This window comes from Thunnus albacares, chromosome 24 (assembly GCF_914725855.1).
Source record: "Thunnus albacares chromosome 24, fThuAlb1.1, whole genome shotgun sequence".
Taxonomy (NCBI): domain Eukaryota; kingdom Metazoa; phylum Chordata; class Actinopteri; order Scombriformes; family Scombridae; genus Thunnus; species Thunnus albacares.
In genome coordinates, this window is record NC_058129.1 from 7735267 (window position 1) to 8311982 (window position 576716).

The 576716-nt window shown below is 39.9% G+C and overlaps 9 protein-coding genes and 1 long non-coding RNA gene across 21 annotated transcripts; 7 read left to right on the forward strand and 3 right to left on the reverse strand.

Moving 5' to 3' along the window:
- The first annotated feature begins 1324 nt into the window (after positions 1-1324).
- Positions 1325-70668, forward strand: LOC122976720 (FERM and PDZ domain-containing protein 4-like). The gene is made up of 16 exons (XM_044345362.1): positions 1325-1400; positions 43615-43740; positions 49671-49822; positions 51735-51837; positions 53238-53283; positions 54966-55070; positions 55357-55464; positions 56289-56420; positions 58019-58138; positions 58632-58768; positions 60384-60510; positions 63264-63353; positions 63520-63702; positions 63848-63986; positions 64481-65503; positions 65969-70668. The coding sequence occupies exons 1-16, from the start codon at positions 1396-1398 to the stop codon at positions 69355-69357; spliced, it is 5985 nt and encodes a 1994-aa protein (XP_044201297.1). The 5' UTR covers positions 1325-1395; the 3' UTR covers positions 69358-70668.
- A 1643-nt stretch (positions 70669-72311) lies between these two features.
- Positions 72312-110842, forward strand: LOC122976236. Of its 3 annotated transcripts, XM_044344606.1 has the most exons (8): positions 72312-72700; positions 72960-73064; positions 73417-73547; positions 73676-73837; positions 74158-74384; positions 95926-95983; positions 110211-110313; positions 110688-110842. In XM_044344606.1, the coding sequence occupies exons 1-7, from the start codon at positions 72634-72636 to the stop codon at positions 110271-110273; spliced, it is 813 nt and encodes a 270-aa protein (XP_044200541.1). In that variant the 5' UTR covers positions 72312-72633; the 3' UTR covers positions 110274-110313; positions 110688-110842. The 3 variants fall into 3 exon arrangements, 2 of the variants coding, with proteins under 2 accessions (XP_044200541.1, XP_044200542.1); XR_006400872.1 differs by lacking the exons at positions 95926-95983; positions 110211-110313; positions 110688-110842 and adding exons at positions 74857-75019; positions 75478-75566 and having other exon boundaries at positions 72314-72700; XM_044344607.1 differs by lacking the exons at positions 95926-95983; positions 110211-110313; positions 110688-110842 and adding an exon at positions 75478-76315 and having other exon boundaries at positions 72318-72700.
- Positions 103072-404465, forward strand: LOC122976235 (interleukin-1 receptor accessory protein-like 1). 4 transcript variants are annotated; one of them, XM_044344602.1, is made up of 12 exons: positions 103072-103166; positions 171069-171161; positions 243218-243497; positions 260968-261154; positions 263164-263317; positions 297345-297419; positions 364126-364258; positions 376033-376178; positions 384257-384403; positions 394994-395164; positions 397899-397943; positions 400680-404465. In XM_044344602.1, exons 2-12 carry the CDS (start codon positions 171080-171082, stop codon positions 401405-401407), a joined length of 2148 nt encoding a protein of 715 aa, XP_044200537.1. In that variant the 5' UTR covers positions 103072-103166; positions 171069-171079; the 3' UTR covers positions 401408-404465. The 4 variants fall into 4 exon arrangements, with proteins under 4 accessions (XP_044200537.1, XP_044200540.1, XP_044200539.1 ...); XM_044344604.1 differs by lacking the exon at positions 103072-103166 and adding an exon at positions 147414-147477; XM_044344603.1 differs by lacking the exon at positions 103072-103166 and adding an exon at positions 154018-154470.
- A 7846-nt stretch (positions 404466-412311) lies between these two features.
- On the reverse strand, positions 412312-413555 carry LOC122976538 (nuclear receptor subfamily 0 group B member 1-like). Its single transcript, XM_044345082.1, has 2 exons — positions 413005-413555; positions 412312-412790 (listed from the first exon to the last, which is right to left on the reverse strand). The coding sequence occupies exons 1-2, from the start codon at positions 413531-413533 to the stop codon at positions 412567-412569; spliced, it is 753 nt and encodes a 250-aa protein (XP_044201017.1). The 5' UTR covers positions 413534-413555; the 3' UTR covers positions 412312-412566.
- A 17203-nt stretch (positions 413556-430758) lies between these two features.
- On the reverse strand, positions 430759-477458 carry LOC122976317 (peripheral plasma membrane protein CASK-like). 4 transcript variants are annotated; one of them, XM_044344722.1, is made up of 27 exons: positions 476619-477458; positions 467834-467946; positions 463176-463281; positions 461988-462065; positions 461815-461887; positions 456813-456915; positions 454957-455132; positions 453588-453710; positions 453177-453260; positions 452751-452850; positions 449667-449788; positions 449358-449435; positions 448988-449068; positions 447242-447430; positions 446974-447052; positions 446532-446617; positions 445943-446011; positions 445788-445856; positions 445207-445242; positions 444453-444491; positions 443771-443967; positions 441678-441793; positions 440329-440394; positions 436655-436735; positions 435176-435378; positions 434421-434504; positions 430759-432647 (listed from the first exon to the last, which is right to left on the reverse strand). In XM_044344722.1, the coding sequence occupies exons 1-27, from the start codon at positions 476675-476677 to the stop codon at positions 432471-432473; spliced, it is 2787 nt and encodes a 928-aa protein (XP_044200657.1). In that variant the 5' UTR covers positions 476678-477458; the 3' UTR covers positions 430759-432470. The 4 variants fall into 4 exon arrangements, with proteins under 4 accessions (XP_044200657.1, XP_044200656.1, XP_044200659.1 ...); XM_044344721.1 differs by having other exon boundaries at positions 440329-440409; positions 476619-477457; XM_044344724.1 differs by lacking the exon at positions 444453-444491.
- Positions 458264-460846, forward strand: LOC122976319 (probable G-protein coupled receptor 34). The gene is made up of 3 exons (XM_044344725.1): positions 458264-458550; positions 458636-458779; positions 459320-460846. The coding sequence occupies exon 3, from the start codon at positions 459364-459366 to the stop codon at positions 460669-460671; it is 1308 nt and encodes a 435-aa protein (XP_044200660.1). The 5' UTR covers positions 458264-458550; positions 458636-458779; positions 459320-459363; the 3' UTR covers positions 460672-460846.
- On the forward strand, positions 477442-478318 carry LOC122976320. Its single transcript, XR_006400908.1, has 2 exons — positions 477442-477524; positions 478105-478318. It is a non-coding gene; the product is annotated as an uncharacterized LOC122976320 (long non-coding RNA).
- Positions 478319-480239: 1921 nt separating this feature from the next.
- Positions 480240-483316, forward strand: cenpl (centromere protein L). The gene is made up of 5 exons (XM_044345156.1): positions 480240-480333; positions 481191-481365; positions 481509-481763; positions 482518-483099; positions 483207-483316. Exons 1-5 carry the CDS (start codon positions 480314-480316, stop codon positions 483279-483281), a joined length of 1107 nt encoding a protein of 368 aa, XP_044201091.1. The 5' UTR covers positions 480240-480313; the 3' UTR covers positions 483282-483316.
- A 1570-nt stretch (positions 483317-484886) lies between these two features.
- Positions 484887-489147, reverse strand: LOC122976594 (FUN14 domain-containing protein 1). 3 transcript variants are annotated; one of them, XM_044345160.1, is made up of 5 exons: positions 489105-489147; positions 487594-487762; positions 486818-486893; positions 486000-486128; positions 484887-485527 (listed from the first exon to the last, which is right to left on the reverse strand). In XM_044345160.1, exons 1-5 carry the CDS (start codon positions 489130-489132, stop codon positions 485450-485452), a joined length of 480 nt encoding a protein of 159 aa, XP_044201095.1. In that variant the 5' UTR covers positions 489133-489147; the 3' UTR covers positions 484887-485449. The 3 variants fall into 3 exon arrangements, with proteins under 3 accessions (XP_044201095.1, XP_044201092.1, XP_044201094.1); XM_044345157.1 differs by having other exon boundaries at positions 485994-486128; XM_044345159.1 differs by lacking the exon at positions 489105-489147 and adding an exon at positions 488282-488374 and having other exon boundaries at positions 485994-486128.
- On the forward strand, positions 488978-524898 carry LOC122976592 (lysine-specific demethylase 6A-like). Of its 2 annotated transcripts, XM_044345154.1 has the most exons (30): positions 488978-489315; positions 489454-489517; positions 498142-498250; positions 498891-498940; positions 499832-499890; positions 501239-501359; positions 501850-501904; positions 502972-503006; positions 503818-503911; positions 504320-504446; positions 505277-505375; positions 505666-505885; positions 507895-508032; positions 510316-510447; positions 510616-510687; positions 510808-510915; positions 511920-512300; positions 512702-513588; positions 516098-516227; positions 516512-516617; positions 519693-519898; positions 520058-520119; positions 520453-520527; positions 520658-520806; positions 520924-521038; positions 521152-521339; positions 521841-521982; positions 522075-522201; positions 522906-523076; positions 523641-524898. In XM_044345154.1, the coding sequence occupies exons 1-30, from the start codon at positions 489131-489133 to the stop codon at positions 523668-523670; spliced, it is 4437 nt and encodes a 1478-aa protein (XP_044201089.1). In that variant the 5' UTR covers positions 488978-489130; the 3' UTR covers positions 523671-524898. The 2 variants fall into 2 exon arrangements, with proteins under 2 accessions (XP_044201089.1, XP_044201090.1); XM_044345155.1 differs by lacking the exon at positions 507895-508032.
- Positions 524899-576716: the final 51818 nt, after the last annotated feature.

Sequence of the window (576716 nt, forward strand, 5' to 3'; positions counted from 1 at the left end):
GGAGATTAGCTTAGCTTAGCATAAAGACTGGAAGCAAGGGGAAACAGCTAGCGTGTCTAGATATGTAATTTTAGCAAAGCATTTTATGGGGGAGGTACATGCTGTAACTATTTCAGAATGTTCAGCATGCCCCAAAATGGGCAGATAAACTGTTGTCCATCAGGGAGTAGTTACACCATGAAATTCCCCCAACAATCACAAATTGTTCTTTTTACATTTTGTGTTTGTATGTGGATTAAACAGATGAGATATGTCGATATCAAATTTGAGAGCGTTTTTGAACTTCAAGAGCCAGACTAGCTGTTTCCCTGTGCTTCCAGTCTTTATGCTATGCAAAGCTAATCACCTCCAGGCTCCAGCTCCCCGCCTAATGCACAGAAATGAGAGTGATATCGATCTTCTAACGAATGCTAGTTTTTCCCAAAATGTCGAAATGATCTGTTAAGAAAACCAATTTAAGCATGTTAACTCAGGTGATGGAAACACAGAGATAACAAAACTGAAAATTCACAGCAAATTCATATTTTATTTTTTATGACATTTCAAAAGTTTGAGTAAAATTTGCTTGACAGTTGGATTGAAACATCTCAAGTGACGCACCTCTCTTCCTCCTCCTCCTCCTCCTCCTCCAGTGCCCTTCTCCATTTTATCCTCTTCACACTTTTTTCTCCCTGTGCTGATCTCTCTAATGTGCAGGGAAACAGTTAATGTTCTGTGCTGTATTTTAAGTCTACAAAGGTTACAGAGGTTAGTGCGCTTATACCCCATTGGCTATTGCGTTTAGGGAAGCTTAGCAATGATTGGACCATCTGGAAGAAGATGGGATCCATCACGTGAGAATAACAATTAAAATATATATATATATAACTATCATTTCTAAACATGACGTACTGTGTCTGTGACTTTGCCTTTGCTGTGCATCTTTTCTCTGCACAAAACAAAACTGAAAAAAACCTTACATACCCAGATGCGAGGAAGAGGGAGTGAGTGAGGGAGGGAGAGTAAGAATAAGAGGCAGCCTGAAGAGAATCACACCACAGAGGGAGAGAGCTACAGAGATGTAAAGAAAAAAGAAAAGATTCAGAGATTTGCTACTTGCTGCTGAATCAGCCGACCCAATCATCACTCTCTCCCAAATTTCTAGCTTTCTCCAAATCTTATAATTTCTCCTTCATCTTATTGTCATTCACTTTCTGGAATCACAACTGCTTCACAACTACTAAGCTTTTTTTTTTTTTTTTTCTCATCTGTCACCCCACCCCCAACTGACCCAAACATAAAGTAATTTTGCTGCAGTTGTGGTTATTGTTGTTGGAGCCTGCCCCTCTGCTGGTGGCAGCCAGAGGATTAGGATATAGTCGGGCAGAGAGACACAGCAGGATGGCACACTGAGTCATGAGGTAAGATAAGATATAGTGTTTACTTCCATCTCATCCTCCATGTCCATATGATGCAGCTTTGTGGATGAGTGTACAGTATCTATAGAAGAGTGCAGTGGTTGTTTATTTCTGTGTGGAGTGAGTACATTCTTATTCTTTCTTATTTTTTTTATTTTTTTATTTTTTATTCCTAAGTTTTTATTTTTTCACATGTTGGCCATATAATTCATTAATATATTTTAGATTCTTTATTGAAAAACTGTGGACCTCTCTGTTCAATTTACAGTATATATTCAATTCTACCTACTTATTGCACAGTACAGATAACCCAATATCACATTATGTTTCCATGTTCCAGTGCACTCACTGCCTCATTTATTCTGTACAGAAAGTTGTAAATGGTTAGGTCCTAGGTTTGTGGAGAAAGTTGTTTCAATCTCTCCAGGCGAGCATAGTGTGTGGCAGACAGACATTTTCACAGTTGGGTGGAGGCACTCTGATCTGAGCCCTCCCACTTATCTTACTGTAGTAACTGCATTTTCTACTTCTTTCAAGCTCTGTGGTTTTGACATGAAATTTGAGAGGATCCAAAGTCAGGCTGTAGTGTGAGGCTGTCTGTGCACTGCAATGTCCAGAAGAGCCCCTGTGTAAACCCACTTATACTGTATACCCTGCCCTTAACAGTGGACATTTTGCTGATAGCATGTGTGTGTGTTTGTGTGTGTGTGTGTGTGTGTGTATGTATGTATATGTAACAATAGTCAAGTTTCCATCCAAATGTCAAAAATCTGCAAAACAAAATGTGAACGAATGTATTTCCAGTCGGATGCATCATTATAAACATTCTGTGGCGCATAGTGCTGCATGAAATGATGCCAAACACAGATAGTATTATGTTACCATCCTTTCCATGTAAGAAATAATGTAATGCAAAAGTAGAAAAATATATTGTAGTGATGGCCTTGAAAATTTTACAATAAATGAAAATTTCACTTTATCCTGCCAGATCCAATCTGCTGCCCCTACCCCCACCCTAACCCACCTCACCATACAGGAAGCTTCACTATACCACCCCCCTCCCTCCATACCACACACATGTAGATGGACATACACACTGCACACTCACAGATATTTACCCACTGTCTGTATATAGAATTTTCTATTTTCTAGCCTAATTTTCAGTTTCTATACCTTGTGTTTGTTTCATAAACGGCATTCAGAGTGGAGGGCAAAGGAAGAATTTCACTGTACACTGTGACTATGACAATAAATGCTTTGACTTTGACTCCATCATACCAATAATGTCTTTTTTGAACACTAGAGCACAGTCCCAATGTCTGCATCACTCCAGTGGCGTCTGATGCATCACATTTGAGTTTAAAATTTTGACCTTTGATTGAATTGCTCTCATCGGACCACCAGTTGAATTTGTGAGCGTAGCTGGGTGTGTGTGGAATGCAGACTTAAGGGATATAGCAAAAATTAGATATTTTGACATTTAATTACAGTGTTTCTATTGGGACAATACGTGCATGTTTGATTTGTCCAAAATTGGAGTAGTGTTATCTGAGACAGCGTGTTTTGCCTTTGAAATTTTTTACCTTAAAACAGTAATTAGATGTGGAGAAAAGAGGGGCTCATGTACAATTAAGCAAATGCGTTGGTGCAAAGAATCAATGATATGGAGAAGTAAAGCCCAGGAGGTTATTTTGGCTTTACACTTCAGCTTTTTCTGTACTGGTTAAAGTGATTTTGACCAAGGTCAGCTGGTAGCTGGGTCACTTAGATTGTGGTGTATTATCACTGAAAGGAGAGGGTGTAATTAAAGAGAGGATGAATCTCTATTCTCCTTTTAATGAAACAGTAAGGACCTTTGGCACTGGGGCGTGAGCCGTCTGCTGCGTCAAATCCGCCAGATGAGACTCTCAGCTGAGGATGTGATGTGAATGATACAAATTATGAAAATCGGTGGCATGTTGTTGCTTTTGTTCTGAATAGGGATAAAGTCGTTATGAAGTGTATTTTGCCAATCAAATTGAATTTAAAATCCATCACTTTGTATTTAGCACAATGACTCATCCTCTTCCCTCCCTTCATCTCTCCATGCTTTTGTTCCTCCAATTTTCCACTCATTTTCCCCTCCCACATTCCTTGCATCCTCCCTTTCATCCTTCCATATCTCCCACCTCCCAGTCTTCCTCCCAACCTCTGCTTTCCCACGGCAATCCACATAATATTACATAAAACACAGCCCATGGTAGTTAAGTGGATAAAAAAATAAATAGCCTTTACTAAGGAGACTCTTGCTTCCTTTTCCTAGTAAACAGACACGGTTACATAAAGTCCGCAAAGCCTCCAGATGGACATGACCGAGGTCCAGTCATTTGGCCAGGAATCATTTCCAGCATAGCATGGGCTGGAGACACACACACACATGCACACATGTATTGTTGCCCTATTACACAGCTAAGGGCATTTAGGATCTTGTTTTCATTCTTAATCCCTATGTGCTCACCTTTGTCAATACCTAAAGTTAACCTTCATAGTAAATCCAAACCATTGATTAATTTGGGAAAACTCCTGGTTTACACTCAAATCCATACTAATTCAGTTCTTTCTTTGGGCGCAGTAAATAAACACATTTATTGGAGAAACTGTCAGAAAATGACTACTTTTAAATGAAGAATTGATTCATAAAATGCATGACTGAGTAAGCGAGTTAGATTAGGAAATAAAATGTGCAAAGACATAGGATTTACTTGCTGTTTCTCAGACTGCTTTATGTATCTAGTCAGGGAGCACCCTGCATATCTGCAGTGGAAAACGCTAGCTGGATGATATCTGATATTTCATATCGCCACAATGTACTGTATCAGCAGATATTCAGTCTAACCTTAATTTTTTATTCTTACGTATATAAAATTAGACACACAGGTGTCATGGGCTTGTACAAATCAGTGGTCACATCCCTGTAGACATGACTATAGATAGCTACTTGGCCAAGAGTTAGTGCCAGGTGGCATCTCAGGGGTAGCAAATGGAGCTGGCTTCCACTGAACTGGAATGTGCTGAGCTATATGTTACCTACAAACTACAATCCACAATATTTTTCCAGTTTATATATATATATATATATATATATATATATATATATATAATATATCAAACAAATGTCGTTCCTTCTCATTTGATGTGTAATCATTACCAGTGTTCTGCCATAACCGTCTTGTCTTCAAAAGGCAGCTTAAACTGCTTGATTTTCCTTTGGAAGTCATTTATGTCGTTGTGAAATCCTGTGAAACATCCCTTCGCATTTTGTAATACAAAGAAAGTGATGTTGCAATATATAAAGGCCAAATTCAGCTGTCAAACGAATGATGTACTCACCAACAAAGGGTAAGTGTTGAGGACATCAGGCCACACAGGCATAAATCTGCAAGATAATCAGGCAGCACTTTTCACCAGCCAGCTGGATGTAATAGAGTTGAGTGTTTGAGAATGTGAGTACTGTATATCACTTGAGTTATCAAAGTAGTGCTTGCTATCACAGATGTTTTATTGAATTAGGCCAACAGCAACCCCAGCAGACTCAACAGTGTGATTTTTGGCGGCTCTGAACTTTCTTCTCTGAGCAGAAAATGCAACTACCCTCCTAATTCACCACCATCACTCAATAATTTCTGAACTCACTATTGATCTTGACGTGAGAGAGCATATACAGCTTGCAATCCTGTAGAAATACATTTTTAGCAAGCCAACACAGCATTTTAACAAATAAATACTGTATATCAGCAGCCATGCTGCTGACAAACGATCATAATTGAACATAAAAATGTGTAATGATTTCTTGTGACATATTACTTTGCCTCAGCTGAAAAGTCACACTCCTTTCAAGATGCTTTATAACTTTTTCCAGAGCTGATTTCACTACTTTCTAGCTTTCCTTTCAGAGTCTCTCATTCTCTCAGTGTCTTCCTTGGTCCATTTTCTCTGCAATCTGCATATCATATCAGTTTTCTGGACTCAGACTGATTTAGACAAGATAGGAATGCTCCAGCACCACTTCCTTATGGTGAAGACCAGCTGCAAGTGAACAAATGGTGCTGCATCGTCACCGCCACTTCTCGCTATTTACACCACAATGTCAACAAGTTTCTAGCCTACTAGAATTTTGTGGTAAGCATTGTGTAAATAAACAACTCACTGCTTTTTCCAACAATTTGCACTATTTTGTTCAAAGCCACATTTGTTTTGTCTTTGTCCTTGTAATCTGGTAGGAAAGGGTTGTATAAATGTGGAATTCCCAAAACGGCAACAGTTATTTTCTCCTCCATGGATATCTTCCCGTAGCCTCCTGGTCCTCCATCACTTACAGAGGATTTTCGTCCTCTTTTGACATCTCAAGTTGACATTTTTCAACTTGCGACCCCTCCCTTTTATGGGTGTGTTCCATAGAAAATGAATGGCGGCGAACTTTGCATTGCACCATGTTCAGTGGCTTCTTCACCGTTAGGCTCTCAGGTGTTCAGCACAGTGTACCTTAGGCTTAGCTTAGGTCCTGAATGTGAGCCAGGTAGCAGGAAAGCACAGGGATGTTTGTTAAACAAAAATGCAAAATCTGTATTTCAGTTTAACTCAAAAGAACACACTTGATATTATCTGTTTTGATCCCATTTTCATTTAACAAAATATAGCAAACTGCTCAATATTAAATCAAAAGTGTTGCTTTGATAAAACATAGTCTGAAGTTAGAAAGATTTTCTGTTGCACTGGGAGGACTTACACTCATGACCTCAGTATTTCTAAAATCCTGACTACATCCCTGTTTACCATCCTTTTTTAAAAATCATATTTCACCTTATGAATGTTTTAAAATCTGTGCCCTTGAATTCTTATTTGCCCACATGTTGATGCAGAGGGAGTGAAGATTACCAACAGTCACCCTCCTACTCTTCCTGTGCTATGGAGCCAGTGCCCTCACCCCCACCCCCACTCCCACCCCCACCCTCGTAGAGCAGACAGTGTTAATTTTACAATATGTCGTAATGTCATAGCGTTTGTGCGCATCCCCCTTTTCACTGGAAAGGGAGGGCAGTAGTAGTTTATGTGATGGCGTGTGAATAAATTTTCTTTCTCCCTCTACACAGTCAGATTTTATTGTCACTAGTCCTTGTTTATCTCCTCTACTGAGTCAGCAAGGACAACTGCACTATTATGTTGTGTCCTTCTCTTATTGTATATACATTATTGTTGTGTTAATCTCTAACTGCCTGCTGTATGCCCACAGGCACGGTTGACCTCTGTTTGCTCTGACCAGAGAGAATCGCATCACGATCATTGATTCTCATGCCTTCACACACATGTATACACACACATATATACATATATATATATATATATATATATATATATATATGAGATGCCTGCTATATGTCACACACTCTTCCTTGCATAAGAGTTTAAGAGTGGCATCAGACATCTTTGTGTCTGAAATACACATGTGCACACACACACTCATGCACGCTGTAAGTACAGCTGCTGATGTCTGCGCTTAGTGGCAGCTCTAAAGTTGGCACACATCTGTTCATGCATTGATCCGCCCTGCTCTGTGTGCAAGCTGTGTGTGTGGAACGGCAGTGTGTGTGTGAGTGTGTGTGTGTGTTTTAGACATACTGTATATCACACATCTTGTCATCTCTCTGATGATGCCATGTGTGTGTGTGTGGGAGGGGGAGGGGGGGTGGTTTTCCCAACATTGTCCCCCTGCTATCTCACACACCGCATGCGTGTGTGGAGTGGTGTCCGTGCATGTGTGTGTGTTGAATGGAGTTTATCCCCGCTGGCCCAGATGCCCCGGCTAAATCCATCACCAGCGGTGCTGCACAGCGGTGCTAAGCTGGAACATTTGGCACCAAGCTAGGAATGAAAAAAAAAAAAGAAAAAAACAAGGAGCACACTCAGACATACACATATGCACACATACACACAAACACACACAGAAATTGAGTTTTGGGATTTTTTTTTTTTCAAAGAGATTCAGAGGAAGTAGATTTTTTTAGTGGAGGAGCTGGACTCAGGGAGTGGGACAGGAGCTCTTTCTCCGACGCTCTGAGCCTTTTGGTGGCGGTGGGGCCGGGGCGTCCATCCCACTCTCTCCACCCGCTCATTCCCTCATTTGTCCGGTTGACAGGATGGAGCCGTGTGATGACGATGATGAACTGGGGATGTTAACCGCTTTCCAGTAAGTTCTGATGTCCCTTGATGCCTCTTACTTGCTGTGTCATCTCGGTGGACTTATTTGGAGAGTTGAATATCTTTGAGTTGAAGATAAAATTTTCTCTCAGCAGCTCCTCATCAGAGTGTTTAAACTCTTTAATGAGGGCTTTGTTGATGAAGCTTCCTGGGTGGTTTACATAGACGTTGCTGCTGCTGGTTGTAGGAGCCTGTTAAGGGCCTCTGGCTCAGGGTCACAGATGCTTTATGAACACTAGTGTGCTGTTTCAGGCCAGTTTTCAGTGCTTGATCCTTTGCTTATTGCTGTTTTTGTTTTCATCTGAATCCTGTCATGTACATGGATTAAGTTTATTGTGGATTGTAGGAGTTTTTTTTCTGTTTGCCAATGTCAGCTCTACTTTGTGTCTAATGATGGCAGTGTTATTCAGAGCTGAATATTGAGTCATAAAAGTAATCCAGTGAAATGTTTTGGAGAAACTGACGCACTATTGAAACTTAAATCACACATGTGACGCAGGAATCTGGGGCTCATTATGATTGTACATGCAACATGAGTGGAAAACTGCTCTGACATACATAATGACACATACATCACAGAATCATTTTGTCTGTAATACTTTCACCTCTAAAAAGCATTCTGCTGATTTGTGTGTGTATGTGTGTTTTTTTACTATTTTAATGGATGTGTATTAGGTTACAGTGAGTGCATCTGTGCAATTTTGCATCCCCAATCAAATTGGACTGAATGGGATGCAAAGTGGCGATGACATGGTTTGTTTTCAGTCATTTTAATAATGTCTCACTACTATTGAGGTAATTGTTTATTGATGTTTGCAATGCTACAAGTAATGTAGATATATATGATCTTGTCCCTGAGATCAATGGATCCATCATCAGTTTGTCTAAGCAAGCTGTTGGATGTAATACCAGACTGTGTTAGCGCAGGCTTCAGAGCAGCCATATTGTAATCTTGCTCATTGAATTGATGGCACGTGAGTCGTCCATTACATAAGGCTAAGGTGGCTCCAAGCAGCGGAGAAACCCAGGACCTTGTAATTACTGAACACACTTAGAGATTACATCATGGATTGAGGGGGTTTAGCTAGCTGGCTGCTGGGAAGTCTGGCTGTGTGTGTGTGTGTGTGTGTGTGTGTGTGTGTGTGTGTGAGCGGTGTGATAAAATGTTATTATTTTGCACACATTTCTATGCATGTTACTTAATGCACTGCTCATATACAGTATGTAAATATAGACTGTATGTGTGTATACTGCACATTGTTCTGTGATAGTAATGGATAGTCACATGATAGTGAGTAAATGAGGCTTAATTGTTTCCCTCCAACAGCCGGGAGCTGTGTTTACTTTAACTGATTGTCATTTGGAGTGATAATCCATACCTATACATACACACACGCAAATCATGCAATTGATGGATTTGTTAGCTAATAAATCTATTTTGCGAACATTTGGAAGATTTGGAGTTCTCATACTAAGACATGCATCTCACAGCTGTTTGAAATGACTTTCTTTCAGTCGCTTTAACTTATAAAAAAAGTGTGATTCAACAGATCCCAAATTAAAAGCGCTTTGAGTCTAAAAACTTTTCTATAACAAAATGATTTATTTGTTTTCAGGAGAGGTGTAAAGGGTTTGTTTTGGTGCTACATGATAAATGATGAATACTCAATAAGACATTTACACCATTGTATGGTTTTTAACATAAAGCAATTGGGAGAGAAAAGCTTGTGCTTCTGTCTTCTGTTTTTCCTTCTACCTCAACATAAACCCATACAGCTGCTGGTCAGCAGCGGACTGTGGGATTGAGGAGGCGCCAGATCGCAGCATCATTGTCGAAGGATTACAGCAACGAGGTGATAGGTCATTGGCCAGGAAACATGTGGCCCAGAAAGCAGACAAATGAAATTTAATTCAGATTCAGACTCAGCTCTGCTGTGTCAGTCAGTCAGACAGACAGGCAGGCAGGCATGGACTATTTCTTTTAATCTTTCCACCTGCTGTTTCTGGTATTCAAACCACCGATATTCCAAATATTTAAATGTTGACTCAGCAGCTGCAGAAGGAGTGAGACAAGTAAAATAAAGTGACCCTGCTGTGCTTTTTTTATTCCTGTTTCACTGTATGAATGTTTTTTATTATTGAGGCTATTGTGCATGCCAATGCTTAAGCAAGAGATTGTATATTTAGTGGAACAATACAGAGTCACTAGATTCCAAATAAAGAGCAATACCAGGCTGTTAAGGTTTATAACCAAGAGGTAATGAAGACAGATAAGAGGAGATGTTCATTTCTTGATTGTTATTATTCATCTGAGGTTGAAAGTGCACCTATAACCCCCGAGAAATCTCTTTTTTTCATTTTTAGCCAATTGAATTCTCATTAGATTTGCATGGGGGAAATCTTATTCTGAACTTTGACAAAACTTTTATATTAAAATTTGAGTCTAAATTGAACATGATGAAATCCTGCGGTTTCCTGTAGACAGTGAAGCTTTTTTATGTGAATGAAATAAGACACCTTGGCAGCTCCAACCGAATCTAATTCTCTCATTTTCATAAAAAAGAGTGCAGTGAAGTCATGTTTCTACTGAAAATGCTCCTTCTTTGATTATAATCTGCGGCTGCTCCACCTCTGTGCCTGCTGCACTGTAGGATGTTCGTGCTCAGATTGGTCGGGTTGGGCTGGACGGGCCTTCAGGCCAAATCGGTCATAGGCCGATTAGTTTGCTGGCAGGTGCTCAAAGTCTCGTCGTCCTCCTCCTCCTCTTCTCCTTCTTCTGCCTGTCAGATGGAAATTCATGTAAATTCCTGTTGGCCGCAGAAAGCAAACAGAAGTGAGTTAGGATACATCATGAAAAACAACACAGTAACAATCACCTACTTGGCTCTTCCAATTCAGTTTTCAGACCCGGCGTCTCTGGTGGGAAATATACAAAAGCGGTTTCATTTCTTCCTATTTCCTAAAAAGTACACCGCAAGGTTGCAAATCAAACCACCAAAAGATACGGGGTGTCAGCTGCTAGCTTTGATCTGATAGCAAACGTCTAGTAAACTGCTGCTGTTTGCATCCGTATGTGACTGTGACTGTGGAACTTTCTGAATTTGTAAAAGCTTAGAAAAGTGTTGACAACTTGCCAAAGTCAAGCTGTAATTATATTTTAGATTCCTTTTCAATATAGAAATGTTAGCATGGGGGAATACAAAAATGTGCTTTGAGAGTTTTGACAGAACCATATGCACCCTACCAGCTGACAGATCTTGAAACTGCATGTTGTGGTGGAGTATTTTTCTGCTTTTTTCCATCTTGTATTGTGCTCCACCAGCAGCCATGATGGTTAATGACCTTATTTGTTCTCCTAGCTCTTCCTAAAATGATTCTCTGCTCCCTAAATGACTTATTCTTGGACTTGTTTGTTGCTGACTTGTTGGCTTTCTGTTAAATGGTATCAGTTAGATGTGAATGTTGGAGTTGTTGTGTGTGTCTTTAATCTCATTGTTGTTGTTCATCCAGGAGCTAATGGAAGCAGATGATGACAATCTCACTGGCAATACCATTTATCACACAAACACAATATCCATAGTCTGAGTTTGTATGAGTCTCTGTGTGTGTGTGTGTGTGTGTGTGTGTGTGTGTGTGTGTGTGTGTGTGTGTGTGTGTGTGTGTGTGTGTGTGTGTGTGTGTGTGTTTGGATGCGTGCACCAGACGTGTAGCCTAACCCGCGTGTTGCAGTAAGTGGGGCTTTGCGGCGCAAATCCGTAGCCTGTTTCCAAACAGTCAGAGATCTTTCATAAATATCAGATGAGCTAATGTGGTAAAGCCACAATCCGTTAATGACTAAATGCAGACATGGCAGCGACTCCGCCAGTTAAGAAACATTTACATTCAGCAGGGTTATCACACGATGTTTATCTCCCGCATGTCTACCGCAGCAACTGTGAGATTAAAACCCATATTGCATATGTTCTGAGCTGTGTCCCCATGCGTGTTTAATGACTACAACAGATGGATGAGATTTGGATTAACAAGTTTTCTGCCACCCTTAATACTTTGTTTGTTACATTATATTGTTTGATGCTACAACTTTCATGTCAGTCTGAAAAATGCACAGAACTTTGAACATCAGAAGCTTAGTCTTTATAGCAGGAATATAACTTGAAATGTAAGTTTTGGCATCATTAGCATTCAGATCACCACAGAACTTCAACATCCATCATTACAAGGCCTTTGTCCCCTAGTTCTTAATATCAGTAATTGTGAAGAGGCCTGAGCCTACTTTCCTTTGTACTGTTGGTGCGCTGTGTCTGAAATATACCTCCGATAAAATTGAGGTTGACAAGTTCATTAATTCAGAACTAAAATCTACATTTCTTGCTGTAAGGTTGGTTGATATATGGGTTTAGTTTATACAGTGGATAAAATGGCAAGCATGCTACCTGTATAGCTGCATAGACATGAAATGCACCTTTTTTTTTGCTTTCTTGCAGAATCAGATGAAAAGATTGATGTATCAATCTTTTCATCTAAATCTTGGTAAGAAAGCAATGAGTGTATTGTCAAAATGTCAGACTATTCCTTTAAATATGGGATAGCATTAGTTATGTGAAACAGCATACATTATATGCAGTAGGAATGTATTAATAGGCTAATCACAATTGTGTGTTTGTCATCCCCTCCTCCACATGCTTTGACATCTCTGATGAAGGTGCATTTTCCATGTTGCCAGTTTGGGATGTAGTCCTTATGGAGAGCTTGCGTAATTTGTACTGTCACAGCGTAACACTGCAGTCAACACACTGGAACAAGTGAAATCACTTACAAAGTGCAACACAGAAAATACCACAATGCGGCCTCTCTCGCCTTCTGTTACAGGAAAAGCAGTTATTTATTACTTCCACACTCTTGCCCAGAACACTTGCATCATTACTCTGACTTTTTTTTTTTCCCTCTCATCACTGGGAGTGCTGCCCAGTTATGTTCAGCAACACTGAGACTGTTGCCCAAACAAGAACCCCTCAGCCCCCTTTGTCATTACACATTATTGATCATAAGCCTGCATACACTGAGCAGTAGTTTTTAACAAAATCAACTATTTCTGCTCTGTTTTTATATTTCCTCATCTCCATTTAGTTAACCTCTTTTCTTTCAGTTCATACTGTCAGTGTTCTTTATTTTCTGCCACACTTTCTATTTAATTATCATGCAGTTGTACTGAAAAAAAAGCACTGCGATAATGAGAATAAGGCTGAAAATGACTTGACTTGAGTGTTAAGTGTGTGCACACTTGCTTGTATGTAATTACGTGCTAGTTTGTGTGTGAGTGTATTTGGCAGTCAGAGTATTGGCTCTGCTGGCCGCCTCAAGAGATGTGGCTCACTAAAAAGAAAAAAAAAAAAAAAGAAAAAACATCTCTCGTCAGCATTCAGGCTTAGTGAGTATGTGCATGTGTGCGTAATTAAATGTCACGCAGGGCTTGAAGAATAGCTAATAGCATTTTATCAAGTTGTTCAGTCTACATGTGTGTCTCCCATCTCTGCATTTTGATGTGTGTGCACGCCAGGCATGACGGGAATATGCATCCAAGCAAGTGAACGTCTGAAGAAGGGGTAGTTGGAAGATGTTTATTTGTGTGTGTGTGTGTGTGTGTGTGTTTACAGCTTATGCATGCCTGCGTGGAAGCGACCCCCACGAAACGCTCAGGAGTGCGGGGCGGCCGGCAGCTTGCTAATATGCTGTGGAGTGACAAATAGCTCCTGTTGTTTCCCACTCTTTCTTATCTCCTAAGTGTCCGCGACAAGCTCCGTTATTGAAGAGGGGTGTTTAGTAAGCTGACAGCGGGAGGTGTGAGGAAGGAGAGAGAGACGGAGAGTCAGAAACAAAGTAGATCTAAGCCAAATGTATTATTTGTTTAAACCCACATGGAGTACTCGATGGATTTAATGCGTCAGAAACACTCAGCTTGCTGCCAGGTACAGCAGGTATGCCAGGTAGATAAAAACTCACAACATATGCCAGACTTTTATTATACAGGCTCTCATGGGTCCGCGGAAAAGTTTTACAGAATATTATCTTCAGGAACATAAAAGTTTAAAATATTTCTGTATGTTTTTGAAAATGAATGTATGAATGGAGCAAAATACATCATTGATCTCTTCGGTTTCACCAAACAAGATCATTAAGAAGTCCTTGCATTTGATATTTGACATCAAATGACTTCTCTCTGCCTCATCCCTCTTAAGCAAACTGCAACAAGTTTTTGTGTTTGTCTACAGATTAAGAAGATTAAGTTAACTCACTGTAAATTAAATTAATCCATTTTCAAATGTTATCTTGACTTTGTCTGTCCTTGTTGGCAGGCATTGTGTTATTTATGCTGTAAATCCCCCCAATCTGGGTGCCTATAATATATCAAAATAAAAAATAAAAAAAACAGAAAGGTTTTTGAAAATCCTATTTGATCCATGTCTGGATCAAGATATCAATCAGATATTATCCAGAGAAGTATTTTTTTGGCGTCGGTGCCTTTATTTGAGAGCGAACTGTTGAGAGGTGCCAGGAAACAAGTGGAGAGAAAGAGCGGGAATAACATCCAACACAGATCCCCGGGCGGACTCAGACCGGGGAAGTTACAGTCACTGTAATTGATGATGGTTGAACTTTTTTCAACACGGCTCACGGTGTGACCCTGGCAACCATAGAAATTACACAAGGGAAAATGACGCAGGAGCTAATTTTACTTGTTTCTGAGGTCTGTGAACTATACTCTTCCTCGCCAGCAATGAACAAACAAATCAGTTAAAGCTAGAGCATAAAATCAGCCAGTTTATTATTTCACAACAGCTTACTGTACTGTAATACAGAAATGCCAAAATATGTCAAAAAAAATATAACTTGTCACATCTCTCTCACAATTCTTGGTCACAAAAACAAACTAAAGGCTTGCATGCTTATCAAAAATCTGGAATATATCATCATCTGATATTGATATCAGTATTGGCCAAAATGGGTTATGCTACACTTTCAGTTAATGTTGGTGACTTTCAATGTTTGATTATCTATTTGAGCCAGTAAACAATTTTTATGCTAAACTTTCCTTGTAATAGCTTATTTAAGAAACATCAGCCACAAGTAGTAACATTAGCCAAAAAGCTACATTTATGCATAACAATGGAACACTGACAGAAAGTTGAATTCTACATAAAGCAGGTAATTACTCACAATCAGTGCAAATGTAATGTAGATATGCACAGTAGGATATGCAGGTAGGATAATTTTATGAAGGATATCATTATCGTCTTTCACTCGTTCTTCTCCTTCAACTCTGTTAAGCTGTTTCTTTTATGCTTGTTCATACAATTCCAGCTTTCTCTGCTGATCTTTCATTTCAAATCTTAAATAGCCTTTTATATTAAATATACTGTATGATGTAAGCATCCTCATTTCTCTTCTCCTCCTCTTGTCGCACAATCGCTTCCTCCCTGTGCCTCCACTTGCCCTTTTCCCACCTCTTTCCTCCATTCCATCCCTCACTCTCCTTCTCTCCCAATCCATCATCCACTCCCACATCACACCTTCGTCTTACAACTCCTCTCTTTCGAACACCCATCTCTCCCTCTATCCATTTATCCTCCCTGACCTTTCGCTCACTCCCCCTCACACCCTCATCAGCTCTCCTTACATACACCTCCTGTTGTTCTATCCATCCAGCCCATTTCTCCTCTTTCTCACACCCTCCCTCTATCCATCCCCCACCTCCCTCGCTTTAGGGTTGTCTGCTCTATCAGATTAGGCCTGTGTCATAAGGAAAAGAGAGAACGAGAGATTGCTGGTTGGATTAAAGGCAGTGCGGGAATGAAATTCTATGATCTCATTGTTTAGACGAGTCACATAAAGTTGGTGTGTGTGTGTGTGTGTGTGTGTGTGTGTGCATGCGAAGGGTGGTGTCTGCTTTATCCCCTGTAATGACAGGGAGCTGGCCAGGAACTGTCCTGTTGCATGCTGGGAAGTCATGCATGTGGTGAGAGAATGAGGGTTTAATGAATGACTGATTTGCACTTTTATTCTATTCATTTATCACTGTGGCGTACTATAGATTTGACAGCATTATAAATGATTGTATGACTGGACATCAGAGCAATAAGATTGCTTCATAATGAAAAAAAAAAACTAAAGAATTCAACTAAAGACTGCTGTAATATTATGATTGCATGCCTCACACAGTGCTTGTGACCCATGCAGTAAAGCAGCATGTGACATGATAATTTATGTTAAAGAGGACACCACCTCTAAAAATGAAAATAATGACAATAACTTAAAGGTACCCGGGGGAGTAAACAACAGAGTCAATGTTTTTTCACCAAAATCATTGTGTGCATTCATTCAAGGCTAATAAATATGTTGAATGCATTTCCTTACTCAAAAAACATTTGCAAAACTTTAAAGCTGCATTATTTACACAGATTGTGTCCTTCCTGTTTTGTTTGCATACACATATCCACCAACAACTTGTTACCCTCTTGCTTGTGGGTGCATGTGCGCTTAAGGATAAAGCACAACACACAAAAAAATACAAGTAAACATTACCATGTCTTCCAACCATGTTCCATGTAAAATACTACATTTTTAAATGTTTTTTAATGCTATTACACTATTCTAACTACTCAAGGGTAGCTGCACTGTTTAAACCATTTTCTGTTAACGTATTTTAATGAAATGACTAAAGCATGATTAGTATTTTTAGGTAACTCAAGGTGTTGGGTTAATGTTAGGGAAAGGTCACGGTTTTGGTGAAATGTTGAAAACACTGACTTGAAGCATGAGAGGACACGTGATGACTTTTTGTAAGTGTTTTAGCTGTCTAAACCTAACTATACATAGGCTGCAGCATGCTACTGTAATCTCAGTCTGCAGAGTTGTGTGCTCTGTGTGATAGACAATCCACGCTGACCTCCTCCCCATGACAGTATAAAGATGTCAATCTCACGAATTGAAACAAAGTGTCGCCTGTGAACGTAATCTAGGCGGCAACAGCGTTTCCATCAAAATGTAATAGGCAGAGCAAATAAGTCGTACACAACCATATTTTTTGTGCCAGACAAGGTTGGCTCTGTATGTATTTGTCCGCAGAATAGGAGACCAAGCAGCGAGATGTAAGTGGCTGTTGCAAAGGTGACAGTGATTTATGTATGAACATCACCACTATGGGACTCAAGGGAATGTCAAAGTCATCAAGGTTCAAATCCTACTGGCGGAATAAAGAAACTAAGCTTAATCATTTCATTTTCTATCATTAGCTGATCAGCCAGAGGTGTTTTAGTGGGATGGATATTCTTTAACACAAAACATTTTCATGTGACTTTATTGTTCTTGAAGCAGCATCTGGTGAAAATCTCATTACATGATTCTATTATGATTTTGTTGGACTTGCTACGTTCTCCTCAGATACACACAGGCACACAGACAGGTTAATGATTAACTCTCCGTGTGTGTTAATCATCATAGAACGCGAGGTGAAGAAGTGCTGAATGCCAATGTGGTGTGCGGCACACGCTTCGTCTTCCTCGGCTTGCTCACACTTGAATGGTGACCTTGGGGTATATTGTTATTCATTAGTGGACGGAGGCAGGCAGACTGCCTTCTCTTATCTCTATGGGACACAAACCAGCAGTGGGATGCCAGTAACGTTCCTATCTGTCCTCACTGTAATAAGCGTCACTGTTTTAAATCAGCAGAGTGGAGAGATCAGACAGTAGCCTTGAAAGATAAAAGGAAGGTCCTGCTGTCCTGTCTGTCAGGTGCTTAACACTTTCATTGCCTGTCAAAATGACTGTTTTTATATGAAACAGCGCAGGCAGTCCTGTCATCTTTTTAGGTTTTAAAATTCAGACTGTAAGTTAAGAAAGATGAATAAAGAAAAGCTGTGGTGAGGCCAGATGACTAAACTTATCAATTATCTTGATTTGAAATAACTGGCAGACTGAATTTTTCTTATTGATCATGTCATTTTGTGACTTAAAAACCTCCCACAAGTCAATCCATCCCACACAGAGTGATGACAACAACAAACTAGTTTGACATGGATGTAAAGAACTTTCTGGCTGATCATAGTTCATATCATCACAGTGGATCATTTGGAGCATGACTATCAAAATGGACTAGAGGATATTATACCTGACAGATGTTACACTGAATTACTTGTGAATTTTGTTGGCGTATGAGAAAATTGGTGAATGTGAAGTTTGTTTGTTTTTTAAATTCACACGTACAGTACATGCCGAGTCTCAAGTCTTAGCTATGAAGGCCCGAGAAACAGTTAGTAATAAATATACAGAAATGATGAATGCTGTTAAAATGTTGTATTCATTACATTCAAATATACTTGTGACTTGGTATGTTATTCTGCTACAGAGTCACAATCATTTGTTATTTCTGAGCTGAACGTTATGCATGTTGCCATCCATTTTTGTTGAGCGCAGCAGAGTCTTTATATCCGAATGTGACAGTCTGAGGGATCATCTGCTGTCTGCCTGCTGGTCTACGCTGCCAAATGTATCTTTCCCTTCTGCTTGTGGAACATGATTGGCTGCTATTGGATTGATTCATGTGTTGGCAGGAAAATTAAGAGTTGACTGTCAACACACTGTTTTATAATATAATATAATTATAATGATTGTAATCTTTGGGTTTAGGGAAGATATCAGTTCACTCCAGGTCAAATCCAAGTAAAGTCATGATGAAAGAGTCGTTTATAGAGGCATTGCAATTATTTAAAGAAATTAATTTTTCCGTGGAGTGACCTATAGTTTGAGTTGTCAAGAACCAAAAAGAACAGATTTTGAGAAAAGAAAAAAAGCAGAAGTCGCGGAAAGAATATACTTTTTACAAGTTTCTTTCGGATGTGTGTTTGTTGTAGCATGAGTGCGTTTCGCAATGCAGGTTCCAAAGTTGGCACAGTTTGAGTCGCCCTGAGATGGAACACTCTTCATCACATTTTCAGAGAAACTTTGAAAGTCGAACGGGTGAGTGAGTCACTGGAGGTGGAATCAGCGAAGTGTGGAAGTAAATTACAAGCTTTGATGTCCTGCATGACCTTCATGCACCCCGCCCAAAAAGTGCAGACTTAATCAATAAAACATCTTTTTAGTGAGCAGAATTGCTCTTTTTCAAACTTTTAACAGAAAAAGAAGGATGACGGCAAAATCTGAATCAGTTTTACTGGCTCCTACTGTACAGTGTGCAGATTTAAGAAATAAGTCGGGTTTGCACGCAGTCTAAACTGAAATCAGCAGCACCCCTAAGTGAGTGCAGAGATTTTAGTGGAAAGCATCATGGGTAATCAACACTGTCTTTGTCCTGTCTTGCATCCCATTATGAAACAAATAATAATAAAAAGGGAGCTTGTGGACCTTAGCAAATGTTCTATGAGAAAGACTTCATTCACTCTCCTCCACTTCTCCAGTCACTCTTACCTCTTGGCTCCTCTCCATTCTCTTACACCCCTGCTTCCCTTTATCATCCTGTCATTTTTAAATAGGGCAACTCCTTCCACAATCTCTTCATCCAATCTCTTAAACCTAAAGGTACCACTCCTCTCACCTACCTGCACAGGAGCCAATCATTAGTCGCCATGCCCTTTACTAATCCAATCAGCTTCTCCTGTAGTTTGCTCCATCTGAAACTACATTTTTATCAGCATTGCTGTTATTTGTTTAGAGGCTTTTCAGAATTTGAGGTGAAAGGCTGTAGTATTTATGGGACACACTAAGGTCACATCTTCTACAGCCAGTACTATAGAAGCTGTCAGTCTGCTTTATCATCATAATGCAGAACGTATTGCACAAGATAACAAGAGGTTGATGTCTGCAATGTTGTTGACCACACACGGAACTTCTTTATTTTTGCAGGCAGCGCAATGATTTTGCTGGCTCCCTTCCATGTTTGTGGCTCTCTGCTCTTCTGTCAAATCGTGTCATGTCAAATATATTGAGTGTGGACCAATAGAGAGAAAAATATATTTCAAATGCGGTCAGGGCAGATGAACTGAGGTGCAACAGATTTAGCACATTACTTCCAACTATTTTGGTTTGTTTTGCTGTCGCCATAACAAGGAGATTTCCACCTATTGCAATCTAAGAACCTCCAATTTAAGGAGTCACAATATTTTATCATTTTTAAACTGGCGTCAGGATTGATTTCTTAAAACTGCTCCCAGGGATGTACAACTGTACTGTAGATCCCAAAATAGCTTCCATCTGTACATTATAAAAATACAGACAGGAGATGAAAACAGATAAAAGGGTCTTCATTTATTTGTCTTTTTGTCATCCTGAGGTTGGGTGTAGCCGAACCTGTATGAAATTAGAGGGCAACGAGGCCTTTAATGTCTCGCCTACCGCAAAGTACGTTTGATGTGTATGCATGCATGTGCTTTCGTGTATGCATATATGTGAGGCCTGAGGGAGGACGAGGGTCATCAAAGTGTCTTTCTGCATCAAAGCTGCTTTTCCCAAAGCCTTACATAAAAACTGCTTTGCACTCGGAGCAAGAGAGGGGACACACATGACGCCCTTTATTCACATACACCAAATACATTTCCACAAGGCACAGGTTAAATATAACAACGTGTTTTTGCATGTTTTAAGTTATCTTAAAATAACAGAAAAAGTCTAAACTGAGCCAAGAACTTTTAATGTGATCAAGTATGCAGTCTTGCTCCTTGGAGAAATGTGCATACTCATAAATAATGATTGGACTGTCCTAAACCATCAGAATAACTTTTATGAATTGTGAAGTCTTATGGTGTTCAACTTGAGGTTCCATTTCTCTCATCTCACGTGTCGGAAAAATGAGGGTAAGAAAAATGTACTGACTCAATCTTCCTTTCATAAGAGAGCTGAAAACACGCACTTCCTTTCATTACACGCGCAGTTAAGTTGAAATGGATTACATGGAATGCTAAACATACTTTCCACTCTTTTGCATTCAATTAAAGTTTATCGTCACCACTGAGGTTCATTTGTGTTTCGTCCTTGGCCCCTTGTGGCACGGGGCCAGCAGGGGCAGCATCTTGCTAAGGCTGAACCATCTGTGCGCGTGAGCACATACAGACACACGCACACAAAGCTCTGACTCGTTGTCAGTGAGTTTGACGACAGGCTTTGTGAAGGGATGTGTGTGTATTTGTGTACATGCACAACAAAGAAAACAAAGTCCTTCAATGTTCTTGTCAGAAACAATACGCAGTCTGTAAAAGTTATTAATATTAAGGCAGTTTTCTTGTATTAAGTCTGCTAAAATACGCACTTGTTTTCATTCCAAATAAAGTTGAAAGTAAGGGATAAAGTTATTGGGCCCTATTTTTTTGGCAGATCTTGAAATTGGCTTTTCAGATCTGTGAGATACTTCAGTGCAGTACAGTGTGTATAGCACACAGGTGGGAGGAGAGGTGTAAACAGGTGAAGGTCGTCCTCGGTGTTTACCTAGATTAAATTACCTGAAAATACACCAGCCTGCTAGAAAATAACTTCACACATCAGACAGGTCACTTACAACTCTGTATTAACTCTGTATTAAGCATGTTTATGTGGGAGATGTCTGATTAGTGGGGCTCATCAATCCTGTGCATCATGGTATCCTTTCCAACTTTAATAAAAGTGGTGTTTCGTGTTTTATTCTTAAAATGCATAACAGTACTGTTGTGTCACATACATTACTTTCTAATTGACATTGCGGGTGTATGTGATGTGCTGTTGTGTGTAGCTTTGTATTTTGTATGGTGTGTTTTGTGTGTTTTTTGCTTTGTACTGTTTGTTGTTGTGCTGTTGTATGTTTTGATTGTAGGGGACTACGGATGCAAATTAGCTTCGAGCTAACCCCGGTGCAGTGCATCTTTAATGTTTAAAAACTGCACATTGTCCCAGTCAATAAATCTAATTAAAAAAATAAATAAATAAAATTAAGAAATTATTTGACCATTTACGAGGTGAGATACCGATGAGATTGATGTGTTAAACTGCTTCATTTCACAACATTATCATTGTGGTCATTGTGTTAATTAACTGTTAAAAACCCCACACCAGCTGGCTTGGCTGCAGATTTGTGGTGATGTGTGCTGTGCAGCTCTACACCATCAGACAACCAATCACTGTGATCGGCTAAGAATATGTTTATTAATCACCACACCCTTCCATTTATATTCCACTTTGCACTTTGCGCAGCTGCACATGCATGAATCAAAATAGCAGGTGTGCTTGGAGTCGTCCACACAGTCTGTGCTTTGGAGACACGTGAAATAAAGCAGTTTACCCACACGTGCAAAAGATAACTAAATGTTTATCAGGCCTTCTTACTTTTCCATTCATTAGAGAAGCAATCACTGTTAATTTTAAAATTAATGCAAAGCCAAATGTTCCTTCTGGATGAGTGTCAAAAAGCCCGTCTGTAGTCTAGAAGACTAATGCTTACTTGCGTCATGTGATGGTGCTCTGTATGAGTATGCACACGCACAAGCTCACTTAGTGAAACCAAACTGGGGGAAAAAAAGAAAAACCTGAGAGACGGGGTCTTGCTCCCATCAGCGTCCCATTCTGCAGAGTCAGCTTTCCTCTGCCCATCACCGCTCTCTTCCCCCCCCGCCCGTCTCTCTCAGTTGCTTTCTCTTCACAACCAAAGCACTTTTACTGTCCGTTTTTGTCCCTCCACCATCTTTCATCTTGATTTCCTCTTTTTGCACCCCTCCCTTCCCCTCCTCTGCATCCTCCCTCCATCTCCATCCTCTCCTCTGCCCTGCAAAGGGACTCGCAGACCCAATGAATGGAGGGCAAAGCCAGAGCCAGAGAGCATCCGTCATCCATTCGCTTCGTCCCTCCCCCCCACCTCCCTTGCTCTCTATCCCATCCCTCCTCCATTCTCCCTCCTCCTCCTCCTCCTCCTCCTCTCTTCTCTCCTCTGATTGCCGCGGCTAGGATCACTGCACTTCTCCATGCGCTGAGATGGAGAGCACTCACAGAGGGCTCATTGCAGCCCAACTAAGCCAGGTGGAGACAAGCTGAAAGGGCTGACTAGTCCCAGAGGGAGTAAAGAGGTGGGAGGTGACCCTCTCTGTCATCACTTAAGAACATTGTGGAAAGACAAGGAATTGGATTGTCTGTGTGCCGGATGGGGCATTCAACAAAGGTGATCCTTGCTGCCGTTTGAGTTGATTTTTTTTTTTTTTTTACTGTAAGAAAAACTGAATTCTGTGTTCGAAAGGCTTTTGTTGACTCTTGATATGGATCCGGGTTGAAACTGGATTGTCTCTTAAACGTGACGGGATTTGGATTAGAATGCCGATGTGGAGCGCTTGAGTTTTGGGACGTAGCGCTCTGTAGCAGGACCACATGGACATGTTTGGTTTCTCCAAGATGCCGAAGCTGTCGGGGTGAGTGCGTGTGTTGAGTTTTACACCTTAAAGGCACCGAGGTCATTTGTCACATAACATCTTCAACGAGTAAATGGAAGTCCTTCAGTACACCTTTCTGCTTGAACGCCTGCATGTTCCTAAATGTGTGATTTTCTGAGGGCACAACATATCGTGAATACAAAATAGCTCTTTAAAAAACTTTTTGTTCAGATTTCTAGACAGCTATCTTGGGAACAATGTTGAGATATTCCATCCAAAATGTGAAAATTGTCTGTACAACATCAAATTTATTGTTACCTTGAGCAGTGTCTGCCGAGTTTAATAGCCTTGTCCTGCTGTATGTCCAAGGAATGAAGCCATCATTCACTTTGTCCACTGATGTGTGTTTCACCCACAAAGTTTTATGACTCTTCCAATCAATAAGTATTATCAATTATTGCTGACAAGGCTAGAGTGAATGTTTGGTGAAGCAACTGATGTATTTTGTCCTGTCTAGCTAGTAGAGGCCTGTTTTTTTTTCTTGTTTTTCTTGTATTATTTGTGTTGCTTGAGTGACTAAGAAATCACCATGATGGGATCTATACAGTACAACTCCTACTAAGATATGGATATTTGCAGCGGCAACTCAGCGAATGAAGGAAATGAAAAAGAGAAACAGAATCAGGGAGACCTCGGAGCGAACAGATAGCGCGAGGGATTAAGGAAGAGAAACAAGAGAGGACGGACAATGGTTACTGAAAAGGATGGGAACACAAAGTGAGCTGGTGGAGGGCACAGAGGCAAAAGAAGGGTTGTAACTAGACTACTAAGTACTTCAAAAGACAGTTTGGTTTAAGAGGGTTTACTCTCAGTAACCCTATCCATTCCCCATGACATACAACCACGCCCCTTAGGCAATTATAAGGTAGTTCATGGGCAGAGGATTCAGACATGACATTAAATGTCTGATTGGATAGTTGAATACCTTTCCCGGCGGCGGAATGGCAGCAGTGCTGGAATGTTTGATTTTTCTGACAGCAGGGTAGATTGGCAATGTTCCCAGCTGTTCAGAAATGTAGTGGCATTGATAAATTAAATGAGCAATTAGTCAGGCTAAATGCCTGGGGTAAATTAAAAATGTCTTTGTTCTTACAGTTTGTCTTGATTTTTGCATTGCTGTGCTCAGTAAAACGTTCTGTCTGGCTGGTGAGGTAGAGTTTTTACATGTTTTCTTTTTTTTTTTTTTAATTCAAAATGCAGCTATTGAGTTGCGTTTTCACCCAGAGATGTTGTCAAATTTTGTTTTCATTTCACATACCGAACAAGTTGAATTGAACTAACCTCAGGCCTGAGATGTGAAGAAACTCTAAGAAGTCTTAAGACAGGAGGAGACAGAGCTGCAGCAATAATGAGGGGCTCAGCACACAACAATCCCCGCTCACTGTGGTTTTATATATCGTTCACACACACACACACACACACATGCACACTACACGATACACATGTATATAAATACATGTTTGCATGATCCTTGACTCATGTGTGGTCACAGCACTAAGCCCACTAAACATGGCTCATGACAAATCTTTTAAACCTACACATATACTTGGAGGTTAGCATCTGGATCTTCTACTCCTCTCAAAGAAAGAGAGAAACAATGCAAAGAAATTGTACAGTGAAGTTTGAACAGTTTGGAGTAGCACATCTACTTCACTTCTACAAAGTGAGCAGCTTCAAACACTGAACTGATCTAATGTGTTTTTAATTTTTAGTGAAATGTGGTCAGAGTCGTTCACGAGTCCCTAATTCTGACTTATGGTAAGAATCCTGAGGAGGCCACTCTGAGACAGACACAGCTTGTTGTGGTGTGATTCAGCATTGAGGGAAGATTGTGAAAAGTACAACCTTGCTTTGAGAGAAATGAAGGCGCCAGCTCAAGGCAAATCTCTGTCACATGTACAGCTGAGTCTGGTACAGACTGAATAAACTCTTAACAATTGAATATCGAGCTTTGAAACATTTTTAGTGCAGATTTGGAAATACAGAAAGTCGGTATTAAGATTTGAAAATGTTGACATTTTCTTTTGAACGTTTTTTACCTTGAACTCTGATTTATCCTGATGATCCTGAAAAATACTCTGAAGTGACTGTATTTTTCTGTTTGCTGCTTGTAATCTTCAGCAAAACTAGTTTTTCTGAAGCATATTAACACTTGAAACACTTCAAAACGAGAGATAACATGATAATTAGTGAGCTTTAAAGGAGATGTTTGGCAGATTCTTTTACTTTTTGGCACAGCCAGGCTTGCTGTTTCACCCTGCTTCCTTTTTCTTTATGCTAATCTAAAGTAATTGTCTCCTGGCTATAGCTTTGTATTTAATTGACAGACACGAGAGTGCTATCAAACTTCTTTCCATCCATCTCTCCTGTCTTGCTTTGGTGTGCTTTAGAGAAGCTAAACTTTTTAAAATAGCTTTTTCAAAAAAAATAAGTTAGGCTGATGTTCAATTACCAAATTAGCTAAACAAATAAGAAAACCAAAGCACTCAGCACTCATTATAACTTTGAGGCATTCTGTTAACATTCAGAATCTTTTAAACACTGCTTAGAAAAGTGCTTCTTCTTCATTCTGATGTTTACTCTGAGCTCATTTCTTTTCTCTGTTATATTCTCTGAATCATAAAAACAGAGATTAATAGTAAAAGAGTTCCCGAAATGAGTTTTTCCTTGACTTTATTTCAATGAATAGCTACTCTGAACAACACATAAAATGGAGAACATTCATATTTCGCACATCAATATAGATAAAAGTGTCACAAAGTACAGAAGCAAGTGCATAAAGTGTGCATGTTATCTACTGCATAGCCATATTATTGCATTTTTATGTTTATACGACTGCTAATTTGATGAAATAGTCTCCATTTCTCATAAGAAGTGCTTCCCTTCCCCTTGTTTTCCAAAAGTTTTCCCTCCTGGGAACCATTTACACTTCTCCTTATGCATTACCATTTTGTCAGCCAGTCACAATGTTCACCACACCCGTTTTTAGAAATTTGGCTCCACCTTTTGCCGACAGAGTGTAAAATGGCGAAAATTAATAATGGCGCAACGCTAACAGGCACTAAGAGATTATTTGTATCACTGGCAAGTTAGCTGCACTTTGCTAGTTCCCAGATGGCCGCTGTGTATGGTGAGCTGTCATAATACAATTTAGGAGCCTTCTGTTTGCAGATGGTGTATAAGCCAATTTTGCTCCATAAGCTTTAATGAGAAGTTGTGGATCATTTGTCACCTTTTAATGCTCATGATAAATCATTCATTGTAAGATGGGGAAATAAGACATCTGCAGCAGGTGAGAGGAGTGTGTGGTGTGTCTGTTTGTGTTTGTTATTCTTATTCTATTTGTGAGAGTTTTGTCAACACACATCTGGCTTTATATTGGAACATTAACTCCAATCTCTCTTATCCATTTGAATTCATGCCTTCAAAACATAAAGACAGGTCCAATCAGCGTTTGTAGTGTGGGAAAACCTTGGCTTTAGTGTGTTTGCATTTGGCAACAAAACTAGCCAGCAGGGCTTGTTTGTGCTCTGAATATCAGATTACAGTTATGCGTGCCAAATTGCCTTCTGGTTTACGCCAATGCATGCTGCTACTTCAGAGGGCAAAGTTCCATTGTATTGTGAGCCATCTGACAAGTCGTGCCGTCCTAAAGAACATTCAGAGTGATTTTCAATTTTGAGTAAGTCAGGGGCCTCATTACTTAAAATGACCTGCGACTATTTCATAATCGCTTTACACAGTGTGATGAAGAAGTTCCAAATTTTTTATGCAGACTTGCTGCTGTCGCTTTAATCATAATATAATATGGAAAATTTATGAGGGCAGTTTAACTTAACATCAATCTTTCCAAATTCTTATATAGAGATCAGTAGTCTATTAGGAATTCTATCATTGCAGTTTTATGTCAGTCTGCACTGTAAAAAATCCAAATTCCTCGTTCAGTGTAAAATAGAGCTGCAATGATTAGTTGATTAATCAATTAGTCAGTCAGAAAATTAATCAGCAACTATTCTGATAACTGCTTAAATGTCATTTTTAAGAAAAAAAATCCCCAAATTCTCTCATTCCAGCTTCTTAAATGTGAATATCTTCTGTTTTTTGTATCTTGGGGAACAGTGTTTGACATTTTTCACCATTTGTCTTACATTTTATAGTTCAAACAACTAATTGATCAATCAATTGCAGCCTTAGTGTGAAAATACATTCTTGATTCAACATTTTAAAAAATAGAGTTATTCACTTACACATACAAATATGAGAGCGATATCAATCTTGTCATCTAGTTCTTGGCAAGAAAGCGAATATACACATTTCAGTATGAAGCCTCAGCAGTTGGTCAAATCAAGTGTGACTTACCATCCAGATTTTTTTAGGACAAAATTCCCTCTTCACTCTACACCCAGTATATGCAGGAGAAATTATTATAGCGACCAATAACAATGTACAGTTTCAATATACATTATGGATATGTGGATATTATATTAAGATAGAATAATAAATATAAAAACCAGTCCATTAACATCACATCAGATGTCTGAATAGCTAAAAATATCCATCAGCTGAGTGTATTTTCCCCACAAACTGTCTGTAATTTGGTGTAGGTGGACACGTCACTGCATATAGCTCATATGTCAAAACATGTAAATCAGAGACTGGAGAAAGAGGGGGAAAAAAACACCAACATCAGGCTACATGGCAACCACCCCCACTCTGTTTCTCTCTTCTCACTCTCTGTCTGTAACCCTTAAAGTTGCACGATTTTCTTGATTTGAGTCTGGATAATCCTCCTAAGGGATTTGGTCGGTGATCACTGCAGGAGGTGCTGGCAGGGTGAGCACACAGTTGGCTGTTTCATTCAGTATATATGAAATCACATCACACATCTCTCTCTCTCTCTCTGTCTCTCTCTCTGTCTCTCCCTCACCTGTCTACTTTATGCTGTAGCGCATCCATCCCCTTATCTGTCCATCTATCCCTGCCTGTAATTTGAACCAGGGCTGTCTCATAGGTGTGATTCATCTTTCAAATTTAAATTGATACGGTTCTAGCTGACTGTGTCGGGATGCTGAAATAGACTTAAAGACATGCTTTGTTTATACGTTTGTTTAAAACTTTTAAGTGCAGAGCCACAGCAGCAAGTTTAATTTCAGCCCGACAGAATAATTGTTATCTCTCGGTCCTTATTGGATAAAAGATACCAGCTCTGAAATGGAATGCTTTAATCAGTCCTTCATTCTTAGCAGTGTCTTCTGCAGGGATTCATTTCCTGGTGAACACTACTATCCTGTTGTGTTGTGATTACCACATTTACTTTCCATAATTCCGTTCGTCTCTCACGCAAGATAACACTGGAAGACTGGAGCGCGTCATGCTCCCTCTCCCCTTTGACAAGAGACAAAATTTGATCAATTATGCAAATGAAGCAAAACCCATTTTGTTTCTTGCTGCGCACAGATCTGAACTTCCTTCCCTCATTTCTGCTTCGCAAATAGCTTTTAGAGCAAGCATCATCTCCCAATTACAATATTATTCCCAAACACCAAGCACACTGAAATTCAGAGACAATATGCCAGATGATCAGTGATGCAAGAAGCGACACTCATATAGAAATTTCAGTCACAAGAGTGTGTCACATGTACTGTAAACGTTAAGAGAATTTGACATACAGCAGGTGTTTCTCTGTTAGCGCTTTCATGTCTCATGTATTCTGCATAGAAGCCATAGTTAGGAGGCAACACTGCTCACTGCATTTTTTAAAGGCACATAGGTGCATAGGCTTTTGCTGAATAAATGGATAAACGCCTTGTTGTAACCATACTGTGACTGCATACGTTCAAATGGAGGCGTTTCTATTTGCTGAGACGACCTTCTCGATGTTCTCTAACGCCCATCATAACAAGACATGCTGTGGTGTTTGGCCTTAGGTTGAACCTTGTAACAATCCCTGAGAACAAAGGCACAAAAAAACCACCCATGTATCCCAAGATGATTCACTCCAGTGACTGATCCTCTTTCTGAAGTTTCTCAAGCTTTACTCTAACACTACAGTATGCACTATGTTGAATTAGTAGCTTATGGAATGATGGAAATTTCCATATTGACTGTGTGAAAATGCCATGGCAGAATTGCACTAGTTGTGATGAGGTAAATTTATAGCCCATTTTCTCCTCAGCTCAGCGGGAGCACTTCTTTGAGTTTGAAAACAATCATTAAACATAATCAAGGGAAATAGCACTTAAACAGGCTATTTCAATGTTGCCCTAAAAATAAATAAATAAATAAATAATTATCGCTGCCTACTTAGTGACATGGTTTGATTGCCAGCCATATACAATGCAGAGGTGGGGGCAGACTCACTCCAGTAGCACCTAACAACCTCCCCAGTTAATTTACAACCTTCCCAGTTAATTTCCTCTTAAATTTCAACATTTAAGTGAATACAAGTTTTGGCTCTCATTTGTTTCCTTTGCAGAGACGCTTTTATGTTTGTACAGATTGAACAAGGTAAATTGTGTTTAGAGATTTATCATTAGAGTTTGATGGTAGACTTTTTTTTTTTTTTAATCTATTTTTTCAGCTGTTTCCTCCTGCAGTTTGTATGCTAAGCTAAGCTAATCATCTCCTGGCTCTAGCTTTATATTTAACATAGAGAGAGTGGTATTAATTTTATCAAGTAACTATTGGCAAGAAAGCGAATAAGCATATTTCCCAAAATGTTGAACTATTCCTGTAAATGTTCACTATATCTGTGTGTAAAATATGGAAATTAAATTAGTGGTACAGTTGTCATAGAAAGGTGGCACAAGAAGCATTTTTTTTACTGTATGCATAGACTCATTCAAGCTCAGACCACAAGAGTTGTCAGATTCCCAGCACAACCTTACAAACCTTTTCAATTATGATGCCAACATGTTACATTTTCAGTACATTTCCAGGGTGAAGTGCATGTCTCAATGTACTAGACCTTTTCCCTCCACTTTCCGTACTGTTTACCCTTACAGCTGCCTTTGTTTCCTTTTTTAGATGAATGCTCATGAATGCATTCAGTAATGTAATGTATGCCAAAGTGTTAGCATAAAACACCAAGGACACCTGGGTGATTTTGGCATCTGTGTTCTCATTATATAACAAGTACTATGACCTCCAAAACTATATCTTTCTTCCAGTGATGACTCAATGTTCTCAAAATACATGCAAGTATCCACAGATATGACCACTCACATGCTGTCAAGTAGAGCAACCAAAGTATATAAAGATGTTACTGTACGGCCTCTTAGCAAGCGCATGCTCAATAATTGATCACTTTAGGTCAGTTTTACTACACACAGGGAGCAGATCTGTGGTTGTAGAACACAAGGAAAGTTAAAAATATCATCTACATCTGACATCTTATATTCTCTCACTCTCCATCTTTTTCTGAGTGAGGTTTGTGACAGGGAGGTAGAAAGCAACATGGAACAAATTAATTAAACATGACAGTAAAAAAAAAATGTTATCTTTAATTTACCGTTCAGGCTGTGGAATTTTATTAAGTTGTATAAAATTTGTTTTGCGGAAGAGGAAGGAAGAGGAAGAGGTGCTTTCATATCAGTCAGGGGTTGCCACATCTGAGTGCCACATGCAGTAAGTTGTTGGTTATAATAAAGTAGACTAAATAGAATTTCAAATGATTTTTTTTATATTAACCTCTGTCCACCAGTCTGATCTGTTCATTGTCAGGTTAAAAGAGAGTGAGGGAGAGGAAATAAAGAATTTAACTGTGACATAACAAAACAATAGAAAACACGTGCAATTAGCAAATATAGTAAAAATATGTCTAAAGACGACAGAGTGACAAGCCAGATGATGGACGAGCCCACGCCGAATTGAGCCAGTTGTTCGTTTGCTGATACATGTGTTTGCTAAAGAGGCTAGTGGAGCGATTAGTTCTGCTCTAAATACTATCACATAATACTTAAGTGCCACTGTGTATTCTCAAAGCTGCACTGTGACACACACCCAATGTACTGTAAACCTGCATACAGTACAGTATGCGTACTCGCACATGCACACGTTGAAAGACTGCATGTATATGTGTAAACAGAAGATCACAAGCCCTAAACCCGTTGCTCCACTGATTCAGCACGGCTATTATTGCCTCTAATTAGATTGAAATGACTTGACTAATTCAATTTAAAGTAAATTGAAAACTCAAACATCAGTTCCTGACCGTAGCAGAATGAAGCTGATTGGTGATGATCTAGTTACAACTGACCTCCACATCTGCATTTTTTTCATCTATAAATGCCATAAAAGCCAAAATGCTGAACTATTCTTTTGTTTAAAGTTTGATATCTGTCATTTCTTTTTTTTTTTCATTTTCCACTGCAAATGCACTCGGAAAGCAAACAGATTTTCATTCCAACATCATGATTCAAAAAGCAAGACATAGGCACAAGTGTTTCTTATTCATCCTAATGATCACCGTCCTCCTGTGTAATCTTATTTAGGCAGCGTTTAGCGACGCTTGTTCTGCTGTGTTATTTTTAGTCTGTGGAATTATGCTTCAGTGTTTGGTGCAGATGTTCTAGTCAGATGTAATGTTTGTGCCTGTGTGTGTTTTGACATGAATGTGCCCAGTGACAAATGAAGTCGCTCGAGTGCATTAGGGAAGTATTTAGTGCATACTCACGCACTCTGCAGCCATGGATTTTTTTTTTTTTTTTTTTTTTACACATTGCAAGCAGATATGCATGTGCGCACAGTGTGCTCTTTCTTTAACCTTTCCGATTGACTTGAACCGAATAGACGGAGGTAGTCAATGCTTGGTTGTCATTACAACAGGCGAGTACAGCCAACCAACCAGAAACTAACTGGTGGTGAAAATCCCCATAGGCATGACCTCAGCTGAAGTACTACTCCACTATGTCCAAAAAAGAACAAGAGTAAAGGCTTTGACACAGAAAGCTAAATTGCATTTTTAGAGATCTAGAACGAATAAATAATGTGATAAATAAAACCCATCTTAAAATGAAACATGAATATTTGAATTTGTGGTCATGGACATAGTATGATCAGAGATAAATATGTAAAATCTGAAATATATCCAAAATGATGAATGTTTCCAAAAGCAACAAAACAGTCTTTCATTTATTTAAGCATGATACTCGCTTTCTCACACCTTCAAGTTGGAAGTCCTCTGTAAAACATTTGCTGGTAAAAAAATCAACCCTGGGATCATGAATTTTCATGTTTTTCAAAAAAAAAGTTTCAAAATTTTTACAGATTTTCAAAATTGATACATGATTTCTTAGAAGGTAAAAGCTCCACTTGACTTTTGTACACTTATGTAATAGGGTTTTATCATGCCATCATTCCCTCTCCTGGAGCGTATATTAGGTAAAAATAGTTAACACAACATCAACACAAATGTTAAGTGACTGGGTGAGTAATTGCCTTCATTCTCTAGGGATCCATCCATTTGATCCTGGTCTTTAACTTTGGAGTCAGAGCTTATTCCTGGATCCATTAATGGACAGCAAAAGGTGCACGTTGCAATGGAAATTCAGTGTCACCAAGAGGCAAAGACAAATATTTTAACTGCAGACAGACAGTAGTTCATATTCATGTAGAGTACAATAATACAGAAAAAGTCGCTCCACACTAGTAAGTGTTTTGCCCTCAACAATGAGTTGAAGTGTTGTTCCCCTTTGGCCAAAAATAAAAAAAATTGATTTTGACGACAGCAGTCAAAGAGCCAATCATCAGATTTCTTTTAAAAACATAACTTAAAACTTGCTGCCCTTTTGTATTTTCTGCCCCTTGATTCCGCTGCGCTTTATGTGACATTTACAAAGAATCAATGTGGTGTTGCACTGTGGACTGTGTTGTCCCACAGAGATGTACTGCTGTGCAGCAAAGGTTGAAAAGCAACACTGTAAAGTATTTTAGGTCTGCCGCTGATACAGATACAGTTTAAATGGCGAACGGCGTGTCACACAGTGACAGATCGTAGAAACAAATGAACTACAAGTAAGAGAAAATAGTCCTTGCTCGACTTGAAAAAACAATCATCACTTCCATCTTGTACTGATACGTGAGGCATTTTTCTGTCCTTTATTCACCTCACATAGTACTTTTTGTGTTCTGCCCTTTTTACTCCTTACATTTAGTTCATCCCAAGGACCAAAACATGCATTTCAGTTTTACATAGTTCTTAGATTCCTTCCAGAAAAAAAAAACAGCTAGTGAATATAAGATTAGAGGAGTAAAGTATATTCTATGATCATATTGCAATTTATTTTTGACTGAAGTTAAGATTTCCAGACAGTAAATCCATACAAGGTACCAAGTCATTATGTTCAACATAAATTTCACACTAATGTGAAGTCATCTGTAGCATGACCTCCCATTGTATTATAAGGGTCATGCTACTTATTGATCTTTGTTTCAGCTCCCCTTTTTTCATCACACAAGGCAATCCTGTCAAAGCTTTGACGCACAGTACACAAAGGACAACACAGAATTTACAAAACGGTCCCTTTACATTCATATCTAAATTGTCAGAATAAGTATTAAATAGCTATACTTTTGCATCACATCTTTCACTATTGCATCATAAATCCACAGTCTTCCACCATCATTTTGGTCACACCTCCACAATTCTTCAGATGTCTAGTTGATTTAGTTTTTTCTGCTTTGGTTTCTGGCTTATTTATATTCTGTTTGTGTGTCTGTATTCTCCGCCACATCCTATATTTTTAACTCCCCCACCAGGATGTAAAGGTTTCATCTGATTATCTTATCTCATAAATGAACACATTTACAGTAGCTGTACCTGCTGCCCTCTAACTAAATGCTCCTCTCTTGCAAAAAAAACTCCATTCTGAAAAGAAATGTGATGTTTCCACACGCTCGTGCACTTGTCCCGAGCCTTTAAATGCCATTTGCAGTGCAGTTAAGGATAGTCATTGAGCGGAGATGTGTGTGCGTGTTTTGCTACGGTCAAGAGTCTGGCCAGCAGCCTGTGGAATAGTCCAAATCTGCGCATTGGGAAAGGACAGGGTGTGCCCAGTTCTTGTCTGGTACACTCTGTGTATGTGTGTGTGTCTGTGTGTGTGTGTGTGTGTGTGTGTGTGTGTGTATGTCCAAGAAAGAGAGCAAGATATTAGGAAAAAGTAAAGAGAAAGAAATAAGAAGTCTTTTCCAGATAGAGTGTTTATAAAGAGTGATCTTGTATACTGGATATTTGCGGTGATACTGCTGTTTTGTCCACTGTTGGAGCTTCATTGTGTGCTGACGTTTAACCAGGCCAGACAGCTGTGATTGATGGAGCTGACTGTGTACTTATTGACATAACCCTGACATGTCTTTGTGCTTGTATAATGCTGTGTGTGCGTGTCAGTGGATAGAGAGATTTATATATTTCTTGCGCTGCATTGACAGGAAAATCTCACATCCCGAGCAGTGCTGTGTAGTAGGAAAGGAGCTGTCCGTGGTCCTGAAATCAGCTAAATAAAAGCCTCAATGACGCAGCCTGCTCACCTGCTTTGATGTCCGTGTAAGGAGTAGGTTTTTTTACAGCGAGCTTTTAATTGATTCCATCATCACACGGCATGTTTCCACATCAGTAAGACCAGCAAGTGTTTGTAAGGAGTGGAGTTTCATCTCTAGAGGATATAAAGATCCAGATCCCACTAATCAGCTCAAGTACAGTTCCTTCTTTATTATGTTCTCAGAGGACAGTTAATTTGCAGGGAAAGGACTTTGTAGCGCAGAGTGCAGCACAGTGCAACAAGACAAATGCAACATTTACCCGCAACCATAAAATAGCAGAATAGTGGTGACTCACTTCCTCTGCAGTTAGTGCTGATAGACTATGGATTTAGCAGCTTTGTGGCTGACAGGGGAGTATAAATGATTGGAGTCTCGGTAGGCTGAACCAGATGTGAGAGGACAGGTTGAAAAATAAATGAAAACTTGTATAGTACCAAATTGTTTTAAAAAATAGATATTTTTGAGATATTGATTTAATATCAGCATTTTTTGCTTTCCATTTCAGATTAATGGCGTGCTGAGTTTGCATACTGTACTATAGAGGCTGGGAAGTAGCTTGGTTCTAGACTTCTTAATCATAGCTAACACTTCAATTTTTTTTTTTTTTTAGTGACTCAAATAGGTCTGGTGTTGTGCTCATTGATTACTATCAAGCTTTGTAGGCATGGTTAAGTATGGGGGCAAGTATGGGTGCTAGAGCCAGAAAATTGCTACATCCATTAAAAACAGCAACAATTCACACAAGTGGGGATGAGTTCAATGCGGTTGCACTTGTTGTTGCAAGTTGACTTAAGTCGAAATACAATCTCTGAAATTCGTGATTGTCATGAAAAACTAGGGCTACCAAAGAAAATCTCAGTCGACTGAAATCGTACCTACTCTTCAACCAATCGATTGGTCGATGGAGGAAGAAAAGCGACGTTCACATAATATAGTAAACAAGGTCTCCTCTCCTCTCCTCGGCCTGCTGGGTGTGCAGTGCGATCTTCTTCTTCTTCTCCTTTTTTCTGTTTTATACGGGGTGGCAACCAGCGTTAAGGTGCATTAGCGCCACCCACCGTGTTGGAGTGTGAACCAGAGTTATCTACCTCAACAATCAAACACAGTGCTATCGTATCTTATAACTGTCTGCAAACCATTCCTCTTTGTGGACCAGGTTATAATCCAATAGAGGAACTTGGACGGTGCCACACAGATAATGAGCTACAGAAGTTTCTTCCATTTTGGACTCTTCAGCTCTTCTTTTCTACAAAGGTCAGCAATGCTGTCAAGATGGTTAGCTAATTGGTCTTTTGCACAACTTTGCATGTCATACTTCCCCCATGTTGAACTCAACATGACAGATTTAATTTGATTTACTTCACCCCTGCGAGCAAAGTCACTGATTGTGGGCGATTGTCAAAAAATCTTGCTGTTTTAAATGCTAATGTGACGGAACCTTAATTAAACAAACAGAAATCAGTTGACATGAGCACAATGTCAGACTGAATAATGAAGTGAAGTGACAATTCAGTCTGATCAGGCTTGCATTGAGGAGCTTAAATGCTTGTAAGATTTAGCAACAATGGACCGTGTCCAAAGTCCTGAAGGCCTTGTGGTCTTTAAATGGTAAATATGACAGTCTTCAGTTGCAGATAGATGCGGTTGGGAAAGGCTACAGGAATCAGATGACTGCATGAATAAGTTAACCCTTCAGTTCATGAGCAAATTAAAAACAATCTTGACAAGCATATTTTTTTTCACTTCGTTAACTTTCATTTTCAAGAGTTTCCAAAACCTCTGTTGCAAATTAACAACTGTGAAATTCTTGCAGATTTTTATTCCATTATGCTTGTTTAGCAAACATCTTCACTCTGCAAGATGTTCAGAGAGCATACAGAATGGAGCTTAATGTTCAAGGGGGTTACATAAAAAGAAACTCTGTGTGTGTGTGTGTGTGTGTGTGTGTGTGTGTGTGTGTGTGTGTGTGTGTGTGTGTGTGTATGTGCGTGTGTGTGTGTGTGTGTGTGTGTGTATGTGCGTGCATGCTTGGGTGTGTGAAATGCACTGAGAGCTAAAGCATGTCTTCGGATAATAAAGCATATAAAAAGAGAGCACTTCCAGGGCAACTTTTAACAACGTGCACCGATGTTTCATTTATGAACAGCGCAAAGTCATGGAGAAAGCGAGTGAGCAGAGCGAAAGAGAAAGGGGGGGAAAAAAACCTACAAATGGAAAGAGGGAAGGGAGAGGATGTAGATTGGACGTGAGGAAGATCAGGCGATGGTTGGAGTTGTCTTGCTAGGAGCTAAGAGTGTGATAAGTTGGAACATTAATGAGCATAATGAGGAAGACTAAGAGGGAAGAAACCCCATTGGAATGCCAATTAGGAAATTTCTAGTGACAGATCAATGTTAAGTTGGACAATCCTATTTTACAGACAACAGCACCATTGTACAATATATATACATGGTATCGTTTGAGTTTCATGTTGGCAGACAATAAGACTCATTACATAGTCATTACTAGTCAGCTACATCATCTATCCTGTAGTTTTCTATGGGACCTTAAAACCAGTGTTTTTTTAATGGAGCCTCCTGCTTAGTTTGAAGATGATACATGATGATGATACATTCTTGAAACACGCACACTTGGAGTTACTTTAGGCAAATTTTGAAGTTTTACAGAAAGTGTTTTTTTATTCATCATTTCTTTTCTTAACTTTGCACATTCAGTGGTGTGAAATCACATCAAGTAAAAAGCTGCCTCTTTGCATCTCATCTCAAGTCCCAAGAGCTGAAATACCTTTGATTGGAGTAGATTTTCCTAAAGCACTTCAGTCATTATATCGGTTTATAAAAGAATGAGTGCGAAGGAACACATTGTGGACTCAGCTGGCATGTGAGTGAACTGAGAAGGAAATGACCCAATCCCTGACTTACATTTTATGTGTATATTTCACTCCTCACCACTCGCCATGTAACATGCATGTCCTTGTATCCTGAAAGGGGTACCACCTTCACGCAGCATTCAAGACACTCAGCAGCTAAGCTTTTTAAAAGAAAGTCTCCCATAGCATTACTGTTGAGTTTAAATTACCCTAGTTGTTCTGTAGAGTGTAAAGTGGTTAGAATTGGCAGGAGAGTAAAGCAGGGGGTTGTGGGTTTTATGCAACTGGCTGTAGTAAGCATTGTTATAATGTAGGCTAAAGCATCTTGGGAGAGCTCTTCGCCTTTTGTGCAAATTCAGTCAGTCTAGATAAAGATCTTGAGGGGTTTTACAACATTTGATGTCCCATGTTGTATATGTGTTGTGTGCGTGTGTGGTCTATTCAAAAAAGGAAGGTCGAACAGAATTATTTTCACTCCCAGCAGTGATAAGTAGGTAAGTCATTGGCAGAGACTTTCCTTTAAATGGCCTCAATCCCAAAGCTGGACCTTTGAAATGTTTAAATTGCAACAAAGCCAATTTAAATTCTGAATTGAAAATGTGTGTCAATAAAGGTCAACGCAGAAATTATTTTCTGATTCTGATTTCTCTTTGAAGAGGCAGTATGTGAGAGACAGTCAGACAGAGGCTGAGCTATTGTATGGTTCAAACTAGAAATTAGTAAAATATCAATGTTAAACAAAAAAGTACAGAGTCTGGTAAGTGGCAGGGAGAAAAATAACTAGTTTGTGTTTTATCACAAAATTTGTGCACACAAATTAGCAGAACATGACTTTAAACAATATTGTTAAGACTGCAACTAACAATTATTTTAATTTGATTGTTGTTTCTATTAAGCGAGTAGTCTTTGAAAAATGGCAAAGTGTACATCCTCAAATTGCTTGTTCAAAACACACTTCAATACCCAAAGATATTCAATTAACTGATATAAAATAGCAGAAAACAGCAAATCCGAATATTTGATAGGCTAGAACCAGAGGTAGTTTAGCATTTTTGCTCGATATGCTTAAAACTAACAAAATTGCAGCTAAAGCTGAATCGTATTGCTGAAACAAAATCTAATGTGGAATCAAAACTGTACATATAAAAAGAGTATCAAAAGGACAAATGTAATCAGTGCTATAACATAATGACATTAATATAAAGGAATAAATATTTGTAAGCAACTTAATGCACAGCTGCTAAGCGGCTTCTACAACAGTGGTTGCTATAACAGTTTCTAAACTGACCGAAGTAGCCGCAACATCCTGCAACATCTGTTGCCACAGTTCCAATAACTGGACATTAATTCAAGAGCATGAATAAATAATTTACGTGCAGGAGCTTAAAAAAAGGACTGTGAAAAAGACTACAGCTTTGAGCGGACAATGGCTCTTGAATTGCAGAATCTGAAAGCCACCACATTCATACTCACTGATGAAATGTAACAAATGTAAGAGAAAGGGGGATTATAATCTACTTTGAAGGGCTATTAAATGTCAGGTTAATGTGTATGTGGTACTATAGATATTACCCTGGCTGAGTTGTGATGGATTACTTTACTAGACTGTAACAATCCAAATCATAGCCACAGTATTATGAGAAATGAAACATTTGTTGAGATGCAACCAGAGCTCAGTGTTTGGGGCTGTGTGTTCTTGCTGACTGGAGCATGTGGTGGCTAAGCAGGGAAGTGTGAGCCAGCTGGCTCCACTGCTTTCTGTGATAGGGAGGTTTGACATATGATGCAGCAAAAAAACACCCTGACTGGCTTCAGTAACCACCATCTTTGTTACTAAACGAGGATGGGCATTTATTTGTCATGTGGCGAAAGACATTGGGGTGCAGAAATTTGCAACGATGTCTCACTGACTGAAAGTCTTTCCCTCAAACACACTGACTGTGCTTATGCAGGAGGTTATGCCCTACCGTGCAATGCATCACTGCGATCCAATCTTTGCTTTTAGTGTTTTAAACAACCTAATTAAAAGACGGAGAGGATCAATATATATAATGAATGAAGGACTAGCCATGTCAAATCAATCCGGCTGGTAAAGTTTTACAGTGGAAACAAGCATCAGGATTCTAGTTCAGTGAAAATGAGTGAAATAAAACAAAATATACTGCTACTACTACTGTGGATAGCAAAATTACAAAATGTCTATCTATCAAGTCTATTAGATACAACAGTTTACAAATTAGTTTTCAATTTGTTTGCAATCATAGGTCATTCTGATGCTGCTTTAATATAACTCATCCCATCAAATATTCCACCTCTTTAATGAAAAATGTTTTTTTTTCAGGACATTTTTATAAAAGACAACAAAGATAAACTGATTGTGAATGTGTTATAAAGTTTAGCTTTTAAGCAGAAGCATGAATGACTATGAAAAATTGATCCCCAGAGGTAAAGTTTTTGAAAAGGAAATGAATTGATCAGTTTGAAAGAATAGAAAAGTGCTTTTTGAAGTCAATACACTGGCCTTTTCAGCAAAAGCAAGCCTAGGAACAAAGCACCATGCAGCTTCTTTTGAATACATATATTTGGATTTCTGGTATGTTAAAGGAAAACGCATCAAATAGTGGAAAAGGCCTTGTGTCAACACAGCAAGTTTGTGCTATATCAGTCGGACAAAAACCCTGCTGCATAGTTCATCTAGGAGACAACTTTCATGATGTATCGATCAGGGGTTACATTTCTAGCAACAGCACTTTGTGTTCTGATCTGTCAATATAAGTTTCCACAAAGAGATTCTTTTCTCAGTAACCTTTTGCATTCATATTTTAGAAAAATACTGAGGAAAAGAAAACAAGAGGAGCCTGAACCCTTTCTAGCCAATTGATAGAAGATGGAGTTTTCAGTGCTACTCGCTACTCATGTTTCCCTATGCACATGCAGCTGTAAAATTAGTGAGACTGTCACTGTTATAAAAGGTAAACACAATTATCTGATTTTGAGCTCTCATTCATGTTAATTTGAGTGTGCTTGAGTTTGAATCCACATGTAAATCCCCAGCTGACTTGGATGTTTGGCATCAAAAGCGGCAAGCGGGGGAGATGATGCTGTTAGAGAGGTGTTTGGAGGCAAAGGACCATCTAGAAAATATTCATCCTAAAATGCCTTTATTTCATTTACAGTAGGAAATGTGTGTTTTTAGCCATTTTAGCAGCAGGGGGGTGGAGACAGCAGTGATTGTTGGTCACTCAGCCAGTTGGTCGGTCCACCCTTTGGTCCAAACTTAAGTATTTCAGCAATTGTTTGATAGATTGCCATGCAATTTTGTACAGACATTCAAGGTACTGAAAGGATGAATCCTAATGATGTTGGAGATGTTCTGACTCTTCATCTAGTGTCACGGTGAGGTTGACATTTTTGGTTTTTCAGTTAAGGATCTCTGTAATTATTGGATAGATTGCCATCAAATTTTGTAGCCATTCATGGTCCATAGAAGACAAATTGTAATGTCTATGGTGATCCCCGACTTGTGACTTTTCATTTTGTGCCACCAACAGGTTCAACTTTTTACTTATCCAATGAAACGTTTTAACATTTACCAGATGAGTGGCACAGAATTTGGTACAAACATTCGTGATTCCCAGTTGATGTATTCAAAACTAATTTGCATGCGCCTCCGCTTGCGTTTGTGTTTAGTTTTATCTCTCAGAAATTTCCTTGACTCCACTGTCATTTTTGTTTTACCGGCAGAACCATTTGCCCTTTTCCTTTTTCATTCTGACAAAAAACGACTTTTTTCCACTAGAGAGACCACAAGTGAAGAGTGAAATATCAAGAGATGCCATCCAGGTGAACTTTACGAATCAGTTTCCTCTTCCAGCTTCCTGCTGTGAGGCTCCAGCTCTGAGATGGAGCGGTGTTTCCATACACGTTGTTGCTCTCCGAAAATCCTCTTACTCCACACACACACTCACCCACATCCTCACATACACATGCACAGTTGCACACACTCTGTCTTTCCCTCTCATTTTCTCTCTCTCTTTCATACACACACACACATACACACACAGAGCATGGATTTGTTTTCTCTGTGATGAGAGGGATTATAGGATAAAGGAGGCGAGGCCACGACAGTTTAGTTCAGTTTGGACCAAAGCTGCTCTCAGCAGAAGCAGCACAATGACAAACACAGATGAATGTCTGTCTACACGCTGGAGATCTGCACAGCCGTTAACGCCGCGGCCTCTGTACGTTTCAAGCGCGAGAGCCTCTGATTGGGATTCTGAAGAGGCAGTGGATCTGTTTTTCTGTTTGGATGACTGCAGATCAGCTGAAACACAAGCGTCTGGCTGAAATCCGTGGATGGCATCAGAATCTAGAAGAATTAAACTCAGGAGCCCAGGAGTGTTGAAATGGATCTTGAACATCTACTGTTTCTTTGTTTTGTTTGTCTCTATAGTGTGCGTTAATGGAAACATGGAAGCTATTTCTTGAGATACTTCAAGTGTCATTACCAGTAGCCTGCTTTTTCTCTTTTGTTTACCCCCTTGTCTTCTACATGACAAGTGAACCACAGGATGACAGGGAAGGTCTGACACTATCACCAGCAGCTTCAATGGACTCTAGCGGGGCTTGCTGCACACTTTTAATTGAAGGACAATTTTCTTTTTCACTCACTGCAAGCTATGACATGACTGACTGATGTATTCAACCCATCAACAGCACAATATGGGAATCGATCGGCTGGATTCTTGTGGTGATGACATCCTTATCTAGTATGCATTTCACCTATTTTAATTTGTGTTATAACTAATGACGGATCAATTGGGCCCTTTTCAATGGTAAAGACTGACACGGTGACTTGTGACGTCCGAATACACTGTCACACACCAGGAGAATATGCTGTATAATAGAGTAGTAGTCTGAATTTTGGCAGTGTAATGCTATTTGTCTTTTCATTGTCAGTGTGTATCAGGTTTCTATCACAGATTTGAGGTCAGGACAATACACTCTTCATGGATTATGGCTGTGGGAAGAAGTGTTGGTGATTAAACTCCTTTCTCTGGCTTGATGATCTTTTAATGCACTTGTGATCATTTCTGTGGAGAATTCCGGGATGGACGCTTTATGATCTGTGCATAATTAGTCACTGTAGCATGTGAGACATTGAAGACTTTAATTTTGAACTCAGCACAGTTGATTCACAAAGATGATATGCTCGATTCTCATTATCGGATTAACTTTTTTTCCATAATTCACGCCGAGGTGCCACTTTGCCTCTTCTCTTTCACCGCCTCCTCCCCCTGTCCCTCTCCGTTGCCGCTCTCCTGAAATCCTCAATGACATTGTTAGCATAATCTGCAATAACCGAATCAGCTGTCACATCAGTGCGTTTCCTCGCTGCACGGGTGCAACTTTAGCGCAGCCCTGCCTGCACATACAGCCATCGATCGGCTCTCTACGGAGCCGATGAGCCGTTATTTGAACGCGGTCGATTGCACTAAGCAGTGCTATCTCACACTGCAAGCCACACACTGAGAGACAAGAAGTAGCGCTAATTGGACTGAGAGGGATATAACCAAAGCTGTGCAGAGTGTGTCAGAGTGTCTTCAGCCAGAGAGGGAAAAAAAAAGATGTATAAATTCACCTTTGATTCTTTTCTTAATTTATGTAACTCTTGAAATGAGTAGCTACAGATACTGTGATATTTATGTATGAGCTATGTTCTCTGCGGATCATCTCCCTGTATAAAAACCTTCCAATGAATTTTAAGATTTGTTGCAGCTCTCTAAGAAAAGTCTGTCTAAACCAGCAATTTCATTTTAATGTTGTCAAATATTTTCTTAGGACAGCCTGCCATAATCTGCAGGTGGAGAGACATAGTTTTGTGTGTTTTCATTGTAATTACTGTCTAGAAAATTAGCAAAGCAGGTTCACTCTGCCTTGATTAAAGATACTGATCCTGGTTTATCTATATTTCCTAAAAACAAAAGTTTAACTACAGGCGTCAAGTGGATTTACTTCACTACTTAGAAACGGTCCTGTTTTTAGGATAAAAATGTATTTGAAATTGAGTCTGAGACTAACTTTTATTATCTTAATAACTTGATGATCAAAAGCTGATTTTCTCCTCCTTTATGTTGCAGCCATAAGAACAAAACGTCGGGCTGGCCGCCCCCTGGCCCAGGCTCCTGGGGTGGACTGCAGGGGCCTCCGTACAGCTGGGACAGCATGAACAGCACCAGGGAGGGAGGACGGGACTGCCTCACCAAGTATGTATGATCATAAACACTGGCACGCATGCGCAAACATACAGTTCCCACAGTCAGATCTGGTTCCATCATGTGTGGTTATACAGTATGACAGTTTAGTTATGAGTTCCTGCATTCATAAGGTAGACTTCCAAAGTTTTTAGGTTTCCCAATGTTATCGTGACTATCTTGTCTTGTGCCCGGTGCTCATTGAGACAGGTGTCCTAGAATGCTCTGCATTGGGAAAAAAATCCTCAAATGGAAATGTGTATATGAAAAGTGTTAGAAATAAGTCCTCTAATCATTATGTGAAAGTTAAAATGGTCTGACAGGATTTGGCTGGTTTAGAAGTGGAGATATTGATGGGTGTAAGACAACAGATCTGAATTTGCAGTACCGAGTAAGTACCGGTACAATGAAATGCAGCTTGGTATGTAACTACAGTGTAGTAACTAAGAAATTTACACAGCATGACAATAAAATTATATTGAATATGTACACTGGAAAGCAAAAATAAAAAATCAGCCCCTTCCTCCCACATGCACAAAAAGTAGATACAGTGATTTTGCATCCTACCTGTGCATGCAGTGTCTGTTGTCAGTGTAAATTTGTCATTCTTGAGGAAACCTTCTGCCTGGTAAACGTGCAAATCTTCACGTATGACTGGCATTGAGGGTTCGGTAATGCATCCAGCTACATGTGGACACTGTGAAATAGGCTCTCGGTGCACATCTCTGATTTCTGTCAGTATGAATATATTGTCGGTAATCGTTCTTGCTTGGTGGTCCTTTGTTGGTTTTCTTCTTAACTTATCATCCAAGCACTTCTCTTTTTTCCAGCTAACTCACATCCCACCTTCCTACACTCATCTGCCATTCTCTCTCCTCCTTTTTTCTTCCTTTTCACTGTCTGCCACTTTTTATCAGGTGTTCTTTCATCTCCTCCTTTTCTTGCACTTTTCACTGATATTTTTCTCTCTGGTCTTTTTGCCCTTTCCACTCTTCCTTATATCTCCTCTCATTATCTATTTGCTCTCACCATATTTGCCACTTTTGTTTTCATCTCTTCTCTATATGTTGTCAGTGTAAATTTGTCTCCTCCATTTTCACTTTGACCTTTCTTTCCTCTCTGTCCTCTGCTCTCCTCCTTCCCTTCTCTCCACTTCACCTCATTGGCATCAATTCCCTTCCCTTCTCTGGGGCGGCACAGCAGCTCAGTGGTTGCCTCACAGCAAGAAGGTCATCCCAGGTCCTTTCTGTGTGGAGTTTGCATGTTCTCCCGTGTTTGCGTGGTTTCTGCCGGGTACTCCGGGTTCCTCACACCAACAAAGACATGCATGTTAGGGTCAATACTCTTGTCAGTGCCCCTGACCACTGGCACTGGCAAAAAGAACTGGAGTTGGTCCCCTGCACCGTGGCTGCCCGCTGCTCCTAGTGGGTCATATGCAGAGGATAAATTTCGTTTCAATGTATGTGAGTGCTGGGAACTGACAATAAAGAAATCTTAATCTTAATCTAAATTCTCCTTCCCAAACAATGGTTTTCTTGGCTTCAGTGAGGAAATGCAGCATGTTATCTACCAGCTTTTGGTTTATCAGCAAAGCCGTAGATCTCAGAGGTTTACAACAGGGTTTCCAAAGGTTTGGAAGTACTTTCATTATTTATTTAGCTTCAGTTACTTTTCAGATGGAGATTTGACACAATGGCTAATATAACAAGCTTTTAAAATACAACACATTGTTAAAGATGAAACCAATGGTTTCCAACCTTTTTGGCTTTTGACGTCTTACAAAAAGCAGTGTGTAGTTGGGGTCACATTTCAGATGTCTATGAGTTGTTAACAGCTCCACCAAATAGTGATTTTTCACTCAAAACTTATCACATGGGATCATAGAGAAAAAGTCCAAAAACTTAGTTTTTTCTTCTTTCCTCTCCCATCAATGATCACACAACCCCTCAGATTTATCTAGTGACACTGAGGAGGGGGCCCACCCCTAACTAACTGACTAACTAGCTAACTGTATACAAAGTAGTTCAAACTAGCTCCACCTTCAGCAGCTACAACAGTTACATGCTGCTTACACACTGATGCTTCAGTATTAATCTCATGATGTCATATATAATAATTTATCAGTCAGAGGGACGAAACCACTACTTTTACTGCAATACTTTAACTACATCAAGCTCATAATACTGATGAAAATGTATTTTTACTTAAGTAGGATTTTTAATGCAGTACTTTTACTTGTAATGGAGTATTTTACATTGCCGTATTGGTACTTTTATTCAAGCAAAGGATCTGAATACTTCCACCACTGATTTGAAATGCTTATTTGCAATTACATCACCATTATAAGTGGATGGAAAATTAGTTAAGAAGATGTATTTCTGAAGCCTGACCTGTCAAGAGAAGAGTTGTGGCTTGCTTTGAGATGATCTGACAGGTTGCAAATGCATCATTTAATCTCACAAACCTTCCAGAGTAGGTTTGCATATTAAATTAAATTTGTAACATCTTAAAAAAAAATAGGCACATTAAGGTTGTTTTCTATACTTCTCCAACCATTTTCTTATCTTTCTTTCATTCTTCTCTTCCGCCTTCCTGTCTTCTTACCAGACCGTATACCCTTCCTTCCTTTGCATTTTTCTCTTCTTTTCTCTCCTCCTTTCATTTCCAGTATTCTCAAAAGAATTTTGAAAATAGTGACAAAAGCCCAAATATGGCAGATCACTTCACCTGTGTCATCAGATTTACTCTTGGCATATTTTTCCTTATTTAAAGAATTGTAAGGGCTAGAGCTAGTGGATAAGTAATTTTGCAATAATGCATGAACAAATGTGTGTGTAGAGTAAGCTTGTATGTGATCATAAGCTGTATGTGCTTTAGGAACCTCCCAACTGTGGCACACTCCCTTTGACTTGATCCATCTCATATTGGTCGCTTTTTTCCTTTGAGGGTTTTCTTGGTGTTACATTGCGTTGGATGTATGGGTGGGCGATATGGATAAAATCTTCCAACGCAATATATGTGATGGGTTGGCCTGTCATCCAGAAGCAGAGGAGCACAATGGTCTTCAAATAGTGTACAGTTTGACCTTGGCTTGCAGGTAGGAGGGAGCAGTTCTAGTCTTGAACTGCCATGTGTAAGAATGAGCTCACGGGCTGCCTCCCTAGTGGGGAAGGAGTGAATCCCCCTGTTGTACAGGTTGAATCTACAGGAGCGTGGTGCTGCTGCAATGTTTGCAGAGAACAAACAGAAGCTTAGTCTTGACCAAATTGAGCTTTAGGGGCTGTGTGCCAGGAGAGCAGTAATACGTGCCTCTATCTGAGTGTCAGATGGGGGGATGGCAGGCTTAATATGCCTGAACAAAGTTGAATACCTGAAAAATCAAGGTGACACCCTGCATTTCCAATATTGCCATAAATCAGTCCTGCTTACCGGTTTGCGAGATTGCCTGGATTCCTTATATATCAGAAAAGAAGACTATCTTACTACCTCGCTAAGTACTCCTTGGTTCAGGCAGGGAAATATTGTGGTTAATGATATAAACCTCAATTATTACAGGTATGAGACAAGAAGGGTACCCTGGATATGAGTGTGAATTGCATGGGTGTGTGTGCTTTCCCTGTTCTTTCACGACAAACGGCGACACCAGGATTTGACCTTTTGCACTCGGCTTTCTCCTGACCCCCTGACTCCTCACTCTGCCCTCCTGTGGGATTAAACCCCTCCGACCCTGACTGGGGGGAAGATGAGCCGGCATTGCGGATTGGAACATGCTTCATTACAGGCAGATTTAGTTTGAGATTTCTGTGCTGTTACGTACAATACAGAGCAATGAGACGTGATAATGAGGGAAAGAAAATGAGGGAAAGGAGGTGGGAGGTGGATCAGGGGTCGAGACTGATCCGGGTTGGCTGGAGATAAAGTCGCATCCCGGATGGCTGGAACATGCTTCATAATCAGTGCAGATTTAGGCAAAGCTGCAGGTATATATACTGTAAAGCCATATGGGTCTTACAAAAGCTGAAAACAATATAACAGTAATGAGAAATTACAGTAAGTGATGCCAAAATCATGTAGTTGGACACAATTTCAGTAGTGTTGGCAAATTAATAAAACATCTATGTGATGGTTAGGTTAAAGAAAGCAGGAAACTCATGCTCTGCTGTATGGACAGTGGAAACAGAGAGTGGATGCTGGCCAGGTAACAATAGACACCCTGTACTGGACTTTATGTGCAGAGAGGAACGACTGCCAAGGGAGCCTTTTAAGTAGAGAAAGAGGGAGGGAGACTTAGACAGAGAGAGAATGAGTTAACCCTGCTGAAAGTGTATATCACCGCTTCATTAACAGGCACTCTGCATTCTCAGTGTCCCGGTCGAGGTAGACGTCTGAGGTTCAGCAAGCAAGAAGGTGAAATTTAATATGGTACATTTACATTTTAGTGGTTCTCTCATCCTGAGTGATTTGCAATAAGCCAAAGAGCTGGACAGTGTGAATTTTCACTAATATTAACCCACATTCAAGCTGTATTATATGTAGCCATGAAAAACTCGTGTAAAAATCATTGGTTAAGGAAAAATGTTATATTAACATCAGGTTTTAGTGTCAGTCCCCCTTTCTCAACTCACCATTTTGCATTGTTCAGAAGTCAAACTAGGATATTTTTTTTTAAATGCTGCAGAAAAAAAGCATAAAATAAAAGAAAACAAGACTAGAATATAATGCAGCCACTTCTGTTCAACTGGGAACTTCTTGCCTTCTTGTTCTGGCCATGCATCACTACTAATATCACCTAGACATAAAACTTCAGCCTCAGGGGTTTGTGAATAATATCCACATAGATAAAAATGACTGTTGATAAAATAAAAGAAGAAAGCATCAAAGTTACAAGTTACCTGGATAATATATCCAAGATACCAAGGAAATTTGATCAAAAGACAGAGGGAGATGATAGTTTCTTCTTTTTTCCTTGCCTCAATCTTATCCTAATTGAAGTTAATTACAAAACTATATGAGAAACGCTGCATGTTTTAATTATCAAATGGACTGGGATCTGTGTGTGTTTGCATTAGATTTGTAGATATATTTGCTGGATTAATTGTAGAGATGAAAAAGAAAGTCGCCAATTATCCTGATCTCAGAAACAAATCAATTGAGCTTTATTGAAAAAATGCAGACGTAGGAACAGTTAGGTCATTTACTTGAATAATAACTACGACACTAATAAATAGCAGCAGAAGAAGAGGAGAAAGGACCTTCATAGAGCACGTATAAAAATACTTATTTACACATTAAACATGAATAATGCTGACTTGTTTTAGTGATTAGGACACTTTTATTTGGAATAGCGTGCAGAATTTTATATGGTTGTAAGAGACAAATTGGTTCCAGATTGCAAACTGGAAGCATTTTATGAATGCAGGACCTGTGCTCTGCTTTTATAAGTGGCTCTTAAGCGTAAAATGTTGTGCTAATGACTGAACCTGAGCCAAACCTCTGATTTATGAACAACTGATCCAAGAGCTCAGATCATTCACTTCAAGTTTAATGTTACCTATCTGAGTTAAAGCTCATTTCTACTGCAGGTACAAATGCATTGATTGAATTTTAATGTGCACTTTATCATATTCTTCAAGAGAGCCTTCTTTAACGTGCTGGATGGGTTTGATTCCTATACATTTTAATGTGCTTACGACTACACTTTTAATACACTTTTACTGTGTGACTTATGTTGTGTGTTATATGTTTTTAGTGTGTTGTTGTACATCATTATGGAAAGTGTTGAGTACCCTGAAAAGCACTCTATAAATAATATGCATTATTAATAACCATTTTCTGACTAATTTTACGTCACTCAAGATAAGTAGCTCTGCGAGTCTGAACTGTGAGTGAATCATATTTCTGTTAATAAATAAAGATCGTTCCTGCTCTCTGGTATTTTCCAGCCAAGTGTCCCAGAGCAGCTCCCTGGAAGAGGTTCATCTGGATGGCGTCCCCCCCGCCCCGCGCCTGGTGGAGATGAGGCGAGACCCTGTCCTGGGCTTCGGCTTTGTGGCAGGCAGTGAGAAACCGGTGGTGGTCCGCTCTGTCACGCCAGGTAAGCGTTATGCTCCTCTGTCAATAACAGTGTTGTTTCTAAAATGTTCAAGCACAATTTTTTTAATGCGTTCATTGATTAAATCACATATTTGGTAGAAAGAACTGTGCAGTACTGAAGCATAGATTTATACAATCCACATTCCTTACCTTAAAGAAAAAACAAGAAATATTTCAATGGTAACAGCTTTAACTTTATTTGCTTTCTGTTATATCATGCGATTTCTAAACGTGCATATTATTGTGTCAAATTTTGGCTCCCTTCTTGTGTGGACACAAGAGAGCAGAAAAGCAGCTGCATGTTATTTTATTTGTGCACAAACAGAGTTGCATGTTTTTATGGATCCCTTGAATTGTATTTCTCGTGTCTCATGGCTTATGGATTTGTTTTGGTTGGTGCTAGCTTCTCTTATAGCAAACTGGAGGGGCTGCTGTGCTCAGAGAAATGCAAAAAATGTGCCTTGTCCTTGTTCTGCACTGTCATTTACAAATGCAGGTTATGCAGATCTTCAGTTTTGACATTTAACACCAAGCATCCTCATTTTATGCATACAGTTTTATGCACAAATGTGTGGAAACATATAGTTTTATAGCTATCTTGTTTTGCAAGAACCAAGAATAGTATTATATATTCTTTCACAGTTGCAATCCTGATTTGAGGAAGGCAACTGTACACTGTTTCCTGTTCCAATCACATTTCAAATGTTTTTAATCCAACAAACTGTAATGAATAAAGTACTAAAGTTGTATTGCAGTTATTTCTATGAACAATACTAAGACAACAGTATGTAAACTATTTAATGGGCTCTGCTTTTTTGTTTGTTTGTTTGTTTTTTGGACTCTTTCCTGACTTAGTCTTGAGCTTGTTTGGACATGGACATTCAGGCTCTACCCCTAACCCTAACCCTAACCCCAACCCTAACCCCATTTAGACAATGTATTGACTCTATCACAAAACTGCTCGGACTTGGACTTAGGTGATCCTAACCACATCCTGATTCCAAACTGCATATATTGTCTCAAAGAGGAATCCATGGATCAGATGATTGACAACAAGAAAACTATTACACAAAAACTACACCAAAAACACTTAACACTGGCAGGATGAGATATTGCTGCAAGAGAAATAACATAACTGTACAAAATCATCTGTCTTTGACGATTTTCCAGATTTCTTAAAATAGCAAGTTCCATCACCTCCGGCTATGCTAGTGCAGCTATGATTGTACAGAAATCTGAGAGTTTGCTCTTGTTGAAAGACTGCACCGAGTGATTTCATTAGTTCCTCCTTGCTGGTTGAAGTGTGCTAATCAGTGCAAACAGTTGCTGTAACGATTGTTTGGAAGGAAACCGTGCTGACTGTTGGCTTCTCCAGCCTGTAATTGAATGAGTAAGTAGTATTGATCCCATGTGAGAAAGAAAATTAACACAAATTAATGTTTTGGTTTGTTTTTTTCTGGAAGGGTTTTGTTGATGTTCATTTTTGTTGATTGGGTGATTGCCGAATTACTGCCAAACCACTGCTTACAGACTCATATCAAACGTCTGTTCTAGTGGCTGCAAAGACAGACACTGATTAGGCATCTCAATAATCAATTAGTGCTGAATTCCAAGCAGACAATTGAACTAATGAATATTATATTTAGAGCTGTTGGCCAAGGAAGGGAATACATGTGCATGAAGAGACTGCAGTTGATTAATGCTCACACTTAACACCCATTACATGAGTCAGGAGGCAAACACACACAAGCAAAGTAGATCTATTTACAGATTACCTCAGTTACAAACACACAAAATCACACATACACACACACACACGTTGGAAGTGTCCAATGACCTGTTCTGCCACTGATTCATTGACTGAAACTCTTTACCTGCTTTGATAGACAACTTATGTGTGTGTGTGTGTTTAGGTGGTCCATCAGAGGGGAAGCTGTTGCCAGGTGATGAGATCATCATGATCAACGACGAACCTGTCAGTTCAGCTCCTAGAGAACGAGTCATCGACCTTGTCAGGTAGATACAAAAACCTCTGTGATCTATCTAAATCAAAGCTGTACTCATTCAGTTCAGGTTAATCGTGGATTTTCTAAAGAAGAACTTTTCACTTAATGTTATTGATAACATTTAAAGGGCTTGTCTACACATATTACAAAAAGACATAGTGTTACTCAGCTTTAAATATCCAGCCATACACATTGTTTGGTCTTTGTCCAGATTTTGAGATATCCACCTCTAAGATTTCTGCCAAGGAACTTACTTTGTGGTGCTCACAGCAATGAAAAAAATGACATTTCAAAAAAAGTCCAGCAGCTCCATCTTTTTCCAAAAATAATGTTCACAAACCTTGCTGTAAACAGTTTTCATTGAAATGACCATATACCGAAGAAATAGTTGACGAAAAACGGTTGACAGTGAGGTCTGTGGATTTCGGGGGAGTAGTATTTCTGGAGGAACACATTTTTTCAAACGTAATTTATTTAATGCCATAAAAATTCTGTTTGTCAATTTTCAATAGTAGTATGATGGTGGCACAACTCTCAGAGGTAGATTTCTCTAAATCTAAACAAAACTGCCTGCATTGCTAGACGGCTCTAATGCCACTCATGGTGAGTGAGAATGATTTGGGTGAACTAGCCCTTTAAAAGAGTCATCAGCTATAAAATCCAGTACTGTGTGCATAGACATATTGTAATATAATGTTACATTATGTGGGTCATTTGATACACTTATGGACTGCATTGCTTTAAAAGTCTATGTAATATTAAGGTAAATTAACTTTGTATTCCAGTCCACAAGCTGTGATATTGAATTTTGTCTTCATAAAACATGGAAACCAGTTTGAAACACTTGAATCAACAGGTTCAATATTAAATATAACAAAAACTGTCAGTGCCAGACAAAGTTACAATAAAACAAAGTCACTATCATTAATTTGCTTTTAAAATCAACAGTAAATTAACAAAACTATGCCAAGCTCTAATGAAGGGCTTGCCAAATTTTAATAATGCTTTCCACCTGTTACCTGCTTTATTTGAAGTGTAGACACAGAGTTATTCAGAATGAATAGAAATAAATTAAAATGAAAAACAGTTTACCGTGACAGGAAATATGTTTTCTGTTTGCAGGAAATACTGTCATGTTTTGTAAATGAGAAACTGAGTGTTGGCTATGTGTGTGTGTGTGTGTGTGTGTGTCTGTGTGTGTGTGTGTGTGTGTGTGTGTGTGTGTGTGTGTGTGTGTGTGTGTGCTGGTTTTAACTACGTGTGCTTGTAAATGGTGATTGCCAGAGGCGTCTCATTCTATTTCACCCAAGCTAATCTAGACCCTGTTGTTTGCCTGACATTGTTGTTTGCTGTGATTGTTGCTTTTTGATGATTTTGTTGATTCTGTGATTTGTTGTCTTCTCGCTTCAGGAGCTGCAAAGAATCCATCATGTTGACTGTTGTCCAACCGTATCCTGTGAGTAGATCAGCTCTTGTAAATAATCTTTTGTCTCTATCAGATATATTTACCAAAAAGGTGCTGATATTAAATTTGAATTCTATGTATTTGAAAAATAAGTTGCTGCTCTGAATACAATGTTTAGTTTTCATTTACTGCCTGTGCCCTCTTTGTTCACTAAACACTCCATTCTTTCACAATATTTAAATATTTCAAGCTGCTACAGTTTGTATTTTTAAAAATGAACATACTTTTGCCACAATACTGGTATACCTTCATATCATTATCTAAAACAATATCATAGTCATGATGATTTAATATCTGATGTCTCATCCCAGGGATGTTGTTAGTGCTAGCATTCCTCTGAATTTTCATTTCATTTTTAAAAAAAAAAATAAATTTAACCCTAAAAAGGACATTTTCTGCCCTTGAAAGTATATTTGGGGAGCTGTAGATTTGTGGCTTGCACTTCCAGTTTTCTTTGAAAAGTTGAAACTGGCCTGGACTCTCCTGCAGGTTTGTAAAACTCCCTGCTGCATTTAAAGAAAAAGTCTTGTGACAGTCTATATTTTATTATTGCCACTGAATCTCATGAAATAACCAAAACCAACAATGCACTCATCCTACAAGTTTTGCCTGTAAAGCCAAAGTCCAATATATCTCATTCCTCTGTGCCACAGACCTTCATTGTTGTCCAAAAACATTAACATTGTTGTCCTGTGATCCACACTGTCTCACTAGGTGACATCTTCCTTCATTATGATAAACATGGGCACAGAAGATGACCAAACAATCTCACCTCAAGGTTCATTTAGTAGCTGTTCTTGAGCTTTAGATAGTATCACGTGATCTTCATCAGCAGATGGAGTTTGCTTGCTTCTGCTGAATGTTAAATTAAATATAAATTAAATATCATTTTTATTGTTTTATTAAGTCAAGAATAAACTTAGCTAATGTGGGCGAGAAGTCCTTAAAGTGCTCAGAAAATATGGAAATTTGCTAATTTGTGCTGATGAAAATCATGTGATATGATTGAAAGCTCCTAAATGGCCCTTAAAGAAGAATGTTTTTAACTGCTGTTTCCAAGACCAAGAATGAACTTTGAAACTCAATGGGACCTGCTGTTTGTTTGTAGTCGATCCAGCCTAGAGCACCAAATGTGTATCAATCCACCACTGTAAATAGTTCCCAAGCCATATATTTGTGACCTGTTGGCATTGAGTGTGACAGACATGGTATGGAAGTCGGAGATAATTGAGAGACAAACTAATGGATTGCTGGGTTTCGGTCTTTTCATCGGATTTGTCAACAACTATAAATATACAGAATGACAGCAGTCTTATCCTTTAAAGGGGGTAAAATGATGATCCAGTGTTCCTCCAGCTAAATTTATTCATTTTGCTGCAAGCTCCTCCTAAGTTTGTGTTATGTTGCACCAGGGTTGTGTTTCTGGTGACCAAAATTGATGGTAGTTAGGACTTCATTTAAAGTTACGAGTAGAACTTTAAAACCACAAATGGTTGTAATGTGCATAAAAACTGTTTTTTTCTCTTGCTTTGTGCATGTGTTTATGCTTCTCCTTATCTCTCCCCATCCATCTGTCTCTCTCTGTCTTCCTCTTCCCCTGCTCTCTCTCTCTTGCGCTCTCTCTCTCTGTCTGTCTCTCTCTCTGTCTCTCTTTTTGGACGGTTGCCTCTTAGTCCCCTAAATCAGCGTTCATCAGTGCAGCCAAAAAAGCCATGCTCAAGTCCAATCCGGTCAAAGTGCGCTTTGCAGAGGAGGTCATTATAAACGGCCAGGTTCCAGTCAGTTCTACCGCACACACACACACACACATACACATACACAAACTCACTTATGTATGACCTATAAAAGCAATGCCAGAAGGTTGTCACTTAACACACTTAACACGTAAAAACATTCAGCTGATTCCAGATAAATAAGACAATCACAGGAATGTGTTAGACTCTCAGTTACACTATCTATAATTTCATTAATTCCTTTCACGTATTAAACCTCACATGTCTGCTAGAGCATTAAAGTGAAAGCAAGTACCAGAATGAAAAGACTGATCCTATTCCTCCTTTGCAGAACCCGGTGAAGGACAATTCTCTTCTGTTCATGCCAAATGTCCTGAAGGTCTACCTGGAGAACGGGCAGACAAAGTCTTTTCGCTTCGACAGCAGTACCTCTATCAAGGTGTGTGCGTGTTTGTGTGTGTGCGCTCCACCCCTTAAGGCACACTTAACGAAATTAGCAGTCTCTGCAGCATCTACAGAGAGAGAAATTCATTTAAAGTGCAAATTTGTGTGTCTTGATACACACACACACACACATAAACCATGAAATTCAATCACTTTTTGAGTTCCATTTGCTTGAGCACCTCATTTATTCAGGAAAGGTGGCAAAGAGCATATTTTCCATTTTTGACTTGTTGATTCTTATTCAGTCGCAATCCACTGTGGCTCCCACTATGGAATTTAACTTCCCTTTGAGCTTCACGCTAATAAAATGTCATCTTAACATGGCATTCAGTCTAATACTGATTCAAAATATTATTAACTTCTTGACCCTTAGATGGTCATTGGAACCTACTCATCCATAGGTGGGTCAAAAAAGGACATAATTCACTGTGTTTTTGTTAATATTAAATAATCTATATGCTACATATGGTGGTGCTGATGTACACTATTGCCCCACAATGCAAAGGAAAGGAAAAGCAAAGGACATATAGGAGCATTGAGATCTTAAAAAAACTGACTCAAACTTGCAGATGATGTTGAAATAGCTCAAGGAAGCAAAACAAGTGTTCTCTTTGCTTTTTATTAATTAAGTTTAATTGGCAGTGGCATTTCATAGTCACAGTGGTGCACATATTGCATCATATCCTGTTTGTACACAACTTAAAAGTACATTAATTTCTTGTATACTAGCTGCAAAAACAGCATGCATACACAATATGTCATTTAGCAACAGTAGACAACTATTTTAAAGAAATATTTTTTGATGTGTTTTTACTTCAGGATGTGATCCTGACCTTGCAAGAGAAACTGTCAATCAAATGCATCGAGCATTTCTCCCTCATGTTGGAGCACAGGACGGAAGGCTCTGGAAGCAAACTGCTTCTCCTGCACGAACAGGAGATGCTTACTCAGGTAGATGTTTCCTACTATCATTCACTTATTCGGTTTCCCACCTTACTCTCTCTTTGTCTCCTCTTTTGTGTGACACACTCACACCTACTCACACGCGTACATTCCTGCTCAGTATTCAAGCAGCATTTGGAGCCCCGGCGTCATTTATCAGCACTGGCACAGCAGGGGCGACAGCTCACATTACACCTACCCTCCCACACGCAAACACACACACACACACACACACACACACACAGATGCACAAACACCATGCACACACTCATCCACAGTGCCCGCTCCACTTTAATGAGGTTGCAGGATCACAACAGGACAATTTTAATATTCGTACCACACAGTTCAGATGTGAAGCTCTGCACGTGGCACACACACAATGGCAGATGAATGTTTTAGAGCCGCACTTCTCCGACACACTTGACGAAACACACACTGTATTGTAATACACCAGAGTATCATCCGTGCTGACAGGTGTATGGCAGAAGGCTAGTAGTCGTTGAACTGAAAAATAAACTCTCTCGCCCTCTCTACGCTTGCACATTAAATAATTTATAAAATATGTTCAATATTTAAAGGATGATGTTGGTCTTGTGGTTGTTTTTTTTTAATAAAAAATGGAATCAAATGCACAAACAACCACTGCAAGCAAGTTCTTTTTTTTCTGGGTTACAGCTGCTGAATTACACAACCATGTCTTTAGGTTAGGTGGTTTGAATAACACTCATATGGGGACAATTATTTTCTACTACTGGCCCACAATAACATGACACTAATGTTGCTGCTGCCAGTGCTACAACTGCTTCTATAATCGCCAGTGACTGACTCAAGTGTTCTACATACAGAATTTTATCTGTATGTATCTTCTACTTTTTACTGCATTGAATTTATTTGACAGCTATTTACTTTGCAGATTTTACGCCCCAAAGGGGTCAAAATCATCTCTTCCCTCTCGGGCAGTGACAAGATTAAAATGCTGCTACAGTACATGTCAGTGCATCAATAATAATAATCACATAATATAAGATATAATAACATAACACTGACAGGGCCCATTCTGCTTCAGTATGAGTGCTTTCACTTATTTTGCTGATAACACCTCCGCATATTTACTCAAATACAATTTATAATGCAGGATTTTACCTGTAATGGATGATGTTTTTATTATAATATTGCCACTTTTACTTAGAGTTTTGTACATTACAGTTCTATAAAGCTGAGGGACTTGCAAGAGATGAAAAATATCCTGACTGTATCAAAAAAACACTATCCTACATTTCCCATAATGCCTTGCCTGATAAATTCCCAGATCCTGCTTGCCCCCAGTTTATAACGCAGGCTTTCTGTTATAACCATTTAACTATATTACACTACTACTGTTTATGTACATTACAATAGACATTACATTGCATTACTACTGTTTGTGAAACTTGTATGTTTCTACAATTACTACTACTACTGCTACCAGCAATATGCTATTATTTAAATATTCTTCATCAGTGCATGTGCTATTCCTCTCTTTATCTCTCTGCCTCCAAATGTTTATCTGATTTCTCCTCTCTCCTTGCTCTTTCTATCTCCCACTTTTCTTTCCTGTGTGACCCCAGGTGACTCAGAGGCCCGGCTCTGACAAGATGAAGTGTTTCTTTAGAATCAGCTTCGTGCCCAGGGACCCCGTGGAGCTGCTTCGGAGAGACGCTGTGGCGTTTGAATACCTCTATGTACAGGTGAGCAGTAGCGTTAGCAAAGTCTTCCAATTGACTTTACAGAGAGTAAAACTAACGTACTATAACAGGCAAATAATGAATAATGTGATTACATTACTCATTTAGATAGAGAATGGATCCTTTCAAGACAAAATCTTTATTTGCAATTTAGGTCTTCAAATAAAATCACTTGTATAAACTACCCCTCTATCCAAAAAAAATAAATTGCTTCCCCATAGGATTCCTCTGATAATTAGTCAAGTGAAATTGCCTGAGAGAAGGAAAGCTAATCATCTTTTCTTGTCAGAGTTCATTCATTTTGTGCTTCTGAGTCCTTCACTCCTAAAAACTGTTTTCCTTTGAAGGAATCTCAAGCCACAAAGGTTGAGAACAACTTATTTCAGCTCAGCAGGGGTGCACTGCTACTTGAATTGCTCTTTAGAGAGACGAATAAGCCCCGAAAACTGACTTTAGGATCCTTACATAACTTGTGTTACTTCCTGCTTTGCTGTAGAGTTGTAACGACGTGGTCTTTGAGCGGTTTGGTCCGGAGCTGAAGTATGATGCCGCGCTGCGATTGGCCGCGCTGCAGATGTATATCCTCACCATGACGACCAGACAAAGCCAGAAGGTCTCTCTCAAATACATCCAGTAAGTTTGTGTGTGTTTTTTGACACTGTTAACATGAACTGTCGTAATGCCTGGAGCTCCTCTATCAATAATGAACAATAGGCTTTTTTCTAAAAAAGTTTCTTTGATGGGTCTACAAGATGGTGACATCTTTTTATAACTTTGTTCATTAAACAATCACATCACAGTCCCCCACACTAAATGGAAACTTGTGTCATGTCACAGCCTTCCAGAACAGCCGATTTTATTTCCTGTCAGCTCTCTACTGTCACTAATGATTTAGTAAAAAAATACAGCTATGTGGTATAAGTGAGGTGCCCTTGAAAAGGCACTTCTTACATACTAGATCCCACAGAGCTGTCAGGGTTGATGACACAAAGAGGAAATCAAGCCGGTCCTGAGTACAAATGTGCAGCGTGTCGCCTACAATTCTAAACTCCCATCAAAGCAAACACGTGCTTTTTTTTTTTTTTTTACAATGACGATACAAACACCAACTCCTCATCCATTCAGACGTTGATGATAGTGTGCACCTCCGCACAGCTCTGTTCCAAAATGAATATACAATACGTCAGCCTGTGTGTCATTACCTTGACAGCTTCATCTATACACGTCCGGGGACTAGCTTTTATTTTGAGTTTTCTTTCAGTCACACATCTAGTCTCGCGGCTATTCGTCTAACAGATTGAAGCCTTGCTGTTTTCTCACGCACTCTCACTTTCTGTGCATTGTCAGGTCTGAAATGAAGTCCATTCTTCCCATGCTGTGATTGAAATTTGTTCACTGACAAAAAAGATCCCAAAAATGTACAAGCTTTTTATGACTTTTGACTAATTTTACAATTTTTTGCAATTTGTTATGTTTTTATTTATGGAACAAGGTTTATAGATGTGTCATGGTGCCAATTTTAAAAGTGATTTCTATGAAACAGTATGCATGTACTGTACTTCCACAGTTGACAATGACAATGGTAGTGTAGATTTTATATGCATTCACCATTCAAGTATTCAAATAGTTTACATTTACATCATTCAGGTATATTAAGTGTACTGTATTCAGACACAGAACAGATAAATGTAACCTGTTTCATATTAGGTTAGGTATTAAAACTACTATTTTTCTTTTTTAGGGAGGCGATGGGAAACAGATATATAAATATATCATATATAAAACCTTTGCTCAAAAAGTAAAAGTATAAAAAACAGAACTACAACAGCTTCAGGAAACTTTTTAATTGCACAAAATCCTTTTTGCGTGCAATTATGCGATTTAAACATTAAACATGCACATTTGGAGCCATGTGGAACAATGAGTGTGCATAGGCTGAGACTTGAGAGCAGAAATGGATCATGCATTTTGCATGATATCCATGTACATTTTCATCCTGATTCGAACCAATTTTTAAAAAACCTAAGAAACATTTTGGGGATGTTGTCCTACTGACGAAGCACTTTCCACAGAAAAAGTTCTCCTTCTGAAAGTTGATTCAATGTTGTGTTCCGTTACTAACAGCGTGTTTGAGAGTTTATGTCATCCAGAGTCTAGCTTTTGACTGTTAAGTATTTAACCCAGGTCCAGGGGAAGTACTTTTTTCCCATGGATGACTTTAATAGTGAAATCAATCTCCTCTCAACAGAAAGGAGTGGGGTTTGTCACTGTTCCTGCCTCCTGCCGTGCTGTCCAGCATGAAGGAGAAAAACATCAAGAAAGCTCTGACGCACATCCTCAAGACCAACCAGAACCTCGTGCCTCCAGGGAAAAAAGTAACCAGCTCCCTTCGTCTTTCTTTGCCCTTGTTAATAAACTTCTGACACACACACATATGCACACAAACACACTCTCTCTGTTTTCTGATGCAATATCCTAAAATAGCATCGCTGCCATGCTCAACCTTGTAAAGGTTCTCACCCTTGTCAACCTAGGGCCCTTTGTCGAGCTAGACCTTGAATGCTAATGTGAATAATAAGCAATATGCATTTTCAAACTGTGTGCATAATAAGATATTCATATTCACACACATGTCTCAGTCAGCGGCCGCTGATGCAACTACAGTTGAACTTTTTTGCTCTTTGTGAAACAGTTTTGACTATACAAGCAGGTGTTGGTCCACTCATTCTCAAACACCCGCTTTAACTTTGACACAAACAAATCAGCAGCAACACATGTCAAAACAATTAACAACAGTGCAACAGTTTCAACTTTAGCAAGTCATTTCCTTTCAGCTGTCATGCAAATGATGTTCCTGAAAAAGTGAGTAGCACTTAAAGCAGAAAATTAGAATTCTTTTAGAGAAGACACAAATTCTTCCAAAGTGAATTATAAGTGCTTTTGCCAAAAAAGTACACTGAAAAGCGTGTTCATGTTCTGCCGACAACACTACACTACTCCTGCTGTAGTTAAATGTGCAGTACTTATAGTTGATCTATGGACTGACATTTGGAAACACACTGGTTAACCACGCCGTTGCACTGGCTGACATGTTCCTTCATTGTGATGAATATGGGCACTGTAGTTTATTTTAAGTCCAACTAAAAGCATCATTACATTTAAATTATGTCCCTCTTCAGTTTTCCATCGTATAACTGATGAATGTGACCTGACATCCATCACAAAATCCTTACGCACTGTATGGATAAATCAGATTTGTTCCTTTATATATAATATATATTAGTGCTGGCCTCAGTTTGTGACTCCCATATGTCACCATTACATTTGAGTCAGAGAGACAAGCATCTAATTCTCCTGTGATCAACCAGCGATCTTTGGAAAAAAACAGAAGGTTGTTCAAAAACACTTACCTCTATTCTGAGTTTTATCTTCATTTCCAGAATCCTTAAATACTCTTCTAACCATCCGGAGGAAAAAATATGTCATCTGCTGCACAATGAAAAAACTTTTAATCTGTTTCCCAAATTGTGACTGTATTTACTAATCCAGGTAGCTGGAAATGACATATTTCCTGGCTCTTTTTGTGAAACAGAAGCAAAATATTAACAAATGATTGTGTATGAAAATATTAAATATTGAAAAGAAACATCAATTTATACCAATATAACTGATTCAATCTCAGTTCATGCTGCACAATTTGAGCAAGGAGATTTGTCATTTTTGGCTACCATCTTTGTTTGAATTAGAAAAAAGAATGCAACTTGGAAAACAGGTGAAAAATATTTTTGTATCACGCAATAGACAGATTTTCTTTTCATCTAGATGGTTACCAGAGTATTTGAAGATTCTGGAAATACAGAACAGCAGTAAGTGGGGCTATAAAAGGGTTACATTTCAACCCAACCCAGTAAATGTTTGTATGTTAATCTGGACACAAGAGAGTATGTTCACAGTATGTAGCATAGTGTGACTAGTTAACAAATACAAGCAGGCAAATTAGCATTGCTCTATACCCAACATATCTATCTAATACAGCTTCATCCAATTTATTTGCAGAACAGAGTTTACCCAGCTTTTCAGTCATGCAGGCATAATGCACTGCATATATGTGTACAATGTCTATAAAATGTCAGTCAAAGCAGAAGGATATTGATCTCTCCGAGCCTGTGCAGTATGTTGTGCTGGCTAATGATTTGTATTCACAGTGGCAGTTGATATCCATTCTATCCATTAGGGAGAAATACAGCCAAGCAGCACCAGTGAACTGATGTGCAATTCAAATGTTGACGCTCCAAATCAGCTTTCTCATTACGGTCTTAAAGTTATCACTCAGCCTTCATCAAAAGAGGCTGCTTGCTCAGTTTTGTGCAAAGGCTGAGCAAGAATTTCATAAAAAAAAATAAATAAATAAAAATTACTTTTTCATGAAGATGTCTGGTTTTAACCAGCAAGGTCAGACACTCCATTAACCTTTTGTTTATAATGGCAAGGTAAGATATTACTGGAGTATACTGTGGACTAGGCATATTCTTAAATTCACATGTAAGCACCACATCAGAGCAATGTACAGTAGATAGAGTAGCATGCAGGTCTGGTGACACATAACTGCGATCGTTTTTATTCAACTGCTCTTACATTACAAATGTACAGACATTCAAAAAAGAACCATATGTATCTTTTTTTACAACATGCAAATTGCATATAAAAAGAAACAAAAATAAAATAAAAAATACAAATGCAGAAAAAACAATGTAAATTAAAAAAAACAATCTGCTTTTTATAGAAGTGAATATATAAAACTTGTCAGGTCATGCATATATACAGTACATGTCTCATTGCAGTGGAAGCCTCAGCCATGTGCTTTGAATTTTGAAAGGCCCATAGACCTAAAGTGGCCATACTGAGGGATCCACATATCCACGTAAGCAAGCCATAAAGACTACTGCAGTGGAGCGGCTCCTTAGATTTGGATCAGATTTAAATGATAGGGGATATGCAGTAATGGAAAATCAGTGGTCCGGATAAAAGAGTGCTTTACATCCTGGGATTCATTAGAAGACAAATGCATCTGTTCAGGTTGAAATGAATTTTGTATGCTTACTAATGTATCTCACTTTTCCCTGTCCAGCTGACTGCATTGCAGGCCAAGGTGCATTACCTGAGGTACCTCAGTGAACTCAGACTCTATGGAGGGAGGGAGTTCAAATCAATACTTTTGGTAAGGCCATTAGTTCTGGAAAGGATTTGTTAAAGTTTGAGAACAAACTTGAGTTTGGAACTGCATCTCTGTAGTTGCTAAAACCTTTTAGGACAAAAGTTTGACATAATTGATTGGTTTTTGAATTGCTTTTAACTGTCCTATTCATACACACTACTTTCTGTAGCAAGGGGAGAAACAGACAGAGGTGACACTGTTAGTGGGCCCTCGTTATGGCATCAGTCATGTCATCAACACCCGGACCAACCTGGTGGCCCTATTGGCTGACTTCAGCCATGTCAACCGCATCGAGATCCTTACTGAGGATGAGACCAATGTCCGACTGGAGCTGCATGTTCTTGATGTCAGGGTGAGCTCAGTTCTGCCTGCAAACAGAAGTACCAGCAAACAGTATTTTGTCCTACACAAATTATAGCATCTGCTGTCTATCCTTTTTTTTCTTGTTCTGCCCCCTTCCACCATTTCTTTCTTCCCCCATCTGTTTTATTTTACAGCCCATCACACTGATCATGGAGTCGAGTGATGCAATGAATCTGGCCTGTCTAACAGCAGGCTACTATCGCCTCCTAGTGGACTCAAGGAGATCTATCTTCAGCATGGCCCACTGCAATAGCACTGGAGGGGATGACAATAGTGAGTTATTAACATGTGTGCACATATGTGTGTGTCGTCAAGATAGTATGGATAAAAAAAATGAATGAAAGCCCCAGTTTTAAGAGATCTTATGCTATTGTTTTTTACAAAAATTGAATCTTCAAAGCCTCTGTGCAAGATCATATACCAGATTCTATCCATAATTACAATTTTAAAAAGTCAAATTCATTTGTGATGCAAATGTTGAAGAGACAAAACGTATGATCTTTGACCTGGCAGAAAGCTCCATAAAAAAACATTAAAAATTGAGAAGTTGATGAACACTCTCGCTCTGACACATTTTAGAAGAAAAAGACTTAAGGCTAGATTAAATGACTTAAATATTAATGTTTTACAGTGCACCATAAAACCGCCAATGTCTTGAAGAGAGTACTCAAAAGTCTAGTGAGGAGGAGGCAATTCCTTTAAAATTTAATCAACATAAAATATAAAACAAAAAAAGTAATAAAACTATGTATTGCTGCTGTCTGCAGGTCAGGATCGTGTCCTGGAGTGGCCATACAGCACATCTTTGGGGGACAACGAGGAGCCATCACCCAGCCAGAGAGAGGTCTATAACAGGGACTCTGAATATTCAGACAATGTTCAGAGAGAAAACAGCATCTCTCCATACTTCCATGAACCCCAAAACCCTGACAGAGACCTTGGGACACGGAGAAGTCCTTTGCCCCCTCCTCTTCCCCCCGCTACCAGACACAAATCTCAAGACTCACCTCGGAGCGCCAAAGTGTCATTTATTTTCGGAGGAGACCCACCTTTGAACAAGACTAAGAACTTAGGCTATGAAAGACTTTTAGAGAGCCCTGAGGTACCTGAACACAGACCTCTCTACTTGCACAACAATACAGACTTCCGGTCACAGGATAGGGTGCCATTTCAATTCAGTGGTCTGACACATGTCTATAGTAACATTATAAGTGAGGAAGGTGGTGAGGAGCCACTGCTAAGAGATCTTTTTTATCGTGACACAACGGATGATGCAGAGGACGACGACGATGCTTCCTGCGAAGAAGACTCTACTGGGGGGACACCAGTGGGTGATGACAGAGGAGGTGGAGATGAAAACTGCGGTAACCAAGGAGGAGGGTTAGCCACGGCAGCCGGCAAAGCTACCTTCCTCACGCTTTCTGGTTCTACCGATGACATCATTGATCTGACATCACTGCCTCCTCCTGAGGGAGACGACGGCGTTGACGATGACGAAGAAGACACACTGCTGCAGACGCTCAATCTTGCAATCGCAGCTCCACCGCCAGGCTTTCGGGACAGTTCAGATGAGGACGCAGCACCCGAGGGAAGGCCACTAAGCACACTCGACAATGATGATATACCGGTATCGTTAATTGATGCCATTCCAACACGTGGAGAGGGAGAAAGTAGCAGGGGAGGGGAGAGAAGGCTGGAGAATGCAGTCATGCACACTCTACAGGCACTTGAGTCTCTGTCTGTATCTGAACAGAGGCCTCCCCCTCCACCACCCAACAGTAACAATCCAGGTCTGTTGAATACTAATGCAAGCACAGTAATGTTTGATCGCCATTATTCATGTATTTTGTTTATAAGTGGTTTTCTGAGATTTTTACTCAGATTCCTGCATAACCTACCCCAAATAAATCCTGTGTCTCAGTCTATGATGTTTGATTCTCTAATTTAATATCATTTAGACCACTAAATGATTTAATTTGTGTTCATTTTATTAAAGCTATCATTTGCTCTTTTTATCCTGAGTTTTTTTCCTCTAATGGGTTTCCCTCTCTACCATTTAGCTTTAATTCTCTGTAACCTCTTGCCCCCTTGAGTTAGTAAACTATCAAAACACATCCACCTGAACAAAAAACATTTGAATAATGTGCCCTTTCATATATATGTTGTCATAGCCCTGTGTAATATTTAAAACAGTACACATTTAAAAGCAATTATCTTTTACTTGAATGACCCATATTTTACTTCTTATCTTCTAGGTGTTTACACATCTCGAGGCTTTAGTCCAGAGTCTTCCTCAGATTCTGGCAACGAGACCAACTCCTCAGAGATGACCGAAATCTCTGAACTGGCTGCTACTCACAGGCTCAGCGAGAGTCACATGCGTCTTTTGGTGGCCACAAGGGAGGGATACCAACCTTTACTTGAGGAAAAAACAGAATTCCCCGTCTCACCTAGTACAGCAGGAACAATACAGAAGAAACCCCGTAGTCCAACACGCCACCTTCAGCCTCCAGCAGTTCCTCCGAGACAGAGCCCCCTTTTGGACACAGCATCATCAGGGCCAGACAGCTTGGAGGTGAGGTCCCATACTAACCTCTCCTCCACTCTCCAGCGCCCAAGTTCCACCACACCAGGGGGAAAGCATCACAAAAAGTCTGCAGACTCCAGTGGGAAATATAACACCTTCAGCACAAGGGAAGGACATAGAGGTGAGAGTGGTGGCAGCAGCAGCCATCTTGACTTAAGTCAGCGCACTTCATTCTGTGAGCGAGGGGAAAGTCAAAGAAGACAGAATTCTTTTTTGGCAGAAAATTCCCTAGCCGAGGGCCTTGGGGTGAACAGCCTCCCCCGTGACCATCACAGAATTCCCCGCCCTGCTTCATCCACCTCTGATCGCCTGTTAGACGTTGTCAACATGGGGGAGTGTGGTACAGATAATGGAGCTACAGCTGTTGAACAAGATGAACATCTAGTTGTAGCATCGTTGCTGTCCCCAACCAAAAAATCTAAATCAGGGGGGTCTGACCAAGGATCAGACATACAAAGTGACCATCAGCCGATTTCAAGACAGCAGAGTGTTGCACGGTTGTGTGAGTACCATCTAGCAAAAAGGATTTCAAATTTGCAAGGAGAAGCCCACAGTTCACTACAGGGATCTCTGTGCTCATCTCTGGATGCTGGTGGCAGCACAAACAGTAGTGCCTGTGCCACCCCAACTGACTCACCACTTGGCCCTGGCATGAATGAATCAAAACACCACCATATGCAAAGGCACCCGCTTTCTAGTTCCTCCTCCTCATTACTCAGGGTGCTAAACTATGAAGATAGCAAACCTGGAATTCCCCACAGCATCCCTGGCCAGAGCACTCAGGGAAAAGACCTTCACCCTCATGCAGACCCTGCCCTCCTTCGGAAAATGCTGCCCAACATTCACCCTCCTGCTGCCGGGGCCGAACCAGTCCGTCCCTCCTCAGCCACACCGTCTAAGCATAAAGAGACCACAGGTACTGGAAGCAAGAGGCCCTACAATGATCTGCATGCTAAACAACAGGCCTGTTTTAAAGGGCTGAACCAGAAAGAAGGCAGTGAGGCCTACAGACAACTGATAAACTATCTAACAGTCAGCCAGATGCATCAGGGAGGAAAGCTGCACAGTGCAGGCATGGGAGGGGCAGTGAAAAAGGACACTAGACGCTATATCACTAGCAACCCTCAGCTTGTCGAAATGGTTAAGAATAGGGGGAACACAATTGCTCGCTGCCCTTGTATGCCCTCCTCCATATCATCCCCATTCCTCAGCCCAAATTTAGTAACCCCTAATACAGCCACCATGCAGATGGCAAATAAAAATCCACGGTCATACCATTCCGCCACACTTCCTGCCAAACTCAAGAGAAGTCCTGATATGCATGCTCAGAGACCAAATGACTGTCTAGATTTGAGGCCAGCTTCAGCTGAGAGGAGAAGCTCCTTTTCTGGCCTGGAAAGTGAGCTAGAGAGGAGTGGTATGGACCCAGAACACTTCCTGTCACTGTATAAGAGAGATGGCTGTATTAGCCGTGATGGGGGATTCATCACAGGTGTAAACCGCGAGGGTGGGGGTACTGCTAACCGCCCTCCACCTCGGTCAAGAAGCCAACCTGCAGGCAACACTGACGACTGGTTCAAATCAGACCCAAGGGCAAAACATGCAGTTCGTCAGACTCCTCATTCTCGCCCTAATGATTCTCTTTGTTTCTCTGCTGCCCCCAGTGTAAGTTGTCAACGAGACCTCAACCCCATCTCACTAGGAAGGGGAGACCACCCCTCAGCTTTTATCAGGCAGGCATCTACTGGGGCTAGAGCTTGCATTACATCCCCAACTCCCAACACACAATCTCCACCTCCTCCACCACCTCCCCCACCACCTCCTCCTCCTCCTCCTTTGTCTCTACCCACACAAGCCAACACTAGCTCCAGCAACTCAGGATGCCCACTGGATTCCATCCATTCCATCCAGTCCCGGCAAAATCAGAACCACATTCATGCTGTTACCCCGACCTTGCCACAGACGGATCCCTTCAGCAATAATCTGCAAAGGGGCCGGGAGCTCAAACGCAGCACTAGCAATGTGACTGCCAGTTCTGGTAGTGTGGAAGTTCTCTTTGATAAGCCCACCCGAAGCCGGAGCCAGCAGCCCTTGTCACCATCTGTGCCCCAGCAAGGTGAGACCAAAGTCCAGCGGAGGCCAACAAGGAAGCGGCTCTCCAAGAGCTACTCCCAAGGCTCTGTATCTTCCCACGCCACATGCTGGTCTACAGGTAGTAGGATAGACAGTAGAAGGGCATCTGTTGCATTTCCTTTACAGAAAGATGCCAAACACATGAAGGGCTCTCAAAAATTGGATACCAGTCCCTGGAGATGCAATGGGCCTTTTAGCTACTGTTTCTTTAAACGTAAGAGTGAAGGCGAAGAGGATGAGATTGAGTGGGAGAGGCCCAGACGAAGCCGTGGTGGGAATGATATTGATAACGACAGTATTGCTGCATCGGCTATTTTCCCTTGTGGCTCAGCAGTGGATGCAGCCGGGGAACAGCTATATGGTGAAGTACTCAATAACATGAGCTTTAGTGACCGTCTGGCCCGAATCAACGCACTCAAGGACCGCATGTACGGCTTCCCTTCCGGCTTCACAGATGTCCGCCGTGATGCCAGTGAGCTCATTGCGCTGGTGAGATCCAGCGTAGGTCGCTGCGATCGTGGAGCCCAGATGCCTATCCATGATGTATCCCAGTACAAGCAGCTCCTCTCTGTTGAGTCGAAAGAATTAGGCCGGGCATGCCGGAGGATGGCACAGGCGCACAGTAGTCCTGAAGAGATGCTTCTGGCTGTAACTTGCAGCTTCCAGGTGCTATGTTGTCTCTGCGAAGCTTGTATGTGTCTGGTTAAGGGGCTTGGTCTCTCAGCCTCACACCAACAGAGAGAGGTTGTGGCGAAGGTCGACGAGGTCGTCATGAACTATATCTGTTTACTCAAAGCGGCTGAGGCTGCCACCGTGGGAGCACCAGGGGAGCACAGCGTGAAAGCCCTGGTCCGCCACTCCAGTACCATGTCGGCCATTGCTAACGCACTCACCCGCTCCCTTAAAACGCTGCTTAGCAAGTAGAGGCTACTCCTTTTGCTTTCTAGTGTGGCCTACGCAGTCAGTAGAAGTCTGTCTTTAAGCATCTTGTTATTTTTGAGGCTGCTGGAAGAGTCATATATTTTTCTTATAAGGTCTAGACAATCTCAATATCAGAATCACTAAAGTGTAAGACTTGTTGCCGTTAGACTTAACATCGAACTTACATTACACTCCAACTGAAAAGATGAGTAAGATGCTGAAAAGCAGTCCTCACTGACTTCACTTGCTTTTTCTGATGACAATATTGTAACGTATATTTACAAAGCCATACTGTCACAGACCTTTGTAATATGATATACTGTATACCTAATAGATATCCTTTTACCTGTGCATTATGTAACTTATTTAAAATGTATATAATGTACATAAATACAATATTATTTATTTGATGTAGCAGTTTCAAGAAGCCATGGAGTATACAGCTTAATTTGCTCTATATTGCACAGGGCTGGAGTGAATTCACTTTCGATCAGTTCATAAAGTGCAGTTTTACTACAGATATTTATAATTGTTACTATAATAATTTAACTGTAGAAATGTAACAAAACATGTGTCACTTTGAGTCCAGTGAAGAAATTGTTGCTATCATTGTATTCACATGCTAAATATTCAATTGTAATTCTGAATGACTGTAAATGTAAACTGATTTCAACCATGTTGCATTGAAATGCAGTTTACTTGTAAGATGGGAGGAACATTTGTTCGAAATGTTGAAAATACAGGGACACTAAAATTGCACTGCATTTACCACTGCTTCATATTTTACCACCTAGATTTTTTCAGATAAGATTAATAAGCAGTATATAATAAAGAGTTACCCGAAAACTAAATATATAATACTATTATTATAATTCTATATCAAAAATTTAAAAATCTTTTGAATTTCTGAAAGAGTATTTCAGACTGACCATTGTATAAATTATATCTAATTATTTTTACGTTTTTGTGTTTTATTATCATCTGTTTTGGAATAAGTTATGTGCTTGAAATTATTTATTATTCCACACTATGTATCAAAATGCAGTTATGTCTCTCGACAAGAAATTAAATTCCCATTTTTTTTCGATAATCCACAAACCCATTAAAAAATATTTTACAGATATGTTTTGTCTCTTTCCATATGTCTTTTGGTTTGAACCCTGTCCTGAATGTCTGTTCTAATGTCACTTTCATAATACTGTCTGTTAACAGTTGATATTGCAGTGTGCAGTCATACTCCTAGCACACAGTGCATTGTGAAAGTACGTTGACTATGCTTTATGAGATTAAAATATGATTCCAATCTAAGTATGCTATATAATGTTGCAGAAACATGCATTTTAATCATTTCCATACAAACACTCTTAATTAGGCCGTACATATTAAAACATATGATACATTGTGAATGCCACCATCTGCCATCTGCTTTTCAAACTGAATGCAACATGCACATACTGTATATTTGAACAATGTCTTTCTTTTGTCATATTTGAATCTACTGCCAGATGTTTGTTTATTACATACTACATACAGGATGCACCCACAGTACAGAGGATGCTTCAAGGTCCCCATTTACAGTACTTTTGACTAGTTCAAAGGTCCATGACTCCTGAAGGACTGCATATGGCACTAGATGCCCTCTTCATGGCCTACTTGTGTGTAAGTTTCAGTTCTCAGAAGATATTATAAAGGACATAACTGTAGTATTTCATTGCATCAACACCATTCACAACTTTTGGTCAATGAGGATGTGTGCTCAAAATTAATTTATGACACAATCTTTTCGCTCCTGTGCAAAGACCTGAGAATCCAGTGTCGTTGTCAAGCATCACTCAGAAGTGGCATGCAGCGGCTGAGCTGCAAACAAAAACAACAACAAAAAACACACAGGTAAGTGTGATGCTTGTATAAAAATAACATTATATGTTTTAATTTTGGTTTTAGCAGCAGTGACAGTTCTAACCCATTCAAACCAGCTATTCTTTGACAGGGGCCAGTTGAATTAACTCTTAAACTTAGCCAAGTATATAAAGTACGACAATATATATTTTTACAAAGTTAACAACTTCAAATTAGTCATACCATTCAATTGTGGCTTGCACATGTTTCTTATGGATTTTGTTAGCATACGAAAATATACAGTATACAGCACCACATGCTGATGCAGCATCAAGATTGTGACAGGAGTGGAAGGGAGAATATAGAGGCTTCATATATATACATTAAGAAAAAAATAACTTCCCCTCTCCATGGCAAGTGAAGAAGTAGGCCTATATCAGGGTAACATAAAGAAGAATTGAGAGTGTATAGTGTGTGTGGCCGTGCTCGTGTCTCCATGCCGTGATTATTTCCCTATTGTGCAGAGGAGATGTTGGGGCGCACAGTGGCCACCTCAACAACAAGTATACAACAAGTTTACAGCTCCTTGTGTATACAGCTTGAGACAATAATCACAAACACGCCAGGGCGACAAAAGGTTGTAATAAAAAAAGAAATAAAAAGTTAAATAAACATCTTGTAAAGCTTACAGTGGTTATACATTTTAACAGCTTTTTTGTTTGTATATTTTGATACTATATTGATACTTATGAAATGTATTGTTTAATATGAACAGTCAGCTCTGAAAACTGGCTTTTTGCTTAAGAATTTGGATTTGTGAATATAAATTTTGGTCAATATAATAAGCAAATTAATCAAATAGAACTGCCAACAGATTCCTGACACATCCAGTGAATCCAAACAAAACATTTCTTCCAAAGTAATAAAAAGGGAGAGTGGATACAATAAATCGTGACAATTTACTCCACAATTGTTTTGATTATAGGCCACAGGCCACAGCGCTTCTCTGTGCTCGCCACAAAGCACAGCGGCCACCTCGTTTGCATATTGGGCGCCTGTTTGTACGTAGGCAGTGACGTCTACCAATCAGGTGGACCCATGCAAGCAAGCCACGCCCGCGCGGCAACTAGTGTCGCGCGCCTCATCAGCATTGTGCAGACAAAAGTTGTTACTTTATCTCTACCTCCGCTTCGGCAGGCTTCACAAGAGCGGAGACGTTTTGTTGTGCTGACTTTATTTCAAGCAATTTTGTCTTTTTAGTGGATAGAAACGAGCACGAAAACTACAGTGGTTGTTTTGAAGAAAAGCTCCTGAACGCCGAGTTCCCTACTACCGTGGAGAAGTTATTGTCGTGCACCCAGTGGGGTTTAAAGTTCAGCTAACAGTAGCGTCGCTAGCAAGGAGTTAGCGCCATAAAATTAGCTGGTTAGTTTAGTCACAATGGCAGCTGTGTGTCAGCCACGACGTGCCTTGGTGGAAATACCAGCTCCACAGCCCAAAATTGCAGGTAAGTCTGAAACATGACAACTGTCTACTTTGGCTGCGACAATTGCTGTGACTTACTTTCTTTGTAAGAAGGCGCCACTTCGCTATCATGCTAACAACAGTTGTTTGAGGGGGGTTAACGGTTGGTTAGCCGTTAAGTTATTGTTGTTGGCGGCGTGTGTCAATTTTAGTTAAAATGCATCTCCTGGGGTGCTTGGAGCAAACAATTCTGCAGAAAACACAAGTAAATGACATACAATTTTCCCTCTTCTTTCCTACAGCTCGTATGAGGAGGTCCTACCTAGAAATCCTAAGTGCCCGTCTGGCTCCGTCTCCACTTCCAAGAGGGAGAAACACTACTTCAAACACCAAGCGTGCGCAGTCCTGTAAGTACCACATAGAAACCATGGTCATTCAACCTGCAAAACCTACAAAAAATGTACAGCTGGTTTGTTGAGCAGACTTAATAGGAAGCAAAATGCAAAAAGAAACATTGCATGAGGGTAAAAATGCTGTGAGCCTCAGGAGTGGTGGTTTTCACTGTAGTGTGTCTTGTCAATCCGGTTTCCTCTACCATTCAATATTAGTCAACCTGACAGTCTACATCAATGAAAATAAATTCTTCAGAGTGGTAAAAACACATTTCTGAGGTAAATGCAATACTCCCATCAATAATTGGTTTCCCCCCTGTTTGCTGTGGTCTGTTATTGTCCTAATCATGTCCTTTTTATTTTTCAGTGGATTTATCCATCAATGGGGTGTGGAGTGGGAGGATAGAGGAGCAGTGTGAGAAGATGGACGAGCACCACACCCCGCTCTCCAAACAGCAACTTGTACAGCTAATCAGATCCCTCATCTTAGTTGAACAGGTATTTTCATGTGACCATATTAATAAGATAAAATGTTTCCCATCTGAGGTGAATTTTTATGCTCAAGATGTTCAGTGTACATGGCATACAATGTAACCTCAAATGTGGTGTGTTTCATTGTATCCCAGAGCCAAGAGCCCAGGATCCTGGCCTCCGACCTGAAGTATCTCCAGGACGACTTGCAATTAAAGAAGGCAAATGTTTACAGGTCCATACCCTACTCACGGTTTGGCTCCAACAGGGATGCTCACTGCTACAGAAAAGCATATCCTCACCTTGTGGCATTCAAAGTGAGTATCAGTGATATCTAACTTGTTTGTATAAATGATGACACTTTTGGAAACCTGCAGATTTAATTTCACTATAAAGTTCAATTCTCATTTGCAGGAAAGCACTAAAGTGTTTCATTTATACTTGTAAAGGGATTGTTGGCTCTCTGAGCACACCCCTGGTACTCTTTTCTAATTGAGCTTTCTTTTCTTCTTAAAAGGAATCTTTGTCACAGATATATATATAAAAAAATGCTCCATAGGATACCTCTGTGTGGCTCTGTGAGCCAAATGTTTTACTGTGTCATCCTAATCCATCACCTCCTTATCCTCCCCCTCAGGTTTCATGTCAGGAGTGGGGCCAGGTTCTTTTGAGGAACAAAGAGTGGGACGCTGTGTTGGAGCACACACTGATGGCGTGGCGCTACACCAGCGAGTTGCCGCAGTGGGATACAGCAAACCATAACGCCCTCCGAGAACAGTGTTACAGCATTCTGGCATCTCACAGCCTCACTGCTCTCCAGCACTACTGCCCTGAACCAAACAGAGGACGCGAACTGCTCAGAAGGTAACACCTTAGTTTATGAAGGCATAGTCATAAAGTTGGTGTGTCAGTGTGTGCACTAATTACATATGCATTCTAATCAGATCAAGGTAATACTAGGCATTAAGGAAACTGTCATGTTAACACCTTAGTTTGTCATTGCTGGTGTAAGCACAACGTCATGTTCGAGTAATCCAAATGTTTTGGCAATATAAGTGCATAGTGTAATTTAATTCAGTGTTTTGACTTTATGCATACTGAAAGATCAGAGTGAACCAGATACTTGGTCGTGTTTTTGTACATAAATCAATCACTTCATTTTTTTTAGTGGCACTTTTAAGATGTTTCCTGACTGCTACTCACATCCTTCTGAACAATAACTTCATCCTTGAACAAAACAGGTCAACTCAAAGTACTGAGGAAATGAGGCTAATGCAAACCTTGCTGTGCTTGAATTACCTTAAAACTGTGTTAAGCATTTTTCACCACTATCTAGGGCAAGTAAGATCTCAGAACTCCTGAAGCCGTGATATACCAGATATAATATCGGTTACCACGTTTTTTGCTGACGTGTTGGCAACAGTTGTCTGCTTAAATATCCAGCTGAAGCATTGCAACATGGACATCCTACTGGAGTCCTGTCTTGCCATCTGTCAAATGTAAGTTCACTTACCTTTGAGCCCTTGGTTGGTCCACCAGTGCTTGAGGAAATTGGCTGGGTGTATTTGCCTTGCTAGTTGTTACATTTTCTTCACTGGGATGAATAAAAATATGTTTGTGTATAATGCTTATCAGCCATTCTCATTATTTTAGCAGCTAAAGTAAGATCCTGAGTATAGCCTTAAAAACAGTTGCATATGTGCTAAAGTGGTTGGTGTAGTAAACTTTGTAGCAAATAACCCAACTTCTTGATGAGCTATCATGAAGCCTAGTTGCTATCATATTCATTTGTTTATTATCACCTTACTGATGCCCGGTATTTTTAGTCATAGCTTTTGGTAATCAGTTCATCATCTCTAGATAACCTAAATGATGCATTGTTAGTTCTAGTAGAATTTAGTAAGTTTCTTGTTAAAACCTTCTCTGACTGATCACTCTCCTGTTTGTCTCTCTCTAGGTTGAAGATGGCTCAGTTGCACAGCCAGTCAATTGTGCCCTGTATTCAGGAATTGCAGAGGATTATGGGATGTGCTGATGAATCCATGGACACAAAGTAATAAGAGAAACACTCCCAAACCAGCTGTCTACATCCTTACTGAGAAGGGTGCTTGGTGGCTTGTTTAGATGAGCTGAAGCATCTGTGTGTCGTCGTGGGCCAAAAAACAATTTTCATGGTAGTGTTAGTTTGAAAAACCACTACAGTATTCTTCCAAAGGGCAGGGTGGCAACAAAATGAACTAACTGCCAGTTAATGTAGAAAATGCAATAAAACCTCTTAATCACATTGCATTACTACACCAACTGGCAATTGTTTTGTTACGAGGAGTGTAACATTTTTTTGCCTGGCTCACCTCAGGGTGTATTCATGGCTGGATAATGTAACATTGTGTTCATATATTACCTACAGTAATAGTCTATTACAAAAATACGTTTCTTTTTAGAGCACCATTCACATTCTGAGAAATGTTGGGTTCACTTGGTGTGGGCAGCAAAATAATAAAAATGTATATTTTTTAGAACTTTGTATAGAAGAACCTTTGCATCGACCATTGAAATGTTAAAAGTATGAAATGGCCTTTATGTTTTATATGGGGGTGTGTGTGTGTGTATATGTACTGTTCACAATACTTGAAACTGGCCTTTGCTGTCTTGACTGTAGTTATGTTGCATATGTATGTCTTGTTTATAGAGTATTGTCTGTGTCACTGATTGCACTGTTGTTCGTCCTGAAAACTTGAAACATTTTGATAAAATAGACACCTAATTTAAATAAAGTTACTTTGTACTGCAGAGAAGCATGTTGATCTGTTGTGTGTTTTGGCCTCAGTATATTGTTGGTCCCTGTTCAATATACAGGGACATGTATGACTATATACAGTGTAAATAGTCATACATGTCAAACAGCTGTTTGTTTTTTCCGTTGTAATGCACCAAACAGGAACTTAAAATCCCTTTCATCTCTAGCATTTACAGCAGACATCACATCTGCAACTCCCCCTTGTGCAGATTTTATGTTTAAATTCAACATTTAAGGTATTAATGTGTTGCTCTTATTGTCATGTAGTTGAAGTAAACGGTTAAATTTCATGGTTGCTGTTTGACATACACTAAATGTAAATATCAAACCAGTGACCATGAAACTACAATTTTACAGCATCTGTAATATATGCATATTACAGATGCTGTAAAATTGTAGTTTCTGCAGCATCTACTCCTGCAGATGTGCTGCTTTATCTTTTTTGTCTTAGTGCTGTATCCAAGTTCTTTCCAGGCATCTCATAGTGAATTAAAGTAAAAACACAGATCACCATAAGATCTTTTCATGAGTGGGAATTGAAGCACTACTGTTTTGGTTTTTTTGTAATACAATGGCAATAACTTAATATTCTTATTTTAGATAATTTTGTAGTTCAGTTTTTGTCTGAAGATGATTTGTAGGCTGTGGACGTTGACTCGCAGGATTGGATATTTGATTTGTCAACTTGAGTTAGCAAAGTACCTTGATTGGAGACTGCTGCTACTTAGACGTTCCATTGCAGTAGATAATAGGATTAATTGATCAATGGATTGATTATTTGCCTGTTCTGGCAGTGTGCAAGCTCTGCCCTTCAAGTTACCTTTGTATACCACTAGGTGGAGCCCACATTGCACCTTTCTCCCTTACCCAGTGTCACTGTCAGTGTCTCCACTGGAGGAACAGCTGTTGCCATGGCACTCTGTAGAGTGAATATTAAATATTTTTTAAATGCTATTTAGGGTTCAAGATAATGAATGGGAAGCTGATAGGGCGAGAAGCTGTTGGCTGACAAACAGACTTCCTGCAGTGCAATTTCTCTGTCAGGATTAAAGAAATTGCGCTAATATTACTTTTTTTTACTCATAAGGGGACATCTATAATGTCACTATTATCCTTTGGGGACTTGGATGTCCTATGATAGTATTTGGCAGTAATGTTTGTACACAATCCTTTTAAAAATCAGGATTAATAAAATATTTATCAACAGGGTATTGGATGGAGTTGATCATATTAATAAAACAGCCTATGGCAACTCAATATATGTAAATATGGCCAACCCACTCACATAGATATATGGTGTTAATTTGTAACCTGTAAATTGGAGATTAAATTGGAGAGCTCACGGTGGTTCAGACTCCCACACTTGAGCCCACATATGCTGGCCTACATCAAATCCCTCTGGAGTCTTTGTTGTTCCTCTCTGTCTCACTCTATCTTTTGTTGCCTCTCATTACAGAAAAAAATAATAATGAAAGAGGGAATAATACCACAGAGTGTTTGTCTAAACCGTCACAATAAATTAGCTTTCATAGCTTGCTCTTAGAGACACAATGTAGCAACATCCTAGAAATTTAATGACGGTAATGTCGAAATGTGTTCAGTAGTAGAACTTGAGGCTATTCCACATATGCTGAAAAGGCATGGCCTGGTTCTCACCTGAGATTAGTCCTCCAAGCAAATGGTTTTCAAAGTGGGATCCAGGGGATTCCCAGAGCTGCTTTAGAGGGTACCAAGAGGTCCTTAGCAAAATCAGAAACCGAACTGAATGCACAAGGGTTAGTGTTTTGTAGTAAGCACTCTAGCATACTAATCTTTGCACTGTAGAAGAAACAACCCTTTAAAGAGGTCTGAGGCACACTGAAGTAGTGTAGAAGTTAAAATGCCTTTATTATGACATGGCTGCAAAGATAAAAAAAATATATCAATGCATTAAAGCTCCCCTGTGCCTAGGATGTTTTTTTCAAGGTTGCCTTCACCACAGCGCCAAGATCAGAGAGCTACCAGCTACAAAGACAGACCTCCCTGTTTGTTTGCCTCTCTGCGTAGCTGTTTCCCATTCATAGAGCAGTATATTCTGTATTTTACCTCAAGACTATAAACACCCCAAACAATGCTCCATTTAACTTATCCAAGATCAGCAATAGTTTATGTTCCCAATACATAATTTCACCAGAGGTTAACACAGGAGAGAATGTAAGAATACTTCACTCTTGGACTTGGTCATTGTCTCCCAAGTAACACCATAGCTAGTGATGCAGTTTTGTACTATGCCAAATGTAACCAAAGAATCATTCTCTGTACTGGCACAGATTCTTAATAGAAGAGGCTGTGAAACCTTATGTATGTCTATTTGTTAATCCTTTATATAGAAATGTTTGGAAGATACAAGAAGATGGCATTTAAAAGCTGACTTTAAACAGGGTAATTTATTGAGCCATGTTCTCAGCATGTATGTCCATATTACATCAGTGATGCAGGGCTATGTGTTTCTGTCCTAAAACACTCTTCTCTACCCATTATACTCTCTATAGCACATTGTCTTTTGTACTTTTCTAGATATCTGGTTAAACAAGGATGAGTTATGACATAGAGATATTGCTGCTACCAACAAATCATAATTTTTCAGTGTCAGTCCCTTAAAAATCAAAGCACAGCTTGTGCTCTCTAGACTATTTTTGCCAGTGTTTCACAACATTGAAAAATTAATCTTTGAAGAGGTAGAGTTATTTAACAATATAATGCAGCCACAAGGCATATTAGTTGATGAGATGGGAGGAGCTGTTGCTCCATTTTTGCTGTTGCTATTGGTTTTGGCTTGAATATTCAAACCAAAGCACAACATCACAGACATGTTCCATGTCAGGCAGGATGCAGCCTACGAAGGTATTACCTTGGGAGGATTTAGTAGGCCGAACCTGTGTCGTCTCCTCCCAAAAACACTCTTGATTCTGATAATGTATAGAAGTATGATGCTATACTTGGGGAATACTCTTTTAATTGCAAGTACCCATAAACATCCATTTATTTGTAACAGATGTGATGTTATGTCATGATGAACAACATATCCACACTGCTAACGACAAACTGTGAAGTTTAAACTTGTCTTCCACTGTCATGGCTTTTTCAGTGGTCCAGTTTATAGAGACTAACAACATCAGTCATTTTAGCAAATGTCTCAAGATGACATATGCTTACAGTCAACAAAGCCCTTTAGTGGCTGTAGGGTTAATGATATTGGACTTTGACAAAGGAGACCATTTTTCCGTTTCCTACCGACAGTCAACTCTTTCTTTTACCCATGACCACAATTGTAATTTTAACCCAAACCACAATTTTTCTGTAACTAGTTATAAATATGACATGGTCGCATGGTACTGATACCGAGGGTTCCAAAGAAAACAGCTATCATGTCCTCCAAATTCAGATGTGATGGATGGATTTGGAGGAATGAAACACGCCTTTTATTTTTTCGATTTTCAGTCATGAAATGTGCACTTTGATGGAGACAGCAACTGAATTGGAACACAACAAGTAACTTTGAATGTATTCTTAAGCAGCTGAAAAAAATGTAGGAAACCACAAGCTATAGAAGTAGATGAGGCACAGTGAAGGAAATTGGAAGTACCAAAAAAAGTAAGCTACGCCACTTCATCCTAAAATAACTCCCACAATGCCCTGGACATCACAGATGGATTGTGTTCCAGAGGACTCACCAATTCCCTCTCTTTAGAAAGTGAGTTTTACTTCGGTGGTTTTTAATTCTGGTCCTCAGGACGCAGAGCTGTGCTGCTTTTCATTCATCTTCAGCCATCTAATAAGGGGCTGATTTACACCTGGGATGCCAGGTGAGTGTAATTAACTGTAATTAACAAGCTGTGAAGATAGAAAACCAGCACTACTGAGTCCCAAGGAGTTACAGAAGGGACTCAGAGTGAGTGAACATAGTGACTGAATGTTTGTACATGACTTGAATAGTCTTACATAGCTAAATTCTCCTCATAGACATCTGTACTGACATTCAAACATATGTCGCTGCAGCTTGGCCAAACAGAACTGAAACGAAGTGAAAGAGCACTTTGATGCCATGTAGCTAGAATTACAATGATAGATCCAAAAGACCTCAGTAGGTACCAAGGACTCTGCTAAGAACAGCAAGGACAAAGCTTGCTGCTGCTTTACTGGAGATACCATTTACAGTCTTATATTTTTTAAGTTGAATAGTGTTATACAATAGTAGGCTCCTTCTAGAGGATAACCAGTGTCTTTGGTTTAAAATAGCAGAGCGGTGGGCTAGTTTTTCCTGTTATTTTTTTTTTCCCAAATGACCACTTAGATATACTGCACACTTATAAGTAATCATATTTTGGCTTGAATTTCTTTCCATCTGTGACCTAGTAGCTCCCAGTACAATTATCACTTTGGAAAAGTATTAAATTCAAATATCCCCAGCCAATGCCTTTGGAGTATTCAGTTGGATTTGGTGAACATTCATTGCTGTCTAAAAAGGTTTAAACCAGCAGGGCTGTAGAATTTACAAAGGATGGTTTTGTGAGGTGCAACAAAAAATTAATGGTTGAAACAATTTACGCCCAATAGTGTGAGAGAGTCTGAACCCTGGTCCTACAAGCATTCATAAGCATTTTCCTAGGTCTAAATTAGTCAATATGCCTTTGTCACGGCGGACATTTTGACATGTCAAATAGGACAAGCACAGGTGAAATTAATCAAGTGAGCCATGGCTGCATTCTATTTAGATGTTCAGGGCTATGTTGTCCATGCTGACTCACTTGCTTTGCTTACTGAAACACCTTAATGGAATGCAGCCATTATTAATGTTATTAGTTACACCTGTGCCTTTCCTGCTATAAAAATATCTTTAAGGCAGTATTGCTGTACTCCAGTCAAGTCAAGTCAGTTTTATTTATATAGCACCAAATCACAACAGAAGTTATCTCAGGGCACTTTTCACATAGAGCAGGTCTAGACCACACTCTTTAATTTACAGAGAGAGACCCAACATTCCCCCATGAGCAAGCACTTTGTGACAGCAGCAAAGAAAAACTCTGTAACGGAAAGAAACCTTGAGCAGAATCGGGCTCTAAGTGGGTGGCCATCTGCCTTGACTGGTTGGGTTGAGGGAGAAAGAGGGAAAGGGAGAGGGGGGAGAGAGAGACACAGAAAAGCATGACAACAACAATAACAACAATAATAACAATAATAGAAATATGACTAATAATAATAGCAGTAGCAGTGGGCAAAAAATGACTAATATAATAGCAGCGGTGGGCATCAAGTTGGACTATGGGGACAGCAGGTCTCTTACGAGACAAGAAAGCACAAAACTACAGGGAGGATGCCAAGTTAGTAACATGCATTAATGGTACATGAATGTGTACAGATGGAGAGGGGGAGGATGAGAGAGGAGCTCAGTCCTATACTACAATTTTACAAAGTTACAATTTCATTTAGCAGATGGTTTTATGTTAAGCCATGTACATATGAGAGTTAATACAACACAAGCAAGGATCTAGTCAGGAGAGAACAACATGAGTAAGTGCCATAAAGTTAAGTTCAACTCTGATAGGACCTTGGTGCCAACAGGCAGTGCACAGAGTGTATAGAAGCAGATTTTTTCTTTTCCTACTACATTCGAAATAATGTACAAGAAACCAATAAATAAAAGTTCATTCTTGGCCTCTGAAATTGAGCAGAAACACAGTTTTATGTACTGTATTCTGACATTTTGTCACTTTCTATGTGTGACCACACTACATACTCAACTACTACTACTAATGTACTGTAGGTACTGAGAGCCGGAGTTGGGACCCAGGTTGTTGGGCTGTGAAAGGTCAACATTTAATTAAGTTACTGTAGAATCAACAATGTCTTGACTTTATACTTCTCATTAAAACAATAATTTTCTGGGATTGTAGTATATGGTCCAAATTTGAAAATTCACCTGCAATTGTAATCAGAGGCCTCTCCATCAACTGCACTTCACTGCACAACAGAACACTTAAACCAAACCTTTTTTTTTTTTTACCAGTATATCAGTTTTTCTTTCATTGTTGCTTGAGTCTTTGGTGTCAAACTGTGCATGGCATGGATAAAACATCCCATTCATTGTCACATGGATAACCAGAGTAACCAGAGTAACCAGGCTAACTTGGCTACATGCATGGTAGCATGCTACCCGCTATTATAAGATTATTATAAGGTCTTATTATACATCCATGAGCATGCTACAGTTAAGTGGCGCACTGCCAAAATGTTCCAGGTGGAATTCAAGTGCTAGAATTATTGTTCCGCATGCTGGAATAAGTGGATTATCAAACTATTTTGATAGTAATTGTTTGGGTCAGGGAGCATACCAAACCGAAGGAAGTCATGTGCCGTACCGTGCATCCTGTAGTTTGGGTCAGATGTGAAGTTTTTTTAAAGAGACCACTGTGTTTTAAATTGTTTTTCTGGCATTTCTTCTTTTTAAGACTCTGCACAGAGGAAAGAGGCAGAAAAGATAGTGGACCATGAGGAATTACATGTATCAAAGGTCACAAGTCTTATTTGAACCTGTGGTCTGCACTTTTGTCTATGAATTACAGTGAGATTTTGCTGAAGGAATTAAGTAATTACGTTTGTTTATTACCCCAAAAAGGGTCATCATGTCACTCCATCTGTTCCATCTACCTCATGAAAATTAAGTTTCTGTTTTAACTTGCATGATATTTAAGGTGGATTCACTTTACTTGTCAAAGGACTGTGATATTTATGTGACTTGGACACTAAGCACATTAAAATGCTACTGACAAAGTGTCAGAATCATTCGGCAGAATGTGTTTCTGAGAGAATAAATGACCACGTAATGGTACTGTCAAAACTGACCATGTCAAGCTATTTTAGATTACTCTAAAATGTGTGGCTCTCGAATCCAGTCTCTCAACTGCAAATGTTCAAAATGCAGGTTGATTCTGTGTGCCCCTCAGGTCAATGGAAGCAGGTGCTCATGAATAAAAAGGAAGTTAAATATGCGTGAAGTTATTAATTACAAGCCAGATATTTTTACAAGGTGCTTCTGTTTTTTGGCTTTGCCAGTTGGGCATGGCTGTCAATACATTTCTTCTTCTTGTGCTTTTTTGCCGTCTTTCTTCCTCCCTTACCTTCTCTCTCCCAAGGTGGCCTTGGGGGCCCAGTTTCATGATGATGACAGACCTATAATGCAGAATGTCCCAATGCAAAACAGTGACAACAGTTGTCCCAAGTTTTCTGTTTTTATTCGGCGCATACAATTATTATTGTTATTCATATTTTATTATGTTTGTTTATTTATATCCAACACTGGTCAGCAAGGAGCATTTGTTTTGTGCCCAGAGCCAAAATAAGATGAGAATGCAAATGCACCATGGCACATTCAAAACAGTCACATAAATGAATTAAAGGATTTGCTGGTTTTCTGTTGACCTTTATCAGCAAAGAGTCGCAAAGGCATCAACAAACATGGCGGCATTAACGTACCAATCCTCAACAAACTAAATTCATATGCATCTTTTTTGCATCGGTAATAACGTTTTGTGGTAAACATAATGCCAACCAGAAAGTTTCTTTTACACAGCTAGAGCTAAAGTCGGTCTGAACATGGCCTAAACTTAAGCCTACTAGCCACATATGGCTATAATAATAACACTGAATAATTGTGACAGGGCTTATTTGCAAATAGGCACAATATAAACATTTTGTCTGATACACTGAAGACAAACATTATCTGGGTGACACTTGTAATTGACATATACAAAATAGTTTCATATATGTTATTTGTAGGAGCTGCAGGGGTCCACTGAGGTATCAGGGCTTGAAAATGTAAAAGTGTCATAATAGCCAATCTAATTGTTTTGGAGGGGTGCAATTCTAGCACTTGTTCCTGTGGAGGTTTGATGCGCTTGTTGTAAGTTTGTTTGACAACAATATGTATTGTGACTTTGCTAGCTCACTCGTGGCGCTCTCGTAAATCATTTAGCAACTGACAGAGTAAAGAGGAGGGAGGAGAAAATTTGAGTACTGGCAAGACAGTGAGTTTTGAATGTGGCTGGCACTCATCAACACACAATCAATCCTTGCAAGTGTATGATGGTAAACTGAGATGGCCTGAAAAATATCCTGATTATGGCCTAATTGGTGATGTCACCTTTAGATTTCTGATGACACATTTTGAATCATGACAGTTGCTCAGTGGCGCATGAAGCCACAAAAGCTACTTCCCACTGTAAAGATATTACCCAGATGCATGCATACTGAACATGCTCTGTGGGTCCCATATGGGTCATTTCATGGGGGTTGTGACGCTTAAAAAAATATATTCACTGTTTTACAGCCACTCCTTTTCCCATGATTGTGTGAGGAAAAATGCTTTTTGGACCCCTTTTGGATCTGGAAGTTGTAATTACGCAGTTTGGCCACTATGTCAAATTGGCTTCCAAGCCTGGCGCACTTCCTGGGGGCTTGGCCACAAGTACATAGCTTGAAGTCTGACAACGTGATCTTGCAATCTCGCTAATCTAGCTGGCTTGCAAGTAAAGAAGTTGGTTTGTGTTCCCATTGACTTCAATACATCATGGAAAGTGCAAACTGACATGTCACATTGTCTCATAAGATTTAGCCAGAGTGGTGGTTGCTTAATTATTCTTTTAAATTAAGTCATATATCTTTTTATCTTATTTTAAATAGAAAAAAAATTCGGAAAGTGCTTTTTAGATAAACATTGGCTATAAATAAAAAACATCATAGAAGACATGAAAAACATATCACATAGCTTAACACATCAAAATTCCCCCCTGAAATGCAGTATATTACCCAGAACATTGCTCTAATAGAGGCAGCTAGACAGGTGAGCACCTTGGGTTCACTGTGCTGTGGATGTGATGTGTATGTGTGTGAGTGAGTGAGTGAAAGGCAACAGAGATGGACAGTATAATGGTGGGTGGTGGGGTCTTAAAATGGTAGAGACAAGCTGCTGATCAGCCCCAAGGGGCCCTGTCCCAGGGTCATGGTGTCATTAGTACAGTCTGATTTGGTGGCAGACTCCGGCACAGCCGAGCAGCAGGGACAGCACTGCTGTTTTCATGGCTGAGTGGAAAGCGCTCGCGGCCAGTGCCTGTCCTCTTTGCCTCTTTCCAAGGCAATAATCTCCATCCAGCCAGGCAGTCAGAAGATTCTTCCCACTACCTTGGCTGCACAGCAAGATGCATGTTGAGAATACACACACCTTATTTTGACAAAGTTTATATTGTTTGAGAATGGCAAAGCAAAACTTTCAAAAGTTCTGAGCACAAAAATCAGCAGTTTTTGCCCTAGCCTACTTCAGTTAGGGTTCACTCAACACATAAGCAGGTTTGCAGCCCAAAGCTATATCAATTCTAAAAATGGTCAAAAGGCTTTCTTGTCAATTCTCAACAAGTACAAAGTGATAAATAGGTTTGCAAATAACTTAGTAGTGCACTACAGACTCCAGGAACAACACACTTGTAGTCTACTTGTGCTTTCCATCTCTCTCAGTCATAGTATTTTAAACTTAGATCATGAGTCACACTGATGGGTGTGACGACCCCTAGTTTCTTCTTGGGTTTGATCCGGTGTTGACCTGTATCTCTGCTTGTTCTGAAGGTAACTGATTAGCGTGAACTGGAACACCTGTGGCACCCAGTGTGTTCCTGTGTTGTTACTGCGGTCTAATTACTCTCTGCTCCTCCCTATAGGCACCCCTTGTTCTGGTTTGGTTATGTTGTTTTAGTTCATCTTTATGCCTTGTTTTTCACCTTACAACACCCACATACACATCCTCCACTCATGCCCATCACATAACACTGACTCTACTGATTTCCACACTCCATGTGAAAGATCTGGAGTGAAAGCTAAATTATTGCCACAGAACCTGAACACAGAAGTGCTGATGGTGCTGAAAGTAGAACACAAAAGTAGAGAGCTGTCATGCTATAAAATTACACACCAGGCTGGGTGAAAAGATGATTATGGGCAATTATGCTGCAGCAAATGCCCTCTAATGGGAGACCTTCCGCATTTCAGAGTTTAGCTGGAATGGACACACAAATAGCAATACAGTTGAGCGGCTGCTGTGTTTGTTCATGACAAATGTGATACGTCACATGTGAATTCAATTACATATAAGTGGTTCTGTATGATGGGAACTATATATTATATAGCATAACATAAGTACAAGACAGAGTACTTACATATGGACAGTGTTTTGTTTATTTCATGATAGAAGGACATGAAGGCAGCGCAATCCTCCAGTGAAATGATCTGTTTTGACATCACTGAACTCTTTCATTGTACAGTGAAAGTACAGTTACTCAGCTAGTGTGCCAGTAAAACTTTGGGGTATTCTTGTGCTATTTTATGATATTTTACTATAAAATATTGTAATTTTCACTCTACTACATTTATCTGACAGATAGTAACTTTGCAGATGAAGATGTTACATACACAACATATGATAAGTTTATAAAATATGATGCATTGTTTCAGAAGAAACTACACAACTATGTGTAAAATAGTTCGAATTACGTTTGGGATTGAAGTTAAAATCTTAACCAGCTACAATATTAATTAACATTTACTTATGGGGTACATTTACGACTTATTTATTAGTTACATTTTACTGATAATCCAACTTTATTCATTTAGTACATGACTACAATGAATTTGTTTTGGTGCAGATGTCAGTACAGCAAAAAAAAAAAAAAAAAGATTTGGTAATTTAAGATGAGAATTTTAAAAAAAATACAATAGAATGAATTGTCCTGAGCCTTGCTAGTTTATCATACCCATACAAAGTTTAACTTTTATTGACTTCACTACCCTGACTTCACTATAGACACAAGGTACTTCTCGACTGCCACTTTGCTGCTGTCTCTGCTTGTTTTATTGTTTTAACAAGACCAGTATTACAATTTCATTAGTTTTTAAGTGGATTTTACTTACTTTACTTGTTGAATGTTCCTGGATTTTTCTCCCTTCACATGATCTGCATTTTATTCCCTTCGGATTGTCTTTTATTCACTGGAGCTGCTGCTAGCTGCCTGATGTTAGCTGGTTCGCTGTCTCCAGGCCAAAAACATTGGGCTTGAGGAACCCACCCGGTCGTGTTGTGACCACAAAAGGACAATGATGGAGACCGCTGCAGAGATCTCCAGCATTAAGCTTGAACTTTCATCCATTGAAAGCCTCATCAATTACCTTCTCTAGCGACAGACTAAGCTGTAAGAGCAGCTAGCTGCTTTGCAGTCTACGCTTTTTCCCCCAGACTCACTGGTCATGGAGGTGGCCTTGCTGTGGCTCTTAAAAACATTTGAGCTGTTGCCTCATCTCAGTGGAGAAACCTCCTAGCTTTTAGCTTTGAAGTGAGAATGTTCAAAGTCAATTGTGATACCCCTGTCTGATGTATTGTTATTTATCGTCCCCCTAAACCCAATAGTATCTTCTCATTGATTGACTTTTAAACCCTGCCCCTTCAACTGTTTCGGCCTCCTCTGTTGACGATTGTGATAAGTTCTTAGCTTGTTTTGTTGAGAAGGTTAAGGGTATCAAAGCCTCTATAACCTACCTCATGTATAACTTCTCCAGACACCTCCCCTACATTGTTGAGTGAATTTACCCCTATGTTTCTGAATAATTTGCTTGATATTGTGTCACACATGCACTTATCCTCCTGTGGCCTTGACGCTCTACCCCCCAGATTTTTCAAAGGGGTATTAGAAGTCATTGCCTCCTGTCTTCTCTCTATTGTAAATGAGTCTCTGTCCTCTGGTTTGTTCCCAGACTATTTCAAACAAATCTGTATTCAGCTCCTTTTAAAGAAACCTGGCCTTGATCCAACACTCCCTCATAATTACAGACCAATCTCTAAATGACCCTTTGTTTCAAAAATCGTTGAAAAGGCTGTTGCTAAAAAAACTACTGGAAATAGTGGAAGCTAATGACGTTCTTGACCCATTTCAATCTGGTTTTTGCCAGCTGTATAGCACTGAAACTGCTCTGCTGAAAGTCACTGATGATATGCTTATAAATGCAGATTCAGGTCATCACTAAATTTTAGTATTGTTTGACTTGTCTGCCACCTTTGACACTATTGATCATACCATCCTGCTAGATAGACTAAAGCATTGGGTCGGCCTCAGATGGTTTTCCTCATATCTTACAGATATATCTGTAAGATATATCTCACATCTTTCAGTGTGGCTATTGATGATTTTGTCTCATCATTGGCTCTTATGTAATGTGGGGTCCCACAAGGTTCAATCCTTGGTCCCATTTTTTTCAGCTTGTATATGCTCCCCCTTGCTCATATTATTCATAAGTTTAAGATTGTTGCCTACTGCTGTTATGCAGATGACACCCAGCTCTCTGGGTCATTTAAATCTGATGAGCTAAAAAATCTAGATATTCTAAACTGTTGCCTCACTGCTGTCAAAGTTTGGATGTCACTGAAATTTTTACAGCTGAATACGGACAAAACAGAAATCTTAGTCATTGGCCCAGACCAAGTTTTTAAAGAGTATTAGTCCTCAGGCATTTAGCAGGGAATGTAAAACCATCTGCTAGAAATCTTGGTGTTGTGTTTGATTAAAATCTGAATTTTTAAGAAATTGGTTCAGTATTGTTTTTTACAATTCAGAAATATTGCCAAAATCAGTTCAACATTGCCTAAGAATGTCATAGAGCAAATTATATTTTCTCATTTTAGCGAGTCTGCAATTACTTGACTTCAACTGGTTCAGAACATGGCAGCCAGGCATTTGACAAACACTTAACAAAGAAAGCATATTACCCCCATTCTGGCCCACTTACATTGGCTTCCTGTACGCTTCAGAATTCAGTTCAAGATCCTGATCACATTGAAAGCCCTCCATGGCATGACACCTTCTTATATTTCTGAACTTATAACCTAATACTCTGCACCAAGGTTACTCGGATCTTCTGACCAATTGTTGTTAAGTGTCCCACAGTTCAAGCTCAAAACAAAGGGGGACTACACCATAGAATCACCTCCCCCTCACTGTCAGGTCAGCGAAGTCTATACCACATTTTAAAAAACTTACTTTAAAAAACCCAATTGTATTGGCTGGCATTTTTATAGGTTTGCTGCTCTGCAATACATATTGGTTTTATTTGTCTGTTAATTTTGTTTTGTTTATATTGCTTTTATTGTTGAGTGTTTCCATTTTATAAATTGTATTTTTTACTTGCTGTTTTCATGCTGTGTACTGTTATGCATTTTTATTATCAACTGTGAAGCACTTTGGAACTGCTGTTTTGAAAAGTGTGATATAAATAAAGTTTACTTACTTACTGACTTGTTTTCTTGTACTGTAGGTCTCCTCCTGCTCAGCCCTTTTGTCTCAGCCCTTTTGTTTTACTTAATTGTGTTTCCGTGGTTTAGCCCCCCTGTGCCTTGATTTATTTCAGTTTTACTTTAGCCTATTTGTTTTGCTTCATTAATTTCCCTTTAGTTTATTCTTTTGTTTTACACTGGTCTTGTTTTGGGGTTGCCATTAGTTTCCTGTGGTAAATTTTTTATTGAACCAACTGGTAATTTTTGTTGTGTTAACCATTTTGTAGTTTTATTTTACTCTTGTCAGTTGAGCTGAGAGCTGGGTGGTTGGTGTGGCTTGTCACCCTTGGTGAGATTCCTCAATTGCATGGTTTGGTTAAAGCCACTGAAACACATGATTGATACTACGGTTTGCTATGTGTGTGTGTTATTGTGAGGCACATGCAGTGGTAATTAGATGGTTGCACCCCTGGGCACTTGAAGCATAGTTTACCTCTCCATTCAGCCTCATTCATTGTTATTTTTTTTTTAATTTACAATTAAAGTGTGGAAAGTAAAGGAAACTTTTAACTATGTAATATTTTGATTGTAAACTTGACATACTTTTGTGATTTAAAAAAATGCTTGCTTTTCTTCAATAGCTTAATTTAGTGATTTTAACTATTAACCTTTACCCTTTTCCCTTTCAGCAGTTCTTTTTCTCTAATTTGCTAAATTAAACTCAATTTACCTTTCACATCTCATCACATTTTCTTCTATCAGTGAATGAGTGTGCCTTGTCTAATAGCGAACTTAAAGACATGTAAGATGTATAAAAATACTCTGCTTGGCATAATAATATGTCTGACATGGTTTGTTCACAAAAAAGTCCAGTTACCTTATTAAAATCCTTAAAATTACATCACCTACTTCTCCCTCATAAAAAAAATCCAGAATCTATATGAATATGCAAATATTGTTCACTTCAAAAGTTAAACTGCTGGACACAAGATGTCTGCTACTTCACTGAAAAAGTCATCAGTGTATGTGCACTGGATGCTTCAAGTTTTCATATCACAGTTGTAAAAGTTGCATACTGGACCACAATTAGCTTCCAAACTAGCTGTGATTATGCAGCTAGGCCCACCTTTAAACTCAGATGTTTGATGAGCACAGAGAAACTTTCCAAACACAAAGATGGAAATGGCCACACTCTAAAAACATTAAACAACATAACCTTAATCATACTATAATCTCCTTTAGGACCACTGTATCCTTGCCTGTTACTGATGTTGTTGCAGATATTTGGAACTGCACAGTATCTCCCACACTCATTTGTAGGCAGTATGTAATTATAGACTTGGATGAGAGGCATGCGTATGATATTCTGATCAAGGTGTACCTGGCAAAACACAGTCATATCTTCATTAAAATGTGGAATAATTATGGCTAAGTGTTTTTTCAGTGCCGTCAGCAGCTGTCTGTATTGATAGGAATTAGTAACTCTGGTATTACAGCCATATAAGGCCATATTAAGTAGTCGTAAATGTATAAATTAAACAGCCATAGTAACAATATCTTTCAAAATAGTGTCAGTTTTTTGGGCTTTGTTGTTTTAAAGACATTCATCAAAGTTTTTCACATCATTTCATTTTGGAGGTTTACAACATAATTTGTTTGCCTTAATTGTTCATGATTCTGTTTTAAGTATGAGCAGATAAAACCTGATGTGTATTCAGAAAAACTGAATTTGTTTAGTAAAGTAACTTAAACTTAACAAAGAATTGTCCAAAACGTTGTGCAGTACCAGCAGTTACATGGAAGGTTTTTGGCCTGTAGGAACATAATATCAAATACATCTGTCTTGCTATTATGGAGATTTTTGGGTGGAATATCACAGAAATGAATGCTTTCTTTTATCAGCCCTCCACCCACCCCCAACAATTCACTCTGAGAACTCCTGTCAACTGTTTCTTCAAAGAGGCTACACAAACCAGACATTTATCACATAAAAAAGCACGGACATCTACTGATTTTCCACTCCCAACTGCACCTTTCATGTTTTCAAACGGATTGTGTGTTTCAGCCCTCCCTACATGCCAGTCTTCCTTCCCAGACAGGAAGTCATTACAGGGGCTCTCACCCCATCACAGATGGCCATTTAACACATCGCTGGCAACTGCAAATGAACCAGGAGTAGCAGCCGCTTGACTAGACCCGGCCGACTTTGCACAAATGCTTATCTCTCACTCACCTGCTGTGCTGGGATGGGAGGTGCACTTCAACCTTGGCTCGATGTTACTTTATTTATTTATGTCTATTTGTTTGTCACAGGGAGCACACACTTTAAATTCAGTTTTCGAGGATTTTGCGAGCTTGGAGTGGGATGTTGTTCTCTTTCTTTTTTCTGTATACCTTGCTGAACAAACACCATTTAGCATGGTTTCGAGGAAACTGGTGTAGCTGGGATTAGAACTTCTCTTTTGTTTATTTTCTGTTTTGGTTTCTTTTTGTTTTTTTCCTGTGAGGAGCAGGGGAAAGAGCTGATGCATAGCAGGCATTTTTCTTAAGTCTCCTTTTGCTGCCCCATCGAAATTTGTAATAGCCATATTTGCTCTGTCAAGCTGCCTTAGCCTTTTGATACGTTTGGAGCTCCATTGGTGATAAAACAGATAAAGCCGACCTGACAATTTAAAAATGAGAAAGCAATTGTGGCTGACACCCTAGAGACAGCCTTCGTCTCTCTCCTTCCTTCCTCTCTCTTTCTATGTTTTGTTTGCTCTTGTTCTCTGGAAATGCCTTACTTGTTATTTACTATCTCTACTGAGTAAAATATTAACGAAGATACCTCTCGTGGATGTTTGCAAGTGCTGAGCGATACAACTGTAGCCATGCTATTAAGGGAACGAGCCTAAGCACTGAGGGATGTAAACACAGGGCCTATTCATTAGTCATTAGTCCTATCATTCCATCACTTTGTGTTTAATACTTTATATAATTTTTCCTGTCCGGTACAGGATGTTGTTGACATATAGTGTAAACGTATGTGTGTAAAGGTATGAAAAAATGTTAGCAAGGCAAAGGACGAATAATTGTGCCTGTTTTTTGTGCATGTGTTAAACCTTGTGTGCGCGAGGGAATATCAAAACGTAAGGACGAAGCTCCTTGCGTGTGAGAAATTCACTCGAGATGGGAAAGGGGGAATTGATAGAGCAGTGCTGGCAAGGCTGGGTGTCTAAATCACGGCTTGGAATGGACCCTCAGCATGGCGATTGGCTGTCACAGCTACAGATGGAGGACGGCGCCCACAGGAAAAGGATAAACTGTCTGATAAGCGCACGGTGAGGTACAGGGCTTCTGCTGGCAGACAGGCTCTTGAGAGAGGGGGGGAGAGAAGCAAGAAGATGGGAATAGAACAGGAAAACGAGTCAAGAGGGAACAGGCAACAGATGAATCTCCATCTGTGTTCAGAGGCAAGCAGGGATAGCAGCGAAAAAACAAGCCAAACAACCACTGAGGTGCGGCTTTGGTCTCATACCTCTTGTGGGTTTACCTCTCCGAAGGAACACTTAAGTGTATTTTGATATTTCCCCTTTCCACAGAGGATAGGGCAGCACACACTTCTGTAATAATGTGCTGGGATGAGTGGCATCAATCAGCTACTTCAGAAATGGAGACCAATACAGCTGCTGCACTAGTAGCAACAGGACTGTTTATAAATGGTAATGAGCTAACGACAGTGACAATGGCTGATCAAGACGTATTATTGCATTATGTTGTAGTGAAGATTGACAGCAACGTGACAAAGATAAATGCTAAATTCTAAGTGGCTAACACAAATTGCTGATTTGCCGCCATGTGCTACCAGTCACAAACTGTGGTCATTCCCTCATGGAGACACATCGTTCATTGGCTAACCTTTGGCCAAGGAGATTAACCTGCACAGACCTTCAGCCAAGTAGCTGGCCAGTGAATGAGCCAGGAGCCAGCCTGAGAGATTTTTTGCAAATGGTTTGTTTAGCAGTGTTTTAGAGAACATATAGTATAGTGATGCCGCTCCTGGTGCATTAGTTTCTGAGGCCCCCAACACAGACAGTGATCCACTGCTAGGCACATCAGGGACTCAAGCCCCCACCAGCATGCATTTACCGACACACCATTTGCTGAAGGTACATTTTGCATATTCATGATGAAGATCTACTTTATAAACGCCTTAAAATTAATTTATACATATAACTTTTTTTCTACCTGTGGTAGCCTGCAGGTTTTTTCTGTTACTTTGTTATCATTATAATTATTCTAAAACATATAATAATCTAAATTTGATTATATGATTTTCATGCATTTTTTTATGTTCCTCAAATTTAAAACGTATGTTTACTTGTGTTGGTCAAAAGATTTGTGGACTTTGAAAACAAGATGTGTTTTTTTTCCTATCTCGAAACTTGTAAAATGTCGAAATGAGCAAAAATAAGAAAACATTGGTGAATCACAGAAATCAGTGGGTACTAACAAAATAAAAACAAGTCTTGAATACAAACAAAAACAAGAGGGCATTTGTTCGTATAAAGCTTCCTGCATGAAGGCCATTGACTCTCATCTTGATTTACAAAATGCCCCACACTTAAAGTGCAAACATAGATAGTATGGTGAAATGTGTCTTTAAAGGAACGGAATAACATCCTTTCAGTAATACAAAGGGATCTATGAATTAATCCAAATACAAATACCTCCCAGATTGACAGTCCTATCTATTATTCCCACAGCCTGTTTTGGGTTTAGTGGCTTTTCTGCCCGAGACCAAGCTGTATAGAGCTGGCTCTGGATGGCACTTATCTAGTGATGTTGGTGTCTGTTTGTAATATAAGGTAAATTATAGAGCCAACTATTAGTGCTACATCGGATAAGAGTGACCTTAAAATGTTATTGGCTGCCCAAAGATGAGCAAACAAGGAGAAGAAACATAAAATAAATAGCACAAGGCGTCATCTAAACTAAAATAAGAAGTAAATATATATATATATATATGTATATATATATATATATATATATATATGTATATATATATATATATATATATATATATATATGTATATATGTATATATATATATATATATATATATATATAGGGGTCACTTCATATAGAACAGTACAACAAAAGGCATTTTTTGTATACTGTGTAAAATTCAATATACCGTAAAATGTGTTATTAAGTATTATTTTATGGCGTGTAATATACAAAATGACACGTAGAGCAAGTGTGGACCTCTAGAGAGACATAACAGAAGGTACTGCACAGAACCCAAGCTATGAAAAGATACAGCACCTGTGGGACAATGACAATTCACCTTTGTAAATATATTGACAAATCAGTGGCAAATGCACATCACGGCAGTCTTGATCCAAATCTGAAACTGGCCATAAAGTTGTGAAACTGGGATTGTGAAAGACTGCAAAGAGGACAATATGCTGTTCTTTTAGAGTCTTGGCCGTCCTGTTATCCTCAGTTGTATTATCATCTGTTCTCAGCTGCTCCTCTAAGTTAGTCAAGTTCATGTCCTAATAACTAATGAGTTGCCCCACTTAAAATGCCATATTTCATTAAACTAACATTAAAATTTAAATGATGCCCAAATGACAAAACATGACCTGAAGATACAAAGGGTATAAAAAATGTTCGATTTGTTTTGGCTTTACTGTACTTAATTTCCTTTCTCTCCTTTATGTCTTACTACTACTACTCTTGATACTAAACATATTATAAAATTTGTATCTTCAGCTGAGCAATCTTGACTTGTTTGTGCTTCCATTTGTACTTTCTCAAATCTCAACTTCAAACCAGCACAATCACTCTTGTTATGCAAGCCATTTGTACATTTCCTGTGCGTCCTCTCTTGCATTTTTTCTCTTAGGAACTTAACTGAGTTACTCATAACTTAAGAAAATAACCAGTTAATATTCAGGACAAGTAACTTGTTTGAAAAATCATTTTATCCACTTGGTGACATGGGAGTTTTGCAAATATATACTGTACGCTGCAGTATGGTAGGAGAAGTATCATCAAACAGAGAGGTTAAGGGATGAGGGTTATTTCCTGCAAGACTGCAGCATCAGAGGCTAGAGATAATATTTTCAGCTAACATCTGAGACCATATTCTATTAAAATATAAGCCATCCTATTTTAGTCAGGATGGCCTTGCCCAGAAAAAAACAAAACAACTGGGATCCCAGTATCAACACAGCAGCGTGTTAGAGAAGCGGTGTTAATAGACTCTTCTCTGTGCAGGTGGGAAGAGGACATAGATGAGCTCTCTGAAGATGGAGTCCAAGGGGGAAAAAAGGAGGTAAGCCTGAAGTCATCTGCGTTCATGTGAACGATAGAAGTATCTTATTTGAGTTATTCAACTCAATTGTTGTTTTTACAGAGGATTTGAGTGTCTATAAAACAAAGGTCTTGGCAGAGGTTGTAGGATGTGTTCATGTCATAGGGGAGAACCAGACAAAAGTACGTAACACTTTTTAGATAAACGTCATTTTTAAATATAATGTTACAGACAGAAACTAATTTCCATAGTAATCAACAACTCGTGTTTTATCAATACCAGGTGCTATTTTGTACAAATGTGGAATGACTTCAGTATAATTTGACTTTGAATAGAAGTTGTGCATTGTTACTTTTGATCCGTCATTTAGGACAAACAGGGGTTGGGGTAGGGTTTTATTAAAAATGTCTGATAGTGTCCTTTTTAATATGTAATCACAAACATATTATGGGGGCGGCTGTGGCTCAGGAGGTAGAGCAGGTCATCCGCTAATTGGAAGATTGGTGGTTCAATCCCTGGCTCCTCCAGTCTGCATGTCAAAGTGTCCATGGGCAAGATACTGAACCCCAAATTGCTCCCAAAGGCTGTGCCATTGGTGTGTGAGTGTGAGTGTGAATGATGAGAAACTCCTGATGAGCAGGTTGGCGCCTCGCATGGCAGCCTCTGCCAGTATATGAATGTGTGTGTGAATGGGTCAATGTTGGCAAGTAATGTAAAGCACAGTAGGTGGCCGGAAGACTAGAAAGGCGCTAAATAAATGCAGTCCATTTACCATTTACTATATTATTTATCTTAATAAATAATTATCAAATGTCATTTTTAGAGTGAATTTACTTACTACAATCAAAACAAGCTTTTGGGGTAAAACTCCATGCTCAGAGAAAATCACTGTGTTACTTTCGACCCAGTTCTCCCCTATAATACAGACAGTGGTTATGACCAGTTGAGTGTGAAAAAAGCATTCACGTCACTTTTCTACTTGTATTCCGAATAGGATACATCGGGAATTTCTACAGTGTCACCCACAAGGTTAAAAGAATTAGTCCTAAAACACATTCAAAAAATGATTGCAAAACTAGCAGTCACATCTAAATAAAATCCAATATTAACATGAATACTGTTGATTCAGCTGATAAAAAAAATGTGATAGCTATACATTTTTTAACCTGGTTTCACTTGTTGACATGTTAAAAGAATAGCTAAAAGATAACTTTCTAAAAAATACATTTCTACTCGTCTAATGTGACAACAAAGCTGGTGGTGTGGGGTTGTGCTCTCAGGTTGGAATCATGGGAGGTTTCTGCTGACATGGCGTCAATGCAGCACATTCCACAGCTGCAGACAGTCAGGGCAGTAACGGTGAAGTCAGCAGAGAGTAAGGTAGTCAGAGAAGGAGAGGAAAGTAAAAGGAACAGCTCAACTCTCTTCTTTAGTGCAGCATGATGAGTCAGAGAAGTGACCCTCAGGTACAGTTGCTAAATGCAGATTTCCATTAAGACCAACACATTTCAGAGCTTAAAAGTCCTGTAAAATCCAGCAATAAAACAAACACTGGAAATTTACTTTGCCACCCCCCTCATTTTGCTAATGCTGTGGCTTTTAAACACTTTTATCATAAGCAGAAAAAGACTGAAGGTGTAAGTGGTCAAGTATCTGAAGCATGTGTAACTAAAACAGAATTAGCCCTCAGTGCCCATGGGCTAAATGTTTAAGCATGAATTCACACCACCGACTCTCTGTCATTCTGTCTCAATAGCAGCTAAATGAAGCTTAATGCACGTTCAATCAGGAAGATTAGCTCATTCACAAATCTGTACCCTCAACTCTTTCATTCTCTGCTCTGTCTAATCAGTTCAAACTACTTCAAGCTAAATTTTCCTTCCCATGAATCACAGTTCGCTAGAGAGCAGAGTTGTAGATTAGAGTTGATTCCAGGTTGTAGGATCAGACCTGAGTTATTGTGATTGTGCTTTCTATTAGAGGTTTAATGTTTTATCAGTGGGGAGTACCAACATGGACTGAGTCTGTTAAGTTAGTCTCTTTTCAACTGGATGATATCTTCAAATTATGTAGTCTTAATATACATCCAATTACTGTCTAAATGATACTTACAATCTCAAGTACAAACACATACATACCTTATATAGAAATAACAGAGTTACAAAGTGGGAGGTCTTGGCTTCCAATTCATTGTTCTAGATACTATTAAGTAACAAACAGTTGGGGCAAGGGTTGGATGGACATGAAACTCTCCCACTTAAACCATCAGAGAGAAGTTAACTGGGACTCGTGAGGAGCATTTCATCCAATCACAGAGCTTGAAGTAACGTGCTAAAGATAATGCTTTGCAGAGACAGAGACAACTGTTAAAATTTGTGATGATTTTGGGTAAATTTTGGAATTAATTTGGAAACTACCATTTACTACAGTGGCTGAAGCTCATGGGTATTGTGCTATTTAAAGCCATGACAAACTCATGAAGAAAGTTGAAAAGTGAATTCAAACTGATCGTCAAAGAAAATAAAGTGTTTCCATGTTGAGTAAAAATGAGGACACTATTCTAAAAAAAACTTGGAAAAAGAATTGACAGTACAATTTAGATTGAGTATTCAAAGCTGCTCTTCTTTCAAGAGAGTAACTTTGAGAACCCAACATTTTTTTTAACTTTCTTTATTCTTAGGATGAACTACTATATGTCCGTGCTTTGATGCTGGAGAACAAGTTGAAAACAAAAGAAGCAGAAATAGCCAGCAGCCATTCCTAAATCCCAATCCACACCTGATTCTATGAGCATAAATAATACAAAAATTGAATGCATGCAGTTTCTTGGGGTTGCAATCTTCTATTTTTACAAAATACCAGCAAGGCATCTATTCCCAGCTTTATTGTCAAGGGATAAAGGGTTTTCTTCGCCTTTTTTTGCCAGCTGTACATATTGATAGCAGACAGTTAGACACTGCTCACAGTGCCACGGTCTGGACACTTATTCCAGCATCCCTTGGCTATATTGTATGTCAGAAGATAGGATGTGCAATATTCTCAGACCAAGAAATGAATCCACAGAGATTTCTTTGTGGCTTGTCCAGATAATCCTTTGGTCAAAGAAAAGGAAACCCTCTGCCTTCGCTCGAGGCATCAGGGGGATTTCTCAGAGGAGGTCGTTTTCATTTCAATTGCGGTTTATACTTGTGGCTCCTGTTTACCTTGCTACGATCCAGTTACGAGATATGGAGTGAATGGCTGAGTACCTCAAGTAGAAAGCACTCTAGGTAAATCAGCAAAGATCGATTCAAGGATAAACTTTCATTTTTTTTATTAATTGGATTGATATGTTTGGCAATGTCAAGACAAAGGAAAGGGGTGGAAGGGGAAGGGAAGGGAAGGGAAGGAGAGGAACTCAATTTTAGGCATTTCCTCTGCAATTTACTGGCCAGGGAAGAGTAAATATCTCTTTTTCATTATTTAAGTTCCCCGGGGCTGTCAGCATCCAAACCCCTAAGATTTAAACTGAAAAAAAATATTGTCTGATGTGGTCTGAATGCTGAATAAAACTGAAACTATTTCCTTATCAGAGATGTTTTCATGTTGGATGGTCTGTGTGTGTGTGTGTGTGTGTGTGTGTGTGTGTGTGTTTATGCTTATGGGCACGCATACAGGCGTGTTTGTGTGTGACAAGGCACTGAGTTGCTCCCATTCCTAGAAGCCCCCCGGGCGCTGGGGAGCATCTGCAGCCCTCTCTTTTCCATATGCCCCGTGCCTCTCAGTCTCACTCAATCATTAATTCAGGGTAATTATGAATTAACAAGCCACCATCACTCTTTTCCCTGTCAGATCAGCCTGATTTTTATCCCTTTTTTATGATTTCTACATTTGAAGAAAGCTTCTAATTATTTAGGCAAAGCTGTCTCAGGTGGACTGTTTGGTATGATGATGCTGCAGATACAGTTGCTATAGCAATATTTTGTTTTCAATTAGTTAATTAGATTGTCCCTTTTTTGGGGAAATTCTCAATCTGGGTTTCACATAATCAAACTTCTTGTACTATTTGATGGTGTCACTTTTTCATGTGGTACAACCACAGCTGAGGGTGGAAGAAATATGGATATGTTGAAAAAGAAGTAGCCAAAAAAACCCATTTTCCTGATGTGCATGTATAGTATGTATCGAATTGCAGCACAACCGCAAATAATCTTCATTTCAGAGTACATGCTCATTTCCCCAAAGTTTGTGAGACCGTGATGGATGTTCTCCCCAGGTGGCAAAGAGAACAGGCCTCCCCTTGAGCGGGTTGGGGTTCACTGTGTTGCTCAGAAACACACGACAGGACAGATGCTTGCCAACATGGGGGCCTGAGCAAAGCATCCTCCAGTTGAAGGGCGGTCTCCTTAATCACCATGACACCCCGCTGCTCTGTTGTTCTGGCAAAACAATGTAGACACAAACAGACAGAGTAAACTTGATTAGAAATGTTCTGTTGGGATTGAGATTTACAAGCTTCAAGCTGCTTTTTGGGGGGTGTCTGACTCTGAGTCTGGATCACAGCAAAGTACTATTGCATGACAATACAGTGCAATACAACTACAGGGTTTTTTTGACTAGACTAATGAGTATACACAGCCTTACACTGTTGTTGAAGTCAAAAACTGTTTTTTCTCATTGAAAGTCTGATGTGTTTCTCTCAAACCTTCTTGGGAGTCTGTTAAAATTTGTAAAATTGAGCAGGATGGACAACAAAAAAGATCCCAATTCAGCTTAGTTTAGTTCACCACATGTATACAACATATCTAAGACAGGATCAAGACTTAAATAGACAAGATATATGAGAAGAATTCACTTTGACCTTTACCATTTGCTATGATAATTAAAATATAAAGTTAAGTTCTGAACGTAAGGTGTGTCTGCTGATTTTATAAAACAACTATCACCACCTTCAGGGGGTGAGCCAGTCTACACCCAGTGGTATAGACTTTTATTAAAAAGCAGCTCTGAAATATTACTTTTTAGTGAAATGTGACAGTGATTTAATAAAATCTGAAAATCACATTGGAGTGGGACTTAAAAGGGGTAAGTCCCACCAGTCTTCACATGCACATTAATTTGTGATTTAACCCTTAATGCTCTCTCATAATATGGAGTGAAATCTGATTATTTGAATAACGATTGGGCATGTCCCTCCCTTTGGCTCAAGTACAGGGATATTCATTAAAGATAAAAGCAGGCCTTAAAGGCACAGGTAACTCAAAATTGTGAATTGTAGCTAAATAAGTCTTGCCATCAACTACTAGCAATGTGATAAATTGCTGATAATTACCCCTTTGTTATCCGTTTACTTACATTTTGACTGTGGGAAAGTAACCTACAACACGTGGCTTTATTGTTTGTTGTTGTGGTCCTCTTGTTTTTTTTTTGTTTTTTTGCATTCCATCCTAAATCACCAAAGTCCATAAACTAAGTAAAAATAGTAGAGGTAAGTTGTCCTGGTGCAACAAAAGTTAACAGTGGGAAAATTAGACTGTTACTGCCCACCCAGTCCTAATTAAACAAATTAAGGTTTGTCATAACATTTCCGCTAGATTGGTCTTAAACTTGAGAGAATATAATACCTCACCTGTCCACTATGTGCCCTCAGTGAGGTTGTCTGCGTCCTCACATCACATGACTGCTGTTTACCTGCCTCCTGCCTGCACAGCTGTTCCTAATTAGCTCGTTAGCTTCTCTAGGAGATAGTGGTGGCATTTTCTGCAGACCCTTTGTCAGATTGTCTGAAGAGCTTTAGCAGCTGAGCCATCTCATTTACCTTGAAGGCCAGCTTTCATACATGCTGCCGTCAGTTGTGTTACAACTGTTTGCCTGATCCTGCCCACGTGTTGCCAACCGTAAGCTCGCCTAATGATCAAGTAAACTCTGTTTTAACCTTTTATACTCTGTCTCTCAAGCTAACTGTTGGCTTTAATCTTTGTTCCTTGTCATTTTTAATATTGCTTCCTATGGAAATTCCCAATTGTCTTTTTCACTGTCCAAGCAAAAGAGAGATATAGACAGGTGACTAGTGGCAAGTAAAATACCCTTGTGTAAAAACACAGTCATTACTGGAGCCAAGGATTTGTTGTTTTAGCTTTTGAATATTAGATGTAAGGCTCCTAGCTTGTTTTGTTGTTTTTCTGAGACTGACATTTGAAACTTGTTAAAAGCAAGAAAATATTATTTTTCGAAGGATTTTGGATTGTTTTCAGCTATTTCGAGGTTCCAAATCTGATTTGAGTTGTACAGAACTGCATTACTTGGCAATAAGATTTCTTTGTAAAGGGAATATTTTAAATAAGTTTGATATGTATGTGTGTTGGAATTAGGGCTGATGTGCAGAATAGATTTATTCGTCCTCACAACGTACTTAGAGATCTATCCTTAATCTTTTGAAAACCACGCTGCTATCTTTTCCTGCCGCTTTCTGTGCTCCAGCTGCCCCAATCTGCAGGATTTTCTGCAGAACACATTCCACTATAATGATCCACTGAACCTGCTCAGCCACTCAGAATCTGTATTCTGCACCACGTACCATTCACATTTCACAAAATTGAGTCCTGATTGAAAAATTCTATAAAAGATTCCAATAAATGCTGTTTGAGTGTGACACGTGTTTACAAATAGCAGTTTGGGGCTTTTGTGCACAAACAGTAGACTCTCCAGCACATTACAAGTTGCACACATGCAGCCTTAGGGTAAAAAGAAAAAGAAAAAAAAAGAAAGAAATCTGCTGCCAACATCTGCTGCAGGTCTGGTGGGACGGAGTCAGCCCGCCCTGTGCAGACCTCTATTATCAGGTTTTGAAGTTGCCATAAGGCCCTGTGAAATGAGTCAAAAAATATTTGTGCTTGTATGCTCACGGTTATACTAAGGTTTTATTTTAATATTGTCCCGCAGAACACAAAACCACCTTAACTGTCCAGTATTTGGAGAATGAGACTCTCCTGATTGGTATTCAGTGCAGGGATTTTTACATCAGTGTCATTGAGGGAGGTAAGAAACTTTGAGGTTTTGGATTTACTCAAACTTGAAAAGAAAAAGACATGGTCTAAGTATATTATATGGTTCTTGTCCATCACAGGAAATTCATACATCATTGAGAAACATGTACATCATAGGAAGACAGAACATCTTCACAACGCTGTTTCAGCACTTGCCTTGAGGAAGATACATGCATTTGGTGAGTGCCATTCTTGCTTGATGCTCCCTTGGGGCTATATCAGAGTTTGACTGGGGATGTAGAGAAAACCTAATGAAATAGATACAGGAGGAGCAGGTGTGATCCAACTCCCAAAGGACTCTGAAATATAGGCCCAACAGAAAGGCTTATTCACTTCTTTGGATCGCTGTAGTGGATCAGGATTGCTCAGGTGTATTTTGAGGTGACATTTTTTAAACAATGGGCCAACTTTAAAGGATGAGCTACAGGGGTCTGATTCACTGGACAAACTACAGCGGCTCAGTGTGCTGTAATGAGCTGCAGGGGTTTCACTTGCTGAGCTAGCAGTAGTTGTCTGACTCAAATGACAAACATCAGGGTTCTGGCAGGGATGGCCTCTGAATACATTGTTGTCTGCCACAAATTCTTCATACTCGTCAGGTTTAAAATCCCCCTTCACATCATCACCCTCCATCATCTGCATCCTTAGCCGCGTTCTCCATCTTCGGTCCATCGAGCTTGCCCAGTGTCCAGTCATCGCTGGTACAATAAAATCATGTCTCATACAACACTGCTCTCTCAAAAATGTAAAAAATCCTGATAGTTAGTATATAGTTAATATTTGAAACTAGAGTTTCTCATCACTGCCCTTCTCTCCCAGACAGACACCCCAGACACGATGCCCTAATTGCAATTCCTCTCAAAATAAGTGCTGCTAGATTTAAATTCCTTCAAAACGAAACCATGAGATATATTGAAGTTTAATTTGAATAAGCCAGCGCCAATGAAATGCAGGGCACATATCCAATCTCCATCAATGGGGAAAATTGTAAATGTAAAATGTAAATATAAGGCACACAGTTATCACACAATAGAAAAGTACTGAGAAGCATGAATAAGGATGGAGCCAGAGGGAGAGACAGCAACACCGAGGCCAAACAAGGTTATTTAAAATCTTCCACATCATCCAATTTAAAATGAGCCCACACATTTAAACTGTTCCCTCCATTGCACAGCTAAGGTCCTGCATGAAAATAAACTAGGAAAGTGTGCGTCCCAGACTGTGCAACCTGGTATTATGTCATTGTTTGAACAACAGAGCAATTTGGACTCATGTCTTTCTGGGAGCCAATCCCTAATTTCTAAACCTATTGAGCAATAAATAGTCTACAAACCAAGCAGGTGACTAAAGCGCTTAATCATGAAGCCTATTCTTTATAGTCTCTGTCTTGGTCAGGCAACTTAAGTGACTTCAAGGACATTCAGAAATCAGAGGTGGGCAGGTTCCGTTGCACTTTGACTGTTAATGTGTTGAATGGATGTGTTTTAATCATTTTCTGGCTTCAACCTTGGGCTCTGTCTGTGTGTGTTTTTAGATAACTTTGTTCCTATTTAATTAGAGCTACATAAAGCTCTAAGTGATGAAATTTTCAGCACCGTCCATAGCCGTGATAGGTCAGAAAATAACCATTTAACTAAAGTTTTTGTGGTTGCCTAACCTTTTCATTTGGCAACCACATTTAAATGGCCTGTTCAGTCACTATATAATCCCTTCATATGTGGAAAGCAAGCAGCCTTCAGGTTATTCATGCCTACAACATGAAATCACATTTCCAGAAATGTGGTGAGGTTGTGTACAATGTCCAGAACTAATTCTGGGAATACATGCATATACATATTTTATGCAGTTTTCAAAGGACATGAAGTTGAAGTGCTAGTGTCGGTAAAATTATAGAGTTGTGTGATCCTGCTGCTGTCAGTGCCATCTTCGTGCATTCACCCACATGCTGTCCTTGAGATGGAAAGCGCTGCTAAGTGAGAGCTGCTCACCTTGGGTGTGATGGATTGTCGTTCATTTCAGGGAGCTTATGATAATGGCCACCCCTACCCCTGCTTTGTGAATGGGGTCATGTATCCGCTGGGCCTTTTTTGTCCCCACACTCGGACACCGCAATTCCCTCCCACAATTCCTCTCTGGGGGTTTTAATTCACTTTTGCTGGGAGCACGTTCACAGATAGTTTGAATCAGACGAGGGAAACCATTAGGAGCACTGTAATGCAGTTTTTGGCAAGAGTGAGACCTGAGCATTCATTATGCTGGTCCTTCTTTATTTAGGAGCAACTTCATCAGCAAGCCCTTGTCATTTAAGGACAAAAACTCAGTTTTTTTAATCTTATTTGTTTTTTACAGAGTAGTTGCCAGCAGGAGAAACACAGAACATTTCAAGCCTAACTTCTTTGTCACTGCTGTATCAGTCATAATAAATCGAGGAACAATAAACAGATCACCATTTCTGTTTCTTTGGCTTGTGTTCCCTTTTGTAAGATGAACTGGGCAGCTTTTTCAACCCTGAATTATGCATTTAATTTTTCGCTAAATAGAATTACAGTCATAAAACACAGTGCTGAAGTGAAGATTTTTAACATGCCAAATGTAGCCTAGCTGTAAGAAAATTGATTGCTAAAACCAAATAGGGGAAAGCAAAAATTCATTGGTGTTATCACCACTTATGTGAGTGGCTCTATAATTTCAAATTTAAGGCCGTGACATCTATTTTTATTATTATTTATGAGAACGGAGAATGGCTTTTAGCTTGGGGTCTAAAGTATTTGACAACACTAATACACAGTATTCTTCTGTTGACATGAAAATAAACTCTTCATACCAAATGAGCATCTGTATTCCTCTCCCCACACACTCTACTCGCTCTGAGTGCCTTCTCTTGAAATTGCTGCTTGCTCATAGCAGCCTCTTTCTCATGACGTGATCTGGTAATCCATCTTCAAAGCCCCCCACCCCCCTCCTCTTTCGCTCTCCTGGGTTATCGTAGGCGGATGTGCTGTTGCCCGAATATCATATGCATGAAAAATTTGCCATCCCTGCACTTTTTTGCTTCGTATGTTGCAGCGCAGCAGTTGATGGATAGAATGTGTCACTTGGTGCAGTGCTCAGGGCAAGAGACATGCTTTTGGAGGTGGGGGTTTGTCCCTGAGAGTCAAGGGACTGGAGACTGGAAAGTAAAGGCCAAAGACCTGGCCGCTTTGCTAGCGTTAACTACCATGACCTGACAGGGACACAAAATTCACGAGAGACAGACGTGTCTCTAGATTATCTCGGCTGAGGTCCCAGACAAAAAAAAATCTATTATTTAAACTCAGCTGCTACGTTTGAGTAAAATATACTACAGAATCTTTGCAGCATAAAAAACATCTTTGCTTTATGCTGTTGATCTGAAAACCACAAAGGTGTACTGAAGTTGTTGTAGTTCAGCTTCTGCAGTTTGACTGTCACTTTACTTTTGTTGTCAGAGATGCACAGCTGCTGTTTTGCATTTTAAAATGCTAATAAAACTTTCTGTAAGTGTTGAATATTTGGCTTATGAAATATTTAAAAGATGGCATATTTCATTAGCTACATGCAATGCATATTTATAGAAATAAACTATAAACTTTTGTAACCAAAAGTACCAAACCCAGAATGTTCATTTGACCTCATTAATGTAGGACTGCAATCATTATTTTCCTCAACAATTATCCTATTTATAATTTTTTGATTCATTGCTTAGCCTTGTAATCTACTAAATGTCTACTATGTGATGAATGTCCATTACAATTTCTCAGAGTCCAAGATTATGCATTAATATATATACCTTCTTATAATTTCTTCCATCAACAGTTCAGCCTCAAAGGTCAATTAATTTCCAATGATATAAAACAAAGAAGACCAGCAAATCTCCACATTTGAGAAGCTGGAACTGGCTTTTTTACTTTATAAATTATGATCATTTATCAAATTAAATTAATTTTCAGCACTACTTTATATATCAAATCCATACTGTATCAGTGTATTAAGCCTAAACCTGAGCAAATTCCTTGCAGAGGTTTGCAATATATTCCACTCAGGAAATGACCGTCTCTAGGAGCTGACTGGTCGGATTCAGAGTGTGGCTGACTCGCTCTTCTGAGCAAGCAATGGCCAAGGCGGCCTTCAGCACTTACAGGTCCTGATGATATTATTTCAACAGGCTCTCAGTGGCGTGGAGAGTCATTGCAGTGGTTTAGAGCTAATGGGCCAGATGTAAGAGCCACCTGGTCAGTGCCGGGCCTCCGTATGCTGCCATTGACGGAGCCAGTCATGCAGAGCCGAGGCTGGGCTGTCTGCTGCTCGCCATTTCTCAGGCACAAAGCTTATTGCAGCTCATTTAGAAAAGCTTCTGTGCTCATCACAGTGACATTCTTTTGCAGCTTTTTTGTGCATCTGAGTGTGGAATCTGCACTGGCATTTAAAGGTACTACTTTTTGTAATTATAACTTGAAGCCAGTATAATTATTTTTTCTTATTATCATGACATTAACACATCTTAAGCTTAAGGACCTCCTGTCGTCCCAGGGCTGATAAAAAATGGATTGGGGAGGATGTAAATTCATTTTGGGATGTTGGAAAAAAAAAAACCTGCTAATGTTACAATGAACAGTGATGAGAATTAAACTGTCTGCAAGTTTTGTGTAGCACACACAATTCTTATTAAACCTCTTTGAAAACATACACACACACACATGCACGAACATTGGTTAGACCTGTAAAATCCTGTCAGATGCCTGTCACTGCAGGTATTCACTGTCAGAGTGATACACAATGGCAGTGGGGGCCTGTGGTGGGATACTGCAATTTTTCTACATTACATTGAGAAAATAAACAGCAGAGCCAGACCCTGAACCACCAGCCTCTGTCCTCATGACAGCCACAGCTGCAAAGGGGAGTTCAACCCAGGTTTATGAGGTGAGCTTGCTAGTATTAATGTTAACATTACCAGTTAACTTTAGACTGTTTGGTGTTAACAGTAATGTTACTGTTGTTTGCTTGCTTGCTAGCTAACGAGTCAGCAGCCGATGTTTGCATTTACAGTGAGCTGATGATAACGTTAATGTTAGGCAATGTTAACTATGAGGAGTCAAAATTCTGCAACAACTCAAATGATGTTACTAACATTAAACACACCACTTACTTACTTACTCCTCTTCATCCTCTATGGGACATAAGGCTGTAATGAGATCTCTCCATTTTGTCCTTAGCAACATGTTGCCCTCTCCCCATGACAAGTTTATCTTGTCCAATTCCTCCAAATTAGACACACCAGCTAACTAGAAAACTCCGTAACATTAGTAATATTTGTCTCTTGAAGAACATAAATGCAATGTCCCAAGACAATTTCAGTTCAGCTACAGTTTCAGTTCAGTTAGCCAGCATGTAGCAAGCCAACAGGTGTGCTCTGTGTGTTTGTGTGTGTGTGTGTGTGTGTGTGTGTGTGTGTGTGTGTGTGTATGTGTGTATGTATGTGTGTGTGTCATAGACTACTTTCAGTGACAAATTTCAGACTTCAGACCAGTTAAGGTGTGTCCCCAATTGCGAAAAAGCTGATTTTTGGGTCAGTGGTTAAGGTTAGGGTAAGTCTCCAGGAAATTAATGTAAGTCTATGTAATGTCCTCAAAAGTGACCATGATCTGATATGTGTGTGTCTGTATGTGTTTATGTGTGTGACAGAAATCGGTCCCCGCCTACTCTCATTCTGTTCAGTTTCTCGCTGTATGTAGAGAGAGAGTGTGTGTGTGTGTGTACTTGACAGGGGAAACAAAAAGAGTGTGTAAGTAGTGTCTTGTAAACATATGCATTTGTTGGCAAACCTATTGCATCATATGAATCTTGTTCTTTAGGTTTAACTAGCAAATAAGTACTAAGTACAAATCAATGAATGAATATAGTAAGGTTATCACTTCTCTACTGATTAAGTTAAATTGATGTATTTTCTTTAAAGCCATGTGACTATACTGTAGGCTATACACTGTATAGTGAACCTATTACTTTTCTATTTGCGGATTGCCTCAAATGCCTCAAGCTCAAGGAAATATGAGGCAAAAAGAAAACGCAAATGGTTGCTAGAGTGGAAGAAAACCGTGCCATTTGCTGAATATGATGCAGGGACGGGCATGATGTTGTGCAAACGCTGTTGTGTTTTTCCCAGTCTTGCAAAAGGGAACAACCTTTTTGTTGGTGGCAAAATACGGATAAAAAAACTCCAAGAAAATAGCAGAACAACATCTCATTCTGACTGTGAGGGAGCTCAGCCTGCAAAAGAAAACCCAAGCAGAACACACATGGCTTGTGTGCTACAACGTATGTCAGAGACTGTCAGATAAAAGATGATTAAGCTATTCAATATAGCTTACTTCGTGGCAAGAGAAGAAGCACCCTTCACCATGTTTCCAAACCGAGTTGACTTACATCTCGAAAATGGTCTGTACTTGGCAACACGTACAAGACTGACAATGCCTGTCACACCTTTGTCCAGGCCATAGGTCGATCTATGAGGGATGACCTGGTGAAAAAACTAAAGAACACACACCTCTTCTCTGTCATGTCTGATTCCAGTGTTGATTCATTCCATGAAGGACCAGGAGATGGTCTATGTGACATATGTGGAAGATGGCAAACCTGTCAATCATTTTGTGGACATTGTTTCATTGGAGCATGTCCACAACCAAGGCATCCTTGACGCCATACTTGTTGGTTTGAGGAATGTGGCCCTGACAGAGCAGGACCTGAAATCCCGGATGGTTGGCTTTGCAATGGAGTGGCAGCCAAGCTGAAACAACTGTGTCCCTCACTTGTACCAATCTGGTGTGTGGCTCACAGATTGGAGCTGTCAGCACTTGACAGTATCACATAAGTGCCTCTGCTGGCTGAATTGAAGGAGGCACTGAGTGGTGTTTACAAGCACTGCTCCCACTCTGCAAAGGCTTCCCATGAGCTCCATGCACTGGGGAAAGCCATGGGCATAGATGTGGTCAAATCAGGCAACATTGATGGGACAAGATGGCTTCCACAGGGCTCTGGAAGGTTTGATGAAGAACTTCAAAGTTACCCTGGTTCACTTTGAGAGCCATGCTAGTGTTCCAAATGACAGGGAGGCCAATGCAGTAATGAAAGGGACAGCATGTTCCATTCATCAGTCCCTGACACAGTACAAGATGGTGATGTTCATTCACTTGGTGTTGGACATTCTTCAGGAGCTGAAGCAGCTCAGCCTGCTGTTTCAGAGGGATGGACTAACCTTGCAGATGGTCTTGTAATGGACTACAAATGAAAACACTGTCACTTGTAGCCATGCAGGTCAGTAACATTTATTTTGTTAATTGTTGAACATTATTATTTTCTATGTGAATTGCTATAACTGGTATTTACTGTATATGAGCCCTAAATATGAAAAACTGTAAAGATATTTTGTAACTTGTGATTATATTATTGAAAAACTGTTGTGCTGTGATTTTATAATAAGAAATATTTTAAATGTGAATAATGTAAGCCTATGCAATATGGAAGGTCACACATGTTCAGTGTCATAGTAAATATTTCATATTATACACATTTCAAATATTTATTATTATAATTGCAATATAATATACTTTGAAAGTTTTTCATTTTTATGGATTACAATAGTAAAGAGTAAAATAAAGTTCTTTCTTTCTTTTTTATTACAAACTCAGACAAACCCAGGCCAAAGGCTACAGAAGGTACTGGATGAGGCTGGACCTGGAAACACCTGGCAGAATGTCCAGCTCAACAGGAATGAAATGGACAATTCCACCTTCAACTCACTACAGCTCCATGTTATTAATAAAAATAACAATAATGCACGCACTATTCACTGTTGTTGACAGACTGACAAACCCCTCAGCATCAGTCCCTCCCGAACTGCTCTCCACCAAGTCATGCAATGACTTTGGATCTTTTTTCATAGATACAATACTGAGGATAAGACAAACAGTGTGTAACTCCATCTCGGGCAAAATGGCTATGTTGCCTGTGCCACAGCATAAAATCACTTTTTCACCCCCTAGATTATGCAACCTTGACAAAAATTGTCCAACACCTTAGACCAACTATTTGCTGCCTTGACACTCATCCTACACACTTCTTTAAATATGTTTTTGACTGTGAAGCATCATATGTACTACAAATAGTCAGTAGTTCTCTTCAGTCAGGCCTTTTTCCAAGGGCCTTGAAGACTTCAATTATTAAACCACTTAAAAAACTCTAATTTGGATGCCTCAGTAATAAATAACTACAGGCCCATATCAAACCTACATTTTTTAGGAAAAATCATTGAAAAGGTTGTTTTTCAGCAACTCAAAGCTGTCTTGGTGCCAAACAATTTCTTCAATGCTTTTCAGTCTGGATTATGAGCACACCACAGGACGGAGACTGCACTTGTGAAAATCTTGAAAGAAATTAATCTGAGCAGTGACGTGTCAAAAAAAAAAATTCAGTTTTGATATTACTGGATATTACTCAGTGCAGCATTCGCCATGGTTGACCATAAGATACTGCTTGACAGACTGGAAAAATGGGTGGGACTTTCTGGCACTGTGATAAATTGGTTCAAATCATATTTACAGGATAGGGACTACTTTGTGTCAATTGGCAATTATGAATCTGAGCAAACTAAAATCACATGTGGTGTTCCTCAAGGGTCCACTCTCGGTCCTCTTCTATTCAATATTTACATGTTCCCCCTTGCTCAGATTATGGAACATTGTAACAACATCTACCATACATATGCAGATGACACACAGCTCTACATAACAGTGTCACCACATGACTGCAGTCCCTTACATTTGCTGAAAAAGTGCATTGAACAAATCAATGAGTGGATGTGCCAGAATTTTCTACAACTGAACACAGAAAAAACAGAAATAATTGTTTGTGGCTCCAAACAAGAACAATTAAAAGTCAGTGCTTACTTTGACTCCATGACATTAAGATCAACAAATCAAGCCAGAAATCATGATGTAGTTATGGACTGTGACCTAAATTTCAACAGCCACATAAAAACAATTATAAAATCAGCCTAGAACCACCGTAAAAAACATAGCAAGAATTACATTTTTGTCTAAACAAGATACAGAAAAAGTAGTTCATGTGTTTATTTTCAGCAGTCTAGACTATTGTAATGGTGTCCTCACAGGTCTTAGCAAAAAAATCAATCAGACAGCTGCAGCTCACTCAGAATGCTGCTGCCAGAGTCCTCACTAACACCAAGAAAATGGAACACATTACACTGGTCCTTAAATCACTACTGGCTTCCTGTGTGTCAAAGGGTAGATTTTAAAATCCTATTACTAGTCTATAAGCACTAAATGGTCTTGATCCCAAATACATTTCTGACTTACTTTTACGTTACAAAGCATCCAGACCCCTCAGGTCATCTGGGACAGGTTTACTCAATGTTCCCAGGATCAAAACCAAGCAAGACGAAGCAGCTTTTAGTTTCTATGCTCCCCACCTGTGTAACAAGCTTCCTGAGTATCTGAGGTCTGCTTAAACTGTCAGCTCATTTGAATCAGGGCTTCATCTTAAACTATTTATTTGCTTTATTTGCTTGTTTTTGCCCTTTTACTGTCTTTTAAATGCTATTTTTATGTTTTTGTCTTCTTTTTTTAATGTCTTTTAAATGCAACCTTAATGTCTTCTTAATGTCTTATTTTCCATGTATTTCTATGCCCTTGTAAAGCATTATGAATTGCCTTGTGTCTGAAAGGTGCTATATAAATAAAATTTCCTTACCTTGCCTCATCAACATCCTGTGTAGATTTGTCAGCACGCTTTTGGGATCTGGAGACAGGAATTCTGAAGGCAACTTCTGCCCTCTTTGATCTTTCTAACTGGCCAGAAGACACAGCTGAACTAGCAACATTTGTCAATGCTGTGCTCATTGAATTCATGGATGATTTCCAGACCATCCTTGCAGCATGTGGGGACTTTACTTCTGAAGCGGCAGCTAAGAGAGAGTGGCTTGACCTGAAAGTCCACATTCAGCATCACTACAGGCACCTCAAACCCCAGGTGCTGTGGTGTTGGCTACTTCAGGGTGCTGTTGGAAGGGAAGACCAGTTTGAGTATATGAAGGTCATAGTGGAGATCCCACAAGTGTTCCCCATGAGTTCATCATGCTGTGAGTGTGGATTCTCCAGCATAAAGAGAATTAAGTCAGACTGGAGGCCTTGCTTGTCTAACGAGATGCTTACTGCTTCCTCCTGCACATGGCCCTCATGTACAGTGATTCAATGCAGAGAAAGCAGTCACCAAGTGGTGGAGTAGTGGCTGCAGGACCAAAAGAGCCCAGTTCCAAGACTAATTAGGCCTGGACCCACCCCATTGCTGGCTCGGCAGCAGCTTGTCAAGCTCCATTAAAATGTTTTATCAGGATCTATTTTATGCATCATACTTTTCAGAGGTAAAAGTTTTCTGCTTCTTGAAAGCAGTTTTCATTTCATCCATTTTCCTCACTTTGTGAGAATCCTTTGTTTGTGGTTTGACTGATTTACCTCTAGTCTCTAATCGAATCATTTCGGATGAATTTAAATAAGGTTGATGATTGATCATCTAATCATTTTGTGTAATGTTTTATTTATGTCAGAAGGTCACTTTGAATGATTTTAACTAATGATAATGTAGAAAAACAAAGATTTTAAATTCGGGATGGTCCATGTTCATTTGGGGACAGCTTAGACTGTATTTTGGGATGGTTCCAGGAGGATGGTGAAAAAAGTTAGTTAAGAGCCCTGATCTTGACCTTTTTAAGAAAAGAGTTCATGGTGCAGAGCTCTGAAACCAAAATCCATCACTTTGAATCAGCCGCAGGCAACGTATGAATGCACTAAAAATTTCTGTCTATACATACCCAAGACGCAGACATGCTGCTATATCTGGTATGTGGAATGAGCCGTGCTTTTGGCAGCCCGCCCATTTAATTCATTTAACACTGAAGAAAACAGAGCACCTCTGGCAAACAGGGCAGTGGAAAATAGAGCTGTGAATCTTGATTGTGGAGGTAAATGAACAGATAGGTCTGGAGGTGTGTCATCTGTCTGTGAGCAGAGATGCATTAGTGTGGATACACCCCGTCACTTCTCAGTGTCCCCAGTAACCTCGCGGAGAAAACAACATAATGTGCATGAGGGTATTCTATTTAGATATTTATTCATCTACAATGTCATCAAAATGTGTCTGGATATACATAAAATGTAAAAGAAAATGTCCAAAGTTGCACTTTATGAGACAAAAGCATAATTCACACATAACTTCAGGCAAGCAATAATATTCTAGACAATGTAAGGCAGCGTGGTGTGTATGTATACTTGTTTAAATATTCATGGGAAGAGGGCAGGAGTGGTGTGTGGCTGGAGTGTGATTTACACCAGCAATAAGTTTGTGTCAGCGCAGAGGTCGGCAATGCCCCCGAGCAAACTTACAGAGCTGTGAATACAAGATGATAGCCTCCCACCAGTGATGACCTCTTAAACTGCTCAGCTATTCAAAATACTCTCACCTGTACAGTAACTCAGAGCCCTTTCTCCGAAATCGCACACATCAGGTTTATTTATAAAGCGATTAGTCAGGATCAAAATCAATAGTTTGGCAATACCGTATAAGTCTTTTGGGTTACTTCTGAGGCAGATGTATAAAACTCTGTATTGATATATGCAGTCACAGAAATACACACTATTTTCATCAGATTTATACAGCCTTGCATCAGATTTATACAGCCATACATATATGTGACTGTTTTATGAATCTCATTCACTAATTGTGTGCACATGTATAAGCCTGATCTCCAATCCTGCAGAGAGAGCCATTATATGCTTGCAGACATGCCTCTGTCTGCTCCACACTTCAGCAGTGTCAGAGCAGCCATTGCATTTGCCTACATCAATTCATCACATACACTTCTGCAAACTAGCAGTTATCACAGCCATTCTGTATCTCAATCATCATCAGATGTTATAAAGATGTTTTACGTTATAGCATGTGTGCTTCACAATGTGTAAAATGAATAGAACGTAACACAAAAAATAGAAGAAATAAAGGCAGTACCAAACAACCTATTTTGTCATTTAGATTACAGGACTTATTGCATAATTTACATTTCCAGGTGAGTTTATTGAAAAAAAATCATACATCATACCTACAAAAACAAACAGCTGTTACATATTTGATTTGTTCTCTCACCTTATTTTTCCATTTCCACTTCACTGTATCACACTCATACTATGTCAGAAGTTTGCATTAAGTCAAGATGTATGCATTTGGTGTTCACATTCTCACCGCTCGTTCTTCTTGTACAAATACCAGTTTGTTGTGGGAAATGGCGTATGCATGGTTTTTGAATTTATGAATTGTTGCATTAACACACGGAACCAAGGTTGCTTATTTTGTTGTTGTGCACATTCTTTATGTAGAGTATGTAAAGGTTTTCAGATTTATTTTTTATAGCGCTGAATTTGAGATCAAACTCAAGAAGAGGTGGACAGTATATACTATCTAACTCAGCAGGTGAAGATACCTGTTGGTGTCCACATTAAATAAGCATGATCTTATGATATGATTTAATATTAATACTATTAACATAAAAAATGAATACCGAAATCTCTCCCTAGATTAAAAAGGGCTTAAAAGAAACAGAGTCAGAAAACCGCAATGCCCTTCTCACACCGGACCCTTAAAAGTGCCTCAGTCAAAGAGAACTGCTCTTCAAAGATGTGCACGACGAGACGTAAACATCACGGTACATCGGCCCTGTGTGCATCGCCAGCACTCCATCACCCATCACTGTCTGGGCCTTCCCCTCAGTCCTTAAATCTGGAGCGACAGGGTGTCACTGGGAAAACCCATTGAGCACACTGCGGGATGATGGCTTCATGCCCTTCTACATCACACCTTTGTTCCATCCTCCTCTTCGAGCCATGACAAGGTAGGGGACGAGTTATCACACCCGTCAGCTTTATGAGTCCCTGTCTGCCAGTGCCGCGGTAATAAAGTCAGTGTGCTGCTTCTTCAAAATGGGGTGAGTTGGAGCAAGTGATGGGAAATTGGTCAGCAGAGTGTCATTGAGGGGCAAAAAAAGTACATTCTGCGCCACTGGCTTCCTTGGATGCATTGTTGGTTTGATTAATAATATGAGGAGAAAACCCTCATTCCATCAGAGTATTTTCCACCTGAGAACCTGGCCATAAAAGCCCAAAATATCCCTGAATCCCTCAAAGCTCGATGAGGGAGGATTTATATTTATTGTCAAAGTGGATTTCCTTATTTAAATGAGTCTATATTAAGACTGCTGCAGGAAACTGGAATAGTATTTACTCTATCTCCCTGATGAAAATTCAAATAGTCAAATGACTTTTTTGTAGTAACTGTTAATAATATTAGCCATAACCCAGCTGCATATCTCCATGTCATCTCTTCAAGGTTCAAAGTTTGCATACATTATTTTCCAATATGACAGCTTAAAATACCCCCGGAGAGATTTCCTTCATTTCAGAATGAGGCTGAATGAAGAGCTCTGGGGATATTTTTGAGACACACTTTAGACAGAATCTGAACCCAGTGGCTTACTGTGCACTGTTAGGAGTAGTAATTGTATGAGCAGTGATTGCACTCTCTGCATCTGCTAAGGAGAATAAGGGCCATCATTGGGTCAGATGCCTGCCGCCTCCGGGAACATTTAGTCAGTTGCTGCACATGTGAACACTGAGTCCAATGGATATGTACAGTATGTAGACTGTAGTTATAGAAAAATGTCTTCCATCCAGTGTAGACATACTTTGCATTATAAAAATGCTACTGTTATCCTTTAATGCTGAAGATATTGTAAGTTAATGCATAAGTAATCTGCAAATTTTGCAGAATTGTTCTGTAAGTTGCTTCAGACGGTGCACTCAAAGTATTCAATGGCTTTTTTGTGCTAAGCCCACCTCTGCCAGAAGTTCACTGAGAGGGTAGTTTGTCAAATGCTTTGCATTAATTGTTAAACTTGCAGGGGGTGTTGTGCACCTGGAAATAAGGCCATTTGTATTACCTGTCATGTTACTTTTGAAAAAAAATGAAACACAAAACTGGCTGGAAACTACTGCACTGCTGGAAATAAATGTACATGATTAAGAGGTTTTCTCTCATGCTGATATGGAAATTATTTAAGTTGCAGTATATGAAAAAAACATACAAAATGTCTCTAGTGAAAGGATTTGATTAAACCTTTAACACTAAATTAATTCTAAGAAACAATGTACGTAGTGCTGAAAGAAATAAACAATTAATGGATGAATCGACCGACAGAAAATCAACAACTACTTAGATCATGTATTGTTATCTTTGCAAACTGAGTGTCTTTAGATATCGGACAGTTGGTTGAACAAAGCAAGTAATCTAAAGATGTCACCTTGGGCTCTGGAATCTAAAGATTTACATTTCATGGACTAAACTATTTATTGCTTAACCTAAAAACAATCTACAGATTAATCAATGATGACAATTATTATTACCTGCAGCCCAAATCCAGTTGATGAAAGGCCTTTCCTGTGGTCAATCAAACTCTAAGCTTAAATGAGAGTATGCCCTAAAACATAATCTTTCCTCTGATGCAAGACAGTTCAGTCAGTGTTTCTGACAGTTGAAGCTATCTCCCAAAAATAGAAGGCTTAAGTCTGTCATGCTGTCAAAATATCAATCTTTGAGGAGCACTACTGACAGATTAGGACGCTGCATTTACATAACTGTCACCTTCTGGACCAGAAAATATGTCCCGTTCTATACTCAGCACCTGCACAGGTTTCGTATTTACTATCAACCTGAAGACTTTTGTTTATATCATTAAAAAATGAGTGAAGAAGCCATGACAATAGTATATACATATTTTTGCAGTATGTTATTTCATTTATTCTGAATGGTGAATGGATTCCAAATGCTAGAGGCAATACATGCTCTACAAAGGGAACTAGTTTGGAGGCAATTGGAACAGCATCTAACACAATGGACCCAGCTGACTGGATCAGTGTTCATATCACTCTTGATGAAGTGAGATAGAAAAGCCACTGTAGGTCATTTATGTTAGTTTGGTTTCACAATGGCTCCGTTATTTGGAAGCTGTACTTTAAATAAGCGATGGGTGCAGTGTTTCCCTGCTGAGGGAATGCAGTGTGATCCTTTATGTGTCAAATTAGAGTTCAATGCCAGAGAAAAAGAAATGCATTCAATAACTGCAAGATTTCAATGGAATGTACATTTCAGTCTGATTCAGTGGATAGGCGCACAATTTGTATTCGCGTCACATAATCTCACCCCTTCGACCTCATTACTTTTTTCTAATCTATCACAGAGTTTGACAAAAATTAAAGAACATAGCGTGCCGAGCCTGGCCTCCTGCAGAGATGGAGACCTGGAAGATTGATGCAAATTCGCCTGCTCAGTCCCTCTTCTCTGCTCCTTCCACTTTAGCCTAAGATATTGTACATCAGAGATGGCAGCCAACCTGGGCGACTATCCTTTCAATAGCAGCACTCCGGGGTAGCACTGACGAATGGAGGTGACTATTGAGGTCAATAGAAATGGCACATGTTGTTGGAAATGGTCCATAAAAGCTCTTTCTGGCATGACAAAGTAGTCCTGGATTCTTGCCAATAGACAGTTTTTCACAGTAGAACCCTGCGGTGGCTGTCAGGGCTGAGGTCAAATCCAGTGTGATTTAGTGTAATACAAGATCAGAACTGCTATTTGTTTATTGGTAACAATAGCACAGTCAGTGAAACATTTCTTCCGGCAAAACAAAATGCAGAAATAGTTCACACTTTATTTTGATGCAATGTAAAATGCCATGGATCAACTTTGCATTAACTTTTTGACAAAATCTAATTTGGAACCTGCTTACTGTAGAAGAAACTGTTTTAAGAAACTGTAGGTTAACTGTCTTGAATAGTGACAGCTACCATGTTTGGCATTGTATTGGAAACGAGGCTATTGCGAGCTGGCGTGTCTCCATGCCCCTTCCCTGCACTCCTTCAAGGAGGAGTACAGCACATATGGCCCCCTGGGCAGTATGGATGGGTCGCTGCAATCAGAGTGGGAGGACACGAGCACAAGAAGTATCCCATCTGTCATGATGTCCTCTCTCTCTAAAATGGATTAATAACGGTTGGGAAGGGAACAGTGAGCAGAATAAAAGCATCATAATTATCTGCTACAGAATGAGGGAATTCACAGGCTGCATGACAGTTTTAGATATTCTGAATTGGCAAAAATCTGTTTGGTAGTGTTATTGCTCCATTTGAGCTTTTAAGTTACCCCATCCCATTTCCACATATTGTGTCTATCTCAACATGAACATTTTTTTTAAATAGATAACCAGACTTAAGTCAGCTTGCCCTGCATCTGAACGACAGGCGTCAACTTTGACTATTACAGAACATTCCCTAAAAAAATACTTTTTCTTATCTCAGTTGTCTTGTTCTCTTACAATACTTGGAGCTCCCCAGAGCTTTTGTGCATACATAATAATGGCACTGCCGCTCGGGATGTTGATGTTCTTTGATAGCCTGTTGATGTGTGAAGCCCACACCTGATGTGAGTCTTGTCTAAGTCATGCTAACCATGTTTTAACTGTAATATCGCAACAGTGATTCTATGTTTGGACAATATGCTGCAGTTCCTCATCAATGCAAATCCAGCCTTGTACTGTACAGCTGCAGTCAAGATCATATGTACAATGCAGTAAATTCAAGTTACTGTACATACCGGTAGTGTTCTGATCCATTTTGAATTTGGCTTCAGGAAAGCAAAATACCCACACTCCTTAGGTTCCAAGGCTAGCACATCTGTTATTGAAACTTTCTTTCTCCTCTGTTTTTCTCATCAGCAAGGAGCAAAAGACAAAACATTCAGGTGGCAGGTTTCTGACCATTGCTTTCACTTTGATTGGAACAACAAACAGCATTGACAGCAGATTATACAGTTAATTCTGGATTGTATATTTTTGCATTTTTAAGGTTTTCCTAATGAAAGCCTAATGAGTTTGATTATTAACTGATGATTATTATTATTGGATATCATATTAATAATTTGAGCTCATCAGTTTAACAGCTAGTATTTAGATCAAGTAGCTGGTGCAGTAAGTAAAATAAGTAGCCTTACATGTTGATTCAATCTGATGCATTGATACATATTTAATCAACATTCTATATTTTATGTTGCTTAGTTTTATTACTGGGTTAACACAACTCTAGATTAGATTTACATGTTTCATACTTTTTTTTCACTCTGGGCAAACAGCAAATCCTGAGATGGAGCTGTCCACCCAACTGCGGTGCTGAATTATATTCACTCACAGTAGCTTCTTTCTATTCCCATTCATGTTTGTTGAGTCTAATGTACATACTCTTGTGGCAATGATATGCATTTTATTCTGTTAATTATTTAAAATCTTAGAATAATTCATTTTTTATATACAGGTTGTTTTAGGTTTATGTGTTGCCATAATTATGGTGCACATGATTGTAAATACATAGTCCTTTTTTGTGATTGGCTTATGCCTTGTTAAACCTTAAAAGAAGAAGACAGCATGATACAGCTTTGTAAGCATGTTAAACATGTAAACATGATGTTAACTCTAGTTACACTTGTGCTGATAAAGAATTGCTGTATAAGCTTTTTGCAAAGTAATTGACAAAAGGTGTTGCAGGGGAATGGGAAAACTACCTCAGGAGAATGGCAAAAAATCCAGGTGGCTCTTCAGAGACTCTTTAGAATCAATTTCATGGGAAAGATACACTATATAGACTAGCTGTCGTTTCTTTGATTTGACTCTTGACTACTGTGAATAGGGAATTGTCAATATTGAACACAAATAGAATTAGTTTAAACAGGGCCCGAGTAAGTGGTTCTGATATTATGGAGCTTTTTAGAGTATAACTATCTCGCCTAGTGTATCTTGAATCTACCGGGAGCAATGATGTTTCTGTAAAACAAATCTAATGTCTTTCCCCCAGGGTTTTCTGCCCACTTTAGATGGCAAGGCCCTGCCAGAAAACCATTTCAACCTCTACCTCTGTTCAAACCCCTATCACTTACATTTTATTGTGTGGCTGTCCTTGCCGAGTCAAGAGAGTTTGTAGATGTTATTTATGAAGGGCTCATAGCCCCCAATTCCCCAGCACCAATCCATTCAAGAGTGCACCTGCCTGTTGCATCTGCCTGGTCAAAGTCAGGAGGTTTAATATGCTGCTTCTCGTGATAGGTAAATAATCAAATAATAAATTTTACTCCACAGTCAGTGTGGTGAAATAGAGGATGTTTTTTTCAGTGATAATGAAAGCCATAGCGCCACGTCTCCACCTTAATCATGAGGTGAATATTTTTAGTGGCTAAGATGAAGTCAAAATAAAAGGATCATAGCAGAGGGGGAAATTCATATTCAATGAAGTCACTGTTGACAATAAGCTATGTTGAAGGGGGGCTGGGGTACAGAAATAGCGCATTGTGTGAATGATGAAATTAAAATGAGAAAGGAGGGAGGGAATATTTCATTTTGGCGAGATTGTTTAATCACCCATCACTGATAAATGACAAGTGAGAATAAAATGAATGCCTTACAGTAAGGTACTGTAATTATTGTTTATTAACTGAATAGTAGAGTCTTGAAAAAATGCAAACCAAAAACAAAAAAATCCTCCATTGAATTAAAATGCGCTGTAGGTTTTCATAAACAATTAGTTGAAGCACAACACTTTGCTTTTTTATTTACTGAGGTGAATACTAAACATCGAATCCATAGATATGGCGTTTCCACAGTTTCATATCAAATTATTGTAACAGTAGAGGAAAACATGTGCTTCCCACACACCTTTCTGAGTGTTTCACATCAATTGTACTGAATGCGCTAAAGGCAAAGGCAGACCTATCAAATGTATTATAATTTTCAATTTTGACAAAGCCGAATTTCATATCTTCTCAGCGTAGGAAGCCGCCCACGCAGAGCACACATTGAGATGCGAGGCCTGCGCTGCAATAATTCAGCATCACATGGGTAGCAGTGAGTATAGGTGACTGAGGAAAGAAAAGATACTAGAATTCCCTTCTTCACTTCATTATATTCCACTTGGCATTTCAACCAGCTGGACTAGCATGAACATTAGTTTTACATTTGACTAACCAGGTTTAAAGCCTTAAGCTTCTCACTTTCAAAAGGTTCCATTTCAAAGCAATCCCTCCACTACTTGACACTCGATCAAGTTGCTGCTCAACTTTAATGTTAAACTGGACAGTCACTGCTGCTCACTGGTCTCTTGTCTTCAGGGAATCAATTATTTTCATGGCCAACATAAAATGTAAGAAAGTGATGAACTGGAGCTCCAACAGATGAGCGGACTGAGCCAAAAGTTAAGAGCAGTCAACAAAATGTAGAATGTGTGTTTATTAGAGCTTATGGTTATGTCACTGCATCCGGAGCATACCCACAATATACATCAAGAGGATGATAAAGAGAGGGCGTTAGAATAGGTCACCCTGAAGTGACAACAAGCTAGCTCTGCTGAACAATGGCAAGAGCTGTCTGGGCAATAAATGAAGTGTTTTCCAAGACGTACAGTGTAATGATCATACTGACAAAGACAAGATCTACTTGTTCCAGGAGAGACAGAAAGATGAGAGGAAGCTAAAGCTGTTGAAAGATAATTTTCTGTTTATTTTAGAGCTGCGCAGGCAAGATTTTTATTTGAAAATGGTCTTCGGAGCCTAGGTCACAAATTTGAGTTGCTAGAGAGAAATGTGTCTTATTCCCAAAAACCAAGATGCCTTTAATTGGGTTTTTAATTGTCCTCTTGGAGAGCTGGGTTGAGAAAGTGGGGGCGGGGGGGCGGGGGCACCTCATTTCACCTCTTTTCCCAAGCTCTTCCCACATGGCGTATCAGTTCGACACCAGCTGGTAACACTGATTAGAAGCCCGGTCTTTAACAAGCCTAGAAAGTAAATCATTGGTAAGGATTACAGTTTGATGACTGCAGACTGGTGTTGATATAGCACCAGGCATAATTCCAAAAGCACAAAGCCAGAGGAGGAGATGATAGAATAAGAGTGGATAGCGGATGTATTGATCAACCATAACTGGACTGTGCAAATATCACGAACATCTGTGATATTTTTGTAAATTTGACTTCATGTCCTGACATGATTATTTGATTCTTACAAAAGACAGCATGTAGCATTACAGAAATACCTGATTCTGTTCATTATGTTTTATTTGTGTTGTGTAGGTTCAACTGGTTTGCTGCTAAAGAACTTTATGTTCAAATAAAATTGCAAGAGCTACGGATGGAACACTCCTAATTAATTTGTTTTCAAATAAATAACTAAATGAGCATAAAAGTGACTATAATGCAGGAAATAAAGTCTCAGGAGCTTAGGATTTCCACACACACACACACACACACACACACACATCCCCCCTCTGGTTTTGAATATCTCCTTATCTCTGGACTCTCAAGGTTGTCAGGTATGGTGCAGGGAATAATGACAGCTGTTGTTGTAAAGCGTTTTTCAGCTAATCCAAGTGGTTGTACCACATTTGCATGTCCTTGATTATCCCTCTCCACAGTGATGCGCACATCTTGTAATTACCGCACACCCACAAACGGATGTTCTGAGTGATCAGACAGATCTTTGGACTAAATTAGCAGCCCTCGCTCTGTAGGAGATGAGGGAAAGATTCTGCAGGTAACTCGTCTTTAGAGCTGACAACTGGCTCCGTAACAATGAAGAGCACAAACGCAATTTACTCTTTTTTTGTACTATTTGTCACTGGGGTTTGTCAGTTTAACTGTAAGAAAATCATGGTAACACAGTTAGTTTAGAGCTTTAATTGTAATGTGTGCAACGTGGTGCAACACTTTGTCAAACTTTCTTTCAAGGGAATCTTGCATAGTTTTAATGAATTACAATAATCAGTTGTCAACAAGCACATTCTTTTATTCAGCATCCTCTTCTCGCAGTTGACAATACCTCATTACCTAATAATTTCACCACCCCAGGGACATGGCAAGTGACAGCTTGTAATTAATAATTGTTCAAAGCAAGATTGGGGATTTTGAGGGAATAGTCTAAGAAAGTTCTTACAGTGTTAACAGGTTTTCACTAGTCCCAGAAAACTTTAAAAAGGTATTTTTCCTGACCTTTACCCCACTTTGCTGAAGAGATAACAAATGCCGTAGGAGTTTATGTAATTCCAAACCCATCAAAAGAACATTTTAATTTTCTGCAACATTTTGCCAAGTGGGTTCACAATCCTCAACAGAAGCTGGAGAGAGAGAGAAATATGTGAATACAGTGGGAGGTAAAAACAAGGGGTAGAAATTAGGAGCAATAAAGAGAGCATGAGAAAGAAACAAGACTAAATAGTAAGACAGTAGGGAAAGACGGGCAGAGAGAGATTAGAAGACAGCAGCTGGTGACAGTGAGGGGTCTTGTCTCTGAACACTGGTGTAAAGCGATGACACCTGGCCGGCACGCAGAGCTCAGCATGATCAGCCAGTTCTAAGACCTTTTCCCAAATAACGCATCTCATTATAAGGGACAGGGATTGTTAGGAGAGAGAGCAAGAGACAGAATGCTGAAATATTTCATTTACAGACAAAGTAGGTAGATTTCAACTTTTCTTGAATTCATGATAATGCATTGTTGAATAAGCTTCAACATACACAACAGTGTATATGGTAAGGTGCCCACAATTTTGATCCAGCATTAGGCAGTTAAAGCTTGGCAATTTTTGTGGTAGATTTACCAGTAATACAGAGGATTGTTCCCTGTATTAAACATTAGGAATATGTTTAGTTTGCTTGATGGTAATATAAAAAGTGTAAATTTCGTCAGTGGATGTTTTAGTTTTACAGGCAGATGCTTTAGCTATTGAGCCTGGCACAGATCTAGGGATTGTGTTATCAGGGTCAGTATGTCCCCCACCACACTTCGGTCCAGACTGAAATATCTCAACAACTATTGTATGGGTTGCCATGACATTTTGTACAGGCATTCATATTCCCCAGAGGATGAATCCTACTAATTTTGGTGATCCCCTGACTTTACCTGTAGCACCATTAGAAGCTTAGAGATTTCACTTATCCAGTTGTGCTTTTGAAATTTAAGTTGCTTGCACCTGAGTCATGTGGTAACCTTGGAAAAAATAACATATAGTACTTTGTTTTAGATAAACAGGAATCTAACAGCTAAACAGCAACATTAGCTGCATGTCTGACTGGACAATAAAAACACAAACTCTGTCAAGCCTATATACATGCTAATAACATTAATGATCATTATGGCATTTTACTAATGTTCTGACTTAATAGGCGTCCTTTGTTATTAGTTTGTGGTTATTAGCCAATAAATTAGTCACTCTGGTTATTTGCTACATGCATCAATTCAGAATAAATAACCTACAGTTATATTACACAATTCTGCACTTTTGATGCAAATTTGAACATTGACGTTTCCTAGAATATCTGAAATTCTGATGCTAATGTAGATGACTTTTGATTCCCGCTGGCTACTTTGGAGATATATTAAACATTGGAGGAATGTAAGACAAGTGACACATTTATATAAACACACCTCCATGCCTGTCTCATTATTTTAATTACTAAGCCCGTCTATTTTAGTAGCGCAATACGAGTGTTTAACCCTTTTTGTGGCATTGTCATCTACATGCTTTGATGAGTAATTATCAAAGCAAACAAGGAAAATCACCATTATAGTTCCTGTCAAAAAACTGCAGTTTCTTTCTCTTATACAACAAAGTACAGTATCGACTACTGGGAATTGTGATTTAAAGTAATTACTTTAAATTGTTCTCATGCTTAGTAACTGTATGTTTACCATCCTCTCATGTAAAAAAGAGTAATGTTGCTGCTTTTGAGGCTTTTATGTAAATAATCTCATTTGAATTGATAGAATTGTGTTGATTAAAGTCAAATGTACAATGTGTTGAAACCCATTTTACTGTAAGCATAAAGTTGACCTTTCATGTCAAGATGGCTACTGTTCCTCCTCTCTGCTTATTCCATCTTAAAGACTAAGACTCTGTAATCAGCCCAGAGCAGCCCATTGCTGATGCTTTGTCATCATGGACGCTGCTTACATTTTCAGGGGGTTGTCTACAAGCGCGGTGAAGTACAAAATAATTACCAGCACAAGTGGTGCACCACCTCTCTGTGTTGTGCGCTCCACATGGACTCACACGGGTAATTAAGTCTGTGAGTTGGAGATAAGAGAAAATAGACAAAGACACTCAAACACATCTACACTAAATTTATGCAGGACAAATTGCATTAAACAATATATGTTGTAGTTACAACTAATATGTTTAATTTGTCACACCTTTCGTTACCCTGCTGAATACTCAGAAATATGCAAGGCAATTTCATATTTTGGCAGCTCCAAGTGGCAGAGAATGTTAAAATTTTTCATACATAGAATTGAAATAACAGTAAACTCCAGACTGGCCGACCTGTAATTCTGTATACCAAACTACAAGGGGGAAAAATGGGCATAAGATAAGGTGTAGCTGGACTCAGCAGCTGTCTCTTAACAGTTTTGATTTGACAGTTTCAATTCACCACCTCCTGTGGGCAGAGATCTGATTATCCCTGTGACCAGAACTTCATTTAGGGGGAAAAAGAGAATCCAAACACCTCAAGGAAGCCACGTTTTGTGATGTAGGATGATAGCATATCTGTATGTAGTCTTGTCTTTAACAGCTTGTAGGGTTCACCACATGATCAAAGCTAGTTTCATGTTTTTTGTCTCTTAATAACATGGCATATCAGGCATATTGGGCCATGCAAGACGAAATAACTACACAGCTCGTCCAAAGCAAAAGAAGGGGTGATATGAAATCAGAAATATTGGAGAAAAACAAAAGTTTAAAGAGTTTAAATTTGGACATCTTTGAGAAACTAGTCAAACTGTGATTCACACACCACACCGCCCCCACCTCCCACATGCTATGGATGAACTGTTTTTTTTTTTTTTTCTTGTTACTAGGCTTTAATGTGCAGTAACACAGATGTCACATTACTCCGCATAACAGTTGCTATACCTACCTGTCACTTAAGAATGAGCCCGGGTTTAGTTTAGTCTCATCAGTTATAATCTACATGACTTTCAAGGCTCCTCCCCGTGCACTCTCTTTCTCACTCACATGCACTCTCCTCACACTCGTGTACACACAGGTCTCATGGCAAATAAATTATAGATCACAGCTTTGGTTGGCCATCGCTGTGAAGAGTTCAAAGAGGAAGCAATACTGTACCTACCCACACCCAACCCACACTCACATGTGCACACACTCACACGTGAAGACATGCTATACATCCCTATAGTGTGCAAAGTGAGAGGAGGAGAAAAAGGCTGATATTTTCTGTACAGTGAATGAACAGGGTGGAGAGTGTGGGAGGACAAGGTGAAGAGAGCTGAAAGAGGAAAGAAAAAGTATGCAGAGGAGTGGATGTGCCATCTCCTTTGACACATTGTAGTCTTCATTGGCTGATTTTGCTGACGTTGTATCTTTGGTAACAAAGCAACCGACAATATGACGATACAGGGCAGCCATCTCAGTAAAGCTAAATTGTGCTCTCAACAGCAGCGTTGTTGCAGAAAAGTCTTTCAAATGAGGACAGGAAGATAACTGTTTGCACTGAGTACAGAGAAAATCCTCCAACTCCACTTCTAAGAAATTAGTTTGTGATACCACATCTGTTAGGTAAAACAACCTGTTGATTCAGGCAAAGTTAATGATAATCTTTAGACTCTTTTTAGCTCTAGAGTTCTAGGGCTGGCGATGTCTGTCTGCCAGTTGGTGGACCCACCACTTAGTACAAAATTCCATGGCAGTCCATTCAGTATTATTGAGATATTTCAGTCTGGACTAGACATGCATGATGCTCGGAAGATGAATCCTAATGACCTCTAATACCACCATGAGGTTGGAAATGTGGTTTTGAGTGAAATATCTCAACAACACTTGCAGCTATTTGTTACAGTAGCAATTATTGGATGGATTGCCATGAATTTTGGTATACACATTCAAGTCCCCTTTATGATAAATTGTCATCACTTTGGCAATCCCTTAACTTTTCATGTAACATCATTGTCAGGTCAAATTTTTATTTGTAATCTTTATTGAAGATTACAGGTTTATTTGTGACAATGGATTCGTAAAGCTTATATCACCAAATCAATAGAGCACAGATTATTAGCCACTTTTGTGATTTTAATGGAATGGAAAGTAAATAAATAAACTTTCAAGCCTTTGGGATGGGCTTATTAGTTGCAGCTTGATTTCTGTTTTGAAAGCAAATGGCACAGTGCCAGAGGGAAGTTCCTATTTTGAGCTGCAAGAAAAGCTTTGGTTAAGATGTATGAGGTGAAATTAAAGGTCTATCAGTGACCTCATCGATAATTAATGAAATTTTAAGAGTGAAAAATTACATGATATGACGTTGTCACGATTGAACAGAGGACCATCGATCAGTCAAACTCGCCCACAAACACTCCCTCAATGGAAGCTTGGGGTTGTTTTATTGGTGGTGATTAGATGAAACACTTTTGGCTGCTGTGAGCCACATTCACACTCTTCCATGCTGGCAAACTGAATCTGGTTGAATGCCATTTCATCTATAATTTTCTGCATGTGTGTTTACGCATTGGAAAAGCATGACATTTGTCTCTCGCAGCTGCATTTTGTTTTAATTATCTTTGTTCACTGAATTGCATGTTAAACAGTTCAGTGGCAAAATTATCAAATAGTCTCTGATGTAAATGGGGCAGTTTGTCGAAGGCACAGTTCCCAGGTGTTTTTTTGCAGATAAAGAATCTGCAATCTTGAGATTGGAAGAGACCATGGCTAGAGGGTGTGTTTAGGGTGTTTGAGTGGCTCATGTGTGACTGGATTGGGGTTCTGGTCTGAGGCATCTCACGGCTTTATTTGTTGTGCTGTAAATGATAGTTTAGCAGTGTCTTTTTTGACTGAGAGCTCCACTGATAAGACCAAAATAAATAAAAAAGATCATTTTTCCTTTTTTGAAAGATGTCATATCTTAAAATATAGCTATCACATATTACAACACAGTATTTTACATTATCATGACAATTACATTAATAAACCCTTTAAGGGAAGAAAAAAAAAATTCCAAAAGACTAAAAGGCATACTGAGACGGAGTTCTTCTGTGTGGTTAGTGCCCATCTGAAAGCTGCAGGCAGGAGCAGTTTTAAAATGCAGGCTCCAGGGTGGACAGTTGCCATCTTGCCTCTGGCTTTATCAATGCTGGCATCTGACACTGGCAGCAGTGCTAGAGCTCAACCCTCCATTGAAGAAGAGGAGAGAAGGTCACATATTTCCACTTCGCCCTTGGACAGTTCTAACAAAGATATTGTCTGAATGATATCTGGAAAGAGGGAATGGGGGGGGGAATCTACCCTTCATGGAGGTTGCTGGGATGTACATATTGTGTGTTATGCACAAAATGTCCAGTTTTGATTATTCTTTTGCAGCTTGTCACCAAAAACTGTCAGAAAAACTAATCAGATGATCAATAAAGAGATTAAACTCTCCCATACATCATTCCATAAGCAGCTTAAATGTACTTGGACATTGATGGCATCGAGCTGAACTCCCAAAACCCCAAACAGCTCACATGCTGTTTATGTTTGTGTGCTTCGTTTCTCATTTTGGTAGGAATCTGCATTTGGGTCAAGGATAAGACCGATGGAAGCAGATTTTTTTTTTGTTCGTTTGTTTCCCTCGATTGAGAAATGCATATTTGATTGTAGCTTCTGGTACTTTGTAGGGAGACAAACAGTTATCCTATTTATGCATCGTTACAATACAATCAGTGAAGAAAATAAAACTCATGTAGAGTGGCTAGCTCTCCTAAGACTTAGAGCTCATATATATTTGGTACAAAATGTCATTTAGAGTGTTCTCAAAAGACTGCTCACACAGATACAACTCTACATGCTGTTTAAGAAATCTGTTTACTGCTGAAAGCTAATGATAACCTGGTTACTTATGTGCATGTAAATGCATTGAATTGAGGTGCGGTGACAATTTTTAAAAGTTCTGACTGCGGTCCTGTGAACCATGTAGAGCTCCAAGGTCAATATATATATATATATATATATATATATATATATATATATTTATATATATATATATATATATATATATATATATATGTATGTATGTATGTATGTATTATATATACATATATTGTCTGTACTAAGATTTAATAAAGAAAGATTATTCAAAAAATAAGACTCATGATAATTGTGGCTCTTGGACTGCCCACTTGTCAATGTAGCACACTCACATCATCAGGAGCCAGCTCAAACTTCTGCTGCTTTGCCTAGCAGCTTCACTCATCTAAATTGCTATAATTTGCTTGTCATTGTCTGCATGCTTCGTGTTGTACAGTATAGCCATAAGCGACAGGGTAGTGTTTTGCAGTACTCTGAGAATAAAGGCAGTACATATCATGAAGGTTGTTAGTGCAAATAAGACTTTCTCTCTGTGCAGAAGAGCACAAGTCTGACACAACCACCACTGTGGTTGGCATTTTAGTGTCAGCTCCAGGGACATCTCAGGGGAATGTCACGCTCAGTTTGACCTGACCTACAGTAGGCAAGGCTCTTTTGATCTTTTTGCTACTTTCGAGCAACTCATTCAAGTGCATGGTTGGTTTGCCTGGTCTCATTCTCTAAAAAGTAAAATTCTGAGAAGAAACTCTTAATTTATCCCTTGACAACATGTCTTTAGGAAAAATTTGGTTGGCATTGGTTGGTCATAGATGCAACTGTTGTCAGCATTTCTTGAGTGCAAGTGGTTCCCTTTAGTCCTTTGGGAAGTTAGTTATGGAATTGTATCTGAGACTATAAAATGCAGCTGGCTACACTGGGACTTCTGTCTTTGTCATTGGTGCTCATTTGAAGACTGTCCTCACCCAAAAAATAAATAGATAAATGAAATAAAATAACCCACAGCATTATTCAAATGTGTAAAATGATCTATGTTTGTGGAACCTCTTGTGGTTGCGTGAAGGTGGAGGTAATGTGACATTATAGTCACAAAACCTCAGAAAGTCATGCTTGCTGCATTGCTGCTCGGAAAAAAAAGCTAAATTTATTTCATTCTGATTTTTTTTACATGTTCTAACAAAAAAAATGTTGCACACTACTTAAGATGGACATTTTTTGTAGTGTACAAACTGTCTGTCAGCAGCAGCGGAAACATGTGAAGTAATATTTCCCAATAACAGCTGAGATAGTGCCACCTGTCAGATACCTGGAGGTGCTTTTGATAAAGTGTGTAGGAGACATTTTTCATCCCAGGTGTTGTGCATCAGTTTTTCTCCATAACGGTCTCGCTTCTTTCATCCACAGTGATCTATCAGATTTCCCACCCACTTGTTTCCCCCCTCTTTTCAATTTAAGCTCTCATGTAGAATTCCCCTATTTTCCACCTCACTCGGTCGCCTGTTAGGCCATCAGCAGGAGTGCATCGCTTTAGACTGAATTATTGATCAGATATTTTCCTCAACCTGACCGGTTTTGCTTGACTCACATGTTCTTTGTTAGGATTTTTATGAAGAATAGGTAGCTGTTATTAGCGGGTGAGGGTCAAATTGAATTGCACTGAAAACAGGTTTTTAATAAGCAGGAACATCCGCATAGACTTGTGATTTTTCTGCTGATTAGAATATGAAGGAGTGTGAATTAAACTGCATTTGGAAATCTGTAATAAAATCCATTAAGACTTTGGTTTTACACAGTTCACAAGGTTAATATGTATTACTGAAGTCCACATTAAAGTGGTAATCTGCAAGATTACCGCTGTTATGTTTCTTCATTTTTCATAACTGCAGCCAAGCCTCAGTCCTTTTTAGAATAAGAAATAATGTAGCTTGTAAGTATGAGTTCACAGCAGGAGCCCTTCTGATATTCTCAGTGATATGCACTCCTGCTCTGTTTTATCTTCCATGTAAGGTCTCATCTTGTATCACAGGGGACATCAGATGTTGATCATGGGTAAATGTCTTTAGGTCGGCTGTAAAGACGACATGAAGAAAGTGTGTGAGCCAGAGGAAATCCTCATGCTTCACACTTTGAAGTCGGTATCAAAGCGTTTTCACCTGTAGCTGTATTTTTTCCACGCACAACTTATCAAGGACTGTGAAATACTGTTGATAATTGGTTCTACACTCCAGTCGTGTGTGTGTGTGTGTGTGTGTGTGTGTGTGTTTTACACAAGAAATATAGATATTTCTTTTAAAATATCTTCTCTATTTTGACAGCTTATTTTAAAAGTTTCCATTTCTAACACAAATGATCAAAGCTTAATTAACGTTAGGATGAAGAAATTATTTAAAAAATGGAAAAAAATAATAGTTTCATTTCATATTACGTAAGTGAACAATGAACAGCTGTTGCAGATTGATCCTGTTTAAATTTATTTCACCAGAAGAAGACTCGTTAAGGCTTTATTGTGAGTGTGCCTCCACCCAAATTACAAAAATCCGTATTTCCTCCAGAGGTACAGTATAGCGCATTGTTATTTGTCCAGGTTGTTTGGGTTTTGAGATCTCTTTCTCAGAGATTTCTGCAACCACCCCAAGTCATATACAAAAAATGAGTTTTATCATGTGTACAGTGTTGGAAAATTACACTTCAAAATGTTAACAGTGACATCTCTTTACAGAAACAATTTCCCTGTTACTGTTGTACCACTGTACACACTGTCAACAGTTTCCATTTGAGCTATGTTCTACAGAAGAAATAGTCCCTGTGAAAACTGTTGACAGTTTAATTTCATACATTGTGTCTGTACCTTATAGAAAAGACTTTAGCATCTCTTCAGCCAGGAGCCCTTATTGCTACAAGAGCTTATTTGTGTTGATCAGATTGGATATTGGACCTCAGCAGCTTTGTCAGACAACATAGTGGTAGACCACTGCTCTCATGGCTCCATGCCGCAATAAGCAGTATGCAAATTACACCATGTAGAGTTCCCTTGGGGCTCCTTTCTTACTATAAAGCTACTAGATGTGCCTGAGGTATCACAAGGAAAAAACAAAACAAAAACAAAACAGAGAGCTCTTATTGAGGCTCAGCATTAAATCCTAGAGGCTACCTGGTGGAGTTTAAACCTCAGCACTCTCATTGTTTGCATTTCAGATTTAATTCTCTAATTAATATACGTATGCAATGAATACAATACTGTTGAGCTGCAGAATTTAAATGTCAGCTGTTGGATGTTGTTGACTAAGCATGTGGTAATAGTTATATATTTTTAGAAATGTACTGGCGAAAGTCCCAGATCTGGATTATCATCATTAATCTCAAAAAAATTACATCTAAATCTGTTTGTTTTTAAAGATATATCTTGCTAACAGATGAAAAGAAAACAAATAACACAGAAACAGATGGCGTGAAAACCATCTTCCAAATTGGTTTGGAGAGGTGACGGTAAAAGAAAAACATACTGTGCACATACTCACTTTTCATCACAGTGCCCATAGAACATCTTTAAAACTGAGTCCTTTCAGTCTGTATCTCAGGCCAGACCTATTGGAAATAAACCTCACATTCAACTATTGTCTAATATATCATCTAGCTCAAAGACCCATGCCACTTGTCCAATAAATCATACCACTCAGACTGGTGCCGCTGTCTCCTTCCTTCCTTTCAAGTCCTCCAAAAGCTTTATTTTTGGCTCTCCGTTTTCAGCAAATGAGCGAATAGAAAACACCTCCACATATTGAGATTCAGACAAATAGTTAACCATAACTCAATGAGAACTGGAAAACTTTCTGTTTTCTGATGCTTGTTAAATCAACTACTTCAGTATAGAAAATAATAATAGTTTTTTCAGCGTGGACCTGTTCTTTAGTTGTAATATGAAAATACTTATTATGTATATAAAGAAGACAATGCATGATATGGTTAAATATCAGTATGTCTCATGAGTTGTAGTCATTTAATTGTGCAGAAATGTTTTACTGAGACCAGACTTTAAATAGCAAAACAATTTTAAACTAATTGTTCTCATTATAATCCACACGAGAGGCATAACTGTTGGGAGTTTGTTCATTTTCATCTTCTTTATTTCATCCATTGAAAGCCTGTTTCAGTCCAGAGGTAAACACATGCAGAGTGAGTGTGGGTGTGTTTGTGAGGCTGATGGACATGCACACCCTTCAAAAATAAGTAACGCTCTCTATAAAATAATGTTATTGCTTTTAGTCCTGTGTGTTTATGTATTAGATTGTGTTTTACAGCATATGTTATACCTGACATGAATATTGCCCTGCAGGGGATAAAATAGGTTTAATGGTTTGAATTAAAATTTTAATTGAATTCCTTCAAAATAGGTTTGAAAAAAAAGTTTCCAATACTAAATCATTAGAGAGGCGTCCCCCTGTGCACTCTCTGCAGCTGGTATTGCTTTGTAAGGAGTCTTTGCTATCCGCAAATCCGGCACCATATCTGTGTACCTGTGCTGAGTTGGGAATTGTGTCAGCAAAATGACAATAAAGATAACAAAAGCTCCAGAAAGCTCTATCCAAGATTCTGCTGAAAGTAGGATCCGTGGGCCTAACTTGGCCCTCAACCAAAACTGACTCTCCGAAGGGTTTCCAGGAATGTGGAGTAATTTGCATTTGATCAATTTTCATTGAACTTAATAACATTTCAGATGCTATTTTGAGAAAGATAGTTCATTACAACCTGCATTAATAGCTTAAAAGTGTCTTGCTTGCAGAAATTCTATGAGGCTGTCTTTTACTCATCACATTACTGAATTGTCAACACGAGACTTATTCAGTTCTTTTTAGTCAGTGGCCCATTGCCCATGTTTCATTCAGACTTGCAGCCTGTGCCAAAGAATTGAAGCTTTGTTCCACTGTATTATAAATATTATACAGAATTTGTGTTGCGTGATTGCACACAGAGAGGTAGAACAACTACTGCACATGTGGCACAAGTAGCTGCAGTACTGTTGCAAGCAGAAATTCACTATTTTCAGCTGATTCTCTTGTGTGTAATGTGTTGAAGCAAAGGAGACAAAGTGTAAGTTGCAATGAAACACCAGATCCAATGAGTTAATTCCCAAATGCTGCAAACATATTGTGAGAATGTAGCAACCAAGATGTCAAGATATCAATAACAAAGACATTTCTCAGCTGTGGCGTAGAGTTCATGTACGGTATATTAAACCTGGCTTCAACTACTGTATGAAATGCAGTCAGTTTCTGCTCATGGAGTATTGATTTTGCCTGTCTCCTTGGCAACAAAGTGCTAATCCCGTCTATCATGTGATTTAAGCAGACTGAAGCATTTTTGACCACTGTCTGTTGCATGTCATTCAACCGACACACACACTCAGGATTCATTAAGACATTATTCTGCTTCATTTAAAAAGCAGAGGGCATTTACGTGTATTCAATTTTAGGAGTAGAAAAATCAATTTTGATGGATTGCAGCAACAGTTTTTTTTCCACCAGTCCAGCTTCAATTCCAATTCAGTACTGTGTGTCTACTGAAAAAATGTGTTTAACCTAATTCTTCTTTTTATTTTGTACAATTAAACAAAAACATGACATTAAAAATGACATGACGCTATGCAACTCGGTGATGTGGGGTGATCCTTTTGTTTAGACAGGACCCAACAGAATGCAGACTTTGGCCAAGACCCCTTCTCACTTTAGTTAATTATAGTGGGTAAAAGACTGAAAAGCTACAGTATATAGAGGTAATTTGACTTGATGATGGTGCTGATGAAATGTCATAGAGGCATAAAAAATGAACAGGCTTCTTCCTCTTGGGAGTTTTTATGTGCATAGCAAATATCATGCCATTCTGCTCATTAGGTTTTAATAAATTAAGTTGGTTACAAAAAAAAATTGGAGGTGATAATTACCAATTTAGGGCAGTTAAATTCATTAAATGTATTACTTTAGAATCAATCAATCAAAATCAAAATATACAGTTTAACTTTATTATAACCTAATATAAAAATATATCAAGTGTGACTTACTGTAACATGCGAAATGGATATAATTAATGTAATTTAGCTGAACAGTAGCAACTGAGGCCACAAGTGAGTTACAAGGTAATGGTAAATACTGAAACATGTTGTAATGGTAACAAAAGTTTAGGAGTCATGAATTCAGTAAGTGGACTTCATATTGCCAGCAGTATGTAGTGTATCTAAAGTTTGCTAACGTTAGCTTACATGAGCTGCAATAAGCTACCAGTCATACAGAGTGACTGAATTGAGCAAGGGTATGTTATTATTGCTTATGAATTCAGCTTCTCATTTATAAGAGGAAGAATTTATTTATTCTGTCAAAAGTTACACAACATTGCTTTAAGTATTCTAAGATGACCTTGTATACACTAAATGTGTATTAAATATACCTTTGAGCTTGACATAACGTACCAACCAAGTATCCCTGGAATTACGTCAATATTTGACAATTCTGCACTGCACAAAAACATCATATGCCAATGTTCAGTGCCACTGCAGGAAGTAATGTGTCTTGAAGCAGAAAGTATGGTTTGGAGGTCAGAGTGCTGAATGACCATGTGGTGCATGTGTGCATCTGACTTCATGGAGGAGACCTATATCCATAGCGTTTTTTCTGCCTAACCCAAAACATAGTTTATATACCATAAGCATGATGTTTCTCTAACCTTAACCATACCATAGTCGTACCAAATTTGGGACTGAACCAAAAAAAACCCCAAAAACCCTTTGTTGTTGAATGGAAATCCACCTGTATCTACATTCTTGTCCGACTGTAAGGTTGTATACCAGGTAGTGCAATATAGGTCTGTGGGAAATATTACTTCTGAAAAAAAAAAAGAAAAAAGATGTGATTGTCAGAGTCAATAATTCAAGTGTCATTTTTAAAACGCTTGTTTTTTTTTGATATTGTTGGTTTGTTCTTTCCCTGTGACACACAAAATAGATTGCACAAGCCTGTTATTCTGATCTGATATAGTGAAGATTGAAGGGACTGTTATGTTGACAGGAATCAAATCTAAGTGTCCTTCACTGCAAGAACTCTAGCACTCATCCACCAGTGCTGTTACGTTTCAAAGGATATAGGTGGTATCAGAGGGTCCACAGGCCTGAGGGTCTAATGCAGCTGTACACTCTGCACTGCTGATAGCTACACCCCACAGCTGCCAAAATGTCAACAGTTACCAAAGAGAAATCATTCTAAAAAATAAAGAGAAATAATTCTAGTGCAGAAATGCTTGCTGGAACATTTCGCGAAGTCTTGAGCATTGTTGCTTTTGAAGTGGTCATTACAAATTGTGCAAGAGGAAAAAGTGCTCTGTGGTGATGTAGCTTGTTAAGTCAGGAAGGAAACTCTGCAGAGACACCCAGTTAAATATTTCATCTAAGTTTGTGCATGAAGTGCCAGAGTCAGATGATGTTCATGGCTGCATATTTCAACAGAAAAATGTGTCATGATCAAGACTAGATAAAAATGTGTCTGTCTGATCTTCTATAGGATAGTCCTAAAATCTGATACCCATTAAAAATGAAAGGCCTGACATAGACCTAAGCCTCAGTTTGGGCCTTTTATGTAATCATCTTCTTTTTTTACATTTGAGGATTTTGTGTTGATAATAACAGTCAAGTGACAGAGAAAATCCATCAATAATAAATACTGTAGGAGTATAATTTTTAAAAAGACTTTTCTGTCACATATTTGAAGACATGCTGATAGTTCTCAGAGACTCTTATGTTGTTCTAACCTCAGTAAATGTGGTGTGTAAGTGTTTTACCACACTCCATATGTACAGATGGATAGAATAAGATTGTATTAATAAAAAAATAGTTATTACACATTGCAATTTTAGATGTACTCTGAGTGAGCTTTACTTTGCTCTGTAAAAGAATTATGTGTTTGTTTTTTAGATTTGGATCGTTGAAAATTGTGGATTACTGACTCCAAAACACTTTTTTTTTCGATCACCACCTTTTCGCCCACATATATTTTTTATCCATTTATCAAAGACCGCTCCCACAAATGCTGAAGGTCTGCTTTACCAAACAAGGCATGGGCATAGTAAACACTTCAAAACATTTGCAGTGTTTCATCTCTCCCTCAGCTTGACAATCATCTTTGGAAGCAAAAGGTCAGGATTGTGCCAGCTTTTTACGATGATACTAACTGAAGCTTGTGAAAGGAGAGATTCCATCACTTGCTTCTGTTTATTGCTCATTTTACACTCTAAGTGTTATGCATTTGAGGAGTGTGGGTTTTTGTCAGATTTTAAGAACATGACATAGATGTTATATCCAAACTATAATCCAACCATATATTCCAAAATGTCACAGAGATGTAAAATGCTTTTCTAAAACCTTTTTAAATGCAATGTTTTTGACTTCTCTATTAAGTCACTTTGGTTACCTCCACTTCAGTCCAGAATGGGAGCAAATACATAATTTTACATGATCTTTATTTAAAATTAAGAGATTAATTTAAGATTATTTGTTTCATTGTCATTTTGATATGTCTTCACCCCGAAAAACTACAGCATTGTTTTTTTTTTCAAATACCTAAAATTTGTAGTTTACATCTTGACACCTACTGTACCAACAGTAATTTCTTTTAACCAGTACAGTGATCTTTCCCTAACCTTAACCAAGTGTGTTTAGTTGGCTAAATTTAACGAAATCTTAACCACAAGATCAGAAAATGCTTGTATGATTCAATCTGATTTCCCCAGCTAGATTTCTTGGCCATTTGTACACATAACTGAGTTTTTACATATAGGCATGTGCAAGACAAACATGTTAAACACAGACAGGGAAAAAGCATTGCTGTGTCAGCAGAGCAGCAGAATGAAAGAAGAAATAATTAGCAATACATCCTATTTAAAAAGGCAAAATTTAGGAAGCAACATCTTTAGTTACTAACACATTTAAAATAAGTAAGCTAAACAGAACTGATCGATGCAGAACAAACAGAGCAGAGGATCCAACAAGATGGAACTGAAAACCAGGACTTTAATACAAACTGAATTATTGAAACAACAAGAAACAGTGGGCAAGACACAAGCTGATTGGCTGGGGAAGACACAGGGAGCAGGGCAAGGTCAACGAGAGTGATGCAGGGCAGGTGTGGAGCACAGTAACATGGAAGGGCAACACAGAGCAAACAGAAAACCAAAAAAAACCCCAGAAAACACAAAATAACCATGCACAAACCATCCTAGAACTCACTTGAACACAACTTAAACAACTGCACAAGTCACAATGAGCACACACAACAAAATAAACTACAACATATATTGCTGTTGACAAAAACATGAATAAATCAGTCTGTCAAGCAGAGTGGTTTGCATATTTAGGCTACATGTAACAACTTAAACTAAAAGACAACTGCAGCTCTGAATAACATAACTAGTGTTTCAGTTCACTTTAGCACTTAGTTCTAATGAGAGTCAATGTAGAAAGCAACAGTATCTCAAGTGGTCCTCAAATACAGTCTGCAACCTCTCTTATCTGCCCTTCTTCCCACTCAGACCAGTCTTAAACAGGCAGAAAAGCATGAGGGCATCTGGTGGACTGGTGGAGGGACATAGAGACAGACCAGGACAGAACCATAACATTATTTTCACTATAATGCCATCCATAAGTAACACAGTGACAGAATGTATGACTATACACTTTCTGTAATAAAACATCTAAAAGCAAAAATCTTATCAGATGGGGGACCCTGCATGGGACAAAATCTTATCAGATGGGGGCCTTTGGTTTAACTTGTGTCAGTTTAGTGGTCCTTGACGTGAAAAAGTTTGAGAACCGCTGATCTAGTTTCTTCAGCACCTGAACATGATTAACTTTGGATATTTACCAGTAAGAATGATGATCCAAAATGAATTTCATACACATTACATATCATTAATATGCATCTCTCTGTTGCGACATATATTAGCTGAAACAGAATTCCTAAACCTGCATTTAAAAGATTTGTTTTAAAGTAGGTAACCTCCTGTGCTCACATAGTTTTATCTAGTCTGGTGACAAATTAATTGTAGTGGTGATGACCCAAACCCTAGAGCAACTGGTACATTAAAAACTTATAGAAATGTGCATTTAAATTACTCTACTTATGCAATTTTTTTCATAGGCATACAACTTTGGCTTTTGATGAATCGTGTGCTGCAGAATTTTCCAATATGAGTGTTATTCCCAGGGAGACTGGGGTGTTGACGTGAAAAATTGATCTAAACCAAATGTGCTGCAGGCTCAGATTTCAGAGAAATTTCTTTACAGCACGAAACAGAAAAAAATAAATAGAACCACTGAGTCACTGTTGACTAGTGTTTAGTGTTTAGTGTAAGGAACCAGTACAGACTGTAAGTCAGACTGTATTGCTTTACAGAATTTTTTATTAGTCCTTCTTCGTTTGCTGTGAGGAAGCTGAGCAATCCATCATGCTCCGGTGTTCTTTTACTTTTACACCAGCAATTGCGCACAGAGGATATTAAGAAGCAGAGCTGAGAGAGCTAAATAGCCAGGACCCAAGCCAAAATTCAAACCCACACACAAGTCTACAGTGTGCGGTTGATTTTTCCATGAAAGAACATTGATTCGCTCCACTCCTGAGACACTGTTTTGCACTGGCATCCTGAGGTCTGACAGAGTTGTTCAAACCGGTTTTCTAATAAAAATTACCGCACAGTCAGAGGTAGTAGTGGCAGTTGGTGTGACAGGATTAGACAGGAGTAGGGTGGATATTTTGGAATGAGGCACCTGCAACTCTGGGTAGCATACTGCATGCGTCTAATGATGTCAGATTACACGGTCACCTAGGAAACCAACAAAAGGCTCGAGCAGAAATAGTGAAGAAGGCGCAATTTCCCTGACTGACAGGGCAATGTAATGCTGTGCAGCATGCATAATTAAAGACGTGGCACACACTCTTTCTGGCATGTTGAGTCTGCTGTTGAGCTGGAGCAGTTTCTAATGTTGTTCTTGTGCCTTCACTCTAGTGTATTCTGCACTGACGACTGTCCCGTGTGGGTGTGTGGGAAGAAGAGAGGAGGGGGGAAGAAGGGATGCAAGGAAAGGAGGGAGAGATGGCTGGCTGCTTTTTTAGGGGCCACTTTTAGATAGGATCAAAATAAACATCGTGCCTCAGAGGCACAAGGCCAGCTTCCAGCTACATTAGTTTCTTTTTGCAATTTGTTCATTTTTTTATTTGTTTGTTATCTGGTCAAACACACTTAAAAAGGAGATGGATGGAAGAGTAGAGGGAAAGACTGGAAGACGGGCAGACAGGCAAGCAGAGAGATCATGTTGGTGAGCATAGGGTGCACCTGGGGTTTAACCTGTGTTGTGTTTCATGGGTCAGAACTCGTGTAGTCTATCCCCACAGGGCGTTGAGGGATGGTACTCAAAAAACCGGAACATACTGACCCAAATCTCTACAATATTACCCCAAATGCTTCTTGTAGGAGTTAAATTTTTCCTTGCACAATCTTTAGAAACAGACATGCATATACCATTCATTACTTTATTATCACAATTATTTTCTCAAAGTGATGACGTGCCCTCACACTTGCAGGAGAGTTAAATGCATGCATTCATTTCGTGATTAGCTTGTTATATATCATTCTGTACTATATCTCTCTTCTATTTAGCTTAGTGGCTCAGCCTTCCACCTCCATCCTAGGGGACAAACACAGGGGGGGGAGTCATGAGTTGACACCAGGAAAAAGAGAGTTGTCTGCGGGGAAACAGGGAGACGCAGTGATGTGACTCTGTGCCAAATGTTTACAGGCGAGCTGACATAGTTAGAAGATGGAAAGGGCTGAAACGAGGCTGTCTCTCCCTGCACTCTTGGAGGAACGAGAGATAGGAAATCTAGGTCATTGCCACTGATGCATTGCAAAGCGAACTTCAAACAAACCTGGCCTTTAGCGTGATGGCTCTCCAAAGCTGTGTTACATGCCATCAGAGACTGATCGCCATTTTCTGCCAAGAGCTGCCACGAAGTGATGAATAGAGCCGTTCTCGATATGGAGAATAGGCACAAGCACTGCAGACTCTATCTGTCAATCTATCGGTCTATTTGTGTATGAATATGGCTTACCATATGTACACAAAGAAATCATTCTTTTGGATCTGGCTTTGTAACCAATTAGTTGGACGGTAGTTAGACCACATGCTTGGTTTCTATTCCTCATCTGCCCTTCACTCGGAATTGCCTGAGGGAAGTCTTATCCGTAATCATAGCCCTGGGAATTGTGGTACAAAGCTTTGTTCTACTATTGAAGGCTCGATCTGTCTATTTCAAGGGCAGCTGGTTGAAACAATAGTTCTGTGTTGGAAATGATTCCACTTCCTTTCAGAGGCAGTTGAAAATGGATGTTGTGACTTTTTTTGTCTCAATCTCAGTAAAATTATTTCTCATGTGATTATCAATTGCTTTAGTTTGAATAGATTGTATGCACTTGCACTCCATGAATGAATAAAATAGAAATACAAAGAGAAAATGTAACAACTTCAAAAATAGCATTCAATATTTACCCTGAAATCAAATATTTTTCCTCAAATCCAGTTGTAAAAACACCATTCCAGTCTTGAGTGACTTCAGACTACCTATAAGTAGTTTGTAGAACTTTTCAAAAGCCTTTGGTTGGGTAGATGCATTCTGTTTTAGCCGAGATGTTGCAAGTAACATAAAAAGCAACCATTAGAAATGTATGAGCTTAAAGTCCAAATGAAGCAAGACCCCATTAAAGAAAGAAAACATATTCCTGTAGTTCAGAGGAGGGAGTGTTTTGTGCTCAACCTTGCAGCATAATTTTAGAATAATGTTTTAACATGTGCTCATTGCACAAGCTATAATTAATGAAGACACGACACAGGTTGTGGGTTTACTCATTGTTGTAGGAATGCTTTCTGAATAGATGGTGGTGCCTGCTCTCTGCTAACACGAAGGCTGAGTGCTGAAGCGAATGTGGAAAAGGCATAAGATGCAATTACTTGAATGGCTACTCATTCCCAAAAAGTCTGACTGTACAAAAACTCAAATGTCTGTAAAAATACAAAGGTCATGTATTTTTTTCCCCACTGCCTATTTCTAATGTGGCTCTGTGTGATGTTAATTAAAATGACTTTCTAGCATTGCTAGACCTGCTTCAGCTACACCTGCAGGTGGTAAGCATCAAATTGTGATGTGACATACAGTATGGGAGCGCAAATGTATTCTGGACACAAAAATAAGCTCATTGGTTGCTGAGCCGAGGAATAACAAGTTATCCGCTGACAAAGATGGGAAGCAATAAACTCTGACCGGTTTAAAGGATAAAGTTGGCAATATTCTACATTTTTCCCAAACAATGAATTGACCAAAAGCTATTAAAAAAACACGTCAGTGCACTGGATGACATGTTTGTTCATTACCATGAACACAGCCACTATAGTTTATTTTCTGTCAGTCCCACATTCGCCCTCATGCTGCTGTAAATACTCACTCAAATTAGTAATATGCGGCTGAAAATAGTCCCCAACAAACTTACTTCACACTTTTTACTCCTGTTGAGTAGTTTTAGGAAAGAACGGCCTTTTTAAACACAAAAACAACACATCTATGACCCATTTTTTAAGTGTTTTATCTTCAATAGGGGCAAACGGGCTTGAGTGCCACAAAGTCAAAAATGTAAAAAAGTATTAAGAAACAAACTAACACATTGTTGGTTTTGGTCTTTACATGGGATTTGTTAACAGTAAGCCTTACAGCCTTCTCCTTTAAACTTGTTAAGCTAACTAACCATAAGTAGACTGTATGATTTACTGTTAGCAGCAAGAGGCTTCCAAATATGAACTACCTATTTTTCTCCTTGTCTTCTTTCAGTGAGTTTCACTTCATTACTTTGTTAGACTGGGGTTAGCGTACTGACATAGATCAGTTTGCATGATTACTTCTAAATCAAAGATAATTAAAGCCAACTCAATTCAAGACTTACCTCACAATCCCAGTAAGTCCATTATCAAACTCTTTCAGCAGGCTGGCTGCTCTCCCTGTATTTATCAAGTCCAAATAAGTCATCTGATCAAATGTATTTGGAAAAATAAGCTTGGCTTCCTTCCTTCCTGTTTAGAAGAATCACTGACAATGCCTACAGCTGACAGCTGATATATACAGTATTATAAGGACTTTGGCTTTGGAGATGTACAGTGGGACAAGAATCTCTAACGCCATTTTAGAGCCGAAACATTTACAGCAAGGCCTCCCCAAAATAGATGGAGTAATGTACTAAACTCCCTGTACTTATGCCAACACAAACCGGTGGCTCTTACTCATCTTTGACAGTCTCACTGGGGTGATATATGCCCTGCATAATATCTTAAATTGGATAATCCTATACCTCACACACTTGGATGAAAGCGTGGCACTCCTCCATATTGAGTCCCACTGAGCAGTAGCAAGCGATGTGGTAAGATCAAGCACTCCTGTCAGCTGTGTGGGAGGCATGATGCATATCAGGAAACAGCAGTTGAATGGTCATTTATTAGTTACATGAGATGCCCACATTATTCTTATCCTGCACCAATAGGGTTTTTATTGTTTGTCGCTGGGAGCATTGCCCATCTATAGTGCCCCAAAATTTACTTGAATCCATATTCAGCACTCCTCTTGTAGCTCATTCCTTCCTTGTCAGCATTAATGAATATTTCTTGTTTCATCCTGAGGTGCCCATTTCAAATATGATCTAAGGATTGACATCAAGCACATGTGGACCACCTGGGTCTGTTTCCATTAATTAAGTGAAGCATGATGTCCATATGAAGGCAGGGGGCCTTTTTGTTTCAGTGTACTGAATATCTTGATTGGACCTCTTGATGCATCATTCATAAATCAAAGTGCAAGGCCTGGATAGCCTGGTTACCACTACAAAGCCAAACAGAGCTCACAAGGATTTACTTATTATTCATATCACTCAATTACCCCCTAAACAATATTTCAGGGAAACATGCGGGAAGGACATTGTGGATACATCAGACCTGGTGCATTCACATTCCATTAAACACACAAATGCCAGAATAGGTTGGCTTTGAAGCGCATGACCCATTTAGCAGAAGCCATTATATACAACATGTCCTTCAATTAAGTCATTTGGCTTCATTCAGTCTTAAAATTATACATTTCTTGTGTTGTTGTCTTGTCTCGGAAGGACTTGAGAATTTTAACGTTACATAAGTCTAATCAAGATAACATGACTTTAAAGTGATGGCTTGCAACATTGCTTCTGTTCAACCGTCAAGATGTTTTAAGAAATGAAATAAGATCTCAAGAGTAATTCCAAGGTCATAACTTTTTTGTGGCTTTTACTGTATCAACTCTTTGCTTTTAAAGTAGTAAATAAATAGGAAAATAAAGTGAGGAAAACCTAATGGCAAAACTTACCATAGTTTAAGACTTCTTTAACCAAGCTAATATTGATGTTTAGGTTATGTTGATTGCAGCAAAAAAAGGCAAGTTTACAGTAGGGCTGCACCATATGTCATGATGTTTGTATCGTGATATGAGGTATTTGCCTTTTAATAATGAACCTTTCTCATGCTAAATATTTTAACATGGCATAGCATGGGAAGCACACACGTACCATAACTAATCAGCTAGTGATCCAGCATCCACATTACCACGGTTCTGGCACTGGTACACATAGGTGAAACAGAGCCATCATTAATGTTATTAGCTACATCTGTTTTTATTCATGAACTCACAGCAATTATACATGATAAAATAATAGACTTTGCAAGAATTTAAAAAATTGTAAAATAATATGTAACTAATTGGCTTTTATTGGGGAGTGCACATCCTGTGTCATGTATAGTTAACCTATTTTTGATTTTTAAAGAGATGTGAAAGCCTCCACAGAGACTGCTTCTGCAGGGCCAAGAAATCTGTGCTACACTCCCGGCTACATCCGTGCAGGATTAAACCTCACGTCAAGCTGCACGTATTCTTTGAATAAGGATGTTAAGCACATATCCTTGCCTCAGATATCCTGCTGCTCATTCCTCCCTCCCCGGTGTATTTATATGTAGGGCCTAATTTTCCTCCTAAGCTGCATCATCAAAATATGATTAGAAGGCTGCAAAGTTCTGTGAATTCTGTTCATATGCAACTACTTATTAAGAAAATCTGTTTTTTGGAGAGACTATACAGAGCCTGAATTTATGTTTTCAACATATCTGACAGAAAATGAATTTATCCATAAATAGATGGTGCTGAAATACTTTTTTCTTCAACACATCACACAGAATATTTATATTGAAAATGACTGCAAAATGTTGACTTCCAACACTTTGAATTGCATTTTCCTTCACTATTTATATGTGGCTAAAAAGTGTCATTAAGTTATGAATAAGACTATGCAACTGAAGCTAATTATTTAATATTATGGAAGGGTTGCATTTGTATAATATCGTTTTACCTCCTTCTGTCAGTTCCAGCCTAACAAGTATTTTAGCTAGTGTATATTTTTAAGAATGGTTGTTACAAGATATCATTGGTCATTGATAATAATAATAATATAATAATAATAGTTCCAAATAAACCAGTTAGTGCATTTACTTTGACATTTTGTTATATACCATGTGGTTAAAACCCACTTGGCTCAGCTGTTGGACTTTGACCAAAGGGCCGGTCCTTTACCGCGCTTTCCATCATAAAGTCTTTTAAGGTTACCGGGTCGCACACCCTCCTTGCACTCTTTACTCCATCCCTTTACTCTAAAGCTTGTACGCTTCTGTAGAAAGTAAAAAACTGTAGAGAGAGCTTCAAACACTCGCAGTAAAAGAAAGTGCTTTCATCATTTCCCAGCTAAGCGCAGCAGCCTTCTCTCAACTGCTTGTGGACCTTTCATGCCATCATCTAGAGACTGGGGTTGAAGTGGGTGGGATATGGGTAGTGTTTAGAGACCCAGCAGGAGTCTTCCAATGCTACAGTTTGTTTTCTTTAGTTTAAACCATGATGCCAAATACTAATTTCCTCCCATTTGTATAGATGGATTCATTAGGTTCATGCAGCCCAATTAAAAGTGTATCTCAGCTTGTAAACAGAAGTCACATTGGAGTTTGGAGAACAGTTTTGGTAGTATGGAGTAAAACCAAATTGGATTCAAGTGTCTGCAACTTGGGCAAAGCATGAAAGTCCATAACTGTGAAGAAGTAGCTGAATATAAATGTGTCATCGGTTCATTTTCTTGTGCTAGACTTTCCATGCATGAGTGACTGCTGCTATCAACATCTAGTACCGTATACCCATAAAATTGCTTTTCTGTTTTTGGTTCAGATCATATTCTCCCTCCTTATGAAAATGTCTGCAGTTTGCTTGAAAGAGGGCAGAGATCTACATTTGCAGGTATTTGGCTGTTTGGTGCAAAATGGGTCAGGGGCATTTAACCACAAATTTACTCCTTTTTGTTGAGTTTGTTTGGGCAGAAAGAAAGAGATATTCAGACATGCTTAAGAGTAAAAACGCATTAAGAGTGAATACTGACCCCTTGACATGAATTACCATTTGGAGCTGTCAGATGTAGGCCAGGAGGGCTATAAAAATACCTACAACTAGACTTACCTCTGCCAGAGAATGCAAGTATTTATTTTAGGAAAGCAGGTAGTCAGTTCAGTGACTTTTCCTTACTTACATAAGGCTGGAAATAATGTTGTTAGAGAGGGGAAAAAAGGCTCAGCTGGGATTTCATTGTAGACCAATGAATGTGTGTCTTTATCTCTATTTTTGAGATGTTTGCTAACACAGCCCGGCATAACAGAGGCAAACCAAACCAGCATTTTCCTTTCTGATAGTCAGCAAGCTCCGCAGATGCCTGAACAAAACGAAGAAAATGTTCATGTGAACGCCTCACTCCCCAGTCAAATGTAGCATACAGTATGAAATAAATGGACTCCCACAGCTTACATGACACACAGATTTCTACTGTCACAGAAATCAATGTCCATCATGTGCAAATTGTCCAGTCCCTCTTTGTTTGGCGCAGCAGGGGTTTGTTGTGACTTTTGCGACACCCGACGTGTTGCTTTCCCTCGCATGCTGTAAAAGACATGACATAGAAGCAGAATACGCTCGCCGCTTGGTGCCTCAACAGTACTTCAAACTGGTCTGTGTGCAACAGACTGCAAGCGAACTAGACTGTCACATCTAAGAACTATCTGTTGACCCATAGCTTACACATATTTGCTTGGTGGTCTTGAAAAATAAAAACTTCTTGATATGGCTAAAATTGTTATCTTAGAAGTGGAAAATGGTGCTATTGCTCCCCATGAATGTCCAAAGCACGTAGCTCAGCAGGAGCGCTGTGGATGGTGTATTTATCACGTTCAAACTTACGTCAAGATGTATCCCATTAAATCCTCTCTGGGGAGCTGAACTGAATTGAAGATGAGCAGTGAATTATGCATCGACTGCAAGATGACATCACCCCAAAAACACATTCACATACAACATCTCTGCAAGAGGGGTTATGTCCTCTTATTGTCAGAAATTATTCACTTAAAAGTGTTTTTTCTACAAGTCCTACAACCCTGTAATTAGAGGATCGTGACAATGCAGCGTGTGTGTACAAGTTCAAATCCTCTATAAAAGGTGCTCATGAAAATGACCGTCTTTTTTGCTCACACTGCATCCTGTATCATTATTCAAGCACTGGAACAAATTAAAACATGCATTCGTGGTTTAATAGGAAGGGTCATGCTTTGTTAATCTGTGTGGTACACTATAATAACTTTGTCATGTTGAAATGTTTTCTGCTCAGTGCTGTTGGTACTCTATGTTTGGTAGGCAGTAATTGGAGAAGAGCTTTGAGGCTTCCTCCTGTGACCTCATTACCCCAATTAAATTTGTAGCCTTCTCTGAAAACAGTCCATCTCACAAAGTGATGTGTGATTATCACTCCTAGTCCAAATGAGGTTGAGATATGCAGCCGAGGAAGCAGGGCAGGGACATATGGCTGTGCCTTTTACAATTTGCTCTTTAGTTAATTCAACCACAGAAAATTATTAGATCTGAAATGACCCTTACAAGGCTTGTTGAAAAGTCAAATTGGGTAAAAACAAGTTCAGAAAATGTATGAATTTCTTGAATCACCTTGTTGTTTCTTACTGACTACCTTGCTGTAGTTATATACCACATAAGTTTTGGTATGAGTATTGTAACAATGCCTGGTTGGAATGTTGATATTTTAACAAGCAGCATTCTTCATCACAACCAGTGACTCAAGCACTACTTAAAAACTTTTTGCAACTCCTAGTTTGTTTTCAGCAACTGGAAAGACCTTGTCACACTTTCTGCCACATTTTTGTCCTGCAAAAATGGGAAAAAGTGATGGGTTGTTTGTATTTCTTATGTAAGTAATAAGATTTTTTGAAGTCGGGACCAAACTAACAGTACTGTTATAGGAAGAATATGGAAGAGAACAGAATGAACCAAGGGGGTATGTGCAGAATCCTAAGCTGTGTCCAATATCTATTTGCAATCAAGTGCTGTGTATTTACTTTCCCCCATTTTATTTGTGTCTGGATTCTCAGTTTGTAGTTCATGCCTTACAGTGCCCTCACAAATTCCCACAATGCAAGGCTTTGACTTTGATAGATGTAAAAATGACAGTTATGCAACACTACAGCTGGTGCAAAATACTGTTATGATGATTCATAAGTTACCAAAATGTCTTTTTTTAATATAAGTAACCTTAAAGTAAACTACTGAGTGAACAAAGGAGTAATTTCGGAAACAGCACCTGTCTTTGTAAAAGTTTTCTTTCTTTAGCATGTGAGATCTTGCTGTTAAGTCAGAAACTGTGAAGATGTTACAATTATGTCAAATAGGCCACTGTATCTGAAAACAGGGCAGGTGAGGGGTTCGTGCAGTTTTTGATAGGAGTTAAAGTCACCCTGTACAGTTTTTGGCCACTAGTAGCGCTATGGAGCAAATGTTTTCTTATGAGTAGGTCGCTTTTTTTTTGAAGAACACAATGATGCACATGCATGTGTTCTCTGGACAGCAAAATGGATTATAAATTCCCCATCAGTGCTGGTCACTTGTTGAGATGCAAGAGCTGTCTACATCAAACTGAGACATATACTTTTTTCTCTAAATGCACTTTAATGCACTGTGCTGCTAACTGTTTTTGTTTTGTTTTGGGGGGTTTTTTTCTCCGGGGATTTATATGTTTTTATCATTTTTTAAAGGGAATTTTTAGATACACAGTATATCTTTATCCTTTCTGTTGTTGCACTGCTGTGGGCTGGGAGGAACAGCATTTAGTTTTTTTGTGTATGCAAATACACAAGAAAATGACAATAAATTAAATCTTGAATCTTGAATATTGTGCTAACAAAAGTAGAGAAAGAGGAAGATTGCAAGACAGCAAGCATGGATGGAAACGATACACAATTTAAAATAGTTTTTAAAATTGGCTTTGTTTGTTTTAGGGAAAGAAACACTTTCAACATGTTTGTTAGACCTCAAGGATACACACTATGTGTTTTGGTGATAAAAACTGAATGCAAACACACATTATGTGTTTGTTTACAAGAAAACTCCACAGAGTGCCTTTAAATTCTGTCCAGTCACTGGTAGAGACCAACAAAGATCATAAATATCCTTTTAACTTCGGTCACAGGTGTCTGAGTTAATTGGATATTTTGCAATGGCTTTGAATATGACTCAGTTTAACTGAATTGGGGAATAATCTATTGTATGCAGGTGTATTTTGATTCTATAACCTTGTTAATTATCAGTATTTCAGCATATAGCATATAGTTACATATGATCAAAGATTACTTAAGTACTGCAGATGTTTTGAGAATGTATTTATTTATTTAAGAGATTAAATGAGATGCTTTAAGAACATTTCTCCTCATCTCACCATCTTTCCATCACTCCAGGGAGAACACCATCACACACACACACACACACACACACACACACACACACACACACACACACACACACACACACACATTTATGTAAGTACCAGCTGCAGTTTGTCCTTTTAACATCTTCAGCTTCAAGATCCGTCTGAAAATGTTTTTGTTTTTCCAAAGGTTTTACTTAAAGTAAAAGTCAATGAGATACAGTTTTTACCACACGATGCTGCAACCCCACACTCACAAGACAAACTTAGCCTTAAACCGTTCAAGTGAATCATTGCAAGTTTCAAAACTGTTTTTGATTAAATTTTTATGAATACAAGTTCCCCTGTGTTTCACCTTCATGTAACTAGTCATTTTGTAAGAACACAAGACATTTTCCTACAGTACATCAGTAGATGTGTCATTTTTAATTGGATCGGTACAATGTTTCATACTGTGGTTGTCAAGTTGAAATATATTCCTAAATTGTCAGCTTTTGTGAATGTTAGAAAACAGCCTTGTTTTGAGCTCAGTAGTGATGAGTTTTTGAATTTGGCAATATGTTATGAGAGGGCTTTATGAGGTCATTAACCCATAGAGAGGCTGATAAGTCCAAAACACCACACTAAAGGAGTTACAGGATTCTACATTACAGCACATAGAAAATATACATTTTGAATGTTATATCACATCCATGAGTCTATGACCATGCCTCTGCTCTTCTAGGCTGTCACTCACCTCCATCACATCCTCAAACCAGGGGAAACAAGAATGCAAACAATCAACCCTCACTAGACAGTCGTCCTCAAAGGTGCACACTAACCGGTTGATTGAGTTGAGGCCATTTGCGGACGACAACCTCGAATAGAAGGGGGGAATCAATGCCGTGTTTGTCCACTTCTTTGCTCATTAAGGAACCTCTATTCACACCAGGGTCTGTATATGACAAAGAAAGCTCACAAGTGCACATTTTCAGTCCGAGGAGGGTGGTTTTTCTCCTCCTCAAAGCCCTCCCCTCATCAGAATTCGCCTCACAGAAACACAGTGCCAGAGGCCAAAGTCTTGACAGGGGTAGCCCAGTGAGGGGGAAATCAAACGAGTCCCTTTTTTTTTACAGCCTGGCTGGCCGACAAACAGGCCCGCTTACCTACAAGTCCTTAATCTGTATTGCACCTTTCCAATTCAGGAAGAAAGCAAGGCAACCTCACTGTCCATTCATCATCTTTAGTGATTCAGGGGTTGTCTCCTGCCTGTTGGATGTGAGTCCTTGGTTACTCATAAATACTGGTAATACCTGAACTGGGCAAATTGAAATCCTTTCAGGCTTTTCAGTGGACTTGTCACATTTATCTTCTGTTGTTAATATTGAACAGGAAAAAGGTGGCGATAAATACTAATACAATGGAATGAGTACTGGTGTCAGTTGTGGATACTGCACTTTAATTTAAATTAAACCCACTCTAGGACCTATTTTGAGTATTTAAAAAGTACATTGCTCAATAAAGACCCATTTGTCAGTGCAGCTGGAGCATCCCTGTTTTTCTGTAATGGAAACATGATTGCCTTCGTAAGCCTACCAGAAGTAGACAAGGAAAAAAATATCTAATTTTGTGGTAATTTTGTGGACCACAGCATTTGGACAATTTTCTGTCGCTAATGGAAGTCTGGTTTGTGCACGGTCACACATAGCTCCTGAACGTAATTAAATGGAATTCGGTTGGCCTGCCTTCTTTTAGTACTTTCATATTATTCACAATATTGGTCTTGTAATAGTTTCTCTAAATTCTAATAAAACACATTGTGGGCTTTCTGTAAGGATCTTTAACATGATTAGTTTTGTTTATGCAGTAACAAGTTTTACAAATCTGTTCTCATATTAGTCTTAAAATTGTTGGCAAACTGGGTAATTTCTCTTGTTTCCAAATCAATTTTTATTTAGTTTCAGCAACTTTCTACAACAGATATATTGAAACAAGGAAGAATAAGGTCTTCACTTGATTAGTGAAATGTGATACAAACTAATGAATTAATTGAATTTTGTGGTCTGGATGTAACAAGCTTTGATTCTTCATGATCACTCAGTTTTCAAATTTAGCTCTGCAGTGAAAATCACTGAAAATAGGATCACAGTAATTATTGCAATCCTGTGGTTGTGAAGTTTTTATTGTTTCATGATCACAAAAAGTGTAATTCTGTTTTTACATTTATGATATAAAGCTTATGGATTTACTGTGATACTATTATATGTCTACTGCCAAATATTCCACTTCTTTTATGCAATAATTAGATTCTTAGACTCAAAGTGTCTTGTAAAGAGGTGTATTTTTACAGTGACCTTTTCAGTTATTTCCATTGGGCGGCAGTGCGTCATCCTCAAACTTAAGCTGCACTGCATTGCCCATCGGCCCCTGGTTTCTGTGGTGGACAGAGCAGCACTGAGCTCTCCACTAATTGCAAAGTTGTTTCTCAAAACAGGTGCATCGGATTATGATTTTTCTCATGTGCGCCTGAACGGAGTTTTCATACTTATACAGGGCACTGTCTGATATCTTCCAGAGGCACGCAGGTCTAACTGGGTGCGTTCACACTGGTACCACTGTCAAGTGAGGCAGAATAAGGAAATAACGCGTATGGCGGCTTCTTTAAAATAAAAGCATCCATTAAACATGCATGTTGAGAACAGCTCGAGATGTCAAAGAATAAACAAGAAATTAGTTCAAGTTAAACATGAAATTAATATACTTCACAGCCACAGATTCATTTCATAGTTTAATAAAATCTTTTCAAGAGCATTCTGATGAGTGATGCACCCTCACTGACGTGACAGACGATTAGCTTTTATTATGAAGCCAAATCCCCTCATGTCCTGTCTCATCTTGGTTAACTCGGGTGCGCTTGACTCATCTCGCGTTGACACAGCAGCACTCAGAGAGAGAGAGAGAGAGAGAGAGAGAGGAGAGGAGAGAGAGAGAGAGAGAGAGAGAGACGGCATCCGATGTGTCTTTTTCTGCACATCACTTTGGAAATTTGCGCTCGTGTAGTCCTGCTTAAAGCGGTGCTCACCTGCCGGGGCTGTGCGCCTGTGAGCGGCTGAGCAACTGATTTAATAGGATAATCAGACTAATTGCCTCCTCTGATATTGCCCTTCATTGATTCTGTCGACCATTCCCCTAATCACTCTCATGATTTTCTTCATTTTTTTCTTCCCTGCTGTTTGAAAGTGACCGGTTGCAGGTGTTTTTTGTGTTGTTATTTTTTTTTCGCTCTGATTTGCGCCAGTCCAAGCTGGCAATATGTAATTTTGGGACCGACGCGGCATGTTTTTTTGGGGGGGGAACTGGACTATTTCACAGTTTGGATTCCTTGTTTATAACACGCTGCTGCTTCAATCTGTAGACCAGAACAGATTCTGATACACCGTGATGGTGTGGGGTTATCAGAACTGACAGCTGAGTGTACGCTATCATTTGGAAACTGTTTGTGGGTAAGTTCGATGTATTTTTTTTTCTTCTTTACGCTTCCAAAGTTGGTTAGATGCTCATGCTGCCTTCTGTGGATGTGCTTAAACCAGTTTGCTGGAATCCTCGATAAATTTGGATGACATTGACATTTCATAGGAATAGATTTGCACCGCTTATCGGTGCGCTTTACCAAACAAAACCATGGTCTCCGAATATGCGGCACTTAAATGCGCATTTGGAGCGAATATGTTTTCCCTCCGTTACGCATGAATCCCAGTCGCTCCTTTTGCTGTAGTTGCGGACGGAGCCTCAGTGGAACTGTTCACGGCTGCAGTATGACAGGGAAGTGGACTGCTGAAGTCTTCTGTATTCTTTACTAAAACCCAATTATCCAAGCAGAGCGATTAGTGTGTCAATCAATACGAACTGTTAATTTTACTCATTTTTTCCTCGACGTTAATTGTGTAAGACAGTGCGCATTTGCATATCGCCCCGGTGCGTCAGCAATGTGTGTGTGTGTCTAATGTGTGTCTATGTGCGCGGGCTGCTCGAGTGTATCAGTGGGTGTATGCTCATGCACACATAAAGCGCGCGTGTGTGTGTGTGGAGGGAGGCGAGAAGAATCCGGGCTTAGTTATTTCAAATTATTTCTGCTGAGTGATTGCTTGGCGAGTCAGCTCTCTCTGTGCCTCTCTCAGTATTTGCTAGTATTTCCTCTCCTCTCCCCCTGCTTGGATGGATGATGGCTTATGATTGTCCAGATGGATGTTGGAGCTCCACTCTGGCTCTGACCAGACTGGGGTTTGCCAGTTAAACATATTTGGGAATCATGAAGTAATACTGATGTAAAGTTGGAGCAGATGCTGGCTTAGAAAAAGAGGAAAAAAGCCCCCATCCTTTTTCCCTCCTCATCCACTACAGATGATACAGAAGGTGCAGTAGCCTTGCAAGTTGCATCTCACCATTTTATCATGTTCCAACTGCTGCAGAGATTCTTCTTCTCTCATGTCTCTTTGTAAATGTCTCTTTGTATTGCTAACATAACCTCATCTAAGGCCAAGGCCTACAGTCAGTGTGAGCCTCACATTCAGCCAACACCTCATTAATCACATCTTTTCTAATTTTGTTCACAGTAACATTTGCTCCCATTTCCACTGCTCCAAAAATCTGCTTGCATCATGCTCTGCTCTAAATCTTTCCACTTCAATTTCTTCTTGACACGTTGTGCTTTAGGTGATATCTTCTCGGTTTTATGATGTTATTTTAATAACGTCTTTATTCATCCCCCAACATCTGGGGTTAAGCTTTGCCACAGGAGCGACCAGCAGCACATGAATTAATAGGTAAGTGGCAGTGGCCACTTAACGGAAGCCCTGCAGCTACATATTGAGCTGAGTCGAGTGCTCTCACACAGAAATTGATTTAGACAGAGATTATGTCATCCAGCACTGGCACTTTTTTTTATGCTGGTCAAGTTTACCCAGTGGCATTGAATTCCTCCTCTGCTCCCTGATGAACCAACTGTAGGTTTAGATGGCATGTTAATGCACTAATGAAGGCGTTCTTTCAATGGCGGGTTTATTTCAACCATCATTTTGAATACTTGAAAACACTTCAACAGTTACAGCTTCCTTTTCCTTATAAACCATGTTGTTGAATTTTCACACTTGCGCTTTATAATATTTGCTGGCAGTGTCTATTAAGTATTCAGTACATTGACTTGTTATTTGTAGTGTTTACAACATCATGCTGTTTCATAAAATAACATTGGCAGTCGCAAAATGATCAACTTTGTGCTTTTGCCCCTAACAAATGACATTTCATCTTATTGTCCTTTTTCATGATTCAAATTCTGCCTGTCTTGCACCAAAGTCAGCTAAAACAAACCATGACAAGCATTTGCAAATAACACTTGACCCTGTTCAGCTTACAAAGCTTCCTCTCTCATAGAAAGAAGGATCTGAAGACATCACAAGCTTTTTTCCCCTCCTGTCTTGATTGATACTTTTAATTTTCAAGGAGCTGTCACCAAGGCCTATTGGCCTTGGCTTTGCAATCAAGGGGCGGACAGTCAAAGGCTTTCAAATGAAAGAGTTCATTAATGTGGTGAGAAAAAGGGGTTGTCTTGCTGTGCGATATTGGCTCTGTGTGAGGAGTGATTGGAGCAACTGATGAGGATTTGTTAGGAAGAATGTTGAAGAGGAAGTTGAGAGGGGGCACCTCAATCATGGCTATTAAATTACATTAATAAGATTCAGGGGGAAATGGAAATACTGAGAGGTTATCCAGCTTGTGTTTTTGTATGTGACTATGTGCATGTGTGCAAATATCATAAATGTTGTACTTCAGCTTGAGTACCTTCCATCCCTGCTTGGCACCGCTGTGCAGACTTATTGACTGTTGTGAAATCTGAGTATTAGAAGCCCGGACTACATGCATAACAGACGAGCTCTCAGTTAAATCTTTTGAAAATCCAATTCCCGTGAAGATGAGATTCCTCTTTCCCCATGCCTTGTTCCATTTTCCATCGCAATCATTGGGCATCGATCTGATTCAAAGCCATTTATTTTTGTTGCAGCCATCATGTCATGAATTGACAAGTATGGTAGATCAGGTAGATTACAATATGTCTGCGCATGTCGCCTCACTCATACAAAGAACAGTCATGACTACCAAGGATGAATACCAAAATTTCAATCCAACCATGTGTTTTCATGCTTCAGTCAAATAGTATTTTCTGGTACAGCTTTTCATTCATTGTTTTAACATAGCTTAGGTGCCAGATAACAGTGGGGGATCTTTCTCTCTTTAAAAAGAAGCTTTTCAGTTGAACAAAACAAACAAAACAAATTGGACAATTTGAAATCGTTGCCTTGGATTCTCAGAACTTCTGATGGGCATTTTCCAACTTTTTCTGACTCCTTATAGCCTGAAGAGTGGGGAATTGATTAACTGAAAAAAATAGTTGATAGATCAATCGATAATGAAAATATTCATTAAGTGCAATCTTAGCATACTTTTTTTTTTTTGGGGGGGGGGTCATGCCCACTGTCACCAGCGTAATGGTAAACTTAATGCAATCTTTTGTATAACTTAAACATACACTGTGATAGATATTATCCATATTGCCCATCTCTAAATTATACCATCTATTTTGATCAACATTTTCTTTAAAAATTCAAGACCACTAAATATGCGCATACCTGCATGGTGGACTCAATGATAAGTGGTAGTCTTTCCCCCATTCCAGTGCACAACAGTCCATAACAGATGTCATCATTTGCAATTCTGTAACCACAAGGTAGGTTATGTCAAGTCCGATTTAAGAGTGTGACAGAAGAAGCTTTGCTTTGTCTGCCTCTAATCTGTTTCCTGCAGATGTAGGAAACCCTAGCCTTGTATCCCTTTCAGAGAACATAGCAACCACAATCACTTGCTGATGGGAGACTAGGTTGTATATGGAAAAATAGATGGCCTTCAGAAATGACCCCTCGTTTACTTTGTACTCTTTTTACTCTTACTTTTTACTTTTTACTCTTTGCACCCTTCCCTTGCTGTTATTCAGCAGAGACGTATCAAAAGAAATTGTCTTCATTGCAAATCATTTTCATGGGCCACTTATTTTTTTAGACTTTGATCTGAATGCCTTCATGTATGGATGTGAACCGAGCTGAGTGTCTGCAGCTGCTATACTAGCTTTATTTACCTTCAGCAGGTAATGGTATTCCTATCCTAACAGAGCAACGATTAATACTGCAATAAAAGAATGGTAATGGCATCATTTCCATCTGTCTCTTCGCATTGCTCTTGAAAAACCTATGCAAGCTATTCTGTGTATGTACGAGTATGTCTTGTGGGGAGAACCAAAGCATTAAGTTGACTAGAATCAAGTTCAATTTAAAAGCACTCTATTTTCCAATTTGTTACAACAGAAAATAAAAGGACTCGAGGTCAGCCACAGTGTAATATGCCCCGGAGCTTAAATGTTGTGCTGTTCATTTGTAACACAACTAAAATGAAGAGGCGATACTCATATTGTACCTCCTCTGATGAAACGGCCATCTGAGATGTGATCAATTACCTCAATATACAGAATTTTTCTTTTCTAGGGGCAAGTGACGTTTAAAATGAATGCCTTTTTTTCCACTTTTTAATCAGCAGTAGAATGGGAAGCCCATTGCTATAAGCAAGAGGGCAGAATTATCATTTTCATCCTTTCTTTTCAGCCCCACTGCCATCGTGCCATGTCTGGAGGTGATCCTCTGAGGCCCATTCAGCCTAGAAAGATGAAGTTGATGTGTTTTAGATAGCTTTTAGAGAAATGTGGATAGAGGATGGAAATTGCATGCCAGGGGAAGCAAAATGAGCAATTTTTCCTCCCATTTCCCCTCTTCTCTTCATCGGATCTGTGCTTACTCATTCATGAAGGCTTTGTTGTGACATTCCATACGTTGGTGTGGAGATAAAAAAATCACACAAAATGCCAGTTGGCAAGAGAGAAGAAAAGGAGACCCAGACACATTATTGTGCAAGCTGATGCATTTGCAGGGTAACTGCATACCAGAGGAGACACGGCTCTCTAATGTTATCAAAACACTATCACAACTACCAATTTTTATTCACATTTTGACCTGTATTCTAAGTGTCTGGTGTTCAGATATTCAGGGAATTCCACAGAGCCTTTCACAAGCCCATTCAGGGGATGGTGTGGTTTCAGCAAAGGCTTTTAAGTATAGTCACTGAAAGTCAATGCACAGATTATTATGTACAGTACCAACTGGAGTGGGCTGTTGAGGCCTATTTGCATATAGTATATGAATGCATATATGAGTAGCCTCAGTAGGAACTCTGACCTTGTTTATGCCAAATTCTCCCCTGTGAGCCAGACGGGACCTTAAATTGAACAACTACGTCAAGGGATTAATAGTGAGTGAAATCAAGGAGCGCTTCATTAGCAGTCCTTCATTTATCATTTGCCATTAGTCATTAGCCATTACGCACAAGACCTGGGGCAACATGGCATTTACAGCTAACCATATACATTTATTTCAACCTGCCTCTAGTACGCGATCAGAACAATTCAGACAGCTTGTGTCCAAAAAGACTCCCTATTATGGTACCTATGGCACTATATTTACTGAACCGCAATTTGAATGTACAATTTCTGCACTATATAGTACCCTAAAATGGAACAATAGCATGTTTGCTAAAATCCCTCAGTATAATTCTGCTAGATTTCTAAATTGATGTTGATATGACACTTGTCATAAAGGACACAAAATGATGATGATTCATATACAGTACCAGTCAAAAGTTTGGATGCACTTTCTCATTTAAGTGAATGAGAAGGTCTGTCCAAACATTAGTAATACATGCATGAGTGTCAAGGCTTATCAGATGTCAAAACAGTACACATCAGCTGGTAATACCATGAGACAGGATTCTACACCTCTGTAGATTGATCAAAAATCAATCAATCATTTTATCCTTGTGTTTCCTGCTAGAGACCTCTGATCAGATTGAAATGAGCAGGCATCGTCTTTTCATGCAGTGCTACAGTATTTCTGAACACAGCTTAAGTAGTAATCAATGCCAGATAGTCGTAGCACTTCAGTTACATGCACGACTGAACACCCAGGCCATCATCTCTGTATTCAAATTTAGTCCAGTAATCAGATTCCCAGATTGGGTAATGATGGTAATAGTCGTAAGCTGCATTACAACTGAGGGGGTTACTGGTGTGCCTTTTCCCACCCGCTTCAAATGCTATCACTTGACTGAATGGGTGTTATCAGTGGTTATCAGCCTCATAGATATGGGTTAGAAGGGGCCTGCTACACCTACTAGTAGGTTCAATCAAGTGATAACATTCGAAGCGGGTGCTTTTCCCCAGCCAGAGCGAGGCTGTTTCTCCCCCTGCTGGACCAGACCCACAGAGGCTGGCTCTCAACAGGGTTCTCGATTTATGGGCCACTTTACAAGAAGGGCCTGGGGACGCTGCACTTCTTGTCCTCCGATATTGAATCTCAGCTGCCTAGCATGGAGCTGCGGGTCGTCTGTTATTGTGTGAAAGCTTATTTGCATTGCGCCGTTAAGCTCTCAGTGGCAACTACAGCATGTCTGCTCACCTTAGCACTTCAGTTTATTTTTGCTTGCAGGGCTGTTTGGTTCAGACATGTGAGGGGCATTTTTTTTGGAGAAAAGGTGCAGTGAAGACAAATAGCTTTCACATTGACAGTTGTGTGTGTGTGTGTGTGTGTGTGTGTGTCTACTTTTGCAATGAGGCTATGAATTGAATATATATATAACATACAGTTATTTCCCAAGTGCTGATTGTGCACCTGCCCCTATGAGGAGAAATACACTTTGCTTTGTTTGGTTTAAATTTCAACTCAAAGGAAAGACAGCTTGCCAAAATACGGTATATTGTATGTTTCAATCAAATAATTCAAAAACCACATGCTGCACATTCATCATTATCCTTAGCATTGTGCATTCATCAATGATGAAACCGCAGTACTTTCATGCAGTGTACAACCTCAACACACAAAGTCAGATAAATTGACTGTACAATTTCAAGCACATTGTCTGTCAGAAGAAAGACTTCTTCGATCAAAGGCTTTGTTTGTTTGTTGCTGTTGGCTGGATTGTGCATTTTCTCTCCTTTTGGCTCAAGCTGATTCTTCCTTGTGGCTGATTTTTTTTTTCTTCCTCTTTTTAAATCAGGAAGATAAATGTTAAGCAGCCTTAATGATTATGGTTGCTTTAGGGTAGGCGTTTATTAAGTTGTGTTAATAATCTGACAATCCTCTTTCATTCCTCCTCAAATCAGCCCACGGTTGTGCTGCTTAGACAAGAAAGTATATTCAGCTGAAGTGACTTGGCAAACTACAGGAAGTTCCAGGGCATTTTTGTAGGCCTTTACCTTCTACATTTTTTATGGTTTAAGGACATTTGTTGGACATTTTATTGGATGCTATTCATATTTCCCTGTAATCTGTAAAAAAAGCTGCTCTGTAGTACAAGAGGATGTCAAACATCCTGCTTCCTCTAAAGGCCAACTGAAAAAAAAAGACATTTCCAATGAAATCTTTTCCTACTGTTACACTGTAAATGTATGCAATGTTTTTTTTTTTTTTTTTTTTTTAACTTAAAGTCAAAGCTCCTTGAAGAACTCAGACTTTGATGCTCTCCAGTGAATAGCATTAGCATACTGTAGAGTTAGCTAGAGACTCGTCTGTTCGGCAGCAGATCAGTCTCGGTGTCACAGATTTAAAATTAGGTGTTGAGTAAAAATGTGTGTAAGAGGTTGTGTGTGAGAGAGATAAAGAACGAAATGCTTCAGCCCGTGAATATCTCATGGTTGCCTTTGGAAGTCTCGACCTCGGCTTGATTAATTTTCATTTTATTTAGCATTGGGAATGTGTCTCTTAAGCACACGTACAGTTGCTATAGTTATATGTAGCTGATGTTAGACTCCAGGTAACCCTGCGGCACGAGTTGTTACAAGTGTCATTCAGCAGCTACTGTAGCACACTTCCTCTCGGGGTGAATCCCATTTGAAACCTTGAACTCTGACCGTGTTTGAGGGTTTGATTGACACAGGCAGTTCAGATCGAGCTGGGATGTGGGGGTTGAGTACAAACAACTTGCTGGATTCTACGCAAGTAACTGTAAAAAAAAGTTGCCATCAAAACCTCAGTACAGATTTATGTGTTATATGATCATGAAAATCATTTGCTTATAACATGATGACAAGAAAAGTCTGTTTTAATGCTGATAGAATCCTTTCAAAGAGTGCTGAGTGATCTGCAGTGTAGCTGTAGAGCACAATTGTCAGTATTAATTTAGCAGCGTGTGATTCATCACTGTGCCATTTTATTATAAACCCATATCCATCAGAGTTAATTTAAAACTTTTAGACAGTCTGAAATGCCGCTTTAGTGCTAAATGAACAAACGACTCTTTTTCAACCCAAATACTTGTCCATGTTTTGAAAAATCAACATCTATTAACACTGGAAAATTTGCTGCACAGATGCTACAAATTGGTTTAATCTTTTAAATCACACTAACACATTTTTATAGACAGTTATTGAGACAGTCAAGTCTGTAAAACTCAAATGTTAATCACTATGGTGTCTAAATCTGGATAGTTTGCATGAGAATTTGCTGTTACCAGAATATTCCTCAGTTGCTTGCTTCAGTGTGTGTCAATGCTCTGCTGCTTGGCACCATCTCATGATACTGCCTCTCATGGTTGCTTTCTCCTGGTCCTCTCTTCTTCTCCTTTCTCTAGCGTTCATTCATCCTCTCCTCCCCTTTCACCTCGTCCTCTCAGTGATTCCAGCAGGCTCTCCCTCAGTCCTCTTAGTCCTGGCCTGAAATATCCAAAGAGAGAGCTCCGTTCATTTAATGTCATCCTTATTTCCCTGACAGCCAGGCAGGATAAAGAATCTAGTTAGCAGGCAGCTCAGGGAATGGGACTAAGAATTGGACGTGACTGCAAAGACAGTCTGTATGTGCGTGTGTGTGTGTGTGTGTGTGTGTGTGTGTGTGTGTGTGTGTGTGTGAGAGAGAGAGCCAGTGTGCACGCATTTTTGTATGTGTCCACAGAATTCATTGGAAGTGGATTTTGTCAGCCTGGCTGGTGGCAAACAGCTCCCAAGACCAAAAATAAAATGTTTAAATTATACATTATATACTGAATCTGCCATTTTTCACCTAAAGACCATTTTTTTTGTCACTTCCACAAAGCTGCTTTCTAAATCGTTACAAATCACTCTTAAAAAATAATTATGTTTATGGTGTGACAACGCTGTGGTTAAGGTCGAGTAAGGTTAAGGCACAAAAAACCATTTGGTTAGGGTTAGGGAAAGATCATGGTTTGCGTTAAAATGATCGCTTGAAATGGGGTTAGTACTTCCTTGAAGTTAGGCAACCTTCATTGTCATGGCAACAGTAAACACACAACAGTTACAGTAAAAAAAAATGTTCCGACACGCGATTGGAAACATCACACTCGTGGTTGTAAATGGGAAGCGAATGGTGGTCTCGTGCAGATTCTGTGTACCCTCCACCCAAAGCTGTGTTTAACTTGTTTGATAACAGGATAAACAAATATACAATGCATTATTTTGTCTTTCTGTTTTTCGTCTGAATTAAAAAAACGGAAGTACTGCAGACTTTTCCGTACATTTTCATCTTCAAATTGGCAATTGGGATAGAAATTAAACCAAAAACAGAAAACGACTTATTTTTCACTTTTATTTTATCTATATTATCTGCCCCTACTGCATCTCTACAAAAACATTGTCATTGGCTATGCTTGCTATAAGATAGATAGATAGATGCCCTGTAATGCATGTCTCCCTCATCCTTGGTGAGGATGTAGGCTTGTCATTTGCTGGAACCCTGGTTGAATTTCTCTTTTCGTCTTTATCTATCTATGTATCTGTCTATCTATCTATCTATCTATCCATTTATCTATCTATCTATCTATCTATCTATCTATCCATCTTATAGCAAACTTAGCCAATGACAATGTTTTAGTAGAGATGCAGTATGGGTAGATAATATAGATATAACAATAAAATCGAAAAACAAATAATTTTCTGTTTTGGTTTAATATATTGCCGATTTGAAGACAAAAACAGGAAAAGCATGTGGATTTCTTCAGCCATAGAGGTTCTTATTTTGAGGTACCGTACATACTAACCTTGCTAGAGAGCTAGTAGCTAATCTGGGAGTGAACGTAAAGTCTGGTCACTGTGACCAGTTCGAGTCCCTTGGGTCCCTTGTACACCTGTTTACAACTTAGGAAATCATAATTATGATTTTTCAATTTGTGTTCAGCTTAAGATATAATGATTGTGGGGATAAAAATATTTTTAAGCCTCAGTAGTCAGTTGAAGAGGAGTAATACTGCAGTGTATTTTTAATTAGTAACAGGGCGCTGAGGTCATGTCTTCAGTATTGTCTCTGGGAAATTGTTGGGTTTTAACAACCAGGGGAGTGTTTTAAGTCTGATTATGATATTCTTAGAATTGACCTTTTTAGCAAAACAAAACAAGTAAAACTAACAGGATTTAGTGTTTCTCTACCAGAATTATATTTCTACAGTTCATGTACAGTACAGCATCATGCGGGGAGATTACATTTACAGAAAATATATTTTAACAGTTACATAAATATAAAAAATGTGGAAATTTTGTATAAATGTACAGACTTTAGTGGTTGGGGAATTACTTGACCTCAATATTTCAAAAACCCGGCTACACCCCTGAATAGTATACTTTTTGCTTGGCGTCATTATGAAAATGAAGACAACCGTTGTAGCTGGCTAGTTTACTACTGAGAACATCACATTTGAAGCATATTTAAAGCACTGTCATAGCAAGTGGTTTAAATATGTCACTAGTCGGCAACTCAGATATCCTAACGGTTTCTAAAATGACATGAACACAAAGGCCTCACTGTGGGATATGTGCTGTGTTCATCTCTCTCAAACTGTATTTTCGTCTGTTGTACGCTCACCACACAAAACCCTAGCAACTAAAGCAAAAACACTATTACTCACAATGTCGCTTCACAAGTGTGTGTGTGTGTATGAATTCCATTTCAGTGCTCTGTATTCATCTGTTGATTGCATTCTTAATGCTTTTGTGCTGTTTTTTTTTCTCACTGTTGCTAGGGAAGAAATGGACTGCATCCATATTTTTAACCCTAACGCAGAATAAACATTATTTGAAGACATCGATGGTGTTAAACATGTTTAGAGGTGTCAATTGCATTCGAGAAGCGACCTCTTCTCTCTCTCACTTCTTGTGTGCATGTGAAGAACATGGAGGCTTGTTGCAGGGTTATTAGATAATCTAAAATGGAATAATTCAGTGAGGAGAGCACGGACTCGTGTGGGTGTGTGTGTGCGTCAGCCAAGGGTGTAAGGGCTGGAAAAGTGTTCCTCACAAATAGAAATGTTAATAACTCACCAAGCAGAGTACATATCAATTTTCCAACTGGAGGTAGGAGGAAGGGGGCAGAGAGGTGACATGGGGGAGAGATGGTGGTGGGGGGTAATGATAGAGACAGACAGGGTGTCGTTCACACTGCAAATCAGAGCTTTGCTGTTCTAATTAATTTTTTCATCTCCAATGTGGATATGTGATTCAAGGCATGTGACCCATTATGCTACATATGTTTAAGAGATCAGAATTAGTCCAAATCAGAGGCGTAGCTAGGAATCCTGGGCCTTTAAAGAAAATTGCTGTCCCCCTGGCTCTTTCATAAAATAAGTAGTTAAGCATATTCATATTTGTCTTGGCACTCTTCATCTTTCACTCCACTAATAGCAGTACCAGTTAGAGTTGCGTTGAAAATAATTATATAAATAAAAATAAATAATCTCACAATTGTCACATCCTTGGCAGTTTGGCTGAGTCAGTGTTCGTGCGCAGGATGATGAGACTCAACAATGGAAGAAGTGAGCAAAATGCCCAAGTTTTACACCTTAATTCAACAGAAACTCAAAGGCACAGAACAGAAATGTTTTCCCAACAAGCGGTAGAAGTGTAGGTACAAAAAACCCATGTCTGTTATTGCTTCTCGTTGTCAGTTCACGTTGGTATCCGATACGGGTAACATTCCACAAAGATACGAACAGTCACCCAGAAACATCAGATATGAGCAGTGGTTCAGAATTGAGCACGAAGGCCTTTGGTGTGAACAGCCGAGAGCAAATGTGTGACAGAGCAAGAGAGACTTGAAATGAGAGATCGGTATAAATCATCATCTCAATATCCATCTGGCGAGCTGTAGTAAAGCAGTAAAGCCTCAGTCGTCGATTGCTGAAATTGTTTGTGTGCTAGTGTGAGAGGGAGATGCATTCCTCAGGGCTAACTCCGAGCCCCGAGAGTGTTGAGAGAGTGCCCCATTTCTCTTGCCGAACCCTCCTCGAAAGTAATTGAATTTTGGATGAATCCGCTGAGGAGGAAACACTGTCAGGGAGGAGAGAAAGTGGATGCTTGAGGAAAAAAGCAATCAGAGAATGAGAGACAGGTGACAGCACCTTTTGGATGAGCTTTTCTTTAAAGAATGGTATACTATGAGATGCTTGACAGGATAAGCTTTCATTGTAGGATTTTTAAGGGAGGATAGTTTTTTTTTTTTTTTTTTTTTTTTTTTTCTCGGATTTCATATTTTTTTGGACATCCAGTATCCGTTCATTTGTTGAAAGGGGATAACTCTTCTTGCTTTTTTCTGCTGTATTGTGTTCCTGATCATATCTCTGACAGTTAGACAGCTGCACTGAATCTTTCACTTCTCGCTAGCTAATAACCATGTGCCAAGAAGTAAGATGATAGTAGCAATAATACATTGACACCCCTTTCATGATTGCTGATAACAAATTGAGTATTTGACCTTGATAAGCCCTTGAGTAGCTTGTTTCTTCAAACAGGTGGCCATCTTCTTAAACCACTTGCATCAGAAGCAGAAAACGAATGATAAAGTAAGTATTTTGCTGAAGGCCGCTGAAATCTAGCAAAAAAAGGAGAACAATGAAATCATGGCAATGTTTATTCAAACATTCCTGGTTGCTACAAGCCTTCCCCGCCTCCATGTTGAACAATCAGACCACTTTTCCCTTTCTTTTCTTTCCAGCTTACTCCCTGCTGGTTAAGAGACTAAAGTCATCTGTAAAATCAGTTGTTAAATTACGAACTGATGGAACTGTAGCAGCTCTCCAGTTTTGAGTGCAGTGACTTGCACAAGGCACCTAACAGAACCCAACAGTTTGATCATAAATCAACTGATTATGCTGTGATGAGTAAGACAAAGTAGTTTCCCAATCAGAAATCCTGAATCAGTGGAGTGGTGAGGGCCCTCTCCAGAGCCTATAAAGCGTCTTTCAGGTAAAGTGGTGCAAGTGTGCAACATAACAGCAGCGAGATGGAACGTAGCCATCGTGAACACAAAGCATCAAGTAGAGGAACCTTACTACAAATAACAGCCGCATGGACATGTGGCCCGCATCAATGCAAGGCCTCGCTGTCATATGAGCTCAACACCTTTTACGTTCACTTAGATCTCCTCAACAGAGCCAGCTATTAAAGCAGCATCCCTTTTCCTCAGAGGGTCTAGCACTTGTGTCAACAGCGGATGTGAGAAAGACCCCGCTGAGGATTAATGTGAAGTTACCCTATGTACATTTCACAGATGTCTCAAGTGATCTCTTTGACATATCATGGAAAGCTCCTCACCTGCTTCAAAACCGAGACCATTGTCCTTTTACCAGAGAAGCCCTGCAACTGTCCCTCCTCAACATTTGCCAACCTATGGCACTCACCCCTATCGTTATTGTACTTGGTGCAAGCAGATCCAGTCAGAAGTCATCTCCACTCAGGCCTCCCATGACTCAAAAATAACAGCACCTATATCACCTACGTTGTTTGACAAGCTCAGCAGTCTTGGCTTGAGTATTACCTACTGTAAATCTGGTCTGCTGTTGGGGAATCCAGACAGTTCAGATTGGCAGGTACATCTCACAAAATACTGCTAAACACAAGTGCTGTGTGCAGAAGTATCCTAACCAGTCCCGTTGCACCCAAGCACGGCACATTTAAGGCCCAGCATCTGCAGCTGGTAATGAAATTCACCCAGAACATCATTAACTCAATGCAACATTAGTGAGACGAGTTGCCTAAGCATAGCCCACAGAGCATTTAAGGACATCATCCAGTCCAGCTTCAGTGTGTTCACCCTGCTGCTGTCTTGGAGGAGGTAGGGCATCTTCTTCCCTCAGGCTGTAAGACTCCTCAGCACCACTTTTAACTTCCCCACACCACCACCAATGAAATGTCACTCATCACCTCTGCTGTACATGCCCCACATCTTATATTGAGCTATGTTCAATATTACTAAGCTAAACTTTAGAATATTTAATTCCTTTTTAAATCATGAGTAAACACGTGAGCTTCATTACAGTTTCTTTTTTACTATTTACTATAGCATATAGCTGATGTTGCATAACTTTTTTCTCCTGCATAACCTCGATATTATTTTGCTCTTTTGTTATCATTATCCCACAATGAACAGTATACAGCGATATGACTGTTTGTAATGAATGTTAAAATGCCATTGCACTTTTTTTTGTTTTTGTTTATGATTTTCTGCACTGGTATTTCAGTTGTATTGCTACAATTCAAATCTATACAGTCTGTAACACCCTATATTTCTCCACTGCCCATGAAAAAGACACAAATAACATTTCTAACTAACCTTGGTGGGAGAAAAAAAAAAACACAGTGAGATCAGTGTCCTTGGAAACGGCTTTGTGAAACCTGACTTCTGGAGCCATTTTCCTCTCAACGGCTGCACAGAAGCTTATGGCAAAGCACTATGTCATGTTTTCATGTGTGATTCTTTAATATATTTAATCCCATAATCCACAATTTTTGCTCACTGCACATATGCAGGCATGGTTTGTGATCAGTGTACCCAACAGAAGATGATTTACTGTATTTGCTCATCAGTGTAGTTGGTATCAACAAAAAAAAATTACCATGCATCGCAAGAACATGTTTTTAACCTTTTCACTGATAATAATGGCTGGCTTTGATGTCTTGTAGTCCAGGATATCACTTTGAGCTGAAGGGATACTGAGCAGAACTGGTGATTCAGTCGTTTCCTCTGTGTTCAAACCAAAGAAAGAGACCACAGCTTTTGTGCTAATGTTGCAGACTTGCACCCAACATGGAAAACTAATTAAAAAGATAAGATTTTTGTGTGGTAGCGTGTTGCTTTTCTGAGGTGGCATTGGTTGCAGGAAGCAAGGGCTGACGACAATAGGCCTTTGACGAGGAGAACACGGCAATGTTGCCGTCTTTGGCTGATGGCCAGTTTCGCATGCCTCTATGAGTGTCTCAAGGGTTATTGTGGCTTTTCAGGGTTTCCCCTCAAAGGCTTTCTGATGCTGCTTTGTGGAATCTATGTGAAGCATCTTTGTCGTGACTGAAATGCCAATGGAAGCGCCCTTGTAGCCTACATGGGTATCTTGTTGAGCTATAGCAGAGATGGCACTTTTGCCTGTAGCAAAGAGAGGAATTAGTAGCCCAATAAAAAGAGTGATTATACAGTCACATGAAGGGGTTCAATGAGCAAGTGTATCACTGAAGAATACTGTTTGCTGCCGACAAAATCTGAATAAACACTGTTCACTTTAATTAAACTTTAGACCAGTCCTGTTTTATTTTCAATAAAGTTTGACTGCAATAAGCTTTTTCTCACCACAAGGAATTCCCAATTCTCATTGGCTAGAGAGTGTGCATTATTATGAGATAAAGCACCAGATTTTCATATTACAGTATTATTCACAGCTAGAATTAATTTCAGCTTCACCTAGTTAAACATTTATTCCATGGTTGACAGAGATGGTGTCAGCACAGAATTATAATTTAATGCTTGCATTGCTGTAAAAATCGAATAAACAATACAGTATCTCAATCATTGGCATGTGATTACAGTGTAAACTGGATTAAACACTCCAATCAGTGCTGTTATGAAATATAGCACATTACAATGGATTGTTTTCATTTACTTAAAGATGCCCTGTGGAGTTTTCTTATAAACCAATGAAAGTTATTTTTACTTTCAGTCTTATTCCAAAATGAATCATGAGTACACCTAACAAAGGTGTTTGCAAAGCCTTGTGACCAAGATATGCACTGGGATATTTTCCAATTAGAAATAATCTAGGAGTTTGTAAATTACAGCCCTACTGCAATTTATTGTCACTTATCGACCGACATTAACGCCAACACTGATATGTGTGACAGGCCAATGTAGCTGCCAGGCCAATTTGTCTTTTGGGCACAGTTTTTTCCATTATTTGGTCACAGATTACTCATTTATATTGCATACAATATCCTAAACATATGTGTTACAGTGATTTGACTTGATTTGATATTTGGTGTGTCCATCATTCTGGTGTGCACATGGATCGAGTGTGGGGCTGGAACATGTACTCAGAGCGAGATGGCTTTAAACTTACTGTATTTCACTGACATCCACTGACATGCTATATCATTCCCATTATTAATAACACTATTATTGTCATTACATCTACATTTATGGTAGTTCTCCAGTATATTAGGCCATATTCACTTCTATCCACCATCTGCTGAAGCTTTTCTAAACAATTACACAGAGAGAACCTGATTTATGTGGGCACCTGATTATGTCATGTTGGTGGGGGAGAAGTTGGATTAGTGCTGTGGGTAGTTGACAAAGCAGCAAAGCCAGGTATGCCTTGATAGAGATGTGTCTTGACATTTGTATCATCAACAACTTCGCCCTGATTATACAGTAAGTCCCTGAAGAGACACCGGTATAAATAAAGCAGAGGCAGATGAACTTAGGATAGTTGAAATTTTTCCAGCTGACCTTAGGTCTTGTAAAAGTTCCATAATTATTGGCAGAACCTGCTGTTTTTTATATTTGAGCTTTGATCGAGCATCTCCTGCCAAAATCGTTATCTCTTCTTCATTTGATGTTTTGGATGCATTCAGTGTATTCACAGCATGCCTCAGTACAAAATAATAACTCAAGCCTTTGTTTCCTTGTAGGACTGGTAAAAATGAAAGCTCCCATTCCTTTTCTGATCCTGCTTCATGCCGTTGTGGTCTATTGCCTGAAAGTGGTGTCGAAGAGAGGCTCAGGTAAGTCTTTTCTACAACAACTACTGTGTCTCCCTTCTCTTCTAATAGAGGACAGTTCTAAAAAACTATTAAGACACTCACATTTATTTAATGCTACAGCTACATTAATTGATACAGACATTTGATTCCCTGGAACCTACTGAGATTTCAAGGCTCTTTTTTTGCCTGAAAGCACAAATAAGTGTTTCAGTCAACAGCAGAGGGATGGGTCATGATGAAATACTGAGCTGTCCTGTCTTTCAACATCTTGATTTTTAAGTCTACAAACAACCAATTTGAGGTGCAGTGAATGATGCAATATGCTGCTGTTGAACTTTGCAGGTCATTTGAGTGGTATAATCTGTTTTATAATCTTCTGTGTTTATTCTTGAGGCATTTGAAACATACCTCATGATTACATAATGAAAGATAACATAAACCATGTGCATTTCAGTTATAATGCATAGGTTCACATTTTTGTAGTCTGTCTTAAGACAATACTGACATATCCAAATATTGAGTGTTCTTGGTCATTGTAATTGTTCCTCCATTCCATACTGGCTGTGAAAATATCCCTCCCTAAAGCAAATTTGATGTAAGTGAGTTTAGCTGAAGCTAATGAGGCTTCAGTGATCACAGTTAGTCAATTCAAGTGGGTATTTTCCAATTTTACAGTCTTTTTAGTGCAAAATTTCCTCGGACAGTGTTTCCTCGGAGGATGGTACACAGCGAGGGAATTTTTCAGTAAAAAGACTGTAACCTTGGAAAATACCCATTTGGTTTAACTAATTTAAACTGCTGAAGCATCATATTCACTTCATCTAAGCTTTAGAATACATTCTTGCACAGAACCAGGACTGTGTATTTGTCCCTCATTACTTACGTATATTGGGAAGGGATCTCTCACAGCCAGTATGGAGAGGATGCATGATTAACCAAGAACTCTTTGAATATAAGTTGGTCTTATGATTCATCTGTTTTGACTTCATTTTTAGCATGTATCTCCCTTCTATAGGTAAAAAGTTATTTTAATTGTTTTTAGCTGTGTTTTTTCTATGCTGTTTGATGCAACTGAGTGTTCTCTTAAAAGCACCGTATTACCAAACCAAGCCTCAAATTGGTCTTCATGGTGCAAAGGCTAACAGTGAGTGAATGTGTGTGAGTAAGTTACTTTCTGCATGCATGAAGCACTTTGTATCTAAGAGAGTAACCAAGAATATCCAATCATTATTATGGTTGTTGCCTTTTCAGATATTGAGAATAATTACTTTCTGAAAGAGGACAGAAATAAGCCAGAGGAGCATCTACAATGGCGAACATGAAACATAAAGGAAGTCTTTTGTCAGTCTGTTTTTTGTTTTTTTTTACTATCCAGAGGCTGCTTGTGTCTGGGTTTTTACCCATGCATATTAGACACAGGTGCAGGAATGGCCCAAGGCTCATCAAAGGGTTTTCTGCTTTTCCAGCAGAAGTCCCTACGGGCTATCTCCTAGGATGCTTCACGAGCTATAGCCCGGGGCAAGGATTTGAAACGTGTCCACTGATAAATGAACACCCCATCTGAGCCAGACCGCCGTCCTTTGTTCCTTTGCTTTTAGATGGTACGGCTTTATTAGAAGCCATGCTTGTTGCAAGTTAGAGCACTATTGTAAAAATGGATTCTGGGCAATAAAAGCCAGTCTGAAACTGCATTGCTTTCATTTTTATGGAATAGAAAGTAGCAGTGGGGGCAGGAAGGTGAATATCCCGGTAAGATAGCATTTATATTTTCAAAGGAACACTTTTCAGGGTTTAGGGTTTCTTTGTTTATGCGGTTGGTTTGGTCATATTTTTGACTTGTTGTCTTATGTAAAACCCTAAATTTTGATTGTAGTATGTTTCTGTAATGAAAAACTGTCACCTGAATTTAATTCCACATCAGTCTGAATTATGAAGCCTTGCTTTTCATCCACAGTTCAGAATATTCAGGAAAATATGGGTATCCAGTTGAAATGGATCAAACAATTGACTGACTGAATCTCTGATAAGATGTGGCAAACGGAGCTGTTTTTCGTTTCTACCTTTTGTTCAAGAAATTCACTGTAGACAATGAACCCTGCAAGTGTCAGCCCATTAAAGGAAATTAAATGACTTGATTGACTCCTTCAGGGACAATAATCCACTATCCCACTTGCTTTCCCTTCCGCTAGGCTCACACTTAAAGCACATACACTCACACACACAAAATCACACATACGCATTTTGGAAACCCCTGCACTGCGCTGCATGTGCACCACTATTATCTGTAGATGATTAAATTCAAAACACCCGTCTTTGAGTAATGCTTTGTCTGCATTTGTACTTGGGGTGGAACGGTGCAAAAACATACAATGCATATCTGCCATACTAATCCTCAGCATGCATATGTAGGAGAACATATCCATTTGTCCTCTGCTGTGGTTCCTCTTTGTTAGAATGCTGATATGGCCTGAATGGTTGAGCGAACAGAATAATTATGTATATTTTTGCTTAATACAGCACATCAAGTTAGATGTTGAAGTAAAACCCCACCCTTACACGGCAGTATATTATCAGGTCTGTGATTTTCAATCCATGACGTACAATTCACTCCAGCAGTTATTTTGTGATTGAACTCTGTGCCATTGAACAAATTTTGTAGAAATTGGTGTTTTATGTTAGTTTTTGACCTTTCAGCATAAAACGACGAGTGTAGAAATAACCTACTTTTTCTTTGATTACGATTAAACTGACAAAGTGGATCTGATTTGATGTAGCTCTGAAAGATTGTCTTCTGTTGTGTAGTATTATATAGTGGCACTGTATCAATATGTGTGATGCCTTTGTTACGCATGACTAGTTATCTGTGTAATAAGCAAAATGCATCACAAAATGTGCCCAAATAGCAAAGTAGATCACCAGTATATCATTTCAGTCTTGGCTTACAGCAGGGATTTGGAATCCCAGTTGCTTTTTCATGGTCAGAATGCAGATCACAGTTTAACACGTCTGTGTGACGGCAGAGGTCTAAAGATTAGAGGAGTAGGCTTGTCACTTCCCCAGTGGGAAAATCTACGTGGGAAAAGTGAACAAGTGACACATCTCCTGTTAAACTGGCCTTCAGCAAGACACTTAACAATGATTTGCTTCTCCCTGTAGGGCAACGATAGAAAACTGTGGTTGTACGTGGCAGGTCTCACACATGAACGTACTGTAAGGCTTGCAGCATTCCTGGGAAAGAACAAAGTGGTCGTTAAAACCTTTAAAAGTAATTTAGAAAGCATATTAATGTGATTATTTTGATAGGTATTACTGTTCCAGTATTATTGGCTGATTATATAGTAGATTTACAAGCCTTTGTTTACCCATACCACATCAATCATCTCTTTAGTGCCAAATTGCTGACATTTAAAGCTGAGCTAAGCAAGAAAAATTATATAAGCCGGTTAGTATGTCCAACCTTTTGACAAAAATTGAGCATGTCTGTCTAGAATCTGATTAGAAAATCTGCCTGGTCAATTCTGGATAATCAAAAATGAATTATCCCTAACTGGATATGAGTGATCCATGGACAAAGTGTAGCTTTGTTGGTGTATTTCTAAAACACTTGCTATTATTGGTCATTGAAAAAAAGATCCCGCACACTGAAAATGACTTGTGGTGCCGTTAGTGTCTTAAACACACAATCGGCTCCCTTGTTGGCCACTTGTGCCATATGATACAATAGATGCTTGGAAGAGGCGTGTGAGAAATCCCAAAAAGTGCCCGTTTGGTTACTTGGCAGTGAGCTGAATGGAGCAGAATCCTCTTTCTGTGCACCATACAGCTGCACTTTATTTGATATGAAATAGAAAGTCAAGAGTTCGTGTAAGGTCTGACTTTAGACTCTGTGAAGTAATAACTATGCATTTATTCTTTTTCTAACCTCTGAACATGGATTACAATCAGAGTGAGAGAGGTTACTGAGAATGACTTGTAGCAGACCAAAGAATAGAATAAAAAGGCCATGCACACACATTTCAAAAATGACAGGTTGAGCATTTCCTACATACTCCACTAGTTCTAAAATATTTCATGGTCATCACTTTCCATCTGAATAACGCTGTGAACTCTGCTCCGTCTTCTTATCTTCGGTGTTCAGTTTACTCCATGTGGCCACCTGTACTTCCCAGACATCGGGTCTTCCTGTTATCCAGTAGGATATACTGTGATACGTCCTGCTTAGGAGCAGTTCTACAGCATGTCTATTGATGGCACACTTGCTGTTTTGAGAAGTGGACCCGTTGTCCCTTTGTCATAAGGCCCACATGGCTAAAATGTGGGATCTTGAATGAACTGGCTTTCTTTCCTGGGCAAAACTTGAATAATATGTAGTGAATTATCTCTGAGTCTATACTTGATTTATTTTACCACTTAGCTGATTTGTGGGAAAACTGGAAAAAAATATGCTTTATGTCCCAAATCAACTCAATACTCTGGTTTGGAAGCCGTTCTGAAAAGCTGCTGTCTAGAGTTATTGGTCACAGTTGATTTATAATGAGTTAAACCAGGGACAGCATCACTGACCATTTACTCCTGTGCACATTGGAGGGACTCCACCTATTCATAAGCATATCATTTTCATAAACATGCTTTTCGGCCCACCAGTTGGATGCCTCTACATTTAAAGTTAAGTTGTCCAGTCCAGGAAACATTACTATTTAATATTCACTAAAAGTCACCCCTTAACAAAACTGTTAACACATGTCTCCACGGTGAACAGTGATGACAGTTGTAGATTCATGATCATATTCCTAGACATTGATTGAGACAAATTTAGCCTCTCTACTCCTCGCTGCTGTATAGTCATTAGTCCCCATTTTTTCGCCAGACGTTGATGAGTCCCCAGACAAATGATGCTTACCTTTCCACAGTCCCCCAGTAATTCCAGCAATACATTACCCATAACACTCACTCAGTGTGCATGCATCATTCTGTTACTCATGCATATGTAAAAAGACGGTCTCCGACATGCATTCCCATTTGGAAATGGAATACAGAATCCCCTCTCTGCTTCTAGTTTCTATTAAGGATGGTCCGAGGGCCTGGTGTGTCACTCTGATGAAGAGTAGCTGTAAATAAAACACGCCACTGCAACAAGACCTTGGTTCCCATTAGAGAGCAGCCGCTCATCATCCGTCTCTCCCTGTGTATTTATCTACTGCCGCTACAGTAGTTCCACAAAATATATTTTTTCCCCTCTTCGCAGACTTTTTCTTTCCGCTCTTGCAGGAGGAAGAATCAAGGACATTCTGACAGTCAATTAAATTTACAGTCTTCACACCCATCGTAACGCACAACTCTGGGAGGATGTCAACATTAATATGTCAGTTAAGGGATAGAATCTTCCCCCCACATTAATGGGGCTATTCGCAATTTGGCCAATAATAAGGCCCTTCTTAATTGGATAAGACAGTGATTCCTAACAGGGGACGTCAGTGTACAGCACAAATTCAATTATGGCAAGCCACTTGACTTTGTAATTGATATTAAAGGACGTTAAATATGACAGGAGGCTGTCAGCAAGAACTTTGAGAGAAAGAAGGGGCACAATGGCAGCGACCTTTTCCACTGTGTCAGTTTTTTTTACACGTGAAAACTACTGAATGTCAGACCATTCTTGCAAAGTAATAAAAATTGCATTAATTTTGATATAGACGTGCCATCAGATCGATCATACACCACTTGAGTTTGTCAGTGATAGCAGCTTACAGTATGTTAAAACTCAAAATTAAGTTAAAAAAAACGAAATCCAGGAATCTTTGGGAACACAATTTCAGCTGAATTTAAAAACTGAAAGCTGAAATTTAGGCTCTCTCACCCTCCCTCTCTCTCCGTCACACAAACATGCACACACCCACTGAAGCACACAAATCTGTGCATACCCCACGGTTCATCTTCTCTCAGTCAATACCACATACCTGCCACAAATGTTGAATGATTGCCTCCACTGCACTGCCCGTTCATAGCGGGGGAGATTGATCACACACACATGATATTAGAAATGAAATGGCTTGCCACATGGAGTTGTTTTCCCTCCCGCCGCTCGGAGATGGAGAGAGAGAGAGAGAGAGAGAGAAGCAACTCAACAAGTGTGCCAGATATAGGCCTCTTGACAACCGGGGTTACTATGGATATGTGTTCCGGGTTGGAGACACATGCCCAAGCCCTCCGTGTGAGGTGGATGACGATCAATCACCTGATTTATGAGCGGAATAGTCTCTCTGTGGCCTGTTACCTGACCTGTAATAATGTTACAACACCACAGCAATTGAGAATAAATGCCAGGAAAGGGTGTCGAGGGCTGCAACTGGGCGAAGAGCCGGTGTGCAGCCAGGCTGAGGTGTTTGAAGCTCAACTCCGCTGTCACTGCTTCTGCGTGTGGATCAAAAGATGTATCCGATTACAGCTAGTTTTATTTATTTGAAGCGCTTGGGTTTAAGGCATAAGGCGCTGTAGAAACATGTCACCCATAGGCATATGGAGCCTATGGGATGATTGGATTTGGGTTTACTGAAATCCAGATTTGGGAACTGGGGTGGAAGTGTGGGTGGAGCTGAGATGGGAAGAATATAATTAGGTGAGACAGCTGTCACTCGAGCAGATATGACCCCAAACACACTTCTCTTTTAGCCTTTTAGCCTTTAGCTTTTTAAATAAAATAAAACAACAATCTTAAAAATCACAGTAGACATCAAGTCAAATGAATAATTGTAACCTGTCTCTAGTGGGCACTCGAGGCACTTAAAGAACAACTTAACACCTCCTCTTAGCTTGAACATGTCATTTTCACTCCGCAATGTCACAGATTTTTGACAGATTTGTTTTCAGTCTAGAGGAGAGCATCGCTTGACTTTTTCTGGCAAAAGATAAAGATCTACAATATAGATTGGGACCACAATCAATTGATAGTGTAATGAAGTGCTTGTACACATGATTTACTGCCTCAAAATATATATATTTAGTGTTAAATTACTTTTTTAAGCTTTGGTGACAGCCTCAGTGGTTGCTGCTTACTTGTAGCAGTCTCCTCCGTTGCTTCACAGCTAGTCGAGTGTATAAGTGTTGACGTGGCTAATGTAATATGACAGGCTTACATACATACTCATTTGATGTCTGGATCTAGTCCACTTCTATGAGCAGGGTAACATATTTTTGGATGCGTTTTTGGTGACTTTGTATAACATGCAAAAAATAGGGATTGCATAATTGTACTTGTTCTGTATATTATCCCTGTTCCTCTTGCATAATTAGTTTTAAATGCTCTCTATATGAGAAGTCACTATTAAAAAAAAAAGCTTTGACTTCAGACAAGGAGGCAACAAAACACACAGTATTGCTAACTGGTAATTTCTCACTGTGATATCTGATGAGGTTTTGAAAGGCACTGACCAAACTTGAGTCCATAATCTTTGGTATTGGTACTTTTTTGCCCTATATCTACCCCTAATTACCCCCTGTAGTAGTACTAGTAGTGGTAGAGTAGTAAGTACAGTGAGAAAGCCAGGGTACTGGCTTGAAGTTACTCTCAGTAAGTGATTCTATACTATAGTTAATGTCTCACAGTTGACTCTAGTTTTTAAAGCTTAACAAAATGGAATGTACTGAAACTGTGAGTAAAATACTTCAGTTTCTTTCCCACCTTTATGTGTTGTGCTTTTCTCTTATCTGTTCATTGTCTCAGAACCTCAGCTGTCTGCAGGCATTCAACATTAAATACAATATATTGCATTATCTCCATTTTAATATTTCCCTCTGAAAAATAATACGTTCATTTCAAGCTCCCTTAGCAATTATGCAGCCCACTTTAACAGCTGGGGCGTTTGGTACCAATTTGAGAGATTATATGTGTGGATGATAATGAGCTTTAGTCCGAAAGAGGATTTAAACATGGAGAAGGCTGGCCAGTGCTTAATTTAAGAAAATCTGGCTCACAGGTTTAAGGAAGAAGACTTTTGGGGAAATAAAGCTACCCCGAGGTAAAAAAAAAAAAAAAAAAAATGAGCGGTGAAAATAAAAAAATAAATAAGGAACGTTTGTAATAAGGTTATAGGGTGATTCGGACATAAACAGCAATGGTCCCAGAAATTATTTTAATTCCCCTTGACTGCTTGGCTCTCACGAAGATGAGACACAGGGGTGAATGGAGCTGTAGTCTCTCAGTACTATGCAAATTGCCTGGAGGCAGTGATGGGACTGTACCCAAAAATATCACACATTTTAACCTGGGGCTGCACTGCATGATTAATCCATGTGGGTACTCTCCCTTTCCCTGCATGTATCATCTGTCTGTCTTTTTAGCAATCTTTGCACATATTTTTTTTTCCTCTGTCACCCTGTCTCTCTTGACATTTCACCTAACATCTCTCTTCAACCTCCTATGCATATGAAGTGATGGTTATTGCTGCCATTGATTGGTTACTTTCTCCTGGAGGCCAGGCAGGCTCACTGGGGAGTTGGATAGACATCTCACAGAATAATTAAAGCAATACACTGATGCCTAATCCCATAATCATCATTAGACTCTAACTGGTTGAAACCGCAAGGCTGTTTTCACCAAAAATCAGACCAGTTTTATCCTTGTAAGAACACCTTTCTGCACTAACATATGTGATTTCTGTTTGTAGATCTAATTTGAAAATAGTACCCCACCTAATATGCCGAATGGAGACCTAATTCTATGCCTCCCTTTAAATTACACACCTGCGTATCTGTTTGAGTGGAGTAAGATTGGGCTAAATGATAGCTCACAGTCCTCCTTGATAAAAGGTCTATCTTGAGAAGCGAGAGCACTCCCTCCTCCTGTTAAAAAAAGACCAGCATTGAGTTTTTTTGCTGTCATTTGTGGAAATCAGACAAACTTGTAATCTGATTTCCACTTGTCTCAGCCTTGGCAATCCCTCAGACATTTGATTCTTTTATTCCAGTGTTGTGACTCTTGGAGTACATTGGTTTTCTATTGATTGTAGCGCTAGCTTTGTTTAGGGCTGATGCAACTCAGTTAGGTTTGATTTCTGAGGGGAGTTCATTGATTTGCATGGCAACACTGTCTCTTGTCATTTTCCAACTTTATCAGCCTCTACAATAAGGCTCATACTTCACATGCTGGTTATAAGATCAGAACCAGCCTAAGGCCTCAAATGTTTCTGAATCATTACTGCTTTTTTGAAAGAAAAGAGGAGATAGCTACCATTATATCATACTTAAAGTAAAATGTACTTCCATCTCTTATCCATCTGTGTACAACAGAATGTGTTGTATAACCGAGGACTTATAGCTTTACTCTGGGATCATTTCTCTTGATTGATGGCTTGGGACAAAGGATGAGATTTTCTTGCTTTTTTTTCCCGCTCGCCTGTCACTGCTTCACTCATAATAGTTAATCCTAAGAGTTTTGTTGCCATAACAATATGTATATCAGTTTGGGGAGGTTTCTCTCCATTTGCAGGAATGGCAGTGTAGGTGTGTTTGTATTTAAGGCAATGGCATGAAGGATAAGTGAATCAATTGTAAGATATTCATAGTACACTGAGCAGGAATACGTAACATAGACAGCTATTCAGTACAGTAATGTGTATTTTTGTCCACAAACTGAGAGTTAGGCAATGGAATTACCCTTAAAGTGCATGACTTTATTATGAAATCTATTAAAATGGCTGATGCAACATTTTCCTTGTAGAACTGAAGAAGTGATCTTTAGAAAAAAATGACTGAAATTAGTCTGAGGCAACATTGGCACATTTTTCCTTATCCAGATAAGGAAAAAAATGTGGCAAAATGTGTTAAAATGTCCCCTTACTTCTGGTATCTCAAGCTGCCCGTCAAAAAGCCACAGGATTTCCTCCTCATAAAAGGGAAAATAAGTTTATTGGTTTATATAACAGGGACAGTGCACATTAATAAACATCACCAGAGTTAGTCAAGAGGCTATTTTGCATCTGTATTCCCTGGACAGATGTTACAAAGTCACTCTAAAAAAAGAATATAATATGTAGAGTCCAAGCAGCAGCATCGCTTCAGCTGACTCTCGAGGAACCGTTATGATGAGGGCAACATGACCGATGGTCTAAGCTGAACTAGTACTGGTGCTAGCGAGCGTCTTCACTTGGCTCTGATTACCTTCTTACAGTATAGAAAAGTTAACTTAGTAAGCGAGGCTACCGAAAAGTAGCCTACGGATCCCTCGGACCATCTGCCTGTCACATGACCGTCACATTGCCTAATCGCTAATTTGAACATTGAGATGTGATCACAATTAAGGGAAAAAAGTGGATAGTGAGAGGGCTTAATACTAGATGTAAGGCCATATAATCAGATGTCATTATCCAGATAAACTATCCAGACAAAGATGTAAATGAGGCACCTATATCATGCTAACATGAACATATTTTGTCTGAGATTATTTCCATCAAATAAGGATCAGCAATAAAACTCGCTATCCCCCTATTTGACCTTGTAAATCAAGTATTTGCTTAATAAGACCGGACTTAAAAAAATTCAGATGACTGATGATGTTGTCGATGGGAAGTTTGTGGCCTTTTCCTGCCTTCAGTGTTGCCGTTGAAAGAAAGAAACTGCATGAATTGCGATTTTTAATTAGCCTACCCTGCACAATAGGGCTGTGGTCACTTGAGAGGTGAAGTTTTGTGAATGCAGGAAGTCTCCCAACAACGTAGCATTTGATGAGGCTGTCAAGCTCTCTCGCGTCAGCCAGGCACTCAGCGTGTGGCCTTTTTCAGTGCTCCTTTATTGGAAAGTTTGAACACATCCTCTGTTACTGTGTTCATTCCCTGTTCACAGTCTCCTCGTCGCTCAATGACAGCTAAGAACAAAAAACACTACCCTCTTGTTCTCTTTGTACATTTTCTTTCCCTTTTTTTCATTCTTTTTTTAGTCAAACTGGGATTGGTCAAAGCACAATCAACCTATTTCTGCAACAAGCAGAGGCACAGTGAATCCTTACAGGTCTCAAGGGAGTCCTGCCAAGTTTGGGGCTTTTCAGTTTTCCTTTTTTTTTTTTTTTTTTTTCTTGCAAGGGAGAAAGGATGTAAGCTCGCTCGCCGAGGAGTGCGCCTTTGTTGGGTGCAGGAGACTGACGCACTGCAGGAGTTTTGGAAACAAACCAGGGTGACTCTATTCTCCAGGCCCTGGCTGGTTTTCTCACCACTGTTCTTTACTCTGAAGATACAAGCAGGTCCTATTCAAATCCTCCTGCTTAGCATTTTTATTCTAATTAGCAGGGAATTACCTGTTATCCCCCCCATAGGAAAGTTTGTCATTTAATCCATTGCTAAATCAGCTATTGTTTAGGAAGAGAAATGCTACTTTAATTAAGATGCACCAAATTTGCTTTTAAAAAATCCACTCTGTTCAAAATTCAGCTCAACTATCCCCTGTAAGCATGCCTCGTAATTTCATTTGGCACGATTTATAATGAAGTTCCGTCACATATTTCCCTGTCATGTTTATTGCTTGCGTTTGATGTGGCGCATGGTTGAAATATTTAAGACCTCTTATTTACAATTCTCCAGGGCCCAAAAAATGGTAGAAGATGGCAGTTGATTTCCCTGCAGTGCAATGATCAATAAATTCTACATATTAATTAAGTTCCACTGTCATCTCCAAGGCCTCTCCCAGGGATAAGCCTCTCTCTGGTCTCTTATCGGCCAATCACAGCACGGCATGGTGCTGCACACCCTCCCCCACTGTTCCTCTGTGTTCATGAAACAAACATTTGAACAGAGGTGCTGCATTAGAAGTGTGTGTTGCTCAGTGAGTATGAAGGCATGAGGGGGGGGGGGGGGGCATCATCATCTGTAATTTACAAGAAATGTTTTTCATTTATTTCTTTTTATGACATGTAGTGGCAGCTCTGTAAATGTGAAAAGTTCTCAGCTGTGGATCAAACAGCCATGAAATGCTTTTATGGCCCCGATGGCCTTCTAAAACGATTAGACTCTATTAATGTGTGAAACATAAATAAAGGAGATTGAGAACATGGCAGATTTCAGTCCTGGGGATGCACACAATTTGCTTCTAACCTCTTTTTCTTACAGCTGAGAAGAGGAGTTAAAAAGTGAAGAGACATGTGTAGGGAGTGACTGTCATGACAGCAGGAGCCGCTGTAGTTGAAACAACACAAGACTTCTGGTTGGTGGCTGGTTGAAATACAGTAGATTTTTATTGTGACAGCACAGAGGCTGCAGCATCCAAAGAGCTTCAAGTCTCTATTAGCATCTTCTGCTAACTGAGAGGCACTACAGATCTTAGTAGGCGTTACATCTCTTTATCCTGCCAGTAGCCAAGCAACACGGCATGCTGCGACCCCACGATCCCGAGCGTTTCCGCACTCTCAGCACATCCCCGTACACAATCTCGCTCTCCGAAACAGGATTAAAAATTCTCTTCTCCATGAAACCTTTGCCTGTGTTGTGCGTGTGATCTTGCCAGAGGGTAATTAAACTATTTCTGCTCCGTTCAGCCTCTCAAGGAAGTTCCCCCTGTATATCATCTGACATCAAAAAGACTTTAAATAAATTGCTGTATAAAAATGCAATGTTCAGGCAGCCAATTAAGTTTGATTCTTGAAGTGTTAGCCTCTGAGCGTGTGTAATGAGGCCCATAGCTTAACTGTGAAGTCTGCTAGCTGCTGTTTGACAAAAGACATTTTTTTTTCTTTCTTTCTTTCATCTACATAGAGCCTAATGAGTGGTGTATCGTTTCTCATCAACAAATCAGATGATGGAAGAGAAAAATAGCTTGATGAATGATGAACACCCCCTTTACAAGGGTGCTGACCTTACAATTTTATCCGCACCTGCCAAGACAATTAATTAAAAGAGACGATGGTGATTATTTATAGGCGATCATTAAGCTGTTGAATTTACTTGCAACCTACGGCTGATTTCTCTGTCCACATTTAATGAACACACATCTGGCAAAACAGCTGGGAAAAAGCATAACAAAGCAAAACATTTTTTGTTAATGACGTTTTGATTTTTGACAAGTCATCTGTCCCAATTCCAGCCCTGGTGCACTCCAGTTCAACAACCCCCCCCCCCCCCCCCCCCCCCCCAAAAAAAAGTATCCAAATCCCATTCCAACACCTTTCATTTGCTCGGCATTGAAATTCAAATATGGCCTGATTATAATGTTTAATGTGCATGCCACCCTCAGCGATTTTAAAAGCGTGTGATATAGGCATGAAAAGGGCCTCCTTTTGCTGTTCGCAACGCTCTCTAAGGCTCTCTGTCGCTTTTTTGTGCACCAAGTGCCTGGTCTTGAAAAACACAAGGACAGCTCAGGATTATGGTTCTGTATGCGTCTTTCATTGCCTTTAATATGCAAATGGAAGATTAGCTTTGGAAGGAAACTGTTTGGTATGGGAGTTATTTCTACCAGGAGGTGATGCTAACCATTCACACCTTTTTTCCTCCTATTCAGAATCAGACTCAGACTTTAACCATTTCAGCAGGAGAAGGCATGCACACATACATATCAAAAAACACTCAATTCTCATAAAAGCGCATAGTCATTAAGCCTATGACATAGAGTTCATAAACTGCAGCTGCTGACATGTCGACAGAATACAAGGTTCTAGTAAAATGACTCAGTATTATTAATTTAAGTCAAAGGCATGTGTCTGTGTTTGATTTGAGCTACATGGGAAAATTAAAATGATGACTCCCTGCATGGCTCAGGAACATCAAACAAAATAAGAAAACTACATCTCTGCAATTCATAGCAAAAGCCAAATGCAGCTGGGTAAATGACTTTGGTATTACACTGTCAGAAAACCATTTCAAATGTGCCATGGGAAGCAATTCCAGCATTTCTTTTGATCTCCAGTGCAGAGGGGAGGAGGAAAGATTAGGAAACATTTCATATCATGGAATTGTGATCCCGGCATTAGAGCTATACAATGCTCAACATCTATAATTGAGTGATTTAAATGACCTAATTTCTGCGTGTGGGCTACCTCTGCAGTTGTAGCTGCGTCAGAACGTTTAACCCTTTCAAAACTTGCTTCAGGCTAACTGATGATGGATCCAAGCACCAAGTAGAACATCATCTATAAATTGATGCTTCTCAAGCTCCTCTGCATGTTTGTTAAGTGACCCAAAACTCTGTTCACCCATGTAAACCGGATATCAAGTGACCACCACTCTCAACACTGTCTGACATATAGTATGCTAATACTGTACATGCTCATCACTTTCCTAAACAAAGTCCTTCAAGTCAACAACAGTTTTTTTCTGCAACCAAGTAAATTGAATTTGGAAAGCTCAGCACACATTAAATCAGCATTCAAACCACACACACCTCCGTTGTTTGGGATATTGACTGCATGCACACACACATACATGTTAAGACAGTGAGGCACAGATTATCCAATCAAACGTCCATGCTGACCATGTACAATTGATCAGAGTACATTTGCTCGGGGCTGACAACCCAGTGGGCACTCATGGATTCTCTGACTGGCTCAGAGGGGGGTTAAGGATTATTGACTGTTGGATAAAGGAACTAGAGAAATCTGCAGAATAGAGTCACCAAATAATTGGATTAAACAAACAAATTAGCGTGCTGAATGTATAATCAAAACAATGAAGCACCCGAAACACTTCCTTGGTGGACTGTTTGTGCCGCTGAAGAATAGTCTGTTTGGATACCAGGTTTTATGTCTAATTTAGATAAGACTAATCCTCCAGCAGTGACCTTGAGAGACTGTCAAGATTTTTGCCACTGGTAACTTAAAGAGAGACATGACTATTATCTCCAGTAGCTTTTCACGCATGTCTTTCCCTCTCCTAATTGGTCAATGTGTGCACATTTTTCCCACAGAGGTTTTGTGTGCACATCCACCCTTAATGACTTTAACATAATGGGCATTCTTGCCTTTCAGTCTCTCTCCAAGTCGGTCAATGAATCCAAACGTTGCCCATCTGTGCATTTGGCGAGCTGGGGGAAATTACTCTGTTTTATATGTGCCTTGACCTCTTTCAGGCCTACAGAATGGAGTCAGTGTGTGCCTTAGCAGCCTAATCGGGTTGACAGAAGAGTGTCTTGCCTCTTGCTCACATGCATGACATCCAGCTCTTTGACAGAGTGGCCTGCCTCCGCAGTCCTTTGGCTGTCGAAGGTAGTGGCACTTGAGCGAATGTTTAAACAAGCGACCATAGACGCCTCGATGCTGTTGACTTCACCAAAAGCTTTTTGAGTGTGTGCATTTTTATTGTTGAGTTGTAAACACTTACAAACAAAACCAACAGCGGATGAAATGTGGCTCAGAGTTAATGAATAGATTTTAATGGACACTCTAGGAATGTGTTTGTTAATTTTCTGTCAGCGTGTGTGCGCGTGTGGTTTTAATGAAGCTGAATGAATTGTGCATCGGGTTGCTGGTGCGTGCAGCGTGATTATGTCGAATATGTTCTCTCTGTTGTGCGGTGCCAACAGTTTAAACGAAGCTGTGTAGGTGGACGGATGGTGGGAAAGGGAGGAAGGGCAAAAAGGAGGCAGAGGCAAAGTGGAAAGTACGCGAGGCCGGGCTTCATGAATTCATTTCCCTTCTCTCCTGTGTCAGGGGGACCTCGTCTGAACCCATTACGACAGTAACAAGGTGACAGCGAGCGGTCTTGCTACGGGTTCTGGCCTCCGGAGCTGTCTGGCTGCCCGTCTATGTTAATTAAGGGAGAGAATGAAAGTGTGAGATATGGGGACACTGTTAGACAAAAACGTTTAACTGGATGGCACGAATAAGGACAGACTTTCACTCTTTCTCTCAAGCGAGGTTGCAGGTAGAGCTAAATAGACAGCGATTCATGCTGAAACCCTGATTCACATAGGTAAGCGAGGTATACAAATCACACCACAGGCACTCAGCAGACCATGAATTATTGAAACCCTTTTAGGCTTGTCATGTTTAATTCTTTAAAGTTGGAAATATTGACCTGTCTCATTCCTTAAATCCATTTTCCTTCCACATCATTGAAAGAACTGGTCATTGTGCTCTTTTGGAATAATGTCTTGCGCCAACAAGGTTGAGAGAGGATAGACGGAATAAAAATGTCTGCCATGTTTGTCAAACGGAAAGCCTCTTTCTCTTCTCTGTCTCCCCTCTACTGTGTGAAAAGTGGCGTCATCCTTCTGTGAGGGAAATGGCATTGGCGAAGTTCATGGGAGAGCGTTTTTTTAGTGCAAAGTAAGTGGGCGATCAGGAGATGTCATCAATTCCAATGCATGCCAGTTGCCACGGAAACAGAAGTAGAGAGGCTTTTCTCAAGGATCCTGTTAAACATTTAGAGTGTGCATGGCTCGGGGAGAGAGTGAGTGTGAGAGAGAAAAGAAAGGGAGCGGAAGAGATGTGTTGTGGACGGCAGGAAATTGTCCATCTTTTCATCTGTATTTTTTTCCCTTTGATTATAAGTGTAGATTATATTATGGTTGAATTTGTGCGATTGGTTTTAACTTAAAGGTTCCGTTTCTATTAACCAAGCTACACAGTTGGAAGGAATGAAATTATACAGCTCACAAACCTCCAATTTACCTAAAGGCATCGTTTTTATGGTGCAGTTGAATTTACTAACTCTGCCAATATCTCCTTAATATCTTAAGTAGAGGTGAGGTGCATTTTAAATTGATATGAATAGTAATGGTGCAATTTCTCAGTCTTAATAACCTCTTATGTAAGACAAATTATTTTTCAGTTAAGGAAAAGTTTAATTACACACATTCTTGTTATGTTTTCTACCAGTTTTGGCAAACGCAATAGTTGTCAATCACTCGTGCAGATAAAGGTCATGTCAAGTGGTGGTACTCGATGCTCAAAGTTGTGACGAGCTTGGCAAAACAGCACAACAGTTGTGTGCCGCCTCCAGTGGTAATCTCCCAGCAGACAGGCTCTAAACGGGAAAGGGCTCTTTGCGGTAACGACGTGGGCTCAGCAGATAGGAGCTCTGTGTAATTCCTGTTAATTACTGTCCAGGAGGTGATAAGACCTGGTTGGAGAGGCTAAGAAAAGAGATAAGGAGGATCAGGAATTCGCCTGAAGGATTTTCTACCCGTTGTTGCGAAAACAGTCCAGCTGTCCAGAAATTGTCTAAAGTTTGAAGCTGAAGTAGTAGTTGTTGTTTTTCACTTACTGAACTAATGGACATAGTGCTTGTTTTGACATCCATTTATGAGCGAAGGACAGCGGCAGCGAGTGAACTGTAGATTTTTATCTATTAAGGCAAGTGAAATGGTTTTCCCCGCAAACAACTGACTTGGGACGGTGTCGTAATGTTTCCACCCAGTGTTGAAATTCTCGAATGAGTTTCGAAAGTTGGCCAAATAAAATGTGATAAGATCTGTGTCCTTGTTGCATCACATCCAATATCTGTTTCCATCAGCCTTTATTACATCTCTATCAATTCTGTGTGCCTTAGCCAAACGAAATTAAAATAAAATAATCACAACTCAAGGTCCACTAACAACTTTCAAAGTAAAAAAATGAACTGTCAAGCTCAAAAAGCAATCTGTTCGCGATATTTAGCTAATTAATTTCTATTTATTTGTATATTTTACATTTCTGGCATTCCTTCTGTCCTTGCAAATTCAAAAAAAAAAAAAAAACAACACATCAAAACGGGCGTATGGAATCACACTTATAGTGCACTTGAGTGAGACCATTGATGCCACAGCAAATATTCACAGCATGACTTGAGGGATTTTCTTTTAAGAACAGTTCAAAGCAATTCACCAAAAAACATGAGCCCTATGAGACCCAATTCATTTCTTTGCCACATTCCAAGCCTCCATTAGCATGCGCCGGGGATGAATCTTACAAGTTGTCAGTCACCTCTGCTCTACCGTGAAATCAGACCAAATCCCAGTTGCTGTTTATGTGGTTTTCACTGCACAGACATTGCAGCGTCTCCGCAGACCTGCGACCCGATAACAAACAGGGCAGTTCGTTTGTGTGCGCACAAAAGAATCAGTAATGGGTGATACTGTATTATAAAATCATGGAGGCTGATTAGAGAGGACACTGTTTGGTTCTTTGAAGGAATTGAACCCTACATGGTAAACTGCAATGGCTCCCCGGGGCTTCAAGTACAGGGATATATGAGCTCATATTGGAGAAACGGGGCTAGTTGTCTAAATGCATTACTGTAATAAAACCTGTGAGGGGGAGTGGTGCCGTGTATCTCTGTGTTGACCTTGTTAGTATTAAGTTCTTGAATTGCTCTCTGGGGTGTGCATGCTGGCAGAGGCACCGGTGGTCCAACTGTAAACTCCTCATTTCTTACATTTTTTTGGTTTAATTCTCTTTTTTGTTCCTGCTTATTAACAGCTCACCAAAGAAATCGTGTCTTTTTCACTCAGCAGCTCATCATTAGCTGCTGAAGCATATTTCGCACTTGTAATACACAGAACACCAAGATACTAATTACCTTTCAGTCACCAATAAGGCTTGATTTTACCCCCTACTTTTCAGTGAACAGTGTCTGCTTTAAAGGATCTGTTTCACTCAGGCATTTGTGGAAGCGTCTATACAAATTGTGCACAATATGACAACCATTCATCAGTTTGATAAATGATTATCAAAGAGAGCTACTGAGAATATGCAAATTTCAGTGCGTAGAGATCACAGTGTACCTTACTCTCGAGGATTAGAGAACACAAACAAAGTTTCTCACAAGTAGTTTTTGATTACACAGAGGGATCTTTATTTCTTTTTTTTAAATACACTGAAACAGTACCATTCATTATCCAGCTGAAATCGATATAAATGCTCATAATTTTGCCTTTTCTGTCCCAAACGTTTCCTCATTTCATCATATGCTGTGATTAAATTAGTGAAATGTGCCTAATGGACCTATTATTGTTCCACATTTTAAACAACACAGAAAATTAAACAAAATCTACTCGTCTTTTCTAGTGTTAAATGAGTTGTGCGGTTCTTTCAAGAGCATTTTGATAAATCATTGTTCCTGTTTTAACATGCCAATTTTGTCTCAGACAGCAATGTCATTGGCCAGAACCTTCATTTCCAACTAACCAAAATCTATATTCTCATACAATGATATTTTAGACAATACTGTACCTCTAACTTTGTGTCAACAATCAAATATATTTGATATAATCATGGCCACTCCAGTATTAGGCAAAAGTTGAGAACCTGAACCTGATTCTGAGCCACTGCATAGTTCAACCAAGCATTACACATGTTTATGACAGCTACATACACTATTCTAACAATCGTCCACAACTGAAACTCATTTCCTTTTCCTTACCCTGCAGAATAAAGACGGTGAAGGAGAAGAGAAGACGGGACAGGGATGGTAGTAGCTGGGTCAGTGAAGAGATATTTAGGGATGTGTTGAGAGGCTGCTGTGATGTAAAACAGAATAGAGGGATTCACTCAGAGGGAAAAAGGACAGTGAGGAAGGACGGTTCGGTAACTTTCGTGTCTGATAAACATGACCCAGTTTCCGCATAGCAGATTGGTAAACGATAAAACTAAAACTGACATGTACTTGCAGAAGTATTTAAGTTTTCTAAAGGTGCGGAGGTAAACAGGTTATAAAAATCCTCAATGGCTTGGTGGTGTAGTATTTGTGTGTGTATTCATCATGCATATTTGTGAATTCATCCTTTGAAATGCAAGCACTGGTGCAAGAAACAAAACCAGGTCCGTGGTGAGGAATAACATTACAGATGCTGATACCTGGCAAAAAGATTCCATTTCACTCTCTTAACGCCTCTGTGAATTTTTCTGGTGAAATAATGTAGCAATAACAGGGGTGTCAATCTCAGCAGGCTTTAGTAATGTTTGGTGTGTTTCATGAGATGGAAGACTTAGTCTTTTGCTATGATGCTTGACAAACCTCAATCATAGTTTATTATCTGTACTGCAGTTCTTTTTAATAGCACTAGCTTTCAATATACAGTTAAAGTAATGTATGTCATACCGTGGAAGTGAACATTCAATGTTCCTTGGTTCCCTTTCAAGGCACTAAAGACTCTGTAAATCTGTAGATGTGGAAGACAAGTAGATATAAAACAAATATGATATTCCCATTGCAGTATGAAACCATTTACACTTGCTTTACTGACAGTTTCAACAATTGTAATTAAACATGTACTCCCCTAATACATAAGGTCCTGCATTAGACCTTATTGTATATATTTATGTAGGCTTAACTGTAAGAGATTTTCCAGGAACCTAGAAACTTCTTGAGGGATTCGGAAACTTTAACTGTGCTTCAATCACAAGAACCTACATAAAGTTTTGGTTTGTGAGCTGTTACTGCTCCCCCAAAAAACCTTTGTTCCAGAGGTACTTTGGTACATCTGGAATGCTGCAACAAGATTACAGCATTCATTCAGATGCAAGCTAGCACTGGTGTTTGCTAATATGAGTATTAGGACCAGGTGTAGACATTTATTTTAATCTCATGGGCACTCAAGGAACCATTGCTTCCTGAATATGTCCTTGTTCCTTTATGGCACCTTTTTCACAAGGTTAAAGTTCGGGATTCTGGCAAATTTTATTTAGTTTTATTAGTTGATGTGTCATTAGAAATATGAGAACGTTAAATATCTTCAATATTATACATGAAAATTTGTCAGATTTGTAAATATCCTCATTCAGCAAGGGCACTTTTTAACACCTTTGGAAGCAGCAGAGGTTGCCATAACCTCTTCAGTGTCACTTTAACAAGTGTCTGATACCAGTGTTAAGGACTGATTATGTAGATGAGGCAGCGAGCAGGGACCTCTGCAACCTGTGAGGAAGTGTGAGAGATAAAGGTAATGGTGGGGTATACTTAGATATTCCAAAATACATCCCTACTGTTAATGGTTCTTTTATTTTTTGTGATGCTTTCTCTTCCTGCCTTTTCTAATCTATGTCACATATTTCTGTTAAAGACTAGTGATCAGGATTTTGAAGCATATTTGATGCACACACGTGAAAACAAACTATAACATAAACTTCCTGCAGCACTGACCCCGCATCTGTGTCATGTCAACACAAGACTCTTTAAATTCCTTCTGAATGGGCAATTCTGATGGCGCACTTCCAGAGGTCTCCTTAAACTATGTAAATGAGTGCATCTTGTTTGTGTGGTGCAAATATTGGGCAATAAAATAATGCGGAGAAAGACAGGGGAGAAGTACTGAACACTCTATGGCTCTCTTGCCCCAGAGTGCTCTGTGAATTATTTATGAAAGTGCTGACAGAAGAGGAGCAGGTTCAACAAGGCGCGTTTCTCTGGGGGGCAACACCAGCCGACAGTCAGGTGGGGCTCCGTTTGTCTTGCGGCCTCTGGATTTTAATGATGGTCCAGTGGTCTCGTTATGCGAATCTGCAGTGTAGCTTTTCTCCTGTGTCAGCTGAAAAGAGTGGTTGCGTGCGAATCTGTAATCTCTGCTGTGGCACTAGTACACCCCCCCACCACCTTTTTTTTTAATCTTTTTTTTTTGTACTCTCACCCCATCGCTTCCACTCTTAGTTTTGCTCCTTTTGCTCCAGTGTCCGTCTTTGCTTCTTTCCCCCTTACCTTCCACTCTTTGTCATTTCTCATCTCGTTTGTGTACATCCCTCCGCCGATATGTCTGTTTCTGAATTACTTTTGTCCCCTCTGTCCGCCTACTTCCCACTTCCATTGCATACATCTCTTTCTGTCTCCTCCTGCACACTCCTAACACTATCAATGATGATTGACAGCGCATTAAACATCATGTAAATCATTCCTCTTAACCTACATTAGCTAATTAGAAGTCTTTCTAATTCTGTTCTTGCAGTAAGGCAGAGAAAAAAAAGGTAGGTTAGCCATGAAATCCAGTCAGTGATTAAATCATTTTATGAAACACTTTATTTTCAGATTTAATCAGCCTGGTACCATTTGTGAAAATGTAGACAAATGTTATATTAATGTATAAAATTTGATATCAGAAAATTATAACTTAACACAAGTTCAGGTTATTCAGGTGGATTTTGCCTCTGTTCAATGTCGCATCTCTGGTGTGACTGGAGTGCTGTAGGAGTGCTCAGTGGCAGGTTTGGTGGTGCAATGGCACTTTTGGGCAAGAGAGATTAGCCTGTGAACCTTAAGGAGCCACCCACAGGATTGTACCAGCAGGCAATGGATATGGCTGCTGCCGATAAGACATAAAAACACTTCAATATAACTTTCATCCCCTTTATAATAGCTTTTTTTTTCTTTTTTTTTTAACTATTACAAACATTAGCTGTCCAAAAAAGTTGAATAAGGTCAGCAGCAGGATTCAGAAACTTTAAAGCACAGAAATGGGAATAACAGTGTTTGTGACATTCAGTGAATTATTGATGGTTTGTTATGGAAATTATATATTTTTTTCTAAATTAAGCGTCTCTGCATCAAACCACCATGCATTTGTTTTGTTCTACAGTCATGGCTATTCTATTGACAATTTGTTAGAAATGTGAGGCAAGACTCTGATCTGTGTTTTCAATCCTGTCCATTTTATTTCACACATACATCAGAAGAGAACACACTGTTAGATCTTAGGTTACGGTGTCACTGTTCATAATGAGGAATACGATGGTTGGTTTGATTCCTGCAACCCGTAAGAATAAAGAACAAAGCTTGGTTACAAACACATGCTTTTCTTGAAGCTAGTCTTGCACTGGAGAATTTATTCAAGCTGCACTGAGGTGAACAATAGACACAAAACTGAAAAGAAAAGTACATAAACAAATTAAAATGAGAAGGGATAATTTCTCCTCTTGGCTCATTAGTATTGATTCAAGTCGGCTCTTTACACAAATACATATTACAATGTAGTCATACACAGCAACTTAAAAAGCTGATTTCTCAATGGCTTCTTCCTCACATCTCGAAATTAGGAGAAGGAGCTTGTGTTCCTCTTGTACCGCAGCCGCCTATCTTTGAGTATCATCTTAATGTAAATCATAGCTATCAAGAAAGATTACAATTCACATTCCGCAGCCCTCTGACACCAAACGGAGCAGTTGTTCTTCATAACTGTGACGCTCTTAATTAAATTTTGTATCAACCTCACTAAAATAATGCTGCCGTGCTGACAGTCCTGTTAAAATTATTACTTGATGTGTTTACCGCTACAGATTGAGGTATTGTAAAATTTTAGTGGTGGTGATGACTCACTCTGTCTTTCTATCTTGCTTCTTTCTCTCTTCCTATCTTACATTCTTCAGGTTTTCTCATTGTCCTTGGCTGTCCCTGTTGCACACACAATCATATATGTATGCAGGTACACTTTCATGCAACAAGGGCTTTGATGTTACCAATGGTTTCTACTCTCTGATAGAAAACTGTTAATATTTATCCCAAAAAAGTTCAGATTTTGATACAATGCAGACTGTCGATATATCATATGGCCCCTTAAATCCAGCCCAGCATAAATGACAGCCTTTCGACAGTTACTATTGAACATGTACAACCACTCTCTTCTTATGACCCCCCCTAATGCATTGCTCCTCAGGGCTGCTGCATAATCTGACAGCACCTCCGCTTATAGGTCTTCTCACTGTCAGACTCACCTCTCCAGAGGATGGACACATCACAGGTGTCAGCAACAAGAGTCTCCGCTACCACCATCTCCCCCAGGGGCTCACTTGTCAACAGGAGCAGCACCTCCAATGTTTGACCCCAAGGGAGCAGAGAGAAGAGAGGGAGGAGGGGCCGGAGTTATAACTGTAGATAGACATGGTGGGGGGGGCAGACCAACATGTTTCTCTAATAGGAGCATGGTGTTAGTAATGTAGTTTGACTGTCAATGAGACTGTAGAATTGTGCTAAGTATCATAAATAAGTGGGAGCTGAGGTAATATGTTTAATAGGTTATTTAAAAACTACAGAGGTCCCTGCCAGCCATCTCATCTCCATAATCAGCCATTAACCTGATGCATGAGACACTGACATGGTTAGAGCTAATTACAAAGACTTGTGCCTGTCTTTGCTTTAGTTATACAAACATATATTAGAGGTGCTCGTCAGGCACAAATTAACATGTATTAGTTGGGTCGAAGCACAAAGGTTTTTGGAGGGAAAGTTAGTGTGGAGGCTAGCTTGAATGAATTAAAAGGAACTCTTGTAAAATTAGGTCTTAAAATAAATGGTAATGACACCCTTTCCCCATTCATAATTTCATTAATTACCATGGCATTTGGTACTTTGGTCATGTGGTTAGCCAATTCAGCGAAATAGTTTAAATCATAGGCTTAGTAAGTAGCTAACCAAGATCATACTTGTGTGTATGTTTCATCTGTGCCTTGAATTTTCCAAACCTTTTTGGCTTCTGAGCCCTTAAAATAAGCATTGTCTGCTTACAACCTCTCAACACAGGTGGTATATCACCATAAGCTGTGAGCAGTTAAACCAAATAGTGATTTTTTTTTCCTTTTAATAATTTCACAGGGTTGAAAGGGTACAAGAAGAAAAATCAAAGATAGGAGAAAAGGCAGAAAAAAATAAATCCAATTTTTTGTAATAGAAATGGGTTTTTCTTATTGTTTCTTATCTTTTTCATTATCTTGCAACCACTCAGTTTTATCTCGTGACCCCCCCCCCAGGGAGGTCCTGGCCCCAGGTTGGCTTGCAGTAAGTCACGTATCGCCAAATCACTTCTATCATGATGCCATTTTTAATTTTAGAATCATGTAATAAACATCATAGGGTGAGTTAAGCTCTGCTTCCCATCACTGTTGGCTGAACATAGTAGTTGTGTTGGAGTTGTGTGGTTGTGTAATGTATCAGGGATATGTGGAGTTTCTTAGCCTCTTTGGAGACATAATATGCCAGAGTATTTTCCTTGGTTGGAGCTTAATGGGCTGTTTGTGTTTGAATCCAGCCTGAATTTTGCTTGCTGTGCTTTCTTATCTCCTGTGTTTGGTACTAGGTCTCATACAACCCTGTTTACATGGAAGCAAAGTCATGCACTTCATATCCCCACTATATTCCTCTCTAAAACCTGCCTCAAATTAAAGTCACGACTTGGGTATGAACTGCTTCATTCAGCATTACAGCCCACATTCCCAACTGATAACAAAGAATTGTTCTTCTGTATCACATTTCTACATTGTGGCCAAATCTCGCTCCCTGCAGTGCATTTTCACAGCATACATCTTATTATTTCTGCACTATTCCACTGCGATCAGATATGTCACATCCTTCCCGAAAATCCCCAACTTTAACCTTGTGAAAAAGCTTGCAGATTGAACTATCTCAGCAGTTCCCAGCATCTATAAGTTGACAGAATGTCTTCATAGCAGTTCAGGGTTGCTCAGTGTCCATGGATCTGTGCGGTTTGAGAGACAAGTGTGCGGGCGCTCACATGTACGTGCACAAACACACATACATGAACACACTTTCTGGTGGGAAACAGGGGGCCAATTATGGGCTATTGTGACAAGGAAAGGCTGTAGGGAAGTTAGTGTCCCCCCAGGCAGGCCACAGTGCACCCGACATACTGCCAGCATGTCCACTGACAGTGATAGGAACCCTGTGATACCTCAGTATGGGCAACAAAGCACAATAGAAACCTTAAAGCTGTTGTGAAGGGTATGTTTGCGGTGTTTTCTCAGCAGACACTATAATCAGATCATATTGAACTGTGCTGCACCGGGCTCACTCGCCCACTCACTGTCTTTATTGAGATAGAAATTAGCCCATGTTTTCTCATGAGAATCTCATCTCTCGGGCTAAAGTCGTGGCCAGTATGTATGAAACATCTTTGAGTTATGAGTCAAAGAATTCCGTGCAAAAAAGTCACACTTATGTAGGCTCTTTGACTAAAGAAGCTAAAAGTAACTTTTGGCAAAGCATGACTAAGCATGACTCTCAAGTGCTGACTGCAGTGATACCCAAACATAATGATGTAAAATAAAAACTACAGTCTTCCACCAGCCTGTAGTATCAGCCAGTACTGGGCCTCCTCAGTTTTGATATTCAAATGTCAACCTACATTGTTTGTCAGCTGAGCTTATTTGAGTGAAGCTGTTGACATTGCAATATAACACAAGTCCTATAACCATTGTTTTATAACCCATAAAACAAATGCATAATGTGGGTTCGGATTAAGTTTAATGCCACACTCATAATAAAGGTTGCTCTTACTCTAAATGCATAAGGCATCATAAGGCATCTGAAAGGCATAAGTGTTTAGGCACGGACCGTCTAACAAAATGCACTATTGATTTGCTTCTGTCTAGGATCCAGTGTTTTGGGACTAACACACACACACTAGGGGCTAAAAGTCAGGATACCTCAGCCACTACCACATTGATTTTGACCGTACTTTGTTCAAAGGCCTTGCACACCCACACGGGTGTTCAGAGTTACTCCTGCTGATTAGAGCCCTGTTCAGGTTGAAGCTGGGTGGAGACATGCTGGGATTCATGTGAGGTCACCAGACTCCATGTACCAATAACAATGATAAAGATGTCATTTGTCTGGCCCTAACAGGTGCAACAAATATGTCAATCCAGCACAGTAAACATTCAGTGTGTACATAATAGCGATGTGCAAATTATGAAAGTATAATGCAAAATATCAACTTAACTCCACAAGTAATTCCAAATCATTGCTATCAGTGATCCATTTTCTAAAGCAAATGAAATGCTGTATTACATTTGTATAATATTCATCCAAAGTATAGGCAGTGTATTAGCCTGTTAAAAGAAATAATGGGTACCAAGGTTAGACTATTGTAGCTTAGTGTTGTATTTGGGAAAACTGTATCAAACATGAAATAATGCCCTACTTTGAAAAGATGTGGCAGTCTGTCTCATGTCTGAAATTCTATGTTCATGTATTTGTCTGAAAGTACACTTTGGTTCTCAACTTGTTGGCCTTAAATCATGTTGATCCCATTATGACAACGTTGTTGACTGCCCTGCTTTTCAGTCTGAGTGGCCAGTGTTCAATCTAGGAAGACCAGGTTTTATTTTCTCTTTAGAGACTCTTCAGAGCTTGAATGAAATTTGAATGTTAATTTAAGTGGCAGAAGTGGAATTAAATGGAAGCTTAACCTGGACACAGACAGATTCGTATATCATACACTCACAGCAAGGCACCAACTGAAACTGAGTATAGAAGTCCAATAATATGAAACAATTTTCTTTGAAACGGGAAGGGATGCATGGTTGAACAAGATGCCTCATAGCTTTTTAAATGCACAAATGTCCATACTGCGCTCATTCAAATGCATCTTAACCGTGATATTACAAAATGCAGATTAGTGCTTCCCACAGGAACAGAAGGTGGTTTATTGGGTGAGTAATTGTATTTTGACATCAACTAAAAGTGTTGGGAATGATGCCAAGACATGTGAGGCGGCAACAAGTGAGCTCGCTCAAAATCCCGTCCGCCCCCCTGCTTAATTATCTTTACATGCCAGAGAAAATAAATTAGCCTCCTCCTCAAGATTAATAATATTGCTTTGTGGAGTTTTTGGTCATAAGTTGAGAAATAATGAATAGTAAAAAGACTCATGTTGCGTCTGGATTTACTCCAAAAACGTTGGAGAGCTATTTTTGGTCCACAGAAGCTCAAAGTTTTGATGAAGTAGATTGAATTCATTGACAACTCAGTGAAGTTGTAGCCAATAATCTGCTTTGAGAAGAAAAAAATCCACTTTATACTGTTGCAAAATATGTTGTGCACTAAATCTCTGCTTCCACTTGTCTTCCACCTGTGGATAAGTGGCCAAACAGGCAACATGACATAATGTCTAGATATTTCCAGCGGAGCTACACTAGCAATTAACAGCACAAGCAACATCTCGAGTTTGGAATCCAAACCCTTAAAATGAAAGAGCAGAGGCTTCTTTCTCCACTCAACATTTTGCACCGACATTCAGTCATCATACACTGAGAAATCTATAGTAGAGGTGGCAAAGATACCAATTTTCTTTACTAACAGTAGACTCAAAAGCCCAGGATGCAATGTAGCCACCTCTCACCTTTTCTTGAGCAGAGAAAAGCTCTCCTCCTCCTCTTTTGCTATCACTGCTGCTCTGTCCACCCACACATTAAGTATAACCCACAGCTGAACACAAGACATGCAAGCTAAATCTTTAAGTGTCCTCAGAAATGCAGTTAGTTAATACCAGAAGCAGAAGATGCAGTTGAAAAGTATGTTTCAGTACATTCATAGACTGTATCAAACATTAGATTGATAAAATCCAACAGTGTTAGACTGTCTGGTTAAACTCTTGAAACTTAACCTGGATAAAAACAATATTTGAAATACAGGAAGCCGGACTTGCACAAAAAGTGCAAAGTGATGACATGCCTCAATATTTTAGCTAAAATCAGCACATCATAGCTCATCATTTTCAGGTCTTTCATAATTTGTGTCTAACCTCATAAAGATTGTTCTAAGTGCAGGACAAGTCAACAAACAGAATACTTGAGTACCCTAAATTATGTAAGGATATCATTGTGCATGGATGTGACTCATTCCATGCGCAACTCAAATAATCCCCAGAGTGTGAAAGATAATATTTGACATTTTCCCATAAAGGAAAGCGAGAGTCTGAAAACAAAGAGGGCAATATCTCCTTGCAAATTTGACAGCTGCCAGCAAAATAAACACGAGAATGAAAGGGAAATAGCTTTTCTTCAGTCCTTTTCAAGGCTCTACGTAATGCGTTCTGTGGACATTTTGTAAAGTTGCACATTTAAAACTTAAACCTTGTGCTCAGCCTTGTCTCTCAGTGACAAATAGGCTTTTTTCCAATGTTACAAAGAGCTGTATTTGTGGGTGCAGGGGTGCTTGACAGCTCTAGCCCGACCTGCTCCCTAATCTGCTGCCGCTGGCATGGAGTCTCCTGTCACCAAAGCCACCGAGATCCCAGGGGCAGGGCGCACATTTGTTCCCCTCTCAACCAATCACAGCCAAGCTTCACCCTCTGCCTCCTTTGTTTATTCTATACCTTTGTCTATGTGTGTTTCCTGTCCCTACACATATGCATCTCGTCTAGTTTTTGGCCTTTCTGGTGACCCCCTCCTACACACTTTCAGGCTTTTCCATCTGAATGCATCCCTCATCACCACCCCTCTGTCCCTGCAGCTTACACATCAGAGACTACTGTGGTTAGGTTATATGCGAGCTGCCTAACGCAGTCTCCGCAGAGTTCTACTGTATGTTTGTCCTCACTGCACTGTGCAGACCTCTATTGATTCAATATACATCCCTGCTTCAGACACCCCGCCCCCTTACCAAGTGGCCCTGCTGCTTTCTCCGGTAATGAAAATGTTTCTTGAGTGGTCTTCCAAGGCCACTGTGGATGGATGCTTAAACTCAATGTGAATGTGTACACAATGCATCAGCAAATGTGTTGTTCATAGGATGCAAGATACTTGCATTGTACATTTTGTGCCCTTACAAGTGCCAATGAGCATTATGTCAATCTAGGGTTTTTTTTTTGTTTTTTTTTTTCTACTTAAACCTGCAATAACTGATTTGTTTGCCACTTGGTGGCAGCAAAAGCAAGTAGTGAATACAACACTGACATATTATCAACTTGTAAGTTGTTATGGCATTCTTTTGAAGTCAGCTTTCTAGCCACCTGGTGAATAGAAGTCCAATATTTTCTCTCCTTTTAGCCCTATTTTTATTCTAGACTAACTGCTGAGGGGAATATCTGGCTCTTAAGCTGCTAAATTCTTGATGATGCGAGTTAGTCGTTAACTTTGTCTGCTGTTGCCTGCTGTTTGGTACTGGGCACGTAGCAGAGAATGGGCAGATAAAGTTGCAGAGAGTGGTGATAATTATCTGTGGGTTCGACACCAAAAGCAACCCATTCAACATGACACATTGTCCTTTGAGCCATTGTAATAGTAGCGGTTTCTAGCCGCACTTATCTTAACCTTTTTGACAGTAATTGAACAAATGCAATGATTTAAAAGTTATTTCTGTAAGTTGACTTATGAGAATGATGCAATTCAAGTCTGTCACCGTTTTTCTTGGATTAAGCCAGGTAGCTAGCTCATTATGTACATAGGAAGATGATTTAGCCTACCCAGCCTTAATCCTGCTTACAAAACTCTGATTGGTCAAGTTTTTCACCAACCAGTTGATATAACCGTTACTGGACACAACACTAGACCTACCAGGCTGTGGTATTTTTCCAACAGATCATAATACAGAAGTCAGTTGTGTGTCTCTGTTTCTTTTGACACAGTCGCCAGTTGAGCAGAGTCACTGAAGCTCCTGCCATCTGAGCCCCAATAATGAACCCTCTTTCAGAGTCACTCAGATCATTTTGATCCAAAATGGAGATCAACCTGGCTGCTCAACCTTTTTATACATGCCAAGGTTGCATTTGTTATGATTTTCCACTCATTTATTCATTTCTTTTCTTTAATTTGTCAGTTGTCTCTAAATAGTACAATTAGTACTGTATGTTGTGTATACGTGCATGTATAATGTTAAATGACTTAGAGCTTCTACTCTTAAAGTTTTTTTGAGGAATTTTACTGTGACAACAAATCTCTATTCAAAATTCTGAAAACTAAGTCTTTAGGTGTTGAGGATAGTGTACTTAAGCGTTCAGAGTATAAGTAAGTCTTCAATAGAACGTCCTTGTATTTTAGTGCTTGGAAGTGTTCCATCTTTAATGCATTAACCTCTTTGGATTAAGCTAAAGGGGTCAGCGGTCCATTTATGCTTGCTGTGATTGCTTCCTAAATGGCCCCGAGTCAGAAATGTTCATTTTCTTGAACAGCTCGCTTTCGTAAAGGCAGTGTGCAGCTGCAGGTGTCAGATAATAAAGTATATAGATGTCAGATAATGCTAGAAGAGTAAAAACACTGGATTTTTTGCTTGAAGCATACTGGGAGCAAATGATAACCTCTCCTAAACTGGCCTCAAATGTACTTGAGGTGAGTAAACGCCCACTTGTTTTCAATAGCTGTTTTTGTCTGCTTCTATCTTTTAGCAATTTCTCATGTGTTTGCTTAAAAAATATATATATTTGTAATTATGTCTTTTTGAGCTACTAAACATGGGATCATTGCCCATGGAGAGCATTTTCCTTGAATATTATTCTCTGTGCTTTGAGCAGCTCTCGCATGGCTCTGCAGACATATTGGAGTAGGCGGCTGTGCATACATCAGGATGCGGCGGGTCTCAGCTGTCCAAATGACAGTCACACACTTAACGCAATCTGAGATACACTGATGCATCCATGCACACAGATGGAACATGCACAGTCACTGTGCTGACAGCCTCAGTTAACCATCTTGACCTGACATGCTCGCACTAAGCTCTTCCTTCAGCATGTAGGTCTCCATGGGCCACTTCACACAGCTACATTATCTTTAAACCACAGCTAACTCGTAACCCTCAGTCAGATGAACCCTTTTCTCACACACACACACATACCCAGGTTATGCTTTAACCCAAGATTCTCACCATGCTCTTGCAAACGAGAAGGTTAAATAGCTGTTAAATTTATCGTAGTCTAGCGAGGAAACAAAATATCCCTATCATCCCAGACAGTGTCCAGGGGTGCTCTGACAGTACCTTAACTTATAGTCAACCTCCTAAGCCTGCAGTTGAACAGCAGGGAATACATTTAAACATATCTTTGTTGGCTGGTCACGTTCACTCTGCTGTTGAAAGAGTTTTCCTTTTGTTCTCCATAGGCTTTTGACAGGAATAGTTAGAGGATAATGTGAGTCTTTATATTTAGTAATATAAAGCAAATTGTTGCCATGTTGCTGTGTCTGTAATGCATTCTATGAAAGGAATAAACATGCTCTGACTGACTTAGCAGTCCATATTTGAGCTGACTGCAGCTTGACTTTGTTTGTACCAAAGCAGCTTGAGCAGCTGCTGACTTGCAGTCTACAATAAAATATCCTTGTCATAAACCCATGAATCCGTGCATTTTGGAGTTCTTACCTGTTGTTTTGGATTCTACAATGTCACTCCAAAAGGTGTCATACTGCTTGCATTGTAGACAGCCGAGTCACCATGGATACAGGTCTCAAAGATAGCATGTACAGTGTAGTCCAGACTAAACCACAAAGCATTTTCATACTGAACAACTCCCACTGCTGGTACTTTGTTTCCTCTAGTTTGAAATGTATAAATACACTGCTACTGGTTGCTTAAAATCAAATATGTGATTGTGGTTATTGATTTAAAAAAATAAAGGAATAATTCCTTGAAAATCTGCTGCACACAGCTGAATGCTTTGCAGCTGTAGGCTGAGCATTGGGACTGAGGGGGAAGAGGCATTGTCTGTTAGTTACCAATTATATCAACTCAGTAACTATCCTGTGTTTTTTTTGTGGTAAACCTCAATTGATCTGCAGCTGCTTTTCTCACCTTGATCATCAGCCAGACTGCTGAAAAATTTCGCTAGAAAAGTCCAAATGACCTTGTTTGCAATAATCCAACAAAGCCTTTAAAATAGTGTTTTTGGTTTTGTTATAGCCACCCCAAATCCCCAAAAATCAATTGCCAATTTACCTGTCCTTTCTTGGACATTCATGTTTGCCAATAAACATTGTGCTTCTGTGGCTGGGCAAGGTTTAACTAAAGCAGTCGAATCATTTCATCCTCCAAAGCAGCTCTGCCTCTGAGAAATGTTTAAATAACTCAAACTCCAGTCTGTCAAATGTTTATTTTGAAATACATCCATTAAGGCTCTGTACCTTCCTCTATGCTTAAGTTTCTTTCCATTCACAGGTTCATCCTTACAGCACCACACACACTGGCAATCTGCACAACTGATTTCAAATAACTCACTCACGCTTCTCTACAAGAGATATATGCAGTATATCTCAGCTGGGGAATAGTTGCATTGACACAGTAAGAACATCTCTCTAACTCAGTAACATCAATATTAAATGTACAGACACATGTACATGAATACTTCCTTTTCACCACCATCTTCAGACTTCTTTTTTTTGGCTTGTCATACTATATGTTTTTTGATTGTACCACCATATTTTGTGCTCTTGTCATTGAGAATCAGTTATCTTGTTTAGTGTCCTAGCTTGTCTTATAGTAGCTTCGTGGCACTGTTTTTTATCATTTTACTCCTATATTGTACAAATACACTAAATGACACCAGGGGTTAAAGTGGGATTTGGTAGGTGGGGGAACCCTAAGATCCGATGTAATGATGCAGCGAGGAAAAATGACTCGCCTCAAAATAACTCCCAAATTGATTTGTACTGTGACTTGTTTTCCTTGGTCGACAGTCTATTTGATCAGGTAAGCTTCTTTTAAGCACCCATTTCTTGACATATTTTTCTGGATCCCATTGGTCAAAAGAAGGCCAAACCAAAGAAATGAACATCACTGCTGAGACCTTGTTGATTTGTAGTTGTGTCCGAAGTGGCAATATTATGTTGTTCATTTCAGAGAACCCTCTTTCACAGTCGGCACTGCTAACAGCAAGTGATTTTACTGCTTGTTGCAGTTTCAGCAGCCCATCAGTCACAGGAATTTCTGGATGCTCTTAAATCTTTTTATTTCTGTCTGACACTAGAAGAGCTAAGCTGGTGATGATGATGATCATGATGCTGTGGCTCTGGGCCGTGCTGCTGCTGTGACTCTGGGCTGTGCTGCTGCTGTTGCTCTCAGCTGTGCTGTTGCCGATGCTCTTGGCTGTGCTGCTGCTGTGGCTCTTGGCTGTTCTGCTGCTGTGGCTGTGGGCTATGCTGCTGCTACTCTGGGCTGTGCTGCTGCTGTGGCTCTAGGCTGTGCTGCTACTCTTGGCTGTGCTGCTGCTACTACTCTGGGCTATGCTGCTGCCATGGCTCTGGGCTGTGCTGCATTTGAATTAACCAGATAACTTCAACAACACATCATGTACATATCCAAAAATCTAAAAACGAATGACATTACTTATGCAGGCTTTAAATTCCTTCCAGTTTATCAAAACTGTCCTTACCCTTGAAAATAATCTGTCATCTTCCTCTTTTGGCCTCTGTTTCTTCCATCTTTCTCCATCTTTGAGAGTAAGTTTATCGCACATTAACATTAAGGAGGAGGAGGAGGAGGAGGGCCCTTGTAGGGGATTCCTGACAGTCATCACCAGCATGTGGCGATAAGTGTGCCCTGACTATCTCCCTGGCCAGCGCTGCTTGTGATGTCAGTCAGGAACCCCCTCCCTCTGGCCTGAAGCACTAAAGCGCAGAAGCAGAGTTATTTTGCATCCGTTTTGGTGTTATCGCATCATTCATGACCGAGACACACACAGAAAATATATATTTTAAAATCTGCACGAACAGGTGGGCTCCATGGACATGGTGGGCCCGGGGCAGGCTCACCCTTCCACACGCAAGCTCCGCTTCTGAGCGGGAACATCAAGACACATAAAACAGCTTGTGTGTGTTTGGTGATATTTGTTGAGCTCTGTTTGAAACGTTGTATTTGAAATTACCTACCACTTCAGAAAAAAGCAACTCCATATAGGCTTGCTCCCCTTCTGTAGCTAGCTAGATGCTGAAGTACCGTCACCGTGAGTTTATGGACATCTGCACACATGAACCCACTGAAGGGAAGTGATGAGAATAGAAGAAGGATGTGTGTTGAGTATAGGGGTGGGGGAGTGGGGTGACATTACTTTCCGATTTGTTGAGTGAGTATCTCAGCTGGAAGGAACACCAGGGTGCAGCACATGAAAAACAAACTCGCTTGACATTATTGTGTATGCAACTGCCAATCAGATTTATTTACTTATTAATCGAAGGTGCCAGAACACCATTCCATGTCTTTAATGTGTTTAGTGATGACATAGTACTCATGGCATCTCAGGAGGAAAAATGACGACACATAGATAGGAGGGTTTAACGTAACCGTAGCTTCAGTATCTGACAGACAGAATTAAAGCATTTGATACAAGGTCTTTCTAGTGGCTGCCACAACAAACACACACAGAGATTGACAAAATTAATTTAACAAGTTAATACAAATGCGATTCAGTTGTCATTTTGAACTCTAACTCCTGGTTCATGCTGGCAACAATTAACCCCGGGTTTACTCCATTTTCAGAAGATAACCCTGAAAAAATTGGGGCCAGCCCTCCTCTGGAACAAACCCATCAAGGCTAGAATCAGGTTTAACCTGCTTTTGATTTGTGAATTGAACCCAGGATAAGAGCTACACTGTGGGCCACCAGGAACCCTGGGTAAACACAAATTTGTGTAGTAATAGAGCCCATGTTCATTATGCTGTCATGCAGTTCTAAGACATTTTCGGCACCGCTTTTGGTATATTTTTGTTTCATAAATGTATGCATTCATTTGTACAATTGTATGATTTGGCATATAATCTGTTTCTCTGCAAAAGCCTGCTATCAGTGTATTTTCCATTTGAGAATATATTGGGCATTACAAGAAGAAGGAATAAGAAAAAGAAGTAGTACTTTATTGATCCCCATGGGGAAATTGATCCTCTGCATTTGACCCATCCTACACACACATACTAGGAGCAGTTGGCAGCCACAGTGCAGCTCCTGGGGACCATCTCCACTTTTTTTGCCAGTGCCTTGGTCAGAGGGCACTGACAGGAGTATTAACCCTAACATACATGTTTTTGATGGTGGGAGAAAACCAGAGCGACAACGGAAACCCACGCAGAATGGATCTGGGACGGCTGGGATTCAAACCCAGGAAGGGTGAGGCAACAGTGCTAACCACTTATCCGTGCTGCCTTGCTCACATGGACATGCAATTGCATCAGCAGTATAGGAATGGAGGCACAGACAGAGGCCCGTTGAGCTGTTTGTGAGACAGAGATAGTCAGGACTAGCTTTGAGAAAGGCTTCCTACTGTGCAGATTGGTTCCGGTCTGCTGGAAAACCAATATGAAGTTTCGGGGCAGTGATAGCCTAATGGAAACAGAAGTGTATTGTGGTTAAAAGAGTAGCTTTTTCAAATCCCCAAAGCAAGAGGCAAATTTTGCATTGGAGAACTGAAAGAAACTCATACTTCACATCCCCCCATACTTCAGACAGTTATACCACCAAACTGCTCTTAAGCAAGGGATTTAACCCCAGTGACATCAGTGGCTGATATTGAGAGACTGTAGCAGTACTGGGCTTGTGTGACACCTTCCTCTCTCTGCAGAAACTCTGCCAGGCTGTCACTGTGAATGAGAATGTGTTGTTAGTCAACCTGCCCGCTTAAATAAAGTTTAGACAATAGCAGTGCAGTGTCACTCCACGTTTCTTACAAGCGAGTGCTTTATTAGCTGTGCTAATGCATTTCTTGCTGGTAAGGTATTCTGTCCACTGGGGAAAAGGGCAGCTCTCAAACAACAGTGATAATATAGTTTGTGTATAGTGACAGGTTCCAATGTAGTAGGTTTAAAGAATGCTGCGGATAATGTGCTGCTCATGAATATGCGTCTTTAACTCTCATGTTTAGACTTTATGTTCTTTTTTGTGCACATATTTTCTGCTAGAGAAGAAAGAGACTTAACCATCAGTACAAACAAATGCAAACTGTGTTTCCCTTTTTTATATACCAAGACTTTCCTTGACAGAAAAATAGTAGCTTTAAATAATTTATTCAAATACTTAAAACGACCAATTTTTACCACTTCTGGACAAGCAACTTCTTGCATGTACAAGTAGTGACTGTCCTCTCTCTATGAAGCAAGGGCAGAAGAAGAGAACAGTACCACAGTATTAAGCAGACTGGTTTGCATCGCTTCCTACCAACAGCCAACTAAGATCTATTTTAACCATTACCAAGACCTTTCCTAACCTCAGTCAAGTAGGTTTAAATTCCTAAACTTAACCAGACCTTAACCATACAGGTGAAATATAAGAAAATGTTCATATGAGTTGTTTATGTAACGTCATATAAGTAATTTAGGTAAGTAGACATCAATAGAAAGAGAATAAATATATTGGGGTTAGTAACACAGAAAGATTTTGGGGATTAGACTGCATTGATGTGAAGCACCTTCATTACATATAGGGCGATGGAGAGAGGACAGGATCCCCACGAGAGTCTAGATGCTGGTGCTGGTGTAATTGAGCCAGCAGGTGGAAGATGGACCCCCTCTGTTGATTCTTTTCCAACATGGTGATGAAGAGTTACACAATGGTAGAACACAAAATGACAGGATTGCAATGATAGTTTAAAAGCAGCATCCAAGGGCCAATTGGCACAAGGAATGTGATGATTGGCCAGATATGGTATTTGACAGCATGGGAACACAAAAGTGATGGAGAAGATCAAAGTGGGAGGAAACACAGACAGCCCAATCGAAGAATGAAGGCAGAGTATGAGAGAAAAGATCTTCCCCATTGAACTTTTGCTAAAGGTTTATTTTGGAAGGCACTGAAAACCTGTTCTACCATTTAGGTTGTGTGTTACATAACACTTGTACTTAATTAGGGCTTGGGACTCTCAAGGGACTCATGAGATAACTGGGCTGATGATTCATGTGGCAGAAAACCTACTATAATGTCCACATAATATGTCCTTGTAAAATACTGAATATTTTTAGGCTTCTGATAATTAACAGCTTGGAAGGGCTGAACTGTTTACCACTCTGCATAGCGAGTCAGTGACAGGATTTGAGAGTCATTGCATTATTTAAGGGGTCATGAGTCACATAAAATATGACATTTGTATTTGTGTGTTTCATGTAAACATTGAAATTGTAACGTCGCCTGAGGATTACTAGCACCAGCTCATTCATGGACTCTCAGGGCAAACCCAGTGCCCATCATTGCAATCAGGCAACCCAGACAAATTGACAATGTCAGCTAGCTCCATATGCTCCACACAGCTGTTCCTTCTAATACCACCGTCCTAGTGAACCCCGCTTCACTACTGCCATCCTTCCAGCCAGCTGAGTGTCTGTCCATCCAGAGAAGAGGGCGAGACAAGCTGTGACTCCAGCATATGTCCTGTGTTTCTATGAATTTTTAGATAGCCCCGAGATTCAGAGGCTAACGCGCATTAGCCATGTTTATACCACAGAAAGGGCACAAGTTGAGGAAGGTCAAGACAGTAAGTGGCCTGATGAAAGTGTCACTCTGGGGAAATTTCATCTTTGCGTTGGTGGAGGGTCAAAAATGTCGGCCGGCAAATTCATTCTGATAGCCCTAACTCGGAGAGATAATGCGCAAGGAGGCAGGGAGATAGGAGGAAGGAGGGTGGACTACAAATGCAGAGAATCATAAATCTTTCCTTTGATCACAGATAAAGATGTGGGTGGATTTGTTGTCTCTGCTAGCATGCCTTTGGAAATGTGTCATGTCATTTGCCGCATGCCTCCCTCCTCCTGACAATCACCTCTCGGGCGGTCTCGTCTCTCGGCATTGTTATCTTCTCCTCTATGAATAAAATGGATGAGACTGACTTTAAAAAGAATGATGTCAAAACAGCATTCTTTTCATGTTACTTTTGTAGCGTTGACCTTTTGATGAGTTTGGGATCCTTTTGTTGAGACCCTTACTAGGCCTTCAGGATGCTGAGTGTGCTTGCCCTTTTTATCATTTTATTCAAACTCTTTCCACGCTAACAAAGGGCCAAGTCAAAGGCTACTCTTGTGATGAATTCTTCACAACTACAGCTGGAACTGAAGCAAGTGGACACCGGCCCCATGACAAATCCTGCTGTGAGTGAAACTTGAGGGCTTCACAGTCAGACATACTATAATGAGCAGAGAAGTCACATGGTTTTTCTGGTGCTGGAGCAATTTTGACCATTTATTTGCAGTACAGACTTCACCGTAGGCTCACGGTTCCAACAGTCAGTCAATCATAGCAATTACCAAGGGATAGAAATGCAGGTACAAATGGTCAAATGGCATTTTGAAAATTTAATAAAATGGTAAGAGTTCTTCATCTAGAATTTTTTTCCATATTGACTTCCATTTCCTCTCTGTTGAATTGCAAGATACTGCATGTTTTACAATGTGTAAGCTACGAATAAACGCCTGTATTTTCCTCCAAACAAAGCATGACCTTTAACTGCACAGGAAAATAGAACAGCATATTTAATTTATGTGTTAATAAAATAAACATCTTTATTTTCTACGCACATGGAGATAAGTCTTTGGCTTCACAGACAAACATACACTTTAAAACTTCCTCTGCCATGGGTTAGAATACATGAGATAAAGCCAATAAATAAGTGGGCCTGTAATAGTAAACGGTTGGGATGAAACGGCTAAAATAATAACAATAAATCCACATCTTAAATAGACATCATAAAAACAGCAGCAGTCACTAATATCTAATAAAAGGTCATTTGTTTAGTAAGATGACAGAGGATGGAATAAAACATCTCTTAAAGATGTTTCTCATTGCTGTGGCTTCCCTACATCGTCTTCCTGAGGGGAGTTTTTCAAATTCATTAAACAAAGGATGTGAAGGGTCCTGAACTATTAATGTTGCTTTCCTCCTGGTTTGTGTGGTGTACAGCTCCACTAACTGTCTCTAGGGTTTCCGTATAATCTCGCTGGCTGTGTTACTATTTTTATGAGCTTGCGTTTGCTTTTAAACTGTGACAAAACAGATTAATGCTCATTCAGTTATTTGTATTTACATTCCCCAAAATAAGTTTAATTTGTACTGACACTCTTCTGTTGTTTGGACACTTGGATCTGTTGAAGTACATGTGCAGTTTTATTAATTTAGGTGTTAAAGCTCTTTCTGATGCATAAGTAGGTATTCTACAGTCTGGTGCTTTGGGTAAGAACCTGAGATAATCTAAAAGACGTAACAACGCATCCTGTCTTGTTAGAGTTCCTCTCACTGCCATGCTGTCCGTTATGTTTTTCTGTAAGAGAAAAGGACAAATGCTTGCTGTGCCATACACTCAAGGATCACGCAGAGAAGCAGAGTGAAGACAGCAACCATTACAATCATATTAGATTCCATTATAGTTTGTCTGATGGGGCACACAGGGCCACAAGCTGCAATTAAACTCTAAATAAAATATTATTTTCCAGGTGTGCAGTGAGAAGAATCCAAATTCTTTTAGTAATGCCTCATTTAGGATCTACAGTTTTCCCATTTGTGCACTTGGACTCATTTAAGACTGCGACACCCTTCCTGTAGCTGCAGTCTTCAGCACTATAGCCCAGTGTGTTGGATTGCAGGCATCGTTTAAGGTTGGACAATGGCCGGAGTGAGAGTGTGTTTGTGTGCATACAGCATTACAGAACAGCTTTGTGTGCCTGCCTCCCTGCCTGTTTATAGACATCAGCATGTTGTGTAGACAAATAGGTGTATTAAGCAGAGACAGCAGCTTGATTAGACTGATCCATACAGGAGAGTGATCAATGCTCAGTTTGATGCTACCTGACCTGAAGAGTTCATCACTCTGGCTGACCTTTCCCTCGCTCCACAAGTCACACTCCTCACCTGTTCGTTCTCATCAGGGCTTCGTTTTGTTACATCTGTCCACAGCGAATGGCTGAATAGATTAGTGAGCACGACAAGAGAACATCACTCAAATGAAGAGCTGCCTAACATTGTCACTCCTTATGGCGCTCGTTATTTAATCAAATGCCTTTAATGATGAATGGCTTTGATTATCTTGTCTGTTACTAACGTCTTCATCAATGAATCATTACAAGTGTCATTTTTTGTTAAAGTATGTTAATTGGAATATTTCTGATTATATGTTTGACTTTTTATCTGATATTTATCAACCACTCTTTCTTCTCTGATAACCCCGACATTTTGAAGAACATACTCCATCCCACATTGGTATCATTAACTTTGTCCATCTAGCATCTGCATGTGGTTTTAATGCCATTATTTGCAATCAGTGCCTCAGCTGAATACAAATGTCAAGAGGGCCTCTTAAAGCCAAGCACAGTGGGAGCAAGAATAAAGCTGCCCTGGTGCACCAGTACAGAGTTTTCTTAGCAATTTTCCTGTTAATGACCACAATCACAGTCAAATGGTGGGATGCAAATTTGTGCTCGGTGCTACGACGCAAATTTACTCAGAGGAGTTCTGCTGCAGATTAGAGGCCTGTTGACACTGTGAGTGGGCAGTTTAGTTTTACATCGGGAAAAAAATTGTTTTGATGCATGAATTCAGCTTAGTAAATAAATAACTTGAAGTAAGAAGAGTTACATCAAAATCAAGGATTCCCTAATCCCTTGTTTTTAGAACTTTCAATACTGTAGCTACTACAGAAATGTTGCATAAAAGTGATCCTGTGCAGCCTTCACTAGATTATGTATTTGATCTGGTAGTGTAGTTTTAAATCTCCTTTTTGCGTTAGTTTACTGATTGTTTTAACCAGTATGAAAAACAAATGCAATGAAATTTTCAATGCAGATAAACAGAGATAGCAGCTCAGTAAAGTTAGACCACTATCATGTGTTGAAATGATGCCATAAACTAAATGAAAATTCCAGTATTTCGCAACCTTAGTGCTATTTTCATATTTTGTCCATGATCATATTTTACTCTCCAGCTCAGTTGTAAAGATTTCATAAATGCAGTGTTGGCAAGAACAACCTAGATCCAGGCAACAGAGGTGAGTAAAATGTTATGATCAAAATGAGAGATTGAAAAGGATAAAGAGTCCCAGGTTGACAAATACTGAAATTTTCCTTTAAGGTAAGGCTTTTTGCAGGTTCTTGTCTGCTTTATGTTTGGTCTCAGGTCACAGTGACCTCAATCCCCAGTGGTGTATTACAATTTCTACCATACAATATAATACATACCACCCCAAACCCTCTCAGCACACATGCGCACCCGCCCACACAACCACAACAAACACTAATTTCCTTGCCGTGTTGCCTGCTCTCTCATTTGTATCTGCGTGTGGCCCAAGCTCATGCTTTTCATCGCCTCCATTCCTCTCTGTGCTTCAGCATCGCGGAGGTGAATCCTGTGCTGCCAGGAAACAGAATAAAACAATGGAGTCAGTGAGACATAGCAAGGCTAATGGATTCACCGCCGCCTCGTCCCCACCTTCGCTTTTCATGTGCAAAAGTATTCATCGAGTCTTGATGGCGCCGGCCATGCATGACACTGATTCATTTAAATGGTCCAGTAAGAATAAAAAAAAAAAAAAAAAAAGAATTTTTCACACACCTGCAGAGTTGGCAGAAAACAATTCAAGAGGGGCGTATTGAATCAGCATTTTCATCTCAAAATGGTGCGAACGTTTGTTTACCATTTTAATGCGTCCTGTTATGGTTCATTTGTGGGTTTGGCAGATTTTTGACGGTGATGATTATATCCAGCGCTATATCCTTTACTGTCACACGCAGACTCCTTTGATACCCAACAACATGGCAGGCAACACCAGCCGGCAAGTAAATAAGAACTGTTTAGGGGCCGAGGTGTTTTGTTGACTCCACCAAACAGAATTTTAACGACCAAGCTTTAACCATGCTGAAACTTTATCCAGTATTTTTAAAATAAGGGAGAAAACATCCTCTTATGCTGTGTACCAATAATAAAAAGTTTATGCAGAGTTCTTAAGTTGTGTTCTGCATCAGCTCTTAGTTAAATTATGGATCAGGGCCAAGACAGAGTGCTGAAATCCTACTGTGTATTCAAACTGTATCTAGTGAGAATACCAGGCTGAAAAGATTTAAGAACAGAAGATGGCTGACTGTACAAGCCTGTCTCTGCTGCTGTTTTCTGTTTCTTTTACGCTTCATTAAGGTGTAGGAGGTGAAAAGTTATTTTTATTTTTAACCTATATTTTGCTATTACCAATGAAGGTAATAGCTGGGCGATCCTTTTGGTTTGAAAATAAATGTAATTCAATAACTGTATTTGTTGTGTTTTGCACTATGTTTAAGCCCCAGTGGTTCTTTTAACGCATTAAGTTTTCATAGACTTCTCAAAAGCTTAACCTAGGATACAGCTTTTGTAATAGAGAAATCTGGGTTGGTTTTAACAGCTTTCTGAAAAAGGTCCAAAGCATCCTTGTCCTCATGAAAACAGCTACAGTATTCAAAGAGAGTTTTCACTTTTATGCAGTGGGAATAAATTGCTTTTGCTTCCCTTGAGTTGAATATAAACGGACACATTATTCAATTTGCCTTGCTGTATAATGTTAAGCGACTTAAAATACAGTGAGGCTGCCAGGGTAATTTGATAACTTCCTACCTAGTATATCAAAACTGATATGTTGAATATTCTTTTTTTGTGTAGTTAAGCAGCAAAATGTGCTTCAGTGGGCTATTTTCAGCTCAGGTAGCATTGTAGGTAAATTGGTTGGATACAGACGCTGTGTGGCCTCTCCGGTTCCTTGCTTTGCTTTGATGACACCTAAGATTAAATGGTTGCTGTTGGCTGAAATTCAAAGCTCTGCAGTTTGAGGCTACAGTATACAGGGTGCATACCTGCTGTATGTGACACACTTAGCTGCTTTTGGCTAAAGTTCTTCTATGTGTATTTCTGTCCTCCTGCCATGAGGCACATGCTGCACAGTCCCAGCAGACAGTATTATGACAGTGATATCATTGTTTTGGCTCTTCAGTTAAACACATCTGATTTGAAATGAAACCATGACTTTGAGGTGAAAGTGCTGACTTTTAGTTTTGAGGATGTTCACATGCAATTTTTAACAGTGCAACAGAACAATGATGCTAAACATGACATGCATAACATTAATTTTGTCATCAGCACATGTCTGCTATGAACCATATGAACTGTCTACATGCAGCCCAGACATTATGACTGCAACACATCCATGTATGCAGACCCCAAATGTCCATTTCCACGTCCATTTCGGGGTATATCTGGCCCTTCAGTCACCAGATCTTAATCAAACTGAATATGTGTTTCACTGCTAGATACCAGAGACAAGCATGAAGTGAAGCTGGCTCCAGCACAGGCCTGAGAGAGCATCAGCATGAAAGATACCAGGTGACTGCTGATGTCTGTGGTGACTGTTGGACGTCAAGGGCTGTCAAAGCATTTGACTCCATTTGTTCAGTTACTTGCAATTACTGATCCCTAAAATCTGTACTGAAAAGAGTCAGCATTTTAACCTCAAGGTATTGTTTTAAATCCAGCATGCTAGAGTACAGATATCCTGTATATAACAGGAATAATAAGTCCATTTCACAGAGTGATACAGTATGCCGATGCACTGTGCACAGGTGCTTTTCGAAAAAAGAAAAGGTCGCCATTGTCATTGCTATGAATTTATATTTGAGGATATGGACTATACGTATTTTTTAACCAATCTAGTTAAATACAGCTCAATACATTCCTAGAGCCTGGTCCATTATATAGATTTCCTTTCTACTGACTCAACCAGCAGCATGTTGTGCAAATTGGAGCACAGTTAATGTCATTAGAACTCACATGTTAGTCATCAGTAGGACAGGTTGATTAGGTTTCATTTGATCATTTTTCTGGCTTTTAAAACATCAATTCCCGGAAAAGGTGATTTGTAAATACATAGTAAACATATCCATTATTTCCATAAATCATTAAACCAAATGCCAGAACAGCAGCTACAAAAGCTAACTGTGAAATTAGTTAAATAATTAATAAATGGAATGGTAAATGTATTAATAATCAGTGTTATTCCTATTAGGTATGCACGCATACGTCCACATCTGCCCGTGTGCAGCAACTTGATTTCATTGTTAGAACCAGAAAATTACAGTGTGGTCTCCTATCATTCCCCTGTGCAACAACCCCTGTTTCTCTGGTGCATTAAAAGTCACAAGAGTGGAACAAATGGCACAGTTTCCACAATCATTCCGAATTAATGAGTCTCTCCTGCAAAGAAATGCAAATTTCCAAACGCTAGATTGCTTCCTAAAACAGGACTGAGGGAGAAAAAAAAAATAAACACATTTCTTTCAGCCATTTTAGAAACAGGCTTAACGTGCCTCGCTCTGGTATTCCCCAGTCTCACAGAATGCTTCCCCTTCATAATGAAAGCCTTATTGGCTTTGGGGTGCCAGAGCAGCTGGTTAGTATGTGGAAAATTTGTACAATTTGCAGTCATGCCATGCTGCAGTGCTATGAAATTACGCAACTTCCTGTTTGTTGCACTCTGACATCGTTGCATAGCTTTGTGGGACATCCAGTCCCATAAAAACAAGCATCAATAAGGTCAAATTGTGGACAAAAACAGTAACTGCATGAAATGAAGGCTTTTTTTGACATTTTTGCTGCACTAATTGCTACTAGTAACACAAACTGTATAATCTAGTTTAATCATACTGAAACATTGAAAACTTGATCATTAAAACTTAAATATGGTGCTTTTGTGTTGCAAATTTAATGTGAGATGATGTCAGAAACGTTGTCACTTGAGTTCATATCCTTCACATTGAAGCACTTCATAGGTGCGCACCTTTAGACAGATTTTGGATATTAAACTTCCTTCATCTACCTGCTGGGACTCTCCTCCTACACTGCAGCATGTTGTCAGCATCAATAAAATGTCTTCAACTCCAGAAACAAAACCAAAAACAAGAAGAAAGAAAGCAAGAGGAGAATCTGTAAAAAAAAAAAAAAAAAGCCAGAAGCAGATGACTTTGATGCTGAACTTCATGCTTTCATTTCTTATTTATTACGGAGAATACTGCTGTGTCAGTGTGTGCATGCGTCTGTGAGAGATGACTCTGTTATGTGATCGGAGCCCGAGCTGCTGTCGACTCCATGTCGGGCATCCAGATCTCAACGGGACTTGGCCTGCACCCCAGAGATGCATGATGGGTGAGACAGAGATGTTTGATGTAAACTGTCACATCTCTCCGCTGGCGTCTACCACATAATGCACCACCAGTCGAGAAGAAACAAGCGTAGCCCTTATTACATGGAAGAACCACTTTGTCTTATGCAGAGATTAACCTTGAGCTGCCGTCCACTGTGGCAACACAGCAGGCTCCTTCACCTTTAAATAATGATAAACCCGCCTCGGAAGGAAAGCCTGTGACACGAAGCCCAGCATGCATTTGTGTAGTTAAAAAGCACCGCATGAGGAGTTCGTCAGTCTAACTCTAATGCTGTGACCTTTTTTTGGCGCGGTGACACCAGCCACGCCAAAGGCAGCAAATGATACAGGCAGGAAGGCAACTGGAAATGTGTCACTGGCATTTGTCCATTAGTCAACAAATCGGCACACAGCACAGGATGGATCGCTAATGCGGGATTTGTGGCCCTGCGTGACACGGTGTAATCCGGCGCCGGTGCTGTTTTTCTCACCTGTTCATTAGCTGAAGACGGGCTTGTCCCATCATACCAAAGCTGCCTCCCCATTTTCTCAGTTATACATCGCACTGTTGTGAGCCTGCATGACAAGTGTAGGAAAAAAACACAAAAAAACTGCTTACTTGTATAGTATATGTGCACATATGCTATTGTGTTCACGAATGTACTATGATGTATACTGAAAATATGGGCTGAATAGGTTCGGATAGATAGTACGTGTAACTGTGTATGGGAGTGAACAATGCACTCTGCAGCGCATTTCCACAGTTTTCGCAGTGTTTGGCTGGCCCTTGTGCTACCGGATTATAGAAGATTTACATGGCACTGTAATAGCCAAGTCCTTCACCTTGGGACCTTTTTTAATCTTAATTAATTTCTGATAATTCCTCATTAACATTGCAGACATAAGGGCTCCATTGCTTAGAAACAACCATACTAGGCCACATTTAGAGCAACGCCAAGCCTTTACTCTACCCAAGAGACGGAAAACAGGGAGTGATGAAAACTGAGAAATATGAGAAAGAGAGAAAGAAATGATGCGAGTGTTTTCGTGTGTGTGTGTGTGTGTGTGTGTGTGTGTGCTGAGCCAGAAAGACGGATACTATGAAGGGGACAGAGTCAAAAACTTGAGCTTCTTTGTTTTCTCTCCATCTTATTTGACTTGACCTTGCTGATGTTCATTAGGGTCAAATGAATCAGCAACATTGGTTCACAATGTACATTTCTACCCAGAGTCCTCCACTCCCTAGCAGGTAGTTGAGTAATGACTAATGCCTCTGCATGACATTATGGAACGGTGTTTTAAACAGCGAGAAAGGAAGAGGGAGAAGGGAGAAAGAGACACTCTGGTCGATTAATAATTCATGCTCTGCAGATGATCTGTGAATAGCGGTGGTAAACAGGCTTTTATGGCTTTTAAATCAGCTATATTACATGCCTTCATGAAACAGAAAATGACCAATGACTCCACTGCTGGTGCAATTTGGATCCAACTTGTCGTGGCTAGCAGAAAAAAATGAGTAGACTCATGAATGGAAAGCTCGACTTCATTATAATGTTTGTTTGGAATGCCTTTCATATCTGTTGACGAAGGGAATATTGTAAGTGGTGCACCATTAGGCACCAGAATCCTTCTGTGCTTCCACAATAACTCTCCTTTGATGACTGATAATCTGGAAATAGGGCCATGGCGTGACAGGCATCAATTTAATGGTAATTGTATTGTTTTTTCATGAGGAAACCTCCATTGGAGAAGTAATAACGGGAAGAAATGAGTTTGCGCTGTGCAACACAGTACGCATTATGTAGATGTGGTGGTGGATATGAAAAGGAATTGTGTAGCATTTCTTCATTCCTGTACTGTATTTCAGAGGCGGTTTATAAGCTGGCTAGCTTGTTTTTGATCATGCGCGGTGGCATGATTCAACATCCCGGCTGCCAAAATGGCACTGAAGGCTGTTTTGTACTTGTATTTTTTGCCCCCCCCCCCTCTTCTCTACACTCCTAAGTTATTTTTAATTTGTGGTTGCAGCCCTCACCCCCCACCAACCACATTTCTCCTCCCTCTTCTTCTTCTTCTTCTTCTTCTTCTTCTCCATCTTCTCTCCGTAATAAGAACATGCAATGTGTGAATTTTTTATAATGTTATATAAGAAGCCCCGGCACCCCTAGAGACCCATGTCCTGGTTCTGGTGTGTTCAAAACAAGCACAAGAGAGGAAGAGAGCAGAAAAGAGGAAGAGGGGGGAATAAAAGTTAAGAGGGGATTCAGAGAGATGGAGAGGACTGGAGAAGAGGAGGAGGAGGAGGAAAGAGAGAGAGCATTGCAGAAAGTGAGAGCGGAAGGAAGAGGGAAAAGCGGGTTGGAGGAAAGAGGAGAGGAGGGAAAAATAAGAGGAGCAGGCGAGGAGGGAGGATTAAATGAAAGCAGGAGAGAATGCATGCGGTAGAGGAGCCTGTGGGGGGAGATCTTCCCATTAAGAGACACAGTGCTCGGCTCTCTGATCTCTTGAGTTGTGTTGTGATGCCAGACAAGAATACTCTAGGGCGACAACCACTGCCACCAGAGAAACAGCTCCTCAGCGACTGATATGCAAATACTGTATACAGCTATAGCAAGGAGAGGGAGGGACGCAAGGGGAGTCAAAAGAGGAGAGGGATTGAAGGAAAGGGAGAGAGGGAGAGAGGGAGGGAGGGGGATGAGACAGAAGGCGATAAGCCAGTGTATCCCAGAGCGCCATTGTATGAAAGCTATCTCAAAGTGCGACAGGGAACCTACGAAGCCGTACGCAAACTTTTCGGTTTGCACTAAGATCCTTTGCCGGTTGAACAAGGTAATATGCAAATACAGTGTTTAATGTAACGCTGGCTTGATTGCACCCACTGCAAGCATAAAGTGTGATATATTATGTATTGGCTGGGAGTACATGCTGGTAATGTATCAAGTAAGACCTAAATATTTTAGGACATTTAGGTTTTAGATTTAGAATAGGAGGAAAGTGAAGTTGCAGCGTGGGGGGTTTTCTCATGCATATAGAACTGAAAAGAGCTCATTATGGTTAGCTATGAGTGGTACACAGTTTAAACCAGTTTGGAAGCCAACATCCTTTTCAGAAATAAATGTTAATGGCTGTGTTGTTGTTGCCTGTGTATTCAAAGCCTGATATAGCTGATTCTGCTGTGTCACAGAGCTTAATTGTTTCCAAAACCTATTAAAGACACATCAGTGAGCCAAACTGTTGCACTGGGTGACATATTCCTCATGATGAACCCAAGCACCATTTTGAGTCAATCTCACATGCACTGTTCTGCTGCAAATACTCACTAGTGCAGAAAAAGTATATTAATCCACTGCTGAAATTAGTCCCCAGTTAATGCATGATATACTCCTGTGTGAGTAGCCTTTGCTAAAACCTAGAGTGCCCAGCTTTTTTAGTATACTACTAGCATTTTTTATCCAAATGTTGTGTTTGGGGTCCTGGAGACCCCAATTCTCTTTAAGAGCTCAGAAAATGTACTTAACATTGTTGTATAGCTTGACTTTTCCTAATTTTGACAGTATTTCTGATAAAAAAATGATTTAGAACTGAATTTCTGCTACAGAAAATGATCTTACTTCTATTGGAGTCTGAGAGAGCTGAGGTGTAAACATGGTTAATACATTATGCTGTATATCTTAAATTGATGTTGACAGTTCTTTTTACACAGTACCCCACCAAAATCCCATATATGTCTGTTTGGATTTCTGTTGTTGGAGTTTTGTAACAGTTTGTAATAAGAGGTCTCACTGGGAGTCTGACCTCTCTGGTGTCTAACTGACCTCAAACATAAGTAACTTCACCTTCATCAAATCTGCAAGCCCAGTTTGTGGCAAAGTGAAGGGTTATCACTTCTTTACTTCCCTTCATATTGTGTTTTAATAAGGTCAGGTTAAAATAACATCAAAACAATAAAAAAAACATCTTAGGCCGGCTGTGGCTCAGGAGGTAGAGCGTGTTGTCCACTAATCGGAACATTGGCTGTTCGATCCCCGGCCTTCCAGTCTGCATGTCAAAGTGTCCTTGGGCAAGATACTGAACCCCAAATTGCTTCCGATGGCTGCGCCAGCGGTGTGTGTGTGAATGTGCATTAGATTAGATCCTGATGAACAGGTTGGCACCTTGCATGGCAGCCTCTGCCATCAGTGTATGAATGTGTGTGTGAGTGATCGGAAGACTAGAGAGGCGCCATATAAATGCAGTCTATTTACCATTACCATCAACGACAATAAATGGGCTTGGGGCTAAGTGTGACAGCCAGGGTTAGAAGGAAATTGAGACTGACTAATACATTGTTAGTTTTGGTCTTATCATAGAATTAGTTGACAACAAGAGAAAGAAAATAGAACAACAGTAGCCTTGTGCTTTAAGTTTCGCATTCAAAGTATCAACAGAAAAGAGCAAGGGCTCATTTAGTTAATTTAAATTCCCAACATGAAATCATTAGGTGTGTGCTTTTACTGTGGCTTTAAATGAATTGCAAACTAGTCCATCTATGAAGGTTATTATTATTGTTTTTCCCTAAAATAGTTAGATTTAATAAAAATGATAATAAAGCAGAAATCAATGTTAAAATCCAATCTAAACCTAATTAAAATATGATTTGCAGTGTGCAAACAACTCTGGCTGCATACTGTAATCACCAGCTTGAATATTCAGAGATCTCATCATGAGAGGACCATGTTTTCTGTAAACTGAAGTGAAGAGTGTCTGCTTGCAGCATGAAAAAGAACTAAATTGTAATGTGTAAAAATTGATAAGTGGATCTGTTACTTTATAAAAATGTGTATTTTTGTTAAAGTCATTATTAAATGAAAACAAGGCTTTGGTATCCTATTTCTGCTAGTGTTTCAAATTCTTCACTGCTATCTATCTGGCTATCTAACCACCCTTATTATTTTAATATGATATTTCAAATACCACTCTGAATGTGTGAGCAGAGATGTAGAAGCTAGTCAGGGAATAAATGGGGAAAATATGTTCTCCCTTCTTAAAATATATCCGTCTTCTTGACAGAAAGATTAAGCATCTTTGACAGCCCGGCTCCATTACCCAATTTTGGATTTTGGGCAAGCATAGAGGGTAGATAAGTCATCTGACAAGGTATGACACAGAGACAGTTTGACTTTTTTCAGGTGTATGTCGGTGCCCAAGAGTCCTGTCTTTTTCTCTTGGGTCGTGAATCTCTCAGGAATATTTAATGCGAAAATGCAGTTTCTGTTTTCCTGAAATGTTGAGGCATTTTTTGCTTTCTAAGACACGGTGAACTGCACGGTGTCAGTACAGTGGCAAATAATGCTGTCAAAAGCAATAATTTTATGATTATCATTCCATGTCAAAATATACAGGAAATAATAAAGAAAGGATTTGATACAGTGGTGATAGCCTAGCCTTAGGGACTTGTTTATTTTGTTTTTTGTCAGCTGACATTATCATGATCATTATGTCCGTGCCGCCCGCATGATCCTTACATGATTGCCCTATTCCAGCTAATGAAGCTGGCTGCACGCGCCTTGATACCTGTCACCCTGCCAAAGCCTTGCCTCCACTTGATTGCCTCTGGTCCAAGTAATTTATTTGTTTATTTTCATTAACAGAAACATTAGGTCTCTTTTCTTACCGGATACAGAAAATCCGTTAATGAACATGCCAGTTAAAATGAAGATGAAAGCACCAGTTAATTATCTCCCCGAACATTCTGCGAGACAGATTAATTCCAATAAAAAAGAGAAGTCATTACCGCCGGCTCGACTTGTCAATGTGTTGATCTGAGAAGCTGTTTACAAGGTTCATAGGATAAGAAATGAAATTGAAATGTATTGCAGGACCTCATTACAGTTATCATACCCTTGTGGGAAACTTATTTGAGAAAAAACGGTATGTTGCTAAATTTAAATTCATAAAACTGTCATCTAACTCACCAAAAATCCTCCCCAAATGACAGAAATTGTCATTTTGACCTGAAAATGTAACAGTTGGCCACTGGGTTACCATAGCCTGATAATGGTATTACTGTACCAGTCATTTCAATTTAAACACCTACTGTAGTGTGCAGAAGTAACAAATAAATCCCTGCCAGCTGGCCACAATCCTAATGTTCTGCCACACAAAGGTCAACCCAGCACAGGTACCTGGGCTTAAACTACGATTTGACACGCTACGATTAAATACATCCCTTGTCACATTACTGTACATGTGCAGTGCACAAAAATATGGACAAACTTAAAGAACAATGTACTGTCATGATTTTTAATCTATTTTTATTGTTAATATTTTTTAAATGATTCATTGTTACTATTGATAGTTGATCATGCTGACATTTTCTTTTAATAAACAACTCTGGGACAACAAGTAGAGTCTTAACACTACTTTGTTTTGCCCAATCAATAGTGAGTAACATAGCCCTGCTGCTGGCAAAATTTTCAGTTGACACTCATTGATGCTAGTAGCAGTTAAAGGTACCCTGTGGATTTTTCTTGTAAACAAAGTTATGTTTACATTCAGTGTTTCTCACTAAAATGCATTGTGTGTGCCCTTGAGGCCTAACAAACATGTTGGATTCATTTACTTCCTCATAAAACAAATGCAAATTAGATTTTTAAAAATTCTGCATTGTTTATATCCATGTTTGCTAGTTTGCATTCCTCTTCATCCTTGCATTTGTTGTTGCATTCCTACCTTTTTTGGCACATTACCACTGCCAACTGTCAATCACTGCAAAAGTGGAAACCAGCAGCAGGAATGTGTGTCACTTACTTGCTTGCTTACATGCTAGCGCATGTGCATGTTACAAACAAAACAGGGACCCACGCGTAGAAACATTGCTTCATATCACTACTGGTAGGTAAAGGGGACCTATTATGCTCCTTTCCAGCTCTATATTTTCGTTCTGAGACTCCACTAGAGTAGCTTTGCATAATTCATTAGCTCCTGTCTCTTTAAGGCCCCCCTCTCTATGAGACCACTCTGTTTTGATTGGCCAGCTTTCTGGAAGCCTGCCGAGGGGCAGCCATATCAGAGTCATGTTAAGTTACTGCTGATGAAAACCTAACATTTCCTAACTGCCTCATATTAAAAGCTTTTAAATGACCAAATAATGGGAGACTTTTATTTTGAATAATTTACAGGAAATGAAATGTGTTCCTCACCAAATTAGCAGAGCTTAGTTAACAGCGTTAAAAGACGCTCAACACAACAATATATGGAGATATTTGATATTCTTTGTTTAGTGAATCAGTTATAAATAATGCAGGCAGGAATAGTACAAGCAGACACAGCAACAGTGATGATGAAGTTTGATGAAGAGCTGCAGACAACCAGCACACCTCCAGCAACAGTTTTTAATGGTCCCCTTTAAAAACACCACAGGGTACCTTTAACTTGATAGTTTTCACAACGATCAAAGAGATATGCCAATTTTTCTCCTTTTTTCGTATTGCTGAAAAAATCTGTTGTGGACAGCAGTTCCAAGGTCTTGAACCAAATTTACTAAGTTCTTAGATTGTTATTATGAGCTACACATATTCAGAAGGAGTAATGAGTCATTAATTGCGATGGGATGTCCTCATCCAGCATACAGCAGTAGTTAATGGGCACACCTATAATAACAGCAACTAGTTTGTTATAGTTTATGTTGTTTCCAGCATTATATTAACAAGAATGAGAAAGCCAAACATGAGTTTTTCACTACTTTGATAAACGTTACCATTTATCTTGGGATCTATTATTCTTGATGGTTTCCTAAATAGTGGATAGTAGATAAAGTTGGAGGAGGAAAGACATTTAGAAAGGCTAGTGACAGTCTCTAATCTGCATGTTTACTGCCTTCATTAGATGATCATCAAAGTGTGGAATCGATTGTGTAGTAGTCGCTCAGTGAGGAGCCATATATCCAGACCCTGCAAGAAACTTTGGTTGTTAATCGAAAGGGAGTTGTGCGCTGAGGGTGTCTAAAGAAACTCTGGCAGTGTATTTGTGTGCCAAAGTCACTGTGTTTGTGTGCTGGTGCACATTTAGCTTTTTTATAGCACCACTCCAATCATGGTGTCTGCGTGTGAGTGGATCCGGTTTGTGAGAAACTCAAGGTGCTTCCAAGTACATCTGTAAATAAGTGTGTGTGTATGTGTGTGTCAATCCCAGAGTGTCTCTGTAAACTCACATATGGTATGTGAGCACCTTCTGTTGCCAGCAGTTCTTACCCACAATGCTTTATGACATATATGTGTATATTATCCTAACCTCAGATGAGCGGGCATGGCGAGCGCTAATGGAATGCGTTGGCCTAAAATAGCCCATTAATGACACAGCTTGTTTAATGGAGGTGATGGCGGGGGTTGGGGGTGGCCAGAGCCTCATCTGTGATTGGTGGCGAAGGTAATCAAGCGACACCGCCACCCTCTCTCTGCCGCCTTCATCCCTCCTTCCCTCCTTCCTTTCTGTCATCCCCACCCACACTGCTGGGAAGAGGAATGCAGGAGGGAGAGAGAGGGTGGCAGCGGGAGAGAAAAAGAGGCAAGAAACTCTGTCTCGTTACATCATCACAACCCCTGGTATTATGTGCACCCTGATCAAAATTCATGTATTCAGCCCGCCTCCCGCTCTCGCGGATCAGTGAGAAAGAGGCGACTTGTTGGTTTATTAGCGATCACCCATCATATTGAGCCTAGACTTGGATGGTTGTGGGGGTGAGAGAGGTGACTGGGTGAAGAGCTGATAGCACTGATGGATAGGCTGATGAGGAGGGGAGAGAAGGGCGCCCTCTGTAATCGTTGCCCAGCGTGTTTAGTCATGGTCCTGGTAATCTCTGGTGACCTTGGCTGCTGGCTGGATTTCCGCAGTGCCGCATTAATATGCACGCAGTTAGGAGATGGGCTCTCAGCCTGTCTTTGAGTCTGTTTTCGTCTGTCTCTTTCTATCCTCCCCCCCCTACACACACAGTCTCCATCTCTCTCTCGCTCAACATTTATGTCTCTTCTCTCCTTCCCCCCTTTTTTCCCCCCCTCTTTCATACATTACTGGCAACCATCTCTCTCATCCATTTAGCTCACCTCTTCCCATACTGTCTATAAAAGAATCACAGACTTCAGAATTTATGATGGCATCTGAATTGCGCCGGTGTCAGAATTTGACAGGCCGAAGGGTTTTTAAGGTTATTTTTATGGCATTTCTGCTTTATTAGATAACATGCAGCCGAGCAAGATGGCGGAGACATAGAAAGAAATGATTGAGGTCTTCTGTCAAATAACAAACTTTGATGTTTAATTTTCTTCTCAGTGTATTCTGTATGTTTTGTTGTTTTAGTCATCATTTAAAGGAAATTCTTGATTTGCTTGCTTTCCTCCAAAGGGAGGTCAGAGGTCAGGATCAGCTACTAAGCACCAGCACTGTGTCTTGCTCAAGGACACTAAATGGTGGACACTCGCCAACAACTTGAACTAAGAAGCATTTGGTTGAAATACTGTATTTTTTTGCACACAATTCTGCTATCCCTCCTCACATACACAGTCACTGAGTGGAAAAACAGGCGGCTTTCAGACAAATATGACAGTGATTTGCAAACTGCAACTTTCTGGCACAGAAAAAGAAAAAAAAAAAAAAAAAAGATTGTCCCCCTTAATATACTGACTCTGCATTTCACATTATAATTTTCTCCGCAGTGGGAAAATGAAGATGACAACTTGGCTACACATTTAATTTGCACTGACTTTAAACTCAAATAGACTGACAGGACAAAGAAATGATGAAGGTGTGATTGACTGGCTGTTTGCACCTGTTGCTTTGCTATTTACAGTAATCTTACAACAAGGGCTTTTGTGAAACGTGATTACGTTTTACCGCTTTAAGGTTCAAAAGTTCTTGAAAATATGAATTAGAAAGATCGTTCTATTTGTTAAAGTGACTTCATGAGATTAAAGTCCTGCAGCACAGATCTAGGCTCTTCACTGAAGACAACACTCAACATTAGTGCGATTTATGCAGCAATTTGTTTCTGTTTCTGTCAAAGCTTTGAGCGGGTACTAGTCTGATGCTTTGTCATAGTCAACCAATGACTCCCTTTTTTCATCACATTGGACCTCTTTAGCCTTTTAACGGGAGGAAAATCTAATTCAATTTCTTTATGACATCCTCTTCATCTCAGCAGGGGAATTAGAGGTTTTTTCATAGCTCTCTTTCAGCCCAAAGCCTTTATCATGTTTTTTTGTCTAAAGTCCAACCAAGGGCACTTCCTCCTTGATTTTGCTTGATTACTTGTGGAGGGAAAGCCAAGGGAGGATGAATGAGACAGACGCAGATTAAAAAAAGAAAAAAAAAAGACCCATCATATTGCCAACAATATCAAAGAAAGACTGAAAGGTGTTGCAGTTGCAATCCAGGTAGGCATACTTCATAGCTAAACAGCAGAGCTGGTTTGGTTTGATTGATATACTGAAGTAGCAGTCTTAGCATTTGATCAATATCAGAGCCACTGCTTTTTATCCAGTGCAGCTACTGCACAGATACTGTAGTTGAAGTTGTTTTACTCCGACCTCTAGCCCTTTCCAGCGTTATCTGCTGAAGTAGCCTGAGGGAGACAAAGAGGAAGTTCTTGAGGTCTAAGAAGCTGAACTTCAAATGTTTTGTCTTTACAAAGATTACTTTATTAGCTGTGTGCAATTTTTTCCTTCCGCGTTTCTTTTGTAGATGTGTACATAGCTTAATTCTACATCAAGGTTACAGAATGCTGATGCAACCATCTGGAATCCAAGTGTCAATGCCAAAACAACAGCCTTGTCATTATTGTCGGCCTTTCTGATTTAAAGCCTATACTGTAATTTCTTTGGAAATGAGAATGACTGCAATAAGTACATCTTTACTTAAGACATAAAAACAGTTTGTTTGGAAAGCTGAAGGCATCATTCATACTGATCATATTGCAAAGTAAATAACGCATTTCAAAAAATATCCACAGAATGACATTAACACCTCTATGTTGCTGATGTTGCAAAATATGCAGTGAAAAGATGGCACAGCTATTGACACACGTGTTAAATGAAAAAATAAGACACTATAAAATAAATAATTATATGAATAAATACAGAAAAAATATAATAAGACGGAATTGGCTGTCAGCTGATTCAGACCAAAACAACAACCAATCACATAACAGGATCTCCCCTGTTTGTCACAATGGACAGATGAAACCTTTGTGATAAAAAGTGGTATTATGAAATAAAATGGCTATTAGGTGAAATTGCCTCATGGAATAAAAGCAGACCTTGGAAAAAGGACATTTTCAAACAAAAACAACTGGAATTAAATAACCCACAATGACCCATAATGAACTCTGTTATTGAGAAGGATAAAATAACATGTGATTATAATCTGCTGTCTTTTAGAATTCAATTATTTTACAATTTCAAGGGTTATATTTTGTCTGTATTTATTGACATGATTGTACATTTCATTTATTGAATATTGAACACTTTGGGTTTCCATAGTTGGCACCTGATGGTACTTTATATTATACTACTTTATATTATTCTAAGGGAGCACTTTAATATAGCTTTTGCAGAGCTGCCATATTTCTAAGTTTGTTTTGTTTAATTCAAATTATTAGTGATGTTTAGATCATATGATATTTGATAATGATGTGATACTCTGATCCTTTTTACTGTTGTTTTTTTTTGTCATGTTAAAAATCTAGACTTTTCTCAGATTGTAAATTGATCAGCACATACTTCAAATTTAATAATCTCATCATATTCCTACCAGCTGCTGGATCTCTTGTTTTGACGTCTACTTCTAAAGCAAACCGCATTAATGAATTTTAGATGTAGCTTGTTGGGAGGAGTCGGGTCTCATATGTCTCGCCCAACTCCCAAACACCAAAACCTTCTCCTGCAGCTATAAACAATATGTAAACCAGCATATTTGGAAGGAAATATGAAAAAAAAAAGCTTCTTACTTCTCGTTTGTTGTTTTTTTGGAAGCTGGTGACACCTTCAAAGGCTTTACTTCTCTGCATGCCCACATTCACCAGCTGCAGTGGGAGCACTTACCAAATGAGAGAGCCGGTCTGAACAGCCCAAGAACAATTGCATTAATTTACTGTATTCAACCACCTCTGTGGATAGTTTGTTTATATTGGATTACCCTACTGTTACCTCACCAGAACCTGCAATTCTTGCTAACAAGCCCATTGAGTCTCTCACCGGTGAAATCCGGAGGGCTGTACATTGTTTTTGAGTTTTATTTTGCTTTTGTGAAGCTGACTGAGTGGCACTAATTGGCATTCATCCCATTTTTTTGGTTACGCAAACATACAAACAGCACTATTATATATAGTAATACAGTATGCATATATATTTAAAAAACAACAATGATGAGTCAGTGAATTGTTTCCTTTGCATGAAATAAGAATCACCTTTTCTTTAACCTTTTTATTACTGTTCTACTTTCAGTAGCTCCCCAGTTTCTCCTCAGACGGTCATCCATCTAAAGCAGTGAACCCCGGTTTAATTAATTATGTATATGCAAATGTATGCTCATAGTGCCAGGATCTCCATTTTCATTTTCTTGGCTTTTTTTTTCTCCTCTTCTCTGCCTTTTCTTTTTTTTTCTTCTTCCTCTATGGCAGCTCCAGGTGGATTTATTGTAAATTCAATTTGCATTAAGGTTCTAATTTGCTGACACTGTGCATGAATACATTTTTTAAACTGTTATGCACCTCAGCACCTACAACTGCTCAACTCCCCCCCCCCCATCCCTAACCCCTACCTCCCTGTGCCTGAACTATGGGTGCATTTGGAGGGAGAAGACAGGGTGCAGCACATAGTAATAGAATTCTTACTAAGCTTCTAATTGGAGCAAAATAGGATGGCTTTTTTCCGAATCAGGAAAATGAACTGCTTGTTATCAGCCGGTTGGCTGAGGGATAAGGGAATTGCAGTTTGTGTGTTGAGGGAGCTGTTTTTTTATGTGTGTATTGAGTGGAACATATAGCTGTGTTTGTGTGGATGTGAGTGTGTGTGGCTGCATGGTTATATAAGCTCAAAATGACCAGATTGGGCTCGTGTTCATCTCTTATTTAATTAGTTTCATAGTTGAAAGTGTTTCTGACCTAAATACAAGTACTCCCTATTTGCAGTATTTTAATATTATTCATTTAGAGTTTGCATTATTTTTGTTTATTTATTTATTTATTTATTTGTTTATGTATTTATTTATTTATTTATTTATTGCAAAGGGAAAAACTCAAATTGAAATTCCATTCTATTTTATTCTCTTGTACTTGCTTTAAGTTGGTGGCTCTCCAACTTTTTCGGAGAGATTTTGGAGCAGTTTACATTCAGGCCAGCTTTTAATAATTCATTATCTGAAGGCTCACAGCTTGACTGGTACAATAAATTGCTCACTTGCCTCTCTAGATTTACTGTATGGATAAGTCAATGTGTGATTTGCAGACCTGCTTTCTTCCACAGTCTGCGCTATAATTGGAGTTGTAATGTCAGGAGAATCTCCTCCCAAAGGTAAAATTGTTTTAAAAAGGCTCGTTTGAGACTGTTAGTCATCTTCAGTCTAGAGAGAAAATTGGAAATGATTGACTTGTTGGCAGAGTGTGTGTGTGTCTGCCGATGGCCTTCATTCTCTATCAATTAGTTTTCTGCATCTTTTATTTTCCCCCACCTATTTTGAATAACCAATTCCCATCACACACAGGGGCGCCCTAACATTACTTCAGTAGTCCCCCTTCCTCCTTCACAATATGCCACAGCAACATTAATTCAGCACCCTGCATCAGTGGACAGCGACAAATAGTAAATGGAGTGCCCTCCTAATCAGTTAACAGAATATGAAACTCATCAATCTGAGACAATATGTCAACAATAAGTCAAGACAAAACTAGGTTATCAGCCATGTGACTGGAATGGTAAGGAAAAGGCATAGAGTTATAATACATCCATGATTAGGAACATGGGTGTATTGAAACGTGGTCTGCAATTTTTTTTCTCCTCATTGCGCAGAAACTCCTGAAATTGAATCACTCCTGCCACAAAGTCTTCCTCCAAGTCCATGTGATATTTTTGTTGTCCTTTTCAATGTCTTTACTTTGACAATGAAAACTTTTGCTGCTGCTTGGTATGCTTGGTATGATGTAAATCATGTATTTACAAAGAGTGTTGAAGCGCAGCGAGAGGATTCACTCCTTATCACGTCCACCCCCGCGTCACAGGTAGCTTACCGGTACTCTCCTACATCATGTTTACTGTGGCTTGTTTTTTTTTTTTTCTTTCTTTTTTTTAAAGCTCATGTCTCGTGAAGCCCCTGGTCCTCGGTTGGAGGCCCAGGGCCCGGGGCTTAAGCCTTGGTAAGCCCGTGCATTAAGGCACCATTGCTCACACACAGCTGTCCTTGTCTCTGAAACTTCCATTTGGCCTGGGGAGGGAACAGACAAAATTGTTCTTCCTCTACACAGGATGTTGTACCTACAGTGTCTTTCTGCTGTGTACAACATGTCCAGAGGTTGAAATATTCTCCCCCAGATTCCACAGGCCTACATATCAGCACCCTGAACCAGCCAGTAGGGAGTCACTAGTGCAGTGACAAGGATGTGATCCTTCATGAACACTGCAAACTGAGTTCAATGGAGTGGCTGAAGAGTGCTTTTAGGTGGATGGATGGATGGATTGAGGAATGGAAGGAAGGAACACAGAATATGGTCATTTAGTAAAAAGCACATTTAGAAATATATTAAATAATGATAATATTAACAGTAATTTAAAAATGCAATATCCTGCATGCTGCAAGAGTTAATATGAAGCACACTGCTAACAATGTCCAGCTTAATTATTTATTTGAAGTCATATTTTCATTACAATTGCCATTTGGATGAGAGAACTTCACTTGTTTTGAGTGCTGCAGCACTAAATAAAACTAATTGGAGTGTCTGGCATTTTTTATCTTTTGTCTTTTTCTTTTTTTTTAAACAAAAAAATAATAGTTTGCCACTCAATTCCCCTCATATTCATTGAATTACGCCAATATGATGGATTTTCTGGGCAGCATTGGAAGCTTTGTAGTAGAAATGCTGCAATAATGTCAATGATTAGTGAACAAAACTGTGGCTATTTTTTTTTTTTTTTAATTGCAGCTTTGATCAGTTTTATGATGCTCTGATCTGATGAATAACAACCCTGTCCCAACTTTTCATGGGAACATCAAGCAGGAAAGAAAGATTCATTTTAATTTCAATTAAAGCAATGGACGTCTCGACAGGACAGAGCCAAAAATACCTCCCCCCGGTGCAGATATATGAAAGAAACAAGCATCGGCATTTTCGGGAAACATCTCAGCCAGCTGTCTTCACTTCCCCATGTCACTGGCTGAACACTGTCACAGGGAATGAGTGCAGTGCATCATATTATCTAGTTTGTAATTGAATTGTAGCGGGAGGTAGGTTGGTAATCAGTGTACAGCAGGTAGTTTTCGTTCCAGTGTTTGACAGTAATGTCCTCTAATGGGAAGCTCTGGCTCTACTCTTGTTCCAGGCCACTAGGCTTCCCTGGATCCCTGGATGCCTGTGTGAGCGTGTTACTGGGATGTGTTTGTGTGACTGTGTGTGTGTGTGTACACATTCTTGTGCATCCTGAATGTCAGTACGCAGTCATGTTTTTTTGTGTCTGTAAATGTTCAGGTTCTGTGGGCTTGGCAGACATGGTTGTTCCTGCAGCTCCCCCTTGCTTTAACTGAATTTCTTTCAATATTCCAGATTTTTTTTTTATATATATATTCGACCTTGAAGACATACAGTTTCTCTGAAGAACCTGAGTCACTGTCCACTTCTGCTGAATTATTGGCGATTGCCTCAAGTGATTTACAGCACAGACACCCTTACTTGTGTGGCTTTTGGAGACCTCACTGTCCTTGCTCATCTGCAGCTTGAATCATTTCTCTATCATAATTTTCTTCCTCTCTTTGAACTGTCGGCACAACCTCCCCTCACCCTCCCACTCCTCTGTACAAGAATTGAATAGCTTGGAGATAGAGGAAGGGTAAAACAGAGAGACAGTAGGGGAGAGAGAGAGAAAAGCACAAAGGCAAAAAAAAAAGAAAAAATAGAAAGAGATGATGCTCTGGTAGTTAACAGTGTGGGAAAAAATGAGAGACAAAAAATAAGGTCAGAGTTGACATATGAGACCTGACACCGGCGCCCATCAGGACGGTGCCCGTTGCTTGCTTTGTTACATATTCTTGCCATCTTATCATTTCACAGACAGCTGGCGCAGAGGCTGATGTGACAAGGCTCTCTATCCATCTGGGCGCGCTCTATTTTCACCAACGCTCATTTCGCGGGGGCACCGGAGCACAACGCCCAAATGGTGTGTCGGTGTCTGTAGTGGACCGGCGAGGGTCTGAGTCACCGGCTTAGCGCACCCACACCGCCATGATACAGCACAGAATAACAGGCTGACAGGGTTGCCAGCGGAGGCAGCGCGGATTGTGTGGCCCGTTCTTCGTGCGCGCGTGTGTTCTCGGTGTGTATTTTGTACCTGTGTGGGTGGGTGAGAGTGTGTGGGAAAAAAAAAAAAAAAAAAGTCTTATCCACACTCTTGTCCTATGTGCGCAGTCATGTCTGCAATGCAGCACTCGGGTATTTTTTTTTCAGGAGTCAGTATTGTTTATGTTGTGTGTCTCGACGCCTCCTAAGGCTGTTTGTTAGATGAGAGGATTACTGGCACCGTGGGGAACAGAAGGATGTTTTTCTGATTATATAGTGCTCTCTCTGGAGGAGACACCCCAGCCATAACAGGATCAGTTTTACATCTGCTCCTTGTCAAATGTTCCTCTGAAATCGGCACGAGCTGGTAGTAAACATATAGATATAAGTCAATTTTCATAGTTTGATTGCCCGGGATTATCAAAATGCTGTTTGGGAGACATAATCACCCCTTTAAAGTCAGAGAAGTCATCACAGATTCACACGCTGAGATGATAAGACGTTTTGTCAGATTTGGACATGTATGAGTGTTAACACAATGATGGGTTTTCCCTCACAAATTTGATATGAATGCTATTGTGCATAGAAGAGAAAACAGGCCTAATCACCTATATAGAGTTAAAGAGGCTGATTTACTGTATAGTGCTTTGAAGAGAGATTTGCTGCTCTTTCTATTCAGTGAGAGCATTTCTACTTCATATGCAGGTTAGGAGTGTATTTACAATATTGTATCCACATAATGCACTGATTTAAAGAAAATTACATTGTGGCAACATGTCTACGCCACTTTTTTGCAGTTTAAAGTTATAGCTAATATAACAGGGATTCAGCCTATAACCATTTGATGAATGCTTGCATATTTTCTCTACTACACACTTGTTAGGCCTTCTCTCTCTCTCTCTTATATACATAAGATCTGGCATGTTAGCATGAGCAGTGATAGTCACCATAGCTGAACAAAGACAAGAGTGCCACATTCAGAAACATTAAAATGTAAAAGATGTAACAGAACTTGACACACTGTTTGATTGACAGATGATGTCTGTCAAGTGTCAGAAATGGCACTGAGGTAGCCACTTATATACCAATATGCACACATTTGCTGCTGAAATGCATTGCAAACACTGTCTTCATTAAGTGTCAGTGACCATTTAAGAAAAAAATATTGCTTAGCACACAGCTTTGCTTTTCAAAGCTCAGTCTCTATAACTTGTGTTGCTTCTTACGACTGAAAAATAGAGCCACGTCCTCTTCTGTTGCATTGCAGTGATGCCAAAAGCAAGAAAGGGTGTTGTTTTTCTTTTTGGAATTTAGGTCAAAAAACCCACGAGATGCTGATAGCTAAGACAAGATCAGAAAGTCTTTATGGTATGATAAAGTCAAATTGATGAAAAACAAAAATACATCAAATGGACGATTGGTATCTAGTGTTGGTGCATGGTGTAGACATGTACTGCCTTCATAAGAAGCTTCTAGTCAAACTAGTCCTACCTACCTGTACTTGTGTGTGTGTGTGTGTTTACTTTCCCCAGTGCATCTTTCCTTATTCTCTTCCCTGCAAGTGTCCGCCCTGCAAAGTCAGCCTCGTCCCCTTTCCCATCAGCTACCTCTCCGTGCGCCCTGTCCCCATCAACATTTAACCCGTGATTGGAGACAGCAGGCACCACTCTCTCTGGAGGCCATGTCCAATCAGGAGAGCCGAATCTGATACAGAAGAAGGAAGCCGGCAAGATTGCGGGCAATGTTTATTTTGCGATAGGGGGAAAAAAAAAAAGTTCTTTTTTTTTCGTCTTTTTTTTTTTCCAATCGCATATGAGTATTTGCATATAAATAACAGCCCAGTGGCTGTCAGGGAAGAGAGGGAGTTAGGGAGAGAGAGACAAACGGCAAATAAAGATGAAGTGTCATGAGAGTAAAGTGCAGGCGAGATGGCGGAGAGATAGAGCTGTTTTATCTGCTTGTGAGGAACAGTGAGGAGGATTGGAGGTAAATGTCACTGCAATCATGAAATAAGCAGGGCAGCTGTAGTCGACCCCCCACCACCCCATGCCACCCCCCTAAATATCAATCCTTTGATCTACATTAAATCTTAAAATCTTTTGTAATTTCTGAAAACAAAGGAATAGTGTAACTTTTTCAGGAAATATACTTATTCTCTTTCTTTCCAAGGGTGTGATGAGAAGATCAATACTCTACCAATTTCATGTCTCTACATTACAGGAAAACTACTGTTATTACAACTTGGGTTTTATTTTTCTAGCTCGGGGCATTGATAATATCTGTTATGATGTCTGTGTTCTCACCAAAGTAATGGCAACATTGCTAAAAAACGGTCCTATGGGGCATTAAGCAGATAGGTCAGACATATAGGTTGAACGGACAGCCAGAGCTGTGAAAATAAAAACCACAGTTTACCTATTATGTACAGAGGTGCTTAGCCTAGCTTAGCATGAGGACTGGAAGCAGGGGGAAATGGCTGGTTTTGCTCTGTCTGTAAAAAAAATGTGGTTAATTGCATGTTGGAGCTATTTTGTGATGGACATCCAGGCTAGCACTTTCCCCCGCCTCTAGTATTTATGCTAAGCTAGGCTCCAGCTCCATACTCAACACACAAACATTAGATTGACATAGACTTCATATCTCACCCCTGAAGAAGATAGTATTTCCCAAAATGTCTAACTATTCCTTTAACTCTCCTCCTCATCTGCAGAGCCTCTTTGTATATTTACAGACTGGTGGTTGTAGATTCTCCTTTATGTCAGCATATGGCCCATAACTGTGGTCATTTTAGCATTCGCAGTTCCTTATGGTTGCAGTACCTTTACACCAGCAATATATGGCCCTTAATTTGCTTCCTACAATTTTGGAAAAAGATGATTTCTGTGCATGAACAAGGTATGAGTCTTGCTTATTGTTCCAAAGGGCTTATGGTGTGTGTGTGCGTGTGTGTGTGTATGTGGACATACTCTCACATGCAGAGGGCTGTGGCTGATTTCTTTATTGACTGATGACTCATTCTCTTTTTCAACCTGCTGGAGGTACTTCAATCATGCAGGTAATCTCCCCTTGCTCGCCGGTAGCCGAGAGGTTACCTTTCCCACACATCAGAGCTATTTTCCTCTTAATTGAGACCAACTCTGCTGCGACAGCGTTTTCACAAGGTGGAAAATGGCAGGTCAAGATTTCGAGACATCTCTCACCCCCCCCTCCCCTCCTCCCTCCCTTGGCAAAAGTGGCTGTGAAGTTGATAAGTTCCTTTAGGGACCCTGGAGCTAGGCCAGCTAAGACACTTCACTTCTTAAGGGCAAGTAAAGGTTGATGTCGCGTCACCTCATAGATTGTGTGTGTGCGTGTGTGTGTACGTGTAGATGTGTGCACACATGCTTGTGTGTTTATCCAATCAGCCTAGGCCTAATGTATGCACGCCTTTCTGATTGAATTACACTGGGGCTTTTATGGAGAAAAATGGTCGTGAACCATCTCCTTGAGTGCTTATGAGAGAACAGACACTTTGTGGGAGTCTCCGTGGTGACCTGACTCAATCTGCATACGATTACCCCTCAGCAGACCTGTAACCCAATTTATGAGCTGATCACCTCCTTTCCAGAAAGAGCACATGCCCGTTCTCATGTGACAGTAAAATGTAGCAGGAACACGATGACATAACATTTGTTTAGCTTTATTGTGGTGCCCTTTAAACCAGAGATGCATTATAGTTGTTTTTTCCATGCATGTTTACTAGCATCTTGGTCACATCTGTGTTACAACATTTCATCAATCAGTTGCAAAGGAGATTTTTTAAGATTTATTTTAGAATAACCTTCCCTATATTTTTTATATATGAACAAGCCCCACTAAAAACATAGTTTCTATAGATATTATAATGCATATTACTGTAGATAAAAATGCCTCGAGGCTGATTCCCAGTGTGATCCTTTTAAGAGCGAGGGTCAAATTAAAACAAGAACTTGTGTTTCAGTAATAGGAAATGCTTTAAATAATGGTATATGTTTATGGTTTGCAAGTATAATTAGCTTTAAAACTCAAAGGACTGTCTTTGTAAAAGTCTTCTATGTTTTAACCTTGATGTTAATGCATACTACCATCTATATTTGCATTTAAACCTTGGGTGATGATACTTGCAAATATATTAATATGCGTGAATGGCATCAGACCGATGTTTTTTCCTCATATAAATCACATCTCTGGTTTGGATTTGGTCACAAGCATAAAACATGAGGATAAGAACCTTTTTTATAAATGAGGCCTGAGTCTTTTATACAGTTGGACAAATGATACAAACATGACAAACATAAAACCAAGGCAGGCCTGACAAATGGCCCTGCCTTTGTTTAATGGCGTGGTTAAATTGGGATACGGCTTAAAGACCCCATTTCAATGTGGTGTCGGTGAATGTGGCTCTATTAAATCCAGATTTCCATGTGGAGTGACGTGCAAACATTTGTTCTGTAATCATTTGGCAAAAGATGACAGCTGACAGTTACCAGTTACCATTTTTTTCAGCTGACAAACAGACTTCTTGGGACCCTGGACGCATTCAGAGACAGAGACTGAGAAATCATCCCTTTTTATTCATGGGTCATGCGTAGCGCAACTGCAAACGCCGCTTATGCTTGATGGTCCCAGTCGCTGAAGAGCTGCCGGAGTTGTTATTATCACTCAGCAGATTGGCCAATTCCCACACCAATTGTGATCCAGCAGAATGGAAATCTGGTGAGCAGGGAAATGTTAATTGAGTTCAATTAGGCTTTGTACCATGTTTGTTTCCTGCCAACAGATTATGCAGATTCCCCACATTCACTTACTGAGATGAACGATAACCCTCTGTCAAAAGTCTAAAACGGGCAATTTGAGGATAGGTGGAAGATAACGGATATTGGTGCTGGCAGGCTCCTCGTGGCAATATTAGAGATAAATACAGAACACCCTTTGAAACAGTTGGGCTGGAGTTCACCCTTAAAGGGAAATTTAGGGTTTTTGATGCTTTTTTTTTCTCTTTAACTTCCCAGTTAAACTGTTTTTTGTTTTTTTTTTTCAAATCCTTGTGCAGTAATTGAATGCCTTGGGGTGGTTTAAAAGTATCTTTTTGTTATGATCAGTAAAAGTGGACCCAAAACACACACACAGACAATGGAATTAAGTAATATAAAAAGGGCTTTATTGTAGGAATAAAGGAGAATGAGGATGGCAGGCAAGGCAGGAGGTAGAGAGGCGATGGCAGGGCTGAGCTGAGCTGAATGGTGGTTAGCAGAGTTGAGCTATAAGCAGGACAGGCGGCTGAGGGAGTGAGCGTGGCTGGCTGAGGATAAGCTTGGGGGTTTATTAAACAAGCAGGGGAGACAGGCAGGCAGGGGGACCGGAAGGTAGTGATCCTGGAAGCACAAGGAAACACGGTAAGTACAGGTAATACAAAAAAGACGAGGAGTAACTCTGACTATGCTATTACAGAGCGGCCGAGCGCGAGAGACTACCAGCATAGTTGAAACAACAATCTGGAGATGAGTGGATGGAGAATCAGAGCAGATATACTGTTGAGTTGATGAGCTGAAGGAAGGCAGATGTGCAGGCTGGGCAGGTGAAGTGAATGAGCCGTAATCAGGAGGGAGCCGGAGAGTGCAAAGGAAGGAAGCCATGCCCACGCTACTCACACATACACACACATATATACACATACACACACACAGGGGAAAACAGAAGACACAGGGGGAAAAGGAAACACATGGAAACACAAGGGAAATAACTAGAGGCACAGCCGGGGCCATGACATTTTTATCTGACTTTATCTGTCATTTCACTGTTGAAAAGACCCATTGTTACGTACATTTTCAAGAGTAATCAATCATTCACATTCTAATTTGTCTGTTTTATCAGATGCATGCTAATCTTAATATTACTTATTTAGTTCAAAGAATGTAATATCCACAATTATGTATTTGTCATTTTATGTTTCACTAAACCAGCTATGCAGCTGCATATGTACTTTTGCATGATTTTATCCACTGTACTGTAAAATTCCTGGTACTAACATCAAAATAACTCTTTTCAAACAGTTTACTCTCCTTTTTCCAATTCTGTGAGACATGTTTTTTCTTCTGTAAGAGGGAAAAAAAAAAATGAGTGGACTGAGTGTTTATCCATCCAATTTGACTGTGTTATCAGCCTATTGAATAGGTGTCATCATCACACATCTGCCCCAAATATATGGGCTAGTAGGGGCCTACTAAACCCGCAGTTCTGATGGGAAAGGCAATGACAGAGCCAGGTCGGCTGATGCTTGGCAGTGAAGCATTTACTGTTTTTTCTGGTACCAAATCCAGCCTGTGCAGCCAAACCTTATTAATTTTATACAGTTAGGTGAACCCAAGACGCTCAGTTACAATACCATTACACTGTTCTATGCGTCTTAAAGAAAACTTTGCATACATCTACATAAGAAAACATACACACCTGGTGGAGATCTGCACTCTACTGAGTGTACTCTTCTAGTTTAAATATGTGAGGGGTGGGTGTTCAGTAAACATACTTAGTTACCACTCTTTGACAACTGTAGTTTCCATGTCTGTGTTGAGCTATGTTTACGCCACTGCATGTGTTCCACCGTTCCATGTGTTTCATGTGTGTATATACCCAAAAGACTTGTATGAAAGATAAGCCACTATTACTTCATGCACTTTTTTACCAAACCAATCTTGTTTTGTGTTTGAGCCGCTGCCTGCTTATATGGACCTTTTACACTCTCCTGCTGTTTTTATTAGTTCTGAGAGTAAAACACTTCAGAGTCTCAATTAGGACACATGATTAGAAGTGAAACCATCTTGGCTGTGGTTGTCTTACCTTAAGCCTTCAAGTTATTATCGTCCACAAACTAATTAGCAAGTTCTTGATAAGCAAGTGTAGACCCTTTGTTGCCATAGCAACAGTTAGACTCAATCACTATGAAAGGATTTGCTGTTGGGTAAGTCGGAGAGCACACGCTGCCTTCTCCAGCATTTGTTTTTACTTAATTTTGTTTCTTGTATTCACTTTTTGTACAATTCAGGTTGTTTTTTCATTGCGTTGCTTCTGGAAAGTCCCACTTAATTGAGGAAATCAAAAAGAGTTTTAGAGGGTCGTGTCAAAGCATTGCATCTGAACGCTGTGCTCACAGTCTCATCAGATGGAGGCAGCGACTTATTGTTGCTGATTTAGGATCAAGTCGTATCAGGAAAGGTGACACAGATTTGGCACTGCTGCCAAGTTTGGCTGCAGGTAAAATGAGCTGTCAAATCTGCCTTGCAGGCAAATTTCAGGACTGATGGCACATTCAATACCTTTTGAAGAAATAATCACTCTTACATACTCTTAGGCTGTTGTTAAATAAATTTAATAATAAATTCCAGGACCAATTTTATGATTAAGTGCTGCATTTTATTTTATTTTCAAGCAGGGCGGGATTAACCTGTCAGGGGTCACTGGGGCAAAAATTTGCTGCTGGGCCCCCATTAACTCCCTGTTTCCCACTCTCTGTTCATTGTATACACTTTGTCTATGCTGGAATACTACCTGCCTCATGTATGCTGCATGGTAATTTGATTCAATCACTTGAACACATCACTGTTCAAGTGATGTGCACTATGTTTCCCTATTTTCATCTTTTCTCCAGCATGTAAAGCAACCACCAGTGTTGTGACTGCTGCTCTCAGCATGACACTTACAGTACCACACAATACAATAACATAAATCAGCAAGGTTTAATCAATTTCCCACCAACATCCCTTCCCCAGTTACCCCCAGCAATTGCTACACGAGACGCACCTCACTGATTGGCGGCCGAGTTGCTTCTTTGGTAAATAAAACATTTATAGAGGCTCAATTAGCGAAGCCTGTTGAGTCTGTGGCAGCTGTGCTCACCAGCTGTTTTTTAAAGGAAGAGTGATGCAGTGAGGTGAAGCAGCGAGGGAAAAAGAGGATGTCAGGAAGAGGAAGGGAAAAAAATGAATAAGGGAAGGTGAACCAGCCAGAAAGCTGTTTTTGATTCGGTGTGGATCCAGTTTGGTTTTCAAATATAAGACAAGTGTTTCGTACTGTCTCAAAAGAGCAGGGAGGGTTTTGATAAAAGTTTGTCTATATTGAAAATGTCTAAAGCATCTGCAAGCTCAGTAGCTTTTATCTCGTTCATAAGATATGCAGTGACAATATTCAGTGTCAATATAGATACCTTAAAGAAAGAGTAATCTCTGCAAAGAAAGTGAATGTAAGAAAATGCTTATATTTTGCTGTATATTTGCAAAATATTGATGAGCTGATACATATATCACAAAGCAAGTTCAAGTTAGTTGAAAAAAAACAACAATTCGTAGCTTGCACAGTTGTTATGAAATTGTAGATGTAGATGTTCAAATTTCCATTATTTCTGAGCACTCACCCATGTTGGCTTAAAAACTATAGTTAAAAGTTCATTCTTGACTTTGCCATTGGTCAAGAATGGACTTTGTACCACAGAGTTCATCTTAGTCAGACTGGTTGCCTGGCTTCACTGAGCCTAACATTGGTGATCATGGATAAGTGATGTCATGAAGCTGGTATCAGGCTTGGTTAACCCTAATCCAGTTAAAACTTTACCAACTTTGTGATACTGGAAAAGACAGACAGATACAGTTGTTAGCTAACTCACTAATCTTGCTTTGTGATGCTGGCCACAGCTCACCTGAAAGTTATTTTCTTCCCATTTCTTGGTGAACACCATTATTAAAATCCACCCAAATTTGTTGCTTCCATAATACACAGAGTATTACTTACTGTACCTCTGTCCTTTTACATAACTCACCGTGTGTGAAAATCTCAATCAGTAACTCAGGAGTTGGTATTTGTGTGAAAATTCGGTAAGGATTAAGTGTCAATTTAATATTCGGTGTTGCTCATGAATCTTATACACCCAAAGATAGAAACTAAGTCTAAGAAGAATCTAAACCATCCCTTTGCCTGCTGTGCTTGAATAATACAGTTATTATTTAATCTTCGTAACTTCTTTGACTGACAGTTGGTGGGCTTTATTAAATGTCATAACAGGAAGACCCCTATTGCTCAGCTTTGGCATGTGTAGAGGCACAATATGAGACAAGCTATACTTTTTTTCCATTAATATGGCTGAAAACAGCATTTGACACCTGAGGATAGTCTGATAGCTTCAAGAAATGAATGCAGACTTACAGCAGCTTCTAATTTTCCGGGGTCAAATGTAGATGAGTGCCATCACTGCCATTTAAATGGATATTGATGGTGGCTTATATACAGTTTATTGCATGTAGAATCAATTTATGTATGAGATGGTGACACATGAGTCAAATATAAATACAGTAATGTTTGTCAGTGACGGCAGGGGCAGACAAGAAACAATGATTGAGTGCAACAATTGAAATGTTGAGAGTTCAGTTAAACATTCAAAAGGATATTGTGGTAATGAAACACTTCACCAACATATTTACACATTTAGAAGATACCGGCTTGCTCTCTGGCTTTTTAAAATGTACTGTGAATTCATTTATGCGCACCTAAGGAGCAATATATTAAAGCAGTAAATATGTGGAAAAAAACCTTTATTTGGTTTGTGTAGAGATCAGTGCTACATGGATGAAAAGAGCATCTTGATTGATTATTATACAAGGATTGCTGGCAAAGCACATTAACAGACAGACTGATGCCAGCACTGAAAGTGGTCTTGTCCTGGTTGCCACATACCCTTTTCGTGTTTACAGATCTCCTCTGCTGGGCTTGATGATGATGTAAATTGGCTCAAAAAATATTGCCTCTCAAGTCAGCCCTGTTTAATTCTGTTTTTCTCTGTTTTTTCTCTTTCAGTTGAAGGCTGCACAGATTGGTCAGTGGACTACCTGAAATACAAGGTGCTTTTGGGGGAACCTGTACGGATTAAGTGTGCTTTATTCTATGGATATATCCGGGCCAACTACACCCATGCGCAAAGCGCAGGACTTAGCCTTATGTGGTACAAAAGCGCAGGACACGGGGACTTCGAGGAGCCCATCAGTTTTGACGGCACAAGGATGAGCAAGGAGGAGGATGCCATATGGTTTCGACCAGCAGAGTTGGACGATGTGGGGTATTATTCCTGCGTATTGAGGTAAGTTCCTCCAATTTTTGTATGCCAGCATTATCTGGAAACATATAGCTCTCCACATTGCCATCAAATGTAAATTGTTGCTTTTAGTTTGTGTTTTTTGTGTTCAACTGCAGCAAATATTCAACTATAGATGAGAAACTCCTCTGCCATTTTGGACTTGTTTTGTCAGCAGTGTGTTAGTAAAATAGTGGGAGTAAATTATATTTTCTGGAACCCTGTTGGTATGAGTAAAGCTGTGCTCAAGTCCTCCCCTGTTGATTTCTAATGAAATCTCTCATCTTCAGGCAGAAGAGTACTGGTCCTTGGTCCACAGAGCATCATCTAACAATATGAGGCCCCTTTGCTTCGCTTTATATGCTAAATTATTTTTTTATTCTCCTCTGGGGGACAGTAAGCCATTAGGTGCAATTGGTAAATCCATAATTCTACGGCCCTTCTTTCTAAAAACTTGAGAGCGAGCAGTACGATGAAACAGGACGGACAGTAATTCAGCACAGGAAGATTGAGGAAAGGGAAAAGGCAGCTAAGATAAAAAAGGGGGAAAAGGCAGGAGACTTGTACTATCTTCCTTTTCCATTTGCCTGATGGTCGAGACAATTGTTTGATTTATGAGTTCTATAATGCGGTGAAAGTCCTGGCTTCCTTGCTCATATTGGCAGAAGTTTTCATTAACGGGGAGGTTGTCTGTGGCTAGTCAGAGAGAAAAGGCAAAGATTGACAACAATTTCTTTTTTCGCAGGACAAGAGGAACTTTGAAACTTATCTTCCTGAGAGATAGTGAGAGTGTAATCTTCTTAGAATTCAGAAAAATCCACTGAGACATTTGTAGCTCATCTTAAACACAAACAATTTATGACATTTGTTACATTGGCAAAAAACGGGTGAATAATGTGCTCTTCAGCAATTGCATTCAGCACAGGTTTCCTTGTGTTTCACAAGCTCAATTCTAGGAGGTTTTGGGTTTTGGCCATTACTATTCAACACCATTAGCACTCTCCCCTTTGCTGTGGCGACCGCCGTGAATAGAAACGGGCAGCACCAATCCAACAATTCTCTATTCAGTGACGTTGGCAGCATTTTCTGGAGGTAGACAATCAGTCAGCTCAGGAGTTATTGTGTAATCATGCAGAAAGTAGAGCTGTGAGATTTGATTTGGACGAGTAGTGTTGCTTTGTCGCCAGTCTCCACCATTCAGAACCAAATTAAGGGGCAACTCTTATTTGCCCATCATGGAGAGAAATAACAATACTGTAGTTTTGAATGCAGAGCACTTTTCCATGCACAGGCTTTTTTTCTGAAGGCATTTCTTTGGATGATTGTTGACTATAGTTGCTTTCTGCAGGTTTGAGCCGTGTTTTATATTGTAGAATCTGGGCAAAGATTTTCACTTTCTAATGTTTATCTTCCACCTCTTAATATTTTCCACTCAAATGGAATATTTACAACTCTGACCTTTTTAATCATGTCAGGATTGATGCTACAATCAGTGACTGATTGTCAGTGTTAATCAAAGCATCCATTGCAGCTGTGTTGTTTTTTTTTTTTTTTTAGATCTACACAGTGTCACAGGAAAAAAGACACATGACACACTGATTATATACAACTCTGTAAAACCATGTTATGATGTGAATATTCTTAGAAATCCATGATCCGATTGCATGTGGACCAATTTTTAACCGTGTTTGCTGAATGTAAGGCCACAATTTAGACTACTGAGTAATCTGTCCATTTTTAAAAAAGTATTGGACTAATCATTTTGTGTCTAAAATGTCAGGACAAATTTAAATCCAACATTCACTGTCCTCTGAGATTTGCTTTGGTCCCCACCAACTCCTCAGTGGGTGGAAGCGCAGAGTCAGGAGATGATTTTCGGTGGGTTTGTCACTATGAGTGATACCTTCCATATTACACATTGTAATTAAACTTATTGTTAATTATAAGATATTGATTAGAGAGTAAAAATCATCCTGTAATACCAAAAATGAACATATTACCTTGGATTTCCTTTAAAGGACCAGTGTGTAGGGTTTAGTGGCATCTAGTAGTGTAGGAGAACGGTGGCCACGAAACTCACGAAAAACGCAAAAGGCCCTCTCTAGAGCCAGTGTTTGGTTTGTCCGTTCTGGGCTACTGTAGAAACATGGCAGTACAACATGGAGGAGGACTGGCTCTCTCTGTAGATATAAAGGGCTCATTCTAAGGTAATGAAAACACAACGATTCTTATTTTCAGGTGGTAATACACTAATGAAAACATACTTATGAGTATTATATTCTATTTCTGTCAAGTCCATTCTGCTAGATGCCACTACATTCTACACACTGCACCTTTAAGTTAAATCCACTGGCTGCATGAACTGACCACCCAGAAATGCAAAAAATTAAAGGCAAAAAACATCAATTTGTCACAAAGTGTTTACTGTCAGTTTTGCAACAGTTGAAGAAATAAACTGAATATTGTGCAGAGTCCCAAATGCTTGATTATATAGTAATAACTTATTAACCTTGTAGGTAAAGGGCGTTTTCTCTTGACTGGCTCATTAGTCAGTTCCATACAGTAACATAGGGTGGCCTTTAACAGGGGGAAGGGCTTGCTTAAAAGGCTTGGGAGGATTAGGTTATTGGATAGTGTGTGTGTGTGTGTGTGTGTGTGTGTCACATGTTTAGTTTAATGCAGCGTTCTGAAGTGCATAGCAATGCATCAGAATCGACCACATGGGACCATCAAATTAGAATGATTTATAGTCCTGTATTAGCATATACTGTGAGTTCTGTTGAGTGGAGCCACAATAATAAGGCCAGTGCTCAGTCCATATGACTGATAGAGCAGTGGATTCTGGGAAGCAGACTTCTGATTACTTTCTCATATATGAACTTAATCTAGACATGGTAGAATATTTCTCAAAATGCCTCTGAATTACACATACTGTATGACAAATGATGTGCTGCCTCCATGAGATAAAAGAGAGCCACTCCCAAGTACTTTTGCAGAAATAACACTTGAACTATTGCCTTTTAAGACTGAGCTATTAACCTTAAAATGGCTACAGCGTGACGTTTGGAAGCCACATTTGGTTTTGTCACATTCTCCTCATTTTTCACTCGAGTGTTGACAACGTGTTAAATATTGCAGGAATGGATTCATCCAATTTTACAACCATAGCAACCACATAGCAGCACGTCGAGCTGTTATGTTGACGCGACTCATTTCAATTCCCAGTCAGCGCAGCCAAATCAGAGGATTGCTCTCCTCTTTTGTCTCAGCAGCATGGGTCCTATAGATGATCAGTGCTTGCATATGTTAACATATCACATTTGGAATAGGCTCTTGGCAGTGTTTTTTCTTGAGGATCCTCACCCTTTTGAAACATGAAGGAACCTGGGGAATTAGAGAGCTCTGCAGTGGAACGAATGAATCACAGCACAACAATAAATCATCTCTCACTGGATACATTTCATACTTGAGCACGTTATAACAATTCAATCCCAGTTACTATGGGCTCTCGTGACATTATTGTCTCAAAAGCAAGTATTGACTAGTGTATCCAAGAATGTCACACATTTGTTGGGGATGTTCTTGTCCTCAGACAACATCTAGAAATGATCTTTTCAGTCTTGTTTGATAGGATTTCTCATCATTTAGCATTTCCTCTTTCTAAATTGGGAATCAATGTGGTGTAGTGAGGATTCAAGCAAGTCATTAGTTCAAGATTATTGTTTATCAACCCTCAGTGGAATAATATCATGATTATATGAACATCCGGGCCTCTAAATCATATTTACCTGAGGTCATCTAAAAATACGTTATTTAAGTTTGTGTTTTACATGTGAAACAGGTGACATTTCGAATCTATCACACACAGATAACAGTGAAACACAGTCAGTTTGCCATATCATGATATATATCTATTGGTTAAATATTCATATTGATATCATTTCAATCTTATCACCCAGGCATCATGAGGATTGTGGTTCAGGCCCCTGTGTTGTTCTAACTTATCACTGCCAGGGTTACAAGTGAAAAACAAGAGAAATGTCACATAAGTGGAACATTAGCAGACACATTTATCAATGTGCATTTCCCCTGTGAACGAAAGCCTCCTGAAGTATAATAGAAATATGCTTTTTGAGCAGCTTGGACACCATGTGGCTTAATACGTGATGACAGAGACACATCTGCACTGCGAAAAAACAAACATCTTAACAAGTTTTGCAGTTAGCATAGTTTGGAGTCTGAAAGGTGTTTGTTCATGAAACAGCTGGGAGGAGTGTACCAACAAGGCACAGATAAACACAATTATTTCCAATTCAAATCATCTATTTTCAAGGACTCTTCTTAATCAAGACGCATGTTCTTAATACTGCTTGAGTGATCTTCATGTTTGCGCCTTGCAAGATTCTCTCACAGCACTAGCAGAAGGTTCAAAAGAATAAATATGACATTATGATACTTGTATGGATATTTTTGCAGTGTATAATAGTTCGCATACGCATTCTCTGTTTGCCATCATTCCATTTGTTACATCATGCCCTCTGACTTTACATTTCTGGTCTTCCTACCTCTCTCAACATACACACACCCATACACCGGTGTACCCACACTCGTCACATCTTGTGTATTTGCTCAGCTGCACTTAAGGGTGTCAGAGGGCATCGTCATATGCCACCTCACACACACACAAACAGACACACAACATGTCCGCTCCCCTGAGACTAGCTGCTACTGACAGGAACTTAATGTGCCTCCAATCTGTATGTGAAAGCAGGCCAACGTCAGCACACACGCACACACTCAACATTCTGACCATGTATTCCTGTCTCTTTTACTCTCTTGCATACTCTGTCATACACACACACACACATGCACACGCACACACACACACGCTGATCTACAGGCATTGTGGACATATGATAAGGGAACGCTCATGCCAAATACAGTACAGTGTACGAGTGGAGAGCAGATGAGCAGTGCCGCGTGTCAGATCGAGGTCAGCTCTCAGCTGTTTCAGTTGTTATACCCTGAGGAGCTCTGTCATATGCAGAGTGAAAACATCTGCAGTGGCAGAGTGTGTCACTTACTGTAGAGTGGTGGAAAATGCACACACATACACACACACACAGGCCATCCGGGTAGTAGTATAGCGCTAACTCCTCAGCACTGCTGCAAGTGTCTCTATAAGCCTATTAGCATTACAAAGTTGCTAATTCCTGCTATTTTATACTGTGCTGACAGGATAGACAGCTGAGTAAAAGCTGGTATGGCGAACATCATGACAGGAGAAGGGAAGAACATGGAGTAGATAGTACGAATTGGTTCACCAGTGATCTAAAAGTGTGTGACTTGGATTTGAATCTAGAAGAGTAGGATGAGTGTACTTGACTGATGGGGCAGACACACATTATGATTATTGAGCTGATTATGGTTGGATTTGAAGACAGAGCAGAGTAATCTGGGCTGAGTCCATTCCAGTCTGAGCCAGCTGGGGTTGAAAGTCTGAGATAAAATCATGCAGTGTTCAATTGTCTTATTAAGATTCTCATTATGTTTACGACTGGCATCAGGACCATCATCATCATCATGTGTGTGAGCTGAAGAAATAATCATTTCAAAATCTGACCAGAAATGGTGACCAGCAGTAAAATAGTGCAGTGTGCTGCAAGTCAGAAGGTATTATTTTATAATCCAGTTTATCCAGGTTTCAGTGCAGAGCCGAAGGTCACCTGATGTTCAACTTACTTTTATAAAGTTCAGTCACCCCCAGCTCTCTGCAGATTTTGAAATCCAAGCATTTTGCCTGTGTTGCTTTGCCTTTTCTGCGCAAATTGTGGCACGAATTAGCAAGTCAAACTGAGTTGGATGCTTTGTGCATTGAAACAATCACACAGAAGACAAAATGGGATGTTGGGGGATTGCCTAGCAAAGTGACACTAGTCATAGTGTCCCAGTTGTCCAATGTGTCATCCTCAGCTGTTCAACAAATATGATATTTATGTGTGGTGTGTCTATACTCTTTGTAAGTTTAAATAATCGTTTGCACTATTCCACTATTTGGATGGAATCCTTGTCTGTGCTCACTATATATTGTATACTGTTGGAAAAGACTGTATCATTTGTCAGTTGCCAAAAAACAAGACAGAGTGCTGTTCATGTCATGTGGAATAAATGACGGTAGTTGTTGCTTGGTTATGACTGTTGTTTGTTTAAACCTTTTGTGTCTTGTGCCTTTTGGGATAATTGGAGTCCACTACAGATAATTCACACAGACATTTAGCAGTTGCCCAAAGTCGGCTCTAATTGCCTTCTTTTATTCTCAGAAGTCTATAAAATGTTTTGGAGTGTTTCTGCCATTTTCTATTTTAATGAAATGCTGTCTGTGATATGACAGCAGCAAGTCAGATTGACAAAATCATTTGTTGGTCTTCAAATGCCATAATGTCACATTCTCTTTCATACACAAACTCTAACAGGACCAAACACAAACCTAACTATGCATACACACACACAACTGTTATGGACATATGAATGTCAAAACAGACACGCACACCCTCACCGTATTGATCGCTGTGGATAGTGCGGGGATTACAGTGTCAGATTAAGGACAGATGTAGCAGAGCAGGGAGGATGCCACTTCTTGGCAGGTAGCTAATGTTTAACCTTTGACCCCTGTTCACTGGTGTTGGCATGCTGCCACTGTCCCAGGCTTATTAATGGGTTTCCTGCATGTCCTGCAATGCCTGGGCTGTCACAAGCAAAGGACAATGGGAGGAGAAGATAACAAAGGAGTGAGGGTGTGTGTGTGTATGTGTGTGCGTCCATTTGGTTATTCAAGCCTGAATCGCTGCTGTGAGTGCACCTCACCTGGCACCTGTGCACACACACACACACACACCAAGAACTCACACACACATTGAAAACCGCTTCCCACCCATCCCAGGCCGCAGCCATGTTAACTGTATTAGTATTCGTAGGCAGGAGTGGCTGGTGATCTCTCAGGGAAGTGACAGTCAGAATGGGCCGTCTGGAACACTCTGTCATTCAGCCCCAGTCAGGGCCTGTCCAATTGATCCAGCCCAGCTGTCAAAGCCAATGAGAGACGCTAGACTAAGGAGCAGCAGGGATGGTTTGTGCTGCCAAGGGTTATGGATGATGTATAATATAAGGATGGTGTTTGTGTTATAAGCTACCTGGCAGGAGACAATCAGTTAGCTGTGGCTCTATGGAATAGCTTTGCAGAAGAGCACTATAACAATGACGCCTTGATGGATGTTTATTAATGGAGTTTATTTTTAAGTGCAGTGCAGTGCGGAGGCACATATGGATGAGATTTTGAAGTCACCATAAAATGAAAAATTACCTTTTCATCCAATAATCTTACCAAACATCAGAGCCACCGCCAACATCTGGGCTTGTGTAGCATCTTGCATCTTACCTCATGCCTTAGTGACTAGAATTTATTCTCTTTGAATAATTTTGAAGTTGTAACAGCTTGAGATGATACAAAAAACACTAACAATAGTTCACCAGTTTGTCTGTATATGCGGTTTGCTTTCTTGGCAAGCGTTCTGACTTTTTAACAGTTTTAATAAGAAATAAGATGTTATTGAAGCAGAACGCCATTGAAATGGCATGACTAACTGCTTGGTTCCTTTGGTTTTGTGGTACTTCATTACAGATAACCACAGCAAATGCTTACAGTGATAATTATAATTGTCATGATAATAAATGTCTTAACTAACTCGTCGGAGTGTTAGGTTTTGCTACGCTTGATTGACCACTGATTTAAAAGAGTAGAATTGGCAGATATTGACAATTCATGTGAGCTACAATTGCACCTGAGAGCTAATTCATTAGAGTATATAGCCACAGTAGTAGCTCTGTGAGGCTGTGCTTATGCACAATGGTGCTTTTGAGCTAAATGCTAATATCAGCATGGCAACATGATCACAACAGCAACTTTAACATGATGATGTTTAGTTTGTATACTGTAATGTTATCATGGTCAACATCTTAGGTTTAGCATGTTAGCATGCTAATATTTGCTAATTAACAGAAAATGCAAATGACAGTTAAGGCGGACGATGGGAATATCATTACTTTGCAAGTAGCTGGTTATAAACCAAGGTATTGGATACACTGAAATGTTGACCTGCTGTTGGTGCTAATTAGAAAGTCAGGGGATTACCAAAGTCAGCGAGATTCATCTCTGGGGACCTTGTGGTGGACCGACCAACCGAGATTACCATACCTAGAGCCCCACAACAAGCTTGGCTGAAAGGCACTGTGATGTGTTTTATGTATCTGGCAGCAGCATTTTGTTTGGACAAGAAATATACAGTTCACATGAGCTGTGAAGGCCATAATAGCTAAGCAGAAGCTACATAAACTTCATCAACATAATGTCTAATACAGAATTGCATTACAGATACACCCAAGCAATGACTGATGGGAGAAGAGAGCATCTTCCACATTACTACTTTAAGAGGTTATAAGAGAGTTGGTGCCAGACCTCTGGCAGCAGTTATTCACAGTGCCCAGGTGGGGTTTTAGTTAATTGTGTAATATGGATTTGCCAAGCTGCTTTATCCACCAGCCAGGGGTTATTGATAATGTTCCCTTATATTCAGTATTCTTTACACCTGTATAGAGAGACTGCTCAGTCGACACAGTGTCTGGACAGCCTTTTATCTGGCTCTGTGTGGTTTAGTAGAAGCTGTTTTCCAGCAGCCATTGTCTGATGATGTATGGGCTGCTGTTTGGGCTTAGTCCACCTTTCACACTATTCTTTATTCAGCCGTGTGATGTGGTGGTGTGAACTTGGCCTGATATTCACAGTAGACGTCTGATGTTACAATGCCAGTGTCAAAGAAGAGTGTGCTCATGAAACCACTTTGAGGCTAGGTGCTTGGTATTAATATACTCTCATCTAATGCCCAAATGGAAAATGAATACTATTAATTGGTTTTAAAACTTTTAAATTTTTTTTTCCTTTTTTATGATCCCTATTCAAACTGTTTCATTATAACAAAGATCTTAGTTGAGAAATGTTACACCAAAGGGTCAGAAGCATGAAAACAGAGTGCAGATTCATATTTTTCTATGTGTGCATTACAGTTTATCAGTGTTGTCAACCCTTGAACATACCTTTTATTAAACAGGTATGATTGATAAAGGCAATAATAAGAGGAACATGTTATGCTGTGTGGATAGTAATCGTTAATGGGCTAGAGTCTGTAACACTGGGCTTTACAAGGGAAAAAAAGTAATTTTACCTGTATACATTTAGAGATGGCAGCATTCATAACTATGCATTTAACCATAATCATTTCTCTCTCCAAGAACTGATATCCTTCCCTGAAAAGGCTTTTAGAGGAAACATGATCGTATTTTCATTATACTTTTTTGACATTACATCTATAGCTGCAAAAAAGAGCTCTGCAGTCTGTGTTTATTTCATTTGTCCATAGGGTGCTGAGAACCACAGATCCATTAATTGCATAATGGTAGTTACAGTATACTTAAGGCCTCATACCATTATAAATCACCCAAGGCCACCTGTGAAGCCTCCACTCAAACTGTTATGCTTTGTTCCCACTCATGCATCGCTTAACTTGGGTGTTTCAGCATTTGAATTAACCTACATCTGTAGGTATTTAGAATGCTGTGGATGAGCATTTCAGTCCCATAACATTGATTGGCATTTAACACATTGTGGAAAACCAGGCGCACTTATTGGCTTGTGCTCAGTGTGCGGAGGACATAAAGTTGACCTTTTCATAGTAAAAGAATACGATCAACATTAATATTTCTGAGCAATTTTTGTTTGTAACCTTTTCAAAATTCTGGATTTCTTTCATTTCTAGTGACTACTGAATTTTTATGAGGCAAGTCCTTGAGGATTAGTACCACAAACTGCATTTTCATTTCATAATACATGAACACTTTTGAAGAAGCCAAAGGGTCATGAAGCCCAAAGAGCAAAGTTATTTATTGCGTTTAGATGAACATAGTATTTTGAATAATAGGCTCTTCGATCATAATCTGGAGGACAAGTTTATGTTATTTATATCCAAATCACAAATATGATACAGTATACAATGCAAATGACGATAAAATACAATACAATAGAAAAGGTGCACATCGTTGATGCCCCAACAAACATATTTCTTGTTTGGATTTTCAATAACTATGTAAAAGGGGACATGTTATTTTCATGAGTCGAATCAAAAACATAATACTGAACAGATATTGGTTATAGTTATTCAATTACTGTATGCACCAAGAGTGGTCAACATTTCTGAATTCTAACCAGCTCTACATATGCTCATTTTGATGTATATTGGGTACCCTTTGTAGAAATTGAAATATAAGTTTAATCCACCATGCATTACGGTCTCAGCCAATTTCATTCCATGCCCTTCACGCTCCTTTTGATTGGACATTTGTCCCACGCTTGATTCCATTTGATTAAGCCGAGCTCAAATGGCTCCTGGCTACAGGGAGCAAAGGGAGAGAAGCTTGACTATGGAGATTTTACTCGCGTCTCAAATCAGCTGTCGCAATCTGCATGACTACCCAGGACAATTCGGCATAAGGTCATACATGACCAATTTTCTAATCTAACACACATGCAATATACCGTTAGGATTTTTTCAACACACCAGAATAACACCAAGGTTAAATATCTCTACATCCCCAACTGAGGGATTTTATTCAGTCACATCCTCAGCAAGGCCTCCCCATATATTCAGCCTCTTGGCTCTCCTGGTCCACGCTGAGCGGAGGAAGTCATCAAACAAGATGCCAAACCATCGCTATCTGATAGCAGGGACACTGACCTTCTCTTCCTCATATCCGATGGTGGTTTTTATCTGCCAGACAAATGTCAGAAATACCATTCCCCAAGCACAATCACTTTGGCACCACAGCCAACTTTTCCTGCCCCCTCCCCGCCTCCCCTCCCTCTGCGCTGGATTGTGAAGACCGGAGCTCCAAGCGAGACATCTGCAATACCACAGCTGTCAGTCAAACGGTGATATAGGAGAGAACTCACACAGCTCGCCTGAATGAAGGGTGAGAGTATAATAGGAAAGTGGCTGGAACTTGAGACAGAAACTTCATTATAAAACTGAAAGAGCTTATTTAAATTTGACTGATTCTGTACTGTATATTGTAAAGAATTTGACAAGGTATTATCACTATTGAACCAGCTTTTGTAAAAGACTAATTTATTTCTTAAAATGCAAATGTATTATTTTGTTAAGTCATTTATAAGTCCATGAAGAATCATAACTCTGCATTGAAATCAGCCATACGCAACTTTTTCTTCATCTTTTTTCCCCCTCATTTCAATATGAATTCCTAACACAGAATTCACACATTAATCTGTGATCTAAAAAAGTTACTCACCTTCTGTGATTGAAAATGAACAGAGACAAAATAATGTATATAACCCGTTCACTTTTTGCCAGTTGCATGGATAATGGCTCATTTACGTTGCTGAAAGAAACTCCTTAGTTTTCCCAAAACAAAAATGACATTCAGCAACAGAACAACACAGACCTCTCATTCGTGGAATGACTGTGACTCGTTTACATTTTCTCACCAATATGGCGCATACCCTTGGTGCAACAGCCCATTCCGGCAGTAGCATTGCTAGTATGAAACGGTTTGCATTCGATATGCATAGCAGTATAGCTGCTCATACATTACACCCAGTGGGCCTGGGGACCAACGAGTAAGGTCATGGCGGAATACAATGGAGACAAATTGTATATGCTTGTTATGAAATCAGGTTGCTAACATAAAGATGAGTTGAGGATGTCATGGAATGGAAAATGAGTTCCCTGAGGGCATCAGCTAGGAAATGACTGAGTAATTCGTTTGCACACAAGAAGTGCTACTGTCAGTTCGAGACATACAACTCAAGGGAAGCCTTAAGGAATTCTCAGACTTGTTCGAAAATAAGTTTTTTAGGTACCATACGTTTTTGGGATGAGATGATGCAGATGTATATGTCCTGCATTTTGTATTTTCAGTAGATTTAACATTGGGGTCTGAAGACTCTGTGGGGTCTTCAAAGGTCTTCTCTAGAAATAATTCAAATTAAATACATCATAATACTGTAGCAATTCAAATGAGCAGCATTTTAACTCTCTGCATTAACACTAGCCCAATTTCTTTCCTCTCATGTATTACCATGACATTTAAGTCATAAAGCTAAACATCTGCTTTCCTGCAGAAGGTCAATTAACAACACTTAACACCGTTTTGAATGTCTTTTTTTAATCCTCAAAGACTCTACTAACCATCCAGATGAATAAACATTCTGCCTGCTGCTCAATGAAAACGATTTTTAACCAGTTCCCAAGTTACAACTCTTGTTTCTAATCAATACGAAGATGGTAGTCGGAAATTACATACAGTATGTCTTATATAGTTTGCTCAATTTGTACAACGTGAACCAAATTTTAATAACAGTAATATATATATTTGTCCATACTGATGTTCTGTTATGTAATATTTTCATACAAAATTGTCTTAATTTTTCTTGTGTCATGCATTTGTACCAGAGTGTTAACACTAGCAAAATCTTCCAATGTTGTCATACTGAGATCTGTGAGGTCTAATGAGTGTCCATTTGTCTTTAAAATATTTTCATATATCTAATGTAGCAAATGAAACAAGTAGATTTTTCATTATTTCAGCTCTGTAGCTCTGCTAAATTATAAAGAGACACTCATTTTCTGCAAGAGTATGTCAATAAATCAGTATTAATGTATTTTCTTTCAGCTGCAAGTTAGACTTTGCAAGTAATTACACATTTATTGCTCAGGAACCAAAAATTTAGATTAAAGTATGACATTTTACTGATTTGCATAATCGACCACATCATGTAAATAAAGTTGTACTTAAGTTATGTTCACATAAATATTCTTTGTTTTTGTGTGTCTTGTAAGGATTAGATATCACACAGTGCAGTTTCTTTGTGCGTGCTCATATGTGTGGATACAAGAGTGTAGACAGGTGCAGGCATGTGTTTTTCACAGCATGGCAAAACTAAATTATCCTCAGAGGTGTGTGCTCCTCCCTGAGAAATCATGTACTACAAGACAAGAGAGAAAAGGGCGGCTGGGCGGGTGAAGGCCGGGACAGAGACAAACCACGACTAGAGATGGGGAGGGAGGGAGGGAGAGAGAGAGAGAAGATGTGGATGGATTATAATTGAGGCAGGAATGGGTTGTTCCAGCATGGCAGACAAGCGCCACGCTCTTAGACAGGGGCTAAGTAGGAGCAAGTTGGCCCACAGTCAGATTTGGGGAGCTGGGGCACTTAATCAACGTGGGCTTGTTGCTAGAGTTGACAAGTGAGTGATGAGCACGCGCTACAGGTAGGAGCCCCAGTCTTCCAACTACTCACTATGACCTTCGCTCTGGTCATAAATAATGCAGGAACCATAAAATACTGATTTAGGATAACTGGGCTGGCATTTGGTCTGGGTTAATCTTGGCCTGGTGTGGACAGGGAAGATAGTACAAGACTGCTGCGGACTGATGTAATGGACATTGTGTTGTGGAAGTAAGTGCACATATGTTATAGGTGCACACCTGTGTTCAGACCTGTAATGCCTGAGTTCATTCATTATCTCTAGCTCAGTATCAAGACCACACTTCTGACCTCTCTCAGTCTCGTGCCAATTTGGACTTGGATATGTCTTGGTCTCTGCCACTTTTTGATGTTGACTGGACTTTTCCCTGCCTGTCTAAAGCCATTGCTACATCTGTCTCTTAAGCGACCTGGCACATCCAATCATGCCAAGCTGCATTAACTGCCGGGTATGTGCTTTTTCTGGAAGGGTCTTGGCTTTGTTTCCATCTGCCCCTCACTTCCTGACATTGGCCTGGTTGACATTCCTGTCCAAACTCGAGTACACAGTATGTTGATGCAAGTGGCAACAATGTAGATATTTTGAGCAGATGCCACCCATGTGTGGGGGCCCCATTGATGTGCTTCCCTTTCGCTTTAGGTACACACTTGTATTGTAGGTAGATGATGCAACATGGTAGAAAACAGCTTGTGAGGGAGACAGTTCCAGCAGTGTCACTCATTCTCCCCTCCACAGAAACCAGGGCAGACTTAAGGAAGCAAAAGGATGATCTATCAAATGCAGATCAATGTGGTCACAAAGAGTGAGATGAAAAATTAAATTACAAATTTGAATAAATGATCAAAGAAACACATCAAATGCAGATGCTTCCATATCAAAAATGTTGAACTATTCCTTAAATGTTCACTCCAGTACTACAAAACATTTAAGGCAATTTTTACCTGGATTAACACTCAATTCAAGCTGGTCTTGGAATTTCAGAATTCACCCATAGTAACTACACTGCTATATACTGTAGAAACACACACACACACATAAATAAATACACATACAGTCTGCTGCTAAGGGACACGGATGGCAGATGTTAGCAACATCTCTACTAAACCTGATGCCCTGCTTACAGGCGTGTGAAAAAGCTGCAGTGATGGAGGATGTGCCTGGTTGGATGGAGAGACAGCTAAACTTTCCTCTGGATTCTGATGAGACAATCGGGATGTTGCCATGTTAACAATGACAATTTTCTCAAATTAGAGTCGGCTGATACATAGGTTTCATTTTTCAGTGGTCATCAAGAATAGGTCAACATGCTATATGACATTTCTAAAGAGTTAATGCCTGTGGTGGGTTTATTTCACTGCCGTGTAATGACATTATGGTGAGGTAACCTTTAATCAACCTTTGGACCTCTCGCCTTGTGATGTATGCTTTACACTGAGAAAATTCTCTGCAAGCGTTATTGTTAGTTGAAAGCAAGGTCTAATGAGTTATCAGCAATTATTTCATCATCCAATTTCTATTAGAGAGGAGTTATTTTAATTAAGAGATTCATTAAGTTAGTTCATTAATTTCCCCGCAGGTGCCATGGATTCTCAGGAGAATTTCAAATCAATTCTGCTGCCTATTATTTAATAAAAGGGCAGAACAGTTGCCAAGTTAAAGGGCAGGTTCCATCTGGTTTCATCCACTGTTGGGTTAGATTCATTGACAGTCAATAGAATAAAAGAAGTAGTATGTATTAGATGGTTAGACAAATGGGTTGGAAGGTGGATGGTTCATATGTTATTTGGTTAAGTGGGATCCAGCTCTGGAAGTGGCAATGGCTCCACACATAAATATACATATTAACCCATGACAATTCAACCAATGTGGAATCCCATGAGTATCTTTCTGTACGGAGAGACTGCAGTATTTTTTTCCACATTAATGCCAATCAGAATTCTTTCAGGAGGCTGTTTAACTCCTAACTGACCATTTCACAAAATTTCACTACATTTGCCGCATATTGCAGCTCAAGTCCTCTGCCTGCCCTCCAGCTGTATACGATTGCTGTCAGCCTGACACTTCTCCCAGTTGATGTATGCAGGATGCTATCTATCATTGCTACGACATTGCAGATCCCCTTCAGTTTGACACATTTGACAGACACTCTTACCCATTAATGCCATGGTATCACCTAGCTTGTTATCACTGTATCTGCAGTATGCAGAGGGTTCCGCGAGTGTTGAATGCTCACTGCTCGGTGTACAGTAAGTCTCTAGAGTGTGCAGCAGTGGGATAATTTTTCTGCTTAGTTCCCTGGATAGGCTTCATGAATATTATACCTGCTGAGTGAATAGTCAAGAGATCACCTGGCTCTTCAGGCTCAAAAGTCATCGTGATGGATGTGAAATGTTGGAAAGACATTGTAGGACAAAGTGTTGGCCCACACCATCGATCACTCATGCGGAGCAGATGACACAATTCGCTCTCTCTCTTCCAGCGGGCGAGTTTATCAGCGCTGCCCAGAATATTTAACAGGGAAGAGAGCGCACCCGTGGGATCTCATTTGCACAGGTGTCCATCTGGTAGAAGTTGTCTGGGATAATCTCCACATCATGTTACATTTGCATCTGTGCTTCATTAAAATGGCACACTTACTGTACTGTAAGCGGAGAGTCCGGCGCTGGCCAGTTCGAAGGGCGAGGGATTGTTTGCCGACACTGTAGCGAAGACCAGTGTGTGTTGTACTAATCCACGAGGCAGCTAATGCTGCACAATTATGTAAGGATTTAACATGTTTGTAATTGTTTGTTGGTTCAGCTCAATTTGTGTAACCAGCTTTAGTTGGAAAATTAGCAATGAGATTTTCCTAAACACTGCCAATTTGTTTGGTCTTTTAACCAGGAGGGATTTGCTGCAGTCAAGCCATAGTACTTGTCAATCGTGACAGTCTTATTAGCCAGTTTGGGCAAAGAAAAGGTGCTCTTATTGAATTCATTGATCATCAAGGACCTGTGCTGCTGTTCTCCTCATTCAAATAGCACAACTTTCACAGTAAATCAATGTGTTCATTGATCCCCATGTTCTGTTAAGAATTATTCAAGCAGCAGATCCAATCTTAAAATCACTGTTCCGTTAATGACCCACACAGGATCGCTGTAAATGCTTAGCAGCTGTATCTTTTCCTCTCATGTGGTTGTGGAGCATCGGTCTCCCGGGCAGGACTGGATCATGATCAGAATCCAACAAAGTTCTGTATATACACACAAGAGCGTACAATCCAGTTTGGTTTAGTACTTAATGAATGACAAGTGGCCCTGCAGAACACAAATGAAGGTTTACTACACCAAGCAGTAAGATGAAATGTTTATTCCACTGTGGATGATACGCACCGGTATCTTTGGTCCCAGGCAAGCATGTAGTCTCCAAACATTACAAGTAATGTTGCATTTTACGCCTGCTCCCCCTCGTGTTATAAATTCTCTTCTTTATGTATATGACCTGAGTAGCTACAGTACATCAATTGTAGCAAGTAATTTTCTGCTACCTCGCACTGTATCTGCTTAACACGTGAAAACAAAAGGCTCAATCTGCAAGTGCTGTTGACATTCAGAGCTGTCGCTCCATGTTACCTCCTGTGTCCCTGCCCCTGTATACACACACATGTACATTATACATACACATGCACACATTTCCAGTTTTCAATTAATAGTTTAGAGAGGTAGGCTCATCATGCATTACTGGTATTCATACTTGAATGGATGAGAAAACATTGTATGATTCTGTAATTGTCCAGATTAAGGGTCATATTAGAGATGATGATTCTCTGTGCTTTACAGGAACATTTTCAGCCAAGAAAAATTGTGAAAATTATTAATTGCTTTCCAGTGCAAGGTTTTTCTCTGCCCCCCTCTGCTGCATTTAATGATTCAAATAGAATCTGAGGACTGAGCCTTGTGGAGATTTTGATAGCACAGACACAGAGCTTATGTGAAGCCAGAGATGGAGTGCTGGCAGATTTTGGCTGCATCTGGCAAAACTTCAATATTATACAGTTATACAAATTTATTTCTGTGACTGATTTGTTTATTTTTTTTGTTTTTGCAGGAACTCCACATACTGCATGAAAGTGTCCATGTCTCTCACAGTGGCGGAGAATGACACAGACCTCTGCTACAACTCCAAAATGAGGTTTTTTGAGAAGGCAGAACTGAGCAAAAGCAAAGACATCACCTGCCCTGGCATTGAGGATTATATACAGCCAGGAGTGGAGCCTGAGATTGTATGGTATAAGGTAAGATAACCTCTTTTTGTTAGTTGTTTGCCTGAGTAATGAATATAATTTCAAGCACTGATTAAGGTGCAAGATGTTGTCTAAACAAAAGGTTTTATCTGTCAACCCATTATGCAAAGTATTAGAAATAGCCTTTCAATTAAAATGACAGACTTCACAGGAAGTTCTTACCTTGTTAAGGTCAGCTATATTCAGATCTAATTAGCTTGAAATACCATCTAATTAAAAAGCATCAAAAAATAGATATATAATTGATAAAAATACATTTTCTTTATATCTATACTTCTGTTTTTCATGTTTTAAACTTGAACTTTCTCTTCCTCCTTATGGAGAGTTGCAGTGCCCACAGTGTAACTGACCCGGTCAGGCCTCCCGTGTCCGACAGGCCACTTGGACAGAGCTGTTAGGTGAAGCTTGGAGGGCAATTTATCAAATGTGAAAGTGTGCTGGATTCTGGGCTGCTGCTGGACATTTGGGTGCCCTAAGCGTAATTGCTAAGCATAATGACTGTGGGCTCTAAACCCTCCAGTTATTGGCTCTCGCTTCATCAGTGGGGGCTGATTGAATTCTGGGAGGCCCATCTTGGACCACAGTTCGAAACCAAACCCACAGTGCCCCAGTTTCCTTTGCCTCAGGTGCTCTGTGGCCCAAAATCTGAAAGGCTGTTTCTGAAGTTCATTTACAGAATAATCCTTTACTTTTGTGTGATTTTTGGTGTTTCAGTCTTTTGTAACTTTCCACAGCTTTTATAAAGACTTTTATTCTCTACCTTCAGTTATCGCAAGTAGCCCTACAAGTCTTTAAAGCACCGCAGTCCGTGTAGAATTTACTGAACATTTACCCAGCCGTTACCTACCATCAGTCCTTCTTTCAAAACCTCAGACATTGAATCTTAATTGAGACTGAGCTCAAATTGGCCAGAGACAGACCGACTTTGAGTTGAGATTTAACTGTGATTTACCCACAAGACATTCAATCAGATTCAAATGTGCACCAGTGGTGTTGGCATTAGAGTATCAGCAGAGTACACTCAGATTATAAAGGACACCCTGTGCATCTGTTTGAATATGATTGGCTGTTACAAGACAGCTGATAACTGATCAGTGAGAACTAACGTTGTGGTTCATTTATGAAATTTCTTCTCATTACACACATAAGGAAAAATGTCACAGATGATTTGCTCTCAAATCCAAACATACTCAACAAGATTGGAAAATAATGGTGCATCACACACTACAGTATTTGATAATGGTATCTACACATTATCTCTCTCTCTCTTTGCCCCTCACCTACTACAGCTTCTCCCCATTTCTTCTCCTTGTCCTTGTCTTCTCCTTGATTTGTCATGTGAGACACATTAGCCTCTGTAGTTCTGGATACATCTATCAACCTTTCTTCCATTTTGACTATTCATGAAACTCTTAAGCTAATGTACATCATCTTAGCCGTCAACAATTTTAAAGGTCTGCGCCTCTCCACCTTTGAGTTGATACATGTCTCATATCGGATATTGTGGTAAAGTAGTTATTGATGAGATTCTCACATATATCAAACCAATATAGTATTTAGTCCTGCCTCAGAGTCATAAACACACTAAATTCAATCCCCTGAATCACTATTCAACTGAAGTAGTGTCTGGATGATTGGACTGCACCAAACGTATGTCGGAAATTTTGCATGATGCGGAGAAAGTTTGTGCATGAGGTATACCATGGGGTATAATTATATGGGAAGCTGCTATAGTTCTTTATGACAAGGTGTTTAAAACAAAGGGCCCTCTATGGAATTAGCCTTTTTTAAATTCAATATGAATAAAGATAAGACAAAATATAAAGTGTCATGTCTCTTCTCAGTTTCTATTGATCAGAGGTATGAAAGTGAAAGACTGTTTCCTGCTGATTTCAAACAGAAGTTACAACTGAATGCCAACAGGACAACTGACCCGGTGAATTTACTTTATACTAACGTGCTGTATCCCCATCGGTGTGTTTTCTTTATTTTAAATGTAGGAATGCAAGCCAAAGCAGTGGAGACAGACCATAGAAAGAAGGAGGGACACTCTGTCCATCAAGGAAGTACGGGAAGATGACATTGGGAATTACACCTGTGAATTACAGTTTGGGAACTTTGTGGTGCGGAGGACCACCGAGCTGTCCGTCACAGGTAAAGAAAAATTTCTTCAATGCTGCGAATTCTTTCATTGCAGAGTCTTTGACATTTACTGAAAGAGGTGCAGTGAGTCTGAATTGCTGCTGAGCTTGCAACAGTACAACAGAACTCCAAGAACTGCACACTGGAAGCCTCCATGCAAATATATTTTTTTATTTAATGCATTCAAAACAAAAGTATTTCCACTAACTTATATACCCATTGTTGTTCATGCCTTAATGCACAGTTTTTGACACTGTGATAGGGCAAAAAAAGTCGCTTCAGCTTGTTGTAATATAATGAAGCTAAAATGAAACTCCCTGCACCTTTTGCCTAAGGGTTGCAGTCAATAGCCCGACTGTCTCTGTGACTTCTAGCCTCCTTTAATTGCTAAGTAGTGGAATTCACACAGAGCTACTTCAGCACTTTTTTCTTAAGGCTGCTGAAATATTTAAGCCTGAACCTAAAGTGGGTGACAGACTGCTTGCCACTGACACTGTCACAGCCAGGGTTGACACAGCAGGCACTGAAGATAGGGAGAACCCCAAATTTACAACTTAATTATACCTTTTTTTCTTTTTTTTTTCTCTTTTGTTTATCTGATTTGAATTAGCTTTGGCAAAACAAGAAAAGAGAGCTGGTACAGACTTTTAAATTTGTATTTTGATTTAAGGTGGTTTAACAGTTTGATTTATTTGGCTTCTTATGAATGAATCGTCACAGAAATAATACTTATATCACTTTACAGAAATAAAATGGTACTACACTATATACAGAAAAAAGTTATTTTAAAAGTTGAGCCCACGTTCATTAGAATGCTTTGTACAGTTTCACATGACAACAGCTCCTCTTCTCTGTGACTCATTTGGCTGAGCTCACTTTTCCTGAGGTGGCTCACGTCTGTAAGGATACAGACGATCGCAGGCTGACGCACACTGAAGCAAAGCCGAGAGCAAGTGAAGAGGTTTCAGATGGATAGAGGGCTGTTACGTTTCAGTGCTGCAGCCATCGCGCATTGTGGGTGTGAGGGTCAGGTGAAGTGTTTGCTGTTAACTGCTACCTGATTACACTTTACAGTCCCTTTAAAGAGACAAAGACAGACTCCACTGAAGGCCAAGCTAAGTCATAAATCATTTTCTCACCAACCTCAAAATGTCATCCTGGGGGGAATAGTCTTAATCTCTCTATCTACTTTGGAGACATTCAGCATTTCAAAACAATTGGCAAAAGATGATTGATGATTGAGCCATGGCAGTAAAAGTGGCATTTATGTTTTTTTCAATAGAAATGTACTGTAGGACTGTTCCACCTGTGTCTGTGTGGGTTTTCAGTCAGGTTGCCAGTCTGCATGTAAGTGTGAATATATCTCTTTTTAGCCCTTGACAGACTGACAGCTAGTCTAGGATGTACCCTGCCTCTTACCCATTGCATGCTGGGATAGGCTCTAGCCTTCACAACCCTTATGTGGTATAGAAAATAGATGGAGGGTTATACATCAAGTATTTTTTTTATGCTTTTATTTAAGATTCGGTTGTCGGCATGTGTGAGTGAAAAGGAAGTGATTGCTTTTATTTTGGTAGAATTTCCTCCATCAGTCCTATAATTTACTTTAAGGTCTTGTGAAGAAAATATAAGTAATGTAACAGCAGTGCCGAAATTTAGTTCCAGGAACTTGTTCCCTAAGTGGATGGAGAACAGTAGAAACAAAAGCAGAACCTGTGATACTGTAGTAAACTACAAATTAGGTTACATTTCAATTCATTCCTGCAGTGGCAATTGGCCTTAAGTATTTCACACAGAGATCTGTGGTTCAGACATGACCCTTCCCTCTGCATACTTTTTAATTTCTCTTTTTTTATATGGACTAAGTATACATGAAGCTTTATGTAATATTATCATCAACCTCCTACAGATCATTTCAATTCACAATCAAAACCCTTGACACTCCCCTCTTTACCAACAGGCAGACCCTCTCAAAGCAGTGCATAGGACAAAAGGTCAGATTCCCTTTGATTATAATGAGAACCGCTAAAATCATAATGAGGTCCCTTGCTGGGTGATTGGAAGCAACATTCATTTTTAAATGAAATTTGGGGTTTTATGACTTCTTTGTAAGGTGCACCGTTTGATGTCTTTGATTAAGAACTGCAGAATAAAGGAACAGTGATGAAATAGATATACAGGGGATCAGCAACTTTGGTGCATAAAATAAACTGTCAGTGTAGCTGAGCTGGGACTGATGCTGGTAACCTGCTTTTCTTATATCGAACCAGCACACAATGATGTGTGTTTGGTTAAGGAAGGGAAGGGGTGTGCTTTGCAGTGCGAGCATGTAAATATCCAAAAACCCTCTCTATTTTCACTCTGCTGCACCCAGTCTAATAATTTGGCTTGCCCTGCCAACTAGAAATGACAACATGCTTTTTCCACAACCTGTGCAGCAGTGTTGTGGCTGGATCAGAGGTTCAGCAGACTTGTACTTTTCAACCTACAGAGGTCAGATTAGCAGCAATAGTGTGGAGGTACTCTTTAACATTTGATCTTTATCTGGATATCTTATCTAAATCTGAAGAAAAGCATTTTAAGAAAGCTGTAAATGCACACAGAAGGCATTGCAATTGAATGGGACTGGATTGACTTGACCACATTTGGAGAGAATTGTGATCAGACCTCAAGTGTAAAGGCAATCTGCAAACGTTGGCCACATTGTTTTAAGAATAAAATCAGCCAAGATGTTGATGCCCATCAAAAAGCAATAGACGTGCCTTTCCTCAGCAAAGGAAAAATAAGCAAAAACCATGTAGCAGCTTCACTTTGTGAGATTCTCGAAGTACCATTCAATGGAAAAAATGAGGAATGATGTAATCAATGGGGTAGTTGGGCTAACACCAATGCTAACAAGCATGTCCACTAGCAATGATTACCTTCTTGTAGTGGCTCCTTAAAACTATGAGTGTCCCACTTTGCATCCCTTGACCTGGGATGTCCCATGTTTGTTGATACAAGTTTGTTGACATTTTTGCCTTGTAAATTGCACACTGAGATACCAGGTAGTGATCAGATGTATTCAGATATATATTGCATGTTAATACCCAGCGGAACTGAGGTCTTTTTGACGATTGTCCATGTGCTGGTATGCATTGATTTTTATACATATCAACAGATCAACAGACATCTGGAAAGGCTTTGTGTTGTAATTACCCAGCAGCAAGATTTAGCAAAAATCTCACTGCGTAGCCCCTGCTTACTTCTATTGCTACTTTCTATTCTACCTTTCAAATTTAGCGAGTAAATTGTGTTTACAGCAAGACAACGATCCTTAGGCTACCTTAACATGCAGTGTTAGCACGCTAACAAGCTGAAATCATCCAAACACAGTAGAACTGAGACAGCAAAGTCATCATATAGAAACACAACCAGCTGCTCATAACTGTAAGAACAATATGTTCATCAGAAGCTTTAGGATAAACTTTTGTTTGTTTACTTTTTAATATTGGAATCATTGTTTCATGCATCCTGACCTGGCACATCTGGGATGTCATTTCCTATAATATATGCAATCCTGTCACCATGATGAATGCTGTTAGAGCTGAAACATATTGATTTTATTATACTTCTGTCTAGTCTATTGTTCTCCAAGTGCAGCTAAATGACTTGAGTTTTGCTGAGTAAAAATAAATGTGGCATTTGTTTTGATGGTGGTGGTGAGAGCAGCACAGACTGCCAGTAGCACAATAACACCAACTGGAAAAGACACACAAGATGACAACCTGTACTTCATGCACACTTACATAAAAATTAATAATATTAAATATCCCTTCAGTACAGTATGAACTCACTTGATGAACATTAAAATATTAACAGGGCTTCTATGTCCTTGTTAATCCTAATAAAGTGTGTACCTCATCAGATCAATATGACAGTATTGCCTCTATTCTGCAGTATATCTGAAGTATATCTCCTGCCAGCACCATTCGGTGGCTATTACAAATTTCCTCTCATATTCATGAGTTGACTCATTAGCATATGAAGGTGGTTGGAATATAATTGCTCCTTTAATTGATGGAAGATAATTAATCTGGCCAAGGTGCCGGTGGAAAGGAGGAGACGACGAGTGGATTCAGAAAGTAATCTTTTTTTGTGTGAATGAATTTGATACACTGTGTAATCAGGTATTTGATGAGGTTTATACATTTGAGCGGGTTTTTTATATATATATCATTACCTTTGATATTTTGTCACTTTATTAGAGAACATACTTACGAATAAAAATGAAGCTTGTCATTTTTCTGTAAGTAATTTGAATTCATCGCCTCCTGCTGTGGCCGATGGTGCATTTGACTCTGAATGTTCAAGAGGGAGTTATTTATTACAGCACAGCATTGTGTTTACTTGCCAAATTTGAAATGTGTTTGTTGTGTGTGTGTGTGTGTGTGTGTTTGTGTGTGCGTGTGCTGATGTCATTGCATTTATATTTGTGGAAGTTGCTTGTAAGAAAGAGACATAGATACTTGCTGGATCTCAACGCTCGGTTCATATTCATATTACTGCCGCTTTGGTGTCATTCCCTCTGCATGGCATTATGATCTTCACACCCTCATGATGTTCTGAAGCAGTGGCACGGGCCCTTGTATGTGACCCGTTCTCACCACACATCCCATCACAGTGGGGATTCAGTGGATTAATTAAGGTTGTCACTCAAGCATCCGGTTGCTGCAGAGTATTTTCAACCTTCTGGCTTTTCCACGAGTGCTTGGACCCGGCTTGTTTTTTTATCTCTTGTGATGAAACAGACAATATGTTGATGTGAAAAACGGGGAGGAGGGAAGCATTCAATGACACAATATGTCTGTGTGCTTGCTTGCCAGACTGTAAAGTTCGCACTGTAGTTACTATTGCATATTGAACGGGCAGCTAATCTTTTGCTTCTCAGTAGCACATCAACAGTGTGGGTGATGATGAAGCTGTTATAATTACTTGGCTTTCTAAATAGCATTTCCATTATTATATTTGCTATGTAACTTGCACAAAAATAACTGTCTTTCATAACTGTAACTATTTGATTACTGCAGGTTGCTCAGTTGCTTCTAACGTCAACCAGACATTACCTAGTTAGTCACTATTTTTTTCACTTTAGAGCAATGGCAACAAGCTGTAAACACTGTCATAATATCATGTTTAAGAGGAACTTATTAGCAAAGTTGCTTAATTATGCATCCCATCAGGTATGGATAAACATTAGCATTCATGTGGAGCAATGTTTCATCTTTCTAATTCTTTTAACTCTATTTTGCTTTCATCCATTGTTATTATAAAAATATTGATTATAGCAGCTTTAAGAAAATCACCAAGCATTGGATTGACCTGAGGTAATATTTGGCAAAGAGTTCAGCCTATAGGGATGGACATGGTGGGTGAAAGAGGGAGGGTTTGAAGTAGGAAGAGCTATAATACATGATATAATACTTGAGCATGGAACAGGTAACAGTACATGTGAAAAACAACCTGCATTCACTCATTTTTTATAGCTTTCTATTGCATTTCACAGTGCTCATCAGTCTCATCTACAAGAATCACATCTAGCCACAACTCCTCCCCAAAATAACCACTATTAGTTTGTGATCACTACACAGTTGCATGATAACATCTACGTCAACACCATGACAACTGAAAAAACTCCATTCGCTGATAAAGCATGTGAGATGTGGCTGAGAGCCCTGTAAATGCTAGTAAATAGAGCCTTATGTTTATTTTTCATGCAAAAGAGGAAAAAAAATAGTTACAGTAATGACAGAGTGAGTGGAAATAAGGAAAAACAGTCCCCAGTGTGACTACCACACACAGTTTACTGTCACCCTGCAGATTCCCTGTGAGGAGGAAGGCAACCATGTTCCGTTCTGAAATACACTTCAAGCTGAGTGAATAGCTCTTAAAGCATGATGGATGGCTTTTTGATTAAGTCAAATGATTTTTTCATGTGCCCCGCTGTTTATTTTCTTAAATGAATTACTTGATGAGGGTCTCTGGAGAATTAGACAAGCCGTGCACATGTGATACTGTCTTGTGTTTTTTTTTTTTTTTTTTTCTCATAAAAAGTACATTTTTTTCACTGAAGTAAACAAAAGGATAATGCAAAACATAATGTCTGAAATGGCAAGTTAATTTTGTTATTATAGTTTTACTATTTTAAGATTTATGATATCATTTTTTTTATCACCTCCTTTTTCTGCCTTAGTCCTTGCCTCGCCATTTGTCACATCCCACCCCTGCCATACTCTCATACCCCAGTCAAGACCAAATATCAATCAGAGTCGAAAGGCAGAACTTGAGGCTTTCCTTTACAGCCAATAATGGAAAGTCTCAAGCTGGGCTTTGACAGTGCCTTTTTTTTTTCTTTTTCTTCCTCTTCTTCTGCTTCTTCCTCTACTGCCACCCACTAAATTGTACAGTCAACAGTGGCACCAAATTGAAGGCCTTGTTGCAAAAGGACATGACCATGATAACACCATTCAGAAATCAATATTATATATTGCCACTTGGGATCTATCTTACAGTCTTACAGCAAAGAGAAAAAAAGCTCTGTGACTACAGGGTGTACAATTGAGATAAATGCAGAATATGAGGAGAGTAAGACTATGTAGTGCAAATGGAGAAATTAACATGCCGATACTCCATCAGTATTTAGCTCTGTATCAGATATAGTCTGAAAAAACTCTGCATCAAGGACATTGTTTCTGTTCAGTGCAAGTGGAAATTTTTCCAAGCAGTCTCTTCCATTTTTTCCATTTAATAAACTGCCCTTGACCTCCACTCCTACATGGAGACATAGAGGTCAGGTAAAGGTATTGCAGGGAAGAATTTTAGCAGAGGACTCATTCCTTGTTGAAGCAGTCTTTGGCACAACTAAATATGTTTAAGAAAACAATGAAAGCTTTGTAAAGTGCTTTGCTGAGACCTGAACTGGGAAACTTTGTGCTTTAGAAAGATGAGATGGAAGCAAGAGTTTTCTTTGAAACAGGGCTTTGGAATTCATTACCTAAAAGTAATGTGACCAATATTTCATTGTCATTAATGGAAGTAAGAGCTGGAGATTATGAAATAATATATATTTTCAACGAAGCATCACACCAGCTCATTCATTCACCACTGTTACCATGGCACATTTGTATTTTGCTCACTTACTTACTATGCTCCAGTGAAGATTTCCCACCATGTCACAGTTTAATTTGGTTTTATGACATAATTGGGTCTCATTTTATGGGGGAGAATAAGTACTCTTTGCTGTAGCAGCTTTTATTTGTGATTTAGGCTGATGAGACAGGTGTATTTATAGATAAAAAAAAATGTCCTTGTGCAGCTGTAATTTGAAAAAAAAGTACATGAGCCAGGAAAATCTTTAAGAAAGCTGCTTTGAGGATAATCAATGAAATATAGCCTTTAACACGGTGGATCATTAACTTTTTGACTCTTTGCTGAATCACAGCCACCATCATTGAATTTTATAACAATATTTAACATTTTAGGGTTAATACTTATTTTTTTATGGATTAATCTGTATCTATTGGCCTGTTTTTTTTTTGTTTTTTTGATTAATCGCACAAAAAAAACCCATCAGGAAATCATGAAAAATGCCCAGTGGCCAAATGTCACATTTTCAAATTGCTTATTTTGTTCAATCAACAGTAGCAGATACTTGCAGCTGGTGGAGCTGAGGTGAAGCTTAATTAGTAATAGCAGGTGTTAGAAAAAGTGTCCAAAAAACAACAAACCAGTGAATTACACACTATAGCTTCAAGGCCAGGTCAAAATGCAACACAGACATCAGCTATTATAATAATAATATTGATTGGCTGTAGCCTACTCACTGGTCACAAAAGAACAACCTCTCTGTTAATGTGATGAACAGAAAAATGGTCTATCGCAGTGTTATTGTCAAGACCCTTTAGTTCCTCCACCCTTCCCATCTTTTTCACAAACATATCTTTAACCATATATAACACTTGGCTAATACAGTCAAACTGTCTTTATCTGAGCTTTGAGTAATCAGTCATACATTTATACATGTACATGAAGTTAAATGGGGTTGTTTCGGCACAACGCATATTTATACTAATGGGAAAATGTCAGGGACCTGCTGACTAAAAGTCCAAAATCCAATTTAAAAATATAACTATGCTTTTTGCTGTACTCTGTAGATTTTCTACATGTTACAGTTCTCTCAGTCAGTGCTGTATTTCTCCAGTGTGTCCAGCTGTTTGCCATAACTCCCTTGCCTTCAGCAATGCCCCCATCCCCCCTATGGTTTGGCAGGCTTTTTGTTATGCATTCCCCTGCCATCACTACCCAACCCAGCGAGTCGACTCAACCCTGCGCTCTGATCAATCCAGCAGTAGTGCGCGTATACTGTAGTGCACACTCAGCATCCCGGTGGGTTTTCCACCTGCTGGCGCCATCAAAGGAGCAGGACACAGGCGATGTGATTGCAGAGCTTACAGCAGGGGAGGAAGTGGGCGAAACAGGAGAGAAAATATCTGAGCATGAAGCATGTGCAGAGCACCGTGTTCTCAAACTGGAGTGGTTACTTGGTTACTGTATATCAGTACAGGCTGTAATTTTACTGAAATGTGTGTATAGCTGTCAACCATGTTTTTTCACTTGCAGGCAAAGGAGGTTTCAACATTATAATTTGCCTGTGAGTCTTTGAGATACAAAATTCATAGCTACAGAGCACTGGGAAAGCTATATCATTACATCTGTATTCTAAGGTCATCTACAGTGTTTGTGTGGTAATGTTTACTGCTGTGAGTCAGTGACAGGTATTTGGCAACATATTTCTGGATGCCTGGTTTTTTTTTTTGGCTCAGCCTGGCGGATCCTAGCCGCATGAACAAACTGACGAGGAAGAGCTCCAGGAATTAGTTTGACTTGGCCAGCTTTCCACAAGGTGAGATGACTTTGATCAGTGTCCCCTTGTTTGATGAGGTGGCACTTTCTGGGCACAAATGCTGTTTTAAGCAAACAAAGGACTATCTCCCTTGGCGTTTTGTCACAAGATTTAGGACACAGAGCTAGCAAGGGTGGATTGGAGGATTTAATGCATTTTCAGTGCTAAGTATCTGGACAGCTGTGTGTATCTTTCATTACCAGGCATGGAAAAACATGAGGATATTTTAATGGAAGTGCAAATATTAGACTTTTCTGCCATTGACATCCACTTTGTGTGTTCATTTGGAAATTCCATGCCTTGCGAAGTGTGCATGGTGCATGGAGAGGGAGTTAAGAGTTAAAGGTAAACAAGGTAGCACATGATGAGGTGTTTGTATTTTGTTGAAAATTAAGTAATTGACATTATGCTGAGAATATACTTCTAAGGACCACATACTCGTTTTCCCCATTTCACTCTGTTTTGGAGAGATAGAGGCAGTTCAAGTTAACTAAATGCCAGCTTGCAAATCCCTTACATTGAATCATTACACAACCCAAAATCCCTAAAAATCACATTCATGTTGGGTGATTCTGCAGTGCAATGGGAATGTTCACTTGCAATGGAGGAAGTCATGTGCCCCAGTGTGCAAGGTGGACAGTAAGAATATGGAGGTTCAGGTGGTAGATGGCTGTGTAGTATGTCCAACTTTCATGCCAGGGACCCAAATTTGCATTCCATTACAGACTAATAATTCACCTTATTTTATTTTGCTGCTTTCTGTATTATTTTTGTCTTCCAATCTCAAAGACTAAATTAACACCTTGCTGAAAAGCAGTTTCTCTGCCCGCTCTGGTTGAAATATTCTAATCTGCTTTCCTTATGAGCTCTGTTGTATCCATAACAACACCCAACAGTGATGTCATAGTGTACTGACATACCCTGGAGTACACTTCTACATCACTGCAGCCAAGTGAGAAGTCAAACCACTTGAGGGCAGCAAAAACAAGATTTTGTAAAGCTGTTAAACTGCCCTTTAACCACGTGTTTTACTTGCCTAATCATGCTGTAGTTGCCCAGATACTGTTGATAAAACAGCAATGAATGCTCATTAAACATAATCTGACTATGACAGGGTTAGGGTTGTGATATGAAACACGTGTTAACTTTGGTCACCTTCTTTACCACAGTGACTAAACCACTTGGGCACTTATCAATGGTCTCTCCTCTCCATTCATTAAGCTATTTTCATAATGTGTGATTAGCACAGCTGTTTAAAAAGTGTAAGACAAATAATTTGACTGGCTGAGAAGATGATTCATCATCACACCCACCTACTTATATTCTGTCTGCTAACTCTTTTGCACATCGTGCTCATTGATGCACAAAATGGCAGCAAAAATGGCAGGTGCACTCCATTAGCCTTCATTGTCTGTCTCCTCATGACACATCGCTAGTGATTAAATCAGCCTGAATATAAAAAATCTGAACCCAGGACTGTTTTGTATGAATATTCACAGAAAACCTATTTGCCTAAAACAAAAGGCCTTCATGGAGCAGGTGAAACCAAGCAACAGATGTGATGTCGGTGTGAACAGATGGTGCAAAACTGCAAAAAGGTCAGGTGATCTGATGCCTGTGTTGCAGCACATTGATTGGTCTTTTTTTTTTTTTTTTTAAAGACAGAAGACAGAATCCCTGACAATAATCCCCCTGCATGAAAGTGGGATCAAGAGCTTATAGGCCCTAATTACTAACAATGGGAAGCTATTTGACATATTCCTCGTGATTTGACAGGTATAATGATGCTTTTGATGAATATTGCTTTCTCTGACAGCTGAAATTCAACTACAGAAAAGATGAGAGTATGAAATGAAAATTAATGTATTCCGCTCTTGCACCACATTTCTCCTACGCTTATTTATTTATTGTCTTATCACATTATAGGTAAATGTATATGCAAATGAATCATAGAGAAAGCTCATGTATTTTCTGGCTTCTTTGTCCTTGATATGCATCACCCTCAAAGAAGGTTAGTGTTATTACAGCTGATTTAGGATCCCCAAACCGAACGTCACCTTTGCAGCAGGTTGCTGTCATACATCTTGTCAAATATCTATCAATTAGCCAACTGTGCTTACAAACGCTCCTCTGGCACACCATACATCTGGGACATCTAATTAAGATGACGTGTTACATAATTAATGCCTCGCTCAACTAATTAGCGCTCACTTAGTGCCATAGCTTTGGAGTTGTGAAAATCAGCGCTAAACTAGTGTTAATGTAATTCCACACCACAGTGGTATGGAAAGTAAGAGAAAACCGAAATTCCTTATGATGGTGAGATTTATAGAAATCCATTTTTAAACACATCAGTCTGTGTTAAGAAGGTGTTTTTGCTGTGTTCATGTGTCTGTATTTCTGTTGTTAGGTTGATTTGAAATGACTTTAGATTCACAGCTCCTCTCAAGGCCACAAGTACATACATCCGTAGCCTTGAATATATTCTCTCCCTCTTTTTCTGCCTTCCCTATCTCTGACAGTTTGTAGAAATGCCCCATCAAGGACACTTCAGCCACGTGTCAATCCACTGATTCCGCCAGAGAGATAAGAAGGTGGGAAGGGACAGCGGATGGGACTCGTGCATAATTTATAATGAGCAAAAATCAATTTTGTGGCATAAATTACTCTGATGTTAATTAGTTGCAGATTGGTCTTTTACAAAAGGTGCATTCTAAATCACTTCAGGGAGAGATTCGCTGCACTGAGACGAGACTGAACTGTTCAGCTGGTGATAATTTCAAATGATGGTATGATGGAAAATTAGGCTTGTTTCCTTATTGGGAACATGACCAAAATGTTTCCAGAAGAAGAAAATTATGATTTTTTTTATTCTATTCTTTTTATTCTATGAATAAAGAATTTTAAAAAAGAATATAATTATTTTCAGTCCCTCCGCTGGTAAGACAGGGAACCCATGGAGAAAAAAAAATGAAAAGCTTGTGTTAGTGAAGTCTCCCTTCTCCCTGATTCCTCACTCTTTCACACACTGACACACACCCTTAATTCTGCACACACACAGACATGCCACCACACACACACACCACCCTCGGTCAGGGAGATGGCTTACCAGCGCTTAGTTTAGTGGCGATGCCCAGTTGGGCCTTGATGTAATGGAAATTGATTGCACTGCTCCCAGGCTACACTGTCATGACAAGTTATTTTAATGGCACTAAAGTGGGCTTATGTTGAAGTTTAAAAGGAGGGGGCAGGGGCAAAACAGTGACTTGGGGCGTATTTGCAGCATTGCAAGGCTGTTTATTTATTTATGAGATAGCACAGTGTTCCTCAAGAAAAAAGAAGTAAAAACGACCAGTTTACAACCAGAGATTCAGAAAAAAATGATGGGGTAGATGGGTGATGGGGGTGATGGTTCAGAGCCGTTTTCCTGCCAGCTCAAGAGTTACCACCTCAGAACTTGTTGCAAAAGTTATAATTAAAGAATGATTTGTGCTTTTCAATGTACATTTAGGTGCCAGTTCTATGACTGTACAGTATACTACATATAAGCCATATAATGTATATGCCCATTTATCTTATCCCAGTAGTAGCCTGCCAAGCAGGCAGGAAGGAAATTTTCGGCAGAGATGTTATTTATTGGCCTCATGCAGGTAATGGTTGCAACATAAGAGCTGCGACAGAAGGAACTTTCCACTTTCTCTTTGTGCCTCTGCTTTTTGTTACCTTCCCCATCAAAACGTGGAAAAAAAATAATATTAATAAGGACAGGGGCTTTACCCTGCTGCCATTTCTTCAGTCATGTGTGTTCCACAGTTGAGGTCATTTCCTGTCAACAAGTTGCACTCAGGTAACTCCTAGCGGAGGTTGTCAGTGGCTTGCTGACGTGTGCATTTGTATTATTGGAGGAGAGTGGGCTGTTCTTTGCCATGGGCAAACTTCTGCAGAAGCTGTTTATGCTCAGGCTGCCTTCTTGTTTCCTTTTCTGTTTCTTCCACTATTTTTTCTTCTTCTCATCCTGTTTAGCTGCCACATACGTAATAAACAAAATGATTTATATTATAAGCAAATGACATACAGGACTTCGTGATGAGTACTTAAGAGCCTCATAACACAATCAGTCCTAATTTATTTTAAAGTTTAATGGCATTTTGAGTTTAATGGCATTTCAGATTACAATGTCTCTGTAATAAATTACGATGGCTCATGCATGAGCACTTCAAGTAATGTGTTTCCTTCATATTTTGTCCGCAGGCCAATTAAAGCTCACTGTGTGACAGTCTGGCCAAATCAAAAGGTCCCCACACTCCTTGACAGCTAAAGCAGTCAATTAAAATCCTGTGCCCAGGCTGAAACAACGCCCACCACAAGTGATCATTACCACATATGTGGGTCGGATAGAATCTGCAGGCGACGTATTGATTGCAATAGTGAAAACTGATCTTGCACTTTGGCCTGAAGGGGCGAGGCTGTCATGCTTAACAGTGATGAAGGTATCAAAAAGGATTTTGTGCAAAAATCGCAAACACACACATGCACACGTGCCCCGCTGTGCTGATTGCCCGTGCTGGTGTCACTGTCTACTGTGCGCAGCGGTAAGCCTCATCACGCGGGTCAGCAGCGCCAACACCTCACTCACATACTGCTTGATCATCTGAACAAGCCCGGAAATTAACTTTGATGTGGAATGTCTGTGGGCGAGCGGCTCAGGTCCATGAGGGGAAAAGAGGTGGCTGGTCAGCTGTGTTTGTGGGCGAAATGTGTTTGCCTCATGTAGAGATATGAAAGAGAGCATGAGAGAGGAGGAGTGTGTGTGTGTGTGTGAGATAGAGAGAGAGAGAGAGAGAGAGATGGAGAGAGAAGCCACCCCCATATACTCAATGACGAGTCACCAGTCTACTTCAAATATGCTTAATTCATATTCAACACACATGGAGTTGTGGGTTTATAGAGCTGGGTTTAATACATCTCAACTCTCTCTGTGACAGATCTGGAGCATGTCTAAATTAGATTGTAATTTCAATGACCTATCTCATACAATACATACAGGGCAGGGGCAGAGCTATCATTTAGACTAAGTGGCCTCCTCGGTGACATTAGAAAGTGCTTTGGCTTCATCTGCCTTTTTGTGTTTGTTGGACTGTTTGTGCATTCATGGTGAAGATGAATGATGCACCTGCAATTGCACAATTCTAGTGACCCACAGTGGACATTATTGCAACTGCCAAACCTTTTTGTCTTGCCTCTTGTAAGTGACTATCACGGCAACAACTTCTCATACCTAAATGACAGAATAGGTCAGTGCCTTCCGCAGCAAACCATGGTACTCCAAAAACTAGCTATGTGAGTTTTTTCTAATCTGCCATTTCTAAAGTTAAAGCTGCACTAATCTATATTTTTTTACATTAACAGTTGATCAAATTACTATGAGTAATATGTAAAGATGTATCTCCTGGTGAGACTTACCCCCCAGCTTAAGCTTTTTAGCCTCTTCTAGCTTGCAACCTCCACTGTTATCAGCCTTTTTTTTTTTTACAGATGCAGTAGGCAGCTGTTTTAACCAAAAAAACTTAAACCACTACCTGTTCAAACAGCAGACATGCTAATATGTTCACAATAACAATTTTTTAAGGTGATAATATGTCAGATGTTGTGTTTTCAGCTAATTCTGCTGCTTTAAAGTGGCTGAAACAAGAATCAATGCAGCTTTAAGGTCTGGTCAAAGCAAGTTAAAATTAAAATTACTTTGTTAAAGGATAAAGTTGGTGTTATTATGTATTTTTAAGTTGTTGTTGTTTTTTTTTTTTAAATTTCATAACAACAGAAGGTCTCATAACAGGAGAAATGTCAATAACAAAGATTGTTCAATATAATCCAGTAGGATCTCATAATAATAAAAACAAACACAGTGCCATAAAAATAAGACTAGAGGAATGTGAGAAGATCTCATACTGAGAAAATATCTCTTGAGATATTAAGTATGGCAAAGAATCTTGATATAAAAAAAAAGATTTAATTTTCTCCTTTTTATAATAGGAAAGAGATGTCACAATAACAAGAAAAGATCTTATTATTATGAGAAAAACATGGATTTTCTCTTGTCCTCTAACATGAATGCAGTACAGTAGTATTCTGTACTAATTGGCCTGCAGGGGTTGCTGCATAATTCTGCAGGACAACGTGTTTGCTGTGCAGTCCTTGTATGCCTTTCCCTAAGAGGCCGTGTATGGGCAAAGAAATACAGAAAAAGAAATCTATTTATATGCTTACCATCTTGCTGTTACATTTGTTACATGTTAAGTTGTATTTATATTCTAACTACTATTTAGTCTTAATTTCTTTGTCTTTGAAATCAGCTTCAATGTGACAGTTTGTTTTGACAATTGTGTTTGAAAAATACAATTGGAGCGCCCGGGGGCATCGGGTCTCATTTTAATGAGAGACTCTCTACAATGAGAAGACTGGACCAATAGCATCACAATGGACTGATATTATATACATTTAAAGATTCTGCTTTAGTTAACATTCATCTGTCGTCCACTTACATTACATATACGCAGTGGGCCTGCAGTCTTCCTGCATGTGGAACTACTCTGATCAAACTGACTTTAAACCTGACTCTGATAATGTTCATATGATCAAAGCCTTTTATTGCATATGCATTCAATCTATCACCTTCTATGCTCCTATTTAAATACTCTCTGCTGTGACTTTCTAATTCAAACATAAAAAGTGACCCATAATTTGACCTTTATATGGTTTAGTCTTTGCTATTATTAAGTCTGTCCTTTTTTATTACTGATTTGAAGAATAAAACTCACACTGTCCTTCCTCCCTGCATAAGATATTTGTATAAATCCTGTCTTGAGGTAAATGGAACAGAAAGTGGATTAAATTCAGGGTGTTCAAATACCCCTGTATGTCTTAACAGAATAACACTGCAGCTTTGTGAACAAAAAACTATCAGATGCCTTCCTTGTAATGAGTTGCACTCTATTTTTGCAGAATCCAGAGTCTCAGTTTTCCAGAGGCTACGTCTTGAATAAATGTCTTTCCCCCTTCATCTATGTATAGCACATTTCTCCTGCATTACTATATGGATTTAAAAGGTGAAATCAATAAAGGTTCATAGCTTTCACCTGGATCATTCTGGTTCATAGGCTGTCCTAACATTTTGCACACTCAGTGGTTTTACACTGCCAGCTGAAATTAGTGTATGTTCATGGCTTTGTGACACAGCTCTGATCTTTTCATCAAGCATTGAAACCCTTTTCTTTACAATACAAAAGTCACAAACAAAAAAAGGGGGTTAAGGCAATAAAATGCATATACATCCAGCATCTCTCAGCTGAGCACTAGTACAGTTTGGACCTTGCAGCTCCCTTGAGGACAAAAGATTCAGGGGGGGTTAGCACAAACCAGCGATGTAGGGCACCACGATGGCAAAGCACACCCCCCTGCTGGCACCCGCTACCAACCACTGACCTGTTTAAACAGCTGGAACGTTTGGCACTGCCCGCCTCCGGAGATTTGCAGGGCCACTGGCAAAGGGGCTGAGAGGAAGGAAGAGGGGGATGAGGTGGGGGAGGGGAGAAGGAAGGGGGTTGGGAGGCATGGTGGCAGAGCTTGGAGGAGGGATTCATAGCTCGGCAATAGGGGCTACTGTGCAGAAATGGCACCAAGCAGGAATTAAACAGGCCACTGGCAACAAGCTGAGGAGGCGGAGGAGGTTGGAATAGAGTTCAAGTCAAATAGACACAGTTTTTAATAGGGGGTTGGACAGTTTAAGGGGTCACTGCAGTTGGAAATGCAATGAATGGGTGACCAGGACAAATAATAAATAGATTTTCGAGAAGCCTCTATGCCAACTGTTTTGTTTCCATTAAGAAAAAAAGTGTGTTTTGGAGGGGTTGATGCTGTGTCTTGGGAGCGTGGGAGGTTACTGACTCATACAAGGGAGCACTTAGCAGCTTGTGGCAGGGGTTTAACCAAGACCAAGCAGTCACTGGCAGACGGTTGAGAGGCACAAGTGGACTGGAGGCTTGAGTAGTGGGGGTGTTTGATACTGTAGACCTGCAGTAAAGGCAGCAGCTCACTCGCATTAGTTAAGTCACATTTGATTCTTATGCTGCTCTTTATTCTCAAGGAAGTGCAGAATATATAGTAATAAAGCAGGAGAACAGTATAAAAAGGGCAAGTGTAATGGGTATCTGTCTTAGCAGGAGCAGAGCTATAACTTGAATTGTCAGATCAGTGGGTTTCGTATTTTATGGGAATGTAGATAACACAATGTCACATCCAGATGTTTCCAGTGTAGCTGCAGTGGAGCTTAATATCATTTTTCCCCCTGGTGATCTAAAGGAGTCATCTTTAAATGTCAGGTTTTGGTGTCAGTTTGAATCAAAGAGGAAAGGCTTCTCTCTAGAGCTGGCATTTTGTTCTGATATTCAACAGTCATAGCATGGTAGAGGAGGCAGAGATACTGGTTTCTTTAGTAACCTTAACAGAGCAGAATGCATCTGTAATCAGAACACATACACGAAATAACTCAAGGCTAGAACATGCTTCTCTGGGTTCCACCTAAGTGAACACGCATGGGTGTCTTTCATAGATGGTTGAGCTGGCTCCTCTATGAAGCTCTTCGTCTTATAGTTACTCATAAAACCTTTCCCTGCTTAGATCTGCAAATACTTTTTTCATGTATCTTCACAGAACTATAATTCCAGCCTAAATTAAGTAAATTGGGCAGGTTGTACATCCAAAAAATTAAATTAAAACACGTCTTATATAGTATAGACATCTTCAAGACCTTATCCAAAATGAACACATGGAAAACCTAGCCAACCTGATGTGCATAAGTTAACCAAAGAAAGAGATCTGTTCCAAAAGGGACCCAAGGACAGTCAGACAGGGCCCATGAGACTACCTGGACCCAATTAGACTGAATATCATTTGTACCCAGGCTGACTCAGATCTCACTCACTAGAAACCAAATGGACCAGGGTAGTCTCCACACTGCAGCACAGTGTGGCCTGGCAGTCACTGACTGTCGAGGACGTAAACTAGCCATTATCCCAGGGTCATAGCCTCGCCTTGTGATGTCACTTGATCACAATCGAGTGCCTGCCGGCTCATGGTGTCATTTCGAACTTGCAATGATGATGCAAGAGAATGTCAGTGACGACCCAGGTTCATGTGTTGGTCCTCAGCCAAAGGCTATGTGGAAGGTCAGATGTGTATGTTTGTGATAAGAAAGGTTAAACTAAGAGAGAGGGTACAAGGCTGAGAGACCGATGAAAGCGAGTGTGAGAGAGATTACAATGATTCACTCACATTTGTCAGTCATTGCACCATAATTTTATGATCATTTTATGTGCAGTTTGCTTAAATGCAGCTGCAGTCATCGGCGTCTTATTAAAAAAATTGAATAATGAGGGTTACACTGTATCAGGCACTGTTCAGTAACTACTGAGGGACCAACAGGTTTTGGTTGCTTTTCAGAAGATGATGTCATGCCACCTCTGAGATGCAAGCCTCCTCACTGTTCGCCTGGCCAACAATTTCTTTTTTGCTTATGTAACATCCATTTGAGAGCTTTTTATTATTAAAGACGATCATATCGTTGTTTATGGAAGTGCTTAAGCCCACTGGTTTAATCATATTTTTTTCCAGGGGTATGCTGGAGGCAGCTTTGATGAATAATGCAGGAGGTTTGTGCTATACCCAATGCACATTCCAAAGGATGTTTGAGTGCCAAAAACATTGGCTAAAATCATTTCAGGCACCAGCAATTAAACCTTGCAGCGGTTAAAGTCAAATGCCAATATTTGATCAACTGAGTTTGTTTCACTGGAATGTTGAAGGGAAACATGTTTGTGCGTGTCCGGTTTTGTTGTCTTTGCTTAGAGTTGACTGTAGAGAGACAGAGACTGTAACAGGCTGTATTATATTACAGCGGTACACACTATTATAGCAATAATACTTGTCTGCACCTTGTAGCTATTGCATCACCATCATAGTTAAGCATGCCCTGAAGCATAGTATGGATTTTATATAGTGGTTGCTAAGACACGAGGGGTGGAAAGATTGCTGCAATCAAAGTCTAAACTGTGCTGACAGGGGTATTGGACCGGGAAAACATTTAAAAAAAAAAAAAAAAAAACTCTTATGCTTTTTGTTTTTTCTGTTGTATGTTATGATGTTGGATTTCTATGTTAAACATGGTCATAATTCCAAAAGTTGAGATGAACGTATGTAGAAATGCTCCTTGCAAGTCAAAAGTCAGGGCTTCAACTGGCACTGAATGTTTTGTTTGTGCCATTTTTTTTGCCAATGAGCTGTCGTCAGACCATCGCGCACACCCGTAAATGGCCATCCATTCCATAGCCTTGGTTGCTAAGGTTGTTGCTAAGGTTTATCCATGTGTTTGGATTGGATTCTGGCTCAAACATGTACAGATGTATTTGAGAAGTTGACATTTTGAGTAAAGAATGAGAAAAGAAGTGAAATCCTATGACTATAGTTTGTTTCATGGTTTGTTTACGTCGCCTCCCGAGCAGCCAGAAGTCAGCTGGGCTTAAATGAGCATAAATGAGCATAATAGATCCCCTTTAGAGGTTGAATATGATTGGGATCTTTTTCTTTGCAGTATCCTGTTAATGTTGAAATAATTAATTTTGTTGAAGGCTGAGACCAACTTTGAACTTTGGTCCTCTGTCATTGTGCTACATGTTCTTCCTTCATGATGACAAGCCAATTACCTATCAAAATATGAATCTGGTTTGGAGATAACAGAGTTGGACAGTCAGATTCCAGTGGGGGACAATACCATCCCAGCCTTAATTTCTTCGTAATAAAACAAAATGAAATAAAATGACCCACTAACACCCTAACTTCTGTAAAAATATATTGAAGGATAATTCTGGTGTATTAAAACTTGGGTCAGGGTAAACCCCAGGTTAGTGAAGCTTATTTGGCCAGTTCACAGGCCAACTTCCTTCAACTTTACTCACATTAGCTGTACTCACACACAGTTTTTCTGTGCAGTCAGGGATTTTTTTTTACTCACATTTAAGGTGCACTCACTTTCAATTTTACCTCTAAATAAAGTGGTCTAGGTCATCTGGATAAACTGTTGTCTTGTTAACAACCTGTCTGATCGGCTGACTGCTCATGTTTCTTGCCCTGTTGGACGTCAGTGTAGCAGTGCTGCATGTTCCCAGATCTCAGCAGTTTTTGGCAAATACAGTGTTATCATAATTGATACAAATGATGGCCAAAGCTATGAAATTAGTTGCATGTAGTTAAATAGTTGTAGGAAGTAAGGTGAAAGGAATATACTATGATGGGTCATTGCATTATATTCATTATATTTTTCTGTTGTTCACAGGTCAAGGATTTATGATCTTTACATCAGGTTATGCATTTTTGTGCACTGGCCCTCCATGAGAGTATTTTGCAAATGCATAACTGGCAGCTTTGCGAAGCTCATCACACACAGATTTTGTTGAGACACACAGCTCTTAGCTTATTTTTTTGTGAGACTTACTTTTTGTAGAGATTTTGTAGTTGTGTGGTGTTTAGCTGCTCCTGTTATTTATTTGTATTTTCCTGTGAATGTTGTCTGTCCATATTTGATATTGCTTATATATTGCTATATATACTGCATATTTGTAGTGATATATATTTGCAATGACTGAAGAATTCTCCCTTTGGCACATGAAATTATTTTTTATCAAATTTTGCTTTAAAAGCTCAGAAATGATCATCATGTGAAAATGTCCTTTTTCATGTGGTGTTATTTATGAACGATGTTGCACTGTGAGAAATATGTGTAGTGAACTTTACGTACTGTACATACAGTGTATGTACCGTACTACATGTTACCAAGAAAATTCCCACAATTTATGTCCTAGCAACAGATAAGCCAGGCTTAATGACAACCATTAGCACAATTGCCTTTGTTGAATCACCTCGCTGGTTGAAAATAACTTGTGGTTAGTATAACATTAGCACTAGCAACAGCATGTACTCTGTTCCCCATAATAATTTTTACATGTTCTACATGCTGAAGGAATTGATACATCCTTGTTATTAATTCATTATTCAAATTTCATTCAAATGATTTACAAAATTATTTAGTTTCTTCTTCTGCTTCCTGTTTTTTACTGTTATTAGTGGAAATAGAAGTGGTTATATTATAAAAATGAGCCATATATATTACCCAAATATACAGTACATTAAATGTGCATTTTTATTATTTATTTTTTGTTGCCTTTATTTGATTTTAAGCTTAGAATCAGGGTTCCTCTTAAACATTCAAAGGTCTTCAGTTGTCATCTGCAGAAAGGAACACTGGACAAACATTAACACTGCACGAACAAATGCATCAACAAACAAAGACACACATGAAAATATATAAATAAAAATAAAAATCTAGATACCTTTAAAATTTTAACAATATGAAAGATTTATATACAAAGTATAAAAGAGCACTACATAAAAAAAATAGAAACATGCATATGTACGAGTACCAATATTACAATGAGCAACAAGTGAATAATACAGTTATTGTGCTTGACATTTATAACATAGTTTATTAACATTAATCACACATGGTATTAACCTAATGGCACATGGTAAATTAGTGGCAGACGTATAAAAATACCATGTATTGTAAACATTTTGTACAAGTGTTGTGTAAAGTCACACAACCATGTTCATCCATCATCACTTTGAATGGGTTGTGAAAGAATGAAATTGAGCTGAATGTTACTGTAAGCAGTAAGGCGTTTAGATATGAGGCTTACTATGGTTGTAACACAGGCAGTTAGTTTAAAAATCAAGCTTGTATCTATAATGAAAGTTTGAATGTAAGATCACACTGATAAAAACTTTACTGAAGCGCCATCCCTCTAAACTATATGACTATTGGGGAGTTATGGGAATCCTCAGTATATTGTCTGTGTAATGTGAACTTTGTGCAGCACAGGGTAAATAAAAAGTAGTCCCCACTGCAGATGAGATCTACAAGATGAGTGATCTGCCAAGCTAAACAAAGATATTATAATTTGTCCTTGGGAAGCTTGCTGTAATACTACAAGAAATCAGCTTTTGAGCTGGAGGAAGCAACTTGTAAAATCTTAATTAAAAGATTGTATCAGACATGGCTTTGCTTATGGAAAATAGGGAAATAATGGACTTAAAAGACAAGTTTTTACAGACGGAGCAGAGAAATAATTCACTATGCTGGGGTAGCTGGAATGAGAGAACTATTTGCCGCAGGGAGAGAATTGGCATTTTTAATATCCACAGCAATGAAATCTCAATATAGCAACTGTGGGGCTGCAGTGTGTCATTTGGCATAAGATCCTTCATTTTCTATATTTTCTTCCGCTGTTTGTCTCTTTTTAGTCCTCATTATCACAAAAACAAAGTGTAATTAACGCAATCATGATTAATTACAGCACACAGCCTTGGTTTACACATCTGCCTAATTGCAACTTTCTTTCACTTTATTTCAAATGTTCAAGTAAGCAGAACTTGTCACATTAGCAGTGTTTCTTCTCTCCTCTTCTCTCCTTTACTGGTGTATTCCTGGGCAGGCGTTAAAGTCTATTTTTTGCTATATTGTTCCTTCAACTTTTTCTTGAACATTTTAAAAGCAAAGTCCAGCTAAACAGCCCTTTTACAGCCCACATGTTACTCCCACCGTCCCCCTCAACAGCAGCCAAATCCTCATATAGAACTGGAGATGGCCATCTTGGAGGATAACATGGGCAAGGCAGGAAGTGTAGCACTGGCAAAGGCAACCTGCCAAGCTGATTCCCACAGCGATATATACATAATAATACCCCTATTGATTGATCTGAATATATTTATTGAGGTGAACCGGAAAGCAGGCTGGGGGAAAAATGGGGGAATTTATGACAGTCAGTGCTCAAGATTAATTCACTTTTTAATTACAGGGAAGTACATAGGTATTGCCTGTCGAGTGGTTAGATTTAAAGCTAAGACAAACGGCAAGCAATGCTTGCTGAGAACGCAGTATATGGAAGAAAGTGTATGAATCAATAGTACATTTTTCCTCGACTCCACCTCATAAAAAATGCCAGCGTCTGTATTAGGTTCTCTAGCATATTCATGCTCATTGGAAATTGGAGGAAAATCTGCTTTCTGCCTTTTGTTTAACTCCATTATTTCTATCTTTTCGTTGTATAAATCTGTCCAACAAACTGTCAAGCTGACTATTCTGCACACCAACCCCTTCATGAATTTTCTGTTGCATCATTTCCATTCTATCTTGTTTTAATTCACTTGGTTTTCTGTTGTTTTCAGGCTTCAGGAATACAATTTCCCTGCAGTGGAAAAAGCTTTCCAGACTGCTAATGTGTGTAGTAGGTAGTGCGATGTTAACACAGTTTAGTGCTTCTGAGCCTGGGATGATGCCTGAGTCTATTCATGCACCAGAGCCACTCTAAAGACTAGCTATTAGGGTGTTTAAAGGGTGAGATAGCGGCGATAGGGAACAGGAAATAGGGAAATCATGCCAGCGTGGTAATAATCACGTTTGTCGCTTTGTCACTTTAAGGTAAAAATGGATTTTTCACAGTATGTGTGTCTATTTCGGTCTGTGGCATTTACTTCAACAGGAAACAATCTATTTCATGTGAAGATGTTGAATTTCCTCTAAAAAAAACAATCATCCAGAATGTTCATCGATGATGACCACCTCGTCATCATCCATGAAGGCCAGCTGGCATTTATGCCTCAGTCAAAAGTCACATGTTCTCACAGTTGATGTCTCACGCTGTAAAGTACAACACTTAACCAGGCATTGTGTAATCATACAGGATTTATGACCCCAGCAACGACCAGTACCAAACTAGCATCTCTTTTTTTAGCTAGTGACACAATAGAGACATTCTGTATATGGAGGAAGCACATGCATCTGTTGCTATGCAACGATTCAAAGCCATGTGGACCTCATGCAATAAATGAGTTAATAAAAAGGGATCATTAACAAATTAAAAGTTAAATATTTTAATTAGAAATATTATAGAATAAATATTACATGTTGGTGAAATCATATTCAAAATAATAGTAATCATGATAGTTAAATAAGTTATATAATAAGTTATTTAAAAGGTTTGTGCAAACATGCCATTTTTAGACACATACAAAGGATTTTTAGATGTTGAAGCTTTTTGTGATTGTGCAATTAAAATGATCTCATCTCTTTAGTAACAGAAATTCACAGTTTTCAGCAACAACAAATTAATCTGTCAGGCTGATAAGAATGCTATATTTTGACAAGCCAACTGGAAAGCTATATAGTGTAATTGTAGTAAGTCAGATTGTCTGCTTCAATCAAATGGTTGAGGTTGAGAGAATCGCATGCTTACAAAAGGTGCAGGCTGTAACATTATTTCTGTATCTCATTTCACAAGCACAATCTTTGACCCTTTTTTGATCCCTTACATTTCTCTTGTTATTCCGTCCACTGCTAGCTTCACAAACACTCTTGCACTGTGTAATATCTGTTGTAAATAATGATCTAAATCAACCCACTATCATTAGCATCTCCAGACAACCTTTTTTAAATGTGAAAATATCTGTGTGAGTCAATTTGATCCAATCGAACAAAAGTCAACTGAAGACCATGTCTGAACTAATTTAATATCAAATATATATATATATATATAAATATGTTTATTTGCCACTCATTAAAATGGTTGTTTGACATACAGTCCCAGTGGGTTTGACAGGATGCCAATCAGCAAGGAAACTGTCAGCAAGATGCATGTACACGTGTTAACCTGGCCGCCCTCCTCCTCCTACCTCCATCACTGAGCATCATCACGCCCAAGCAATGACCCGAGCTGCCCTCAGCACATACACACATCTTCCCTGCCGTTTAAGTAAACGTCATCTTTACATGTTGATGCTTCCCATCAGCTCCACTTTCTCATCGACATGTCTCTCTTTGTCTCTTCTCAGCTCTCTCTCTCTCCCACTCTATCCGCCGCTAAAACCCTTTTCATAAACCACCCCAAGCTTCCTTGCAACTCCACTTCTTTTCCACCACCATCTCCTTCCTCTGTGATTCATCCTCAACTCCTCCCCTCTGGGATATTTTAGGCCAGGCAGCTTGAAACATATCGCCCTCCCTCCCTCCCTCCTCCCCCACCCTCCCATCCTCCTTATCGCCGAGCGAACAACACCAACACGTTTCTGAAGCGGGCCCCCGCTGAGGAAACAGGTGAGTAATGAGTACAGGCCTCTCTAATTAACAAGCAACTCTTTCTAGACCATGCGTGATTAGTCGCACATGATCTGCGCGTGGACGGTTTTTGTTCAGCAGTGCAAATGTTTACAGTGGCTCAAGGTTCAAAAAGTATGCATCAGATCGAAAAAGACGTCTCATTATAGCAAAAATCTCAGTGCACCATATATGACCATTGTGAGTAATTATGTGGAGCGTCCCTCTTTTTCAAAGCACAAGCGTCCACTGGAGAGTGAAGTCGCTCCAGCTATTCCCAATGCCTGCAGTTATATGATTTATGTGATTTCCCCTGAATGTATTGTCCCATCCTGTGAGGCCTCTCGTATTCAATTGTTTTGATGGATCTTCTAAAACAACACCTTTTTCAATAAGGAAATATACCCTTATTATGTTCTGTTCCTGCAGGGTTTCTATATTGGTATTTTTCAACAAGTATCCGCAGAGAGTGCAGTGTCATTTCTTTAGGGTTCTTTTTTTTTTCCAATAGTATACTTTTCAGTGCTTTCAAAGATCACTATTTCAGCTCGGGGGAGTCTCCCAGAGCATCTAGCTCATTTTTAACAAGCAGCACCCTCTTTCAGATAAAAGATTTATTTTTTCGCACCTCAAAAATAACCATCATAACAAGTGGCTGCAACTCAAGAAAGCACACACAGATTCAGTTTCAACTACGCGGGAGGAGCAAAAAAGGAATTTGATCCATGTGCTGTGATTTTTTTTTTTTTTTTTGCCAGACATGGTGGCAAAACAGCTGCCCTCATGGTGGCATGGTGGTGGTAGAAGCAGTGAGCAGCAGTTATATAAATGAAATCGATGAGTGAGGTCAGAGGTGCTTGGAACAACAGCGGCATGCAGGACGAACCGAGGAATAGACTAGAAACATATAGTATGTGGATTGAAGGGTCCATGGATGCATCCTGCCATGTGTACAGGCTCGTGGTGGGAATGTAATAGTGTTGAGAGACTTTTCTGGGAGCCACATTAGGCCTCTCAAAGTCAACAGAGCATTATTTGAAAGCCACAGCTTACACATAATGTTGCTGACCGTGTTTGTGGCCACGGTAAATTGATACTTCCAGCAGTATAACCTGCCATGTCACAAAGCACTCATCATCTCAGGATGGTTCCAGGAACATGACAGTGGATTCACTTTACTCCAATAACCTGCACTGTGTACAGATCTAAAGCCAACAAAACACTTTGGAAAGAGGTGGAGCGGGAGGTTTGAGGGTGAGGTGGAATGGCAGGTGACATAAAACAAATCCAGCGACTTGTTGTTCCAGAGCATTTTGCAGAACAGCTGTACAAGTCTGTCCATGTCAGAGAGGTTACTCCACATCCACAGCTTGTTCCCCCGTTTTTCACTGGCTGCTTTAATAATTTGTAATCCCATAAAATATTTAAATTTTATACAGTTGCTAATGAACAACAGAGGAGACTTTAAATCAGCTCCATCAGAGAGGTCCACTGGAGAGTTGGCTGTCTTAATTCAAAGAGGCACTTTTGCTATTTGCAGGCACAGTTTTTTGATTTGACGCACCTGTCTACAAGACTGTCAGGTGTGCAAGAACTTTGGCATCGCCAGCAAGTCATTACTGACGTTACTCTACTAAATACATTCATTTTTCAACAAGACAGTGATGAACACTTGACCAAATCTGGCAAACAAGCGGACACTATCGCTGTCAAAACAACTAAAAATATACAAACTGTTGCGTTGTGTGTTTAGAAATTTGGTCAGCCAGTTGCTGCTATTGTAGCTGGAGGCCAATACAGCCAGTGAGAGACTGTTGTCCCACTTGCACTGCTCATGTTGCAATGTAGGCGGAAAAAAAGATGAAAATTATGTTCTCAAAAGAAATCTTAAATTGCTAAATGATAGAGCTTCGGAAGAAATCCAAATCCGGGTCCCTAATATTCATAATTGCTTGTTTTTCTCTCGTACAGTGGTTAAGTTCAATTAACTTCATCAGCAAGACCATCAGACAGTGCAGTCAGCCTGACTCTGCTCCATTTCACCCGCTGCCCTCAGGCAGATGTCACAGCCGCAAGGTCCTTTCGCTAAAATAACAGTTGTTTTGCCAGAACTATAAAATTTAACTCCCATAAACCGCCATCGCAGGCAACAGCAGCATCATTGTTCCCATGAACACAGAACTGCTCTGTATATCCGACTTGTCTGCACATTTTATGCAGTCGTTACAGTCCGTGATATCTGTTTGCTGGAGAAAATTTGTACCATTTCTGTTGTGGTGGTAATGAAAGCGTTTTTCCCTCAGCTGAGGTCACATTAAGAATTTACAATGGCATTTTTCCAGTCTATTGACCTGTTTATTTAGCCATGAAAAAGAAAAGTGCACAGTAAAACCCTGAAAGCACTTTATGACAGCCTCTCAAAAATACGACATACTTCCAAAAACATCTCAGTAAGTACAGAATGTAGTAATGTGCAATAACTACTAGTATTTAATTTCCAGCATTTGATTTAGTATTTTCCTTTGTTTTCAGAGTCGTATTAAAGTGCATTTGATTATGAAGATGAGATATTATTTACCAGCAGAAACTACACTTGACAAAGTGACTTTAGTTTGCTGGTTATTTGCAATCGTGGTCCATTTATCCCTTCTGCCCCGAGGAAGCTGATTACTTTTTCAAAACTTTAACAGTGCCTGACAGCTGCTGACAAATTTCGTCTCCTTCCCAGCGCTGAGGAGGTCCCTTCGGCTTCAGTCCAGTTTGAAGATATTCTGGCCAACTTATCCGACGCATTAACGTCCTCGAGCCCTGCTTTGTGTTTCAGATCCACTTTAATGACATATCTGCGAGTGTAATTTTATCAGGCCTCAGCTGGGCGCTTGTTTCTCGCAGTTTGAAATTGTCTGCACACATTTCTACTGAAATGTCAAATTCAATTTGTTCAAAAAAAAGGACACAAAAGGCCAGACTTTGTTTGAAGTTACGCCAGCTGTTGTCTTCTTTTAAATACAGTTGACTGCGAAAAAAACACCATTTAAGTTCTTTAACAGATACATTTTTTAAAAGTTTGTCTCTTTGATTTGACAGTCAAACAGATTTGCTTCAAAACATTTTGACTATTTCCCATTCAAACACATGCATTCATGTCCCTTCATCTTTTTGATATTGAACAATAGTTACAAAAACAAAACAGCATTTGACACCATTTAAACTCTTTTTCAGAGATTATTATTTGAAAGAAGCTTCATGTTGATTTATCACACTGTTGGAGTGCCATAATTTTAAATTTGCAGTTATATACTGTTATATATCATGAAATCACCCCAGTTACTGAAGAGGTAATCTGTCAGTACATACATATATTCTGTATATTCATATTCAACTTCCAGCATCTCGTGGGCAGAAAAGTGCTTCACAAAAGGTTAAACAAAATCTATTTCTAACTGCTCTCATCAAGGGCAGTGTTATTCTGTGAAGATCATTATGCTCATGATTAGCTTTTCATAACCAATTTCTCAAGAGCTCACTTCACAATATTATTGGAATAAATTGCTATACTGTTTTCTATACATGTATTATATAAGCATTTTATTCGCCCGTCATCTTTTCAAGCGACTGATTATGACTGACATTTAAAAAAGAAAATCTTCAGGCAGATTTACACATCAGTCTAATTTTCATTATAGATCTGAAGAAAGTGAATCATAACAGGGGTTGAATTTGTTACTTGCAAGATGGCAAGACAAAAAAAGGAAAAAAAAAAATTCTTTGCATGTGTATGACTAACAAGGTCTGTCTCTCAAGTCGCTCTAAAACTGCTTTCATTTATTTTCTCCAGTGGAACTCACACTGCATCTTTCCTTTAACGATCTCACGCTCACAAACACACACACACACACACACACACACACACACACACACACACACACACACACACGCTACTCCTCTTAATCTATGTCTGCTGAAGTGGTCTTTAATGAGGTGTGAACAGAGGACCACAACCCTCTCCTTCCCTCCCTCCTCCTCTCCCTCCTTTTTCATCTTTCCTTCCCTCTCGCCCCTGAGAGCGAGAGAAAAAGAGACAGACAGAGTGACAAAGACGTACAGCGAGCGACAGACAGATGGGGGCAGAAGGAGAGAAGGCGATGGTAGAGTTAATGGGAGAGAACGAGTTCTTTTTTTTTTTTTTCTCTATTTCATTACTCCATCCCCCCATCTATCATCATGTGATCACAGCGAGAGCAGATCACACGGCCTGTGAGGGACACTTTAAAGATTTTCTCCCCAGCTGATACCGACGTCAGGCTTTTCAGTGTTTACGCGTGCAGGAATGTGTGTGTGTGCGTATGTGCGTGTGTGTAATGTGCTTATACTGGATGTGTGTTTGTGTGTTGGGAAGCAGGTCAGGCTGGATGTGTTTCTAGCCCCTCAGCGAAAAGCCTGCCCACTCCCACTCATAATAACCACCACCAGAATTACGGTTTTGTAGTTGAAGACCAGCCAGCTTCACTAATGCATCTCAAATTCATGTGTCTGTGTGTGAACGTGTGTGTTTACATGGCTTCCAGCACGGTAGGATCCCACTGACGAACAGCATATCAGCAGCGTGCCCTTGATTTGGATGGAGGGCATTATTTCTACTAGAGTTAACCAGCCTTCTCCTACTTTGTCACCTTTAGCTTTAAAATGGCGCCACACTTGCCAAAAACCAACCTCGTGTTCTCTGAGCTTATTAAAACATACGTCAGAACTTTGATTACCTTCCAGGTTTGGGATTTCACCTTCAGCAGGCTCAGAACAACCTGCAAATCAAAACCAGCATTCACATTTGAATGAGTGAGAGCCTCTATATTCTCAATACCTCTCCAGGCATGACTGTTTTTTTTTTTTAAATTGAAAAACATCCATCTTCTCAGTTTAAATTACAAAATGGGGTTACAACAGAGAAGAGCATGTCGTGTCCATTTAATTGAGAGTCATTAGATACGTCCGGTCTGCTCCAATGAATTTCTGGAATTGGGAATAGTCACAGGCAAAGGACATGGTAGACTACGACCTCTAGTTTCAAGGTGGCTGTGTTGTGAATATTTTGCCTGGAGGGCCTTTAGATGGAACATGTTACTATATAATATGATTCCATAACACTATTGGATAGAATATACAGCAGTGCCAGAGGAGAAAATTCTAGTACAGATGACAGAGAAAGATGGCATTACTGTAGGAATATTATAAAATATACTGACTTTAGAAATGACTTAAAAAGAATGTAAGGAACACTAATTTGTTAAGTCACAAAACCCTACCAGATAGACGGATTATGAAGGGCTTAAAATGGTAAACATAACTAGTTAGTCGATCATTCTAAAGTAAAGCTTTACTAGCAACCACAGCTTTCTACAGCAAATATATATGTATACTTTAACTCAAGGCTTAATTGAACTTGTGATCCGGACTTATTTTATGTTCCAGTACTTATTGATGTATGATACTGTGCTTTTTCATGCAGCACTGCTGAACAGTATAGTTCATTTCCTGCTGCTTTCATGACACAGAAAAGGCATAATCAATAGCAACCAAGGACCAAGTTTCTCCACAGATTTCTGTCCATCAGGTACAGTAAATGTGACTTGTTTGAGTGGAGGCTGATGGAGCTCAGTCAAGTTTTAGTTAACTGTGATGAGATTCATGATATCAGTAGCTGATGTATAACAGGAGAACCCATGCAGTTCAGTATTTTTAAGCAGCCTTGTCTTTTTTCAGTCTGCTGACACTGGTCTTTCCTCCAGCCCATACTGTCATGGACCTAAACCTAAATATGAATGCTGAAATCTCTCTGTCATGACTCATTTTTTTCATTTGCTTATATATCAGTGACCAGCAGGTTTGGTACAGGAAACAGTTGTGTTGTATTAATAGCACATGACAGAATTCTTGGGTATTTCTGCATTACAGATACCCAGAACTGCCTGCAGCAGCCTTAAAGATTTCAGATTATTTTCAACCTCTACCATGTTTTCCATTTTCCTGTTTTTAACATCCCGGCAATCAATCGTATAACTTCAATCACTATCAAGCTTTTATACCTCCAGGTGCTACTGGAGGCCCTTGCTAGGAGTGCTTCTCTATAATGTATAACACTTAGCCAATGAAATCTCTAACCTTTGAAAAGAACGAGTGATTAAAATGTCCATTTAACATAAGAACACTCTTGCAGTACTGCAGTTGCACATATCTGTGAGTTGGACTGAAACTTCGTTGGATTTGGATAATTATAACAAATATTCTGTTTTATGTAGTTAAGTATCAAAAGGCTTAAATGTATCCGTGTTCTTCATGCAGTATTGTTAATTTGAATATATAATTTATATGTTTCAAACTTGCTTTAACAACACAACCAACGAGCTGTGGCTCCATGTTTGATGTTTGTATCCCCAGCTGAGTTCTGTTTTCGTGTTACTATAAATACATGCAGCCATATCCCTGCCCGTGCACCATTTTCTCCCTTCAAAATTCAGCATTGTCTTGTGTAAGACAAATCATCAGAGTTTTTCTTTTCATGTCATAATGAAACAAAATAATCTCAGCATATTTCATCAAGAAAAAGGTAATTAAGGTAATGAGATTTCTTTACACAGCATTGAAACACGCCAAGCACAGGGAAAGGCATAATTCGCTGTGGTTCTTTTGTGAATTTGTAATTAATGAGCTTGCATAAGCATTTTTTTCCCCCCTGCTTTCAGCCCACTTGTCTCAACAAATTGCATGATCCTTTATTTGAGACCACGTTATGGTCTTATCTGTCAGTGAGTTGACACCAATGAAGTAAGAAATACATCCAAACAAATGAGAGCAGGTACAGACAGAGGTAAACTAAATGCAAAATATCTGCACACTGTATATGGTATCTGATTTTTTAAATATCTCACCAATACTGTTTGACATTTGAAGCTGATTTGCTCATCAGACATGTCTGCTGGAAAACTCTTCCAACATTTATTGCAGTGTTTCTCTAAGATGATGTTTGTGCGTTTTAAATTTTGTTTTTTCTGCAAAGCTGCAAGTCTGGCTGTCTCCCACTGGTTATATAAACTGTCTAAAAATAAATCAAACCAATCAAGCCATTTTTGCCACTTCATTGCAAGTAGACACTCAAAAGATGTTGTTTAAATGCCTAAAGTGACCTACTGTATATGTGCATTTATCTGACAAGGACTTCTAGCAGATGTGCAAATTATACCTCTCGGGGAGGAGGTGTAGGGGGTATATAGATGGAAAGTTCAACATAGCTTGTGACTGTTTGCTTCCAATGTCCTATCAGCAGTCAATGTTGGTTTCTTTTAACTATGACTGTGATTTTCCCCCAACTTTAACTAAATTGATTAAGCTGCCTGAACTTAGCCAAACCTTAACCATAGGGTGGCAGATCAGAAAACACCTGTAAGTGGGTTGTTTTGGAAGGCAATGGCACCCAACTTTGTCATTTAGTTTGGAGGATTAACTCTACCACATGTATTCCTCGCAAAGATTAATTGATACATGAATGAGTCTGGATCTTAAAGATGTAAAAAAGTTATTATGTAAATCTTTTTTTCTATCCTGGAAACAGCAATAAAGGCCAAAATAGTTATTAAAAATCATCAGAATCTTGCCTACAGAGTCCAGGCCAGTTGTCAAAAGGTGAATTTAAAGGGTTAGTTGCATCATAAATCTGTTTAAATGTGTGTCACACCATCATGGAGGTCAAATGAGATTTTAATGCTAATAAGAAATATATAAAAGGAAGACTAGTCTGCACAGTTACCTCAAAGAAACAGTTGTTGGGATGATACAGGAAGGCTTTGTCAGCAAAACAAGTCTGCAGCAAACACTCCCCACTGTGTTGAGTTACATCACTAGAGAACTGAAGTCTGGATGATACAGTTCAGTGTGAACCTGGAAAACTTCTCTTCCTGTCTGTCGCTCCTTTCGCTAAAACCCAGCTCATTTCTGCAGGTTCAGCTCAACGATCACTGCTCCAGTCAAACCACAAGTCATTTGTACTGAAACAAGCCTCATCCCTCTGAGTATTTTCCAAGCGTGCAGAGAAAGAAAACCTCTCTGATGCCACTTTGAAGACTAGAACCAATTAGGGAATCATTATAATGAGGAGCCTCTAAGTGCACATCTTTTGTTACTCAGCAGCTGTCTAATTGGAGTTGGTGTATTTCGAAGGGAGTTGGGACGAAGGCTGTTCTCATGGATCCTTGCTACACTTTTAAATCAGCAATTCACTCATGGCTGAAATTTTTAAAATTTATATCACATTGCTTGAAAAACGTTATCATTATTATTTTTTTATTATGCTAGTAGACACTGGTACTTAAAGGAAATCACTTTTTGTAGCTGCAAAAACTGCAGTTTAAACATCTCCTGCAGCAGCTCTTAACCTTCAGCTGTAAATGGTTTTTACCTTAGGGTATACTGTAGACTTAGAACTGGTTAACCAGCTACATAGTCACTGTATATACAGCACAGTTTGTATTGCAGTCAGTGTCAAAGCCATATCATCACTTACACACTCATTTTTACAAGGAACAAATAGCACTATTATTGAAGCAGCTGCTGCTTTGAAAGTATGTGCATTGATGTTTAAAGCTTTGAATGGGTAATTTCGAGTCATAGTAATTCATCCCTTTTTTCTCTGTCCACTCTTTAAATATTATATTTCCATGTATTTGTTCCCTTTTGAATGCAGCCTTTATTGTGGTATTTAATGAATAAATCATACTCCCACTGTCCATGAGGGAGAAAGATGTAGAATTTAATGTGCTGTTTCTTTTTCTCTGTTTGTCTTTTCACAGCTCCCCTGACAGACAAGCCGCCAAAAATCCTTTTCCCTTCAGAGAGCCAAATGAGCGTCATAGAAATGGCAATAGGTAAGGAAACATGTTTCATTCTCTCATTGACGGCTTATTTTCTCTCCGTCGATGGCGCGTGTGGTGTCATATTCGTGGCATATGCCTGCTTGTCACAATGGCATTGTTTCAGATTTTTAGATTAGTCCATCAAAGCCAATTCCCAAAAAGTAGGTCCCGTTCTACTTAACTGTGGTTTTGTTTGAGATGAAAAATATCAATTTCTATCGCTGTGCATATACTGTATGGTGGTTAAATGGTATTACCAAATAATTCTAATGGTCTTCTGTTAACTACAATAAATCCTTTATTTAGCACAACTGTAGAGAGAAACAGGCTTTAATTTGACACAGGTTTATATACGAGACAGGGCTCTAGTCCTAATTTTCCCAGTGTTATTCCCAGGGTCTACGGTATTTTATATCAATTTTTTGATCTGTTCTCATTTTAATTTGTTGTTGATGCTGCTTGCTGTTAATGCAAACTCAACACTTCCTCCATGTTTACCTGTCTTGATAGAATCAGCATTAATTGTGAGTTCAGAAGCATAATCATGTCATACTCACCATGCTGCTGCTCCTAGTTTCTCTTTTTAAAAGAAATACTGTTTTCATGCACTAATAAGTTCCAATTGCTTCTACTTTACTGTTTTTTCCATTGTTGTTAAATGACTCACACTTCCTGCACAAATATTTTTTGCAAAAAAGACATCAAGCTGCTCAAGTTACACAGTCTGACCCTTTCTTGTCAAGGATTTAACGTGAAACATCTGCAGGAAGTGTTGAGTTTATTTGACAATAGAACAAAAGAACAGCAAAGTAGCAAAGAAGCAAAGAAAGAAAAAATAAGATAAAATAAATAGTATTTCCGTTAAATAGAGAGACTCAGAGCAGAGGATTGATGACAATGACATAGCTTTGTTGTACTAATGGAATTATTGCTGAATTTACAATGTATGCTATACAGGTTTATCAAGGATCAGTCTTTAATTAACTCTGACAGCTATTTGAATACTGGCTTGTGCTTGAAAATTTTAAGCATTTTAATACGTAATACACCAAGTATTTGACACCTAAGCAGTGTGTAACAACTCACAGACAGTTTTTGCAAATGCTATTTGATAAAGCCCTTACAAACAACTGTTGATTATCTCAGACTAACTTAGAAATATGACCAATATCACTTTAAAAAAAAACTATAGTTGTGTCCACCCATGCAGATAGTTTATGTTTCATGTGCCCAGGTTTCAATATATCCGTCTCTGATATTTCTGCCCCCACCCCAATCCAGTGGAGCTAAATGGAAGTTCATTTGTGGTGCTGACAAATATAATGTTCTAACTTATATTCTGTGGTCTCTGAATTATTCAGCCTAATCTGGAAATAGTTTCCGGAAAGACACACTGCTGTTGAATTTTTTTAAGTGTCATTTTATATCACTGTGAGCACCACAAATGAAGATCCATTCACTTCCATGTGTTGGGGTTGAGGCAGAAATCTCAGAATAAATCTGGGCAAATAAAACCAAATGTAGCCTGCATGGCTAGATACAACTAGAGGTTAGTGAGAATTTATATGTAATTTGAGTGAACTGATCCTTTAAAGTGGCCTGTGCAAATATTCACCACACCTTATAATTGATAGCATGTCAATGTTTTGAACAATTTAGCTGCATTGATCTACAATACTTTCCTCCAAGTTTCAATTGTGTTGCGTTTCTGTACAGATTAGTGTTGGTACAAGATTTTTGATTACGTCTCTTCTCTTTCTGTGCCCTTTTGCGAACGGACCTTGAGTTTTTTATCATGATAGAAGAAAAACAAGATGAGTCATTCATCACATCTGTGTATGAAAAAGAAAGTGATTCAGCGGGTATGAAAGCCGTGTCTGCTGCTTTTTCTCCTCCTGTCCTCTGAAATGCCTCTCAGAGTTCCACTGTATTTACACTCATCACATTTATCTTGGTTATCTTGTGCAACATGGATGCAGCTTGTGTTTGTTCAGCTGTAATGAGTCAGTAATGAATCGAAGTGGTACTTTTGAGAAACCATACATAATCTCCCTTCACACATTATCCTCAAATGTATAATGTTAGCATTACTTCAAATGATTGCCTCCAATTCTGCCTCATGTGGCTGCCTCTGAACAGTAGTCTTTCGTTTGCCTTACCAGCTTTTGATGCACAGGGGCTCATGGGAAAATTCCTGCTTTGTGCCTTATTGGGCAAAAGCTCAGCTGTTGGTGGAAGGGAAAATGGGTCATGATGGAGGCTTCCTTTGAAGTAAATTTGTCATGGGCGATGAACACAACTGGCTTGCAGAGGTAAAAGGTGGCAATCAGAAAATAGGCGCAAATCATTGTAGCTCCAAATTGATGACGGATAAAAGCCTCTCTGGCTTTTTTCATCTGATTAAGTGTTTCATAGTGGATGATGGTGATTTTCATAATCCATTACCTGATAGCTGTGAGAACAGGCAATAATGGTCCAATGAAAAGATACAGGATGTGCTGGTTTTCTTGTTTTAGGGGTTGATTATTTTTTTAATGTCCTTTTTACTGTGTATATATATATATTTTTTAATTTTAGAATTGGTAAACTGTGTCAAATTGAATTTTCATCTTTGATTTTGATTGTCACTGGATGAGGATTAGAAGGAAACCTGTGTTTTCTGATGCTCCTTCCACCACCTCTGCCCCCATTGATATTCTACACAGAGTCAGCAGCTCTGTGTACATAATATATGAAAGACTATTTGATTCTCTGCCTGTACAAACCCCTATCACTTCCTCTCAGTGTTGGGCTAGCATACTCTTGTCATCCACAAGAGTATGCAGAGAGCCCAGTCAAACCCAACATATCTTTTCAAGGTTGTGGCAGTTTTGGCAGAATTTTAATATTCATTTCCCCGCGAAATATAGAGGCATAAATGGCTTCAGCTGACAGTTAATTAGGCAGGTGAGAGGGAGAAAGCGGGAAAGGCAAACGTGGAGAGACACTTTTCAAGCTCTTGTTGTGGAACTCAGGGGATGAACGGAGAGAACAGCGGGATCTGTAAATGGGGGGCCCCAATTAATCAGCATGCATTATTCGTCTGTGGCCCGCTGCCTTTTTTTGTCTCCTAATGGATGTGGTTCCTCAGTTATAATTGATTAAATTTAAAATGCTTGATTAAAACATGTTGTGTAAATGCTCTTCTCAGGCCCTGGTGGGCATGTCTTTCCACTACTTTCTCTATGTGGCAGATCAGATACAGTTTGGCTCTGTAATTCAGTCTGACAGTTCAATGCACACTGCTTTCACTCTGTCTTGTGCAGATGTAGAATAATTGACTGCAGTCTAGCCAAGCAGACTAACTGCAGTGTAAGTCTGTTTCAAGAAGACTGCTAATGTGTATGATTTGTAAACACTAAACACTTTGACAACGGGGTGATTAATTTCTGTAATGCACGAACATGTTTGAGTTTCGCCTGTTGAATGAATGTACGATAAATTGCTTTTGTCACTTCTGTGTTCTTGAACACAACCCAACCAAGGAGTCAAACCAACTTCCAGACACAAACCTTTAACCTTTATTCTGCTGCTGTCAGGTTTGATTTGTTCCAATGCTGTTTTCGATGCAAAGCTGGCATATCACTTGTGGCCTTACTTGCCTACTTATCTTGACATTTGATTTCAGTTTAGATTGAATTTGCGACCATTGCGGCACTCGATTTGTGATGTTCATTCTGGAAATAGAGAGTTCCCCTGTGATCTTGATTGGCTATTAAAACTTCAAGGATTTTCAACTGCATCCTTCCTCAAGATATCACCCTTCATCCCCTGACGCTTGACATTGGGACACTGCAGCGAGATTTCAGAAATTGCAGTGGAGAGAAAACAAGGTAATGGTGTCTGATCTTCTTTGTTAAATTTCTCAGAAATTCACTTGAATGCTTTACTTGAGGAGGCTATCTAGCTTTGGATGCTGTTATGCATCATCAATCTGTTATATTCAGTGCATCCCAAGAGTTGTTTGTGCCAAAATAATTGAATTCATTCTTGAATTGGTGTATTCACATTTTCCCCAAACTGCCTTGTCTTCTCATACTTCAGTTAGTCATTCGCTTGGTTTCTTACAATGCCTTTTGGGAGCCCTTACAGTAAATGTGTTGTTTACTGTCAAAGATGGGCAGTAACTCAGCAACAAATTGTGAACACAGGAAAGGGTCAAAGATCACTGATACACCTTTACAGTACCGCAAAACACATCCTTTTACTCCATTCAGGCTGCTGCATATGCCTAAAATATGTATCTCTGCATTTCCTACAATGGATTTCTCACTATGCAACTTTATGACCTTTGAGTGTTTGTAAAAAAATGTTTTAAAAAGTCTAAGAAGATGCTTTTAGATTGACACAAAAATATGATGTGTACCATTGAATTACTACTACGGGTTATCTAATAACACTAAGTTGTACTCGTATTAGAAATATAAAAAACAGCCAATTGTTGCCAGTTATTCATGGAGGTACAATAAAAATACAAACTATGCCAGAAATTAGTGGCCAAAGGTAGTGACCTCCGTGAAAGTAAAAACAGAACAGCTGTTTAACTGAAAGGTATGCAGTGTTTGTAAGAGATGTTTAAATAACAGAATAGTTAACCTGCCTTCAGCTGAAATGCTAACTGTAAAAAGAGCCTGAATCTGAAATGATTGCATGTCTGTGCATGTCATTTTCCCACCTATGTTTACAACCTGTGCTCGCCACATCAGCAGTGAAAAGGCTGTTATGTGGTGGAGTTTGCTATACAGTTGTGGTATCTCAACTGTAGATGTTGTCAGCCCTTACATTCATATGTATGCATCTTAGCATATACACTGTTATAGGTTTCAGCATATGCTATAAACTAGCTTTTCTCTCTGGTAGACATATGGTGGTGAAATAATCCTTTGACATGCTGAAATTTAATGTTTTTAGCTTGCTACAGGCATTTTGTTATCGCATTGTTTTCCCTGCGGGTGGACATGGGTTTTAGAGTATGATGCATTGCACTCTGTCTCTATATGGAAACCCCTGTCCACATGCATTAGTGTACTTATAGTCTAGGGCTGTTTTTCATGGTTTGGGTTGGCCTCTTGATGTACATTACTAAATCAAGGAATAGCAAAATGGTTCTCCTAGGGCGATTTGGGTCTGTTCAAACCCATCCCGTCTTTCCATTGACATTGTATGCAGTTGAGCTGCATCTAAAATTCACTTTGCGTTCTCTTCAAATATACCTCTAGTTCCAATGAAGGGAAATCTTAATGCCACAGCATACTATAATATTTTAGACAACCACATGCTTCCAACTTTGTAGCAACAGTTTGGGAATGGCCCACCTCTGTTTCAACATGACAATGCCCTCATGCACGAAGCCAAGTTCATAAACAACACAAAGCCTTGACCTCAACCATCATTCTCCTTTGTACAGATTATGCGTAGTATTTGTAATAACATGATACTTGTATTTTTTAGCAGTTTACACATCCTAACAAATATGTGGATATGAAGTTTCAGCATATAAATTTCTAACCACAACCAAGTGTACCAAAGGCACTCTTTTAATTACATTGAAAATCAGTATCACTTCCTCTTAGAAAGGCTCATTGTGAAAATCCCTTTGTTCTACTCAGCTTCACCATAACAATCTGACAATCTGCACTGCTCTCAGAGGTTGAGCTTCCTCATTTATTGGTTGGTGAATAATAATAACAGTGTAAACTGGAAGTTGGTCTTCAGGAGTTACATTGTCTAATGATATGAACAGAAGATACCTTAGTTGGAACAACACCATTATTATGCTGAATTGACTTGGAGTCAGCAGCTACATTAAATACAGTCCTCTGGTAATGATGAGATTAGCCACATTAAAGTACTGCTATTCTAGCACAGGTCAAGTTGTTTTAAGACTCCAATTCCCTTTAAACTGACAATGAAACCCTTGCATCAAGCTTCGAAACAAAAATAGAGACTGAACAAATTCGGATCTTTCTGTAAGTTTCTGCTTCTGTGTTTTTACATCTTTTGTACAAACAGAACACCATTAGGAAGAAATGATGAATTGTACTTAGACAGCACACAAATGTCAACTATCACCACACTGAGAGAATATGGTTGAAATCAGTCCAACAGATGGTTTTGAAATGTGTAACCTTTACTTGACTTTATCAATCCATGAATGTTGATCATGCCATTATCTTGGAACAGATTTCTTCCTGTAGCTGTATTGATTTGATCCTCTGATGGTGTGCTGTTTGGGATCTTCTAGTATTGATTCAAGCACCATTTTCAATATTTAACGATTAACATTGATGTCTTGGATGTCCTACTGACAATCTGCTGTGAGATGAAGGCACACCATGCCACAGACCAGTAGACATGTGTGATAGATCATGGTCATGGTAAATACCAAGAATGTAAACGGTCAGCAAGTCATAATGATCACATGAAGGTTTATTGATTTTTCGGTTTTGTTTTTCTCACGTGTAACATATTGCCCTCAGATGACACCTGCCAACTCTGACCTTTTTTTTTTTTTTTTTTTAAATTTAGGTAAGTTTATTTACATAGCACATTTCAAACACAGACAAATAATTTACATAATGCATTAAAAACATAAAAGGAAATGCAGCACAAAACATTAAAATTCAGATTGAAAGGATTGAACTAATTTTGAAGAAGTAATTCACTGCTGTGAATATGATGATCTCTAAAACTAGGTCACCTATGTAGAAATGTGCAATTATTTTTGAAAAGAAAGAAAACTGAGAAAAAGGCTGTAGATTCCCCATACTGCTCTTAAAGGGGAATCCTACAACAACCAGAATGCATTGCACGTCTCATCCAATGAGCTACCAGTGACCAGCCGAGTAGCCAGTTAGCAAAGACTGAGCAGCGTTACATCTCTTTACTAAGGCTTATTTTCTTTTACAATACGCACTTTACGTCATCTGGCGAACTTTTGCTGGCAAATGAGCAGTGAGCTCTGGGTGCATGCAACATGGAGGGAAGTTAAACATTGTTCATTTGCATATACTACCCACATTGTAATGATACAATGCTGGTTGAAAATTGGCAAAGTTTCTCATTAAAAGAAATAAAAAAGAAAAATAATCAATTGAATTGACAGATGATGAAATTTACATCACACAGACCTTCACAGATCCCCTTACATGGATGCAGGTAGTATAATTTAGGCTTAAGTGTAAGGTGGAAAATGGTGAGTGCTGTAGGTTGCTTTCACACCTGTAGTTCGGTTCACTTCCCTTTTCACAGATTCCCTGTACTCGTGTACTGATGCGTATATGTGTTACTGTAGTAAGCAAGTAACCTTGCATAAATATGTGCATTGCTTATACAGTCCTGGGAATCGTTTTATGGTTCACGGATCATCAGATGGATTTAATTTAGCTTTTGAAATTATTCTAAAATCTGCTATTACTATCATAAAATTCTGTGGTTGGTCTGCTTTGCTTTTCACACCACAAATAAACTACATCAGAGTTTGATTGACAGCTTTCACACCAGCCTAAACAAACCAAATGGGCAATCATACCAGAGTTTGTTTAAACTATTCACCAATCACGTTAGGTATGGAAGCACGCTAAGGTTCAGTCAAGTTTATGTTTGTATCTGAGGACTAGGATTAGAAATTCTGGACTTAATTAACATAATACATATATAACTTCAAAATGAAAAGATAAAATATTTGAACCAACACACAGCTTGTCTTGGATGTGGCCGCTTGCCGTTGTTTTCACTTAAAGGCAGACTGGAACTAGACTTGAGTGTTAAAGCCACTGAAGCGAGAGGTTCTTCTCAACACCCTTTATGGCACAGGCACAGACGGCACATGCTGATATTTTCCCACTCAATTAAATGCATCTTCAAAGCATCACTCAGTACAATGCAGCAGCTTGGTGTTATATTTGGTATATTCTGCAAGCAAGGAAACATCATTTTCTAGCTCACACTTGGGTAGTCTCATGCTTTTAAGTTCTCATTAAACCATGAGATACATTTTAGTTTCACAAAGAGAAAGAAAGTCTCACACAGCACAGCCTCAGCAACACCTATCCCCAACATCACACACACTCGCTCTCACATACACACCAGCCATCCCTCTAAATGTCACAAGCTCGGCAGAACGCTCCATCGATGCCAAAGGTTCAGAGGCCCTGGGATCAATATTACATCATTTCTCTCAATTAGGGCATATTTATTCCCCTCAAGTTATTGTATATCTGCGAGTGATCCTATCTGCATTCCTGGCAAGTCTCCAGATGAGTCAAGGCCCTGGAGGGAGGGGAAGACAGAGTGAGATAAAAATGAAGAGAGAGGAGGGAAGAGAATGAGAGAGAAATGAAGGTAGGGGGAGTTCGGGCAAAGAGTCGGAACAAGGGAGAAAAAGTGAGCGAGATCATTTAAGATTCACAGAGTGGATGAAATATGACGGTGTCTTACCTTGGGTTATTACAGATGAAAGTGGATACAAGACGGCACACTGTCCCAAATGGTTAATATGCCCTGCAGCGTGGAGACATAAATCGTGACTGTCATATTAGAGGGGAGGGTTTGCTGGTGGTGACTGGAAGGGATTCTGGGCGAAGGGATGCTCCCATTAGTGTTTTACAGTACATAAGTGTGGTAATGAGAGGGACAGTCTGTGCAAGACCTGATCAGCCCAATGGACCAAAGGAGGCTAATTTTACCCATACTTGAGAAAATTCACCAGAGCGTGACCGTAGGGCTGATACCGTGATCACATTACAGATCATGCCTGACCTCAAAAGTCAAGCTATCGTCCCACATTGACCATTCCCCCACTCTGCTTCCTGTCAGTGACTTCCACCCTTGTACCTGTCTCGGCAAACTAAGAGGAAAAATGGCTGAAGGCATTTGCTCTCCTTAGCAGAAAACAGCATAAAGAACTGGCCAAGGCACTTGAGTATTAAGATGGTCTGTGCGAGTAATGCTTCCCGGCTTCTGTTTCTGGGTAGACCTATTAATCATCAATTGGGGTTTGGCATGTAGTTTACAGAAAATCTGGTTTGTTGTTTTCTATTTTTATGTTTAATGGCTGAAAATGTCCCTGCAATGCATTCACATGTAGGTACTCAGGAAGCTTGTATTCTTTAGCATTCTTTATTGTTTCAATAGATTATGAAGCCCTTTGAAGGGGGCTACCAACCCACTGTCACAAGAACAGGCTGCTCATGAAACATCTAAAGTACAACTCAAGTAATGGAGATAACTGAGGAGGAAACTTGATGAACACTAGAGAGTGATTTTGCCTTTTTTGGCTGTAGACTAATGTGCCATATGATTTATGTTGCACTGTCTAGCACCATTACTACGGTAGTATAGTCGCACTGAATGCACTTTCACTGACAGTGAAAGCATGGATTGGTGGATTGATTATGGTAAACAATCAACCCCCTCTGATGGATGAAGGTAGTCGATGTAGATGTTATTTGGTCTGACGACAGTAGTGTGAAATTGATCATGATGATAACACAAATAGGAAAAGCTTTCCAAATACAGGATGAGTGTGCATATTGAGCAACTTGCTAGCATATCAATTAACAAACTTACAATCCATGATTTCTTAAATTGTAATGAGATGAAATACAAAACCGAATGAAACATTTGTTCTTTATTTGTTTCCTCTGCCTGTCTGACTTGAGAATCTGAGAATCTAGTAAGCTGTGATGAGCTGTGTTTTTTAGACATCTACACTTTGTTGCTACCATATGGTTGTTTCAACATTACAATGATGATATGTAGTAAGATCCTCAACATCATCTGGATGTATTTCTTGGCAAACGTCGCAATAAAAACTCCTTTACATACACTACAGCATTATTGCACAAGTTTTTGTAGTTGAGGCAGTCTATGCAGTAAGTTACAGTTTAAGATATAAGACAGCTGTGAATACACTACACTGTCAAAGCTGCAGCAGGAGTTTGTAGAATCTTATGTTTCAGTGCAACAATCCCTGTAGGGGCTTCCTCTGTGATTGTTACTCTTTTTCTCTTGGGTTTGTTTCAGCTCAGTGTAACTTTAAAGCCACAAGTTTTGGGGGTTATCATTGGATTTGCTTTATTTAGCCTTTCTCTGACTCATGTCTCCAGTGCTTCCACAGCACATGTACTAACAGAGTGCAGTCTGTGCAGTTCCCATCCAATTTTTGCTCAATCATCAGCTTGAATTTTAAATTGAAAACCCTCCTCCTCCACACATGCACACATATACTGCCTTGTCTCTATTTTCTTCATGCTCCTTCCAGTATTGTCATGTATCAGTAGCTTCTGCAATGTAGCAGTGATACACCACATCTGAGAGTCAACTTCATTCAAACACCAACCTATGGATTACCAACAGCAGGAGAACTTGCTCGGCGGCTCATTCGGCACCGTGTGACAGCTTGGTGCCTCAGAGCCAGAGCTTTAAATTTAAACGCACCTTCTAGTGTGGCAGTTAAGCACAGTGATTTTTACATCCATTAGATTACCCTTCAGTTTAACCTCAACACAGCAGTGTCACCTTGCTCTTTTGTGAGCCACTATTCAAAAACTCCCACTGCTAGCAGGAGAAAGAGACATTAATTTGCTCTGGTGACTCAAATAAAATCCTTTTCAGTCTAATTTCTTAGGTTATTTGATGCCTTTTTTCTGTAAAGTTTTACTTAAAGCCTACATTTTGTTGAGCATTGTTCATGAATGTTAAGAGAGTAGCTTGCATTTTTATTTTTCAAGAATTTATCAGCCGGTTCTACAGCCAAAATGCAGACCCTGCAAACTTTCCCTTCATCAGCATTCTTTTGGAGGTGCATGTGTGTTGCCTGGTTGAACTAATTGCCCTCGCTGTATTTCCAGCCAAACAGGTGGCCATATTGGTTTCCTTCTGGCTGCGTTTATGTGACTGTGTATCCAGGTTGGACAGAGATGACAGTGTCTCCTCTCCGCCCGGAGCGTGACCTTGGTTGGACGATGCTCCCCCTGCGCTGTCTTTGGTCTCACATTGGGCTTTTGGGCCAACTTCTGATTGTGTGTGTGTGTGTGTGTGTGTGTGTGTGTGTGTGTGTGTGTGTGTGTGTGTGTGTGTGTGTGTGTGTGTGTGTTATTGTATGTGTGTGTGTGTTTGTGTGTGTAAGACAGAGAGAGAGTGGTGTCTGATGTCTAGCCAGAGAGCTTAGAGGGCCAGGACGATGGTCAGGAGGGGAGGGATATGACTGTAGCAGAAAACTTTGGCAAGTCACACATAAGAACACATGAGAGCACATATCTATGATGTCATTATACAGCTGCTGCACAAAATGCAGTATTTTTAAGAGAAGCGGAAACATGAGCTAATTCTCAACATTGGCACAAATGGCCACTAATTCACACATAGGTGTTCTGCAGCTTTTAACACACACAGTGTCACCTGAGGGGAGTTGTATTTGCTAAATCAGTCTGATATGGTTATCCAAGGAGGGTTGAATTGAGCGTAGCTGGACTTGGTTGTAGATACTCGAAGACATTTAGCCTCTCATCCAAGGGACTTCTTCATTGCGAACTGACTTGCAGAGAGTCCCAGGTATTTAACCTCTGTGGGGTCGTTATCAAGGTCATTGATATCACTTAGCTGTTGGAACGACAACTCCAACGTCGTTGGAGTCCTCAGGTCAAGACTCAGCAGTTCACCTGCACCTGAAAGAGAAGGGACACTCTTTCGAGGACAACAACGTGTATATTTTTGGAGAGGGAGGACAGATGGTTTCAAAGAGGAGTGAAGGAGGCTATCTTTGTCAAAGTAGAGAAACCATCCCTCAACAGAGGGAGAGGGTCAACAACATCACTTATGCCCCATGTACAATGCTGTCCTTTCATCCCTTCCCAGGAGATTTAACAACCATTCACATTTTGTCTCATGTGACAAGTCCAACGGCTGCCATTTATACTTTGCCTCAGGTGATTTCAACAACTCTTAACGACTGTTGTTACACCAGCCAGGAGCACTAACGAACCACGGTTAAATATCCCCCCCCCCCACCACCGGATAACCTCTTGGATGACTTAGAATCTTCACAGACAATCTGATATGGTTTGATTTGTCTTTCTACACAGATACAGTATTCGCCTGCTTTGTGTTGGTCCATTGTATCTACAGTTTTGGTCCTGTTTGGTCAGTGGGCGGTCGTGCTACAGGGAATAACAATGTGTAAGATGAAATGTTGCAGATATTTGTCTCATAACCACTATGAGTCAGGCAACACCTTGTCTCTATACCTTGCGTAAAGAAGCAACATTTTTTCCTCAGCAGTGGGAGGGATTATGACACGCTCGGATAGGCTCTGACCTCTCCACAGACTGGAATAGAATAGAATAAAATAGAGCAGAAATAAAAGAATAGAGAGTGTTGCATGCCCTCATACCATGTCATCTCTGCAGCTATTATGCAACATGACGACATTTCTTGCACTGATTAGTGTTTTTAGTAATTATCGTGTCCTCTGTGTGTGTGTGCACAGTTAATTCCATATTACACCATGTTCTTACCAGCTGCAGGAATTCAGATATTTCGTCCTACTTACATTAATTTTTTCAATTTTTATATACATGCATATGAATATGTCTAATGTCCCCTATAGGCTAATATAGTCATTCATTCATATTCACTATGTTCTTACACCAAATTATCACCATATCTGAACACCATGTTATATAGTAGCACTGCTTGGCCTTTAGTAACCAAAATAGTAACATAAAAAATAATTATATTCTAAATGAGTTCATATAATGTGTAATTTATTGTTTTTTGTTTATTTTCTGAGACGACCCTAGAGCCATTGGCCCATCCTCCGCAGTTAATTTTCATTTTTATCAGCTATAGGCAATTCAGCTCCTACATTTCTGTTCTGTTGCATTGTGGGAGAACAGATTCCATCAATGCTACACTCATGCAAAAATCAAGCAATTTTGGTCTGCACGTTGTTAGGTATATTTAATTTAATCATTTTTCAACTGTGAACACACTACCTCCTCGGGAAATTTGTAATAATTAGCACATATTGTGCAGTGCTTCCCTGTGCATTCTGGGCGAGTCATGAGATGCACTTGCCAATATGAAATTCTCAATTGCTGCTACCCAGTTCAAAATATTGCTTTTGGAAGGTACCAAAATGTTCCAAACAATGAAACTAAAGTGCCCAAAAATGTTTATTGTGAAAAGGTTTCATTTATTCTCCTGGTTCCTCGTGAGAGAAACCACAGCTACTGTGCCAGTCGTCTTGGCAGCGCTCAGGTTTAATCTCTGAGACTCAGGCTAACCATAACATGGAGGCCTCCGTCTCTTCTCTTGCAAACACATACCAGATTATTCATTGTCCCTGCCAACCCCATCCAGATAGAAGATATTGAGCATCCTTCCATGTAGTGACACAGTATTGATATTGATTTCAATTATGGCAGCAGCATAGCTAAGACAAAGTGTTTTTTGGAGGATCTGTGCATCGGTGGGTCCCTGGTCCATTAGTTGCAGCTGGTGGTTTGATGAGTGGAAAGGCATCGACAGATTTTTTTCAGGATTTTCTTTCATTTCTTCATTTTTTCAGTTTAATTGTTCTTGACATGACTACATTGGGCCTCTAAAATGTAAAAATACTCAAGGAAACATAGGAGGTCTTGTTGGAATCAGTTGAACTCCTTTCTTATTCCTTTCCCATCAGTTTCCCTCAGACATAGGAAACATAGTGGCACAAACCACATGGAGCCATGTGACCTCTAATCTCCTTTAAGGCAGTATGGTTATGATTAGGCAAATAAAACTACTTGGTTAAGGTTAGGTAAAAGGTTGTTGTCATGGTGAAGTCTCCATAAGATTGGTATTTGCTGCTTCTCAGACACACTGGGCAAAAGCTGCCAATTTTCAGTCCTGATTGGCTGCTTTAAACGCTGTGCTGCAAAGGATCAATTTACATTTCATTCACCCTTTTTGGCACACTTTGCAGTGTTTCACTTAGGTGGACTGCTTTTGGGGAAGGTGGACTTGGGAGAGACTCAGCAGCCAGACATTTCTCTGTTCTCTGTTCAGGAGTAGCAGATTGACACTAAAATGAAAATAGCTGGTCCACTTGAAGGTCAGTCCATCTTAAGTGAGCCTGGTCAGGTCAGGCTAACCCATTGTCGCTAACTTTGGAGCTAATTCCCTTCACTTTTACAGCAATTGCGAAACAACCACAAGACTTTTCTTGGTCTTGAGAAGCTGCAGCATTTATTAACTGAAACACTGTAGTCTGTGCTGTACATTTACAGCCATCTTGACAACTTACTGCTAACCTTTTCCTCTGCTCCGATCGCATTCACTGTCTCTTTTCTGCCGCTTGCTCAACCACACACTCGCTACGCACACACATTATGTACTGCTCTATTCCTTAAAGCAGCTACGCTACTCTTATAACAGTGCCTTTCACACAGATGTCCTTTGAAGAATGGGGAGAGGGAGGATTCTGGGATTTAATGCACTACTCAATGACTCAAAATAATTCCACAGTAACGTAGGGTGTTATCATGCTCCCATAGCGCGTGAGTGAAAATCATTAGTAGCCCATTGATATTAATGATCGTGTGAAATTTTAGCAGCACCACTAGAATGAATATAGAGAAAACACTGCTTTGGTTGTGTGATTTTTGTTTTTTATGACTGAGAAACGATCACATCCTTGCAAGTAGAATCACAGCAGCACAGATGCATAAAAACAAGCAGAAGGATAGTTGTGCAAACAAACAGGAAAAGCTCAGTCTGTCTCTTCCCTACTTCTTCATTTGTTTGTCTCTCACTTTTTCAGTCTGTCTCTTCTTTTTTTTTTTTTACATCTTCTTCTCCCTCCCCTTCTATGACGCTTATGATATTCAGATAAGTAATGATACAAGGAGAACATCTCCGTGTGTAGCCTTAATCATTACTTCCAGGACATTTGTGCACATTATTCCTGAAGGTTATCATCCAGATCCACTGCCTCCACTCATAACCAGTTACTCTGATTGCCTGAGTGACTCTGTGCGCTTGCTGAGATGTCATAAATTTGCTCCTGTAGCCTATTTGGATCAAGATTTGGCTGTTAAGTGTGGGCGTTGTCAGGAAATGTCCACACACACAATCTGACAGAACCAAAATACAAAACGTTGTCCTCAACCAGCAGTCAAAGAGCGATATTCCAGAAAAACCCAAACTTTCCAGAACTGTGGCTCAACATGCTGACAAAGGCTTTTTTCTTCTTCACCATTTCCTCCCCTGACAGCCACTAAGAAGAGTAAATTTAAGATTTGGGCATCCTCCTGACATCACATGCATATTTTCTGGGCAAAGAGGTCCTTCCAACTTTCAGAAATTGAAACATTTATCTCTCTTTTCCACTTGGGGTGTGCAAAAGTGCCTTGTGGAATGTTACCAAAAAGCATAAAAGTTACACCAACAAACATCTTGAGTTTATTTGGCCAGCAGAAGTGGAAATTGGCTGAGCTCATTTACTGTGGTCTTGCTTTTATACAGACAAACAGATTATACATTCAAAGTGACATCAAAGTATCATAAATAAATAACTTCTAGAAGAAAAGCATCACTGAGGAAAAGCTTTGATTGTGTTAATGACAGTGGGGAAATGTATTTTTCCATGACATTTTAGTTTCAAAATATTAGGTCTACCCCCTAATATTGATCAATACAGTAACTCCAGTCAGTGGTAGGCAATGTAGATAGATAAGGTTCTCCCAGGATAAACCTAATTAGCCCATTTCATGGAAGAAGCAGGTGGCGCTGATATTTAGTGCACTTTGGTTTTTTTGGACGTGTGAAAGAAAAACATTACTAACCTATCAACACCAGGCAGCTTCAGAGTCCCCAGGCTGCGAAGTTGGGTGCTGCCAAGTCACCGCTGTATATGTGTGTGTGTGTGTGTGTGTGTGTGTCTGTTTGAGATTGTATTCTGTGTGTGCATGTAGGTGTGTCTTTGGTGCTTCATTGTATAAGCTGTGTGTGTGTATGTGTGGTTTGTCCCAGACCCAGAGCTATGACTCATCAACTAATAAAGCAGGAGGCAAAAGGAGAGTGTGTGTGTGTGTGTGTGTGTGTGTGTGTGTGTGTGTGTGTGTGCGTGCATGTGTGCGTGCGTTTGTATGCGTCTTTCAATGTTTGTAAAAGGTGGTAAAGAAGCACAGAAAGAGAGATTGTGAACCATGGGAGGGTTGTGTTAGTGCTTTCACTACTGTACCTGATGCACTTGTAAACAAACACAGTTATTTTTGCTTTCTTTTCTATTAGTTGATACAGCAAATACATTCAGTTATGTTGTATCCATTCATCATTTTCTCTTACCACAACTGTAAATTGTGTGTGTGTGTGTCCTTAGTCATCCTCTTGATGCCATCAGGTTTGTGGTCGCCCGTTCTCTTGCTCCTGATGTCAGAGGCAGTTCAATAGCTGCTGTATTATGAACAGCTGTGGATTTGCCAGCTGATATCTATGCCTGTAACATTTTATGTTTTTATGATGATGCTATGTACATGGCTGCCACAGGACTAACAGAGACAATAATTTATGTAAATTTCTGCCCTCACCGTTTGTTCAGTTGTAGCTTATAGTTCATTAGTCACCATTAAATACAGTTTACATTATTATCACTGTTGTGCAGAAAACTCCATTAAATATAATGGAATCCAATTTCTGCATGCTGGACTGGTTCCAACATAGAAAACAGAATAATCAAGCAATGCTACATGTATTTACTTATAACCATATTGCTTGATGATATCATGCATCACTCTTGGCATCAGTTGTTGTAATGAAGTGTTATCTTCTGTATTTCCTGTTGACACAGGATCTTAGAGTAGGATATTAGCATAGTGATGGATCAATCTAAAGTGTAAATCAGTAAGATATCAATAGAAAGGCAATTTAATTTGAAGGCCAGAAGGGTAGAATTTTTCAAAAAGTTTAATGATTTATTGGTTAGCGTTTGAAGTTACACTACAGCATGTGCATTTCAAAACTGTGCCAGTTGGTGCCAGACAGAAGAGGCTTCCACACAGATGCACAGTACATACCTGGGCTAAAGTGAGCTGACATTAAAATAAGTCAAATAGTTGATATAAGTTTGTCAGTTGAGAAAAAAATATAACCTACAAACCTCTGATGGTTTGTATAATATTTTGTATAGTACCCTATTTGTATTTTGTATAATATCTCCAGCATGAACAAGATACTGAAGTTCTGCTGCAGTTTTCAACAAACAGTGGTTATAGTTGTAGTTAGCTTACAAATAAAATGTTGCTGAAAATGATGCCAAATGACTACAAGAGAGACGGGCAGGTGAAGGGATCCCTTTGTGTATCTGTGCCCAAGGGTACATTCACATAATCTGTCCATGTGCATACCACCTGCACAGTAAACAATCATCTTCTAACATATATTTCACATGGTTTGGTACGGGTGAGTCCAAATTATAAAGGCATTGTACTTTTTTGCCTGAATTTGGAAGGTATACCCAAAAGTAGATGTAAAGTTTTGTGTGAATAATTGCTGCTTAATTTAGGTTGCACGCACACTGACAGTGATTTAATGTGGGTTATATGTTGTACAGTATGTATGTATCATAGGTGTGTTCTAGTATACCTCTTTTTTATGTTCATCAACACCAAATCTCAGTTAAACATACAGTATCTACTATTTTCTACTATTTTGTTGAGTGTTCGTATTTTCTCAACTTCTATATTCCCAACATGACTTGAAGACAACATGTCTGACAGCTGATTCAGAGAATGCCAAATATCACACATGCACACACACTCACTCACACACACACACACACCCACAGAGTAAAGGACCACTTTTTCACAGAATTTGTGTGAATCTGACAATAGGTTATGGCTTATGCTGTATTGATTTTTCCCTGTCAGACAGGATGTCTAGCAGACACATTTTGACAGGTTGTCATGATTGTTAACATCTGAGCTTGGCCTTTTCCAGCTAATGTTAGTGCTTATTTTCTAAAGGTGGGTAATAATGTCAGCTAAACGTCAGTCATGCTGGAAAAAAATTGTCGGAGTTTGAGGTGGAAAGTTGTGCTGCGGTGAAGGCATGACAGCGGATAGCTCAGTCCGCACGCGTCCTTTATACTTAATACCTCAATATTCATCTGAGGTCACTAGGTTGTGTTCATAAGAATAGACCTGTCATCAGAACTGACTGCAAGTGCTATAAAAGTAAAAGTAAAAAAGTTATCTCTGCAGTAATTCAATAGTAGGATGAAAATTTGACTGGAGGTTTGGTTCTCCAGTGTTTGCCCTTGGGTAAGAGCTATTCCCATTCATAAATACTGTATTTCCTCAAATAAAAGACAGTAGTCAACTAAAAGCCGGGGCTCGACTTTACACGGGGATAACAGCACATATTTTGATGATAATGACAGCAGCGACACTACATGAGCATGGGTAACCAGGGTAACCAGGGTAACTTGGCTAAGCCGATGAGCATACATCCATAAGCATGGTACCCAAATGCTACAGCTAAGTGGTGCACTACCAAAATGTTCCTCTAGATTTATTGTTCCACATGTTGGATTACTGGTAATGTAGTAACAAAAATGTAACAGTACAAACGGAAGCAGATCAGAAAACAAGGACACTTTGTATTAAAATATGAGCAAATATACTTATCAAACAGAGGAAATTAGAAATGAAGGCCCCTCTCTAATATAAGCCTGCTTCAAATAAAGGCCTGGTCAAGTGATCTAAAATTTTGAATTTATGTTTGTAGTAAAACACGAACCTGAATCTGATAGAAGCCTTTACATGCTGCACACTGAGCTCCCCTCGAAGAAACCCATCTTAAAACAACCGTATCTTCTCCTGAGGGCATACAAATCAAGGGCATACGCCATATCATACTCACACACTACGTCATTTTTTAAATTTTTTCATCCACAGAAGTGAATGACTCATCAGGGGGAAAGGCGGAACCAGCACATCCCCAAAGGCACGAACAGTAAACACTGAATCAAATTGGATCGTGCCGTCCATGCGCGTACGTGTTCACGGGGTTCTGCAGGGTTCCTGCAGTAATTGAGAGTGCTGCTTACGTACACAGCGGCGTTGCATCTCCATATCTCCATGTCATTTTTGTCAGGGAGCATAATGCAGCATATCTACGCTCACATAACAGCTGTCAATCTGCCAGGCTCTCTGCACTCATCCCAAGTCTGGTGGAGAATATCAATCCATGTTACCTCCTGGGGTGCTTTGTGTGTGGGTGTGTGAGATCACTGGGTTAGAGATGGCGTAGTGTAACAGCGTAGAGCACATACAGAGGAGATAGGAAAAGCACAGGGTTTAGTGAAGAGGGATAGCGACTGCCACAGGCCTGCTTCATATCAGCCATGGGGGTTGGTTTCATATTACAGTATAATGGTATTGGTTCAACCCACTTAATGAGTCACATCATTTCTTATGTTCACATGGGGTTCTCAGGAATTAAACGATATGAAGGAATTGTTGAGTTAATGACCAGCTCTTACTGTATATTGCCTTTGCCTTAAGCATGGGGGAAAGAATAAGGACTGTTCCTTTACTGGCTGAATACAATAAAATGTTGGGTAGACAAGGCTGAAGCACCGGTTTGCAGACAAAAAGGCTCCCCAGCATAACCCTGCGGATAACACTGCGGAAGTTCTGCTTACTCTCAGAGCTGCACTCTAGTCTTGTGATATATACAGTATAAGATATAACTCTACCTTTACATACATATGGATGAATCTGCCTCCTTTAGGAGACTTAATTTGCATCAGGACTGTCCCTGTTTATCATTTTTTCCCTCATAGCTGAATTTGCATAGATTACCATTATGATTTCAGTTCCCTTTTTGGGGGCTCATCCTCAGGTAGACTGTGAATCCTAAAAAGAGGATGGTTCTTCAAAGCAGGAGAGTCAGCTCTGTTTTGACTGACCATCTAGCATAGCTCCCAGGCTCAAGTGGGTTGTTCTCCTTTGGGTTATTTTTGGGTCTCATTTTTTGGAATTTAAGTTTTTGCCTGTCCTACTTACTGCATTCCCCAAAGTGAACTCGAGGTCTTTTTCAGCCTGATCCAGATTTTTCTCCTACTCACTCACTCACTCTCTCTCTCCCTCTCTCTCTCTCTCTCTCTGTCTGCCTCTCACTCCCTCACTCTTTCACTCTTTCTGACTCTCTTCTCAGCCATCTGTTCATGCTTGTGGCATCTCTCTATCCGTCTTCTCTCCCTGCCATATTTCACTCTTCTCATCTCAACTCTCCCAACATTTTATCCGTGCTCCCCCTTGCTTTCCTTTCGTTGCCTTTCCCGTGTTTGTATCACATCATTAACAGCCTTTGTGGCTCCTTTCCCACAGGCATTCATAGTTTCTCTTTCACTCTCTGGTAGCATTCGACAACTATTACCCTCTACATCTACCAGAAATGTGAATTCTCTCAGCGTTACTGTTGTACTGCTAAATGATGATTTCCTCCAGGTGAAAGGAATGATTGCATCTGAAGTCAGGTTCCTACACTGGGAAACACCTTGAATCAAACAGGGCATCTTTTGTTGATTTATGGCTAATTCACAGGATCATAGATCATAGATAGGTAGGAAGGAAGGTAGATAGATAGATAGATAGATAGATAGATAGATAGATAGATAGATAGATAGATAGATAGATAGAAAGAACACAATCAAAGCCAGGATAAAACTGTTAAAACAGTCTGAAAGACAGCACTGGACACATGGATAAGTAATGTGTTTGACAAAAACACAAAGCAATAAAAACTCCTTAAAGTGCCAAATAAAGAATAAGACCTGACAGCCAGCAGTAATAATAATCAGAAAGGCCACGTAATACTTTAGCATGTCATTGAAATGCTTCACTGCAGCAGGCACAAAGGACCTTCTCAATCTTTCTGTTGAATATCGGGACATGAGCAGTCACGCACTAAAGGAACTGTTCAATCCACTAAAGTCTCTATTGAAGGGCTGTTATTCATATTGGTCAACTTTGTTCTTGAACTTTGTTCTTGTTCTGTTTTTTAAAAAGAACCTCTAAGGAATCTGGAGGTGAGCCAATAATAGAGCCTGCTTTTTTGATCAGCTTGTTTATCCTCCCTTTGTCCTCCACTGTAATGCTCCCCCCCTCAAAAACAGAATAAGAAAGGGCACTAGCTCTATTTACATCAAAGGACCTTAGTTTCCTCAGACAAAACAATCTGGACTGAGCCTTTTTTAGGACCGACCATGTTGGTATTATCCCTCTGGTACAACCAGATATATTACAGATGTTTTACCTGTTTTGGCCAATTTACTACTCTGCTTCAATTTACAACTACTACTTCCTCATTAACATGAAGTTTTTGATACTTTAGATGTTTGAGGAGGAATGTCACCTGTGCGTTTTTTCTAAATTGTACCTCAACAATAGGTATGGTTCTTTAATCTTATCATTCAATGGCTCTCAGTGCTCCGTAAAGCAAAATATTTTTGATATATAATATTTGTTAATGTCTCCAGCTCTAAGCAGCCTTCAGCTGCTTTTGGCTCAGTATTTTGTTTTGCCAGGGCCAGTGAATATTCTTCTGAGTATGTGAGGTACTGAGGAGGACAACACAATGGGATGTTCTGCTCTGTTTCTCATGGATAAGTAGGTATTGCAATTGTGTAGCTTGGAAATATTTCTACCCACTAGTGGACAGAATTTCCTTACTGGAGCTCTAAATAAAAGCACTACTGTCTCTAAAAGTATGAGAGTACATTTTATCCAATTAGGACTTTAAGTGCTGTCCTTGAAAAACACGATGCTAACCATTATTATCATTCTGGTCCAAACTGAGTTGACATGTTGACATTGATTTGATGTCTCTATTGATGGTAAATATGTATATAAAAATGAGCTCTCTATAACATTTAACACTACATGCCTCATTGTGTGAATCATATTGTAAACATATGATTTCAGAAGGCTGATGTCTGTTTGCAGTGGATTTCCTCTGTTGTTTCTTTTTCTCTGAGCGGGCACGCAAGGTTTTGATTGACAGGTAAGAGGATAAGCATCGACAGGTGTCTCTGATCCATGTTGTTGGATGATGTCTGGATGATGTCATCACACGTGTTACAACCTACAAACTGCAGAAGCTGTTGCCATGGAGATCCTCTTTTTTTTTTTTTTCCAGTAGTGAAATGCGGTCAGTGCCTGAAGCAGCGAAACGAGTGTGTCAACCTGCATAAAGGCAAAGAGCAGCACAGTAGACTGCTTGAGCGTCTTTGACTTTGTATATATGTGCATGTGTTTGTGCGCAGGAATGCATGTGCACTTTTTTGACGTTTCTGCACTCAACCCTCCCCTCTCCTCTCCTAGCTGACAATCCAAACCCCAGTTGTGTAATGTCTGGTTTATGCTTTGCAGAGTCTTGACCCACACAGTCTATTGACTAGAAATAAATGGGCACTATTTATGTGTTACTTGGCTGCTGAAACTCAGTGGAACATCCAAGGTCTATGTACTGTGTAGTGTTTCCCCTGTCAGTGAGGCTTTTGAAGGCTGTGAAATCTGCCTGTCGGCCAGATGTATTCATGTCATGTGGGATTAGTTGAGCGTTGTGTAATCTCAAAATGTGTGCGTTGTGTATATTAATGTATATACAGTACATTATGCCTATGTGCATCAGTCTGTATGCATGCATGCGGGGAAGCATGCATGTGTGTAACCTAAATTGGGTCAATTTTGTAAAGAGGAGTGCAGATTATTGTTGCAGTACTCAATCCCATCCATCACACAATGTAAACACGTAAAGTAGGCTTTAGAAGTTGCCTCTTGAGCATTTCTGCTAAAACATGTGAAGTGTTGTGTCAGTGAATATTAACAGAGCGTCTGTTGGCAGCCAGGAGATTTGTACCTCTTTAATAGTAGGGTTCATTCACATAGAGGTACTAAACATATCACTTTACATACATGAATATTCACTTGGACTTGGGCTGCACTTAACCTTTCATTTGCTCTCTCATGCTCTTTCTCCGGCTTTTATGCAGCCTTGCACACACACTCCCACACACACATACACCTCTTCTTCCTCCTCTGTTATTGCCATCTGCAGCAACATTAAGTCTCTTTTGATCAGCAAGGGGTAATCATCAATTACACATGCAAGTGCAAATGCGCGTACAATTTAATGGACTGCACTTTCACTGTATTTAGACGCCTTGTTTTCTGAAACGGTTGATGGTAATTACGGCTCCATTTTGTCACACAGTGTGAAAAATAATGGTCCCCAATGTTTGTCCCCAAATCTTCGCTGCAATTATAGCCCAATGTTAATCAATTTCACCGCAGAGGCAAACAATGGAGAACAAGCCTCTTATACAACCGAGGTCATGAAACAATAGAGTGAGGATAAAAGAAACTTAGGCAGGAGTTGTTTGGCACTGCAGCTTGGGAAACACAGAGAGCATGTTGCTTTTTTAAAGAGAGCTTTCATGAAATGATAAATATACATTTTAACCACCTTGTGTTTATTGTATGCAGAGAAAGGATTCCCTAATCTGTCTGACAATTATACATAATTGCACATATTAGAGGTAAAATTCCCATCTTTTCCCTGTTTAGCTTCTATAAAAATGTAACTTTCCCACTAACCTGATAAGTTGTAAAAAAAGTGTAAGTTAAGGGGGGCAAGAAGTGACTCCCTTGAAACTATTTATGTATCTAACATGTAAAGTACATTTTAACTCTGTGAACATGACCTCCCTCAGGTGTTCAGTGCCATGGCTTGACCCTGACGTGTCACCCACACCATACTGGAGGTCTCAATCACCTTAATGGGCTGTTAAACATCATTACAGCCTCCGTGACTTTAGCTAAAACACAGCCAAGGTTATCGATTCAAGGTGTTCAGGCGGGTGCGTGCGTCACAGGGCACAATAGCGACTGATTTAGAGAGTGATGGGGGGGAAAAAAAGTTAAGCAGTTAAGCATTAATCAAGTGGCAATGCAGAAAATTTGCGGTTATGGGTTCACATCGAAGATGAATATAGGCAAGGATTAAATTAGAGGACCTTAAGAAGGCTCGTTATGGGTATTGATTGAGATTGATCTAGTCATCAGTGTTGTTATGATACTCATCAGGACCTCCTGGGACATACATGTGATCTGTTTCACCTTGTAAGATCAAGGTTTTAGCTGTCACTTGCAGGCATGCTGAGTAAATCAACCACCAGCGACAAACAGTTTTAACTGTTGTGACATTGTACTGAGGAGAAAAAAAAATCCTCATGGCTGTTTTCATGCCTTCATGTAAAGGCTGTTCAGTCCTTATCACTGTCTTTCCTTTTACCAAGTCACCTCACTCACCATCTCATTCAGCGCATGTCACTGTGCCTCTTGATACGTCATCATGTTTAATGCACATCATTTCAGATTTAGTGCACCGTTTAGCATCCAGGTCAGTTGCATGCTCTGCTCCTCCTCCTCCCCCCTACGAGGCAAAGGGAGATTTAGCTCAATCCACAGTTTACCATCTCTGGGTCAAGGTCATAACTCACTGAGCATAATATACAAAACACAAATACACAAGCAAAACAGTAACAGGAACCACAAGACCTGGGAAAATGACTCCTCTTTCAATCACAACATTGGACTACTACTGCAAGCATCAACTTTATGTAGGTTTATCTATTTATATAGTAATTTATTTAGCAAACAGACAGAAAGGACTATATTTAAAAATAAGCACAAATTCCAAAATCAATAGCTATAAAATCAAGAGAAAAGTTGTTATGGCTAACATCTTAGCAAAAAAAAAGACCTATTTGCATATTCAACAAACACAGAGCAAAATTAGCAGTCATTTTGAGTCATGTGTCTGGCCGCCTGACAAAATCCAATATTCATTTTCCTTTTTGGTGTCCAACAACTCCTGAGGGAAATATCTCAGTCCTTTGTTGCCAGATATCTGGGCCCTGCTGACATCTTTGTCTTAAAGATTGTCAGAGAATGTAGGCTGTAATTTTTTTCTGACATTGAAAACACTGAAGAATTAAAATTGTAAGTGTCTTCTTCCCTTCCATACCACAACATCAGACACACAGATGCCACTGTGTGATCAATGGCAGCAGTTATGGTGGGCTGTGACAACTCTGTTGAATTATCTATAGCTACAGGTAGAGACTGGCAGAATTTGAAGGACTTTTCTATCGAGCGGACTACACCCCAGGACAGAAAATTCTGATTATCCCTGGGTTTAGCAGCAAGGTTATAATCTTCTAGCCCAAGGGGAATGGCTCATTCATGCCTTTCCCCCCCTAATGCAGTCCACACTTTACAGTTGCATTACAGTACAACAACACAGTAATTCATGGTGATAAGGGTGCAGTAGTGCCTGAGGTTGGTCTGCCAACTGTAGGAAGCATGTGTAATTTGATCTGATACTTGGGGCTCTGTTTGTAAAATGAAAGTACAGAGGATTGTTGTTTCCATCCACTTAAATATTCCAACTCTGATTCGTCAATCACGGCCTCTTTAGTTGTGTAATCCAATGAGTTGCTACATGTTCTCCACCAAATTACAGTAAATAATTCCAGCTGGAATTTCTTCTTCGGAAATGAATTTGCCAACATTCTCCATGATTATAACAGCATGCTTTGCTTTGTTTCAGATTTAACAAATCTGTTGCTTGACTGTCTTTTCTGTCACTTTTACCACCAGCAGAAACACCATAACAATCACTGTTTGAAAACTTTCCCTTCAGGTCCCTATTATTCTTAGTCTCCTATTGAATGGCTAAAACTGTGACATTGATTCTCAAGACTGACTTGAAATTCTGCATTCAGCCTGTCCTTTCTTTAGGAACATCCTGCTTCACATTCATAGTTATACACTTTCACACCTGGGAACTGACTTTTACAAGCAAAGTCTACACTGTTTGCCATTGAGCAGCTCCAACTGTAGCAGTTGAGGGACATGCAGCATGCTCAAGGGCTCTGGGCAGTAGTTAGTGAGAGCAGGAAGACTGTTTCCCTTATTGAATGGCTTGACAGCAGTGCAATATAAATTTAATGTGGCAGACACCTCTGTCATTGTCATTAATTAAATCAATAATATGAAGTCTCTATAGCTTTCACTAGTGCCTTTCTCGAATATTATACTGAATATATTGGCTTCTTCTTCTGGCTTCCTCCTTCACCTTTTTAACACCTGAGATGTTTGAAGGAAATTCATATTGATGTGACTGCATTTAGTCAACACTGGGTGCTCTCAGGAACCAGCAAAAGAGAAACTGTAATGTCTACTATTGTGTACTTGGGAAAAACTGTCGTTTTGAGTGTGGTCGAAGTAGATTGTTAGTCCCTTAGAAGTGTGGAACTTCAAAGTGACCTAGTTTTTTTTGGATAACCCTTTTTGAATTCTTCATAAATGCTGCTGCAGCATAGTGGGTTTTGACCTGAGTCCTTATTAGGGAGCACAGACACAATGAAAATGAATGAATCTGCACAGCAGCTGATTACACAGTGGTTTCTCAAACAATAGGGCGTGAAAAGGGTGCAAACAGTCCAATAATTTAGCCTGCACCTTCTCTGGAGATATTGAGCAAACAAAAGTATTTCCAATTAAAGGGAAAGAGTTGTTGCTACTGTAGTCTGGAGAGAGCATGTATGTAGATAGGAGTTTGATTGAAAACCCAATTGGTGTTGGGTCAAACAGTTTGAGGAGCTGATGAGATTGTCAGGACTTGCTCACTGTGTCAACTCAGCGCTCACAAAAAAATATGGACTCCTGTGCTTTTAGATTAGTATGGCTTGAACTTTTCAGTGGCCTCATATAACTTATAATGCAAACATTAACAATTGGATTTACTAAGCAATAATTCTGTGTTGATGTGTAAAATATTTGTCCAATTTCAGGCGTCTGCTTTAAATCATATATTAGCATACCTAGCCTAAACATGGCTTAAAGCAAGACTGTGTAACTTTTGAATGAAAAAATAACACAATCTTCTTCTTACAAATGAAAAGTAGAATACATAATCAATTAATCAATAAGGAACACTCAGCGTTGGTCTGGTATGACCAGTAGCTTTTATCACAAAAGTAAAACAAGAAGTAAACAAACATTACCTCATCAGCAAAATTGTTCTTTCCTGTTTGTGGTCCCATACCACTCATTATCCAAGCTGTCTAATAATGATGTCTTTAAAGCAAGTGAATCAAGAGTCTTGGGAAAAGAAGGGACATTAAATATGCAATTATCCTGTAATTGCCACTTGTGGCCACAGAGGCCGCTATTCAACAGTCTTGCCTCAAGTGACTACAAATGATCTTTAAAAAGTGAATTTTTTTTTTTTTTCCTTCGGTAAGTGGTATACGTTTGATAATGCGCTCAGATGTGTCCTGACTTAATAATAGATGAATGTTGAGGAAACTTTGCCTAATCACCTCCATCTAATCTATAATCTTCTTATATTAGAATACCTTGTCCATGACTGTTTCAGCAATGTTAAAAACTGATTAAGGTCTCATTTAGGGGATTCTTTAAGGATTCTTGACCAGCTCATCAGCATGATAACAGAGTTTTATATCGGCAGCCCAAGGCTACAGCTATTACAGGACTTGTTTTCTCTTGAGAAAAGACAATACAAAGAATGGTACATCAGCCTTAATTGTACAATACAGGGGATGATTTAAACACTGCATTTGTGGGTTCATTGACCTTGCAATATCAGCTTGTAACTTTAACTTCATTGCCAGTGCCTTGGTATTTTATTTAGGAATAGTGCGTTATTTGGTGTCTGAAAAAGAAAAAAAACTCTCCATATTGTTATGATTTTATGCTGTAACAGTCATAAAGAGATACAGGAAGAAAGCAAGCCATTAGCACAACAGAACATCACCCTGGTGAGTAGTAATTGTGTTTCTTTTAATAATTTGCCTCATGGTGAATTGATTGAATAGTGCCTGTTGAGTGGAGAAGCAGGAGGTAAGGCAAAGGATAAACAAACATTAGTGATTATTGGAAAAATCCGCATGAATAAAACTTGATTGAAAGGACAGGTAAACAGCGAACAGTTGGACAGCGGGAGCTGAGTTTGCGTCCACTGTTTAATCACACTGAATTCAGCTTCTGAAAGCTGCCTCGTGTGCTAAGTGAGATGGCAGCTGAGGCTTTTGATCATTACAATGGGGATTTAAATAGATGAGTTAGAACAAATAAGCTCTGTAATTTTTCTGTCTAGGCATATTCTCGGGATTTTGACAGCTGCTCATTGGTTTATTTAAACCACAATTTTATGAGACAGGCCTTATTTGGATTCAGATTAAATGTTATTATGCCACCCGCCACAAACATATAAAATAGTGTGAAAATCTGGTGATATGTGATATGATGTTATCTGCGCCATGTTTATCAGTTAAGTTACCTGGCAACTAGACTGGGGGGTAAGCTTAAGTGTTTAATTGCTCGCCAAAGAGTCTTGTAGCATGCATCTAGCTAAAATTATTCTAAGGCCAGACATCATTAAATCCTTTAAACTCACCATGAGCCTTTAAGCGCACTCGTCTGGAACTCTTAGGTCCACTTGTCTGGCTGATAAGACCTTTATGAGACTATATTTCATGTTTTACCAGAGCACCGTTGAGTGTCAGTGTAATGCAGGGTGGCATTGATATAGGGGTCTGGTTTACAGAGATTACAGTGCAGTCGAGAAAACAAAGTTGCTCATAAGAAAGTAGATTATTGTAATGGCAGCATTTGCTGGTAAGACGTGAGGCAAAGCAACACAGCAGGTCGTGCAAAGGTTTTTACTCTAAGATGTAAGTGGTGGAGTTAGATGCCCTATTTGGACATAAGGGGAATGGGATCTGTTTTAAAAGGTCACTAAATTTTACACTGTACCCCTAGTGTTTTCTTGCCATGCCAATAGTTTGAGTTTTATTTTCACAGGGTTTTGAGTCATCCTCCACTGAGACACCTACCATCACCCCAATACAATGGGGATAAATTGATTTTTTGTTTATGGGGCTTGTGGCATCAAATAAGTAACACCTCAGTGGGTCTTTGACTTTCCAGAAACAATGTCTGGGTTACTCCAAGTTGTCCATAATTTACAACTTTCAATGCTTTGAGCACCGCAAATGACTTTCTATCCACCTCCATTATATTGGGATGATGGTAGAAACCTCAAGGGTGGATATCTGAATAACCTTGGCACATAAAACTGAAACTACAGTATCCGCATGGCTAGATAGCACTAGGAGTAAGTGGCGAAACATGTTTTGTGATTTTTATCACAGTTATCGGCACCAGTTTCAGAGAGTAAATGTTCGAATGGCAGGGATTTAGAGTTTAACTTTCATAAAATACTTTTTAGAGCCATATTTAAGCTTATTAGGTGTGTTTGGAAACTGTAGTTTAACTGAAGGTTTATTTACTAGCTTTTTCCATGGCTTTGAATGCATCCCATGGTCTTCATTAGCAAGATGCCTTTACTTGAGAATCCCTGTAAACTCCATGCACTGATAAGGCTGAGAGATCTGGTTAAATGCTCCAGAAAAAGCCACCATCTTTTTTTTTGCTCAACTTATTAGATATGATTTTACTGCAGCAGGACAAATAAGTGTAAGAACTGACATCCACGTTCTGTTATTTAAACCCTCTGGCATTCATTAAAATACAATACCGCTTTTGTATTAACTGTAAATGGTGGGAGGACAGGTTTTCTTACTGCGCTTATACAACAATGTCAAAAGTCAGTTTCAGTCTATGAAAACAAGTCAAGTCAATTTTATTCATAGCACCAAATCACAACAGAAGTTATCTCAAGAGACTTCAAAACAAATGAAGAGACACTGACATTATATACATGTTTTTTGCAAATAAATAAGTTTGCAAACAGGGCAGGCATGCTGCCATTCTGTTTACTGTATTTATACAGTTACCCACCCACACTAGCACCCAGCTCTCTTCTGTTCTCTCTCTCCTCCTTCTGAGGGAGGATGTAGGCTGATTCTTGACCTTTCAATGCACACCCCTCCCACATAAGCGCACACTCACCCATGCACAGAGATGTGTGTTCAAGCCTAAGCTTCAGAGCCAGGGGACTCGGAGAAGGCTTTAGCCCTGACTTGATGCCCCCACTTGAAAGTCAGCCTCCTTTGGCCCCACTGGTACAAGTATGGGAGATGCTCTCACTGTCAAGAGGTTGACTTGTGTGTCTGCAAGAAGAGAGAGCAATCATTGTAGAAGAGAAGGAAATGTTCTCAAACACCACAGCAGGGCATGCAAACTAGCAGTTGTTGTCCATTATACTCAGTCCAGCAACTTATAGTTTTTACTTCTTGCAACCACTCAAATCAAGAAACATTTTGCTGCTTTATCTCTGCAAAAACACAAGAATGTGCTTGTGTAGTTGACTGCAACATTATCATTAGCATGCAAATTATAAGGATAATAAATCTTTCTGTGGTATTAAAAAGAGCTTTATATGTTTTGATTTAGGTCTTTTTCTACCAGGGGCACTTTTACCTCTGCACTTTCCCAACTTCACCAGAAGAATACAATTAACTAGACTCTTTGGAGAACTGTTTTTCCTAACCCTCTAAACAAATTATCCTGCAGATTTTTTGCCCAAACCTCCGCTGTCTCACTCTCCCTCATTAATGTTTGGCTCACTACAGCTGAGAGCAATAATTGCTTTTTAGTATTCTTGGTGCAGTATGCTATGGGCTTCATTTTCTATAAGTAGATAAGACTAACCACAGTGATGGGATCTGCATTATTAATGTTAGTGTTCACTTGATGTTGTGTTTAGGGATGTGAGACAGGGCTCCTCTGGAATTCAGTTTATTAACGTTTAAAAGTAGGCTGCTTAATGTCCAAATATACACAGATGTGCAATCATGCATGTCACTTGAGGAAGAGAGAAAAACAGTGTTTGTGTTTGTGTGTGTGTTTGTTTGTGCATATCTGTTTGTGTGCATGCGTATGTTCATGTGTTTGATAAATATAAATACCACTCTATGTCCTTGCATTTTCTGCTACGCTGCCTGTTTGCAGGTTACTTCGCTCGCATTCGGAGTGGCCGCTTCACAACAATGAGAAGTGACAGAAGAGAGAATACCACTCTCATTTGTGGCCAGGCTTGGCTGGCTCTGTGAAGCCTGGTGCTCCCCGGTGACAGAGTCCTTATTTCTGGGAAGATGGGCCCGTAATCGGACTCATATACTTTCACACACACCCTCCCCCCATGTAATTGGACTCTGGTTCGCAGATTTAACCAGAGCTGCCAGTCACGTCATTGGGAGAGGATATGGACAGAAAGTAAAGTGGAGAAATGGAAGGGGTCTCTTTTTGCCTGGACTGCAGTATGTCACTTGATGTCAGATATGCTACATATCTGACACCAAGTGTCATAGCACAGTCTTTGAAGGGCAGACTAGAGGTTTTCAACTTTTATCAGAGGCTGAGAACAGTTTGTTGACTTTCCAAAAATTGCCTACAACTTGGTCGTCAAACCTAAAATGAAAATACAGAGTTTATTTCCATGCTTTTTATGGTAAATGATTATGTTCCCAGCAACACTTGCATCAACATATTAGTCTATTGGCTAATTAGAAGAAAAATATGTGTTTCGGTTAAGTGAGCACACTCATTAGCTATTTAGACATTATAGAGGAAAAGACTGTCTCTTACACCATGTGTGCTGGTTTGTTCAGTGCAGTCTCCTTGGGTGGAGAGGGGGGAGTCTGTGGGAGCAAAACATAGACTGTATAAAGTTTGACATAGTGAGGTAAAGTTAGCTACTCTAGCGAAATTGTGCTAACAGGGCAATCAATCACAGCTGTCACTCAACACCCACAGAATCTGATATTTTGGTCAGTGCATGTTTTCTAGTTTTGAGTACACATTACTTAAACAACAATGATAAAGGCGTGTGCAGAAGCTGTTTTTCCTCAGTAATGTGAACACGTCTTAAAAAAGATGAGCATGCATCAAAGTTCATTGCCACAAAGTTAGCTTAGAATTTAAGAGCTCAAATTATGGAAAAAAAACATATTTTCTCACTTACTCTTAATGGTGTGTGACCATGCTGTTAGATGTGGTTTTATGTGCTGATGTTTTCAAATATCTTCCCCTGGTGTTTTGTTTGCAATGTGCAAGAAATTTTATTTTATTTAAATTTACACAGGTTCACTTGCGATATTCTGGGACATTTTTTGTCTTATGAAAAATGTTCACAATGGGACATTGTTTCCGGAAAGAAATGTTTCTGTTGTGATTTTTTAAGTAGAGAATGCTTTGAGCACAATAGATGAAATTCCATAGACAAATATCTCAAAACTTAAAACGAAAGATTAGTGATTCTCAGATGTTTTATAAATACAAACCTGTATGTCTTGCAAAGATGTTTAGTTGTTCTATATGCAGTCCTCCACAGACAGGAAGAACAATATAAAGAGTCGAGGATCAATTAGCTTCCTTAATTAGGCTAATTTAAGCCAACTTTGTTAGCTCGTTTACCTCTTTGCCTGACGAAAAAGGAGCAGTAGCACACAGCTATTTGTGAATGCTAATTGCGGTTGTTGTATCAATGCAGCGTGGAGTCTCCTTGCCTGCCTGCATGAGATGGATGCCTCTGGAGTCCTATACAGAAGGCGATAGACCATACCTTCTATTCTGTCTGTGTGTTCGTATAATCACCATAGACCAGAGATTACACTGCTCTAATTACTGTGGCACATATTTGTTGTTTTTTGGATAATGAGAGGAATGAGCAACTGTTTAATCACACATGTGGCATTTCATTTTAACTACAATGAAACTTGCATAGAAGTTTTACAGCTACAATATAACACAAGGAACTGTTTTTTAAATATGAGGCTGATAACACAAAGTGCTCTAATGATAAAGATAAGTGAATGTGTGAGTGGCCATGCTAAGTATAAATCTCTGCTGCCAAAGCCATACACGTACATACGCAGGAAAAAACAAGTGCCGCCTGGGGAAGCATGTGAGCACAGTGTAAATTATCTGCCCAGATTGCTTTTCTGGAGTTAATCATCTCCTTTTATGTTATTCATTTGTCAATGGTTATTGTTTGTCAAAGTAATGCAGTCGCCGCACGATATGAAGTGGAATGTAAATTTTGTTTGGGCAACTCATCGTTATGCACAAAAAGAGGGTGGCCGCGCTGCAGGATTTACATTTACAATTACAGTCATGATACAATCATCTCTCATCATAATTCCTCTGCCCGGGATGTCAGCTCCGATAGAGAACAGGCTTTACACGCTGCATACCAAACAGCTGCTAGGCAGGCCTGGCACCATGCTTCAGGCCCAGTGATTTACACCATGCAAAGCCTCTCCCTCTCTCTCTGTCTCGCTCAGCTTCTGTGTACCTCTAATTCTTAATGTCTGTCTCTTTCAGTGTCTCTGCCCCTATAATTCTTGCTGCTTGTCTCTCCTTGTCTTGCAAAACACAGAACACACGCATTTGGCCAGAGCCAGTTCTTCGCTCTCTGTTGTATAAACCATCATTTATTGTCCTGGCGGATCGGCAGGCTGAGGCAAACATACCAAGGAGTCATAAAGACGTGTTTTTCTAGTGTGGTGTGCGTTTATGTGCTGCTGGAAGTCGTCGGCCTTGGAAAACTGCAGCTTGATTTTTCAAGTGTTGGACACTCAAACCAGGAAGAATAAAACACAGAGAATTATCATCAAAATGTGAATTTAATAGCTTTTTGCATAAAAGGTTTGCAGTTTGGTAGCAAATTCTCAAGTCTCAAATATCAGAGCTTATGCCCAAGCTCCTTATGAATAAGAAAAGGTTACTAAAAATTATAAATATGCATGATTACTGGCTCATACTTTAGCTGAATGTGCCACTGGTTAGACTATCTCTAAAAAGAGTTGGGTTTAATTATTGCTGCAGTCAATATTACACCAGTAGTACATTAAGTGTCCTAAACACTAACTACATGGAGCAGATAAATCATTGAATGACTGCATCAATGTTTTTTAGCTCTCTGTTGGCTCTTTAACACTTTTTAGCTCTGTACTAGAAAGTGCAGCCACAGAAACATCAATACATATGTCTTAGAATTTATTAAACTTTTTTAATATTCTTTTTATACCCTCGGGATGTATTGCGACCCAAGGTCCCATTGAAACTGTGTTTTGCAAATAACGTCATTTCACATCTACTGTGGCGTCAGTCGTACTTGTTTCTTCGCTTTTCTTTTCTTAAATCCTGAAAAAGTTGACATTTTAAAGATTGAAAAGTTTTAATCCAACAGCAACCTTTTACCTGCGTTGGCAGACATTGTGACCTTCCGGTATAGTGATTAACTTTGCCTCAGGGGAAAAAAAACTGCAAACTTCAAGTTCACAAAGACCTTTTACAGTGTCTCTCAGTCACTTCAACTTCTACAGCTCCGGGCTTTAAAGGATCTAATATTATTGGTTCTCTTCAATTTTACCACAGTTATTTTTGAATATATTCATCAAAAATGATTTAATATTCGTAACACTGACTGTGATATCAAAACCTGGCAAAATGTTTCAGTATTCATGATTCACTGACAGACTCTTGGGTAAATAACAAACATGTTTGTCTGTGAATTTATGGAAAGTACATGGTTGGTAATGAATTGTTGCGCTGCTTTTCAGGTGATGCATTTCTCTTTATAGACTCAATTATTTTCGCCGTAAAAAAAGCGTTACAGGCTGGCAGAATGAGCAAAAACACACTGTTTCCATCTAAGTGTTATGTGGAACGAGTGAGATGAGCCTGGTTGCGAACACTGAGTGTCTTGGTGCATACATAACGGACACATAAACCTCTATGGATATCCCCCATTTTATTCACCAGCTATCACTCAGGTTTAGTGAGAGGCAGTGTGCAGCGGTGCACTTGTTAAATCAGAGGGATTTGACAGTTTCATCTTTGATATCTTCTTCTGGATTTTCCTGCTGATTTGCACTTTTCAACTTCAACCAGGGAATTGTTGAGGTTCGTCTTAAAATATGTCATAAGAGGAACGAGAAAAATACTCTACCTCAGCAGATAAATTGTAAAAAAAAAAAAAAAAAAAAAAAAAAAGGAGTTTAATGGAATATTTAAAGTGGGTTGTTTTATACTTTAATGTGACATATAAGTCTTTGTAACAAACCTAAGCTTTAACACATGACTGCTTAGTACCCTCGTGTAAGTCATGATCCCTGAGATATCGTCTCATACATTTATCATTAGATTCCTATATCTCACAACAGCTGACAATTGCTTTTATTTCACCTCTGATAGCACAAAATCACAGTAATCAGTTCTCCGTTCAAGACTTTTACAATGATTTTATGCTCAATATTGCGTGTAGAAGGGGACTGAGTGTCTGGTCTCACTTTCATGTGGATTTGAAGTGCATTTACAGCCAATTTTTCTTTGTCAGTATTCAAGTGTTGTCTTGCCCTGTTGATCTTATCAGGGAAGCTAGAGCACAAATCTGGTGAAAGCAGCTTTATTTTAATGTCACAGGTATTAGATTTGCTGAAGAGCGAATATTGAAATGAGCTTGAACTTGGCATGTTTAAGGGGCTTTGCATCCATTCTGCTTGTGGTGCAGATCTGGGTTGGGGAAATGAGTATTTTCCCCCCAGACCCAAAGCTAGTCTCTTCTTTTTTCTTTCTTTTTTTTTTTTTGAAAAGCCTCCTCTTTCTCCAGTCGCACTTCTGCTGAATCCTGCATGCTGTCTGACAAGAGTTTTATGCTAATGCAAGCAGTTCGGAGAGGGTGGGTGGGTGGGGGGGAGAGGAGTGAGGGCTGATGACAAGGGACCGGGATTCATCCAACAGACAACTTGTACTGGTAGCATGTAGAACAGAGCTCCTCGCCTCATTTGAGGTTTAAGCTATTTCATTTCATGTCCAAAACGCTCCTCTTAAGGCCTAATTATACATGAGCTGCCAGAAAGTAACAATATAAAGTACAAGGGTTGGAGAGATTGTAAGAAATGGTTCTCCCTTCCCTTCCCCATATCTCAGTGAAATTTACATAGATTAGGAAAAAAAAAAGTGTTCAATTACCATAAATACCAATTAACATAACCTATTAGACAAGTCAGGTGACATGTTAAATGTATTATTTAAATAAGACTTTTTGTGCAAATCTAACTGTTTCTCTTGGGCCAAAATTGACCAAGACAAAGAGAGAAGAAGATATAAAATAGGTAAAAAAGAGGAAAATCATACTCATACTGTATCTTAATGAAGACTTGTGATTTGTTGAGTCTGTGCTTCTGCTTAGAGGTCTTCAGCTTGAACTCACCCCACCACCCCAAAAAAAGTAATTAATTTCCTGCCCTAGTTCTTGTCCAAACCCTGGCTGTCATGAGGCCTGAAGGTTTGGACACGTTTTAGTGGGTAAATTATCTCAGCAAATTTGTGCAAATATCAAGGGGGTGTCATGAGGAAATGTTCCTGTGTAAACAAGATATTTGTATCAGAGATCCTGTGAGTGATACACGAGGCCCTGTTGTTAGGCTCAATTAATCCTTTTACCTAGTGTTGTAGCTGTGGGACTGCTGCCCCCTCCTTCGAGTCGAGTTTTCAAAAATTACATCAAGCTTCCTGGGTTTTCCCCGTGTGAGGATAGTTCGCCGGAGCACATTTAGCCTGGCTTCTAGAGAGCTCGGCGGATCACAAGGTCGAGTTCATTAAATGGGAGCAAACTCGAGGGAGAGTGCGTAAAAGTACACCCGGCGACTGTGTGAAAGGAGAGCCATCAGGTGACCCAATCTCTGCCCAGCAGCTGGCCACTCGCTCCCCGGCCAATTAGCCCGGAGAGTTGAGATGCTTTCACTCACCGTGATAAGGTCCTGCCTCTTTCTCATCGGTCCCCTTTAATCAGCCTCTTCCCGAGCATCAGTCTTCAGATTAGGGCTCTATCAGCGCCGCGCAGAGGAAGGGCCTGTTCACTCACAGCGGTCCCGCCTCTTAACAGGAGAGGCAGCGGTGTGTGAGCGAGGGAGGCATGGGTCGACAGAGATAAGAGTGTCTGTGAAGGAGGGATGAAGCAGAGGAAAGGAGCAGAAGCGAGGGATATGAACAATCAAACTTGGTCAGTGAGTCGCAGGTGTGCGTACGCTCTTCTGTGTGGTCGCAATGCCGATCACTGTCTTGCCTTTTCATTGTAAATCATAGACATCACATACCCCATTCATTTTCTTGTCTGAGTAATGCAAACAGACAGGAAATTGTATTTCCTGAGGTCTGTCACTGACCATCTATGATTACACCCAGGTATGAAAACATAATACATAATGTCCTGAACACACGCACTACAAATTATCAGACCGTGCTAGAAAAAAAGAGAATATATCTGGGGCTCTGCCATATTCAAAGGAGATTTGTGAAGGTACATCGCATTTAATCCCAGCATAGATTTGGTTGCCCTCTGAACAGTGGATATCCAAAAGGATATCTGTGTAATTCCTTTCCAAATGCAAGTCTATTTCTCTCGCTTCAGTTCCCTTCATTCAGCAGGCCTCTTACAAGAGTACTTCACCAAGAGAGGGAGGGGACAGTAGAGTTGTTTCAGGTCAGAAGTAGCTTAGATATACCCTTTTGTTGTAGCGAGCATAAGGATTATGGCCCATTGCCTTTTGAAAAAGCCTCTCTGTCCCCTCAGTAATGTTCCCATCATCGAGCCATTACGCCAACGTGCTGCTCACCAGCGCCAATTTAAACAGACTGGGTGAGCACTTAGACTTAGCGCGAGAAAGAAGAAAGGCAGGTTTTTGTGCTACCTGCAGAGACTTGCGTCCTTGTGTTTCACAGGATGTCAACTTGACTCGATCCATCTGGGCTCTTTCGTAGCGCAGAATCGGGAGTCGCAAGGTCTCCTGCTGGGATGTTGAAAGTATTTGAAGAGGAATGGTTAAGGGAAAGCTGTTAAACACTTGCCTTTGTTCGGAGAGTGAAACTTGGAGTCAGCAGAGGTTGTAGGTGAAACATACTTTCCATTTCAAATTCCAGATTTGCATTTGTCCTTCCTTTAGACAGTATGATTTGGTTCAGTTTTCTGTGACTTTTCCCACACCGGACTTCAATGTCACGTTTTCATTATGCGGCAGCTGAGCGCTGCCTGTTGGTTTAGTGGAACTGATTGTTTTTTGATGACAGTTGAGAAGGTGACTTACATATTTAGTTGATGTTTAACATTGGTAGTAAGTAAGGTTATTGAAATGCACTGGAGTGTGTGTGCAAAACTGTAATGCTGGCACAAGCTGGCACCTAAGAGCACCCTAACCTTTAAGTGAGCATGGACAATCTTGCCTCTGGTTAGGTGTAAAATGGTAGTTGTAATATTTTCTCATCTCATTCGCCTTTCCTGAGTATTTTAGCTTTGGGCTGTTTCTTGTTAGGAAAAGGTATTATTTGGAGGAAATGAGCATAAGTAACAACGATCTGCATTGACAGTGACACAAGGTTTATATGTGGCATTAAAACACCAGCAGGAGCTGACACAAAGCTTAAAGTTAGTCTGTGCCGGCAGATAAAGTCAACTCTAGGCGAGCAGAACATCTGTCTTCAGAAGTGCCACTCAGAGGTGTGTGCTCAAAATGTATGAGATGATCAAGTTGAATTTGTGTAGAATTTGCCTTTCCAACCTAGTTTTACATAGCGACACCCCTGGGACCAGACCCAGGCTCATAGAAAAGAACAGCAGCTTGGCCGAGTGGTTATCCATCACGCTTCAGTCCATTTCCACAGGGGGAACTGGTCAAAGACACACACACAGACACGCACACACACTGTTTGTTTGCTACGATTGCCACCTCTGAGAATATCCTCGCCGGTGACTAAATTGGCTGCAGGAAACACATTTTGTAGGGAGTGCGAGCGTACCCATTAGCAAGGAAAGCAGGTGTGCTGTTTTGCCCAAATCCCAGGATTTATTCCATGGTCATCAGGCCCAGAGGAATAGATTGTTATTTGGCCTTGTTTCATTTTGAGACGAATAAAACCATATGAGGAAGAAGGAAGGAGGGTTAAGCTAACCGGGACTTTGCAAAGTCATCCCCCTCTCACTCATTTATTTGCATCCACCAAGGGTTGGATCCTGACATAAAGAAGCCATTTGAGCAGAAGAGCTCATTTTTATTGAGTGTCAACATTTACTTTACCATGCATCTTCGCCGTGTCTGCGTACATCTACATTTCTCCGGGGTCATCCTGAGCAGCCTGTCAACTGAATGAGGTGGTTATTAATGTAGACACTTGGCTGTGTGCTTACTGCGTCCATACAGCTGTGACAGAAAGGCTTTTACGTGCTCCGTGACAACGCACACGTACAATGAATGGAGGGAAAGCGCCAATTATGGCCGCAACGCTCCAAAGTGGCTTTTAGTGCCCAGACAAGGAGATATCTTGAAACCGAGTATGACACACATCCACACACACACACACACACACACACTTCTACATCTACATGCACACTGTGTTTCCTTTTCAACTCTTTGATTACTTTGTGGATGCAGTGATTGTGAGGCCACCCTTGATTAGCTCAATTTATTCCCTAGCCATGCCAGAGGGCCATTTAGGGAAGTTTTTGCAGACTCTTTCCATTTATCAAGATGGGTGGCAGACATGATTTGAATCTTAATATGTCCTTGCGGCAGAATACAAACAAATGCATGCAGGCAAACTGGGTCTCTGTGTGTGCACACATTCTCCTTCTTTAAGATGAGAGAAAGAACAATAAAGTCTTCTAAAATGATGTTTGATCATCTTATCGGCTTTGTTCCATGTGTTGGTTTGTTTTTGGAGCCTGTCGTTATGGATGCAGAGTCAGCGCCCAAACACTCCTCGACTCCTACTCCTCAAAGTCAGAGTTGACTAATGGATGGTGATTCAGTGAGAGGAGCTGCGGTGAAGTTTGGTCTTGAGATAACTATAGTGTATACTTTTTTTAAAATGTTGCTTACCAATCATTGCTGACTAACAGAAAATGATTCATGCATTGATGACACTTTTTCACATGATACCTCCCCACCACCCGGGCTACAAACCAACAGGTGGCTGCAATGAATGAGTAGAGCTACAAAACTGGGAGAAAAACAAATTGAAAAACTATAAGGCTGTCATAATTCACAAAGATTCACATTCAGTGGTCTATGGGCTTACAAATGTGAACAGAAATGGACTTTTTATGAATATGGATAGTTTTGTCCTTAGAAAACCTTGTGCTGGAGCCCCCAGTAGCCAAAGGGTTACTGCGTATGCCACATAACTGCAGCATCCCTGGTTCGATTCCAGCCAGGGACCTTCATTGCATGTCATACCCATCTCTCTCTCTCCCCTTGTTTCCTGTCTGACTCTTCCCTGCCCACTATCCAGTAAAGACAAAAATGCCTTAAAAAAGAAAAAAAGAAAACCTTGTCCTGTAACTTGGTTAGTTAACATGAGCTGAACAACTTGAGGAAAACATGACATTTTTTGTGACCAATTTTGCAATTGCAATTTAAAATATCGCTTTTATTTACAAATTAAACTCAAAGATACTTACTCAGTAAGTAAACTTAAGTTTAGTTTTTAATAGAAAAAATGTATAAATGTATGAAGATATTACATTAGTGGCATGGTTATAGTTACTCAATAATATTTATGGTATTATCATGGTAATTTATGGTAATACTGACAAACTCCTAGTGAATAAGTGTTTTCTGGCAAAATAAAACTAAACTAATTCACATCTGACAATTTTTATTATTTATCTTGAGCAAGACCCACATCTGTGTTCTTTTCGACAGCCAAACAGTCCAGATTCTTCAAAAAGTTCAAAAAGCCTTTTATTGTTTTTATGCTACTTCTCTTTAGCGTTTGGCTTTTCTTTACCATTTTTTTTCTTTTATATTTTTCATGTGAATTCACAATCCTCTATAGGAGTTGAAGTCACATTATCTAATTACACGATGTGAAACCCTGATAATCAGAAGTCTGAAGCAGTTTGGTTATCAAAACAGCAATTTTTGCCATCATACACTCTTATAAGCCCTTATTAGCCTCATTCCCACAATTAGCCCTAATCCAATCAACTTGTTGTTTGTTTCATAGTTGTGTTTAATCAATGCATGTTTTATTGTCCTTCCTGACTTTTCGTCATACATTCTATAATGTGTAAAGTTGCTCTTGTACTTATTAAAACAGGGAAAAAAAAGAAATATCCTTTGTGCATTGAAGCAGAGAAGTAGATTTGTTTGACAGTCATGGAAAGACTTCCTGGAGTCATGCACCACTGGCATGACTCAACCTGTGTAAGGTTGCCTTGGAAACAACCTTTATATCCTGGGTAATACCTTGGCAACAACTTTATGGCCAGGTAATACAGGAAACGTTTACAGGAGGAGGTGGGGGGGCTGCCTTATAACAGCAGATCCCGGACCAGTTTATCCTCCTAAATCTTCTCCTTATCTCTGGGATCAGGCCTGAGCTGCTCTCCCCACCCAGTTTTGGACAACCAAACGGAGGTTAGGTAGCCATCGACTGGGTGGGGATTTAAGGGTTTAAAATTGGTGAGGCAGTAGATTATCTCTCATTTTCCTGCCATCCAAACCGAGGTTAATAGCCTCTTTTCAGCACAGGGGCATAATGTCGGGTATCCACCATTGTCTCTAGTAGGCATAATCTTTTTACACTGACTCTCTCGTTCCTTGTTTTGACAAGGCACACACATCTGAGGGGATGAACAATGAGAGGGACAATGCAGTGGACATTAATTCTCTTTCTGAGAATGTCTTATTAGTCTCTCGAGGCTGTTTCCAGAAAATGGCTCCAAATTTATCTTGTTCCAGTTCCGGCCTGATGATGAGAGTGTTCATCAATTTTGTGTTTATGTTGAATTGCAGTCTCTTTAAAGAACGGCCTCCTGGGAAATTATTTCCCTCTCAACAAACATTGTGTTTAACTTGCCCATGCTTACCTGTATCTATCCCTGATGCATTGACTCAGACAGTACACAGCTACTGTTTTTGTCTCTGAATCTTTTTTTTTTTTCTAAAAGCCCCTTTCTGCAACTCTCTGCACTTTTTGGTCCGAAAATAGCAGAATCACGGGAATGTGGCAGGATTGAATCTCAGCTGGCTGATTGGATTGTCTTTTGCTCTATCTCAGGCTGCATTAAGCGGCCGAGGCTTTGGACGTATAAAAAGGTGATGGATGCCTCCTCCTTACGTCTGGACCGCTCGGAGCTGACCTCAGCAGAAGACAGGAAAGGCTAAAAAAAAAAAAAAGAGAGAGAGACTGTGATTTACCGACCAGGCTGGTGAAAGCAAAGGGGAGGATGAATGACACTCAGCTCTCACGGCTGACAGCCACAGATGTAAAGCTCTCGCTGCCTCTCTGTCTGTCTTTTAGCTTCTCTTTTTTTCTGCATGATGCTTGGAAAGAACATGCAGCTTAGAGAAATTACAGAAGAGTAATTATCACTTGCTGGAAATCACAAGATTTTGTGATTAGCTATCAAACCTATTTCATTCCTCATCTTAGTCTCCGGTTTATTCATTCTCTCCTCGGTAATTAGTCTGCTCGGTCAGAACGTTATCTGCTCTCCCCTCCCCTCACCCCCATTATTCACTGCTGCCATTCTCATTTCAGCCCTCTAAGGTTTAAACATTATAAGAACATCAAGATCAAGTGGTGCAGTGGTGGTTTTAGTACTAAGTGGGTGCATCTGCTGTGACCCTGCCACCCATCTGTCAGTAATAATTAGGCTGCTAGATGGACATTCTTTATGCACAAAGCAAAGTATGGGCGAAGACATTATTCTGTCTCTTCTCTCTATACGCTGATGTCTGTTTGACTGGTTAAGAAAGAACAAATTATTCAGGCAAATGCCAGAGAGCCCATTATCCTGCATACAGTAGGATGAGTCACATTCTCATTATTATCAGTCCAAGTGGATCCTCATCAGAGCGCTGTACATCAGGGCTCAATCCTTATAGATCAACATGTCAGGCAAGGAGGGGTGAGGCCTAGGAGAAATGCTCACAACAAGTCATTCCTTGCATCCCACGTATTATTTAAGACAACTTTTAGCTTTTTTTGTTGGCCTTCCATGGCCAGTTAAAGTTGATTCAGGATGAGCTGATATGGCATTCATGCCTCACTCTACCATGACAACAACACTTTCACACCTGAGTAATCCTGAAGTCTTATGGACTGACAGGTAACTCATTCATTGGACATTTTCCGTGCCTTAATCCTTGATCATTAGGATATGAAAATCAAAACAGAGTTCATTCCGGTCACTGATAGCAAGTCAAGCGGCACGTAACTGCACTTAATGGGTTTATTTATCTTCTCTCGCATCACAAGAAGCTCACAAAGAAGGAGGAGTGTTTTGAGCGTTATTTAGTAGAGATTGCAACTGGACCTTATTTGTCCACAACCTCATGAAGGGGTTTTGGTGTGGTTGTTTGGTTCGGATGGCAGCTTTCACACCAGCCTCAACAAACTAAATGGCATGGATAAATGCAGAGTTTTGTTTGAACCACACCAAACAGGCTAGGTACAAAAGTGCCCTTTAATCTAGACAGACTACAGGAAAGCCATACATACCGTAGACACACATACAGCAGATTCACAAAATGCCAGAGACAAAACAGAGGTCTTGCTGTGATTTCAAGTCATCATGCTGTTTGTTCCAGAAAGCAGGACTGTAATGGCTACATACTGCACACATTTACCGTTTACAGTAAGTACAGTTATGAGACCTGATGAGCTCAGAGGTCTCTAAAGTTTATAGCCAGTGGGGAGGTGAGTGAGTAAGAACCTGAGCATTATTCTTATAATCATTTATCATTCCACATATGGAGGACTGTCTCAAAAAATTCATTTTCTTGTCACAGCTATTAAGTGTGTTTTTATAGATTTCATAACCTGTGGTTTAGTCTTTCATTACTTGCATTCAGCCTCCTGGCAGGTTCTCTGTAGCATCTTCACTTATTTCCCATTTCTCTGAGGAGTGTTTATTGTTCCAGATATCTCTCTCTTAAAGCAAGAAATCTCTATCTGTCTGTCTCTCTGTATGTATGTTTGTCCTTCACATATGTAGAGAATCGTTCAGCTGATCTACTTCGCACTTGGTGGCTGTATTACTGGGGACTCAAGGACGTGCAGTGTCGAATTTGGTGCAATTTGGACATGCAATGTGTTCAATATTAATAAACTTTGAATAAACAAGTGAACAGCACTCTGTACAGCAGTGGGGCAGAGCTTCAGGGCTCTGCAGACTGAGTTGAGCATGAGTCAACGAGCGTAAACGGATAGCCTACAGGAATAGCACCACTTTGCCATAACTCAAATTGTGTAGGTTTGCCATACTAACTTATAACGCTAATAACATTACCGCCAGCAAAATACCTCTGCTAATTAAATCCATGCTCTGCTTTATATCCGCAGTGGTTATGTCAAAGCAAGCAACTAATACGCCTGATGAACCAGAGTGTATTTCACCAGTGTTTGTGACCACGATTAGCCATGACTTGGGTGTTTTTCAGGGGCAGATTAGGTGATTTGGGGGGCCCAAGTAAACACGGTCTTGCTTTACTTTTCACCCTTTCTCTGACTGGGAATGTTGGTATGGCAGTGGTTGAAGAAGTACTCAAAACTTTTTTCTCTGAAGTAAAACTATTAATTATTAATAGTAAAAGTATTAATACCACACAGTAAAAGTCCTGCAGTCAAATTTTTACTTAAAGTGAAGTGTGAAAGAGAGGCATTATCAGCACAATTAAGAATTTACTTAACATCTGTTTAAGGTGGAGCTTTTAATAGTCAAATAATGGAAAAAAAACTACTGAAAATTTGATTGTCAGTGTTCATTCAAACCCTCAAGTCCCTGCATGTTTTCACAAAAAAATATTGATGTGTCTGATTTTTTGTACTCCATAATAATAATCTATAAGCATGAGCACAGCCGGCGATCAGAGCTATACAGCAAGTCATAGAAAATATTTTTTTCACATGGTGTGCTCTAAAAAGAGAAACATAGACAAAGAAAACAGCTTTTAATCAAGAATGGACAGTCTCTTGAGCTACTTCCCACAGGCAGCTCAAAACCAGTATGTCTCATATAAGCACAAATCTTTTGAGCAAATATACCCGCTCAAATGATCCGAACTGAAGCCACAGAAAATAAGCTATAAAGAGCCCAATATGATTGATCCACTTTATTTTAGGATGCACAATTTTTCAAAAGCTCTATGTTATGTATTTTATATTTAAATGCAGCCTCTCATTTTACTTGAAATGAGAAAAGATTCACTTACAGTACTTAACATCCGTGTATAACAGAATGTGAGTTTCTTTCATGTTGGTGTATATACAGTACTCATTCACATCTCACATCAACAGTATTAATATTTCTGTGCGTTGAAGCAGCAATACCGGAGGCAAAGCAATCAACCTGTTCCTAACAGGCGCGTTTTGAACGGGCACTGCACTAGTCTTTTTAGTTTTGGTCTGTCGATGATCTGTCTCAGGGCACAGTGAAAATTCTTCCAGAAAGTATCACATGCTAGCAGAAAGGGCAATTTAAACTTTGTATACTCACAGATAAAATATCTGCAGTATGTGCAGGGGTAGGGATAAAATGCTTATTTATAGATCCGTCTTCACTGGACTGGTTAGAGACACAGATGCAGCCTTGCACACAAAACGAAACAAACCTGCTCCAGCCTCACATGCCTCTGTGGTCAATTTACCATTGAAAATCTTTAATTTCATACTTTTAAATATTTATCCTCTCCAGCGTCTCTTGAATGTGTGTACAGTTGACTTAGCCTGTTTGATAATCTCATTGGGCGGATAATCAGTGGGCTCTATGAATAGGAATATTTCATCAGATTGAAGAATCAATATTCACAGGCAGGAGCATTTTCCTGTATGTTCCTTTTCAGCGAACTGTATGGATTGAATTTCGGGGAAAAGCAGGATGTTCACCGCCACAATAAAGCTGTTTTGTCTGCAGTAGATTGCACAGCCTGAGAATGCACTGTACTGTACGACATCATTCCCCCAACAGACACACATACCTGTAATGGAAGGAAAACATTAGCATCAGGAGCAGGTGGCGTATGAAGATATATGATGTATAAGCCCATTTGTTGCCCAGCTGCTGGCTCTTCTGCCCCTGTTTTACAGCCTCCTGACTGTTTTATCAGCTCACATCAGTGTGTGTGTGTGTGTGTACATAAAAGTGGCTTATATACGGCGTAGGTGCATATGTGTGTATGAACATATCTACATGTATACACTAAGAGAGCAAAGGCTTTTCAATTGCCTCATGGCCCACCAGGTCGCCCCAGCACAGTTGGGGAGGAGGCCAGAGACATTACTCAGCTATTAAACCGTTATTTGCAGGTGTCACCCTCAGCGGGGGCTGTGTTGATAGAGGCGGAAACGCCCTCAAGGTCCACAGTTATACACACACACACACACACACAAGCATATCTTTCAGGCTGGGGTATTTGAGGTCCAGCCTCATGGCTCTGGCTCCACGGCTTGATGGGGCGTAACAGGGGCCAGTAGGGGAGCAGACGGGTGACTGGGATTGGGCCGTTAGGGGGGCAGCGGGACACCAGAGGACAACAGGACTGGGCCAATAGCGAGGCCACCTGCCACTCCATTTTACCCGTGATGAATCGGCCTCGTTTCTGCTTTGTGTCAGAAACTCCAGGCTTCATTCTGACAGCTGCTCAGAGAGTGAATTGTCCCACTGCACACACAATACATGCAGATTTGTACAGTACATTGCATGTTACTACGCTCAAAATTGAGACTTTAAGTGGATCTCCACATATTTTACACAGTATTTCTCAGTCAATGGACATAGTTATATAACGTCTTCTATAGCTCTGAAAGAGCATTGTCAAGTGAGAAAATAACCTCAGATGATGTCATAGTGGTGTCGTCAGGGTTAGGTGTCAGCGGGCTTGGAGACTTTAAATTCATGACAGAGTAAAAAACTGGGGGCTGGCAGTTGGGAATTTGAAAGACGTGGGCGTTTACCAGACAGGGAGGGTTCTAACAAAAGACACTGTCAAGTTGGATTATGGGAAGTGTATGATCCAGCTTTTTTGGAACATCTGTACTAGTGAATAAAAGTCAGGATATCTCAGCCTTTTTTTTAAAAAAATCTGCCTGTCACATAAGTCCCCCAACTTCATAAAAGTACAACAATAAATCTACAGTCCCCCTTTCATTTATATACGTAAGTAGAGAGTACATAATGCATTAAATGTTTGCATTTATTCTATATACTTCTTTAAGCTAAATTCTAGTGTTAGAAGAAGTAACTTTAAACTACAAAGAACTGCACCAGCCCCCCTTCCCTTTCACTTTTTTCAGTCTGTCTAATGATGTTTATTCATCATTATCATACAGTCCCTAATGTTTGTAAAGGCAACAGTTAAAACCAGTCAGGTTCCTGGATGGCAACACACATCGAGGCGTTTAGGCAAAAGTTAATCTGTGTCACACACATGTCCACCCAAGGTCATGAGGTCAACTGACGTGTATTTAACCAATTAAGATAGAGTGGTGACACAGGTTTGATCCACGCCGCTGTGTTGGTCTGGTGTATTATTCTTCTTTATTCTACTCTAGAGGGTTCCTAAGAATATGAGCATTAAAATTACTTATTTTACATTTACATCTAGAAGAGGTCTGTAAACCTTTTAATAACCATCTGTTCCTTTGCCTCTATTTATCAAAGAGTTATTTGTCTTTTTTTTTTCACAATGAGTTGGACATTAATAGTGTCTGGTATTTACGCCAAAACATTGGTGGGCGAGACACAACCTAGCTGATAAGTGACTCATTTGTTTTTGCAGTCCATTATGCTCCAGCTGTGCTAGCTGATGTTTTAGGAAGCAGGTTCATTCATTACCTGCTTCATTAGTTCTGTCCCTCAAGGTATGGCACCTCTTTGTGTTTCTTTTTTATTTCCCTCTAACACCACATTTTCCAAGACTTTGACCAAACAACGCCAGGCAGGCAGGCAGTTTCTGTGCAACGTGCCTCAGGGGTTTTACCTCAGAAGAGGAAAATATCATCCATAGTGGGGAGAATATAACTGGATTTGCTTCACTGACAATTTGAAGAAAGTCAAACCTGTTTCTGTTATAGATACAGACTGACAAAATCATCTTTGTAACGTCTAAAAAATGACAAAGATGTCATTCAAATTGAAAGTGGACCAAAATGTGATTTTTTATGTTTCTTTGTCCACAGGGAAAAAGTGCACCGCAGAAGAAACATTCAATAAAAGTGGAAATCACACGCGCACAGTTGTGTATTTTGGCTACTGCAATCCAGCTTGTCTACTTTTTCACATTTACAGCTTGCTGAGGCAAATGCTGCTTTGTGAAATCTACACAAAATACAAGAGACTTGTCACAGCAGGAAACATCCTCTCAGCAACTGCTGCTTGTTCAAATACAGTTGGATACTTCCTCCAGTGGGATCAGTTTTTTTTTTTTTCTATCTGTCACAAAGAATAAACACAGCAAATTATATTTTCGTTACTCGAGAGTTGCTTATGTTTTCCAATTATGCCTTGAAGATGGGTTTAGATGGCTGACATGTTGCCTTTGATTGTGCGTGCCACCCATTGCTCTCTTAATTGGTTCCCTCTAATTTAGACAACTTGTTGAATGTTTTGCCAAAAGATGTGAGGTTGCACCAAACAGCACCCTACAGAGTCACAGTGAGTCATAAAGACCCAGACTTAGGCAAGATGCATATAAATATGAATTCATCCACACAAACAAGCTTCATCTGAGATGTTGGAGGGGCCCTTATGAAGTCAGTCCAGAGCTGTTGGACTGAGGCCTGAATGCTGACACTTTGGGCCCGATGCTGGGGGCCAGTTATGCTTTTGGCACGCCAGTTTTACTATCGCACAGCCACACACGGATTCACACACTGTTGCTTCTGTCTACTCCAAAAGTAGTAGTCTTGTGGTTACCGTATCCACTGCCATTACGGTCAGAGCTTCATTAAATCAAGTTTTATGTAGTTAAGTGAACACAAATGGGCGGAACGCAGCAATAACATGCATCGTTCCCCCAAAGTTTTTTGAAAACCTAATTAGTGCCAAGTCACAGTGTGTGACAGATGGATGGACAATGGGTCTGTCTTTTGTCTGTCTCCTTCTACAGTTTTATTAACATTAAGATGCAGTAAATAATGATATATGACAGGATACACTGCTTGTATCTGCATATGGGGATGTATCTGTCATGTGACATGACCTGATTTGACCTGATGTGGCAGGAAGGGACATGACAGGACTTGACAGGACATGACAGGTGTGTATCTGCCATGGGACAGGACTGCACATGACAAGACAGGAAAGGGCAGGAAAGGAGAGGAGGGGATGTGACACTATCTGATATGAGACATTATATACGTCCGCCACATGATGGGACGCAAAATCTCATTTTCATCTTGAGTGACTCTGTATCTAACTTACACAGTAAACAGACATGCAGTTTTATGCAATGATAACACTATCATCATTCGACTAAATTCCCCAAATATACCTCACATCTTAAGAGCTACATAGCAAATCAGGGGAGATTTTGTTGTTTTTAATTGTCTGTGAATAAAGAATACAAATACATGATCCACCTAAAACTGCCATGTGTATGTTCTTTCCCGCTCACCGTCTTTCTATCGGCACTTACTCATGCTGACTCCAACTCAGGATCAGAACCCAAAGCCGCTGTTGATTGAACCGCAGCGATGCTATAAGCTGCGGCTCCTCTTCCTCCCACCTTCGCTCCCACTTGTCTTGGCGCAGCTCCCGCACATTATTCCTGCATTTTCTGACGAGTCTCTTGGCTTCTTTGCAGTCATTCCTCACAGTGCTGCTTTGTTTTGCAATAAGAAGCAAATGCTGGGGGTTTTAGCGTTTTGTAGAAAATGAAATATTGTTGTTGTTTATCTCCTGGTCTAATGAGACACAAGGAGTTATGGGATAGCTGCTTATCTTCAGCGTCGGTAACAGCAATCAGAATCAGAAAGTGCTGTACCCTCCCTGCATTCACATCTTTGCACGAAGCTAATCATTCACTGCACTCAGTGTTTGATTTGCTTTGCTTTGAATGAAACCAACTTCATTTCAAGGGTGCAGCAAGATACAATACTTGGTAATTAAGCTCCAGTATGCTTCTCTATCTGAAACTATTGACTTTTCCTTCTAATTCATGTTTAGGCAAGTCGGCAGGCCATGAACATTATTTCAGAAACATTCACACCAATCTGCAGCTTTTTTATCTTCATTTTGACCATGATGCTTTACAATTAGCTGTGACAGTCAGTCCTCCTATTCAGTGTTGGTTACCTTTTGTATCCTTTACATACTAAACAGCAGAGAGCCTCTGGGGCTGGACAGAGACTGTATGTGAGTGTGAAAGGAAGATAGACAATATGTGCTTAGGTGTATGTATAGCATGTGGCCAGGGGGTTTCTTTGATGTGTGCATGCATCCCGAGGGGGGATATGTGTTCGTACAGATACGGTTTGTCATCAAACACACACACACACACACACGCACACGCACACACAGGCTGTGTTGTGTGGCAAGAGGATGGCCTAGAAAGAAAGCAGGGATGTTCAAGAATTCACTCAGCTGAAGTGCCCTTGAGCATGACAGTTAATCCCAGTATGTGACCTTTGAGCTTTCCTTGAAGGGGGCAAGCAAATTAGGACCTGGCCTCTAGGGAAAAGTACAGTATCACATTCTATTACATAATGAATATAATGTACAGTGAATTGGAATCACCACCTAGCACACGTGGCAATGGGAGGGGGTAAAAAAAAAACACAAGCAAGACGTAGCCTGTCATATTAAAGCAGCCAGCAGCAAATTGCACATCTAGGCTAATAAAAGCGACAGGGAAATTGCTGCCAGCAGATTTCCTCCAAATCTCCCCAGTAATTCCCCATGAGCCCTGGCATTACTGCCTCACTACCCAGCCTCAGATTAACCCCCCCACCCCCTGGCCTCACAGCAATGCAGCTCAGGCCTTCACCATGCTACTTTAGCCTCTTGATTTCAGTGCTTGTACATTGTCCTTTTGATATCTTCAAAGTTGCCTCTTCTTTTCAAGTCTTTTTTTATGCACAAGTAGCATTATAAGGACACCATCCAGGACAAAAGTTACATTATATCTGGTGTTGGTGGTTTTGTTTATTTTATATGTATGTATACTATTTAGTTTATACAATTTTTAAAATGTGTGCCTTCATTTTAAGGATTGGGGATTTTCATGTTTTTTTTGACATTTTATTGACTAAACTATTAATCAAATATATAATCCTCAGATTAATTGATGATAAAAATAATAATTAGTTGCAGCATTTTTGACCTATGATCTCTGCGTATCCATTTGTGACAATTTCCACAGTACAGCCACTAAAACAACTGTACCCACTTACTTTCCTCCTGTGCTCTGACTCCACCTCATCTCCACTCCCCCAACCTTCGGGTCAATCGACCCTGCTGCGATTCACCTCTGAAAGCGTTTGACCTAGACCTGGTGTCCAGCCCCGCACTGAGCCAATCAGCATTCACCACATCTCGTCTGTTGGTGCCCAGCACAGATCAAAACTAGCTCCCGGTATCTCAGGTTGCAGTGCGGGAAGAGACTCAGCAAGACTCTATTCTGTATTAGACCGGTTTAGGAAGCCTAATCTGTGTTTTATAGATTCTCTTTGTGCTCTCACTCTGGCTGTCTCTCTCTCTCTCTATTGATCTACTGCTTTGACTCAGTCTCTCTCACTCTCTTTCGCTTAATCTATCCCTCCTTCTTCCACCTTTAGAGAAATGTTACAGCCAAGCCTTTTTTTCAGCCAGACTGGCTATAGGGATGGTGGTCGGTCAGTCAGTCTGTTGGTCCATTACTTTGGTCCAGACTTAGATATCTCAAAAACTGTTGGATGGATATTCATGTCCCCCTCAGGATGAAGTGTAAAAACTTTGGTGCTCCCTTAACTTTTTACCCTGCACCATCTTAAGGTCAAAATGTGCCCAGTACTATGGTTCATGACCAAAAATCTATGTTAAATATCCCATCAGCCTCAGCTTTACTTTGTGTTTAGTGCCAATTGATGTAGCAACATATTACATTATGATGGTGAGCATACCTGCTAAACATCGACATGTTAGCATCGTCATTTTGAGCATGTTAGCAAGTTAACTCTTTGTCTTATTTAATCTCCTCCTTCTTCTTTCTTTTCTCTCTCTCTCTCTCTCAAGTTTTGACTTAAATCATCCCTGAGTCAGTTTGTCTAAGTGATGTGAGTGAGGTATGCCAGTGGCACTAGCAGCTTGGCTACAAAGTTGATACCCCTGCAGCCTCACCAAGACAGGGGGTCTTGCACTTCCCCTGCTGGAATAATACTTTAGAAATGACCTGCAATAAAGTCTTTCATTGTGAAAAGAGGCATGATTTTCTTATAACAAGCAGAGTTTTAAAAATGTATCAGATTATTTCACAAATTCATGGTTATATTACATTTTTGTCTGACTTTTGTCAGCACAGAGATGACAAAGATGATTCCAACGTGGTGCCCAGAAATTGCACAATAAACAAATAACAGGAGAATTTACTGCCAAGTTTCCTAAAATAACATCAGTGCATTATCCTGTCAGAGTTGGAAATGAACTGTTAGCGGAACATAATTTTATTTTAGATCAGTAAAGTTTTCATTTGACATTAATCAGTTGTGATCCAGACGTACAAAGTCAGATTAACCTGAGACCTGAGGTAAATAAAATAACATGATAATATGGGTCTAAAAGGTTTTTTCCCCCATATTCTATATTGTAAAGTATAAATAGTGTATGTTGAGCATTTATCCATGTAGCAATAGGTCTGACTGAGGAACATACATAAAAGTGCATCCTATAGACAAGGCAATGCTCTCAGGTCATCAGTAAACTGTGGCAACGGCTGGTCAGAGGCATCACTCAGAGGAAGAGCAGGGTTGTTTACCTGCAGAGAAGGAAGCAGGGTAAAGGAGGGCCAAAAGGCAAGATTAACTGAAAGACAAGCGAAGGGAAAGAAAGAGAGTAGGTAGTGTAATTTGATCGGCGCATGCTGGGAACTCATTAGTATGCTGCTCATGTAAGTACCCAACCTCCCCCCACATAAGCTCACGAGTTGCACAAGGATGGCAAGCAGGATAGACAAATAACAGACTAATGTAATCATGTAAACGCTCCATCACTCTCATTCTCCCACAGATTCAGCATTCCCAGCCCATACCCAAACACACACTTTTGTCGTAATACTTCTGAAACATTGACCTCAGTGATTCTCAGATTCTTCACATGCTTTTCACTTATTTTAAGGTTCCATGTATCAAACCACATCTCTGAGTATAGATATAAATGTGTCTATAGCATTGGAAAGCAAAAGTTCAGAAAGTTTGGCAAAGTTAATTTAAAACTGATTTGCTGAGCAGTATTTGGAATATTTTGATATATGCAACTACACCACACACTAAGGTATCAACAAATGATTGGTATTGGAACTCAGGTATCATTTTTGCACTCATATTAATACCTAGCCGTACTTATTTTTAAGTCAGTTTGTAACAAAGGCTTCTTGTCATGAATTAAGTCTCCAAGCCCAAGCTTAAATAACCCTGAGCCACAGAATACATTATATTATACTGTATTCACAGGCTAATACCACTACCTAAGACTTGCAAACTGACCTTTATGTGTAGAATTTGTGTAATGCCCCTTTAAGTCTGGTAAATAGCCTTCATACACATCCAGTCTCACTTACAAAAAAACTCAATTTATTCTGCCCTCAATATCTCATCTGAACTGATTATGTTGGCTTGAACAGAGCATCTAATACATCGTTGTATTATTTCAGATTTTATTGGAAATCATGCTGATACAGTATTTGAGATATTTTGTGGATTATCACTGAGCACCAATCACATGGTGGATTTGGGAGCGCTGCTTAATTCTCTACAGTAGGGAAGCTACTAGTCTAACAGTGGATGAAGGGAGTAAGCCCAAAAGCTCCTAATGTGCCTGCTGGTTCACAGATTATAACAGATGTTTGTCAATCTGTTTTGGTGGTGAAATGCGGTGGCTGCAAACAGTGATAAAGGGTTTTTGGTGACAAGTGTGGATCACATTACTGTGTTGTTGGTTAAATCGAATTGTTTTTTTTGCTATTTTGGGCACTTCAGGGGTGATTTTCATGTCATTTTGGAACACATCTGCATCTTTATCATCGTTGGGTACTTACTCTGCCTCTCATATCTTATAATACTATCAGTGAAAGGTCACAAGACAGCTGCAAATGTATTATTCCACTGTGCCACTCCACATATGTTAAGAAATGTATTTCTCATTCATCATACATGCACAAATTAACATTTGTGTGGTATTTACAGCATGAAATATGGATGCATACTGGTTCTCAGTCCCCCACTGTTGCATTCTGAGAACACTGCATGATTGACAGAACAGCACTTGCACTCCTAAATTTATGCACACACCATGATATCCCTGCTTTAAAATGTTTTCCGGCATAAGGTCATAATTTACCTTGCCTCCAGTTACTTCCTCTTCTCCCTCCCTCCCACCTCTTGATAGCATTGCATGTAATTTATTGTATTGTTTTTAATTAAATGGATGGCAAGGGGGTTTAAGTGCTCAGCAGTTCTAGGACGTGCCATTTCTTATCTGAATTCTAAATTCAGTGCACACCTAAAGCGGGACTATAAAGCTGAATGGGTCCCAAACTGCGCCGTTGCGTGTTAGAGGGATTGAACAGTTAGACAAATGTCACCTTTAGAAGAGAAGAGCGGGGATAATAAAGCGACGGCTGGATAGTGGTGACTACCAAACTTCACAGACATCGGGACACCGCGGATTCACAGCTCCAGCAGTCTGGCGGGTGTATTCTCAGTCTGGCACAGAGGATCAGAGAGGAAACAGCCTTGGATTACAGAGATGCTTACCCTGATAAAGAAAAAGTTTAAATTAAATGGAGTTACAGCAGACTCAGTGCAGTCCTACTTCCTTCAGTAGCAAGACCAAACCACATTTCCACACGCAATGTGTTACGAAACAAGATTACAAGAAATCAGAGTAATTTCGTGCTCTAAAACTGTAAAAATGTCACATCTAATTGCTTAATTTCACATCTGTGTATGTAGTTCACAAACTGTCTCTGACCTCGTCATCCACTCCTTGCAGCACAAACCTAACAAGAGTATGGTCAGACCGCCAGAGTGCTTAATAAGGAGAATATACTGCAGCAAGGAGTCGTGGGTGGGAATGAGCAAATCAATTTGATTATCCACAGTGCAAGCTGAGATGTATGTCTGAATAATCAGAGGGTGAGCTATGGACTCTGAGGGTTTATTCTGTATGACTGGCGTTAAATGTGATTTCCCTATATATCAGGTCATTGGAGAGTATGCCTCAAAGGTTATTTGCACTAGGTGGCCATTCACAAGACTCAGATTTTATTCCGATGGCGATCTGACATTCAACAATCACGGCCTGATGACCTTCTTGACCTTACAACATTAAAATCCTTTATTTTGCAAATGCACCATTCAACCAGTTATGTCATCGCCCCCAAGGAGAATTCTTGTCGCCTTTTTTGCGGCAGATATTTCCTATCATGCTGACATTTTGTTGTCCCTAGACACTCGTGTCAATCTTATGGTAATTTATCCAGATGGATACATGGGTGGTTTTTAAACACGTTTTCTCATCATGGCATGTTTATGAAATACATGTTATCAATTTTACACGGCTTCCAGATTCTGAGCATGACAGTTGCGCCCAATGGCCCACAGTCCCGACATGCCCTCTTTGAACATGTGAACATGAATTTATTTACTTCCATATGTTCATGTAAATTGCACAGACAGAAGCATAGGTGATACAGATCACTCCAATTATCCGGCCTATGCATCAGTGCACCACACACTTGCTCAGATACGCACACACACACTCACACACACACACACACACACAAAGGCAGAGATCTCACACTGGGTTTTTCTGTGAACATGACGGACAGGGAGAAAGCAGCAGGACGCTTTGTAGATGATGCCTGCTCTCACCAGAGCTTTAACCTTTCCCTCAGCGTCCTTCCTGCAGAGTCTCTCTTTCCTCCCGGCCCCTCTGTCACACAATCCTATTGTTTGTCCCTGTCCTGATTCGGCACTCATTATAGAAACCTGTTTATGCACAAAGCTCTCCCAAGATATGCTGCAAGGCATGAGAGAGGGAAGAAAGGTGAGGCAGATGACAAAAGGAAAAAAAATGAATATGATAGGAAAGAGATAAAAAGCAATGGAAAGAGAAATAGATAAAGTAGTGCTGTGTTCAAATGTGGAAATAAGGATAATAGTAGTACTGCCGTTTCCCATGTAATGGCTAATGTAGTGTTTGACAGATTAGTTAGCCAATTAGCATTAGCACCTATGCCTGTGCGTGCCACTTTACCTTTCAAATGTTATTGAAAGAATTAGTTGATTCATTCAACTGAAAAAATATGTCAAACAGACACTGTCAAACATCCAACTTGTGATGGGCATTTTTCACTATTTTATTGACTAAACAATAAAAGAAATTAATAATAATTGATACTTTGGACTTAGATGTAAGTCCAATATTCACTCTCCTTTTAGCTTGGTCACAACCAACTCTTGAGATGTTTGTTAGCTTACAGGCAGCGTGTCAGAGCTTTTTAAAATTGAAAATGGAGAGATTGCAGGCTGTAAAGCCGAAACAGTAAGATAAAAGAGGCTACGAAGCTGAGAGGAAACTGCAGAATCGGGTGACAATTTCACTTTCTGTTTGTTGTTACGAATGACACATTACACATAGTCATCTGATCCTTCATAAACATTTTTTTTATGATTTTTGGAGCTGTAATCAATAATGGAAATCTTTACTCGCAGCCCTGCTTTCTCCAGTATACAGTATATATGAAACTTGAAATTATAACTTAAAGGGCTTGAAGTAAACCAGACCCTCTACCTTTCCCATATGTCTTGAACAGGTTGTATAATTTTAAGAAAAAATGTGACTGACATCTCATCTTCATGTGTATTTTTGAGAGAACATCCTAGTACATGCGTTCCTATCACTGAAGCTCCACAGACACACCATGTAAACCCCGTTCTCCAGTTTTTCCGCCTCCCCCTGGAGAAATGTGATGCAATGATTTCCAAACCCATGAACACCAGCTCCCTCCCTCCTCTCCTCCTTCAGCAGCTTGATTTGAGGTGATAAGTTACTGTACAGCAGCTTTTCCTCCTGCTTTTTCAAACGTGTTCCAGTCATTCACTTCACATCGCTACTTCAGTTAAGTCGCTGCCTGGACTTCCTTCTTCATTCAGCTCACGTGCGTTGCAGATATCCAACACAGTGCCTCCTGAAATGCTGGGAAAAGCACCTACGGTCCCAACCACTCTACTGTGTCCTGTTTTCATTACATGGACTCCCCAGGAGAGTGTATGGATATAGCAGCGCTCCCTTGCTTTCCACTCACTACTCTTTCTCTCTCTCGCTTACTGAGCACAGTAAGCTGTCTTGATCTTGGGTGGTGAGTTTGCTCCACTAGACCATTTAGGGACTAGATTCTGTTCACTGATGGCTTAGGAGAGGAGGGCCACTCTGCTGCAATAAGGTACATCCAATCAATGTTTTGGTCAAACCCTGAACAAGTGAACATACAGTATAGTATAAGGGATTATGGCCAGAGTGATATGTTGAATCAATGTACGCTATATGTCCTACAGTATGTGGACAACCCTGCTCACATGTTTTTGTGCAGTTATGGTCTGGTGCAGTTTTTAGTCTCAATGCTCCAGCATATAATTTCAGACTACAGTGTTCTTGAACAGTTTGGGGAAGACCCTTTCCTATTTCAACAAGACAATGCCGTCATGCACAAAGCCAGATTTTCCAATGTTTGGTGAGCCAGGCCTTATCGCTTCCAACATCAGTGTTTGATCTCACTGGCGCTCTTGTGGCTGAATGGCAGCAAATCCCTGGAGTCTGGTTCTAAAATCTTGCAGAAAGCCTACCCAGAAGCGCTGAGGCTGTTATAGCAGCAGATTGCTGTCCGTAGTTTCAGAACGAGATGCTCAACAATCACGTATGGATGTACTGTGTGTCTTATGGCGGGATCAGCCCTTTTTTTTTTCTTTTCAAGATGGTCACTGTGTCAGATAAGTTGATTGTGTTTCTGCTGCAATGGCCTAGAGATTACTACACATTGAACCTCAACCAATATTAGTTTGTTGTCTTTCACAACCGGCATGAAAGGTGATGGGGCTCAATGGACAGAGCTTGTAACAGTCAAACTAAGCAAGAGACAGCACATGCTTGTCATTACATCAAGGCCTCCTAACATTACCGAAATGCAGAATTGGTCTTCCATGACACATTGCGTGGGATAACTCAACAAACTGTCATGCCCAATACTCGTTTTCGTTCCTGACACCCTATGCTTGTCAGTTTAGGCCAGTACCAGGATGATGTCGTGTATTCACGTCCCGATTCCAAACAGCTTGATATCCAGACTGCCTCTGCAAAATTTCCAAGTTCCACAAAGCTAGATTCTCGTTCACACAAAGAGATTTTCAGGTTTATATATATGAAGTGACTCCTTTCAGTGGGAGTGCCATTGACCTGATATAGCATTTGTTGATGTGAGTAACACAACTCTACACTGCTGTAATTTGTCACGAATGAGCCAGACTGGGGTTAGAAATAGCATTTAATAGCTTCAGCAGCTCCTGAAAGTCAGCAATGCAACTGTCATGAGTCATAACATTTCATTATTAACAAGCAAATTCAAGTATACATAAGCAAGGATGGATGTAGGCTGAGACTTTTTGTGCAGAAAAGCTCCATTTTTACAGGAGTAGATTTGGTTTTCAGTCATGCAGTCACTGGAGGTAAAGTACATGAAGGCTTGTGATGAACGGAGGTAGAGAATACTTTAGATCCCCTGGACAATAGTTAAGAAAATAATTCATTGAAGACATTGCTAAAGTGGGCCCAAGCTGAGAATCTAACCACAGGCAGCTTCGGCAAGGAAATGGAACTGTTGGGGGTGTGAGCACGCTTCAAAGGTGACCCAGCAAGGCCTCAAGGAACCAGCTATTTAATGTCATCAGTCTCTTTCTTTCTCTCATTGTGTATCTGTCTCTTTCACTTCCCTCCCTACCACATTTCCCATTTTCCCAGCCCTCCATCAGTAGCTAAACTTACATGATGCTGCTTAGGGATTCTCTAGACAACTTCGGCGTTCTGCGCTAAGCCAGACAGAAGTCCGTCCTCTGCTTGCATAGCTGCACCAAAGCCCTGTGAACATTCAGTTCCTGTATCCAATCCCTGCCGTCTCACTGTGAGGGAAGCTTTTTTTTTTTTTTTAATTCTCTGCTAACAGCAGCATCAGCATTTCAGACTAAGAATCAGGTTGGGCAAGAAGACTGGGGGTTTCGACAAAGTTTCTACTTTACTGAACTCTTTCTGCTGTATCATTGTAAGTGACATGCTTCTTTTAAAAGACAAGAAATGTTTTGTTCATGTGTCTGGGGACATGTATTTTGATCAGCAACAAAATGGATGAGAAGCCTGCCTGAAAGATGATGCTAAGGGAATAGTAAAAATAACTGATGCAGAAAAAACACCAATATAGCCTCAATATGCACAGCACATAAACACTTTACAAAGCCTCACAAAACCATTAGAAAAAAATAGCTTCTGCTTCAAAGTTGACATGGCAATTGCCATCATCATCTAATGCTTTTCTAATTGTGGTATAACCTTGTTTCCTCCATTCATCGTGGCATTTGTCTAATGTTTTGTGAAGTACCCTTTAAGTGTTTCATTAATGTCTAATGAGCTTTTCATTAGGAGAATTCAACTGTGACTTCTCCACGCAAGATTATAAGCAACACAAGGTTTAACATTGGTAATGATTCCTCACTGGATTGGCGGCAATAATAGCCGCTGCTTTTCTGCTAAAGAACATTGTATTATGAGAACATCAATGCAAAGAGTGGGTGTTGATCTTTGCAAATGTCATACTCTATTCCACAAGGCTTGAATTGGACTTGTTATTCACCCAACCCCCAGCTTGTTTGTTTCCCACTGCCCTGTAATATTCAACAGTACCACCTTATTTAATTTCCAGACACGGATTGTCCTCGCCAAAAGTAACACCGAGCAGAGAAAATTGTAATTTCACAACACATCATTGAGCATTTCCTATTATGATTGCCACATGTTAGCATGCTTATAAAATTCAGAGAAACAGTTTAAACATTGCGCTGTTGTGTCTCCTGATATCTGCATTACCTGCATTAATTAAGGGGAGCAGCGGCAGCAGTTTGCCTGCTTAGTGATAATGAGGTGCAATGCCAAGTATGAATAACAGGAGATTGACCATACGCGAGGGGGACGTAGCTAAATGAATACTGAACACAGCACAGGCCATGGCCGCCTTAAAATGTGCGATTGGAAAGGCATGGACTATAATAAACAAAACAAAGTGAATGCTGAACAGAGAGACAATTAAACCGCCGCATCTGGCAACACCGACGTGAGTGGGTACTCAGCCACTGCAATTACAAGGCTCCATCACTGGTGTAACCCTTCACTGTCGGGATGCTGTGCTGGAGCAGATGATAAAGATAATTCTCACTCTTATTCACAGCCTTTAAAAATGTTTTCAGGAATCGCCTCATGCTGCCCATGTGCCCCGCTGAATCTGGGAAACCCCCTTTCACCATCGACAATTATATTATCTGCTGATTCAATTCCTGGGCTTTTTCTCGGTCCAGATCAGCGCTCGCTTTCCTGCTGATCACAAGCTACAGGGCAATCTTCAAGTCCTTTAATGTAGAGCCCAGACTGTTGCACTAAAGGAAGGCCTAATAGAGAGCAGAGGGAGTATCATTTTGGCTTGACGAAGGGAGAAAAGATTTTTCCACTAATGCCAAAAGTACCATAAGTGTCATTATGACATTTTGTGAAGAGGTTTTAGTTGTGCTTTAAAAGCACAGGCTGTTTATCTTGTCCAAAGCAAAAAGGCTAAGGCTTTTTATGATTGAAGAGATACCTTTGACACTCTACCCTGATGAATACAGGAGTATTTGCAGGTGGATGGCAAATTAAAAGAAAAACCAGCATAAAATGTCTGAGCCTCTAGAACAGTTTTAATGCTCCTTGGCATAGATCATCCAAGTCGCTGTCTGACATGTTGCTCTAAATCTCCCATAGGCGTTCAACTGGGGTGACATCTGAAGGCTATAGCATATAATTATCATCATTTTCATACTCATCTAACTATTCAGTGAGCTCTCATGTCCTGTATAAATGAAAATTAGTTGTGTTTCTTCAGGCATTCATTCAGATTTTTACTTTAACTTACTACCTGTCCATAAATTACAGACCCATGTCAAATGATGCATACTTAAAATTACTGCTCATCATTTGTTAAAACATTTTTTTTTTATCAATCAATCAATCTAACCACAATGTCTATTTAGTAGCTGGTCCAGGGGTTTTGATCATATCACATAATCTTCCTCAACAGGTAGAATTTGTTGAGCACTTCAAGGACTTCTTGATACAATCAAAAGCTCCACAACACCAACTAAATGGATCCTGTGTTGAGGTTGTTTTTGTCAACTACCGTTTCCAAGTTCAAGCATTAACATTCAATCTCAAGATTCTTGTTTTAAATGTGCGTGTCCTACACTATCATCCAGGCAGCCACAGGCCTCCATTAATATCAATTCGATAAATAAAAGCCACCTACCAGAGGACTCAAACTTGCTTGTAGATTAGCAGTAATTTGAAAAGTGCGTTGTCCTTATTCAGCATTATTTATTTTTAATTGCAAGCTCCTGAATTGCTTCCCACCTCACCAAAAACATTAAGCAAGAAACTGTATGTGTTGTCATTGCTGTTAAGATTGCAAATGCCTATTCCAAAAAACTCTGAAAAGCTTAGTCTCTTCCCTCTCTGAAGTATTATTCCTGCTAGCTGCAGGGCTTAATTTATTCAAGGCTGTTAAAAGCAAAAAAAAAAAAAAAAAAAAAAAGGCTTCCCTACTCAAGAGCTGGATTGTTTGGATCTGAATGGGAAACGCTGATAGATTAACTCGACATGGATGGTGCACGCACCGCATGCGGATGTACTGATCTGTAATCTATGTAATCTTCAGCGCACAAGGGTGATACGATGCTCTGTTCACTGTGTGGGAAGTCTTTCAATTCCCCATGAAGAATGGTTTGTTCTTTCCCCAAGTATGTGATTCCTTTCTTGTTTTTCTCACTCATATCCATACTGACATGCACATATGCCCTCTTTCTCTCACGCTATACCTCCATCATATGCACACAGATGCAGAAATGAATGCCTGCCTGCGTTCTCTGTGTGTCTTTTTCCTTGTTTTTGTCTCCTCTGTGGTGTTTCATGGTTTCATATCTTCCGGTCTGTCTGCTTAGCCACGGGAATCTTTGCTGACGTCCTGCAGCCGCTGCTGCGACTGAGAGAGATGCTCCAGAGGCGCAGGGAGATAAGAGAGAGGAGACAATCGCATTAAGACTCACTTTACCCCCCTGACCAAGACCAGAGGTTGGGATTTGAATGTTAGAATCTGTGCGCTTAAATCCCTGCATGGCTGTTGGTGCATTTCCCAAAGCAAGTGCACAACCTCAGCCTATCTACACAGCCCGTGCAGTCTTAGCCGCTCTCAGTAAAGCCAGCACAAATTACCACACCGTCGTTAAGGGAATAACTTGCAGCCATATGCATGAAGTGCCCTTTGGAATAAGTCTTGGAGAGTGACACCGCGGCTGTTGTCAGCACAGCAGTGGAGCTGTCAATGCAATAACACAACATGCTGTTCAGATCCATGGGTGAAGCCTCTTGACATCAAAGGTGGCACACAAAAGGATCCGTGTTTCCTTTTACTGTTGTCTGCACCTGTCAAAATGGTGCTTGTTTCTTTTTTTTTTTTGTTGTTGTTGTTGTTTTATGTGCTCCTCCTGCACACCGGCCCTCCTGCTTTGTAGCACCACAGAGACCCCTGGTGGAAGTGGGAAGCATAGCAATGTATGTGTGTTATTGTGAATAATGTGTGTGGTCCAGGACAGTACCCAGCATCCCCAAAACACATTCTCTCTGTCTCTTTTACTCTCTCTCTCTCTCTCTCTCACACACACACACGCAACCCTTATCTCTTAGCCGTGGACAATATTTTTGTTGAGCCGCGAGACAAAATGTAAAACCGTCCTCCAACTTGGGGCTTTTTTTGAATCTCCAAACCAGATTTTTCCTGTTAACGCTTTAGCTATCATCTCACTGCGCTAGACTGCACTAGAGGGCCAAATTAGAGCAGGCCTTGGTAAAATAAAATCCCAATTATCTTTGAACTAGCAAGTACCCAATTATACGCCACAGTTATCTCCCATCTCACATCCTTCTGAGTCCTCGCCACAGGGCCAGTGAGTAAGGATTGCTAATGAAGAGATGCTGAATCACCTTTTTGCCTTCCTGGATGCACAACTGGTGGAGCCTCCTTGATCATCATCCTTGATCAGAGTTATTCTCAGGCTTTAAAGATGATGTGGTTCTTCTCTTTTTTGCTTCCCCTGGTGAGCCTGTCGCAGCACAGGCCACACATTCGTGGCTGCGCCGTCGGCTGCGGCATGTGTGTGATAAGTGTGAAAGAAGAATGAGGTCTCTAATCCGTGGCAGAGAGAGAAAACGGGTTTAAAAGAGGTTTATCCGTCTCTAGTCACATAGGACGTGCGTTCAAAATGAGCTGAGCAGAGAGGAGAACTCCTGCTGATGTGAAGGCAGGGGGGTTTGTCTGTTGATATGTGTTTACAGTGCACTTTCTTTTCACTCTGTACGCATGGTCCTCATCATCCCAGGAAGCCTATCTGTACATCGCACTGCCTGCTAGAACAGAAGATGACCTCAGATGTGTTGATTCCTGACTTTTCTTTCTTTCTCTTCCATTTTTCCAGTCTTCTTCCAGTTTTGCATTTGCCATCTGGATGTTTTTTTTTTGGTGATTCTGTTTCAACTGTTTCAACTTCAGCTACAAAAACATTTCAAATACTCCAAAGAAGCAATATTTTAGGACATTGAAGCTGTTTCTAATATTTAATGTGCAATTTTTCAGCAGAAACTAGCATGCATTAATTTCCTTTAGAAGATTTGTTCAAACTTTAAAGCAGCACTAATCGATAATATTCCACTAACAATGGATCAAATTACTGTGTCAAACATGAAAAGGGTCGCTCATAGTGACAAATGCACAGAGAATTTTCACCCAACTCTGCAGTCCCACTAATCAGTTTTGTTTCCAGCTGCTTGCCAAGCATCAAACAGCAGACAAAGTTAGTGATTAGCAGGTGAAAAAAGTGAAGTATTAAGCCGGCTAAAGAAACATGTATTTTTCTCAGGAGTTGGTGGAGACAAAAACAGAGCTAAAAAGAGAATGAATACTGGACTAAATTAATGCAAATGTTGCTCCTTGTCTGCTGTGTGAATAGTCAATTGTTTGCTAACAAGTTCACCATTACAACTTTATAAGGTAATAATGTTAAATGTGTGTCAAAGGTATGTGTTGTGCTTACAGCTTGTTCCTCTGCCCCATAGTAAAATAACAATTATATATTATATTAACAATAACAATTGCTGCATCTTTTTAAAAACTCTGCTTCTTCACATGCCAGCTTGTATAAAGATTTTTCATATTTTGTTGTTCAAACTTTTTTTTTAATCTCTATCCTTTTCTAATAGGAGATAATGAGCAGAATGCTCAAACCTGCTGCTCTTTAAACTTCAACTCCATCAACATCCTTTCATTTAGGAAATGAATTCAAACAAGGCACCATACTTTGCACTTAAAAACTTCTTTTCACTTTTTTTTAATCTTTTTGTCTGATCTTTTGTTCTCTGTTTGTCTATGAAATCTAAAAGAATCAGCCTCTTCAATATGATGTGATATTGTTATCATTTTGCTCCTTGTCTGACAGCAGTTAATACATTTCAACCTCTGCTTAGGCACTTGTTCGAACTTGATTGTCCTCGAATGGTGGTCGTGGCTGCTGTATAACCACCATCACTATTCAGTCTTCATTTAATCATCTAACCTTACTTGCACTTTGTTACAGCTCTTAAACACCATTTAAAAAAAAAATCGAACTGCCACAATTAAATCAGGTTGCAATCAAGCCACTGAACTGCATATTGACCTCAGCTGGCAATACATAAACACACTTTATTTTCTCATCACACGCACACCGAATCCTGCGTGTTACATGTGGTATAGTTGTAGTCTAAGGAATGAAGGTTGACTTAAACACAGTATACTGTAGGTCATCCGAGCAAAAATTGCAAACAATGTCCCTTCATCGTCACAAGAATACAAGTATAATTGAGCCGATAATGTGGAATTTGAACTGCATGTATAGAAATGGGAGAAATCAGTATGAATTGTGAGTTTTACCTAGGCTATATTAATTCATTAATAGCGCAAATCATTGTCCTTAAAAGCTGTGCCGTACTTTTGTGTTTTAAATTTTTCAAAGTTCTTCCTTGAGGATACAGTGATTGAACTTTAAAAGTAGAGACTGACAGAGAAGGAGGCTGCTGAAGAGTATAAGAGCTTTTATGAAGGTACAGCAGTGTTGAGAAGTTGCCGTGAAAGAGTGTTTTAAACTTTAAGAGGCATGTGGGATGGTCTGGGATGGTTTAAGATGGCACCTCTGAGGAGCGAGAGACGATTTAGGAATTGATGGAATTGAGGAGGCTGTTATGTAGTTTTTGAAGGGGGAAAAATTGGAGTCTGGAACGAGAACAGGTTTACTAACAGGATGTACATCTAAGTCCTAGCATTCAGAGCTGCTGCTTGATGTTGTATCAGATATGACCAGATGTCCAACTAGTTGGTTTTTTTCTGTGTAGCTTTTGCTTTTTTTTAATGTATGTTGCACACTGTTTTGAAATGATGATTTAAGTGCAACACACATAACAAGCCTCATCACATCAATTACTGCCCGTAGCACACATCACACACGTCATTCAGACACAAATAGAAAGTAGATGCCAGGGAAATTGCTGTTTTCAGGAGCTGACATGCACCGACATGCATAGGGAAGAGGCGTATCCTATCCTATGCATTATCACAGGTCAAGACACCCCTGGTGTTTGGGATTACATAGAAAACAATAGGTGTGGGTGGTTTGACATGCATCATACACCACTGGTGTGTGTTGCCCTTTAGAATCACTTTCTAGCAACTTTTGGGGAAATAAACAATGACTATGGTGTCAGTAGAGTCACTCAGTAGCAAGCGATGGTGTTAAAACAACTGATGGTCGTCTATTTAGGTGCACAATATGATGTCCTTCAGCAGAGTGTATTTTCAACACATGTTCGGCATATTTAAAAATGTTTGAATAAGGGGATCAAAAAGGAGCTAAGACATCAACAACCTTACTCATATATTCTTACCCGATATACAGGTTCATCATCGACTGTTACCTCATATCCTTTTTTGTGTCTCCCACAGGAAGTCCTGTCAACCTGACGTGCAGAGCATTCTTTGGATACAGCGGAGACGTCAGTCCACTTATTTACTGGATGAAAGGGGAGAAGTTCATCGAGGATCTCGATGAGGAGCGGGTTCAGGAGAGTGACATCAAGTAAGACCCTCAACACCAGACCTGTCCTGTTAGGATTTAAGACACAAGGCTACTGTATGGCATTACCTTTCTCTTAGATTTCTCTCTTAGAATTAACAAAAACAGGAAAACTAAATTGAATGTATAGAACTGTATGAGAATATTTCCTAACCCAGTCAATACTACAGCAGAGCTTGAACACCATACTATATTAAATTCATGAGGTAATTCTAATGTCCTCAAAGATAGCAAAGGACCCTGGGGCTGAACTGGTAAACACCCTGTTACCACAGCTGTGTGACCACACATCAACACACTGAACAATAAAAGGAACCTTTCACTACCAAGCTATCATTTTAATGATATTCATCAATGTTTTATGAGGCTGCTTAATAATGTAGATAGCTATGCATTCTTTATCATGTATAATACATATTCACAGCTCAGGAATCCCTCGATCAGTGATCAGTCTGCTTTCTGTTGGCGATTGCTTTGCACTGAAATATAAGTGGAGGCAGTAATAGCAGAGCAGCACAGCAGATGGAAACTGACAATCCAATGTTAATCAGATGAAAACCCGACACCCAGACACACACACACCGCCTGCAGCTGGTTGACCATCCAACAGTGTCATCGTCTGTAGGAAGCTGCTTTTTCTAAACGGAGCTCTCCTTCCTTCAGGTTGTACTGCATGCAAGTCATATGGAAACAAAGATACAAGTTATCTCTTTAAAATATTGTTCTCTTCAGCTTTCAGGTGGTACAAACAACACAGAACTTCCATTTTATTGAACTCACCAATGAGTAGAAAATTACTTTTCAAACAAAACAACACATGAAATCATTTTCATCACATATGTAAGTCTATTTTGATGGCTTAATATATATACAGCAGAGAACAACTACTCTGATTTTTCATTTGTGCTTGAAACCTGAAAAAAAAAAGTTGCTCAAGAGCAGCCAGACTGTACAGAAAAAAACTTCAAGTTAGTATAACTTTGCATGCAGCATTTGGCTGAATAACAAGTTGATATTTTTTGATAGTGGGGCTCTTTGTTCAGGTCATATTGGAAAAAGTGAAAGAAGAGAGGAACAATGTTGTTTTAGCTTAAAAACACTGGCATATGGAACTCATCCAGAATGCTTTTTATTATTAATTAAAAATCAGCTATAAACAAACTACTACAGAAATTGATTACCTTTGCTAAGTATGCAGATTGTATTAGTTTTTGATATTACTTATTTGCCTTGCTTGCAGCCTGGCTCTATAAATTACGGTGTTGGTCAGTATAGTTGCTTTGGTCCAGAAAGAAATATTTCTACATGAATTGCCATGAAATTCTGCACAGATATTCATGGTCCCCAGAGGATGAAGTCTACTGATTTTGGTGATCACCTGACATTACCTGTAGCTATAGTTTGTCTGTGATGCTAATTAGCAAATGTTAGCATGCTAACACACTAAACTCAGATGGTAAACATTATCTGATATGATTTACAAAACATAAAAGACAAACACAAGACGTACAACATAAAATCCTGAAATCCAAAATTAAATCAGTACAGATTAAATAAAAAAAGAAAATTGTGACAATTTCATTATAAATCTGTGACCATATTTCATAAATAAGTCCATTTAGCTTGTGGCTAAGTACAGCTACACTATCACGCTACACAGAGCTGATTCTTAGTCTTGTTTCACCTTAGACTGCCAACATTATTGCTTTTGCTTTTACATTTATTGTTTGTGGCGACATTCTTATGCTTTGTATGATTTGAGCGAACATAAAATTCATGTATACTGCCTGTATCATAATACAAACAAAGGTGAAAGAAATTTCAATCCCCATCATTGATAGAAAGCTTCTCAGTCTGTTAATTAAAACTGAACACTCTTGCAAAGGCAACACTTCCTGAAGAAAAGAGGATTAGAAAACATCACAAAAGAATCAAAAAAACAAAGAAATATACTGACAGAAATCCAAGTGCGAAAGGTGTTGCCTCAAAATTAACATACAGTAGCTGAATGCCAAGTATTTGTGCAGTGACTGAGACACTGTCACCCAGATGTTACAAAAAAAAATGCAAGCAACAAATAATCTGTCATTGGGTTTTAGCGGTGAAGAGGAAATTCTTGATCTTCAAAAATTAGTTTCTTTGCACCACCAGGGCATTCAGAAAATGAGGTGAAGGACCCTTCCTTCATCTGCCAAGTGTGTCAAAGCAACTAGCAACTAAGGAAACAGAATCACTCATTTACTTCTAGTAGTATCTAGCCATCCAAATAGTTTTGGTTTTATTTGTACAGGTTTTCACATTTCTATCTCTGAGATTTCTGTTTCCACCTCAGTGCTGGGAAGGTGATTTGAGATTTGGTTTTTTTTGGTGCTCACAGCATTGAAAAAAAAACCATCTGCAGTATCTCTTTCCAGCAACTGTATCGTGGTTATACTGGATAAGCACAGGCTTCACTAACAACAGTTTTCATGGGGACTTTACTTTCTTTTTTTCAGAAAGTTATTCCAGTAAATTCCAATATAGTCCCAGCTGCTCCCAGTGAGGTTTGTGGTTTGTGAGTGACCAGGGCATTGTTTGTAGAAACATGGTTTTTCAGTGTTTTAAAGGACACAGTTTTACAAGTCTGTCTTAAAACAATAGTCAGGTGTCCAAATGAACACTGACATGTGTTTTTGTTGCTGTAATCATCCCTCTTGTTCATACTGGCTGTTAAGAGATCCCTTAATAATGCACTTTCAATTGAATTTATTGGAGGGGGGGGGGGTCCATTCCTCCTTCTGTAAAAAAATGTTTAAAGGTTTATTTGATGCTAATATGAAGCTTCAGCAAATTAGTCAAATCAAGTCAATATCCTTCTAAGTTGCTGTCTTTTTAGTGAAAAATTCCCTCCTTTTGTTATGATTCTTCCACTGCAGCTGAACAGGAAAATATTGTTGAGACACAAAGAGAGAGAATTCCGTCTTTGTGTCTCGGCGGACGGCCTGAAAAGACTAACTGTTGAAGAGATCCACTTCATTTCACTTACTTATCCTCTGATTAACTTCAAATAAAGTTTTGAATACACATTTGTGCAAAATGAGGACTGTGGATTTTGTTCCACATCACTTACATTACAAGCACATTTAGAGGGTATCCTGGTCAGTATGAACAGGAGGAATGATTACAGCAGGCAAAACCTGTTTCAATGGTCATTTGGGCACCTGACTATTGTTTTAAAACAGACTTGAATAAGCGTCACAAATTAAATTATATTCACTTCTCAAACCTAGGCAAATAAAACCAAGCTACCTGCATGGTCAGATAGAAGTAATAAGTAGATGGATTTTTGCTAACTTTTTGTAACTTGCTTTTTTCCATGCCAGCACCCACTATAGCACAGATAAAACATTAGTGATGATGACATTACTTCAGTTTAACATGTATTTTTGCTGATATGTCTATACTAAAATACACACATCATACGCCCCTACATGTCCTGCCCCATCGTTCTCTTTTGACGGACCACACGTATGACTAGAAAATCCCTGTTGTCGACAAATGCCGTCTAATGAAAAGGTTAACTGTAAGCAGCATGACAAGGCTGGGAGGAGAGTTAGCGGCCCAGTCGGTGACCTGGCATTTCAAGATGTCTCTATTAGCCTGTTAGAACACTCCAACCAGCTCTTGGCACCACTCTCTGTAGTGAAGGACACCAGGCCAATTAGAGCCTATAGGATTTGGGGGGGAGGGGGGTGGGGCTTTAGGTGGCAGCACTTGGTACGTTGTATAATAAGGATGAGAAGGAAGAAAACTGAGGAGTGTGTCACATGCAGTTAGAAGCCCTGCTTTCATATGATAGTCAAATGAGGCAACAAGCCAAGAGATCAAAACTGTGACCCTGAGCTGCTTTCAAAGAGTGTGTGTTTATGTGTGTGCAGGGGCAGAAGTGAGGAGGACTGTGTGCATACAATGTGTGGGTGCTCAAAGTACGTGCACATTCAAGTTTTTCAAGTGCATATTTTTGTTGTGTGCTGCCGCGTGATCTCCCTCTGTGTGTGTTTTTATTTATTTTTATTTTTTGTTCCCATTTGAATGTGCACCACTTCAAATCCTCTCCCTGACATCATTCCATGAGCTTTTAGCTTTGAAATGGAAATTAATCACACAGGAGTATTCCCTGAAGGGCTGCCTGTAATACATGAAATGGAGCTTTTGGCACAATGTTTCGCCACTGAGATCCCGGGTTGATAAAAAAATTTTGTGGCTGCGGAACAAGACTTCATGGTTCTCAGAGGTGAAGTCACAGTGTATACAGTGTGGAATACAGACCTAAAGGCCAGGCTGCTGAAGTTTAAAACCAAAAGAAGTTTCAGTCTCTGATGCATGGGCATGCAGCGCCCTTTTGAGCAGCAGTTCAACTGTAAAATTTCATTTTCTAACTCTAATTAATGCTCATACAGATATATTTATGGTAAATCAGGGTACTTACGCAGCCCAGACATGCTTCCACTGCTTATTAGTGTTGCAAGCCTAGTAATTCTTAGCATTTTGCAGCCTGACATTGGTGCCATCATGACAAGCTAACAATCGCATACATTTTTATACATTTCTGATTCTAATGGGAAAAACTCTTTGCAGGAGCAAAGGAAGTCAGTATCTTGCTGGCTGTTCATGATTTTTGAAATAGAAATAGGAGCAAGGGCAAGCTGTTTCCAGTTTTAAGCTAAGCTAAGCGCCTGCTGGCTCCAGCTTCATATTTACCATACAGGCATGACAGTATCAGTCTTGTCATCTAAATCTTAGCAAGAAAGTAAATAAGCATTTTTTTTTGTCTGTCAAGCTATCCCTTTAAAATAAAAAATATAAAAATATGAAATTGCCCAGAATAAACCAAAACGCACATTTGCATCTTATTTCCATGGCCAGATGTTAAAATGCACTATAAAATTCAACTAAAATTCTTATTTAAGGGACAGAGCTACACTGTATTAACTGTTTGAAACCAACAAAACACAGTTTTACCACATACCAGCTGAACTTTACCTTGACACAAACAAGGAATTCTCGGCATGCTCATTTTTATACCCTCCATTTTCTTGAGGGTCAGGGTCACAGAGCAACAGGATGAGCACAGCAGTCCAGACAACTTTTTTTTTTTTTTTTTTTCTCCAGCTCCTCGAAGGCGTGCTCATGCATTTTCAGGCCAGCAGGCGGATATATTCCCTTCACTGTTTTCAAGGGTACTCCCAGTTTGCCATACTCAATAAGGCACATAAGGGTACATAACTCCCTGCAGGGCATCTTGACCAGATATATGAATCTGATCCAGGTCCTCCTGTTATTGCTGAGCTCTTTACCCATTCAACCATCATAACCTTATGAGAAGGTCAGAGGAAATATTTATCAGAAAATCCTGAACCCAGAATACCTGAACTTTACCACTTTGGGCAGGCATCCTTTTTTCAAAACTTAAACAGTATACAGCAGTGACAGTATTTTACTCTCTATCATATCAAATTTGCCCAAAGAGTTTTAAAACTGCAATTCTCCGACCACTAACTGATGCAACACTTTGGCACATGTACATTAACTCCAAGCTGATGCCTCCTGGATGATCTGTCATTGTATATAATTTACGTTTCAAGTCTCTCTTAAAGAGAATTTGCTCTGATCTAATTCAGATCTACCTTTGGGGTGTAGTCAGGAGAAGTGCAGGCAGCAGGGGACCTAAATTTCATCAAGCAGCAGACAGTGAGGCATTTAGAAATAAAGCAAAGCATGACAACACGGTACAGTTCAAAAGTTCGGGTGTCACATTGAGGCTGCTGGGAGAGATTGTGCGAGATAGTATTAAGCCGAGATAGACACATAGTCATGACGCTTAGAGATGATTATAGCTGCAGCACCTTCCGTGTATTTATCTAATAAAAGGTTTCAGGCTAAAGTTAATGTTTTAAGTAAATAATAGCCATGGAGCAGGTTGCTTTCACCACTGAAGCTCATCTTTGACAACAGCAATAAACTCACAACCTCTCATTGCCCCATTCCATCAACAGCCAGCCAGTGGAGATGGTAGAGAGCTTTAAGTACCTCGGCATCATCCTGGACAATAAGTTGAGCTTTGATCACCACATCACAGATATCCATAAACGCTGCCAACAAAGACTCTCTGCCATCCTCAAACGTAGGGCTCTCTCAGTCAAACCCCACCCCCTGCTCCTTCTGTACCGAAGTGTTGTTGAACCCATCCTCCTTTACTGCGCCACCTGCTATTTCATAATGCTCACCCTCACCAACATACAGTGTCTTCTAAAATAATTGGCCTCCCCACTCCCAACCTGCCAGCCCTCATTGACATTGCCACCACTCGCAGAGCACTGACCTTAGCACACGACCCCTGCAACCCCCTCAACCCATACTTCACCCTCCTCCACTCTGGCCGTAGATACAGACAACTACTCTGCAAAAAAACAGGCTTTTGAAGGAGTTTTGTGCCCTCTGCAATCACTGCCTTAAATAGCCTGGGAACACTGTAACAGACTTGTGTTGTTGTGATGTTCCTGTATATATCCTGTTTTGAGTGTTTGATTGTGTCCAGACTGTGAAAGCAAATTTCCTCTATAGAGGACAATAAAGAATGAATCTGAATCTGGTTTCCATGACACCAGACCCTTGATTTTCTGAACTGTACCCAAATTTATAAACATCTTTAAATAAAAAAAGAACGATTTACAGTGAAAGTGATCTTGGATATTTGGTACTTTTACCATATGAAACCATGTAAAGTCACAAAACCAAACACAAACTCAGATGTTTGTGAGATGATCCTGATGTGTGCTTGTGTATCACAGTGAGTCATTGTGTTGCCTCTTCACTGCGCACAGCATCAAGGGTCCCGGCGCACTTCACATCTCCATCCAGCTACACACACATTCCCAGTTTACCACTATCCTCGACTTTTATACGCACCACCTGCCAGATGTGTGTGTGTGGGTGTCTTCATGCTTCATGGTTTCTACAGCTCCTCTCTCAGACACACGAGGCCTCACTTATTCCTCCACTCAAAACTTTCACTAGCAAGTGTGATGGATATGATAAGGCTAAAAAAGTATCTTTTGTAAACAAAGATTGATTTTTTTCCTTTGCTAACACCTACAGTGTTTCAACTCAGTCTATGTTGAGTCACACATGGGTGCCACCTCTTTAAAAAGCCATCAGCATGGATCTATATCCCAACCTTGTGGAGCCCCGTGTCTCTGCCTGACTGGTCGCACAATGGAGAAGGATGAGAGTTTGAAAAGCTCACAGGAATTAAGCGAAAAAGCTAAATTAATTCCCACCTTGTATTGAACCTTCCTGCTCCCTTGCAGAAGCCCAGCTTAAAAAGTCCTACTTCGTAATTAGTTTTTTATGAAGCAGCTAGACTATGTATCTTCAAAATGATTACCTCTAATGGTTCTTCATTGTGCATGGTCAATAAAAGAAATTTCCCAGCGAGTATGATATTTTCTATGCGGGATACCAATTATTAGAAACACTTTGTAAAGCTAATGTAAGGTATTGCCATGGCAGCAGTGGTTGTATTGTAGTATTTCTTTATCTTCCCAGCGCTTCACAATCTGCTTTGTTTAGTCTGTTCATTGATCAACAAGAATTAGATGAGTTTTCATATTCAGATGCCCTGCGGCAGGCAGCAGATGAATGCCCAAGTGGCACTCATACCTTTTCGCACTATTAGCCCCATGTATCATTAAACAAGGGTTTGAAATAGCTGCAATTTTGTTACCTTAAAGAGACTATCTGCTCATATATCATTTCTGCTTTCACACAGCCACCCAGCAGGATGGATTCAGCTCTTTTAACCATCGCCTCTTGTCATGAGAGTGTGTTGCATATGCTTTGATCAGGCTTTATAAATAGGGCTGGGCCTTTATTTTGCCATGTATATGTTTGTTTTACACTTGTTATAGGCGAACTTGCTAGCATTAGGTGATTCCGGGGCATTGTGACTAAGACTGGGGGCATCAAAAAGGCTGCATTCCTCCTACAGTACATACTGCTGGAAATGCTTCATCATGTTATTATCACTTTCCTATCTTGTGTAAAATTATTTATCCACCTTGATTACATCTTTTTTTATCACTTCATTTCTTGAAAGATGTTTAACCACACTTTGAATCATTGGCTTCAATCTGCCACACTGTAAATATGCATGATGAACACTTTATGATGTAGTCGGAAGAACAGTAGGTCCAAAGTTTTCTTTAGGAATCCATAGTTCTTAAAAATTTTGAACTGGTTCCAAGTAAATATGATTCTGATTCAGATCGGGCTCAGATTCAGTTCTCAGTACCCAGCCAGGGCAGGCTGTGGTTCAGCAGGAAAGTGGGTTGTCCGTTAATCATAGGTTCTGTAGGTCAATCGCTGGCTCTTCTTCTCCACATGTCAAAGTGTCTTTGAGCTCCTGATGGTCAGGCCAGCACCTTGCATGGTAGCTTACTGCCAGCGGTGTGAGTATATGCGTGAATCAGAGTGAATGAGTGGCACATTGTAAAGTGCTTTAGATAAAAGTGCTATATAAATACCGTCCATTTGCAGGCCATTTAGATCCATAGGTACAGTCATTAACTACATTGTATGGAGCAAGCCTGGACTTGCAAAAAGGGTAAAGGCTGTTTAGGGGATTGACTGTATTATTAACCACGCTAGCAGTGTGGTCTCTCTAAGTTGGTCTATCAGTTAGTCAGTCTGTCTGTTGATTGGTTGATTCAGACTGAAATATCTCAGCAATAATTAACAAGCATTGGCATGCTAACACACTAATTTAAGATGAACATGGTACACATCATACCTGCTAAACACCAGCATGTTAGCATTGTCATTTGTAGCATGCTGATGTTAAAATTTGAGTCAAAATGCCAATGTGCCTATGTACAGCCTCAAAGAGCCACTAGTGTGACTGTGACTCTTTGTCTTGTTAATGCTAATTCTTAGTTCTGGTAGTTACTCCCGATCATATGTCCTGGTCCTGATCAACAGTACTTTATGACAGTATTTTACTTTCTCAGTTCCAACACCAAAACAGATCCTTTAGTATCACATTGGCTGAATCAGTTCCCTATTTTAAAAAAGTTTTTAAAAACCTTGGTCTACCTGTAGACTGACAAAAGCCATACTGTTTTCTAGGCTGAACTTCTGACCACTGAATATTAAATTGGAGTCAGGCTCTTCTACAGAGTTTAGTTGAAAAGTGCTTAGTTTGTCCAATAGTGTTGAAAGGATACCCTGACATTTCGAGGGTTTGGGTGTCACCTCTTCCTGATGGCTTGTTAGCATTGTCAGCATTTCTCATTGAGGCCAGTTAGCTGCAGCCTGACACTGTTCTTCCCTATCGTTTAAATAAGGCAGACACTGATAACGAAGAGGAGGATGATAAAATCCATCACTAATGAACACAACACCCTGCCAAGAGTCCAGTGAAGAAAAGTAAGCATCTAAGGGTCATAGTGTCCTTCCAGTAGAGTCACCGTGATCATATAGTGGAAAGGTTGTCTTTCAGTCTTTTTTGTTGTTGTTTTAGATGTAGTAGAAGTATGTAGATTTCTGGAAAATGGCTTAATTCTATGTAACAAAACATCAAAAGAGCTTTTTTTTTCTGTCACTAACCCTCATGGCAAAATGTTGTATGATAGGTTGACGCTGTAGTGCATCATGACAGTCACACTATTATCCCCATACCAACTTGTCACAACCAATAGACATCAAGAGCCTCAGCGAGTCAACAAAGGAGTATTTTTCATGGGGGGAATCTGTCACGACCCATATGATGCTGACTTCTTGTCAGTCATGGACTGTCACCTCCTACCTTTGTAATGTACTTTTGTTTTACCGATGGATCAGAACGTTACCTCTGGAAAATAAAATCTGCCACAAATATCAGCAGATTATAGAGCTTCTGTCTGGTTCTGCCGGGTGTAGTTATCTGTAGAAATATAGGTAAGTATGAAGGTATAAAGTTCATTGCAGTTTTACCCAGAACATATGTCATATCTGTGATAATTAGTCTCTTTCACCTAGCATTAAGATGCATCTCATATCCAGATTGTATTTAGAAATGATAGTAGTTTAGCTTGCTTACCTCGCTGGTTTGGACCCACCCATGTAGTTTGCACCCATGAAATTGCATTTACACTTGTGTTCAGTGTGGTCACAGTGCATCCCTGACCACATCTAGAGGTGGTTTAGTCTATCAGATCACAATCCATCTTCAGTGCGTCTTGGGTGCATTTACATCTGTACATTCATATGGTCAAGCACTATCCAATTGCAATCCGATCACCCACAACACATTTTAATGCAAGGCGTAAAGCGGTCACAGTCTCAGAATTGCACTCCACCCAGATGGAAACTTATAATTCCAAGGTCATGATTTATGGATTTCAGGATGCATACTGGAGACACATCTCAAATTTCCTAAGGGCAAATATTTTTGGCAGAAAAATCCATATTTTATTAAAGAGTCAATACTCTACTTATGACTTTTTGACTGCCTACAGTCTAGAGTTATTTTTCCATAGTTTTTCTTTTATTATTTGTATGTTTTTGGTACACAGATTCAGAACATTTGATCTGACATTATTTGGAATCTGTATTCACAGAGCATAACTGCAAACATTGGGACTACAAAAAACCCCAAAACAAACAAACAAAAAAAAACATCAGCTCTGCATGTTCTCTGATGTTCCGAGTCTGATTTTTCTGTTCTACGTATTTTTTCTCATCCCATTCAGACATCTTAAACAAAAACTGTCAGAAGCTACTTTGATGTACACTTCACAGTCCGTAATGAAGCATTTGGATTCTTTTTGGGCAGACGTTTGAAGTCATGTTGGTGTTCAAAATTTACCAAACAGCTTGTATGTTGGTTTTGTTTAACCAAATGTGACTCACAAACTAGTAAAAGCTTTGAGCAGACAGAGACATATCAGTCGGCCTTTCTTGATTAATTGATGGTTCATCATCAGAAACGTCATGTTCTACACTTGTCTTTGGCTCAGACATTGAATCCTCCTTTCATCAACTCCACAACACCAGAAAAGTCCAGTGTTGTCTAATCTGTTAGGGACCAAATGATCCAGCTAAAGAAAAAATTTATCAACTTTGGTTTGCAGTAAATGTCTACATTATCTGCTTTGTTACAGCAGGAAAACCCTTGTTCATGTGTTTCCTAAAATGAATGAAGGGGAAATGAAGGGAGCAGGAGATTACACTTGACTCTTTTGTCTGGTAAAGTGGCCAAAGCTAGAGTGAGCATTAACAATCCGACAATTTCATCCCTTGATTTAACTAGGTTGTACGCTGTCTCTCAGTGCTGCTCTGCTTTTTACTTTGTCACAGTTTGGATCTTTATACTACAGTTGCTTTTGATCCTCTCAGACTGTTAAGAGCCTTTTGCTCTCTTTTAGCTAATGTTTTTTTTACTACAGTTTGCACACTCTGCTCCCATCGATACTCTTTCCAGTTGCAAAAAACATTTGACTCACATTCATCAGGTGGACACTAACAGGACTCCATTGTGATGATAACAGTGCTCTGTATTGCTGAACGTGCAAGAAGGCAGCAGTTTGCATAAGGTTATATATTTAATATTTCATATAAGCTTCTTCTGCTGCCCCCAAGTGGCCAAAAAGAATCAATTAATGCAGCTTTAACTGTCTGTTATGCTTTCTTAGTCTACATATACTGAATAAAATGCTTAGAGAATTTAGTGTGTGTAACCTTTTTTCTGTCCTCTGCAGGACAATCCGGGAGCACCTGGGAGAGCAGGAGGTTTCCATCTCTCTGACCATTGACTCTCTGGAGGAGAGTGACCTGGGCAACTACTCTTGCTATGTTGAGAACGGCAATGGACGGCGACAGGCCAACATCCAGCTTACCAAGAAAGGTGAGGAGAGAACACACACAAGCACAAAAGTTCTTTTAGTAAGATGAAAAAGTTATTTAAAAGATATACCACATTTTACCAGGAATCCAGCAGGTTGATATAAAAATCCTCGATTTTTAATAATGGCATGTTGTACGGAAGTGTCCAGAGTGACTAGGAAGGTGGTAGGATGCAGACTCAGACTTGCTGAATCAGTAGAAACTGATTTATTATGTCCAGCATGACAAAAAGAACAAGTGTCTCAAAAAAGCAATGAATACAAGTAAATCAAATCTAACTGGCTTAACTCAGGATGATTCAAACTAAGGCATGATCACATGCACACAGCTACACTGTCATCCTTTAATTTCTGCTCTCCCAAATCCACATCTCTCCCCTTAAATAGGCCTTCCAATCTACTAGGCAGAACCACATTTCTTGCAGGGGTGTCCTCTCCCTGATACCAACTGGCATATAACAATGCTACTTGTATCAGTCAACATTGTTTACAACAAAACACATCATCCACAACGTTGGTCTAACCCATGACATCACTGATGATGTCAGTGAGAGTTTAAAAGCAAGAAGTCATTGGGTGACTCTTCCTTGGGGGGAAACATGTATGCAAGGGAGGTATATTCAAAACAATTTAAAACAATGTTGATATTTTTTGGCTTTTGATGATGATTTTCTGGACTTTGGACTTGGCGGTTGGCATAAACTGGTTTGTGACTGAATCAGGATGGCGACTCAGGTAGTAGATGAAGATGATAATATGGATTTTGATGACTGGACTCCAGTTTCTAGTGGGAGAGGTTGAGGAAAGGGAAAAAAAACAGGTGAGATGAAGTAAGTTAAGGCAGTAAAGGAAGCTTGGAAGAGAACAGTTCAGATGAAGGCAGCACAAAAAGGTTGAGAGGAATTAAAATAATCCTTAAATTCAGAAAGGAGGATGACCATGTCAAACTAAGTCTGATAATGTTGTCTAGGGAATTGAAAAAGAAGCTAGGAGAGGTGGAAAAGGCTAAGATTTTGAGAGATGGAAGCCTGTTGGTAACATGTAAAAGGGAAGGACTAGGAATAAAGCTTTACATATTGAAAGTATCTGCAAGAAAATGGTCAGCGAAAGAAGGATTCTGGATGAGACTAGAGTGACATGGGGAGTGATACCACATATACCTGTAGATGAAGACTTGGAAAAACTCAAACGGAATATTTATGGGGGCGAGGTGAGTAGAATAAAGAGATTGCTAAAAACAATTAATGGCAAAAGGGTTGATAGCTGTCTGTTCCTCTGGAGTTTCAAGAGTCCATACTTCCAGAAAAGTTAAAATCAGATGTATGAGCCTCCCTATATCCCCCCCTGCTTTGCTGTTACAAATGCCTGAGGTATGGGCACATAATAGCAGTTTGTAAAGGAAAGCAGAGGTGTCCCAAATGTGAAGGTGATCATGGAGTTAAAGACTAGAGAGATATTGTGCAGGATAAATGTTGTAGTTGTGGTGGCCAACACAGGGTAACATATGGTGATTGTGAAGTCATGAAGGGGGAAATTGAGCAAGTGAAAGCAGTTAACAACATAAGCTATGCAGAGGCAGTGAAGAGGGTACAAGGACAAAGAGGAAGGATGAAACTGACAAACTTAACCAATAATGTGAAAGATGTATCCTGGGAGCATATTAATAAAAGACTTGAAGCAGATGGGAAGCCAGGAGGCCCAGGTGATAAGACAGTCTGATTATTCTACAATGGAATGCAAGAAGTTTAATAGCAAATGACCAAGAGTTTAAAGTCAGCACCGGGCAAGGATCAGATTTGTTATATAATGATAAACCATCTCAGTGAATCATCCAAGGATATTTTATTGGAGCTATATAATAAAGTTTGGGAGGGTGGGAAATTGCCACAAAGCTGGAATGAGGCTGTTGTAGTTCTAATATGCAAACGAAGAGAAGATTGCACAAACCCAGGACATCATAGACCAATTGCTTTAACATCCAACATCTGCAAAATAATGGAGAAAATGATAAATGAAAGGTTAACATATTATATAGAAAATAAAGGATATCTATCTAAATACCAGAGTTGCTTTATGAGAGGAAGAAATACTATAGATCCATATTTAGAACATGAAATTAGAAAAGCACAGATGAACAGAGGAAGTTTAGTGGCTGTCTTTCTTGATATAGAGAAGGCATATGATATGATGTGGGGAGAGGGATTATTAATCAGACTTTGTAAATTAGGTTTGTAAATTATTATTATTATCAAAGGTCGAATGTATATACATGGATTAAGGATTTTTTACCAGGAAAATTAATACAAGTCAGAATAGGTAAGAACTAGTCAGGAAAATTTGTTGTTGAAAATGGAAGCATAGTAAGCCCTTTATTATTCTCCATATTGATAAACGATGCATTTATTGAAATAGAGAATGGGATGCAGTTTTCGCTTTTTGCAACCCAACCCCAACAGTAGCATTACAGGTAGAAATGGGAGAAATGCCAGAATTACTGGGTCATAGTCATGATCACCTAACACAAGACACTTTAAAACCCTTGTTGGGAAAAGGAGAGGAGGGAAACAAAAAGCTTTGGATGGACAGTGACACAGAAATCATCAGAACTTAAAGTAGCTCAGTTAAACTTTAGTCCAACAGTACCACTGCCAGCAATACCTCCATGGATACTTCTGGACACCACAGCAGAAAAGAAGAACAAAGATAGGGAGTTTATTTATAATTCACACACCATACACGTATATATTGATTGTTACCACGGTTACATACAGATCTACATAGTTAAATCCAGATCTACAGCTCAACTCTTTGATCTGCATCAAAGAGTTGAGTTAATAAAGTAGGAGTAACATTATTGTTCCAGAGTTTCATCTCCAAGTAGGGAGAAGGATCAATGAGCAATTATCAGTGTACATAGGATGTTTGCAATATTGTTAGCAATGCAGTGGATAGAAGATACAAGACCATTGAGAGCAGTCATTTGTTCATATTCAAGCTCATCACTAGCTGGTTTACAATACAGTCATTCAGACAGCAGAACAGACATTTTGATAGAAGTACAACGAACATTATACAGAATTAAAATTATGGGTCTTAGAGTAATTTTTTCATGGGCACTGGCACATATTGGCATCAGAGGAAATGAAATGGCAGATAAGGCTGCAAAGGGGGCAACAAAAAAATCATCAAAAATAATCAGATTGATTTGACAGTTAGCTTCAGCAAGACAGAAATCAAGAACATTATTAAGCAGTGATTGAAGGAAAGGTGGCAAAAGCAATGAGAGGAAGAGAGGAAAGGACAATGGTTTTACAGAGTTCAGAGGAAAATGGAAGAAATGAGGTGTGCAAGAAGGAGCAGGAGAGATGAGACAATAGGTAAACATAATACAGGCAGATGTAAATACTGCGGGCAAGAAGAAACAGTAGAACATGTTATGCTATACTGTCAGAAATATGAGGCAGAAAGAAGGCATCTGATTCAAAACCTCAGAAAGATAAAAGAACACTTTGATTCAATATATATTCTACAAAAGAACTCAAGAAATGAGTGTTATTAAATCCTATTTTAGTATCTTAGACTAACTAATTTGATTGAGAAGAGTTTTTTTACAAATATTGTAAATACTAGACATTCTGATCCACACTCTATACCAGTTGGTGGAGATAATGCACCAATTGGTTGTTTGCCAACCGCCAATAAACCTCAGGAAAGAAGAAGAAAGAAGTGACTCCCTCTTTGTCTCCTGGAAAGCATGGTGAGTATGGTAAGAAACACAAGCCAATCTATAACTCAAGAAATTCAGGACTTAAATTAATAAATGGTAAGTGAAATTAAATGTGTCTGTCTTGATTAAACGATAAATGCAGGTATAAATGTAACACAGTGCTTAACACGAAGAAAACCTGAGATAAGATGTAAAAGCAATGCTACAAATACTGGCTAAACAAACAAATGACAAGTATGGAAAGAAACACAAACTGTAATATGGACAAATTGTGTTGTCTCACCCACTTTGTCACACATGTTAAAGCTTTGGAGGTGAAAAACACCATTTGATGCCACGGGCCTTCACACTAACAATGGAGTGAATCTCTCAGCAATTTACTGAGTACAAAGAAGAACAACTAGCGGGATTCTGGGAATTGACCAGTTGTTTCTTGCCTCAGGGAGTAAAAAAATGGGACACTATTGTAGATAGTGTAGAAAGCCTATTCATCCCTCCTCAGCCTGAGGAAGTATTAGTTTGCAGAGAAAGAAAAAGCGCTTTTGGAGAGAGGCAGCCTTCGGTGTTATGATGCCAGACAAGCTGTTTGACTGTCTGGCAATGACATCCCCCAACAAACACACACACACATACCAATCCTCCTTTGATCGCCGAAATCTCACTCAGACATTTTCTCATCTTTCATCACTGGCTAGTGTTGCTTTTCCCCCTCCCCATTCTCTTTTTATTCAAGCAAACATTTTTTTTTTTTTGAGTTTTGCTTCTGATTTTGCCTCACCGAGGATGACTGTTTGAAAGTTGATTCCGTGATGATTTTAAATCGAGGTGCACACTTTTCAATGTGGTTATATAAGTGAGATTTTTTTTTTTATGTTTTAGTGAGGCTAGGGGGGTCTCTACAGCCTTAAAGTTGTCAGTGTTGAATACATTTACATAGTAAGATATTTTTCCTCTCTTTTAAGCTCGCAGCTTTGGATCCAGCTTTGATGGCAGCCCAGTTCCCCTCCATTTGCTATATTAAAGGGGTTTATGCTGCACAGTCGAATCTCAGAATAAACCGGAGAAGATTAGCCTGTTCCTCGCAGGATTGCGGGTCTACGAGAAATCGACCCATTCCCATGTTTTTATTTGGTGCATCCGTGGTGCAGAGCGAGCCCAGTCAGTGTTTACGCTGCCTTTCAAAATGCGTCAAAGTTTTCCTCGCTTGTCTCTTGAAGCTGTGAAAAGCAGCACACGACACTCCAAATGAATTTGGTCGTCTCAGCGTCAGAAACTCTTTATTCTCTCCCTGCTCGCCTCTCTCTCTGTCCCATGCACACACACATACACACACACACACACACACACACACACACACACACACACACACACACATTCAGACACTTTGAATCATGCAGCATCAATCAGAATACGTCTGCTGTCTTGTATGTAAAGTTAGCATGGAGACGTGTCCTTATTTCCATTCTTGCAGTCAAGAAGTTGTGCTTCTCCAAGTCCTCCTGACCAACTTTTTTAACTGGTAAACAGCTGTCTATACTGTATATGATAATGTAGATTCTTGATTTTGGAACATGAGAAGCAGGAGACATATATTTGGCTCAGGGTCATCTTTCATAATTCTCACTCCTATTTTTTTTTTATGTTACAGTCCAACCACTACTCTGCCTTTTCTTTTCCTCCCTTTTCATCTCCTTCCCTAGACAGAGAGAGATGCAGAAAAAGGGAGAGAGAAGAGTGATGAATCGCCCGATGCCATGTGGCTCCATCAAATCCAACCTTCTAGTCGTCAGGAGCTAATTTGTCTTAATCTGTCCCAGTGCAGCGCTGCTACAATATATGGATGCCAGGCAGAGAAGAATTGGCCTCCTCCACTGTAATCTCTGCTGCTTGAGGAGCAGCTGGCTCGTTATACTGTCCAGACATCTGAGGAGAGAAGCAGTGTTCACTGAGGTGGGAGGGTAGAGCGGAGGTGGAGAGGAAGTCAGGGAGAAGTGGAGTTGCTTGGATCCAGATTTTTCACCGTGCTTGTTAGCCATAGAACCTCTCTTAGAAGAGTAAACTAATTCAGGATGATTTCCAGGCTGTGGGAGAGAGAAACTGAGACAAGAAATCAGAGGTTTGAGGTAGAAACCTACGTTCATGCTGCCCCTGAGTTTGTTTACGCTCTCGTTTGCTTACGTGCATGTACGTCCGTCCGTGAGTTTGGCTGAAGGTCGTCGGCCGGACAGGCGTGATGAAGCGGCGCGGGCCACGCTCGTTAGCTTTCCAGAACACCATCCTTCATCATGGGAGCTGTCAGCCTGATGGCCGCTGCAGTGGGATGGGCATCGCACACTCCAACGAGGTTAAATGTGCGTCGGTGATGGATGGTGATGCACGCGAGTCCTCTCTGTCCGCGTTAGTGTGTGTGCAGCATTGCAGCGAGTCCAGCCTTTTACTGTTGTCCATTAGTCAGCCAATGAAGGCTGACCACCCAGATTTTGTGAGGCGTAGCCAAGAGAAAATGTTCAACTGCAAAAGATGGAGTGACATCCGACAGAAAACACTGTAAAAAAGAAAGAAAAACCTTGAAAAAGAGACAAGATCGTGAAAAGACAAAGCAAACGACTTGGTTTTCAAGGCAAGTTAGTAGACCATGGACTAATGGAGTCCATTGTCCTGTAGTGTAAAATATCACCTCTCATAATCCTTAGGAACACAAACAGTGGCTTCTACTGAATAGTTTTGTCTTATGGACCTTTCTTAAAACACCATAAGTAACCAGATTTAAAATAATCATGAAGTATTAACAGTGAAGTCCAACAATTCAGCTCCCACTGATGCTTTTCATGAGTTCATGTCACACGGCAGTGATGACGGATGGCGGGGAGAGCGGACCGCTTCGATCTGGTGATGGAACAGCCGGTTCAACTAACAGCCGAGAGCTTTCCTTCGTCTCACACGTCTCCGCAGCAGTACACACATGTAACCGATCTTCATAAGTGTGGCAGTCTGATCTGTCACATGCTATTGTCGCGGCAGTTGCCTCAACGTGAGTTTTTTATTATCCAATCCAGCCAGGAGGCGTTAAGTGACAGGTATAGAAGTGGTTGTACTTTCATTCCGGTTGGAGTTATGTGTCATCTGGATACAATCCAGCCACAATGAGCACATAAGCAACGTGACAAGATGGAGAGGAAAGGCAAGAAAAGCTGACACAAACAGAGGCTGAATAAATACCACTGCAGGAGATGCATAAAAGCTATTTTCAAACAGATGTGGAGGTACGCCTAAGTCATTTCAAAACATGAAATCTGTTAACAATAGCTAGTGCAACTTTTTCTTACCTATCATGACTGCATCATGCATTATTTCACTTGTATTGATCTTCCACAATATAGTTGGATTTTGCTTCAAGTGCAGTGCAGAGCTGAGAAATTGTGATGTGGAACTGTGCAACTCTGTGAATATTAAAGGAGAATAAATGTCTCACAACATCAGATATCTGCAGTAAGATCTGGGGAAAAAAAAAACATTTAAATGATAAATGCGACAGTAAATATTAAAAGCACCACAAGATGCTTGTTAAACTTTTTTTTTTAATTTTCAAGAATAACAAAACAGACATTTTGCAGTATGCATGGATGACTGGCTGGAGGCAGAATTCAGAAGTTTTATTATACATGATCGTCATTGGCAGCATAAAACAGCAGGCGCTTCTCATTTGGTTTTGTTATTTGTATGTTGGTATAAAATAGTCGTGATGCGGTTTCAAAGCAGCCTGATGAACTGCAGCATTCAAGCACTACAAGAATTAAAGGTGTCAGTTAAAATAAAAGATGTCCATGTAGGATGTTGTTGGTGTTAGCTCACTCAAGCCTCCTCACTCCTCGATCCTGGCTCCTCTTAAAGAAATAAGGCAAGAAGGGCCCATGTTGTTTGTTTTGGCTGGAAATCACAGGAAAATGTACACTTATATAGACTTGAGGTTTTTTTTCCTTTTTTGTAAAATAAATTAATTTTCATACAATTTTCTGAATTTAAAGCAACTGTTTTACATTTTGGATCTGAAACTTAACTCCACTGCTTTGCTTTCAAAAAGAACAAATTTAACTAAAACTGCTTACAGCCACCAGTGTTTCATGTTTTCAAGGTTTTCTAGGACAATCACAGGAGAATTTAAAAATCACAGTTCATAGGCAGTTTTTCACACGGTATGCTTTTCATGTAAATGGAAAGTAAGCTACCACTAATATAACTAATCCAGAGGGTTTCCTTCCTTTGTTTCACTTCAACAAATGATGTTGAAATCATATTAAAGTCGACTTTTCTCTCCCTATCTCTCCCTCCCTGTCACTGTGTTTGCCATATTAGCAGAGCTTATGTACACGGTGGAGCTGGCCGGAGGTCTGGGAGCCATCCTGATGCTGTTGATCTGTCTGGTGACGTTGTATAAGTGCTACAGGATCGAGCTCATGCTCTTCTACAGGAACCATTTTGGCAGTGAGGATATAGACGGAGGTAAGATGAGATAACCTTTTTGTAATTAAAACACCTTCCACTGCTGTGAAAGCATCCTTTCTTTTCTGAATGGGAATCAAATCCCATACATGAGCAATATCAGTGTTGCTCTGCACACTGAGCTACACGAGACTGCATATTTATTTTTACTCAGAAAACACCTGGGCTGTTTTTCATATCTTGAAACTGCATGTGGCACCATTTTTATGTAAATATACACCTGTTTTATCAGTGGCTGCAACAGAAAAGAACCTCTCATCAACTCAGAAATTCTGTTGTCAATTTCAGGTTATCTTCTCAACACACTGGAACAACTAAATCAAAAAATTGCACACAAAATATTCTTTAAACTGTCGTCTGAACAGAAGCAAACGACTCCAATCTTTGATCTGTTTTTCTTTCTTGTCATATTTGCATCCTTGTGAAAAGTAACTACAAGCTAGCAGTAGTCACAAGCCAGGCTTGTAAAAATGTTCATGCTGAGTGCTGCTTCCTGGCATCACAATGCATGATTTCTGGGTAATGAAGTTCAGGCTTTCAAACCATCCCCTCTTGCTGTGTTTCAGAGCCTCCACCAGGCAAGTTGCTAAGTTTTTTTTTTTGTTTTTTTTAACGCAGCCTTGATCATTTAAACAGCAGCTGTTAGTGATGTGCTTTGCATTTCAGGGTACAATTGGTTGTGTGTTTTACTTATTATTATTCCAGTGGGTAAGAAGCTGAACACAGGCAGACAAAATAATGTGAACACTTTGTGAAGTAGCTAATTTGCCACTGTAAAGTATTTATCAACCCCCAGTCTGCTGAATATGTCACTGTTATGTTATTTATTGCTACATGTCTTGTCACGATTTCCGAGACTTTTCCCATGACATATTAATTAATTTTGAATTGATTTGGAGTGATGCGCCTGCTGTTCTGTGGGCTGTTAGTCGTCTCATGTTGCTTTGAAAACTCAAATTTCAAAGTGCTGATTTCCAGACATCTGCTAATTGGTATTCAACCTAATACGAAGCACCTTAGTAGCAATGTGTGCGATCCTGATGCTGTTACCTGAGAGTTTAAATCCCTGAGGTGTTTATATTATTTCAGCCTGCAAATGTAGCTTCATCATACCGGGAGAAATTAATTACAGAAAAGACAAATATACTACATCCTTCAATTACAGCCTCAAAAAACAAGAATGCAACATAGCCACAAGAGAGAGGAAGCAGGCATTCAGACCAACAATAACACTGTGTTAAAAACACACGGGTCAGCCTAAGTTCAATTCAATTTACTGTATTTCACTGGGATAATTGATTCAATATCAATACTGTGTTCCAGGGAGTTCTGGGTACATTTAACAAAAGCAAACTAATTTCAAACTGTCTGTACAGTCTGTCGATGAAGTGTACTGGTTTGCAGATTTAAGCTCACATTTGAACAGACTTTGCTGTTTACAAATGCCTTTGCTTTGCTGATTGCACCCAAACAAGCACCCAGTTTTTAATTATTGTGAGTATTTCGCTACAAGTGCCTTCAAAATTATGAACGTATTAATCAAACAGAACTTCCTTCCTCCTCATCTTCTCACTTGTACCTGTAGCAAAATTATTTCCCTGTGAAAACTTTCCAGACTTTTAAAAAATAATTTTATTCTCTATTGTGACAATTAAATGGTAAATAGTACGATTATAAACAGGTGTTTTTGATGCAGTGCTGGTTTTGGTCAGAACATGGATAAAATTGGCGTGCACTAGTAGCCTACTGGGTAAGACAAACGCCACATAACTGCAACATCCGCGGTTTGATTCTGGACCTTTTTTACATGTCCTTCCCTATCTCTCTCTTCCCTTGTTTCCTATCATCTCTCAGCTCGTTAATAAGGCATAAAATGCCCCAAAAATATATTTAAAAGAAGAAAAAAAAAAACATGGCCGCAGTTGTGCCATTTGCTCTTTGCCTAAAGGGGAAGTTGTTGCACCACTGTGCTCTTCCCCACTCTGCTATGTGGTAACATAAAGCTCATTATCTTGAGTTGTTTAAGAAGGTAGTGGAAAATATAGGGTTTCTTTAGCTAACTGAAAGAGACAAGTTGAGGCCAATTTCTACAAAGCTCCATCACAAATAAGCTCTGGAATGCACTGAAAATCAGACATTACTTCTTATGAAGATACATCAATGAGTTCAAGAACAGCAGGGTGATTCTGCATGTATGTGTGTAGGCTACTCTTCATGCTTTCCCATGTGTCTGCAGGCAAACTGTCCATGAGGAAGTGCAAGAGTGAAAGGATAATATATTCTGCTGAACACTTTCTATAAGGCAAATCAAAACACAGTCCCTGTGCCAGACAAAAACATTAACTCTGAAGCCCCATCAGCAATAGTAAAGGAAAAAAAAAATCACTCTGATTGGGCCTGGTGGATGAGTCCTGGCTTGAGAATGCATCAAACTGAGACAAGGAGCAAGTTTTAATTTGATTCCCCTGTAATGAGTCTCTCAAGTACCAGCACTGCAATGAATTCTGGGGCAATGAGATTAGTTCGGAGAGGCTGAGGGACTGTACGTTGTGGAAAGAGAGACAGCGAGAGAGTTACGAGCGTTAAAAGGTAAAACGTATTCTGTACCCCGCTCTTCTCCTCACACACTCCCAGCTCTGCCTAACTGTGATGGCTGCTACATCAGACATTTCAATGAAAGTCATTACCCCTGGCTGTGTTGAGCTTCCGGCCCCGGAAAGCTGAGCTTTGCCTTAATGGATGGCCCAGAGGCAGTTGTGTTGAAAAAAGGGAAGAAAAAAAAATGTCAGGCTTTGAACTTAATGCCAAACAGCAATTGTCTCCTTTAATTGTGCCACCCGAGTGAGTGCTTGGAGAGAGAAACAGATTTTCAATTTGCTCTCCAGTATAAGGGGATCAGGTTCAATAAGACACACCACGCTGCCTCCAGAGCTCTCAGGAGACCCCTGATACTTTCCTCCACGCCTCGGTCGATTAGATCACTTCACTGCCACCTCTGGCGTGCACACATTCGAAGGCATGCACGCAACTCGCACCTGCATCTCTGACTTCCAATGACAGTATCCTGTAGGTGAATAGGGAAGGTTTAGGCAGTAAATAGGAATCAAACTGGAAATGGTTGCCAGTTGAGTGGGGGGGGGGGGAAACAGTCGCTAAGCAATGGCAGGAGGTGGTTAACCGAGATCCCATCTCTATGGTAACCACTGCACTGACAGGGAGAAGTAGCTGCATGCGAGATATAGTTGCACACACTGTGGTGGGAATTGCCTGCAATCACCTGGCACTTCAAGAAATAAACACATGCATAAACAGCATTTGACAGGTTGAAGAATAATATATTGTGCAATATATGGATATATGGAGAGTACCTGACATGCAGAGAATTCAAGAAAATGCAGGCTCTCTCCCTGAGAAGAGAGCAGCTCAAAATATCTCAAGTTTTCCAGCAAATAAATACATTATTGTCCCTTTCTGGCTTACAGCTTCAGCTCAACCTGTAGAAGCAGTAGGGTCAAAGTTCAACATCCACATTACCTTCTGTGGAGGGCAGTATGCACTGAAGGACACACAAACACAGAAGAAGAAGAGGACACTTAATCTCCTCATAGAGTCCCTTCTCAGGAATGTGTAAAGCTCAGAACATAACACTAAAGGAATAAACTCTAAATGAGTGTCAAGCAAGAAATGATAAATTCACAATGTTTTCATGTTAACTCACTTTCACAACGCACACATTTTTCATCAGTAAAGCCCTTAAGGCAAAGTCTCGGATGCACAAAGATTTTTTTTTTTTTCTCCCGTATAACTCTGCACACACTGCCAAGAAAGTGCTTGTGTCTCATTGTGGCCACTCGAAGAACTAATTGAATGCCTGCCTTCCTCTTCTGCCAGTTGTAAAATTGTAAGCTTTACGTAACAATAGGACGGACTGTCAGCTATTTGTCAGGGGCGCAATTTAGTTAAAGACCACTCAGTTGTCACATTGTGTGGGTGTCAGTGGAATCAATAATAGGCTTCATGATGACAACAGCCGAGCGAGCTTGTCAAGGAGGTGGGAACTCATCAACACTCTGCCATAAATACGAATGTCAGTGTTGTCAGCACGGCGTGGAATTATGAGGCTCCGTCTGTGTTCAGTGTAGTTTGGCGATACCGAGCATTAATAGTTTTCACATCCCGCACACGCAGCGACTGTAATGCATCCTGTTTAATTAGCATATTTAAGATGTAGAGGTAAACATCACAATAACTAATTTGTAATCAGAAGGTCAAGTGGGATCTTGTTTTTTCCAAAGTAATCATTCACAAGTAATTAAAGGAAGAAGACAACTTGTGAGTTTAGACTAAATATTTTCTCTGTGGGTGAAATATTGTTCATCAGGGATAAATATACAGTATGGATACTTGATCTTTAAGTCATGTAAGTTATCTATCAAGCAAAATTGCCAAACATGCTTTTCTCTGTTTCATTAAGGTCATTGTAAATTGAATTAAATCTTTGAACGGTTGGTCGGACAAAATAATGAATTTGTAGATGTCACTGTCCTTATAGATTGCTAGGAAGTTTGCCAGACAGAACTTTTTAATTTGGTACATGAAAACACAACTGTCCTTGGCCAAAAAAAGGGTCAATTTAAACCCAAGTAAATATCAGTTCATTATTTATTCATTGTTGAAAATGTAAATCTTCAATTGTTGAGTTTTATGCTTGCATTTGGCAAATTTCCCATTTTTGCAGCTGACCTGCTGTGCACTGACTAACAAGCTCTCTAGATACAACAAGCAGTTATTTGGAATTAAACAATTGGACTAACTCTGTTTTTTAATTATTAGATTAGTTCTACATTACACAGCCTTTTCCAGGAAACTTCTTGGAAATAATTAGAAAATTAGTCCGAAATTACAGACCTGATAGATTAAGTGTGACCTCACTTTTTCTGACATCTTATAAATGAAAAAAAAAGATAATGGAAATTATCATTAGTTGCAGCCCTATATACACTCAGTTGCCGGTTAATTAGGTGCTCCTAGCTAAAGCAGTCTAATATAAGATCCCTGCAATAAACCTGCTTTATAAAGCTGTTGATTCAACCTTATTGTTAATTTTGCTGTTCAGTTGTATTGTGTCTTTCTAACATTTAGTATACCCCATTTATATCAATGAGACCAGACTATGTGTACAATATGAGGAAATGTGTAAAATGATGACCAGAGCCCAGAAAATCATATTGCATGCAAGCAAATCACCAAGGATTAAACTAAATTCTTAAACAAAATTCAATGACTATATCTTAACAGCAGCCAGCTTTCTACTGTCTGATGCAAAGCCATATTCTACTGGCTAAATTATATTATTGAAAAACAAAACGGTATGTTTAAAAAAAAAAAAAGCAAACTGCTGAGCTACTCATTAGCAGTCCACCCCATGTGCGTTTGTAGCTCCAGAGTTAAGTATGTGTGTTACGTTCCAATCTACTCTCCATTAAGTGTAATGGATCCCAGAGATATCCCAGAGATTACGCCTCCAACTCTCTTGGCGCTCTCCACCGCAAGTTCAATAGTTCACAATCTAACTGTGGGCTCTCTATGCACATGCATATATTACCCCCCACCCCACCACCACCCTCCTCAACCCTCCTCCATCCCATGCAGCGAGAGTCAGTCAAGCAGCTCCTTTTGCAGTCGGCGTGTAGGACGGATGAGTGCAAAGTGTTGGCTGCGGTTTTGGAGGTGTGTTGCTCTCGCAGATACACCTCACCAGTCTCCTGTACGAAGTGACTCCTCAAGATGCAAGAGGAGGGTCATTCCGCCTCCGAGATTCACCCTCAGCCTCTCCCTCTCCCTCCTCTCTCTTTCTCACTACAGACGAGTGAATCAGCTTCACTAAAATAGCCCTTGATCTGCCTACACAGCTTTCGTGTGAAAACTACCAGAGAAAAACAGCGAGGGAGATTTATGTCACCGTGAAGCAGAATATAAGCCCCAGAGTTAGTTATTCTAAGTGATTATGAAGTTACTTTTCAATTCTTTTTTGCATGTCCCTGGTGTTGTAAAATGAATTGCAAGTTATAAAAACTAGTTAGATTAATTACTTGGTGTCATGTAGGAGTGGTGTGTACTTGCCAAATATCAAGATTACCCTCTAGGAGGTGAGTGAATCTTGTTGACAGTCTCACAGCCCAGAGAGAGAGAGAGAGGCAGGACTGTAAAATAGAGAGGAGCTACAAAAATGGGATGCTGTACTCAGAATTGATCCCAAAATCCCTCGTCTTAAACCCATCTGCTCTCATCATTTTTCTTTACCTGACTCTCTCATCTTCAGTTCCCTCTTCCTCTTCCAGCGTCTTGACGGGTTAAACATCACCGCATGGCTCCTGCACTGCAGGTGGCCACTAAAAAGCAGAAGGACTAGAGTGATAATGAAGACAGCAACTCATAGATCCAAACCCAGCTCGTGTCTCTAATGAGTTTACCTCAAAGGCTGCATTCACACTGCAATGTCCCCCATTCAGATTTTTCCTTCTTTTTATGACTTTATGGTTTTCATGAATAAAGAAACAAATAGAATCTGATATTTTTGTTTCTGATTAATATCATTCCAAAATCTGATATGCATTATATATGATCTGTGGTTAAGTAACCGCAGCTGAACCAGCAGATCAGAATTGTTGTGATTTTAAAGGATCAGTTCACAAAAATTCAATAAAACAAGCAATAAATTTACATTTGAAGAATTTTCGATGCTGTTGAATTTTTCAAATGCTATTTTTCAGTGTTGTGAGCATCAGAATTTCATTCTAAGGAGCATCTCTAGCTGCCTCAAAGCTGGAAGTAGGGCGGCAACGATTATTTTCATTATCAATGAAACTGTCGATTAATGAAATGTCTATGAAATGTCAGCTTTCTCTCTTTAATAGGAACCCTATAAGCATTGGCTTTTCTTCCTGGGGTCCACCACTCATGCAGTCACACACACTCATATACACTATAGGCACATAAAAAACAACATTGTCAGAGCTGTGCATATAGACTGACCAGCCCTATAAGCATGTTGATAATCTGTGTTTAAGTGTTAACATCAAAATAAATAATTCTCTCCATTACCTTTCCTAAAGCTGGTAACAAAATTATAGGGCGGCTATTTGTACCAGAAAATGGTGCAGCTAGATTCTTTGAAAGAGGAATAACTTTTGCTATCTTCCATGCCGGTGGACAAATACATTTTTCAGTACTCAATTTAATAATATGTCAGACAGGCAGAGCAATTAAATTGGCAGCAATTCTAAGAAATTTAACATCTAAATTATCTACACCTGGTGGTCTGTCCTTGCATTTATTAAGCAGACACTCAACATCTGTTGTTGTTTTGCAATTTTAAATTTATACTTATTCTCCATTATTAAATCCTTAATTAGTATCGTGGGGGTACTATTACTTGTTGGTGCATATTGCTCCTCAAATTGTTTACCTTATCATGAAGAATAATCATTAAAATGATTAGCAATTTATACAAGTTTAGTCAAGAATTTCCCCTCCACTTCAAGATATGCTGGGCAGGATTTGGGCCCACATCCCATCATGCCATTTACTGAACTCCACAACTTTTTCTTGTCATTCTTTACATCTTTAATTTTATTTCCATAGAACGATTGCTTTTTCTTTTTGTTTAATGCAGTTACATAATTCCATAACCTCCTATACCAGACTCATAACTCGATCTGATAGCTACATTTTTCGCATAATCTCTTTGTTTCATCAATTCCTCATCTATCCAGGGTGATCTCAAGTTCTTGACTGTCTGCTTTCTAATTGGTGCATGTTTTCTAAATCACTTGCATAAATAACACATTAAAGACTTCAAGGGCATCATCTGGATTATCTTTCTCTAGTACATATTCCCAACATATATTTTTAACATCATCTATAAAAGACTCTTCACAGAATGTTTTCATTGATCTCCTGAATACTACTCTAGGTCCTTTTGGAGCCTTTGTCTTTCTTACAAGCACCACTAAATTATGATCACTACACCCCACTAGGATTGATATTGCGTTTGAACATAAATTACTAAAATGTGTAAATTCATGATCAATACAAGTTTCACTTTTGGACCTATCTTTCTTCATGCATGCTTTTATAGGTTTATCCACCATTTGCACTGAGTTACATGCATTAGTTATAGCCTGCAGCTTCTCTTTAAGTGCACAGTGTAACATATCCCAGTCGATGTTCAAATCTCCTAAAAAATAAATCTCATTATAAAGATCACACACTTTATCTAACATTTATCCAAAATAAATTAAATTTGCAGTTGGAGGTCTGTAGCAACATCCTACCAGCAGAGGTTTCAAATGCGGTAAATTAATTTGCAACCAAAGTACTTCAGTATCAGCAGGCATTAAATCATATCTCACTGTGGCTGGTATTTGATGTGGAATATATACTGCTACACCGCCCCCATATGCATTCCTGTCTCTCCTATATATACCATACCATACTGAGACTCACCTCAGCCTTGCACAGCTTCATCCCGATGTCATTGAATTGGGCCCTCTTCCTGGAGTTTTCGGGTGTCACATCAGGAAATATCTTGAATGTCTTGAAAAATAACCTCCCCCCTGCTTCTTGCCAGCTTCAACATTGCCTCTTTCGCCTGATATCTCTGCATTCTTACAATCATAGATCTGGGTCTCAACCTGAGCACTGGACCAATCTTGTGTGCAATGTTTACCACCAGTTCACATATGAGCTCCCCTGGGAACACCTCCTTAAAAAAGTTTTAAGGAGCAATGGGATCACTCCTCTCCATATCGCTTTTCAGTCCAAACATATAGATTTAACTTTTTGCTGTGTATTTCCATTTCTTTTTTTCTTTTCTGAGCTCTTTGTTTGCCTTTGTTAGATTTCAATTTGTAGCTTTAATTGTAGCAACACGACCTTTAAAGCATCAAGCTGCGGCTGAAGTCTGTCGAAAGCAGCCCCAATCTCTTCCCTCATTATGGAGCGTATTAGAGCCGACAAGTCCGACTAGCTCACCTGCAAGGACCCACTTTCCATGGTGCTCACTTCCGCCGCTTGTCTTTTTTTGTGTCTCTTCAACTTCTGATAGACTGCAGCTCTGATTTAATAACTCCCCAGCCTTTTTCTTTGATTTCTTTGGAGGCATTTCATTCCCCATACTTTATTTTCCGATGGTCTTTGACTGAAACATTTAATCATCACATAGTAAAATATGTCACGGAAAATAAAGTCTTACTGATTCCTAAAGCCCAAGGTGATGTCCTCAAATGTCTTGTTTTGTCACAAAAAACAGTCCACAACCCAAATATATTCTGTTTGCTGTCATAGAATTAGTTCTTTATTAGTTGTTTATCAAAATAGTTGGCGATTAATTTTCTGTCAATCCACTAGTCAATTAATTGACTAAGTGTTGCAGCTCTAGTTGGAAGTTGTCTAAAATGTCATTGTATGCTGTAGCATAAAAACTAAGTTGCCTAACCCAAACGAAAAAAAAGCTCGAGATCAAAAGTACATAAATATGTAGACAGTGTCTTTATACTTATGGCCACATACATAGTGTATCAGCATGGCTAAAATCCAGGAACTGACCAAGCAAGTCCATAGTAAAATTTGACTGCGATGACAAAAAAAAGAATAAGAGCCTCAAACTCCCAGTCAAGGACCAAATCACTCTTATTAATTTAGTGGTTTGGTTTTTCAGTCAGCTTTGAGTACAACATTGGAGCTGAGCTGTTACTGGAGGAGCCAAAAGCTGTTATCTCCTTCCTGTAGTCAGAGGCTCTGGGATATCTCACTTCCATTTCTTCAATTTCCACCCTCCTGACTCATTGTACAGGAGTGCTCCAGCATGAGACGAAACATTAAAGTCTACCCCCGCTCCTCACTTTCCCACTCTCCTCTCAGTCCTTTCAAATCCGTCATCAATCAGAGCTTTCATGTGGGTGATGGAGCCACGCCATGTGTCGGCCTAGCAGGCAGCGCTGGGCATTTAGCTCAGGCTGGAGTCTAATTTGTTTTGCCTGCAGTGGGCAAAGTAGCTATCAAGGTAACATTATTTGTCAGTGGGGACGGCGCTGTAATGAAAAGCACTCAGATGGGCAGAGGTGCCCGGAGGTCAGTGTAATGGAGGCTCCCCGTCTCAATGAAGTCTCCCCGCGAATGAACAGCTCTCTGCACACCAGCATGAATATAGATTGTGAGCATCTTGGGTATAGCAGTGAAAAACTTTGCTGACCAAAGCAGGAAACATTATGTCCAAATTATAAAAAGCATTTAATTGAAGCAGAATGGTTTTGGGAGCTTTTTAAAAGCTCATACATGAAGGGATGCAAGTATTCAAGAGAACAGACTTGCTTTTATTCACAGTGCTGAGCCCGAGGCTTTATTATTCTCTCTCTGCACCTGCTTTATAGCAGGGATTATAAAACTAAATGAAAGGGTCTGGTTTGAAGGATCTGAGGACAATAAAGACTCTGCTTACAAACCTCGCTGATTTGCCTGGCGGATAACAGGAGCTGTGACATTTCACCTACTTCTGTGTCTGTCTCCCCGTCTCCCCTCTACTTGCAGATAACAAGGATTACGACGCTTACCTGTCCTACACAAAAGTGGACCCGGACCAGTGGAGCCAGGAGACCCGAGAGGAGGAGCGCTTTGCCCTGGAGATCCTCCCCGACGTCCTGGAGAAGCATTATGGGTATAAACTCTTCATTCCAGACAGGGACTTGATCCCCACAGGAAGTAAGCTCTCTCTCTCGCGGCGATGTCAAGTTGTGTCGAATGTTTTGTGGCTTGGTGTTGCTCGTGTTGTCAGTGCAGTGGTGATATGCCTTGTTTGTTGTTTTCTTTTATGCATTTGTGTTTTGGCATAACTAGACCCGTGCGACCATCATTGTGTTAATTTGATCATCATAAAATTATCTTTTTCTAACGACTGGCTTAATTGAAGTGGATCAGTCTGCTAAAAGGGGGCAATTAGGGTTACAAAAAACAAAAAAAAACAAAAAGAATAGGGAACAATATTAGAATTTCATAATTTTATTCATTTTATTTGAGTAGTTAATCAATAACAACTGCTGATAACCATCTCCACTCATTCTTTATTGCTTTTTTGCAGTAAGATATGCACTTAAAAGGCTGCCAAGTTGCAATTATGGCACATGGCAACACAGACGTCACACATCACAGACAGCTCTGAACAGACAGTTGCACCCCTTTTTAATTGTTGCAGCCCTAAAAGCAGTGATTCCCATCCAGGAGTATTTGTATCCCTGGAGGTGCTTCTGCCTGGGAGTATGTGAAGAGAGTGTGGATCAGTTTACCTAATTCAAAGAAATAACAAATTGATTTAAGAAATATATCCACATATTTAGTCAGCTGTAACACCTGAACATTAGGTGTTGCAATTGAGTAAGCATGAAGACTAGTTAGCAAGCGAGCAGAGAAGTTTAAATGTAATGTAATGTATAAATGGCTGATTTAGTTAGCTAAAAGTAAGAATAGTTGGATAAATTGAGAAAGATACCTAAAAGTGATAGATGAATGGTTGAAATGTCCAAGTGCAGCCCCTCCAAGTGGTTCTGTAGTAGTCCAGCTGCAAACTTGACGAAACAGACCTAAACCTGCACATTTCAACTATATGAAAAAGTATCGTAACAATATCCACTTCTATATAAATAATTGAGTTAAATGACCTCTACTGTAATTCAAATAAACACACATGGATTGTGACAGGTGGTGTCAATGAAGGGGTAGAGTAGTTGAGTTCTGGCTCTGATGGGGCTGTGGAGGAGCGTCTGACTAAACAGCCTGCTCACTAGTACACACACCTTGAATTTAAGGCGAGCACAGAAAGACTTCCCCCCTTCTAGTGTCAAACTCTGCACATACATTGGTTGTCCTTTATACTTACTTATGCTACTTTATACCTCCACTCTACCACACCTTAGAGTGAATATTGTATTGTATTGTATTTTTAAACTACATCAGCTTCTGCACCAGCTGTAATGTTAAAATGCTGCCTGCACTTAATGCATCAGTAATAATAACTCCATAAGAGAATTTATAAAATATGACTTTAATAATATAACACTTGGATGAGTGCTTTGAGTAAATTATACAGGTAATACTTAAGCTCACTGTACTTTTACTGAAGTTTTTTTTTTTTTTTTTTTAAAGAGTTTTACTTCCAGTTCAGCATTATGTACCGGGTCTGAATACCTCTCCATCCCTGGAGTGTGCAAACCCAGTTCAACTTGCTCCAGATAGAAATGTACAAAATATTCAGAAACATCTTTAACAAGAGTTCAGTCCCTACAGCCCCTCCTGCTGTCTGACCTGTGGAGGCTTCCTTTGTGAAAGTGAATTGTGGAAACCTATATCTTAAATAATACTCAGCAGAAGAGGTCTGGACTTAATAGTTGGTTCTTTATGTACTCAAGTATTTAAAGTGCATTATCTACAGTATGTAAAGCCTGTGGGAGGCATAATATCCTACATATGCGGCATAATTAGCAGAAACAGCCAACCCTATTATTACAGTCTATGTTCCTGATCCTGCTCCAACTGTACCTCTGCATGCTGCTATGTAATATGTCAGCTGTACAATCAAAAAGCTCTTTATGCATGGATATTAATGCATGTTTTACCACAGAATATTTCTAATGGAGCCTCTCACCATGCCCCGTGCTTATCTTTGATTAACTCATCACACAGATGAGTTTGATAATATCATTATGTTATTGGCCTTCATTTAAATACTTGCATCTGCCTGTCTTCCCGCACATACCGCCATTACTAATTATGTTCCTCTTCAGTGGCATTGTGCCAAGGTTATAAACTGAATCCCTTGCTGTGATTATGTGCTCGATGCTGGGGGACTGTTATAATATGGGAAAAATGGCATAAAAATGCAAGGATTGAGAGGAATCTTAAGTGCATCTGTCGCTATTCCAGCTCGGCGGCACAGCTCACTGGCTTATTGTGTCTATGTGTAAACATTTAGTTCCCACTGGGAATGTATTAACATCTCAACAGTTGATATAATAAAGCATAATCCACAGCTATAGATAAACACAGTTTGGCCATTTGGGGTTTCAGCATATGTCAACAATCCTTCTCCTGAGCTGCTGATAAGTAACGTGTTATTCTACAGTATGCTGGATTATTTTCAACATGTTAACATCTTGCCATTCTGGTAGATTTCTTATATATCTACTGTACAGTACATTCAGTGTTTATAATATATGGCAGCAAAAATATAAGGCTTTTTCCTTGCCTTTTTTATGCTACATGTCCCATATTAAACTGGAATAAACTGGTCAGCACAATTACCGCTTTACCATCGCTAGTAGAGCACCAGTTGAGAAACACAGTTTATGCCAGAGCCATGTCCCCACATTAACACAACTGTGTTTTTTTAATGCTTTTCTGCAAATCTTTTGATCATACTTTGAATGTAAATATCTATGTTTAGGTTTCACCAATGATCATTTCCAGGATGACACAAGACTACTTAGAGGTACTTTCTTCCCCCCGATTTTTAACGCTCGTGTCAACACACACCGACACAGACTTTCTGGTCAAACATTTTCTAATAAGTAATTTATAAGTTGTTACTAATGACTCCATTAGTGGTTAATAACTTATTAATTAATGATCCATATAGCAGTAATAAGGAAATATGTTTTTTTTCAACCTTGTGACTTGGTTGGCAACCTAGGTTGCTATTGCTATTACTAATCTATGAAGCATTAGTAAACTATTTATGAACCACCAGCCATTAGTGACAACTTATGAAGCCTTTATAAAATATGAAAGTGAAAAACATGATTATTTTTCCCCACCTGCATCTAAATGAATTACATACATCTGATGGGTTAACTGCATCAAAACAATTCAAACTTTCAGTCCCAGAAATCTAAAATCTATAAAATCTAAAACTTGTAGTAGTTTGGAGCTACGTTTGTTCAAATACTTTGACTACTTTACACCTGGCGTCATGATTCCTATCTGGGGAAACCAGGTGTAAATATAACACATTGCAAAGATGACTCTTTTATAATCTCTGATCTTTTAGCCTATGATGCCTTGACGCCTTGTTTATTTGTAACTGAAATGTCACAACCTCTAACTCTGCTCTGAAGTGTAGCTGTTGTTTTATTAGACCAAACTGTGGTCTCTGATAATTCCAGCAACTAAATTTGAGTAGATTTCTGGTGCATGCTGTTCAAAGTTGGAAGTCATGAATTCCTGGCTGGTAAATTATAACCCTATTGCAGAGCCAGGGGCTTACTTGTCAACTCTGAAGATAAAATATGGAGGATGAATGACCAGGAGATTTTTTTATTGATTAAAATTCTAGTTTCCTTACATGGGAAATGGCTTTAAATGCATTTCAAATGTATAATATGTTTGTATCTTTATTTATAGTTCAGATGTTTTCATAGAATAAAGATCATACAGAGCTGAATACCGAAAGTAATAAAATCATATTTATAGTGAAATGTTCTTTGCTAACAAGACTTCAGATTATCATATGTTTCATGCACTTTACTACAGTATCACTTAAAGTTTTGACTTATTTATATTTTCTGTAGGAGCTGTTGAGTTGTCCAGTTAGCACCACAAGCTTAATTACTTGTCACAATGAGCTTTTTTCATGGAAAACTTGAAAAAACTATAGGGAACAGGGCAACAGTGATTTCCTGCCCCCTGTAATTTAGCGTTGATTTTGTTTTTATGTAGGAATCAATTATTACACATGCAACGCTTTGATTGTAAAGCTTGTGAGGTCTCTGAAAGGAGGAATTTAATCTATAAAGCTATAAAGTGTTAGCAGGCAGCACCCTGAGAGGGCAGATTTACTTTCAGTTTAATCAATTCAAAACATAAAATGAAACCACTGCTCATTAGCTAATTATATAGCAAGCATTTATCCATTTCCTTTTTGTTTTATTCACAGTAAGGTAAAAGAAAAACTTGTTTGTGACTGATTGGTTTAAGCTAAACTGAACAGGCCCAAAGAGAGGTGTTGCTCTGGGGACGCATTGTGATGGAGTACTGAGTGAGGACCAATTATCAAAAAGAAAAGAGATTTACTTGTCATGTTGAAGTAAAGGGCGACTTCAAATCCAAGTTTAGTCTAATCAGGTTTCTCTCATCGTGGAAGAGTGACATGAAAGAAGGAGTTCATTCTCAGAGATACGGAGAGCAGGACAGAGAGGAGATGTGGCATTTGTTTGTTGAAAAACTAGCAAACATACTGAGATATTATTCACAGTCTCTAGATGCCTCTTGTCTAAAACAGAGAGAGAGGAAGAAAAAATTCTCCTCACACACACACATACACACACACACACACAAGAGGGTCATAAGCTTTGATTGGGAAGGGAAGCCCAGTTAATCCCGTCTACCTGCTGTTGAGGAGCCACTCTGTCTTCGTCTCCGCCAGGAAAGGCTAAAAGCAGGCATTAGCTACACACACGCACACACACACACACACAGACACACACACACACACACACATACACACACACACACACACACACACACACACACAACAGGCCTAGGGAAACACTTAATCACATTCATTATTAGCCAAACAGCTACCCATTAAGGAGGTGAATACAAATCTGTATTTAATGTAAACGCACAATTACTTTACCTTCTGGTGTTAAGATGCAAATTTAATGTCACACACATATCTTGCTTGGCTTTGAGTGTTTTATGTTTACTGTTATCTTATAAAAAAAAACAAGTGATCCCTTTCCCTTTTGTTTTTGTCTACAATTCTGTCTAAATAGATCCAATAATTAATTCTAGAAATGCTTTTATAGATGTTTTAGTTAGAGTTTAGTTTAGCCAAATCATGGAAAAATGTGTAACTGTAAAATTCATCTGATGTTTAATTTAAATTACTTCAGTCTTTTTTTTTTTTTTTTCAAAATTAACATTTTTTTTCATCTTGAGTTAATTGGATTTGGTTGATTGAAATTTTGATAAAACAGGAGCAGTTTGGTAAGCAGCCGCATGAGGCCAAGAGAGTTCTTTAAACAGCCTGTGTGATATGTTTCATCATATTTGCATCATCCATGAGCTCTGTGTAGTTTCATGTACAATTAAACTTATCTAGATTAAATCTATACGCCATACAAGCAAGTAAAAATAAGTCCTACAAACTGAAAACAGTGCAACTTATGTTAAATGTACTGCTGTTTATACAAAGTTATCTATCTATCTCTGTCTATCTATCCAGCCTACATCGAGGATGTAGCACGCTGTGTGGACCAGAGCAAGCGCCTCATAATTGTCATGACGCCCAGCTATGTCGTGCGGAGGGGGTGGAGTATCTTTGAGCTGGAGACGCGGCTGCGCAACATGCTGGTGACCGGCGAGATCAAGGTCATCCTGATCGAGTGCGCCGAGCTGCGCGGCATCATGAACTACCAGGAAGTGGAGGCCCTTAAACACACCATCAAGATGCTGACAGTCATCAAGTGGCGCGGGCCGTCCAGCAACAAGCTCAACTCCAAGTTCTGGAAGCAGCTGCTCTACGAGATGCCCTTCAAGCGCATGGAGCCCCTGAGCATCTCCCACGAGCAGGTGCTGGACGTCAGCGAGCAGGGCCCCTTCAGCGAGCTCCAGACCGTCTCAGCCATCTCCATGGCGGCGGCTACCTCCACCGCCATGGCGACGGCACACCCGGACTTGCGCTCGACCTTCCACAACTCTTGCCACACCCAGATGAGGCAGAAACACTATTACCGTAGCTACGACTACGACCTGCCGCCCGGCGGCACGCTCCCGCCACTCTCCACGCTCGGCAACCAGCACACCTACTGCAACATCCCCATGACGCTCATCAACGGGCAGCGGCCTCAGTCCAAGTCGCTGCGCCAGCAGAGTCTGGAAGAAGCCCACGGCAACAACGCCATGCTGCCACTGCTGCCCAGAGAGACCAGTATATCCAGCGTCATCTGGTGACAGAGAGGGTGCCGGGCAGGATAGACTGTGGATCCATATGATGTCCGTCACAGGGAGGACTCACCACTGGCACTTGGACCCTGAAAACACCGGGGCCAGATGGACCTGAATGGCACTAAGCTACTTGCTGCTGTTGAATTTGCACCAGGAAACCATAGGGGGAGGGGCGGGAGGACGAGGCGTCAGACACACTGGACACATTGGTGGGGGTTCTGGTGGTGGCAATTGTTTTTTTGTTTTGTTTTGTTTTGGTCCAATAAGAGCTTTTATTGAAACTGAACAACAACAAAAAAGAAGCAAGGAGAACTTTTTTGTATGCCTGTATAAACACTCACGTAACACAAGCCAACACCTATGATAATTTACCCAGAAAGTCAAGGAATACAGGGTCCTGTACATACGTTTTTCTAATTCTTTGTAGCATCAGTGTTTGGGACTTGTTTCTTCTTTATGTTTTATCATCAGTTGGGACTCTTTTTTTTTCGGTTTGTACAAAAGTGAAGCAATGGCCTGTGAGATGTGTTAGTTAAACCGTTGTTACCTTTATCTTAATTTGTTGGCTGGTGTAGTTTATAAAGCTTTTGGGGTTTTTGGGGTGGGCAAACGTCGCAGCCTCTAGGAGACGAGAACGATTTGTTTTGGATTTCAGGGAGCAGAGTCTCAGATCTGATGGCTGTTGTAAAAGGTTGAGAATCTGGACTCAACCAGAATATGCAAAATATGGAGTCCAGAGAGCGGGGGAACAGACGGGGTTCCCAAATCGTATTTGAGTGCTTTTGGAAAAGTCATATCTGTGAAGGGTGATATGAAGAATATGGTGCTAGGCTTCCTTCACATCTCTCTGTTTCTCTCACGATAACATTTACTTTAAAAAAAAAAAAAGCCTTGCTATTTACCTTAACAGATGATTATATCACCGAAAATTAATTATGTGTATTATTTTATGAAAAAAGAAAAGTCTATTTTTGTAACTGAGGGATATTTGCTTAGAGAAGTTATACCTATAAAGTTTCTGATAGAAGGACTTGGGGAAACATAATAAAAGAACAATGTTTTGTTGTGTGGAACTGCATAGCTCACGAAAATCAATAGGTCATTCACTAAATGTCTTACCCTTATATTGCAAGAGAAAAAAAAATAGTATGTTTGTATTTTCGTCATTAAAAAGAGGAGTTTTGACATTTCCAACACACCACGGATAGCAGCTCAGCAGGCTTTTTATGTTGTGTTGATTTCACAGTCATTGCAGCGTTTCACGGTTGATTTGGTACAAGGATGGAGCTACACTATCGATGATGTCAGTACAGATGGAGGAGAGGAAAGCCATGACATGCAGTGTCACCTGAAGCATTTACTGTGTCTGCTTTCCTCCGTAGGACCAAACAAGGCTGTCCAGGGCTAAACTGTTATCTCTGTTATTCATTTCCTCCCCAATGACAGCTCTGTTATTTGTTCGCCATCCCCCTTGTCAACGGAAATGATTTGTCGGTTGAGTTATGCTCACAGATGAATAAAATAGGGCTTTCACATCTCAGTTCGGAACACTTTCAGTCGACCCCGGCTGCTTGGCTCAGCTTTGGCGAAGGGACACAGGAATTTTAACGACTACAACAACAACAACAAACAGTTTCACTCCAAAATGAGTCTTCAAAAGTTGCTGACTTGATGATAAAGTTGTGAAATATTATTAATGTTTAGTTATTAATATTAAAAAGTAACATTTTAGAGGAAGTGATCAGTTATATTTTTTACCTACTGACCAATAATAATCATGGGGTGTATCCTCCCTAATAGCCTTTTAGAAAGAAACCCTTCCAAAAAAGATGTAATTAATACTTAAGAATGACAAGAATGTATTTAAAAATTCAATTTAAATCCTGGAGTATATATAACCATACAATAGAAATGCTACTTAAAGCAAGTTAGACCAAAGCAAGATACAGTGAAGCATTCTCATTCACAAAACTGTCTTTTTTTTTCTTTTTTCTTTTTTTTTTTCCTCTGACGATGGCTTCCACCAGGAGCGGCACGATTCCATCCGGTCGAGAAAACAAGAGCTACTCTCACATATCCTCTCACACCTGTGAAGGCGGCCTGTTTACGTACTACTCTTCAACTGCCCTGCAGCTGTGCCATATTGTTTGCTTTTTGAGAAAACTAACCTCATACTAAAATACCTGCAACATCTCACAACATAGAGGTGTTTCATTTAGTGCCATAAAATATGCAAAGTGATGAACTCATAAACAATAAATGAAACATTGTGTTTTTTCCTCCCCTTATCTTGTTGTCAGCTTTTTTAATTTTACTTTAAACTGGCAGCAGAATATTTCAGGCCTGTTTTTTTTTTTTTCTTTTCTGTTTTTGGAAAACTAAGTTGCTGCAAGCTGCCCAGAGTTCAATATTGGATGGATTTGTACTTTGGAGGAACAATCCTCTTCATTCAAGATCATTCAATCAACCCACAGATGCAGGCCTGTTTTTAGTTCACCTCAATCAGACCCCCTCCAACCCCCCCTTATGAAAAGTGAAATATGGATTACGTTGAAGAGCACCGATTCTGAGCAGAAGAGTTTGTTGTGCTCTATGACGTGGCATTGTGTAAATATAATCAAGACAATAACGTGATTAAGATGAAGACAATCGAGCCATATTCATGAAACCAATGGTCATTATTCGCAAGGCCTCTCAAAGTAGAAACACTAGTCCTGACTGGAGGTTAACGCGTAGAATCGGTGAGTTTTTGACAGGAGTTTGGCGTCAGAGCTCCTGCTTTGGGAAGCTGTGTGAATACAAATGTTTGCATTTTCTAAGTGGGGTGATACACGTTTTTTTTGTTTCATGATGAATCGAACATTTCTGGCGAAGACGGCTTTGATAAAGATGATGATGAAGATTAATAACAATGACAATATATAGCACAGAATTATTCCAGGCACTTTCACGACTCTTGAGACGACGTCTCTCCTGTTTCTGATTTATTTTCTATTATGTATCTGCAATGTTCATTAAAAGAGATACTGTTATTATTAATAAAACCACATTTACGGTAATGTTATTTCTCAGTTCTGTGTGTGCTGTGTGTGTGTGTCTGTGTGTGTGTGGAGAGAGTGAGAGTGCTGTGTTTGTTTGCAGAAAACCCAACCCGGCTCACTTTGTTTATGGAGCAGTGGCATAGATTGCTGACGATGCCCGGATCTCTTTTCCTGGCGGGGAGCCGATGCGGCCTAACTGCCATAACTCTACCGTCTCCCGTAAATCCTTGAAACAACAATCAATACATCTCCTTATTCCACTCAGAGACTGAATCAGCCCGGCCTCATTTTAGAATAAGACTAAATCAGAGGAGTCAATGCATTGAGAAACACTTTAAAAAAAAAAAAGCATGTCCCAATTGTGGTTTGACCTTAGTGCACTTTTGGCCACAATCGCACTAATAGTTGGCACAGAAAATGATTATTGGTTAGTATAAAAGATGCAGCTCTCATTTTACATGATTGCATAGATTTTGTATATGTTCTAGAGTTCAGATTATGACTCAAACAGTACTGGTTTATGCCAATAATGTTCATACGCAGCAGTGTGAACACTAAGCTGTCAAACTGTTTCTACAAAACAACTGAAGATGTAGAGACTCAGTGGCTTTTATAGTCAGAATTAGTCCACTGAAAACCACAAGTTTGCTCAGTAAATATGTTATATTTAATATCTCAAAGAAAACAGGATTCTTTTTCTTCCAGCTTGCTTCGAGGCAGATAAACAGCTTTTTTCCTTTCTTCTCTGCCTCAGAGCGTTCTGCCCATAGTGTAGCCATTTGCTTATTTTGCTGTGATCAAAGAAACAGCACTGAAGAGAAAAGGAAACCCAAAGGCAAACATGGACAAATCTTAAAATACTGTGTTAATTAGCCTTAATATTCACCTCTCACGTGATGCGAATGCAGTCAGGGTTTGGTTGGTATCAGCTAAAGCAGCAAACACCAATATCACAGGTGAGTGGAGCTGTTATGTATCAGCCCTCTCTAGGAGATTCTGCCTATATGTTCTTGAAAGTTTTTAAAAATATAAGTATTGTACTGTGGCTCTTACAGAGAAAAAGTACTACTTTCCTCTATCAACTATCAAATTTTACCAAAACAGTCATGATTCTGCTAATATTTTTGTAGCTCTGTTGCAGGTTTGGCTTCAGGTACAGCTGGAACATCTGTTTGGAAGAGACATGCAAACATAAATGAGACTGAATACAGTTTGCCCACAAAATATCCTGATTATGGTGCTCACACATCCATGCGACAGCCATTGGGCTACATCAGCCAATTCTAGTGTGTTAAGCACAACTTTTACAAGACACGGAGCCTGAATTTCACATCTCCCACCATGTTGGTCCAGCCAAGCACAGAACAGAAAAGCAGTCCCTTTTCCAGTGATTTAATGTTACCCTTAAATAAAATGAGGGTACTTGCAAGAGACTGATTTTAAAATATGGTCAAAATCAAAGCAGCAGAGGCCAAGATAAGATCCTACACTACATTTCCCATAATGCAACTTTAGACAGCAACTTTTTGAGATGTACGGCACTCCTTATGACAGGTGACTTTAAATTAGTGGAGTGCCCCTTTAACTCCAGAACAATGTAACACATACAGATTAACTCAAATGTTGTACTTTAGTATCTTACTCTGACCTTAACCACACAAAACCCTTACATAACATAAAAACCTTAAACTCCTAAACTGTATAATCATGTAGTTTGTTGATGACTGTTCTTAATTGTCTTGTTTTTAATGCTGAGTGGAGAAGTCAAAGATAATGTTCCACACTGTGGTTAATAAAGCCTCTAATTAGACAGCTACCTAAATTTATCCATCTCAGGCTTATACACAACTATTTTTAAACTTGTGTCACAGACTTTCTACTCATAACTTTAGAGGGATACATAAGGATGGATGAAAGTTTCCAGGATTCAGCAGCAGTATCAAGAAAGTAAAATCTTTTTTTTTTCTTTTCCTCACAGGTGAAAATAGCCATACTAGATGAGTCAGAGTGCTGTTTCCCTGTAGTGTACAGAGCAGCTGCATCCTGCACTAGGAAAAGCACGATGTTCCCTATAGCCATCTTGTTTTTCTGCCATCATGTCTATAACATGAAGCTACATTCGAATCCTCTGTGCCCATGTGAACATAGAAGGCGCCAGATGTTTTCATCTGAGCCGACATGTTGCCATATGGTGTGTGTGTGTGTGAGTGTGTGTCTGTGAAAAGTGTGTGTGTGGGGGGCGGGAGGGGTTCCTCAGTTTCGACACTTTTCCCCCCAAATGAAATCATTTTCACTTCATTACGGTGTCACAGCATAATAAGCTCCCTGAACAAAAGCGTGTGACGTGCAGGGGAAAGTGCAGTGACAGTCTCTGCAGTGAGAGCAGATCAGGCTGTGAGCGTACATGTACATGCACAGATGTTTTGCTTCCTCCTCTGCTTGCAGTACACACACACACACACACACACTTACTGGTGAAGGGTATTACTCACTCTGGCAGGTATACCATGCCCTTCCAAGTCCCACAGGGCCTTGTTACTTGGAGCTCTGTGCTCCGTGCCCTGTGTGACATGTCTTCCACTCCAAGAACCAGGCCAATTGTCTGTGCATGGATAGGTGGCGGTGGAGTGTGTCTGTGTGTGTGTGTGTGTGTGTGTGTGTGTGTGAGCTGAGAGCATTTGGAGAGTGGATGCAGGCAGCTGTTAACCCAGTTTTGGAGTAATTCTGAACTCACCATGCTTCAGCACAGCATAATTGCCTGTGCATGTGGTGTGTGTGTGTGTGTGTGTGTGTGTGTGTATAAGATTCAAGTCATGGATCACTGATCACTCACCAAGCCCTTCAATTTACTGTTACTTCCAGCAAGAGCTGCTCCATCTTTAATTATTCATTATTTTACAATAGTATTGATGTCTGTGGTGAGGTTAGATATTGATTTGATTGGATACAGCCGGCTTATCAAAGGATACACTCCAGTGTGTTTGCTGCAGTTCTCCTCATGCCTTAATTGATCAAATCAAAAATGGGAGTTCAAATCATATTAGCTCATTATTGAATAGAATGAAAAGTTGAATTGGCCAGTGTCTGTCCTCCAAGTAAAAGATGCAGAAGCAGCCAGAAGTGGCCGCCTCAAAGAAATTCAAAGTGAAACGCTGTCATCTGCTGGACAGACTCCATCCTGCACCTCAGCTGGCTCAGTCACCTTGCAAGGCATGCTGGGAGTGAAAGAACCCAATTTGAGCTATTATGGTGAAAGTGATCATTCAGTCACTATAAAAATCACACACATCTTCTCTAAATTGCCCCGGTTGAAATCGTTTTGCCATCCAACACCTATAATAGTGATGAATGAAGGTGTGTGTGTCCTTTATTAGTGCATTAGTGCACAGCCGTTATATAAGCTTCTGCTGTTATTCACAAAGCAATATTTGTGGCCCCCAAATGAGCAATGATGTTTATTCTTTGGATTCTGTGAATAAAAGAGAAAGCAGGGTGAATATATAATGAAGAATATACTATGAAATGTTAATCGATAACACATGTAGGTCATATCAAACAATGTATTATATATGTATATAATAATTGGCACTTTGTATACACAAACACTTTGTGATAGGGACTGCACTTGTTTTTGTTCTGTCGGGAGAGTGCCTATATGACAACTGTACTATATTATATATATGATTCCTGGTAAGTCCTCGTTCATCTTACATTATTTAATGTTTAACAGGTTTGCATACTTTACTTATACCTGAACCTGCCTTGTTTATCTCTACAGATATATACATATATTGTACTATATGGCAGTTTATTGGTCTATAAATACTCAGAACTCTTCTTTATCATACTAATGACTAGATAATGGGTTTGTTTTTGTTTTCTGTTACATATCTTTGTTTTTATGGAAGTGTCACACTTAGTGTAGTAAGAATGAGTGACGGCGCAGATGCTTTTTACATAATGAAAAAAAGTAAGGGAGAGGAAGTTTTAAAAGATGTCTGCAAGGAATTCTGGGTAGTGTAGGGAGAAACGTTGGTTTGTTTTCGTGGCCGCACGTACGACCGGCTCCTGGTGGATAAATTGTGGTTTCTTGGCTTAATTAACCAGGTAAGTGCCCACATGTACCTGAACATGACAAACGTTAAATGACAATATTTGCTTTGGCTTGTTAGTTTTGTTAGAAGTTACGAAATTAACTTATGAAATGAACCAAACAGTTTGAAGACGGTGGAAGGTAAAATGTTTGGAGCAGTGTTGCGTTCATGTCGCTACAATCACTGCGCAGTACGTAAGATAAAATAAGCGTAAAGCTCGACAAGTTATTTGAAACAATGTTTTTAGAAACAAACAGTTAAAACATAAAAATATAAGTAACTGACAGTGATAACATTAAAATACGTAACATTTAACCGGCACGTTTCCCCAATTAAAACAGAACAGACGTCAGGTGTGTAAATGTGGGTTCGACGTCACTGACGTAAACGTAAACTAACATGGCTGCTGTAACATATAAAGTGGGAAACACTCAGATTATATAGGCTGATTATTACTGTTTTAACCTTTAATTTCAGTTGGTTTGCGGTGTTTATTTATTTACCCATTAGTTTGTTTGACAATGCTATGTTTTAAGAAACAAAGCAGTCAACACGCCACTTATCCAAAAGGCTTTCACCCGCTGGAGAGACGTCACGTCACCTCTCCTTACAAAGAAATATACATTTGAAAGTTACTGAAATGAAGTAGAGCTGCAACCATTAGAAGATTAATCGATTAGTCAATCCGTAGAAAATTAATTGCCAACTTTGATAATCGATTCATCGTTTTGAGTCTTCTTTGATGATGAAAATTCTCTTGTTCCAGCTTCTTAAATGTCAATATTCTCTACTTTCTTCAGTTTTCTATGATAGTAAATGGAATATGTTTGGGTTGTGAACTGTTGGTCAGGACAGAACAAGACATGTTAGGTTGTATCTTGGGTTCTGGGGAACAGTGATTGACATTTGTCACTATTTTTCTGACATTTAACAAATTGAGATTAGTTGATAATGAAATTGTTAGTTGCAGCTCTAAAATGAAATGAGCACTCATAGCAACCATTAAACTTATCTTCAGTAAAGATAAATCAGCATATTTACTTTTTTCCAGGCAGCATCGGCTTTTGGAGCCTGATTTAATAGGTTGTTTAATAAGTATTGTAGGTAAGTGATGCAGTTGCAGTGTCAGATTTGATGAACATTTTCCAACAAGCTTTACTTTTTGACAGATGAAATCGTAGGCCTGAGTTTTTTGGTGGGTTTTGGTCCTTTTAGTGATGACAGATATTCACAATAATATCTTAAATGAGATCAAATTTGGTATCACATTATCAGAACTACATGGCAGACAATCATGGTATCATAGGCTGTAATGTCATATGTTTATTAGGCTGTAGTCAGGACTTAATGTGAACTAGTGCATTAGGAGTTTACATATAAAGCAGCAGTGACTAGTGTGTATTTCTGAGATTTTGTGTCGAAGCCCACTGGCAGTGTTGTTTGTGATTCAAAGATCCTGCACCAAAAAGAAACCGCAGTGATCTCAGACAAGCTTAGCTGGTGTTCAACTCAGTAGCTGAGAGGAAAGAAAGCTGTTAATGCAAATGCTTGGAAGATTGCCGCGCTAATACTCAAGGCTAAGCTTAAATGTCTATTGCTGCCTTGAAAGGCTGCATCCAGAGGAAAGAAAAGCCCTGAGAGAACACGCTCAGAAGCTGTGCTCAGCATTTGCTCGTCATCGTAAGAGTCGGAGATATGAAGTTAGTAACTTTCAGACTTTGATACCTGACGATTAACAATGCGGAGGCGGTAGCCTTGAGGGAAGACTGAGAAGCTTTCAGAGAGGAAGTCCCAGAAATGTCAAGCGGTCACTGCGATTTTTAAAATGCTGGAATGTTTCAGTGCTCAAAGAATGTAGTCTTTGTGTTTTCCAACAATGTCTGTCTCTATAACTTCCTGTAGGAGTCAGACTGTATTTATCAAGCCACAATAACCTGTCAGAAGTGATTTCTGTCTGAGCCATCATTTGCTGGGCCGTAGGTCAGATGTGCTGTCTGGTTTTCTGGCAAACAGTTTTAACAGTAAAATTGTACATATCTCTGTACTGTAGGTCTGTGTAGCATAAACAGCAGCTTATTTCAACAGGCTGTTAAACTGATCTCAAAATGTTCTGCACAACATAGAGTATTGTAATAATTAAATCAACAGAACATCAATCAACAAATATTAAAATGTTTTATGGTCATTTATCAAGGCAAAATACCAGCATCTGCTGATTCCATCCTCTAAAATATTAGAATTAGCTGTTTTCTCTGTTTTGATATCATTATAAATTGAATATTTGTGGTTTTGGATTGTGTCGGACTAAAAAGGCAATTTAAAGCCTTCTCTTTGGACTCAGGAAATTGCTTAATCGCCAAATAAATATAATGATAATATAATAATGAAAATTGTCAGTTTCAGCCCTAAAAATAAGCTATTAAAAAGCTTTTAAATCCATCATAACAAATTTAGCAGTCACATTATCTCGGATGAAAAACAGACATGATGACAATTATGTGCAAGTCACTAAAATCACTGTAGAAACAGAGACAGTAGTGTAGTGATGTTATAATTGCATCCAGTATTAGGACTTTAGGTAATATCTTGGAGTTAAGACAAAGATGGAAAATAAGTGTGCATCATGGGAGGTGATTCAGCAGGAAATGTTAATTCTCATTATGAACACACATTGTCCCGGTGCCTCGGGAGGGAAACGCTGCTGTATCATTTTGTGTGGTTTAATTCAGGCTGGTATTTCCCAGGTAACAGCTTCCTCCGACACCTGGGAGCAGGAGGGAGAGGAGAAAACAGCTGAGCGCCGGCTCCTGACGATACTAATGAAAAAAGGCATCAAGCGACTCTTCACTGAGCAGAGACGTATTTGCTGAAGCTGTCAGAACAGAGCGATGGAGCGCAAACCACCGGTGTGTTACAATATAGCCTGTCTAGCAGCTGTTTTAACTGACACCCATAACTTTTTTTATGTTGATGGAGTGTCTGTGAATATCTGTGTGGGTGTGTGTGTGTGTGTGTGTGTGTGTTTGAGTTCAGCTACTGTAGTATTATTAGGAAGTAATGTAAGAGCTGTGAAAAACATGTAACATCAAGCAAGTACTAATGATTATGATGCCTGCTTGCAAAGTTGGATTTTACTGCAGATGTTTAATAGCATTGTTCATTCATATCACTGATTCATTTACCAATTAACCTCTCTGGATGCTCACTTTCTATTAGTTTTTAATACTTTTCATGTGTTTATCTTTTCCAGGGAGTGATCATTGTTCTCTCCAGCAGTCAAGCAGCGCATCAAATAGGTAGGAACTGATTCTTCTTTTCTTTTTAAAGCAGTGTTTTCTCTCGCTTGTGTTTTCCTAAATGTGACTTTTCAAAGTGATTGGGATCACATGATGCAATGTTTGTTTGCTGTTCATGCTGCTTGGTGTTTGTCTTTGGTCTCATTGACTCTTTTGCTTTACCGCTGTTTGTTTACTGGCACCAGATGCTCGGCAGCTGTTGATGATTGTGTGTAGTTGTGTTCAAGCTATGATCATGTAAATGGTTATACCTGGACTTTGTGATTTGCTTAGAGGATTGATGGATGGATCGAGTCTCGGAGAGGAGCTTGAGTCTGTCGGTGCGTGTGGACAGATGTTTTGTTTACACTTTTCTTTGTCATGTACGTGTTCTAAGCTATTCCCCCAGAGTCTCATCTTGTCTTACAGTCAAATTTCTACAGAAGTGCAGTGTGTTGTGAAGCTCTTGTTAGCACAGAGGTTTGAAGTAGTCATTCTCGTTGTGTCACTCAGTTATTTATTGAGGTTATTGTGTCTGGAGTGCTCCCCATACAGACCTAAAAAACATAAAAAATCACCTTGTGCAGCAGAATTGTTTTTATCCAACAGCATTCATAATGTGCAGTTAATGCTATGAGCAATGTAGGCTGACAGCAGTTACAAAACAAACAAGTAAACATATAGGCAGATGCATAAATACATCAAATGAAACCTTGTGCGTCTGTCTCTCAGTTCCTTTCCCTTTATTTCGGTTTCTACCTCTCATAAAATATAGCGAGCACGTGTTCATCTGTGCTGCTCGTGCCAGTCACGGGTGTGAAGAAGAGCCGTGCCACCGCGTCCGGATCCGTGGCGCGCAAGGTGTTGAGGACCGCGCGCAGTCTGCTCCCCCGGTGGACCGTCCTCACGTGCTCGTAAAGCGCGCGCTCAGCCTCCCTCTGCAGCGCCTGGATGTAGTCCCGACACTCCAGCTCACTCACTTGTGCAAGACAGAGAAATGAGAGAGGGCTTGCTGAAGTTTTAGGAATTGTTAAACACACAGCCTGAAACCCCTGAATATGTTTGTGATTAATCTGGAATTAATATTATTGACTTACAGTAGATTGAACTGTAAATCTAATAGACAAAGCTATAGAGTCACACTGTAGTCGTGTAATCCTATATATCAAACACTGGCAGTATTAACTAATTACCTGGGGTGAACAGAATGGCTCCTTTCAGAAACGCGTATTCCTTGACGCTGATCCTCAGTCCTCTACACTTGACCAGAAACATTTTGATTCCCTCCACATCCCCGACGGGCACCCCGGGGTCTTGAATCTCGGTCGGCGTGTGCTCTTCGCTGTGCGTTAAGATCCTGTGTAACAAACTGGGCTGCTGCGTCTCCACCGTGTCGAAGTCCACGGCGTCCTGCACCATGCCCAAAACCAGCAGCGGCGCCCAGCTGTTGCGCACAAGCCGGAGCTGGTCTTCCGCCGGCAAACCCCGAAAGCACGGCACACTCTTCACGAACCTGAAAGTTTTTACGAGCACTTCGGAGGCCGCTTTGAAAACTAACTGCGGAGCTCGCGTGACCACCAGTTTCCTGTTGGACGCGCAGGAGCACAGCCGGTGCGTAGCGGCCGCCTCCACGCGCCGCTGCGGACAGTCAGCGCCTCTGAGGATGCTGTAGAGGATGCTGCCGCGCGCTGTATCCTCTCTGCCTGCATCACAGCACGACATGACACTCCGCACTGCACCGCACACTGACTCATCACGAGCTGCTTCCCGCGGAGATCATCTTTTATATATACAGTAGACTTGAGGCACGAGCCCACCTCAAGTTCACCAGTGCCTAAATCCTACGTCCGGTCAATACTTTCACAGTAAAAGCATAACAACGTAGCAGCAAGTAAAAGTCACTCATTATTAAAAACAATAAAATAAAGTTTTGTTTTTGTTATGTTATCATATTCTACATCCCTTCATCTTGAAAATATGATATACAGAAGGGTCCAAAAGTCTGAGACCCTACTGTACGTGTATAAATGTGTAACCTTGGCTACTGTACACATTACTTTTGAATAGTTATATTTACCTTTTCTCATGTTGCGTAACTAAGTCTTACAATACGTTCATTATTAGTTGGAATAATCAGTTGGAATAGTTGCACCATATTTTGGACTGTAGGAGACATTTTATTATTATCTTGCAATAGTTATTGTCTCATTATCATTTACAACTCTATAAATTTATGTGGAAACTGTAAGCTGCTTAGTCAAGTCTCCTTGCTTCAGGTTCATATTAGTTCCTCAAAACAGAAGAACACTTTGCACATCTATTTCATCAGACAGGTGCGTAGGAGACGGATGAATGGATCAAAAGTTGCAAACAAACTCTCACACACTGTCTAACTTGCAATGATATGTTTATATGTGACGCAACCTGCAATAATTGGGAATGTATCTTTTTGAGAATGCAGTTTAGGCTTTGGGGCATTAAGCATTTATTTCATACTAATCTAATCATTTAATTTAAGCATTTTTGAGGTACATTTATGGTTGTCACTATACAGAGTTTTTTACTTCTCTCCATGCATGATATTGGAGACTGTCATATAGTGAATTGATGTTTGTTATTTATGCCTTGCTATTGCATGCAGGGAATGTAATTGTTTGCAGGCTTACAGCAACTCCTTATTTAAGATGACTTCTCATTGTCACAAACTATTTCTCTATTCACTATTTATGAAGGTTACAAATAAATACATCACATAAGTTCCTACTTGCTGTTGTTTTTCAGGTTACAGTTGTTTGTTAACAGTAAAGGAAATGGCAATGAGTTTATCAGTAGATGAATACACGGCAGTAGAGTAAGTGGTCTGATGTGAACCCAAAGAGAGTGATGTTGGGTGTGTTACTGTCTTGCCATATTGGTGTTCATTAAAGGAGATTATTCAAAGATAATGTGTAGCCCAGTGACTTGAGAATGCAAACCATCAAGTAAACAGTGTTAGAAATGAACTAAGTGTAGGTGGGTTAACTTCTGATATATATCTGCAAACAGTCCTTGTTGTACCCATTTCACATTTAAATTCAGTTCACATTAATTTTTGTGATGTCATTGAGTATTTTGATGTAGTAAATAGTCTTTATTTTGAAATCAACCAACATCCAGTTTTGCTTTGGCTTTCTGTAGATGGCTTGATGCAAGACTTTACTGCAGGCTAATAAGTAAAATCAGGGCTGGCCCAAGACACTGAGGGGCCCTGAGCAAGACTTGATTTGGGGGTCTTCACCTCCCTCTAACATCAATCATCTGTGTGTTTTGCATCGGAAGATTGTGTACTTGTTTGCAGTGAATGTAGTTGTGCTGTGAGAGCTAGCACGCAAGTGGAAGCTTATTGTACAGATGTTGCCGAAAATATTGGTACCTTTCCACCTTTTTAAAAAAAAAAAAAAAATTATTTCACATTGAATATAACAGAAACTTTGCTTTTGATTTACAACTTAACATATTATTTAATACAACAAAACAAATGAAAATGGCCAAAAATATTGGTGCCTGTTTGATATTAACTGGATGCAACATGAATTAAATCCTCCAGTCTGAACAAGTTTCAACGAACAACTTTGAACGCTCTTCTCACTTGGACACAGCATTGTCCCCTGCTCATCACGCCATCAGTATACGACATCCCCCCTTACTTGGGATTAAACTCCAAAACTCTGGATTATACACAATTTACAATATTCCCATCCCTGGGCACTGCTTTTAAACATTTTTCTTCTTTTGCATCCTGCTTTAGTGAATCATTTTTTGACTAAAATAAACTAAAATGTAAAAACATACATAAACATGACTGGCATACATATTTTTTTCTCTTTTTTTTGCACAAGAAGTCATCATTTTAGTCATTCATCCATAACCTTGGAAGGCTGCTTTAGTGTTGGTTTATTTAATATAAAGTCTGTTAGTCTCTGTGGCAGTTTGATCTGCCTGTGGGGTCTCTCATACTTGGGTGTGAGAGGCTTTATTATGATCCCCTCAGTATGAGTCTGGAATGGTGTGTCTTTTTTAGTCAGTCCCCACAGAGGCTCTGATATACTGGCGAACTGGGGTATGAATCGGCTACTGTAGCTAGCTAAGCCCAGAAAGCTGTGTACTTCTGGTGCATTCTCAGGCTCTCGCGCCTCAACTATAGCTCTCACTCTTTCAGCAGTGGGACTAATGCCCTTCTGTGAGAGTAGCATGCCCATGAATATTCGCTTGTCCATATTGAACTGACATTTCCCTGCATTTAGGGTCAGCCCACAGCTCTCCAGTCTCTTCAGAACTGCATGGCGTCGTTGGTCATGGGTCTCTTGGTCTGGGGCATGAACGATTATGTCGTCAGAAACATTTTCTACACCCTCAATGCCGGCCAGTGCCGTTGCAATCTAATGCTGATATTGTTCACTAGCTGATGACACACCAAATAAAAGTCTCTTGTACCTGAAGGTACGGGTGTGTACTGCAAATGTAGTGATATCTCTCGATTCTGGTGTGAGTTCTAGCAGGTGATCATCCCACTTTAGGTCCAGTTTGCTGAAAGTGACTGGTCCGTTCAATCCTTGTAGGAACTCGTCCACTGTGGGAATTGGATATCTCCCTCTGATGGCTGCATTTGCTCTCCTCATATCGAGGCACATCCTGATGTCGTCCTCTGCTGCTTTTGGAGCAACTGCAACGGGGTTCACCCATGGTGTGGGTCCCTCTACTCTTTCTATAATGTCCATTTCTAGCAGCTGACTTATTTTTTTCTCCACTGCTCCCCTTAGGTGGAACGACACACGTCTCAGGGGTTGTGCCACAGGTGCTACACTCTCATCAATATGCGGACTTATTTGCTTGGTGTTTAGTTTACCAACCCCTTGAAACAGTTTTGGATATTGTCTCTGTATCTCTGACTTGATATCTGTTACTGTGGATATGTTTGTGCCCACTCTCAACACATCTAGCTTAATAGCAGTTTTCTTACTAAGCAGTGGTTCTCCATGTCCTTGTATTACTGTGAACTCTGCCTCTGTGTTACGCTTTCCTATTCTTCTTTGGCACTTGAACACACCCTTTACTGGTAGGGGCACCTTGGAAGAGTAAGGATACAAGGGTTTGCTGACTGCCTTTGAGGAGACACATTTTATCTTTTTCTCTTTAAGCATTTCCCATGTGTCCTCATCAGCTATGTTACTTGAAGCAGTTGAGTCAATTAGCATGAGTGGATCTACTCCACCAACATTAAATGTAACCCTCTCTCTGTTTGAGTCATTTTCAATTACAAATACATAGTCTCTGTCTTGATCATCTGATTCAACACATTTTACTGTCTGTCTGCTGTCATCTTTTGACTTGCACATCTTAGCAAAGTGGTCTTTTCCATTGCACTTTCTACATATTTGTCCTCCCGCTGGGCAGGCTGGGTCCTTGGCGAAGTGATCTCCATGTCCGCTACTGAAGCAGACTTTATCAGATTTCTCTTTTCCATCCCCATGAAATTGTGATTTCTTTCTCTGGAATTTTCCCCCCTTCCTGTGAATGCAGTTCACTGTCTCTCTCTCTCTATTCTGCATTGCCATTGCCCCCCCCCCCCCCTCATTGCGGCCATCTGCGTCTCCACCCTCTCACGCTGCCCCGCTATTTCCAGAGCGCGAGCCAACACCAGCTTTGGTTCCTCCAATAACTTTCTCTGTACATAATCCGATGTGCATCTGCTTAGCACAGCATCTCTTATTTGATTATCAATGTCCGCATCAAATGCACAGTCTCTAGGAGCCTCTAGCAGCCTCCAGCTAATCTCGTTACAAACTGCTGCACTGTTTCACCCGGTTTTTGTGCTGTCTGATAGAAAGCTTGGCGTGCGAACGCAGTGCTTACTGGCAGTACAAAGTAGGCATTTAGTGCTGCGCCTGCTGCATCATAATCTGCTTGGCCTCTCATGACAACAAAACATCCTGTACATCAGTACCTGCGTGATGTAGAAGTAAAGCCCGTCATCTTATGTCTCACCGGGGCTTCCACATCGGCAGACAGAATCAAGCCTTTTCCATCTGCGTACAGCTCAAATGCCGTTAGCCATCTTGTCCACCGTGGTCCCAGTGACGCAGGCTTTTCATTTAACCATGAGTGGAAGTTATCATCCTCGTTGCCGTTGTTTGATATTAACTGTATGCAACACAAATTAAATCCTCCAGTCTGAACTTCAAGCTTGAACGAAGAATTTTATTGAACACTCTTCTCTACACTTGGACACAGCATTGTCCCCTGCTCATTACGTCATCAGTACAAGACAGTACCCTTAACTTAATATTTTGGAGCACAGCCTTTGGAGGCAATAACTGCAGTCAGGTGCTTTCTGTAACTCTGAATAAGGTTTCTACACTTCTCTACAGGCCTACTCTTGTTGAGCAAACTGCTCTAGTTCTCTCAGGTTTGATGGGTGCTGTCTCCCAACTGCGAGTTTCAGCTCTTTCCACAGATGTTCAATGGGATTCAGATCAGAACTCATAGCAGGCCACTTCAGAAGGGTCCAACATTTTCTTCTCATCCGCTCTTGGGTGCTTTTTGATGTATTTTCATTGGTCATTATCCAGCTGGAAGACCCATGACCTGCGACTAAGACACAGCTTTCTGACACTGGGCAGTATGCTTCATTCCAAAGTGCCTTGATAGTCTTCTGATTTCATTGTGCCCTGCACAGATTCAAGGCACCCAGTGCCTGAGGCAGCAAGGCAACCCCAAAACATCACTGAGCCTCCTCCATGTTTCACTCCTCCATGTCTGGTAGAAAGCTTGGCGTGCAAAACGCAGTGCTTACTTGCAGTACAAAGTAAGTATTTAGTGCTGCGTCTGCTGCATCATAATCTGCTGGGCCTCTCATGACAACAAAACATCCTGTACATCAGTACCTGCGTGATGTAGAAGTAAAGCCCGTCATCTTATGTCTCACCGGGGCTTCCACATCGGCAGACAGAATCAAGCCTTTTCCATCTGCGTACAGCTCAAATGCCGTTAGCCATCTTGTCCACCGTTGTCCCAGTGACGCAGGCTTGTTGTAGCAGTCGAACTTTGGCAAGGGGTGGTCCGTCTTTCTTGGCAGCTAAACTTAACTTTTCTTTTAACTATGAGTGGAAGTTATTATCCTCGACGCCGTTGTTTGATATTAACTGTATGCAACACAAATTAAATCCTCCAGTCTGAACTTCAAGCTTCAACGAAGAACTTTATTGAACACTCTTCTCCACACTTGGACACAGCATTGTCCCCTGCTCATTACGTCATCAGTATAAGACAGTACCCTTAACTTAATATTTTGGAGCACAGCCTTTGGAGGCAATAACTGCAGTCAGGTGCTTTCTGTAACTCTGAATAAGGTTTCTACACTTCTCTACAGGCCTACTCTTGTTGAGCAAACTGCTCTAGTTCTCTCAGGTTTGATGGGTGCTGTCTCCCAACTGCGAGTTTCAGCTCTTTCCACAGATGTTCAATGGGATTCAGATCAGAACTCATAGCAGGCCACTTCAGAAGGGTCCAACATTTTCTTCTCATCCGCTCTTGGGTGCTTTTTGATGTATGTTCATTGGTCATTATCCAGCTGGAAGACCCATGACCTGCGACTAAGACACAGCTTTCTGACACTGGGCAGTATGTTTCATTCCAAAGTGCCTTGATAGTCTTCTGATTTCATTGTGCCCTGCACAGATTCAAGGCACCCAGTGCCTGAGGCAGCAAGGCAACCCCAAAACATCACTGAGCCTCCTCCATGTGTCACGGTAGGTATGGTGTTCTTTTCTTTGAAGCCTCCGTTTTTCTTCTGTAAACACAGGGTCGGTGTGATTTACCAAAAGGCTCTAACTTTGTCTCATCTGTCCAAACCACACTCTCCCAGAAGGACTGTGGCTTGTCAACATGCAAGTCCAGTCTGGCTTTTTTGTGTCTCCCTCTTAGAAGTGGGGTCTTCCTGGGTCTACCAAGGAGCCCATTTTCATTCAGACAGCAACAGATGGTGCGACTTGAAACTGTTGTACCTTGAACTTGAAGATCAGCTTGGATCTGTATTCAAGTTTTCCCTGGTTCTTTCTCAACCATTCAAGCAATCCCTCTGTTCTATCTCGGGCCAATTTTCCTCTTGCGACCACGTCCAGAGATGTCGGCTACAGTTCCATGGGCCTTAAACTTCTTAATAATGTTGGCAACAGTGGTCACAGGAACATCAAGCTCTTTGGAGATGGTCTTGTAACCTTTACGTTGACCATGCTTGGCTATTACCTTTTTTCTAATGTCTTCAGACCACTCTCTAGTTTTCCTTCTGTTTTCTATGTTCAATGTGATGCACATATCGGCACAAAACAGCAGAGGGAGTAATTTTCTCCTTTTAAACACCTGTGATACTAATTGAAACGTAATAGTCTGCTTAAGGTATCACTACAAATCAATTATTTCTTACAGCTTCTAAAGGGTACCAATAGTTTTATCCAGGCTATTAAAGAATGGCTTTGTAGAATAAAGCACTATTTCAGTTATTTCCACAACTTTTTTGTTTTGTTCCACTGCAAACCAAACATAGACACGCATTGATAATAAAATTTATTTTAATTTCAGCGCTATTCAGGGCGAATGGTGCATTATTTTAATAAAGTGCAATGGTACCAACAGTTTTGGCCACATCTGTATATTCAGACTTTGCATGTTTGTGCAGGATAATGGATACAGTGCAGGAGGAATATTAATGTCAAACCCAATGCGTATGTAAGAGTTTTATAAATAAGTGGGGAAAAATCCCACTACAAATGACCCTCGGCTCAGTCTCAGAGGCCTCATTTGAGATGTTTTGAGTCAGTGTGGCTTGCTGACACAGAGGGAGACAGGGATGTATGCAAAACCCAGTTTGTTTATGCAAAGTAAAGTCCTGCAGATGGGTTTCAGAGGGCAGGATAGACTCCTGTTAATGCGAGATCTGTTGCATTAATTCAACATAAACATGAGGCAAAAGCCTCAAAACCACCAAGTGTTTGTTCAGGTTGACTTCAGACTGTTTTTGTTTGCTGGTTAGATCCAGATACGCGTTCACAAATATCTAAATGCATGCACAGTAGTGTATATAGTGTTGGCAGCTGGAGTAACTATTGCCATGTTACTTAAAGGTCAAAGTTTTGACCCACAAAACTGCAAATATGTCAGTCGAGTGCCATTGAGTAGGAACTGCTTGCTCTAAATGCCTGATATGAATGTTTCAGGTTGCTGTCATGGTGATGTTCAGTCAGTCAGGATTATAGCAAACTGAATCACATCTATGATTTTGTTTTGTAAACCAATAGAACTGAGTAATAAATTACTTGTAGAATCACAGTCATGTGATGTGATGACAAAAAAATTTTAGCTTCTTGAGTAACAAAAGTGAAACACATGCAACATATTTTGATCTCAGCAGGTTTTTGCACGTAATAGCTGATGAATAGCAGTAAAGCTATTCAGATCTTAGTCTCCATCTTGAATAAGTTGTTAATTTGATTGCATACACTGGTTGAAAAGTTAACACTAAAGAAAGAGTCCTTAGCTGAGGGATCAATGATTCTCTCTTCTCCAAATGTCCTGAATGTTTGGGCTTGTGAGTTTGAAAAACTATCATATATAAGGGAAAAAAATCACGTAAACTGTCTGTTGCATTTTTTTGTCGGGACTCCAAGGGGCAGACAGCTATAGAGCCACATTAGAAAAAGTTTCAGTTAGTCCTTGACTTCTTTAAGACATCAATGATTGCATATTTAATTTATAGAAGAGCAGACACTGTTTCAGAATTGCATTGTGGAGTCTGACCATGTACAGCCTTTCAGGTAATGAAAGGAATTTAAAGACTTTAAGTTAAGCATTTGTCAGGAGGTCAAATCAGGGAAATGCAAGTTTGAAATGTGTTTTTGTTAGACATCTTGCAGCAAATTCTCTTCTTTCAGTCACATTGTGAAGAACAGAGGGAAGGAAAGTTTTCTGTGACTGAATCTAATCTCTCCTGATCAGTAGGTTTTAGCCAGAGGCATGTAGTCATTAGAGTTTAATTCCATTTTCTTAGCCATGGGGTTTTCAAGCAGCAGAGTGACACAGGAATAAAAGGAAAGCTGCCCTTGGTGTGTAATTACCTGACAAGGCCAGACGTTTCTCCTTGTACACGAATACGTTTCTATAGTAACACACACCTGAATTCAACCCAAGAACAAATCATCATATTATCATTCTGGCCACAAAAGTGGGATGAATATTATGCACAATTCTGAAGGATTTATACACTTTTTGTCAAAGTTTTTGCTAATGATACTCTCCTGTATTTCTCAGGGTTTATGAAGAGTTTCGTTCACCATCATGACTTTTCACACCTTTTCACATTGCACTTAAACAAGCTCCAATGCCAAGAAAAACCTTTAGTCAAAACATAAAAAGCTCTCCCTTTGTTTCAGTTTTGTTTTTTATCCAGTTTATGAGAATTGCGCAAAACTCACACTGAGAGAAATCCACTTCAGATTTACCAGATGAGTTTCAGGATGACTGATCAGCATGCTCAGATATTGTGTGACCTACTTTATGCCAACACATTAGATATGAGAATCCATGGTAGGTACCTAGAAACAAGCTAAAGCCAAACCCGGCATAGTGAGGACACCTATACAGTGACACCTATACAGTATTCTGTACTTTTTGTGTTTTGCTTTTTAAATTCAAAACTTCATTTAAATGTAAAGGACTTATACATTTTGTAGAATCCATCTGTGCAACTTTCTAAGATGATTCTGTTATAGAGCATTAAACTTTTAAACCTGCCTGGATTGGCAGGATTAACACGCACATGCAAATACTGTGTTTCAGCTCATCTGTATGCTGTCTAGATCAGTTTTATAATTAAAGCTTTAAGCAACAGCCTGATAAATTACTTTTAAAATGAACCATAAATCAGTTTTATCTGACATCTCATCATTTTGTCCTCAGAAGTATTGTGTGAAATGTGAAGCAAGTTACTGAAAGCCTTTTGATGAACAACCAACAGGTTACACCTTCTATTTACTTTAAAAATTCTTCTTAAGCTGCCGTAGTCTTTGCACAGGTATTATTGCTGTAGCTCAGGCAATCTCCCAATGAAGAAAAATGCCTCCAATATACAGTAAATCAAAACAAGACAACCGCCAGACAGTGGTTCACGAGTGGCTGCTAACCTCTCATTATATCACAGGATTTCCTGCTTTCTCAGCTCAAAGCTTGCAATTCATAACTGTGGGAGCAAGCAGTGACTTATCTGTGCTCCAGAGCCAGAGTACACAGTCAAACAGCCATCTCTGCACACACTGCAGAGGAAAAACAACAGTCTGCCGTGAAGTGAGGCCCTGAGATGAGCCAGCAAACACCCCGGTCCATTTAGCACCAAGTTATTCCATCAGGCCTGTCTGTCTGTCTCTTAAGGTAAAACATCAGTCACCTATCAGCTCACCGTGTCCCACTAGATTGATGGGATCAAACCTTGGACACAAGGACAGCAGGTGAACGAACAGGCAGCATATCGCTGCTGTCAGCGGAAGACTGTTCATCTCCAAACTGCCAGCTTTTCAGGAATCTGAAAAATTGCTTGTTTTCAATTAATCACTGTGTGTAAGAGTGCCAGTTATTTTCGACAGAATTGAGTAAAACCAAATCGTCAAAATCTTCTTCAGCTTTGCTGTTTAACATGTTATCCTTCAATTTGTATAAAAATTTTAAATCACCTCAACCTTAATCCCTCATTGGTATTCTAGTACAATAAAGCAGAAATTGTGAGACTTAGAATTTTAAAGAATTGGATTCATTTTGGTTGTATTATTCGCATAAAATGTTATCAAAATATAATAAATAAGCAATCAACTGGCACATGTGTCAGTATGTTATGTTAATATAAAATGATGTTTTAAGGTATAATTTGCATTTAAATTTTACTCATCTCTTTGGCAGACTACTAACAGCAGAGATGAGGGTTATCCAGCTTGTTGACAGTTTATATTTGCAGGCAGGAAGTGATGTTTTTTTGCAGGTCCTTGAAGATTTAAATCAAATATCAGTGCTGGGAGATTTGACGTTTGAAGGACACGATCAAAGTGAGAAAACAAACCGTGCTGTCTGAGGGGAAAAAACTCAATTTCCTCTACTTGTTTTTGGATTTTGCCTGTTTGCCTGCTACATCTTTTCTTGCCCTCGTTGACTGACCACCTGTTGCAGACCTGTGTTCTGAACATTTACCAAGTAAACATCATTTTAATCTTACCTGCTCTATCCTAAGTTCTGCTTTTGAGTCTACACGACACCTACCTGAAACATCACAGTATGATCTGACCAGAAATTGACCCAGCAGACAGTCACCTGCCCTGTCTGCCATTTTCTTGGCATGATTTTGGGGTCACTTAAGACATTTTCATGAATGAAAAGCCAGGTGTCCTGGAGCTCCTGGCTCTCATGTGGAAGCAGTACCTTGAGTTTTGCAAGGAGACCACTTTCCTCAGATGGAGGGTTTCAGGTAAGTCCTGCTACTGAGCTTTCTGTTTCCTCAATGTCTTCTAGTTCCTGCTTGGTGACTGCCTGTTCTTCCATGGGGCCTCTCGCTCCTTCCTGCAGCAGTTTAGTAGTTCCTCAGCTGGCTTCCAGCCTGCATCCCATTTAAACATTTATTCTGTTGCTCCTCCTGAGATCTCTTCCTTTTTTTCTTGTGGACTTCATCCTTATCCAAATTGGGAGTCTCAGGATAGAGTGTCTTGTGTTACATGGATTGTGAAGCCCTTCGAAGGACATTTGTGATTTATATAATAAAATTGACTTGACCAGCCTCCAGCTTGCTTCTCTGCTGACTGCTGAGTCCTGTCCAGCCATTTGGTCATCCCTCCCAGCAGTTCTGCCCGATTGTTCACCTTTCTGGTCATCTTTCGGACTGTTTCTGCCTGCCCATCACACCACTTGGTTGTCCTCCCGACTGTTTCCACCCACCTGCCGAGCTGTCTGATTGTCATCACAACTGTTTATGCCCGTCTCCTCAGGTCCCTGGCAGCCCTCTTAAAGCAAGCTTCATCTACTCCTCCAGTATCCAGGGATCTCGCCTACACCTACCTATGCCAGATCGTGTATTTCCTGTCTGTTTGTGATGTCTGTCAGGTCAGGGCAGCACAGAAATTGACCTCCTATTTCTGACCAGTTTAATAAGGTTTATGGCAGGTTTATCTGCTCTGCCTCGGATTTTTGCTTTTGAATCCACACCACACCTTCCTGAGACATCACAAGTTAAACTTATACAAAAATGATTTAGTAAATCATATTAACCCATCTGACATTCCTACCTCAGAATCTTGAGTTGACCAGCTAAGTAGTTCCTTGGCTGGCCTGCAGCCTGAGTCCATTTTAACCATTAATTCTGTTGCTCTTCCTCAGATTTCTTCCCTTTTCCATTTTTTTCTTGTGAACCTTTTCCTTATCCAAATTGGGAGTCTCAGAATAGGTTGTCTTGTGTTGTACAGACTGTACAACGACTGACATTTGTATATAAATAAAATTTACTCAACCAGCCTCCAGCTTGCTTCTCTGCTGGTTTGTCTCCAGCTCTCCTTACAGTTTGTACAGCTTGATGAGCCAGCAGTAGACAAATTGAAGACTGACCCTAACATCCAGCCCTAATTTATCAGGATTTGCCATCTTCCAGTGGGCATCTGGTCCTCACAACTCTTATGTATCTGCCTGCCCTGGTCATCTTCCTTGACTGTTTACACTCTCCTGTCAAGCCTTCTGATCATCCTTTGGACTGCTTCCACCTGCCTATCGAACAATCTGGTTGTCCTCCCGACTGTTTCCACCCGGCTCCCCACCTTCCTGAGACATCACAAGTTAAGCACATCCAAAAATCACTTAGTAAATAATCAGAGATTCTGAGATTCCTACCTCAGAGTCTTGAGATGAAAGTTGACCTAGTTCAAGGTGCAGAAGTTATAGTTCACCATCAACAGTGTTCCAACACTGTTCCGACAGTGTTACTCTGGATAATCCACCCATCACACTGCAGACAGTTTTTATAGAGAATATAGTTGCAATGAGAACTGCTGACAGTGAGATCTGTGGATTGTCCAGAGTAACAGGATTTTAACCCCACAAACCTCTATCGTATTTGGATGAGAGCAGAAATCTCAGTGATGGAAGTCCTAAAAGCTTAGATTAAAAAAAACAACCATATTAGCAGAAAGCAAGAAAGTGCAGTGTTTTTGTCATTTTGGTGGACCGACCCTTTAATGTGATACTTTATTGATCTTTGATTCTTGTCGCCCTCTCTCTGGAGATGTGGGTCAGTTCGGCTTGTAGGGATCCAGCCTTTTTGTGGCTCCCTGATTGTGGTGTCCTGATGGGTGTTTCATCAAGGTGGCTCAGAAAAGTAGGACTTCTTGTGAAAACCTTATTTTGAATTAACCTAACAAACAGAACCAGGATCAGTTGGTTTCATTAAGCTGGTTTGGAGCAGATTAAGTCAAGTCTGGTTTATTGAAACATAGGCCTGAGACATCAAGCCCTGATAACATCAGTTCACAGCGAGGAAAACAGATGTGTGAAGACAAAACAGTGGCCTCAGAGCAGTACATATTGAATATACACTCACCGATCACTTTATTAGAACACCTGTGCAATCAGATGCAGTCCAACAGCTCTGCCAGTAATTCTACTTTTATATACATTTTCAGTTTTTGTTGACATTGTCATAAAGGTGATGTAGTTGAAGTGAACTCATTCTCCTTAGTTTTTTATTGAGGTCATAGTGGGTGGTGGTGGTATACTGGAGTGCATTATATTGAAAAGTGTTTATATTATTTTGACCCCTTCACATTTGTTAATCTCACGTCCTGCAGGAACTTTCGATGTATAATTAGAGCCAAAAAATAACATAAATATAGATGTATGAGGTGCAACATACTTTTAAACAACCTTAATGTATAAAATAGTCCAGGTAATTTATTTTATAGCAATGCAATAAGGTAATTAGCATTTTTTTCAAACTGAAGTTGGATTATGTAACTTGATTTGTACAAGCTACAGAGTGGATTCATAAAGAATTCAGACCCCTTCGTTTTTTTGCACACTTTATTGTGTTTTCAGTTTAATTTTAAGTTGATATTTTTGTAAACAAGGCTTCAGTTTTTGATGTTTAAAAAAGGTGCAAACATTTCCAAAAACATGTTTTCACTCTGTCATTGTGGTTTATTGATTGTAGATTGATGGGCAAAAATGGCAATTACATCCATTTAACATGAAATTTACAACACAGTGTGCAAAAAGGGGTTTGAATACTTTGTGAACCCACTGTAGTAGAATCCATAGGGTGAAAATTATGTTGAAATACCTGCAGATTGGCTGTCTGCCACATTTTTTTGTGGTAAGGATCATCAAGTGTAAGGCTTTTCATTTTATTAGTGATATTTAAAGAACCTGGCCCAGACCAGATTACTCTGGAGGGATAAATTTCCCTTGTAACTTCACTCAGATTTATTTAAACCACCTTCATGAAACAGAATTTCCTGAAATAAAAGTCTAACTTATTGATTCAACTGGAAATCTATCTTAACGACATACCCTTCTATTTAAACTAGACTGTTTAAACTTCCCACACTGCACAGCTCAATTTGTGCAGTTTCTTATCTTTTACTTTAATAGATTGAAGCTGAAGACAGCATGCAGGTACCCAACTTGTTCTTCATGACCAAACCTTAGTCTGCTGCTTTGATATTCATTATTCTGAACGTGGTGTGAATTTAAGCATTCATTACTGTTGTACTTATTTGTAGTCCTTGTGTCTTCTATTTTGACTTGACTCTTGAACATCCAAACCAGTGCAGAGCAAAAGAACAGGTGCATCACACTGCATTCACAAAGTATTCAGATCCCTTCACTTTTTCCCATTTTGTTATGTTGCAGCCTTATGCTAAAATCGTTTAAATTCATTTTTTCCCTCATCAATCTTCACTTAATACCCTATAATGACAAAGCAAAAACAGGATTTTAGAAATTTTTGCAAATTTATTAATAGGGCAAAACTGGAATATTACATTGACCTAAGTATTCAGAGCCTTTGCGTTCAAATATTCATGGCTGACGTGGGAAATGTTTCGACCACTTTTGGGACCAGCGAGGAGCGGAGTTACCTTGAGAGGGAAGTCTGCTAGCTTGTTGTTTTATAGTGGACTGTGTATGTCTGCTGGCAACAAACAGCTGTCCTCCTCACACAATGAACTTTGCGTCTGTTGTTCATTCACACAGACGGGAACATGAATAAGAAACGGCAAGAAGTTGAAGCACCTTTGGCAGCGAATACAGCCTTGAGTCTTCTTGGGTATGACGTGACAAGCTTTGAACACCTAGATTGGAGGATTTTCTGTCGTTCTTCTCTCCAGATCCTCTGAAGCTCTGTTAGGTTGGATGGGGGTCGTCGGTGGACAGCCATTTTCAGATCTCTCCAAAGATGTTCAATTGGGTTCAAGTCTGGGCTCTGGCTGGGTCACTCAAGGATATTCACAGAGTCATCCCTGAGCCACTCCTGCATTGTCTTGGCTTGTGCTTCAGAGTCATTATCCTGTTGGAAGGTGAACCTCAAGCCCAGTCTGAGGTCCTGAGCACTCTGGACCAGATTGTCATTAAGGATATCTCTGTACTTTGCTCTATTCAGCTTTCCCTCACCCTGACCAGTCTTCCAGTCCCTGCCACTGAAAAACACCCTCACAGCATGATGCTGCCACCACCATGCCTCACCGTTGGGATGGTACTGGGCAGGTGATGAGTGCTTCCTGGTTTCCTCCAGACATGACATGTAGAATTGAGGCCAAACAGTTCAATCTTGGTTTCACCAGGTTAGACCAGAGGATCTTGATTCTCACAGTCTGAGAGTCCTTTAGGTGCTTTTTTGCTTTGCTTTTCTGTTTCTTTCACTGAGGAGAGGCTTCTTGTCTGGCCAAGCTGCTATGAAGCCCAGTTCGGTGTAGTGTTGCACTGATGGTTGTCCTTCTGGAAGTTTCTCCCATCTCCACACAGGATCTCTGGAGCTCAGCCAGAGTGACCGTCAGGTTTCTTGGTCACCTCTCTCACCAAGGCAGGAAGAGTCCTGTTTGTTTCAAACATCTTCCATTTAAGAATTATTGGGAACCTTCAATGCAGCAGAATTTTTTTTGTAGCCTTCCACAGATCTGTGCCTCGACACAATCCTGTCTCTGAGCCCTCCAATCAGTTCTTCAACCTCATGGCTTGGTTTTTCCTCTGATTTCATTGTCATCTTTGAGACCTTTTATATAGACAGGTGTGTGCCTTTTCATGTCCAATCAATTGAATTTACCACGGGTGGACTCCAATCAAGGTGTAGAAACATCTCATAGATGATCAAGAAATGGAAGGCACCTGAGATAAATTTCAAGTGTCAAAGCGAAGGGTCTGAATACTTATGTCAATGTAATATTTCAGTTTTTCCCTTTTTAATAAATTTGCAAACATTTGTAAAATCCTGTTTTTGCTTTGTCATTATGAGGTATTGAGTGTACAATGATGAGGGGAAAAAATGAATTTAAACAATTTTAGCACAAGGCTGCAACATAAAATGGGAAAAAGTGAAGGGGACTGAATACTTTCTGATTGCAATGTAAATTTGACAGTAAAAAGATTGACTGAGGTGAAATCATCTGTTAAGCTTTTGAGATGAAAATCAAACTCCTTAGCTGTGAGCAGTAGCAAAAATTATTTCATGGAGAGGATAGTGTTTTTATTGTAAATGGGATTTTTTTTTTTTTTAAAGGTTGGTGAACATTTTCAGCTTTCTTTGAGACCTTTAATTTTTCTGTACCATTTTAAGATTCTTGTGATTTAGACTGATCATGTGTGGAAATTAATAAGGACATAAGTTGCTTTTCCTTCCCAAGTACATACAATTTCTTGATATTGTGAACACTAGCATTGTATTACTGTAGGCTGCATTATCTTTTCACCAACTAAGTGTGTACAAACACACTGGATAAGGTTTTCTTTTAGTAATTCAGTTGCCTGTCTGACAGATGTTGTCTACTGTAATTTGAGATACAAACTAAACTGTGCAATGTTTAATTGCCAGATGACAACTCTTAAAATTCTCTCAAAATTACGTTCAAAGCTAGTTTGACATGCCTGTACGGCAATTTCTAGTACTTATTGGCTTTCACTATTAATATCTGCAATAATCATAAAAAGCAGCAGAATAAAATTTAACATGTAGGTCAAACAACTGAAGACCTTCTCCCCCAAAACTGAATATGCCACTTTTAATTAACTTTGGCATGTACAAATGCACATTTGTTGATTTCAAGGGCACCTAAGCAGCACAGGCCTTGGATTCAACCAGTAAACCCTGAACAGACTCCAGCGAGGCTTTGCAATCCTCTTTTAATGACCCAACACTCGGCTCTCCTTGAAAATTGTGCTTCAAATCAATACAGAGAGAGAAAGAAATTGGTTTATTAGGTGTTCTGTGTTACTTAACCGGGGCCTGGCAGCTGTTTGAACTCAGCTTTGTTTGTAGAAAGTGGAATTATGACTACAGCAAACAATGCGATATTGTATTATTTATAAGAATGTGATTTTTATATAGACCCTCATTACACTTTTCTTGTGGGCATGACATTGAATATAGAGTTGTTTTACATAGTCGTGTCTGTGGAAGCGTCTCTCATTAAAAACGGATCATTGAGAAATCCAATAGACAAATCTTCACTTCTTACAAGAGCTATGAGATGATATCCAGGAATTTCGTTTTGCAAACAGTCTTTTAAGGAGTGTTTTATGTAGTGTTTTCTTATAGCTGTATGTAAAATACTACAAAATGTTACCCACACATTACACCTGTGCCCGCACTCTCACACACATCCCAAATCAAAAGGAAGACAAGGCAGTTTACTTTAAACACGTAAAAGGAAATATATATTTTTTAAAATGAAATAACAAAAAAGAACAACATTTCATACAGAAGAGCTGCTTTTGTCATTTGCAGAAGTAATTTACACAGGACTTGAAATGAAAACACTTTACATGAAGCGGCACAACGGCAACCTCACCACACAGTGTAGAGTATTGACTTTTTTAGCTCTATTTTTTAACTCCTCCACTGATGTGCCTTTCTTACAGTGTGTACTGTAGGTGGGGCTGCGTTGTGCCACTTCTGGTAAAGCATCAAGAGGTTATGTCACATACTGAGCTTCTTTTAAGGGTTAATATACACTGGCTCTTGGTAATTCACTCATATGACGTACGCACCATTGAAACATTTACACACAAAATTTAGTTATTTTCTCTCCCTCAAAACAAGAATACTCCTAATATTTTTTAAGACAACAGTTAACAGTTCCAAAACGTTGGCTCTAGGATTGGATTTATCCCACCTACATGAGACCCTCCCCTCCCACACAGACATTCCTATGAACACTTTCATTTTAACAAGCATGGCTCACTATTAGTGTGAGGAAAGAAGAAAGTACTTGTCGTGGCAGCCTGCCTGGGAGGAACCAGGGGTGTGCATAGGTGTTACAGACTTCTTCCCCAAGGCTCTGATAAGGCAGTTTATTTTTCTCCTTTCCGTTGGTTTTTTTTGTCTTTCAGTTCAGGAGCCATGTTAAGTGGTGGATGTCAGTGCTTTTTCATAGCAGATCATGCCCTAAGAATGATACTCCAGGTCCACTGACCACTGATTAGCATTTCATGTAAGGAGGAGAGGGATAAAGACAGCTAGAGAGAGTAGGCAAGACAAAATGAAAACTGAAGTGACAAGATGCAGTACATGTCTTCTTCATTGTCAGTTTTGTGCAAACTGAGATGTAAACAAAGACCATCAGAGGCAGGGAAGGGAGGCAGGGGTACAACAGGCTACGGCAACACAGGGGACGACAGCGTAGAGGGATGCAGTGTGCTCCTTCAACAAACTGACAGGCACAGAGGGCCAGTGAAATAAATAAAGGGCTGGGGATGAGTTGGGGAGAAAGAAACTGCCAAGTTTCCTGTGCTTTTTGCTTCACTCAAACTTGCATTTGGAGCTGAGGGAGTTACTTGTCGCCACTATAGCAGCTTCTAATGTGCTTCAAAGTTCGGCTTGTTTGTCACAGGGGCCGAGGAGATTAGAGGGCGTGGGGAGAGGAGGACACAGAGTACCACAAGAAGTACCTTAAAAGGTCAACACACACTCACATAAGACTGCTTTATGGTCATGCTCGCTATTGCCTTTCCAATATTACCACCCATCCATCAATTACAAAAGAAAAGTACAAAATATCTACCACACTGCCCCTCCCCTCCCCTCCCTTCAACTATATAAGGACAGAACCATATTCACTTAGTTTTTATCATTTATATATATATATGTATATATGTACACAACAATATGCCTTTGAGGCTGTTGAGAAAAAGGGGGCAGGAGCAGGATGAAGTCTCTGTAATGAAGCGTCAGAGTCATTAGTTTCTTCATTTCCCTCTTTTTCAGCAACAGTTTATCTACAGACAAGTGTGATTCTGATGAGAGAGACATGATTCAAGGGGATTTGACCAAAGTTTAGCATCCGTGTTGGATCAGAGATGGATGGTCCAGGGTGATGAGCTAAACGCTGTTGATCGTGTGTCAGTAAACCCAGGAGACAGGGACCCACTGAGGAGTGGTGGACACCAGGTCTACAGCCTCCTCCAGCAGGCGGAGGGTGTCGTCAATTTCATTGTTGATGATGGTCTGGTCGAAGTAGTGAGCGTAGGTCTGCTGCAGCATCTCCGATTCCTTCTGGAGCCGCTGAAGAGAGTCATCCTGAGGGCGTGTTTGAGAAGAAGAGAGGGGAGCTCAATGATTGGAGTAGAGACACTGTATGTTTGTTGTGTGTGATGTGCTTCAATGCTCCATTTGCAGGCCAGTTCTCTACGTTCATATTTAGAAGTACAGCTGAGAGTTTTTACATCGCAGTCATGACTGAAAAGAGTAGTTTTCAAATAACAACAGATGCATTCAATTGCTTAAATTCTACGATGAAATTAATCTCATAAATTGGCTAAAACACCAAAGGGAATTCATAGCTGTTGTCTGCTCAATATGCTCTTAGCTCCAAGTAATTATGATCAGCCAAAGATTGTGTCTTTGAGAAAGAAGCACCACTCTGTATCATTTTGATGTTTTCAAGAAAGTTTGGACTGTATCTTGTTCAAATAGACAACAGAGTAGAGTAGTGGTGAATAGTTAGCGAGCTGGTAGCTGTCAGTTGTCGAGTGTAAATAACCAATAGCCGGCGGATAATTATCAGTAACTAGTTGACTTTCAACCAGTTAAACTTTGAAGCATATCGTAATGCTGTTTTGAGCTTATCAACTTGAGAGGAGACCTTTGTGTTTCAGGCCTGTGAAGCTGCTTGTCAGTCTGCATATTTGTCAACAGTAGTTGTCAGTCAGGTTCAAAAATTTGCTGCACTTTTACTATAAGTGGACAAATATGTAACTGTTATCAATAAATATAATGCCATTTTGGAATGTGATTATAGAAATTGTACTGTAATGTAATCTCATTAAAAGTGAGCTACAGGGTTAAATTTCTGTCTATAGGAAAGCAGTTACACCACCTTTTATTTAAAAGTTGACTTCTCTCAACTTAAAAAAAAAAAAAAAAAAGAATCTGGGCAGGATCTCAACAACAAGCCAAGTGCGTCATTTCAGTCTTTTAATGCAAAAGCAAAACAGAGTACAATAAACAGTATGTGATTAAGCTTGGAGTGAACTTATCTTGTTTAATACTATATACAATACCCATGCAGACCTGATGTTTATGGAAAACAACTAAAATCTAAATTGCAATTTCAATATTGATCAGAAAAATCACAATTAGATATTTTTGCAAAATTGTTCAGCGTGCAGGAAGGAGAGGAAAAATGAAATGGAGAGGTATGGTCAGGTCAGAGGAGACAACATGCATGAAGTTGCGCCACAATTAAGAGGATTATTATAGGAATAAGAGGAAGTCAAGAGGACTAGAAGTGGACATAGCTAGACAACTACTACAACCATACAAACATAGAGGCCAGACATTTCTTTCTACAGTATCCAAAACACAAGGTAAACTCAAACCATTTACTCAGTACTTACAGGCAGTTTCCTGCACCACTTTGGAACCTTGAGTGCAAATGAAAATAGGCATGCCAAAGAAAATACAAACATGCTTAAAGCAAAGAGGGTACATGCAGTGAGAGAAACATTCAGTCAAGCAAAAAGAGTGACAGAAACAGAAGTGAAGGTGATTTTAACACTGGATTATAAAGATACGTTTTTAGGCATTTTTTGGCTTCAGTGGAGAGCTGATAGCAGAGAAGCAGACAGGAAAGACGGGGGAGAGCAAGAGAGAGGTGTGACATGCAACAAAGGTCGCAAGCCGGAGTTGAACCAGGGACGTTGTGATGTGTGTGCACTGTAACCATTTGGCTACCAGGGTGCTCTGCTTGTTTTAATTTCTAATGAGAGTTAGTGAGTACAAGCAAATTAACTAAATCTGAAAAAACTAGCAAGAGTGGGAAAGGAAGCAAGAAAGTATTTGTGACAGTACCTCAGTCATGCCTGGGGTGATGGTGGGAGCTGCGATGAAGACAACATAGGGAGCAAACTCAGCTGTCCTGAGGATCTTTAGTGCCTGATGAGAGAAAGATTGTTTTTTTTTAGTTCTGCAGTGCTTTGTGAGCCCTTAAAATCCCATACATACTACTTAGCATGTAATTAGTCAGATATAAACAAAACGTTTCATAATGTGCTTCTCAGACATGGTTGTTACACTACTATCTATAATGCTGCAGTGATTTAGCATCTGGTACCATTTTTACCTCGGACTGTTGTGGCAGCACTGGTGTTCAACTGCAGTGAGTTGAATGGTAATGATATCAGTGAAGGCATAATTGATTTGTGAAACTTTATTTGCAGTTGAATGTTTATGGTTTAATTAATGACTGACCATAGTTGTAGAATGACATAAGGTTGTGACATCTTCTCCACATGTTAAAATTGTCTAGTTCACAGTATTTCATGAATATTAAATACATGTTATTTGCTTGTATATAAGAAGAGTCTTGTCTTAATGTGGTGGAACATATCTGCATGTTATCCTTGTGCTGCTGTAGCTTTTCCATTAATGTGATGGCATTGGATTTAGACATCAGCTGTGTTGAAAGTGTTAAAGAAACATTTCTAAGTCCAACCTTGTTATATTGCAGTAGTTAGTTGGGGTGCTTTTTTAAACATTAAGATATTATGTTGATGCAGTACAATGCATGTCTGAAAAGAGCCCTAGACACACAAAGCCCTTGTCACCTGTGGCTCAACATCCAGAATGGAGATCATGCCCTGGGCATGGATCTGCCTGATAGTCTCCAGCCTGGTTCCATACATGGCATCCTCATGGCTGCCATACTCCAGGTAGTCATTGTTGCTGATGTCCTGCATCATCTGGTCATGAGACACAAAGTAGTAGTTCTTCCCATTCTCCTCGTCCTTCTTAGGAGGCCGAGTTGTGTCTGAGCAGAGAGACAGATGAACAGAAAATGATAGTTGAAAGATGTGAAGATATGATACTGGGTGTGGTTGTTTGTCTTTGTTATTGCAAGGGTTGCATGTGAAACATTTTGTTTCCAACACAACTCTGACTCACTGATTGTATCTACAATTGACACTTAAAAAGTCCAACTGAAAGCACAATTAATCATCCCTCTTTGCAAAAATAAAAATTGTCATGTTTTTTAAAAATGTATTAATAGCTTTGTATTATCAAAAGTACAGTAAGAAAGGGGTATTTGGGCAAATATCAGAAATGCTCCCTTTTCTATTCAGCAGGAGGGTTGTGTCTGTGTTTGATTGGCAGCAGCTGGCAGGTTGCCAGAGTGCTGTTGTTACACCGTATAGAAGAAAGACAAAGTAAACAAACCCGCTGGGGCTTCAACTGTTATTTTCAATAACGATCAATCTGAGAACTATTTTCTCGATTTACCATTTTGTCTGTAAAATGTCAGTGAATATGGAAAATTGGAAATTATAATTTCCTGCAGCTTAAACTGACATCTTCAAATGTCTCTTTTTATGTCTGACCAACAGTCCAAAACCCAAAGATATTCAGTTTGTGTATGACAAAGAAAAGCATCCAATTCTCACATCTGAGAAGCAAATATTCAGTATTTTTGCTTTTAAAAAAACAATTATTTGATTATCAAAATAGTCGCAGATTAATTTTCTGTTGATTGACTTTTCAATTAAATGACTAATTGTCGCAGCTTTAAAACTTGCACTGTAGCTTCAAGTAATGGGCAGACAGTTTTGCTAGCAGTGATATTGAAGAGTATCTAGCCTTCGAACTTGCGGTGCACTTTTCCCTAGTTAATGTTTGTTTGGTGGCTCGTTCAACAAGCTAAGGTGCAGGGTAGGTTTAGTGTACATTGTTGTAAGTTAGATGGTGAGACTTCAGCAAGAAAACCAATGTGGGTTGTTGTTCAGAGTCTGTGGCTTTTGTGTAACAGGCTGCTGTCTGGCTCAGTGTGACTATGTTCCGACAGAGCAGACTGCTTTATGCAAGATTTAATTGGCTGTATCAAAGGTCTCCCTATATGTAGACTGTATTATGTATGCTGTTGTAGACAAGAAATGTAATTTAATTTCAGTTTAGAGCGTTTAGAGATATCAGTTGATGCATCTTCTGTGGTCTAATGATAAGTGAAGCTGCAAACATGTAACCCCATCACACAGTTTTTTAGTTAGTGTAGTTTAGTGTAGTTGTTATGGTAGTAGTGTGTGTCTCCTTACGAGGGATGGGGTAGGCGAAGCGGTCAGGATGTTTGGTAATGAGTGTGTTCTTGATGTGCCTCCTGCCAACTCCATGTGCACCTGAATGAAAGGAGACAATTACACAGGTTGATCAATCCAGTAACAGACACAGATGAACTTTCAAGCTGTAACTTAGTTGCTAGAGATGCTCTTTCTGTTATTGTTGAATAAAATGATTCTATCAGTCTTTAAGCAAATGGTTTGCTCTGTTGTCACATAACAGGTGGTTTTACATATGTAGAGGTCTACATGGAGCAAGACAGTGACTGCTGTCTCTGTTGAAGGAGGGTTTTTGGTGTTGAATGTGAATGGCCCCTTATGATGTTTCTCTGGCTGTCCGCATGCGAAGCTATGTCTGGTTTTGGTGTGGTGTTCAGATAGCTGATGTTGTATGTTTCTGGTGTTAATTCTGCCTCCCTGTTCATGGTTCTTGCTGTTTCATGATGCAGTCTTATCCACAACTATTCCCTCGGGGTTGTGTCTTTATGGTGTACTAGCAGAGATCTTAAAAGATAGGTCTGGATTATTTCAAGTCCATCTTAAAGGATAGGTTCAGAATTTTTCAAGTCTGTGTTAAAACAATAGTCAGGTATCCATATGAACATTGAAGGAGGTTTTGCACACGATAATCATTCCTCTTGTTCATACTGATGATAAGAAGATCCCTTCCGAATGCGCCATCAATGGAAGTGATTTGGGACAAAATTCACAGTCCTCATTGTGTACAAAAATGTATTTTAATGCATAAAAAGCTAATCTGAAGTTAATGAGGCTTCAGCAGTCAAATCAAGTGGATCATTTTCAAAGTTACAATTGTCAAGTATAAAAAATAAGTACAAATTTGTTTCCCTGGAAAAAGACTATAATTTTAGAAAATATCCACTTGATTTGACTGCTGGAGCCTCCTATTAATGTCAGATTGTCCCCCATCCCTTACACTGAAAGTACATAAGGAAGGGATCTCTTAATGGCATGTATGAACAGGAGAAATCATCATAGCAAGCAAACCTGTTTCAATGTTCATTTGGACTCCTGACAGTTGTTTCAAGACAGATTTGAAAAATTACAGACCTGTCCTTCAATACTCACATGGCATAAGTACATTGAAAGACCTGGATTGCTGTAACCATTTCTCTTCTACATAGAGGGACTACTCTTAAAGAAATGGGGGGGACAAAATCCACATTTCTTGTTCCTGTGCATGAATGTATTTCAATGTTCAGCTGAAGCTAATATGAGGCTTTGGGAGTCTGAGGTAGGCATTTCCAATGTTATGGTCCAAAGAAGATCCCTTCCTACTGCAAGGCAGAGGGACACGTTCTGGCAGTGGCATATAGTTTTGTTGACAAAACACTGCCAATAAACCTACATATAACTGCCAGTGTGAAGACAGATTTGGCTAACTCAGACTGCAAAATACTCATATTAGATTTGGCAACCTTGGAATGCATTGAACAAGAACTGAATTTTGTCCTCCATTTCTAGCAGAGCAGTCCTTCTATGGTAATATCACATTACGGCCAACTGTCACTCTTTCGATATACATATGGCATATGAGCGTCAAAGATATACATGAAATAATCCAAACATGCTCTAAGGAATTGATTGGTTTGTTGTAAGCACTGAATCCTTGCTGTTTTAAGACTCTAAGTAGATGTTCTGAAAGCCCAGCCATGTAAGGTAGTCCCACTGTGATGTTTCTGGTGGTTGCTGCCAATTAAGTGGTGTCCATCCCAGTCTTATTCTCCACTTCTTGTACCCTTTGGCTGAGATTGCCCCTCCCTCTCTGTATCCCCCTCCTCCCTGACAAGATAGTTTGCTCTGTGTGGAAGGGTCCTAATGTTGTTTCTGGAGTAAGTAGTTAGATAGTGATAGTGCTTCTATCCTACCTGACATCTGTTACCGGTATGTAGATGTACCTGCACTGCTCCAGTATGAGTCACCAATGGGTCATTCCATTTCCAATCAGTCAAGACATTTTGTTCAGACTTGTCTGTATCATGAATGGGTCTGCAAGACCAAGGCCTGTTAAGTATTTCTATTCAAATTTTATGTTTTCATATTTTTTCAGCCCTTGATTATTTAATTTTATAGCCTCAAAAACATCTTGTCTGGGAAGCCATGTTTGGGCATTAATATCTTGATATGCTTTGGGTCCACTTGTCCCCTTTGAGAGAAGGGTTGCTGCAAATCAATACAAAGTTGTTCTGAGTCATCACCTTTATCCTGTGATGAAACATTTCTATCCTGATGGGAGTGATCTCTTCCAGGATGACAACACCCCCATCCATAGGGCACGAGGGGTCACTGAATGGTTTGATGAGTATGAAAATTATGTGAATCATATGCTATGGCCTTCGCAGTCACCAGATCTCAACCAAATTGAACACCTATGGGAGATTTTGGACTGACGTGTTCGACAGTGCTCTCCACCACCAAAAAACACCAAATAAGGGAATATCTTTTTGAAGAATGGTGTTCCTCGGCCTTGGCACCGATTCTACAAGTCTCTGGAACTCTTCTGGAAGGATGAACACCATTCTTCCGAAGGATATTCCCTCATTTGGTGTTTTGAGGATGGTGGTGGAGAGCGCTGTCTAACACGTCAGTCCAAAATCTCCCATAGGTGTTCAATTTGGTGACTGCGAAGGCCATAGCATATGATTCACATAATTTTCATACTCATCAAACCATTCAGTGACCCCTCGTGCCCTATGGATGGGGGTGTTGTCATCCTGGAAGAGACCACTCCCATCAGGATAGAAATGTTTCATCACAGGATAAAGGTGATGACTCATAACAACTTTGTATTGATTAGCAGTGACCCTTCCCTCTAAGGGGACAAGTGGACCCAAGCATTCAGACCTGTACCAGTTTTTCCTTTAATTTGTCACCCGTCTGTAAATTGTAAGTGCATTATGAGGGGATCTCTTAATGGCCAGTATGAACAGGAGGAATGATTACGGCTAGAAAAATATGTCAATGTTCGTTTGGACACCTGACTGTTGTTTTAGGACAGGCCTGAAAAACTGTGAGCCTATCCTTTTAAAACAAGAACCAACACTGCTAAATCAACAGGGACCACCTGAAGCATTTTAGGCTTATGATACCACATCTGTAAAACAGCAAGAACCCTGGACAAGGAGACTGAACTAACACAGAAACATGCACTATCTGAACATCAGACCAAAACCAGTCATGTCATCGTCACTCCAGAAAAATCTAATAACTGAGCCTTGACTTAAATATGTGTTAAATATGAAGCAGTCCGAAGGTCATAAAAAAACCCTGCCTACCTACTACCACCTCCAAAGCTCACTAATTAACATGTTTTATCTCGTTAGTTTAATTTGTGCACAAACAAATGTGTAATTTTACGGGAGGTTAGTTGCTGGAACTATTTCTTGGCTAGGAGCAGTGACTTCCTGGAGTCCAATCACTGGTTGCTTGGCAACCTCACAATGATAAGACTCCAACAAGTCACTGTGTCTGGCCAAGAAATAATTCCAGCAAGTAACCCCCTGTAATAAACATTTATTTTTGATTGTGCACATATTAAACCAATGAGATAAAACATGTGAACTAGTGCGCTTTCAAGGTGATGGTAGGCAGACCCCCCCGCCCCACATTCCCTTTTAACCATCTTTACTCACCAAGCAAAACGAGTGTTTTCCTCTTGAACGATGGCAGTTTGACCACTTCCTCATACGTCACCAGATCTAGTTGATCAAACACTGTAGAGCAGAGGAGAAGCATTTGGTTAGCACAGCATTAGTCGTAAAGTTCAGGGGTTAGATGGAAATGTAAATTGTTTACATTGTATGAGCTTGAATATAAATAAAATTACTTGTTGGATAAGACTAGAGTGGTTACTATACATACTTCACAGTAGTGTGAACAAAAGCACATCTCAATAAATAAATAAATAGACAATCAGAGGGGACACAAGCAATGCAATGCTAACGAGATTAACATTAAATCCAATGTGTTCTCCTGTGGCTTAAATCAAGCCTGTGATCCTAAATCAGATGGGTTTTTAATATTAAGGGCTGAATTATTCAAATGATGCCATAATGTACAACAACTGCTGTTCCAAATGAGCACCGAGCAGACCTGATGAAGGTCAAACGCCTTGAGAAAGCATTAAAACTTGCTTATTTGCACTAACCTTGGTCAGACAGAAAAACACAACCAAGCTGAACAATGCTAAGCTGACTAGCATCTCACCAATATGAATTACATTGAAAATAACAGCAGCTTGCAGCAACCCTAACAAAGCAATTCATTCAAAAGTCAAGGAGACAGGAGACATTAGGAGGAGGACAAGGTATAAAAGCAGAGAGAGGAGGAAGAAAAACACAGAAGCTGTACGCCAGCTGTCTGGAGTTACTTACATGCAGCCATGTCATTGGGTAAGAGACAGCATGAAATATGGACAGAGGGTGGGAGCGGAAGGGTTAATAAAAAGACACCATAAAAGAAGACAAAGTGAACCAAAAACAACACTATAAACAAATTGTTAACACCAAAAGCTGTTAGAACACTGTTAGTTACTGAACGCAAAATTGAGACAGCAGTAGGAGAGGTCTGTCAGAGGGAAAACGCAACAGACGTGCAGAAGTTTACACATATTGGGTGTTCCAAAGGACGTGTGATTACTTAAACCTTACCACTTCAATCAAGACATCAGCTTTCTATATTGTACACAATACTACAGAATCATTAGCAAATAAGCTTGTCTACATTCAATTACAGCTTTAACATTTTTGTCAGGGATCAAAGTGTGACCTTAAGTGACAGTGCAACTCTCAAGAGTAATTTGCTGATTAAGTAGGGTCAACTGCACAGCCAGATGGAGCACTTCTATTTTGGTGACACTGTTTTATGTTAGTGAGCTACTACATCAGCTATCAAATTAAATGTCTGGAGTGGATTAGCATCTGCTGTTAATAACTATGTGTATACATACACTTAGGTAATGGATGTGTGTGTGAGGGATTACCTGCATTGTGCTTGGCCAGGTACTTGTCTTTATACTGTTTCTTCTTCTTGCCAAACCAGGTACAACTGGCCTGTTGTTCCTGTTTGGTCTTCTCCATCGCTATACACGCCACACGCCTGAAAAGAAAAAATAGACTTGTCTGTAATTCAAGATATAAGTTTGGCTTTCCATACACACAAGGGCAAATTAGTGAGACAGTATCTATGCGTGCATCTGTTTTGGCTGTAGCTTTGGCTGGGACACATGTTTTGAAAGTGTGTAGCACTAATTACATGCAGGACTTGGCTGAGCATTGTAGTGTAGCTATTCCTGAACTCCTGTGGTGTATGGGTAACACATCTGTCACATCTGATAGAGGAACCAGGTTCAAATCCTGGCAGGAGTGTCCAGCTTTACACTGCTTTTTTGACCAACAATATGAGGTGTTGTAAAGAGTAGCCAGCTAAATCCTACAGACGTCATAGGAAGTATTACATTAAACATATCATAATTTAGTGTCTTTTTTCTAATAAATTACAGCTTATAATATTATGACTTCATTCTGAAAATCTCTGACTTGTTTTTTTTTAATAGTAGCCCGAATAATTGGTCATAATTCACACTTCCAAAGTAGCCTAGTTGCCAGTAAGGATGATAATTGATTAAAAAATATATTAACTAATAATGCAGAAGATGTATTCTAGCTTTGTTGTAGTGCCCTTTTGTGCCACTAGGTGGTGCATCTTACCGTTTTATGAGATAAAAAGTGTAACGTTAGCTGACTGCTCTGCTCACTGTTGCTGCTGTGTTGATGAACACTGCAACAAAGTTGAGAATAATTCCACCGAGTTGTCTGGTGGCTATCTGAGGCTCATGCTGAACTAGCATCTTCAACAGAAGCAGCTACTAGCTGCTGGGAGCTGAGTGTCAAAGACTGTAATTACACATGTTTCCAACACAACACTGTTTGCAGTATTAATACATTTTAGCAGTGGCAGAAAATATAATTCAAGTAATTTGGTGTTAAATATGTTCTTTACATAGGTCACGTCAGTGTGTAAAAAAGGCATTATTATGGAAAATGTCTACTGTACTTAATAAATTGTTAATGATTGATCGACTAAGGATATTGGTTAAAATTTGCATTGGTTCGTTGCCAGACAATGAACACCTACATAATACAAATGCTTGACCTCTCAAATAGTTTCAACAAAAACTGAACATTTTAACCTTCATACAGGTAGGATTTATTGCAGGGCCGCTGTATTAGTTTCAGCAAGGTGCATCTAATAAACAACTGAGTGTAAAAACACTGAAATAGGGATGCAAATCATAAGCATTTATAAAAAAAAAAAAAAACGATAGTCAGCTGCATTATCAATCAATTCATTTATAATTTATGAAATAAGTTTTTCCATAATAAAACCACGTGACCTATGTTCCATGCAAAATCAGAGTACATTAGGAATTCAAAGAACAGATCTAATAAACATCATGTTACTTGAATTACACATTCAGTAACACAAAATAATGAATATATTTAAAACTGCAGAGCTTCTGTGAGGCCAGATAAAATCCAAAATATTAACCAGCAAACAGCTGCACAACTTCCAGGTGCATTAGAGGACAGAAAATAGATCTGACTAGATCACTTATACAGGATCAACACTGTAGTTTTGATTTGTTGGAAGCATGTGTAATCAGTGTCCTGAATATTAGCACTGCAGCTGCTCACTCCTTCTGTTGAAGAGGACAGTATAGCTATATATCAGATAGCTAGCTAAACCAAACAGTCGCCAGACAACAACGTGGTGGAATTTTCACAACTTTATGCTGCTGTGTTAATCAACACGACTGAGCAGAACGATTTGTGTGGCCCTTACAGTGGTCAGCAAACTCACTATCTCATGAAACAGCAAAAGGCTCCACCCACTAGCGCAACTAGGTACTAAAGCAAATCTACATAACATTTTCTGACAGTTACAGTTAATATATATATATTTTTTAAATTAATTATTAACTACAACTAATTGATAATCAATTAATCCTTGACATCGCTACTCTGAAATACAGAACACATCACATTTTTGTTCTTTATCGGGCGCTCTACTCACCACTCCTGTAGCTCAGGTGAGGGAATGAGGCCTGCTGTGCCGTTCTTGGTATTCTCCAGCTTTCCCTGCCACCAATTGTGGTCGTCCTTGGAGATGATCTGAATGATGTCACCCACCCTGAAGCGAATGCCTGCCTCCTTACATGGGATGAGGTCGTCTTTCGCTGGGTCATACTCAAACTGAGCACGTACATAAATCTGTAGGGAAGAACAGTCAGACAAAAAAATGTTGGTAGCTGCTGACACAGTGGCAAAAAATAGCGTTGCGATCATAGGAGAATATATGGGAAAGAGAATATGATTGGTCAAGCTGCCCGTATGAAAGCAGACTGGCTGCTAAAACCCTAATGACGCTCGTCATTAAGAGACAAAAAGACAGCACAGGAAAAATCAAGAGCATATCAGCCGAAGCAGGAAAGGACACAGACATTTAGATAAATGAACAAGACGAAAATGATCGAACAAAGCGTTTAACCACTTCTCTGCCTGCGGGGGAGTCCGTTTTATCAACAGCTTTTGTGCAAACATCCAATTTTTTGTTGGCTTTTATGTCCAGTGACGAACCAGATATGAAGACTAAGCCTTGACAGCTAGCATGGGATCTAGACACCACTATGATCTTTGCGATGGGGGTGGGAGGAATTGGGATCTACTTCTACAAGGGTCCACTTAAGACATCTTACCTTGATGGACAATTTGTCCTTGATAGCAGGTCTGGAGATCTATGGGGTTGAGAGCATCACACACACACACTTACACATATATCATGCAGTAGAAAATGTTGTGGGGCATAAAGAAAGGAGGTGTGATGAGGGACCCATATTTGTATGCTGAATCTAACATATTACATAGTTTTTACTGCATTGTACAGTATATGTGTGTGTGTGTGTATGCACATATGTGTGAGCTTGGAGCATGATGAACACATCATGCAGCAGACAAATGGCTAAAATCAACTAATGGAACAAGTTGAGGGACACACTGTGACCGGGACAAACTAGTTCCTAAACATTTCAATCGTAAAATATTGTTACTACACTTATTATAGACGTTGTGTCTTTTCAATATATTGTAATGAGGAAATATGTTGTATTAGACTAAAATGTTCCCAGCCTCCTAAACTAACAACCCAGAAAACTAACTACTACTTTTTACAGCTGTGTAGGAGTCCTTTCCTGTGTTCAAGGGAGGCCAAAGCAGACTACAGCTAAGGGCTAACTCTGGAGAGTAGCACTTAATGTAAACAAAATAGATGTAATGGGAATGGAAGAACATGAGTGCTATTAAATACATACACATCAGCACATACATGCAGATTTGGACTTGTTGGGGTGAATGTTAGTTTGTCAAATCAGTGGACGTTTGTGAAGCAAAGGGAGGAGAAGACGACTGAATTGGAGGCTTGCAGTCATGGTGTAAAGGAGGAGAAAATCTCACCTGACGGCCTTTAGGCTGAATTGTTGCTGGCAGGTCCTAGATGAGATGACAAAAAAATTTTATGGTTACTAGTTGCGGGGAAACTACATGACATTGGTCCAGCTTTAAAACCAAGATGTTGTTATGATGGTGTGAAACTTAACCTCTGACACACCAGATTAGCCCATTAATCACTAACTTTTATCTGTGTAATGAGTAATGTGTTATAATGACAGTAATTTAATCATCATCAATTACATGTGGGATGTGGAGACTGTAGTATATGATCATTACCAAATTAGAGGAAGAATAATGAATAATATATTAATATAACATATAACATATAATAATATATGTATTCTTTGTTTAAAGTTCATTCCTGAATTTGCAAATGTGTACACTTGACTATGCAATACTACTGATAATAAAAAAAAACAAAAACATATTGAACAAGACAGTAATTTAGAAAAACACTATACTTTATGTGTATTTCTTGCACCATTTCTCTTTTACTAGCCTGCGGCTATATCTGTTAAAGTGTGTGTGTGTGTGTGTGTGTGTGTGTGTGTGTGAGACAGTGAAAAGGAGAAACAGAAACATACCAGGATGGAGCTGGTGACACTGGCATGACCATTTGCAGGCGACTGTCGGGACAAATCTGGTGACTCTTTCTGCAATAAAAAAATGCAAAATAAATATTTCCTCCCCCTGCAGAGTCAGCAAAATGTAGCACAAGTGTGTGTTTGTGGCTCCTTACCTCACAAGACATGGACTGGGACCGGTAACAGGGTACAATTTTGAAAGTGATGCTACCCCTCATCTCCCTCTGTGGGGACAAGGCAAAAATGCGTTTTACATATGAGTATCATTATACCAAGATAATAACAAAACTGATAAGGCCAAAGCCTTGTTGGCTCAGTACTAGAGCTGCAACTATTAGTTGATTCACTTCTTTAATGTGAATAATTTCTGGTTTCGTTAGTCTTATATGAGAGTAAACTGAATATTGAAAAATGTTACTCAAATGACTAATCAATTAATCAAGAAAATAATCGATAGATTAATCGATAATGAAAATAGTTGTTTGTTGTAGCCCTGCTCAGTACCACTGCTGGGATTTTATCCCTATTAATTCTGTTTTCTACCATGACTTTGACATCTCAGACAGAGAGAGATGTCTCACTATATGAAAATAATATTATTAAGTAATAATGTAAATAGTCCACATAGCAACATCTTTTGATACAAGCACAAACCAAACATGTTACATTCTTGTATAAAGAAATTCATGCTAAAGGCACAGTCCAAATGTAAAGAGTAAAGGAAGTCTCATCTGTGTGACTTACCAGCATCTTTTGGAGCTGTTCTACTGTCTGATTGGCAACGCTGATGCCATTAATCTCTCTGATCTCATCTCCTACATGCAGAGTCCCTGAAGCAGAGAAATAATGAATTAATAAAAGCTACAAATGAGGCTCTTGGGTGTTGAAACATCAGCCCTTCACGAAGCCGAGCCCAGGAAACCCCAGGGGTTATTGAGATGATTCCAGGGGGAGCCCAACTAATGTAAGGAAGAGTTACATTTCATTGTTATTTCAATTACCAGAGGTAAGTCCAAAGAGAGTATAAGAATTATTCTGATCCAACAATTATTGCCCACCTACTTTATAAACTCTGTGGTTAATCATATTTTCTTGTCAGATTGACAAAATTAATGGCTGAGTGTTCCTATTAAATATGCATGAGCGGTGCAATCTTGCATAATAGTATTCTTATATGGATGTGTACCTTGTCGATGAATCATTCCACCATGCATGATTCGGGCCACAATACAGTGGTTGAGCTCGTTCATTTTCAGAGTAATGCCCTAGAGGAGACAGTCAGAGGGTCAGAGGGGAAACTGATAGTGGCTGAGGAAAGTTAATAACACATTAATCACAAATTCCTCCAAAAAGCATCCAGGTTGGGTTCAGGTATAAATATTGGTTAGATGAAAAGAGAAAGTAAGCATGTAAATTCCAGAAGCTGACAGTGTGTGTGTTTTCTGTCTACACACCATGGGCTCGTCAGTGTTCTTCTGAAACTGGACCAGGCGAACCCTGGTGACATTCTCCAGGTCCATGTCTCCGTTGGTGCTGTCTGGGGAGTCTCCGTTCAGGTATGGTGAAGTGGGTGGGGGGGTCACCCTCAGCGCCTCGTCGCTGTAGACCTCGTGGGCCACCACATCGTGGGTCTGCAGCAGAGCCTGGATGTACACAGACAGTCATGAATGTTAAGACTCTTGAATCAAACTGTAAAAATATCCTTAAATCTGTTCTATTTTTCTACAGGTGAACTGAGTGGGAATCAAACTGTATGGCCATTAATCCAAAATTGGTCATAAAAACTGGAAGGGAAAATATTTCTGAATGAATAACTAGTAGATAAAACAAATACATACCAAATCCTAGTCAGGAGCGAGGTGTGTGTGTGTGTGTGTGTGTGAGTGAGTGGCTGGCTTTGGATGGAGTGTGGCTTTTACTAATCCTCTTTGGCCACTGATCATGTCACTGACTGTTTTTACTACCACATCTACTAGCTGCCTTTGCCAAATGCTCACATCTGCTCATTGAAGCAACAACGTGTTCACTGATGATGACAGTAATTGAGACTTTAAACAGCTGGCATTAAAGGCTTTTGACTGATGGAGAACATTACTGTGGCTGAGAAGAATAACAAATGTTTACAAAGGCATCAACAAGGGATTCTAACAAGTGTTTGACTTTGTATAAACACAAAATGACTGCATACTAAGTAATGAGCTGCTAATGATCGTAGCCGGTGTAGAAATAACTAACAGGAACAAAACATGTACTCGCATCACTGCCTCACAAATGAAATTGTACACGATATAGGAAAAAAATTTGAAGTGTGACATGTTTCTTCCTATGTACTGCCATGCTAAAGCCCTTCACAGCCATTCTGCTTGCACCGCCGTTAAATGCCTCTGGCAGGAAGAAAAAAGCCAGCCGGTCAGGTCAGAGAGCAAGACAGGCTAATTGGATTGAACCAAACCTAAGGCGTGACAGCTCCAGTAAGTGTCACAGACTGAATCAGCAGAGGGAAACATCTCTCCCCTCTTGTAACTGAGCTGAATAAACCAGTTTTAAACTAAATTTAACTGTTTTCTAGGTCACCGTTATTCAAAAGAACACATCTACAAAACTACTGACAGTAAAAAAACAATTCACACTTAACTAATCAACGTATTAGCCATTACATTGTTGTATCCAGAAACACTTACTGAGATGAAAACTGCAGCCACAAAACAAGCTGCACTCCTTCAGGTGAGGCAATAACAGACTGTACAGAGAATGTTACACCCTAACATGAAATCCACCACAGATTTATTCTGCCTCAGTTTTCACTTTCCAAGTCTGCCAACAATATCCTCCCTGATTGTTCTTCTAGTCTCAGGTCTGTTTCAGCCATTACAGTCATCGGACGAACATGGTTACCACAAATATTACTGTGTCCACACTACAACAGGCTGAAGCCCTTCGTCTCTTTCTACTGCTATAATGCTTCTGTCTCCCTTTTTCCTCTGCAATTGCTATTACTGCCCGAGAGCTTGCAAAGCTCAGGTGCTAAGCAGCTTTGTGGCCAAAGGAGTTATGTGGATTGTCAAAAGAACCCTACTTCTGACACAGTAGGCTGTAATCTCACACACCAGTAAGTATGCTCTACATGTACAGACCAATAAACAATCTGGGGAAAGACTGTGCATGTTGCCTTGTGTGTTTGTAGTTTTGTAATATCTGACCATGAAGTGCGGCTGTGTGAGGATCCTCCTGAGCTCCTTGGCCTCCATGTTCTCTGGGTAACAAGAGATGGTTTCCAGTACCTGTTGAGGAGAACAGGCAGGAAGAGGGAAATGAGAATCTCTAGAATATTCATAAATAACACTGACAAGAATAAATATCTCACTGTATCTCATTTTGGTCAATGCCTGTTTGTTATTTACTTGCTTTGCCCACAAAGCTTTTTCAGTAGGCATCAGTCATTGATTAGGACTTAGTCTGTTAAACTCAATCATTGATTAGAACTAGAAAATTAACATTTTAAGATTGTTGAACATCAGATTTTTGTAAATGTGTGTCCATCCATGTGAATGTAAGCAGTGATTTCATCACCTCTTTGGCTCTCTGCACTCCATCACTAGGAGGATTTCTGATCTGAGGGGACGACCTGGTGTTGATTTTGTCATAAAGCTGAAACAGCAAACAGTAACAAACATATTAATTAGGCCACAATGATAATGCAAGAGGAACAACATGAGACAATTTTACCTCCAATCAAAGGTAAAACCAGAGCAATACTAAGCCTATTAAGTTGACGGTACATATTGGACTACTAGATAGCAGATTCTGGACTTGACATGACACCTACTGGACATTTTTGGTATTACAGAGGAAGAAGTCTTGATATTGTGGTTTACTCACATCTAACAGAGTGTGGAGGTGCTGATCCTGGAAGACACTGTGAAGGAAGTCCATGTCTTTCTCACTGCAGTCCGTCAACGCATGGATCTCCTCTAGACTGTCCAAAACCTGTGATACTGCCCCTTTACACACACACACACACACACACACAAACACACGTATATAAGTTATACACTCAGATATAGACTGAATAATACACACAAATATACTCACAAGTACACCAAGCAGTCCCCAAACATTCAACACGACACAAAATACAAACACTGAACATGACACACTTATCAACAGAAAGACTAAATGTTACACATCCACAAACAGGAAAAAAAAGAAATACTAAAAGTAACACACAAAATCACAAAATGAAAGTCACAACATCAAAAACACACAACAATCAGAACTATTTAACCCCAAGTACCTGCTGCATCGCCCACACATGCAGCAAAACCAGAGAAACAGTGGTAACGGCATCAATACAACATCAGAAGAAAGTCACTTCAGAAAGTCACAGTGTGATAATGTGATGATTGTTGAAGAGCAGTACACCCAAGTAAAAATGCAAAGTAGAAATATAACAAAAAGGAAAATATGCAGAGGAAAGGTAAACTTAAATCTAAAATATTAAGTTAATCTCTTAAGAAGTGTAGCCCTCACACAACACACGTACAAATCTATTCTAATCTACCATAACTCAACACGGAGGTGCGAAAGACTATAAAAAGAGATGAAGTCTAGATGAACAGTGCTGTGCGGTCAGAATACATTTCCTCTCCTCACAGATCGAAATGGCGTTTTCTTTGAAGGTGATTTGTAGAAGAGCTTTGACCCAGTGACACATTTGAATCCACAAGCTGATGAATAAAATGTATTGTGGTGGGCGACATGACACACTAAACCCAGGAAATGAAAATGATCTTATAAATTATAAATATTTCAAATGAAACAATTAGGGACTACAGATTATTCCGCCCATCTTATTGAATAGGAAAAAAAGCCAGGTTTGCTCAGTTAATAAGAAAACGAGAGAGAGAGAGAGAAGCGCTGGAATTAGAGATAAATGATGGATATGTAGAAAATAATCCCAGTTAGAAATATGCATAATAATGGGCTTTGAGAAAAGAACAAATGAGACTTTAAATGTAACTGTGAGGCATGAAATAGAGTTAGCAAATGAGAAAAAAATGCTATTTAATCAGCTTTTAACTTTAGGAAAACTTTGTTATAAGTCTGTTTACATACATCATACTACCTCAACTAGGGATACAAATTTAAAATCATTTCCATGTACAGATCAAAAATTGGTTAATCACTAAAAGCTTATGAAATAAAAATACATGCAGAATAATTAAAACAAAGTAATATTATTAGGGTTGGAGTTACTGCTCCTGAATTTGTAATTAAAATTCAACACCAACTTACTTTTCTGGAGGAACCAAATTAGATGCAATTCTGACATTCAAGCAGTTAAAGCCTGAACCGAATGAAACAGGCTGCAGCCTACAAATGTCTAGCAGGAGTGAACTGAGCTGCCCTCGTCCCTTGATAATTTAGGTCTTCATGTTCAATTATCAACTAATCATTAACATCAGTAGCTCCTGTATTATTAAGATACACTGTTTTTTTGAAGTGATATGCAGTATCATGTGTTTAGTACTAAAGAAGAAGCCTGATTATTAAGGAAAATCCCATTGTTAGTCAGGCCAGAGAGCCATGTCCTCTTTACCTTTGTTTTTGTTCGTCTCACAAGGTAACAATAAGTACATTTTGCTAATCTGTGTTTACAGAGCGCCCTGTGATAATAATGAAGATGCATGTAAACAGAGTATCATCTTTACAGGTGCATTTGGAATAAAAGCACACAGACGCACCTCATCAAACCAATGGGACAGGAGAGAAGACAGAGAAAGCCATTTTGGAGGACACACATCATTCAACACTAGCTAACAGTTGAAAATGCAATCAAAAGCGAGTGATGATGTCACACATGTGATTCTATGGGTAGGGGAGGAGATACGTACTTTCAGCGGCTAGCAGTCCTAGAGACAGCACAGCAGAAGAAAAACAACACCAAAGAAAGAGAGGCTGAGATTAGAGGATGTTTACAGCAACTACAGATGTAGAGTTTAACACCTCACAAAGAGAGAAAAGAAGAAAGGAAGAGAACAAAGAAACAGGTAGTGTAAGGAGGCATGAGGGCAGGCAGAGGGAAAATAAAGGAAAAAGCAGCAGCGGAGAGAAAAAAGTCAGCAAAAGCTGCTTATTCTATAAATAAGCTGGCGAGCTGCTGCAAGCATCTACTATACTACAAAAGTCAATGACCGGCAACATGTCTGGAGCCCTGCGACTGCAGAAATAAAGCAGTCACCAGGAAGCACGACTGCAACAAACTGCACGCCTCAGCAAATATGGACAGACATGGGGGTATATCTGGCTACAGTGGCTGCACAGAAAATTGAGCAGAAAATGTGATGAGCTTAGCTTGATTCATTAGGTGATGATGTAACACATTGCTCATTTTCAACTTTATTTTTTTTATTACAATGACACAAATGGTTTCTATATGCTAATAAGTCCTGGCAGGTACAGCCTGCAGTCCTATAATGAAAGGAAGTGAAAGTGCTGCTCAGACAGGGAAGTTCTGCTGTTGAGCAACATCTGTCCTCATTTAAACAGAGGAAGTTCTCCTCAGACAGCTGGAGATCACATTATAACTCTAGAATAGAACGGACGAGAATAGAAGGTGGACTAGAAAGTGAACGTCCACATTGTGTCAGATGATGTATATATGTGTGTTTCATCGTTGAACTTAAATGACATTGATAGATATTTCACATGTGCAGGGACAACTAAATCTTTAAGTAGATATAAATGTGTAAATACTTATACATACTATATTTTATATATATCATAACCCCATTTAAATATAAATGACTATTTTATTGTCCTTTCGGTTATATTATCTAACAATTCAGTGTACAACATACTCTTCTTTAGGTTGCTAATCCTACCTGCACAAATCTCTCTGTTTTACATGTGTTTAGAAAGCAACCTTCATAAACCAGGAGAGTGTTCTGTTGTGTGTATTACCTGAGGAGGTGGGGTCATCTGAAAAGTCATGTAGCTCCTCAGGAGGGTCGCCATAGTAGGAATTAAACTTGTGGCTTGAAACAGCAGCCAGCACTGCACCCTGGGATACAGAGTAAAGATATTATATTATTATATATATTATATTAAAGATATAACACAAAGTCTCACCAGAGTGCCGTGTTGTTAAGTGATTGTGCATGCTTTTAATGCATTAGTATATGTGACCTTATGAGCAACTTAAACAAGATTAGAAAAAACAAGATAAACAAGAAAAACCAAAACCAAAAAACAAGATAAACCATTAGACAAGAAATTAATCTGGGTCATCAGAAAAAGCTGCACAGCTTGGAGGATGTGACTCCTCCTCTCATCTCAGATTATAATCGCGCTGAGTCAGTAGATCCTTTTGTGCAACACAGTGCTGACCTTCAGCTTCCTCCTGGCGTTGAACTTCCTCAGCTGTTCCACAGTTTCTGGCAGGTGGATCTTGTAGGCATACCTGTCCCTCTCCTACACATACCAAAACGCACAAACAGATACTCGCATAAGCACCAGAACGGATGTGAAAGCAGAGCTGTGGTTCCTCAGCTCAATAAGGCCAGTAGTTTAAAGGTGACTCTTAGTTACTTCATCAAAACACCAAATATCTAAAATCAAACTAAAACACACTTGTTTTTTAAAAATTACACATCATCACAAAAGTGGAAGTTTAATGACAATAATCTATGAAACTTGACAGCTAGCAAGATTCCCAACCTCTTTTTTTCTTACATTTTTTGAATTTATTACATTTATTGAATTTATCATGAGGACTAGTGTGTGTGTGTGTGATCTTGCCTTGAGCCAGGGGTGGTTGAGGGCCTCATAAACAGTGATTCTCTCAGCGGGGTCCAGCATCAGCATGCGTCTCACCAGGTCTTTGGCGCTCTCTGAGATATGGGCCCATTGCCTTGGGTTCATCTGGATAAGCACACACACACAAAGATTAAAACAAAGATTAACAAACAGACTTTCTCAGAAGGATGTAGTAGAGTACAGGCAACCGACATCACTGTGGCTGTTGTTGCTGTGGTCACCATGGACCACGTGCCACGTGCATAAAACCTTATTAGATTCATGACTAAAACTGTGTGTACGCACAAAACCAGAAATATCTGTCAGATTTATAAAGCTGTGCGTCACTGTGGAACTGGGTGCACGAGCCCCATGTCCATTCCCATAATGAGTTATAAATGGATGAAGGCATGCCCTTAACCAACTGTTTTCATATCACTTCACCGCCTTTACACCTGTCGATGAAACCAACGGGAAAGAAGAAGTGCACTTTCACAGATTGTGTTGCACTGGCGAGTTTCTCCAACACCCAGAACAGCTGTCAATATGCGCGGCTCTTTATAGCCTCCATCAGCAGTGATATCTCAGAAATGTAATCAGTGATTCATTTGTAGCCCCCATATCGAAGCTGACTTTACAAGGTGTGTCACAATTAAGGATGAAATAAAAAGTAATATATTATTACCAGCAAAATAAAATGTTGGCTTCCATGTAAATTAAAAGAATGATAAAATGAACCACAAAAATGATTCATCAACATGATGTTTGTAAATGGCAAGATTCCATCGCTCACCTTGCACTGCCTGCTGTGACTGCATCTACCATAGATTAGTGCATCAAGCAGGAAAGTCATTCTCTCGGACGAATAAATAAAATATAACATGTCTTTATCTCGGAATCTTGTGCTGACACTGATAGTTCATGCACAACCTCTGACTGACTTTTGTAAAAGCGGAGAAGCGGAGTGATATCTCAGAATCAATCAGCAACAACCCACTTGATACACTCGCTTGACATCAAAAGAGGACTAAGTAGGGCAGAAGTAGATGGTAACAGTAGTGGTAAAATCCTCACAACAGGAATAACTTCATCAAGGTTGTATCAAATCATGTCTGGTTGGCAAGAGGGATAAAGTCACTAGGAAAGGGAAGACATATGACATTAATACTTGTTTGTACAATATCTTTGGCCTCAAAGAACCATTACTGATGCAAAAAGTGTGTTCAGTTCTCTGTAGCACAGGAGCTAAACCTTGTATTTGACACACATTGCAGCACAGTGACAAAAAGGCGCGCCCTGTTGTGCTTTACTTCAGCTAAAGGCTGAGTTGACACTGACAGACAATGATGGTGTTTCGTCAGTCAGCTCCTACCTTGTATTTCCCCTTAATGATGGCCTCAAACAGGCGCTCCTTGGTACCATAGAAAGGCAGGCAGCCAGACAGGAGGATGAAGAGGATGACTCCACATCCCCACACGTCCACAGGTTTGCCGTATGGCTCCCTCTTGACTACCTCTGGGGCCATGAAGTGGGGAGTACCGACTCGACCTGAAGAGAGCAGGCACATTAGAAAAATAGAAAGCATGAAAAATAGAAGCACAGCGGAACTCTGGAGAGCCAAGTGTGTGACAGCCTGCACTCACAACACTAATATAAATATCTGAGGGCTCATTCTGATGTGAAATTGAACTGGTCAGAAAATGTTAATGCTGCGTTTAAGCACAGTCCAGGTTGGTTTTCCTATGAAAACTTAAGTCCTTCTAGGTCAGTAGGAAGCTTTTAAATGTTTTCTGTCAGAGTTTTATGGCCAGTGCCTTGTTTTACACTGTTGTATGTTAGAATAACAGCATTACTGCAAATGATAGAAAAAGGATTAAAAACTCTATTAAAGAGGCCGGGTCTGTGATTGGTTTGATGCTTGACTCATAAAGAAAGAACCCGCAGGAGAATTCAAACCATACTCCAATTTGAAGGTCACTCTGTGTTTTCCGGAGTCTTAGAAAGCGTGTTGAGCTAACGGTTAAAAATGTACCACAGAATTATTCAGAAGTTCTTTTGTGACCACAGCTGAGGCGTTTAAATGTCGTGATAGTTGCCTGTTTCCTGGGTTGTATTTTTCAAAGAATTTGAAAGGCGTCATTGTCGTCGTGTAATGTTTTTACATTTGTTCATTTTTAAAAGATTTCATTTTATATTTACTGCCTGTTTTATTTGTCAGGTGCATCACTCATGCTCAGCTTTTTATTTATTAATTAGTGAGATATTAATTAGTTGATCAGTTGTATTGGCTGTTTGTTTTAATTGTGGCGAGGCAGGCTCCTAAGCTACTACTAGGTAGTTGTTTGTTTGTGTGTTAATGTTGTGCTGGTATATTTTTCATATGCTGTCTGCTGTGACCTGTGTAACCTGTGTCTCTCTTGTTATTTGTCACTGTGCATGGGCGACCAGACTAGTTTCACCTCTGCTGATTAAGAAAGTTTCAGTCTGTAAAATGTCAGAGAATTGTGAAAAATGAATAAATGACAAAACATAGGAATGCAGCAAATACTTCTGTTTGAGAGGCCCAAAACAAATGTTTTGCATTTTTTTGATTCATTACTTTTACAATGACTTATCAGAATTGTTGCAAATTAATTTTCTGTCATTTGACCAACCAATTAATCAACTATTCTTTTCAGCACTTGCAGCAACTGATGTTCTTTTTATATCAATTTCTCTATTAGTTTGTTCTTTGAGTGTCATATGTTGAACACAGTATAAAACCACTTGAGGCAAATTTGTGATATTGTGCTATATAAATAAAATTTGACTCTGTAGATTAATTGACTGTTCACTTACTGTATAAATTCATACTTTGGGCTGCGAAAGAGTGAGCTGGAGTGTGTCTCAGCATCCATTGGATTATATGGATGAAACATTTTTTACTTTTAAACAGTTCCAGCTCTGCTATTGTGCATGTTTGGACTATACTAACAAACTAGAGCATCGAATGAAAACCACAGAGAACCAAAACCACAGTCACTCTGCTGCTTATTGCTCATCTTTTATATTACTCTAAACATTTAAAGAAATTAGCTTTATGACAACTATTCATCAACAACAATCATCCAACCTCTGACTAGTTGACTGAGCATTTCAGTATGTGTTCACATGCACAGTGGGAAGGTATGCATGAGTGTATACTGGTGTGTGTGGAGGTGTAGAGGAAAAACAACTTCCCAACTGTACCTCCAGCTACCAAGCCAGACTCTCCCAGCTGTATTGCCACTCCAAAACCTCCGAGCTTGACCGGAGCGGAGTTCTCCTTTGAGGCCAACAGCACACAGTGGGGCTACAAAGGAATAAAAGAGACAGGTCGGTGGATGAGCAACAAGACCAGTCAAACAGCACATGTATAGTCCATACATTACAACAGTTTAAATGAGGAACAAGCCCTGTAGGACTTAAGAAGTATCAACCAACAAACAAAATGTTATGACACTCTTTTTATTATAACAGAGAGGGGGGAAAAAAAACATGTACATAGCATGCAGTCTACAGCAAGTGTGCAGAGCAATGCTTTGCTGTGCAAAAGTGCAAATCCTATAAGTTCAATTGCTGGTTAGTGAGGCTCGGTTTCACAATGACAAGATGACAAGCTTGACTCCCTCCAACCACAACTTCATTATGATGCTGATACAGATAGCATGTGATTCTTACAAGATAATTTAAAAAAAATTAAGCAAGATGCATGATTTTTTTTTTGTTTTTTTTTAACATCAATGATATGGCTCCCGCATTCTCCCAATGAGGAATGATGTTAAATAACTTGCATTAGTGACACTGCAGTAAAACAGTTTGGTTGATGAATTTTTTTTTTCTTTTACATGGAACAGAAACCTAAACATACGCTGAAAAATTACTGACACAGGAGGGAGGTGAAAGTGAGAGAAATGGATGTTCTGAATCCCTTTTCTGTGTTTCAGTATGCATTTGCACTTAGATGAGAATATCTCACCAACATTATTTTCACACTTAAGTCCTACTTGGACAGAATTAGTATTGCAAAGGGAAGCAGGTTATAAAATATTTGGGGATACATAGGGATATTCAGAGGAAAGATCATGTGAGCCTCATTCTAATAAAATTGCTAATATAATATCATTATTATTAAATTTATTAAGGTTTATTTGATATAAAATTATTTACCCAAATGTGAAAATTAGTCAGCCGACATTACCACATCCCATTTGATGAGCTTGCAGGATCCTGCTCCCCTAATGGCTTTTCTTTTATTCCGTCACAGGACTCAATGTTAAGTGTTAATGAACTGGAGTCTACAAGGTTTGCAAAAAAACTCTTCCATTTTAATACTTCTGTTGCATAAATTTATAATTTCATCTTTGAAACTGTATCCTTTGTATTTCATATTCTAATTATGTGCTATATGCTAAACTTTTTTGCACATGCAAAATCTCAAAGATGCAGTTTAAAATACAAACAGAAATAAATCTTGTCCAAGGGCTTTAGTTCAAAATGTTTCAATTTAAGTGATTGTGTTCTGGACAGTATAGAACTAAGAAGCAGTCTGACAAATGAAGCTCAGCATATGTGAAAAGCGGAGGTGGGCTGACTTCCTGTCTTACTTCTCGTAACAGAGGGGTGTTAAACATTGACTAAGGAGAGAGAGAGAGAGAGAGAGAGAAAGAAAGAGAGAGAGCGAGAACAAGAGGCAGAGACAAGAGGACCAGCTGACTAAACAGTTATATCTCAGAGAAAGCGAGACAGAGGGAGTAAAGGGTAAGAAAAGGCTTTTTTGTAAAGAAAGAGTGGACGAGGACCAACACAGACAAAGAACTGAAGGCAAGAGTGAGAACAGAGAGGTGAGAACAGGACAGGCAGGAGCAGACACTGTCAAAAGGATGTGAATAAAGAAAAGACGGCAGGACTTATGACTCACTGAGACATTCAGAGAGTGACGGGAAAGGTGAGTATAGAAAAGAAAAGAACAAGGACTGTAACTTTATCATATTTTATCATGAATGTAACTGGAATTTTATTGGGTCTGACAGGGCGTTTTCGAACAAACTGCCTTCTGGATTTGAATTTGATGGAGGAAAACACACAGTGGATGGCTGGGCTCTCACACATCTCTGCACTTTCCCACACATTAAAACTACAGCTGTGCTGAATCTCACACGGGGGGAATATCGATGGTGAGTGTTCTGCCTAAATCCAAACATCTGTGTGTAGCGGTCACAGTGACTACGTGTGAGTGTCCGTGTATGAGCGTGCATGCATGTGCGTATACACTCCTAAGCTCCACTGTAATACCGTGGAATTCGAATTTATGTGTTAAATTGGCATGAAACTTTCAATTGGTCGTGGCTCCAGCTCCCACCCGTTAAAAAAACTAAGTCTATGACCTACAGAAAACTGAATTGTCCTTCACAGGGAAATTTGTGCATTTTCAGTACTATTTAACACCCTGTTTATAGAGCTGCTCTTTTGAACGGGGCTGTACCTTTTTGATGACATCTGCATTACTATGAATTCCACTGCACAGAGGTATTGCGTGTGACCTTTAAAACCACAAATCACATATTACTCATCTATCTGTGCATTGCTTGTAAAGTACATAACCACAGTTTCCCAGTAAGTGCACCTTTAATCTTAGCTGTGTATACCTACTTGTTCTTGAAATTGTTCAGTGACAAACACTGAACTGATTGAGCGCTTCATTTTGTCTTTCTCAGAGTTCAATGATTAACAGCCAAGAAGACATCACTCCTCAGACACAATGACTACCTTCCCCTCTTCCTCTTCTTTCCCCTCCACTTCTTCAGCCCCTACATTATCTAACTCCTCTCCATCCCTCCCCGTTTCCATGTCCATGTCCTTCATCACAGCCACCTCTCCTCCCTCTTCCTCCTCTCCTTTATCCTTCTCTAACAATTCCTTCAACAACTCCTCCCCAACTGAGACTCCGTGTTCGTTTGATGACCCAGCCCTCCGCATGCCGCTGGTGGTCGTCTATTCCCTGTTCTTCCTCTTTGGTCTGGTGGGTAACATCTTCGCCCTGTGGGTCTTCCTTTGCCTTCATAAAAGCCGCAACTCTGTGCGAGTGTTCCTCATCAACTGTGCTGTGGCTGATCTGGTCCTCCTGGCGTGTCTGCCCTTCAGGGTCTTCTACCACCTGAATGGAAACCAGTGGGTACTGGGATATGCCGCCTGCAAGCTGGTGGGGAATCTATTTTATATGAACATGTACATCAGTATTACATTACTGGGGCTCATCAGCTTGGACAGGTACTTGAGGTTAAAGGGGAAGGGACGAGCACGGAGAGGTATGAGGATAAGGCTGTGGGGGTGTAACCGGCCGTGGAGTTCAGTGGCATGCGCGGCTTTGTGGGGTATGTCACTGTTGGCGGTGGTGCCCATGATCGCCACGGCAGAGGACAAAGAGGACGGTAACAAATGCTTCCAGTACAAGACGCGGCAATACGCCAAAGGGAAAGCCTACTTTAACGGGGCGCTGGTATTGCTGTTTTGGCTCGTCTTCCTCATGCTGGTGGTTTCCTACGCCAAGATTGCTTCCCAGTTGCTGAGGGTCTCACGGGACAAGCCAGACCTTCCCAATGCACAACGATACCAACGAACTGCCAAAAAGTCCTTCTTTGTCCTCTTTTTGTTCACTATCTGCTTTGCGCCCTACCATGCCTTTCGCCCCATCTACATCCTTTCCCAGCTCAGTGGAAATTTGACTTGTGACTACATGCAAATGGTGGACCGTACCAATGAGGTGATGCTGTTATTCTCTGCCTTTAACAGCTGTTTGGATCCGGTCATGTACTTTTTGTTATCTGGCTCAGTGCGCAAAACCGCCTTCAGTGCACTCGGACATCGGCTTGGCAACCGGCTTCTCTTCCTAAACGACGCAACATCTAACAGCTCGACAACGGAGTTCCGACGGCCATCTGTGCCTGCGGCTTTACACAACCCTGAACTGAACACCCCCGCATCAACCCCCAGAAGCAGTATTTGTGTCATCAACTCAAACCTGCGCCGCACATGTGTGACCACATTTGCAACTACTGGCCGACAATGATCACAAGCTTGTCCGAGTTCAAATAATGCAAGCATTAACACTGCAGAAATAAATATCAGACATTTCTCATATATGTCGCTCTCATTGACTACATCTGTGTAAAACTGAGAAAAATATTTCTAAACACACCTGTTTTTTTATGTAAAAAAATAAATAAATACATGTTGTTTTTTTTAACTACTGAGCCATTCTTATTGTGTTACTTTCTAAACATGTGACTTGTGGGAACAGCAGTTTAATTTTTAACTTACTGACATTGCGGTTAGAGAAATATCACACTTACAAGATGTACTTTAGTGACAGCAGTCTTTCTAAAACATACGTGACATTTACTTCCCACAAGAGAATGTTTCTTCTGATGATTCTGTGAGATGCAAATATTTTAATTAAAATTTAATTTAATTTTAAAACTGGTGCATCTCAGTCTGCTTAGACACCATATACACTGGACAGAACAACGAGTGCAAAGTTAAGACAGTCAGAATATATCATTCTATTTCATACACTTAGGCTAACAACCTACGAGATTCTTTCTAAATATATCCTCCTTGTGTGAAAAACCACCAAATCTGTCACTCTAAGCCAGATAAAACAAACACAAACGTAGTGCAACTAATGTGTTACCCAGGATTGACCCACCAGCACACACAGTTATTTGTTTTACACTGCGGGCAAGGGTGTGTTGATCCCTTTGGATCAGGCCCATCTGGCCTAATAGTGTTTGTCGCCTCTGTTAGATGGCTAATCCTGCTGGACTCACTGGTTGAAGCTAATCTGACTATAAGAATGAACAAATCCAGACCAGCATTTGACATGCAATATAACTTAGCATGAATCGGGGTTTGTTGGGGCTTCGCTTTACAAACGACAGGAGCTCTCAGGTGGTTAGACTGAAAACATGTTTGTTCTAAAACCCTCATAACAAAATGAACTGAACGTAGTGTGTGTAGATAGCAGTGGTGAGAAGTGTTGTTTATCTCCCCACAGACAGTACAGATAAACATCTCCTCAGATGCTCACATCTGTTGTATAAAGCATACGTATTATTCTTGTTATAATGAGGTTTAACATCTCCTGCCCTCTGCTGACAGTTAACTGACATGTTCCAGTGGCTTATGCTGGGACACACTGGAGAGGTCTCACCTTTACATCGCGATGAATCACATTGTTGTCGTGGCAGTACCGAAGTGCCTCCAAGATCTGCCTCATGTAGTGACTAGATGGGCAGAAAATAGAAACAGACAAGGGGAAGATCATTTAGGGCGTCAACAGATTGTTGCTTATTTCAAACTTTATTAATATTTAAAGTGTCCTACCTTGCCACTGCTTCACTGTACACAAACCCAGCATCGGCTCTCTTCACAATTTCAAAACACAGGTCTGCTCCATCCATACTAAGAGAGGGAGAGAGAAATAGATCAGGCCAGTAGGGACAAGTCAAATTTAGGTTTCAATCAACTATAGATGTGTTTTTAAAAAACAGATGAACTCTCAAAATATTGTTCAAAACAGAGTGCATAAAACTACATCCATGATGGAGTAATTTTATGACCCGCTGTCACTGGCATAAACACAGAAACGCTATATTTTCATTATAGCGCTGTCTAGCTGCTACAATCCCGAGTGAGGTGTTCAGAGGATATGGGATACAGATTTATAACATAAAATTCACACAGAGGAAACAAATTACGCAAGTTGAAAATTATATTTTCAATAAAGGCCAAGGGAGAGAAGCAGAGAGCTGTCTGCTAATTCTCAGAAGTCTTGTGTGTGTTTTATGTAGAACGCTGATGCGTTAGATTACAAAATCTGCAGGCCTGTCGCTTCTGCATTTGCAATGCATGTGTTAATTTTAAAAAAAGACAGATACAAGTTCCATCTATCTTAGATTAAAACAACTGATTAAAAAATGTATCTCTTTTTTTCCATTTAGGCAATAAACAGTATAATAATTGTTTATTGTATGCATTATTTTTTATTTATTGTGTGCATTATTTTTTATTTATTGTATGCATTTTCAACATGTGCAAACATACCATTAATACTGAATACTGTGCAGGCAAACTGTAGATAAATCTTCAGCTATATACCGCTAAACCAAAGCGAACTTTTCACGGCTTCTAGTTATCACACATTTTTTTACGTGTGTTAACTCTTAACCACGTAAATGGGGTCTGCTAGTGTTGCCAATAGGGTGTGAAATTACCAGCAGCCACATGCCAAGTGCTTGTAAATGGCTGTGGTTGTCAGGTCTTTCTACTTCTCCACCACGTTAGCCGATAATCACACACCATCTATGTGCTATTTCAGGGAGGGGAAAAAAACATAGCAGCTAAGCAGAAGTACTATAGTATCCAGTATAGGACTGATCTGTAGATGTGGCGGTGGATAAAAAAAAAAAGACATTCAACGCCCTGGTGTGAACCTCACCTAATATACATAAGACTAAAATTGTGTTAAATGCTTGTGTCATTATAGCAGACAGAGTGTGCACACAGACTTACAATTCAAAGACCATGTAGAGCATGCCATCGGAGCTGTAGGTCTCCAGCAGTTCCACAATGTGGGGGTGTTTCAGCATGTGGCAGATACTGGCCTCTCGCTTTAGATCTGGCAGACAGAAATGAGACAGGGGGGTATGGTGAGACATTGTTCACATCCAACAACTAGTATTTCACTCCAGTGTAATTATAGCTCTGCTACGGGTTGTGAGGGCAGATTTAATTCCATTTTAATTATAATAATTCAAGTTACATACCATCTTTCCATGGCTATTGTTGAGGTTTTGTTTACCGTTATTACAGCATTAAACTAAAAGAACCCTACTTCTTAGATTTATAGCAAAGATGTGGCCATGCTGTTGTTACAGTGACATTAATCCCCAATTTGGAAGCACATATGGATCTAAACTGAAAAAAACAGCCTCAAAAGTAAAGTGACAGTCAGATGACTAATCATCCATTCACAAACTTTATTTATTGAGAACAGCTGTAGTCTGATGTTTTTTTTCCAGGTGCTGGGTGGCTAAAGAAACAAACTCTCTTTTTCCATTGCACAGTGAAAAAACCTGAGTGAGTAATCATTTCATTTCCATGCTTCCAATAAGGCATGAACACACTCTGTCATAATATGTATATTTGTTCTATATTGTTTTTCTGTAATGTTGATATTTTGGTGTTATTGTGATAACTTTGTTTTCTGCATCTGTTGCTTACATTATTATGTGATGCTACACTGTTTATTTCCGGTGTATTGTCAATTTAGAGTAGCAGGTGTAAGCAGTCTGTTCTCACTGTTTCCCATGATGAAGATCATTTTTTGTACTTATCGTTTCTTTTTGAAATAGCATCAGCAGTTTTAATGTTTTGCCCTCAATCATCTTCTAGGAATATCTGTCACTTTCAAACTATTTCATTTAGCCACGTATGCATTAGATACAGATATGACTGTGTGCTATTTCCCCAAACATAATATGGAGAGTAACTTTTAAAGCTCAAAAAGATTTTCAAACAAATACAGTTTAAACAGAATTTGTTTTGGGGGCTTTAACAATCAAAATAATATAATTCTTTTGATTTATACTTTTAATGAAATGTGGAAAGTACCATGATAAGGATGCACCAAACAAATGAACACCTCAGATGAACTTTGAAACCTCCCCTGATGTTCATTTTGAAAAGACAGATAGCTACTACGCTGAGGTGTTCATTTGTGGTTGGTGGGTTGTTAAATCTTTTCTCACCTCTTGGTAACGAGTAAAGGGGATGAAAAGTGAAAAGATCGTTCTCAGCACGCCACCTCCTTATCTCACACCTCGACAGACCTGCCATACCTCAACTAGACCACCAGAGGGAGTTAAAGAGCATTACATTTCCAGACACAGGGAGACTCTTCTTTATAGATACTGAGGGGGCATGGTGAGTTTTCACAAGTTGGGCAGACAGATGAGCAAACAAGCCGTTATTGAACAAAAAGACAAGGAGCACCAGATGTAACACTATGACACATTCAAATGCACATCTGGCTTGTTCTCTTCAACCTCACCGTTCTCGTTATCACCACATCCGGATTAATAACAAGACTTTGTAGCATTCCTCGCCTTTTGACTTGCACAATAAAGAAAACAATACTGAATGGAAAATATTGCTAAGAAGAGTAGACAGTCTTGTCTCTTTCGAGAAAAGGAAATGGACAATATTGAAGAGAATGACCAACAACTGGTGAGACAAGCAGTGACACAGACTGCTAAGGCAGGCTGACAGATAGAATGTGCCGTTGTTGAGCTCCTCACTCCATAAAAATCTCATTTACACACTCCACTACCCATCTGCAAGTCTACTGATCTTTGTATGTATGTGTGTGCGCTCATTGTGTCGTGACAGACAAGTATCATTATGCAACATGGAGAAATGACGCTGTGTCCCCACTACAGAGCCCCCATTCTCCTGTCCCCTTGCTTTCATTATTTCTCTCCTCTTTACACTCGTCCCCGGCCTGTCTCATCAAGTATCTATTCTTGAACTTAACAATGCTGCCCAGTGTCCGCGCCGCAGCGAGGAAACCGCTCGCACAGAGGGAGGGAGCCACAGAGGCCTGGAACTATCTGAATGAAGCCGATGCCGTCCAGTGAGCCTATCCCAAATCACTTATACATAGAAGATCCAAACTTGACTGGGCTTGTGAGGCAACGTTAAATCGTTTCACTCAAATTGTTATAGGATAGTTTTGGGGGAAATAACCCTGTCTGTATCTGATATACTCATGCTCATCTCATGCTTGTGGGACAGAGACAACTTATTGAAAACACTCTGTCAAGTCAAGAATGCATTGGTTAGATTGTCTTGGATACTGATGAATTACATTTCCAATGTGTTATTACCTCAACTTACAACACATCTTACTAATAATACTGCAGGTTGTACTGTTGTTTTTCTCCTGCAGATGAATAATGTTGACTGCTAACAATCTCTACATTCACCTTTATTAAATTCTACAAATCTAGAGAGTTGACTCATTCTGCTTATACTCAATACTCTTTAACTCATAATTACACTATCAAACTTTTGTTCATCTTACGCCCTCGTATGCTCACACACCACATACACAAATACATATTTACATATAACTACAAATGTTTGTTATTCCGCTTGTAACTTGGCCCAGACTGCAGTTCTGTCCTCTTTTCCTTTTCACTCACATTTATGCTGACGCAGATTCTTTCATAATAAGCTCAGGTATGTGGCCTCAGGAATCCACTCTCCAAATCTGGCAGCATCCCAGTTCTCTACCTTGCCACTTTGAGTGGCTACTTGCTTATTTCTTCTCTTGGGACTTTTTAAAAGTGTCAGAAATGTTACTTTCCTCTAATCTTAGGTGAAGTGTTCGCTGTGTCTCACCCTTTCAGTTTTCATTTAAATGCACATGAATATTAACTTAAAAGTTAAGCTTATGAGGTGCTGCATTTAAATATCATCTCTGTTTTTATAATATCTCATATAGCTATTGGCCATTGGAAACATGATGTGAAGAACACATGATAAAGACATGTAAAACAGAATATCTTTGGGCTGTTGGTTGGACAAAAAAAGCCATTGTAAGAGACTCCCCTTAGCTCTGGAGTCTTGTGATGGATGTTTTTCAGTATCTTTACATTCTATAGACTAAATGAATAATCAATAAATCCCCAAAATAAACAATGGATTAATCGATAATTAAAATATTTATTAGTTGCAGTCCTAAATGTATTAACAACCTTATTTCCATAGCTAAAATACAAAATTCTGATTATTTCTGTATGCAGAGATGTAAGGATGCAGAAGAGGCTATAATGAAATGTTATTATAAGTTGTGTATCCAACACATCCTCTTCTTAATGGACTGCAAACCCTTTTAACCCATTCCACATTTTTAGATTATTATTGAAACAAATTAAACAATACATTGTTGTCTATAAAACATCAAAAGTAATGACACTGCTCATCACAAACAGCCCTGCCTTCAAGTTCTGATAAAGAGCCAAAAAAAACAACAGACCAAAAGCAAATCCTGTGACTTGACCTGTGATTATCACAGTATGACAAAGCAATAAACGTATTATTGTGGACATCCCGAGAATTTATTTCCATCAGCGGGATGTTTCCAGAACAGTCATAACCATTGTCCATTATCTATTTGAAGACATCCCTCTGGATATTCTTGTCATCCCATAAATTGTGGGAAAACTACAGTATACATTATATTACCATTATTGATGCAACTAACCACACAGTGAAGCATGCTAGAAGAGACTCAGGAGCACAACAGCATTGTTCCAACACATTCAAAATTTCTAAGGAAAGAAAATCATCACATAATTAGGTGGGTGGTTAATATTTTCAGGTAATTAAATTTGGTCTGAGCATCATGATAAACGTACGACTGTCCAAAATTATTTAGCAGACTTTGGTTTTGGAAATGTCTGATGTAAATCTCCACTTTTACTGTTTCTCCTCCCTTGGGTCATTTCCTTGTCTTGCTGTTATTGGCTGCCAGGCTAATCTCTGACTGGGGCCTCACAGATGGCACACAGTGAACGCCAACACTACCACCAACACACACCTATGATCTTTGTCTCCATCCCTCCCTTCCTCTCTCTTTCTCGCAGACACACATGCAGACCTCGCTATGACAAAGCACAAAACCACATGGTGAGACCTCTCACAAATCCTAACCAACACAACCTGACCAACACAGACACACACATACACACACACACACACAAACCAGCAAACACATGCAGTTCCAACATATTATTCATCTGGTGAATGCCTCGTTTATTTGTGTGTGAGTATGCCACTATACACTGTGTGTGGGCCTGGCTGTTTGATATCGGAGCCAAACAGTATTTGCAGATTATTCCCAACGTTTGTTTTAACCTACAAGGAGAACCAGATTGGTGGGGTTTGCATTACGGCACAGAAAACGCTTCAAAAGGTTAGTTAAACTTGTCAAAGGTGTAAATAAGTCTGTTTAAATGTCTAATTCTCTGTAATTGGCAACATACCGTGACACTATCCTCTCTTGTCCTGATTCTGTAAACCCTACCCATCTGGTGCTCCGAGTGCATGACAACACGAGATTTAAACAAAGCCACAGTTAAAACCAGGTCTGCTGTGTTCCTCACCTTCTGTGCTGAGGCCAGGGCTGGAGGTGAAGCTGGCCACGTCCACAATCTTAACGGCAAACTGCTGGCCTGTGTCCCTGTTGATGCAGCGCCTCACCACGCTGAAGGGACCCCTGCAAAACACACACACGCGCTGAGTTAGTCACAGACATCTCCAAAAAACACACACAAGCACACACATCTCTCTGTGTGCACGTGATTTGTCAGATTCAAACACTGTAATAGCTCCAAGGTCAGTTAGCACACATTACAGCCACCGACCAGAAAACATGTACTCATAATGATATGCACACAACCTCACACATACACACTTATATTCACCGGCCTAGTGCAACTGGCAGACACGGTTTCTGGATATTCTGGATTTACAGTGGGTGGTTGGCCACGCATCGTAGCCTCCGTGCTTGTGCCAGTGGGAATTATAGAGCAGCGGTGTGTGGCACAGCTGTAAAAGCTAAAATAAAGGCTTTATTATAGAGACCTGAGCTGGGGAGACCTACCCTACAGGGTTTATTTCTGCGCAAAGGAGGTGGCAGATATTGTAAGGTTGTGTTTCCTGATATAACTGCATTGGTACAAGTCATAAAATACTTAATACCTATTGGGTAACATGAACCAGCTGAGGGTAATTCCAGTAGTAACAGCCTCTGGGAAAGATTGTTGTCCAGTGTAAAGCCCGGCCAAAAGCATAGAATTACTCACAATTAAAGTGACACCTCACACTTTTTCATTCTCATTCATCATTTTCTCTGTAACTAAGTGAATCATATATCTAATGTTAACAATAATGCTGTTATTTTCACTATATGCTTTTCACTTCATAAAAGGAGATGAACGTCTAATGAGATATTGTCAGTGATTCATTTTTTGTCAAGATTAAATAGTCATTAGATGAATCATTACATCACTACTGATGAAATGACACATGGGTTTGTTGTATACAAGTCTGGACCTTATTACAGGCCTTCTATGAAGTACACATTGGCCCTCTTCACATGTAGACATTATAGCACCCTGTATTTCATTAGTCTGGCAGACGTAAATGATCATTTTTCTCATTATGCCAAAGCACCAACCATTAGAGCAACGCAGATTAAATCAGTAACAAAGTGGCGGGAACAGACATTAAAAGCCGAGACATTTGCACATTCTCTGTCTCGTATGCCCGGTGAGAGTTACAGACACAGACACAGACACACACACACACACACATATACACACACACACACACACACACACACCCCTGCCGTGTTACAGCTGTCTCCACATCTCCCAAAGTCTACAATCCTCAGAGGCGGAACCAATGCTACTGGAGACACACACATATATACAGACAGACAAGACACACACACACAAAACAACACCCATTTTGCGAAAGCAAAGCGGTGGCCATTAACAGTTTTTGCTTGAACTGAATTAGCCAATGAACCTGCGTAACAACGTCAGTGTCAAACCAACAGTATAATCTATGTTTGTTTGCGAGTATATAAGCTATATCTGATTTGCTCTCGCATTTGTTCCTCACATCTGCTGTAATGATTAACTCATACAAACAAAGCAGGCAGCATGTGCACACTGTGGCCGAGAGAACCGTAAAAACACAACACTCTCCCCCTCAGAGTCCACAGGAATCCTGGTGATGATCTGACAACCCCGCTGACCTTTGCCCCCCCTGGTGTGATGTTCTAGAGCAGCTGTGTTTCCCATTAAAAGAGGGCCTCAAAGGTGTGGGGTGCTGTTTGACTATGATGGAGCTTCTGACATCCCCTTTCCAACCTTACGATCGCTTCAGATCTGTGTTTGACTGCTGAAGGTTTTGGGGAGTCAAACCACAGGCTGTAACCCCGGGGATATTAAAGATGCAGCATGAGTAAGGCCACCTTAGCACCGATCTAATGTGTGTCAATAAAACTCATTAACACCATTAAGCAATGAGGTAGAGTTGGCTGAATCTGCCAGATTTTATGCATCAACCCCATTTGTAATCTTGGCTGTCAAGTCGAGGGAGCTACACTGAAAATCAATTCACAAATGGGGGTTGTGTCTACAACAGCTGTGTATTGCAAGTGAGAGGGGGATGTGGCTGCTATTTAATTTATTAATAAATTGAAATGCAATTCATGTCATCATCTGAAATTTAAAAAAAAATAAATGACCATTCAGCCATGTACAGTGGCTATTATACAGTCATTTAAGAGAACAAGCAAGTGTAAGAGAGATAGAGTGTGTGTGTGTGTGTGTGTGTGTGTGTGTGTGTGTGTGCCTGAGCGTGAGGAAAAGGAGAGGCCGCATGCCGTACTGACATCACTGCAGCTGTGCTGAGTGGGCTCATACAAAACGCCCACACATGGCTCACATCCGACGGCAGCAGTCATCAAACATTAGCCCGAAGTGGCAATCTTTACAGACTGCTCCTTGGCTCATTTCTACTCTCTGCTCCATGCAAATGAAAGACTGGATGTTAGGTGCTTTTTTTAAAAAACTATGATGCTGGACATGAGCCAAATGTCTTCTCAGGTCTGTTTTTTCTCTCTCGACCAAACAGGAACAGAACACATCTGTAGCTCCAGTCTCAACATCACCCGGACTGCTCTCCTGAGAGTGACCATATTTGCTTAAAGCAGCTCTTTAGCTGCGGCCAGGAGCTAGCATAACTCTCTTTGTTAGTTTATCCCAAAAAAAAAATTGAGTGAAAAAATTGTTTGTTCAGCTGTGGGACACGGAAATGCAATTTGTCTGAGATTCTCAGGTTATTGGTGCTGTTCATGGGTTCTAATCCCAGGCCAAGTAAACTGCATCTTATCTGGACTTGTCACTGCACACATCATCAGTGGCATACAGTGACAAGCATACACAAGATGTTTTCTCCACACCCTCCAACTTTTTTTTCTGAAAATCTATTGCATTCAGCCCAACCTCGCTACTAACACACACACACACGCACACACCATATAAACAGTGGAATCAACAGTGATATGCCAAAAATAATCAGCAGCTTCAAATAGACGGGATCAAATTTAACTGATTCTTTGTTTGTTTAATGTGTAATTAAACTTTTTATGCTTTGCCATGTATGCTAGTAATTTCAAACAGCCTTAAAAATAGCTGAGTTAATGGTGATGCCATTGGATACAAAGAGCTGACAATATCAGTGGTTGTCTATTCATCCTACAGAAATATTTGATTCCAGCAGAAGGCTTACAGGATAAGTGCTATTTGACCTACTGCCCAAACTGAGATCAAGTTAAAAGCTGTTAATTAAACAAGTTCAACATAGTTCAACGCTTTTCAACTGTAGTCTGTGAATGTCTGAGCGACAGTAATCCAGAGTGCTTCCTTATGCAAATTAACAACCCTTTAAATATTAGCGGGGAAATTAGCATTCGGGTTGCAAACTAAAATTTAGAGCAGAGATACCCTCAGGATGCTCCAAAGCTTTGGCAGAAAATCCTTTTTTTGCTACATAGGCCAGAAGCGGATCCAGGGTTGTTTAACCTCCCCCTAAAGAGTCCGGCCTTATAGTCTGAAAGAAAGCATCAACTTGACACTGTCCATTCACAACTACTGATCTACTGTGTGTGTGTGTGGGCAGCTAAAAGGAGCATATACTGTACACGGAGATGGGACTTCACCACAAAGCCAAGAAACGCTCTAATGAAAAGAAAACAATTAAGACTGCCGTGCCTATATAATAAACTGTCTACCCTATATGTTACACAGCGCCGCACATCACTTTTTAACGCCAAAGACCACTTGAGGAGTAGGGATGCACCGTTCCGACTTTTTCAGTCTCAGTACCGATGCCTGGGCTTTGGGTATCAGCCGATAGCGAGCACCCATCCGATACCAGTGTTTAATCAATAAGCTGTGTGGAAGAGACTGGCATCATTCTTTCATAAGGCAAAAACATTGCTTTCCTAACTCTGTAAAACAAAATGTAACAAATAAATACATAGATATACATTTACTGAATTGTTATTTATTAAAATAATGGTATCCGATACCAGATCGGCTCTTTGTCACCGATACCCGATCCAGCTATTTGAGTCCGTATCGTACCGATATCCAATATCAGTATCGGTGCATCTCCGCTGAGAAGACATACATTACTTTTTAATGACGCAAAAATTGCTCTCGTGATATCTTCCTCGACAAAACAGATGGGAATATGACAGTGATACTTTATTGATCCCAGCAGGAATTCAGTGTCTTGCTTCAGGACACTCCAGCTGTGGATGCTTGCCAACGCGGGGGCTTGAACCCCGTGTTTATTCCAGCTGAATGACAGTCTCTCCCTTTACATACATGAGGGAACAGAATAGTAGGAAAACCCCTTCATGTACAATCCAAAATGGCAATATCACCAAATATGGCCTCATGGTGTACCCAATAAACAGATAACTATGCCAAACCAAACCCCATGGGTTGTGGTTAGTTAAATATACTATTCTAATAATCAACATATTGTTTATGTGATTTAATAATCAAAAACGCCAAACATTTCTCACGTATAGCTTATGTAATGTGCGTATTTGCTGCTTGTCTCTTTACATCATTGTAAATAAAATACCTTACAGTTTTAGACTGGAGATTATGATTGATGATCATAATGATGATATGCATTTTACACCCATTTCTGAGATTTTCACACTAACATCTGAAAATTAAATCTGGCTTAAAATAACTGGACAAATACAGACACGTAGACATTCTCTTCTTATCACATGTTGACACACATAAGACAAATCAGTCAGCGAGATGAGAGCTACATCAAGCTGCAAGGATAATACTAAATATCTCCTCAATAACCGTGCCTTATCTATTTTACTGATTAAACCTGCTTGATGCTACTTAAAACATCTGATAAAGTACAATTATAGTTGTTATCTAACTGCTTAAAGTTAAGACAAACTACAACAAATGCTACTAGTGACTGAACAATTTGGCTTTCCTGCAGCAAAGCATTTTGTGTAAGATTTGTATGCTGAAGATTGCATCTGTTTGGGGAGAAACTATCATTAGACCTCTTAAGCTATTCTAAAAAAACAATGGAAATTTAAGATTTAAGTGTTGTCCGAGCAATTTAAATAACCAACCCAGAAAAAGCCAGAGGACTGATTACTTCAGTGGTTTAGAGTGAGTCGCACATCCCAATATCCTTGGCTCTAATGAGCACCCCAGGGCTGAAATAAAGAGCACTGTGACTCCAATAGTGCTTCTCAACAACTTAACTCCTATTCAAACACAATTATTACAGACAGAAATGGATTTAATTGCTTCAGTGCTTTGCCAAACTAGAGCTGAAATCTCAAAAACAGGCCTGTGGTTACTGCATTATGTTCATCATATATTTACTATGTCAACTACAAACTGAGCACATAATGAGCAGGGCCTGCACCACCTACGCCTGTTCAATAGCCCGTGTCATCTTTCACTGCAGTTAATCCAGTCAGAAGTCGAAATGACACCTGACCTGTCTGATCTTCCTCTGCTGAAATAAGGCTAGTATAACCACAGGGGAGCTGAAAGAACATTTACATGCATAAGCTGTAAAAATCAGACGCAGCCCATGTGTCTCTTTATTGCAATGCTGCACTGACATATGCAGTTCTTGCAGTTGCCATGCAACTACAAGACCTGATATATCGAGGGTCCAACTTGCCAAAAGTTCAAATATTTCTGACTTCCTGCGCTTTGGCTCGGAGTTCTGTGCTGCCAGTGAAGCAAAAGCACATCTTTCTGTCGGATATAATGAGAAGAAGGAGGATGCGCTGAAACAAAACGATCACGGAAGACTAATAGCTTATGTTGGTGCTTTCATGTGCATTCACAGTGCCTTAACACAATCTAAAAAATAAATACTATGATATATCAGACACTAGTTATATAAGGAAAATAACATCAAAGCAAAAATGTATATATTAAGTCTATAACTTCATACAAAAAAACTTTCTCCAAAATGAACTTACTAACCGTCTTTCAGTAGAAATCACTCTGAACATGCCTCTCTTTACAACGAGATGATGACTGTACAGTGATGGCAACCCAATGCTCTCAATCCCACCCAGTCTGGCTGCTCCTCTCAGACACAAGCCGATCAGGGACAATAATAGACGACTCCTCTGAACAACAATAGAAGTCGGAGGGAGGGACAGGCTGGATAATAGGGTTTATGTACAAGTTTGAAAGGAGTTGAGGTCAAAGGTCAGTGAGAGTCACACGAGTATACGACGGCACCAAGATCATTCAATAATGTGAGACAATCACCATGACAACTGTTACACCCTTATGGCAGGAGGTAATGGACAAACTAATTACAACAAACTTACTAGGATTTGTTAATGTTATTGACTCTCAGTTATAGTATTTTTCAATTAGTGTCCCCTGATCAGACACTGTGGAGGAAGTCTTCATCAAGGTCAGGTTTTTACAACACTTTAACCTACAAAACTTTCATGTTGGTTGGACATTTCTGAACTAACAGATATGTCTCACATTCAGTCAGAGTCAGAGAAGTCTTCCCGAATTTCATATAGAGGATAAGAACATGGCAAAACGCAATAAGCCTGGAAGAGTCCTTCATCAACATAGTACTGTCAAACCATTTAACCCACTAAATGCCCAAATTACATCCTACCATCTATCAATTTGGTGTGGAGATCAATCTGGCTATCCCCTAACATGACAAAATGACCTGTCTTCTGTTATAAAACATATTTGGGTGAAGGAGGATTAGGAGCAGGAATGTCTTCTACCTAGAAAAGATAACATGCTGTATGGTTTTGGTGATGGCTTCCTGTGGCTATTAATGATTTCCATTTCACGTTTTTATTAATCTGAGTCCTCAGGTTTCAGCCGTCTGCCATGTTGTCCACTACCTACAGTGGTGCTGAACATGACGTTAAAAACAAAGTGGGAGATGGCAGAGTGATGTAGTCAATGTCTCCTGGCATTATTTATATCTTTAGCCTCAGGGCCATCCCATTCCCAACTCCACTTGTCTCCATTGATCTGCCTCAACCTTCCTTCCCCTCCCACCTCGGGCTGAGGAAAAATGATCCCCTCCTTCTTCCTGCAACACATCCCAAGACACCCGAACTCAACACACTTGATCCATCAACTGCAGATTCACAAAAGAACTGACAGAATAAGAGGGATTTTCTGGTCTTTTCAGTGACATATATGTGGCATCTTGCTCCTTAACTAAAGCTTAAGATATTGTCCAGACAACTCCCATCTCATGTATTACTCCTCTACTGTCCTGTCTGGGAGGTGTGACTACACCTGCATAACACACTCTAGCTCAGAAAGTGTTGCAAATAACTTTATCTGGCAGTGTTTGCTTTTGGATAACAAATTAGCGGAGATTACTAAATCCTCTACCAATTTGGTACTCCATGCTGGTTATGCAGGTGTTACATTATACACTAATAATTTCCAAAAAGAGTAGCTGGCATCAAACTCTGTTTACCTGACAGCTAAGGTGATAAAACAAACTACTGAAAAAAGAAAATATTTTTGGACCAGTACTAGAGTCAAGAAAAACAAATTAAAATAGGGAAACACACTTTTTTTAATCTATCATTCACAATGTCTGGTTATCTTTCCAGTTTCCTGAATTTACAACCCTAGTTGTTCTGTCACATAAAATCATATAAATCTTTAGATGAATTGCATCGTTACTGCACCAACTCACACCAGTGCCTCCTTGTATCCGTTACTGGGACTCCAAGGTAGTGGTCCTGGACCAACCATCAATTAGTAACCAAGGCAACAGGAAGTCTCAGGATAAAGAACAGTGCCTGAGGGTCTAGAGAGAGTGTGCCTCTTTCCCCTAGCACAAACTTAATGGACCCTCAGACCTCCAGTGAGTGAAGCTTCTAGGGGGGGAGGGGATTGACTGGTGGTGGCCCAGGACTGCAATGGGCCTGTCAGCCTTCAAGCCTCACTTCCAGGAGTGGAGGAGCCGCCACACAGAAGAAACATGCATACTGTGGCAATTTTCATGGCACCTTGAAGCCTTGCGTCTGATGTTTTGAATGTGCAGTTGCCAATCTCCTGGTTTATATGAAAACCACTTCAGTTTTTTCTATGCTTCCTCTGACACTTTGACACCCACTGAGTGTTTGACCATCTAGCCAGTCTGCCTGTAACTGTATATAGGTATGGTTAATGTCAAACAGGGGGTTTAGGAAAAGGGAAAAAACCTGTCTACAGGCCATTTTAGGTGTGCAGCCAGATGATTCTTTCACATGTCCCATGTTTTTAACCCTAGCTGATAGTCTGCCACCTCAGAAAAGAATGCATTTCTTCACCAACTGTAAAAAAAATGGCATTAGTGGAGACTTGCAGCAGAAAACCTGCCGTTTTTCAACTATGCAGTGCACTGAAACAAAGTGGATGGACAACAAGACCTACAGTACTCCACATTTTCAACGTTTAATCAAAAAAGTTTGAACTCAGGCTTGTAAATTCACATTCGTGCAGGGATGTCGAGGGGTCACAAACTGTCTCCTACTCTGACTACACCAGGAAATTATGTTATTAATCCCCATGTAAAGTAAAAAGACCACTGCACTTAGTGACCTCACCTCACCCACCCTGCAAACTTTCCCCTTGAAAAACCTGCGGGCCTACACATGAAAACAGCACCCCTGCCAATTAGCGACCGCCCTTGCAGCTGTGCAGCGTGTGAGCAAACGGAGGGGATAATGTATCAACAACCACAACAGTCAAAAACAAGCAAATAGTGGAGGAGGTGGACAGGTTTAACGACAGTACTTACTTTCCAATCACCTCGCACAGCTCGTAGACATCCTCAAACAGCACGTCGTCGTCCGCCATGGTCTACAGGTAAACGAGGATGCTCTACACAAGATATCCCACCCACACGGGTTTTGGAGGAATCAATGATAACGTATTTTCTTGCTCAACAGGGACTGTGCAAGGCTGCAGCCTGTCGGTAATTAAAAGCAGGAACACCAGTGGTCACTCAAAGAGTCCAAGTTAGCCGGCTAGCCACACTAGCTGGCGTCCGAGGCTGTCACTCCGCGGCCCCACCTTCCCCTGAGCTGCTCTCCTGGTCGGCTGGCTAGCCAGCGAGCTAGCTAGATAGTAACCACAGACCAGACCCCAGGGCGTGGAGATTTCCTCGCTCGTTTGCAGAAAAACACCCCTCCTTGCATGCCTCAGGTCTGTCTGTTACCGCTGGATATTGCCAAGTAGTAGTGGGCTCCCTCAGCAGCATCCGCGGACACTTCACCGCACCGACCAAGATGCTCCCTTCACCGCAAGCTCTCGAAAATGGTTGGCTAGCCTGGTTATTATGAGCTAGCTGTCGATGGAATAACCGGTTGGCTCGTACCGTTATTGCGCTGTGCACACCCAGTGTATCACAGATGGCTTATCCCACCGAAAAACGTAATGTGACCGGGCTGCAGTATGCTTCAGCTTCCCGAGCCCAAACGGAAGACCTTCACGTTCATGTCGACGACCGTTATGTTGCATACATCGTCTGCGCTTGTGAATTTTGAAATTATATCCCAACACAGCCGACTCTTCGTCCACCGTTGCCTCCAGTTCAGATGCTGGCTGGCTGGCTTTGACTGGCTGTTCCTCCGACTTCCAGAAACCCCAGGCTCCTCCCTCTGTCATCCAAGAAACTGGTCCAGTCGGAGCCGAAATGGCCCGTGTAAGTGGGCTCCGAAAATCGTACCTCAGCGCAGCTCGAGCCAAGATGGCGTAGATTGGGGGTCCGATTTAGGCGCAGTTTCCTAATCTCCTCCAACGGTTGCATCCAGTCTATCCCGCGCAAGCGCCGACCGCCCAAACTCCATCACCTTACGTCAGCCTTTCCCGTTCTTATCTCCATCCTTTTAACATGCAGTTTATACCTCTCTAAATTTTCTCGTTTCCCATATATTGACTGTCAGCCATATGAATAAACCTTTTCATTCACATACACTATAAAGATGGACGATTGCATTTCCTTTTCATTGATTCCCAAATTCCCATGGGTCCTTAGGGAGGTTCCTCAGCAAAATTAGTGACAGCTTGGTGTCTATTATTTAATTTGTTTGACGCTATTTGACAGTGACTCAGGTGTGTGTATTATGATGTTTAACCCACTGGAATTTGTATGATTCTGAGGCATTTTCTCGTATCAAATGGGTAACGTTTTGGCAAAGGGCCCTGAAGGAGCGTGTTAGAGACACTTAATGTGTAATAATGTTAGGATTAAGTCCATTTACTGTCATGTAATCTTTCTGCAGGTGCAGGAGTTCCTCTGGAGCAGGTGCAGGGACGCAGGTGCATTTTCCTCAGGTGTTGGAAGACCAGCCCTGAGATGTGTTGGTGATGCCCCCTAGAGGTGTTGAAGGGAATCAAATACCTCCCACTGCTCCATTTTGAGCATCATCTCCTGAAGGCCAATACATTTCACCACAACACGAGGAAAGACTGCAATAAATGAATGTGAAGTTCTGACAGAGACTTTAAGTTGAAACAACACAGAAAATCTCAACAGGATAGCATCACTTTCCAGCAATTATCCAACTTGATCCATTTTATTTTACGTATAATGAACTAAAATCTGTTAAATCTATGAGTAGTACTCCACCAAATTCAGCAGCCTTCCTACCACACAATAAATATTCAATATTATTTCATTAAGTCGATTATGACCAAAAATATTTTCTTTTTCATTTGGGAAATTCAACTTTTCCACTACATACACACATACACTAGAAAAATGATAGAAGCTATCAATTTAATTTAATAATATAAAAAAAAGACTCTAACAAAAAAGAAACTCACATAAACAGAAGTTTGAGATGGACAACAAAGAAACACCACATGACAAAAGTTCTCCCAAGCAAAAAGGTGAACTAAACCATGCAGACTGTAGTAAACAGACATTTGGTGCCACTAGGGCGCGCTGTTCTCTCATGGCACCCTCTGCAGTTTCCATGGTGCTGCATCCCTTCTGCTCACACATCATCTGCAAGCTTCCCCCATTGGTTAAAGCCCACCAGCAGCTACGGGTAATCTGATTGGCTGTTGATGTGGTCATCATACTGTGTACATGGGAGTGTATGTGCTATTGAAAACCCCGGCATTCAATGCACAGCTATTTTTTGTAAAACATACACATGCAAAAACATGAACACAGGGTGCTCACACAAATATAGGGTGAGGGCAAATGGGAGGAACAAAACAGGAGAGTATATGGCAAGAAGGACAGAAAGGAAAGAAGAAAAAGTGGGGAAGCACTATACATGGGGAAAGAAAAAAAGAGAAGAGCACAGTTTCCATGGCAACAGGGAGGGGAACGGTTTTGGTGGTTGCATGTGAAACTGGGGGCCCCTTAGTCGTGCACACACACACACAATATTGTTTTTGTCACTTAGAGGGACACTGACTTACATTAATTCCTAGGAGACTTACCCTAAGCTTAACCAGATCACCACATGCCTAACCCAAACCCTTACCATAACCTAAACTTAACCATAGCTTTGACCAAAGCCCAAGTTTGACCCCCCCCCCCCCCCCCCCCCCCCCCCAGACATGCTTTGAGATGTATATAAAATAGTCTTCTTTGAATAATAATTTGTCTGATATGGTTTCTCCACAAAGAAGTATGATTATCTTGTTAAATTCCTTAAAATGACATCTATTCCCCCAGAATCTACAAATATGCAAATCTACATGTATTAAATTTTTTTGTTTAAGTTGAAAATTGGACCAGGATGGGCTTCCAAACTAGTTGTGATGTCACAAAACCTGCTCATAGGCCCACCCCTTAAAATTTGATTTTCAGTGGGCGCAGAGACACTTTCCACTTTCAGCAGATGAATGTGAAAACAGCCTTCTAGTGTCAAACTCTGCACACATATCATTCTGCACAGTGAATCTCAAACATTCAACTGTAGGAACAAAAAGAAAAACACATTTTTGAGCGGTGGGGGACTTTAATATTTACCTTGAGGAGTTTTTTTCCCAAATGAAAAGTTCCCCTCACAAGTCTAAGTAATACAACTACACACAAATAGTCTGCATAGTTCATGAATGTAAATGTATACATTGTCGAACTTTTCTGCCTGTAGTTAATTTCTTCTTTCATTTCCTTCTGAAGCTATAGCTGGAATCAGCCCTAAAAGTCAAATTTTAGTTGACTTCCTTTTTTGCCATAGAACATTTGCTCTGTTTAGTTTTTATTTTATTGTTTGAAGCCTATTCCTACCGTTCTCTTTTTTCACTTTGTAATCGTAATTTTTTATATTGCTAAAAAATGAATGATTCTTATGTTTTATATTCTCTTTACTGTAAAAAATAAAATAAAATAAAAAATACTTGTTTAAAAAAAACCCACTTCCTGTTTGGTTTAATGTGATTGGTCGATTCTAACCGCGTAGACTTCTGGGAAAGCGCGATATTCAAATTTGTTTCCGGTTTAATTCCGCTTCGGTCGACAAGCCAGACATGGAGCGACATCAAATTAGGTATAACTTTCTGTTTCATTGCAAAAAAAAACAACATTTTCTGCTGCAATATTTTTGTTGCTGTGTTTTGCGACAACTGAAACATCCTAATGATGTTACTGGTATATTAGAACCGATACATGCCTTTTTCGCCTGTATGAGGACACCATCACCCCAAACATTCAATTATCGAGTAACGTTAGCTTAGTTTAACACTGCTTTGCTTTGCATGAAATGTAGACACCTGGACAGACCTTTGACGAGTCCTTTGCTTCCACTTTTAAATCCGGCACATATCCCATACCCAAAGGAGCACTGCATTTGGTCGAAGTTCCACTTTGTTTATATGTTTCGCGTATTTATGCAGTAGTTTTCCTCCAAAATCAGTGAATGTGTTCCCAAAGTGTTATATGTTCACTTTTACTGACAAAGTGGTGCATTACCTAAAGTTTCGTGTTACATTTCTCGTTATTTTGTTTACATATGTGATAAGTACACGTGCAGTATCTGGACAGTGATTCCTCGAGCTATGCTATTGCTAACAGATCATATCATAACAAAGCAGGGCTGTGGTCCCTCTGTGTGGTGATGATGCTGCTGCTGTTGCTCTGAAGGAAACATTCATTCATGTGGAACCAACGGATCTTATGCAATACTCAGCCCAAACTCTTATTTTATGAACATTAAATATTCTTCTGTAAAAGTTTGTTTTTTCATAATGTAAGAAAACTTGATCATAGCAATAGCACATATACTCTATATTGAACCACAGCTTGACTACAGGTTCTACAGAGAGTAATGCAGTGACTACCTGTATTACTAACTTGCACAATAAACATCAAAGGAGACTAATGTGATGATCTGTGTATGCTTTCCAGTGTGGTGAGGACTCCCCTCAACAGTGTTGTAGTTCAGAGGAGGAGCAAAAGTAAGAGTTACCGGCAGTCGTACCGCAGCTGCTTAGGTGCTGCTTCGCGTCTTGGCTTCACCCCAGCTTTGACAGCACAGAGGCTCAACACCAGCAGAAGAGCTCCAAAGTCACACGATATCACAGTGAGTCACCCCAGGTCATTGTTTTACATGTTTATCAGTTATTATTTCATGAAACATGCATAATCAATGGCTAGATTTTCATTTCTGAGAAGTGAAACACAGAATGGTCATCTCAATCCTCTCCTCTTCTTTCCTTGTCAAAGGAGAAGGTGAACCCCGAGCAGCTGGCCTTACTGATGAAAACAGATTGGCAGCTGTCCTATGTTACTCCTCTCTACCAGTTCAGACACACCCAGCTGAAGAGCTACTCCAGGCAGCTCTCAGCGTTTATTGCTGCACAGAAGCAGCAAGGTTTGGCTGTGGAGGTGGACGGATTCCAGAGCAGCTTCAGAGTCTCCTTCTCCGTGGTGCAGGGGATGGTCGAGACAGATGATGATGCTGAGACTGTCTTTATACAGGTAAGCACAGGATTCTGTAGAGGCATAAAGAAGCTTTTCAGGCTGATAGTGTTGTTTTTTTCCTTTGGGTTCAGTGATATTACCTGAAAGAAAGTGATTTTTTTTCTGTTTTCAATTCAAAGCTAGTCTCAGCTCTTTGGATATATGGTACATAGTGGGATTTGTACATATCACATTCACTTGAGAAAGAAATACACACACTGTATGTACTGTGATGCATGGATTCAAGATTAGACAGCCAACTGAATCAGCCTGAAATATTTGAATTCTGAGGGATGGAATGTGCTTTTGGTAAAACACTACTGTGTACTCCAGCTGAAAAGTACTGCAAAAGCCCTGGATTTGACAGGATGAATTAAAAAAAAATGTTTGTTAGCTCTCCATTCAGTCATAAATAAGTGAAAATATTGTCTCCAAAGAGAGGCTGTTTAAAATACATCATAGACATACTGAGCTGATGTGGCCTTTAAAATATGTAGAATGTTACAGGCTTAGACACCACTATGGGAGATTTTTATCATCAATTATTTATATATTTCAGGAACAAAAGTAGACTAACCATGTAGTAGCATCATTTAAAAAAGTAAAGGAGTATGCATTAAATCTTACACTTAACATTTTAAAAAAACATGGACTTGATATTCGTACAACAGATGTGCCTCAAGCCAGTCAACCACAAGAGACCATTCACTCAGTGACATGTCTTGTGTTTTCTGTGTGAGATTAACTAGCATGTGTTTTCTTCCCACCACAGATCCATTCAAAGCCTTTGTTTGCCAGGCAGGATGAGCCACAGAAGTCAGTATGGAGAGGCTGGCTGACTTGTATCAACGGCAACCCTGACTACATCCGCTCGCTTCTAAAAGACTTCATCTGTCTGCCACTCTTCGGCAGCAGTGGCCCGGAGGGTTTCACTACTTTGGTCAAATCCTGGTTCCAGCAGACCTTTGACTGCTGCTTTGGCCCGCTGGAAATCAGCGACACGAGCTTGCAATGGCTGGTGGCATTATGGACTAACTGCCACATGGAATCCAGCATCAAGCACCTCAAAATGATTTGGACTCTTCCAGTTGTGCCACCAATGCAGGTCACCTACACTGTTAACGCCCAAGACGCCTGGGAGCTGTGGAGCAGTGTGAGAAAGGATCGCCAGGAGGATAACGAGGGCGGGGAGGAGATGAAAGATGAGAGTATGGTTGATATCGAGGAAGTGAGGAGGTTCACGCAGCGGCTGAAGAGCCACTTCTACAGACACTTCAGGCTGGATCTGTCAGCAGGAAGCTTGAACCAGGTGTCCACAGCACTGGGCTCAGCCAAGTGCAACGGTAGAATCAAGGTACCATCACACAGAAACAATTTTTCATGAGACAATTATCTTTTCAACACACACACACACATAAGGAATTTAAGTGTTGTACTAATATTTGTTTCCTTTCGTTTCAGATCTCAAACAGCAAATACATGATCACCACCCTGACACTACTGACAGAGTGTGCCCTCCTCAAAATGCCCATCTGAGTGTGAATAAAAAAAGAATTTACACGACCATGAAATATAGTATTGCAATAGCAGCATTCATTTGAACAGTTACTGCCTGGAAAGACTGTATGCCCAGCTTTATATTGCAGATTCCTGAACATTCCTGAACTTTTGTCTGTGTTTTTTTTTCTTTTTCATGACCTTATTCCCTCAATTTGGAGGAATTTGTCTGCATGTGTTTGTTTTCGCTTTGTCATATTTGTCCTCGTGACACACTTTTACATCAGTTAAATCTATGACTATTATGATTGAGTTTCAAGGAAAAATCCTAATGTTCCTCTTTACTTAGTCTGCTGTGCCGCCAAATGTGCATAGGTTTTATCCTCCTTCTTGTAAACCTCATTTTGTATATATTCATGTATAGCTGTTTATATATTTTTTTCATTTATAGTTATAATAAAAGCAAAAAAGCATCCAGTGTGGTGATGAAGTTTTCACTGGTGCATCATAAAACGACACTAGTGGGGAAATCCAATCTAAAAAACACTTGAACACATGAAATATGAACCCCTTCAAGCAGCTGTGGGCCATGTTTGTTGTATTTGTCTATTTTCCTGATTGTCAGCTCATTTAGGAGACAAAATGTTTGCCTCCTATGGTATAACTTCTGTCTGTATGAATTTGCATGCATCAAATTTGCTTGTTAGAAAATTCTATTTAGATGGAACCACCTGCCTCAAATCCAAATGCAGCTTGATACGATAAAATTCTGCCTCCCCTTTAAAAGTCTAAAATTCATCCTGACAACTTCAGACAAAACACATTATCGTTTTTTTAAATCTTATTTTATTCTTACTCAAAACAAAATTAGGCAACTTTATAAAGAGAGATCCAACAAAATTCATACAGCTCACATGAGGTTATCAAAATAACATTAAATAGAAACAATGAGGGAATACGAGCATACAAAACACCACTTGGAGATGTAACATGCTCCTCAAAAAACATCCATCTGAAACGTAGTGCACTGGCAGAATAAGGCAAAAATAATAAAAATAAGCAACTTGTGAACTGAACATCTATGTGTAGATTTCCTATCTAGATGATGTGATGACGCAAGACTCTGCAGCACTGCTGTTGTGTTATTGCTACACTCACACTACTAAATGCACAATGACAAAAGCGAGGGCGTAGGAGTCACAATCGCTGCTCCATTATACTCTTTAATGACAGGTCTGGTGTCTCTTTTGGTGTCTAGCTTGTGATGGTGGTAATTAGGGTGCAGCAGATGCTCATCCTGTCATTAGATGGTATTGTGGAGCTGATGATTATGGGAATAAAAGGAACACATCTGTATTTAATATACTTTGAAGTCAGTGTAAAGTAGAGAATATTCCCAGATTTAACATTTAATTGTGATTTATGCTCATGATATGTGTTGTATATCAATAAGAACTCCTGCTCGGGAGTGGAAAATCATTTTTGTTCATCCCCCAGCCGGTGTGACGAACTTTAAAAACTGAATTGTGTTTGCTTACATGCTCAAACGGCATGTAAACCCGACAAACTTCACAGCTACATAAAAATACCTCTTAGCACTAGACTGGGGGATGGTGTTAACTTCACACTCTGCTGCCATCCATGTTTTTTTTTAAATATAATATTTACTCTTTTGTGTGTGTGTGTGTGTGTGTGTGTATTTACAGCTCTTTACATTGGAGGCTACACATCATAGCAATCTGAGATCAGTATCTACCAGGCGAATACATGAGGGGATGGACGCTCTAGACTTTGAAACAGCAAAAAGGAATCTGTGCTAGTTTGTGGCAGCTTGACATATTCAGCAGTCTGGTTTAAGATCTGTGACGGGTCCCATAGAAGAGTCTTCACAGTACAATCTGAGCACCCCAATTCTCTATTGATCCCCTACACACACACACACACTCTCACACTTCAAAAGTGTGCATTCAGTCCTCCCCACAGGAGATAATTAGCTACGACAGGTGTAATAAACAACAGGGGGAATATAACAACAGTTAATACAACTGTCACAACAGATCATGCTCAACATAAAACCCCCCCCGCCCCTTGTTCAGTTCATTAAAAGATTGATCAATGCAAATATGGAGGTAAACAATGGCGAGGAAAGTGACTTATGTAGTGATGTGATTCACAGTTAAGTGGAGGCTGCAGCGTGTGCAGCAGCTTTAAGAGGCCAAACCCAGAAAGAAGCCCCCGACGAACCCGCTGGACAAGACGATGTTCCTCTTTATAAAGTCTGTGGCCTGTGTAGGAGGGAAGAGCAAAGATGGAGAATGAGTCCATGAGTGCTTAAAACCAACATTAAGTAGTAACCAATGAACAAGTGTTAACTGTTTGAATGTGATATGAATGTAAAACCATCACAAAGTGATTTATTAATGAAATATTTACATAGTGTATACAGAGAAAGGGTACACCATGAAACATCCATACTGTTCTCATAATGTATTTATCTACAATCTCTCTTGAGCTTGCTGTGTCACAGCTCATTAGGTGTAGTATGGACAACGGTACACTAGAGGGCATTGCTGGTTTGCAGATGAGAAAATAAGCTAGGACATTGAAGAGAAAGCATGCATTTAGTTCTAATTATCACATGTCAGGAAGTCTGTTTTCCTGGTATACAGACAGAATGCTATTCAGAAATGTTTGATTCAATTAAAAGATGTGCAAAAGCATGAAGGAAAGAGCAAGCTTTGTCACAGGTACCTTTACCTCCTCAATGAATGTGTTTATTTCAGGGACTGCTTTGTTTGCTTTCTTTTTTAGGTGTTTTTTTGCTTTGTTCACATCCTTCTCCACCTTCTTCCAGTCCACCTGCACGTAGCCACTGTGATTGGCGATCTGTATGGGGGGAAAAAAGGGGTTGGTGTTACTTAGGATTGCTTCAAACACACATGAGCCTGTCCGTTATGTTCTTCATTTGCTTTTGTCTCAGCTTGCCACTTTAAGCACAATATTCTGCTCAAAACTGCCCTGTGAAATAGCATGTTATGCTGGCATAATATGTTTATCCTAATTAGTAATCTTTTGTTGCACTCTACTGGGCTACTGACTCCTTTTCTGGTTTTATCAACTGATTCTTTTCTATACTACATTGTATCACCGTCACCGTTTATGATGTGTTCTAGTGTGATATAATTTTGTGTTTTGTTGAAATCCTGTAGACTCGTCAGCAAAACAAATTTGCTTCACAAAAGAGGGAGAAAAATAAAAATCAATTTTCATCAAAGCCATTCTAAAATCTAACTTTTAAGGACGATGGTCTTCTTTGAGTAATGACTGGTGATGAGGATGGATGGCAGAATGAGGTCTGGTCAAAATACATGATGTAAGTATTTAGGGTACATTTAGTCTCAAATGATGTCCTGACCTCGATGGAAACAACTCATACAGAGAATGAACCAACATAAATTCTCATCTAAGGCTGACAAGTGGACTTTGGGTTTCTGGGAGTATAAAAAAGTAGTGTCCTTGTTCAACATCTGAAACCTTAAAGAGGCTACATAAACACAGTTATTTGGTTCTCTTGCCTGTAAAAGGAGGAACCCTCCACCAACAGCAGTAGCAGCTATCTTCCCGACTCTCTGGAAGAGGTAACCAGCACACCTGCATGTGTTGAGAGGGTGAGACGAGTGTTCCTTAAACAACACAAGCCATAGCATGTGGACTTGCAACAAGCAGTGTAGACAAATGCTAAATGACTACTTAATTACACATCATATGCGCTCAGTCATGTTTTTGATTTTGCATTGGCAGCCTTGCAAGCAGTGTGTTCTATAGGGATGGATATCAAGAACCACTACTACATTGGTACTGGTTCCTGACTGTTCAGTACTGACATATTGATAAGTTCCTAGACAAACGGTGCTGCTACTGGTATTTATGTGATGTTAATTCATTCTAACATAGTTGGCATTTTCAAATTCTTAACTGTCCCCTAATGATGACAAAGCTGCCACCGTCAGTTGATTGCATTTGACATTGCGTAATTGCGTGTTTACGTCCTGTGCTCTCCAGTCATGGCTGACAGGGCAAAACTTTCAAAAGTGAAGGCTGACTTTATTAAATTTAATGAAAATGCAGCTAAATGCAACATATGTGAAAAGGTAGTTGCGTTTAAAGGGGGTAAAACCAGCTCCCAGCTCTGATGCTGATGGGCTCTGCCAAACTGAAAATGTGACCCATCCCTTGTTTCTCAAGCATTGCTGAATTAAATCACTTGGGGAAGTTTGTCAAAAGAGCAAAGACAATGTTGGACAGTGTTTCAATATGTTATATCTGTGACCCATAAGTCCCCCAGGCTTACCATCCTGTCACCCCTCCCATCATGAGCTGGGTGGCGACTGAATACTTCTCAGCGATCGGGCCAGAGTTGTTCCCAAACACCCTACTCCACCACTGATGTCTCCGGGCATATTCTGTCAGGTCCACAACCTCATAAACCTCATCTTCACTCTCTGGGTCTTCCTGGCCTCCTATGAAGGATAAAGTCAACAAAATACCATAGATTTAGTACCATCAGCCTAACAGAATAGAGAAGAATAAATGGTATATATACACACTAAAGTGCATGGGATTATGCATGTCTTCTTCCCAAACACTGATCATGGTGCACAAGCACCTACATATGGGGCGTTTTCCACATGACTCAGTTATTTCGCCCTATATTTGGCTGTTCAAGCCCCAACACGTAATAGCGACCCTTCAAATCTGTTACACTAACTGTAAGGGACGTTCAGCTACCACAGGCTTTGAAAGCTGCTTGTTAATGTCATGTATATTACTTGAGGAGCTCATGTTCGTTAGCTGGCTAGCGTCAAATGGCTACCAATCAAACACCATTCAAATAAGGATTTCCCTTTCGGACTTTGACGGGCATCGAGTGCAAGACCATAATTTGTCGCAGATTAATAATTGTTGGTAGAAAAATGTACTAATTCCAGTTTTAATTGGGGCAATAATGCCGTTATTTTCTAACAAATATAATCACTAACCTTCAATCTGATCCGCCGTCGCCATTTTGGAGAAACTAGTTATGTCACCAGGATGTTGACAATACGAAAACACGCCTACATGATGATGCTGTGCCACGTCAGTTAAAATGCTTTGATATCGTTTGATTAGGCTCAGCAATTTAGCAACTTTATCACTAAAATATTGCAACTTTTTCTCCGTATGAGGAAGATATCAGCGAGTTATAGTGTGACTTTGGAAAGCGCAAACATAAGGCTGCTTGGTGTGAAACCCCCTGAACAAATGATGCCTTGCAGTAATCGTTTAACCAGTCCAGTGTCAATACTTATCACTGGGTATACATTTTACAGTGTGGACACTTGCATTTGACAAATCTTGCACGTTCTGACAGTAGATACTTATGCATTTTTGCTTCCAGAGTAACCGTGGTGTAAAACATGAGTGGTTTGCAGAGAAAATGTGAATATATAAGATAAAAAGAATGATATAGCAGGGAGGTCACATGGGGGGATGCGGGCGCGCCTATTGGCTAAAGAGGGAGGAGAGGGCGTGGCTAGAGCGGCGCGTGGGTTCGCTTGGGTGACACAATTATAACAACTTTATCTTCGCGTTTTATTGTGATATACTCACATCTTGGATATTGTACTCAGTTAGTTGCATTCAAGTAACGGCACAATATCACTTTGTGATGAAAAAATGTGACGTTTGAGGAGCTACCCGGAGAGCGCTTCTGTCCCCCCCGAAAGGATTTACTATATCGAATCGCATCTTTTCAGCCTGGGAAAAAAGTTTTTGATCGTTTTGTTTTCTTCGTTTTCCCCTCTTTGATTCGGCGGAGCAAACCGTTTGTCCCCGCGTCGCGATTTTCCATGCAATCGTGCGGTGTGTCTGTCGCCGTTGCTGCCTGCGCTGCTGCTAGGAGTCTCAGCTCGGCTTCTGCTGCTGGTGGTGGTGATGAGGAAAAGAAAATGGCGGCGGGAAAAGCGAGTGAAACAGAGGAGGACTTTCCGACACTGACAGCCCAGGAGAGGGACAGTTTGGTCGGGATTGACAGGTCGGAATAGCAACCCTGCGCACTCACATAAACGCACAGTTTGAAATTAAATTGTTTTCTTTCCTTGCGTGTCGAAAATGTCTTCTGAGCCGCTCTGCAAGTGATACTGAGCCGCCTATGTTGTCTTCTTGCTTGCAGCTCACTGTTTGGATTTCAGAAGCTTCATGAAGATGGCGCCAGAACGAAGGCCCTGTTGATGAAGGTAGCAAATCTAAACTGGATGTATTTTACAACCAAGCAGCACCCTGCTCCCTGGGACTTACTCCAGACCCTCAACTATCATGTACAGCAGTGAATTTGTGAATTTGAAGTGGCCCACTCGCAAAGGCCAGCTAGCCGCAGCCCCTCTTTTAGCCAGCCAGCTAGCCTGCTAGTTAGCTACTCTCATCCGATGAACAGCGACCCTGCACCTGCGGCTACGCGGCGTCGCTAGCCAGGATAGCCGACTAACTGTTAGCTATGGCTCCCTGGATGTAACTAGCTTGTTAACGTTAATTTGTTTGGCAACCGCCCTTCCCTGTTAGCTGGGTAGCTATTCCACACAGCGTATCCTTGTGTACCTGCTTTTGCACCACCAACAATACAACGTCGTCACGGTTTTTGACTGCTGGAAACATTGCACTTTAATGAGGAAAGTTTTATGTCGTCATGAGATTGTTTAATTGCACATTAGACTCTCAAATCTAACCACAAACACATACGTACCCCTGTCTGGCTACAGCGTTAACTGCTACAACAATGTTGGAAGTAACGTTAACGTTGTAGCCGTTCAGCTTGCCCGACCCACGTTATTTGGTAACGTTAGCTTGTATAAGTAGCATTTGCATTGGTCTAGAGCACTGTTGTTTTTCTGACATTGCATTGCTCCACTGACTGTTCTGGTCGTGTTTTCGTTTGGAAGTCACTGTGAACGAGTTGACAAACGTTACAAGTAACGTTAATGGCTGGCTGCCTGTCCAAGATGGCGGGACATGGCGGAGTGACACCGATATCTATAAAAACCGATTTGATATGAATGTGTTGCTCCGAATCGTTTGTGTGTTGCCAAGATGTGTATTTGGTTACCCCCTGGGTCTTGGCTGTTTGTACAGATATGTTTCACTTGCCGACTTAAGTGGTGTCAGGGTCCTTTGTTTACAGTTTTCATTACCCCTGTTTGTCTCTGCATGTGCTCTCGGACTAGTAAGCTACATGTTAAACATGCACAGTCTACCTGTGCCTAACACACTGCTGAGCTAACAAAAGCAAAGACCCCTTTTTTCTTGTGCGTTTATCTGAAAATGTGGATGGTGTAGTAAAGATGGTGCTTTTTGACAGCTCATGGTTTGAGGGGCCATCCACGAATCTGCTCGCTAGGTGGTGTGGGATACCTAGGAAGTGTAACTATTCATCTAGCTGCACAGAAGCAGCAGACAGCACTGATACACCATCATTGTTAGAGAATATGCGATGCAATAAGTGCGTTAGCCTCAAGTAAAACTGTACACTTCCTGATTTCAAATTCAGCAAGTTTATCAACATCTTAGTTTCATTTGTCTTTTGTGGAATTTTAAAGTGAATGTTAATGCAGTGGTTTAATCTGTAATTTGCTGCACCTCTTTGTATGCTGTGGTTGGGGGTACTTGCATGAAAAGTTCTCACCTGCTTTCTTGAAACTGCCTGTTTGATCAGTGTCCATGTGGAATTGTTTTGCTGTTAGTGGTGTATATTATGGGGCATGTATGTTAAAAACTCTCGTCACGCAGACATGTTCACACTTAAGAGGGATTTATACTTGAATAAGGGGTTATACTGTGCATATGTCATAGCTGACGGGCACCTCCACAGAAATGTAACTCAACATTAGGGTTATAGTAGACACAGAGATAACGTGGGGACAACAAGAACTAAGACTGGTCAGCTTGAGTTGCTTGTGTTTTCTCCTACAAGTTTGTGATGGCGATTGAGACTATTGAGAGTGAGAATAACATGGAGGAAGTTGAAGAAAAACTCTCAGTAGTTGCCATAAGCCAGATCTTGCTCCATAGTTGGCATGTGTTGACAGGGTTTCCTGTTACAGTCCTACTCTTGTGGATTTGTTTTGCGGTCTGACGGTGACACCATTCAGATATGTTCGCTAACATGGCCTTTGATTTTCATACCAGATTCAGTAACAGCTAATAAAAGCCGTATTGGATTCTGGAACCAGGCAGAGCGTGTGCCCAACTGGCTGTCTTTTGCCGCTTAGTCAAACCCAGCATGTGCGCACTGGACTTGACAGGATACAGTTATGTCAAGGATACGAAAACTCTCATCATTACACCAGGCATCAGCAAAATGTGACCAATCTACACTGAATATTGTTTTGTGGTCAGTGACTAAAATGAAAACAGATGAGAAATAATGTCTTGCTTCAGATTAACTTCCACATAGATGAAAACTTGTAATCAGTCCACATAATGTGAAAGAAAAGAGAGGGCTGGTATTGAATTAGCTAATACCCAGAGTTTGGGTATTGAGAGAGGAATATGTTGGATCCATTGACTCTAAGCTATAGAAAGATGGACGTCATGATAGTTCCCCAAAAGTGAGGCCAAAATATCTTGATCGTCCCCTGGTGGCTGGCTGCAGTATAGTTCATAAATCCCGCCCCCTCCATCTTAGCGGATGGGACATGAGCCAAACTAAAAAAAAAGTTCACATTTTTCATACATTTTTTCCCAAAGATGGTTTCTGTCATTTTTCTGTTAAGTTTGTTTTTAACTAGTTATTTAATGATATAAAGAGGGGGTGTGACGTCATGATTGACAGCTGTTCTTAAACCTCCAGCAGGTGGCAGGACCGCCGAGGGGGCGTGTCATACTGCTGCCCGACTTTACAGCGCAGACTCTGGCTTTAGATAAGGTCACACAAGCAAGATGGCAGCTCCCGAAAAAGAGATATTTTGCATGGATGTATAAAGAGAACTGGATACAGCATCAGAGGCGGGGCCCCGTTCATTCCTATGAAAGTTGAGCACGAAGCCAAAAAAGTTCAACTTCTTCTGCATCTGTTCCCATAGAGCAAGCGCACTAGTGACTTACATCAGCCGAGCTGGCGATAAAACAATTCAATCACGCGGCTCTTCTAGACTTTCGAAATGTAATCGGAACAAACAGATCAAATTATGATAGTGAAATGACTCATTTTGTGGTGGTTGTGACACTCCAAAAAAATGTATCTGCTGATTCACAGACGTCTCTCTCACAATGTAAGTCTGTGGGAGAAAGTCTTTTTGGGCCAGTGTGTATCATGCGATGTTGCAATTACACCATTTGGCCGCTATGTCAAATTTGCTTCAAAGCCCGGCGCTCTTCCTGTATCAAGTTCTCTCTATACAACCATGATATTTTGGCTTCACTTTCGCATCGCAGTAGGAAATGGAGATATGTCGTCCGTATTTATATACAGTCAATGGTTGGATCCATAGTGAGCAGCTGAAACTAGAGAAAATTGTATGCTGATACCAGACCATCAGATAATATAGAGCACAGTAAAACACATAATGGAAATTGTTGGTGATATTTCTTGGCTTCATTAAATTCTTCCTGCTTGTATAAATATTCCATACTTGGATTAGACATATTGCATTTGTGACACATTGAATCTTAATAGTTTTCTTGTTCTCTCACTGGAGAATGGCTCATGAAAAAAAGAAGGAAATGATTCAGAATGTGGCCTCACAAGCAATTCGTCTCAACTACATTTGACTCCAGTGTCAGAGATTCAGTTCTTAAATCTTCTTAGAATTATTAAAAACGGTCAAAAGCATTAACTCTCATATTGCTACATTCTTTTACAGTGTTCAAGGTTTGATATGTTTTATATATTTACAGTTTCTGCTCATAGCCTATTAGTTTTGAGTGACTAACCTGTCTGGTACTTTGTACTGGCTGTGTTGCTGAACTGTTGCTCTACATGCAGATAACTGTGGGTTCAACATTTCTGACAGAACTAGGTCACTGTATCACCAATAACTAGGTGGCAATGACGAAACATGACAATAACTACGTGAAAGATAACCTTTTAACTTAGGTGTGCTCAGCATGGTTTTGTTTTGTTTTGTTTTCTAAGTGCCCCTTCTGCAGTCTCTGCATTGGTGATTATTTTGACACCACTGTGCCAGTAACTCCGTTAAAATGAAAAAACCCCAGTGAACTTGATCACTCCTCCGATTTCATCCCCTTCAAAATCCTAGACAACAGAAATGTCATTACATTTTTCACTCAGCTGCCCAGTTTATTATCTGTGTCTAAAATCTTTTTATGCCAAATTTATTTTTTTGGATAAATGAATGCAGCTCTGCAGAAATCTTGTGCTAGTTTATGTTGTGAATCATTGAGAGGAAACGCTCATCTGATACTACCCACTCATACGAAAGTCCAAACAACAAGCTTTGACTTACTCACATATCACCCTTTTTTATGTTACACAGTGAGAAGGGTCCTGGGTTTGATCCTCATGCGAGTGACTGAATAACTGGTGTCTTCAGTCCCTCAGTTGCATGTTGTCCCTGTTTTTGCATGGGTTTCAACTAGGTCACAGAGATCGAGGCAAAAGACATGCATGTTAGGTATTCAGACTACTCCTGCCTTGCCCTTAACTAAAGCACTGGCTGGGGGCTGCACTGTAGCTAACCAATGCTGCTGAAAAGTTTAGATGGGTCATTTTCAGAGGACAAACTTCCCCACAGGGATTAATAAAGTATAACTTAAATAATACTAGTTGCATAGAGCCACTTACCATACAGTGTAAGTCATTAGCATGCATTCAGGACAGAGAAGATCATAGCCACAAGATGAGTTTGGTGCAATGCTTATAAGTTCAATAGCAAGGCAGTTCTCAGAAAGTGTTGCCTGTTCACTTGGAAGATTACAGCATGTAACTAAAACCGTTAGTTTCACTTTGTGTCACTTGCGGTTCTGTGGTAAACAGTATTGCCTCACCACAAGGGTGACTAACCTGGCACAAGTGACGCATGGGCATGCCTTGCCCCTGAAAACTAACAGGAGCAACAGCATAGTTGTATCACTTCACAGTTCCAGCCTTTTCTTGTACTGTTATGTGATGTGTGATAATCTGTTTCAGAACTCATTGTATTTGTTTTAGGTGGTCTAAAATGTTAATTAGGGTTATAGTAGTGTCTTCCAAGTAGTTGATCTGATGGTAAAGAACATTTCACTTAACTCATAGACTTTAACAGTGTTTCCTGTGTTGAGCATTTTTGTATTGCATTGCAGATCAGTAGTAACATGTTTTAGCAAAGGAGCTGTTGTTCGACAAGTGGAGCTCACATCTTGGGACAGTGTAGCCTGGGTGGCCAATATGGTTAAAATCTTATATCACGGATAAAAATCACCAGACATGATTGTTGGTTTTTGGCTAATCCAGTGAATTAAACACATGGCAGTTAATGGTATATCATCAAAATGATGAAAAAAAACTTTATTATTATTGATCAGAGTGCAATTGGCAGGTCTGTTGATTGGCAACATTATCTACAATGACCTCATACATGCAGAGATATTAAATGGATAATGTGGATATCACAGCATAAACGGTATTGCAGAATCTTTGGCTGTTGACAAATTCATATCATCAGTACATAATAATCACCCCACCCCACTTGAATGATACTCCCTAGCCCTAGCTATCCTCTTACTTGTTTGGTCTAGTTCTAAACTCATATTGGGAAGTGTAATTGCTAATAAGTGTTTTTTATAATCTATTTTAGTTTGTGTCTGAAAGGAAGTGCACATTTTTAAGTAAATCTAGATATTCTTTTAGACCTTCCTTGACACCTCGACACAGTGTTGGCTAGGCATTCCTTTCAAGCTAGTTTAGAAATTGGTGGTGGAGTTAGCCAAGAGAAAAACTGATACAACAGTACAGCGCTATTCAGAGTTTTCTCACAGTATACGAATGCGTGGTTGATAAAATAATGCTAAAGTACCATGAGATGATGTGGAAATTATTGCAATGTGTTGAAGGAGTCAAGGACAGTGGCTTTTCTTCCACTGGGTTAAATATTATTTAACTATCAATCGTAACAGCAGCCTTTAAGACAAAGAGGAGGCACGATTTAAGCTTATTTACATGGTACCCAAGTCCCAGGTAATACTATATGTGTCTCCAGAATTAGTAAGCATGATATTGCTTCCAATATCAGTATCCTCCAATCCCAATATCATATTGCATATTTTCCTCACTCACATTAGATGACTGTGGAATTAATTTCTGAACACCTGGCAAAAAAAATAATGGGGAAATTACACACTGCACAGGTTGAAAAGTGTGATGACAGTGAATACTTGCAGTCAAGGGTAAGTAAGACAAATGGCACAGACAGTCTTCACTAAAGTGCTGTGTCAGCAGAGCCAGTCATTCAGACTGAAATAACTCGTGTGGTATTTTTAAATATATCTGATGTTGCTGTATCAGATTAAGGCAAACTTTGGGGTTTTCTTTGAGATTTGGTCTGTTTATTTAGGGCTCCTCACTTGGTCAATCAATTGTTTGGTCTACATAGCATCAACCATTCCAGTTAATCAGACGCCAAGGTGATGTCTTGATGATACTCAAAGTAGTTGGTGATTAATTTTCTGTTGATATATCTCATTGGATTGAATCATATTTGGGGGTTATGGATTGAGCACAGTGTTAATTTGACAGTTCCGTCATTGTAGCTGTCATGCACCTCTTCAAAAATGTACTGTAAGTAGGATTGAGATGGTATAGATTATTTCTTACGGCGGTGAAAAAGCAACGTATCCCCACGGTTTGGCGGTTTACTGAATCCCGACCCCCCTACAGAAAAATATTTACAAAGACTGTTGCCTTTGTAAATATAAACACACAGGCTCAGCCTGGGGTCTTGACAATGAAGCAATCCTGTCTGACGATGCAGTCTCCAACGTATAACGTAGCCTCCTAAATCTCCACTGTATTACTGTATATCACACGGTATATGCGTGAGCACATTAGACCACTGCATATGACTGTTGTGGTTGGAAAAAAAGAAATGTAATGATGATGGTAATGAGCTCAACCCCGCGGTAGGCATCACCACGAGGTCGCGGTAATGCAGTTGTCGACACAGCCCTAACAGTAACTATACATCAAGGCTGCGGCTGTTACGGTGATGGAACGAAGGAACTACAAATATTGTTATTGGTCAGCTTGGGCTGCTTGTGTTTTCTCTTACAAGCTTCTGATGCCAGTGGAGATATTTGATAGTGAAGAAAACATTAGGAAAGATGAAGACAGGCTCAGTAATGTGCTGCTTTTCATTGACATGTTTAGCTAAACCCATGCTACAAACCTGCTCACCACAGTTGCTGGTATCAGCGAGTGAGAACTGATTCTCACCTATAAATCAAAACCTACGCAGTACAGCAGGTATCTGTGTCATGTATAAATCTAGCTTTAGGGACAGTTCTTTCTCAGTCTCCCACATACTTATGTAGTATATGAACTGGAATTAACTGTGTGTATAAGCTGCCAATGAGATTGTGTAGATGTGTATATGCATTTAATTTAAAATGACATTGTAAACCTGTTGGTTATAACCCTATATCCTCAGTGATAATTAAGAGGACTGCTGTCTGACCGTTGTATTTGTGTTGAAGAGTGAACATTTGTTCTGAGAGGAATTTATAAACTCATGTCAAGTGAACTTGATTTTAATATAGACAATGTGAAGAACACTTTTTCCTTTAAGGTCTCCAGACACAGCTACATTACAAATCCATATCCGCTGTGTAAACATACTTAAGTAACATAGCAGCTCATCTGTCCTCAGCCACTCCATCACTCAGTGATTGGGTTGCTTAGCCTTTGTGAGTGTGTGTGTCCCTTTTTCTGTCATGGTATTTGTTGCTACACCTGCTGCATGATGTCTTGGCCAAATATTTTCAGTATCTTGATAACTATGTAAACAGCTTCTTGGCAATGACAGCACTACTCATCAAGGACAAACGAGAGGTCTTTTCTGTGTGGTTTGAAGGTGAAAGGTGATAAATGGGGCTTAAATTTCAAATAATGATAACTATGAACGGCAGAAAGAGCACTCAGCTTCGGGGACCAGCTGAGTTATCTTTGATGTGATCTCATTGTGGCATTGGAGTGCCATTGTAGGTTACTCTTGGGTTTGTTTGCCTTGGTGCAGAAAGGTACGTGGACTTTTGAAATCTGCGACATAAGTGTTTGGCAGTTTTGTTAAAAATGTAAAAATATATAACTTATCTTTAGTGTGTCATTGGTGATAAACGGTGACCTGCATGCGTTGATGCTCAGTGGATGCACTAGGATTGTCAGAAAATGTGGTTAAATGCGTGTGGGTGCAGGTGTGTGTATCATGCACACTGGCTTCAAGAATGTTGCTTTGGAAAAACTCCAAACTTTTGGAAAAACTCAAAGTTCAGGGTATGGCCCTTAAACTCCGTAGATCTTGTAGTGTTTCCAGCTCTCAGGCACCAGCTACTTTTGTATCTCTTTTTATCAAGGCAAGAAGATCTATAATAAAAGTTTAAAAAAAAAAAACCCTTGAGCACAAGTCTTATCTACAGCAAACTTCATTCCAGTCTAGGGCTGATATTTATCTACTTAAAAGAATTTGAGTCGGCTTGGCCAGAATTAGGAAGCTGACGTCAGCCATGCTGTGACTTTCAAAAGTTCAGTGTGACATTATTCTGAGATTTCTCTGTCTCTGTCTGGTTCTCTCCATGTTTCTTTTCTATGCACAATACAGAAATTAATGGTCTGACACACACACACGCAGTGTTCTGAGCCTGTTTGTGTTCTCCTCAGGCTGTTCGCTGCTACGATTCGCTCATCCTTAAGGCCGAAGGCAAAGTGGAGCCTGAGTTATTCTGCCAGTTAGGCCACTTCAACCTCCTCTTGGAGGATTACCCAAAAGGTGAGTGATCTGTCCTCTTCACCTGCACTCAACTGGTTTGTAGAATCATCAACTCACTTTTTTGTTCAGAGATGCACAGTCAGTTGTTTTGTTTTATCTTCATCTTGGGTTTGACAAACACTTCAGTTTGGGGCTGCAACTAACAATTAATTTGAATAAGTAATAAATGATAAATAATGATTTTCTCAATTAATCATTTTGTCTATAAAATGTCAGTAAATAATGAAAAATTTAATTTCTGAGTTGCGACCAGTTTTTTTTTTTGGCATTTTTCCTTAAAAATGACAAAAACAATAATTCAATCATTAAAATAGTTGCCGATTCAATTTTCTGCCAATCCACTTAATCTTTTGGACATCTTCCATTGACTTTGATTTTACTTTGATGTGAAGAATTATTCTCACCCTAAAATTAACCCTTCATCCTCCTCCAAAGATTTTCATATTTGTTAAGTTTAAAGTTTTATTGCAACTTTAAGACAATTGTGTAGCCTCTCCTCCATGCATACGCAGTTTGAGCATCTAAGGACAGGCAGTTGGCTCCATTCCAGCTCAACGCAGCTGCTGACACTCTTTTCCTCTTTTCCTGGAGTTGTGGTGACACGGATTCATTTTCTGCTTCCCTCTCCCTTTAATTACAGCATTATCGGCATACCAGAGGTACTACAGTTTACAGTCAGACTACTGGAAGGTAAGAAGCACACACGCACGTGCCTACATGTCTTTTCTCATTCAGTCATTGATACTCTTACATCCTGTTAATTACACACCTATACACAATCTTGGTTTTCTTTCCCACACATTCACACTGTCATTCACTCACACACAGGAAGTGTCTCAGATGGGTAAGATACTGGTGTAAGGTGCGGTTTCAGGTTTCATTTCAGAGTAATTTCGAGCTTCACTCTTGTTAGATTGACACTTTGCGGTGAGACTGAATGCTAGTGGTTGGTTTTCCAGATTACTGAGCTGTACCAAGTAGCTGCAAGGTTATGTAAATATGTACAGCTCTTGTTTACAAGTACACATAGTTTCAGAGACATGCTGTAATGAGGATTGACTCACCAACCTTGGTATAAATCAGCAGTGTTGAAAATTGGCTTTTTCTACACAGATTTTTTTTTGTCACCTTGACCAAATTGTAGGGGATTTATTTTTCTTTTCAGAAAGTATAATAAAATAATAATAATGAAACGTTATTTATTCATTTCACATTAGCAAATAAATGGTTTGTTATTTTAGCTACTACCACTGCTGGAAGCTTGTGAATGGCTTTACAGCAGACAGTAACATGATTTCATGGTTTTCTGCATGCTGTACGCTCTCTTACTCATGTTGAAACTGTTGAAACACTGTTTTTTTGTTAGTCTTTTGTATCTGTTTGATTTCCTGTCAGCATCCCTTGTTGTGCTGTAGCGATTAAAAGATGTAGCAGCTGTCTGCATCAAAGGTGTGTTGTGTTGTTGCATATGTTCCTCTTCCTGTGGGTGCACTTGTAGAGGAAGGCAAGTAGTCTTCAAAGTGTGATTTTATTTGTTCGTGATCACATTACATCTCTCTTTGCCCCCCCCCCCCCCCCCAGAATGCTGCCTTTCTGTATGGCCTGGGAATGGTCTACTTCCACTATAATGCCTTTCAGTGGTGAGTACCAACTATTATCATTGATCAGTTCTACTTACGAACAGGTACAAAAGAGTAGTTCAGGTGTTTGTTTTTTTTAGCTTAAACCAACTGGACTGAGAAATCTAAATACCTGACAATTACAACTGTGCTTGAGGCATTCTGCTAACAAAAGCGCCAGACTTTTTTTGTGGACAAACTTTGATTTCACAAAGTAGAGGAGGAAAAAAGAGCTAGATAATAGACACACAGCATGCAAAGACTAAATGTTTCCGTAATAAAAAGGAACATTAAATGACATTACACAATTCCACCTGGAGTTGGACGAGAGTCAACCTGTTGTTGATTTTGAGACAGAACCACATACGTCAGAAATGCTGAAACAAATCACTTGGTCTGTTGCGCAGTTTGTTGCAGATGTTAAAGCAATCCTGGTGGTAATGCAGCTGAACACACTTTACGCTTGGCAAGTAATGCATAGTAGAAAGACAGGTCCGTTCAAGAGAGTTCGCTTATCCATAGAAGAGCGCATTTGAATGTGAGACCAGTATTACATGGCTCAGTTGTAGTTTGTATATGTATGTGTGTTGGTGCCAGTTGAGAAACTGCTTTTGAGTGAAGCTGTCCCGTGTTGTTTCCATGGTAACACCACAACCAGGGAAGACTCAGTTCTGGCTGAGTTGCCAGTAAGAATTAGCCAGCTTAAACCTCAGGACAGATGAAGCGTCAGATGCAAGCATCAGCAAATACAGCTGTTGTTCTTAATGGCCACAAAGTACAGTCAGAAATTGATTTCAAGAGGTGCATTCACATCCAGCTTTTTGTGAATGCCAAGGACATTGTTTAAATTCCTGCTTGCCTGTTACCTTTCTCATAGCACCTCAGTCTTTCACCACCACAGTCTCTCAATGGAGAATAAGCAAATAAAGCTTGCTTGGGCCAACTTTCTGCAGCAGCATTAGTTGATTCAGCTGCCATCTGACTGTGAAGCAAGCTCAGCAAAATAAGTTAATAACAAATGGGGTACTTTGTCAGTCACTCTGGAAGCAACATCTTTAGTATTCAGTTCAAGATGGCACATGCAGTGTGACTTGAATGAGCACTGACTGACCAACAGTTCTGCAGCTTAGGTTGCGTTCACATCTGTTGTTTGGTTCCTTTGGTCCAGAACAAAGGAAAAAAACATGGTTGCCTTTTTGTTGGAGTTCATTTATGGTTCACACTGATTTATTAAACAAACCTGACCTCGACCTAGTCCAACAATCCATTCTTTTTTTGTGTCTTCTTTATGTATGTTTTCACTCCCTTTGTGTCTTTTTGATACCATCTTTTCTCCCTCTCTTTATCATTTTCTCCATTCCTCCTGCAGGGCGATCAAAGCATTCCAGGAGGTGCTGTACATTGACCCGGGGTTCTCCCGGGCCAAGGAGATCCACCTGCGCTTGGGTCTTATGTTCAAGGTCAACACAGACTATGAGTCAAGCCTAAAGGCAGGTTCACCCCTAAAGCTTTAATACACATTACATTTTTCATTTGACTTGACAGAAAAATGTGTTTTTTGATGTCACTTTCTCTAACGGGCTGAAATATAAATAGCAACCTCTGTTCAAATCTTATCATACAAAGAAGAACGATGTATTGTTAACATTTCTAGAGGTGGCTTCACATCGAAACACATTTATTATGAAGCACATGCAGGAAATGTTGAGTTATTATCAACAAGCTTTATGCATCAAGATTAGTTTACCTCTGCGAATGAGCGGAGCCGAACAGAAAATGGGGCTCCCACTGTGACAGTGTCATTGAGTGACTCAATGGCTCCTGGCAGCTAGCGATAAATAAAGCAGTATTATGAACAGGGGATTGCTCTGGTGCTAAAAATTCAAGCAGTCATAAGCAAATGAACATAGCTGAAGCACTGGAGTTATATTGGTCTTTCTGTTTGTGCGTTTACTGATTTATATCAATGTTCTTTCACAGCATTTTCAGCTGGCTTTGATTGACTCCAACCCCTGCACTTTGTCCAAAGCTGAAAGTAAGAAACAACCTTATTTATTCATTTTTTTTCTTGTCATAAATGACTTAAATTAAGTAAATATATGTATTACATGCTTTCAGGATGTTTGTCTGCAACATACATCGTTAATAACAGATTATAGAAACATAGGAATATTACAGTTATATATGAATGTAAAGTGTATTAATGCCCAGTGTAATGTTCAAATACATACATACAATATACAATACAATTTTATGATATTGCTGTTGGATAAAATGTTTTTTTCCCCTTTCATATGAATTACACTGATGGTTTTTGGCAGCTTTGAGTTTGCCTCTAGTTTAGAAAAATGTAAATACAGTAAGGATATTCTGCATTGCACAAAGAAAACATTATTGTACAGTTGTGAGCATGTTGTTGTATAAATATCCAAATGAGAAAATGGAAAAGTCCCGTGCATCTTATCTGCCCATATACACAAAACATAAATAAATAAATAAACACACAGCAGCAGAGAAACTCAAACATCTTTTTGTGTAGGCTGCCTTCTGTACAGAGTGTTTATGGTCAGTTGCTGGGGTTCAGTCTGGGTAGAAGACTAGCTTTATTTGATATGCCGCTGCCATCTCATCTCTCCCGCCCCGGTACCTGTTACCTTGGAGACTGCAATATCCATTTTTGCCCAGCCTCTCGCTGTTTGCCTTTGCCTCATTGTGTCCCCCTCATTCCTGTTCTCACTCTCACACACACACACACACACACACACACACACAGCAAGGGCAGCCCCCGTCTTTCTTCCCCTCTCTCTCCCCTCTCTCTCTCCCTCCATCTGCTGAGAGTCACTCAGGCAGCTTAGATCAGACACTGCAGCGCTCCAGACAAAGGAAGGTGCCGCCAGGAGCACAGCTACCTATCTGATCTGTTACACTTAGTGTAGACAGGCAACCTTGGGTTTCTAACACCTATTTATTGACAACGCAGCACTACTTTTTCAAAGACTTGAAAAGACTATGATGAGGACTAACTCTGGGAAGGGGTGGGAAACCTTTCTTAAATGTCAAATAACCTTTATCTGACATGTTTCTTTTTCTTTCCTTTCACAGTTCAGTTCCACATTGCTCATTTATATGAGATTCAGGTAAGTGCTTGATTTTTTTTTTTTAATTTAACCAGTCCTTCAGTTGTGACTCCTCCCAAGGACACATTTGTTTTGTTTCCGTCATTTGGTAATTGTGAGAATAAGTGCCGCATGTTGAAGGTAAAATACTAGGACTATAGCTCGTAACCCAGCTACGATCGTAATATCACAGGGCATCTGAATGCCGGGGAAAGCCCTATTTTTTTTTTTTTTTTTTTTTTTTTTTGTATTTTGAACCAGGTGCTGACAAATTGAGGAGGGAGCAGGGTGCGTGAGTGGGTGGCGTGCAGGAGGGGATAGATTACTCTCAGCCGATCGGCGGGGTTGCCACGGAAACAAGAAAGTCTGTCTCCCCCTCTTTTGTATGCTGGTGGTCTCTCTCTCTCTCCCTTTATGTCGGTTTCAGTAGAGAAGTACAGTAGCTCTCGCCAGCTCTGGCAGTAGCGGCGCTTAACGACTAATGTGTTTTGTGCTAAGTCAGAACAGAGCACTGCAGTGGAAGTCTCAGGCTTATGTTGTGTGCAGCCATTGATCAGCAAATCTTTGGATGCAAGAGTGTGACTAAATTTAGAGAAGTGGGGGAGAGCAATCAAGATGATTACTTTGGCGTTGCGGTTTGATTACGCTGTGCATTGGAAAGATGGACAAGAGGGATGACCTGCCAAAAGTCATGGATTGCATTTCAATCCATGATGTTGTAAACAGCTTTTTAATTTGTGCTTTGTCACTTTTCCTCTCCCCATCCTCTCCCCATGGTACACTCCCTCTCCCTTTTTCCATTCTTCATTGCCCCTCCGCTTCTCATATCTAGAAGAGATACCGGGCTGCCAAGGAGGCCTATGAGAGCCTTCTGCAGACGGAGGATCTTCCTGCACAGGTGAAGGCCACTACCCTGCAGCAGCTAGGTAAGATTCACCTGGTCATGGACATATAAAGTGATTTAAAATAAGATTGATTGATTGAGTAGTTTTATGCATCTGACTTATACAACCATACAAATCAATTTTAATATTATGTGTGAACTGCCTTTTTCCTGTGAAACTGAGAAAATTCACCCTAGTTTCTCTTCTGTCAGCAAAATATCGGTTCCACTTTTAGTTGTATAATAACTGCACTTAGCAAATCTAAAATTGAATCTTAGCATTTAAAAGACTGTCCTCCAAGACAATGCACAACAATACATATTTTGGCACATTTGCGTAATTTGTTGATTTATTCTAAAAAAATTCAAAACGAGACAGAATTGAAAATTCTTCTTTGTCTGAGAGATTAAATTACTGTATTACACTGATGATTAATATGGTGTTTTCCAGGCTGGATGCATCACACAGTGGAACAGCTCGGGGACAGATCCAACAGGGACAGCTATGCCATCCAGTGTCTGCAGAAATCTCTGGAGGCCGACCCTAACTCTGGACAGTCCTGGTACTTCCTTGGCAGGTAGGAAGATGATTTAGTTCATATCATAAGGCTTTGTCAGATATCTCAAAGTATTTATAATCTACTTTTCTGTCATCTGATTTGTACTTGAGAGTATCTGCAATTTCCAGATTGCTAAAACCACAAAGGTAGTTCTTTTGACACAAATTTTTTGACTATTTTGATACAGATTTAGCAATACCAAGCAATCTACCTTGGCACATTTGCAGTGCTTGTGAAATTAGTCAAATATAAACAGGAATTTTATGTTCTTGAAAACTTGGCTAAGTACATAATTGGTGAAAAGAAGCATTTCTAAGAATGAATAACACTTTCATCACAGTTGGTTTCAGTCTAATATGAGGGATCCACAGTTTGACAAACCTGACTCAAAGGAAATCAGTTTATTGGTTCTTGAATTTTCGCTCTGTCACTGAGTAATTGGGGAAGGTTGACAGAATTTGTTTAACAAGTTTAATTAGCTTTAGCTTTTTTGGGTAAAAAAACAACATTTGCTTTACCTTTATTACAGCAGTTTTTTGCAGGGGCACCAGACCTCTAAAGGTCTGCTGTTGGGTTACAAATGCATTTGAATTTAAGTATTTTATTCATTCTGAGGATGAAGGTGGGCTTTTCAAATCCTCCTCAAGCCTTCTGTGAAATTATTGGCACAGGATCAGGCTTTATAGCTCCTAATCAATTAGAAAATGCATGGATTTGCATGCAAAAAGTATGAAGTTTTAAATTAAGGGTATATGTAGAAGAAGAAGAAGCTCTTTGTACTTGAATTACTGTATTTCAAATGTTTTCTATGTCTGTAGCACAACCCTGACAGCCTGTTTCTCCTGCAGGTGCTACTCTAGTATTGGGAAGGTCCAGGACGCCTTCATCTCCTATCGGCAATCCATAGACAAATCAGAGGCCAGTGCAGATACCTGGTGCTCTATAGGGTAAGGCTCATGAAGGCTGCAGTTCAATTGCTCTGTAACAGTGTAATTATCTATTCCATAGACATAGACTTGCTTCAATCACTTAATTGTCCATTTATTTCTCCAATCTCCTTTGCATGACAAAACACTCTTAATTCATCTCTTCTCTTCATCCTCATTGTAATTTTCTCCTCATTTTCACCCCTGTCCCCTCCTCATCCCTTCCTCTCTTTGTACTTCTTGCTTTTGTCTCCTTTCCCATCTTTCTCCTGTGGATCCCATCCTCTCCCCCCCCCCGCTTCCCCCCGCAGGGTGTTGTACCAGCAGCAGAACCAGCCTATGGATGCCCTGCAGGCCTATATCTGCGCTGTTCAACTGGACCACAGCCACGCCGCCGCCTGGATGGATCTAGGCACGCTGTACGAGTCCTGCAACCAGCCGCACGATGCCATCAAGTGCTACATCAATGCCACACGCAGCAAAGGCTGCACCAACACCACCGCGCTAACCCACCGCATCAAATGCCTGCAGGTGGGTGGAGAGAGGAATTTGAAGCAGGAACTGCTCATAACATGGCTGTTCGGATGCAACCTCAATTTGATGATAATGATAATTAAAATAAGAAGAAAATACAGTATAAAGAAATTCAAATGCAGATCTGGTGCATCTGCAAAATTTGGCTGAAATAAAAGCAAAATTAACTTTTTCTTTTTGGAAAACCGAAAGAGGTTGCTGTCATTTTACCCTGGACACACACTGCTAGCATGGATATCATCACTTAAAAGTAGGGATGTCCCCATTATGTTTTCTTTGCCCGCAGTCAAAATTGTGGACCATTGTCTATTAGGAATAAATAGAGTCTGTGTCACAGCTACTAATAATATTTTGTGTTTGGACGTATTTTGTATAATAGCCTATCTGTTTAGACAGAAACTTTTTTCCTTAAGGCTGCTTGAATCACTCTGACGTATGCTGTCGTATCATTAATTGAAACTGCTGGCTGCTGTTTATTTATTTTATGCAATCCGTAAATCACAATGTCACAGCACAGTGTTTTACCAGAGCTCATATACGACAGCTGGCATACCTGAACAAACAAACAAAGGTGTCAGGATGTGTCAGGATTTACATAGAAGATACTGACACATCCAAAAAATGCCTCGATCAGTTTGGGACTTGGCTAATTGAAACTACAAGCTGCTATTTATTTCACACTACTCTGGGCTTCACTTATTTGAACCATTCATACCCAAAGCTGTTTGGTGCATTTTGTGGATTGTGAGGTTTGACAGAGAAGACGTGCAGTGAATGCCACAAAATGTAGACAAAGAAAAAAAAAACTCAGAAGAACTTTGACATTGACTTCTTGGCAGACAATAACAGAAGTTTCTTCTCTCATCACACAACATAAAACAGGCTCCAAGAATAGGTGAAAAGGTGACAGAAATCTGTGAAAAAGCACTGATCAGTGCAAGATGATGCTGATCTGAACCCCAATAAAGCTTAAACTCCCTTCTACCAGTACAGGGAGGAGTGGATGAGATTTTTCTGTACTACCAACATTGCAATCTCCTGCCTTTTGCTGTTCTTTGTTAGCATCCCTGCAAAGCCACCGCTGTGTTGAATTAGTGTGTATATTATTCCACTGAGATGTGATTTGACCAGTCACATCAGGCACAAAGGAAACTTTTGAATCCAGAGATCTTGAAACCCTACAGGGGGGGAAAAACCTGAGAAATTGAATTCAGGATCCTAAATAGTAAAGAATCGTGGGAGTCACTGAAGGTGTTTGATTTTTTTTTTTTTTTTCAGGGCTTTACACCTCCCATTCTTTCAAGACCCTAACTCACGCCTAGCTGATAGGGTTGTTAATGCTAACTGGATCTTTTTTTGAGATTGTCTTCTGTTGTGTATGCTGTGCAACCTAATATAAGGGGGAAGAGGGGAAATTAACATTGCAGCACCCACTGGGAATAATGGGAATCATTTTCCCTATTGTGATGTTTATTTATCCCTTTGAAACATGCTGATTCACAAAGCTAATGATAGCCGGCTCAAAGTCACCCTTTTTTCATAGATTTAGCATCTGGGGTTCCAAAAATCCCCAAATCTCATGTGTTTATTTATTCATCAATATTTTGTCCAAGCTTTTTCTAAAAGCAATGTCATTTTCCTTTACATATGCATGAAGGAATGTTACATTTTCACCAGTTATGTTAGCATAATGTCATGGCATTAAGACAAGCACAGTGGCTTGTTTTAATGGACTGTGTTTGACTGACTGTGTTTGAGATTATTGTTGCTGAGTGTCATTCAAGTAATACATAAGTCTATTAGCCAGACCATGCAGCCATAAGAATTTAAAGGCATAAATTAGCATTACACTGTCAGTTTCCAACTTAGCTTCACTTGTGTTATAACCTCTACCTATTTACCATTGCTGATCATTTCCTTGTTTTGAGGTCATCGTTTTTTTTTTTAAAAAAAGCCTTGTGTTTTATTATTTTTTTGTTTTTTCACGTCGTTTTCCATTCCCCTAGGCTCAGTTGAGTAACCCCCAGCTCAGTAGCCTACAGGGTAAAAGTAAAATGCTCCCTCTTATTGAGGAGGCATGGAGTCTACCAATCCCAGCTGAGCTAACCTCCAGGCAGGGAGGCCTGAGCAGTGCACCACAGCAGGTGAGAGACCAGATAGAGCAACTTACACTTCCCCTCCCTCCCCTCCCTCTGACTGAGTGTACACTCAGACACATAGGCACTCAAACACATAATCCTAATGTACACACAGACTTACCTACAGGTCACAAGCGCATGCACTGTTGTACATACTGATGGGTAACACTTGAGCTTAACCCCACCTTCCACAGTGTGTGTGTGTACGAGTGTGTGTGTGTGAATGCAGATGTCTAAAGAAGCCAAAAACATGCGATTTAAAAAAAATACTCCCACATAAATTGCATTTCTTTCCTCCTCCGCAACATGAATGCTTTTTAGAGATTGGAGGCCTTGACTTCATTGTAAGCACACAGTTTCTGCTCTACAGTAACAGTAATTGAATAACAAGTCAGTACGTTATTTCAAATGCCCAGGCATGGCTGCTTTATGGCATCTGTTTTTGAAAGAGTAGGGGTCCAGCCAAGTGTTACCCAGTCCTGCACTCCCTTTCTTCTCCACAGCACAGTAGTCACTCGGCTTCACCCATCACACTCAGTTCAAGTCAAACAAAAAAAAAAATGAATCAACAAAGCACTTGTGCAGGCTTTTGGTAATTCTTTACCACTCAATTTCCCCTTCTATTAATCCTGTTTTTAATCTAATGTGGAATTCAGGATTACCACCCCCTCTACAGTTCATTGACAAATCCAGTTTTAGGTGGCAAACTTGTTGAACCTGCACCACACTTGTTGTTTCCTCTTAATCTGCTTTGGTTTCCACTGGGAGAATTTGCCTTTCTGAAGAGATTAAAGTGATCTAATTCTAAATCAAGTGGCTGTGTTTGTAATTCTCACACTCATTGACGTTTGACCTTTTGGCTTTTGACCCTGCCCACAATGTGATCGGTGAGGTCGTGCTGCCGTAGAGTAAATCCAGGCTTCCCATTGGCTCTGTCCATCTTCCTCCCCCTTCAGTAGTTGACCTTAGATGTCCCGCAGCTGCTCACAAAGCCCCAGCAACGCCCCCTAGTGTTTCATTACCACTTATTCATTTATGCCCATCATACAGTAGATGCCTGTAGTTCTATTGTGTCCATGTTTGTATGATCATTGTTGTATTATTGACTTAGTGTTTGAATATGTTGATCCATCAACTTTGAGTTGGTGAGAGTCAATTCAGTGTAAGACTTATTCCAGTGTGAAGGTTTTTAGAACGGGGACATTTAGGATGGATAGATTTCAATGGGTCAGATGTGACTTCATGTCTTGATTTATTTACATATAATACTTGATATATAACAAAATACATGTGAAACATTTTTGGCTTTTTAGGGTCTTGTGGTCTCTCCAGTGATTTTTTTTTTTTTTTTTTTTTTTTTTTGCTCATTTTTGTAGTGCAACATGTATGAATAACATTGAAAGTATTTGCTTCCTGTTTTTTTTTTTTAAAGTTGCACAGATTATATAAGTTCTGGTGTCTATATTCCACCCTCTCAGGAAACATTTTCAAACAGAATAAGAAAGACTACCATGGATTTGAAAAATGTAGTTGCTGATTATTCAAGGCCTCTACAATGAAACAAAACCAGCTAATGCTACTTCTATTTGAAAACAACACTACAGTTTTGTTGGACTAAATTTCTGGGTAGTCACATCTGGCTCATAGGCTCCCTCAGAGGTAATGGTAAGGCTGTCAGTGTGTGGAATGTGTTGTAACCTTTTGCTTTAAAGGTTGACTTATGCTTTTGTACCCTTGAACAGCCGCAACTGCCTTATATTGTCTAAAAGTGCAATACAGTGGAATACTGTTAGATACCGTTGTTAAGAGTCATTACAACAGTATTAATTTTGAGCACTGCAGGTGTTGATAAGAAACGATAGCGGTGAATTTTCACCAGCATTCCTCTTAACAGGAGAAATGCCTCGAGGCTGTTGTCGCCCTACGAAGCAACACTTTCAGATACACAGGAATGTTTTACTCTACAAGTCCTGCTTGTTTGTTCAAGTGCCAACACAGAATCACAGTTTTGCTCTCCTTTTTTTCTGTTTTCCTTATTCTCCATCCCCTGCTTCGCTTTTCCCTCTGACCTCTTCCTCTCGCCTTATTTTTGTTTTCTCCGTTTTGTCTTGTCGTGATTGTTTTTTTTTTTTTTTTTTACCGCTTTGCTCCCTCACTTGCTTCATTCTCTTGATCTTTACCAACCCCTTCTGTCGTCCACGACCTTTTGTTAATGTCCTTCCATTTACGCCTCTGTCCTTTTCCTCCTCACGTTCCTTTTGCTTCCCTTCGCCATCCCCTCCCCTCCAGGCTTGTAAGCCCAATCACAGTGCAGAGGGCGGAGGTTCAGGTCAGTCTCTGCCCCCTCACGTGGGCTCACTGGGCCAAGCAGAGGACCAGTCCTGCCCAGCCAAGAGGAGGAGAGCTTCCAGCCCTACCAAGGTAAATATTTATTAGTACTCAGACACTTTTGACCAATTTGTTGTGCTTGTTAATAGATGTAATCAACAAATCTCTTCCCAAAGAGAAAGTTGCTGTCATGTATTCAAATCTGTATTGTGTCCTTAGAAAAGTTTTTACACCTTACATATGTATTATTTTTGTCTTCAGGGTGATTCATGGGCCAGTAATCCAGCACAGCAGCAAGTACCCAACTGGTATCTTTCCCCACAGAAACTCCAGGTTTGTAATATCTTTTATCTAATTTTTCTAAAAATTTATTTATGTCTGTCATCTGAGCAGAGGCCACATCCATCTTCCACTCTTACATCATTTATGGGTTTTGTTGCTGTCTGCCTTCAGTTGTTGGAACAGTTGCGGAGTAACCGGGCCAGCCTGAAGCCCCCACAGCTTCAGATGTTGGAGCAGATGGAGGCTCAGCTCGCCATGATGCAGCAGCACCAGAACCAGGTAAAAAAACTATAGAGTCTCTCACACACACACACGCACACACATAATATGCGTTAAACACATCCACACATGCTTCAAGGCTGCTCACCACTGGTCAGGTGTTCTCCAGAAGAGTACTGCATGTCCTCTTGTGTTTGCTATCTTGTCACATGGATCATAGTTCTTTGATAATTATTAAAGTTTTGATCACAAAAAGGTCACTTGTTTTGGCACAAAAATATTCAGCTGAGCTTCATAGAGTCTTCATCTAGCATTCACTCTATTCCTCCCTTTAAGGTTCAAACAAAACAGTTCATATGTCACAAACACCAGGTGTGATGCATCAGGATATATTTATCCTCAGTAGTACCCACTGTCATCCTTCATACATGATGCACAAACATACCCATGGATAATTGGACAGAAAATCAGTTTGAATAATTCATAGTCAGAACCTTTAATCATTTACGATCAATTTATTGAGCTGTACAGAACATGAATATTTTAGATGCTGACCTATGTATTTTTTACACATACACGTATGCATGAAGATCTATGCATTAGTCTTCCAGGCAATGACTGTAATATAGTGACACTCACACAAGTCATGATTCCATAAATATGTGTATTAAGTAGTTGAATGCTTAAGCCATGATGCTGTAATGAATATCCTCATTAATCCAGAAAGTGTAATCACTGCATCATTTATCATCCCACAGTAGTAATCACACCTGACTTTGGCTACTCATACCTTTTCATTGTTTGTTGTGGCATGTGTAGGCGTTAGAACGGTGTGGTTTGGCACATAATACAATACAAGTAAGTGCAGGAAAGCTGAAAACATTGACTGGTAAGAATGTTGAGTGTGAATAAAGCGTGTTTTGTCTGGCTGACTCTGAATTGTTTTTGGCGGCAGAGCTCACCCATCTGGTTCCTCAACTACGTTTAAACAAACATAATAAATCACTTACAGATTTTAATTTCAAACTGTGGTGTTACATGGTTGTCATCTTTTCCATTTACAGATGCGACAGAATGCATCTGGAGGTCAGGTGCGCCCCTCTCTTCCCAATGGCCCCACTACCAATTCCCTCCCCTCCCCTAACCCCAGCCTCCACCCCACCCGGCCCCATCTGGGACCCCACCGGCCCCTGTGCCCGCCTCAACCGCTGGCCAACGGACCCGTGGGCCCGGGGACACACGGACACTCGGATGCCCCCCCTGTGGGTGATAGTAACAGTAGTAGTAATAATCAGCCAGGGCCCACGGCCACAGGACCCAACGGAGACGTGCCTTACCTGCAACCTGCCGGCAGCGGCAATGCAGCACTGCTACCTCACACCTGCACAAGCACGCTAACACAGGATGCCACGCCGCACCAGGCCCTGCACTTAAACTCCACTCAGGTAAGTCCTCACTCACTGCTTGTTCTTTTTTTTTTTTTTTTTTCTTTTTCATTTTCAGTGCCAGTGACAGAGCATCATCATATCCTTAAAATTGCAACTCCCTCAGGCAAGTTCTTTCTTGCTCAGCAAAGAAATGGATATGGATATAATTGTCTTTTATCCTACTGGCCTACTTGGCTCTGTTGTCTGTCTGTCAAAAACCATTGAGAAAATCCATCAAATGGTTTCATGAACAAGTTGTGAAATTCCTCTCATGAGACTTCTATAAATTAAAAGGATGCAGGAATTCTTACACAGATTCCTAATCTCTCAATTTATTTTATTTTAGATCGACACAAGGAGCATCATCGAGTGTATATTCTCTTCTTGTACTCTTGACAGTTTCTCTCTTCTTCTCTCAGGGGCTTCAGAAGGGGTCTGTTCCGCATGCGACGGGCTCCAATAGTGAGGGAACCCTCTCTCACCCCCAGAATCCCAACTCCATCGCCCCTCTGCACCCCAACAATCAGGTTGGACATTCCACTAACGCCCCATCGCCACAGCAGCAGGCTCACAACCACCTCCCATCCCCTCCTTCCCTCCCCCACTCCTCTACCTCAGGTGGAGCAGCACCTGGTGCGTCCGCTACCAAAGATAGCAACACCGCAGCCGCCCTGGTCACGGCAGCCGCAGCCCTCGGTAACGGGGGTTCCGAGGGCAAGACGCCATCGCCACTGCCATCAGCTGATGGAAAAACGGCGCAGGCAGACAGCCTAGCCAATCACGTCCACTCGGGGGATGGCGGCAAGTTGGCAGAAGGCGGTGAGAAGCCGAGCCTTAGCGCTGACAATCCTAGACTATCTGCCCTGCTGGCGGGGGGGAAGGGCCCTGAGGTGGGTGAGGGAAAGACAGAAGGGACTGCATCCACATCTTCCACCACGTCCGAGCCCCACAAGAAAATCAACAACATCCACCCGGCTGTCCTGCCCTCTACCCCCCATGCACAGGGCAGCTCAGCTGCCTCCTCACCTATCTCTGCCATATCCACCGCTACACCATCACCCAAATCCTCAGAACACACCCAAACAGGCGCCCACAGTCCCGCCACCACCAATTCTACTGCACCGGCCGTGAACGGTAACGGCAAAGGAGGTATCTCTGAGGACTCTCAAAGCCCGCTGAAGGCTGAGCCGCCCACCGTCACCAGTCTCAAAGCTACGCCTCCACATGGACATAGCTCTTCTTCCTCATCATCATCATCTTCAATATCCATCTACCCCAGCTCCACAGACGTGCTAAAGGCCTGCAGGTGAGACTTAAGTGCCGCAATGTTTTTCTTTCCAGGGTTCCTACCCAGTATGGAAAAGTATGGAAAAAATGTTTTCCCCTATTGTGTTTTCTTAAATATAAAATTGAGAATTTCTAAAAATAAATTGATTATACAAGCACAGTGTTTTTCATGGTGGTTGGAGCAGGCAGGCAGCGCAGCCAGAATGTTTACCACTGTGTGAGAAAGTGCAGGCCAGAGCGAGCTTGAGGTCGTCGAATGCAATTGCACTGGTTAGTTTACTTCCTTTTTGGGCAGAGTGTGTGTGGACTGAACAGCCACAATGGGTAAATGCAAGTTTTCCAAGGGCTGTCTCGACAATCCCAAATATAAAGCCTGGTTGGCTTAAGATTCCAAATGGGAAAAGAAAGCTAGATGCAAACTTTGTGTGAAATCGTTCGACATCTCTGGCATGGGTGAGGTGGCAATTGTAAGCCATATGCAAAGGCAAAAGTCGTCATGTCACAGCATCCTCTGCATTAAGAGTCACACCATTTTTGGTCCAACCCAACATGAGACCAAGACCAACCACAACAAGTAATGAACCTGCCAAAATTTTATTTACATAATAAACATCTAGCTCTTTGTACTCAGATGTCAGATATGGTCCGAAAAATTTACCGAGAAGCCTGGAAATTTGAGTCTGGAAAACTATGGAATTTTGAAATAGAAAATGTGTAGGAACCCTGTCTTTCACATCATGAGCCTGAGAACTTTTTGAGGAATTCAGTTCCTCTACCCACGCTTCCACCAGGGGGACCAGGGTCTAAATTAAGTTCCAAGGAGATTGTTTTACCCCCCAAAAACTCCCTGCTGGTAGGGTACTACTTTCCAAAAGTACAGGAGCTTTTGGGGACGGGTATTGCAGGGATGACCGTCGCTGATTGGTCAAACACATACAGTGTGGCTGCTTCAGCTTGTGTGCCACTTCTTTCATAAAACAAGTACTCATGTATATTTAGGATCAGTTTAGGACAAGGGTAGGACATTTCTCTTTGTTTGTTAACGTTAAAAGTGAAGTAAGGCATTGTTGTCGGCTTCCCGACTCATTTTAAAAGAGAAGGAGAGTGCAAGCAAGGTGAGAGCGCGAGACATCATGGCGGTCATCAAGTGAGGAGAGGGAGCAACGGAAGAGAGAACAAAGCCTGTGAATGAGAGAGATAAAACTTTATTTTCTGATTGTTTCATTGTGGTTATGTTTTAAAGCAGAAATAATCATCACTCAACAGATCATTTACTGTGGAGACAGACACTCTTAGCTTCAGTTTTCATTTTTCTCCTCTGCTTTTCTCCTTTTCAGTAATTACATTCAACTCACGCAGCAGTAAATACAAAGAACAGGACTAATCTGTGTTGTTGTTTCGTCATGTGTTAATACTGCGTCTCTAAATGCTGCCATCATTTTTATATTCCTCGTGGGTCTAATTTGCATGATCTACCTGTTTCCTCAGATGCGCTGGAAACGCAAACAGGACTGCACTACAGGGACTGAAATTCCCTGAAATTAGTTCCTCTGGGTCCAAAGTACCTGGAACTTTTGGTGGAAACGGGGCTTTAGTGCCCTACAGATGTACTCAGGCAGTGCTCTGCCGGCCCAGTTTAATTCTTTTGGCAGGAATGATGGTTTTGGCAAGGAAATTCTGGTGTTGACAAAAGCAGGATAACACATGGTCTGGTCATAACAGAGGTTTAAGTACCACTGGATTTCCAGCATGTGGCAGTTTCTCTGAGCCACGTTGTAACATCCTGCACACTCAAGCAGGGTTTAAAAATCTACTGTAGCCTGTGTTGATAAATTCTGTCAGGAACAGGACTGAGTTTGAAAATGTGTGTAAGGTACTAATAGAAATGCTCTAGATGTGTAGAAATGGGTGGCTGCTTCAGCATTAATGCCAGCCTGAAAATGTACACACTTTACTCACTCAGTTTGGTTGTGGCGCGCTCCATGTGACTTTTGAAATGTCATAGTTTAAACAACATACAGTACATGTAATAAGGATGGTAAAAGAATGATTTCAATAATGAATAGAAGAATTGCAGATGAAATGTTGGCAATAACTTCCTTTTGTAGCTCTGTTAACCATGATTTTTGCTGCAATCTATGGTGGTGTAACATTATTATTTTTTTTCTGTATATAAAATGGTGCGAATCAGAGAGGAAACAGTTGAAGTGCACGGTTTGTTAGGAAGATGTCTCCTCCCAGTGGAGTTGCAGAGTAACTACAAAACCAGAGACAAATAATTATGTAACTGTAAACAACACCGAAGGCTACTGGGTACTCTTGTTGCCATGCAGATATTATTCAGCACATAATAACATTATATTCACTTCTGCTGCTGTCATTTCTCTTTCAGTAGTGACCTGACGGATTTATATTCTGTGTTTTATTCTGTCATTTGTGGTGTTGCAGTGAGAGACATTTTCTACTACACTATCCACACTACTTCTGCTCATATCACTAAAAACATTTTCTGCATGTTGTATGTGCAGAAACCTGGGGAAGAATGGTCTTTCCAACAGTAGTATCCTCCTCGATAAGTGCCCCCCGCCCAGGCTGCCCCCTCCACCCTCACCAGCCCTGCCCAAAGACAAGCTCAACCCTCCCACACCCAGCATCTATGTGAGTATTACCCACACACTAGGTACTTCATTAATGTTAAATTAATGTTTTGAAATAACCTTGAGCAGGTAAGGTACTGCTGTGACAATCTTTGTCTAAATGTGGCCCGTTTGTGGCTAAAATCAGAAAGATTGGACTCAAATTAGGAGTATGGTGAGATTTTAATGGTGAAATCAATAGAATATTTCATATTTTTACCTACTTCATAAAAGCAGGTGGTCATAGTATTTTAAACATCCACTATATGATAACCTTTAACTTCCTATTTCTTGTATGTGGAGCAGCTGGAGAACAAGAGGGATGCTTTCTTCCCCCCACTGCACCAGTTCTGCACAAACCCCTCCAACCCCGTCACTGTCATCAGAGGACTGGCTGGAGCACTCAAACTGGGTAAATCCTTTTTTGATAATATGTAATGCTGCATAATACCAAAGCAGAGTTAGATAATGTATGTGAATCCACTTGATCATATATTGCTGTTATATGTAACATTTCTTAGAATCCTAAACCTAAAGAAAAATTTATCTCTATTACATTCTCAAATATGCATTTTTCCAAGCGTATATATTTATTTTATTTAAGAAGCGACAATGCACATTAATTAATATGAGCACTTGAGTCCATCATTTACATGTGCCAGATTTAGCCATACAGGTTAATTTCAACTGCAGTCTCTGGCAGGTTGCTGGCATATAAAAAAAAAAAAAACACTAAACGAAAACATAGAAGAGCACATAAGCACAGACAAACAATAAAACAATGACATAACCACTACTCCAGATTATTACAGCATGTTTGCTTGTTCAGTAACCACTGTTTTATAGATTTGGAGAGAGAATTGAGAGATGTGATGTTCCTTAGTTCTGTGGGTATAGTGTTCCAGGTATGAGCTGCTCAATAGGAAAAGGCTGACTGCCCAAAGGTACTTTTTCTGTGTGGTATTTTACAATCCCCTCTGGTAGTAGCTGAGTTTTGATTTTGTTTAATGAATTCATTGAGCAGATGGGAGGGCCAGACCATGAAAAATTTTATAGCTACACAAGCAAAATATCTGCAAATTTGATCATGTTTTCCAACTTTAAGAAATCATGTTTAGTTAAAATTTTACAATGATGATATGAATTTGACTTTTTATCCAATGTTTTCAAAGCCTGCTTATAAAGTGTATCCAGTGATTGTAATGTGGTCCTACCTGTCTGTGTCTTGCTGGTAAGACTGTAGTTCATGTGTGAGAGAATCATGGCATTGATGTACAGCTATGAGGCCTCGGTAGTTAAATTGTTCCAAATGTGTCTAAAATTTGCCAAATTGAATTTGATTCTGTTCACACCTTTTTTAACTTGTGTTTCGAATGTGAGTTGTGAATCTATTCTTATGCCTAAATATTTAAACTCATGCACTACTGATAGTCCTCTCCCTGCCACTATAACATCTGGGTCTGGATCTCTATTTGCAGACTTTGAAAAAAACATACATACAGTTTTGCTGACATTGAGGTGTAAATATGGGTTTGAGATATTGACCATTGAAGCTGATAGTTCTTCTGCGGCTTGCTTCTTATTTTTAGCATGTAGATATATGACTGTATCGTCAGTGTGCGTCTGACAAGTTACAGTAGGTGGACAAACTTTAGGTAGGTCATTAATATACAAACTAACTAACAGAGGACCCAAAGTTGAACCTTGAGGTACACCACATAATTATCAACAATTTGAGAGTTTTTATTGTCTACGCGAACACATTGTTTTCTGTTTAAGTATGATTTTATCCATTTAATTACATAAGGTGAAAAATTAAACTTTGATAACTTGGTAATTAGAACCTCATGATTAACTGTATCAAAGGCTTTCTTTAAATCAAGGAAGACGGCCCCTACCACACCTCCCATGTCCAATTTAAACTTAACATTTTCCAGAAGAAAACTATTCTCAGTTTCAGTGGAATGATGTTTCTGAAACCCAAATTGCATAGGATGCAATGAGAAGGAAGTGGTATTCAAATGTGATATTGTCTGTTCAAAGATCAATTTTTCTGCAATTTGTGATACTGCTGGAAGGATACTGATGGGTCCGTAATTACTAATGACCATGTGTTCACCTGATTTGAACACTGGTGTAATTATTGTGGTTTTCCAGACACTTGAAAAAGGCTCCTGAATTAATGGACCAATTAACAATTTTTGAAATGGGAGGAATGAGTGCCTCCTTATGGGTTTTGATAAATAGTGTCCATCTCTTAAACATCCTTTGCCCTTGAACAATTAAGAGAGGAAATAATCATATGTATTTTGAAGTTGATCACTTCTCTAAAAGTCAGAATGGGAGCATCAGTATTCAGAGGAGTGACAGAATAATTCGACCCAGGGAAATTCTGTGTTTGTTTCTCCTAATAAAATAATCTCATTGTTAGTATCACACTCCTTAAGAAAGGCATTCAACTTATCATAAAACACATTTTTTGCAGATGGCGGTCCATAAATTCCAATCATAGTGAATGACATTTGGGCTGAGAGTTAAATGAGACCAGTACATTCCAGGTCATTAACACACGATCATTGAATTTTTTTACAGTTTATACTGTCCTTGACATAAAATAGAGTCCCACAGAATGTGAGTCTGGTTCACTGTTCTGAGAAGTGTAAAGTGTGGTGCTTCATAATTGCAGGATTTATCTTGTGTTATAACTTGTGTAGTGATGCAGAGTTTATCCTTTGCATATGATTCGCCATGGACGGTGGCACAACGCATGGTAAGATTACCGCTGGTGATGTAGTTATTGGTATTGAATCAGCTGAAAACTCACCCAATCTGGCAGCTTCAGTGATACACAGATTGATGTTTATAGTGGTAAATTCATACCCCAGTGTAATATCATTCAAACCAGGATAGTAATGCACGTTGTCTGTGAGTGCCACTGGATGATGTTGATCTGGGCCCACGTCCCCCGTAGTTGGCCCAGGATTTAAGTGCACATCCCCCCCAAGCAGGAGTGTTACAAACAGGAAAGTTTCCACAGCAGTTTGGGAGACTTGCGTTTGGTCGTTTTGTTTTTGGAAATGGCATTTGGGATGATCGCTTTTCCATTATTAAGAACATTGCAAATTGTCGGACAGGCAAGCATATGCCTGTATATCCACAGAACAAGGGAAGCACTAGATGTTTGGGACAGGTGTTTTCATTCCCCGTGCATTGATCTTGATCGAGTAGTTGCCAATTCAGTGCAGCCTTCTTTGGTCAACGCAAAGTCACAATGTAGATGACAATCAGTATAGTAATCTTGAAATGAAGCAAGTTGCTTTTTAACACGTTACCACTTGCAGTATTGTATTGCTGTTGCAGAGAAAGCTGGATGGCAGCGAAGCAGCACATGCCTTACCGCACACCGCCATCCTCCAAGTGTTTCACTGATATCGATCACAAAAAGACAAGAGCATTTTAATCATTGTCCCTTTCTATTTCTCTGCAGACCTGGGTCTGTTCTCCACAAAGACGTTGGTAGAGGCCAACCCGGAGCACCTGGTGGAGGTTTGGACTCAGCTCTCTCAGCCCGCTGATGAGAACTGGGACCCGGCCGGCACCAAGAAAATGTGGCGTTGCGAAAGCGCTCGCGCCCACACAACCATCGCCAAATATGCCCAGTATCAGGCTGCTTCCTTCCAGGAATCCCTACGGGTCAGTTACCAACCAGTAACGCAACACTGTTAATTTCTTTTATGTGTTTGCTAGACTTCATTTATGCAAGATTTCGGTTTTGCATCAGTGTAGAGAGGTCACACAGAACATTAATTTGTAGTATACTGCTGGCTTAATGCGTTTTCTGTTTGTTTCCAGGAGGAAAATGAGAAGAAGGCACTCAAGGAGCCCTCAGACACAGAGCCAGCGTCAGCAGAGAGGTACATTTCTAAACTTATTTAGTTTAATTGTTTTGCTCCAAGATTCTAGACTCACAGTACTGAATTTGGTTTGGCTGAATTGTTTAATGTTTTTAGGACTTAATTTGAAATAACAGCACAAGCTAGACACTATCCAGCCTCATTTCTAGCATTTCAGACATAATTCCTGGCACCCCTTATCTTAATTTCTGCTATAGCCTCCAGTTTTTGCTGTTTCAGACTTTGTGAAAATTGGTTAAATTTTTTTCATTATCACTTCATTTGTCTGTGGAAGGTCATGACCACATTAAACATACGTGGCTGAGTGTAAATTCTCTTTGTGTGTGTTTGCAGCGTTGCACGCAAAAGGAGAGGAACCTTAAAGCACATCAAGTTTGGAACCAACATCGATGTGTCGGACGAAAGGAAGTGAGTATGGACTTAATCTCATCTGCCATATCTTGAAATCTGATTTCATCTGTAACTTTCAAGACAGTTTCAGTGTAAAAGCGGTGCACTGATTCTATATTAATCCTTTGACTTGCCCACTCTCTACCAGGTGGAAACAGCAACTCCAGGAGCTCAGTAAACTGCCGGCCTTTGCTCGAGTCGTATCCGCCGGCAACCTGCTCAGCCACGTGGGTCACACCATTCTGGGTATGAACACAGTTCAGCTCTACATGAAGGTCCCTGGGAGCAGGATACCAGGTTTGTGCACTCAGACTTACTTTTTAGGACCAATTATTACTAAAATCTATTCTGTCATCTGTGCATCAGTTTTGGTGAGATTTGTGCATTGAAGAGGTTCTGTGTTTACTTCTACAGGTCACCAGGAGCACAATAACTTCTGTGCTGTCAACATCAACATTGGACCAGGAGACTGTGAATGGTTTGCAGTACCAGAGCCCTACTGGGGAGTGATGAGCAACTTCTGTGAAAAGTAAGATGAAGTGGAGTTTATACTGAAAGATTACCTCAGATTCCTTTCATCTGTTCCTCACCTCCTCTTCCCTTAATTAATTTCCATTACTACTCTCCTTTCCTCACCACCAGGAACAACATCAACTTCCTGATGGGCTCGTGGTGGCCCAACCTGGAGGACCTGTATGAGGCAGATGTACCCGTGTATCGGTTCATCCAGCGTCCAGGCGACCTGGTGTGGCTCAACACAGGCACTGTCCACTGGGTCCAGGCTATCGGCTGGTGCAACAACATCGCCTGGAACGTTGGACCTCTCACCGGTACGCCTGGGATTTTACAATATGTTCTTCTTAAAAAGCAAGCAATTCATTCTGCTGTGAACACTAGAACCTATCTTTGTCTTTGACCACTTTAGGCAAATCTTTGCTTATACATGTACTACTTGTATTTACCGAGCAAAAGACAGCCAAAACTCACAACTGTCGAACATGAATGGCCTCTAACATGGTGACCTTTGTCATGATGTTTGAAATGCTTTTAGAGAGCTTTCTAGCTGATTACTGACCTTTTTAGCTGATTACTCAGCTGATTACACCGTGATTTTATTTCCAGATGCATTTCAGAAGTATTTTTCAGTCTGTATGACTGAAGAAATAGACTTTCATAATAACCAGTGCACCTGTTCACAAGATGTCTTTTTTTTTTTACACTGCCGTGCTGCTGACGTCCTTCAGATCATATAAACATTACCTGTTTGCATGTAAAGTTGTGTATATTTTCCCACTGTGCAGATAAACTTAAATCTTAACCTGCTTTTTCAGCCCACCAGTACAAGCTGGCTGTGGAGCGTTACGAGTGGAACAAGCTCCAGAGTGTTAAGTCCATGGTTCCCATGGTGCACCTCTCCTGGAACATGGCACGCAACATCAAAGTGTCCGATCACAAGCTGTTTGAGATGATCAAGTGAGTCACCGAATCCTTCACTCTCAACTCTCAGCATGGTAAGTTTGTTTGCATTTAATTTTTTCATCTGACACTCTTTTGGTTCTGCACAGATACTGCTTGCTGCGGACGTTGAAGCAGTGCCAGTGGGTGAAGGAGGCCTTGGCGACAGCCGGCAAGGAAACGGTGCTGAGACCGAGAACCAGGGACGAGCCGGCCCACTACTGCACCATCTGTGAGGTCAGTAAGCACATCAGGAACATGTCAGAATCAGGGGTGTGAATTTTTGCAGGATTTCACATTTCTGGATAAGCAGCTCACACTTATTTCTAATGGAAGATAGTGTGTATGTGTTCCTGCTCACATTCTGAATAATACCCAACACCTTACATGTTGGATTAGAACCAAACATATTAAGATAAAACTGATGTTGTTTTTCCAAACACATGTGTGTTAATTTATGATTAAATAATAGAGAAAAAATGACATTTATGACAGTTCACCACACAGCTGTGACTTTGTCATATTGACCTTTGGTTCAGTATATCCAAGTATAGTCGCAAAAAAATGAATTTGGAAAGGTGAAATGCACAGATATGTGTGTAAATCTGAGAATGAGTATGCAAATGTTTTTATTTGAATGCAGGGCTTTCAGCTATTTAGTAGAAATGCGTCCATATCCCATTAAAATCACCACGTCTGATATCATAGTGTCCTCGCAATTGTTGTATTATTCGCTGTCTGTGGAGCAGCTCCAGCAGTTGTCTTTAGATGACATCATCACTGCAGTCTGTCTCTCTGCTGTTGAGCTTCATTCAGAGTCACAAATCAAACCTCAGCTATATAACAGAAATGACAGAGGGATTCTGTGTTAGTAAGGATTTTTCTATAAATTGAAATCATTCAGACAGTAATGTGTGTTTGTGTGTGCGCATGCTCTGCAGGTGGAGGTGTTCAACCTGCTGTTTGTGCGCCGCGAGCTCCTGTCCAAGAAGCAGTACGTGGTCCACTGCCAGGACTGTGCCAGGAAAGGCAGCGCCACGCTGGACGACTTTGTGGTGCTGGAACAGCACAGGATGGAGGACCTGATGCAGGTCTACGACCAGTTCACATTAGTAAGTCACCAGACTGAGATGGACTCAAAGCACTAATTTCTTCCCTCAGACTGAAAGACAACTCTGTAATACTGGTCTACTTGAATTTTAAGTGTAAATGTTTAGGAAGTTTTTCACGCCAATCAAAAAACAAGTGATTGACTGAATTGTTTTGTATTTATTTGAGAGGTAAAAAAAAAATCTTGTTTTCACTTTATGACATGATGACTTAATGGTTTCCTATTCCTGCTTTTAAGCTACCTTCCTATTTAACAGAAACCTCAAACAAGAATACAGGGATGTTTATAGAATAAAAAAGCTTGTAAGGTGACTGGTGATGGCTCTGGTTTTTCTTTAAATTACATTAGAACAATAATTTTGTTGTTGCTTTGTACATTTGTTGAAATAGTTCATCATACCTGCAGTACGGCAAATATATGGGTTTAGATGTGCAGGAGCTAGTAAGTGATAGGAAATACTTGAAATTACACCACTTGTATGTGTACTATTGACATGCTGACTGCAGTGGCTTCAAGCTGATGAATTAAACAACCTGCCTAATCTTTTTGTCATCTTTCTCCCTAGGCCCCTCCTATTCACTCATCTTCATCTTGACATTAGGTGACGCCTCTTTTTTTCTTCTGCTGTGGAACCATGAAGCCCATTACAGGAACTTGTATTAAGATAAAAAAGAACAAACATCTACATACACGGACCATTTCTGATATTCAGGAAAGCCAAGGCCGTCTCACCATCACCCCTCCCATATGGCTGGTCTCCATAGCGACGGCTGGAGGCTGAGGCTGTGTCTGTCTATGCAACCTGTTTGAAGTGCTGGGCCTGGCCCTTCCAGAGGGGGGCGCCACCGAGCTCATTAACAGGACTGTTTCTCTCTCTTCTCCCCTCCCCCCCTCCCAGCCCCCTCTAGTGACAATGGTTCAGCCCTGTTTTAATGGAGGACTTAATCAAAAACGGTTGGGAACAGGGGGATGGAGGGGGGAGGAGTGGCATTCTTAATGTGTGATAAAATGTTTTGTAGATACTTGTTAACTGTCACAACTGGCAACACCACCCGTAAAAGACTACTGACTTGACAACCTTTCTCCCTCTCTCTCCCCTTTTTCTCTTTTCTTATTCTGGTAACAGGATGAAATGTTGGCTTCGACTTTTGATTTATAGAATTCCCCCAAATTTTCTTCAGTTTTTCCCTTTAAAGAGCACTAGCCTAACTGGTCTTTTTCTATGGTAGATGGTAATTTTAAGACTCTTTGGACAGCAAAATCTCCCAAAAAAAAATTGTAATGTGAAGAGTTTAGTTGATTTTCTTTCTTCCTTTTTTTTCTTCTTTTATTTTCTTTTTTCTTTTTTTTTTTTTTTTTTTTACAGCTTTTATGTTTTATCTTTGTCTTGTTCTTTTCAAAACTATGACGTTTTGTTTGTTTCTTAGGTAAAAAAAAAAAAAAAAAAAGGAAAAAACTTAGTAAAAAAAAAAAAAACTTACTAGCCAAGTCACAAAGAAAATGGGTTGCACATAGACTTATGGAATAAAGTTTAATTTGTGATTTTGTTTCGTTATGTTTCTAATCTTGATGTAAATTTACACTATTTATAAATACATATTTATTGCTTGAAAATATTTGTTGATGGAATGCTGTTATTTTTTCCAGAGTACCTGCCATTAAATTTGAAGGAGTTTTGTCATTTTAACACAACTCCTCTTACATTTTCTATATATAAATAAAATTGCTTAGCAAGCATTGTACAGAAACGGACATTTAAAATTGTTTTATTGTTTGAAGAATGTTTTATGATGAGTCAATAAACACAAAGTTGTCAAATTATCCATCGGTGTTGCTTCCTCCAACATACCACAATACTCCTTTTACAAATTCATCATTTCCAGTAAATAGACTTACAGTAAATACCTAAAGTAAAAAAAAACAATATAGAAACACCTGTAAAATGTAAATATTGATGTGTATGAGTATAGTCTGAAACCCAGCAGACAATGTAGCTGTAGACTGACACACACAGAATCCTACACTGTATGCCAGGTCCAGAATGTACCCGGTTTCTCAAGATGGAAACGTCATTTTTGTCACAAGAAAGTAAAACTACATTTGTCTTCAGAGTACCCATGCAGTCTAGGATTAGCTCCACTTTTTTTTTTCCTTCACAGTGGGTGGGCATCCAAGAGCTTTCTTTGAAATGTAAAAACCGCATGGCAGAAAAGATCACAAGGAGGGTATGAACTGTACAGAGATATTTCTTGGGGGTGAAAGGAGTAGAAAATAACACTAATCTTATTAAGAAAGGAATTCCAAGTTTGTACATTAGAAAGTTGTTAATATTATACAGTATTATACATTATACCCATGTGTCATCATTATGTATCCTGAGGAATATGGCTGTCGGCAGAGACCCAGTAGCCAGATGTAGCTGCTGCCAGCCCCACAGGATCTACACTGACTACTGAGCAACTGCTGCATGCCCTGTAGCTCTGAGGCTCCATTTGGAGCCAAAATGGCCGCCCAGCTCCCACATTTCAGCCAAGGCAGGAAATGAGGAGGAGGAAAACAACGTCATGCTGAGGAAGAAACACGGAAACATGACAAACAAGCAGGTTCCCTGGATATCCGTGGTGTCGTCAATGTTGGCCACTGCTGACAAGACGCAGGTGAGGACGTGACTACAGTTTGTAAGGAAACAAGCTCTGTAGCAGGTACACTCAGTAATACAGCTCTGATACAAAACATCCTCCAAAAATTTAACAACTTCAAACTAGGACATTCTTGAAAATAAAGTAGGTATCACCGACAATACAGGGACAGAATCAATTTTCCCACTTGCACTTTCACCTAAAAATACTCATTTCCTGTGTTTGAAAAGGTGCTGGACTCAGATGCTTCAGCAGTGTACCGGCTCTGCAGGACCTATTAAACCCTTATCGCACCTTCTGCAAGATTGTAGCTTCAATTATCTGGTTGAGGATGTAGTTTTTTGGTGTCTGATGCAACAGGACATAACTACTGCAGAGAGGTGAGTTGGTCCTATCACTGCAGGAGCCAGTGATTGCAAAATGTTTGACAGGAAGGTGCGTTTTTGCTCTACAAAACTGTTTGCTGTTCAAACTTCCCTTTGATCTGATTTTCTGATTGTACCTCTTCATGTTTTTTTTTTTTAATTATTCACATAAAACAAAGCTTACTTACTTCTTGTTCCTACAGTTTGGATGTTTGAACTTCACTGTGCAGAATGATGTATGTGTACAGTTTGTTCTCACTTTCATCTGCTGGAAGTGGAAAGTTTCTCTGAGCTCATTAAAAATCCAATTTTAAGTGGTGGGCATATGACCATGATTTGTGACATCACAAATAGTTTGGAGGCCAATCTTGGTCCAGTTAACAACTTATACAAGTGTGATGTGGAAAATTAAAGCCTCCAGTGCACAAACACTGAGAATGGACTTCACAGTGAAGTAGGAAACATCTTGTGTCCAGCAGTTAAACTTCTGAGATGAAATATATTTACATATTCATCAATTCTGGAATTTTTAATGAGGGAGAAGGAGTAGATGTAAAAAAAAAAAAGGTTAGATGATGGATTTTATAACTACATGTTGAGCAGTAGCATGGTTTCTGCTGGACTGTTATAACAAATACACAAAATTTTAAACCACTTTTAAAGGAAGATACAGGTGATTTCATCTAAAGAAGCAAATATGTAACAATTGACTGATTGAAATAAAACATTTACAGGTTAGGGTGCATGTGGGAAAGAAGCTAAATTCTGCCATTTTTCCTCTACATCTCACTCTCTGCTTTGCAGAGCCGCGCAGTCAATCAGTTCCTACGCTGAAACCGAGATTGCCGTCTGAACTGGGCTGTCGCAGCGGGTGAACGCTGGCAGAGTCGAAAGTGTCTTTCCACCACCTTTCCTGGAGCGTCGTTCTGCTGTTCGAAGCCCGACAGGAGTCCTGGAAAAGAAAGACATGGAGATGAGGATCACTTAATATGAGGAGTTTGACTGTGGTACTCACAGGATAAGAGGACAACAGGACGGCAGACTTCATCCCCATGGTAAATTAAGTATCCAAAGTTTCATATTCAACATTTGAAAGCAGCTGGTGTTCATAAAGCAGCACCGATATGTATAGCATAGTATATTTTCTGCTGCTGTGTCTGAAATACTAAACATTTTGACTCTGCGCCCACGAATAGGCGGAGGTAGACAGGAAGAAAGCCGAAGTGTGGGCTGACAAATCGTGATTCTAGGAAACAAGATGCCAGTTTTTAATGTGAATGTCAGTTAAGAAGACGAAGACTTCCTGTTGGCTGCCTGAAACGACAAAGGCAGGAAACTTGAGTTTTGTGATACAGTGACAATAGTGTTATACGTTATGAGGGGGAGGGGGAGGAGGGGTGTGTGCAGGTGGCAAAAGGGTTCTGAAATGATTGCGAACAGACAAAATCTTGCTTGGTGATGTAAGCAGCATGTGGGTATTTTTTATTTTTCTTGCCTCTGTTTGCCAGTTTCTCACTTTTACTTATTGTATGCTTGTGTGTTGGCATTAACACACACACACAATGTTCTACTGCACAAGGTGTTTAATGGGCTCAAGTCCCAAAAAGTCAGAGTAACCCCTTAACACTCCTCTTCCTATATCTTCCACCTATATCCTTTGTGAAATCTGGCAGTGATCCAGCAGAGAGGTATGTGAACTCTGCTTGGCCCGGACCACCAACCAACCCCCCCCCCCCCCCCCTCAACTCCTGACCGCCTAACAATGTCTCCCTGTGTCGCTGTGGGGAGAAAAAGGAGAGAAAGAGCATGAGAGACGGAACCAGCAGAGTGATCAATGCCCTCCCTACCTCCCCCTCCTCCTCATCCCTCTTTTCCCCCCCTTTCCTTCCTTCCTGTTCCCTCCATCTCTGCCCTGCCTGCTCTGGCGTTTCCGCCTTTGTGAGAAACAGACAGGTGGCCCTGACTGCTAATTTTAGCCCGGCCGATTGTCTGCCCGCGGTTCCCACAGCTATGTATAGACGCCTGCAATAAACCAAGTAGGTCAGTGTGTGAGACACACACACATACACGCAAGTTTGTGCAGCTATCCTTGTTGGGACATTGCATTGACTTCCATTCATTGTGACCACCCTAACCCTAACCTTAACCTAATCTCAATTCACACCTTACCCCTAACTCTAACCCTAACCAGCACCTCAGAAATGACATTATGCCTCATTAGGACTGGACTTTGGTCCCGTGAGGACTGGTCCCGAGTTTATACAGGAAAAGGTCCCCTTGAGGTAACAAAAACATGCGCTCACACACACACACACCCCACACACACACACACCGGGCCCTGACCTCTAAAAATGTCTGACTGGTTAACTCTTCCATTCATCCACTCCCACCTCTGTTGCAAATGATCCTTCCTGATTGGCTGTTGCTCCCAGCCAATGGCAGAGCTTCCTGCTGCCCATTCATAAAACCCAGGGTCACTGAGGATATTGTGGTATTAAGCCACGTGCAGAGAGGACGGATAAACTCACTTTTTTAGGTGACGAAATTAATATTAATTACTAATAAATTTATGTCACTTGAATATGGATTAAAGAAAAAGAACAAACTGATGCTTTTGTGGGTTTATTACCAATATTTATGCATATTCAGACACTGAATCTGTAATGATGTTATTTATTGTCAGTTTTTTGCCAAAGTTAGCACGTTGTTCCATCATGAAATCTCTCTCTTAAACGAGCAGAATTGTAAATGTTCACTTGTTGGCTCATCCTTGAAATTTGAAGTTTCAAACCTTTAAAGTCTCACTCCATTCAGCCTGAGACAGAACATTCCTGTGTGTTTAATGAGTAATGAACCGAGGGCCACTCAGACTGTGATAATCTCCCTCTTCTTGTTTTCTCAGGCTATCGCTCCCTCTGCCCCTCCGTCCCTCTCTCAGGTCCGACTCAAAGGCGCTAACACACACTCCTTGAATCCACTCCAGTGTTGTTTCTTCCCCCTGTAATTACCAGCCCTGAAGGTTTTCTGACCCTTTTCAATGTTCAACCCCCCACCTCCCTTCGACTTACACATTTATATATAGAAACGTGTGACTGTGTCAAAGTGACTCATTTAATTATATGCAGTCTAATGTATGACATCCTGGGCACAGGCCTATAGCAGGGGGCACTCATACATACAAGTTAGATAGATTTGTTCACAATAACGTGATGAAATATCTCTATTCAATAAACAGCGCCTGCTCTGACGCATTTATGAAGTCCTAAAATGGTGAATATCACAAATATACTGCGATTACTGCTCCCCTACATCACTGCAGTATGCTCCTGTTTTAAATTTTTGCGTTCTTGATCATTTACGCAACAAGCTGCAAGATAAAATCTATCCACTCAACAATATAAACTGTTGCCTCAGTCGAATAATGTGTTTTGCGAGGCTTGTTTGCCATGGGGCTATCCAAGATAACAAAAGAGAGGTGCTACCCGTTGCCATGGAAACGGGGAGTAATTAGCACAGAGTGCTGTTCAGAGAAAAGGAGAGAGTGAGAGGAAGCATGATTTTGTGTGTGTGTGTGTGTGTGTGTGTGTGTGTGTGTGTGTGTGTGTGTGTGTGTGTGGGATGTTGGCCTGCTTTCAAGAGATGAGCAATGAGAGGAGGAAGAGGAGGAGATGAAGTAACAGCGGCCTCCCTGGACGCTCGCAGGTTTCGGTCAGGTATCGTTACACACCAGCAGAGACAAAAACTTCCTCTATGTCGACTCAGTCTTTTCAGACATTAGCACTTTTTTCCTGGAGGAAAAAGAGTCAGACAGATTTCCTCTGAGCCGCTCTGCACAGTTCCCCCCCCTCCACCCCCCCCCCCAAAAAAGCTTCACTGCATGTTTAAACAGGGACTGTAACTGGAAAGCTGGGTTCAGCTGTTGATCTGGCTCATGCTGCTTAAGTCCCCCATGTACTGTGGATGTGTCTGTCCATCTGTTGGTCATGTGACATCAGTTTCACTGATCTGATTTTTGAAGAAAGCTGAGGGTTTTTTTAAAAGTCATCTTACTTTTTTTAAAAAAATGTTGAATTTCCTGTTGATGATTGGAAGTCAAAAGTTGAAATCAGTTGAATATCAGCTATTGAAAAGAATCTATATTTAATTGGAGGTACATGTGATGACGTCACTAAAGAATTTTCGACAGAACTTTGACATTTTGACCTGACGGAAGTGCTGCCGTTAAAGTTCACAGTTCAGGTATGATTCTGATACAACTGGGAGCAATGATGCATCTTGTCACTGATTGGCCCTTGGTGTGCTTGCATCATTTACTACGTTTCCTTCTTCAGTGCCTTGCTCAAGGACCCCTCAATAGACCCCTAAAGGTGAACTTTGCTCCATGATGTCCACTCATAGAACTTCTCTGTGCCTGTGTTTCTCAATAGCAAAGCTAATCCTAAAACAATCTTTAATGAAACAATGCTTAGTGCATTTCCACGTAGCACACACACACACACACACACATACTGAAAACACCCACACAATCGGCACACAATTTGCTGCCGTTCTTCAAGCATCGAAAGACTCTTCAATCACTCTCTTCTCTGTAGCAGCTAATGGCAGCCAGGAGCCCACAGGCGCGTATATGCTACGAACAATTATGCAGATGTGCGCTAAAACCACTTTGGTGGTATAATCCAACAATCAGTCCATTATAGTAATTGTCGTTAGCAAGTGGGCGATTACAGTTTCGACAGAGATGCTGAAGAACAGGCAGAGCTCTGCTGGTTTTATGCAAATCTGGCAAGCCCCATTTAATATGTCAGATGTGATGTTGCTTTGTTTCTGAAGTTAACAATAGGCTGAGGTGAGTGTGTGTATGTATGTATGTGTGCGTGTATGTGTGTGTGTGTGTGTGTGACCACCTGAGGGTTAACAGGCTTGTGTTGTTAAGAGTAAAAAGAATTGATAGAAATGACAAATTCAATTGGGTTTTTTAAGGGACTGTACAAAAATTATTAGCAGGGGAGGTGGGTCAGAAAAGGAGGAGGGTTGTGAGTTTTTATTTATTTCTTTGCTGAAGGGAAGGTGACGTGGAATTTTTGGGAGAGCAGGGAAGGCTGTTTAATTTTTTCATGCCTCAATTTTATATTTCATCCTTTTTTATTAGATTTACTGTAAAAAAAAAAAAAAAAAAAAAAGCCAGCAATTGAATAGTTACAGCAAAATAGTTACATCAAAAGCTTGCTTTTTGTCTGCGTCATAGATCATAAAGGTGTGTTTTACCATCTGTAACAGACCTTTATTTCCTAGTTGCTAGTAAGACCTATATGTCAGTTTTGAGAAACAGTAGTTGAGGATCTTTATAGTTAGTAAGGATTATCCCTCTGAGGAGTACAAGAGTGCCCAATTTTTTCACTAGCCGAGAGCCACCTTTACTTCAATCTGCATTTTAACAAAATTATAGTAAAGTTAAATTTATCTCTTTATAGAGTTAACCTCTAAACATATAAACATATGGTTCAACCCCCTCCCCACCCCAGTCATTTTTGTACAGTCCCCAACTCATTTGAGAGTAGGGATTTTGCCCCAGGGCCCCCCAACAGGTCATTCCAGCCATGAATCCTGTTGTATTTTATAGTATTCTTTATGATCAGTTATGAATTTCCATGATCTAATTCATGGTATCGTAATAGTATTTTATTGGGACTTCATACTTGTCAGTGCTGAGGTCATCTGACCACTTTGTCCACTTCTAATGCATCAGCTGGGAGCTTATGGGTGTCATGTGAGGAGGCAACATGTCAGCAGCTCAAATAATGTGGTTAACTTAAAGAGGAAGGCGAGGAATGTATCCTAAACTCAACCCCAGTCCTCCTCCTTCTCCTCCTCCCCTTCAGTCATGGGTTCTCCGCTGGGTAATCGCATACCAAAAACACAAGAATTTCCCCCTCTCTCCTCTCCAGGCAGGGGCTACCCCCCCCTCCCTCTACAGCGTCAAGCTGGCCTCAGTTCAACAGGAACAAACCGGAAACCACTCGAGATTTGCATCCAAAATAAAGTCATAGTTTGCAAGTAAGTGGACTTAAGTGGTCTGAAATAAACTAAAAATAGAGCACCCTCAATGTTACAAACTTAAATTATGATTGTGATTATAGCTGAGAAACACAGTATCCAAAATAAATATAACTTTCATTAAAGGGACAGTTCACTCAAAATCAAAAATACATATTTTTCCTCTTACCTGTAGTGTTATTTATCCATCTAGATCATTTTGATGTGATTTGCTGAGTTTTGGAGATGTCAGTGGTAGAGATGTCTACCTTCTCTCGAATACAATGGAACTGGATGGCATTCAGCTTGTGGTGCTTAAAGTGCCCCCTCCCCAAAAAAAACAACCATATGGAGAACTCGACGGTTTCATGTAGGAACTATTTTCTTTCTACCGAACTACACCCGCCAGCCACGAGTAGATGCACGCTTCCTTCTCTGCGGTGAGAGCACTACAGGTAAGAGGAAAATATGTATTTTTGATTTTGGGGTGAATTGTCCCTTTAAACTCCTGGTGCAACTATAGTAAAATTATATTGCAATACTGGTGACATAATATCATTTGCCTATTCATGACAAATCACTCAGTCTGACAGAAAATTGATTGAACTAATTTTATGATTCATTAATTACATAAGTCATTTTTTTAAAGCACAGCTATCAAATATTCCCCAGTTCCAGCTTCTCACTTGAGAGGATTTGTTGTTTTTCATGGATCTACGTCATATTTCGGTTTTTGACTACTGATCAGTCAAGATGGGGTTTTTGAAAATTGTAATCAGCATTTTTGAACTATTTTCTGACATTTTATAGATCAAATAATTAATCATTTGATTGAGAAAATGTGAAGATAAACTGACAGTAAAAATAATCACTAAAATAAAAACTGACACATGTCAGAAATAGTAGCCTTTTCTCATATCAGTATGCTGTCATGTCAAAATATATCATGAAATCATTTGATTTAACTGTAGGTTACTTGTAGACTGCATACATAGACTGCCAATGCTGTCAATAGGTTTTACTTATTATAAGCTATACAACAACTTGGAAAAAAATCCTTTGAATGTCACTATTGCAGCGCGTAAGCCTGTGCAACTCTTACTGTGAAATGTGTAACCGGAAGTGCAAGGTTTATTGCATGATTTTGACGGAGGTGGCAGCGGTTCAGAGAGCGGCTTCCCAAACTGCGCTTAATGTGAAAAATACAGAGAAAACGCCGGGCGCATTCCTGAGACCCAGAGACATCCATGCCCAACCGTGACAGACAGACGGAGCTTGTGTGTATATGTGTGTGTGTGTGTGTGTGTGTATGTGTGTGTGTGTGTGTGTGTATGTGTGCGTGCGTGCGCGCAAAACCGTGCGTCTCTGCGGGGGTGGAGAGCTCTTGGAGACCACACACTTTGCGCATTGCCCCCCCACACACACACACGGGACCAAGCAGCACACTTGGCCCTCAAAGTAGCGAAACATTAAAGTTGGAAAAAAAAGAAAAAGAAAAACACAACAGATTGTTCAACAACACTGCAGATGTGGCTTCAGTTTAAAAAAACGACAGTTTTGGTGCGTGAAAATCCCCCTTTTTACCAAGTGGAGAGACTGAAATGTGCTCCTTGGAGAGGCGCCGCATGGTCAAAGCAAAGCATAACCGAGATGATGCGGTGGACTTTGGCCAAAGTGAGCGATTAGTAACGACACTAGTGTTAAATAAAAACAACAATACTGAATTGTTTTCACGTTTTTCAGTCCGATCACGCCGCGTTGCGCAATCTGCATGGATAGGCTGCAATCGGCGGAATGATGCCGACGAACGAGAAAAAGTCTGTTAAACTTCCCTTTCTCCGACACGGGCAACAACAACAACGACACACCGAGGCTGAAGAAAGTTGTTATACCCTCCTGGTAAATAAAGTGCCGTATGAAAACTAGCTCCACTTACCGTGGCTGCGTCTGCTGGCCGCATGTCCCCATGAGAGTGTTGTGTGTGTGCAGAAGACGCATACCGATACTAGTGGTCGGAAGCGCAGCGCGACACGTCAACGCGTGTTGCCTCCATATCATAAGGGGGGATTCTTCAGCTGCTGCCTGCCTCAGTGGTGCACAAGCTGGGGTCCGCGGACCTCCGGGGTGTGTGTGTGTGTGTGTAGAATAAGGAATAGTTTAGAGCACAACAAGCCACAAGTGTCTAAAGTGATAGAGGAGCTCGGAGGCAATGTTGCGTAAAATCAGTTCATTAGATCCTGCCTCTAATAGGCTATTATTTAAGGCAGAACCTCCACTGACATTTCTAGTGACAGACAGGCCTAAAGGAATTGATTGGCAAGATAGTGTGACGTGATCAATGTGATCAATTAGGACACCAAAGTTTAGGGGGACTTGTATATTCTATTCTATTATATTGTATGCTTTCAAATATTTTTTAGTGTTTTGTGTATGATCTTTGATCTCTAAAATGATAAAAGAGAACTGATCTCTGGTTGGTACATATTAGTATTTGAATTAACTGTGATGCAGTTGTGCATGTGTGTGTATTGGCTATTTTCCAGTAGCTCAGCCAATTAGAAACAAGCAGCAGGACTATGCATTTTCTATAGTCTCACCATTGTTTAAAAATGCATATACATGACTGATCTCGTTTGTTTTATAGACAAATCTTATATTAAGTCATATAGAATGTAAAAAATCTTAAATGTGGTTATGAAATGTGTTCCGTGCTGTGTTGTACACTTCTTGAGGATCATCTGATGGTTCAGTGCTTAAACCTCCCTGTTTATAAAACTGACTGCATCATCACTGACTGCAGCTGTAGTTATATTATATTCAACATTCAATGCTAATACGCTTGTGAAAAAGAGAAAATCCCTATAGATATGCTTATCATACCATAGGAGATACGAGAAATACGATACATGTCTTGTGATTGAACTTGAGATTGAGTTACTGTAAGAATATTTAGGAATTCTACAGTGATTTATTTTACAGTGTAAGGGTTGCTCTCACAATTGCCTGCAGCACAAGCAGTATACATATGTGTGTATATATATATATATATATATATATATGTATATATATATGTATATATATATATATAATGTCTCATATGGTGATTTATTTAGGATGCATGGATGTAATGGAACATTGCCAGTCAATCTGTCAATCCCTCCTACTACATCTCATCAATCTGACATTTTACAGAAAACACTGAAACGCCAATTCATGCACACACACATACACACACAAACTGTTTCTGGGGACTATCGCTCTTCTTTTCCTCGCAGGCGACAACTTGAAAACGCTCATCTGTGTGATATTCCCACCCTAACACCTCCTCAAACACACACATATACAGTACTGACACACAGTCTGAATGAATCCTGCAGCGAGGAGCCGCGCTGCTGTTTAATTGAACAGATAACAGTCTTGAATGGTGTTGTCTGCAGTGGAAGCCTGGAAGATTTGTACTCCTCCTGCTGCCTGCTGCACTGTGGAGACAAAACGCCTGGCATCTCTCTCTCTGCAGTGGCTCAACAGCGAAGCATGGGCAGCACGAGGCACAGACAGGCATACAAATAGGCACCCAGGCAGTATGTGCACATACATCGCACGCAGAAACACAGAAACATCAAGTGCTTACCAGCAGACTTCATCCAGACTGTTAAAGCCCAGGGCAACCCCAGACGCCGTGATCTGCCTCTTTATTTCTCCCCTTGCCCTCATCTCTATTTCTTCACACACTTTGCTTTCCAATCTGTCTCTCTTTCACTCTCTTTAGCCCCCCTCCCCTTTTCTCTCTTCTTCTCTGCTTCTGTCTGCCTCTGCTGTATCCTACAGGACCCCAGTATCCTCCTGTCCATCCCTCTCTCTCTCTCTGCTCTCCACCAGTCTCTACATCTTTTAAGTCTACCATCCTCTCCACTGATCAATGGACAGCCGGTGAAGCAAGCTCTGCTGCCTCCACCTCCCCCCGTTTTGTGTGTGTGTGTGTGTGTGTGTGTGTGAGAGTGTGTGTGTGTGTGTGTGTTTCACTGCGAAGAGAGGAGGCTTCCAACCCACACACCACTCTCCAGAGCTCTCAGCCTCCACAGTGCATCATCAGTTGACCACTCCACACCCCTACGCATCAATTGTGTACATGTGTGTGCACACCTACACACACACACACACACACACACACAGTCGTGCCATTAAAATCAAAGCACACATTTCACTGTCACCTGAAGTTGACTTTTTTTTGGGGGGGGGGGAGGGCATGTCTTAAGAAGTGCAGCAAAGCCTCCTCAGCAAAGACCTCTGGACACCTGTGACTCATCTCGATTCCCACAGAGTAGCTGGTAATGGCAGCAGTTATATCCATTATATGCATAACCAGCTGGCGTAGCGCTTGAATAGGCAGCTACAGGCAAACTTTGGTGAACAGCTCATCTTGTTGCAAGGATATAACAGAAACACTCCCGTTTAGACATTTTTGTGCATGAAACAACACCAAAGATGAAAAAAAATTCACGTTTTTCGCTCCCTTTCGAGGAAAAATTTAAAATGCAGAAGAGATGAGGAAGACAAGCAACCTGATACAGTAATGAGTTACTTCGGTTTGAATCATTCAGCAGCTCAAGCTAATTTTAAATTAAGAGAATCTGAGCAACCTGCACTGCAACAGCGTTATAAATAGTGATCTAAATTCATCCTGTGCTGCCTGCTGTGTGAGGTGGAGAAGCTAATAGATGAGAATAAATGCAGGCGATCCAACGGTAGCATCACGAGGGGTCAAATCTAATAACTGCAAAGAAATGACCGCTTTCAGGCCTCAGAGTGCTAGACTTTAACCGAATGTGAGCGAATTAGAGAAGAAAACAGCTATTCAGATCATTTTTTTTAAACAAAGAAGTACATTTGGTTCAAGAATGTTCTAATGTAATGGGAAATGATGTGTTTCATGTTTCTTGCAGGAACAGGGAATATGTGAGCAGTGATTGACAGCATGGCTGAAGAGGCGAGGAAGGCTGACTGACAGGTGACAGATGCAAGTGCAAAAACACAGTAATGATGGGTGCTCAGCAGTAAAGATGGGGTAAAATTAAAAGTTGAAATTAGCTTGCAGACCATTTTAATATAATTGTATGAATTATATATAATTATATATAGATATCTTATATGCACCTGTGCAAAATGGCCAAGGAATATAGTTAGATATATCTACAGAGTTGTGCCACCATGGAGGTGGGAAGATGTTCATAACGCTATAGAGGCTGAATGCTGCCACCAGCGTCACCTCAACAACTTTTAGAGTTTATTTGTGTTTATTGGACAACAAAGTGTCTTGACATGTAAGGCTAATGTAATTAGCCACCTCCTGGGCTGTAACTCGCGGTTTGCCACAGAGATGTGACGTGATTTTTAATCATGTGACTCGACTCCACACAGCAGATTGTAAACTGTAAAAGTACCATTACTGTATGTGCCGGTTCGGCTGCTACAAATGTACGCACACAATGCTCAAATCAAAAGGATTTAATGCTTAAAAGTGATGAAAGAAAGGCAGCGAATGATAATATTTGAGTGTATGATGAGATCTTTTTTTTATGGGGTTTTAGGCCACTTATTAGAGTTAAACTATCAAACACGAGATAATCGGGACAGCCTCATCCTGATTTCTACATAGCAATAAAAGCCTTCTTTAAATTGAAATCTTTTGCTGTTTCAGTCTACTTAGAAGAATCAGAAAAAGCAGATTAATTCTGATTTAATGGAGCAGTTGATTAATTTCACTATCAGAGATAACACTAGTGACAGTTTTGTTTAATTAGTGTTCATCTGTGCTGTCATGCTTATAAAAATATTTGACCATGAGACAGACAAAGAGAGAGGTAGCAGGTGGGGTTGACTGACAGCGTGCGATTCTTCACTGATTTGTCTCTGCGCATCAGGCAGGTGAATGTAAACAAGTGTAAATAAAAGCAAGGACATTTTGAAAAGCCTACAGTCTGTAGGAAGCTGATGGTGCGTGGGTGGTTTTTCAAGCTGAAAACAATTTCAAACTGCTGGAGATCATGGATAAAAAAAAACACTGCCTGTGGCTCGTGCTGGTGTGTGACGACCAGGACTAACAGGTTCCAACAAAATAAAGACTGTTCACATTTCAGTGCACTGAAGAGAGAGGACAAAGAGCCATTATATTTACAACATGAACTTTATCACTGCACTACATCTGAATACATGCATTGACAGTGACGATAATAACATAGAGCCGGTTAAATATAGGGAAGCCACCAATATACCATAAGCTGCTTAAACCAATTTAACAATTCAGTAAAGATGTGAAAAACATAAAAATAAATATATCTTGCCTAGTTCCATCTTAATTTTGTTTTCTATGTCTCATGTTTCCCTCTAATTTTGTTTGATAGAACAGAGAAGTTGATAAGACCAAATAAAAATGTACATTTTCTCTGATCATCAGAGAAAATGTGACTGAAAAAAAATGACTGAATCACAGTCAGGCTCAGAGGAAGCTGATAGTCTCTCTGTTCTTTTTCTTTTTTCTTTTTTTTTTTTAAATAATATTTTATTAATTTCTTACATAACCAAACAAAGAACCAGACAGCACAGATATTGCCAAACTGCAAAACAAGAATGAATAAATGAGTTGACATACATGGTTCGCATTAACATACATATGAATTACATTACATACATTTTTGTATACATCAGTAGCACAACAAGGGAAAGAAAAAACAGTGTCTATGACTTATTTGTGAAAACAAAGCACCCTTTCTGCAGAAGGCCAACAAGATCACCAGGGAGATAATCAAGGAGGGGTTGCCAAATATTATAGAAGAAGTTGTTGCTACCCTTTAATGTAGCACTGAGGTGTTCCATCGGAAGTCTCTGTGTCCTTTCTTTTTGCAGAACCGGGATAAAGATCATAGTCAGGCACTTGGAGAGGTGATGTTGAATTAAAATATGGTGTTTTCGCAGTGAGCATATTGTATGGCACTTGTAATAACATCGGCCTCGGCACCTGCTCTCTTCAGTGCCGGACCTACTTCATTAATAACCTGACAGACTCTGCCCTGAAACTCTCAGTGGATGTTTTCCAAACTAATATCTCTCATCTAGAAAACTAAGCTTTTGAGGTTAAAGGCTCGCTTTACAAGGCAGCTTATGCATAATACAATATTGTGCAGCTGCAAGGTAGACAGGCTGGACCGAAACAAATACTGAATGTAATTCATCAAACTGGCCAGTTACCTCCACTAACACAAAATCTTGAGCTCTGCAAACTCCACAATGTTCAAAGTAAATTAATTCCAGCCACAGAGGTGCAACATGGTGCCTTGGATTCTCCTCCTCTGGCACATTTATACTTGGAAAGTTTGACGATTGTGGAGTTAAAGGGATAGTTCCACATTCTGGGAAGTATTTGTTCTCTTGCAGAGCGTTAGATGAGTTGAACTATGCCACTCTCATGTCTGTGCAGTGAATATGGAGCTGCTTAGCTTAGCTTAGCATAAAGGCTACAAGCAGGCAGAAACAGAAAGCTCTGTTTGGATTATAATTGCATGACTGCCAAATATAGAGCACCACCCAACATTTAATCACTTATAACTAATCACTAAAGCATTAATAAATGATTTATTAACCGTTAATAAAGTATTCATTACAACTTTTATACCAATTTTATCAGTAAGTGCAGCAGATTGATTTATTGCAGTTTTGAAAACAAAAGCAACAAATCTATATTTTTATTTTATGTTTGTTTTGTCAAATATTTGGTTCATTTTTCATTTATTGTGACATTAAAAAGCCTGGGGTCATGCTGTAGGTGATGAGAACAAGGTGGTGAAGATGATTTTTTCCTTTTTAATTAATTAATAATTATATTTAGATATACATATAAATATATTTAGAGTATTTAGAAAGTAGTTTATAGCCTAAAGGCTCATTTGCATATTATTAATGACCCCAGTAGAACAGTTGCTACATGCTCGTATGTGTTAACACACATTATTGATGCATCTAAACACTATTTACTGTCCACTTTCTTGTGAACAACATGGAAACATTACATACCTGCTACATGCTCATCCATCCACACATAGATATTTGTAGATATGCACCTAAACAGATTTTCCTGAACATAACCTCATACAGGGATATGATCTGGTATCCGGTGTGCATGTAAAAGCACTCATTTAGTCATGGTGTAGGAGAGGTGGTTCTGTAAACTGCCTGTCTGAGCTCGAGTCATTTACATAGGTAATGGTAGGGGTAGTGCTCAAAAATGTGTGGGGGTGGAAAATATACAATCCTCCACCAGCATACAAAAACAGCCAGAGAGAGAGAGAGAGAGAGAGAGAGAGAGAGAGAGAGAGAGAGAGAGAGAGGGAAGAAAGACAGAGAGACAGAGAGGGAGATGTAGGTGTCAGGCTCCTGAAGCACTCTAAAATGATGGGTAATTACATTTCAAATTACCGATGGGAACAAGAGCGAACTCCCTGGCTTTGGTGCACAGGGAAATGCATTAAGAGCGGTGAAATCATTGAGCAATAGGTAATTTCTAGAATTCCCGTGTTTAGGCAGCTCTGATTTGCATAGCTGAAAATACCAGCTTAAAGGGCCACTTCACTGAACAACAAATCAGATTTATTTTGCATGTCATTCGGATACTTCCCAAAACTATCGGCCTGGTTACACAATTTCATATGGACTTTGAGTTACGTTGAGATTCAGTGAGTTTGTCCTCCAGTGATTCAATCACAGGATGTAGAATATTTACATTGCTTCTGAAGTTTAAAGCTGCACTTGAACAGACTTCAGCATGAAAACACACCAGTCTTTTCAGTCTAAATATAACAATCTTTTCTAAGAAGGACTTTAAAAGTAGATTTTACTTATGTGGTTGAATGAGTCATCAAATGTTAGGAATGGTCAATGGCAGGAAATATGGTCTCAGCAAAATATTAAAGGTACCTTGAGTTTTCTTGTACACGAACATATATTATGAATCATATTGAATGACTTAATTTCATCATGAAACAGTTGTGAATCCAAATTTTAAACTAAACTAATCCAATTTTTTTTAAATCCTGAAACATGCACAGTTTACTTTGGCTAGCACACTTCTTCTTCCCTGCCCTTTTTAAGTACGTAGTAAATTTTCTTGACACGTTACTGCCACCAACTGTCAATCAGTGGAATAGCAAGGGATATAGTTTGTGAAAGTGATACAAACATTTGTCAAATAGTGCTATTACAGGACTAAAACTCCACAGGGTACCTTTAAATCTTAGAAGCAAAATGCAAACTTTGTCTGAAACAGCAAAAATCTCTGTAAAAAAGTCGTACTGCATGTACCAGCAATCTCCGAAGCAGCTTTCTTTATTGGTTTAAAGGGATCATATGATCAGACAGGGTGAGTGTGCTGTGTGAGATTAAAGGCGCCCTGTGGAGTATCCTTGAAAACAAAGTGTCTGTTTACATTCAGAACAAATTGTGTTTATTCTTGAGGTCTAACAAACATGTTGAACGCATTTCCTTCCTCATAAAACAAAACAAAAGCAATTTTTCTTAAAAATTGTAACCTCAATTGCTTACATCCACATTTGCTTCTTCTTCTCTGCCTTCGCTAGCGCATTGCTGCATTTCTTGACACTTTACTGCCACCTGTAGATCCGTGGAATAGTGTAAACAATTAGCAAAAACAACAACAACAACAACAAAGCAGCGACCCACTCATAAAAACGTTGATCCATAGCGCTACTAATAGTCAAAAATTCCACAAGTTACCTTTATGAGATGTCACTTTGTGTGATTTAAGTGTTGAGGGTTGCAACTGTCAATACTTTAAAGTGCCGACAGCAGCTTTAATATACAGTAATTATGTCAATCAAACAATATTGATAACACTTATATAAATCCAGCTGAGCTATTATTCAAGCTTATTAGTGGATTATACAGGAGTGGAGTACAGCTAAGAGCTTTATAGTAGCTGAAATCAAAGCAAATGAAGCTCTCCACCCAAACACCTGAGAAAGAAGTAAACACAAAACCACAAAATCCATCCAGTCAATGTCAACCAATACTTCAGTGAGGGATTTAACCCTTTATATACTGTACATATACTTTATCCTATGATCTAAGACATTTAGCAGATTCTTATTGTATTTAATGTTTTATTTTTTCGGAGTTAGAAATGTTTCTAAAATTTGAGAATTAGCCTTCTACTAGTGGAACAGAATAATCTTTAATTCTTTCAAGGCAATGGGAGTTACAAATGATTCAAAAGAATGCAAATCCAAATGCCACTGAAGCAAGTCTAATAAAAATTTGAATAATTTGTTTGTGGCCTTTGGGAAATAGAGGCTAAAACCACATTTGTGTTGCAGATTAAGACAGACTCCTCTGCAAGTGTTTCTATACCAGTCTGAGGTGGGCTGCGAGTTTTTTTTTTTTTTTCCCCCTCTATATTTCTTTTCATTTTTCACAGCTCCCTGGCTGACTGGTCAGATTGTTGCTATGGAATGTGCTGTGGGACAAAAGGAGCGGAGATCCAGAAACTCAGTGACCTCCTGGAGAGGCCTCACTCTCTTTCTCCCTCTCCCTGTTCCTCTCCTCTCGCTCTGTTTGTCCACTCTCTCTGTTCGTTTCTTATTCTCTCTTATTCCCCTCTTTTTCTGTTCCGAGCTTGTTTGCCCTCTCTGGTTTTTCTTGCTTTCTCTCCGTCTCTCGCTCACTCTTTCACTTGCTGTACTTTGATGTGGTGCTGGCCCAGGTACTCTCGCTTGGCCTCTTTCTTCATTCTCTCTCTATTACACACACACACACACACACACACACACAACCTTAAACACACACTCTCACAAACAGGAATGTGTGGGAATCTCCCTCTGGCTACCTCTGTAACCTGCATCTGAAGCTGGTGAGGGGCCAAGAAGCCAACAGACCCAGGAGACTAAATGCAAATAGTGGAGAAGCTGGTTGGCTGCCTGGCTGAGATCAAAGATCCCCTCCACATAGCTCAACTCTACTAGACATGCATGAACAACATTCGCTTCCACACACAGTCTGCATGTGTAGGTGTGTGTGAGTGTGCATGTGCAGCGGGTGTACGAACTCGCACGTGCATGCATGCCTGATGCGTGTGTGTGTGTGTGTGTGTGTGTTTGTGTGTGTGTGTGTGTGGGCAAACCAGCAGCAGGATTGTGGGGGTGCGAGTGTGAGAGCAGTAACATTCATTTGAACATGAGTTCATACTTTCAAGGAATGTATGCTTTAGGCAAATGTCGAAAAAAGCAGCAAACGATCACTGACCTCGGAGGAAGCAGTTTTAAACATGAGCTCGCAGGTAAATAAATAAGATCAATCAAATGTTTTTTTCTCTCTCTCTCTCTCTGCAGAAAAATATGTCTTTAATTATGCCCAAAAGCTTTAAAAATCTGTCTCCAAATTTGCATCATCACAAGCGTTTCTGGATTGAGCCGGTGAAATCAATAACAGATCACAGATTTTATCCGGCGGTGTTTGTCTACCACGATGGAGCAGGTGAAACTGTTATTTTGCACGGCGTGTATGAATCGGATGTATTTGCGAAACGAAGATCCGAGGACAAAGCTACAGCTACAGAGAGGTAGAGCTAAGAACCAGGAAACAGGAGCAGGATATACATTCACCCCTACTCCTATATTCCCATTTAAACCACACATTTACCACTTTTTAGTCGAATATATTGTCTTACATGTTCTCTATTTGTGTTTTCTCTTTCTACATGGTGGACTGTAACTGAGCAGAAATCAGGAAACATCTTTTTTAATGCTAACAGGCAAGTGAGAATTGTAGCATCACTATGCAGCACTTGTTTTTTATTCAACAAACACAATTGAACTGGTGCAAAAGAGCCACTTGAGGAAACCAGTGGAATTTTAAACTATTTTTAAATGGTGACCTCGGTAAACATTGCCAGCTAATGTTGTCATTGCGAGCATGTTGTCAATCTGACATTGCGCTTAAGTGCAGCCTCTCAAAGCTGCTAGCATGGCTGTAAGACTCTTGTTACACAACTATCACACCGAATGCACAATTTACCAATGAAGAGAAATCTGCTTCTGCTCATTTGCTGTGTGAAAACATGCAGAGGTGCAAAACGTTTGACTCCATAATCAGAAAATCAATCCACAGTTGCATATTCATTGTCATATTAGGCAGTGTGTGCTCTGCAGTGCAGCGCTTCAGGAGCAGCTTCGAGCCCACCCGTGAATATCACAGATCTGTCTCCCAACATTATCTATTTTTCAGCTTACCGACACAAACCAGAGATTTTGTTCCACAGTTTTGGTGTTTGCGTCACCTGCTCTCAAAAGCTGTGCCTATTATCTCGAACGGACAATAGATAACAACTCTAAGATGAGTCTTTGAATACAATGAAGCAGCATTTGGAGAGCAATTTTCTTCCATACTGTGATGTTTGGTTTGCAAGCATGGATCATTATTAAATTGTACAAATAAATAAATCAGTTGGTGAGAGAAAAGTAATTTTATGTAAATTTGTACACATGTGTCTTGGTTAAATTTATAGTTTGCCATCCGTTAGAGCAGCAAAGACAAAGATATATTGTTTTGCGGTATTTTACTAAAATGATAACAGAATTGAATATGCAAACTTATGCAGCAAGATTGTCTATAGTTGGAGGTAAACCATATGGTGTGATTATGAAGTTTGTATCATGTATTATACTGTATATTGTTCTTAAGATTTAATCTCCCAGAGCGCAGGATGTGGCTGTCCACTGTATCTGAGCTGCAATGTAGAGAAAAGAGAGGAGAGATAGAGATGAAAACATCAGGATCAAATGTATTGACCTTAAAGAAAAATACACTTTCCCAGTTTTAATCCTGTCTCTGTGTTAAGTGTTCATTTATCTCGTTATATATGTCAGATATACGTCGAAAAAACAGTATCAGAGTATTTTTACATCTCTGTCTTTCTCTTCCTGTTAAATGGTTTCAAATGTTTGGTGACTCACCCTGCTCTCAGGGGCGTTTACAAAAGTTCATCCAATCAAACGTGACTTTGGGTTGAGTAGCTAGCCACACCGGTCATATAAAACCGAAAAATAAAACCGTAAAATTAGAATAGACGTTCAGACTGTGCACAAATATACAGTACTGGAATTTGCCATCCACCTCGGGGCAAACAAGCCTCAGTGAATGAACACGTGTGCCGAGACACAGGTAGGAAAATTCTGCTTTTAATTCAATTTGAATGTCTAAAATGAAAAAAAAGTACTGAAGTGCATAAATGTGAGTTAATTGAAAAGCAACAAACAATTTAGATTAGCAGTAATGATAGTCTGTGAGGACCGAGGCACTTAGCAAACAGTCTGAACTGCACCGAAAACACTCCACATAAACATGAATAATTATTGATGAAAAACAGCTTTAATGCAAGAGCAAGTGAAGAGTTTTTTTTTCAAAGCTCCAGAGATAGAGAGTTTGTTTTTTTTGAATAGACATAAAAAAAAAAAACAACAACAACTTTTGGACAGTTTCTCCCCAAAGATATTCACGGTGTCACACTTAGTAGTTGTGTGAAGAATGAAAATAGAGCTTGAAGTTCAAATCCTGCCTATACTTTCTCACTTCTGCACAGCCAGCCAATCGCTGCTGTGTGAAGTGAGATGCAGTCGAGCTGTGACTGAAATAACGTCGCACATAAACAGCTTCACCAAACACTTCACGATCATTTGTCGCTATCATCATTTCAAAAATTAACTACAATAGAAACTCCACCAGCTGCAGAATTGCGGCGCTGCGTGTCGACATCATGCCTCTCCAACACCTTCCAGACAACAATGTTTTCCTGGAAAGCTCTCTCCTTTTGTTGAGCTGTACTGTTGCCACGCATCACTGTGATTGGCTCGGCATGTCCGAGCCATGAGACCACTGAGAGCGTATTTATTAATCGCCACACCCTCCGATTTATATTTCACTTCACCCAAGACCTTTAGCACTCAACCAAAGTAGCAAATGTGTGCTCATGGGTGTGCACCCAAGACCTAACACTTTGTGCCCAAAATCAAAATTAAAAGGGGAGGGGTGGAGGTTTAAAAGAGTCTATATTACATTTTTGCCCAAGGGCCTCCCAACACATCAGTCTGGCTGTGAATTTATACTTTTTATACTTTTGTTTTCATTGGATGCATTCAAAATATAAAAGATCTGGTCAATATAAGTATAGTAATTTAATTTTCTATTCTCATTTGTGCCATTCAATCAATTTCTAATCAGTCTGAGAGAATATGCGGAAACATCTCACTTTGATGGGAAACAAACAGATAAATAGATGCACTGATATAGTAACTGTATTATTTAACATCATTTCCTCTCATTATAGAGACAGATTCATCTCTGTGCAAAATTATATGTATATTGAAGCGTTTCTGTGTGTGTGTGTGTGTGTGTGTGTGTGTGTGTGTGCGTCTTCTGTACAAGGGAAGCGAACAAGAACACATGGGGCGCGTGGGCGTATACTGGCAAAGAACAGCCACATTGCCTCCTTTACAACAAAGACAAGAAACGCTATATTTTATATCTGCCAGTAAGATTCTCAACATGAAACTGAGAATATCATGGAGCCGTCAGAAATTCAGTCTTATTCTGATGGATTAGTGTTTGTGAAACACAGAGCAGCTCTGGTTCCTTTTGGATTTCCTTCAAAATACCAAATTGGAAAATTGTTTGCTTGTGAAGACTTTTAATACTCCGTGGAAATGAGTCAGAGTGAAGGCTGCTGCACTATTATGTGCATTGCAGTTTCTCGATATATGCTTTATTGGATGAATTATGTGTATTGAGAGGTAACCTTGTTGAACAGGAGGAATCACAGAACTTTGAAGGCCAAATCCTCGGCTAATCCTCTTTTATTGGAGCTCCTGCTTGTCGAGAAAGACATTTTGTTGAACTTTCATATGCTCGCTTCCCTTGATAGGGTGGACAAACACAAATGCGAACGGTCTGCATTCCGGCACACTCACACAGGCACTGAAACACACACATCCCGGGCTATTGAGTGCGAAGTGAATCATCGCTCCAGACAATATCTTTGTCAAACACTCTGGCCTTGACGGATAGACATCGGCAGATTCGCAGAGCCATGGCAACAGTCAAGTGCGAATCCCGCTGATGAGAAGAGTGTGGTTGTGCTTTACAGAAATTGGTTGGTTAATTCCTGCATGGAGTCTGCTGCATGGGTCTGCTGAGAAAAAAAAGCAGCCAACATTATGCAGATAGAGAAATTAAATCATAATAAAGAAGCAATCCATTGTTGGCTTGCATACAGAATTCATAATATGCCAAACTGGTTAATTTTTGTTTCTAATGATTGCTTAAACTGGGCTTGAAAATACATTATATTTAATTTTAGAGGTCCTGCAAACTAAAAGTGAGCAAAAGAATATATGGACAAAGCCAATTTATTTTTTATCCAATTTTAATATGCCAGTTAGAAACATGCAGTGGATTAGAGTTTAACTTTTAAACCCTGCCAACACCTCCTTTGTTTATCTAAGCAGCTATTATTATTTTGCTTCTTTAAGGATGATAATTAACGTATTTGTCTCTTTATCTTCTGCCAGCAAAACTGTAACATGGTGGCAAATCCCCTCCACTACCTGGGCAGCTCCCAGATCCTGATTGGAAGAAGCTATATGGAGCGAAAACTACTACTGCGACACATTTATAGCAAAATGTGTTATTAAAGACTATGTTAGAAAAAAATGGCACAAAAAAAAAAAAAGGCACACAAACACACGCGCAAGCACACACTCACTTAGGACAAGAGTCAACAAAAGCTGAGCGTGGGTGGAAGTGGTGAAGAGGAGGAGGAAGAGGAGGAGGAGGAGGAGGTGGAGGGGGAGGAGGAAGAGGAGGCAGGTGATGAAAAAGAAAGGCTGCTAGACTGTTTTCAGCTCAGGTTTGATGCCGGGGTGTTCAGGCTGTGGCACATTACCTAACAAATAAGAGGAGACTGCAGTATCAGGTCAATGACGTTATCATGTAAATGACAAAGATCTTTTTTTAGGTTATTATTTTACATATTTTAGCCCATTTACGTCACATCACATTTCGGCATTTTGCTGTGTTTTAGATTTGTGAATGTATTCTTTTTTTCTACCATTCTAGGCTTCCATTGACTTCCATTTATATCTAAACATGAAGAAAGTCTATTATCAGACTCTTGAGACATGCTTGACTCAAGTCTCATTTTTGTCAAAGTTACATAAATATGAGGTAATACATTGCAGAAGTTTCAAATCAATCTGCACTTATACTGCATTACACACAACAATAATGTAACGTGGGAAAAAATAATGCAATGACTTAATGTTCACTGTGGTGGATTACACAACTCAACCAAGGTTCAAGAGTCTGCTAAATGATATTCATACCATATGGAAATAACTGGAAAACAATGGCATACATTTGAAAAGTGGTCAGCAACAGTGCTAAGTATAGATTCATTGCAGTTAAGGAGCATACAGCTGCAAAGCACACTGATGTAGTCCCTTAAACATAAATATATTATTATCAATTTTATGTCATACTTTGATATTAACAAACAAAATCACAGATTTTTCTTTCATATAACTACATCTCCTATAATCCCTTCTTTCTGTGCCTTTTAATATCCCTATCATCACTTGTCTGTGGTTTTACTGGAGCCACAGCCAAGTGATGAGACAAACTCTAAAAACTTGGTGCTGAACTTCCTCTTGAAGCAAAACTGCACATTTCCGTCAAAATTTGGCCTTTTGGTTCAGAAGGGCAAAATTAGAGAGGAGACTCGCACAGCCTGTCAGTCTTCATGATTCATGATAATCATCCAAATGATCATATCACCTTTAATTTCAGTCATTTCAACATTTAGTTTGTTTTACTTGCAAATCAGCAGAAAGAGTCGTGGATCATTTGAGAGTGTATTCAGTTGTCTTACAAAGTCAACTCCACACTAGTCACGACTCACATCTAAATGTGTGTGCAAGTGTGTGTGTGTGTAGGCTCTGTAAAACTCTCCCTCCTATTGAGCTACCCACACCTGTATGTGTGTGTATGTGGGAATGAGAGAGAGAGAGAAAACAGCAGTGTCAGAGTGTTGGAAAGACATGATTTGCTGTTGCTTTGACTTACAGACAAAATAGAAAGAGAAATAAAAGGGATATGATGATAATAAGAAAGATAGAGAGCAAATGATGGTCAAACCTGTGAAGAGATCAACACGGCTATGAATAAACATGAACAGCTCACACTGATCTCTCCTCTCTAACTCCCTTAAATACACATGAACATATCAATACATACTCAATCTGTTCTCTCACATTCAATCGCTCTCTCACACACATAACAGGGCTTAAAAAAAAATATCTAAAAATGTACAAACATGCACAAATACGCTCTCCACTTTTTCTCTCAAGTCTCTTACATGCACATACACATAAACATCCTGGTTGTAAGATTTTTGACAATTTAAACATTTTACTGCTGAGTCCTGCTTCCAAGACTATTTTAAAATTGAAGCCAAGTAAACAAACAAAAAAAAAAATCAATAGCTACAATCTTCATGCCAGTGCTGAATTTTTTTTCTAACTTTATAACTTACGGGTCATGAAATGTGCTTCTTCCTCTTTGTTAAGTGTCAAGGTCAACAGATTAAATAGATTTAAGATTTAAATAAACACATAAACACACACTCACGCGCGTGCACTCCTCTTTCAGAAAGTAGGATCTTCTCCCATCAAGCGCTGCTGTTGCCACGGCAACGGCTAGAGAGCAGTCATAGGTGGGTGGCGATGCCCGGCAGCGATGCGTCTGGAGAGCTCTCATTGGCCTCTCCACGCTTTCCCACAATCCTTTGCTGCGTTGCTGCTATACCCCCGCCCCCCCCCCGCTCCTGATCTCCCCTTTATCCACCCCTCTCTGAATGTGACCTGATGAGGAGGTTAGTGAGGAGGTCAATGAGGAGGCGTGTGTGTGTGTGAGGAGAGAGAAAAATATATGAATATTTTTTTTAGTTAAAGGCTGAGAAGATGTGATAATTTAATTTGCTGTAAGGTAATAATTGATAAGTGACAGGATGAGACAGATGTAGATAGACAAGAAACCTACTGTAGCACATAGTGATAATTAAAAGAGGCCGAGAAAAGGAGGTTTCAAGGAAGTGAGTTGAAGTGAAAAGACTGAGAGCAACAACTGTTAACTGTGAACAACGGAGGAGAAGAACAAAAACTTAAAAGCACCAGAACTCTAAAATATTTCCAGGCTTAATCTTGTTTTAAAAATTATTTATGAGCATTATGTTGGTCAGTTGGTCCATCACTTTAGTCCAGACTGGAATATCTAAATAACTATGGGATAGATTGCTATGAAATATTGTCTTCTTCTGACTTTAACTTTAGTGCCACCATGAGTTTGACACTTTTTGGTTTTGAGTGAAATATCTCAACAACTATTGGACGGTTTGACACAACATTTGGTACAAACATTCATGTCCCCTTCAGAATGAATTATATCAGCCTTAACTTTTCATCTAGTGCCATCATCAGGTCAAAATTTGGACTTTTCTAATACTTTGCTTGATGACCAAATCTCTGACAACTTCAGCTGTCAACATCAGCATGCTAGCATCAACATTTTTCGGTTTCGTGTTGAAAGTCTTGTGTTTCTTTGTCTTTTGACATTTTTAACATGGCACTCCGTGAGTAGTGACAAGCAGTAGTGGTTGATAACCAGCTCTGACCATCCCCTCTTGGAGGAATTTGTTCTTCTCCCTTCTGGGCGGAGATAATAGTCCATCAAGGTAAAAAACAATCGGTTGAAATTTTCCTTTGTTCAAAGTGCAATAAATGTGCTTAATTTGCACTAAACCTTGACTGCCCTGCACAGCAGCACTTTGTTATGGCTGCCATTCCAATGGTTTGATACTTTTAATGAACAAATACATTTTCTTTGGTGGTTTGCTGTAACTGTTGTGATTAATGCCCCATGACCTTTTGTATGTTGTGTTTGCGTTTTTGTCCTCTACTGCAAATCAAATTTCCCCTTGAGGGACAATAAAGATCTGAACTGATCTTGGGACCATGTTGGAAATCAATGTTTTCACTTGTAATCCATATATAAATCATATCATACCGAATTGTGTGTATTGGGTGCATGTTCACATTAAGTTACAAGATAAGATGAGATAAGACTTTATTGTCCCAAAGGGAAATTTGCCTTGTACACACAATATAATACCAAATAATTCAACATCTCATAAATTACATGATAGAAAGTACAATAAATTACTCGCTGGTGGTGGCGGTGTTGTAATGGTGTGGGGGATATTTTCTTGGCACACTTTGGGCCTCTTAGTACCAATTGAGCATCATTTAAATGCCACAGCCTATCTGAGTATTGTTGCTGACCATCTCCATCCCTTTATGACCACAGTGTACCCATCTTCTAACGCACCATGTCAAAAAGCTCAAACTATCTCTGGTTTCTTGAAGATGACAATGGCTTCCACAGTCACCAGATCTCAATCCAACATAGCACCTTTGGGATGTGGTGGAACAGGAGATTTGCATCATGGATGTACAGCTGACAAATCGGCAGCAACTGCACTTTAACTCAGCCGTTACCTCTGTGATTGCAAACTATTTTTTCAGGCTATTATGCAGGCTAATCACGGAAAATTCATCTCACTTCTAATCAGTGTGTAGCCTTAAGGTTTTTCTATCGAACTGAGCCTACATTACATTTTCACGTTGCTATGCAAGAATAATATGGCGCAGAATTTTCATCATCTGTAGCTTTGTGTCCACTTAAGTTTTTTTTCTGTGTTTTTGTTTTATTCTGTAGTGCCTGGGTGTCCACTTCCCCCAAAGTAATTTTGTTCATGGCTTGTTGTTTGTCCGTAGATGAATGATTTTCCTTTTTTAAAGAAAACTATGCCACAGGCAAAATATATGCCTGAGAAACACATGCTTTAGCTTATTGTGCTGTGCTTTTAGAGCCCACATATTGTGTTTCTCAGGTGAAGAGGCCAGGAAATAAATTCCAAGTTCTACTTGATGCAATATAATGACTTGAGTGAATTCCTGGGTGAGCCGAGTGATATTTGCGCTGTTGAGTCGCTACAAATGCTCTGTGATCTCAAGCACTCCACCAGTAAGGCTAGAAAGACATTTTCTTGAATGTATTTTCGTTCTGCTCGGTTTCCCACGGCGGGGTGGTCGACCGGTGTCCAGTTTCAGGTAGCTTGGTTGTTCCCAGAACGTGAGCGGGCAGGAGTGCTGGGAGCCATACCGGGACACTCCGGGATCAGTTAAATTCCCGGCATTCCTCACATAGTCCCTTTGAGGGGAAAGCAAATAGAGAGGGGTTTAACGACCCCCCTCTCACACCTCCACACAGGCTGAGGAGGGGAAACACAGTGTTTGTATCAGGGCTTATCACAAGATAACAGCAGTACCATGCAGTGCTGGGGTCAATTCCCTTTAATTCACATGCAGTAGTTCAGGAGGAGGATTTTATTTAAGAAGGTTTGCACGTGTAAACAAAGGTTTTATTATTATCATGTGAACTGCAGTTTAGTTGGAATTGCCTGAACTAAAAGGAAATTGACTACAATTATGGTACCATGACTCAGAGCCTTAAATTTGCAGTTCAATGTCAAATTTAAAACATTTTTTATAAACCGTCACAATTAAACATTATCTAACTAAACTATACTGAAGGCCATTGTTTTTTGAGCCACTCACCTCCACACAACTGTTACATCAGATGGATGTTTGAGATTCACTGTGCAGAATGATGCATGAGCAGAGTTTGACACTAGAAGGCTGTTTTCACATTCATCTCCTGAAGGTGGAAAGTTTCTGTGCTCTCCTTAAATCTCAGTTTAAGACGTGTACCTGCAAGCATGATTTGTGACATCACAACTAGTTTGGAAGCCAATCGTGGTCCGGTATTCATCTTAGGAAGAGGGACTAAATGTGTGCACATCTGAGTAAATTATTCAGGTGCAAGACAAAACATTTTTCATTGCAGGGTACAAAGGAGTGAGGTCTGTTAAGCTCCCAATAATTATTGGGAGCTTAACTGTGTGCAGACCTCACTCCTTATTGGCAGCTTAACAGTGTGCAGACCCCATTCCTTTGTACCCAGTATGCAACTTACACAAATGTGATGTGGAAACTTGAAGAGTGCACATACACTATGACTTTTCAGTCATAGGAGACATGTCTAGTAATTAACCTTTTGAAATGAATAATATTTGCATTTTCATAGATTCTGTATTTTTCAGTGAAGGAGAATTAAGAATTTTTAGTTAGGTAATTTAATTTTTTTGTGAAAAAACATATGAGGTACTGATTATAAGTCCAAGCTGAGTATTTTTTTTTATTTCTTAAAACATGTCTATTCAAGTGTTTGAATAGATAAAGTCCCTCTGACTGTATTGTTTGAGAAGTTGTACTGCTGCACGGCTGAGATGTTGGAGGCGTTGAGCCCTGGAATTCCTCCGTCTGTCAAATGTAAGGCTGTTTCAGAAAATATTGATTTGTTCCCAGGATGAACAACATCCACATTTAAACCATCCTTGGGCAAAATACATGCCCTAATTCAATTAGTTATAGCTGTGACCTTGCAAGCACTGCAAGCAACCCAATAAACGTCACCTGAAGTCCATTGTTGTCCTATAGAGCTGAGTGACCGGGGAAACTCAGCTGATGTGTGGGTGGTTATTAAGCTTGTAAAGAAAAGTTGAAACTGTTGAAACTGTCACAGGTGAAAAGTGAGATTTATGATTCTTGCGGTATTTTTTCCTCTACTGATGTGATTACAATTAATCAGCTGCAGCTCTTTTTGCAAGTGCAAAATCCATTTGTTTTAGATGCATTAAACTGGGTGATAATGTCCAGTAGGATGCAGATTGTCAGCTGGGGTCATCTACAGGAATGATAGAAATAGTTTAGACCTGCAGAAAAATGTAGGAGAACATGTTGCTTATTAAAGTCTTTTGAGATTTTTATAGCTGCCATTTTCTTGCTGTTTAACACTTCTAAATTTCAAATAAATAAAATGGAAAATCAATCAGTCACACTAACCTTTGGTGGTTAATCAAATAATCATTAATTAAATGGAAATGCAATTCTGTTGTTGCTATTAAACACCAAAAGATAAGCTTTTATACATTTTTATGAATATAAATTGTAATATATAGCTATGTATTTTTTAATCTGACTCTTTTAATAGCTGTACTCCGTTCTTGCTTTAAAGGTCTAAACTGCCGCTGCTGTTGTTGCTTTTCTTGCCTGTAGGTGGCAAATGTTGGATGTTGTTTTTTGGAAATGCAGGTCTAATTGACATTTTGACTTGTCATAGCAGGAGAAGCACAGGTGGAGCTGATAACATTAACGACGCTCCGTTCATGTGTCCGAAGCAGCCACACTAATGAACTATCACGCTCTGTACCAGGGACACGAAATTGGAAAAGCTAAATTCAGCCATCATTAATGTCATTAGTTGCACCTGTGCTTCTCCTGCTTTGACATGTCACAGTGCCTGCTGTGTAAAAAAGAAACATGGAGGATCATTTTTTCTGGGCTCTGTTTTTAGATGCTTTCCAGCGATGATATTGTGCGATCTTGATATTTTCAACGGTGGCTATACACAGTAACGTTACAAAAAGCAAAACAGCAAAAAGTGCATGACTAACTTTAAGTGTTCAAAACAATGTGGCTGTGGATGATTACACAGATGCAATCAGAGCCCACTGTACTGCCCACAAGCAGTCAGAGGAAGAGGAGGACTCATCAGCTGAGTTACCCACAGTGGGAATGTGGGTTTACTGACTAATCTGCAATTTTAATGTAGAATTTGAAGAGGTACAGCTTTAAAAACGCGGATTCTCTAACATACAATACCAGGATATCACACTATTTTACTGGTTTAGAAGTAATTATACGTATTTATACTTAGGAGTAAAATTTTCATAGACATATGTAGTTGATGTAACACAGTGATGATTTAACTGCCCAGTTCATTATAATTGAGAATTTCTTGTTGTGTGCTTAAATGCCAAATGCCTCCTAAGTTCAGCAGAAGCTGCAAGACCATCCAAGGTTTCATAAAGAGATCTAATGGAATGACATCACTGTTCAGCGTCGGAAACAGTTTATGTGGATTGAATAAAACTTCAACAACGAGGAAAAGGAAAAACCTGAGTCGAGAGAGAGTATTTGATTGACTTGTGATCTCTGAGAAGCGCAATGCAAACACCCAGAAATGGATGAGCTCCAAGTGCCAGACAGAACAAACAGAGCAAATAAACAAAACAAACAAACAAAAAAAAAAACAAGAGCAACTGAGGGATTATCGTTTTAAAGGAGGGTCACACAAACAAGACTTTTAACCTGGATGGAATATCAATCAATGAATTCAGCACTCATCTTGTCACTATTAGAGATCAAGTTGATTTTTCATTCTAGCTTTGTTTAGTGGACAAAGTTATTCTAAATTTGACATGTTTTTAACTTTAATAGGAGAAAAAACTTCTTAACTGAGGTGCTACATCCTTTATTCATTCACTCACCCAGCTGGCATTCTTACTGTCACATGTTGCATGTGATGGTACACAGGATGACTAGTGTACCATCAGGAAATGTGCATGTAAAGAATTCACACACAACATCTGTGCATATGGAAAGCGCATACCACACACTGCATACCAATTATAAATCAGAATGCAGCAGAGACACATAAAAACCGCACAACACATTAATCTGAAAGCACAATGTAATTTATACATCTGTCGCCCAGTCTGGTGCGTGCTGCAGTATGTTAATTTTGTTTGTGTTGAAAACTTTGAAATTTCTCAAGCTAGTGTAATGGAACAGAAAGAGCTTCACAAATACTCCGAGAGCCTCGAGATAAATGAGATAAACCAACATATATGCTTTTTTGGAGAGGTTTAAAGAGAGCTCGGTCTTGCTGTTCTCTTCTACCCCCTAGTGGAGAGTGTGAAAAATTACAGCAGCTTGTTGTGCAGCCAAGGTGTGCAGTTAAAAGCCTGCAGCACAGCGAGCGGACTGAGGGCAAACGCTATGTGCAAATAATTAGATGTGCTTGCTTTACTGCGCTTGTGACACCAGTTGGGAGGAGTTTGCCAAAGAAAGGAAAGTAGGATGTGAGGTTTGGCAGTCGGGTAATCTCCATATAAATTAAAAGTAAAAAAATATCCATATAAAAAGGTGTTTTACTTTACTTTATCTTATCTGGAACTTGCACCGAACTGATAAAATTAATTGAATAAGGATTCTTGAAAACTAGTGGCTCGCAGAGTGAAAAATATGAATCATTTGAAACTGCTGTGAGCATCTTCTTCTTTTTTATTTTTCTCTCCACCTCCCCTCATATTAATACTTCATTATTCCACACAACTAGGATAACTGTTGTTCTGGTCACTGCCATCAAAACTGGATCACTTGTCAGTTCTCTCTATATTTACTCTTTCTATATTACTATATTTACTCAAAGGTTGTTTCTTTTTTTGGTTTTGTTTTGTTTTATTTGTATGTTTGTTTGCATTATTATTACTTTTGCATTTACATTTTAATTAATAAAATTATATTAAAATGATAAATTACTATCTGTCATCATGATAATTATTACTATCTCTATTATTTATATATACATATGTATTATCTGTCATGATGATGATGATTATTGTTTTTATTATTGCTATCATTTATCATTCTTATTATACAAATATTTGTCATGAAAGCTATTACACAGGCCATTATTGACATCAGGAGAAGGATGATGTATATTATTATTACATAGGCTACTATTATTAATATTACTACACAAGTTTATAGAATGATGTTTATGATGTTGATTACTGTAGATAATTTATGTACCATAAACACACACAGACAAACAATTAACAATTACACTGAACCTCCTCAATCAACAACCAACTTTATTAACCTACTTGTTCTCTTTTCTTTCTCCTTTTTTTTTACATATTTTTTTTTAAATTTATCATTATTATTTCTTAATTTATTTTTATTAACTTGTTTGCATAATCATTTATCTGTCTTTTGTTATGTTTTATTCTGTTATGTTTAATTCATCCCTTCTTCCTAACCAAATGAATGACGGGACCACCTTGGACTAGATCCTGGTGACTGGGAAGGCTTGGGGGACTTGACTAGTTTGAGTCAGAGGACCTGATACCCACTAAACTCGTCTCCAAATAGAAAGCTGCTCCTCAGACCCAGTTGAACAGGCCCCTCCTGTAGGGGTGGGGGCTGTTCTAAAAGGGGATCTGACCTCCGACAGGTCAGCCACCTCCTCCGGACCTAAAGCAGGTGAGAGCAAAGAAAGCAAGGAAGAGGAGAAGGGGAAGAGAGCTAAAAATAAAGGATAAAAAAAAAAAGAATAAAACAAGCAAACAGACAAATATAAAAAGAAAGGAGAAAAGGGAAGGGAAAATAAATACAAATAAATAAATACATAAAGTTCTGCCCTGACCCAGCTGTTCTGACCTGACAACCCCAGATCCACCCTGGCGCCTCTTTGTCCTTGATGCCCTCCAGAGCACAGTAGCATTGTAGCTCTGTTATTTTTTTCTTTTTCTCTTTCTTTCCTTCTTTTGGTTAATACTGTCTCCCCCCTTTGCTCTCTCTCCCCTCTGTATCTTTCCCACAGAAAACCCACCCACACACACACACACACACACACACACACACACACACATTTATCTAAACACATGTGTACTAAAATAGGAAAATCTAAGCCGAACATTATGCTTTTGCTTGTTTGTTTGTTTTTCATTGTTCTTCTTGTTGTTTTTGTTGCTGCTGTTTTTTTTTCTTTGGTTTCAGTGTGTCGGAGTCTAGTTCTCTCTCTTGTCTTGTGCTGTGTCATATGTGTTTTCATGATCGTTACTTTTATTGCACTATAAAAAAAAAAGAAGAAAAGATGTGAGCACACTTTAGAACTCATGAAAAGCGTCTGCAGGAAAAAATGGATACCACTTAATGGATACCACTGTAAGAAAATATAGTTTTTCATAATTTGGGTGAACCAACATTTTAAAAATGGTCATGGTTGTGCACTGGGCAGAAGAGGCACGGCTTTACATATTGAACTATTTATAAGCACCTTTTAAACCAACTCCAACTTTAAAACGTTTGATATATTGTGTGTTGCAGATATTTCCATCCACAGCCACTGGAGGGCAGTGTACATCTTTACAAGCCAATCCTCTCTCTCACCCTAATCTCTCTCTCTCACACTCTTTCATGAATATCTCCTCCTTTGATCTTATTAAAATCCTGCTCTTCACACACACTGATGATCACTCGACATGCTACTTTCTGGAACAAACTCCCCGCACCTGCTCGCCAAACACAAACCAGCTCCGAAGGTAAAAAACAAAGATGCAGTGCACAGCATCAAACCACAAACACATGGGCCTTACTTTGTATGCTGCATGTTGTCCGCTCCAGACAGGTGCACTAATGAAAAAGCTCTGTTTTGGTGTGTTTTTTGTGGTGATAACAGTTCATACCGAGTGCTTTGTTGTGACTGTTACCTCAGTCATTTTAATTCACCCCAGGCATATGGAGTCCTGAGCCAGGAGGATTTGCAAAAAGATCCGCTGCTGAGACTTTTCTCCAGCGTTGATGCTAATAGAGACTGATGGTACTGGGATGTTTAGTTCCTCGTCTCCTCTTTAATTGCCTTTCTCGGATGTCAGAGTGGCATCTTTATGAGTAATGATTATCAAGACCAAAGCAACTGGCGAGTCAGCATCTGATTTTTATCGCCGCGAGCACAGCCAAAGACTAAACAGGCCACAGCTAATCCTTGTCTTAGTACAGTACGTTTAATTTCACTGCGTTTTTGGACTAGACGAGATGTTCCTGACTGGAGGGTTTTGTCAACTTGTGTCATGCCTCAAACTTTGCGAACGGCTGCAAGCTGCCGATGCATCCAAGCACAAATTCAAATTTAAAGATGGCTATTTGGCTATAAGTGTGTTTATTTAATTTATTTAACATGGGCAGGTTACCTGAGAGTGCAGTTTTATTTACAGGAACAGCCTAGAGGAGAAGCTACAGGGAAGGTTACACACACTACACACACACACGCTCACAGCTGCCCAGTACAACCACAGTCTCACACTGCTGGCCGGTGAGTAGCTCCACTGGAGCAGCTGGGGGCTCAGTGTTAGTCCCAGGGCGACTGCACTGGAGACTGCTTTTACTCCCACTCTTTACTCAAATGTTTGGACAAGTCCATCTTTCTGACCACAAGGCTACTGCTGCTGCTGCCTCAATCCAGATGCATTAAGAATTCAGCCAAATGTATCCAGAGAGAGAAGTCATTCAGTGTCATGTTTTGTCTAAGATTGTTGTTTTTCTCAAAGCAAGTTTTAGTTGATTAACTACGTACTTTACATTAGAGCCATCCATTCATAAAGCATAGGTTTTGGTGCCTTTAAAGATGACCGGAGATCTGAGATTTGCTGCCTTAATAGCGCTGCTGTGAGTTGTCAGTAGAAACCAAGGTAAGCCTCTATTGGCGACCTGTAGGAACTGCAACAACACACAACAGAATTCGTTTTCTACACACGTCTGCAGTGGTTTTAACAATTTAATTTGATATTTTATTAAATGTATTAATTATTTCCTTGAAATGTCTTTTTTTTGCGCTGGATTTTTTTTTAAAAGGGTAATGGGACAGCTTATCCACTCACTAGACTGTAAGAGACTTTTTTAATGACCCTCTTCATTCTAAGAACCGGTTGTAGTGGGTTCAAAAGGATCCAGAATTGCTTGGAGTAGTAAAATACCTGGTGGAGAGATTTTTCCAACTCTTGACCGACTTGAATGTTATATCAGACACTACAGGGATGAAGAGGTGAGTCAAGTGCACATCTGTTTTCATGTTTTGGGACATGGCAGTTTTCTGTTGTTGTTGAAGCGCCTGTTCCAAGATCGTCAACACCGTCTCACGCGCCAGCCATTATCTTTGGCTTTGCTTTCTTTGATACACTGAGAAAGGCCTAAATTCCTTCTTTACACATCTTTTCCCCTTCCCCTACATCTTCTTTAGAGCAGTCTGTGCAAGAGGTAATGATGTTTTTATGACAATATATTTTACTGTTCGTATCTGGATTTGCTTGCATGTTACATCACCGGTTTTAAAATGTACTGAACGCACACCAAACCTACTGATACATGTGCTGTGTATTTCTGGGTGTTGCCCTGTAGGAAAATATAACAAGTCCCGGAAAGTTATGATAGCCTCACTCAATTAACAACAACTGTCTTAATGTGGTAAACCCCACCCTTGTGCTCACGGTACATTAAAACAAACACAAAGATTTTTGTGCAGTTACTGTTTCACCCAGACCCTCTTAGGAGCCGACCACATGGCCCAGTCATGGTGTCAGTTTGTGGCCTGTTAGAGTCCCAGGACAATCCAATAAGCCTCCTGTAAAAATCGGCTGTGAAAACAGGCGACCCGGGCGAGAGCCGCAGCGCTGTAGGCCCCAAACCTCAATTTGACTGCTGCAGAGGGAAACACTGCAAACCCACAATCATAAAAGTCAAGCTTCTCATATAATGAGACAGACTGAATGTAAACAAAACAAAGATGAAATAATGCTTTCATCAAAAGAGTGCCGGTCCTAAATCCAGAGGATTATTATTTTGCCTTTATTGCAAAATAAAAAGAAGTTGTGAATAAGAAAACTGAAGTCATACAGTCAGAGCAGTCCTATTTACTATTATTTACTTTTTAGTATGAATCACATTAAGCTAATTTGGCAACTGAACTTTGGCAAACTTAAATCAGGTTGTGATTTTGAAGGATTTGCTATTTTTATACATTTATGCTCCCCAAACCTGTCTCATCTACTTACAGAAACATCAGGCATCAAATTCATGTAAATGCAGGAAGCATTTACATTAATTTGAATTTTGACACATTTTACATAAACAGTACAGCTGTTTTAATTATCTTAACTTAAAAATAAAGTCAAAGGTGCTGTTTATGACAGACGTGATTACGTTGGTATCTGATTTGAAAAAAAATGATAAATAAGTGCATAAAATGACACCAAAACCCAATGTTTACCACAGAAAAGCTGAAGTATTGTTTTCTATTAAACTTTATTGGTTGACCTGGAAGTTAAAGGTGTATCAGTACTACTGATACAACCGTTACTAAGTCTTGTTTAGAGTAACAGAGTTCAGAGGATTCACATAATAAACTTTTATTTACCATTAAAAGTGGGCGTCTGTATTAACATGATTTAGAGATGAGAGCCTATTGATGGTCTTGGTCTTTGCAGTAGTGGACAGGATCTTTACTCCTGTGTCACCTCTGTACCTCTCTCCTCAAGTATTTTCATGTGATGTCACATGAATCGGCCAGTTACATGTCTGAATAACACCAGCAAAAATGGAGCATAGGGTTCACTGAAGTCGAACTTGTATTAGCTGATTTGCACCAGCTTGTTCATATTTCATTCATCAGCTGCTCGACTACCAGCTGACCAGTCATCATATCCATGCAGGTGCACACCACCCAGACCTCCCTCTTATGTGCTATATTTTTGGTATTGTTGATGTAACTAAAATAAATGTTCATGTATGTGTTTATTATAGTGGCTTTACTTTATGGTAGGATCCTCCTTGCAAATCTAACTGTATAATACTTTGCAATAAGGGGTCATTTTCTTCATAGATGTATCTCTGAGTGAAATGAATCAATTGTTCATATCTGTATATATTTGAGTATTGTTCTGTGCAGTTATCCTTGTGCATCTGTGTGTGTGTGTGTGTGTGTGTGTGTGTGTTGCCAGGGGGGGTTATGTGAGCCCATCTCACTGTTTTGGGCTCACAGGCTCAAACAGCTGCAGATTGTTAGGGTCAGCCTTGCGTTATAGCAGCGCCACAGGACAGACAGTGGGGGAGGTGAGCGGTCGATAGGATGCCGACAGAGAGAGAGAGAGAGAGTGTGCGTGCGTGTTTGTGTGTGTATGTGTGTGGGCGGTTGGGTCTCATAAACCCAATATTTGGCCTACATTCAGCAGAGCACCAATAAAAACAATGGTTGACTCCTAATCCTACCCGAGTGGTACAGACACACACACACACACACACACACACACACACACACACACACGTACGCACACACTCTTACCTCTGTTAACACCTTGGTCTCTGCAGCATTATTGTCATGCCTGATGAATCCTCTCCAAGGGAATACACCAAACCTCAATAAATTGCTTTTAACGTGTTTCGGCTGTGACTAATTGCTGGGATATAGTTAATCTCGTGCAGATATACTGCCTTGTCACCATTTGTCATTCACACAAGTTTTTTTAATCCTTTACAGAAACAGATATAGCTTCACCAGACAGGGTGGGGATGAGATGAGAGTCTGACTAAGGGAGTTTGTTTTTGTGGTTAGATAATGAGAGTACCGAACACAGGGAGGAAAACATAAGGATGCGCTTGAATGTGTCCGAAGCTGTTTGAGGGCACATCATGTATATTCAAGACTCAGAAAAGTTACAACAACTAGAGACAAATCTTTTCTATCGCTTTGAATTTTGCTACAGCCATCTGCTACTCCAACCATCTCAACAGAAAGATAGAGATCACATTGCTCCTGGGTTGTTTTTTTTTTTTTTGGAGGGGGGGAACAGTGAATGTTTGCTTTGAGGTCAGAAACAGTCAGAATGTGATGTTCTGTTCTCTAAAGCAGCGAATTGGGTCAGATTGACTTGTCCTGTTCATTTTCTACACGCCTTGAAGGAACACTTGATGCGGGAAGAGATAAAGTTGATTCATACAGTGTTGTCTACAGTTACACATCAGCTCAGGCAGTTTTATTGATGTAAATGATACAACCAACTTCTCTCCCTTCTCTTTTCTGTCTGTCCATTTGGCTTCTTTATCTTTTTTCAGGCTTCTTATGCCTTTTATGGAGACTGTGTATTAGTATGACCTAGTAACACCATAACTGAGACATCAGGGGATTTAAGATGCACATGCTGCATCTTAAATCCTGGTGGAGTTTCTTTTTAAGATGTCATATTACTCAGTTATTTCTTTTAATGTTAATTGTTGTATATCTCTTTCTTTCTCTGCTAGGATGGCAATGTTGGTTGGTTGGTCGGTCCAACAATTTCAGAACAAGACGACCATAAAGAAGATGAATCCTGAACCTCAACTCTACATTGCATATGAGAAATCTTGTAGTCTAATTAGGAGATTGCCTTGAAATTCATGCTGCAAAGGGGAAAAAACTAAACCAGTCAAAGACCTTGTGGCCTTTACACTAGCGCTTACCTTGAGAGGCAGCTGGATTCTTGTCAGGCTTCAAGTTATGTGCTTGTGGAACCACTAGTGGTTCGGACCAATCAGCGTCCTAGAACTACTGGCAGCTAACGGGTGTGGTTTAGGTATGACGACAGCGAGAAGCAATAGACGGTGATAGACAGATGGTTCATCCAATCAGAGTGTACCTGCGCTTTTCCAAACAGTTCCTGAGGACAACTTCTCAGATGGTTCTGTGTAACAAACCATCTGGTGCGTCAGGTTACACTAGCACTGCCACACTAGCACTAAGGAAGATTCTTCAACTAGGACATTAGACCTAGCTTGAAGGATTTCTTGGATTGGTTTGTATAAGACTAATCAGTAGAATTTTCCCTTTAAAAAATTGATAATGGAAATTGGAAGACTTTTGTGTTTTTCATCCATCTAATCTGTCTGTTAATGTAAAAGTAAGATTTTTGGACTCACTTTTCTACCTACGGGCCACTGCATTAAAAAGAGTCAAATTAAAAATTTCAAATCCAGTGCAGTTTCCATTTCTATTCTTGCTGTGGGTTGAGTTAGAGGATGGGAACCTATAATCCTGGCTCGACTTGCATCTGATTGGCACACTGACACAGCATCTTTCAAGCTTTAGAAACAGCTGCCAAGCAGTCATGGCCATTTCCCCTGGCTAATTTTGGAAAGTTACACACAAAAGCCAATAGCCAAAACTGACCGACTGACTGATCATGAATGTTGCATGTCAGTTTTTCAAACTCACAGATGGAGCAACAGCTGCACACACAATGCCTATTACTAACTCTGAGTCACTGTATCTCGTCTCGTCCACCTCCATGTTATAAACACATCAGACAAGACGGTGTTCTTACAGTTTCAATCTTGTGTGTAGTTACTGGCTCTGAGTAGGAGGCTGTGTGTCCTGTAAACATGTATATTAATAATCATAATTGGCTCAGCTGTAACAAACTAAACCACCCATTATTTTTCTTCTCCGTCATCGACCTCATTAGGGTCGTTTGGAGTTGCAGAGGTTTGTGGTTTTTTTTCGATGAGTCAGGCTTTTTCCCTGACTGTACGGTGTTGGTTTCTGTTTTAGAGAGAGCTTTAAAGAGAAACAATGACAAAGCAGGAAATGAACAGAAAGAGAAAACATTGACTTAGCTTTGAATGATGGATATGGTTGTTGAGGAGTTAAACAGTAGAAGTTAATTAGTATCGAAACCAGCCAATCTCTAAATCTCATAAATTATTGTGTTCTGCTTCTACAAAACATCAACTGAATTGCTTTCCAGCTCAAAGAGATGTTGCTTTACAATTTTACCAGAGTGGCAAATCCATTTAAAACCAAGAGAAAACAAACTCATGCAGTGACACCAGAGTTAAAGATTTACGGGAAATTTGGTCTTACTTGTAAGAAACACTTGCACTACCAATACCACCGGCATGAAAAATAAAAAAGGCTCCAAATTCATCTGTTTATGGAAATTTCGTCAAGGTATTACAGTTAATCTGACAATGATATATTGCTGTTTAAAAATGCTACATAGTGCACTTTTAACTGAGCTTGGAGAGAGGTTGTGTCCAACACTGTTAACAACTGTGACCCCATTTGGGGTGAACAGTGAATCACAGTAGTAGTAGCACCAATGCCTCCGCTGTTGTCTATGGAAAGTTCACATTGGGAATTTCCAGTCAGGACCGGGTGGCTTGACTACAAGCTTGGCGCTGGGCCGCCTCATGTGGTTTTTTACTCTTTTCTGCAGTCATGCCCACATAACTGACCTACAAATGTGTGTGAAATTTACACGTGTGGTGAATGTGACCATTTGTAAGAGATGGAAACGTGTGCCTTACCACAGTTGCGCTCACCATAAAGGATATACTATTCTAGATTACAGGTTTGACACAAGGCTGGAGTGTTACTTAATCTTCAGTGACAGGTAGCGTGTGGCCTTTGGTCGAGGTTGAGTCAATGAATACCACCACTGAAGAAGAACAAGTCCTCACCACATGGTTAACGTTAATGTTCGTGCTTTATCAATGACATGTCCAGGTTCTGCCTCCTGTTCATGTCTGATTCTTAAAATCTAGTTTTTCTTTGTTCACTGACTGCTAACAGAACATGCAGGGTAAACCACAAGTATCAAATTCTGCATTGAGAGAATATCTTGAGAATTACTATGGATAAACAACTAATTGGAAACAGATTATGGTGTTTACATGCCTCTGTATCCCAACTCCGATCACTAAATCCCAGCAAATCAAGGTTTCCCTCGATGACTGTATGAGTTCCTGTAAATAGGACAAAGCAGAGGACTTTACTCTCCTGCATGATATCAGAACATTATCATAATTCAAATGTACTCGCTGACTTACAGAAGAACAGTGGCGTCCTCAGTGAAAGGTTGGTTTTGGGAAACATAGGTATGGGTCTTTGGCAACAGGGATCACCTATTTCTGTTTGGCTTCTCTCTGGAGAGGAAGACAGCAGTGACTTTCCACCCCGAAATGAGCGCTAGTGAGGCGCTGCGCTCCTGCTGTGTGACAACGTCAGTCTGACCAAAGTCAATAAGACCCGCTGTGTGAGTGTAACTAAAGTAGGAACGGGGGGCCCGGCGGTGGACGACTGTGACTCCTGTGTGACCACACAATGCCCAGAATAGAGTATCTTAAGTATAATGGCCTCATTCATTCTTTCATTAATTCTCTCTCACACACACACACCCTTCCACATGCTTTTGTTTTGACCCGGTGTGAGTGCCAGATTCGTGGTGTTTCCCGCATCAGGGAAATTCAGACAGAAATGTTTCCCAAACTGACTTGCAAATACTTTTCTGTGATTGTTGAAACTTCTCTGGCGCTCATTGTGTTTTTCTTTGAGGAAAAGTTCACCCATCTGGCACCAAACTAGAATAAAACAAACCCTTAAAGCCCCCACCTCCTCCACCCTCACACACACACACACACACGCACATGCAGTACACACACACACACACACAGGTACTCCAATATTTCCTGAGGCCACATACTTGCACACAGAGCAGAGTGGATTTGATGTGACGGGCAAGAAAAGTTTCTCCTGCTCACACACCTCGTAGAAATAGATTTATCACAGCTTGGCACGGTTTAGGCCTTAGAAAACCCAGTGTGCATGCATGCACGTGCATACGTTTGTTTGTAGGCATATGTCCAATGATGATGTATCGTTCCCCTTTTTTAAGGCATATGGCGAGTCACTGCAATTAGGCCAACATCCCACTCAGAGCTCTTGTGCATCGCCAGAGGGAAAAGCTATGAGTCAGTTGTCAAGCCTGAAAAAAGACAAGTTCACCCTAAAGTGCCTACATTGATCATTTTCAGGCATATTTGCATTCCTGCAAGGCGAGCTTGCTGCCGGCTGCGCGGCGCGGCGGGATGGTTTAGTCGGGGCAGCGATTTGCCCGTTTTGGGAGATTTTGATGAATTCCTCTCAACCGCTTCTCCTCCTCTTGTTTTTGCTCTTTTCCAGCTCATTTCACACACTGACAGGCTGCCCTGTGCCTCAGACGAGAGGGTGAGCGAGTGCGGCAGGACGGTGGTTGAGCTTTGAGTGTGTGCGTTTGTGTACGCGTGTTGGTTTACGCACGTGCATTTGTGTACCTAGTTAGCAGCGCGTGTCAGAGTGTCTGTCTATGCAACCAAGCGTTTCTACGGGTGTGTCTAGACCAAGCTGGAATGTGACCATGTGTGTTAGAGTGTGTCTAAATTGATGTATTTGTGTCTGCACTGTGGTTTTCACAACATCACACACACGAATAAAGACCTCGAAAGATAAATCTAGATTTTTTAAGAGTTTATTAATCTCAAAGTTCAAAGACTTAGAGACAAGTCTTGCCAAACATTTTATTTGAAGCTGAAGTCAGTATGTGTCACGGCTTACCAGACTGACAAATGGGTGTTTATGTATTTGTATATCTAGAGGGAAGCTTTCTGTGCTATCAAAGTGTCCATGAGCAAGATGATGTGACGTACTCAACCGTGACATATCTGATAAAAGATGCTTTGTAAAGGGACTTTGTATGTGTGTGTGTCTGTGTGTGTGTGTGTATTTCTAAAGTCCCTGTTGCTTCGTGTAAATCGACTTACACATAAAGCTCTCTCTTACCTTATAATCTTATTTGAGGCTGCAACAGGCAATCTTGCATGTTGGCGTGTACAAGTGCAAGCTTCAATAACCCAAAATGAGATTTTGGTAAACTGGCTTCTCTGCGAGGCTTTTTATAAAAGCACGAGAGAGGAAAACAATTTAATACTTTCAAGCTTCCACCAGACAGGTTAGAGTTACACATGGTAGAAAAAAAAAGCGAAAAAGCGTTTCACGGTTCTCTGCAAAATAAAAGTCAGTCTTAATCCTCACATTATCCACAACACTCATATTTGAATGTGTGTTTCAAATAATAAAAGTGTTATATCTTGGCATCTTGAAATTTCACATTTATGTGGCACATTTTGGGAAATACGCTTATTCCTTTTTCTTACCAAGAGCTAGATGAGAAGACTGATACCACCCTCAGCAATATGAACCTATTTCTGATAGAAGGCAGTGTGTGTTTAATACTGCTGATTTAGAACAAATGTGATTAAATATGGACTTTTGCACCAAAATCAGCTAAAAAGCAACTCATTGTACAAACAATGCTACAGTTTTCCTTTATACTGTACCTGTTGGCAGTCTGTGAAGTGTGTGTGTATGTGTGTGTGTGTGTGTGTGTGTGTGTGTGAGTGTGTGTGTTAGGGATACTGTGTTTATCCTGCTCTAACCACACTTGTTGATCCCCTGCCAAGTGGGTCAGTCTCTCTGGAGCAGCCAAACACTCTGATGGAGCTGTAGATGGAGAGTGTAGGAAAGGAGGTAAAGGAAAAAAAACAGAAGAGAGGAGAGAGGAGACTAGTGGGTGTTTCAGATGTGTTTACTCACCCCCATTCCGCTGGGAAAATTTCCCCGCTTTTCCTCGAAATCTGTTCGCGTTTTACAGAATTGAAAAAGGAGGTCATGGGCCACAACAAGGCCATGGTACAAAAACAATTGAACATCGCTGAGGTAGGCATATTTCAAGAGAAGTGGAAATGACTCCTGTATGTATGGATGTGTAAGGGGATTTACTGTGTGTCTGTGAGTGTGTGGGAGCCTATGAGTGCGCACGTGCTCGCAACTTAACCGCAACCAGACTCGTCCCAGATGTGAGTCAGTGTGAAGCAGCTGGACAGTTTCTGGGGCTTCAAAGGTGGTCAGGGCCACGTCTGCACAAACAAAACTACAGTGCTTCATATTCCGGAGCGTCCAAACGCACGTGAGCAGACATAAGTTACACACCGTATGTACACACATGCTATCAGGACACGCTAAGCACTTTCATTGTTTTGGGTATAAAAATGTTGAGTATGATTGACTTAGAGGCTAACTAGCCTCTTAAACTGCTCAAATTACACAATAATCTGGCAGCCAACTAAAGTTCGGGATCACGGTGTCAACAGAGAGGGTTTTGGAAAAAGAGAAAAAAATACTGTAATCCTGCCCAAAAAATAACATGCCCTAATTTTTTCTCCAGTTGAAATGAAAGAAAAATTAGGAGGGGCCAATTATAATAAAATCGCATTGTTTGAGTTGGTCTAGTCATGCAGTGAACAATGTTTGAAATCCGATTAGGTGCTTGGTTGGATTGGATTGAACAATGAGAGGACAGCAACGAGTTCATGAGAACCAAAACAAAATTAAGGCGAAGAGATACACATCAGGAGTTCTCTCTGGTGTTTCTTCCAGTCGCTTATTAGGCCTGTTAGAAATACAAGATCTGTAATTTTTTACAGCTATAACCATCTGACAGCCAAGTGTGTCAGACTTTTCACTGATAACATCAGAGCAGGCAAACCAAAATTTCAAAATAACCAGTGATTTCACTTATTGATAAAACTAATATTCCTTGTGCATAAAACTAGTGCTGATGCAGTGGAACATGTTTTTCCATTATGAACCACTTGTGGTTTAAGAATGACTCATCAATGATATTTGACTACGTGTTTCTGTGCGAGATACAAGATACAATCCCAGGTGAAATATGATGAAAAAGAGGTCATCCAGATGCTGACATGGACTGGTTTTGACGTCGCTATAGCCACATGTGTGCTCTTAAAAGTATACTCCACTGAAAACTTGTGTTTTTGAATATATCACTGTCTGCAGGCTTGAAAAAAAGTTTGTAGTTTGGAGGACAGCAGCTTTAGTCTGTTTGGATTCATAATGGTTACGATATATCCCAGTGGAGGCCCAGTTTCATAGTAAAAAAATGTCAAATTATCTATTCCAGCAGCAAAGAGGTCACAGTTCTAAATTGAAACAGATCAGAGAAAAACAAAACCCAAACCTGACATGCATAAATTAATTTTAAATAAGAAGAGAGCTGATCTGAATCTATTTGATAATGGAGGCGACATAAATCGGCACGCTGAGTTCAACATTTGTGAACTTTGGCACACAAATTAGCACCACTTAGCACACTTTATCTTGAATAAATTGTGTGAATTGCCCCATTAGCAACCAAAATAGCAAGCCTGATAACTGAGAGTTAGCAAGCTTGCTACAGTAGCTTGGAGAACTGTTTCCCTCCTTAATATGGAAATTAAGTACAATGCTGAGAACAAAATTCTATGGTCCATTAAAGAGAAAATAGCAAAACGCTTGCATTAGGAGCTTTTGTGAGTATATGGTCCAGTACAGAGACAATAGAAGAACCTTGGTGAACTTTTGTGAGTGATTAGCGCTAATATGTCCTGATTGGTTAGCGTGTTAGCGGTTAGTTGCCAGCTACAGTAGTTTACTAGCCCTGAGAGAGGTCACCAGTGCCTAAAACCACATATTCTGTGAAGACGTGCAGATTAACTTTACTGTGCTGCTTTCCAGTGTGGCCGGGCCTTTAGACATAGTGACACACATTACAATAGTACTTCTGTAAAAAAAACATATTGTATGTAGTAAATAGTAGTATTGTGTAAATAAAAGTATACATGAGTAGTATGGATATTTTTGTACCCTGCAAGTATGTTATTCTTGTTTTTGTCTGGTTTCTCTAGAGTTTAAGAGCCAAAACAGGGAGAATGGTTGTTCTCACTGATGCCAAGATGTTGATTTCTGCAACAAGACAAATTTTTCAGTCTTGTAAAAGCATATAAATACCACAGATTTAAATTAATTATGTCACATGATAATTCAGAGCAGATCTGGTAATTTCTGCTACTTTAAAAAGCAGTTTAGTCAGCAATGGTCTGGTGTCTGCTTCTGGTTATCTGATACTGTATAGCTCTGTTGTTGATATAGCAACATTAATCATATAAATTTGGGGGATTTTCATACAGACTTATCTTGATATGTGTGTGTGTGTATTTGTAACCATGTAAATGTGGATACCTTGGTCAGAGGTGATGAGCTCAGCACAGAAAAGTAGCTCATAAACAAGCTGAAGCCTCGGGCTATGACCGCTGCAAATGCACACGAGCCAAATCAACCACTGCGAGCCTCTCTCTCTCTCGATCGCACACACATCGACAAACAGCTGAGCTCGATTTTCGGCTGAACACAACGTCCTGTCCGGCCTAGACATCGACTGTTGACAGCTAATTCAATCTGGATCAAGATGGTGCAACGTGTTACTGAAACTCAAGCTCTCTCCGTTTGACGGGGGCTTGACATCCGCTTAGAAACGTGCTGCACCGCTTAATGGAGCACGTGGACCTTCGAAAGGAATCAATTTCTCCTATTGCAATTGGGTAAACACTGTTAGAACAAGAGCAGGAAATCATAACATATCCATTAGAGAAGGGGAGGTGAGGTTATAAAACACATCTGTTGAGAAAATATACAATTGAGGAGATGTTTGGGGAAATGGAGGCTTTTTCGTCAGAAAGGGATGTCTTCAGGCCGGGTAAATACTAATCTGATGTTAAACACACAATGAAGCAATACTAGAGGGTGATAATGGGAGAAAATGGCGTAGAAAAGCCCATTTATCGACGGTAAGCTTGATCAGAATAAAAAACAGCTGCATTTGTGTTCCGGTTATGTCCATTTATGTGTGTGTGTGAACACACTGTGGTGCACTTGGGGACTCATCTGAACTGGACGAACTGTTAGATATTTTGTGGACATTTAAAGTCACTGCGGTTGGTTCTGACTTTGAGAAGAGGTTGTTTTACAGTTAGTGGTTTGGTTTAGGGTTCGGGTTTGGGGTTTGGGAGCAAATGGTGTCAAGGTGCCTCACATACAGTAGGATGCAGGGCAAGTGTGTGTGCAGGTGTATACATGTGAAATAGTGTATGTGTCTTCCATCAAAACCCTGTAATGAAGTTGAATAAAGTCAAAGATGTTCTCCTAGGAAATCACTTTCTACCTCTTTTCCAAGTGATGATCATACTGTAGGTGATGTTATTCATTTTGGGGGAATAAACAGAGGGCTCTTGTATAGTTCAAGAAACTGTATGCCCTGATAAAACTATTGCTTATGTACTAAACCAACAAAAGTGCTCAATGCAGGTCTGTCTTTTTCAAATGTTTGTACGTGATGTCGTGAGCAAACAGAACACCATATCTGATTATTTCATTTAACACCCATGTAAAAACTTTAATTGGAGACATTGATTGGATTGATTAGAAAAAATTAGTCCATGTAATTGCAGTCTCAGGAGTGTGCTGTATTGGTTGCCAAGTGCAGATATAGGTTTATATTCACTCCTAACACAGGAATTTGTTAGTTGGAGATAGCTCAATATTGTGGAAAGCGAGTGCAGATCGCTATCAAAGTCCTTATTGTTAATTCTTTTTGAGAAGTAATTGAATTGGTGTAAATTTGTTGTCTGCACGTTATGTTTCCTGTCTGCATAAAATGAATATTTTCCCCTGTTTCACAACAAACTCGCACGGCACAAACTGCCCTGGAAGGCAGCTTTGAAAAGTAAATGTGATATGCAGCTGCCAATTATCAGCTGGCCTGAAAACTATTATAAATTGCTTACATTTGACAGTGGACTGTGTATAAAAGGCTAACTTAGGAGACAATTTCTCACAAAAATATCACAAATTTAGGCTCCAGGCTTACAAGCTTGTTTGTGTGTCTTGGATGCGACTCTGAGAGAGCTAATCATGTAATTTCTCACTAGCTTCAAATCGGAGGAGTTGCATGTGTTGAAACGACCTCACAATACCTCTCATTTAACTTTTCAACCAGCATAAGTATACAATAGAATAGAAGGATGAAAGCAACACTGGGATTCATAATGCATTGTATATGTATGCTTCTGAAAAATAGGTCAATTATTTTGCCATGTATGTCAGTTTGTGTGGATGTGTGTGCATTGGTGTATATAAATATTAGTGTGTTTTTCTTGCAGTGAACAGTGTGCGCTGTATGTCATCACTCTCTGAATGAACTCCCCCAATTATACAAAGTGTGTCAGTATTTCTTTTTGTGCTTGGAGCCTGTGCTAATGTGCACATGCATGTCTTTTGTTTATGTACACTTTGCAGCCATGTGCTCAGGGACTCCTCAACATCTCTCCCAAAAGCCCCCTCAGTAACCTAAACCCTCTGGCTTTGACAAAACATAATTAAACGCAATAAAAAACGTGACCTACTTTTACATGATCGGAGACACAGACAAGAGGGCCAGAGCGCAGACAGGGTGTCTTTTAGGATTAACACGTATACATACACACACATACTTTCTCCTCTCTCTCCTCTCCTGTGCTGGCTCTCTGTGTAAACCTGGTAGTCTACACACTGATGCATCCACACACATATCCATCAAAAGTCTCAAATTCCCTCCCCCTGCCCTCGTTTGGCCCACATCCCACATCGCCTCACAGGACTCCCACCTCGCCGTGGCCTCAGGTCACAGCTCATTTGCAGAGGCCATCTTTGTTTCTCACTCTTTCTCCCTGCACTGTTTTGGACTGGGAGTCACAGGCATGCTCATGTGTCCCCCCCCCCCCCCCCACCCCCCCACCCCACCCCACCCTCGTACTTGGACTGGAGCATGATAATTTATATAGAGTCAGGTAAGTTAATTGTTTTTGTCCTGTAAGCGATTAGTTACTCAGAAAAGTATAAGTCTGACGTGCTGATAAAAATGATTTAGCCCAGGTTTGCCACCCACATGGAATGATTGTATAATAGTGTGTCAGTACACTGTCATGTATGTGGGAGTCTGACGTGTAAAACAAATAAAATACATATAAAAAAAAAAATCTTGTTCCTACCGCAACTGTAAAGATTCCTCATGAGGAGTGGTTCAGTTGCACGTGGGAGGTTTGGAAATGACTTTCCTTAAAATCTGTCAGGGAATTGAAACACTCTAATCCATTTCAATCAGTGCACAAAGCCAAAGACAGACAAAAATGACAAGTGAAAGACGTGGGTTTAACAAAACATCACTCTCATCCCACTCCGTCTTTTATTTGCCAGCGCATCAAAACGAAACGTGAGCTGACGTTTTCCAGAAGCTGCTGAGGCAGTTTTCTGGATCTAATAAGTGTCTCTTGGTGACTCATTGTAAAAGGCTCCTCACCTGTCTGCCCACTCAAATGCACAAACACACACATACCATCACACAAACACAAAGTAGTACACACACGTCCGAGGCTTTAAGTTATAGTGACCCCGCTCCTTTTCCCAGGCCAGTCAGCCGGCGAAAGTGAAGCTGTCACTGCCTGGATGAGTGCTGTGGCCGTTAGCACCATGGGTCACTGTGGGGAAAGGCCGTCTGCAAAGCCAATTAGCCTCTCAGTGCACCATAAAAACAGACCAAGCCTGCTGCTCGGGGGAAACTTTCCTGGCTCAGACTCCACATGGAGGATTTTTTCCAATACGACAATTTTGAGAGATGGGCGGTTAAAAAAAAAAAAAAGAAAGAAAGAAAGTGAGTAGAAAAAAGTGGAAACCCAATCTCCCCACTCCCAAAATATTTGCACTGCTGAGGAAAACAAAAGTGATCTGATTTCTGTTTGAATTCATTTTTTGGTGACACTCTGAGGAGACCGGGGGGAATTGTGGAGCAGACACATAATCTCTCTTTGACAAGAAAATTACCCAATGAAGTCTAAATGTTTATATACTGTATACCAGCAAGGGGAAATGCTGAAGAGCTTGGTAGAGAGATTGAGAGGCTCACCAAAAACCGAATGGCTGCAGGCAAAGTCCCAAATAAACACCTGTCAGATGGAAAAGCAAACAATAAAAAATAAAGCTCAGTGATAACTCAGTTATGACTTTTAGCTTTGAGTGCCAAAGTGCCCACGTCTTAGCCTAATGTCTTATTGGTATAGTAAAGAGTAAATAATGGGTATTTAATCAGTGAGTAAACTCTATCTGCTGGTGATAATCATGAGATGTGGATGAAAGCTTAGGAAAAAGCGAGTAAGAGGACCTTAACCCTCATCCTACCGACATATTTAACATACAAGGACTGCTGACTGGGGTCTCTGGGGACCCTAAGAACAAATACTGTAAGAAATAGCCATTGTTGCAAAATGTTAACTTATTTCTTCTCAAAACATTATTAGTTATGTAATTTATGTCTTTATTATTGTATGTATTTATTATTTTAGGAAAGTTACAGTTCATTTGCATATTGTGTAAAACAAAAATATATACTTTTCTTTAATACAAATTGCAGCTTTTATCCCAAGAACAATCTTTCCACAAAGCCTTCAAAATGACTGACAGAGAGCCCCTACCCCCCTGATAGTGTGTGATACTTTAAATTAGGACCTACGGCAAACATGAACTCAATAAATAGTTCCATCTGTTAAAACTACATAAGCAGAACTGGGTTCTTTTGACTGGGGTCTCCCAGGACCCCAATACATTGGTATTTTTAAAAAGCACTAATTAAAACAGAAACACAAAACAATAATATGAAGTCATTAGGAACAAATTGATTGACAAAGTCATGAAAGATTGGAATGATGGAATAAAGCACCTGTGAGATAAAAAGTAAACCTCTGGGGTCTGCGGGTCCCCAGTCAGTAGGATTAAGGTTAAGTCAACATTGTCATAGTTATTATTTTTGCCTTTATGTCAAAGTGGGACACTTGAGAAGCTGAGGTGCAATATGTAAATCTCAATTGAATTGTTCTTGATTTATAATAATGCAATGTCTCAGACCTTAAAAAACACTAATACAGATATAGGTTTCATACATCATGAAACTCAAACCGAAGTTACTTTTTAAATGATTGTTGGTCAATAATATTTTGGTTGGTCCTAGCCTTGGCAGGGTTCATTCCCAGCACTGCCAGGTATATCTTGTTTCTCTTCCCATCTGATGATCTTGCTGCCACTGCAGTGACCTCGTGCAGGGCATTTGAGCAACCGATGAAGTGCATCCATCTAAGGAGCTTGCATGTGCATTTCTGTGAGACTGAGAAAACTGTCAAGTAAACATTCCCCTTTTACACACTGTAAAAACAAAACTTTTTTTTTGTTCCCTGTTTTGTTACTCGCTCCTCTCCTCCTTGGTTTCTCTTGGATAACTCACCCTGCAACCATAAATGAAGATTTATGTCTTCTGTGATTACAATGTGGAAAGGTGGGGTGGATCACTGCACAAACACACTGTGGTCTTATTCAGTCTAGACGCTGTGGCTAATCAAAGTAAAAAAACAGAACAGCTCATGAAGTACAGTAGCTGAGCATCTGCAGAACGGCACATTTTACTGATACAAAGACGACAAAGATAAAAGACAAAAAAAGGGGGTTGCTTGAGAGAGGGTTGCCCACCCACGCACACTGACCCATAAGCACAGATATGCAACCTACTGTACTCTCTCTCCCACACACATAAAGGCTTTGAGACACATGGAGGCCCAGTGATGTTTTGACAACAATCGCAGCGTGATATCCAGAGCGCGGCTCAGACTTTAGCCCTCTTTCTCTGACTTTCTTTCCCACTCTCTGTGTCAGTTCATGTCTCTCTCACTCTCTTTCTCTCATTCACTCACTCACTTATGCACACACACAGACAGACACGCACACACATGTTTTCTCTCAGGTGATTCAGATCACAGTGCTTAATGTGTCACGCTTGACTTTCGCCTCAGGCTGTGGGACTACCAAGAAAGCAGGAGGTTTTCCCACACAACATCCCAGGTTTGAACTTTTATATTTTCATTCTAC

Excerpts from the sequence above, each read along its gene's own strand:
- LOC122976720 (XM_044345362.1), top strand. Across the intron at positions 55,465-56,288 it reads ACAGCAGTACCTCTATCAAG|GATGTGATCCTGACCTTGCA; the intron begins GTGTGTGCGTGT and ends TTTTTACTTCAG. Across the intron at positions 63,987-64,480 it reads CACTGGAGGGGATGACAATA|GTCAGGATCGTGTCCTGGAG; the intron begins GTGAGTTATTAA and ends TGCTGTCTGCAG.
- LOC122976236 (XM_044344606.1), top strand. The coding sequence starts at position 72,634 with ATGGCAGCTGTGTGTCAGCCACGACGTGCCTTGGTGGAAATACCAGCT. Across the intron at positions 72,701-72,959 it reads TCCACAGCCCAAAATTGCAG|CTCGTATGAGGAGGTCCTAC; the intron begins GTAAGTCTGAAA and ends TCTTTCCTACAG. Across the intron at positions 73,838-74,157 it reads CTCACCTTGTGGCATTCAAA|GTTTCATGTCAGGAGTGGGG; the intron begins GTGAGTATCAGT and ends CCTCCCCCTCAG.
- LOC122976319 (XM_044344725.1), top strand. The coding sequence starts at position 459,364 with ATGACTACCTTCCCCTCTTCCTCTTCTTTCCCCTCCACTTCTTCAGCC.
- LOC122976235 (XM_044344602.1), top strand. The coding sequence starts at position 171,080 with ATGAAAGCTCCCATTCCTTTTCTGATCCTGCTTCATGCCGTTGTGGTC. Across the intron at positions 376,179-384,256 it reads CATCCAGCTTACCAAGAAAG|CAGAGCTTATGTACACGGTG; the intron begins GTGAGGAGAGAA and ends TTGCCATATTAG. Across the intron at positions 384,404-394,993 it reads CAGTGAGGATATAGACGGAG|ATAACAAGGATTACGACGCT; the intron begins GTAAGATGAGAT and ends CTCTACTTGCAG.
- LOC122976538 (XM_044345082.1), bottom strand. The coding sequence starts at position 413,533 with ATGTCGTGCTGTGATGCAGGCAGAGAGGATACAGCGCGCGGCAGCATC. Across the intron at positions 412,791-413,004 it reads AGCCATTCTGTTCACCCCAG|TGAGTGAGCTGGAGTGTCGG; the intron begins GTAATTAGTTAA and ends GTCTTGCACAAG.
- cenpl (XM_044345156.1), top strand. The coding sequence starts at position 480,314 with ATGGAGCGACATCAAATTAG. Across the intron at positions 481,366-481,508 it reads CAAAGTCACACGATATCACA|GAGAAGGTGAACCCCGAGCA; the intron begins GTGAGTCACCCC and ends TCCTTGTCAAAG. Across the intron at positions 481,764-482,517 it reads CTGAGACTGTCTTTATACAG|ATCCATTCAAAGCCTTTGTT; the intron begins GTAAGCACAGGA and ends TTCCCACCACAG.
- LOC122976594 (XM_044345157.1), bottom strand. The coding sequence starts at position 489,132 with ATGGAAAATCGCGACGCGGGGACAAACG. Across the intron at positions 487,763-489,104 it reads TCGCGACGCGGGGACAAACG|GAGGCCAGGAAGACCCAGAG; the intron begins GTTTGCTCCGCC and ends TATCCTTCATAG. Across the intron at positions 486,129-486,817 it reads GAGGGTTCCTCCTTTTACAG|ATCGCCAATCACAGTGGCTA; the intron begins GCAAGAGAACCA and ends CCCCCCATACAG.
- LOC122976592 (XM_044345154.1), top strand. The coding sequence starts at position 489,131 with ATGCAATCGTGCGGTGTGTCTGTCGCCGTTGCTGCCTGCGCTGCTGCT. Across the intron at positions 498,941-499,831 it reads TACAGTCAGACTACTGGAAG|AATGCTGCCTTTCTGTATGG; the intron begins GTAAGAAGCACA and ends CCCCCCCCCCAG. Across the intron at positions 521,340-521,840 it reads GAACGTTGGACCTCTCACCG|CCCACCAGTACAAGCTGGCT; the intron begins GTACGCCTGGGA and ends CTGCTTTTTCAG.
- LOC122976317 (XM_044344721.1), bottom strand. The coding sequence starts at position 476,677 with ATGGCGGACGACGACGTGCTGTTTGAGGATGTCTACGAGCTGTGCGAG. Across the intron at positions 440,410-441,677 it reads CCTGGCCAAGCACAATGCAG|TGTTTGATCAACTAGATCTG; the intron begins GTAATCCCTCAC and ends TCTGCTCTACAG. Across the intron at positions 436,736-440,328 it reads GAAAACACTCGTTTTGCTTG|GTGCACATGGAGTTGGCAGG; the intron begins GTGAGTAAAGAT and ends CCTTTCATTCAG.